Here is a 565,058-nt window from a genome sequence, read left to right on the forward strand (position 1 = left end):
AAGAAGTCCTTAAGGAAGTTATTGAAGCAAGTTGATGTATCTTATACATCATGCCATTGTGTACTAAAAGATATGAAATTAAAAGCCTATCATGCGAGTGTGGTGCAGGAGTTGAAGTTTGAGCATCGGGAAGAAAGAGTTCATTATTGTAACTGGCTGTTAACATAAATTGTTAATGGTTACTTGGACCCCTTGCTTTACTTCATGTCAGATGAGGTGTGGTTTTGTCAGATTATGTAAATTCCCAGAATTGCAGATCTTGGTCGCAGGGATAGGTGTTTGGTGTGTGTTGTCCAGCATGCACATTATTGGCCACATATTGTTAATTACATCTTAAACAATACCAGATATCTAGAGAGCTTTGACTTCTTCTATGCTCAATTATGCAGAGAAGTTGTATGTAGTATTCCAGGAAGATGAAGCAACTGCGCACACATCCAAGCAAAGTGTGTCCCACATCACTAGTGTGTTCCGTGAAGACAGATGTCACTAGAGTTCTCTGGCCCCCAAGGCTCCAAGATTTAAAATTGTTTGATTTTTATTTATGAGGCACAAAAAATAACAAATTGGAAGCTGACAATCCTTGCACAATACATGATCTTAGATGGAACATTACTAGAGAAATTAACAATATCATATGTGCAGAAATGAGTGATGTCTAGATGCCCATGGCCACCACTTCAGCTTCTCTTATAAACAGGCAACTACAAGTTTTTGACAATATTATTGTCTGTTGTTTGTTACTTACTTCACTGCTACTTGAATCTCAAGCATGAGGCATGCTGGTTTTATGTGGCAAATATTGTATAAACAAAAATTTTGATGTACACATCAAAAATTTAGCAAAAGTTTGAAAGCAATTACTGGCTGTGTACATACGTTACATGCATATGACACAAACTCCAGACAATAAGTATTTAAACTTAGAATTATAAGATGTGCTGCATCACATTCCAAATAGTTTTTTTAAGAATAATATACAGAATACAGATAGCAGTTAATAGATGATGATGATGATGATTACATATTGTGGAGGACCCAACGAGAGTTTCATAGTGACACTATGTTAACTGTGTGATATGCTGGCATAATGAAGTATACATCTATAGGGCATGATACAGACTGGAATGTGCGGTTAAATGTTAGCCATGCTATCCGGTCTTAACCTAGCCACCACCTCAGAAATCACTAGATACTCAAAAACATATGTTTATCATATGCTTCTCAACAGACACAATAAATTCTTGAAAGTTTAAAGCCAAAAGAAGAAGAAAAGATAAACTGTTTCAGAAAAGAAATTGAAGTTTTTACAAAAAGAAAACTGTTCCATTTGCTGTAGAGAGTGAAAACTATTCTATTATCTCCAATCACTTTTTTAATATCCGTTTTGTCATCTAGCACACTGCATGGTGACTTTTCAAATTTGTATCTCTCCCATGAACCATGGACCTTGCCGTTGGTGGGGAGGCTTGCGTGCCTCAACGATACAGATAGCTGTACCTTAGGTCCAACCACAACGGAGGGGTGTCTGTTGAGAGGCCAGACAAATGTGTGGTTCCTGAAGAGGGGCAGCAGCCTTTTCAGTAGTTGCAGGGGCAACAGTCTGGATGATTGACTGATCTGGCCTTGCAACATTAACCAAAACGGCCTTGCTGTGCTGGTACTGCGAACGGCTGAAAGCAAGGGGAAACTACAGCCGTGATTTTTCCCGAGGGCATGCAGCTTTACTGTATGATTAAATGATGATGGCGTCCTCTTGGGTAAAATATTCCGGAGGTAAAATAGTCCCCCATTCGGATCTCCGGGCGGGGACTACTCAAGAGGACGCCGTTATCAGGAAAAAGAAAACTGGCATTCTACGGATCGGAGCATGGAATGTCAGATCCCTTAATCGGGCAGGTAGGTTAGAAAAATTAAAAAGGGAAATGGATAGGTTAAAGTTAGATATAGTGGGAATTAGTGAAGTTCAGTGGCAGGAAGAACAAGACTTCTGGTCAGGTGAATACAGAGTTACAAATACAAAATCAAATAGGGGTAATGCAGGAGTAGGTTTAATAATGAATAAAAAAAATAGGAGTGCGGGTAAGCTAATACAAGCAGCATAGTGAACGTATTATAATGGCCATGATAGACACGAAGCCCATGCCTACTACAGTAGTACAAGTTTATATGCCAACTAGCTCTGCAGATGACGAAGAAATTGAAGAAATGTATGATGAGATGAACGAAATTATTCAGGTAGTGAAGAGAGACGAAGATTTAATAGTCATGGGTGACTGGAATTCGACAGTAGTAAAAGGGAGAGAAGGAAACATAGTAGGTGAATATGGATTGGGGTTAAGAAATGAAAGAGGAAGCCGCCTGGTAGAATTTTGCACAGAGCACAACTTAATCATAGCTAACACTTGGTTCAAGAATCATAAAAGGAGGTTGTACACATGGAAGAATCCTGGAGATATTAAAAGGTATCAGATAGATTATATAATGGTAAGACAGAGATTTAGGAACCAGGTTTTAAATTGTAGGACATTTCCAGGGGCACATGTGGACTCTGACCACAATCTATTGGTTATGAACTGTAGATTAAAACTGAAGAAATTGCAAAATGGTGGGAATTTAAGGAGATGGGACTTGGATAAACTGACTAAACCAGAGGTTGTACAGAGTTTCAGGGACAGCATAAGGGAACAATTGACAGGAATGGGGGAAAGAAATACAGAAGAAGAAGAAGAATGGGTAGCTTTGAGGGATGAAATAGTGAAAGTAGCAGAGGATGAAGTAGGTAAAAGGAAGAGGGCTATTAGAAATCCTTGGGTAAAAGAAGAAATATTGTATTTAACTAATTAATGGAAAATCTCATACAAAGAGGTGAAACAATTACTAACAAAGAGATAGAGGGGCTGGCCAGTACTTACCTCAGCTCAGTACAGCCGATAGAAACACAAAAAACAACCGAAAATTTAAGTTCCTAGCTTTCGGAATAAATGTTCCTTCATCAGGGAGGAGAGAGGGGAAAGAAAGGGAAGAAGGGAAAGTGGACTTAGTTACTCACAACCCAGGTTATGAAGCAACAGGGAAAGGAAAACAGGGAAGGTAGCAAGGATGGAGGCATGGTTGTCAGAGGGAAGCCAAAGATATTCTACTGTAGGTACTGTGCCAGCTTCAAACCAAAGAGGATGCATACAGAAGTAAAGAGGTGTATAGTATAAAGATGTAGGATGAAAAGATGCATGAATGGCTAAAGAGGAAAGGGAAAGAGAAGACTGAAAAGTAAATGGGAGTGAAGTTGTTTAACGTAGGTTCAGTCCAGGGGGATGGCGGGATGAAAGGATGTGCTGGAGTGCAAGTTCCCATCTCCGCAGTTCAGAGGGACTGGTGTTTGGTGGGAGAAGCCAAATGGCACATACGGTGTAGCAGGTTCCTAGGTCCCTAGAATTATGCTGGAGGGCATGCTCCGCTACTGGGTCTTGGACATCTCCTAGGCGGACAGTTCGTCTGTGTCCGTTCATGCGCTCAGCCAGTTTAGTTGTTGTCATACCGATGTAAAAGGCTGTGCAGTGCAGGCATGTCAGCTGATAAATGACGTGTAGTTTTACATGTGGCCCTGCCTTGAATTGTCTGTTTTACCAGTAGTGGGGCTGGAGTAGGTGGTTGTGGGGGGATGCATGGGGCAGGTTTTGCAGCGGGGTCGGTTACAGGGGTAGGAACCGCTGGGTAGAGAAGGTAGTCTGGGAATATTGTAGGGTTTAACAAGGATGTTACGGAGGTTAGGGGGACGACGAAAGGCAACTCTGGGTGGTGTGGGGAGAATTTTGTCAAGGGATGATCTCATTTCAGGGGTTGATTTGAGAAAGTCATATCCCTGGCGGACTAATTTATTGATGTATTCGAGGCCAGGATAATATTGGGTGACAAGGGGGATGCTTCTGTGTGGTCTGAGGGTAGGAATATTGTTGGACGGGGAGGAATGTATTGCTCGGGAGATCTGTTTGTGGACAAGGTCTGCAGGATAGTTGCTGGAGAGGAAAGCACTGGTCAGGTTATTGGTGTTATTGTTGATGGATTCATCACTGGAGCAGATATGTTTGCCACGAATACCTAGGCTGTAGGGAAGGGAGTGTTTGATGTGGAATGGATGGCAGCTATCAAAGTGAAGGTACTGTTGTTTGTTGGTGGGTTTGATATGGACAGAGGTGTGGATGTGAGCTTCAACAAGATGGTCAACATCCAGGAAGGTGGCTTGGGTTTTGGAGAAGGACCAGGTGAAATTTAGATTCGAAAAGGAGTTGAGGTTATGGAGGAAATTAAGGAGTGTTTCTTCACCATGAGTCCAGACCACAAAGATGTCATCTATAAACCTATACCAGGCCAGGGGAAGCAGCTGTTGGGTCTTCAGGAAAGCCTCCTCCATGCGGCCCATGAAGAGGTTGGCATAGGATGGAGCCATCCCGGTTCCCATGGCAGTTCTCCTGATTTGTTTGTAGGTCTGGCCTTCAAAAGTGAAGTAATTATGGATGAGGATGAAGTTGGTAAGTGTGATAAGGAACGAGGTTTTTGGAAGATCTTCGGGTGGGCGTTGGGAGAGGTAGTGCTCAAGGGCAGAGAGACCACGGGTGTGTGGGATGTTTGTGTAAAGGGATGTAGCATCTATGGTGACAAGAAAGGTTTCAGGTGGGAGAGGAGTGGGAATGGATTTCACCCGAATCCTTTCGTCTTTCCCTCTCCTTCCCTCTTTCCTGAAGAACCATTGGTTGCGAAAGCTAGAAATTCTGTGTGTGTGTTTGTGTGTTTTATTCTTTGTGCCTATCTACCAGCACTTTCCCGCTTGGTAAGTCTTGGAATCTTTGTTTTTAATATATTTGCTATTTTTTTTTGGTTAGTCTGTGTTTGGGAAGCCTCATTATGTGGCCATAGAATTCGAGGTGTCTTTTCCTCATATCTGTCTGTCTGAATATTCTTCAATTTTGGACATTTTCTGTAGTCTATATAATTCTCGGTCCATATTGATCCCAAAATTTTCCAAATTATTTTTCTTTCATTAGTTTTCTATATCACGTTTCTGTTTAGTACCAAGGTTTTGCTGCCATATAACATTGATGGTTTACTTACTGTTTTGTTATGTCTAAATTTGGCAATTAAAGGTAAGCATTTTTTATTATAGAGGTTTTGCACTAGCAAATCACTGGGAAATCCAGGATGGAATGTAACAGTATTATCAGAAAGAAGGTTGCTACTCACCATATAGCAGAAATGCTGAGTTGCAGATAGGCTTAACAAAAAGGTTTTTCACACTTAATACTTTTGACCAATGGCCTCAGCAATACACACAGTCTTGGGCAACTGAAACCACACTGCAAGCAGCAGCATCAGTGCATGATGGGAGTGCTGACTGGGTGGGGGAAAAGAGGCGGTTGGAGTGGGAAGGGGGATTGAGCGTATGGTGGGGATGGCAGACAGTGAAATGCTGCAGATTTGGGGGGTGGGCAGGGGAGAGGTGAGGAGGCGGGGAGGACGGGGGTAGCGGAAAAGGAGAGGCAGAGAGAGAAAAATAAACAAACAAATAAAATAACAAAAGAGAAGAAATACTGGTTGTGGTGGTGGAGTGACGACTGTAGTACTGGAATGGAGCAGGGAAGGGGCTGGATGGGTGACGATGACGACTAACGAAAGTTGAGTCCTGGACAGTTATGGGAATGTAGGATGTATTGCAAGGAAAATTGCCACGTGCGCAATTCAGAAAAGCTGGCATTAATGGGAAGGATCCATATGGCACAGGCTGTGAAGCAGTCATTGAAGTTAAGGATGTCATGTTTGGTAGCATGTTCAGCAACAGGGTGGTCCACTTGTTTCTTGGCTACAGTTTATCCGTGGCCATTCATGCAGACAGCCAGCTTGTTGGTTGTCATGCCTACATAGAATGCAGCACAGTCATTGCAGCTTAAGCTTGTAGACCACATGACTGGTTTCACAGGTAGCCCTGCCATTGATTGGATAGGTGATACACTAGTTACCGGACTGGAGTAGGTGGTGGTGGTAAAATTTGTGGGACAGGTCTTGGGATTATGTAAGGATGGATGAGTGTATTGTAGAGGTTCGGTGGAAGACGGAATACCACAGTGGGAAGGGTGGGAAGGATAGTGGGCAGGATATTTCTCATTTCAGGGCATGACAAGAGATAATTGAAACCCTGTTGGAGAATCTAATTCGGCTGCTCCAGTCCTGGGTGGTACTGTGTTACGAGAGGAATGTGTGGCCAGATGGTGGGGCTTTTGGAGGTTGCAGGAGACTGGTAAGATAAGGCATGGGGATTTGTTTTTGTACAAGGTTGAGAGGATAATTACGATGTGAGAATGTTTCAGTGAGACCCTCGGTATATTTCGAGAGGGACTGCTCATCACTGCAGACGTGATGATCACGGGTGGCTAGGCTGTACGGAAGGGACTTCTTGGTATGGAATGGGGGCAGCTGTCGAAGTGGAGATATTGCTGGTGGTTAGTAGGTTTGGTATGGACAGATGTAGCCATCTTCAAGGCGGAGGTCAACATCTAGGAAGGTGTGCTTGTTGGGTTGAAGCAAATGGGGGAGAAGTTTTTGAGGTTCTGGAGGAATGTGGATGTGGTGTCCTCACCTTCGTTCCAGATAGCAAAGATGTCATCATGAATCTGAACCATGTGAGAGGCTTAGAATTATGAGTGTTTATTAAGGATTCCTCGAGATGGCCCATGAATCTGTTGGCATAGGATGGTGCCATACCCATACCCCAGAATTGTTTGTAGGTAATGCCTTCAAAGGAGAAGTAATTGTGGGTGGGGATATAGTTGGCCATGGCTACTAGGAAGGAGGTGGTTGGTTTGGAATCCATTGGGCTTTGGGAAAAGTAGTGTTCAGTACTGGTACGGCCATGGGCATTAGGAATGTTAGTGAACAGGGAGGTGGCATCAATAGTGACAAGCAAGGCACCATGTGGGAAAGGGACAGGAAGTGCAGAGAGTCAGTGGAGGAAATGGTTCGTTCTTTTTATGTAGGAGGGTATATTCTGGGTAATAGGTTGAAGGTGTAGGTCTACCAGAGCAGAGATTCTCTGTGGGGGCACAGTAACCAGCTACAATGGGGCATCCTGGGTGGGTAGATTTATGGGCTTCAGGGAGCATGTAGAAGATAGGAGGGCGGAGAGTGGTAGGAGTGAGTAGAGAGATGGACTCTGGGGATGGGACGGGCCTACGGATCTGAGTAGTGACTGCAGATCCTGATGCCGGCCGGTTGCTGTGCCCCCACTGAGAGACACTCTCCTCTCATAGACCAATACCTTCAACCTATTATGTGGAACATACCCTCCTATATAAAAGATACCAGTCACTTCCTTCACGAACTCCACAGATCTTGTGCCCTGTTCGTCGCTATTGATGGCCCCTCTCTGTACACCAACATTCCTAATGTCCATGGCCTTACCACTATTGAACACTATCTTTCCCAATTCCTAACAGATTCCAAACCAACAACCTCCTTTCTAGTAGCCATGACCAACTACATCCAGACCGAAATTACTTCTCCCTTGAAGACATTGCCTGCAAACAATTCCGAGGTATGGCTATGGGCACCTGCATGGGACCATCCTATGCCAACCTACTCATGGGCCATCTAGAAGAATCCTTCCTAAGCACCCATAATCCTAAACCCTCACCTGGTTCAGATTCATTGATGATATCTTTGTTGTCTGGATCGAAGATGAGGACACTATATCCACATTCCTCCGGAACCTCAAAAACTTCTCCCCTCTTTGTTTCACCTGGTCCTACTCAACTCAACAAGCCACCTTCCTAGATGTAGACCTCCACCTCGAAGATGGATACATCAGTACCTCTGCCCATATAAAAAATATACTAACCAACAGCAATACCTCCAATTTCACAGCTGCCACCCATTCCATATGAAGTAGTCCCTTCCGTAAGGCCTGGCCACCCATGGTCATGGCGTCAGCAGTGACGAGCAGTCCCTCTTGAAATATACCGAGGGTCTCACTGAAACCTTTACTGACCGAAATTATCCTCTCAACCTTGTACAAAAACAAATCTCCCATGTCTTATCTTTCCAGTTTTCCACCACCTCCAAAAGCCCCAGCATCCAGCCACAGAGGAGCATTCCATTCATAACTTAATACAACCCAAAACTGGAACAACTGAATTACATTCTCCACCAGGGTTTTGATTACCTCTTTTTGTACTCTGAAATGAGAAATGTCCTGCCCATTATCCTTCCCACCCCTCTGCCGTCCACCAAACAAACACAATACACTCAACCATCCTTACACAACCCCTGCTGCCAATCCCTGACCTCATGGCTCATGTTGTTGTTGTGGTCTTCAGTCCTGAGACTGGTTTGATGCAGCTCTCCATACTACTGCATCCTGTGCAAGCCTCTTCATCTCCCAGTACGTACTGCAACCTACATCCTTCTGAATCAGTTTAGTGTATTCATCTCTTGGTCTCCCTCTATGATTTTTACCCTCCACGCTGCCCTCCCATGCTAAATTTGTGATCCCTTGATGCCTCAGGACATGACCTACAAACCGATCCCTTCTTCTAGTCAAGTTGTGCCACAAACTTCTCTTCTCTTCTCCCCAATCCTATTCAATACCTCCTCATTAGTTACGTGATCTACCCACCTAATCTTCAACATTATTCTGTAGCACCACATTTCGAAAGCTTCTATTCTCTTCTTGTCTAAACTATTTATCGTCCATGTTTCACTTCCATACATGGCTACACTCCATACAAATAGTTTCAGAAACAACTTCCTGGCACTTAAATCAATACTCGATGTTAACAAATTTCTCTTCTTCAGAAACGCTTTCCTTGCCATTGCCAGTCTACATTTTATATCCTCTCTACTTCGACCATCATCAGTTATTTTGCTCTCCAAATAGCGAAACTCCATTACTACTTTAAGTGACTCATTTCCTAATCTAATTTCTGCAGCATCACCAGACTTAATTCGACTACATTCCATTATCCTCGTTTTGATTTTGTTGATGTAGATCTTATATCCTCCTCTCAAGACAACACTGTCCATTCCGTTCAACTGCTCTTCCAAGTCCTTTACTGTCTCTGACAGAATTACAATGTCATCGGCAAACCTCAGAGTTTCTATTTCTTCTCCATGGATTTTAATACCTACTCCGAACTTTTCTTTCATTTTCTTTACTGCTTGCTCAATATACAGATTGAATAACATCGGGGAGAGGCTACAACCCTGTCTCACTCCCTTCCCAACCACTGCTTCCCTTTCATGCCCCTCGACTCTTATAACTGCCATCTGGTTTCTGTACAAATTGTAAATAGCCTTTCGCTCCCTGTATTTTACCCCTGCCAACTTTAGAATTGGAAAGAGAGTATTCCAGTCAACATTGTCAAAAGGTTTCTCTAAGTCTACAAACACTACAATGTAGGTTTGTCTTTCCTTAATCTTTCTTCTAAGATAAGTCAGTACTGCCTCACGTGTTCCAACATTTCTACGGAATCCAAACCGATCTTCCCCGAGGTCGACTTCTACCAGTTTTTCCATTCGTCTGTAAAGAATTTGCGTTAGTATTTTGCAGCCGTGACTTATTAAACTGATAGTTCGGTAATTTTCACATCTGTCAACACCTGCTTTCTTTGGGACTGGAATTATCATATTCTTCTTGAAGTCTGACGGAATTTCGCCTGTCTCATAAATCTTGCTCACCAGATGGTAGAGTTTTGTCAGGACTGGCTCTCCCAAGGCCGTCAGTAGTTCTAATGGAATGTTGTCTTTTCCTGGGGCCTTGTTGCCACTTACGTGTTTTAGTGCTCTGTCAAACTTTTCACGCAGTATTGTATCTCCCATTTCATCTTCATCTACCTCCTCTTCCATTTCCATAATATTGTCCTCAAGAACATCACCCCTGTATAGACCCTCTATATACTCCTTCTAACTTTTCTGCTTTCCCTTCTCTGCTTGGGTTTCCATCTGAGATCTTGATATTCATACAAGTGGTTCTCTTTTCTTGAAAGGTCTCTTTAACTTTCCTTTAGGCAGTATCTATCTTACTCATGAGATAAGCCTCTACATCCTTACATTTGTCCTCTAGCCATGCCTGCTTAGCCATTTTGCATTTCCTCTCGATCTCATTTTTGTGGCGTTTGTATTCCTTTTTTCCTGCTTCATTTACTGCATTTTTATATTTTCTCCTTTCATGAATTAAATTCAATATTTCTTCTGCTACCCAAGGATTTCTACCAGCCCTCATCTTTTTACCTACTTGTTCCTCTGCTGCCTTCACTATTTCATTCCTCAAAGCTACCCATTCTTCTTCTACTGTATTTCTTTCCCCCATTGCTGTCAATTGTTCCCTTATGCTCTCCTTGAAACTCTGTACAACCTCTGGTTCTTTCAGCTTATCCAGATCCCATGTCCTTAAATTCCCACCTTTTTGCAGTTTCTTCAGTTTTAATCTACAGTTCATAACCAATATATTGTGGTCAGAGTCCAATTTAAAACCTGGTTCCTAAATCTCTGTCTTACCATTATATAATCTATCTGAAACCTCTTAGTATCTCCAGGGTTCTTCCATGTATACAACCTTCTTTCATGACTCATACCTCTGTAATAGGCCTAGATGCAAGACCTGTTCCATACATCCTCCCACCACCACCACCACCACCACCACCACCACCACCACCACCACCACCTACTGCAGTCCAGTCACCAGCATCACCTGTCCCATCAAAGGCAGGGCTACCTGTGAAACCAGTCATGTCATCTACAAGGTACGCTGCAACTCCTGTGCTGCATTCTATAGATACATACATGGAAACCAACAAGCTGTCTGTCCGCATGAATGGCCACCAACAAGCTGTGGCCAAGAAACAAGTGGACAACCCTGTTGCTGAATATACTGCCAAACAGGATGCCGTTCATTTCAATGACTGCTTCACAGCCTGTGCCATATGGATCCTTCCCACCAACACCAGTTTTTTTCTGAACTGTGCATGTGGGAACTTTCCCTGCAATATATCTTACGTTCCCATAACCCTCCAGGCCTCAACCTTTGTTAGTCATCGTCCTCACCCATCCAACCCCTTCCCTGCTCCCATTCCAGCCGTCGTTCCACCACCACCACCACAACCAGTCTTTCTTATTTTTTGTTATTTTATTTTATTTATTTTTCTCTCTGTCTCTCCTTTTCCGCTACCCACCCACCCACCCACCCAACTCACCTCTCCCCTGCCCGCTGCCCAACCGGCAGCACTTCACTGTCCGACATCCCCAACTCCCAACATATTGTCCATCCCTCTCCCTGCCCCAGCGTCCTCCTTTCCCCCACCCAGTCGCCACTCCCATCATGCACTGGTGCTGCTGCTTGCACTTTGGTTTCAGTTGCCAGAGACTGCAGTCGTGTGTGGAGTTGGCTTTCTCTAGCACGCACGTGTGTGTGTGTGTGTGTGTGTGTGTGTGTGTGTGTGTGTGTGTGTTTGTTGACAAAGGCCATTGGCTGAAAGTGTGAAAATCTTTTTGTTGTGCCTATCTGTGACTCAACATCTCCGCTATAAAGTGTATATTTGGTTGGTAATTTGAAAATTTCTAAATATCCTGTTACAACTGTCTTTTCAAATGAAATCTGCAGGCCTGCTTTCTCTGTGCATTTTTTTTAGTTTCTATCTGTTTTATTATCATCTCACAAGAATCTGCCATTATTGTGAGATCGTCTGCAAAGACTAAGTAGGGATTCATATTTTTTTTGGTTCCTAATGATATTGGTTTCCAGCAATTTCCTTAAAGTTTTTTTTTTCCCCCATTCTACCATTACTCTATGTAGAACAACATTGAACAACAAACCATCACCTTGTCTAACCCCAAGTTTTAGCTCGAATTATTTTGGATTTTTTCCCATAAATTTCACTTTGGGTGTTGTGTTTGTTAATGTCTGCTGAATGATTTTCTGTATTTTACGATCCAATCCTTTCTCTTCAAGAATCCTAAATGGTGTGGGTCTGTGGACCGAGCCATAGGCCTTTTTGAAGTTGGCCATGGCATATACTGTAGGCTTGCGTCACATCTTCCATATTCTTGTGATTAATTTTACGTTTAAAATTTGCTCTTGTTATGATCTGTTTGGCATGAAACTAGCTTGGAAATCTGAGATGTTGGGTTCTAGCAGTTGTTGTGCTCTTTCAAGAATACAAGCTAATAATATCTTATATAAGAAAGGAAGTAGAGAAATTCCTCTGTAATTATTCACATCATGTTTGCCCCCCCTTTTTTATGTAATGGGTGTATTAAGGCATACTTCCAGTTTTCTGAGATTTCTTTGGTGACCCATATATTTTGAATAATTCTTACTAGCTCCTTTCTTGAACTAGGCCCTAGACTTTTGAGAAATTTGGCTACAATTCCATCCTCCTCAGAGGCTTTGTTATTTTTGAGTTTCCTTATGTGTTTGATAATTTCTTCTTCTGTTGGTGCTGTAGAATCAATTTGTTGTGGGACTTCGGTGTTGGATATTGGAAGGGTTTATGTTGTTTCTGGACAGTTTAGTAGTTTTTCAAAATATCCGGCTAGTACTTCACAATTTTCTTCATTGCTTAGTGCTAAATTCCCATCTGGTTTTCGGAAGCAGACATTTTGAGTGTTATACCCATTAATTTGGTTTGCGAAGGTCTTGTAGAATCCATGTGTACTATAATTTTTAAAATCTGTTTCTATTGATTCTAGTTTCTGGATTACATATTTTCTCTTCACTTGTCTGATAATTTTATTCGAAACCTTTCATGTTTCTAGAAAGTTACACTTATTCGCCTCATTCTTATTCAAACTATTTTTCGAAGGCTTTTTTTTGCATTGTTAAACTGCCTTTTCACATTCTATATGCCACCACGGATGTTTGGGTTTGGTCTGTTCCGTGATTTTTGCCTTTAATTTTTCCCAGTTGTTCAAAGGAGGATTTTCCCATTTTCCTATTGTTTCTGATTGTGTTAGTTTTTGTTGATTAAATTTTGTAACTACCGGTGGTGTTCATGGTGTTTTTCATCTTGGGGTGAATTGTACTCGAACCCTCGTGAGGTAGTGATCAGACGAGATTTGTGTGTTTCGTAACTTGGGTATCTCTGATCTCTTTTTGAAAGTCATAGGAGATGGCTACATTCTCTATCTGAAATTCTCAAAGTTGGCTTATACGGGATCTCCTTGTTTTCTGTTTATTAGGTTTCTGGTTGAAGGAAGTTGAGCTGATTTTCATGTTGAAATGTTGGCAGAGTTGGATTAGTCTCATACCGTTTTTGTTGGTCATTCTGTTGGGTACAGGCCAACTATCTTCATAATTATTTTTTTCTTTGCTAATCTGTGTGCTGAAATCTCCAAGAAGTATTTTGTTGTCATTTCTTGATACTTTAGAGATTTCAAGTTCTAATCATTCCCAGAATTGATCTACATCTTCTCAGTTCTCCCTAATTTCAATGTTTCAAGGTGCATGAACATTAATGAGAGTGTAGTTTTTATTCTTATTTTTAAACCTAAGAAACATTAGTCAGTTGTTAATGATTCTTACAGACTTTACAGATTTAGCAGCGGATTTTTCAACAATAAAGACCATACCAAACATGTTTACCTCTCTGCCAATTTTCCTATCAGTTCCAGTTGGAAGTTTCGGAAGCCATTGTAATCAGTGATTCGATCATCCAGGAACCTTGTCTCTTGTACTGCTAGGATTTGGATTTTCAGTCTCTCTAATTCTTCTGTTACTATATGTAATTTTCCTGGTTGTATCAGTGTCTGTATGTTTATTGTTCCAATGTAGTTTTTGTTTTTGGGAAGTCTTCCAGTGTGTTCCAACTCACTCACAAATCGTGTAGGCCTGGTCTCCCCAGAACCCAAACAACCGGTTGCCACCTTTTCACTAGGTGGGTGGATATTACCACCTGGGGTAATTGTTTTATTACGTACACGAACCATGATTTTACTTCTAACTCATAGTTTTGTCTGGCATGAGTCAGTTGATAGAATCAAGGTTGTGGAGCCTTGAAACATGACTCAGCCACCACTGAGATGGAACAGACACTGTTGGGCACTACCACTGAATGTGGAGCTATTATTATTATTATTATTATTATTATTATTATTATTATTATTATTATTATTATTTCCTTTCTCATAATTCTCCTATCAAGGGAAATGTCAGGACTGCCACTCTGGTGCCTTTACTTTTCCAAAAGCCACGCTGATAATTATTTAATGTCCTCAGTTTTCTTGCTGATTGTGCAATAGTTCTCATACTTCACTGCTTTTTTGGAATTGTGTAGATGATATTTTTCCAAAACTCTGGTGGTATGTCACAGGTCTTGTACATCCCATGCACCAACATGAATAGTTGATCCTGATTTTAAAAATTCTGATGGAATGTTTTCTGTATCTTCTGTGATATTTGATCTTAAACAATGGAAACACCACATAGGAATACCAACAATGTAGCAAAAGGTGGATTGCTACTTACGGTAAAGAAGTTGTGTGAAGTTGCAGGAGACACAATTAAGACACTTACACAAAGCCTTTGGCCACAGCCTTCATTAGCAAAAGAGAAACAGAGAAACATACACCATACAAAGTGCTTTTAAATTTTGATTCTGATGCTAAATCATGTCATCAGACAATTCCTGCCCCTCAAATAGGTCTTCAGTGTACTCTTCCCACCCATCTGCTCTCGCCTCTGTGTTTAACAATGGGATTTCCATTATAATTTTAATGTCGCCACATTTGCTTTTTATTTCCCAAAATTAGTTTTTACTCTTTTATATGCTGATTCAGTCTGTCTGACGATATCTTTTTTATTTCTTCACTCTTTTTCTGATATCATTTTGCCTTGGCTGTCATGCAATTTCTATTCATTTCATTGCTTAGGGATTTACATTGCTGTATTCCTAAATTTTGATACGAGTCTGCTCCTGGATACACTGTACTGCCCAGCATCTTATTGCAGAATCTGTATTACAAAGATGTAATCTGGCTGGAATCTTCCAGCGTGTCTGGGTCTTCTCCAAGTATTCTGCCTCCTCTTATGATTCTGGAGCATAGTATTCACTATCACTAGCTTAAATGTATTGCAGAACTCAGTATTTCACCCCCTCCCATTTCTACCAACCCAATATTTTCCTGTCACTCTTTGTTCTACTCCCTCCCATACAATTGCATTCCAAATCCCTCATGATTATTAAATTATACAATCCAACAAAAAAAACTTTTTTCTGAAAAACTGTTTTTACTTTGATAGCTGATCTTTATAGACTTTTAAGAACGGAATCCAAATCTAGCCTTAGTTTTTTTTTTTTTTTTTTGTGTCACGCATAGTTTTCAAGCAATATGATATTTATTATATAGTATAAAAATCCTATGCTGTACGGTAAATGGGGAAATTAATGAAACACTTTGTTACAACATAAGCATGTTTTGTATTTACAGTAAGCTACTTAAAACAATGACATGTGGTAATAGAGGTTTCACTTGTCAGCTGGAATTGGTTTGTATTTTCTTTCTCTTTTGTCTTTGAAGCTTCTTATGTAACTTTTTCTACGATGAGTCGCTTGCTGATCATCTTGGTGAAGTGACCAACAGTAGTCCCCCATCATGTTGGTGTTCCAGCGGCCTTGGTAGCGTTTTTCCATCACTTTAATGTCCTGGTGAAAATGCTCTCCTCGCTCCTCACAAACATCTCCCATATTGTCTGGGAAGTAATCAGTGTGACTGTTCAAAAAGTGACCTTCCAGGCTCATTAAACATCCTAAAGTTTTAAACTTCTTTAACATTGTAGCTATAATAGAAACATATTCTGGGTCATTTTCATGTCCTAAGAACTTTGCAACAAATGACTTGAATGATACCCATGCTTCTTTCTCATTTACAGTCATTGTGGATTCAAATTTAACATCAAACATAAATTTTCTAATGTCAGGTCCGACAAAGACGCCCTCTTTTAGTTTAGCCTCTGAAAGGTGTAGAAACTTTTGGCAGACATACTCAAAACATGGTCCATCTTTAGGCAAAGTCTTTACAAACTGTTTCATTAGGCCTAACTTTATATGTAGAGGTGGCAGGAGTACGTTTTTTGTACCTACAAGGTTTTAAAGACTCCCTCACAGGCCAGTTCTTTCTGCACCGTGTTGATCCATAGCCCTACTGCCCCATTCACACAAGAAACATGGAAATTTGGTAAAACCACCTTGCTGACCAAGGAGCATGCATTTTACATTTAGATCACCACATATCATCCAACCATGTGCAGAATAGCCTATTTTGTTTAGCAGTATTTCTAGATTTTCATAAGCTTCCTTTCATATGTACAGAATGTCCAACAGGTATAGATGCATACATGTTACCATTGTGTAAGCCCAGATCCCTAACCAAATAGTTAAGTTCAGTCTGATTAAATAATTTGGGCTCTAGACTTTGTGTATTGCAATGGAATTCATCATCATTTGGTTCATGCAAATGGGATTGTACATCAGAAAATACTTCTCATTACACCACCTTTTTAAATTATTTTAACTATATAAAAGCTGTTAAATTCTTTAAAAAATCATTTAATTTAATAAATTTAACTGTAAAATTTGAAGAAATGGGGGTGATACAGTTTTTTAAGTATCATATTTGGATTTTCCACCCTAAAAAACATGAGAATAAGGTATTTACATCAAAAACATTTTTCCATCGTTGGCCTGTGTTATCTTCCTTTGTATACTGATTTACCCTTTCAGTATCCTCATATTCTTCTTCTTCTTCTCTCTCTCTCTCTCCTCTCCCTCTCTCTCTCTCTCCTCTCTCCCTCTCCTCTCTCTCTCTCTCTCTCAATCTCTCTCTCTCCTCTCTCTCTCTCTCTCCCTCTCTCCTCCTCTCTCCCTCTCCCTCTCTCCCTCCTCTCCCTCTCCCTCCTCTCTCCCTCCCTCTCCCTCTCTCCCTCTCTCTCCCTCATCCCTCTCCCTCTCCCTCTCCCTCTCCCTCTCCCTCTCCCTCTCTCCCTCTCCCTCTCCCTCTCCCTCTCCCTCTCCCTCTCCCTCTCCTCTCCCTCTCCCTCTCCCTCTCCCTCTCCCCTCCCTCTCCCTCTCCTCTCCCTCTCCCTCTCCCTCTCCCTCTCCCTCTCCCTCTCCCTCTCCCTCTCCCTCTCCCTCTCCCTCTCCCTCTCCCTCTCCCTCTCCCTCTCCCTCTCCCTCTCCCTCTCCCTCTCTCCTCCTCTCTCCCTCTCCCTCTCTCTCCCTCTCCCTCTCCCCCTCTCTCTCCCTCCCCCTCTCCCCCCCTCTCTCTCTCCCCCTCTCCCCCCTCTCCTCTCTCCCCCTCTCCCTCTCCCTCTCCCCCCCCTCTCTCTCTCTCTCCCCCTCTGTCTCTCTCCCCCTCTGTCTCCCTCTCCCCCCTCTCCCCCTCTCCCTCTCCCCCTCTCCCTCTCCCCCTCTCCCCCCTCCCCCCCTCTCTCTTCCCCCCCCCCTTCCCCCCCACCCATCATTTTCTGCCGAAACCAGTAATAGACTAAATAAAGTTCTGCAGAGCATCTGAAGTGGTTTTACATTGCAAGAATGAGATTTTCACTCTGCAGCGGAGTGTTTGCTGATATGAAACTTCCTGGCAGATAAAAAACTGAGTGCCCAACCGAGACTCAAACTTGGGACCTTTGCCTTTCGCGGCCAAGTGCTCTACCAACTGAGCTACCGAAGCACGACTCACGCCCGGTACTCACAGCTTTACTTCTGCCAGTATCTTGTCTCCTACCTTCCAAACTTTACAGAAGCTCTCCTGTGAACCATGCAGAACTAGCACTCCTGAAAGAAAGGATATTGCAGAGACATGGCTTAACCACAGCCTGGGGGATGTTTCCAGAATGAGATTTTCACTCTGCAGAGGAGTGTGCACTGATATGAAACTTCCTGACAGAGCACTTGCCTGCGAAAGGCAAAGGTACCGAGTTCGAGTCTCAGTCGGGCACACAGTTTTAATCTGCCAGGAAGTTTCATATCAGCACACATTCCGCTGCAGTGTGAAAATCTCATTCTGGATATATCCCCTAGGCTGTGGCTAAGTCATGTCACTGCAATATCCTTTCTTTCAGGACTGCTAGTTCTGCATGGTTCGCAGGAGAGCTTCTGTAAAGTTTGGAAGGTAGGAGACAAGATACTGGCAGAAGTAAAGCAGTGAGTACCGGGCGTGAGTCGTGCTTCGGTAGCTCAGTTGGTAGAGCACTTGCCCGCGAAAGGCAAAGGTCCCGAGTTCGAGTCTCGGTCGGGCACACAGTTTTAATCTGCCAGGAAGATGGTTTTACATTAATTTGTATCTACTGTCCTCTTTTCCAAGTATACTGCCTCCTCTTGTGATTCTGGAGCATAATATTCACTATTACTAGCTGAAATGTACTGCAGACCTACTACTGATCTCTTTATATGACAGTCTTCTATTTAAGGAGATTACATTGTGGCTGTTGAAAGTGATGTGGACAGAAAAGAGGACTGAATCAGATACATCAGTATGTTCTGGCCTGCTTTATTACCAACACCGTATACTTTGTGAATTAAATTACGGTGATAGTCAGAAAAGTTTCTAACTTGACAAAGAAACAAAACATTTTTTCTTCAGATTTATTTTTCTCGTAAGTCTATGCACTTCTACACACTACCATCTGTTTAATCTGTCCACATAATAGTTAGTGTCTTTCTCAGGAAAACACTTTTATTTTATTTATTAAGGTGATGGCCTTTTAATTTGATGAAAATTTCTGTCCTCAGAGCTCAACTTCTCCTAGGAACAAAGAAATGTTGCTTGAGGCTAGATCTGCTAAACGACAATGGTGGTCAAGCCGTTGGAACAACAATTCGTAAGATTTTTGGCATGGCAACCACTGAGATGTGAGACAGTACAGAGTGAGCAGTGAGCAGTCATGGCAGCCAGTGTGCAGTCGGCTTTCTAAACCCTCGGTTTCCAATCATTATATGACAAACAAATTCTGTAGATATGCTCATAGAGCCAAAGAAACTGGTACACCTGCCTAATATTTTGTAGGGCATCCATGAGCACACAGAAGTGGTGCAACACGACATGGCATGGACTTGATTAATGTCTGAATAGTGCTGTAGGGAATTGACACCATGAATCCTGCAGGGTTGTCCACAAATCTGTAAGAGTATTGGGGGGGGGGGGGGGGGGGGGGGGTTCGCTTCTGAACAGGCACGTTGCAAGGCAGCCCAGATATGCTCAATATGTTCCCATTTGGGGAGTCTGGTGGTCAGTGGAAGCTATTTAAACTCAGAAGAGTGTTCTTGGAGCCACTCTGTAGCAATTCTGGATGTGTGGGGTGTTACATTGTCCTGCTGGAATTGCCCTAGTCCATCGGAATGCACAATGGATATGAATGGATGCAGGTGGTCAGACAGGATGGTTATGTACATGTCAGCTGTCAGTCGTATCTAGATGTATCATTGATCTCATATCACTCCAACTGCACACGCCTCACACCATTACAGAGCCTCCACCAGCTTGGAACAGTCCCCTGCTGACATGCAGGGCCCATGGATTTGTGAGGTTGTCTCCATACCTGTGCAAATCCATCCGCTAGGTACGATCAGAAACAAGATTTGTCTGACCAGGCAACATGTTTCCAGTCATCAACAGTCCAATGTCGGTGTTGACAGACCCAGGTGAGGTGTAAAGCTTTGTGTCATGCAGTCATCAAGGGTACACAGTCAGCCCTTGGCCCTGAAAGCCCAAATCAGTGATGTTTTGTTGAATGGTTTGCGCACTGACTCTTGTTGATGGCCCAGCATTGAAATATGCAGTGATTTGCGGAAGGGTTGCACTTCTGTCAATTTGAACGATTCTCTTTAGTTGTCGTTGGTCCTGTTCTTGCAGGATCTTTTTACAGCTGAAGCAGTGTCGGAAATTTGATGTTTTCCCAGATTCTCGATATTCACTGCACACTCGTGAAATGGTCGAATGGGAAAATCCTGACTTCATCGCTACATCGGAGACACCAACTATAACACGAAGTTCAAACTCATTTAAATCTTGATAATCTGCCATTGTGGCAACAGTATCTGATCTAACAACTGCACCAGACACTTGTCATCTTATTTAGGCATTGCAGACCACGGTGCTGTACTCTGCCTGTTTACATATCTCTATTTGAATACGCATGCCTATACCAGTGTCTTTGGAGCTTCAATGTAGTATGGCCACATTTAAATTCAGCTGCCCAAAGTTACACAGTGGTAAATGATAGTGCAGAGTCCCTGTAAATGGTGTGCAGGTAGTGTTTAACTTGCACATGCAATGACAATGTGATACCAGATTTTTGTCCATTTCAAATACACACACACACGACAACACATCAAAATTACTGTCAAACAACTACTGCACATCCAGAATGGCTGAAGTTTAGGCAAGTGCAAATAAATTCCCTGACTTTAATTGACAAGTGCTGCTATCTTCATGTTGATACCTGAACCTTTAAGGCTATCTTTGTATTTTCTGGACCAGAAAATTCCTCATCAAACATGGAAATATGAAGATGATTATGTGACGGATTCTGTGTAAAGTAAAGGCACCATACCCAATAACCTCCAGTACGTGCTTTAATATATAAGTTGACATTGCAATGAATTTCTGCTTGCTGTGATCAACTTGCACAGTCCACCCTATGTTAAAGGCATATAATCTTAGTACTCACTTGGTGTGATATTATGGAAAGTCACTCCAGTTATTTGTAACAAAATTAAAAATTTGATCATGCATGATTTTGTTCCTTAATATGAACTGGCCTGATGCAACATAGGTAAGCAGCTATATGAACCTGACATTACATTTTTGAGAGATTATTATTATTATTATTATTATTATTATTATTATTATTTATTTTTTGTAGGAATTTAGTTATTGGCCCTGCATGTACGTGTTTCATTGCAGTTGCTGAAGCATAAAAATTAACTGCCATTGAAAAATGTAATGTTTTGACTGTCAAGGGAGCAATGCATGGAACTGTCTGCAACTGTCGTAGCACATTATTATTGAAGGATCTTGCACAAAACCCAAAGAAATTCTGGTCATTTGTGAAGGATGTGGTACCAAAGTTCATACAGTATTCTTCAAGTGTGTGGCACCTGTACAAAAAAGGCCTAATTGTGGTTGCAATTTGTTTGACTGTGGGAGTGTCATGGAGATGCTGAAGAGAAACGGAACTGGCAAAACTTGAAGATAGATGCTAACTGTCATGAGACAGCTTACATACAAAGTTTAAGGAACCGGCTTTAAGTTTAATAATTTCCACTGGAGTTTTGTTTCATACACCTCCAACATGGATGAACCTAAATATTTAAGATCATTTCCAAAAAGTACACAGACATAGGTATTCTTGCAGTTTGCTAGCATTAACACCACTGACTATCCTTCTATACTACACAGGGTGAATCACTGAAAAGGATAGGCAGCTCTGAAGTTCCACCTTTTGTGCTTAAAACTGCTTGCATCTCCAGATAATAACTAGAGTAGGCATTTTGTGGCCTGTAATTTAAGACATCGATCATGAAACCCGTACTTTACATTTCCAATTTCGGTAAAGAACGCTTCCCTGAATTGTAGAGGCAAAAGAAAATTAATCCCCTCTCCCCACTTTAGAAACCAGGGAAGAACATTAGTCCCGGTTGTTATTATAGTGTAGACCTTGCTATCTACACAGGGAAGATTCTCAAGTACCATGCCGAACCATTGCCTGATCACATCCTTAATGGCTTTCAATGAAAGTTTGCGAGAGGACTCCTCCTTTATAACCTGACCTTACACAGACAATACCCATTACTTGTAGATATCTTTTAAGTTTTGAGAAGACCTACACTACTACTTGATGACCTGATGTTTGTGAAGATTGAATAATTCTCACACAGATGACTGGATAAAAATTAAGGTGTGAGGTGAATATACGCCTCTTACTTATTGTTTACTGGCTTTACCTCATAAATTGTGAAAGACTGAATTTTTAATGTACTCCCAAACCCCTAAGCCCAATACCACCACTTTAAGAAAACTTGGAAACTATTTCAGCATTTGTGTTTCTAAACTATATTTAAAATATCAATATGTTGGACATACCTAAGTGCATTACACTTTTCATTGCAAATTTTATCCAGAAGGGTTGTTTACAACATGGGTATCAACATATATGTTTTAGTGTGGCAGAACACTGGTTGTACAGTTTATATCTGCTAGTTCCATGAAACACTTCTCAATGCATGTATCTACAGCACTTAACAATGAAAGGATAATATTGTTTAAGAAGTACAGTCACAGACTGTAGAACACAACTACTGCTTGTTGACACAGAATGTCAGAGTTAGAAACTTGTGCTCTTGGTGTGCTGTGTCATATTCAGTGAAAGTTATGTTGATAGTGTCTTAGCTGAGCAAAAACAAAAAACGCCATTTCTTGTTTGCCATATTGGCTGGTAGGAAAAGCAGTAGATAACAGTTGTGCTGCTCTGCTGCATATGTGTGTGTAAGGTGGTGGTTTACACTGTTTGATATTGACATAACTTGGATTTTGTACATCCTTCTGAAAGAGAAGAACTGCTTAATTTATTAATGTGATGCTAACTATTAAAGGAAGGTGTATGATTTGTGTGCATGCAGAAATAATGTGGTTTCTCGTGACTCATTTTGTAACAATATGAACCATGTCCAATAAAAGTGTCAGGAATATTTTGTTTTCACATGCTGATGTATTGGACAAACACCAAGATTAACTCACTTAGGCATCTTATGTCGCTGAAGATATCTTAGAATTATAATTAACCACTATATCAGCGATCTGCGCTGTCAATTAGTGAAGTAAAGTTTATTTCCACAAAGGCAGAAACATTGAATTCAAATAAATTTTGTTTGTATTGTTTATGCCTACTTGGAGGTGGGTGCAATAAAATGCCATGGTGACGTAATAAATGGTACTGTAGCGGAAAAATATTCTCTAGATTCTTTCTCGAAGATGTTTGGAACATTATGTTCAAGGTATAAATTGTGTTTTCATGGGCGGAAAAATGTAAATTTTTAAAGGAAAAACTTTTTTAAACATTTTCGTGCAACAGTTTCTACATGATATACTATACATAAAAATTGACGCCTTCATGATATGAATAAAACTTGTGCCTACTGGCGCGTTAGTAAAACAAATAGTGTCCTCATTTTAGCAGACGGTTTCGAAAAGCAATCATTTGCAACTAATGACGAAACGTTCAAAATAATTTCATTGAGTTTAATATGCCCGATGAAGCAGCAGCAGCAGGAGCAATAACCTAAGCAGGACCTGGTTTGGTTTGGTTTGGTTTGGTTTGTCTTGTCTCGTCTCGCCTTGTCTTTCGTTCATGTATGTCGTACTACAGCTGCATTGCGGGGAAGTGACAAGTTTGCAGTTCAGCAGCTACAACGATCGTAGTTACGCGGAGCGCCGCAGCAATTGAGTGGCGCTAGGAGGCGATGTCAGCTGGCAGGAACGCGTAGCAGACGACAGTCGTGCTTGTGCAGCAGAGGCGTGCGTAAGGTGGTGTGGGTGGATTGGCTGCAAACGTCAGTATGGTGTGAAGTGCTCGTGACAGCTGCAGAAATATCTGTTGATAGTGTGTGTGGTTGCAGTGTAGATGCGACGTGGTCTGTCTTGATGCCTTTTTAAAAAGTTAATGATTCGTTATGAACTCGCCAAAGCTGGCCGACAAAATTCCGAGAGCTCAGGCGAAGCGATCAAAGCAACAGTCATTGCAGATCGAGCATAGTGAGGGGGAGGCGGAATTGTCACCGGTAAGACTACCAAATTAATTTGCTATCGACGGTTTGTCTTAGTTGGCATAGCAGTTATTTCTTACATCATTTTAAAGCAGAGAAACTATACATATGATTCTTGCTGTTCTCAGTGTATGTTTTGTTAAAAACACAATTTCAGAAATAACCATAGCTGCTAGTTCGTGGTATCAGGAGGTTGAGGAGTAATGCTTTGTCAGTTGCAGTTGTCCGTTGCTTCGTTACTGAAGATTGTGTTGGTACTACACTTACTATCCAAAAAGTGCTCTGTGGTGTATAAATTAGAACGAAATTTTAGGTATTATGATTGTGTACCACGCATTGTCAGTGCTCCTCCAGATTTTCAGCGACTGCAGTGAAACGCAGGTGTTTCCCAGTCAACAGAATAATTCCATGCAAGCAAGGATCGGCGACCGATCAACGTCAGTGTGTGCGTACATCTTTAATGAGATACACAGTGGGGCTGTCCTGCGGATAAAGCACGCGACCAAGAGGTACGGTCAGCGGAAGCTCTGTCCAGGTTGTGCCGCCGCCTTTTATGGTAGCCTGGAAGTGCGTAGAGGCTCTCACTGGAATACTGAGTAGCTGAGTGCCCAACCCTTGGTCACGGGTGCGGACGCCGAGCGTCTGCCTACGATGTCCACGTATTGCATTTCACATCCTTTATAACTGCCATCAGAAGGTGCACCATTACTGGCACGTTTTTGTCTGCAAGTAAGCAACTCATTGAATTGTTTCAGACCTTAAGCGAGTTACACCGCTGAGTTCACGCTGAACAAATGATCTCGTAGCTTTATCAATATCATGGTTTCGTATCGTCTTGGCAAAGGCTCGTTATTGCTGCGGAAGAACGCATATGTTTTTACCGTAATCTTTGTGGGCGCGACGGGTTTACGGTTGTGCCTCACAACAATTCGCCATGTTGATACGCTCCCTGTGCTTGACAGGCGCGTGCGTCAGTGGCGTTTGCACCCCTACGTTAACTTCGCCACCCACACGGAAAATCGATGCCGCGGAGCAACAGCATGGGCGCAGCTCACGCGCAGTCTGGCCGTCTTTCTTCCGAGAATTTGCTGTCTCCCTTGCTATACATTGTCATGTTCCACAAATCTTCAAGGACTGTGACTGCGGATGTTTCTTCTCCTAATAACATGCTAAACTGTGTTTGCCAGTTCCTACCAATATGTTTCAATGTAGTAAATGATATGATGATACTTATTTTTTCTCGTTTCCTTTACACCCTCTTGCGTCAACTTTTATTTAATGTAAAAAATATAACGACATCTTGAAGGCACCGCTAATTTAAAAACAGCATATGGAAACTGCAGAAAATCTCATTATTCCGCATATTCACCGAAAAGCCGGCGAATACTCTTGGCCGAAGATTTGTTTACCAGTTGTAACAATATTAATGTACTCGAAGCAAGCGGATACGATAACATCCACTGGAACTAAATCTCTAACTACTACTTTAATATTTCTGACATTTTATAATACAGCCATCGCCGCAGGTACACAGTACTGTCTTCAACATGCTTAACTCAAATGGACAATGATGGCGGAGGACGTTGGTCATGGTGTATTCAAAGGGACGATTCCGGTGTTTGTGATTTCTCAGAAATCGCGAAATTTCTGAATCGGGTTGAGTGGCAGGGTTGCGAAGCCCCTCTCATCTCACATATGCGTCCAGTGAGATGTGTACAGATGAAGCTCTTTATCGTGTTTCATCAGGTCAAAAAATTCAACACCATCGCGTCCCTCTTGGTACATATTTGCGCAGAGCACTGGGTCACAAGTGTTGCTATAAGCAGACGCTTGAGACGCACCAAGTACGTCGTTCAGTCTATTTAAGGCCGATTTCGAGCTTCGCTGTATTGCAACATATCGCATTAGCACTCTGCGCCATGGACTTCATGCAGCTTCCTAATTTTGTCCCGTCGACACATTCGGAAATGCCAGTGCACGTTTTCTGGATGGCATTACTACTGGGTACATTGATCGAAGTATCATTATGTCTCACCGAACTGTATTATGAAACAAGTTTGAAGATGACGCAGTTTTCACACGCCGCTGAGATAAAATTTGACCTTAATGGTATCTTGGTAGTTCCCGTTTTTTTTCTCCTTCATTGTAAGGTGTATTTGTTGGTGTACTACAGAGTGTCTGGAGAAAGCACTCTGCGTATTAATTGTGTTGTGGTTGTTGTTGTTGTTGTTGTTGGTGGTGGTGGTGGTCGTCGTCGTCGACGTCGTCCTGCTCCACAGCCAGCTTAGTCACAAATATTGTTGCGTTTTATGCAGAACTTAGTTTGACTAATCACAAAACGATTTCACGTAGAAGTGATTGCGTGGATCCTCTGTAAATTTTGGTTAGTCGTTTCCATGAAAATACTGTATTTCACTCGTCGTAACTTACTACGTCGTTTCTTTAATTGTAATATAGAAATACATGTATCACCGTCACTGACGGTTTACATGTTAAACATAGCAGCATCAAGTTATATGTGTAACGAACCGTAGGAGAGCGTGGGGTCGACGTATCAACCCACAAGTTTACCTGTAACTTCTGTATTTGCCCTTTGCATGTGCATGAAATTTTTCAGATTGTGTCAACGCTCTGTTGATTTCGGTGTTCACGAAGTGCTGAACTCCGGTGTATCCTCCTTTTATCCAAAGTTTCTCCGATAGCTTTTACAGTTTTTACTCTTTAAAAATTTTGAGTAGCTCTTAGTACGGCCGCACGTGAAAATCCTTCTCTTAATTGTATAAGTGTAAAATGAAGTCTCATTTAACTTTTGTTTGCTGTTTTTATTGTGTCGCTTATTTTACATCGATAGGCCTACTTAAAATGTTGTCAGTTTTCTGTTCCTTTGCTATATAAATCAGACGTTCATTGTTTTGAGTTGCGTAGCTTCATGATGGATTATAGGAAAATCGGAAAAGAAGAGAGCCAAAGCGTTTGAGAAGTGGTGCTACAGAAGGATGTTGAAAATTAATTGGAGTGATAAGATAAGAAATGAGGGTGTCCCTAGAATCGGCGAAAAAATGAACATATGGGAAACGGTGACAAGAAGAATGGACGGGCTGATAGGACATATTTTAAGACATCAGGGAATAATTCCTATGCTTTTAGAGGCAGCTGTAAAAGTTAAAAACTGTAAGGGAAGACAGAGTTTTGAATACATCCAACAAATAATTGAGGACATAGGCTCCAAGTTCTACTCTGAGATGAAGCGGTTGCACAAGAGAATAATTCGTGGCGGACTGCATCAAACCAGTCAAAAGACTGATGACTCAAGATGGTTAATATTAGCCTAGGCACTGCTAAGAACTGTGCCAATGCTGAAGACAGAGGAAGATTGAGCGTGTATTCCCGTTTTAACAGGCTATTTTCTATCACCGATAATGATGTTTATAGTGTCGTCAGTTTCACTTCTATCCTTTTTTCAAAAGAACTTTTCAGTGCTGCGCAGATCATAAACCCGTACGTCCTGGTCCTGTCTACAGTCGACACTGGGATTCTCCTGTCATTCACAGTTTCTTTCACGCCTAGCAATAATATGTACGTCTGAAAAATGCCAAGTTTCCCATCGTCCCGAATCCACGTTCAATCGGTGGTGTCGAATAACTTTCTGTGAAAGATAGGGCAACGGTCAGAGGAATGCCAGGACATTCTATCTCTATGGGGACCATGTCCAGTGAAACACTGGGGTGTTCAAACCGACCTATTAAGGGCAGGTGCATCCTATAGCACAAGATGAGTGCTCGCGTCGCGATCTCCCGTATACCGTGGCTACTGGAAAAGTCGGTTCCGTAAACACGTGCGCCATCCACAAGTGATTATTTTATTTGATTGGTGGTGGTAAACCAGGTACAGGGCGACAGTTACTGAACTGTACGAAAAAAGACGAAAATTAGTTACAAACTACGGCGTGCACACACTTTGTTCAACATGTAACGGTCACTACAGATTTTCGGATTTAGGTTATGATATGTTCGGCACGCCTGCCGTCATTGGCGATCATGTGGCGCAGGCGAATAGCGAAATTCTGCATCACACGCTGAAGTGTCGGAGCATCGATGCTGTCGATGACCTCCCGAATGGCTGTTTTCAGCTCAGCAATGGTTTTGGGGTTATTGCTGTATACCTTGTCTATAATATAGCCCCACAAAAAGGAGTCGGATATATTCAGATCCGGAGAATATGGCGGCCAATCGAAGCCCATGCCAGTGGCCTCTGGGTACCCCAGATCCAGATTGCGGTCCGCGGGTGGAGCTCCGTCTTGCATGAACCACATCTTGTCGAAACCATGGTGACTTTGGATAATGGGGAAAAACCTTCACGTAGCGTTTGGTAGTTAACGTGGCATCAAGGAATATCGCACAGATTATTCCGTGACTGGACAGTACACACCACAAAGTCACCCGCAGAGAGTGAAGAGACTCCTCGATCGCGAAATATTGGTTCTCAGTTCCCCAGATGCGCCAATTTTGCTTATTAACGTACCCATGCGGGCTTCGTCGCTAAACCAAACGACCCTATATAATTCAAATGTCCCGCCTTTCTTAACTACTAATTTCGATGCATTCTCCCACAGTTTTGCTGGTCGATCAAAATTGTATTAGTCTTTGTACCTTTTACAAAAAAAAAAAAAAAAAAAAAAAAAAATTAATCACACGGGAAAGTATCTGGATTTTTCGTTTATTGTTAAAAAAGAATAAATCCTAAATATTTCAGCAACGTTTATTCAGAATTAGCAGGAATTACTTTCGTCAAATGGATGTTATGTAAGTAACAAGGCATTCTTATTCATCAACATCTGCGTGATTACTCTGCTATTCATAATGAAGTGCATAGAAGAGGGTTCAATGAACCACCTGTCTGCCTCTTTAGCGTTCCACCCTCGAAAACGCGCGTGGGAAAAATAAGCACTTAAATTTTGCTGTGCGAGCCCTGATTTCTCTCGTTTTATCGTGATGATCATTTATCCCTATGTAGGTGGGTGCCATCAGAATGTTTTCGCAATCGGAGGAGAAAACTGGTTCAAATGGCACTGAGCACTATGGGACTTAACTTCTGAGGTCATCAGTCTCCTAGAGCTACTTAAACCCAACTAACCTAAGGACATCACAAACATCCATGCCCGAGGCAGGATTCGAACCTGCGACCGTGGCGGTCGCGCGGTTCCAGTCTGTAGCGCCTAGAACCGCTCGGCCACCTCGGCCGGCTACAAAACTGGTGATTGAAATTTCATGAGAAGATCCCGTCGCAACGAAAAACGCCTTTGTTTTGATGATTGCCACTCCAATTCACGTATCATGTCTGTGGCATTATCTCCCCTATTTCGCGATAATACAAAACGAGCTGCCCTTCTTTGCACTTTTTCGATGTCATCCGTCCCACCTTATGCGCATCCCACACCGCACAACAATACTCCAGAATAGGGCGGACAAGCGTGGTGTAAGCAGTCTCTTTAGTAGACCTGTTGCACCTTCTAAGTGTTAGTTAACATAAGTGCATGCAGAGCAATAAGCAGACATTGAAGAAACATCGGAATTACACTTCAGCATGTGACGCTCTTAAAGCAGAGTCTATCACCTTTTCAAACGCATTTTATGCTACTGTTAACTCACACGCTTACTACAGCATACCACTAAAATTGATTGCCGATAATTGATCCTTTGTTACAGGATGTACCTCTGTTGCAATTTGTGTGGTTATGGAGTTGCCGAGCGTCATTCGCGTAGAGAACAATAATATAGGAGAAGGATAGTAAATAGTTGCCAACATATGGCCGCCTGCGGCTGCAGTACTTTTATTCATAAGTGGATCACTTTTACAAGGATACTGGACATGACATGGTATTACAATTTAAGAACAAAAAAAGATTCATATACAAAGGTATTTACTTACTGAAAGGTCTAGTTCGACAAGAATGGGACAGGTAGTCAGTCGTGGCCTTATAGTAGGAACCATTTCAACATTTGCCTGAAGTAGTTTAAAGAGACTAAGTCAGGATTTCGGGATGGAGGTGAGAGTCTCCATACTCCAGAATGCAAGGCCAATCTGTTTGAAATGGCAGATTCATTCGGCTCATTTCTAGTGTACAACACTGTTCTGCAAAGAAATTATTAAACAGTTTAAAAAGCTAATACTACTGTTCATTTGTACAAGAAGTACGCGCTGCGATGAGTCACAGTGGAATGGCTCTAAGCACTATGGGACTTAACATCTGAGGTCATCAGTCCCCTAGACTTAGAATTACTTAAACATAACTGACCTAAGGACATCACACACATCCATGCCCGAGGCAGGATTCGAACCTGCTATCGAAGCAGCGCAGTTTAGGACTGAAGCGCCTCGAACCGCTCGGCTACAGAGGTCGGCGATGAGTCACAATGAAATATTGATTTCCTTAGCGTTCTTTTGTATTCCAAGAAAATTTTGCCTAACACGTACGTGCTACAAAACATTTAGTGAGAATCTGTGGATTTCTTGGTGTTCCGCATCTCTTTGAAATGCCATAATTCACAAAATAGTATTTGTCACTACAGAATATCTAGTAGAAGGTAGTAAGGGTAAAATAGCAGTACTGTGTATTAAACAATAGACACGCGTAAACGCGCTTTTCCGAGAAAACAGTTCGAAATATTCATTATGCAACTGTCCCGCACTTTTAAAACTATCGGGTAGAATGTCAGAATGATTAATATTCCGGGTTCGTATGTAGAGAGAGTGCTGTTTAAATTCCCGTCCGGCCAAACTTAATTTTTCCTCGGTTCTCCTTATTTTCTTCTGGCGGATGCCACGTCGGTTGTTCAGACAGGCCATAGATAGTTCGCTATATATTCCAGCCTTTCGCGTCTGAAGAAGCTGCCCGTCTCTAATGACCTCCATGTAATGAGATGTTAAACAGTCACCTTTCTCCCCACCCACGCCATCCCACGAGCCCTCAGAAATCTGGCACTATGTGATGAAAGTTTCGTACATCTGCTAAAAAAAACTCTTTTCACGAGATAATTTCCTCAGCGTCACTTTGCTTGCAGCGTGTAACGTCTGTTCATCTGCCATCTTGAAACTTCCTCGCAAATTAACACTATGTGCCGGAGGGGGGCACAAACCCGGAACTTTGCCTTTAGCGGTTTATGCTCTTGCCGCGCGGAGTGCCGCGTGGTTAGAGGCGCAATGTCACTGATGGCGCCGTCCCTCCCGCCAGAGGTTCGAGCCCTCTCACGGGCACGGGTGTGTGTCTGGTGTTCTTAGCACAAGTTAGCTTACGTAGTGTGTAAGACTAGGGACCGGTGAGCACGGCAGTTTGGTCCCTTAGGAATTCACACACGCGGTTTATGCACTTAGCGATTTAGTTATCAAGACACAACCCACGATCCTCCTTCACAGCTTTACTTCCGCCAGTGCCTCTCACCTATGTTTCTCAACTCCACAGGAGTTCTCCCGCATACTATACACGACTATCGGTTCTGAAACAAAGGATGTTTTAATCGGACAGGAAGATTCGAAACAATAAACTCTATTCTGCAGACTGAAAGATTCATTCTCGATGTCTAGTCTTGTTGTTACGGTAACTGTCGCACGAAGACACTCCTACAGCATGTGCTCGGTTGTTGACTAATAGCTGACTGTGTATTAATGATAAGCATGTCATTTCAAAACGAAATTGACTCAGATTCGAGACACAGGTTTCGTGAACCTCTCCGTCATGCCTGAATGCTACCACTGACTTAGTTTCGGGGATTTTCACGATCACATCGCGTGTCTGAGACATAGACGGCGCGTAGAACTGCTAATGCATCATATCCTGTTTTCAGATGGCCCCGTGTTTTCACTGAGCTTCCAGCGCTAGTAACAGCCTGCCTTTGACAGCATTCAGTTTGCGCTGCCTATATTCAGATTTGTCCTACAGTTGGAAGAGAGAACAGTGCGTTTCGATTAGTCCCTGTCATTCACACACATTTGCTAACCTGACCAATGTCCTTAGTTTTTAGTTGTTTGTTCAATTCGTTGGCTTTCGAGTCATGCCCATATAGCCATCTCAACAGTGGAATGTCAGAAACGACGATACGAACGCAAGGACAACACCCATTCCCCGAGCGGACAAAAATCTTCAGCTCGGCCAGAAATCGAACCCGCGCCCCTATGGTTTGCAATCCGCAGTGCTGACCGCGCAGCTACCGAGGCGAACCGCGCGACCTTAGTTACGGATTTTCAGACGCCGTTTACTCAGGATCGTATCTTAAGAGTCTGAAAAAGATAATGAACTCCTTTCGTAATGCATAGTGTACACTGTAAATACTATGACCTACAGCATCATCCTGCATTAAAGGAATTTGCCCCTTTAACATTATGCTGTTAGAAGCTGATGAGGTAGCCAAAAATACACTATCTGTTCAGAAGTATCCGAACAGCAGTATGTAATGCAACTAGGTGTCCCTAGAGGCGTGGAATATTGTGTTGTTACACCAGAATTTGTCGTCAGAAGAGCACGGCGACTTAGAACATGGACACGTCATTGGATGTCACCAGAGTAACTCATGTATCAGGTACATTTAAACTCTTCTTAAGTTGTCCAGGTCGACTGTTAGCGAAGTGATTGTGGGAATGGAAACGTGAAGAAACAACCACTGCTAAACCAAGATAAGGTGTAATTCCTGCAGGACTACTGACGGACAGGGAGCATCGAATATTGCGGAGGGTGGTTGTAAAAAAAATAGCATCAAATCAGCGGAAGAAATCACTCGAGCTACCAGCAACCTAGCTACTACAGTGACTGTGCGTAGGGAGTTAAAAAGTAGGGGGTACGATGGTCGAGCAGCTACTAAAAAGCTGCACAGTTTTGTAGTCAGTATAAGGCGATGCCTGAGGTGGAGTAAAGAGCGGCTCCACTGGACAATGGACGCATGGAAACGAGCAATTTGAAACGATGTATAACGCTATGCTATATGGCAATCCGACGGAAGGGTTTGGGTGTGGCTAATGTCTGGACAACGTTACCTGGCGTCTTGCGTAGTGACAAAAGTGAAGTATCGAAGATATCGTGTTACGGCTTGGTCCCTCGTTACGCTTAAGAAAACGCTAAATGTGGAAGGATAGGAACACATTTTAAAGCTTTGTGTACTGCTTCAGAAGAACATTTCGGTGACGATGACTGTACGAGTATGACGTTGCACTCTGTTATAAAACAGCGCCCGTAAGGCAATGGTTTGTGGACAATGACGTTCCTGAACTGGACTGGCCTCTCCCAGAGCCTCACATGAACCCAATGGGAAACCTTTGGGATGATTTAGCACGTCGATCACTCCAGACCCCACTGTCCGAGATCAGTTTCTCCTCTGTTTTCGGCTCTTGAGGAAGAATGGGCTTCCATCTCTACACAGATGCTAAGACACCTCATTGAAAGTATCCCCAGCAGAGTTCAAGTCGTCATAAAGTCGAAGGGTGTCCAGTAATAGGTGTCTGGATACTTTCGATTAGGTATTGCATATTGGGCGTGAGCGGGTAGTTGCAAAATGTAGCCCTCTGCAGATCAGGGCCCCGGATACATGGCAGTCGCTCTGCTGGGATGTTACCCGACGTAGTGTACGGCGCGTGGCGTTACATCAGTCGGCGCTCATTACGACAAAGCGGGCCGCGGTAGGGCGAAAGCCAGTGCCGTGCGAAGAGTCCAGGCTGCTGGCTGTCGCCTTTCTGTTCCCCACGGCACTGCGCGTTTCCTTCCTGTGCCGCTTCGCGATTTCACCCGCCACGGTTGCGGCACGCGTTGGCTGCCTTACAAAGTGACAACACACTGTGCTCCGCTTCCGCAACGTCTCACACAGGCGCTGCCCTGTCAGAAACACTGGTCCTTTTTACTGTGTTCATCCACGCCAGAGACTCCGTTTCCCTTGCATAAAAAGAGTAAGGAATGCTTATCTCAACCCGAAGGTGGGTGTGAACATCGAAACGTTTAAATAGGTACGGTTGTAAATGAAATTATCACTTTGCAACGGAGTGTGGCTGCTATGAAACTTTGTCAGATTAAAACTGTGTGCCAGGCTGGGACTTCATAGGAGTGCACACTTTGCTGCAGAGTGAAAATTTCATTTTGGTAACACCCCCCTCCCCCCACCAGGCCGTGGCTATATTCTTTCTTTCAGCAGTGCCATACCTGCAAGTTTGTAGGAGAACTTCTGCGATGTTTGGAAGGTAGGAGACGAGGTACTGACGGAAGTAAAGTTGTGAGGGGGCTCGTGAATCATGCGTGGGTAGCTCACTTGATAGAGCGCTTACCACCGAAAATCAAAGGTCCCGAGTTCGAGTCTCGGTCCGGCTCACAGTTTTAATCTGCAAGGAAGTTTCAGGTACTGTACTATTCTCGCTGCCATGGTAATGAATTTCTCTCAGGCACATGCAGGGTATTTAGGGGGAAATAGTAAATATATTTAGGAGTTGGTAGTAAATACTAATTCGAATAAAACATCCCATGGGAAGATCAGTTTGGATTCTGAGTAAATGTAGCAACACGCAAGACCATACAAACACAACGATGTGTCTTAGAAGATAGACTGAAGAAAGGCAAACTTAAGTTCGTGGCACTTGTACATTTAGAGAAAGCTATTCACAGTATCGACAAGAGTACACTCTTTGAAATTCTATAGGCAGAGGGGTGGAAATACAGAGAGCGAAGGGTTATTTACAACTTGTGCAAAAACCAGATTGCAGTTATAATAGTTGAAGGACATGAAAGTGAAGCAGTGGTTGAGAAGGGAGTGAGACAGGGTTATTATTCAATCTGTACATTAGTATGTAAAGTAAAACAAGGATAAATTTGGAAAGGGAATTAAAATTGAGGAAGAAGAAATAAAAACTAGAGGAGCTTTCAATGAGTAAAGCAACATACTTTTTTCTCGATCAATTTCTGTTGAAAAAACGAGGAATTTGTTGTGGAATATTGTGGAATATTTCCGCTTCAGAGCCTATAGTTTCATGAAGTTACGATATGTGGCGGTGCCATGCGTAGCCTTCAAAATGGCTCCTGTAATGAAGGTGCGTTCCAAGCAGAGGTTTGCTGATGTCTTTGTAATTGTCAGAGGTGCTCAAAGGCTTGGAAGAGCAGTTGAATGAAATGGATAGTGTCTTGAAAAGAGGGTATAAGATGAACATTAACAACAAGTGAAACAACGGTAGTGGAATCTAGTTGAATTAAATCAAGAGATGCAGAAGGAATTAGATAAGGAATTGAGAAAGTAAATTTAGTAGATGAGTTTTGCTATTTGGACAGCAAGTTAACTCATGATGGCCAAAGTAGAGAAAGTATAAGATGCAGACTGACTATAGCACTAAAAGCACTTATGAAAAGAGGAAAATAAATTTAAATATCCGGAAATCTTTTCTGAGGGTATTTGTGTGAAGTGTAGTCTTATTTGTATGTGAAATGTGGACGATAGACAGTACAGACGAAAGGCGAATTGAAACTTTTAGACTAGGGCCGGCCACGGCGTGGCAGACTTGAGGCGTACAGAGTGCTATACTCGGTCCATCTCGGAAGACCCGGAACAGCGTGATGATGTTGTTGATGATGATGATGATGATGATGATGATGATGATGATGATGTTGGTTTGTAGGGCGCTCAACATCGTGGTCACCAGTGCCCGTACAAGTTCCAAATTTTTCCATTTCCAGTCTCGCCACTGCTCGAATGATGATGACAACACAAACACCCAGTCCCCGGCTGGAGAAAATTCGCGACTCGACCGGGAATCGAACCCGGTATCCCGTGATTTACAGGCAGCAACGCTAGCCACTATACCGCGAGCTGCGGACTGGAACAGCGTGACAGTTCATTTAGCATTGCGGTGCGGCGTCTTGTGTTCGGCACGACTCTGCGAGTTCAACAGAATCGTGGTGTCAGCGCTGTTTACCGCCCACTGCTTGTTCGTGGCACGAAGGACGTTCACAGGTCGAGTGGCTGTTTGCACAAAAAGAAGCAGTCTAGCGATCTATCGTCACAGACCTTTAAAATGAATGGGAACGACGAAAGAGAGGGATGACAATTCTCAAGTAGCATAAGCGAGGGGTGCTCCTCATTTGCTACGAAACGACATTATAATACCGCCCAGAAAGAATTTAAGCTTTTAGATGTCGTCGAAAGAGCAAAAAATTACAACTATCGACAGAGGGGATTCGTTTTTCTGTACACCAGGAAGCATTTTGTGCTAAATCTGAAGGCATGAAGCACTTGAAGAAATTGGTGCTACGAGTAATAAAATTTGTGAAGTGGCACCCATTATTCTAGTTTCAGTTGCAACAGTTTTCAGTGGAAACGAACGAGTAGTGTGGAGTTTTCATATATTACTGCAAAGTGCACTGGTTAAGTCAAGTGGGCTGCTTACTACGATTTTTAGAATTAAATATCGGTATTGTCGAATTTATGAAGGAAAAAGAATGGTAGGAACGAAAATTAGAAGATCCGGAATGGATCGCAGACTTCGCATTTTAAGTGGATTGGCTGCATAGTGCCCACAGTAAGACACTGCAAGGTAGCTTCTTTCTGATTTGATGGGATGCATTTAAAAAGAGAATCACGTTGTAGAAGCGACACTTTCTGGCAAAGTGTTTTCGACAGCATTTGCTGTTTGAATTGAAAGCGCTCCTGTGTATGAGCAGATGTAACTGAGTGTCATGCAAGGTAATTCCAGTTCTGATTACAAATCTTTTACGTTAAAACTGTCCAGGAAGTCTACATTGATTTTCTCAGGTAGATTTTCCAAGTCTTCATAATGATGTTGCAAAAGTGTTACATACTTCGATCGACATATTTGTGCGAATGACCTTTTTCAGATTGGGAAACTAAATAAATCATTCATTTCGTGACAACTGGAGTGCGAAACTCTTTGAAATTTTCTGTGTCTGTCCGTATGCCGACAGTTTGTACCAGATAAAAATTACATTATGCCTCCAGCGTGCCAGAAATAATTAATTAATACTGAAACCTCGTTTTGTTTATGATCTACGCTTTCGAGAATCGTGAAATATAAAACCACGTCACATACAGTAGTACTGTCTGTCATTTTAATGTGGCGCGTCTGCTGTTTTCCCCTCTTCCCCCTCCTCGCGCTCAGACTACACGGCATAACAGTTGGGTAAATGTGAAGCGAGACACTGCTTTGGCACTAGGACCTGGGCACGGACCGCGAGCCGAAATCTTGGCTACCCCTGTTTTCAGTATGGATCCACAGAAGAATGCAATAGATAGTATTGGTAGAGGACATAACCAATGATGAGGTACTGAATCGAATCAGGGAGAAAAGAAAATTATGGCACAACTTGAGTAACAGAATGGATCAGTTGATGTGACACAAATTCTGAGGCGTCAATGAATAGTTCATGTGGTACTCGAGGGAAGTGAGTGTTGTATGTAAGGGGTGTAGGGGGAGGGGGTGGGAGAGGGGGTGCTCTAGAGAGAGACTAAGACTCGATTACTGTAAATGGGTCTAGTTGCAGTATGGTGTAGCTGCTATGCAGAGATGAAAAGGCGGGGAGTGTGGTGCAGTAGCTCTGCAGGGATAAAAAGGTATGCACAGTATAGACTAACGTGGAGAGTGGCAAAAAATAACAGCATAGTTTAACTTGAAATCTGAATCACGGACTTAATCTAACTTACGCTAAGGACCACACACACACACACACACACACACACACACACACACACACACACACACACACACACACACACACACACACACACACACACCTGTGCCCGAGGGAGGACTCGAGCCTCCGTCGGGGGAAGCCGCGCGAGTCGTGATAAGGCGCCGCGGACCGCACGGATACCTCCTGCGGTTTGTAATATAATCCACGTAGATTTGTAGTGTGGCATTTAGCTACGGAGTCAACGGAGCAACCTACGAAATTAATGTGTGCGACGGGGATCTTGTGCCGTGGCAGTTTTGTTAAGGAAAATCCCGAGGCAGGCTGGTGTCAGTAGGCTTCAGTAAATATTATGGCCTTCAGCAGCCGAACACTGGCCGCCCTAAGGATTATTTGTAATATGGATGCTGTGAGATTGTGGTATATAAATCGCACAAAACATTTGGTCCACCTTTACGATTTTCATAGTTCTTATTTTGTAAAACCCCCTCTTCCAATACTCGTTTGGCCACAGGAAAGGGCTGTATACAGCCACTGGATCAAGAAATGTCAAAGTAAACCTCTATTGTCCCGTGAACAGGACAGTGCAGCTGACCGACAGACAAGCAGTCCTTTTCGTAAGGCTTTCAACGCTGCAGTGAAATGTCTGGGCTAGATCCAGGTATTCGCAAAACTACCTTCTGTTCCTAGTCAGTTACGTAGGACACTACAGCGCACGACACTTCCCAAGACACACAACTAATATTTGCCTACATTTGCATTTTAACGGTTACTGCATTCAGACACCACACAGAAGACAATTACTATACACGCTAGTGCCGTACTTTAAGCATGGAGATTAGCTTTATTCAACATTTTGAGTTTCATATGAGAAGCACATGCGAGATGTTGCGACATGTCACCAGATTGCACAGCGCTTCTTGTAATATGAATCCCGTTAATGATAAGCAAAAGTAATAATAATAATGCCAGCCCGGTTAGCCGAGCGGTCGAACGCACGGCTTTCCGGATTGGGAAGGAGCGCCTGGTCCCGGCACGAATCCGCCCGGCGGACTGGTGTCGAGGTCCGGTGAGCCGGCCAGTTTGTGGATGGTTTTTAGGCGGTTTTCCATCTGCCTCGGCGAATGCTGGCTGGTTCCCCTTATTCCGCCTCAGCTACACCATGTCGGCGATTGCTGCGCAAACAAGTTCTCCACGTACACGTACACCATCACTACTCTACCTACTCTACCACGCAAACATAGGGCTTACACTCGTCTGGTGTGAGACGTTCCCCGGGGGGAGGGGGGGGGGGGGTGTCCACCGGGGACCGAACCGCACAATAACCCTGGGTTCTGTGTGGGGCGGCGGAGGGCTGAAGTGGACTGCGGTAGTCGTCGTGGGGTTGTGGAGTACTGCGGCTGCGGCGGGGACGAAGCCTCTCCGTCGCTTCTAGGTCCCCGGTTAACACACAATACAATACAATAATAACAATTTGTTATTATTATTAAATCATTTTGTATTACACGAAGGGTCGTGCAGTCTAGTGGCATAGCATATTATCTCGCAATTTACTGTTCGTATTGTAGTTGTTGCTATCCAATGATTTCCAGACCTGCACTAGCATCTATATCAAATGAGGATTTGCTATAAGGGGATAACGAATTACGCTTTAATTTTCTCTCAAGTGTTTGAAATATTCCTAGTTAATAACTGATTCGAACATACGCCTCACCATGACTTGATAGGCGGATTACAGTTTCCTGCAGAGTAAGTATTGGAGTAAAAGAATTATGTCTCTCTTTACGTTTCTGTTTCACCTCTGTGTCACAGGCATTCATAGATACTTGTCATTGTATTAATACGAGAGGTGTTCAATAAGTGATGCACCATATTTTTTTCTGAAACCAGGTTGATTTTATTCAAGATTCCAGTCACCATACTATTACTCACCCTTTTGGCTAAAAAGCCTCTGCGTTCAATGCGACGGCGTTACGCCACCTTAGTCGGAGGATCCGTATGACCACACGATACCATTCTACTGTTCGACGTCGGAGCCAACGTCTAATTGCATGAGTAACCCCACCCCCTCTCCGCCCCCATCACCCACGTACTCCTTCCCGTGGAGTGCGTCCTCCATTGGCCAAACAAATGGAAGTCGGAAGGTGCGAAATCCGGGCTGTAGGGTGGATGAGGAAGGACAGACAGTGACGTTTTGTGAGATCCTCTAGGGTGCGCAGACTTGTGTGCGGCTTTGGATTTTCAAGGAGTTCAGTTGCATTTTTGTGGCAACGAACACTCTGAAGTCATTTTTTCAGTTACCCAATACTCTTTCGAATTGATCACTGCACCACAGGGGAGAAAACCGAGCAGAATAAGCCCTTCAGGCTCCCAGATAGCTATGATCGTCGTTGCTCTTTGTGATTCTCTTTTAGGCAACGAGGAACCCGGTGGGTACACACCTCTGAGTACCCCAACCGGTGGACGAGTGTGTCAGCACTACCGACTGAGACATCCAGTTGTGTAGCGAGGTGTTAGATTGTGATGTGTCGATCGCCTCGATTGAGAATGTCCACACCTTCCAACATTGCAGGAGTCACAGCTGTGTGCGACCGGCTAGCACGCGGGAGATGGACAGGTTTGCACGACGTTGTTGGGATGATGACAGACGCCTCGCCCAACGACTCACCGTGCTTCTTTTCACTACAAGGTCTCCGTAGGCACACTGCAAGCGCCTATGAACATCAGCGATGCTCTGGTTTCCCGCCGAAAGAAACTCAGTGGCAACTATCTGTTTGGAATGCACCTACGTTACTGACGCCGGTTTGAAGGCTACTTATAACGCAGCCACCTATGTGCACTTCATGAAACCGTACGGGCTGAAGCAGGAACATTCTACGGTGTCCCACAAAAAATTCCACATTTTTTCGATCGAAATTGGCAGAAAGAAAAATGTATTGCCTTAGTTATTGAACAATCCCCGTAGAATTTCTTTTCATGCCTTTAATATTTCCTATTCACAAAGAAAAAACATATTTTAAATAGAGGAAGAGTCACTCAAGCCGGACACGTTTGTCCCCGTACTTGTGAAGGGGGCGGAGAGGGGGGGGGGGGGGGGGGGAGCGAAGAGATACATGAGATTTTTTCAAAGAAAATTCCGCACTGGCTGTATGAATGATTTTTATTAAATCTGCGACCGGTTTCGCACCACTAAATGGTGAATCCTCAGGCAATATACGCTATTTATAACATAGTAACGTTGAACATTGCCCTATAACCTCTCCCCACCATTCACGTCCAATACACCGTTATCTGGTGAAAGCGGTACTTAAAATTTAAAAATCTTTTTAAATTTTTTTTTTAAATAATGGGGGCGGCCACGGCCGTGCAGGCTGAGAGGAGCCGTGCGGCAGCGGACACGGCCTGACTGACTGGCCGAAACCCGGAAAGCGCTCACGCAGACTTGCACGGTCATTGCCGCTCCCATCATTAAAAAAAATTAAAAAAAGATTTTTAAATTTTAACTACCGCTTTCACCAGATGACGGTATATTGGACGTGAATGGTGGGGAGTGGCTACAGGGCAATGTTCAACATTACTACGTCATGAATAGCCTGAGGATTCACCGATTAGTGGTGAGAAACCGGTCGCAAATTTAATAAAAATCATTCATACAGCCAGTGCGGAATTTTCTTTGAAAAATTGTCGAAGTTTGACTGTGGTTTCCCGCCCTACAAAACAACATGACACGTGAGAGCCTGTGACGCTTCGCACATGCCAAGGCTGCAGTTCATCGCCTTACTGGCCTTACGGATAGAGCAGCAGCTCAGTTTCAGGAAGAGGGGGAAGGAAATTGGAGAAGCCTTCCTGAAACAGCCACCCTGTTCGCGGACGAGGATTTACACTCCACTCTTCTGGAGTACGACTCTTGGGTCTCGACCACTAGGTCACTTCGCTCAGTAACAGGAAAAAGAGTCCCAGCCGTGCAGCGTCTAGGATCAGAGAACTCACTTTTTACTTCGTCTCACAAGGTTCCAGTGTGGTACCAATCAGTTGCGGAGCAAGGCGCATTTCTTATCGTCTGTACTGTAGGCTGATATAGATTAGCAAAGAGTAATTTCAGTTACCAGTAATCGGTAGTTCTTCCTGTAATGTGTAGGCGAGTTATTCCACGACCGAGCAACTGGTACACCGTTGAAGTACAACATACTCACAGAATGTGTCCTGGCTGAAAGTAGAGACAAGGGGACGGGCGAGATGTTTGTGTCGCTAGAAGGTCAAGAAGCGGCGAGTCCTGCAGGAGAGCTCGTTAGCGGTGACAGGTGAGCCCGCGCGGCTCCTGTTTTGGTAGCGCCCGCAGTGAGGTAACTGAACCTGTTCGCTGGCCGCCAGCCTTGCTACACAGTCACAGCTGCTCCGGACCAAGCGTTACTGCTTACTGCCGTTAGCGCAGCATCATCGGATTCTTAAGAAGAGAGAGAAAAAAAAGACGTGGTACTATCTGACTGCAGAGAGATCCGGAAGACTTCCGGGGAACCTACCGCACTCTTCCAGCGGATGCTTAGCTACAAACACTGCCACCAGTGTTATGCTGGTGCCCAAAAGCGTCATCCAATAGTTCGGTTTCGTTTGTTCCCCCTGAACTAAAATTTTCGCGTAATTAGATGGGAACTTAATCAGTAAGTTACACTACTGGCCATTAAAATCACTACACCAAGAGGAAATGCAGATTATAAACGGGTATTCATTGGACAAATATATTATACTAGAACTGACATGTGATTACATTTTCACGCAATGTGGGTGCATAGATACTGAGAAATCAATACCCAGAACAACCACCTCTGGCCGTAATAACGGCCTTGATACGCCGGGGCATTGAGTCAAATAGAGCTTGGATGGCGTGTACAAGTACAGCTGCCCATGCAGCTTCAACACGATACCACAGTTCATCAAGAGTAGTGACTGGCGTATTGTAACGAGCCAGTTGCTCGGCCACCATTGACCAGACGTCTTCAGTTGGTGAGAGATCTGGAGAATGTGCTGGCCACGGTAGCAGTCGATCATTTTCTGTATCCAGAAAGGCCCGTAATGGACCTACAACATGCGGTCGTGGATTATCCTGCTGAACTGTAGGGCTTCGCAGGGATGGAATGAACGGTAGAGCCACGGGTCGTAACACATCTGAAATGTAACGTCCACTGTTCAAAGTTTCGTCAATACGAACAAGAGATGACCGAGACGTGTAACCAATGGCACCCCATACCATCACGCCGGGTGATACGCCGGTATGGCCAGTATGACACGCTTCCAATGTGCGTTCACCGCGATGTCGCCAAATACATGCGACCGTCATGATGTTGTAAACAGAACTTGGATTCATCCGAAAAAATGACGTTTTGCCATTCACGCACTCAGGTTCGTCGGTGAATACACAATCGCAGGCGCTCCTGTCTGTATTTTGATGCAGCCATGGTCTCCGAGCTGATAGTTCATGATGCTGCAAACGTCGTCGAACTGTTCGTGCAGATGGCTGTTGTCTTGCAAACTCCCCATCTGTTGACTCAGGGATCGAGACGTGACTGCACGATCCGTTACAGCCATGCGGATAAGATGCCTATCATCTCGACTGCTAGTGATACGAGGCCGTTGGGATCCAGCACGGCGTTCCGTATTAAGCTCCTGAAACCACCGGTTTCATATTCTGCTAACAGTCATTGGATCTCGACCAACGCGAGCAGCAATGACGCGATACGATAAACTGCAATCGCGAAAGGCTACAATCCGACCTTTATCAAAGTCGGAGACGTGATGGTACGCATTTCTCCTCCTTACACGAGGCATCACAACAACGTTTCACCAGGCAACGCCGGTCAACTGCTGTTTGTGTATGAGAAATTGGTTGGAAGCTTTCCTTATGTCAGCTAGTTATAGGTGTCGCTACCGGCACCAACCTTGTGTGAATGCTCTGAAAAGCTAATCATTTGTATATCACAGCATCTTCTTCCTGTCGGTTAAATTTCGCGTCTGTAACGTCATCTTCGTGGAGTAGCAATTTTAATGACCAGTAGTGTACATTTCCAGTACATCTGAACTAACCAGGACAGTATTTCATATTGTAATCAGTGGTGCCTCGTAGGCACGTATTCACAGTCGTCTCACAAATGGCTCATTTGCGGACCCATGTAGGGGAATGTGGGGTAAGGTGACGAACTCAGAATTTTTCCCGCGGTTTAGTAAGTGGTTTGACAACCTAAAATTTAAAGGGACAGTTATTTTAACCTTTTATGTTCATTAAAAATATATTTAAATGCTTTTATCCCTTCTCGAGCTAGGAAAAATATTTTCCAAGAAAAGTGTAATTTTCGTCATCTTACCTCACCTAAAGTGCAAGATGACGAATATATAAATGTTCACATTAAGAGAGAAACATTTTATTTTAAAAGTTCAGAGAAACAGTTCCACCTACTAGCTTGTAGCATGAGACATAAAAGTCAAAGATGAAACACTAAAAATACAATAACAGATTGCTCACAATGGATCTCAATTTTGAAATATCAGTCACAACAAAAATATAGAATAACATTAATGAGGTAGAAATTTGCAGCTGTGTCTTTCACTTCACCATCATCCTAGCTAGAACATGCGGCATTTGCCTAAGATATGCACATGGAACACTGATACCAAAACTCCCCTTTTCCATGTTCTCCGAAAATAATGTAGTCTTTTCCATCTTCTTCAAATATTGTTTCAATATCGGAGGTGCCGTCCTCAGAAAGGAATCTCTAGTGATGACTCATCAGGTGATGAGTAGTCCAGTTGGTACTTTCCAGTTTTCTTTACGTTTTTAGCTGTTTTCAATCCTTTTAAACACTTGGATTTCTTTGAAGCTAATGTTTCAGATTTTATTTTCAACCTGTCCTAGCAATTCTTTTCATTCTTTCTTGTCTTAAAGAACTAGTTTCACAGGACTTGCAGAAATAAAGTAAGAAGGTAGTTTCTTCCTTGGTTTCGTGGCTATTTTTTTGCTGGACCTCGGAAGTGGAGGAACAGCTGAGCAAGTTGGGGAGCTGCGGAGGAAGTGTCGAGGAATTTGATGGCTGTGGAGGAACAGCTGAGGAAATGGTGGGCTGTGGAGGTGAGGCTGCTGACATTGTGGGTCTAGAGGAAGGACTGATCGCTGACCAGCGACAGGAGCAACCTGTTGATTGTTTTCATCAAGATCGGTGGTGTATGTGGCTTGAAAGTCTTCATCTGTCTAGAGGCCCAATGGCACTAGCTCTGATCCCGTTCACAGCAGTCTGGATAGTATTCACTCTGAGGTATGCTTTGCCAAATATTCCGGCTATCTCTCGGACTGTAATCACGGCTCCTGCGTTAGACACTAAGTAACCTTCGGAGCCTTGACAACGGGCAGTCTTCAGTGGACCACAAAAAGACACATCGAGTGGCTGCAACCAGTGGCTTGTATGAGATGGAAATCCTAGTAGGTATATCCCATTATTCCTACAAAAGTCAATGAACTCTAAAGTGACATGTGATGCGTGATTGCCCGTTTTAATTAGGACTGGATTTTGTTTGCTTGGTTGAGCATGACTGGTAAAAAAGTTCCAAGAATTAAAGAAAATTTTGATCAGCCTTCTCTCTTGGTTCAGGAGGCACTCCAATGGTGTCTGGGGGGTGTCCCATATAAAAAAAGGTCAGGATTTATCCTTGCCCTGGGAAAGACAAGAAAAGGTGGAATGTAAGCCCTAGTAGCACACATATCGCACAAAGTTGTAACTGTTACTTCTCTTTCAGCAGAAGAAACTTCATTCACACGGCGGGAACCAATGGGTCAGATGACGTTAGGTATTTTCGTTGGCACTGAGGAAGACCCCGTTTCATCGACGTTGTAGATATGCCGCACTTCGAACAAATACTTCGGTATAAGTTCTTTAAGTGTTTCACATAATTTCGCTGTGTTAGCTCGGCTGACGGCCATGAGACGAGCTACTCACCTTGCCTCTGGCTCTCTCAGATTTAGTTTACAGATGTATGGAGAAGACTTTATGAAGTCTTTTCCAGCTTTCTTATCTTTATTGAAACGATGGCTTACTCATAGTTTTTCTGCGTACGAAAAAAAAAACAGTTTCACAAACTGTTATCTGTTATCCCGAATGCTCTTTTGTCCAAATCAATTACATTTCGTCTCAACTCTTCTATTTGATGGTCATTAAATGAGTGTTTAAATCTTCTTTAGTTACGAGGATACCTCTAAACAAATAAAAGTTTTATCCATAACTTAAAAACAGGAATTATTTTTTGAGGCATTTCTTTAAAAATTTTGTGCTACAATAGCCCACGTACAACTTTCCGTGATGTCACATCTCTGTTTCAAATATCTCCGTAGTGTTGGCTATAGCACGTTATGTTTCTTTGCTGCTGCATTTACAGTAGAGGTTTTATATCTTACTTCAGCAACGGCAGCTTTCTTATCCCAGTTACCCCTGTCACTTTTCCTGGTATAAATCTTGGCATTACGTTTATAAAATCACATTAGTAGATGAACTGTCATACTACATCAGGATTTAAAATCTTAAAATAGTGCTGCATCTAAAATTCACTTTCAAAATCAGGTAACAAATGACGACAGAATCTATGAATAAAAGAATGGCTTCTCCAAAATATGTCGAGTAAGATGACAAACTAGGGAAATTTACCGTCATCTTATCCACCCTGCCAGTCGTCATCTTACCCCACGCCACCATTTAGGTTTTGAACTTTACTATTAGCCTCGTTTATCGTCGAATACATAAACCATATATTGTTCTTTAATTACGAGTTGTATCTTGAGAATAGTTCATGGAAGAGCATAAACAACTTACCACAGTGGAGTAATACCTTACGCTGCAAATTGTTGCTACTGCTCACTGAACAATAAGCCCCGAATCCGGTTCGGTGAGCTTCGAAACTCATCGCCTGAGTCTCAGAATCTGCTTCGGAGAGGTGCTGATATCTATTAATGCGTCGGAGAAATACCGTGTTCGTCTTCTTACCCGCTTTTCTCACCTTACCGCACCTTCCCCTTATACGTACTTTACAAATATGACAATTCTGAAACCGAATATGCACGGCTTTCTATCAATAAAATAAAAAACCCGTAAGAGTTCCATAAGGACAATGCATTTCTTATTGGCTATGTTTATAAATAGCTGACACATATACGTGCTATTTGTCAGATTCCCGGACAATGGCTGTTAGCGTATGTCGAGGCATGGATCTGGATAGCACTGTTGCCGGTTCCGAGGGACAGTTGCGGCACGGGCTTTGCGCTTGAAGAAAGCGTGTATCGTGCAAATCATGTGTCTCGCATGCTTATGGAGAACTTATCTCTTACCACCATCAGCCCCCCCCCCCCCCATGAACCATGGACCTTGCCGTTGGTGGGGAGGCTTGCGTGCCTCAGCGATACAGATGGCCGTACCGTAGGTGCAACCACAACGGAGGGGTATCTGTTGAGAGGCCAGACAAACGTGTGGTTCCTGAAGAGGGGCAGCAGCCTTTTCAGTAGTTGCAGGGGCAACAGTCTGGATGATTGACTGATCTGGCCTTGCAACATTAACCAAAACGGCCTTGCTGTGCTGGTACTGCGAACGGCTGAAAGCAAGAGGAAACTACAGCCGTAATTTTTCCCGAGGACATGCAGCTTTACTGTATGATTAAATGATGATGACCTCCTCTTGGGTAAAATATTCCGGAGGTAAAATAGTCCCCCATTCGGATCTCCGGGCGGGGACTACTCAGGAGGACGTCGTTATCAGGAGAAAGGAAACTGGCGTTCTACGGATCGGAGCGTGGAATGTCAGATCCCTTAATCGGGCAGGTAGGTTAGAAAATTTAAAAAGGGAAATGGATAGGTTAAAGTTGGATATAGTGGGAATTAGTGAAGTTCGGTGGCAGGAGGAACAAGACTTTTGGTCAGGTGACTACAGGGTTATAAATACAAAATCAAATAGGGGTAATGCAGGAGTAGGTTTAATAATGAATAAAAAAAATAGGAGTGCGGGTAAGCTACTACAAACAGCATAGTGAACGCATTATTGTGGCCAAGATAGACACAAAGCCAATGCCTACTACAGTAGTACAAGTTTATATGCCAACTAGCTCTGCAGATGATGAAGAAATTGATGAAATGTATGATGAGATAAAAGAAATTATTCAGGTAGTGAAGGGAGACGAAAATTTAATAGTCATGGGTGACTGAAATTCGTCAGTAGGAAAAGGGAGAGAAGGAAACATAGTAGGTGATTATGGATTGGGTCTAAGAAATGAAAGAGGAAGCCGTATGGTAGAATTTTGCACAGAGCATAACTTAATCATAGCTAACACTTGGTTCAAGAATCATAAAAGAAGGTTGTATACATGGAAGAATCCTGGAGATACTAAAAGGTATCAGATAGATTATATAATGGTAAGACAGAGATTTAGGAATCAGGTTTTAAATTGTAGGACATTTCCAGGGGCAGATGTGGACTCTGACCACAGTCTATTGGTTATGACCTGTAGGTTAAAACTGAAGAAACTGCAAAAAGGTGGGAATTTAAGGACATGGGATCTGGATAAGCTGAAAGAACCAGAGGTTGTACAGAGTTTCAAGGAGAGCATAAGGGAACAATTGACAGCAATGGGGGAAAGAAACACAGTAGAAGAAGAATGGGTAGCTCTGAGGGATGAAGTAGTGAAGGCAGCAGAGGATAAAGTAGGTAAAAAGACGAGGGCTGCTAGAAATCCTTGGGTAACAGAAAAAATATTGAATTTAATTGATGAAAGGAGAAAACATAAAAATGCAGTAAATGAAGCAGGCAAAAAGGAATACAAACGTCTCAAAAATTAGATCGACAGGAAGTGCAAAATGGCTCAGCAGGGATGGCTAGAGGACAAATGTAAGGATGTAGAAGCTTATCTTACTAGGGGTAAGATAGATACTGCCTACAGGAAAATTAAAGAGACCTTTGGAGAGAAGAGAACCACGTGTATGAATATCAAGAGCTCAGATGGCAACCCAGTTCTAAGCAAAGAAGGGAAGGCAGAAAGGTGGAAGGAGTATATAGAAGGTTTATACAAGGGCAATGTACTTGAGGACAATATTATGGAAATGGAAGAGGATGTAGATGAAGATGAAATGGGAGGTAAGATACTGCGTGAAGAGTTTGACAGAGCACTGAAAGACCTGAGTCGAAACAAGGTCCCCGGAGTAGACAACATTCCATTAGAACTACTGACGGCCTTGGGAGAGCCAGTCATGACAAAACTCTACCAGCTGGTGAGCAAGATGTATGAGACAGGTGAAACATCCTCAGACTTCAAGAAGAATATAATAATTCCAATCCCAAAGAAAGCAGGTGCTGACAGATGTGAAAATTACCGAACTATCAGTTTAATAAGTCACAGCTGCAAAATACTAACGTGAATTCTGTACAGACGAATGGAAAAACTCGTAGATGCGGACCTCGGGGAGGATCAATTTGGATTCCGTAGAAATGTTGGAACACGTGAGGCAATACTGACCTTACGACTTATCTTAGAAGAAAGATTAAGAAAAGGCAAACCTAAGTTTCTAGCATTTGTAGAGTTAGAGAAAGCTTTTGACCATGTTGACTGGAATACTCTCTTTCCAATTCTAAAGTTGGCAGGGGTAAAATACAGGGAGCGAAAGGCTATTTACAATTTGTACAGAAACCAGATGGCAGTTATTAGAGTCGAGGGGCATGAAAGGGAAGCAGTGGTTGGGAAAGGAGTGAGACAGGGTTGTAGCCTCTCCCCGATGTTATTCAATCTGTATATTGAGCAAGCAGTAAAGGAAACAAAAGAAAAATTTGGAGTAGGTATTAAAATTCATGGAGAAGAAGTAAAAACTTTGAGGTTCGCTGATGACATTGTAATTGTGTCAGAGACAGCAAAGGACTTGGAAGAGCAGTTGAACGGAATGGACAGTGTTGTCTTGAGAGGAGGATATAAGATCTACATCAACAAAATCAAAACGAGGATAATGGAATGTAGTCGAATTAAGTCTGGTGATGCTGAGGGAATTAGATTAGGAAATGAGACACTTAAAGTAGTAAAGGAGTTTTGCTATTTAGGAAGTAAAATAACTGATGATGGTCGAAGTAGAGAGGATATAAAATGTAGACTGGCAATGGCAAGGAAAGCGTTTCTGAAGAAGAGAAATTTGTTAACATCGAGTATAGATTTAATGGTCAGGAAGTCGTTTCTGAAAGTATTTGTATGGAGTGTAGCCATGTATGGAAGTGAAACATGGACGATAACTAGTTTGGACAAGAAGAGAATAGAAGCTTTCGAAATGTGGTGCTACAGAAGAATGCTGAAGATTATATGGGTAGATCACGTAACTAATGAGGAGGTATTGAATAGGATTGGGGAGAAGAGAAGTTTGTGGCACAACTTGACTAGAAGAAGGGATCGGTTGGTAGGACATGTTTTGAGGCATCAAGGGATCACAAATTTAGCATTGGAGGGCAGCGTGGAGGGTAAAAATCGTAGAGGGATACCAAGAGATGAATACACTAAGCAGATTCAGAAGGATGTAGGTTGCAGTAGGTACTGGGAGATGAAGAAGCTTGCACAGGATAGAGTAGCATGGAGAGCTGCATCAAACCAGTCTCAGGACTGAAGACAACAACAACAACAACCACCATCAGCAGCGATGACAACTCGCAACAAACGGAATAGAACTTCACTAAATAACCCGCTGCGACACTTTTAATTCTCCCACTAGCTACGATATTCACAGCGCTTAGAACAATACTGAATGCTCATTGGCTTTCAGAGACTGCGTGACGTAGGAGTGCAGAACAAGCCTAAACGCCGCGCCGTTAGAGGTGCCACGTCTCGGATTGCGCGGCCCCTCCCACCTGATGTTCGAGTCCTGCCTCGGGCATGTGTGTGTGTGTGTGTGTGTGTGTGTGTGTGTGTGTTGTTCTTAGCTCAAGTTAGTTTAAGTAGTGTGTAAGCCTAGGGACCGATGACCTCAGCAGTTTGGTCCCTTTGGAATTCACACATACACACACACACACACACACACACACACATATATATATATATATATATATATATATATATATATATATATATGTGTGAAGCGTGATGTGTAGAAGCGTGTCTGGTGGCTGCTGATGAATTATGGTATTTTTGTTGTCATGATTATCATTATGAATACTGATTTGCTGAAGCTCCCCACACTAATCTATCTTGTGCAATTTTCATATCTGTCTAATTAATGCACCGTAAATCCATTTTAACTTGTTTACTCTACCTCTACAATTATTGTCCTCTCCTCCATCCTCCCAACCCTTCCCATTCAATTTACAGGTTCTTTCATTAGTAACGTGTTTCAGGATGTGCCCCGTCAAACTGTACCTTTCTTTAGTCAAACTGTACCACAACTCTTTTTCTCCCCAATTCGATTCAGAGCACCTCATTAGTTACTCATGTTCCCTTTATTATCTTCAGTAGCTCTACAGTTCCCTGTAGTATTATGGGACTCACTCCCTGATGTCTTAACAGATGTCCTATCATCCTGTCCCTTAACGTTGTCAGTGTTTTCCACATTCCTCTCCGGTTCTGCACAGAACCTCCTCATTCCTTACCTTATCAGTCTATCTAAATTTCAACATTCGTCTGTAGCACCACATCTCAGATGCTTCGATTCTCTTCTGTTCCGGTTTTCCCGCACTCCCATGTTTCTCTACCGTACAATGCTGTGCTTCAGACGTACATTCTCAGATATTTCTTCCTCAAATTAAGGCGTATATTTGAGACTAGTAAACTTCTCTTCGTCAGGAGACCTCTTTTTGCCAGTGCTAGTCTGCTTTTAATGTCCTCCGTGCTCCGCCCGTCTTTGGTTATTTTGCTGCCTAGGTAGTAGAATTCCTTAACTTCATCTACTTCGCGACCAACAATCCTGATGTTAAGTTTCTCGCTGTTCTCATTTACTTTCGTCTTTCTTCAGTTTACTACGTTCTGTGGTCATTAGATTATCTATCCCATTCAACAGATCATGTCATTCTTCTTCACTTTCACTCAGGATAGCAATGTCATCAGTGAATCGTATCATTGATATCCTTTCACCTTGAATTTTAATCCCACTCCTGAACCTTTTATTTCCATCATTGCTTCCTAGATGTACAGATTGAACGTAGGGGTGAAAGGCTACAGCCTTGTCTTACTCCCTTCTTAATACGAGCACTTCGTTCTTGGTCATCCACTCTCATTAGTCCCTCTAGGCTGTTGTACATGTTGTATATGACCCTTCTCCCCCTATAGCTTAACCCTACTTTTCTCAGAATTTCGAACATCTTGCACCATTTCACATCGTCGAACACTTTTTCGAGGTCGACAAATCCTATGAACATGTCTCGATTTTTCTTTAGTCTTGCTTCCATTATCAACCGTAACGTCAGAATTGCCCCTCTGGTGCCTTTACCATTCTAAAGCCAAACTAATCGTCATCTAATACTTCCTCAACTCTCATTTCCAATCTTCTGTATATTATTCTTGATGTGCGTAAAATGCATGGCACTCAGTGGTAAGAAGCGACACCAGTCAAAGCGGAATTAAATACTCATTCCGCGACGAGACGTGATAAAGTTGAATACAAATACCACAAAACCCGCTGCGATAAAATTCTCCATTAAAATACAAGAAAGTACGGAAAACGGCCCCAGAGGTTGGTGGGTTGATCTGGGGGAGGACCACCAAACACCGAGGTCATCGATCCCATCGGATCAGGGAAGGATGTCGTACGTGCACTTTCAAAGAATCTATCTCGTCATTTGCCTGAAGCGATTTAGGGGAAGCACGGAAAACATAAATCAGGTTGATCGGACGCGGGTTTGAACCGTCGTCCTCCCGAATGCGAGTCCACTGTACCAACCAGTGCGCCACCTCGCTCGATACGGATGCCTACATAAATACCGTAGAATACGAACAATATACTTACAATATATTTAAATCGAGTAGTTCACACACAGATTCGTAAGAACACCAGGCAACGAAAGCACCTTTTCTTTCATATGAAACAAAAACAAATAAGGAACATTTATCCCACCTAATATTACAGATGAAACTCCCTGACAGATTAAAAGTGTGTGCCGGACCGAGACTCGAACTCGGGATCTTTGCCTTTCGTGGTCAAGTGCTCTACCAACTGAGCTACCCAAGCACGACTCACGCCGTCACCGAGCTCGAGTCTCGGTCCGGCACACAGTTTTAATCTGCCAGTAAGTTTCAGATCAGCGCAGAGTGCAAATCTCATTCTGGGAATATTACGGATGCGAGAAGAACGCAGTTAGAATACGAGCGTCATATTTACGATGCAATTCAAAGTTTGAAGTACGCACGAGAAGTCATAATCAGAAGCACAATGTGATCATACCAATTTCTCTTAACTACGAAACGAAGACAAACACGGAAGACTAAAAATCAGCCAACAAAAATGCGATACGATGGCTCGATAAGCAAACAGCGCACCGAATGGTTTGGCAGCCAGCCAGAGTCGTGTTACCGGAAGTCCCAGTATGAGTTTCACCCCGTGGGTATAGTATTACGTTAATACGACCCTACAAAGATTAAAAAAAGTCTTATGTTTGGGACATTTCCAGAGATGATGTAATGTAATGCGGAAATACAGTACGAAATTTCATTACAGTTTGGTGAGGATACAAGCACCGTAATGGTGGTGTTTGTGTCAGGGTGATGTGTTTATTTTGTGCACCCGGTGTAGTTCGGTGTGAATTTACGCGGCTGGGGCAACTGGGCGGTGTGAAACGGTGTGGAGCAACAGAGGCCGGCCGCCACGTGACGAGGCGAAAGTGAGCACCGCCATCAGCTGTGGCGGGGACCTTGAGCGCCAGCGGCCCTGCGCCCAGCCCGCCAACAGCTGTTCGCCCCGGACACGTAAGCGCCGCGCCGAGCCGAGCCGAGCCGAGCCGAGGCGGCACGGCGCACCTCATCCAACTCTGCTTCACACCGCTCCCTTACAGAAGTCCTCAAGCCTCCTCCCCCTCCTCCTTATCATTATCATAATCTCCTTCTTCTTCCTCTCAGGACCGGAACGTCTGGTGTAGATCAGTGGTTCCCAACAGGTGGCCCGCGAGCTATGCCAGAGGGGTCCGCAAGATGCTATTAGAATAAAAAATATATTAAATATATTTCGTATGACAACAGATTTTTTTGTTTTGGCCGCTCAATACTTTGTCAATGTACCAAAAATAGAAAACGTGTAAAAAGACTTTTAATTTGGCTGTTTTAGGTACTTAATACTGTGATATGACAACGTACTTATCATGCTCGATGAGGGAGTCCTCGATAAAATTTTGTTGGGAACCCCTGGTCTAGATGGGCCTGGGCCTAAGGTGCCGAGAACAAGGGGAACGCCGAGAGACCTCGGTCGACGCTTCTGTTTTCAGTAGAAGTGAGCACATGAACACGTAGTCGCCCAATAAAATCGGCCGACAGCTTGTTCACAATGCATCCGATCTCCTCCGGCAGTTTTGGTAGCGTCAAGAAGGTTAGTTAGGTTGGGTTATAACTTATTCTATGTACGAAGTAGGTTTGGTTTTAACTTTCAAGAGTGGGGTGGATACCACAACGCCTGTCTGCGTTGCTGGATTGATTTGAAGTTGTGCAGACGTACGTTAGTTAATCTTCAAAGATTGCCAGTCAGCATACGTGTGAAATACGAAGCATAGAACAAGACACTCGGAACACCTAAAGCACAGAAAAGTGAAAAAAAAACATACACCACATCTGTAAACCACTTTACGTAACAGAATCATCATCCTACTAGCACAAAAAGTCGATAAGCAGTAATAATAATTTGTGTATGTTTAATCCTGCCTAGTCGTAGAATATGGGGTGTCTAGGAAACCTGCTTTCTCGGACCGCTAGACAACAATTCAAACAAATCGTAATAATGAGATTTATTACGAAAAGTAAATGACAATACTTAACTTTGAGAATTACATAGATGTGTCGCAAGCTAAGGGCGACAGCCGAAATAAACAATGTTCTCCGGTGTAACAATTCCTAATACAACTGAAGTAATACAGTTGACGTTTCTATTCAGGTCGCTAGTCTTGGAGCTTCTGTAGAACCAGTCGGGTGCGCTGCTTATGTCCTCTTCGCACAGAGGCCGCTGCCGTCGCGTTATACTGGAGAGAGGTCGGTCAGCGTGCAGTTGGCTGACGTCTTCTTCACAGCCCTCTCTGCTCTCTCGTTCCCAATTAACACAACCCCACAAAAAAAAACCACTACGTTAGCTTGAAGCAGAAGATGCACCACCCTTCTCACTTGAACAGATTATTTGAGGCTACAATTTACACCTAAAAGTATTCGAAACAGATTTGGCTACTCGTGTTTTACAATAAGCCTGCACCTGCGATTTTAGTCCATAGATTCCGAACTGCCGGCCGGGGTGGCTGAGCGGTTCTAGGCGCTACTGTCTGGAACCGCGCGACCGCTACCGTCGCAGGTTCGAATCCTGCCTCGGGCATGGATGTGTGTGATGTCCTTAGGTTAGTTAGGTTTAAGTAGTTCTAAGTTCTAAGGGACTGATGACCTCAGAAGTTAAGTCCCATAGTGCTCAGAGCCATTTGAACCATTTGATTCCGAACTATATGCCAATCATATTTTTCGTCCTCAGGATGCCACAAACTACTTCTTCGACTTAACTTGTCAGTTTCTCACAGGCCACGTTTCGTGTTGTGTCGGCCAATACGACCGAAGAAAGCAAACTGATTTGAATTTCACCACCTATCGGACGTCTTCCGCCGATGTCGGTAGTCGGCGAAAGCACTGTGAGCCAGCCTAACACTCCCAGTGCGACATTAACGACAGTGATACATTATTCCTCCTCTACAAATCTGTTACTTCAGTCGGTCATTCATAACTACTAGATTCAATCAGTCACATGTTTACCTGTTACTTAGTCTACAGCTCGTGGTTAGCGTCACTGTCTTCAGATCACGGCGTCGCAGGTTCGGTTCCCTGCTGCGTCGGAAATTTTATAACCTGCGTGATTGGGTGTCTGTTGTCCTAATCATTTCATCTCACCTTCATTTTAGATACGAGCAAGAGGCCGAAGTTGTGTTGAATAGACTGACCCGCGACAGGCGACCGAACAATCATAGAATGCAGTCTCCCGAACAAAATACGCCACGCAATCCTTTCATTTCACTTCATGCTTCAGTAGGAGATTACGACACAGGCAGTAAGGGACTTTATTGGCAACAAATGATGACAGATCACAAAACGTATTGTCAAATTTTGGAATTGGCTCTTCCTCAAAAAAATAATACAAGCTGCATTTTGATTCAGGAAAATACTGTGTGCCACAACACAAAATGAATTTCTTCACACTGAAACTTCAGGTATAGTATAAACGCTGCTCGAATGATAAAACTGAAGATATTCGCAAGCTGGGTGCGATTCCATCACGGTTAAAACACACACTTTAACGCGTCTGCGTTTCAAGAGCACTGTTGACCAGCTGGTACTGATTCAGATATTGCGCAAACAAGGGAAACGTCCAATGCTGAAGTTTCACTTTTCTGCAATTCTTGTCGTGTGGCCGTGGCGCACAAACTTCCTAAAGGAATTTAATCTAAGATATTACGCCCAGTACGTGCACATCGCGAACAACAATAATTGATAAAACGTTGTCAACAGGCAAAGATTACTTTTACTGCTAATATAGCTTAACAATATATTGCTGCATGATTATCGATACTCAATATACACCCAAACTAAAGAATAGTCTTAAAAATACAAAATAAATAATATGATACGTGCGGATGCGCGCGCGCGCCCATACACACACACACACACACACACACACACACACACACACACACACACACACACACATACACACAAACACACAAACACACGTTTCACCAGCACTATCACTTGCCTAGCGTTCATTCCTGTTACCGCTACCAGGATAGTGCAGTGGTTAGCACATGGGACTCGCATTCGGGAGGACGAAGTTTCAGATCCTCGCCCGGCAGTCCTGACCTATGTTTCGCGTGACTTCCCTACATCGCTTAAGGCAAATGTCGGGATGGTTCCTTTGAAAGGGCACGACAACTCTTCCTCCCGTCTTTCCTTAATCTGGGTGTGTGCTCCGCCTCTAATGATCTCGTTGTCGACACGATGTCAAACTCTAATCTTTCTTCCTTTGCCCTTTCCTTACTTCATTTTGAGTTCAGTAGCGGGGCGACTCTTAACGTCGCAGGTCGCTGCTTAGTTGTTTCACATCGACTGTCTTTACTTTGACTGTCACTTGTCGAAAAGAAGACTCGATGAAATGATTTCTGAGAGTCGCGCTAACGTTCTTCTAGATTAAGGATTTCACTTTAAAATACTCTTATTTCTTTTCTATCAATATTTAATTTTTGGGGAAGGCCTCCCACCAGCTTCTAGTGCACGGAAGGGGAAATATATTTTCAGTTTCCCTGAAGTTTGGTTGCTGGGCCTTTGAACGAATCGTGTTGAACGTGGTTGGCACTCTGGATTATCACAAAGAAACAGGAAGGAAGAGTAGGGTTTTACGATCCGTCGTTAAGGAGGTCGTTAGGGACGGGGCATAAGCTCGAATTCTTTTTTAAGGGTGGAGAGGGAATCGGCTGTGCTCTTTCAAAGAAACCATGGCGGTATTTGCCTGGAACGGTGTAGGGAAATCACGGAGAACCTAAATCTGGTTGGTCGGACGCGGATTTGAACAGTCGTCCTGCCGAATGCCAGTCCAATGTGTTAACCACTGCGCCACCTTGCTCGGTTATCATCCCGAGGAAGGCCGACGGTCTTCAGAAGGGGTTCTGAGCTGGCCAGCTCAGCATCTCAACCGAATTTTCTACGACTCAAGACACAGCGATCCTGGCTTTGCGAACAGCTGCGCTCACATAGATCGTGCAAGAATAGTCCGACTACAAACTGTTACTGTAGTTTGGGAACAGTGATAAGATGAAAAATATTTTAATAAACACTTGTGTTTATTTTGTCATCGATCAGAAGTAATGTCCGACCACAGCTGCATAAAACCATAACAGCATTTTCATTCAATTTCATTATCACTACTTCTCACATAAATATCCCTTCGTTTCACACACAGCCATCTGAATATCTCCGTAGGGAAAATTTGTAACCTGGAACTGTAGCGTAAGGATACGAGAAAACGTTATTAATGTCGTTCAGATAAATTTTTAACTAGGAGGATTTGAAGATACATGGAAATAGTATGAAAGCGATTAAACAGCGAATAAAGTTTTGTGGAAACTACCATTTGTGTTTTGGATGCCGTGAGATCGTGATATATAAATTGCTCAAAGAAATTTGATCCAATGTCATGTATTTCATAGCATTTTTAAAATTCCGTTTTTGGATGCCCGTTTGGCCATAGGAAATGGCTACGTACAGTCACCGGACTACAGAGGGTGAAAGTAAACCTGCAGTGTCAATATAGTTGAGGAGAGCGAGCTGTGTTTCCAGTCGTGAATGGTACCGTGCAACTGACCGACAGAAAAGCAGTCCTCAACGTAAGACTTTCAAAACTGCAAACGTTTATAGGGACGCTGCAGTAAGATATCAATAGATCAATAAGATGTCCGGCTATTCACAAAACTCTCCTGGTCGTAGTGAATTATGTTGGACACTAAAGTTTGTGGCATTTTGAAACACACACAATTAATATCTCTCTACATCTGTATTTTTAGTAACGGTTTCAATCGACGTCACGCATTCGTGCTTGCGATCAGTGACATCTAGGCAGCAGCAAGACCGTGAAACGTAGTTCTTCCATCTTTCGACTCGTCTTTCCTTTACTTACCTTGGTACCTGAGCTGCAACGGAAAGCGTCAATGGAAGTCGACAAGAAATCTGGCTGTTGTCTCCTACTGTACGGCTTAGAATACAACCAGCCCGTCCGGTTAGCCGTGCCACGTAAACATAGGGGGCGGAGAGGTGAGTGGACTGCTGTAGCCTGTTGTGGGGTTGTGTACCACCGAGGCTACGGCGGGGACGAAGCCTCTCCGTCGTTTCTAGGTCCCCAGTTAATACAATACAATAGGGTATAACAATCTTCAACATGATGAACTCAGGATGGTACTCGTACAAAACATGTCCATGTCCAATGTGGCCACTTCATGGTACAGAAAAATTTGAAAAATGTCGCATATAACTACAATTATTGCACAGTACATTCAGAACGTTATCAAAACGTTGCCTCAAAACAAAATTATGTAAGAATGTCTCCTGTACTCTTACCTTTGTGACATTTTTCATAAAGATAAGCTTCGTACCGTGCACTGCTGGTTATGTTTTATACATCTTGAAGACTTTACAGTCTACAGCGAAATCGCTTGCTGAATAATAAATAAAAACGAAATGCAAATGTTGCACATTCAATGAAATGGCTCAAACATCTTAAAACAGTCAACAATCATATCTTCCTCACTTTTTGAATCTGAACCCGATTGAACACTGTCTCGATCGTAGGTCAGGCGTGCACTACACGCCGGAAGCGGCTACGAGGGTAGCGGAGTACGTGTGGAGTGCACATGGGGTTTTTTTAGGTTAGAGAATTCCCTCCCTAGGCCCGACAAGACGCCTCCTGAGACGCGGCAAGGCAGGAGTAGGCAAAATGCAACAAGGAATAACAATATTAATGTGCTAATAGTAAACTGCAGGAGCGTCTATAGAAAGGTCCCAGAACTGCTCTCATTAATAAACGGTCACAACGCCCATATAGTACTAGGAACAGAAAGTTGGCTGAAACCAGACGTAAACAGTAATGAAATCCTAAACTCTGATTGGAATGTATACCGCAGAGATAGGCTGGACAGTGAAGGGGGAGGCGTGTTTATAGCGATAAGAAGTGCAATAGTATCGAAGGAAATTGACGGAGATTCGAATTGTGAAATGATTTGGGTGAAGGTCACGGTTAAAGCAGGCTCAGACATGGTAATTGGATGTCTCTATAGGCCCCCGGGCTCAGCAGCTGTTGTGGCTCAGCACCTGAAGAATAATTTGGAAAATATTTCGAGTAGATTTCCCCACCATGTTATAGTTCTGGGTGGAGATTTTAATTTGCCGGATATAGACTGGGAGACTCAAACGTTCATAACGGGTGGCAGGGACAAAGAATCCAGTGAAATATTTTTAAGTGCTTTATCTGAAAACTACCTTGAGCAATTAAACAGAGAACCGACTCGTGGCGATAACATATTAGACCTTCTGGTGACAAACAGACCCGAACTATTTGAATCAGTTAATGCAGAACAGGGAATCAGCGATCATAAAGCGGTTATTGCATCGATGATTTCAGCCGTAAATAGAAATATTAAAAAAGGTAGGAAGATTTTTCTGTTTAGCAAAAGTGACAAAAAGCAGATTTCAGAGTACTTGATGGCTCAACACACAAGTTTTGTCTCAAGTACAGATAGTGTTGAGCATCAGTGGACGAAGTTCAAAACCATGGTACAATATGCGTTAGATGAGTATGTGCCAAGCAAGATCGTAAGAGACGGAAAAGAGCCACCGTGGTACAACAACCGAGTTAGAAAACTGCTGCGGAAGCAAAGGGAACTTCACAGCAAACATAAACATAGCCAAAGCCTTGCAGACAAACAAAAATTACGCGAAGCGAAATGTAGTGTGAGGAGGGCTATGCGAGAGGCTTTCAATGAATTCGAAAGTAAAGTTCTATGTACTGACTTGGCAGAAAATCCTAAGAAATTTTGGTCTTATGTCAAAGCGGTAGGTGGATCAAAACAAAATGTCCAGACACTCTGTGACCAAAATGGTACTGAAACAGAGGATGACAGACTAAAGGCCGAATTACTAAATGTCTTCTTCCAAAGCTGTTTCACAGAGGAAGACTGCACTGTGCTTCCTTCTCTAGATTGTCGCACAGTTGACAAAATGGTAGATATCGAAGTAGACGACAGAGGGATAGAGAAACAATTAAAATCGCTCAAAAGAGGAAAGGCCGCTGGTCCTGATGGGATACCAGTTCGATTTTACACAGAGTACGCGAAGGAACTTGCCCCCCTTCTTGCAGCGGTGTACCGTAGGTCTCTAGAAGAGCGAAGCGTTCCAAAGGATTGGAAAAGGGCACAGGTCATCCCCGTTCTCAAGAAGGGACGTCGAACAGATGTGCAGAACTATAGACCTATATCTCTAACGTCGATCAGTTGTAGAATTTTGGAACACGTATTATGTTCGAGTATAATGTCTTTTCTGGAGACTAGAAATCTACTCTGTAGGAATCAGCATGGGTTTCGAAAAAGACGATCGTGTGAAACCCAGCTCGCGCTATTCGTCCACGAGACTCAGAGGGCCTTAGACACGGGTTCACAGGTAGATGCCGTGTTTCTTGACTTCCGCAAGGCGTTTGACACAGTTCCCCACAGTCGTTTAATGAACAAAGTAAGAGCATACGGACTATCAGATCAATTGTGTGATTGGATTGAGGAGTTCCTAGATAACAGAACGCAGCACGTCATTCTCAATGGAGAGAAGTCTTCCGAAGTAAGAGTGATTTCAGGTGTGCCGCAGGGGAGTGTCATAGGACCGTTGCTATTCACAATATACATAAATGACCTGGTGGATGACATCGGAAGTTCACTGAGGCTTTTTGCAGATGATGCTGTGGTGTATCGAAAGGTTGCAACAATGGAAAATTGTACTGAAATGCAGGAGGATCTGCAGCGAATTGACGCATGGTGCACGGAATGGCAATTGAATCTCAATGTAGCGAAGTGTAATGTGATGCGAATACATAGAAAGATAGGTCCCTTATCATTTAGCTACAAAATAGCAGGTCAGCAACTGGAAGCAGTTAATTCCATAAATTATCTGGGAGTACGCATTAGGAGTGATTTAAAATGGAATGATCATATGAAGTTGATCGTCGGTAAAGCAGATGCCAGACTGAGATTCATTGGAAGAATCCTAAGGAAATGCAATCCGACAACAAAGGAAGTAGGTTACAGTACGCTTGTTCGCCCAATGCTTGAATACTGCTCAGCAGTGTGGGATCCGCACCAGGTAGGGTTGATAGAAGAGAGAGAGAAGATCCAACGGAGAGCAGCGCGCTTCGTTACAGGATCATTTAGTAATTGCGAAAGCGTTACGGAGATGATAGATAAACTCCAGTGGAAGACTCTGCAGGAGAGACGCTCAGTAGCTCGGTACGGGCTTTTGTTAAAGTTTCGAGAACATACCTTCACCGAAGAGTCAAGCAGTATATTGCTCCCTCCTACGTATATCTCGCGAAGAGACCATGAGGATAAAATCAGAGAGATTAGAGCCCACACAGAAGCATACCGACAATCCTTCTTTCCACGTACAATACGAGACTGGAATAGAAGGGAGAACCGATAGAGGTACTCAGGGTACCCTCCGCCACACACCGTCAGGTGGCTTGCGGAGTACGGATGTAGATGTAGATGTAGATGTAGCGTGAAGGAACCCGTGAGAACTGCTGCATACGGCTTATCTCCAGGTACTTGTGGGTATGGACTATGTAGGATGTAGCAGGAGACAGGGGTCTGACACCGAGGTACTGGGGCAAGTGTAGTCACTTGGCAGTCCTTACTGTCTCAGAACGTAACAGCGCCCGTGGTGGCTTTTCGCACGAGCCTCGGTGCACGCAGTTCCGCGTCCTTGGAGTTATGTTTAGATCCTGTTGGGACGGGCGCGCGCCGTGCCTTGGCGCAGGTAAGACAAACAAGGTTTCTTCTGGTGTGCCCCGACCGCTGCCGTTTCGCAACGCTAAACCTGCTTGCACTCGCCGCTTGATCCACCTGCAGCAGGGCTAGCGGGCAGCCGTCAGCGGCTGCAGCCTTCCTCTCACACTGCCCGTCGCCGTCATTTCTGTACCACTCACCGCTCACACCCTGCTCTCGTCGCCGCAGTCTGCCGCCCGCGTCTCAGTGGTACGTCTCTCACAAGGAAAACGGGTCACCGATATTGCCCATCGTATTGCTCGATTGCAATTCGTACTGGTACTGTATGGCACAAGTAAACAAAAGCTTTTGTACACTGAGGTGACAAAAGCCATGGAATAGCCATATGCACAAATACAAATGGCAGTATTACCGCGTGCACAAGATACAAAAGAGCAGCGCATTGGCGGGGCTGTCACGTTTTCTCAGGCGAATCGTGAGAAAAGGTTTCCGACGTGGTTACAGCCGCACGACGGGAATTAATAGAGACTGAATGCCGAATTGTAGGTGGAGCTAGAGGAATGGGACATTCCATTTCGGAGAGCATTAGGTAATTCAATATTCCAGGATCCACAGTGTTTAAGGTGTCCGAAGAGTGCCAAATTTCAGGCATTACCTCTCACCACGGACGACACAGCGGCCAAAGGCCTTCACTTAAAGACCCAGAGCAGGCAGCTGTTGCGTAGTGTTTTAGCGCTGACAGACAAGCAGACTAGCGTGAAATAATCGTGGAAATCGATGTGGAACGTACGATGAACGTATCCGTCAGGACTGTGCGGCGAAATATGGCGTTAACGGGTTATGACAGCAGATGACCAGTGGGAGTGCCTTTGCTAGCAGCACGGCATCGCCCGCAGCGTCTCTGCTGGGCTCGTGACCGTATCGGTTGTACCCTAGGCGACTGGAAAACCGTGGCCTGGTCAGATGAGTCCCCATTACAGTTGGTAGAGTTCGGGTGTGGACTTAATGGGCCCAAGTTGTCAAAAAGGCACCATGCAAGTTGATGGTCTCCATGATGGTATGGAATGGACTGGGTCACCTGGTCAAACTGAACTACTTGGAGACCATTTGAAGCCATTCATGAACTTAACGTTCCCACAAAACGATGTCTCGTTACCGGGCCACAATTGTTCGCGACTGGCTTGAAGAACATTCGAATTATTTGTCCACTCAGATCGCCCGACATGAATCCTATCGAACTTTTATGGGACGTAATCGAGATGTTAGTTTGTGCTCGAAATCCTGCACTGGCAAGTGTTTCGCAATTATGGACGGCTATATTACAGTACGGCTCAATATTTCTGCAGGGGACTTCTAACGACTTGTTGAGCCCCTGCCACGTCGAGTTTCTGCACTGCGCCGAGCAAAATGAGGTCCGACACGATATTAGGAGGTATCTCATGACTTTTGTCACCTCAGCGTAATGTGATGTACTTCTCAGGGGTTCAGCTTTCACCAGTTTGTTGAACAGCGCATTTCGACAAGCTGAAGGTCACGGATATGCAGGATTTTATCATTTATTTGTCATTGGAATACTGGAGTGTTAAATCTCGCCTAGGAACCAGATATGGACCGACAATGCACAATAATTTTGTGCGTGTGTTGATTGATACAGGTTAAGAAAAGATGGCTCTTCATTGACGAATGAAGAGTACGCATTACTCGGTAACAGAATCACCTGATGGAATAATAAGACAGTTGAGAAATTTAAGATACGTTGCTAAGAAGTAGACTTAAAATGCAGAATGGTTTGAGACAACGTATAAATAAATGTCGTGTGACTAGGACCTTCTGTCGGATAGACAGTTCGCCGGGTGCAAGTCTTTCGATTTGACGCCACTTCGGAGACTTGCGCGTCGATGGGGATGAAATGATGATGATTATGACAACACAGCACAACACCCAGTCCCTGAGCGGAGAAAATCTCCGACCCAGCCGAGAATCGAACGCGAGTCCTGAGGATTGACATTCTGTCGCGCTGACCACTCAGGTACCGGGGGTGGACGAGACAACTTATGACAACGCAACAGACACAAATCAATCTTCTGTGTTGCTCATTATTATTATTATTGAATCAAGATGAGGTAATGATATGCTATTTGCATCAAACGCCTAATTTCGTATGTATACAGCTTCAAGTACAAAAACATGTAGAACAGATCATATAGATAGATCATATTGATAGATCATATAGATAGATCATATACAGGGTGTTTCAAAAATGACCGGTATATTTGAAACGGCAATACAAACTAAACGAGCAGCGATAGAAATACACCGTTTGTTGCAATATGCTTGGGACAACAGTACATTTTCAGGCAGACAAACTTTCGAAATTACAGTAGTTACAACTGTCAACAACAGATGGCGCTGCGGTCTGGGAAACTCTATAGTACGATATTTTCCGCATATCCACCATGCGTAGCAATAATATAGCGTAGTCTCTGAATGAAATTACCCGAAAACTTTGACAACGTGTCTGGCGGAATGGCTTCACATGCAGATGAGATGTACTGCTTCAGCTGTTCAGTTGTTTCTGGATTCTGGCGGTACACCTGGTCTTTCAAGTGTCCCCACAGAAAGAAGTCACAGGGGTCTGGCGAATAGGGAGGCCAATCCACGCCGCCTCCTGTATGTTTCGGATAGCCCAAAGCAATCACACGATCATCGAAATATTCATTCAGGAAATTAAAGACGTCGGCCGTGCGATGTGGCCGGGCACCATCTTGCATAAACCACGAGGTGTTCGCAGTGTCATCTAAGGCAGTTTGTACCGCCACAAATTCACGAAGAATGTCCAGATAGCGTGATGCAGTAATCGTTTCGGATCTGAAAAATGGGCCAATGATTCCTTTGGAAGAAATGGCGGCCCAGACCAGTACTTTTTGAGGATGCAGGGACGATGGGACTGCAACATGGGGCTTTTCGGTTCCCCATATGCGCCAGTTCTGTTTATTGACAAAGCCGCCCAGGTAAAAATAAGCTTCGTCAGTAAACCAAATGCTGCCCACATGCATATCGCCGTCATCAATCCTGTGCACTATATCGTTAGCGAATGTCTCTCGTGCAGCAATGGTAGCGGCGCTGAGGGGTTGCCGCGTTTGAATTTTGTATGGATAGAGGTGTAAACTCTGGCGCATGAGACGATACGTGGACATTGGCGTCATTTGGACCGCAGCTGCAACAAGGCGAACGGAAACCCGAGGCCGCTGTTGGATCACCTGCTGCACTAGCTGCGCGTTGCCCTCTGTGGTTGCCGTAAGCGGGCTCCCTATCTTTCCAGCACGTTCATCCGTCACGTTCCCAGTCCGTTGAAATTTTTCAAACAGATTCTTTATTGTATCGCTTTTCGGTCCTTTGGTTACATTAAACCTCCGTTGAAAACTTCGTCTTGTTGCAATAACACTGTGTTCTAGGCTGTGGAATTCCAACACCAGAAAAATCCTCTGTTCTGAGGAATAAACCATGTTGTGCACAGCACACTTGCACGTTGTGAACAGCACACGCTTACAGCAGAAAGACGACGTACAGAATGGCGCACCCACAGACTGCGTTGTCTTCTATATCTTTCACATCACTTGCAGCGCCATCTGTAGTTGAAAATTGTAACTACTGTAATTTCGAAAGTTTGTCCGCCTGAAAATGTACTGTTGTCCTAAGCATATTGCAACAAACGGTGTAATTCTATCGCTGCTCGTTTAGTTTTTACTGCCGTTTCAAATATACCGGTCATTTTTGAAACACCCTGTAGATGCCGCTTGTTTATTCACATAATACACGTGAAATCCTTTCTTTTTTTTTTGGAAAAACTTAAATCCTGTAGTAATTGTTGCAATTCTGCTGTTTAATTCCTCGACATTGCACCTAATAGCAGTTCATTACAGTACAAAGTGACAGAAAAAATTCTCAGCAGCATAAGGAGGTGCGCGACATAAATGAAAGTTAGTAAACGTATTTCTAAATCTGAAAGATGTGGTGTATTCCAATTTTGCGCCAGTAGCGCTACTACGAGGACGCAAATCAGATTTGCTTTAAACACGCTGTAATGGTCGTGAGCGTCAGTTCCCTTTGAGATTGGACGTGGTGAATTGACGTCAACCAAGAATGCCTTTAAGGCGACGAAGATGCCATTATCAGCAGCTCACTGAGTTCGAACGACGTCGTGTAATAGGGATACGAATAGCTGGACGTTCCTTCAGTGATACTGCAGAAAGGCTTGGCATGAATGTAGCCACTGTACTTGACTGCTGGCAGCGATGGTCACGAGAATATTCAGTCGCAAGAAGCCCGAGCTCCGGACGGCCACACGGCACTACCGAGAGGGTAGACCATCGTGTTCGGTGTACGGCTCTGGCACATCGTACTGCATATGCAACAGCAATATGAGCAGCAGTTGGGACCACCGTGACACAAGGAACCCTTATAAATCGATTACTTCAAGGACAGATCCGAGCCAGACGCCCTGTACCGTGCATTCCGTCGACCCCCACCCCGGCCGTTTGCGACTTCAGTGAAAAGCGAGAGCTCTTTGGATGTCAGGGTGGAGGTCTGTTGTGTTTTCAGATGAAAGATGGTCCAGTCTCGGTGCCAGTGATGGCTGTGTGTTGGTTGGGAGCAGGCCAGTTGAGGGCCTCCAGTCCACCTGTGTGTGTGGTAGACACAGTGGGCCTGCAGCTGGAGTTATGGCCTGGGGTGCGACTTCGTACGACAGCAGGAGCATTCTCGTGGTTTTGCCACACACTCTGTTTCCAAATTTGCACGTCAGTCTCGTGATTCGACCTGTTGTGCTGCTATTCGTGAACAGAATTCCAGGGGGCGCTCCCCGATAGGATAATGCTCGCCCACATACCGCTGTTGTAACCCAACGTACTCTCTAGAGTGTCGACATGTTGCCCTGGCGTGCTCTGTCACCACATCTGTCTCCAATCGAGCACATATGGGATATCATCGGACACTCCACCGTCATCCACAACCAGCAATAACGGTCCCTGTTTGACCGACCAACTGCAACTCCATCTCATAAACTGTTAGCTGGCACCTGCTTACAATGAACGCGCGTTTGCATGCTTGCATTCAACATTCTGGCGGCTACGCCGGTTACTTATGTACCAACATTTGACGTTTGCAATGGCTTATCTTGCTCTTAAACTAACCTGTGATCTTGCAATGTTAATCAATTAAATGTATTGCCTAGCCAAATCTCTTCCCGAAATTTCGTTACTCTCCATTAATTATTTTTTAGTGCTGAGATATTTTTCCGTAGGTGTATAACATAGCATAAAAAACCGTTCTGTAATTAGAAATAAAAATTATGCTGTTAAAAAAGTATGTTCCTGGGGCTAAAAATGTCCACTGGTATAGTCTACCTTCTTATCATCATATTACTTACTGTTAGTATTAATTCTTTGTTTAATGTAAATAATTCCAAAGATTTACTGGTGATGGTTAAGCTATGCATTGACATTTCTAAAAACCTTTCAGTTCAAAAAAATGGCTCTAAGCACTATGGGACTTATCTTCTGAGGTCATCAGTCTCCTAGACTTAGACCTACTTAAACCTAACTAACCTAAGGACATCACACACATCCATGCCCAAGGCAGGATTCGTACCTGCGACCGTAGCAGTATTTCAGTTCAATAAAAGATTTAGTTAAAAAATTAGTGCAGCCGGATAAGACGTCGGACTAACAATCTGCCCGCACTGCGTATTGGTAATTTTTTTATATAGTGTTCCACAATACCCTTTAATCGATGCAAGAAATCGTAATAGGATATTCGTTGTGAGGTATAATCGAAGTACAATAAAGAATCGTGATGTAATGAACTTTCATTTAAATTACATCGCAATCTGTATGATTCCGCTGTGCTCAGCGATTATCGAATATAGACAGTGGAGAAAAGAACAGCGATCGATCGCGAAATCCTTCGTTTTATTAGAGCAGATCTAGATTTAACTGTTACATAGTCGTCTTCACCGCATATAACAACAGATGACATCAGTCTAAAGTGTCACCTAGTAGACAATATTGGTCCCAGGTCGACGGGCACGTTCACCTTCCGCCGACCACTGGCGACAACATCGATGTACTGTGGAGACCTCACGCCCCACTTGTTGAGCAATTCGGCGGTACGTCCACCCGGCCTCCCGCATGCCCACTATACGCCCTCGCTCAAAGTCCGTCAACTGCACATACGGTTCACGTCCACGCTGTCGCGGCATGCTACCAGTGTTAAAGACTGCGATGGAGCTCCGTATGCCACGGCAAACTGGCTGACACTGACGGCGGCGGTGCACAAATGCTGCGCAGCTAGCGCCATTCGACGGCCAACATCGCGGTTCCTGGTGTGTCCGCTGTGCCGTGCGTGTGATCATTGCTTGTACAGCCCTCTCGCAGTGTCCGGAGCAAGTATGGTGGGTCTGACACACCGGTGTCAATGTGTTCTTTTTTCCATTTCCAGGACTGTATGTGGAACAAAAAACAGGTACTTTAGAAACAGGGCACAAAAGTTTTGTAAATTAATGACCTTCCACATGAATTCGTCGGAGTAGAGTCGTGTCTCATTTACAAACGACAAGTGAGCAAGATCTAGGCAGCTGAAATGAGGTATCGTGTGGCTGTGTAAGACTGTACTAGAGGAGACAGATTAAGAAACACTGACATTAAGAAGTTATGAAACATATTTAACGTCAGAGACAAAACTGGAGGCTACAGGAGAAAATGGAGTAAATATGTCGACAGAATTAACAGTGACAAACTACTTAACGAAGACAGAAACTGTTATCCGATAAACCGCATAGTGGAAAGGCGAAAGAAGAAAATGACATCGGAAGAGCAGAGACGTAACACTCTAAGTGCAGAAGTAGTATGACGCGCAGCCGGTTGCGCAGACGCCACTGCCCGAAGGCTGACTCGTGTTATGTTCAACAGTCACGTACATTTTTGGAGGGTCGTGATTTGCAAAACAGCTGTGTTGTCACTATATTAACCTGCCAATTTTTGCCTGAAGTGAGGCATCCTCAGATGTGTGATGACATCAGTTAACCAAACGCATGACAACTCATAACTAGTACAAAGCGTCATGCCATAAAGCAACATGTTAAATCCAACTACGAAATCGGAGTACGTAGAGAGCATAGTAGCTTATGTGGTGAAGCACATGGCAAGACCGATGTGGCATGTGATCTGGTTGTGAAAAGCATGAAATTCGGTTTCGAATCCTGATCTGGTGCAAATTCCCAATTGTCTCGACATATCCATTAAAATTTTATCTTTATGGGACCATGAATCACGAATAAACTCGGAACGCTAACAGTTTCTTGTCTTTGAATTTCAGTTTTGCGAACACTGCACCAAGAAGGAGCTTATAGAAAACTAACCGCTTTTGAAAAGAATGTTTTGTCGTTAAAGACTGACTGAAACATCGCACTTCGTGTCGCGCGCTGTTAAGTCTCTGAGTGAGGACAGCTGTGTTCGAGGTTCAGCTTAATTCGATACGGCCTCTTCTTTATCCTCTTTTTTCTGTATTGTGTCTGACCCTGATAGCGGAACAATACTGGGATCTTCTGACGTATTATTTGCCTGGTCACCTGTACTATCTCGCTGGAGATCTGTACGTTAAGCAAGAGTGTCTGGTTCCTGACTGTGAGAGTAGGTCGATGGCTTCTAGTCGGACGAGCGTATTTGTTTCGCGAAGTCAGTTTTATAGGTGGCGGGTCTATGCTCTGAACTCTAGCGTGAAAAATTACCGTGAGCCTGCAATGAAAGCTTTCAGGACCAGTTACCGTAGCTGCTGACGGAGCTTTCGGTTTGTATGGTCGTAGTCCGTGTAATATTTTTGGTGCTGAAGTTTCCTCCACAGCTGCATTGTGTGCCCCTGCTTCCGGGGAGTCTTCCCGAATGACAGGTCGGATGTCGGACAGCGGCATAAATACCGTGAAAACCGGGCGTGTGCACGGTAAAAGTGTACACGTGATCGGCAGGGACAATCCTTGTCAAAGATAAAACTGAACTATAACTGTCGTCTCTCAAAGATAAAACTATCCGTAAACTGTCTAGAGCTGCTGTCCACTTATCACCAAGTGTCATAGCTTCTTCTTTTCTGTTGAAACTGTCCTCATGTTTAGAGATTTAGATAGCTTCTCTGTAAAGCCGTGGATATTAACGACAATACAATCCAGAAGATTCACCAGCAACTAAATTACCTAGAGTTATGGTCATCTGTTGAGCAAAAGAAAATGAGTTTGAGTCTCCTATGCTTCTGGAGTTTTGGGCAGTACAAGCCTTGGTGGAGTAGCATAGTTATCTGCACGAAGTTGGTGCTATGTGCTGTAAGGGAGGCATTTCTCATTTTCTTTTCTCTGTATTCGGGGAAAGAAGCTCCGAGCTGTCATTCACATTTATATTGTAGCGCATTCGAGGACTCCCAGGGAGATTGCTGATGGGAGTGGGTGGGTTGGTTGGGGAAGGAGACCAGGCAGCGAGGTCATCGGTCTCATCGGATTAGGGAAGGCTGGGGAAGGAAGTCGGCCGTGCCCTTTCAGAGGAAATATCCCGGCATTTGCCTGGAGTGATTTAGGGAATTCACCGAAAACCTAAATCAGGATGGCCAGGCGCGGTATTGAACCATCGTCCTCCCGAATGCTGATGGGAGTAACTGTATCGGTAGGCATCGAATGCCGTTGATCTGTATTAACTCCTTTCTGTGCACTACCAACTTTACGTGGCAGACAACACTGTGTACAATAGGTCTAATATAATCACAAAACCAGATAATGAAATACGTGACCACGGGATCGAAGAGTAACTGAAACCGCTCATACGAGGAAAGACCACTGGACCTGATGAGATACCAATACGATTTTACGTGCAGTATGCGAAAGAACTTGCTCCTTTGCTATTGCCAGTGTACCGTAGGTTTCTGGAGGAGCGAAGCGTTCTTTGTGATTGAAAAATTTAAAAGTCATTCCAGTTTTCAAGAAGGGCCACCGAACAGACACACAAAATATGGGCCTATATATCTATGACGATGATCTGTCGTAGAATTTTGGAATATATTTTGTGCTCACGTATCATGACATTTCTGGAGACCGAAAATCTCTTCTGTAGGAATCAGCACGGGTTCGAAAGCAATGATCGTGTAAAACCCAACCCGCTCTGTTCGTCCACGATGCCCAGAAACTAGTTGATGCCAGGGCCCAGGTTGATGCTTTATTCCTTGATTTGCAGAAGGCATTCAATACAATTCCGCACTGCTGTGTAATGACAAACATAAGAAAGTGCGGTATATCAAACCAGCCGTGTAGTTGGATTGAAGAGTTTCTAGCAAACAGAACGCAGTATGTCATTGTCAACGATAAATTTTCAGACGAAAAATTGGCTCCTAATGTAGCCCAGGGGATTGTTGGAGGACCATTACTTTTCAAAAATATAAAAATAACCTAGCAGATAACGTCGAATATACCATGGGGCTTTTCGCGGGTGATGCTCTTGTAAGCAGAGAAGTCACAACGCTGAAAAATTGTACCGAAATGTAGGAAGACCTGCAGAGGGTGGACGCTTGGTGTGGGAACTGGCAGTTCATCCTCAACGTAAACAGATGTAGCGTAATGTGCATAAATATGCAGAGAGATTCATTGTGATATGATTACACTACTGCTGAACAATCAATGGAAAAAGTCATATCCATGAAATATCCGGGAGTACGCACGGAGTGTTTTATAGTAGAACGACCGCATAAAACTAATAGCAGGTAAGGCAGATGCCAAACTCTGATTCATTGGAAGGACCCTTAGGAAGTATTCCCGCCACAAAGGAGGTAGCTTACAGCATCCGCTTTCGACTAGTACGTCAATATTGCTCGTCAGTCTGGGAACCGTACCAATAACATTAATAGAGAAAACAGAGAACATCGGAAGAAGAGCAGCGTGTTTCGTTACAGGTTCATTTAGTGAGCGGGAAAGCATCGCAGAGATGCTCAGCCAACCACAGTGGCAGATTGTGCAAGAGAGGCGTTCTGTATCACGATACGGTTTACAGTTAAAAGTTCAAGATCGTACTTTCCTAGAGTAGTCAACCAACACATTATTTCGTTCTACGTTTATCTCGAGGAATTAGTAGGAACGTGAAATTAAAGAGATTGGAGCTCGCACGAAAGCTTACCAACATTCGTTCTTCCCACGAACTTTTCGCGACTGGGACAGGAAAGGCGGAAAGTGACGATGGTACACGAACAACCCTCTGCCACATTCCATAAGATAGTTTGCACGTAGATGTAGATGTAATGTAAACATTTCATCAATCGTTAACTGTGGCTCTTCTGTTGTCGTAGATGAAGATGCACTAAACATAGTGCTATCTAAGCACATTAACCGGTCGACTGCATTCTTTCTGAGACGATTCAGCTGCTCCCATCAGCCGTGTCCCATTAATCTCCGGGGCAGCAGCTGTAGCTGTAGCACTGACAATTTTCATTATTTTTGTTTTGTTATAGTCTTCTGATTGGTTTGGTGTGGCCCGCCACGAATTCCTCTCCTGTGGCACCTCTTCAGCTCAGGGTAGCAGGTCTTCAATTAGCTGCTGCGCGTATTCCAATCTCTGTCATTCTCTACCTCTCTTTTTCTCTCTGCAGCTCTCTCTAGTACCACGGAAGTTATCCCCTGGACTCATAAGATGTCTTATCATCCTCTCACTTTTTCTCGTCGGTCTTCTGCGTATTTTCCTTTTCTTATCAGTTTTGCGGAGAACTTCATTTTTCGTCTTATCAGTCCACCTAATTTTCGACATTCTTCTGTAGCAGCACATCTCAAATGCTTCGATTCTCTTCTGTTGCGGTTTTTCCACAGTCCATGTCTCACTGCCATAGAGTGCTCCGTACGTACATTCCCAGAAATTTCTTCCTGAAATTAAGGCTTATGTTTGATTCTAGTAGACTTCTCCTAGCCAGGAATACCCATTTTGCCAGTGCTAGTCCGCTTTTGATGTCATCCTTGCTCCATGGGTTAGTTTGCTTCCTATGTAGCAGAGTTACTTAGCTTCATCTACTTCGTATCCCCAATTACTATGTTAAATTGTCGCTGTTCTCATTTCTGCTGCTTCCCATTACTTTTGTCTTCCTTCGATTTACTCTCAATCCGTGTTCTTCACTTATTGGACTGTTCATTCCGTTCAACAGATACTGTACTTCTTCACTTTCAGTGAGGAAGCAGTGTCATCGGCGGTGCTTAGAACTGATATCCTTTCACCGTGAATTGAAATCCCATTCTTGAACTTTCTTTTATTTCCATCATTGCTTCTTCCACATATAGTTTGAACAGCAGGGGCGAAAGACTACATCACTTTCTTACACACTTTTTAATCCGTGGACTTCATTCTTGGTCTTCTAATCGTATTGTTCTCTCTTGGTTCTTGTACATATTATATATTATCCGGCTTCCCCACTAGTTTACACCTATTTTTCTTAGAATTTCTGACGTCTTTCATCATTTTACATTGTCGAGCGCTTATTCCAGGTCGACAAATACTATGGAAGTGTCTTGATTTTTCTTCAGTCTTGCTTCACTTATCAACCCCCAAGGTCGGAACTGCTTCGCAGGTGCCTTTACCTTTCCTAAATCCAAACCGTCTTGTAATACATCCTCACTTTTCTATTCCATTATTCTACATATTATTCTCATTTTACTAAGATTTGAAGATCCTCTTGATGTCTTCCGCGTTTGCGATTAAAAAATTGGGTTGTTTTTTTAAAATCAGCCTTATGGAAACACAATTTTTTTATTTTTATGTTTACCCAGACATGTTTCGACACCTATGTGTCATCTTCTGTGGGTAAATTTTTTATTATTTCTTAAAATTACGTCGCTAGTTGAACTTCATTATTATACATCGGATTTAGTGCTGGTTTTCATCTTCTTTTTTTTGACAGCATGTCATCTGCAAAATTTTTCGTCCTGTTTTGTGTTTCTGGTTGGTGTCTCGATCAACTGCTATTTACTACATTTTCACTCAGTTTTCACAAATTTTTGATCACTACGTCACCTCACATGCATTTTCACAAGATGTGGTGAAACGTGATGTGAGCAGACACGTCTGAGAACATACTCAGTGAGAGGTGTAATGTTGATAACACCTCTCATTGAGTATTTGTCAGAAGTGTCTGTTCAGATCACGACAGGACGAAACATTTTGCAGATGACATGCTGTCAGAAAGAAAGGACGGTAGTTCAGGCAGCGATGTAATTTTAAGAAATAAAAAAAATTGACCCACAGAAGATGACACTTAGGTGTCGAAACACGTCTGGGTAAATACAAAAATAAATTAATTGTTTTTGCATAAGGCTGATTTTCAAAACAACCCAATTTCTATATATCATTCTTGTCAGTAATTAGGGTGCATGAGCTGTTAAGCTGATTGTGCGATAATTCACGCACTTGTCGGCTCTTTCAATCTTGGGAATTGTGTGGCTGACTTTTTTCCGAAAGTTTCATACATTCTACACACCAACGTGAATAATCGTTTTGTTGCCACTTCCCCCAATGATTTTAGAAGTTCCAATGGAATGTTATCAATCCCTTGTGCCTTGTTTGGTTTTAAGTCATCCAAAGCTCTTTTAAATTCTGAGTCAAATACTGGTTCGTCTATCCCTTACCTATCGACTTCTGTTTCTCCTGTCACGTCATCAGATAAGTCCTTCCCCTCGTTACATCTATCCTCTCTCTCCTCTCCATTAAACAGTGGGTTTCCCATTGCACTCTTAATGTTACCGCTTCTGCTTAACTGGTTCAACATTGGTTCGTGCCCCAGGGAGAGACCTCTCATGTACAGAAAATTCGCAGCGGCGTTTATAGCACGTAAACTGGTGCTTGCTCCGTCTTTCGCTGACATGCTGCTGCTTGCAACTGCCCGTGGAGTGCCCCCTTAGGCAACAACTGGCGGTGGGTAGCCTTCAGGGAACAGGGCCAATGCTGCTCTGCGTTCGCTCGTGGCGGCGTGCAGTAGCTGCGGCGGCGGGGCGAGGCGACCTACTGAGACAGATCTCGCAGAGCACGACACCGAACCCGCGTCTCCCAACATCCACCTAATTCCACACCTGAAAGCGATCTTCACAAGAAGTTTGAGAACATGACGAAACCTATTAATCAGAGTAATCCATCTCATCGCCGATGTAAAAATTTTGTTCCACACTGTATCACAGGGCTCAATATTTCACCCATTGTATATAAGTGATCAACAAAGAAGCTGAAATTCCTCTTTGCTGACAATGTGAATCAGGTCTAATCGAGAAACTCCACCATTTGTAAACGAAAATAAAATGTTTCGGAAATTATTATCTGATTCTCTATAAATAGATTGTAGCTGAACTTAATTACTTCACGAGGCTGACGAAGCCGTTAGAAATAGTGCTTGAGCGGAAAATCAGTTGTGGGGGAAGGAAAATTCCAAATTTTTAGTAGTTTATATTGATAAGACTCTAAAAAGTACGTCATATGCTATGGATGTCTGTAAACGTCTAAGCTCTGCATAATTTGAATTTCAGATAACAACACGCTTTGGAGATCAAAATGACAAAAGTTGACTTTTCGCCGGTGGCTGAGAGGTTGTAGGCGCTACAGTCTGGAACCGCGCGACCGCTACGGTCGCAGGTTCGATCCTGTCTCGGGCATGGATGTGTGTGATGTCCTTAGGTTAGTTAGGTTGACGTAGTTCTAAGTGCTAGGGGACTGATGACCTCAGAAGTTAAGTCCCACAGTGCTCAGAGCCATTTGAACCATTTGATTTTTCCTATTGGCATTGTCTAATGTCCTACGGCGTCATATCGTGGGGTCACTCGTCATTGAGTGAAAAAGTGCTTGTTGCACAGAAGCGTTTAATAAGGATAATATGGGGTATCTACTGTTGCACCTTTTGTAGACAATTAGGAATACTGATAACAGCCTCGAAGTCCATTTAATACTGCGTGAAGTTTGTTATCAGCAATGAATCACAATTCAAAAACAGTGGTAACTTTCAAAAGAAGATATATCATATACAGTGCATCACTCAGTGATAGTGTTGTACAGAAAGGAGTGTCGCATTCGTTATTGAAAATATTTGACCACTTACCCAGTGATGCGAATAAACTTAAAGATAACGAAATTAATGCTAAGCAGAAAGTAATGCTGAGATCTATCTGTCTTTAGTTGTCGGTATGAAGTTGAACCTTCATTCGATAATCTCTCAAATCTACAGTTAACAGTTTCTCGTAGTCCTTTTGTCCAATGTTGCAGTTCTAGGACTTCGCATAACTTAATTTGAACTGTTTTAGTGACAAATTAAATTCGGGTATGTTTGCTTACTATTATTTAGCACACACTAAAAATATATTGCTGCACTTAAATGTGACAGTCGTCAGTGTTACCTCTATCTGTTTATCAGAGTGACGACGCTCATTGCCATCTGAAGCTGTCAAACCAAGCCATCACCTGTTGTTGCCGTCACTCTTCTAGTAACTCCAGACTTGTCCACTGTCAGCTGAGCCTGCTTCTTTTTCTGCAGTGGTTTGTGGCGTCGTTCTAGGGGTGTCAACCAAGGCCTGCGTCAGAATTACAAAGTCTCTTACGAATCAAATTATAATATGTATAACTTCACACGATACTGAAGGCCAGTTTTCAGTGTGATTCAGTGGGACAAATAACACTGATTGTCGATTGTGTTCACATGCAAATCATGTTTACAAGGTATTGACTGAAACCATGCTGACATGGGGATAGACAGGTCACAAATATGCAAGAACGAAAGCCGCATCAAATGTTTAAAACAAAAACGAAACAGAATGTAGTTGATATACACACACAAAAATTTGCATTTATGTCATAGATTACACTGGGTTTTACAAAGGCAAAGCATTTCGGAAGTTGCCGCGCGACCGCTACGGTCGCAGGTTCGAATCGTGCCTCGGGCATGGATGTGTGTGATGTCCTTAGGTTAGTTAGGTTTAAGTAGTTCTAAGTTCTAGGGGACTGCTGACGTCAGCAGTTAAGTCCCATAATGCTCAGAGCCATTTGAACCATTTCGAAAGCTATCGATGTATTAATTAATCAACATCAAATACAACATTGATTAGATGACACAAGCTACCTGCATCGAGGTCCTTGACCTTGAACATTGACTAGAATACCTCCATTGTCCAGATTTTTTTTGTTTTATTAAAGAAAACATCGAAAAGAAAATTGAGCAGTGTTCACGTATGAGGCTTTACGGAAGCTATCCGCTACTAAATCTGTTATATCACTGCAAATATGGGGTCGTTCTGACTGACAGTCATTAAGACTGCCAGTATTTGTTAGTAATGCTGGAGATGATTTGCAAAAGGAAAAAGAAATGCGAAATATAGAACTACACGAAAAAAGGCGACGAAGTAAATAAAAGAAAAAAGTTTGATATGAAAAGAGACGGGTGATTTCACGCAGTTTAAAATTTTGTCAAAAGTGTTTTATACAACATCACATTTGTCACGCCAAAATTCAGGTTACGACGAATAAAGAGTTCCTCGCCTGAAGCTGTTGGTAATATGAAGGTCAGTCAAATGAGAGCGATACAGACGGTAAAAAAGTAAGAAAACTGTGCATTATATCTGTTAATACAATTATCCCACTGTGTGACAAGACGGTCGTTGTCTTCATGTTTACAGTTGCCTGCAGAAGGTGACGAGTGACTTTCTTCAGGGCCTCAGAACTATGGAAATCACGCGGGGAGACACCGGGGTTGTTTAGAGGATGTGTAAGGACTTCCCAGCGAAACTTCTGCGTGGGGAGGCGGCGGGGGGCGGGTCGGGTCGGCAGGAGCGTAACTACCGCCTTGAGCGCTGGGGGCCAGTACCTAAAGTGAGTCCCCTCCCCATCCCGAATGCTCATCTCATTCTCAAAGAAACGTCGCTCCTATATCGTTTATCACCACTGGAGCAGCTGAGAAAAAGAAATGTTCGTTGTTCTCAACAGTTTCGAAATGCATGGCTGCTTTTTGATTAGTCTCTCATCCTTTGTAGCGCTTTTAAGGACTAGATACAAATTGTGACTCGATTCTTGTTTATACATAATTACGCTAGTCAAAATGAATGCTCCGTAGTAGCCTTTGTCAAAACACTTACCCACATCTTATCCCTTTCACTAATAGATTTAATTAACTGATGATCGAGACTGACGAGGGTAAAGACGGTATTTTAACCTCAGAATAATTTCAAAGTCAGTCTTTGATTATTATTTTAACAAAACAAAATACATGTCTTGACTGCTCGATTTTACCAGTTTCCCCTCTTTTTAATTTTTGTTCCTTTCTTTGCTGCGGACGACAGGAACACCTTATCCTCGGACGCCGTAGTCCAGCTACGCCCTTGCAGTTGTTTATGGATAGTTTCTTTAATTATATGGTGATTATTTTTTGCGTATTGGTAGAATCCTGAAGCGATGCAGTTCTTCACCAAAAGAAATAGCTTACAATACGTTAGTTCGTCCAGTCTTAGAGTATTGTTCGTCTATATAGGACCCTTACCAAAAGGGTCTGATTCAAGAAATTGAGAAGGTCAAAAGAAGAGCGGCAAGATTCTTGACTGGTACATTTAGCCATCGCGAGAGCGTTACAAATCTCATCGAAAGCTTGAAGTGGGACACACTTGCAGATAGACGACGCGCTAAAGAGAAGGGGCTGCTCACTAAATTCCGAAATACGATCTTCACCGAGGATGTAGAGCATGTATTATTACCACCAACTTCCAAATCGCGTAATCATCATTCAAAGATAAGGGAAACAAGAGCTCGTACTGAGGCTCTCAGACAGTCGTTTTTCCCTCGTGCGATCCGCGAGAGGAACAGAGAGGGGGAACTATGACTTTGACGCGAATTGTGCCCTCCGCCACACACCGCTTGGGGGATAGCGTAGTATATATGTAGATGTAGAGTAAGCAACACAAATCGCAATATGACACGATTCTCAACAATGCTCAAGAGTGACAACCAAAGTGTCACAGCTGAACTTAACCTAGGCCTCGGGCTAAGCTACCGACCACTCTGTTCCCAGTACCATGTTTTCTAAGTGTGCCTATATGCCACCTGCGAAAAGCCACTTATCCCCAGCAAAAGCCACAGTCTTCGTAGAAATGTCACTCTTTACAAGTGTTCAGACTTCGGCTAGAATCTTACCTGTCATCCGTACGGGAGGGTCCCAACTCTTGCGAAAAATGTAGGTTGTGATTTATAGAATTCCTCGCTATTTTCATGACTTTTAGTTTTCATGGTATTTCTTCTCCGAAAGTTAATTCTTAAATTGGAAAATTTGAAATTTCTGTTTATTTCGGCTCGGTTTCTTCATCTAGCGCATGCACAGAACAGGAAGCGTGGCGCTAACAAATTCCCTGGGTCTGTAAGGGACAGTCAATTGAAAACGGGACACTCGCCACAAAGTGTCCACGGAATGGTTCCGCTCAGAAGTAATTAGACACGCTTTAAGACTCGGAGACGGGACAATCAGTTCCTTTTTCGTACAAGGCGGACGGTCGCTGACGGTCATCATTCTCCCCCACTCTTGCAGTTCCTCGTCCAATTGAAACCGACGTTCACACACGGTTTCTTCAGGTCGCCAAATATGTGAGACTCGCGCGGTGAAAGATCCGGGCTGCACGGAGGATGTTGCAATGTTTTCCAACCAAATAGCTGAGAGTAGTCTTCGTCCGATTCGCATTGTGAACGCGGGCGTTATCGTGCAACAGGATGATCCAGACCGACAGCATTGATGGTCGTTTTGACTTTATGATTTGCTGCAGTTTCTGTAAAGTGTCTTCGTAGCGCTGCACACTGATTGTGGTTCCACGCTCGAGGAACTCGACGAGCAGAGGACTCCTGCAGCCGAAGAACGAGGTCATCGTGATCTTATTGGAACTTGTGTGAACAGCTCTGGATTTCTTTGGTAGAGCAGATATGGGATATTTCCACTGCTGGCGTTGCCGTTTGCCCTCGGGCTGTTGGAATGCTGTCGAGCGGAATCGTCTTGTTGCACGATAGCGCCCGCACCCACACCGCCAATCTGACGAAGGCTACGCTTCACCGATTTGGTTGGGAAACACGGCAGCATCCTCCGTACAACCCGGCTCTTTCACCATGTGATTTTCAAAACTCTGGCGACCTATGAGACATGCGTTGACGTCAGTTTCAGTCGCACGATGAATTGCTAGAATGGATGCAATCGTGGATCCGTCAGCGGTCGATCGCTTACCGTATCGTCTCCCAGAGGGATAAAGGTCTTGACGCGTATGGTGATTACTTTTTTGGCGCGTGTTTGATTTTCATTTGACTGCCCCTCCTATTTCTCTCCTATGGGACAGTGCTGCCTCAAAACGATATTTACATGCACGGCTTGACAAAGGCGGTCGCCGCCACGTTCTCTACGCACCGGAACTGCCCCTGCAGATGAAGAGTCACGTGACCCCGGAGTGGAGAACCCGGCGCGAGCTGTCGCACGGCGCATGCAGTGCGTGCGAGCGGGGATCGATAGCAGAGTCCGCCCACGCGCTGGGCTACCTCACGTCCGGCATCTGCCGCCCGTGATTCAGTGTGACCGTGGGCGTGGAACGCAGTGCTGGCCAGTAACTAAAGTCTCCGTAGCGAGCGTGTTGGGCGCCATAGCCACACGCTGTTATTACAACAGGTAGTCCGCCCCAAAAAATGGTTCACATGGCTCTGAGCACTATGGGACTCAACTTCTGAGGTCATCAGTCCCCTAGAAATTAGAACTACTTAAACCTAACTAACCTAAGGACATCACACACATCCATGCCCGAGGCAGGATTCGAACCTGCGACCGTAGCAATCGCGCGGTTCCGGACTGCCGGACTGCGCGCCTAGAACCGCGAGACCACCGCCGCCGGCAGTAGTGTAGCGCTTGATACAGTAACGTCGATTAAATATTTGGGCGTAGCATTGCAGAGCGATATGAAGTGGGACAAGCATGTAATGACAGTAGTGGGGAAGGCGGATAGTCGTCTTCGGTTCATTGGTAGAATTTTGGGAAGATGTGGTTAATCTGTAAAGGAGACCGCTTATAAAACACTAATACGACCTATTCTTGAGTACTGCTCGAGCGTTTGGGATCCTTATCAGGTCGGATTGAGGGAGGACATAGAAGCAATTCAGAGGCGGGCTGCTAGATGTGTTACTGGTACGTTTGATCATCACGCGAGTGTTACGGAAGTGCTTCAGGAACTCGGGTGGGAGTCTCTAGAGGAAAGGAGGCGTTCTTTTCGTGAATCGCTACTGATTAAATTTAGAGAACCAGCATTTGAGGCTGACTGCAGTACAATTTTACTGCCGCCAACTTACATTTCGCGCAAAGACCACAAAGATAAGATAAGATAAGAGAGATTAGTGCTCGTACAAAGGCATAAGGACAGTCATTTTTCTCTCGGTCTGTTTGGGAGTGGAACAGGGAGAGAAGATGCTAGTTGTGGTACGAGGTTCCCTCCGCCACGCACCGTATGGTGGATTGCGGAGTATGTATGTAGATGTAGATGTCATCCCCATCCGGCGCGCAGGTCTCCAAATGTGGCGTCAAATGTAATAAGACCTGCACCAAGGTGACCGGACCTGCCCCGTGCCGGCCGGTGTGGCCGTGCGGTCTAGGCGCTTCAGTCCGGAACCGTGCGACTGCTACGGTCGCAGGCTCGAATCCTGCCTCGGGCATGGATGTGTGTGATGTCCTTAGGTTAGTTGGGTTTAAGTAGTTCTAAGTTCTAGGGGACTGATGACCACTGCTGTTAAGTCCCATAGTGCTCAGAGCCATTTGAACCACCATGGGACTTAACATCTGAGGTCATCAGTCCCCTAGAACTTAGAACTACTTAAACCTAACTAACCTAAGGACATCACCCACATCCATGCCCCAGGCAGGATTCGAACCTGCGACCGTAGCAGTCGCGCGGTTCTTGACGGCGCGCCTAGAGCCGCGAGACGACCGCGGCCGGCTAAGACCCATAGTGCTCAGAGCCATTTGAACCTGCCCCATAAGAGGCCAATGACGCCAATCGCTCATTTCCATTTTCATTACAACCGGTGAAATCTGCGGTGGCGGACCACTGTCCTACGGAGGGACACAGAATGTTATATGGACAGACACAAGCGGTTCGCCCTGCTTCTCGCCATTGGGACTATGTTTTAAGGGGATCGATCGAAATTAGACTGGCAGGCAACATTATAAATAAAGGGAAGGGTGGCCCTACAAGTGATATTTGGGATGTGGTTTTATCTGACATTAAAAAACGACGGTCGTTGAATCGGCCGCCAGAAGAATATTGACAGTGCTACTCCATAGCCCTTAGTTATTTTTAACTGCGTTCGCCGCTGGGGCGTTGCGTCAAAGGGGCAACAGCGACGATTTCAGGCCTACATGCTGTTGGCTTTCCGCGGCGTATAGAAGGGCCGCCGTTCACGGTATGAATCAATTCCGGTGAGATTAGCAAACACCATTCTCTCATTAAAATCGCGGCCAGATGGATCGCTGAAATATTGTGTTTGGATGGTCTCATGATCGGGCTGCAGACCCGACAGGAATATCGTCAGTTGAAACACCGGGGAAGCCTACGTGGTCACAACGTTTTATCATATTAGTGGGCCTAGCTTATCATTAAAGCAACAAAAACACAGTTAAGAAATTATAGGTTCAGGTGCAGTGCTTTTGTCGCCTGAAGATGGAGCCGAGGCTCCGAAACACATGGTGGCTAGTGAATACAACTCTAAAGAGCAGATTAGGGAACGTTTCTGTCGCATCGACGCAATAGCAAAGCCGTCGGCACTGCCTTCGCAACCATAGCTATCCGTAAAGTCAGTAACCCTAAACTGTTTGCCGGCCGCGGTGGTCTCGCGGTTCTAGGCGCGCAGTCCGGAACCGTGCGACTGCTACAGTCGCAGGATCGAATCCTGCCTCTGGCATGGATATGTGTGATGTCCTTAGGTTAGTTAGGTTTAAGTAGTTCTAAGTTCTAGGGGACTGATGACCAAAGCAGTTGAGTCCCATAGTGCTCAGAGCCATTTGAACCATTTGAACCTAAATTGTTTGCTCATGGCGACCGTTGCATCTCTTTCAAAACCTTTTGACAACATCCTGTGTAATGGAGGCAAGAGTAAACCTACATTCTCAGTGCAGTTTAGCAGACTGCAATTGTAATCTGTCTCTCCATTGCTGCATAATGTAGCTTATCAGAGCTGGATAATATATCTCATCGGTACTGCATAATGTATCTCATCAATGCTGCATATGTATCTCATCAGTACTGCATATTCAATGACTTGTCCTCAGACAGGTTGTTAGTCATTATTATGAAGTGAGTTGCACCGAAGGGCATATCCACGCATGAAAATATAAAGTTTTACATAGCTGACTATCCACATGTTGGCTTCGTGGTCTTCTTTAGAGGCGTGATAATGTCCGCGGTGTTTTCTAGAACGTAGAAAATTAACTGATGAAAAGACTGTGAAAATCGGGTAATTCTCAAATCACTTGATCAGTACAGTATTTGAACTTCTAAACGTTTGTACGTTGCAACTTCTCACATATTAGGGTGACAAAATTTTGACTAACAATTAAAATAATACGTCTGTTTTCTGCAGGCTCACAAAACGATTTGACCATAATTCACAGCAACTTTCGGCCAGGTCTGTTCACGATGAAGAACAGAGATAGTATACAAACAAGGAGTTTACGTCTTCGTCAGAGGCAATCACTGATACAAATGTAGCTGAATTAATAAAATTGAGTTTAAAAAATTAGGTATAATATCATGCAATATAAATATGTAGGCGTGAATTAATTAATTTTTATGAACATCGTTGTTATTTAAATTTTCATTGATGTAAATCAAGAGATCGATATACCCACTGGCATCTTAGCGTTTACTATATGTCTTGCGCTGGATTGCATTACGCATTGTTTCTCCAGTCAAGAATGGGACATTTGGCTTGTGTATGGTGTTTAGCCTGTCAGCATGTCTCGAACGGTCATTTCGAGTTTAGGCCATGGCCGAAATCTCGCTTAACGCCAAGAAGGATGTCAGCACAGCCAGGTTGCCCACCGAATTGGCCTACGCCAAAGGGACCTCACGCAAGCATTCAACCGCTATCGTGATACACGAAGTATTCAAGGTCTACCTCAGCTGGTGAACACTATCTACAAGGTATGGGTCGGAGGTACTTCGAGACACCTTCTGCGGAGGCGACAGTATGGCTGTGTCGACACAGAGAACAGTTAACCACTGTCACCGATGGATTTAGTCTCCAGGCGTCCATTGCGAACAGCAATACAAACAGCCGACATTGCGGCGCACGAAAAAGGTAAACAAGGCAAGGCATGGAATAAAAAGCGGACCATAGGCGTCAAATTGTCTTCACGACGACTGCTGGAGTTGCCTGACGCCTGATCTTCATCGTAGAAAAGTTTGGAGTCAGCTGGGTACCAATGCATGCAGTCCCAGGCGTTAGACTGGGAGGTGGGTCACCCATATTTTGTGCCGCTATTGTGGATTAATGTACGACGCCAGTCATCGCTGCCCACGGTAATTTGAGGATTTTGCAACATCGGAACAACATCCTCACCTACATCTACATCCGTACGCTCCAATTCCAAGTCTTTGACAAGGGACACTTACAACCACTTTCAGACTTCCTCTGCTGCTCCACTCTCGATCAGCATGTGGGAAAAATGAGCATCTAAATCTTTCCCTGGTAGCTCTGATTTCTATTATTTTATTGCGACGGTCATTTCGCTCTTTGTAGATGGGACTCAACATTATATTTTGCCATTCGGAGGGGAAATCTGGTGATTTAAATGTCGTGGAGAGGTCTCGCCGCAACGAAATACACTTTTTATTTTTATTTTTTTAAATGATTGCCAAACCAATGCGCTTATATCGTGGTACTCTCTTCCCTATTTCGTAATAATACAAAATTAGCTGCATCTCGTTATTTTCGAACTCATTCTTCAGTCACATGTGGTAAGGATCGGGTACTGCGAAGGAATACTCCAAAAGAGGATGGACAACAGTACTGTAAATGAGTTTAGTAGATTTGTTGCCCTTTCTAAGAGCTCTGTCGATGGAGCACAGTCTTTGGTTCGCCTTTCCCACAATATTTTCTATGTGATGGTTCCAATTTAAGTTGTTCGTAATTGTAATACCTTTAAATTTGCGGAACTTATCCTGTAACAGAAAATCAGTGTAATGTTTTATTAGTGATTGGAGGGGCTCAGGCCGCCTCTGCAGCTCAGCGCGTCCGCTCCGATTGACGAGTAGCCCGTGAGGCACGAATAGCCTGCGGCACATGACTGGGGACCACTAGTACTAGTAGTGCGTCGCTGCAGGAAACTCACGACACGACCAGAATACAACGAGCGACACGGGGAAACATAGTATTGAATCTTACCCATCAACTGCAACCAAGACTGTTTTTCTTTCGAAATAGTGCCTTCGGTTGCTGTAGCTGATACGCATGGAGTGGGAAGAATTGTACACTTATTTGTTATAGTTCTGTACTTACCTGCAAAATGTTCTTTTCGTCCGTGCGTCGGAGCTTCGGTGGCGTTGCGCGGCGCGAAATCACGCCGGCAGGCGCTGCCAGAATCCACCCGCTGCTGACGTTGCGCGGCCCACGAGACACTACGCGACGCAACCGGGAATGTTGATCGGCGCACCCACTTTATTTCCCTTCACTGCTGCATTTGTAAAAACACTCGAAATAAGATGATTTATGCTCTGTAGCGCTCCAGTTATAATCAGAAAAACTCAAGAGATCCTGTCACTGCACTGGTGCACGTTCACCGCTAACTGTTTATACCCTACCTCCAACTTTCTCATACTAACAACTCCAGCCGATAATTTCAACGACAACGCAACAGGAATACATTGTAAATCCAATAAGGATAAGGGCCTACAAAAACACCATACTCAGATTTTGAACGAAACGAATATAATTTCTTGGCTTAAACGAAAACTTTCCCAAGTCCGTCTACCTCACTAAGCACCACCGTCGAACTAGCTACTGGCTCTGCGACTTGATGTTTGGGCGCTCACTTAAAGGCAACACTTGGCGTCCAGAAAACGCCAAAAACGCCTAAGCGTAGTTCCACCCCGGCTCACGGAAACGCAATCTTGGTTCTTGTACACTTCACTTACTGCAAAAAAACTTAGTTGATCACCATTACTTCAGAAACATATTTCACAGCACTTTCTCTGTACCTAGGAGCGCTGTCGGCCAGTTCATCAATTTTGCGAGCTCTAAACTGCTCCACGGCAATACTTAACATTTGGGCCTTCCAGCCAATCGGAATCAAGAGCCAAACGAAGGGCTTATCATTGGCCATTTTCTGCTCCCCCTGAAAATGCTTCGTCATCGGCTGTTTCGTGGTAGCACATTTGGAATCTTTCCTGCGAAGGGTTTTGGGAAACACTGGCCGTAAAGAGGAAGTGACTCGCCCTGGATTGACCTAGTATGCTCAGGACATTATCCATCTAAGGATATGAGGTGGTATACTGGTCCATTGTATCTTAAGGTTAGAGAAAATCTCTTCTTCTGGCGTACACAGTAGCCACAGAAACGAGCAGAAAGGCGCGTTCCGGGAATATAAGGGGCAGTCAAACGGAAACCGAACGCCCGACACAACGGGACTATGGAATGGTCTCATCAAAAAGTAAACCCCACAGGCGTTAAGACATTTATTCCACTGGGAGACGAGACGATCAGTTTCTGTTACGTATGACGCGGCCGGCCGCTGTCAGATCCGCAGCCGCGCCCACCCTCACACTTCCTTGTCCAAGCACGTCATTCTTCGGGTTGCCAAACATGTGACAATCACACGGTGAAAGATGCCGGCTGTGCACACCATGTCGCAGTATGTCCCAACCAAATCGTTGAAGCGTAGCCTTCGTCCGATTGGCTATGAGGGGGCGGGCGTTATGGTGCAACAGGATGATTCCGTCCAATAGCATTCCGGGACGTTGTGAATTTATGCCGTGTTGCAGTTTCTGCGAAGTTTCTTCATGCCGCTAAGCCTTAATTGTGGTTCCTCGCTCGAGGAACTCTATGACCGGCCGGGGTGGCCAAGCGGTTAAAGGCGCTACATTCTGGAACCGCGTGACCTCTCTGGGCGCAGGTTCGAATCCTGCTTCGGGCATGGATGTGTGTCATGTCCTTAGGTTAGTTAGGTTTAACTAGTTCTAAGTTCTAGGTGCTGATGACCTTAGAAGTTAAGTCCCATAGTCCTCAGAGCCATTTGAACCATTCTCAACTCTATGAAGAGAGGGTCCCCGCAGATGGAGGATGTCATCGTGACCTTACTGGAACTCGGAAGAACATTTTTGGATTCCTTTGGCGGGGGAGATGTGGGATGTTTCTACAGTCGGCCTGTCGGAATGCTGTCGGACGGAATTGTCCCGTTGCGCGATAATGCTCGCCCTAACACTACGAATCGCACGCAGGCTGCCCTTCAGCGATTTAGTTGGAAAACACTGCAACATGCTCCGTACAACACGGATGTCTCACCGTACTATTTTCACATCTTTGGCGACCTAAAAGCCGTGCGTGGACATCGGTTTCAGTCGGACGAGGACGCGGAAGAGTGGGTGTGGTTGTGGACCTGTAAGCAGGTGACCGCATTCTTACAAAATAGGAACTGATCGTCTCGTCTCCCAGTGAGGTAGATGTCGTAACGCATGTGTTGATTACTTCGAGTGGAACCATTTTTTGTTCGCGTTGTTGTGGGTGTTCGGTTCTAATTTGACTGTGCGTCGTATGGTACAGCTGCTCCCTTTGATTTTAAGCCGACAATCGCAGAACAGTTGCTGAGGTGGACAGTGAGATTGAAGGAGGGTCCGTGAGCCTCGCCGCCTGGAGCGAGGCGCGGCGCCTGCTCTGAGCTCTGCGGGAGGCGGCGCGGCGCCAGAAATAGTGTGCGCGCGCCTGCTGGCTGCCCGCTGCCCGCTGCCGGCTGCTGCGGAAAAACACGGCGCCGGCCCGTCCCGTCCTGCGAGGGAAACCCGCTGTCAGGATGCAGGCGCCGGGGACGGCCCGCAACAGCTGCCGCCGCTGTCGGTCATTCGGTACACCAGCTCGAGGCTCAGACATATCTGAAATGCCACAGCCTCCCACCTCCCCTACAACAAAACCTGACCTCTCCGTCGTCTTTAGTCACTCTATATTGTTAAATAAATGAAGAGGTTATCGAGTAACGTTGCTCTGGTCTCTAATATATGCACCTCGAAAAAGTTTTACATCACCCCTTTACTTCGAAATTCATGGAACAGAAAATACAAATTGGCTCCCACGCACACGTAACTTTGTGTAACGACGAAACTACTTTTTTTTTTCTTCAAGTAACGCCAATACGTGGTAGGATGGCTAGGACGGCCCCTTGCTCGGTTGAATCCATCGTGGCATACCATCCACGAGATCGTCCAAATTGTCCCACTAAACGGCGATTCCGGGTAACTGATGCAGAATATGTGGTCGAGTTCGATGTCCAAAAATAGCTCATTTTCAATCGATCCCACAAGTTCAACTGGGTTCATGTCTGGGGGAGAGGCTGTTCTCTCTATTCTGGTGATCCTAGCATGTTGAATGAACCTTTTCTCGAGAACAGCGCCAAGATGAAATTGTCACCAAAACGTTGGCGAAACGTCCCTGTACCGTAGAATAGTGAGACTGCCACAAGAGATATACGGTGGCCCCTTGTAATGCCACCCTGGAACATCTTTCAAATGGTTCAAATGGCTCGCCGGCCGCGGTGGTCTTGCGGTTCTAGGCGCTCAGTCCGGAGCCGCGCGAGTGCTACGGTCGCAGGTTCGAATCCTGCCTCGGGCATGGATGTGTGTGATGTCCTTAGGTTAGTTAGGTTTAAGTAGTTCTAAGTTCTAGGGGACTGATGACCACATATGTTAAGTCCCATGGTGCTCAGAGCCATTTGAATCATTTTTTTCAAATGGCTCTGAGCACTATGGGACTTTACATCTGAGGTCATCAGTCACCTAGAACTTAGAACTACTTAAACCTAACACACAGCCATGCCCGAGGCAGGATTCGAACCTGCGACCGTAGCAATCGCACAGTTCCAGACTGAAGCGTCTAGAACCGCTCGGCCACCGCGGCCGGCGAACATCATTCTACCGTCACATGTTGGACGTGTGGGACACAGCGTTGGAGGCGTCCAACATCACCGGACTGTCCCCAAAAACGTAATCTGCTATTGTCAAGGTACAAAGAGATCAGAGTTGCGTCCGTACACAACATCCGTCGCCAGTCCTGGGCATCCATTCTGCATGATTTCTTGCGCATTTGTAACGGAGTCCTCGATGTTGTAATGTACGTCGGGTGCACACCACGGACGTCGAGAATGAAGATTCGTATAATGCAATGTTCCCCTAACAGTTTGGCGCGATACGTGACGTCTTATAGCCTCTTTGAAAGCCAAATTCAATTCTGGAGCACTCACTCCACAGTTTCTTTGCCACAAAAGTCAATTGCCACAGAAGTCAGTTGAAACCAATTCCATATCCGCACCACATCACTTTGACTGGTGCACACGTCGAACAAGTTCCTTGGTAGAAATGTCTTCTGCGTGTACCGTGACAATGGGGACCAATCATTGGTGGCGACTGTTCTTCGTGGTAAGATGGACATTCACTCTACTGTTCCATAGGTGTCCGTAATGCATCCATACTGGTACTTTGTCTTCAATCGAAATGCTGTAATCCATTATTTAGACTTCATGATGCTACCCGACCACGATATCATTGTACTTGACCTCCCATGGCCATTATCGGAACCACGCGGTGATGTTACAGTAAAAAAGTATCCGCCATGAATACGCTTAACGAGTACAATGGTGATTCAGGAAAGCACATAGCACCGTGAAACATTTAAAGTCTCTTTTGCATATACAATCAAGTGCTTCAGTGAGTCCTCGTGAAATATGACGATAAAAATCTCACGACAAGTCGATTGAAGCGCCCACACTCCCAGATGCATTAATGCTGTGGTCGATTAATAACGTTTTATAAGTTTACAAACAACGTCAGGGGTGTCCTTCCGATCGATCGGTCAGGAACAGCCACAAAAAACACACCTCCACGACATATTGGGGTGAGGCAAAACTTTAGTTGATATGTGTATGTTAATAACTTGCCTTCATCCGTATCACGTAAAGGGTCCCTCACAAGCTCAACTAGCTATACCCGGCACGCGTTGCGATTTACTTTTCAAGTAGGTATATATATATATATATATATATATATATATATATATATATATATATATATATATATATATATATATATACCTACTTGAAAAGTAAAAGAGGAATCGCAACGCGTGCCGGGTATAGCTAGTTGAGCTTGTGAGGGACCCTTTACATATACATATATTTCATTTCACACATATCTGTACACATTTCATCCGCATTTCTAGTGACTTTTGCTCTGCAGTTTTATCTGAATTCTGAGGGATCTTGTAATCCTGCCGGTAACTGATCGTCGTTTCGAGAAAATTGACCGTCGCTGGCAATTGTCTGATTCACAGCTGTTTTACACCACGTGACTCTAGAAGGGCATTAATTATTTGAGAGGCTGAGCCGTGTAACATAATCTTTGGTCCCTAAACACGATGTGGATGCAGTGAAAAACACAAATGAGAGACAGATTGCGCTACAGACGTTTGTAGTGCTACACGTCAGCTAAATACAGGAAAGCAATTCGAACATATTGTTTCGGACGTTTCTACATGTCTTCCTTTCTTGTCGTCTCTCCCATCTCTAACAGTGGTAGGAGTATCTTATTCCCATAGTATTTTTATTCAAATAATGAGTAATGTATACGCCAAATTTGGTTGAACTTGCTCCAGGCGTTCTTGAGCTATGCTTTTATACCTTTTCACCCAAAACCTTCAGCAGTTTGGTGTTAGAAGTGACTTGCTGCTACAGAAAATTTTCCAGGTAGCAAGTGATACGTGTGTGAGGTTTGATAGAAATTCGTTCAGGCGTTAAAGAGATGCGACATAAGTTGATGTCTTTGCTTTTATCTTGTTTTTTGATTTGTGACTATAGGTGCAAATCGTTTCGGGACTGTCAACAACTACAGCAATCTCGAAAACTATGGATTTGATATTCATATTGCTCGTTATCGAATATTTTACGTGTCACGGTTTCTCACCCTCACCCCAACTCCTAGGTATGGTTGGCATATATTACCCCCACAATATTTTTAAACATATAATGATCATGCATATACAAATTTTAATTGAAAATCCTCAACCCGTTCGCCGGCCGCGGTGGCCGAGGGGTTCTAGGCGCTCAGTCCGGAACCGCGCGACGGCTACGGTCGCAGGTTCGAATCCTGCCTCGGGCATGGATGTGTGTGATGTCCTTAGGTTAGTTAGGTTTAAGTAGTTCTATGTTCTAGGGGACTGATGACCACAGATGTTAAGTCCCATAGTGCTCAGAGCCATTTCAACCTCAACCCGTTCCCGAGGTAAGCTTCCGTTCACCCTTTTTCAACCCCATCCCTACTGATGGTAGGTAGTTCTTACCTCCTCATCAATCTTTGTGGGCGCGACTACAGCTCATCAAACTTTTACTGTCATGGTGTAGGTACATACATTCATTTATATATATTAAATAATGAATTCTTCTGCAGTAATATTGGTCATCTGAGATCGTTATTGATAGTTTGCGCAATATATTTAAGAATACCGCAAATCTTTAAAAATATGACACTCGTTCAATATATCGGGCAGTATATTGTGCCGTGTGAGGGTGGCATTGCGCAAGACGCATCACTTCCTGCCGAGACGGAGAGAAATTCAAGTCGCCCCGAACTAATTCCCGCAAAGAATTTAACAAAATGCAAATGATAAAATCAGACCGATAACAGTTTTTACTGAGTTGGACCGGCAGCTACTCTTCGACCGTGAGTCGGGAACCCTTAATGTAATACTAAAGAAAAGCACTTTGTAATGACTTGCACAGTATAAACCGAGATGTACTCGGAGATATGGTTACGCAAAGATTTCAGGACGGTTTCATTCGATACAACCACAGTAATTGTTGTCGTACAGAGGTGCACTCTCAGCAAGTAAATGAGATTTGCCCAAATCACGAAAAGAATCAGAAACAAGATAAGAGCAAGGTTTTCTATAAACTTTTTCTATCGGTCCCTCCACTTTCTTACATGGTCAACATTTTCCGTCATTCCTCAAGAGACTTGAATTCAGGTGTAAATAAGCATGTTTACGTTTCTGAAGTAGCATGAAAATACACAAGCGGGAACTATTAGCGATAACATCAAGTTTTATGTCTATTTAGCACTCTTTAAGCATTCATCGCTTCATACTGGAAACAAAGAGTAATTAACAGCTGATTAATGAATACTCATCTTGGAAACAAACGTTATAATTTAGCGGCGTATCACGACAAGTAATCTAAAAAATAACTAGCATACATTGCTTATATTTCTTTTGCAGACTACTGAAGATTTCTCAGGATGTCGACGAAGCAAACAAACGGAAAGAAAATCCACTGCGAAGACTGGAAGGCATCACTTTCAAGGAAATGTATTGCATAAGTTTTAGTATAAGTCTCTTTCATCTCAGCGTTACTCACTTTTTCTGTGCGGCAAAGATATACCAAAGGAGCATCGTCCGAAGATGGGCCCCGAGACACTTCAGTCCAAAAATGTACACGTCCATGACGTGAATAAAATAAATCGTCCTCTTATTTGAAGATTCGCAAACAAGTTTGACACCTTCTGTGTAAAATAGTAATTTCACCCAATAAAAGCAAAATTTTCGTGTGACCATAGAGGAAAGGTCAAATCAGAGAAATCGAATCGTAAGAAGACTTCGTGTAGTGAATCAGAATACCTAATTTGAAGCAAGATGCATTAAATGATATTCGTTAAGGAAAGACAAAAATACCCATATATTGCTGCCCCTAAATCAGGAAGCATCCGTAACAGCACGGAAAAGTGTAAAACAGTGAATGATAAAACGTATGTTGTAGTTTTCTCAGCTTTCTAAAATACTGCGAAATAACCCCAAGCGATTGATCATGTTCCTGTGTTTATATTTAGAAAGAAAATGTATTTGTTAAGAACGATGTCAGGTACCGAGTCCCGTCTTTAGTCTACAAATAAACAAAGCCGTGCCTCTTTGACAGAATTTAGACAGTATCCTCGTGATTTGCAGTTCCGCTAAAATGATTTCAATGTATGTGATTCTTAAATCACGCTATGGAGTATGAACGCACGAGGATTCTGGTACAGACGTCGAGATACTGGGACAGCGTTGTTAGAGAGGCCACTGAAATTCGCACCAATGACGACCTCATAAACCGTGACTGTGGCTATAATCTTAGCAAGGCTGGGGAATCAGCGATTGGGTTAATCAAGAGTAAATCGAGCAAACGCATAGTTGTGACGACCACGGCGGACAGAGCCATCACACCGACGTCATCTCAGATGCCGTCGCAATCTGTTCCCCCGCGTGACCGCGGCGCGGGGCGCGGACGGCGGAGGGGGTGCGCCGCGGGCGGAGGGTATTTAAATCGGCCGCCGCCGCGAGCGAAGCCTGTTCCCCCTGAGCAGTCATAGCGTACGGATCTCCGTACCGGCACGTGCACAGGAGCTCAGTCCGTCAGTTCACCTGATGATGGCGACATGTATGATCACCGAAATATTGTGCCCGTTGGACACTGTAGACCGGTAGTACACCCGTGGATATTTTGATTTCAGTGTAGTTTGGGGTGATCCGGATGAGAATAATAAACTAATATCGTCACAAGTTGCGTTGTAGAGACCGTATCCTGCGCTTTTTGGATCCGTGTGAAGGCGCTTCCTTCTTGCCGGTAGGAAGCTGATCAGCAATCCAGGCCTTCACAGCCGAATACGCAGGAGAAACCGGCCAGCATCTGTGAGCGTTCACAGACGTAGGAAGCCAAAGCACGGCGCGCCGTGTAAGATAACTGTGTGCTTGGGAGGCCTGTCCACACACCTGCTGGCCAACTCCGGTGATGCACGAATAGACACTGAAGCTTGCTGTAATTGGCGTGTAACAACGCCCGCTCCCTCCACCCCTCCTCCCAACGCCCGTAGTCTGTGTTACTTTTGTCATTGCAAAAACAGTCTTTGAAGATTAGAAGTGCGCTATTAGGTACAAAATAATAATATTTCATCAAGATAGTCGCCGCCTGGTTAGTGCATAGCGTATACGTCTTTACATATATGACGAAGTCTTTTGTTCGAGTCGTAAATAGCGACCCTTTTTTAACTATTAATTAAAATTGTATATTTATTATAGAAATTGAAATACTAACAAATATTGAAGCATAATTCGATATATATTATAAATGCGGAAGTTTGTGTATATGTTTGTTACTGCATCACGCTAAAACGGCTGGACGGATTTGGATGAAATTTGACATAGATATAGCTTATACCCTGGATTAACACATAGGCTACTTTTAAAACTGTGTACTACATGATATTTATCTATTTGAAGGATATAACGTGAAATAACAATATTTAGTTCTAGAGAAAGTTATTTACTCTTTGACTTTTGAAATATATTGTACACACACCAAAAAAGTTTTGCATCACCCCGGTTTCCTGAACTCCTGAAGATAGACCTTGACTGTGGTTATGGTGTCATAGACACAGTCCCTTTGACTGTTCAGAGATGTCACTAAACCCACCCAACGATCTAAACAACCATGCATGAGCAGCGCCTATTAGACGGAGGGGGTCCGACAGCCGATCAGTTCCAGTCATTCCACCAGGAAGGAGTTACACGGCTCGTGTTATCTGTAGTTCAACCATGCTTAAACAGTCAATACCGCAGTTCGATTGCGTCTGCATTGTTACTTTGTGCTAGGAAGGGCATGTCGATGATATGCCACGCTCAGGCCGCCCAAGGGCTACTACTGCAGTAGATGACCGCTACCTACGGATTATGGCTCGGAGGAATCCTGACAGCAACGCCACCATGTAGAATAATGTTTTTCGTGCAGCCGCAGGACGTCGTGTTACGACGCAAACTGTGAGCAATAGGCTGCATGATGCGCAACTTCACTCCCGACGCCCATGGCGAGGTCCATCTTTGCAACTACGACACCATGCAGCGCGGTACAGATGCGCCCAGCAACATGCCGAATGGACCGTTCAGGATTATCATCAGGCCGCGCGGGATTAGCCGAGCGGTCTGGGGCGCTGCAATCATGGACTGCGCGGCTGATCCCGGCGGAGGTTCGAGTCCTCCCTCGGGCATGGGTGTGTGTGTTTGTCCTTAGGATAATTTCGGTTAAATAGTGTGTAAGCTTAGGAACTGATGACCGTAGCAGTTACGTCCCATAAGATTTCACACACATTTGAACATTTTTGATTATCATCATGTTCTCTTCACCGATGTGTGTCGCATCCGCCTGCAACCAGACAACAGTCGGAAACGTGTTTAGAGGCAACCCGGTCAGAGTCCTATTACTTTAGGAAATGGCTTTCGAAGCACTCACCTTCAGATCAAACATAAACGAAATGGAAGAGGAGCATTCGGTAAGAAAGCCTTGTACTGAAGGTACCTGTTATTTGTAAACTGAATCCTTCGTTTTTCATCAGCCAAGTGCTGTCAAGAAGAACAGTTGAAGAGATTAAACTTTTTTCGTGTCATTTTGTTTCTTCTTTACATGTCTCCAGAAACTTTCTCCTGTGTATTTACTCCAACTATGAACCCTATCGGTTTTTCTTAAATTCAATAAGGAGGAAAAATGCCCCCTTTTTTGCTCGTTATTTCATTTTCAACCAGAGACATTACGGCTGTAGTAATAACGATTCTATATCTAATTCTTTGCCACGCGGATGGAATAAAGAAAAGTGAAAAATCCTTACGGCGAATGTCGGCAATTGGTAACTGTTTATAGAATGCTCGTCTGCTGATAATTCTTCAGTTTTGTCGATAACAGATGTGACTGCACTTTAGCAATAACGAATTCAGCTTCCAGGTAAATCACCCGACTACATATAAACAATAGTGCAGTTACAGAAACTTTATTTTCTCATTTCTTGATGACTCTCGTTTCAGATGTAATAAACGTAAATGAACTGGAATAAGGTTGCGTTTAGCATTAGCAATTGGTAATGGTAATGGCTCTGAGCACTACGGGACTCAACTGCTGTGGTCATCAGTCCCCTAGAACTTAGAACTACGTAAACCTAACTAACCTAAGGACATCACACACATCCATGCCCGAGGCAGGATTCGAACCTGCGACCGTAGCAGTCCCGCGGTTCCGGACTGCGCGCCTAGAACCGCGAGACCACCGCGGCCGGCCATTAGCAATTAACAGAGCACAAGAACAATAAACGAAAACAAGATTCACGGTACAACAATAGCATAGTTAGACCGATTGTTACTAGACTGGCAATGCCGTATACAGCATCGTTGGTGTCAATAAAGTCAGTTCCATAGAATCGTAGTATGGCGGCGAGTGCAAAGGACATATAAACAGGCGTTTGTTTACTAATAACATAGTCGTAAGAAATGGGAATAAACAGATGTAGTTACATTACCTGTAGACTTTCGACATAATGATAAATACATATTTCGTGTTTACTGCAATTTTTCGTGCAGCAGACGGAAGACACAAGGAAAGGAACATGTCTCAATGCGAGCATCTCGAGAAACATCTTACGTACTATTGCTTTTGTGCTATATGCAAGCTTAAATACTTACATTACATTTCCTCTTATCTGAAAAACCGACAGTGTTTAAATAGTTCACAAATATTTTAAGGGGTTGAATCAAAGGAGTATTAACAGACGTGGCCCAGTGATGTGCTTTTAATCAATTTTGATCAATTTCGGCATTTCTTCAAATAGTATAGTCGTTATGAAAGTACTCGTATAAGTAGAACGTGCTATTTGTGATTGATAAGTGTTCTTAACTCGTTTGAATGTTATTACTAAAACTACAGTCTGCTTTAAACGTGTGTAAATGTAACCTGATGTTCGTCACATAACACGATTCTGCAATGTATGTGTTAAACTTAACTAGTACACAAATATTCGCTCAGCTGCAGAACTTGTTTAGACCACCTGGTAAAGTTTCCAACGTCATTTTGTGTCAGAAAATCGTAGTAGTATTTTTCATGAACTTTCTGACGCCGCCATCTTACTTCACCAAACGACAGGCTTCGGTAAAAGCTACGTCTTTGCCAGTCTAGTAAGGTATGTCTGTGGGTTAATAGTACGTAAATAAATACCACCTTACAAAGAGTGAACAGTTAATATTTGCAGCAGAGAGATCTGGTTTGAATCAAGTTACTAAAATGTATGTAACATTCCCGTAATTGTTGTTCCTCTCCTATTAATTTGAAAATGAAGAAAAATGGCCGTAAAATACGCTGAAGAACATGACCCAACACCTCAAGGTGGTTAGTCTTCGTGGGTTTCAAACTTTCCCGTCGCTTGTCTGATCTATTAAAATGCCTCAACATTTAATTATCGAGTTCTGGTGTCGTAATTGTTTTTTTTACTCTTCTCTACAGATTTGCGTTGTCCTTGTTATGCAGCCACCAAGGGGGATCCAAACACAAATAGGTCTTGCGATCTCAGCAGAGTAGCGTGGGGACGGTTCCATCTGCTGACAAAGTGCGTAACCTTTGTTGAAAATTATACCGTCTCGCACGTTTTACGACACTAGAGTAGTAGCGATAAGACTGTCTATAGAATAGACACATGCTGGGAAGGCTACAAGGTCAGATTTTCTGAATGAATTGTTACCGTAAAATACGTCGTATTAATCAGAAAAATGGTCAAATGCGCATAGGATCCGCTCTGAGGGATCCCTGTAAATTTAATTTATATAATAATAATAATAATAACGTGTGCGTCAATGGCCTGGTGCAAGTCTTCCTATAGGACGCCACTTCGCCAAATTGCGTGGCCCTAACCTGTCCCAGTTATCCAGCCAGGAAAGGAAACGTACAGATCAACGTGGAATCGTGTTTTTTTGTGGCGACTTTCCACATCGTTGAGATTCGAATGTTAGGTTAAAACGAACACCGAGATGTTTTCCCGCGACGTCTCGGTTTCCAGGCATGCGCTTCACCGTGAAACCACCAGACCTGATATGTATGTAGACACAGGATTTGATGGGTCAGTAGTGAGTATTAAGATATGTGACGTATATGGCCGTCTGTTTTGAACGCGTTGACTTTAAAACTTAAATTATTCGCATCGCCAAGGGACCATAGACTTTAGTACTTGACATAAATTTCATTTTGATACCTCTACCTGTCCCTGAGAAAAGAGAACTTTATAGACGGCCGTATATTTTGATTGCGACTTAGAAGCTTAAATTTTTTACACCGCCAAGGTACCGAAGAATTTTATACAAATTTCAGCTTCATACCTCCATCCGTTCCAGGGAAAAAGTGTCGTATCAGACGGGTAGTCAGAAAGACGGACAACAAATGGCAAAACCAGTGACATCATGGCAAATGAACAATTTTTGTGTTTTTTCCCTTTACTTTTGCTATGAAGCCATACTTCTTGCCAAGCGTTATGATCCTATGTCAGTCGGAAGTACCCTGTAGATTATGATGAGTGAGTTTTCGACTGTCGAGAAAGGACACATAAATGGCCTATTTTTGATTGCATTGGCTTAGGCTGAAGAGGCAGGTAACATAAAAAAGAACGCCCACACTAGCCTCACGTGTGCTAGTCCAGTGTCTCAATTACTGAGCTATCATTCCGCCAGAAAAAAAAAGAACGATGGTGGCTAGACATTCAATAGAAGAAAAGGAAAAGATTGTTTTGTGTGCAAAATAAAGCGGCACTATTGATGTGGTACTATATCTTGTACCATGCAAATGTTTTCATCATGCGAGTTCAGTTTGCTATTGAAGGTCACGTGCAACTAATGCACTATGTTTCACGAAACAGGCATTAGAACCGACTGAGAAGCGGAACGTTCAAGAGAACTGGAGGAGGAATGTTCGTGTAGTCCCGCCTCCGACCTACAAGTAGAGTTAAGTAGATTAGGTACGCCAGTGCTCATCCTGCAGGTGCCGGCGGCCTGCAGTAAAGGAGAGAACCGTGTCGCCGTCCTGGAATGCTCTTCACTATGTCAGTGCTACTAACTCACACAGTTTTACGACAGGAGCGTCCTCGCTAAGAAAGAAAGAACTTTTTAGCCTTTTGGTTGCCTCAGAGTCAAGTAGGGCACGTGACAAGTTTCACATGTGCAAGGTCGGGTTCTGAGACAGACCGCAGTAAAATGGCTGCACCGAATATACGAGGGTCGCCATGAAACTCTGGAAGTTTACAGGCCCACTGCTCACTTGCTTCATTTCCAGGAAAGGCAGTCGGTGGCGGCATACGTCGTTAATAAGTAGCGCAGTTATCAACTTGCTCGGCCAAGGCTGTACCACTAGTTTCTTCTTTACCCTACACGCGTCACTTTGATTGGTGCCGAAATGGGAGTATTTATACGTAACGTTGTTTTTAAACGGTTTTAAAGTAGTACAATGAAACTCTGTGTTTGGAACGCGTGCAGCCAGTTTCTGGCGACACTTAGCCTTCCGGAGCAACAATTTGTCACTAATCTAATGAGTTCAGACGCGAGAGAAACACTTTAAAACTAAGAGCCGGTCATGCGTTAGAATCGTTTGAAAAGAGATCTACCCAGTAAAAGCGATAAATGACGCAAAATCTTTGCGGCAAGTGGTCACAGCGCTACTTTTGTTCTGAATGAAGACAAGACAGAAACTTCGCATTTGTATTACGCAATTTGACTGCCAGGCTCTTCGTATGCGTCGATGGACAACCTCGAACATCAGGTCTGCATGATAAGGAATTTTACACTTTAGCAGGCGTGTAAAGGGATTTTCTGGGTCATTGCATAACTGAAATTATCGAAGACTTTTGGTACCACATCACTTGATGTGTGGTATGTTAAATATGCAATAAGTATGACAACTATACAATCGGTCACCCGGCACTAGATAGTGCTAGTCCTCGGGGATTTAAGGAACATGCTGCATGTATTTTTTATCGTTATTTTTCTACACTGAGAGAACCGTATATGTTGCATCTTGTTTAATTCACCAACTGTAACCTTTAGCCCGCTGAAGTCATTGGCATTTGGCAAGCCAGTAACGCAGTAACACATGAACGGAAGTGAAAACAAAGCTCGTCAGTTGTGAAGGCAGCCAAGAGAAAACACTCAACAGGGAAAGTACCCATTCATACGTGAGGCACAAGAGAAACAAGTAACAGTCCAGTCCAGCACTACCGATCTTTTTTCTCCATTTTAGTAAAGATTCTCCGCAAGGATGCAGTTACAAGTCCACAACATTAGTGTAGTTGAAATCTTGGTGTTACTGGGCACGTGACTAACTACTTCTACAAATATATGCTCCTCACCGTTTGTTCTCAATTACATATTCTCTGCCAAGGTCTCTTATTGGGTTTTGCAAGTTTCAGGTTTAGGTGCAATCGCTGAAAGCGTTCTTCCTATTGTTCACACATTCTATTGTAGATTTCAGAGTGAATTTCAAGAAAGATGCCTGACTCAGAGTAGTTTCTTCACCGTTATTTCTTAAGAGCCTCTCCTCAGCAATTATTTTTGTTGTATGTCTGCAGAGGTGTTCTTGAGAACTAGACAAAAGCTTGAGAAAAGGTAAGTTTAGATTAAGTCGATAGAGTTGGGGAAAATTTGACTTGTCGTCGATTGACAGACAGAAAATGCTGGACGTCGACCAATAACCGAATACCCTGCAGCACTGCATTTGGGATTGTCAGCACTTTCAGGCGTATAAAGGGTGTTTCATCTTTGAAACTTCTCGAGATATACATAATTACCTAATTAATTATAGTGCGAAAGGAGAACTAGATGTGCATCTCTAAATGTTGCTGCCTTGAGACGTACGCTTAGTTTGATCGTGGGCTCCACTTTTCTGTGGCAGAGGAAAAAGTGGAGTCATGAACTTGCAATTCCTTTGAATTATGCAATGCTCAACAAATTATGTAAGCACTTTTTGCCTGCAGCGTAATACATCAACGTCCATATAAATCGATACTGTATAGTTGCCGTAAAACCATAATGTAACAAGAAATAAATTTGCAAACAAGCAGTATTTGAATTTGGAGACAAGTGACATAAACATCACATAGATTTCTCTGATATACGACATCCATACGTAACTAAATGAACAGTGAACAAAGTAACATATGAAGAAACTGAAATCGGAGTATATTTTTGAATAAACTATTTCACGTGTGCTTGGTTTAAATGTCGCCGAGGAATACAATCAACATTTGATGTAGTGGCAGTCGGCTAAATAACAGTAACGATATGATGAGGGGCTAACCGTTGACAACTACTATCCTGTTCTTAATCTTTTTGTATCTGTTTAGAATCTCGATTTAAAGCATTAAGCTCCCACGATACACGGTAATTATGCTCTCATGTAACCCACTAAGAATATAAGCATCGTAAAACAGGAAGGTTACGACGGCTAACTGCTCTATAATTTACACACGCAATATGCAATAATCTTGTACAATCTGTCAATTTGCAGTACACAACCATTTACAGTAGCACGGTTTTAAGCATCACATATTAGAAATATAGAACAACAGATTCCTTTTTTAAGAATTACGTAGCAGAAAGACAAGAAGGGAAATGCTCAGGTTAAAAAAAAAATGGCTCTGAGCACAATGGGAGGTCATCAGTCCCCTAGAACTCAGATCTACTTAAACCTAACTAACCTAAGGACATCACGCACATCCATGCCGGAGGCACGATTCGAACCTGCGACCGTTTCGGTTGAGTGGTTCTAGGCTGTAGCGCCTAGAACCACTCGGCCACTCCGGCCGGCTGCTCAGGTTAGAAAGGGTGTAAGACTGGGAGGTAGTAAGAAGCCTTGACATTAATAAAATAAATTCTACGAGTGATGGGATTAAAGTTTAGGGTGGAAGGATATCAGCGATAAGATTCGCCGAGGACACTCCTATCGTCAGTGAAAGTGAGGAAGAACTGCAGGTCGTGTTGAAGGGATTGAACAGTCTAATGACCACACACTATTGGCTGAGAGTAAGCCGAAGAAAGAGGAAACCAATAAGGAGCTACAGACAGGAGATAAACTTAAAACCGAAATTGGTGAGCACAGAGTAGAGGAAGTAAAGGAATTCTGTTGCCTTCGAAGCAAACTAACGCATTAGGGATGAAAGAAAGACATAAAAAACAGACTAGGACATGCAAAGAGGGGAATCCTGCCCAAAAGAAGTAATTTAGTATAAAATATCGGCCTTAATTTGAGGAAGAAATTTCTGAGAGCAGAATTGTATGGAAGTGAAGCATGGACTGTGAGAAAACTGAAAGAAAGAGAATCGTGGGGCCGTAGAAGGCTGTTGAAAATTAGGCAGACTCCTAACATAAGAGATGAGGAGATTCTCTGCATAATAGGTGAGGAGAGGAACATGCTGAAAACACTGACAAGAAGAAGGGACAGGATGATAAGACATGTGCTAAGATGTCAAGGAATAACTTTCATGGTGCTAGATGAAGCTGTACAAGGACGAAGATCGGAATGAATTCAACAAATACACTGATCAGAATTATCCGGACACTGCCGTGTACTGTGGAATTGACCACTAGATGTCACAAGAGGTTTAGCCGCCAGCATAGAAGAACAGTAAAATGGCCTGGACAGGGGAGCACAGCGACTGAGCACGTCGACTTGTCATTGGATGCCACCAGAGTAACAAATCCATCGGGGACATCTCAGTCCTCTTAATGCAGCCCATGTCCACTGTTAATGATGTATAAGTAATTGTGAAGGAGAAACGTGAAGAAACAACCTCAGCTAAATCAAGCCCAGGGAGACCTCATCCACTGACGAACAGTGTCTTTGGAGCATTGTGGAGGGTGGTTTTAAAAAATCGCATGAAATCAACGGAAGGAATCTCTTGTTAAAAAAGGGCTACCAGCAGTTCAGCTGGGACAATGACGGCGCTTATGAAGTTAAAAAGAACGGGGTGCAGTGGACGAACAGCTTCTCGTAAACCACAGGTTTCTGAACCAAGTGTTGAGGGACGCTTGAGGTGGTGTAAAGAGCGATGCCAGTGGACAGTGTATAACTGGAAACCGGTGGTTTCGAGTCATGAATTGCGCTGCATCCTGTGGCAACCCGACGATGAGGTTTCGGTTTGGGTTTGGCGAAAGCCTGGAGAACGTTACGCGCCATCACGTTTTGTGCCAACAGCGAAGTTTGATGAAGTTTGTGCTGCGCTATGCGGGTCTTTAATGGTTTTGATTTGGTCCCCTTATTGAATTTCAGAAAACGCTGCATGCTGAAGGATTCGACGTTTTACAGCATTGCGTACTACGTACATCAGAGGAACAATTCGGAGATAATGAGTGTGTTAGCATGAAAATGCAAGCAGTCGTAAACCAGCATCTGTGAGGCAATGGTTTGTGGGTGGTAACATCTTTGAACAGGACTGGCCAGCCACGATGAGTGGCCGCGCGGTTCGAGGCGCCATGTCACGGATTGCGCGGCCTCTCCCGCCGGAGGTTCGAGTCCTCCCTCGCGCATGTGTGTGTGTGTGTTTGTGTGTGTGTGTGTGTGTGTGTATGTTATTCTTAGCGTAAGTTGGTATAAGTAGTGTGTAAGTCTAGGGACCGATGACTTCAGCAGTTTGGTACCTTAGGAATTCACACACATTTGAACATTTTGATTGTCCTAAACCCAATGGAATATATCTGGGTTGAATTAGAACTTCGACTTTTGTCCAGACTCCAGCGACCACTCGAGGAGACCTGCCCCAATATAATCCTCGTACCATTCAAAAAGATGAATGAAAGAAGTATTACTGTCAGTGGTGTCGATAAACAGCTGAATTCGTTAAAATTGGACAAAACGTCAGGGCCCGATGGAATCCTTGTAAGATTCCATACTGAATTTAGAGCTGAGTTAGCCCCTCTTCTAACTATGATCTGGTGTAGATCCCTCGAACAAAGAAACGTGTCCAGTTCTTGGAGAAAAGCACAGGCCACATCCATCTACAGAATATATCCTCAACACTAGCGTCCAATATCCTTCTATTTGTTAGTCTCTTAGAAAATATTCTGAGCCCAGACATAAAGTGGTATGTCGAAGAGAATGACCTCCTCCAAGCCAACCAGCATGGATTTCGAAAACATCGACTATGTGAACTCGCGCCTTCCTCGCACGACATACCGAAAGCTTTGGATCAAAGCAGGCAGATAGCTGCAGTGTTTCTTGATTTCCAAAAAGAATTTGGCTCAGTACCACACCTACGCTTATTGCCAAACGTACGATCATATGAGATATCAAGTGAAATTTGTGACCGGATTGAGGACTTCTGGTTACGGAGGACACAGCATGCTCTCTTGCGTAGAGACTCGTCGTCAGATGTAGAAGTAACTTCGGGTGTGCCCCGGGGAACTGTGTTGGGACTCTTGCTGTTCACGTTGTGTGTTGATGACCTTGCAGACAATGTCAATGGTAACCTCAGACCTTTTGCGGATTATGCAGTTACGTATAATGAAGTGCTGCCTGCAACAAGCTGCATAAATGTTCAGTCAGATCTTGATAAGATTTCAAAGTGGTGCAAAAGTTGCCAACTTGCTTTAAATGTTCAAAAATGTAAAATTGTGCACTTCACAAAACGGAAAAACCGTAGTATCCTGTGACTATAATATCAATGAGTCACTGTTGAAATCGGCCACACATACAAATACCGTGATGTGGCTCTTCGTATCGATATGAAATGGAATGCTCACATAGGCTCAGTTGTGGGTGAAGCAGATGGTAGACTTAAGTTTATTTGTAGAACACTGAGTAAGTGCAGTCATTCTACGAAAGAAATTGCTTACAAATCACTCGTGCGACCGGTCCTAGAATATTGCTCAAGTGTGAGGGACCCATACCAGATAGGACTAACAGCGGATATTGAACGCACACAGAAAAGAGCAGTACGAATGGTTATAGGTTTGTTTGATCTGTGGGACAGTGTCACAGAGATAATGAATAAACTGAACTGGCAGAGTCTTGGAGATAGACTTAAATTATCCCCAGAAAGCCTACTAACAAAATTTCAAGAATCGGCTTTAAATAATTACTCTTGGAGTATACTACAACTACCTACGTATCGCTCACATAGGTATCGTGAGGATAAGATTAGAATAATTACTGCAAGCACAGTGGAATTCAAACAATCATTCTTCCCCTGCTCTATACTTGAATCGAACGGGAAGAAATCTTAATAACTGGTACAGTGGGACGTACACTCTATCGTTCCCTTCACGGCTGTTTGCAGTGTATAGAGAGTATACGAGTAGATGCACATGTAGATATAAATGAAGGCTACTTTCTCTGGTTTCGACTACTGAGGGAGAAGGGACTGCCATTTTTCTACATACATTCGGCCACATCATTAAAAACGTCCCCAGCAGAGTTGAAGCTGTTATAAAACCGAAGGGCGGACGCGCCCCATTTCAATGTCCATTATAAGTATGCGGATAGTTTTGCTCAGACAGTGTAACCGAGGAGGGTGATGATATTTGGTTTGTGGGGCGCTCAACTGCGCTGCCATCAGCGCCCGTACGAAGGTCCAATTTTTTACACAGTCTAACTTCTTTACACAATCTAATCTAGCCACTGTCACGAATGTAAATGATGATGATGATGAAATAATGAGGACAACACAAACACCCAGTCCCCAGGCAGAGAAATTCCCCATCCCGGCGAGAAATCGAACCTGGGACCCCGTGATCCAGAGGCAGCAACGCTGGCCACTAGACCACGAGCTGCGGACGTAACTGAGGAGGGTAGGTGCAAGTTCTGCTCAGAGGGGAAGAGGTTGGCACAGGCGGGCCGCATCATACCTGTCCGAAGGCTGATGAGCCAAAAATAAATAAAAAAGTAGAAAGGCTTTTCATAAAATTTGCGTGTTACCTACACGTGGCGTAGGAACAAACTCGGCATTGATCTGGACAACGTAATGCCTTCGGTGTGACGTCAGTAGGACAGGCTGCGCAGGACGAGTGGGTGCTCGTGTGCTGGCTGTGGCCAGCAGCCGGTGTTAATTGACAGGAAGCGTTGGGCAGGCGCGCGGGATGCTGCGAGATGATACGTTCCGCGTGCAGCCGCGGGTGACGTCAGCGCGCCGTGGCTGCGCCCGCTGCATTGATCGCTGGCAGACCGGCAATTGGCTGCGTGCCCTGTGCCCCTCACAGCTTCCCCTCCGCCCACGCCGGAAGGCCCGCTCTCTGGCTCTCTGCGAGCGGAAACACGAAACTCACTAAAAACTACGCTGGTTTTGAGCTCATTATTCGATCAGTCTAGCGGTCTGGTTAATTTTTCTGTACATGACGCGTCATAATAGTAGCGGAAACTGAGAAGGGTGTGAGTATACGACAACGGAAGCAAAATCGCTCCAGAAAACATGCGTCCGTGAGAGAGCCTGTTGCGAGATATTTTTCGAATGTTTAATTACGAGTCACCACTGATTTCAGAATCAAATGTCGTTCTAAGCAGACAGGTGTATTTGAAATGTATGTCCCGACCGCATTAAGCTCAAATTTCACCCATCACCGATATTAACGAGAAATTCGATAGTACTTCGGCACGTTACATATTAAAAGTGATGTTCCACGCGTCGTCCTCGCGTTTGGGTCCGATACTACACTTTACAGTGAGATACGAATTCATTCAAGCACCTCCGATTCATTTCATGGAACTTGACAAGAACTTACCATTCGCTGCTCCGGATAGTCAACCTATCACGGGAAGTGCTGAGCTTTTCACTTTTGAGATGTCCCACAGACAGAAAAATCGAGAAGACTGATCCCGGCTGAGGTAGAGGCCCTGATCGACTTATCCGCCTTGAGCTGTAATAGCGCGTTAGATGTTATTGTACATTAGCATCAAAATCTGCCAGCGCCCCATCATGGCTGCACCACATTCCCCACTGCTGCACAAGGGCTGCGGTGAAATTTGAAACTAGTTACTGAGGTTGGACCAAAAGTAGTGGCAACACTGCCGTAACATGAAGGGTCTGCATCCAATGGTATGTAGCTGATAGCAGAAGGTCAGTGAAGTAGTGCAGTCAGAGGCAACGACTGCGTTTGAGTCAGCTGCTGTGTGTACTATTTGAAAGTGCAGGAGGTCAGTTCAAGCGCCCTAAAATTATGTTTGGAAACATGAACAACGTGTGTGGGTCAAGATTGAAGTGGGATTTGGCCAGAGCGCACTATGTTTTCAGGGAGTGAGTGAGGAGTATAGTGATATGGATTGCTGCATCGTACGATGGCTGTACAGGTGAAAATGTTTCAGGGTGGTAGAGACGTAATTAAAGATCGGTCCCGTTGGGGACGATCCCTTATGGACAGGTGGACAACTGAGCTCCTTGCCTCCTTGCTGTATTTGGATTACCCTTGAACTGCATCCCATCATCCTTCATGACAATGCACGATGCCACACGGCGAACCCAGTGCAGGGCCTCCTGTGTACACAGGCGTAGGAGATACTGGAACATCCATCGTATTCACCCGATATGTTTCCGTGAGGTTACGACCTATTCGGCAAAATGAAGGAAAAACATCGAGGCGTGCGCTACAAAACAACAGACGATTTTATCCGTACCATAGGGCACTTACTGCGAGACGTCGACATAGATGGACGCGTTGACGGTGTACGACGCCTTGCATCTTTGTGAAGGTGATCGAAATTGAGGACGATTATGTTGAGGGCATGTAATACGGTGAACGTCTGTCAATAAAGTCTGGTATGAACAATAGCAGTAGTACCACTACTTTTTACTCGACCCATGTAGAAGCGAATTTAACAGAAAAATTCAAATTTCAAATATATTTGTACTAACCAGAACAGTATTTCATTCGGAAGTAAATGCTGCTCGTAACCACACAAACGACTCGTTTTCTGGATCGTTTTTGCTTCTGTTGTCCTATAATTTCACTATTAATAATGATACATCCTGTATGATGGTATCATGTACTCGTAAATTAAACACTACGACCCCCTTTCCACCTGAAGTTATTTATTTGATTTATACGTATTACCCAGTATTCTTGAGATTCTGTAGCATTCTGTTCCTCTTCTTCTGGATATCGTACTCAGATACACCATTATGTTTGTGACTTTCAGAGTACACCACTAGTTATGGTGCACTCTAACATCTAAATTTATGGTTATCCTGGTTTCTCTAAATCATTTCAGATTAAAGCTGGGACGGTTCGTCTGAATAGTCCAATACGCGCTTGAGGAAGACTCCACAGCTGCCTGTGTTCGTGTGAAGGATTGTTACATATCACAAGCGCCCTATTTAAGCCACATGCGAAGCACCGCGCATAATCTGAATTGTTACGTAAATGTAAGGTGGAGGGGGGAAAAGGAAAGGAAAGGAAACGAACTGCTTATGTCAGCTGCATCGGGACTTTATGCGGAATCATCGGATCAAGGCGGTAATATGACATTCTTTTAAATGCCGACGTTACGACCGACTTTGCAGCCATTCTCTTCAAGGCATTTTAGTTGTTTTAGTGTTTCTTAATGACTCAATCTGCAACACAAAATAATTTTATTCAAATTTTTATTTCTTCTCCCTGAACTTTTATTCCCTTTCCAAATTGCCCCTTGTTTCCTTTACTGCTAGCACAATGTTCAGACTGAAAACATCATGGGATAGGTCACAACCCTCACTTCCTTCTCAACCACTGCTTCCATGTCTTTTGATTCTTATAAGAATAGTTTCGTTGCTGTACAAGCTGTAAATAGCCTTTTGGTTTCTGTATCTTATTGTCGATATCATCAGAAATTAAGAGTGTGTATTCCAGTCCACAACGTCAGAAGCCTTGTCTAAATCTATAAATGCTACAAACATCGATTTGCCTTTCTTTAATTTATTTTATACGATACGTTGTAGGGATAGTATTACCTTTGATGTTTCTACATTTCTTCGAAATCCAAGCTTATCTGTCCCGAGGTCGGCTTCTAGCAGCTCTTCCATTCTTCTGCAAGTGACTTATTAAACTAATACACTTCGGTAACATCCACATCTGTCTTCTTTAGATTTAGAATTACTGTTTTACATTGTGTAAGCTGTCCTTCCGTGTTATTTATTGATTTACTTTCGATTATTACTTGCTATAGTGTGGCTGGTTGGAGAAATAGGCATCGGACTTTCATAAGGAGTCAGTTTTGGAGTGCGAACTTACTCCAAAGGTACATGCCCCGAAAACGAAAGTTCTGACCGTGAGCCTACGATGCATGCGCTGTCTGTTCTCCCACACTGCTCTATAGCTCATTCCCTTTCAAAAATTCTAGTAATAATGAACAGGCTGCAGTATGTCAACGCTTTTGTAAGACACAATCAATGTATTTCACTTTAAATTCAAATACTGCCTTCCTGCTTCTCCTGATCGCATTCGCCCTGCAATTACAGTCACTAATCTATCACGAGCTTATATGAGTTTATTATCGCTGATTGCTTACCGTACGATCGTCTTTTTCCTTTTCATTATACGACAACCTCTCGATAAGGCGTCAACCTGTCGTTCTAGAGCTACGGGGCATCCCCATCATTGATGCCACAATACTGTAGCAAAGAAGCTTTAAGGGTAGATTCGATCTGTCAAGTACAGGATCGATATTTTACCCTTACAATTGTTCTTGAAATCTGAGACCATTTCGGCTGTCTCATGGGCCCGTATCTTGCACAGTAGGCGAAACAGTATTGTCGTGTCTGCTCTCCCAAGGATCTCAATAATTCTGAGGAAACTTCTGTTGCACTATGTAACAAATTTACAAAAGGACGATTCTGCCTTTTGAGGTCGTTCAACCAGGACATAAACACTCGTGCAAGTCTATAAAACGTGAAAAGCACAATTTCAAAACTGCTGCAGTGAAATATTTTTTTAAAATGTGTTCTGTATTCGCTGACTCGGGAAGAGTTCCAAGTGTTTCTATATCGGGTATTATACAGAAGGAGAGCACCGCTTTGATGAGAGACGGGACATGTCGCCCCCAGTCGCCAGCTGCCCCCGAGGCAGGCAGCCCCGAGGCTAATTACTGCGTGCCGGGTGGCGGCTTAAATACCTTTCCGTGAACTCGTCTGCGACACAGGCTCTTCCCGGAAAGCAGACAAACGCGCCGAGTGCATCTTCAGCGCAGCGTCAGCCGCTCTTCCAGTGGACTGCTGTCACAGGGAAACTCTTGGGCAGTGTTTGGACCATAGATCAACCTTTTCGACCATGTGCAGTGTCCGCTAAGCAAAATTGTGGAGACGTTAAGAAATCTAAATGAAATTTAAAAATCATCAGAAACGTTGGTCTTACTTAAAGCTTATAAGCTAATCGAAATGAGTCATTCAGTCACTCAGTGTTTACAATTTCATCGAAATGGTATGTGTCCGAGGTTAGGCCGAAATACTGAATCCAATCTTCTGAAGTTCTTTCTCCATGGCAGGCTATAACACGGTTTCTACTTTCAATCATTGCACGAACTGCGAAATAACAAATACTGAGGTACGTGAGCAGTTTTTGTTGATTTTCCTATACCGCGTTCAACTGTGGAAAGGCATCTGGACAGGATAAAATACCTGTGAGGTTCTGTAGAGTTTGTGCGAAATAAGGTGCTCCTCTTGTAGCAGTAGTTTATCGTAAGTCGTTGGAGTAACGAAGGGTAAATAACGATTGAATAAAAGCGCAAAGCATTCTCGTTTTTAAGATGGTTCACAGGAAAGAGACACACAAATATACTCCAATATTGCTAAGATCAGTCTGTTTGAGAATTATGAAATATGTATTATGCTCACGCATTATGGCGTTCTCGAAACACGAAAATCTCGTCTATAAAAATTTACATATATTCCACACAAAGCACATAGTAGTGATTGCAGTACTACACTATGGCAGCCAGTAAGAAATGTACAAGGCTTAGAACTTCAATGGTGACAACTAGTTACTTGCAACATACAAAACAGATGTGCATCTTTGAAGGTTTTACTGTCCTTCGAAGTAGTAACCAGCATTATGTATAACCAGTAGCCAGCGATGTTGAAATCACTTGTGCTGATAGTTCGAATGAAGCTGTCTCTTGCCCGACGAATCTTTATAACAGTTTTGAAGCGGATATCTTGAAGCGCTTCCTTCAATTTAAAAATAAATATGAGACACAGAGGCTTACGTCTGGGGAGCGTTGTGGATGGTACAGCACTTCCTATCCCGATAGATCTAGCATTCGTAAATCAGTCACAAGTTGCGCCATATGCGTTCGAGCATTGTCCCACGAAATAATAGGCGGGTCCTGCAAAAAGTGTCGGTGCTTCTTTCTCTAAGTTGTTTATTTTTGGAACAGGGCCTGCGACCAGCTTAGAAGCGGTGACACTTTCTGCAGGGGCCAGCCATCATTTTGCAGGACAATTCTCGGATGAATATGACGCAAGTCATGACCGATTTGTTCGGAAGGTGAGGCTTGGGAGTGCTGTACCACACACAACACTCCGCGGACGTAAGCCCTCGTGATTATATCTTGATTCCCGGCTGAAGGAAGCTTCAGAAGACATGTTAGAGATTCGTCATCCAATAGGCCGCTGCAATGGAACCATTAACACAGGTGGCGATGCTAATGGTGCTGCTAAGGGTACCCTACAACCTACACATCGCTGACAACGGACGACACACAATACTGATAACTACTTTGAAGGGCTTAAAACTTTGAAACATGTATCTATTTTGTGCACGTCGTAAATAAATAGTTGCAGTTATTGAAATTACAACCCTCCAATTATTTTTATTATTGAAGAAACAGAGGGTATATCAGAAGGTATAAATGCACTAATTTTTTCGCAGTCATAATGCAACATAGGAAAGCGTTTATGAAGACAAGAAATTTGTTAACATCGGGTATAGATTTAAGTGTCAAGATGTCGTTTCTGAAAGTATTTGTAAGGAGTGTAGCCATGTATGGAACTGAAACATGGATGATAAATAGTTTAGACAAGAACAAAATAGAAGCTTTCGAAATGTGGTGCTACAGAAGAATGCTGAAGATTAGATGGGCCGATCATGTAACTAATGAATTGGGGAGAAGAGAAATTTGTGGCCCAACTTCACTAGAAGAAGGGATCGGTTGGTAGGGCATTTTCTGAGGCATCAAGGAATCACCAGTTTAGTGTTGGAGGGCAGCGTGGAGGGTAAACATAGTAGAGGGAGACCAAGAGATGGATACACTAAGCAGATTCAGAAGAATGTAGGTTGCAGTAGTTTCTTGGGGATGAAGAAGCTTGCACGTGATAGAGTAGCATGGAGAGCTGCATCAAACCAGTCTCTGGACTGAAGATCACAACAACAATGCACCATACTTATGGTTATGCGATGATTTTCAGTTGGTAAAGAGTAAGCAAGACGCCGAGGAGGAGGAGGAGGAAGAGTTCAACGTCCCATCGACAACGAAGTCGGTACAGACGGAGCACAAGCTCGGATTAGGGAAGGGTAGGGAAGAAAATCGGCCATGCCTTCTTAAAGGAACCATCCTGGCATTTTCCTGAAGCAATTTAAGGAAATTACGGAAACCCTAAATGAGGACACCGGATTCGGGTTTGAATCGTCGTCATTCCGAACGTGAGTCAAGTGTCGTAACTACTGCGCCACCTCGGCTCGATCGCAATATGTCGATTTGCCACTATCGTCGGAGAAACTATTCATGGTGTGGAACAGAAGTTCTCGGTGGGAATACAGTGATACATGCGCCGTGCTCCAAGGAGAAGCAAAAACATATATGCAGTACAGCCTCATTTCCCCTGAAGAGCCAAAGAAATTGGTGCACCTAACATCGTGTAGGGCCCCCGCGAGCACACAGAAGTGCCGCAACACGACGTGGCATGGGCTGGACTAATGTCTGAAGTAGTGCTGGAGGGAACTGACGCCATGAAACCTGCAGTTCTGTCCATAAATATGTAAGAGTACGACGGGGTGGAGATCTCTTCTGAACTGCAAGTTGCAAGGCATCCCAGACTGGCTCAATAATGTTCATGTTTGGGGAGTTTAGTGGTCAGTGGAAGTGTTTAAACTCAGAACAGAGTTTCTGGAACCATTCTGTAACAATTTGGACGTGAGGTGTCGCATTGTCCTGCTGGAATTGCCTAAGTCAGTCGGAATGCACAATGGACATGGATGAATGCAGGTGATCAGACAGGATGCTTACGTACGTGTCTCCTGACAGAGTCGTATACAGACGTATCAGGGGTCCTATATCACTCCAACTGCACATGCCCCACACCATTTCTGAGCGTCTACCAGCTTGAACAGTCCCCTGCTGACATGCAGGGTCCATGGATTCATGAGGCTGTCTTCATACCCGTACACGTCCATTCGCTTGATACAATTTGACACGAGACTCATCCGACCAGGCAACATGTTTCCAGTTATCAACAGTCCAGTGTCGGTGTTGACGGGCCCAGGCGAGGCGCAAAGCTTTGTGTCGTGCAGTCATGAAGGGTACACGAGTGGGCGTTCGGCTCCGAAAGCTCATATCGATGATGTTTCGTTGAATGATTCGCTCGCTGACACTTGTAAATGGCCCAGAATTGAAATCTGCAGCAATTTGCGGAACGGTTGCCCTTCTGCCGCGTTCAACGATTCGTTAAGTCGTCGTTGGCCCCGTTCTTGCAGATTCTTTTTCTGGCTGCCGCAGTGTCGGAGATTTGATGTTTTACCGGATTCCTGATATTCACAGTATACTTGTGAAATGGTAGTAAGGGGAAATTCCCACTTAATCGTTACCTCGAAGATGCTTTGTCCTATCGCTCGTTCGCCGACTGTAACATCACGTTCAAACTCACTTCAATATTGATAGCCTGCCATTGTAACAGCAGTAACCGATCCAACAACAGCGCCACACGCGTGTTGTCTTATATAGGCGTTGCCGACCGCAGCGCCGTATTCTGTCTCTTTACATACCTCTGTATTTGAATACGCATGCATACACCAGTTTCTTACGGGCTGGGCGTGGCGGATCGTATGTGGGCTCCGGAATGGAGGGGCGACGTCGATCAGCTCTCGGCTACATTCCAGCCAATTGTTTGCTTGTTGCGAAACTTTGGCTTTGGTATGCGCCAGCCGATTAGATCACACCTTCCGAATGGTGTTGGGATTGGTGAATAGAGGGGAAGTATAGGTTAGTTTAGCCAGCCAGCCAATTCCCATATGCAGAGCCGTACTTCAGAAGCACTACTTAGAATATTTGCAACAGATTGGCTACGTCAGCAGAATAATATCAGCTTGCTTAATGTGCCTGGGGATGGAGCGGGATTGTGGGGAGGGAAATGAGGGCTAGCCTGGGGGACCACCTCCGGGTGCGGACACATTCAGCACACGACGGAGTGGCGCGTGTAGGGGAGGGTGAGCGACACTGCAGTAAGCACCAGACGAATACTTCCTGCCGTGCGCGTGAGAGTGCGGCGGCTGTAGCTACTGCGGTAACTGAATGTGGGGCACGGAGCAGCGGCAGGCACAGGCGGTAAATACTCCGTCACGCGAGCCGCACTTGGCGCCGATGTGACGCCGTCGCAACCATCAGCTGCTCTGAGCTGGCGACTATACACTTAAGCAGTTCCTACACTGTCAATAATACCGGGCATTAATATTGTTCAATACATTTACGGTTGGCTGCAGACAGCGAGGTGATATTGCGCTAATTCGTTTGCAATCCGCGAGGTGCAATAGTGGCGGATATGTACTGAAACGTCCCCTTAGAAAAATTATACGTGACTGTGCTTAAACGGAAACACAATATTTTTGGCGCAGCGCAATCTGACTTCCTAAAATCCCTACGAAAGAATGGCCCTGACTAACATTAACCTATACGTTTCACAAATCACTTACCTCACAAAAATCTTCGTTACTCAAGCTACTGCAATACAGCGAGCGCCACTACTGCCAGCTAAATAAAAGATTCAAACTACGGAAGGCACTAACTACTGATAGGTATAGTTAGCAAATGAAAGATTTTAATAGAGAACAAACAATGTATTTACCTTAGTAGTCATAATATATATATCACTTCATGACACCAATTCTTACAAATTTCAAAACTCCGCCATCTCTTACCCCACGTCCACCACTGCTGGCGGCTCACCTCCAACTGCACAACGCTACGCGCTGTTAGCATCCAGCTGCCGCTGCCCAACACTACAATGGCGAGTATTACAACAATGCCAACCAGCCACAGACTGCACACGGCACAGCCAGGGATTTTCACACAGAGCGCTACGTGGCGGCGGCGTTACCAATAAAAAAACTTAAACAGCCTACTTACAGTACGGCAGCTGTAATCCGACTCTATGGCTGACCTTGCGCTCGCAAGAAAAAGTAAAAGAGTAGACCGATAGAGGACAGTTATAGGAAGAGAGGAAGACAAACGTCTGAAAATTTACGAAGAGATCTGAGGGCAAGTGGAACAAGTGAATAACAGAAGTTTTCTGAGAATGGACGCTCGTTTATCCGATATATTCCGTATTCCGCCATACAGTGCACTGCATAGGATAACACTTACCAGGCGTAGCCACTCTCCGTTTTTGTTCCATTCATGCATGGAGCAAAGGAAAAGTGATTGTCTGAAAGGGTCCAGCCTCTCTGATCTTATTCTGATGGTCCTTCCATAAACGAGACGGAGGAACGAGATCTGTTGCTCAGTCTATCAGTAATAACGATTCCCTAAACTTCCTTGATTAATTTTTTAAAAATTCCTCTTGGCTGGGATTTACTGTCTGTCACATAACGACCAATGAAATGGAAACGAGTCACATGTAAAGAAGTAAGTGAACTGTTTACTATTTCAAAAATAGCATAACTGTTAACAGTGACAATCCGATGCAACGGTTTGTGTTTGGCGAATGCCTGGAGCCCGTTACCTGCCATCATGTGTTGTGCCAGCAGTGAAGTACGGAGGAGGTACTGTTACGGTATGGTGTTTTTGGTTGTTAGGTTGCGGTTCCTTTATTAAATGCGGAGAGGTATGAACACATTTTATGGCGTTGCGTACAGTAGAGGACCAGTTCAGAGTCGTATGACATAGAGCAGCATCTTTAAGACAATGCTTTCTGGGCAGTAAGATTCCTGAAACGGACAGGCCTGCCCAGTGTCACGACCTGAACTCAAAGGAACACCTTTGGAATGAGTTAGAACGTCGACTTTGCTCCTGACCCCAGCATCCGACATCATTACTGTCTCTGGTTTCGGTTCTTGAGGAAGACTGGGCTGCCATTCCTCTTCAGACATTCAGACATCTCATTGAAAATGTCTCCAGCGAAGTTCAAACCGTTATACAGATGAAGGGGAGAAACACCCTTTTTAATATCCAGAAATATGTGTCCGAAGACTTTCTATCAGATATAAACGATTATGTTGGAAATCTTGTTGGAGATCGACACCTCCGTGGCCTGTCTCCCCTCTCTGCCTCGTTGGATCTGCGCCTTGTCCAGTGTTACCGCTGCGCCACCTCAAGAGGTGTCATGCATGGGTTCCCGAAATGTCTCTGAATGAATCCGCGGCATGCGCAGCGCGTCGTGTTAGAAAAAAAGAAACACCAGAGCGGGCGGCAGCTTATCGCGCTTCCTGCTGTCGCGACGTCCGCCACGCCGTGGCGACAGCAGAGCACCGGCCGCCGTTGTGCGCGGAGGCGGCGCAGCATGGGCGACGGCTACCAGCTGCAGCTGTCCGGGCCGTTCTTCATAGTGGCGCCAGGGTCGCTTACGCTGCCGCGAGACTCCACGCGCCGTCGCAGCCAGCCGTGTCAGGCTCGGCAGGTTGGTCCTTCTTTGGCAGCGCGGTAAAGAGCGCCGTATTCGGTTGAGAAAAGGGATATTCTGTCAGCGGCAAATGTCGTGTGCGTCGTTGATTTAACACCGCCTATTTCTCGTGTATGTTTCCTTTGGAAAATTGTTTACCTATAGTTCATGTTTGGTGTGTCCATTCTGTCGACATTAGAAAATGTGTACGCTTTTGATGCTGTACCCTCAGCTGCTCCGTAACATATTTGGAAGAAATAGTGGTAGGGCGGAGGCTTTGGCAAATTCTCACAAAATCTCAATTTTTTTGGATAGGGGGAAGGGGACATATTGCACTTTACCAGTCCATCACTATAGCTTACACCTATGTTAAATATATATATAGGCTCAACCACTTGTTTATAATGTAAAACACTAAGATTGACGCGTTTCGGAAGTCAAGCTTCCATCATCAGAATAATAAAAAGTAAAAGAACCTGTTAAAACTCGCTAAAATGGAACATGCACCAGGCACAATAATTTTACTATCAATTTTATTGTGCCTGGTGCATGTTCCATTTTAGCGAGTTTTAACAGGTTCTTTTACTTTTTATTATCCTGATGATGGAAGCTTGACTTCCGAAACGCGCCCATCTTACTGTTTTACACTATAAACAAGTGGTTGAGCCGATATATTTTTTAACATTGACATTCACACCACGACCTCTGATCCAGTATGGATAAAATCAAAGCTTACACCTACTTTTTCTGAGAATTTCAAACATCTTGCACCATTTTACATTGTGGAATGCTGTTTCTACGTCGACGAACGCGGGAAACGTCTCTCGATATTTCTTAAATCAATCTGGCATTATCAAATGAAACATCAGAACTGACTCTCAGTTGCCTATAACTTCCCGAAAGCACGAAATAAAGCATAGATCCTTGGTTTAGGGGTAGCTTTTTTGATGATTAACTGGACTTCCTGAGTCTCGGGTTCGAACTCAGCCACTGTTTAAATTTTGAATAAAAATCATCACCCGTGGCGACCGAAGATTTCCCGGTACAAGGAGTGGTGACCTTTGTTCTGCCAACGGCCTTGACATAGAGGGCGGAGGTGCAGGGAAAGTTTAAGGATAACTTGTTGCTCATGACGTTGGGAAACTGTCCCTAAAAGGTGGAAAAAATACCGAAGGTAAGATCAACGGCAAGAGGAAACAGAAGGCAATAGAAATGACTGCATTTATGATACACAACGTTTATTCACAAGACATGTGCCGGCCGCTATGACCGAGCGGTTGTAGGTGCTTCAGTCCGGAACCGCGCTGCTGCTGCGGTCGCAGGTTCGATTCCTGCATCGGGCATGGATGTGTGTGATGTCCTTAGGTTAGTTAGGTTTAAGTAGTTCTAAGTCTAGGGGACTGATGACCTCAGATGTTGAGTCCCATAGTGCTTAGAGCCATTTGAACCATTTTTTACATAACTTCACGGTTCCATACAGTGGGCTTATTGCGTCGTTGCGCCTAGCACGATAGTCATAACATCGTATTTTTGATTACCACTTTCTTCACTTCGTGACGTGTTGGTGGGAGGCTTAATGCAGCAATTCGGCAGTGGGGCTTCTAGATTAAATTATTTGATTATATGCAGCAACCATCCACCTTTTATTTACTTGTATTTGTACCACTACACGTTTCAGACTTTCGCCCATCGTCAATTGGCGCAGAACCATATTCACCTCCTCAATTACCACATCGTTAGAAACATCCACTGCACATTGGATGCAACACCTGCCTGGTACAAAATAACAATTTTGTTTATGTACTGCACTTTGCTAGTTGTATATTGACAATGCATTAATCGTTAGATGCACTTACTTTCTATTTTGTTTGTTGTTGCAGCTATTTTCCGCATTTAAAAGTATGGAATAACACTCTATCTTTGTTAGAGTGTGCTATTCACCATGTTGCCGACTAACATACTTGTTTACATGATAAAATCATTTCTACAGACAAAGTTACCTTCTGCTTACAAGTTAAAATTTTAGTTTTTAATCATTCAAAAGCTTAAAACAAAATATTTAATGAATTTATCCAGCTGACTTCAACAGTACTTTCAGAACAACACGTCAGTCGGCGACATGATGAATGTGTGCCATTGTTATGCATCACACAAAGAAAAATTATTTATGCCAAACTTACAAATGCGGAAAATAGGAGGAACAACAAAGAAGATAGAAATTAAGTGCATCTAAAGAATAATTTATTGTAAGCTAGCGGAAAAACCCGGCGTTGCCCTGTTATTTATTTATACAGCTGTGCTTCAACGCCCGTACCAAGCAGCGTCTGGCCTTGTTCTTAATATTCATGACGCTATATCCCCTGAACAGTGTGTCGTGCAAAGATATAATATTGTATATACATCCGGTCTCTGAAGTGAGTGGCAAATACAGTTATCAGTAAAGAAGTGACACATTATAACGTCATGCCTAATGCGGGGCCTTTATTGCACGAACAGCGGAAAAGTAGTAAGCGATAAACATCTTTCCTTTCATCATTTTTATTGGTTGTCCGCAGAAAGAAATTTCTTATAGGTTTGAAATTATGTCGGAAGTTTGTTGCAAGTCTGTAAGTGCTCTCTTTCTCAAATACCGGATGAATAAAGACCGGCAGTTCACGCATCGCGGGCTACGCTTCTTTTTCATCTCCACCCCACCTCTTTGATAGGTAGGTGGTTCTGCCTGACACTAAGGTATATGCGCACCGAGTTTGGTTGAAATCGTTCCAGTGGTTAAGGAAACACACACACACACACACACACACACACACACACACACACACACACACACTCACACACAGATACTTACATCCATTTTTATAATATAATACTCGCAAAGCGTGATAGATGAACAAAACTGTTATTTTGTACAGGTCAGATGTAGCATCCAAAATGCCGTCGATATTTTTTTATTTTGTTTTACTCCAACTGAAGATGAGTGACAAAAATAAATAAAAAATACGTAATAAAGTGGCTGGTTGATGTATTTCTTAAAGTAATATGATCTGCAGCCACGGAGCCGACCGCGGTGGTCTAGCGGTTCTAGGCGCTCAATCCGGAACCGCGCGACTGCTACGGTCGCAGGTTCGATTCCTGCATCGGGCTTGGATGTGTGTGGTGTCCTTAGGTTAGTTAGGTTTAAGTAGCTCTAAGTTCTCGGGGACTGATGATGACCACAGATGTTAAGTCCCATAGTGCTCAGAGCCATTTGAACCATTTGCAGCCACGGGGCTTAACAACTAGTAAAATGGGCAAAGTGTTACTTGTAGATTACAGCGCAGTAGGAGAGCCCCTGCGGTCAGAGCAGAAGAGGACCGAGAAGAGGGCTGGTAAGGCACGGCAGTCGCGGGAGAAAGTGTGCTGTGCTCGGCTGTGTTGTGGCTTTCGCTGCGCCGCTAGGTGTGGGTGTGGCGCTGCTGTCGCGCCTCGGAGTCTCGCCTGGCCGCACTTCTCGCCCGCCGACCCACGAGCTCGTCCGCCGTGGCGAGACTTAAAACACCGCGCTGCGACGTGCACTGCAACAACACCTCAGCCTCTTGCATATCACACTGAAATTCACAATCTGACAATGGGGCGAACACCGTCCGTCCAAAGAGTTCCGAGAATGATTTATTCCTGACGCACAAGCGACATCAGCCAGCATTAGACCATTAACAACAGATGGGCATTTCACTAGTCGTCTGGGAACATGATGTAGTGTGTCAACGTTGTTGTGTGACGAACTACAATGAAGCAACACCTCTAAATCATGTGCGAAAGACATACTCCAAAATGTTTCGAAAAAGAGGAAAGTGCGTGCAAAGTTTGTCCCGCAAACTTTGACATCTGATTAAAAATAAATTCACGTGGGCACCTGCTGCGTCTTGATTGAAATTCCAAACCCGAGCAATTCTTTTATGGGAAATAAATCGTCACGGGTTATAAGACATGGTACTACCAATTCAAACCTATGACAAAGTACAGAAATTCGCATGAAAAGTCAACGCATTGACGACTTAATCGGCGTTCGATATAATGTGACGTGTGAGACGAACAACATCCCAAAAGAGGACAGTTACACATGATTATATGAACGTTCTGTGCGTTATACTCAAGTTGGGGAGACGACTCTTTTACTAATCAAGTCTCGAAACTTGATAGCTTGACGGGGTATCTCACTGAAACTACTCCCACGTTAATAAAAATACTTCGTGACTGAGACAAAAAAAAACTATGTCACTAATACTGCTACATCCCACTGATGTACCGCCATTCGGAAATAAAAACCACCACATTTATTTATTTACTGTCCTATCACTCACAGTAAGCAACGGCCATGCCGCAGTGAATACACCGGTTCCCGTCAGATCACCGAAGTTAAGCGCTGTCGGGCGTGGCCGGCACTTGGATGGGTGACCATCCGGGCCGCCATGCGCTGTTGCCATTTTTTGGGGTGAACTCTGCTTCGTGATGCCAATTGAGGAGCTACTCGACCGAATAGCAGCGGCTCCGGTCAAAGAAAACCATCATAACGACCGGGAGAGCGGTGTGCTGACCACACGCTCCTCCTATCCACATCCTCAACTGAGGATCACATGGCGGTCGGATGGTCCCGGTGGCCCACTTGTGGCCTGAAGACGGAGTGCTATGCTATTACTCATAGTGCACACGGCACATACACTACTCACATCTTCTCAACCCCTCTCTTTCTGTCCATCTTCACCTCTCTCTTTCACCCTCTCATCTTTCCATCTCCTTCTCCTCCCCATCTCTGTCCATGTCTTCCTCTCCCCCTCTCTGTGCCTGTCTCCCCTCTCCCTCCCATTCTCTGTCTCTCTCCTCCTCCTATTCTTTGTCCGTTTTCTCTCCTGCTCTCTCTGTCCGTACTCTCCTTCCCCTCTCTCTGTCCACCTCCTTCCCCACATTGGACTCGCCTTCGGGAGGGCGACGGTTCAATCCTGCGTCCGGCCATCCTGATTTAGATTTTCCATGATTTCCCTGAATCACTCTAGGCAAATGCCGGGATGGTTCCTTTGAAAGGGCTCGGCCGACTTCTTCCCTAACCCGATGAGACCGATGACCTCGCTGTTTGGTCTCGTCCCCCAAATCAACCCAACAAAACCCATCAAACCCTTCCCCCCCTCTATGCTCAGATGTGCCTCATCCCTATGTGGGCCAGGTGGTATGTACCACTACAATACTTGTTCTCAGACAATAAGCAGCATATGCACCAAGTTTGGTTCAAATCGATCAGTAGTTTTGGATGATATGTGGAAAACACACATGTGTATGTAATTTATTGTATGACAATGTGCTGTACTGAATGTTGTAGCTTCGATTAGAATATCCTATTATGTGACTTTCTCACTGCTACACAGTTAAGTTATGTACTCATTTTCAACGGCATGCAACAATCTCTCAAACAGACGTATCTGGGCTGCACTCAAAATGTACGTTGGTCATATATTGTTGAAATGCAGTTCGGTGGCCGGACGCATGTTCCCCTTTTAGCAGTAATTTACCGTGCAATACTGGAGCAATGAAGAGTAGCTTCCAATTATAAGAAAGCGCATGTCATTTTCGTTTTTAAGAAGTATGGCCTGACAGATACACATAATTATAGGCCTTTAACGTTGACGTCAGTCTTTTGTAAAGTTATGCTACGCTCTTTTATGCTGACGCGCTATGACTTTTTTGGGGAAAGAAAATCTACCCGCCCGCATCTCGTGGTCTCGCGGTCGCGTTCTCGCTTCCCGAGCACAGAGTCCTGGGTTCGATTCCCGGCGGGGTCAGTGAGTTTCACCTGCCTCGAGATGACTGGGTGTTTGTGTTTTCGTCATCATTTCATCATCATTCACGAAAGTGGCGAAATTGGGCTGAGAAAACGTTGGGAATTTGTACGGGCGCTGATAACCGCGCATTTGAGCGCCCCACAAACTGAAAAAAATCTACTCTATAAAAATCAGCATAGATTATAGAAATTTAGCACACTAGACTCGCATTCGTGTGGACGACGCTTCAAACCTGTCTCCGGCCATCCTGATTTAGGCTTTCCGTGATTTACCTAAATCTCTTTCAGGCAAATGCCGGGATAGTTCCTTTGAAAGGGCACTGTCGATTTCCTTCCCGCCGGCCGCTGCGGTCTCGCGGTTCTAGGCGCGCAGTCCGGAACCGTGCGACTGCTACGGTCGCAGGTTCGAATCCTGCCTCGGGCATGGATGTGTGTGATGTCCTTAGGTTAGTTAGGTTTAAGTAGTTCTAAGTTCTAGGGGACTAATGACCACAGCAGTTGAGTCCCATATTGCTCAGAGCCATTTGAACCATTTGATTTCCTTCCCCATCCTTCCCTGGTCCGAGCTTGTGCTCCGTCTCTAATGACCCCGTTGTTGTCGGCACGTTAAACACTAATCCCCTCCTCCGCTGCACAAACAGAAATTCGGCTCGCTCTGTTCTCGTGTGGGGTCCAGCACGCTGTTGACAAAGGCGCCCTCGTTGGTGCCGCGTCCCTTCAGTTCAGGAAGTCATTCCATACGGTTCCTCAGTCTCGTTTGCTGAACGAAATACGAGCCCACTGTGTATCTAACCAGATTTGTGAGTGGATCCAGGACTTCCTATCGGACAAAACTCAACAAGTTCTTAACGGAACAAAATCTACAGATACAAAGGTAATTTCAAGAGTATTCCGGACGAGTGTTATAGCGTTGTAACTCTTCGAAAGCTATGTTTGTGATCTAATAGATAACTTGAGGCTGTTCGCGTGCGATGCTGTTATCTGTAGGGAGCTTGCGTAACGGATGACTGTAGCGAAATACAGGGAGACCTGCTGAGGTGGGCGATTCGAGCAAGGAGACTCCGAAAGTTAACAAACGTAACATGTTACGCACAAATATGCGAAGGTATACACTAGTGTTCGAATAAACTATTGCCAAAAAAGCACTTGAAACAAGACACCTATAAAAATCTAGGAATAACCATCCGGATCGACCTAAAGTGTCGTGTGCACGTAAAACAGAGTATGTGCCACTCTGAGATTCATTGGAAGAATCCTAAGGAATTCCTCCACAAAAGAAATGGCTAACAAACCAATTATTCAGTTAATTATTGAATATAGCTCCTCAGTCTGTGACACTTATCTAGTTGGAATAAGAGAACAGATACAAAAGATCTAACAAAAACCGGCCGGTCTTTTCGTCAGGACATCATTTAGTCGGCGCCAGAGCTTTACGGAGTTGCTCTACAAACTCCACACGTAGACGGTGAGCGGCAGACATTGTGCTTCGCGGAGAGATTTACTGTTGAAATTCCGAGAGCATAAGTTCCAAGAAGAATGAGACAAAATATAACTTTCTCATGCTTACGTCTCACTAAATGACCACAACGGAAGAAAATCAGAAAAATTGGAGTTCGTACAGAGATTTTTCCTACCCACCATTCTCTAATGGAACGGGGAAGGAGTCGTTGGGAGGAGGGGAGGAGGGTGTATGATAGTGGTACACTCCGCCACACACATTCCAATGTAGTTTACGGAGTACAGATGTAGACATGTAGATTGCTGTATCTGTCTTTTCTTTACAGTTATGTTCTCCTGAGTTACATACTTGTTCGGTAGTTAGTTACATTAACGAATTCGTGTATGGTACAAAAGGAATTGTTGAGAAGAAACAGCTTCAATCGGCTCTGGTAAACGAGTCTGCTGTCTAAAATTTTATTTCCACCATGGTTAAGGACCGAAGTCGCAATCGCATATTTTATAATTAGTATCGCCAATTCAAGGCGCCAATAAAAGTAAAGTCGCCAATCCAAGGCACCAACGATGTGTTTTAAAAAGTTTTATGTAACAGTGGATGCCACAAAAAGAAAATAAAGTTAAGACAATTTAAGCAACCGGTATTAATGGTACACTTTGTAACAGATCTAGTTCCTTCATCATTTATCTAGTACGGTCCACAAGAATAATATTGGAGGGAGTGAGGCTGCTGTTGGTAGACTTATCCTATGCTATGCACTACATAGAGGGATGCAAAGCATACCTATAGACGTCTATCTAGCAAACGTCTTCAAGTACGAGTCCATATGCATCCCTGTATATGGGTTTGTTACCGAGGAATAGATGTCTTTTCAAAAATACTGAAAACATTATGTTGAGTCTTTGTGTAGCTATTGCGGTATAGGTAAAAGCTGAATCAGAAATCGTCCGTTGGCAATGTTTAGGGATACCTTATATGCACGTTGGCAGCTCTATCGAGCACCTCCATTTGCAGTCAGAAACCTACGAGGGAACTTCAAATGGTAGTTTGCACGTTAATACGACAGATCAAGCAATTTTTATTGAATGTTGCAGTACACTTCAAAATACTGTTTTACAGCGTATTCACCAAGACTTTGTAAGCCACGGTCAGAACGTTCTACTTATCGTTCAGTTCCTGGATGATGCGCGACATTGCATTTGGTGCACATACCGCCAGACATTCACATTGAATCCGTGTGCAGTTTAGAGATTCCATCCACACGAATCGTACTGTACCGCGAATTTGGCCGGTCGGAGTGGCCGTGCGGTTCTGGGCGCTACAGTCCGGAGCCGAGCGACCGCTACGGTCGCAGGTTCGAATCCTGCCTCCGGCATGGATGTGTGTGGTGTCTTTAGGTTAGTTAGGTTTAACTAGTTCTAAGTTCTAGGCGACTGATGACCTCAGAAGTTAAGTCTCATAGTGCTCAGAGCCATTTGAACCATTTGTACCGCGAATTTCATCTGTGGAGCGCGTATCCAGTCGCCGGGGCACTTACTTCGCAGACTGTTTTGTACCTGTTATCCCTACCACGGCTGAACAGTGTCTGAAGGAAACCAGGACAATGGGCCACACATGTTATGCAACGGTCTTAGCGTGGGACAGCATGCGTAACTTACTTTCTTAAGTCCCTGTGTACACCTCCAATGTTGATAGACGCTTTTAAATTAACTGAGAGATCAAGACTGTACGAGCGGTGCTAGCTATCAATAGGGCAGTCGGTCAGAGCGTCGTCTGCCAAAGAGAGTTCCAAAATGCAGTCGCACGGGCTTAACCTGTCAGGAAATTTCTGAAACGCGCACGCTGCACTCCCGAGTGAACGATTCTCCTTCTATGTGTGCCACTTACCGACTGTTATTGTTTTTGTGTTTTTCAGTCCAAATACTGATGCAGCTCTTCATTCACAACGCTCCTGTGAAAGCTCATCAACTCTAAATTGCTGAAACCTACATCTATTAGGTCTACCTACTCTACTCATCCCTTAGCCTCTCACACTCCCCTTTAATAATAAATTTGTAATTCCTTGATGTCTCAGAATGTGTCCTATCAACCGATCCTTTCTTTTAGTCAAGTCGGGCCACAAATTTCTTTTCTCCTCAATTCTGTTCAGTACTTCCTCGTTAGTTACAGAGTCTACCAAACCAGTCTTTAGCATTCTTCCATGGCACCGCATTTTAAAAGCTTCCATTCTCTTCTTGCCTGACCTGTTAAGCGTTCACGTTTCATTACTGTACAAGGGTATACTCAATGAGAAAAAATACTTCTTAACACTTACATTTATATCGACGTTAACAAATTTGTCTTCCTCAGGAACGCTTTCCTTGCCATTGCCAGTCTACATTTTATCAATTTTATATGCCGTCATTTATTTTGCTGCCCAAGCAAGAAAACTCATATACTGCTATAACCTAAACCAATTCGATCACTATTGCCCGATTTAATTTGAATACATTACCTTTGTTTTACTTTTAGGGACGTTCCTTTTCTAAACTTTTTCCAAGACACTATCCAGTACATTTAAATAGTCTTCCAGGTCCTTTGCCATCTCTTGTACAATTAGTATGTCATCGGTCAACTTCTTTTTATTTCTTCTCTCAGAACTTCAATTCCGTTCTAAAATTTTCTTTGATTTGCTTCACTGTTTGCAGAATGTACGAACAGAATAACATCGGAGATAGGCTACAACCCTGTTCACTCCCTTCTCAACCATTGTTTTCCCTTTCATGTTCCTCGGCTCTTATAACTGCCGACTGGTTTCTGTACAAGTTGTAAATAACCTTTCGCTTACTCCTGCTACCTTCAGGATTTCAAAGACTGTACTCCAGTCAACAGTGTATAAATTTTTCTCTAAATCTATGAATACTGTAAACACAGGTCTGCCTTTCAGGGTCAGTATTGCCTCGCGTGTTCCTACATTTCTCCATAATCCAGTCTGATCTTCCCCCGGATTGGCTGCTATTAGTTTTTCCAGTTTTCTACAAATTATTCTTATCAGTATTTTGCAAGCATGACTAATTAAATTGATAATAACATTCACACCTATCAGCAACTGCTTTCTTTCCCCGTGGCATTATTACATCTTTATAAAAGTTTGAAGATATTTCGCACGCCAGGTTAATGTGATACTTAGCTTCTTGCCAGATTACGTGCCGTATCGCAAAATATATCCCAAAAAATCAGCAATTTCAATTCTTTACATTATACGGCATTTCTTTTATGGCTTTCTTACAGAAGAACGGATTTACACCGTGTGCGCCAGATAGTTATGATAACCCGCTTCATCATAACCAAACTGCTATAACAAACAGTAGCATGTCTTCACTGTACTGAGTGCAAGCTACTTCATTTTTTTCAGATGCCCAACGACAGCCCATAAAAAAGGTGCACGACATTGTGGACAAAAGTCACGTTCTGAAGCCTTTATCGATCTGCTTAGTTTTTCAAGGTGGTGTTAATCCTGCAGAAAAATCTCGAGAGTGACATTCGAAACACCAATATAATATATGCAAATTATGCAATGTGATCGTCAGTGTAATATCATATTACCAATCGATACCGCTTTGTCATGACGCGCCTTAATTTCCTGTAAGATTGTTTTTCACTCTTTCAGAATTTACTCACGGCATTAGTGCTACATCTAGCACGGTAGGTGTGCAGGTAGTACCCCAGATGATAAAATGGCAGCTGCTTAATGACGGCGGAAAACACATTTCCGCCTCTGAAATGATCTTCAGGATTCTTATTTCTATCTTATCGGTTTTAGATTTAGATTAATTCAAAAATACCTATCCGTAACTCGAAGAAGTACTTGGTGCCTGTAGTAGCAGCAAGAGTTTAATCAGAAACGACTTGCAGAACTGACGTAAGGAATGTTAAATTTTAAAAAAATCTGGCTAGAATGTTGCAACAGACCGTACATTTTCAATGAATACGCGAGAGACTAAATCACACGAGTGCAGTACTAAATATAGACCGAGTTGTAATTCAACACAAAATTTATAGACATGTCGCTTATGGGACTGGCTTGGTTCAAATAGCTCTGGGCACTATGGGACTCAACTTCTGAGGTCATTAGTCCCCTAGAACTTAGAACTAGTTAAACCTAACTAACCTAAGGATACCACACACATCCGTGCCCGAGGCAGGATTCGAACCTGCGACCGTAGCGGTCTCGCTGTTCGAGACTGCAGCGCCTAGAACCGCACGGCCACAACGGCCGGCCTTATGGGACTGTATGAGCGTTGTGAAAATATTAAACGTATTATGTGGAGAAACCACAAGTAAATACCAATAAAACGTAACCTTAACAATCGGCTCCATGAAGAGAGAATGCCACGCAGTTTATGTAAGTTCTTTTTTCTCGTCAGTTTTACGGCAGAGTTATCAATCTTAGAGAATCCTTGCGTTCCACAGGTCGCCTCTTGGATTTTTTTTTTTTTTTTTGCAATTTTGTTGAGGAAAGTCCGCAGTCCTTGTTTTGCCTCGTAAATAGTACGATTATGTTTTTATCGTTTATCTCTATGCTTCACACGTTGCAGGACTCCTGTATAGACGTCCAAACGGTAAACTGCAAGTCCTAAATTTCTCACTATCGCCACATACCAAGTGCTTGTAGTTTCTATATGGAATAATTTCCCCTTCTATCTAGACAGACAAATATTTTTTAAAGATAAACTATATTCTAGTAACTTTATAAATTAAATATAAACAACACATCTTTAATGTAAATTCATTATTTGCGTCTGTGTAACATATGAAATATGCGTGCGATTTCTCACAACATGCAGTACAAAACACCTTCGCTAGTAGAATATTGTAAAGAATGAGTTTTATATTTTGTATATTTACAGTTGCATTGTATACGTTCGTTCTTGGAGACCTCATGCTGATTCGTTCTCTCTTTCAGGACGAATCCTACGCGGCTGCTTTACCAGATGTAAGTGAACGCTTATCGAGTACGGTAATATACTTTACACCGATTGGTAAATAAAACTGCTTTACCTTCTACATCGTATTTATTAGAACGATAAACAGATGTTGGGAGGGATTTTTGTTCTTAGAGCTGAGTATCATGTAGACAATGATTAGCGTTGTAAGTTTGTATCTGCCAAGTGTATTTGGGTACGGGGAAGATAACAATGTTATATTTTAAAAAAATAAGGAAGCTGATGTACTTATTTAACAGAAGCGTCGCCTTAACATGATCGAACTTCTCTGCTATCGGAGCTATTAAACAACTGCGTAGTTTCTGTAAGACAACGCTTATTGCTTTATAGACTGACAACAACCCACTAGCAGACGATGACATTTAGACCAAGAAAGCTATTAACGATGTTTCGTCTGTGGACACATAGACATACTCATTTAATGGACTCATACGCTGTCAGAGTGCTGTCAACAATTTTGATATTTCCACTCTTGCGGCATAACAGCATTCTTGACGAATCTACATTCAAGAAAATGAATGACGGAGAAGCAAGGACAGCACACAAGTCAATGAGCTGATCAGCGCGTTTCATTTACGCGTGTACAATGGTATCTGTCGACGCTTGATGTGGTGTCGTGGCATGTGGAAGCAACACTGTGTCGGCTGTGATTGGCAACAGTCTCCGGGGTGCTCAGCGCCACTTTGTTAATAAACGATAAACCTGCTGTCGTGGTTCACAATCTAGCCCTCTTAGATCAAAACTTCTGAGCACAAATACTATGCATGTACGTGAAGGAAACAAAGTAATGCATGTCAGACGAAGCTAAGAGGAGAAAAAGACCGACTAACACAGGAAAAGATGGATGAAGTCTATTTTTACCGCACATAAATCTTAATTTGAGGGAAAAATTATTAGAATGTACTCATGGGTCTGGAGTTTAGCAGTTTATGGGCGTAAATTATCGGAAAGTAAGACAATGGAAGCGTTCGAGACGCTGTCGCAAATGGATGCTGAATTAAGTCGATTGATAAAATAATAATAAATAAAGTCCTGTGCAGAATCGACGAGGAAAGGAATACGCGAAGAACACGGACTACAAGAATGGGCAGGATGAAAGGACATGTGTTGAGGCATCAGGGAATAACTTCCACGGTACTAGCGGGAGCTGTAGAGCTCGAACCAGTCAAAGGAGTGATGACAAAAAAGTGAACTCCTGGCGATGCTGTAAGTTGTCATTTCCCATTTACAAGAATATTTATTTATTTAATTTATTTATGAACTTATTTCACCAGGTAACATTAGGAGCGTCACGCCTTCTCGTACTTCTAATCATATTTTCCTCAGACAGTAAATCTTCCGGTTTGGATGCCTGACCAGTTTAATAATAATAATAATAATAAATAATACTAATATAATAGTATGTATAGTAATGGATACGTGGAATTTAAGAAATGTCTGTCTTATTAATGTTAAGCAATTTCCTAATTACGTTCTTCCCGAAGTAGTCAAATCTAATAGAAATGTCTGAAAACAGTGGATAAGTAAACAACACGGACAAGAAGCTGACTAGTCAGAGAGGAAGCGAGAAACAGTGAGGCAAGATTAACAAGTGAGATGGAGAAAAGAAAACTGGAATAGAAGGGGGTGACAATAGCACAGAGAGGAAAGGTACACCAGTGATAAAACATGAACTTTTAGATTACTCCGAAACGTCATTTTTCATTATTGTGCATAGATTTACGATGACAAAGGACTAACTTTGACTCAATAACAGCATTAAATTCCTCGTGAGTAGTAAATGCGTAAGTTTTTTTTTTTTTTTTTTTTTTTTTTAAATCAAGAAGTCGTACAGAACCACTGTGCTCCTTTGTTCCATGAGAGACACAAACCTCAGCTATTGAATTAATTCTGTGGTAAAAAGAATATCTAATTTAGGGAAAGTAAAATTGTGGGAAATAGTCACACACTCATATGCAGAGTGTGCCAGGAAAATACGGACGTCTTTCTAGAGGTCAGAATATCGGCCAGTCTGAGGAAAAGAACATCATGCAATCACACCATTATGAAATGTGTGCGAGATAGCCCTCGAGATCTATTTAAGGAACCAGCCCAGCATTTACTCAAAGTACTTTAAGAAAGTCTGGATGACCTTGTGGGGATTTGAACGCACTCATCCTGAACAACAGTCTAGTGTCATAAGCATTGCTCCACCTAGCCTGTTTGCCACAAAATGGAGTCATCAACGTCCTCTTGTACAGCTAGACTGGATATGTCCCTACACTGAGCAAGGTAACTCGGTAATTAGACAATGGGCTCTCGCATACCTAATTTTAGCGGCCATACACTTGTATTGTTGTCCGTAAATCACAAAGATTCCTCTACCCCAGACACGCAAAACACGTTTCACACACATACATAGATACAGATACGCGAAATTTTAATTTTTGTCCGGGAAAATCGAAAACAGATGTGACAGACGGATAAGATGTGAAAAAAAGATGTCGCTAAATAGCTTGAGGCAAATAGCTGGTATGAAAAGCATACAGATGGTTTCCTTCCCCGAGCCGAGATTATCTTCAATGACCTAGTCGTCGACTGAGTTCCTCCGAATTTTGTAAGTGGTGCAGAGCAGACGTAAGAAAGACATTGTACTTACATAGCTCGTAATTGTCTTGATTTTAGGGTTCTGTCCTCAGCCGGTAAAAACGGAACCCTTATTATAGGATCACTTTGTTGCTGCCTGCCTGTCTGTATGTCTGGCTGCTAAAAACCAGTTTTCTCAAGAACGGGTAGATTTATCACCTTCAACTTTATGGAACATACTAAGATCTACGGTTCCTTGACGATGCAGAAAACTGAAGCTTCTAAATCAATGCAGTTAAGAGATACGGCCAATTTATGTTACACATGTTGATACTCGCAAACTCACTTATCAAAATCTGAGGAGTATTTACCGCTGGCCTTTAATACTGAAGTTTGACTACAAGCAAGGTTTCACGCTTTAATTTGTAATTATATCACACAAAAAACTTTTTTTTTCCATTTCTTATCTGACACTGTCTGTTCACCCGTCTCTTAACATCCCTTTTCCTGAGGATCGGGTAGACATACCAAGTTAAAATTTATGTATCTTAGTAAGGTCTCTAGGCCCCTGGCGGTGTAATAAATGTTGAGCTTCGAACTCAATGCAACCATATGATACTGCCTCTTATGTCACATATTTTGATACTCGCAAAATGGTTGAAATGGCTCTGAGCACAATGCGACTTAACTTCCGAGGTCATCAGTCGCCTAGAACTTAGAACTAATTAAACCTAACTAACCTAAGGACATCACACACATCCATGCCCGAGACAGGATTCGAACCTGCGACCGTAGCGGTCGCTCGGTTCGAGACTGTAGCGCCTAGAACCGCACGGCCACTCCGGCCGGCACTCGCAAAATCACTCATCAAAACTTATGAGATACTTCCCGTTGACCTAGACTCATGAAATTTAACTAGAAGCAAGGTTTTACAGTACAAGTAACCGAAAAAAAATTGTAATTAAATCACACGAAAAAGTATTTAATTTTTCATTTGTTGCCCGACTGTCTGTCTGTCTGTTAAGAACCTCTTTCTCTCACGAACGAGCAGACGTACCACGTTGAAATTTATGCAACATACAAATGTCTATGGGCCTGTGGTGGTGTAAAAACATTACGCTTCTAAGTCAGTGCAATCAGAAGATACGGCTATTTACGTCATTTATTTTCATGCTCGCAAACTCGTTTATTAAAACCTACAGCATACCTCCTGCTCAATCATGAAATTTGACAAGAAGCTAGATGTCACAGTACACGTAAAGGAAAAATCAGAAAATTGTTAATTTGCAATTATATCACACGAAAAAATCTGTCTTTTGTCGTTTGTTATCTGACTTCAAAATTAAAATTAAAACATTATTGGAAGTCTTTTAATGAATTTGTTCGGCGCCCTCAGCGCGCGAGTCCTAGTCGCATCTGGCCAATTTTTTTTTTTTGGTAATCTCGAGTTTCGCGTCTAGTTGAAGCACTGGTGGATTTCTAGAATAATACTGTGCTTCCCACAGCTCCGGACAAGCGTGAGAAAATGGAACGAAAAGGACTGCTCTCCCGCCCTCCGCACCTAAATACGCCGGTGACACTCGCACAATGGTTTCAGCAGTAAGAAATATGGTAGTTGTTGTTGGTACCCACGAGCCGATGACGCGAGAGTTGTGTGGGAAGAGTTGAGTTAAGCATCCGAAGCGGAAAACAGCGAGAGTGGCGCCTGCAGGTCAGTGTACTGCGCACGCGCAACCGCCCGTCTGATGACGTCCGTGTCGGCGACGTCCGCGATTAAGTAGAGAGCTCTGCACACAACACGCACTGCCGTGGCGTAGCAGCCGCTAGCTTGCGCAGCTCCCCGCCACGCTGGGTGAGGCCTGCCTCTGCAATTACTCTTACGAAATGGAGCCGAGATAGTCATCCTGTCTCACTGCCCGCTTTCTTCCTCTCATGTCTCTTGCGAAGTTCCTGAAACCAGTTTCCGGAATGTTCTTCAAAACTTTCATATTTTAGTGGTAACAGCGACACCATTCTGGCGGAAGCGATTAAAGATGAACCAAGCTGTACCTTAAATCGAAAAAGGAAAATCAGGCTGCAAAGCTCCGTCGACGACGAGGTTATTAGTGCCAAGCTCGGGCAGGACGTAGACGAGGAAGGAAATCAGAAGGGGCCCATTTAAAAAGTAAGGCATTCGCCATATTCTTTCGAATATGAGCCCTGTGTAATCTGTAATCGATACGGAGCAATTTCATTACAACTAGAATGAGTAGTACCGCATTTAGGAACATCGCATTTGTCAAGAGAAGAATAACGTTTTAATATGAGTCGCAGATACGGTGACGATGGTTCATTGTAGACAGTCAAATTATGCCATAAACGCATATCAACTGTTCTCCTCTGTTCCGACACTTGTATTTACACACAATAATCACTGATCGCCCTGCATCTCTGTTGATCTGAGGTAACTACATTTATCTGGAGACATACTGAGTCCCAACTGTATATTTGAGATAAGGATAGAAGCTGAAGTAATGAATTAATAGGCGTGCCAATGCCGGGACTTCAACCTAGGTCTCCTGCTTATTAGGCACATGTGTTATTCACTGCACCACACGGGCATCGTGGGTAAATAGCTGCAAGGAACACTGTGGTCCAGTGCCCTCCCTAACACAAATTTCAATTCACAATCTGCCCATCTTGATTTTCTCCTTCTTAAATGTTCAGTATTGGATAGCATACTGCGTTGTAAGTAGGAGACTCAGGTTCAAGTACTGGACTTGGCACGAATTTCAGCACCTTCTGTCCTTGTCGAAGACAAAGTTGAGACTGAATATGTCTCCAGGAAAATGTAATTACAAGAGATCAACATATCAGCTACCCCAAAGATATAGACAAGACTTCCCTATTACGTACAAAACTGGGTTGCTATTCCGTTGTTAGAGAGCCTTGGCAATAATAGCGATATAAGAAGAGCAAAATCAAGATAGGATGAGGTGTGAATTCAAGTTTGTTTTAGGGTGGGCATTGGACTACGGTATTCTGTGCAACTGTGTTAGACGCAGTATCAGGATGGTGTATTGGATAGCACATCTTTGTAGTAAGCAGGAGACCTGGGTCCAAGTCCTGGCTTTGGCACAAATTGTAATTCCTCACTTCAGTTTCTACCCTTATTGAAGATTATCTCCATGCCTCAGTATTTGGCTTAGTGGATTTCTACTTTCATAAGAAATATTTTTTCGTACAATCCTCCGTGAAGACAGAATCCTGAATTGTGAAAAGTTAATCTCGGACATAAAGTAAGATGACGGTGGACTCTAAGAAATGTACGCGTGTTAATTGAGGAAACCATCTAAAATCGTGTAGCGGATTCCTCGATATTTTTCAGGCTCATCAAACATAATGAGTTGTCTAAGAAAATCTAGCACGAGGATTTTACTCAAAGGACCACCTTTCGGGTGTCATGAGGTTTATTACTACTGTTGGGATGAATCGCAGCCCGTAACTTTCGGCGGTCATTGTTTCGCATTAAATAACTTTATAGTAAATGCAGAAGCGTTTAAGCTATGGAGGTATCAATGACAGTTTAGCAGTAATGCTATTCACGAACAGTGCTCGTAACTAACATTTGCTTAAAAACGTTACTTTTAATGATTCCACATTTACGGTTACCTGCAAGTTGCTATGTTAATGGCTTCGCACGTAATAGTTTTTGCAAAATACCACCTTCCTACATCAACTATTAATTTCATAGGGTAGGACAAAGAGAAAATTACGCCGTCTGTCACAGAGATGCCGTTCATATCAGTAAACAACTTTTTTTTTCAGTGTTGACGCTTGTTGCACATCTAACGTAAGTCAAGTGTCAAGATGATCTACGGAGTAGATTTGTATCCAAACTCTTTAATGTAGTTGTGCCGCAGGTGTTTAGTTCAAATATATAAACTGGAATACCGGGAAGCCCTTAATTCTTCGTTTTTACCGCTTTATCGCCAATAGAAACTAATTCAAACTTGCTGAACATTCATAAGTAATCTGTCCCGTATCGTCGTAATATCAGCTGTGTTTTCCAGGTTTGCAACCTTCTGACTCACCTATTCCCTTGTGTAAGGGCATTTGTGATCTAAAAGCATTCCGAATACCACGAAATAGTTATTTCGTCCAGAGATGGGCATTTTACAGACCCCTCAGACTCGAACATTGGGTATGGAACATACTTCCTAAAAACATTAGATAATTAGCATTGACCTGAAAGGAGATATGTCCACTACTAACGGGAAAGCATTGGCTTTCAGTTGGGACAGAATAGATTCTCTTTACTTTTCACTTATGCATTGTATTGGATTGTGTGTTAACCGGGGGCCTAGAAACGACGGAGAGGCTCCGTCCCCGCCGCAGCCGCAGTGGTCCACAACCCCACGACGACTACCGCAGTCCACTTCACCCCTCCGCCGCCCCACACCGAATCACTCTTTCAGGGTCATTGTGCGGTCCGGGCCTCAGTGGACCCCCCCCCCCCCCCCCCACACACACACACACAGGGAACGTCTCACACCAGATGAGTGTAACCCCTATGTCCTATGTTTGCGTGGTAGAGTAATGGTGGTGTACGCGTACGAGGAGAACTTGTTTGCGCAGCAATCGCTGACGTAGTGTAGCTGAGGCAGAATAAGGGGGACCAGCCCGCATTCGCCGAGACAAATGGAAAACCGCCTAAAAAGCATTCACAGACTGGCGCGCTCACCGGACCTTGATACAAGTCCGTCGGGCGGATTCGTGCTGGGGACCAGGCGCTCCTTCCCAATCCGGAAAGCCGTGCGTTAGACCCCACAGCTAACCGGGCGGGCTTCACTTATGTATACTGTGAATTAGTCTAGCTCATAGGCTTTTTTCTGCCTGGTCGTATATCCAGGAAGCTTGCAGGCTGTCTTTTGAACGTCAGTGCAACGTGCTACTTTCCGTCGACGGTACCCTGTATGGAGGGCACTCTCTGGTACTACGTTGCCGTCGCCAGGAGCTGCTTTGATCCTTAGCCCTTCTTTCAATACGACTGAAGCCAGCCGAGTTTCGGTAGCTAGCGTCTGAGGTGAAGAGTCACGTTAGCAGATAATTACGTGTGCTTAGGAGGTAACGCAGGCATGCAAAGCGCTTGGCGGTTTTCAGAGCGTGGAACCTGTCGTATCTGTAGAGCAACTAGACACGGCCTAATGAAGCGGAGATACCGGTAGTCTAGAGGCGGCGGACGAATACGTCTCTGAGAGCGTGAACCGCGCTGGGATGGCACCTCTACGTTTGGGAAGTTGCCAGACCCGTGAGACTTCAGCGAGTTTCGCCATTTCAAGCGATACATAATAAACGAGACAGGCCTTGGAATGACACAATGTCACATTAATGTGACGACAATCTACGTTACAGGTCAACGTGCAATAACCACTCACAGACTGCCGTTGGCAGCACTAACAATGGAGGCAATATAAAGCGTGTCGAGGGAACGCAGAAAACATTGCAGTCTTTGTCGTAATTAGGAAACGAAGGGATTTATCTGACGTCCCAAATGACAAGATCATGGCTCAAAGCATTACGGGACTTAACATCTGCGGTCATCAATCCCCTAGACTTAGAACTATTTAAACCTAACCAACCTAAGAACATCACACACATTCATGCCCGAGGCAGGATTCGAACCTGCGACCGCAGCAGCAGCGCGGTTACGGACTGAAGCGCCTAGAACCGCTTGGCCACAGCAAGATCGTGGCCTTCGCGGCAAGGGTGGGAGCATTTTCGAAGCAGCTAAGTTTGTGATATTCGCGTGCCCCCATGGTTAAAGTATACCACCAGGCGTGGCATTGGCGCTGTACAAAACCGACGCCAAGGCAACTGTGTTGCAACACAGGGTTGAACGACAGCTGTGTAGATTTGTATGGGAGAACAGAAGTGCAACTTTTCAGCAACTGTCCATCCAGACGAACAAGGGCGCTACCAACAGCGTGTCTCAACGGCCGTTCACTGAACGTTGCTGCGTATGGGCTTCGTTAGCATTCGCCACTCTCGTGCATCCATGTTGTCAGCTGTTCATTGGTGACGAATACCTCCAATACAGCAATCGGACGGCCACTGAGTAGTGACAGGTGACTTTTTCGGATGAATTACGTTTTGCACACCATCGGACAAAAAGCAAACACCGTGCAACAATCGTCGGAAGCGTCAGATCGGAGGTGGGAGCGTTATGGTCTAGGGCAGGGCTTCCCCTTAGGGGTCCGCCGGCTCTTTCTAAGGGGTCTGAGGCCACCTTTCACCAAATCGTGTAAAATAATGAGTAAAATTATTGAATTAAAATGTGAAAATCAAATTCATAACTTTTTTTTTTCGTGTGAAAAACGTGAACTTTTACTTCAGGTCGTATTCCCAAGCAGCCTTTGCGGTTCCTAAGTGAGAACGCATACACAGTTTAGTGCCGGAGAATGAGGCTTCTCTGATCGACTGTTTAGCAACAATACGGGGGTCATTTGGGCCCCAGCTCACGGCGCTAGATGCGCTGAAACCTTTTAGGCATGCGCGGAGCGAGCTTTGTCGACCAATCACAGCGCTCGCTGGCACGTATGCGGCTCCAGGCATCATTAAATGTTAAAACTTGCTTCGTCAGTGCACTACCTACTTCATAAGTCGATTTTTGACCAGTTTATTGCTTCTAACATGGATCGGTGGCTGAAGTCAGGATCATTGAAGTAGGGTGCAGTTTCTCCATCGCCTTCACAACAAGGGAAGTTTCCAGTTGAAGTGAATGAGGAGGGAGACTTTACATACATTTGAACATTTTTCTTCGGATTTCATGAAAAACCACACACACACACACACACACACACACACACACACACACACACACGACTGTTACGAAATATGCATGCTCCTTACACATCAGTAGCCAAATAGTGGAAGTGAACAGACCATAAGCGGCAGCTTGTCAACAGTGAACAGTTTGGACGTGACGTTGATTGCTCTTGGAGGAAGACAGCTCAATCGTGTGAAATTTCAATTACCAAGTAATTTTAATCAGGCTATAGTGTGTTGAACAAATGGAGTAAATCCACTAGTAAGCGTCTGGATAAAGTGGGAATTCAAATTGGATCGTTAATTTCAAGTTGTTTGCATTCATCTCTAAACCAAAGACCATTGATACTTCGGGGGGAAGGGTAGCCGGGGGGGGGCGGTGTCATTGGGAACATGGCACTTGCATTAAGAAGCTTTCAGTTCCCATGGGTTTCGCTCTGAAATTTAAAGTTACTGTGCTCTTGACTGACTAGGGGTCCGAAATGGATTTTCGACTGAAGAAGGGGTCCGCCAGCTGAAAAGGTTGGGAAGCCCTGGTCTAGGGTATATTTTCGTGGCATTCCCTGGGTGATCTCGTCATTTAGGAAGACACAATGGATCAATACAAGTATGCATCTGTCGTATGGGACCGTATCCACCCCTATGTGGAGTTTGTTTTTCCTCAGGACGATAGACTCTACTAGCAGGACAATGCACACAGCTCACAGTGTGCGTGTGTGGCACGAAGAGCACCAGCATGAGTTTTCCGCTCTCCACTGGCCACCAGATTCCTCGGATCTGCCCCCACTTGAGAATCTGCGGGACCACCGCGATCGGTCTTTTCGCGCCACTGCTCCTCAACCTGACACGTAGAGCAGCTGTCTACGGCACTGGAGTCGGCGTGGAACCACATCCGCATCAGTACCTTTCAAAACCCCACTCACCCTCTCCTACATCTACATCTACATGGATACTCTGCAAATCACATTTAAGTGCCTGGCAGAGGGTTCATCGAACCACCTTCACAATTCTCTATTATTCCAATCTCGTAAAGCGCGCGGGAATTATGAACACCTATATCTTTCCGTACGAGCTCTGATTTCCCTTATTTTATCTTGGCGATCGTTACTCCCTATGTAAGTCGGTGTCAACAAAATTCTTTCGCATTCGGAGGAGAGAGTTGGTGATTGGAATTTCGTGAGAAGATTCCGTCGCAACGAAAAATACCTTTCTTTTAATGATGTCCATCCCAAATCCTGTATCATTTCAGTGAACTCTCTCCCATATTTCGCGATAATACAAAACGTGCTGCCTTTCTTTGAACTTTTTCGATGTACTCCGGCAGTCCCACCTGGTAAGGATCCCACACCGTGTTGCAGTATTCTAAAACAGGACGGACAGGAGTAGTGTAGGCAGTCTCCTTAGTAGGCCTGTTACATTTTCTAAGTCTCCTGCCAATAAATCGCATCTTTGGTTATCCTTCCGCACAACATTTTCTATGCGCTCCTTCTAATCTAAGTTGTTCGTAATTGTAAAACCTAGGTATTTAGTTGAATTTACGGCTTTCAGATTAGACCGACTTATCGTGTAACCGAAGTTTAACGACTTCCTTTTAGCTCCCATGTGGATGACATCACACTTTTCGTTATTTAAGGTCAACTGCCACTTTTCGCACCATTCCGATATTTCTTCTAAATCGTTTTGCATGTCCGCATTGCAAAATATGGTTATTCAGGCTTTTGACACATGGTCACGTTAATGTGACTGAAGAGTGTAAATTCACTGAAATTAAATTACGGAATCAATAGGAAGACATTAATGAAAAGCAGTTACGTCGATACGTAATAACGTAAGTGAGCTCCCTTCAGAAATGCTAATCCTGTTATGTAATGAACGTTGTGGTCGTCAGTCGGAAGACTGAAGTAATTCAGCTCTCGACGATAGTCTATCTTGTGCAAGTCTCTTCGTCTCTGCGTAACTACTGCAAACTGCGTCTCCTTGAACCTGTTTACTGTTGGCAAACTTTGGCCTCAATATTCTACTTCTAACCTCTTCCCCTCAAGTCTTACCTCCATTACCATTTTAACTATTTCATCCGATGAAGATGTTGTGGCAAATGAAAATTTATGTAAGGAATTGAAACTCCTACAGCCGACCTTATGATCTAGTTTATTGTATGGCTGACAGTTTTGGTGCTTCAGTGCACCATCTTCAGGCCTTAGCTGATGTCGGAGGGTTAGCACCATCCGTATATCAGAGGCCAAGATCTATAACTGGTTTTTGCAGTTTACCTGTGACTGCAGTGTTGTTACTCCAACCATCAACTGCAGCCGTTCATTAAAAGGCTCGATAAGGACGGCCGTAGGTGTTTGATTTTCTGACATAAATGAACGGCCGAAGTCTCCCAGACCTCCGGTCTCTAGGGTGAACATACAAAATAAAAAAGAAAATAAAAATTTCAAAAAATGAAAATTTGTGCTATATCGGGTTCGAGCCTGATATTCTTCTTGGTAAGAAAGAGGATGGGGGTCTGACTCCTGGACTCGACAAATTTTCATTCAAAACGACTAGGTTCTCCGAGAGTCGGCGAGGAGAGGAATATGTGGATAATACTGACAAGAAGAAGGGACAGGGTTGTAGGACGTGTGGTAAGACAACAAGGAAGAACTTCCACGGTACTCGAAGGAGCTGCAGGGGAAGACAGAGAATAGAATACAGCCAACAAGTAATTGAGGACTTTGTGTTCATGTGTAGCTCTGAGACGAAGAGGTTGGCACAGGGGATGTATTCGTGGCGGGTCGCAACAAAGCAGTCAGAAGACTGATCGCAAAAAAAGAGAAAGGAAGGTATCTTCATTATATGGGTTTTCTGTCGTATGGAGAATTATGGCTATCTGAGCTATACTTAAAAATGAATATTAGGGTTCAACGATCCCGCAGTGTAGAAGTCACTACAGACAGAGCACAAGCAGGCAGATGACAAAGACAAGGCATTCACCTAAAGTAGTTTAGGGAAACCACGGAAAATCCAATTGAGGATAACCATCCGTGCATTTGAACCACGTTCTTTCCAAAGAATGAAGTATCTTACCTAGTGCGCGACAACGGTAGTTCCAACTTTCGTAACATTCAGCTCGATAAAAAGTCTGCAGGCATTACGTTTAATTGCTTATTCTTTCAAAAAGCGTGTCTGTATCCAGTAATTTTCTCTGTGACGCCGGAAATTGAAAAATTCGATACCCAGACGCAACGATATCCCGGTGACTCGGTGTTCATCACACACAATACAAATGGAAAGTGGAAGGCAAAACACAGTAGGGAACTATAGAGACCAATACACCATAGCGCATGTTCTTCAAATTTTCCTATATCTGATAACATAATCTGCACATATTCGAACAAATTAGAATTGGTCATTTCAACGTAATATCGAGGAAACCGGATGTGGCTTCTAAACGGCATCCAGATTTCGTTAACCTTCGAATATCTTTTAAAGTAGCACCATGAAATATCCAAATTGATGAGATTTGCAGACCGTGTGCTCTTGTCGTAATCAAAACACATCTTGAGTACGTATAATATCGGAGACATAGGGAAGGTCTATGTAGGACCTGCCACTCCAGTATATTTCAGCGGTTTGTGAATTTTTGTTGCACAATACCTTTGCATGAGTCTTAAAAGTTGTGGTTTTTCGTTGTGTTAATTCAGATTCGGCGTCCATCGAAAACCTCCAGATAGGTTGATTCGAATTTCTACTAAGCAGAAGCACTTGTGTCAATGTATAGTAAAATCGGTTTCAGTTTTCGCCTGATATCCTTGCAACTTAGAAGTGTGTGGCAGTATTGGACTAAGAGTAAAATCGGTTTCAGTTTTCGCCTGATATCCTTGCAACTTAGAAGTGTGTGGCAGTATTGGACTAAGAGTACATACTTTAAAATACTTCAGGTGTGTATGACTTTTGATAGTCTTTTCACTGCCGGGCAATAAAATCTGTTAGAAATTATTTATTTAGGAATTCGTCAACAATAATGATAATTCATTGTCATTAGCTATTTAACCCGGGAGGAATATGCGTCGGAAAAAAGTATTTTGATACTACCCAAAAAATTTTAACGTGATACGTTAGGTCAGTCTGTTGCTGCCACTAGCAGAATGGAAAACAGCTTAAGTTATCGAACTCCTACAGTATTGTTCCAAAGTTCCATGACACTCGTGTCGCAATCTGTTTCTGTACGTCAGAAGCCAGAAGGAAACAAAATTGGAGATAAGATTATACTGTAGGTGTTAGCTCAAAGTCACTATTAACAGACCAGACGCTCGGACTAAACAAGGATGGGGTAGGAAATCGGCCATTGTTGTTTGAAATCGTGTCATCCTTATATCTGCTTCGATTTGGAGTAATCAGAAAAAAATCTTCTCTTGAGTCCAGACCACCTGTTCTAAAGATTCGGATAAGTATAAGAATATTGCTCTGCTCGATTTGCTACAGTTTCATTGCGTTTGTATTCCCATTGATTTACTAACAATCCAGACTTTTCGCCGTAGTAATAGATTCTTAAACGTTCGATGCAAACCCCAGGCCGAGTGCTCTATGTTTAACGGTTGTGGGGTTATGTTCTTAAATCATCAAAAGCAAATCCTGGGATAGTTGGAGTTTGCTCTTTTTATAACGAATATTTTTTATACTAAATTCATGGCAAAGTGACCCGCTCGCATTGTGTCTGGAGTGTAGCCTTCATGGTGCGGGGGCGTACTTGGCGGCCACCGCCCTCGCCGCCCACGTGGGTCGATGTCCGCTTTCTGCAGTCGCCGGCACAGATCCCGTCTAAGAAGTTCCTAGCTCACACGAATAGCCAACCAGTCCTGAAAAACAATTACCATGACATTCCTACTCATATTTCGTTCTAACTTTCGTTTAATTCAGTCCCAATAAGTAATTTCCTTGCCGATGTAGCTTCTCTCTTTACTTCGTGACTTCTAGTGCTATGTTATTAGATACTGTCAGCTATAAAAACTTACCTCTACTGCGACCCTTTTTATCTACCAGAGAAACGTTTATTCATTGGGAAGACTGCCTGAACTAAGAAAGCAATCTTGTGGGTTTGATAATTTATGCGCTGCAGCTCGCCTTTGGAACATATGAAGCACCTGGTGATAAATGACACGAGTTCTTTCACCACTCGCGATAGATACTGAATTTCTGTGAGTCTGGAGTTAACGATGCTTCACCACGCTTCACAGGGCTCTACCTTCTCTCTTTCCTAATGCATTTTGTTTCCGTGTTCGAGTTCGATGCTTCATACGTACCCGAGCTTCCCATTTCACTGAAGTGTCAGTCAATGTCGAACATAATCTCTTTGAACGAAGTCTTTGCTCATGGAACGCCGAAATTAGTGAATCCTAATCATACTTCCATTACTTACACTCATTTCTCATCAAATGTCCATCTCCAGAGCTGAAGGAACCACGGTCTTATATAATGTCACTACATGTGCCACAGTTATATGTCACGTATGTGCACTTTTCTCAAGAGGATGTTGCGTCATGAATGGCAAAGTAGTATATGCCACCGGCTTAATATTCCAGGCTGTGGAATTCAGTTTTCCGCAGTTCCATGTTTAGAAGGTCAGAGATACAGCGATGCTTTTAATAATTTCCACAATGAAACTCTGTGTGGAATCTGGCAGAAAACCCAAAGAGATTCTGGTCATATATAAAGCACACCAGTGGCAAGACACAATCAATACCTTCACTGCGTGATAACAACGGTGAAGTCACTGATGACAGTGCCACCAAAGCAGAGTTATTAAACACGGTTTTCCGAAACTCCTTCACCAAAGAAGACGAAGTAAATATTCCCGAATTCCAATCAAGAACAACCTCGAAGATTAGAAACATAGAAGTAGATATCCTCGGTGTAGCAAAGCAGCTTAAATCAGTTAACAAAGCCAAGGCCTCCGTTCTAGATTGTATACCAGTCAGGTTCCTCTCAGAGTACGCAGATGCAATAGCTCCATATTTAGCAATTATATACAACCGCTCGCTCACAGAAAATTCCGTACCTAAAGACTGGAAAGTTGCTCAAGTCACACCAATACCCAAAAAGGGAAATAGGATTAATCTGCTGAATTACAGGCCCATATCACTAACGTCGATTTACAGTAGGGTTTCGGAACATATACCGTATACCAACATTATGAAGTACCGGGTGATCAAAACGTCAGTATAAATTTGAAAACTTAATAAACCACGGAATAATGTAGATAGAGGTGGTAAAAATTGACACACATGGTTGGAATGACATGGAGTTTTATTAGAACAAAAAAAAAAACACCCCATATTGCTAGACGCGTGAAAGATCTCTTGCGCGCGTTGTTTGGTGATGATCGTGTGCTCAGCCGCCACTTTCGTAATGCTTGGCCTCCCAGGTCCCCAGACCTCAGTCCCTGAGATTATTGGCTTTGGGGTTACCTGAAGTCGCAAGTGTATCGTGATCGACCGACATCTCTAGGTATGCTGAAAGACAACATCCGACACCAATGCCTCACCATAACTCCGGACATGCTTTCCAAGCATGTATGCCAATTTGTACCTCTCTATCTACATTATTCCGTGATTTATACAGTTTTCAAATTTATACTGACTTTTTGATTACCCGGTACTTCGAAGAAAACGATTTACTGACGCATAGTCAGCATGGATTCAGAAAATATCGTTCTTGCGAAACACTAATGAAGTAATGAGTGCTATCGACAGGGAATGTCAAATTGCCTCCATATTTTTTGATATTCAGAAGGCTTTCGACACCGTTACTCACAAGCGTCTTCGAACCAAACTGTGTGCCTATGGAATGTCGCCTCAGTTGTGCGACTGGGTCCGTAATTTTCTGTCAGAAAGGTCACAGTTCCTAGTAATAGACGGAAAGACATCGAATAAAACAGAAGTAATATCCGGCGTTCGTCAAGGAACTGTTATAGGCCCTCTATTGTTTCTGATCTATATTAACGACATAGGAAACAATCTAAGTAGCACTCTTACATTATTTGCTGATGATGCTGTCATTTACCGTCTTGTAAAGTCATCAGATGACCAGAACGAATTGCAAAATGATTTAGATAAGATATCTGTGTGGTGCGAAAAGTGGCAATTGACCCTGAATGAAGAAAAGGGTGGAGTTATTCACATGAATGCTAAAAGAAATCCACTAAATTTCGATTACGCGATAAGCCACACACATCTGAAGGCTGTATATTCAACTAAATACTTAGGGATTACAATTACAAATAACCTAAATTGAAACGATAACATAGATAAAGTTGCGGTTGGAGCAAACCAAAGACTGCGATTCATTGGCAGAACACTTAGAAAGTCCAACAGATCTACTAGAGAGACTGCTTACACTATACTTGTCTGCCCTGTTCTGGAGTGCTGCTGTGCGGTGTGGGATCCGTTATCAGGTGAGACTGATACGGATATTGAAAAAGCTCAAAGAAGGGCAGCTCGTTTTGTATCATCGTGAAATAGGAAAGATAGTGCCACAGGCTTGATACGTAGATTGGAGTGGCAATCATTAAAACAAAGAAGTTTTTCGCTGCGACGGGATCTTCTCATGAAATTTCAATCACCAGTTTTCTCCTCCGATTGCGAAAACGATCTGTTGGCACCCACCTGCATAGGGAGAAATGATCATCACGATCTAATAAGAGAAATCAGGGCTCGCACAGAAAAATTTAAGTGCTCGTTTTTCCTGCACGCCGTTCGAGAGTGGAACGGTAGAGAGACAGCTTGAAGGTGGTTCATTGAACCCTCTACCAGGCACTTAATTGTGAATAGCAGAGTAATCACGTAGATGTAGATGTAGGTGCTCCAAATCAGATTAATCAATGCCCAGACGGGCAAAACAATACGACATGTGATTCCCAATGGTAATTGTTCTAGCAGCTGCACTACCCGAAACCCTTCACTGACGAGCTCTAAAGCGTTTACTTTACTGTCTCTCGTTTCTGTTGTCTACAGTCCCGAAATAGAAACAGAAATGACGTATCTTACTTCAGGCGAATGTACGAACGGTTACCTTCAGCCAGTCTACTGACCTCTACAACAGCGAGATTGCCATACACCTTCTTTCCTTTATTTACGAATAATGTTGATGGCAAGTCAAGGATAATCCTAGTTTCATCTGCCTATTTTCATGTAACAACTGTCTACAATTTTCTTATCAGTCATAAAGATTTGTCACAGTTGGACGCTCAATAAAACTGCAATAATTCTTTTATTTCTCTCTTTCATTAGCTTCTGTGCTACGAAGTTTCTAGTGCCGCAACGCTGATTTGAAGATGACTGCATATTACAGCTAAAACTAGCCACTTCTCAAATTCAAATATATAAAATACGGGTTGATTTTTGCATTTCTATGCGATCAGCCGCTGGTAATAATGCTGTTTATTTACATAAAAAGCGCCGATATCTATCTCGAAAAAGACAGGTTCCTCTTCAGGCGGCTGTTCGCATTTTTATTAATTTTGTTGTTGTTCACTTTAGTTGTTACTTGTTTATTTCCAATAACTAATATAAACAATCATAAATGTGATATATAGCCTGAACAGCCTTCTGAGAATGAAACCTTCGCGTAGAAACCAGTAACGGCGCTATTTGTGTAAATAAATACCATTCTTGCCAGTGGTTGGTCGATTTTTTCTTTTTTCCAAAAATCGATTTGTAACAGCTGTATTATGGACTCTTAGATTTGGCCTAACTAACCCAAGCACATCACACACATCCATGCCCGAGGCAGGATTTGAACCTGTCACGCGATTCCAGACTGAAGCGCCTAGAACCGCTCGGCCACCGCGGCCGGCGGAATGTTGAGAGACGACTGCTCCTAGCAACGGTTTTGCTGGCCCCGTAGAGGTTATCCCAGCTTATCCGATTTCCACGGCTACGTGCCTCATCAAATTCATAATGGGTTTGCGTATGCTTTAATGTAATTTTCGATTAACGTTTTACGTCGTTGTAGTACAACACTGACGAGAGTAGGTGATGAGGGAACTTTCGGTCTTGTACCGTGGGCACAAAATGAAATGGTAATCTTTTCTATTAGCGGAAGCTGGCAGGTGAGGAGGTGGGCGTGGCTTGACCGGCGCTGCTGCGTCACTTCCTGCACGGTACAAAGCGAGAAGAAACCGCCAAGATGCTTTCCTGTCGGTGAGAGTTGCTGCTCTCACCTCGGTTTTTGTCAGCTGCCTCCGTGATCACGGCTGCTGCTTCAACAGTACACAGTTCACCCTGAAAGAGCTGGCGTAGGTGTGCTGCACCGTCATAATCTCTGTCGTTTTGCACAATTAACCGCCAACGGCAATTCATCGTGAATTGGTGTAGATTTACTAAGAACATGCTTCTTCATATTCTGCTGTTAAAAAACAAAAAATGTTCCATATGGAAGACGTCCAAAGACTGCAACCACACGCTGAAAATATGAAGCACACAAGACGGTAGACGATCGTCGATTAAAGGTGTATGGCATAATAGTAGAGGGTGTGCACTATGATGTTCACGAAGAATGAGCCGTGAGAATGTTTCCTGAAATATGTGTACCGCGTTTGATGAATACCGACCAAAAGCAAATGCGAAAAATGTATTTTTTTTTTCAGAAATGTCTGGGTTACATAAAAAGTCTCTATCTGATTTATCGTGCCCCTTGGTAACTGTATATGAGGTGAGGATTCATCACTTCACTCCAGAAATGAAACAACAATGAAACCATTGCTCTTCAGTATATTCAAAATCTTTTCATCTTCACAATGTGTTATTCATCCCACCTACTCGTATGTGTATGCATATATCCTTCACTCCACGGTGTTTCACGACGTATACTGGGCATGACACAAATAGCAACCCCCAAAAAAGGAGAATTTCCTTCCTATCACAACGTAGTTTTGCGCCTGGAACTGAAGTGCCTTGTAGGGTGCTCACGTATACCTGACAGCCTCTTTCTGTTTCCGTAAGTAGTTGTTCAGGTATTATTTTTTTGTCACTTTTCTCGCTGTATTGCGTGCGTGACAGCAAGCGTTGCAATACAAAACTAGTTTCGTATTCTGCAGCAGCCAGATTTTGAGCTTTATGTTGTGTCTCTGGCAATTTCCTGTAGTTTCAGCGAATTCCTGCAAGCACGGATACGAATTACAAACGATTAACAAATTCTACGGTAATACACTGTTGTAACACACCACTAACCTACGACCGTTCGCATCAAGCGAATTCAAACGAGACTATCTTCCTTTCATTATAAATGTTGGGCATTATCTAGCGAACCTGCCTGCCCTAAGCTTAATTTTTCTACCGATAAGAGCGGCAGTGCTAACATAATGGAAGGGCAGTAGTTCAAATCTCAGTCCCGCCTTCAAGACATTTCCTTGCTTTCTTTCAGTCGGTAAAGGAAAACATTGGTAGGGTACCTTCGAAAGGATACGTTTGACTTCCCTTGCATCGTTTAAAGTGGCCTTGTCTTCAGCGGGTGGCTAAACATTAATGTTTCTTCCTTTCTTTTTCTGTGCCTTGTCCAAGATGACTGTACCCGTAAAGATTAAATTTAAGACGAAGGTTCACATTCAGCATATTCAAGCATAATTTTATGTACTACAGTTGTTGTTGTGGTCTTCGGTCAGAAGACAGGTTTGATGCATCTCTTCATGCTACTCTAACTTGTGCGTCTCTTCATCTCCGAATAACTACTGCACTCTACATACTTCTCAAGCTGTTTACAGCATTCATGTCTTGGTCTCTCTCTACGATTTTTGCACTTCACCCTACACACACACACACACACACACACACACACACACACACACACACACACACACACACACACCAGATCCCAGGCTGTACCTCCTCATAGTCAGGTGATCTATCCCTCCAATCTTCAGCATTCTTCCGTAGCGCCGCACTTCAAAAGCCTATATTTTCTTCTTGTCTAAACCGTATATGATTCACTTCCGTACATGGCTACACTCCATTCAAATACCTTCAGAAAAGATTTGCTAGCATTTAAATATATATTCGATATTCACAGTTTTCTCTTCTTCGGAAACGCTTTTCTTGTCACTATCGGTTTACATTTTTTATCCTTTCTGCTTCGGTCATCATTAGTTACTTTGCTGTCCAAATAGCAAAAGTTATCTACTACTTTAAATGTCCTGTTTCCCAATCTAATTTCCTCAGCATCACCGGATTTAATTGGCCTGCACTGCATTATCCTTGTTTAGCTTTTGTTGATGTTCGTCTTATAACCTCCTTTCAAGATAGTCCATTCCGTTGAACTGTTCTTCCGAGTCCTTCGCTGCCTCCGACAGAATTACAATGTCATCGGCAAACCTCAAAGTTTTTATCACTTCATCCTGAACTTTAATTCCTACTCCGTTTTTTTCTTTGGGTTGCTTTACTGCTTGCTCAATATACAGATTGCACAACATTGGAGATAGGCTACAATCATATCTCATTCCCTTCTCACGAACGCTTGCCTTTCATGTCCCTCAGCTCTTGTATAACTGCCGTCTGGTTTCTGTACAAGTTGCAGATAGCCTTTCAGTCTCTGTATTTTACTGCTGTTACGTTCAGAATTTCAAAGAGAGTATTCCAGTCAAGACTGTCAAATGCTTTCTCTAAATCTACTATTGCTATAGACACAGGTATATCTTTCCATAACCTGTATTCTGAGAGAAGTCGTAGGCTCAGTATTGCTTTCTTCCTGTTTTTGTTTGAAACCCAAACCGATCTCCTCCGATGTCCGGTTCTACCAGTTTTTCCATTCTTCTGCAAAAAAAAAAAAAAAAAAAAAAAAAAAAAACGCGTTAGCGTTTTGCAGCCATGACTTATTAAAATCATAGTTCAGTAATATTCACACCTGCAGCACCTTTTTTCTTTGGAATTTGAATTATTATATTCTTCTGGAAACAGAAAAGATTGTAACAACTACTGACGTATCTCTTTAAGCAGCGTTGTGGGTAAAATCTTCTCAGGTATTGTTGAAAGGAAAGTGCGAGTATTAGCTGAGGACAAATTGGATGAAAATCAGTGCGGGTTTAGGCCTCTTAGAGGTTGTCAGGACCAGATCTTTAGCTTACGGCAAATAATGGAGATGTGTTACGAGGGGAAAAGGGAATTGTATCTATATAGATCTAGAAAAGGCATATTACCGGGTTCCTAGGAGGTAGTTATTGTCTATTCTACGAGATTATGGAATAGGAGGCAAACTTTTGCAAGCAATTAAAGGTCTTTACATGAATAGTCAGGCAGCAGTAAGAGTTGACGGTAAATTGAGTTCATGGTTTAGAGTAGTTTCAGGGGTGAGACAAGACTGCAACCTGTCTCCAATGTTGTTCATATTATTTATGGATCATATGTTGAAAACAATAGACTGGCTGGGTTACATTAAGATGTGTGAACACAAAATAAGCAGTCTTGCATATGCGGATGACTTACTTGTGACGGCAGATTCGATTGAAAATTTGCAGAGTAATATTTCAGAGCTAGATCAGAAATGTAAGGACTATGGTATGAAGATTAGCATCTCCAAAACGAAAGTAATGTCAGTGGGAAAGAGATATAAACGGATTGAGTGTCAAATAGGAGGAACAAAGTTAGAACAGGTGGACAGTTTCAAGTACTTAGGATGCATATTCTCACAGGATGGCAACATAGTGAAAGAATTGGACGCGAGGTGTAGCAAAGCTAATGCAGTGAGTACTCAGCTACGATCTACTCTCTTCTGCAAGAAGGAAGTCAGTACCAAGACTAAGTTATCTGTGCACCGTTCAATCTTTCGACCAACTCTGTTGTATGGGAGCGAAAGCTGGGTGGATTCAGGTTACCTTATCAATAAGGTTGAGGTTACGGATATGAAAGTAGCTAGGATGATTGCAGGTACTAGTAGATGGGAACAATGGCAGGAGGGTGTCCACAATGAGAAAATCTAAGAAAAACTGGGAATGAACTCTATGGAAGTAGCAGTCAGGGCGAACAGGCTTACATGGTGGGGTCATGTTACACGCCTGGGAGAAGCAAGGTTACCCAAGAGACTCATGTGTTCAGCAGTAGAGGGTAGGAGGAGTCGGGGTAGATCAAGGAGAAGGTACATGGATACGGTTAAGAATGATTTTGAAGTAATAGGCTTAACATCAGAAGAGACACCAATGTTAGCACTGAATAGGGGTTCATGGAGGAATTTTATAAGGGGAGTGTGCTCCAGACTGAACGCTGAAAGGCATAATCAGTCTTAAATGATGATGATGATATTCTTCTTGAATCTTGCGGTATTTTGCCGTTATCATACAACTTGCACATACCGCACTACCTATTCCAGATTGAATTTTACGCATAAGAGAGAGAAATACGGAATCACCTACGAGCCAATTACGCTGGAATCTGTTTCGAATGCTAGCTGTAGAAAGTATTTCTCTCTGAGATATCACCAATAATGAGAAATATTTCTGATGAATATATTGTAGCTCAGTGATCTTGCATATCTGGAGATTTGTGAACGTAAGACATATGATAGTCTTGATGGTATCCAGTCATTGGAAGGCGAAAATAATCCAGGCAAGTGGGTTTCGATCCATTTCCAGGGATATAGCTCTTATTCTGGCACTCTCCTCCTCACACCTCCAAAACAAGAGCAACCTTTACAGACATTCATCGCAACTGGACACGTATCTCAGGGCACAGAGAGCGCAAAAAAAGATACCGCTAAGGAGAAGGAGCCCTTTACTCGGCGCCTGGCGCGATAACCGCACTAGAAACACCCACAGTACGAGTGTGTACTGTCCCAGACGGAGGCAGACTTGGTCTTAAGCTGCGCGGAAAGCGGGCACAGCCGACGTGCGTGCTCCACTCTTGTGTCACGCAAAGACTGCGGGCTTCATGTTTCGGGACTTTATTTGTGTGTGGGCCTACCCCGAGGGGAAACACGGCGAAGCGGTCACGTAAAGAACCTATTTCCGAATATTTTCTTTGTAGACATTGCGTCAATACACTAGTTCTCAGTGTTTTTCCGTAAGTTTAATAAACACAACAGATAAACATAACAGAGACTTCAGACATCGATAATACTGTATATTCTCCTTCACTATTTACAACGGTCTGCCAACGATGAGGTGACTTTTCGATTCCGAGATATGTTCGGAGCGCATTTTCATCCGGAAAGAAAATTCCGTGAAGATCGTTAGAAAGAGAGCTGAAAAGGTGAAAATAGAGAGCGCAAGATCAGGTGAATAAGGTGAGTGCGAAATGAATTCCCATCGCGACTTCTGTATAGTGCTTTTTGTCAGTCTAACAGACAGCATGCGGGCAGGCGTTATCGTGTTGTAGCATCACTTCACGCATTCTTCCTTGTCGCTGTTCCTGGATTGCTTCTGCAATACATGTCACCAGTGACGGTTACATCTCAGGGGAGAAATTCTTAGCACACCACACCACCGCTTTCCACCAGATGCATTACACCATCTTTTATGGATGCGCGCAGGTCTTTGTTGCTGCTTTGTTTCGGCTCAACCAGTCCATTCTCGCCATCGGTAACAATACAAGACATGAATGGTCGGTGTTGTTCACGAACAAACTGAAGACGAGCAGCTAGAGACGCACGTACGGCCACAAGCAGATTTTTGTGACTTCGGCTTAGAGCATGAGGTACCCATACACCCGAATTTTGAATCTTCCCCAGTGCATGCAAACGCCACACGACGGTGGAATGATCATAGTTTATCACATTTGGCAGTTCTAGGGTACACTGACGTAGATCAATGTGGATTAATGCGTATAATGGTCTTCATCAAACCTCGAAGGTCTTCCTGAATCTGGAAAGTAACTGTCAAACGATCCTCCTTAAAACGAGGAAACCATTTTCTTGCCGTGCTCTGTCCAATGGCGTTATTTCCATATGCGGTGAAAATGTTTGTGGCTGCCTCTGCTGCTGTCACCCCACTACTGAACCCGAACAGAAGAATATGTCGGAAATGTTGCGGTTTCTCCACTTGGCACTCTACCATGTTTTACTTCCGTACAGGACTACACTCGATACAAATACCTTCACAAATGGCTTCCTAAACTTAAATTTGTTTAAATGTTAGTATATAATGCTTGTTTTGCTGTTGTCAACGTTGTGAAAATTGGTTTTGGTCACTACTTTAACCACGAATTGCGCTTATTTGGATCATTCTCGTGCATATTTCGATTGACTTGAACCTTTGATTAAAATGATGGTATCATCTACATATCTGTAGTAGTAGCTGATATTTTTGAGGAGGTGGTGATTGGAATTCAGGATTTTGTCTTCTAGGTTACTTATAAAGATTTCTGCTATCAATCCGGAAAGATTTGAGCCCACTGCCAGACCATCTGTTTGTTTGTAGATTTTATTGTTAAATTTAAAATAGTTCTGTGAAAGTGTGAATTCAAGCAGGTCCATTAGTTCATTAATGTGAGTTGAAGGGATTTTTTTGTGTTTATGTAGGTTGGCATTAATTATCTGTAGTGTGGGATCTATTGGCACAGAGGAATATAGGTTTTGTATGTTAAATGAGGCAAGTGTGGCTCCATCAGGTACTTGTATGTTTTTAACATATTGTGTAAATTCTGTTGTGTTTTTAAGTGTTCTCTCATTATTGAATGTGTATGCTTGTTTGAGAATTTTAAAGAGTATTTTATTGAGCTTGAATGTTGGGCTGTTCCTACAGTTCACTATGGGTCTGATGGGGGTCCCCCATCGCCGCGCGTTTGCTGCCGAGTTAACTGTATTCTCAGCTGCATCGGAAGATAACATTCTAAACAACACTTGTTCTCACTATTAACCGAAAGCTCCAGTGTTACTTCCGAAACTACTTTCTTGGCAAGGCCTCAGTGGAGGTAGTTTAACGCATAGGATGCGTCAAACAACTAGAGGTATAAGTTACGAATCGGTATCTTCCATTCCTGCTAGCGCAGTGTACTGTGTAGTTGATGAAAGTTTGGTTTGCCGATTTCTATAATACGGCGATCAGCTGTTATTTTGCCAAGCGGAAGAACGTGTACAATTCAATAACCAGAAATCTTCTGTTAATCAGTTTAGTGTAAAACACTGTGCTAGTTACTTTCAAAATGCATACTGCAGAGCAAAATATTAAACACTGAACATTAACATAATGTTGTTCCATCGTGAGGCTACTGTCTGACGAAACCGTATCCACCAATTTATTTTGCTTTATTCAATAGTTTCTTGTCATTTAAATAAAAAAATGTAACAACTGTAGCTATAAATTACAACTTACGCATTCCGCCTTGAACGAATTGTTATTGATGCGTGCCGGCTGTCTCTCTAGAGAAACACATGGCCGTTTAACTCGTTTTGAAAGTGAGTTAGATATTGTTTCTTAGTTGTCGTATTCGTACAACAAACAACTCATGTCGAGCGTCGACCGTGAGTCCATTGCCTACGCATGGTTGTCCTTGGTTCTGAGCTGCAGTTAGTATTGTCTTGTTCAAACACAACAGACTATAATGGAATGGAGTCGAATTAAATCAGATGATGTTGAAGGAATTAGATTAGGAAGCGAGACACTTAAAGTAGAAGATGATTTTTGGTATTTGGGCAGCAAAATAACTGATCATGGACGAAGTAAATAGATATAATGTGTAGACTGGCAATGACAAGAAAAGCGATTCCGAAGAAGAGGAATTTGTTAACATGGAATGTAGACTTAAGTGCCAGGATGTCTTTTCTGAAGGTATTTATCTGGTATGTATCCAGGTATGGAAGTGAAACATGGGCGATAAACAGTTTAGACCAGAAGACAACAGAAGCTTTTGAAATTTGGAGCTACAGAAGAACGCTGAAGATTAGATGGGTAGATCACGTAACTAATGAGAGGGTACTGAGTATAACTGGGAAGAAAGAAATTTGTGGCACAACTTGACTAAATGGAGGGGTCGAGTGAAAGAGTACATTCTGAGACATAAAGAATCATCAGTTTAGCTTTGGAGGGAAGTGTGTTGGGTAAAAATCACAGAGGGAGACAAGGAGATCAATACAATAAGTAGATTCAGAAGGATGTTGGATACAGTAGTTATATGGAGATAAAGACACTTGCATAGGGCAGAGTAGTATGAAGAGCTGCATCAAACCAGTCTTCTGACTGTAGACCACAGCAACAAATAAAATATCGTTCATTGCTGTCGCAGATTGTCAAACTGCAAATTACCGTTTAGTAATATGTAGACTGTATTGTTAAATTTACTTTGAGAATTGACTTGAGGCTACAATTTAAATAAGACAAATTGAAACATAAATGCGTTGTTTTTGGAAATACGTGGTAAAGTATTAGGGGACCGAACTGCTGAGGTCATCGGTCCCTAAACTTACGCACTACGTAATGTTACTTACTCTAAGGACGACACACACAACCATGTTCGAGGGAGGACTCCGACCTCCGCGGGGGCAGCCGCGCGCTCCGTGACAAGACGTCCTAGGCGGCGCGGCCACCCTACGCGGCTAAATGAGTTGTGTGACAATATATAAATAATGTGATGTGCCGTATTGTGATTCCGACAAACGATTTAATAAGTGAGATTCATATTTCAGTATGTTGATTGGCGACAGATAGGACTAACAGAGAAATAATTTCGACATATGAGTTACACGAACAACAAAATTTAGTGGAAAGGTGTTAAATACGGGACAGAATAATTTTTTTAGCTCTCGAATACGGTAAGTCCCTTTTTGTGAGGGACGGTTGCCGACCGTAATGAGAGTACTATGATGGCGCCAAGATTTGTCGGAGGGCGATGGGCACGGTAAGGGGAAAGTGGCTAGTGAGCATGCGCAACATGAGTAGACAAGTCCTGGCGGCAACCCACGGCCGCAGTGTGGCAAGCACTGTTGCCAACTCTGCAAAACGAAAAATTCCAGGAAAAAGCTGAAATAAAACAAAGTGTACTGTAATACAGTTTTCTTTTGTAATAACTGTACTGTGTGAGATATTAAGTGAAGGAGGGACGCGTACGAAAATCCAGTAGGATAGATATTTCCAGAATGAAAACTTCACTCTGCAACCGTAAAAGAGAACTGTATCTAACAGCAAGAGGGAGTACTGACCCCGAAATTGTTCAATATTATAAAAACTATTGTGCGGTACTAAGAAAAGTTATTAAAAAGTCCAGAAGCATGTGTATCATGTCTGAGATCAGTAACTCTGATAATAAAATTAAAGCAATTTGGAATATTATTGAAAGGGAAACAGGGCAACCAAGAGCACAGGAAGACTTTAGTGCAATAAAACTGAATGACAAGTGCACTAACAAACAATCAGAGATTGAAAATATTTTGAATAATCATTTTTTAAATGTTGTGGAGAAAATAGGATCTAGATCTTCACTAGAAGAGGCAAGGCTATTAATAGAAGAGGCCATACCTGCGCAGTTTGAAACTACTGTAATTCCACCAACCTCTCCCTCTGAAATCAGTAAAATAATAAACTCACTGAAAAGTAAAAGCTCTTACGGAATTGATGGCATTTCCAGCAAAGTACTTAAAGCTTGTTCCCCACAGATAAGTAGGATTCTCAGCCACGTATGTAATAGCTCTTTGGAGCAGGGTGTTTTCCCTGATAGACTGAAATATGCCATTGTAAAACCATTGCATAAAAAGGGGGATACGTCGGATGTCAACAACTACCGCCCAATCTCTCTTCTGACAGCTCTATCAAAAATTTTTGAGAAAGTAATGTATTCAAGAGTAGCCTCCCATATTTGTAAAAATAAAGTACTAACAAAATGTCAGTTTGGTTTTCAGAAAGGCTTTTCAACAGAAAATGCTATATATGCTTTCACTGATCAAATATTAAATGCTCTGAATAACCGGACATCACCCATTGGTATTTTTTGTGATCTCTCAAAGGCCTTTGATTGTGTAAATCATGGAATTCTTTTAGATAAGCTAAATCATTATGGTTTGAGTGGGGCAGTGCACAAATGGTTTAATTCATACTTAACTGGAAGAATGCATAAAGTTGAAATAAGTGGTTCGTGTAATGTCAAAACAACAGCTGATTCCTCAAACTGGGGTGCTATCAAGCACAGGGTCCCACAGGGTTCGGTCTTAGGTCCTTTACTGTTCTTGATATACATTAATGACTTACCATTCCACATTGATGAAGATGCAAAGTTAGTTCTTTTTGCTGATGATACAAGTATAGTAATAACATAAAAAACCAAGAACTAAGTGATGTAATTGTAAATGATGTTTTTCACAAAATTATTAAGTGGTTCTCAGCAAACGGACTCTCTTTAAATTTTGATAAAACACAGTATATACAGTTCCGTACAGTAAATGGCACAACTCCAGTAATAAATATAGAATTTGAACAGAAGTCTGTAGCTAAGGTAGAATTTTCAAAATTTTTAGGTGTGTCCATTGATGAGAGGTTAAACTGGAAGCAACACATTGATGGTCTGCTGAAACGTCTGAGTTCAGCTACGTATGCTATTAGGGTTATTGCAAATTTTGGTGATAAGAATCTCAGTAAATTAGCTTACTATGCCTACTTTCATTCACTGCTTTCGTATGGCATCATATTCTGGGGTAATTCATCGTTGAGTAGAAAAGTGTTCATTGCACAAAAACGTGTAATCAGAATAATTGCTGGAGCCCACCCACGGTCATCCTGCAGACATCTATTTAAGGATCTAGGGATCCTCACAGTAACCTCACAGTATATATATTCCCTTATGAAATTTGTTGATAATAATCCAATCCAATTCAAAAGTAATAGCAGTGTGCATACCTATAACACCAGGAGAAAGGATGATCTTCACTATGCAGGGTTAAATCTGACTTTGGCACAGAAAGGGGTAAATTATGCTGCCACAAAAGTCTTTGGGCACCTACCAAACAGCATCAAAAGCCTGACAGATAGCCAACTAACATTTAAAAATAAATTAAAAGAATTTCTAGATGACAACTCCTTCTACTCATTGGCTGAATTTTTAGATATAAACTAAGTATTAAAAAAAAACCTTAATCATTAGTGTCATGCAATATTTTGTGTAATGTAATTTCTTGTACAGACATCTTTTATTAACCTGACACGTTCCACATCATTACAAAGTGTCGTATTCATGATCTATGGAACAAGTATTAATCTAATCTAATCTAATCTAATCTGTGCGCTGATATGAAACTTCCTAGCAGATTAAAGCTGTGTGCCCGACCGAGACCAGAACTCGGGACCTTTGCCTTTCGCGGGCAAGTGCTCTACAGTTTTATTCTGCCAGGAAGTTTCATATCAGCGCATACGCCGTTGCAGAGCGAAAGTAGATAGCTACAACTGTAAGAACAACAATTTAATCAAATTTTATACAATAACAAACCAAAATGTGATTTTGACGGATTTCTTTTCTTCAGAATCAAGTTCTTGAAAAAATAATTTCCTCATGTTTCCTCATATCAGATATGTAATTCAGTTAAAAACAAATTCAGGAAATAACTGTTGCACAGGATTTCGCATCTTATCTTTAATGCTTGTACGACTTTTTATTTTAATGCCTTTAATAACCGTAGAGAAAGCACAATAAAAAAATTAGAGGTGTGCCTTGTGTATGTCGTTAAAGAAATGATTCTGGATGCACGAGTACTTCGAATGCAGACATAACAATTTAAGATTTTATTACTACGATGTACATACAAAATATCAGCCTATTTTCAAACTCTAGATATTTTGAGGCAAAAATATATTTAAACAAACATCTTCCCGTATCTTTCGCATAACTGTCTTTTCCTCACAAAAAGGATAAATAATGTTTCTGGTAGGTACTCCAAGGGCAGACTTCAGAAGATCTGCACTCCACTATTACATCATTTCTTACACACAGCAGTCTGCTGCATCGAGGGAAGTTCACTCTTCCTCTCCTCGCTCCATTCTCTGGCAATTTGTTTATTACAGCAGTGAAGGGTACTTCTGATTCATCCCGCAAATCAGAGTCCGCTTTGCTTAGAAGAGCTTCCATCATTATTGTGTAGTTACGATACTATGCTATGCTGTAAACAGAGTTACCAGTAAGGCTGTCAGCGGTTTATTTTTCGTTCTTTTGTCTTTGGTCTTTTGTATGTGTATGCCGACGAGCCCAGGACACAAACCAACACAACTTTAGCTTGTTGCATTTTTAATTCAGTCTAATAATACATTTTCATGGAATATTGAAGCACGTTTTGAAAGCTTAGCTCAATGTAAATATTTTCCTTTAATTAAATGGATTTTAATGCTCTCTTGTTGCCAAGGAAAAACGAGAGCTAGATAAAGAGCCAAATGCTTATGAAAAGATCATATTTTCGGACCCGAGCTAAATCACTTATTTACCAGCTAAATGGTTCTAAGAAACCATACTTAGCTGTAAGAAAGCTGATTTGGCAACACTGATTGCCAGCGGCCGATGTAGGCACTTCAGGATGTTGCGCCAGCGCCAGATGGCATGCCTGCAACCTCCCGCACCCTGTCGTGGCGCAATATAGTAGCATTAACGTCAGATTACTTCTCGCTAACAACTCATCGGTTGTCGCTGCTCTGCTTTCGGAGGGCGCTACGGAGAGATTTACTGCTCAGCTCAGTACGTCGACACACAGTACGATGTTCTGCCACTTCAAGAGGAAATTTTGTTGTTGTGTGACTGGTCAAATTCTGGTAAAAAACATTTTGTTGTTGTGTGACTGGTCAAATTCTGGTAAAAAAACATTTTGTTGTTGTGTGACTGGTCAAATTCTGGTAAAAAAACATTTTCTCCATCGCCGGCGTAGACAATGATTGCCTCCGTTGCCCACCGCCGCAAGCCAGCGACCTCGGCCACGGCCACGGTGGCGTGTATTCTCGAATAATGCACGGCCACAAAGCCGACGTCTGGTCTAAAAATAACTGCGTCAATAAACGGAAACACGAAACTCCATTGACCAGGAGCGCCGTGTTGACCACGCATCGCGCTCCACAGAGAAGCGACTAGGAATCTGCAGTTGTCACACTGAAGTGAAATGTCCATCTAATAAAGGCCGGTGTTGCCTATCGGTAAATGAATAAAAGCCGAGAACGGCAGTGATGATTTGCAACAAAGTGCCCGCAGCGCGTGTCTCATAGAATACAAGCAATATTCGAAGGGAAGTTAGCCATTAAGCGAAGGTCGGTTTAGACAAACAAGATTTTGCCTTTCCTTACACAAAAGCAGTGGGGCCATCGGGTGAGGTGGTGGGATATTCCAGTCTTCCACGAGAAACATCCTCGGCCGCCGTACAAACGGTGTCCGACTGTTTCTGTCCCGCTGTGCGACGTAATTGCTCTACGGACTTCTAAGAAAACATGCCATTGGTCTACCCAGATTCAGTTCCTGGACTAACATGTTTTCGGTCATTTGGAAAGGAAGCCACTTCAGGTGCTTGAGTCGGTTGAGCCGCGTGGCCGAGCGGAAAAGCGCGTCCCTAGCAGCTGAAAGACCGCGGGCTCGAATCGCGCTCACACCACGTAGTTGTTTTTCAGTCTACATTTAACCCTGTCTTCACTCCCTAAAGATGCAAAGATTCGCCAGAAACGACATGTGGTTCGAATCCACGTTAAACTCTAGGTCCCCTTTCCCCGGTCGGATAACCGGGGTATATTAAGAACACGTAAGTCGCAAAGTGGCGTCCAATAGAAAGACTTGCACCGGGACACCGAGCCACACGAAATTATTATTGTTATTTCTATTATTATTTCTTTTCCTTCTCAGACGTTATGTCTGGTTATTATTATTATTATTATTATTATTGTTAATGTTCTTATTAACATTATTATTTTATTAGCACTGTCTGCTTTAGTCTTACTCGATTCAGGAGAACTGCAGAAAATCTAAATGTTATGCAATTTCAGCATTTTCGTTGAGGGAGCGCCAGCAACGCCGTTGTTTCACGAAGAGTTTGTTGCAAATCTGTCACAGTTGCAGTACATATGTTTTGGCGACTATTTTCTAGCCGACTGGTTCATTCTCAAGCCAGACCTATTGAGACAAAAAGCAGATTACAGAGTACCTGACGGCTCAACACAAAAGTTTTGTCTCAAGTACAGATAGTGTTGAGGATCAGTGGACAAAGTTCAAAACCATCGTACAATATGCGTTAGATGAGTATGTGCCAAGCAAGATCGTAGGAGATGGAAAAGAGCCACCGTGGTACAACAACCAAGTTAGAAAACTGCTGCGGAAGCAAAGGGAACTTCACAGCAAACATAAACATAGCCAAAGCCTCGCAGACAAACAAAAATTACGCGAAGCGAAATGTAATGTGAGGAGGGCTATGCGAGAGGCGTTCAATGAATTCGAAAGTAAAGTTCTATGTACTGACTTGGTAGAAAATCCTAAGAAATTTTGGTCTTATGTCAAAGCGGTAGGTGGATCAAAACAAAATGTCCAGACACTCTGTGACCAAAATGGTACTGAAACAGAGGATGACAGACTAAAGGCCGAAATACTAAATGTCTTTTTCCAAAGCTGTTTCACAGAGGAAGACTGCACTGTAGTTCCTTCTTTAGATTCTCGCACAGATGACAAAATGGTAGATATCGAAATAGACGACAGAGGGATAAAGAAACAATTAAAATCGCTCAAAAGAGGAAAGGCCGCTGGACCTGATGGGCTACCACTTCGATTTTACACAGAGTACGTGAAGGAACTTGCCCCCCTTCTTGCAGCGGTGTACCGTAGGTCTCTAGAAGAGCGTAGCGTTCCAAAGGATTGGAAAAGGGCACAGGTCATCCCCATTTTCAATAAGGGATGTCGAACAGATGTGCAGAACTATAGACCTATATCTCTAACGTCGATCAGTTGTAGAATTTTGGAACACGTATTATGTTCGAGTATAATGACTTTTCTGGAGACTAGAAATCTACTCTGTGGGAATCTGCATGGGTTTCGAAAAAGACGGTGGTGTGAAACCCAGCTCGCGCTATTCGTCCACGAGACTCAGAGGGCCATAGACACGGGTTCACAGGTAGATGCCGTGTTTCTTGACCTCCGCAAGGCGTTCGATACAGTTCCCCACAGTCGTTTAATGAACAAAGTAAGAGCGTATGGACTATAAGACCAATTGTGTGATTGGATTGAGGAGTTCCTAGATAACAGAAGGCAGCATGTCATTCTCAGTGGAGAGAAGTCTTCCGAAGTAAGAGTGATTTCAGGTGTGCCGCAGGGGAGTGTCATAGGAACGTTGCTATTCACAGTATACATAAATGACCTAGTGGATGACATCGGAAATTCACTGAGGCTTTTTGCAGATGATGCTATGGTGTATCGAGAGGTTGTAACAATGGAAAATTGTACTGAAATGCAGGAGGATCTGCAGCGAATTGACGCATGGTGCAGGGAATGGGAATTGAATCTCAATGTAGACAAGTGTAATGGGCTGCGAATACATAGAAAGATAGATCCCTTATCATTTAGCTACAAAATAGCAGGTCAGCAACTGGAAGCAGTTAATTCCATAAATTATCTGGGAGTACGCATTAGGAGTGTTTGAAAATGGAATAATCATATAAAAAGTTGATCGTCGGTACGGCAGATGCCAGACTGAGATTCATTGGAAGAATCCTAAGGAAATGCAATCCGAAAACAAAGGAAGTAGGTTACAGTACGCTTCTTCGCCCACTGCTTGAATATTGCTCAGCAGTGTGGGATCCGTACCAGATAGGGTTGATAGAAGAGATAGACAAGATCCAACGGAGAGCAGCGCGCTTCGTTACAGGATCATTTAGTAATCGCGAAAGCGTTATGGAAATGATAGATAAACTCCAGTGGAAGACTCTGCAGGAGAGACGGTACTGGCTTTTGTTAAAGTTTCGAGAAAATACCTTCACCGAAGAGTCAAGCAGTATATTGCGCTCTCCTACGTATATCTCGCGAAGAGACCATGAGAATAAAATCAGAGAGATTAGAGCCCACACAGAAGCATACCGACAATCCTCTCCACGAACAATACGAGACTGGAATAGAAGGGAGAACCGATAGAGGTACTCAGGGTACCCTCCGCCACACGCCGTTCGGTGGCTTTCGGAGTATGGATGTAGATGTGGATGTAGATGTAGATGTAGAATGCACTGAAAGTGCCTAATCTTAATGACAACCATTTCAGATTGGGAATTCACTCATCACACAGTAACACTAGATAAACATCATAATATATGCTTCTGATTTGCAAAGCTATCATATGTATTTTGTAATATTTATCTACCATCACTGTGTGATGTATGTATTGCCAATACCAGATGTTTGTCATTAAGATTAGGTTTTTTCAATGCAGCCTCTATAGGTCTGGCTTGGATGTTGGTTCGAAAATAGTCGTCAAAATATATGTACAGCAACTGTGGCAGATACGTAATTAATAAAACTCGTCATGAAATCTAAATGTGTATGGCAGGGCGTGGATATGAACACCGCATGCCATGAATTAGAGTTAAATGCCGTTATCAGTGCGTTACCACTTACTGTGAGCAGTTTTATTATGTCCTCACAATATCCGAAAACTATGGCTTTCGGCAGCTTTCCCATCGGCACCTCCCCTCCACTGCCGCCACTACTGCTGCCGTCTTGTGTTTACTGCACGATCTCGCTTGATTTCCGGAATTTATTTAGCTTTGAACATCATTACACCAGTCGGGCACGCTATGCAACCTCAACGAGCGACAGAACTTCACAAGTCTCGCAGAAGCAAAACGCTTTCTCCACTTACTTTCGCGTTACAATGTGCCTCTTATTAATTTGTAATTGTCTTTCGCAGCACACCACATTATTTGAAATATTTGTACACAAACTACTGTCCTTCTATTGTCGGGGATAACAGTTGTGACTGCTTTGTGTGTGAAGCAGAAATTTTAAATACTCGAGGAGAGCGGCTGGTCCCGGCGGAGGTTCGAGTCCTCCTCTAGTACAAGGGTACTAGATCACCCGTCGAACGTCGACATTTTATGTGACAGAACGGAATCGCCAATTCCATTGGAAACCTGAAAATGTGTTTGTCCTTAGGATAATTTAGGTTAAGTAGTGTGTAAGCTTAGGGACTGATGACCTTAGCAGTTAAGTCCCATAAGATTTCACACACATTTGAACATTATGAACTCGAGGAGAGGTCCAAGGAATCCACTCATGACGGCTGTCGCTGAGCACCGCCTGTAGTAACAAGACCGGAATAGTCGTCCAGGCACCAGGCTTCTACGAACATGTATTTAAAGTATTTCTAATTTAGGATGACACAAAATCCAAACATGGACGGAGACTTCTAATAATTTCCGGGTATGCAGCCGGATCCCGTCGACATTCTGCCACGATATTTCGGCCCAGAGACGTCCGGCCATCATCAGGTGAGTACACAACAGTAGTTGTGTACTCACCTGATGATGGCCGGACGTCTCTGGGCCGAAATATCGTGGCAGAATGTCGACGGGATCCGGCTGCATACCCGGAAATTATTAGAAGAACAAATACGCCGGGAAAATTTCAGAAGTCACATGGACGGAGACATTTTTTGTTTAAGTAGTGTTCTGGTTCTGACCCTCAGTTTATCAAGATGTCACAGACTCGCTCATCCATCAGAGCCACAAGAGACCTAAGAGGAACGTTCATTTCACGGGATGACACTAAGAGCACAGAAAGAGAAATGCGTATCAAGACACCAGCTGTCGGATTCGGTTATAACAAGAGCGCGACACCAAAATACCGCCGCCACCTTGCCGTTGCTACAACAGTACCACAGGGTTTGGTTGATTGGATTCCAGACATCCAGAAAAACACCGATAGCGCCACCTGAACAAAGGTACTAGATCACTCGTCGAACGTCGAAATTTTATGTGACAGAATGGAATCGCCAACTCTATTGGAAACCTGAAAATTTAAAATCCTACGATAATTCAGATTTTTAACAAACGCGTTATAAATCTCTATCAGTGAGACTGTAGCATGGAGCTAGTCTTTAATTCTAGAAAATTCATCAATCTTGTTGGTAAATAAACCACGGTGATAATGACAAATCAAAAAAAATTGCAAGAATGTACTCGCATTAACACACGTACACACATAATGGACAAATTTTGGACAATCTAGGACGCTTGGTATGAAGCAGTGTCAGCCAACTGGCAAATAAAAAGTTGACCGATCATATCCCACACATATTCGTCCGGAGACGAACATGTCGGCGAGGGAAGCAGTGGAATAGGTAGTTGTTCAGAGAAGGCTTGCACATTTCTCGCGACATGTGACCGAGACTTGTTGTTGTTGTGGTCTTCAGTCCGAAGACTGGTTTGATGCAGCCCTCCATGCTACTCTATCCTGTGCAAGCCTCTTCATCTCCAAGAATTATGTTACTGAAATATGGCACGTGGAGTTATCTGCTGGTGAGACAGTGCTTCGGGCTCTAAAAATCTCCCTGGTATAGCGATTGCTGTTAGGATAGCTCTCAATACATAGGGTGCGAGATCACACGTTTTAACTCATGGTTTCCCAAACTATCACATTTGGCGTTTGTCCGCTGTGCTTCTCAACAATGCAGTCTACTCGACTGTGTTCCCCACGGTAACGTCCACCACATACACGGCCATCACTGTAGGACAAGTTGAAGCGGGCCTGGTCCAGAAACACTATATTTTGCCACTCAACATGCCACTATGATGTTCACGTGTCTACCACAGCTTGAGGCATTGGTGTTTTCTGGTCAACGGAAACCGACGAAATGACAGTATAGTCCACGGCTGTCGGCGCCGACCAGGCGACTACCACATCGGTTGTGGGGATTCAACTTCGAGCCGGAGAAGACAGCGGTCATTTCATGCACTGGTCACGTTGTATTGTCCTGTACCCGCTTGTCGCTGTGTGCCACGCTCTTTTATGCCATAATTTCACACACGCGTCAATGTCGTAGCAAGGGGTCATATATGAGCTGCACTGTCACGGTACGACAAACATATTTCCCGGAGATCAGCCCTGTGCCCTAATAGGACTCTCTCAGATGGTTTTATTGCGTCCGTTGAATTCGACGAAGGATATCGACACTTGCTTGCACGTTTCCACTTCGTTTGACGGCTTTGCACCGACTGAGCTTGGCGTGACGCTCACCTGTCCGGTCACATGAATGGGGGCTCTGCTGGACTTATGTTCAGGCCATCTCTCCGCAGTCTTAATCAGTGGTTATGGTTCCACTGTTCTACACGTACTCCGGTGGGGTGATTCGGACCATTCATTCTGGCTGTTGCAATTTTCATGAACAGCTTTGTATTTCACAAATGGTTTTTATCTGTCCAGCAAGTTTTCGAAAAAAGATAGTCTATAAAGGGAACAGTATTTTGCTGTAATGGATAAGAACAGATCAGACAGTTCACTAGACGAGGAATTTGACGAAAGTTAATGTTTGCAATTAAACATTTTCTCAAAAAATTAATAGCCAGGAAATTTAAAAATCCAATATCAAAGTATGCCTTCATAGCAGTTTCAGACACATTAGCTAGCAAGCCGAGTGACTTCATTCTCACTTTTCGCTCATTCCACGGCTATTATTTTTGGCTAAATTATTTCATTTAAGATATTAACTGTTTATCGTTGTAGTTAGTTTTCACAGTCTGTCTCAAGAAGAAACTAGAGTCGTCCCGTATTCAGAGAATGAGTGCAGGGGAATTGATGCAGGAATTCTGCACTGCAGCTCATGCAAAGATGCTATTGGAGGTGATCTGCCACTACCTACTTCTGACCTGTGACGGAGTGTTAAGTTTGTATCTGTGGCATGTACATGGTAGGTGAGTGCTTGTACAGTGTAGTGTTGCATTTCTGTTGTTATCCACGAAGGGAAGGGAGAAGGTGAACCCCGGTGCCGGCACGTAGCCCATTCGTCTGGAAGAACACCAGCGGCGACAACGAACGTAACGTCTCCAACTGGCGGACGTGTCACCAACAGTGTCCTGTGCCCTCACTTCATGAGACTCTACGGAGAAGTGCAGTCTGTCTAACGCAGCCAAAAAACAGCGTAACCCAGTTTGAAAAAAAAAAAAAATGGTTCAAATGGCTCTGAGCACTATGGGACTTAACATCTGAGGTCATCAGTCCCCTAGAACTTAGAACTACTTAAACCTAACTAACCTAAGGACATCACACACATCCATGCCCGAGGCAGGATTCGAACCTGCGACCGTAGCGGTCTCGCGGTTCCAAACTGCAGTGTCTAGAACCGCTCGGCCACAACGGCCGGCCAGTTTGAAAAGAATCCGTATCTCGATAGGTAGAAAGATCAACTAAGTAGGAAAATATTCTCGCCTGCCGCTATCCGAAATCTCGAATAAATTATGAGGAGTCAGACGCGCGCATGTTGCGCCGGACAGTCTGTGCTATGGTTGTCACTGGAGTTCTAATGCGTTTCAATGATACAGCTAAAGTCTGCCTTTTGAGCGTTACAAATGCGAATTCAAGCTTCTTCGGTATTTTCTTTGCAGGAAAAAACCTCTGACGTCATTAAATTACTGTTCAGAAAGTGGAGTGGTAAATAGTAGGTGCAGCGGGAGTGTCTAGGAGAAAGTGAGAGCACGAGCGATGTCCGCTTCGCTAATAACCAGTTATCAGGCTAGCCGCCCTGCACAGCACACGACACGTAATCCGCTGGATGCTCCTTCCAGTCCAGCTCCGAGGTGTTTCTACGCCCGGCAGTCATATCGGCCCCGGCAGTCAACAGATGACAAAGAATTTTGTTAACCTTGCAGGAACGAACGTCTGTTGTACAGATTCACAATGTAACTTTAACGCACAGGAGTAGGCATTACAATACCTAGCTCGTCAGCTAAAACGAAAAAAGTTTGGCCCAGATACTACTTCCGCTACAATGCTCTAGAAGTAAAATCTGGGCCCAATTACTGAAAATTTTATATACACATGTATCTTTGTACATTTGTAGCCACACGATTACTCTATAGCTCACACTTGGATGATTGGCGTAAGAGATAGGACACCATTTTTGAAAGGAAGGAGAGAAGATGAGGGTTTAACGTTCCGTCGATGTCAAGGATATTAGAGCGGGCCACTTTCAATACATATCTCTACCACTCCACTCTAGAATATCGTGTTGCAAAAATTAGCACCTAAATTTTTCCGCAAGAGCTCTAATTTCTCTTATTTTACAGCGAAGGTAATTTCTCCCAATGTTAGTAGGAGACAATAAAAGTTTTTTGTATTCGGAGGAGAAACAGATTGAAATTCCGCAAAAAGATTTCGCCACAATGGAGAACATCTTCGGTTTAATGATTGTATTCCTAGATCGACTGTCACATCCTTAATCTGAATCCCCTATTTGTGAAAACACAAAACGAGCCACCATTCTTTGAACTATTTCGACGTCTTCCGTCCTATTGCAATGCTATCACATTTGGCAGCAGCAGTTTAGAAGAGGGCGGACAAGCGCTATGGATTTCATGTACCTTCTATGTGTTCTCATAATAAAAGTCACTCTTTCGTTCACCTTCCCTATTAAATTTTCTGTATGATAGTTCTAATACAAGTTATTCAGAACTGCAATGGCTAGATATGTACTTTAATGGGCGCCCCTGCAATGGTATCGTTTATTATGAAGCAGAACATCATAATTCGCTTAGTATATGTGTGGTGGAATAGCACACATCTCATTGTTCAATGTACGATGTCACTTTTTGTTTCGTTCATATAGTTTATCCAAATCATATGATGCGTGTTTTTCAAGACCCGCATCATTGGTTCCTGTATTTTCATAAACGATAATCCATATTAAATCGTACGACAAAATAAAAAAAGTAAACTCCAAACAAATCGTGCAACATTTACTATAATCTCAAGTCAACTGCTATCGCTGTTTCCTTGAAGCCTTTGCTGGATGCGCTATGTCAAATCAGAATGAAGTGAGCTCTTCGGTATTCGGCGTGACGGGCCACCCCATCCAGAATGAATAAATATATTGACGTGCGGTTTTCGGAAGTTGTAGAGGACAATGTGGTGGATTTACTGACGTTGGCAAGTAATTTTTCTTTCTAATGGAACCACATACTTTTTCTGTGGCATTCAAAAGAAGTTTCTAAGGGAACTTGAGCGACATATGGGACTTGATAAAATAGTATCAAGATAACAGAGCCGCAAACCACTGTTACGCCGTGAGGAGAAGAGTTTCCACAAACGTCTGCCTTATTATACACATGTCACCAAGCACGTAACTCAGGCACGGTTCGTGTGTTTATTATCATGGCTGTCACATCCAGGGCTCAAAATGTTGACCTTGAGCATTGATACACTCTACAAAGTGACGCTGGAGAAACAATACTACACGTTGGATATCATCTGGATTTAATGGCAGCACAATCCCGTGGTATAAGGCATTTCATGCTTTCGGGATGTGTCTTTGTTTCCTAATAGACATTTTGTTTTGATTTTCGTCGCAGATAAGATTATAGAAGTGTTAAGTTTGATGAATGTGCAAACCATTTTGCGTTTCCTGAACGACCGTTCCAACGCTCTTTCAGTGTTCTCTTAAGAGGTCCTGTCATTACACATGCGGAATGTGAGGCGCATGCGTCATGTTGGTACCACACTGACTGTCTTATGGCCAGTGGGACTTTTTCTAATAACTGCAGCAGTAGCATATCTTAGGAATCTGAGCGTGTTTGGATTCCCATCAGTAAAACAGGGACCAATGATGCGGGTTTGAAAATCACGCACCAAACGCTTCTAGACTAAGTGCGTTGATTTTATGCTCTTCTTTGAGTCGACGTTGATTTTGAGCTGACGATTAGTGTACATTGCCAAGATTGAGTTGCCCATGGTTTGTAAACGATGCTTCTTCGTTAAACAAAATTTTGAATACGTATGCCGCATCGCTTTAGAGTTTTCATAGACAACATTTGGACAACTGTAATCGGTTATGGAAGTCATTACCATGAAGCTGTAGATGCAGTGAAATGTGAAGGGGATGAAATGGAGGATGAAACGTAGCGTTCGTAGAACACTCGTTATATTGATTGCTCTCGTACTTCCAAGATTCCTCTTAGTGGCATTTGCTTAGAGTGCGGCTGCTGCTAAAAGGGTTAGTTCCATTTCTTTCATCAGTTGCGCTTGTTTTTGTATGGAATATTTAATTCTCCACATTTCTAGTTACTAAAACTTATTTTACGATTCTTGCAAAGACAGATCGTGAGCGCTTGGCTCGACCTGGAGACTCTTCGCCACACAACTGCACTGCTGCTCGAAGAGTTTGGCAGCATTCGCCATACGCGACATTCACGTTTTCCACTGTCGTGTACATTGTGAATGTCTCAGTAAAACTATATATTTCCATTGTAAATAAAAACGAAGTTTATGTCCTAAATCGGCGACTGTAAGCGATAGAAATTACTTGCTAACGTCTGGGAATTCGCCTGATTGTCCGCTATGACTTGGGGAAAACGCACCTCAGTATACTTATTCCTTCAGGATATATTTCAGGTGGTCTTTCTTAGCTGCACCACCTTGAATACTCTTGAGGATTCTGTAGGAAGTACGACTGGGTTTCGGAGCAGGTTCTAGAAAATTCCCTTCATAAGAAAGGAAATTTGTTAACTTTGCTGAGTGGCGAAGAATTTGGGAGCCTGTCAAATGGTTCAAATGGCTCTGAGCACTATGGGACTTAAACTTCTCAGGTCATCAGTCACCTAGAACTTAGAACTACTTAAACCTAATTAATGTAAGGACATCACACACACCCATGCCCGAGGCAGGATTCGAACCTGCGACCGCAGCGGCCGAGCGGTTCCAGACTGTAGTGCCTAGAACCGGTCGGCCGTTCCGGCCGGCTTTGGGAGCCTGTCACTTGCCCTCAGTGCCTACTTATGCGTGATAAGACAGACAAGAGGCTATTCTCCGACTTTAAACAGGATGTACGCCATCTTCCAGTAAGAGAACATGAGACTACAGGTGTTTCCCAGACAGTGGCGAGGTTATCTGTTATTGCAAGGCTCTACACGCGACCTCCATGCACCGACACGAAAACGATCGTTCCTTTGAGCAGGATTTCGCGTGGTGACGAACTGCCACAAAGGCTGAGCAGCGAGAAATAAGGATGACGCGCGAGGCTTATTTTGTCGCCTTTGCCAGCCGGCGCAGCTGCTCTTTCGAAATCGTGAATATGTCGCAGCGTGTGGACAGCGCAGCTTGCTTTGCTCTTCTGCTGGTTTCTCAGAAGCGGTGGCGCTTGCTGCCGGGAGAGGTAGTGAGCTGGACAAGAAAGAGCAGAGAGGGATACATGGTTCCACGCGGCTGCCTCTCATTTACCAAGAATAAGTTTAATAACAGAATAAGATACCTCAAATTATCCTTGAGGACTGTAAAAAAAATGTCTGGGGAACACTGACCCCTTTGACACCACCTGTCTCTTTGAAAAATGGTGTCATGAAAATGGCAAAAACAAAACACACATCGAAATCCAATACGTGCAAAATATGAGGCCTAATATGCAGAGGGAAGCGACGAATGTAAATTTGTACCAAGGTGAATACCAAGTGCCGGCCGCTGTGGCCGAGAGGTTCTAGGCGCTTCAGTCCCGAACCGCGCGACTGGTACTGTCGCAGGTTCGAGTCCTGCCTCGGGCATGGATGTGTGTGATGTCCTTAGGTTAGTTAGGTTTAAGTACTTCTAAGTCTGGGGGACTGATGACCTCAGATGTTAAGTAACATAGTGCTCAGAGCCATTTGAACTACTTGAATACCAAGTGGACTGAGGCGTGAGTGGGAATATGGATTGAGGAGGAGAGTATGCTAGACTAGACCATGCAATTATGCAAAGCCACTGGGCGAGGGTGACGTAGTGGATAGCGCATCTGCCTAGTGAGCAGGAGACCCATGTTCGAATCCCGGCCTTGGTACCAATTTTGATTCGTTGTTCAGTCTGCATACATTCATTCTCCGGAACCATACAGTTTCATTTGACATTTGCTTAAAGCAACAATAACTGGGTTTCGGGCAGGATCCCCCGTTTCATTCGATGTAGAGGTGCTATTCCAATACAGTTGGAGATCGTCAGCAATGCTCTTAGAGTTTAGGGAGAATACAAAGTGGTCTGAAGCTTGAATGGGGAGTATGATTGAGGAGAGAGGCGTGTTGGGATAGTCCGTGATGTTGTGCAAACCGACTGTGCCAGGCTACTGTAGTAGTTAGTGCATCGGCCTGGTGAGCAGAAGATCCGGGTTCGAATCACAGCCTTGGTACAAATTTTCATCTGCTACTTCAGTCTGCATATATGCAACATAAATGTCTGAGAATTGAAAATATCTCTCGAACCATATCGTTTCATTTTATTCGTTAAATGTTTCATTGCTTCCCTGCTGCGTCAGACTTGTATGTATATTCAAGCTTTCGCAGACTTTCTCTGTCGCAATCGTCAGGAGTTATTTGTAGGCCTTGTTTTTGCGATACTTTAGTTGCCGTCCGGGAGGACAGACGTGTTGTTCGATCGGCCGTGCAGGATCGTCTCATCTCATATCTTGAGTCAAGGAATGACCTTGCTTGCTGCAAGACATCTCCACGGACAGCGTGACACCGTCTGAAGCGACATAGGCTGTCAGCACGGTTGACACGGCAGGAGAGAGGTGCGCCCAGCGACGTCACTGCATACATGAGTGGTACGAAGGCGTCTTGACTTTCTGATTTGCGTACTGTACGACGATTGACTTGTACGTCTGTGGAGGTGCGAGGAGAACGAAATTTGGCAGACTGAACTCGTCATCGTCATATGGGTCCTTCACGTGGCGTCATGGTATGGGTTGCCACCGGGCACGCAACAATATGGCTCTGAGCACTATGGGACTCTACATCTGAGGTCATCAGTCCCCTAGAACTTAGAACTAATTAAACCTAACTAACCTAAGGACATCACACACATACATGCCCGAGGCAGGATTCGAACCTGCGACCGTAGCAGCCGCGCGGTTCCGGACTCAAGCGTCTACAACCGCTCGGTCACAGCGGCCGGCGAAAAAGGAAGTGATCAGCGCGGAGTGATTGACTCCCGGTAGTACTAGCGATTTTTCCTCGGTGGGAAGAAAGGTAAGGGATGGATTCAGCCTCGTGAAGTTTAGTGCACTTAGCGATTCGACCCTGACAACGACCGGGGAGAACGGAGTGCTGACCACATCCCTCTCCGAACACGGAACTTGCCCTTTTTACCTGTGTATACACAATAAGTAAAATTAGTTTAGCTGCTGTCCTTCCTGGTGTTTCCATTTTAATGGCCAGCGGTGTAGTTCGCGAATAAACCGAACGTGACGGAGCCGGTGGGCGTGACAAATGATGAGCTCCCGAGGGGCAGCAGCGACTTTCGAGGTCGGCGACGCGGATGCGTGTCGGCCGTTGTAAACACGGTGGCAGCACGTAGCCGGGGTGTCGCCGTTCTCTCCACTGCTCGGCGCCCGTTCCATTTGTCCTCGCCCCGCCGACCATTGTTCCTTTCCCCTGCCTTTGTCGCTAACTGTAGTTTCGCCCAGCCGGACCTGCCGGTCTCCCGGATCGCGGCAATTACTCGCCGCGCTGGTTCGGCGTTCACTGGGCTGCATATCACGTTAGAAATCCCAAGGCCAGCGACTCGAATCACTGCTAATTTCAAGTTGTTTCTACCCCTGACCTTTGTGTTTTTCTCGTATCAGTAAACTCGCAGTGAATTATACCTTTTTTTGGGATTGGGATTAACTTAATCCTCCAGCTGTTTTTCGGGATGCCGAAAGGTTACAGGTTACGACGTCCAATAGGAGCATACTTAATAAAGTCCTATGGTATTCAAATCAACCTTCGGATTTTATGAACGATGCTGCTAAAATGCATCGTGTCAAACGAAACATTGTACCATAACTGAGGTAGCAAAGTACCAAGTGGTTATAATTGCGGTGCAGCAACTCACCAGAGGTCCAGTGTAGGCTGTAATCAGTATATGGCAGCGAAACGTCTGCGTTAATGCGTAACCGATTTACGCTGGAAAAAATTAGTCCCAACTTTGGCCACCAGGTGCAATTCTGGCGCTGTGAATGGAAGAAAAACGTCTAGAAAGGCTTCCATATGTAATGAGTTAGGAACGGAACATTTGCAAAAAAGGTCAAACAAGCGAGAAAGTCATAGGGTTGATTTTATTATTAATCGCCGCTTACACAGTTTGTTCAATATGAGCATCGGAGACGTCGACGAGATGCTGTACAAGGTCAGATTTCCACCTACTGGGGAACATTCAGACTAAGCGTAAAACAGTTCTGCATTAGTACATCAACATATCTACTAAGTTTCGATGCTCTACGGTGATTATAGCCCACACTGGACATCCGTGAGTAGCTGCACTTTAATTATAACCACGCTGTATATCACTACATATTACAACTTAGTCACCCGCCTCGTTTATCTGTAACTATGCGAAGACTTAATATTCGGTACTTAAAGTTGTTCTCTGAATTTTAATCATAATTCTTAGTAGCAGCCCCGCAAACAAAATGACGCCAGTCAAATTGTCCGGCGGTAAGCACTTAGTGCTGCCTGGGTCAAGTCGGGCATCGCTACTTGCTTCTAAAATTCTCGCGGTAGACGCAGGGCTCATTCACAGTTCCATTTCGAGGGGTTGTTCAATGATATTTCGTGAGTATTTTAGTATAAAGGGCACTTGGTCTCCAGTGGTTCGTTACAGGGTGATTACATTTCACCTGCTTTCGTTCCCCATTTTTCTTAGTATCTGTATCGCACTAAAACTATGTGCGCCATATGCGCTGTGTGTCTCGTTTGGAAACAAACTTGTTTCATTCACTCCCAGTCTTTGCCGTTGACGACAGTGCTGCCCACTTTACTCTTCGCCCGTAAGCTTCCATTCAATACGGCTCGCTCCTGCATCGAGCTTGTTTTTCCAGCAGTGTTACTTGTACGTCAACTCTGACACCCAGGACTATGTATTGGTTTACTGGTGAAGAGTTGGCCGACGTGCACCTCGTGTGTGGCTTCACTGAATCAGTGGAAGATCGGCACAACGACGCTATGTTGCGCTGTTCCTGCAGCAACTGCGCCGCATAACGGAACTTCAGTACCTCTGTTTTGTTTTATGCTTGTTGATGATTACGTAAGAGGGTCGTCCACAAAGTAAGTTCCGTTTCTGTTTCTATCCTCGGTAGCGCTACGATCGCAGTTCCGAGCATGCGCGGCAGTTACTCCAGCTCGAGGAGAAGACATGTACGCCATTTTCAGATCGCTGCGGCCGGCGTGTGCTTTGTAGTGCTTCTTTATAATGTCAGCCGTAATTGAAAATGCCGCTGCGTGTGAAATCAGATCTGTGATTCGTTTTCTAAATGCAAAGAAAGTTAAACCAAAGGAAATTCATTGGTAAATCTGCGAGGTTTACGGAAAAATGCTTTGAGTGATTCAATGGTTAGAAGATGGGTCAGACTGTTCGATGGAGAACGTGATCAAGTGCACGATGTAGAACGAAGTGGACGCCCGTCTGTGGTTACTGGTGAACTGGTTCACACAATTGAAGAGAAGATTAAGTATAACCGTAAGTTTACACTTCGGGCCCTTGCTATGGAAGTTCCACAAATCTCACATCACTAATTCATGAAATTGTCACTGAAACCCTGAAATTTCGGAGACTTTGCTCACGTTGGAGTACCCAAAATTCTTACTAAACAACACAAAAAACAACAGATGGGCATTGCACTTCAGTTTTTGACACGCTACAGTGAAGGAGGCGATGGTTTTCTTTCTCGGATAGTCACGGGGGACGAAAATTGGGTGTCGTACAACACCCCTGACACAAAACGGCAGTCAGTGGAATTGAGGCACACTTCAGCCCCAACGAAGGTTAAGCCTAAGCAAATTTTGACATCGCGAAAAGGCATGTGCACTGTTTTTTGGGACAGAAAATGCATTTTGCTGATTGATTTCTTTCCAGAAGGCCAAACAATCAATGCACATGGTTGCTGCGAGACCATTAAAAAATTACGCCGCGCAGTACAGAACAAGCGCCAAGGATTAGTCAAAAGGTGTCGTTTTTTTCCACGATAATAGCCGACCTCACACAGCGAATGTGACCCAACAACTCTTATGGGAATTTCACTGGGGCGCGTTTGATCATCTTCCGTTCAGCCCGGACCTCGCTCCTAGCGACTTTCATCTCTTCTCACACATAAAAATCTGTCCTTGGTGGTCAACACATCAACGATGATGACTGAAAGAACATGTTACCACATGCTTGGAGAGACAGACGGCAACCTTCTATGAAGAAGACATACAAAAACTTGTGCCACGCTATGACAAGTGCTACAAAACTTCGGAAGCTATGTAGAAAAGTAGTTTAACAGTTGTAGATTTTGGTACAATAAATATTTTTTCTGTATCTCTACACGTTTGTTTTATGTAACCAAACGGAACTTAGACGTTGTGCCCATACCTCATATTACTGGTTTTTCATTCTTATGGAGATATTTTCATAGATACGAAGGTAACTGTGGAACAAACCGAATGAAACATACTTACATTATTAATCTGTAATGAACCACCAGAGACCGAAGGTCAGTTGCGTCAAAATACATACACACTGACGTGACGAAAGTCATGGGATATGTCCTAAACTCGTGTCTCACCTCCTTTCACCCGGCGTAGTGCAGCAACTCGACTCAACAAGTCGTTGGAAGTTTCCTGAAGGAAAATTGAGCCACGCTGCCTCTACAGCCGTCCATAATTTCGAAAATGTTGACAGTGCAAGTTTTTTCTCGACCTAATCTCTCAATTACGGCGAATTGTCATCCATAAAAATTTTCAGCGTTTGGGAACATGAAGACAATGAATAGCTGCAAATGGTCGTCAAGTATCCGAACATAAAGTAAACACAGCTCTTACCATTATGGAGACATCACTAGCCTGCACAGTGCCTCATCGACAACTTGGGTCCGTGGCTTCGTGGGGTTGGTGCCACACTCGAACGGTATCATCGGCTCTTACCAACTGAAATCGGGACTCACTGGACCAGACCACGGTTTTCCAGTTGTCTAGGGTCAAACCGATTTGTTCACGAGAGGCGCTGCAGCGATGTCGCGATTTTGGAAAAAGCCCTCGCGTCGGCCGCCTGCTACCATAGCCCACTGACGCCGGATTACGCCGCACTGTCTTAACGGATACGTTCGTCGTTCGTCCACATTGATTTCTGTGGTTATTACACGTAGTGTTGCTTGTCGGTTAGCACTGAGAACTGTATGCGAACGTCGATTCTCTCTGTCGGCTACTGTGTTGTACATGGCGAGAGGCAACGCCTGAAATTTGGTATTCTCGTAACCCTCTTCATACTGTGAATCTAGGAATGTAGAATTGCCAAACGAGTTCCGAAATGGAATGTCCCACGCGTTATCCAATTATCGTTCCGCTTTCAAAGTCTGTTAATTCTCGTCGTGCGCCCGAAATCACGTCAGTACAAATCACAGCTCCGCAAAGGCACCGTCCTTTTATATCTTGTGTATGCGATGCTACCGCCGTCTGCATATCGCATTCCCACGAATTTTGCCACCTCAGTGTAAAATAACCCTGACGAACGTACAAAATTTTGTCTGTGGCGTTCTAGTTCACTATTTATATACAGATGTCCACGGAAACACAATATAGGAAGGATAAATGGCTTTGAACATTTACTTTATTTATGTGTAAACTTTACGTAGCACAGATAGCTAATTGCTACACCATGAAGATGACGTGCTACAGACGCGGAATTTAACCGACAGTAAGAAGATGCTGTGATATGCAAATGATTAGCTTTTCAGAGCATTCACACAAGGTTGGCGCCGGTGGTGACACCTACAACGTGCTGACATGAGGAAAGTTTTCAACCGATTTCTCACACACAAACAGCAGTTGACCGGCGTTGCCTGGTGAAACATTGTTGTGATGCATCGTGTAAGGAGGAGAAATGCGTACCGTCACGTTTCCGACTTTTATAAAGGTCGGATTGCGGTTTATCGTATCGCGACATTACTGCTCGCGTTGGTCGAGATCCAATGACTGTCAGCAGAATATGGAATCGGTGGGTTCAGGAGGATAATACGGAACGCCGTGCTGGATCCCAACGGCCTCGTATCTAACAGTCGAGATGACAGACATCTTATCCGCATGGCTGTAACGGATCGTGCAGCCACGTCTCGATCCCTGAGTCAACAAAATGGGGACGTTTGCAAAACAGCCACCATAGGCACGAACAGTTTGACGACGTTTGCAGCAGCATGGACTATCAGCTCGGAGACCATGGCTGACGCTGAATCACAGACAGGAGCGCCTGCGATCGTGTACTCAACGACGAACCTCGGTGCACGAATGGCAAAACGTCATTTGTTCGGATGAATCCAGGTTCTGTTTACTGCAACATGATGGTCGTGTCCGTGTTTGGCAACATCGCGGTGAACGCACATTGGAAGCGTGTATTCGTCATCGCCATACTGGCGAGAAACCATTGGTTACACGTCTCGGTCACCTCTTTTTCGCGTTGACGGCAGTTTGAACAGTGGACGTTACATTTCAGATGTGTTACGACCCGTGGCTCTACCCTTCATTCGATCCCTGCGAAATGCTGCATTTCAGCAGGATAATGCACGACCGCATGTTGCAGGTCCTGTACGATCCTTTCTGGATACAAAAAAATGTTCGACTGCTGCTCTGGCCAGCACACTCTCCAGATCTCTCACCAATTGAAAACGTCTGGTCAGCGGTGGCCGAGCAACTGGTTCGTCACAATACGCCGTTACTACTCTTGATGAACTGTGGTATCGTGTTAAAGCCGCATGAGCATCTGTACCTGTATACGCCATCCAAGCTCTGTTTGACTCAATGCCCAGGCGTATTAAGGCCGTTATTACGGCCAGAGGGGGTTGTTCTGGGTACTGATTTCTCAGGATCTATGCACCCAAATTGCGTGAAAATGTAATCACATGTCAGTTCGAGTATAATATATTTGTCCAATGAATACCCGTTTACCATCTGCATTTCTTCTTGGTGAAGCAATTTTAATGGCCAGTAGTGTACATCCGGTGGTCGACGAGACAACGACCTTCTCGTCGAGTTCGCTCACACGATATAAACAGCGCTCATATAGACTGCAAGGTCTTGAATTAAAACCCAACGCTCTTACTGAAGGGTATTAATACGTGGCACGTGCGAAAAAAAGCTTCCACGCTGTGAGTGGGATGCCCGCGTGACAAGGGCCACTTCAGCGAGCCGGAAAGAGACAGCTGTGCGAGGTCAGGAAAGTGCACGCCAAGGTCGGCTGTTGGGCGAGGAGAAGGCAGCACCCCACGTCTAGCTTGTCGGGTGCAACGTCACGTGTGGCGCCTGGCTGCACTTAATACGCACCAGTGGCCACTACATTCTTATATTTCTTAGAAAATTTCGCTTAGTTGAGCCCCAGTAAATAATATCTTTGACCACCTGACTTCTCTCTCTCTCTCTCTCTCTCTCTCTCTCTGCTTCAGGTCTTGATGTCATCAACCATCTGTTTCATCCAAGATAGAGGTCTACAAACAAAAGACTTATATTTTAAGTGATAAAATTACGATGGGATGAAGACAGTTTGATAGTTGCCTTCTAAGTCTTACACTTTTTTTGTTCGGCACCAGTTCATTACTATGCGACCTTGAACAATAACTACTCCAATACATTTTTATTCTTATTATGCATGCCACCCCATATCTGTGTCTTGCATACAGTGGAAGATTAAAGCTTCTATAGATTATATTACGACTAATGGCGGGCATCCTTTTTTAAGTTATTGATTTTCGGTTCGTGTCCATATAGCTATTTCAACAATGAAATGTCAGTTATGGCGATTCGAACGTAAGGACAACAATCAGTTCCCGAGCGGAGAAAAACCTCCGATCAGGCCGGATTCGAACACAGGTCCCTTCTGTGGGCACTCTGGCACTTTGACCGCGCCGCTACTGAGAAAGATCATCGGATCCTTCTTCGGAAAGAGGACAACATAGGAAGGATGACACAGAAGAATTCTAATTATCGTCTGTCGTCTACCTAATCTTACTCATTGATATTCCCGTTATTGAAAGTTGCCGATTTTATTCGTAGCTACGATGTAACTGGAAAACAAATGCTACACCTTTTATTCGCTACTTACTTCTTCTATTCGGAAATACTCGTTAGAAACTTCTAGGACTTGGAAATGAGTATATAATATTCTGAATAGGAATAGCGTCGAACGACGCTACAGAGCGTCAAAGTTACAGACGCTGACGCCGGTCAATGAAGATCATTGAACACCACAGAGAAACTGTTCGCAGTTAAATAGCCGGATGAGAAGTGAAGAAAACATTTTGGATGTGTCTTGCGACCTCCGGACCCCTTATTGACAGAGACTGCGAAAGTACGGAAGCAGTGTCATTTTGCGATATATAGACCCTAGGCTAAACTTTTGATGCCAGGGGAATTTTGCAGCAATTAACCGAAAAAATAGCGATTTAGAATAAGTTTTGAATTAAAAACATTTGAAGTTTATTATTTGACAGTCTATACAATTGCATGATTTAATAAATTGATGAAGAAAATGATTGAAAAATGAAAAGCTTAGAAATCATTAAAGTATTTAACGAGAATTATTTTCACCACTTTCAGCAACTATACTTTTTAAAGAAAGAAAGAATGAAACGTTGAGATTCATTTCCGTGCAAAATCTGTATTCCAATTTAAAAACGAACGTATTGTACCTATAAGCAGTTGGTAGTGGATGGCGAACAAGGCAGAGAAAGAAGTTTTTGTGCTAGTGCTCACCATTTGCCAATTGGTAGTGAGTATGCAGAGATCTTTCCGTGTCAAGTTTCACAAGACACCACCGTTCACAACAGAGCTGGAAAAAAATAATAAAAAAAACGAGGAGGATGGTTGTTTGTGCGATGTGAAACTTTAGGACTGACCGGGTGCATCAGGACAGACAGCGTATCTTGTGAGGGCCATGATACCGCCAAGTCCTACTAAGTCTATCTATCGAGCTAGAGCAGAATTGCACGTTTCTTAGCCAGCAGTGTGGAAAATGCTTTGTAAACGATTAAGAGCCGTACAAATTGCAGCTCCTGCAAGCAAAACGCCATGATGACAAATTGCACCGTCTGCAACTGTGAATTCATATGCTGAAAAATCTTCAAAATGTCGACTTTCACAAGCAGATTAATCGTCATTGACGGAAAGGTCAACCGACGCCACAGACGCATATGGGAGACAGGGAAAGCACATGAAACTGCGAACTCCATCCAGCATTCCGAGGAATTTAACGTTTTCTGTGCCGTGGCCAACAAGACAGTCTCTGGACCTCCCTTCTCCGCTGAGAAACTGTCCACGCATCACTATCTCGACTGCCGCAACTGTGGCTCCTGCCATAACTTGAGACTGAGAGCAGGCATTTCATATGTCAACTAGGTGTAGCCCCTCCACATTTCCTCAGTTGCGCACAAGATTACCTGAATGAGACGTGGCCACGTCGCTAGTTCCTCCTTGTTTTGGCCTCTAACCTGGCCACCACGGTCGACAGACTCGACGCCTTGCGATTCTTTTATGGAGTCACAACAAGGATAGCGTTAATGTTCAACCTCTACCACAGAACGTCCACGACTGGCGACATCGCATAGCTATTCTTACCGGAACTTCTATTACGTGTGGAAATCGTTAAGTAACGCAACACTCTTTTTCGCCCAGTTTCGTTTGAAAAACTGCGGAATTTTTAGTGGGACATTGTGGAATATTCCCGCTTCAGCCCCTGTAGCTTCGTGAAGTTTCGGTAGGTAGGGCGCTATACGTAGCCTTCAAAATGGCGTTTGTAACGGACGAGCGATGTCTGTGAGCTTTTCTTCGCGCAAAACCAGAACAACGCAGATATTCGTAGGTGGTCACAGAATGTCTGCTCCTGCAGTGTTGGAACGCGTGTCTTTCGAGGTGACCGACGTATCAGAATCAGACATCTCGCTGCACAACTGGTGACATACCAGTTGGAGTGCTCAATGGTGAGTGCCCGCTGTATTCCTCGCCGCCTACCAGAATACCGTAAAGATCGTGGCAGTTTTTTGTCGAACATCGTACCAAGCGATAACACACGGGTTCATCAGTTCGAACCGGAAACATAACGATAATCCATGGAGTGACGCCGTACCACCCCTCCCCATATTTGTTTTTAAATTAGTGAGTTCAAAGCCGCACCCTCGGCCGGTAAAGTTATGGGGTTATGCCATTTGATATCCTCTCTGATGGTGCAACGATCAACTCCGAAGTGTAGTTTGCTCCCCCAGAAAACTGAAGAAACGACTTTAGCGTGTCCGACGCCGAACTCACGCAAGTATGCGCTCCCGAGAGGCGCTCACAAAACTTCATTAAAATTTTCTTCCTCGTCCGCCCTACAGACCGTACCTTCCGACTTCCATCTGTTTGGCCCAAGGAGGGATGCCGTACTCGGGAAACAGTAGGTAGATGATGGGGACGTTATTGATGGAGCAAGCCTTTGGCACAGGCATGGACCAGTGGAGTGGTACCATGCAGGCAGTGAGGTGGTGCTAGGCCGTCACGTTGGACGGATATTATGTTGAAAAATAGGGTTTTGTATCCAGAAGAGTGGGGAATAATATGGTGTACTGAAATCATGAATAAAAGTAACCTGATTTCAGAAAAAAATGTTGCATTACTTACTGAACATCCCTCGTGTAATATGCTGGGTCAAGTACGGGCAGAATTGGGAAAGCGAGTAGATGAGTGCCTTGTGACGAAGGTTGGACACATAGAACATTTATAAACATTGAAAAAAGACTTTGGGGATTTGTCTTTCACGTATCGAATAATTTGCTACATAATTCTTGGCCATTTACCTGCACCGATATTCAGAAACGTTGACTGCACTTTGTAATTGTCCTGCAGTTTCTTAACAAGTGCGCTGCCTCACTCGGCTCGGTGCCACAGCGTGCAGGGCCAGCCGCCGACGAGTAGAGTAGAGAAGAGTAACAGGATCACCGAAGTTGTTTTCGTATAGATATGCGTAAGAAAAACACAGAAGTATTATGCTTCCAGCTGATTAATTTCTGAAATGAAGCATTGAAACAGATCTAAGGTGATGAAGCGGGCAATATCGAAAAGTTCTCTGGAAGAGTGAGACGGTATTTTGAAAACAGCATATGTTTAATCGAGTCACCGTTATTATACCGTGAATACACGTGAGAGCCCGCATTGCTAGCGCCACGTTTAGACAACTACGTCGCGCCCGCATGCGGGTCGCGGGAGGTGAGGCGCGATCCCGCGAGCGCCTAGATCCAAGGACAGGCGTCGTGGCCGACAACGGAAAACTCCAGTGTTCAGAGGGTGGAGGAAAGGGCGCAGTGGGGGAATCACACGGCCAGCAGCGCTGCCAACGATCCGTATGACGTTTATTAATTTGTGAATGTAAGAAAAGTGAGTTTAGTTTGGAGAAATTTCAGTTGACAGGTAGAAAAATGTCATCTTTTGTGTTAGAAAGTAGCGAGAAAGACGCACTCCTCAAGATAGTCAAACAGTATATTAAGAGTACGCCGTTCTTTTGGACTAAATTATAATCAGTCTCACTGATCGCTTCAAAGCTGTACAAGAGCGAATGACAAGTTCACTCTCTTGTGACTGTATCCGTCTGTCCAGAGAGAGCCAGAATGAAGGACCAACGACAGTTCGAAATGTGTGCGTCATACTACATAGTGTAAGGAATGATTGAATGTAGTTCAAGGTGGGAAGGATTATCGAGTTTATGAGTACTTACCAAAAACAGCTATTTTATCATAATAATGTTCTTGCGTGCATAACTCGTTACATTCATTTATAACAAAGTACATTGATAACTCATAAGTCATATCACAGTGTGTAGCTTGGTACTACATTCTATATGTTTCTCTAGTGTGTTAGTTGCTTTGAAAGCTAAAATGTAGGCTCAGCCACCGCAATGAGAAATTATTGATTTAACGCGTTCCGAAGGTACATGCCTCCATGATCAGAAGTATCTGCGGACAAGAATCTTCACTGTATGGAGTACATTTCCATCTACACAAAATTCTCGTAGCGGTGTCACAAATGTATAAAAGATCAAAAGACATGAAACCACATAACATTCAATAAAAATTCCTTGATTTCCCTTGTAATCCTGTAATCTTCTTAAATGTAGCCATCAGCATCTATATTTAAGCAAAACTAAATCAGTATGTATGGAGCGAATTCGTTAGTAGTCATCCAGTCATAGAAGATCATGTGTACTGACGTTCTTGCAGCAGAAAAACACATCCGTTAGGCAACACTTATTCAGCAAATAATACGGAAGACATAGACACCATTCCTTCGCAATTTCTCAAGTCACTGCACGATGTGGCAACCAAACGATTGTACAAACTGCTTTGTACACCTCTCGAGACTGGAGACTATCAGACTTTCGGAAAAAATGGCTTCCACTCAATCCAGAAAATATCAAAGGCAGATAGCTGCGAGAACTATCGCACAATCAGGTGAGCATCTCATGTATGCAAGTTGGTGGCAAGAATTAAGTACATACCAATGAAAAGCATAGTGACGGTCTGTTAGATGACGATCAGTTTGGCTTTAGGAAAAAGTAAAGACCCCAGTGGAGCAGTCCTGACGTTCAGTGGCACACAAGCCCACAACAGGCTACAGCAGTCCACTCACCCCACCACCCCACCGCCGCCGCCCCGTACCGGACCCAGGGTTATTGTGCGGTTCGGCCCCCAGTGGACCCCCACCCCCTCCTCCGTCTCATTCCAGGCGAGTGTAACTCGAATGTTTGCGTGGTAGAGTAATTATGGTGTACGCGTACGTGGAGACAGTGCATGAGCAGTAATCGCCGACATAGTGGAACTGAGGCCGAACAAGGGGAACCAAATGGTTCAAATGGCTCTGAGGTCATTAGTCCCCTAGAACTTAGAACTAGTTAAGCCTAACTAACCTAAGGACATCACACACATCCATGCCAGAGGCAGGATTCGAACCTGCGACCGTAGTAGTCGCGCGGTTCCGGACTGAGCGCCTAGAACAGCTAGACCACCGCTGCCGGCTAAGGGGAACCAGCCCACATTCGCCGAGGTAGATGGAAAACCGCCCTAAAAACCATCCACAGGCTGGCCGGCATACCGGACTCCGACATTAATCCGCCGGGCGGAAACTTTCCGGGGACCGGCACGTCTTCCCCCTCGGGAAGCAGTGGCTTAGACCGCACGGGTAGCCGGGCGGGCAGCAATCACATAATTAATGTTGTGGGGAAAGTAAACCAAAGACTGCGATTTATTGGGGGAAAATTTATAAAATGCAACAGGTGTACTAAAGAGACTGCCCAAGCTACGTCTGTCTGCCCTCTTCTGGTGAATTGGAGAGCAATCAATACTACAAAGGTGTTTTTCCTTGCGGCAGGGCCTCTCATGAAATTGCAGGCAGCAACATTCTCATCAGAGTGTGAAAATATTTTGTTGGCGCGTACTTACATAGGGAGAAATGATCATCATCACAAAATAAAGAGATATCAGAGCTCGGACGAGATGATTTAAGTGTACGATTCTCCCGCGCGCTGTTCGAGAGTGAAATGGTAGAGAAATAACTTGATGGTGAAACTTCCTGGCAGATTAAAACTGTGTGTTCGACCGAGACTCGAACTCGGGACCTTTGCCTTTAGCGGGCAAGTGCTCTACCAACTGAGCTACCTTTTTCTTTTTTTTTTTTTTTTTTTTTTACTGTGTGCCGGACCGAGACTCGAACTCGGGACCTTTGCTTTTCGCGGGCAAGTGCTCTACCAACTTTTTTTTTCTTTTTATCTGGACAGGAAAGGAAAAACTACAAAAAAATGTCTATTTGCCACCGCCACTTGTATTCTAACAAAAAAATAAAATTAAATGCACCTCTTCAGGCGTTGGCACCTATCTACACCTATTCCAAAACAACTAACCTATTACTGCAAAGGTGTAGGAAAGGAAGAAAGTAGGGGGGAAGAAACATAGAGAGTAGCGATAAAAAAATGAAATTTGTTGTGAACAGGAACTTTTTTTTTTTAGTTTATTGTATTGCATTTTTGTTTTCTTTATTTTTCTTTGGTTTTTTTTTGTATGTATGTTTTTGTTTATTCATTTTTTTTGTATTATGGCAGTCGTTGCACCAGAATTCTAGGAGTCGCTTGCGCCGTCTGATTGGCGGAACATCCAAACGTGTCTTCTCGAAATTTTAGTGGGGATTCCGTGTGTAGTACGTTCAGAACATCATATCGGCAAAAAAGCATCAGCATCTCATGGCTTGGACGTTCCAGCTGGAAGGCGGGTCATGAAAGGCGCTCCGTAGAAAATTGGAAAAGAACTGCTTGTATCTGGGGTTGCGAACAAGTGCACAATGTCGATCGTTAAGGTACGTCCAATAACCTAGTTCTGATTTCTCATCGGGCCCAAAAAGGTAGCGGACTGTATGACCGCGTATCCAATTCACGGCATTAGTTTTTGTTGTGGGGTAATGAATCACATCCGGGAATAGAAGCGTCAGGAAAATAATCTGAGCAGGCGGCTGTCGGGTGAGGAAAGCCAGGATACGCTGCGCGAGCCTCCAGACGTCAGCAGACGGACCACATGAGAACCGATGAGCGTCCGTGTCCTCTACACCACAGTGAACACAGAGTGGTGTGTCAGCAAGGCGGATGCGGTGCAAACGAGACTGGTTGACCTGTTTGCCATTGACGGTGATATACCAGGTGGACTGAACGCTGGTGTCGAGGTAACCAGCATGCACTGCTTTCCACACACGGCGCCATATGATCTGGGGAAACTTGTGTTCAATGGGGTTGGGGGTTTGACACATTTGTAAGGTGTCGTATACAGTCTTTGTCTGGAGTATACGGAGAAGGGGTAAGGAGTGCAGAATGTAACTGATTTCAAAGAAGAAGTACCGAAAGTGATAAAAGGGGGGTGGAATGTCGGATAACATGACCGGGGCTGACATGGAGACTGGTGCGTATTCACGCAAAAGCAGTCCGGTCAGGCTCGTCGGGCAGCGACGTCAGACTTTCAGTTGGGAGCTAACAAAAAGTGCGGTAACTCTGTCTGGCACATGGAATAAGCCCACTCCACCACGCTCCCGCGGGAGGGCAAGGGAGGAATATTGAACTTTAAATAACATCCCGGCACAGACAAAGGATCCCATCGCCATCAACATACGACGTGCGAGGGTAATCGGAACCGGGAACACTTGTGCCACATGGGGGATGCGTGAGGCGTGATAAACATTCACGTATTGCGCGCGCTGTATAATGTCGAGGGATCGAAGCCGGTGGTCCACAAGGCCAGCCCTGATCGTTTGTAGGAGACGTCGACCGTTGGTTGCCGCTGAGCGACGGAGGTCATTCATAAAATCAATGCCCAAACAGCGGACGCTGGTGGCCACACTTAGAGGAGCGACAGATCTTTCTGGTAGACCCTCACCAATGAGCAGAACCTTCGATTTGGAAATGTTAAGAGAACTGCCCGATGCCTCCCCATAAGTCGTCACCCAAGTCAGAGCAGCGCGAACATCGTCTTCATTGCGGAGGTAGAGGACTAGATCGTCAGCATAGGCTGTACAACAGAAGCGGTGCCCATGCAATGTCAGGCCCACCAGGCGTTGGCGAATCCCCTGTAGGAGGGGCTCTAATGCCAAAGCATACAGTATCGTGGAAAGTGGGCATCCCTGTCGGACAGAGCGCTCGATCGCTAGAGGCGCGGTGAGGCGACCATTACAGAGTATTCTTGAAGTTGCGCCGCTCAAGAGCCGCATTACCACGGTGATTGTACGAACCGGAAGACCCGTGTGTTGGAGGACCGATTTCAGAAAAGTATGGTCGACACGGTCGAAAGCTTGACGGAAGTCAAGCGATGCCAATGCGCCAGGTAAATGTCGCGAGCGCGCGAGCGCAATCATGTCCCTATAACGGCAAAGGGCCGTATGGATGTTGTTGTCACCGCCCAACGAAGTCTGATCAAGGGAGGTGACGGATCTTACTGCCTTCTTGAGGCGTGAGGCCAACAAACGGGTGAAAATTTTCATGTCACTGTTGAGTAGAGTGATGGGCCGGTAATCACAGATCCGTGATCGCCCATGTGGCTTAGGGACCAGGATGATGACCCCATCAAGGAAGGTGGCTGGGATCATCGTTGTGGGTGACATCAATTCACGACAGATGGACGTCCAAGCAGGTAACAAAAGGTAGCTAAAATACTTGTAAAAGTCGAGGGGGAGGCCGTCAGGTCCAGGGGACTTGTTGGCAGCCCCCACCTTGATTGCATCTAGGACTTCATCAGATGTCACTTGTTCCTGAAGTTCTTGAGCCACATCCTCTGGCATGGTGTTGACAGTCATTGCTGCCACCTCCTCAATTAAGGTCGGGGGATGAGGGACGGCAGCGAACAGTTGACGGAAATGAGAATAGAAAGCGTGACCAATGTCGCATTGCGTAGTGTGTCGTCGTCCTTCCGCATCTGTGAGATCGTGGATGAGGGTTCGACGACGACGTCGGCGTTCCCTGAGAAGGTGGTACATCGATGGCGTTTCATGAGGCATATGGTCACGGGTGCAGGATCTGACAAGAGTCCCTTCTAAGCGCCGTCGCGTGAGGGAAGTGATCTGCGCTTTAGCACGATGCACCATCATCTGACGATCAGGAGAGAAGGCCATCGAAGTGCAGTCACGAAGGACTGCATAATAAAAGTCCATGGTGCTCGCTTGCCAGGCTTTGAAGTCTTTGCCATATCCTATCAGCGCCCTACGCAGAGCTGGTTTCGCGCATGATACCCACCACGATAAGGTGGATGCGTAGGCGGGGCGACGACGATGACAGAGGGCCCACGCATCCTCAACGATTCGTCGGCAGTCAGGGACAGTCAGGTGGGAAACGTTGAATTTCCACAAGCCGCGGCTGTGCCACACTTGTTGGCGGGCGAGGACGACATCGCAGATGTAGGCGTCATGGTCAGAGAAAGCCAGAGGCCATACTTCGGCATGTCGAGTGTCGGCAGCAAGGGAACGTGTGAGGTATATACGATCGAGACGACTAGATGAATGCGCCGTATAATATGTGAAACCTGCACGGGTGCCATGCACCTTTGTCCATGTGTCAACAAACTGGAGTCTGTCGATGATGACGGAGAGGGCCGCACAAGGGGAATGATGCGGTAATTGATCTTCAGGCCTTTGCGTGGAGTTGAAATCGCCACCGAGGAACATATCATCTAGGGGAACCTCAAACAGCGGCGTTACCTCGTCAGCAAAGAAAGTGTGTCGATCACGACGTCGACTGGAGCCGGACGGCGCATATACATTGAGGATACGGACGCCGAACAGCGTGAGAGCCATACCCCTAGCATTAGCAAGGTACACTACATCTTCAGCAGGGAGTCCAGAACGGAGGAGGATGGCAACTCCACTACCGTTGTCAGAAGCATGGGAGATGTGTGCCACGTAGCCAGTGGGGGCATGGAAATCGGCGACAAACACTTCTTGGAGGAGGGCAATGTCGACATCAGCAGCATAAATGGTCTCACGGAACATTGCCAGTTTATGGGGGGCCCGAATGGTGGCCAGATTCATCGTCGCTATGCGGTAATGTTGGGGGCGTGCTCCCACCATTGGCACAGATGTTCCGGCAGAGATGTCTGGCTGGCGTGTAACATCTGACGTAGTCACCGTTGTCGTAATCACTGGCTGGAATGTGGGTCAGGCACCTCCATGGGGCACTGCCTGATGGGAGGACCACCATCTCGAACTGCTCCTTCGTCGATATCATCAGCCTAGGAGACTGGAACAGACGGTGAGCGACTGTCACACTCCTCGGGGGCGAGTTGTAGCGACGCTGCTGTAGTGGGGTCCAGGGAGGCACCCTCCTTGGAATCCGTCATATTCGTGTGAGATCGTTCTTCAGATGGGACATCAGGAGCAGCCTCTCCTGTCGTCAGAACGCTCGAAGGGAGATCACTGTCGTGTATCAGCTCCACTGCCTGTGATGCCACATGAAGAAGTGTGTCGTCAGATGGCGTTTGACTCCTCTTCTTCCGTTTTCTGGGCGACCGTTGCTTTCGGAGGTGCTGTTCTGAATCAGAATGTGGATGTTCGATGTCCGAGGTCGCGCCAGTCTGAAGAAAGGCAGAGGTAGGCACCGCATTCGCGTCGATGTCCATCGAGCTCTGGAGAGTTGGTGGTGTCGTAGCCGTCAGAGGAGATGGTGCCGGTGAGGCCATGGCAGCACCGTCATTTCCAGTGGGGAGTGCCGGGTGGAGAAGAGGTGCTTCCTGAAGTGACGCATCGGGGCTGCGTACGGCTGTGGCGTAGCTATCTGGTAAAGAAGCGGCCGTCACTTTGGGAGCTGAGTCACTGGTCGGGACCTGGAGCAAACGTCGGCGGAGACATTCTGACCGAACATGGCCCTCCTGTCCGCAACCGGCACACGTCCGCGGCTGGCCATCATACATAACGATGGCTCGCACGCCACCTATCAGCAGATAGGATGGTACATGTTTGGAGAGTTCGATTTTGATTTGGCGGACACCATTCAACACGTTGTATGTCGTGAATGTCTGCCATTTCTCCGCGATGTGCCCCACAACATTGCCATAGGGTCGGAAAGCTTCGACGACCACATCTTGCGGCACTTCGAAAGGGAGCTCAAAAACCCGGATTGTTCGAAGTCCGAAACCAGCGTGATCGACCGTCACCTCTCCAATATGCCCGTCAGAATGTTTGAACTTGAGTCCGCGTGCGTGTTTTCGAACTACGTTAGCACACGCTTCCTCCGTCGTCATCTTAATATAGACGATGCTGCTAGTGATAGAGAAATGAATACCTATCACTTCCTGAGGGTCCAGACGTAGCTCTTCGCGAATGAATTGCTCAATTTCAAAAGCGCGTGGTCTAGCATGTTCGGCTTGGAATGTTACTTTAACTGTCGCTCGGCGGTAACAGTGCGCCATGAGGTGCAATAGAAATGGACGCTACACAACACGAAATACCGCGACGCGGAAGTAAACAAACTACGGTGCGCTGTCCGGCGCGCGGAGCCGGACCGCACGCGACCACGGCCGAAAGCCGACTAGGACCGGCACGTCTTCCCCCTCGGGAAGCAGTGGCTTAGACCGCACGGGTAGCCGGGCGGGCAGCAATCACATAATTAATGTTGTGGGGAAAGTAAACCAAAGACTGCGATTTATTGGGGGAAAATTTATAAAATGCAACAGGTGTACTAAAGAGACTGCCCAAGCTACGTCTGTCTGCCCTCTTCTGGTGAATTGGAGAGCAATCAATACTACAAAGGTGTTTTTCCTTGCGGCAGGGCCTCTCATGAAATTGCAGGCAGCAACATTCTCATCAGAGTGTGAAAATATTTTGTTGGCGCGTACTTACATAGGGAGAAATGATCATCATCACAAAATAAAGAGATATCAGAGCTCGGACGAGATGATTTAAGTGTACGATTCTCCCGCGCGCTGTTCGAGAGTGAAATGGTAGAGAAATAACTTGATGGTGAAACTTCCTGGCAGATTAAAACTGTGTGTTCGACCGAGACTCGAACTCGGGACCTTTGCCTTTAGCGGGCAAGTGCTCTACCAACTGAGCTACTGAAGCACGACTCACGTCCGGTACTCACAGCTTTACTTCTGCCAGTATCCGTCTCCTACCTTCCAAACTTTACAGAAGCTCTTCTGCGAACCTTGCAGAACTAGCACTCCTGAAAGAAAGGATACTGCGGAGACATGGCTTAGTCACAGCCTAGGGGATGTTTCCAGAATGAGATTTTCACTCTGCAGCGGAGTGTGCGCTGATATGAAACTTCCTGGCAGATTAAAACTGTGTGCTCGACAGAGACTCGAACTCGGGACCTTTGCCTTTCGCGGTCAAGTGCTCTTCCAACTGTTGGTAGAGCACTTGCCCGCGAAAGGCAAAGGTCCCGAGTTCGAGTCTCGGTCGAGCACACAGTTTTAATCTGCCAGGAAGTTTCATATCAGCGCACACTCCGCTGCAGAGTGGAAATCTCATTCTGGAAACTTGATGGTGGTTCGATAAACTCTCTGCCAGGCACTTAATTATGAATTGCAAAGTAATCGTGTAGATGTAGATGTAAATGTTGCAGATGGTGAATTCGTGTCTTTCGAAACGCTGTAAGTTTACGCTTTTGTGTTATGTTTGGCTCAGCCTTCATTTTAATTCTCAAGTTGATCACAGCCGCGAGCTCACATGGAATCATGGTAAAAATCAAATGTGAGTTATTTGCTTTGCATGTATTGTTACACTCAAAGGACTTACGCAAGAACATCTTTTATCCTGCTGTCATTAATCCGAATATCCGTTTTATCCGGATTCATTTTTTTGTTCATTTTCGTTTTTTTTCACGCGAAAATGTCTGTGCAGCACGATACACGATAATGTACAGTTGTTAACTTGGCACCGCAGGTAACATAGAGATCACCGGTCCCACGTTTCCAGCTACCGTTCCTATGGTCAGCGTGGATATGCTTTTTACGCGAAGAAGCTGTGCCGTTATTGTTAGTCTGTTCACGTGTTTTTAATGTGCAAATGACTTCGAGGCGGAAGAAAGCAGTTGTTTTGATGGATAAAAGTTGGAAGCAGTAAACAGTTAACATAGCTGCAGAATATAGTGTAGGGACATCAACTGTGCCAGACCGGAAGAAGAACCGAAGAGACATTGAAGACTTCCGTTTCAACATGGTGATTAAACACAGTTTTTACCACTGCGATACAATAAAGAAAGTAAGAAATTATGATTTTGTTTCAGTGAGAAAAGAGAGCACGGTGTTTCTGTATCTGGTCCAATCCCGCAGTAAATGGCGCTGAACTTGAACAGCGAACTACCGGATGGCCATCCTAACTACACAATCAGCCAAGGTTGATGAAGAGTTGATCATGGCTAACGCCATCTCCCAGTGACCGGTGGAGCTTTATCCGCGGATACAGTGTCTGCAGAAAACTTCAGAAAAGAATTAGAAGAAGTTATTTCATTCAAAAACTTTTGCATTTAGTAGAGTATCTCCGGATGAGCCGGATGATCTGTAATGCATCCGGTCCATCATCTTGTGTACTGTGAAATAAAACAAATGATCTTTTGTCGAATGTGTTGCTTAATAGCCTGTTAGGGGCCTCCAGAACTAGTTGACACTAGTTGTAGGGCACGATGAGGCCTCCCCAGGTCCCACGGGCCAGACTGCAGGTCAGAACTGGTCAGTAGCGGCAGCCTTGGACTGCGCCATACTGCAGCACTGGGCGCCCGTGCGCTCCAGGTGCCGTGCGGCTGCGCCACGAGCTGTCAGTGAGTCAGCCGTGGGGACAAGCCACGCGACACATGCGACTCATGGCACTCCTCCGCCCCTCCCCCCCTCTCCCCGCCAAACCCGAGCCCTCCAGCCCCCCCCCCCTACACGCACACACACACACACACACACACACACACACACACACACACTACTACTACTACTACTACTACATCGTTAGGAGGCAGGTGTCTAAGCCTCGTGCAAATACAGGCTTCCTGCTAATTAACGCCCTAATGGGACACGCAATATTAGTTAGAAGAGGCGTAAATAACTCTGGCAAAAGCTCAGATAAGTCATTTACGAATGTCAAAACAATGAAAATATCGAATTCTGCTTCTGCATCTACATGCATATAGTGTAAGCCATCACACGGTGCATGACGGAGGGTAGCACGGCTAATTATTATCTATCCTGTTCCACTCGCAAAAGGAGTGAGGTAGAAGAGTAATCTAGATGTTTCCGTACGAAACTTGATTTATCTTGTCTACACGGTCCTTACGCGAGAGCCGGCCGCGGTGGCCGTGCGGTTCTAGGCGCTCCAGTCCGGAGCCGCGCTGCTGCTACGGTCGCAGGTTCGAATCCTGCCTCGGGCATGGGTGTTGTGTGATGTCCTTAGGTTAGTTAGGTTTAAGTAGTTCTAAGTTCTAGGGGACTGATGACCACAGCAGTTGAGCCCCATAGTGCTCAGAGCCATTTGAACCATTTGAACCTTACGCGAGATGTACGTTCGTGGCAATACAATGCACATTGTCAGCAACAGCGATCCAGTCACACTTCCCTCGGGCACCCCTGACTATATCCTTATCACGGATAAGCACAAACTGTCCAGGACAACGTACTGGGTTCTGTTACGTAGAACGTCATAGAGACACACATCTGAGGAACTGTTCCATGCCCACAGACTTTTGTAAACAGCCTACAATGTGACACTGTCGAACGCTTTCAGGAAATCTAGGAATGTGGAATTTGTTGAGGCCCTTCATACATGATGCCATTGACATAGATCAAACTCAGTCGCTTTCTTGCCCGCCATTAGTCGTAATATCATGGTTCAAATGGCACTGAGCACTATGGTACTTAACATCTGAGGTCATCAGTCCTCTAGAACTTAGAACTACTTAAAACCTAACTAACCTAAGGACATCACACGCATCCATGCTCGAGGCAAGATTCGAACCTGCGACCGTAGCGGTCGCGCGGTTCCAGACTGTAGCGCCTAGAACCGCTAATCTGTGCTGATTTGTGGACATAAGCTGCTATCTTTCAAGAAAATTGATTGCATACGAACTCAGAATACGTACACGAATTCTGCAGGAAACCGATGGTCTGTAATTTTGCGGGTGCATTTTTTTTGCCCTTTATATTTACGGGAGTCACCTGCGCTTTTTCCTAGTACCTTGGGCATTTCCGCTGTGCGAGAAATTCTCGATAATTGCAACCTAAGTAAGGGGCCAATGGCGTTTACTCTTGTAAATCTGATTTGGAATATCATCTGGATCCGGTGACTTTTTTCTTTGCAAATCTTTCACTTGCGTTTCGACACCAAGAATGCCTATTTCTGTGACCTCCATATGGGAGTCTGCGCGACGATCAGACAAATGTATATATGTAGGATCCTCCTATCCGAATGGTCTTTTTAAACGTGAAGTTTAAAACTTCGTCTTTCCTCTTGCTGCCTTCATTGTTGTATCAGACTGGCCAACAAGTGACTGAATCGAAGCTTTTGACCAACTTGCCATTTTACGCAGAACCGTAATATTCTAAGATTCTCGGTAAGATTGTATGTTAACGTATGACGGTAGAAGTTTCACTTTTCGTTCATCGATCTTTTTATACACACATAAATTTCTAATAACTTCTACCTGTCAACATTTCTGCGTTCTTTTTCGAACCGCGACCTTTCTCAGCATTTTCCGAATTCTTTTATTAAACCACGGCGTGTCTTTTCCGTCCTTAACCCACTTACTCTTCACGTACTTCTCCAGAGCGCAATTTACAATCCGTTTAAACTTTGCCCGTAATTCATCTACGCCCATCATGTTGAAACTAAATGATGTTGTCTTAGTAGGAGGCTAACAACTACTTACCTTCTTTCCATCATAAAAATTCTTCTAGTTTCTCCATGGATTTATCAACATTTACAACCATTGTGGCTATGATACGGTGACTGCTAATTCCTTTCTCTCGGCTGGCAATGTCAGAGTCAGGTCTGTTTGTAGCTACGAGATCTGAAATATATCGATTGCGTGTAGAATATCATGTAAGCATTTCTGAAGTTTGTAGTAGGCTTCTGCGGCCGTATTCAGGAGCGACAAAACGTACGCTGTTGTTTACTAAATGGATTCGGACTACAGACGATACGCCATTTCTGCGATCCTCGTTTCAGTGGTCGTATCAGCGTATTTGGATGTACTAGCCGTTTCCTTTGTAGTGCTAACACATTCTGTTCTGTGGTTAGGCTTTTCTCCCAAATGAAATATATCACAAATAAACTAATATTTCAAGGTACGCTCTTTCCAGTTTGGTTGTAAGGCCAAAAATTGTGTCAAGATTTTGCAAAGTATAAAGTAGCTACATGATCACTGAATAATTCTTCCTGGCAGATTAAAACTATGTGCCGGACTGGGACTCGAAAATAGGACGTCACTCGAAAGGGGACAAATTTCGGTACGAAGTCGCACTAGGACATCCAGCAAATAGACTTCACCGCACTCAAAATGAATCTATCAGTAAAAATTAATGTATACGTAACTGCATAGTTCTTGATGATGGCAGCATGCTGCCGATACGTGTCGTGCCGATAAATATTGTTAAATAAAAGTGACTTAAACTGAAAAACTATTATTTAAATTTTGCAGTGCACTCGCTGACCTCAACAAATCCTATGCAGCATGGACAAGTATAAGTTCTTACCTGCCTCAGACCTTCATAATCGCGAGCTGTACGCCTGCCGAGCCGGCGCTATGCAACCCGGCCGTCACGTTGTCTGTTCTCCCGGAACTGGAAGACGAGGCCACTCCAGCCCGTGCAGGAACACGGGGCCTTACCTTAAGTCCACCTAGTTGCGCTTTCTACGTGAACATTCGTCCCAGGTGCGTCTATTCCTCGCTTAGTGGTCAGAATCAAAGTGAAGCAATAACCTTCTACATTACTTTCGCCCTATTATTGTCATTATTTTTAGATACCTTGACTGACATATTTTTTATCTTTCCGCATATGGAGGCCCGAAAAATTTTAGAGAGTCAATCTAAAGTGTCTATGTAAAACAAGTATACGTCCATAAAGTTCCAGTGTAATACGACCACATCTGATTCCAATCATTAAGCAGTGGGCAGGTTATAGTTGAAAAACTATTCACTGTTTAAATCAAATAGGATGCAATTCCGTCTAACTGCATTTAGGAGCAAGAGCTGAATTTATATGTGGCTGTGTCACAACTTCTACATTGCATGTGTCCCCCAGTGGCCTCTGCCGAAATGTGTGCAGTCCCCCCCCCCCCCCCCCCTTTCCATTCCATTCGCGTGTGATACGCGTGAGTAACAACCGTCGCTATCCGTCTCTTCACTCCCGAGTTTCTCCTACTGCTTCCTCACGATCATTAAACGATGCATGTATTGAAGGAAGTTATGTGTTTTCTATTTATATTGGAACGCAGAGCTGTGCCGGTGTGCAAGGCAAAGGCGCTTTGCTTAAGGGATCAAGCCCCCTCAAAGCCACCAGGCGCCATTCAGTTTCGCGGCGGGCAGGGCTCATAATGTTTTGGCCCATCGCGGTGTGTGTGTGTGTGTGTGTGTGTGTGTGTGTGTGTGTGTGGGCGCGCGCGTGTATGTGAACCATGGTGAAGCAGGAAACTGACCACAATCCGTACAACATCCTTCGGTAGGAACTCTGCAGTTTCCCGTTGATAGTCATTTTCTGTTATCGTCTTCGCTGTTTCTTAAGTATCAGTGCGAGAGCGCTTGTTGAGGATAACGCGCTTCATCGTCACAATGTTCCGCTGCGACGAGTCTTCCCGTACGCCCTAGAAGTCTTTCAGCCACGTTTTCCCGCTCTGTAAGGGCCGCGCTTTGTAAGTCTTTGGTAATCGTGAACTTGGAGGTTGTGTTTCATCAGATTCCACAATATAAATTAACTACGGAAAGGAATATCCTGCAAGCTGTCCAAGTACTACATTAGTGATTTGTATTATGCGTGTTTTGTGTACGCCCCGGCAATAACTGAACAGTCTCAAAAATACGTGTTCGGGAAGGAGGCAGGTTAGAATTCACTCCCGGCCAAAGTCGAAGAAATTAGAGGTGGAGCACGATCTCGTACTTAAAAAACATGGCTAAGGAAATATGTCCTGGCTTTTGTTTGACAGACCACTTAGGCAAGTACCTCACATGCATTAGGAACAGCTCGGCAAACAAAAGTTCACATGACTTCTGAATACAAATCTTGTTACGCCCGTCAGCATTTTCTGAGGGTTATTTATATACTTATGCCTAAGACAGTGACTTTTGGTGCTACCTCATGTGCAGTCTGATTTACTACGGGTAAATAATCTTGATGACGCAACAATTTTTATTTATTGTACGTTTCGACTCTCGACGTAACTACAAACAACATTACTTGTATTTCTTGTTTTGTTTTAAGTAAAAAGTGCACTTATTTTTGACGTAGTTTCTTGTAGTTCATTGCACTGTTAAGTTTTCTACAGGTTAAATTTTCCGTTGTTTACAAACCACTAATTTTCAACTGCCATAACCTCTTCATTCTGAGCCACAAATGCCCTTTGCTGTGCAGAATGGATGGAGTCAGAGGGTGCCAAACCTGCCGGGCTGTGGATATTCCAATTATAAGCACTCTAAATCTGCGATGTATTCCACCGTCTGAGCTCCTCTCTTGCCAGGTACTTGTTCTTTGGGCGACGATTTGCTTATAATTTTGCAATCCAGACCGCTTCTCGTTTATAGGTACAGACGATTAGTGTAGTATTAGCGCATATTGTTTTGCTCGTTGCATATGAATGATTCTGAGATGTGTGTGTGTTCAGCTGAAAAAATACAATTTATGTTTTACCATCCGCATTTCGCAAGACTTTATTAAGAAGCATCTTTAGTGGGAGAGGGTATAAATGTTGCATCACATGTATGCTTGCTTTACCGCACAGTTAGCTTAGTTTCGGTGCGGGCAACGGAGGGGCTAAGACCATTCTTTTTTTGTCTGCCTGCTTAGGCCTGTGACACTGTTCTACTTACAGAAGTATGACTACTTGTGAGCAGTATCCACACTCTTCCACCATATTGTTACATCTTTGCAAGAAAATCAGTAAAAGTCGCGTTTTGCATCGCAGAATGCAGCTTTACAGCAAATGAAGTCCACTTCAGATGTTCTTGTGCAGGCCAGCGTTCCCTACACACTGCTCTGATTGGCATCTCACTTCTACTGTGCTGTGATAGAGCTACGTATCACTAAAAACTACAAATTGCACTCAAGGTTAACTGGATTCTCTTATGTATTGCGTTTGAATTCTTATTCTCATTTACTTGTCGTCAGTATTCAACAAAAACGTAACGAATCCACGTGTCTTGTACACCTCTTCCTCACAGTTTGTTTTTCAAGAAAATGTGTAGAACTCTTTTTCTCTGATATGCCTATGACACCATCTACGTATTTCATACACAATTAATCGCTAAAAAAATCGTACCTTTGGTAATACCATCTACGTATTTCATACACAATTAATGGCGAAAAATCCCGTACCTTTAGTAATTTCTCTCATCTCGTCTTCTGGCAATAGATAGTAATGAGGAAAAGGAAATGAAGTTGAGGGAGAAGAAATAAAAACTTTGAGGTTTGCTGATGACATAATTTCGTTAGAGATGGCAAAGGACGTAGATCAGCCGAATGAAATGGATGGCGTCTTGAAAAGATGTTATAATATCAGCCTCAACAAAAGTAAAGCTAGGGTAACGGAGTATAATATAATTGAATCAGGCGACTTTGAAGGAAATGGATTAGGAAATGAAACACTAAAAGTAGTAAACAAGTTTTGCTATTTGGGGAGCAAAATAACTGACAACGGCAAAATTAATGATAATATAAAATGTAGATTGCGTACAGCAAGTAAAGCTTATGTGCAGTATGTTCCCATCTAATATAGATGGAAATGTTAGTAACTCATTTCTTAAAGCATCTGTAAGTGTAGCCTTATTAGGAAATGAAATGGGGACTATAAATAGTGAAGCGAAGAAGAAGAAAAAAGCATTTGAAATATGCTTCAGAAGAATGCTGAAGACAGGACAGGTACGCTGGATAACGAAGTCGGGAGCTTTATGTTGCAGTCTGACTAAAAGGAAGGGTTGGCTGCATGGGCATATCAGGAGGCATGAAGGAATAGTTAATTAGGTAATGGAGGGGAGGGATCAAAATTGTAGACCAAGAGTTGACTACAATAAGTAGGCTCACACAGCTGTAGACTACAGCTATGCAGAAATGAAGAGGCAGTACAAGTTAGAATAGTGTGGAAAGCTGCATCAAAGCAGTCTTCAGACTAAACAGCATAACGAACGCGACACTAGCAACAAACTCCACTTTAACATTTTTCTAGCTCATTTAGTCATGGTTCTCCGTCAGTGTTGTCCAGCTGTCTCATCGTCAGTAAATTTAATGACGTTAACAGCAAACCGTCGCAGCTATAAGCGAATGAGTTTCCGCGATCACTTTCCAAGCTTGCTCTTCGATGGAGAAATCACACACTGTTTTGGACTGAGATGTGGCTGTACCTAGTAAAGCGGCGAAGCTACTTTCCTTTAAGGCCGGATATAAGGTTCCCTTTGCCAAGTAATAAGTCTCTGACGTAAGGGAGCCATGGTTTTTGTACTGAGCTCAGCTTCCCGCCTCGTGGCGTAACTAGGTTAACTGGCGCCAAGGGGAAACTACACTTTGCGCCTCTTCTGTCGACCGCTTTCCATTTCTTGTTTAATTCTCACTCATATCTCTCTTCTCAACCGTCCTCGGTATTTTAGGTGAGAGTAATTTTTAGTCTGGAACTCTGGACTCTTACAAGAAGTCACTAAACACCCAATTCCACCCAAGCCGTCAAAACCTGCAAGTTGTTATGAAAATGAATGAACCGGCTACAAGTAACGAAGTGAAAGGTACACATTTCAAAAATTGTTTTTTTTTGTACCACATAATTAATAACAACGAACAATATAGTCCAAAGTCACATGGCTTAAAGCAATAAGGAAAATCGTTTTTCATCGTTTCATTATAGAGGCAGGCAAAGCTTTAACAAACAAAATAACAAACACAAAAATACTCTTCACACTGCTGTCGCACTGTTACACCACGTGATATCACATTTTGAGTCTTCGAGACGAGAGACAGAAATGACTTATCATTCCCTCTGTACTAGAATAATTTTGGGCGAGATTAATTTTAATGCAACGCCTTTCAAACTGTAATTATTGGTGATGACCGCTAGAGAGACGCAAGTATTACAGAGATGCTTCGTGAACTCAAATGAGAATCCCTGGAGTGAAGACGACGAAGCTCTTTCCCCGAAGCACTATTGCGAAAATTTAGAGGACGAGCAGTTGAGGCCGACTGCAGAACGATTCTACTGTCGCCAACGTGCATTTCGCCTGAGAATCACGAAGATAAGATACGAGAACTCTGGACTCATATGGAGGCATATAGATAGTCCTTTTTACCTCGCTCTATTTGCGAGCGGAAAAAAAAGGGAATTACTAGTTGTGGTACGTGGTACCCTCTGCTACACACCGTACGGTGGCCTGTTGCGTACGTATATAGATTTAGGTGTAGATCCCGATAGATGAAGAGATGTCCTCTGAACTCGTTTGTAATACAGACATAATTTTTTTTAGTTACAATCGTTTAGAATGGCAACAGAAAATAGTGCCTATCCTGGCAGTCTATTTTCTTCTTGATGGGACCGAGTTTTGCAGTAAGATCCACCAGGATCACTCGGCTTCACTGTTGGCTGTGTCTTGGAGCAATCAACACATACCGTCATTGTCCATCACAAAGGGCGTCGTGGTAGGCGCCGTCTTGGCGAAAGTCTGACTCCACGGCCTCAGACTTACAGGAGCAGTGCGAGTCTTTGAAAAATTAGTACGGCGTTTAGTATCGCGAGACGTAGCGAATCTACTTGACAGGAAGACTGTCCTCTGCCATTCAATAACTCGGCGAGATGCTAAGACCTACAGGCTAAGCAACATCCCATCGTCTTCCTGTGATAGTCTTCGCTACCAGATTTCTTCGTCTCAACCCTATAGTTAATTCCTTGCTATCATTTTGTAACTTTTATTTTTAATTGACGCTTGATCGATGTGATGGCTGATACTGAATACTAGTCAGCTCTTTCCTCCCAATTTCAGTGCTTAATATTCTTCTTCCTGTTTGTATTTAAATCTTAAATGCAGAATATATTTCAATAAACGAGTAAATTTGGACTCCTCCCATTATTATGACTTCCTTTTAACTCACATCTCCGAAATGGATGTTCAGAATTGCTTAATTTACGCCTGTAATGCACGTTTTACACGACTGACCTTCTGGTCTAACTCGACCACTCGTTGTGGGTGCGCATCATGTGTTCGCATGTCAATTATCTGTCAACCAAGTCGCGAATAAGACAATGATGTCAATAATGAAATGACTGTGCTGAATTAAGAGTTCTAATACCTTGAATATGTACCTTGCATACGAAGAAACAGGGCACTGTAACGTCTTCTGATAACATCAGAAGCTAACCTATTCTCGCCGAGATCACTCCCATTATACCCACGCCCGGGTTCCTGGGTTCGATTCCCGGCGGGGTCAGGGATTTTCTCTGCCTCGTGATGACTGGGTGTTGTGTGATGTCCTTAGGTTAGTTAGGTTTAAGTAGTTCTAAGTTCTAGGGGACTGATGACCATAGATGTTAAGTCCCATAGTCCTCAGAGCCATTTTTGAACTCCCATTATAGAAATCGAGGACCTGGTATTTTCCTACTACTTTTCTCTCATAATGAAGATGAAAGATCTCAAAAAAATCTATTAACGTTTTCAATAACTGGACATTGAAAAAGCTTACACTATGCATAAACAAGAATGTGAATAGACAAACCTTTAAAAAATGAAAATGTTCCAGTAATGAAAAACTAAGACATATTTAACGAGAAAAGTAATTTTCGATGTTATTTCACACTTACAAAGAAAACAAGATAGAAAAGAAAAAAAGCAAAACAGCCGTGTTTACTGCCTTGTAATTATTGTTTTACATTTTGTAAGTATATATTTCCATGTGCACAAAAATGTAAAAATGATCGCATTTTCTCATTTTAAGAAATCAGAAGGAGCTGTCTGTTTTATTTGGCAGAAACTTTCTAAAGCCAAGATCGCATAAAAAGTTATTTATTCACGGACACTTTCGACAGACTTTGCTATGATCTTCAGGTCTTCAAAATTTTTTGTAATGAAATGTGGTCATTTTGAACTTGAATAACTTGGCATGAGGTCCAGCTCAAAATGAATATATTTTATAACAAAAAATTTTGAAAACTGAACATGTCAGCAAAGTCTGTCGAAACTGGTTGTTTGTACATAAAGAAATTTTTATGTGATCTTGGCCTTAGAAACAAATGTAGATATTTTATAATGTTTGGACAACCCGTTTCCTATTCTTTCAGTTTTCAGGAGTGCGGAGAATTTACGTTGCGATCTTTGTCAAAAACATTCTTTATGATTTTGATTTGGTCATTAATAAACTCTATTATCCATTTTTGTTCATATTCATTGTTCAGGTGCCAAACTGCACAGCAGACGGCTCTGACAACACACTTGTGACAGGCGAGAGCACAGGGGCACTACAGCACACTCATTTGCTCAAGTAGTCGACTGAAACAAGAAAGTCGCTCGTGTAAAAGTATGTTAAATAGGATCCAGTCGTATGCTTCCAATACCACAAAGTACAGCAACGCCATCTTTGGGCTGCACTTGGTAACGGAAGTAATGGGCAGGCGAGGTGAGCCACCACAGCTTGGCATAACGGAACTGGCTTCATCAAGGAGCTGAAAATAAGAAACAAGCTCGTAGGTAACATGGAGGGACAGGTCTTTTAGAACCATAGGTTTATTGCAGTCCAGTCCGAATTTCGTGAGCCATTTGTAAATTTGAGATGGCTAGGTCGTATAAAAAGGCAAACAGCATGTGAAGAATGACTTTACGGATCACAAAGTATGCAAGCCACATTTCAGAATTATTTCTATCTTCAGAAATCCAAGAGATAGCCTGTCATCTTAAATTACATACACAGCTAGTAATGCTCTTGTGCTTGTGCTTTCTTTGCACATAGATTCCTGAAGAAGGAAATTGTGGTGTCACATATCGGTACCACCCTACTGTCGACACTGTCGACTTTAAGTTCGTTACGGAGCTAAAAGGTCGTGTCTGATGTCGATAGCAGTGGTGGACCCACTGGTGCGCGCCCACTGAGCCACACATCGTGTGGCTACGTAACACAGGTGCCCTCCGGTGCTGCGGTACAGCATGGCCGACGGTAGCCAATCACCCTACTTATGCTTGGAGCCTCTTCGCTACAACTCCATCGTCCGTGCTCTATTTCTTGCTGTATTTTTTGCAATAAGTCTTCGTACACTTGGAGAAATACAAGTTAAGTAAATCTTCTGCTTAATGTATTAACTTGTTCGCCAATCATTTCTGCTCCTATCAGCTTTCCTACGACGACAGTTGCCGCGCCACTCTGTACCCCAGAGTACACAACATAAATAATTTCGAACCGTGTCGTGCATACTCTGTGATCAATGGAGGCATTCTTCGCCTGGTCTTTGACTTTTTACGCGACCTTGCCAGCTTAATTACAGATATGGACATTTTACTAGAATGGTCAGTAGTCTCCTACGTGGCATTATGTCACACCTCTATTCCTCATGATTTCCTTTCATACTTCACCTTCGCTTCCTACTTTAATACCCTCCAATCATTACTCTTCTTATTCTTCACCTCCTCATAATTCTCCATCTTCATCATCGTCATCATCATCTTCTTCTTCTTCTTTTTCTTCTTCCCCATTTTCCTTCGTCTTCCCTATTTCCTTTTGCACTTGCTCTTTTCCTTGCGCGTGTCATGCAACTTTTCTCCCATAAAAACGGCACCCGTGAAACGCGCCCCGACTGGCGTAGCCTGGTGGCACCACTGTATCTGCCGCACCCTGTCTCGTTGCTCGGCTGGCGATGAGCGAGAGCAGAAGAGCAGAGTGTGGGTGGACAGGACAGGCCGGACAGCTGGTAATGGAGCGCGCCGCAGCGGAAGGAAGCTGTCCGCCGCTGCCGCTGAAGCTGGCCGCCCGCCCGGCCTAAATCAATTTGCGCCGCGTGCGGGATGGAAGGAGAGAGGGGTGGGAGGGGGCAGGGCAGAGAGATTAAATGGTTAGCGGCAGCGCGGGGCGCGCGCGTCGCCGCGGCAGACCGAGGAAAGCGGGCCCAGGAGCAGGCCAGCGGCGGCCGCGCTCCGTCCAGTCAGACGGCGCCTTCTCACGACGATCCTGCACAGTTGGATCGTATTAGTCAGAAAGTAAGCAGCTTCCGCATATAAGCCGCACACCTCAATTTCGAAGAAGAAACTTAGAAAAAAAAAGCTTTTACGCGGAAATATGCTGCACACAGAGTTGGGAGAAGAAAAATTACCAAAACTTTATGCTGCACACTGAATTGAGAGAAGAAAAATTACCAAAAATTTATTTGTACTTACATATAAGACTTAGGTATGTAACGTAAACATTTGTTCTAATACTAGGTACAACACTCGAACAGTATACGAGAATAGGTCACACTGTCGTCCTATATGCGGTTTCCTTTACACTGGAACCATACTTCCCCAGGTTTCTCCCAACAAACTGAAGTCGATCATTCGCCTTCCGTAGTAATTACTTCCACACAGGGTAATACATCGAAGCAATTCAGAGGCGGGCTGCTAAATTTGTTACCCGTAGGATCGAACAACGCGCTAGTATTACGGAGATGCTCAAAAATGGTTCAAATGGCTCTGAGCACTATGGGACTTAACATCTATGGTCATCAGTCCCCTAGAAATTAGAACTACTTAAACCTAACGAACCTAAGGACAGCACACAACACCCAGTCATCACGAGGCAGAGAAAATCCCTGACCCCGCCGGGAATCCAACCCGGGAAACCGGGCGTGGGAAGCGAGAACGCTACCGCACGACCACGAGCCGCGAACTACGGAGATGCTTCGGGAACTCAAATGGGAGTCCCTGGAAGGAAGACGACGTTCTTTTCGAGGAACACTATTGAGAAAATTTAGAGAACCGGCCTTTAAAGCTGACTGCAGAGCGGTTCCATTACCGCCAAAGTACGTTTCGCGTAAGGACCACAAAAACAATATATGAGAAATTAGGACTTATACGAAGGCATATAGATAGTAGCTTTTCTCTCGCTCTTATGCTCGTGGAACAGGAAAAGAAATGACTTCATGGTATACTCCGCCACGCATCGGAGTATGTTTGTAGATGTAGAACGTACATGATTGTTAAGAAAGAAGAAAAATTTGTTTGCGGAGGGCAGAACCGTATTTTCGTAATTATATTCCCCTTAATTTTTTCTCTTGATGCTTCCACGACGGATTATATTGAAGACTTCGGCTGTGAATTATTTTGCTATGTGACGCAAATGCTGTTCTCGTACTAATTTTCCGCTGTTGTTTATTTGCAGTCGATTTCGAAGCCTTTTACGGCTTTATCTTCAGGCACTTAGAAACAGTTATCGAAATGATATAAGAGCTGCAACTAAGTCTGTTGCACAACAATAGCATCCTTTAATGCGCTAAATACGTATTTACCACATTAGAAGATGCTGTGGTACAGCAGCAAGATTTACTTGCGTGTGTATATCACTCTGATAACTGTGTGTAAGTACCTGAAGGTGAAGCAGTAAAAGGTTTAGAAATCGATTTCAAATAAAGTAACAACACATAAAGTTTTATGGAAAATTAGTAGAAAAAAACCTCTGTGGACCATAATAAAATAAGCATTTTTCAATACAAACCTCATGTTGTTGTGGTCTTCAGTCCTGAAACTGGTTTGATGCAGCTCTCCATGCTACTCTATCCTGTGCAAGCTTCTTCATCTCCCAGTACCTACTGCAACCTACATCCTTCTGAATCTGCTTAGTGTAGTCATCTCTTGGTCTCCCTCCACGATTTTTACCCTCCTCGCTGCCCTCCAATACTAAATTGGTGATCCCTTGATGCCTCAGAACATGTCCTACCAACCGATCCCTTCTTCTGGTCAAGTTCTGCCACAAACTTCTCTTCTCGCCAATCCGATTCAATACTTCCTCATTAGTTATGTGATCTACCCATCTAATCTTCAGCATTCTTCCGTAGCACCACATTTCGAAAGTTTCTATTCTCTTCTTGTCCAAACTATTCATGTGGGATCCATAATAATCTACAGAGCAGGGGAGAATGTTATTACATCATATCTATGTTGAACATTTCTTGGTCTGCATGAGGGGAATTTGTCAGTCCCACAGAAACTAGAGCCGCCGAGGCAGGCCATCCTGCGAACTTGACTGTGTCTGGAGTAAGGCTTTGCGTCTTTGAAACTGCCGCAACAACGACAGGAAAATTATATATGTATATTGCGCTGTAACTTCTTCTCAGACTTACGAAACAGTAATGTCATAGAAGTTATCTCATACAGATCTGCTTATTTTTTAGTCGATGCTTATATTTCGGTGATTAATAACGACGCGAAAAATACTTTTTACTAGCAACTGCCTTAGTCGCTTTGCATAGATTTTACGGCTTACAATGGTTTCAATTCTTATGAGTCATCATTGGTCAGAGAAGATAAAATGCAGAATTACTATTAAATATAAAGGATCACAGAGTGCAAGGTAAAGAGAGAAAATTAAATTATACCTTATCTTACACTTATTAGTGCGTTATATTAAATAGAAAATTTTATATTCTGCCTTCTGTGTTTTAAGTCCTGATGATGGCTCATAAGAGGAAAAACCGGTAAAGTGGTGTAAAGCGCAACCATAGCGATCAACAAAACTGTACAGGGGAAACGTATTTTTCAAAGTACGCTGACAGGGAAAATGCCAACACCGAGGAGGAGTTTGCAAGAGAAACGAAAGTTGGTAGGCGTGTTTGTACGTCTGAAAGATGACGTACATGCAAATTTTGCGCCAGTCCCATAAGAGGTGTGGTAGTAGCGCCACTATGATGATGTGAATAAGGTTTGCTTTAAAATATATGCTTGAACCGTCGAGAGCGTTAGTTACCTTTGAGCTCGGACGTAGTGAGCTGACGTTAGTCAAGAATGCCTTTAAGACGACAAAGATACCACTATGAACACCTTAAGTTTGAACGAGTTCGTGTAAAGGCGGTGCGAGAAGCTGGATGCTCCTTCCGCGACACTGCAGAACTGTAGCCACTGTACACGATAGCGGCCAGTGGTGGTCACGGTCAGGCACGGTGGTACGAACGCCGGGCTCCCGACGGCCACTATCGAGAGGGAAGGCCGCACCGTACTGCATCTGCAGCAGCAATCTGAGCAGAAGCTCGCACCACAGTGAGACTACGATCTGTTACGAATTGGTTACTTCAAGGACAGCGTGCATTCCACCGCCGTTTGCGACTTCAGTGGTGTCACACGAGGTCTTATTGGAGGGCAGGGAGGAGATGTGTTCTCTCGTGAAAGCTGGTTCTGCCGGGGTGCCAGTCATGGCCGTGTGTTCGTTAGAAGGAAGCCATTTGAGGGCCTGCAACTAACCTGTCTGCATGCTAGGCACTCTGGATCTACACCTGGCGTAATCGCCTGGAGGGCTATTTCGTATGACAGCAGGATCACTCTCGTGGGATATCCCAGACACCCTGACTGAAAATTTGTACGTCGGTCTGGTGATCCGACCTACTGTGCTGCCATTCGTAGGGAGCATTCCAGGGGTTGGTTTCCAACAGAATAACGCACGCTCACATCTGCTGTTTTGCCCCAACTGCTCTACAGAGTGTCGAGATGTTGCCTTGACCTACTCGATCAACAGATACGTCTCCAATGAAGTATGACAACTTCAGCGTCATCCACGCAGCATTAAGGTCCCTTATTGACCGACCAAGTGCAACAGTCATGGATCTCCAGTCCACAAATTGACATCCGGCACCTGTACACCACAATGCATGCTAGTTTGCTTGCTAGCAGTAAACATTCTAGCGATTACACAGGTCAGTATTTCATATCTGCAATGGCTTACCTCGCGCTTCGGTGCACTCAACCCTTGTGAGGCCAAATGAAGAGGTACTTGATTGAGATGTAGCGGCACCGGTCACGAAAATTGACAACGGCTGGAAGAGCGATGTGCTGACCACATACCCCTCCGTATTCACATCTGGTGACGCATAATGAGTGAGGGAGATACGGCGGTAGGTCGGTACGGTGGGCCTTCAAGGCCTGTTCGAACGTTTGTTTTCTTTTTTTTTTCCATCTCGTGCTTACATTAACCTGCGATCCTGCAACGTTCATCAGTTAAGTAGATTACTTAAGCAGACATATTCTCGTAATTTCGTTACTCCCCATTAATTATACGACGGTAATCCCCAAATTAAGGTCTCCTATTTTTTTGTAAGTACAGAACTCTGTGTGGCAATTGGTCACACTGTTATGAAGAGTGCTTCACGCGCTGAGTGTAAACATGCGCACGCCGCACTGAGGCGCTAAGTCCTCGCTTGGCAGCCGTTGAGAATGGAGCTCCCGTTGGATGTTACCGCCAAGTGCAAATTGCTCGCAGTTATTCGGTTTTTGAACGCAAAGGGCACTGCGCCGATTGAAATCCATCGCCAATCGACGGAAGTGTATGGTGAGTCGTGTATGGATGTCAGAAATGTTCGTAAGTGGTGTAGAGAGTTTGTAGCTGGTCGGACCGAAATTCACGACGAACAAAGGAGCGGGAGACCGTCAATTTCTGAGGACGCAGTGTTGAAGGTTGAGCAAAGCATGCGTGAAGATCGGCTGATCACCCTGGATGATCTCTGCACGTTGGTTCCTGAGGTTTCCCGAAGCACCGCTCACAGAATCTTAACGGAAACATTGAATTATCGGAAGGCGTGCGCAAGATGGGTGCCACGCATGCTGACTGAGTGCCACATGCGGCAACGAGTTGATGCTTCTCGCGCATTTTTCACCGCCTTGCAGCCGAACAGGACAACTTTCTGGACTCAACTGTCACGGGTGACGAAACCTGGGCATTCCACTTTACACCTGAGACCAAGCAAAAATGACGCCAGTGGCGGCATCCTTCTTCGCCAAAGCTGCGGAGCTGGCGGCGAGCTGGTATGACATGGGCATACAAAAAACTGCCACAGCGTCTACAAAAATACATCGATAGAAATGGTGATTATGTCGAAAAATAGCTAAATGTTCAAGCTGTAAACTGATGTAAACCATTGTAGAAATAAACAGGCCTATGTACTTATACAAAATAGGAGACCTTACTTTTGGGATTACCCTCGTATCTTGGTGCTGAGATTTTTTTTTCTATCAACGCAGATCGGGTGATCCAGTCTGGCGCTATCAGACTTCATCGAAGTTGGAGAAACATGTTAATGTTCGTTTCATGAGCCCCGGTCACTATTCGTCGGGGTGATGAGAGATTACAAATATTTTCAACAACGGCAAGACGCAGTCAATAACTTCGCTACGCAGTGCCGATGGTACTGTTACCGACGACTGTTCCGCTAAAGCGGAGTTATTGAACGCAGATTTCAGAAATTCCTTCACCAGGGAAGACGAATGGAATATTCCAGAATTTGAAACACGAACAGCTGCTAGCATGAGTTTCTTAAAAGTAGATACCTTAGGGGTTGCGAAGCGACTCAAATCTCTTGGTACGGACAAGTCTTTAGGTCCAGATTGTATACCGATTAGGTTCCTTTCAGATTACGCTGATACTATAGCTCCCTACTTAGCAATCATATACAACCGCTCGCTCACCGATAGATCTGTACCTACAGATTGGAAAATTGCGCAGGTCGCACCAGTGTTTATGAAGGGTAGTAGGAGTAATCCATCGAACTACAGACCTATATCATTGACGTCGATTTGCAGTAGGGTTTTGGAGCATATACTGTATTCAAACATTATGAGTCACCTCGAAGGGAACAATTTAATGATGCGTAATCAGCATGGTTTCCGAAAACATCACTCTTGTGCAACGCAGCTAGCTCTTTATTCGCACAAAGTAATGGTCGCTATCGACAGGGGATCTCAAGTTGATTCCGGATTCCTAGATTTCCGGAAGGCTTTTGACACCGTTCCTCACAAGCGACTTCTAATCAAGCTGCGTGCCTATGGGGTATCGTCTCAGTTGTGCGACTGGATTCGTGATTTCCTGTCAGGAAGGTCGCAGTTCGTAGTAATAGACGGCAAATCATCGAGTAAAACTGAAGTGATATCAGGTGTTCCCCAGGGAAGCGTCCTGGGACCTCTGCTGTTCCTGATCTGTATAAATGACCTGGGTGACAATCTGAGCAGTTCTCTTAGGTTGTTCGCAGATGATGCTGTAATTTACCGTCTAGTAAGGTCATCCGAAGACCAGTATCAGCTGCAAAGCGATTTAGAAAAGATTGCTGTATGGTGTGTCAGGTGGCAGTTGACGCTAAATAACGAAAAGTGTGAGGTGATCCACATGAGTTCCAAAAGAAATCCGTCGGAATTCGATTACTCGATAAGCTCGTTTTGTATTATCACGTAATAGGGGAGAGAGTGTGGGAGATATGATAGGCGAGTTGGGATGGAAGCCATTAAAGCAAAGACGTTTTTCGTCGCGGCGAGATCTATTTACGAAATTTCAGTCACCAACTTTCTCTTCCGAATGCGAAAATATTTTGTTGAGCCCAACCTACATAGGAATGATCACCAAAATAAAATAGGAGAAATCAGAGCTCAAACAGAGAGGTTTAGGTGTTCGTTTTTCCCGCGCGCTGTTCGGGAGCGGAATGGTAGAGAGATAGTATGATTGTGGTTCGATGAATCCTCTGCCAAGCACTTAAACGTGAATTTCAGAGTAATCATGTAGATTTAGATATAGATGTTGATGTAGAACTCTTGCCTCGTATAATTGTGATACGTTCGTCTCAAGTATTGGAAAAACAGTACAGCGTAGAACGAGTTATAGGAAATGACCAGAAGTCGACTGACTTGGAGATGTTATCGAGGTGTGTAACGTGGACAGAATGCCACGGGAGGAGAGTAAGGGGAGCGGAGGGCGACAGGCTCCCGCCGGCTGGAGCTCGCGGGCTGCAGCCGCGTCCCGCTGTCGCGCCGGATCGTTACTGCCAGAGCAGAGCGGAGCGGAGCGCGTGGGCGCTTTGCAGGCATAGCACGGGGACAGCCGCCTGCCGCCCGCGCTCCGGTAACAGGGTTGGCTGCGGCCTCTGCTTTACTGCAAAGCACTGTACTTCCATCGTGCCACCTACTGAGAATGTTTCTTCCGTTTCGTTCTAGACAGTAATGATTGGCGAACTTAAATGAGAATTCTTGCAAGAAAAAAGGAGTAGTTCCTGCGAAACTGTATTGAGTAAATTTAGAGGACTTGTTTTATAAAAAGAGTGCTCGGCCGTTATAGTATCACTATAGTGTACCTTGCGTCGCGATCGTGGGAATAACATCTACATCTACATCCATACTCCGCAAGCCACCTGACGGTGTGTGGCGGAGGGTACCTTGAGTACCTCTACCGGTTCTCTCTTCTAGTCCAGTCTTGTATTGTTCGTGGAATAAAAGATTGTCGGTTTGCCTCTGTATGGGCTCTAATCTCTCTGATTTTATCCTCATGGTCTCTTCGCGAGATATACGTAGGAGGTAGCAGTATACTGCTTGACTCCTAAGTGAAGGTATGTTCTCGAAACCAACAAAAACTCGTACCGAGCTACTGAACGTCTCTCCTGCAGAGTCTTCCACTGGAATTTATCTATCATCTTCGTAACGCTTTCGCGATTACTAAATGATCCTGTAACGAGGCGCGCTGCTCTCCGCTGGATCTTCTCTATCTCTTCTATCAACCCTATCTGGTACGGATCCCAAACTGCTGAGCAGTATACAAGCAGTGGGCGAACAAGTGTACTGTAATCTACTTCCTTTGTTTTCTGATTGCATTTCCTTAGGATTCTTGGAATGAATCTCAGTCTGGCATCTGCTGTACCGACGATCAACTTTATATGATCATTCCATTTTCAAACACTCCTAATGCGTACTCCCAGATAATTTATGGAATTAACTGCTTCCAGTTGCTGACCTGCTATGTTGTAGCTAAATGATAAAGGAATTTTGTTCTATGTATTCGCAGCACATTACACATGTCTACATTGACATTCAATTGCCATCCCCTGCACCATGCGTCAATTCGTTGCAGATCCTCCTGCATTTCAGTACAATTTTCCATTGTCACAACATCTCGATATACTACAGCATCATCCGCAAAAAGCCTCAGTGAACTTCCGATGTTATCCACAAGGTTATATATATATATATATATATATATATATATATATATATATATATATATATATATATATATATATATATATATATATATTGAGAAGAGCAACGGTCCTACGACACTCCCCTGCGGCACACCTGAAATTACTCTTACTTCTGAAGACTTCTATCCATTGAGAATGACATGCTGCGCTCTGTTATCCAGGAACTCTTCCCTCCAATCGCACAATTGTTCTGATAGTCCATATACTCTTACTTTGTTCATAACAGAGAATAGGATTCGTACAGTTGCGTATAGACTATAGCTTCTCCTTCGTTCAGTCTGCGAACAATACAGGACACAACATCGATTATACGTGTACATTGTACCCTCCACCATGCACTCTAAGTGGCTCGCGGAGTGTATATGTGTATGCTGAGAAGCTAAACCACTTACATGGCACTTCGAGTTAACGAGCCCAGTGACAAGCAATAATTACCTTTTCGTTACTCAAAATATCATTGATGAGAAGAGTTAAAACTGTGTGCCCTGCTAGTACCGTCTTTCGCAGCCACTGCTGCAACAACTGATCAACCTGAATCTGAATCATTAACCGTGTCAAAGCTTAAAGTTAATACTCACTTACTCACTTCTGGTCTCTTCTTCCCATAACTGCAGAAGTTCTTCCGCGGTGCTGAGGGATGAACGGTTGTGGGAGTTGGCTTTACAACTAGCTACATGTAATGAGATAGCGTGCAATACCCCAAGGATAAAACCACTGCAATTCACAGCCCCGAGGTACAGGCGCTATAAAACTTCTTGTGTATCTATCGCCCCGGAAATGTTAAATTCTCAGCTTCGTGGAACAGCACTTTCGAACACGGGACGTGCTGGAAAGCTGCCAAAGACAAGTTCCAGCTCCGTTCGCGTCTGAGGCAGGCACGCTAGACGCAATTAGACTGACTGACAGAAAAAGCGAAGCACACAGAAGCGGAGGAGGAAACAAAACGAAACTTCACTTGAGAGAGTACGTGATGTTACGTCAGTGATTGCGAAATCGGTTCAAACTTACAAAGAACTTGGCAGTACGAGTCCACTTACCAGCATGGCTTGCAGCCTCTCTGCTCTGGAAGCATGCACTGATTCGGTTGGGAAGGGTGTTAGAAAGCCCTTGTATCTCTTCTTAGGCACGCTGCCGCACAACTATTGTAACTGGCGCTTTGCATCCCAGATACTGGCAGTGTGTTAGTGATGTGGGAAAGCGAAGCAACAACCACAGCTAAATCAAGACCAGACAGATCTCATGTAGTGACGGACAGGGACCGTCGTCCATTGGGGAGAGTGGTTGTAAAAAATCGCATGAAACCAGCAGAAGAAATCACTCCTGAGTGCCGTATTCTAGGGTTGTGAAAGTTGGACCTCGGATCCAAGTGTTGAAAAAGAACTGAGACCTCTGAAACGCAGTTGTATTGTCGTCTCTTGCGTGTACTCAGGATAGCCAGTGTAGGAAGTCTTCATCGGGTGGAAAAGAAAACTGAACTTTTACATATTATAAAAAAAAGGAAGACACAATACTTGGAATCCATCTTAACGGGTGAGAAATATCATTTATTACAACTTACTGCTGAAGAAAAGTATGTGGCAAAACATTTTTTGAAAAAAATATCAGATACTTTATGCAATGATCTGTCTAAATGAAAGAAATAAAATACATCAGAGAAACATTTAACGCACCGTTGAATGATGATCGGAATCATGTACAGCAAATGAGACTGCGCGGTGGACATAGTCCACCAGAAAAATATCCTCTAACGCTCTTTAAAGTCCTAAGTTAAACACTGAACTCTCAATTCTCAGTCGGCAACTATTCTGCTGTACAGGATTTCGAGCATCGTTCAAAGAAGTGTCAAATGTTTCTCTAACGTAGTTTATTTTTTTCTTTCAGACAACCCATTTCACAAAACATTTGAATATTTTTTTATATTTATTTACTTACATTTTTATTAACAGTTAATATCAATCGAACATAAAGTTTTGTGCACAAAGTAGATAGGTATTGGAGAGACGAAATTTTTTACTTTTTATTTACATAGCTAGCAGCAGCTAATATGAAATATTTTAGTTTTCGCTCAAATCAAAAATTAAGTTTTTTTAATTACCCTAGAGACTTTGAAGCAATAAAATATTTTTTTGCAGAACTAGCCATTACACTTATCCGTTTGAAATCTCATTTGCCTATGTCCCACACTTCGGGTGGCGGTGAAAATTTGGAAAAAATCTATTGTGTGATTTCTAAGCAGTCTTGTTTTTGCTCCGCTCAAACATTTAACGAAAAAGGCTATTGGCGGAGGGGCGACACTTGTGACTGAAAGACATTCGAAAACGGAAGAGAACACCAGAACAAGCTTTCCACTCTGTATTGTCAAGATCTGCTGGATCGCCAACCTTCACCAGGTTCAAATGGCTCTGAGCACTATGGGACTCAACTGCTGTGGTCATCAGTCGCCTACAACTTAGAACTACTTAAACTTAACTAATCTGAGGACATCACACACATCCATGCCCGAGGCAGGATTCGAACCTGCGACTGTAGCAGTCGCACGGCTCCGGACTGAGCGCCTAGAACCGCGAGACCACCGCGGCCGGCCCCTTCACATGGAGACAGAGACTTAAGAAGAAGGAGAAGCAGGAGAAGAAGAAGTTGATCCTGAAACGAAATTGTTGATCCTCAGATTGGCAAGGTGGAATTTGTAAATGAAATTATTTTAACAAAATAATTTTTAGCAAAAGTAAGAGTTAACAGTGACGACTGTGACTCCCACGGAAGAAAAGATAATGCCTTAAGTTCGCCTTCTTGTTTGGGGCAACTTCCAACTCGCGACGTGTCCCCTTGAAAGAAGCGGGAGCTGGTTCCCCAGTCCCCCGCCCTCCCCAGCCTGCCCTTGAGCAGACGTGTCCCCTGCAGGTGGGCTGGACCGCTCGTATTGATCCCGCTGCACGATGCAGCGCCCCCACACTCAAAACCAGCTTGTGCCACCCCCGCAGTTCATACATGCTGTAGAGACTGTCGCTGATCGACTTCCGTCGTCAGTTACGATTTTCGTATCGCCGTACAACAGTACAGTGATTCGTCGGAGAGCTGCTTCGATTTTTATTTTAGACGCTTATCGTTTCTGTCTTTATCTTTGCTAATCCGAACTTGTACTGCGTCTCCAACGAACTCGACGTCAGCGTCACCTGAAACCCTAATTTTACTTCCTTTTGAACAGTTTAACGCATATTACGCCAGCTTACGAGGTAAGGAGGTGAACCAGAACTGGCCAGAATGCACGAGGCGGTTTCATGCAGCCATCCGTGAATACTCGTCTCCGTCTTTCCTTCACCCTTTCATCCGCTCGAGATAGCGTAGCAGTAAAGTGATTTACTCATTTTTTGGATGTCATAAAAATCCCTGCCCAGATATCTTATTTGAGAGCTAAATCCCTTTAGAATAATGACGAGATGCCTCACTAACAACACCACAAGGCACTTCTGACTACTTCCTTCCAGAACAGACTCAGTGCTCCGGCTCTAACAGCTGCACCCTAACGAGACGTGAACCTTGACGAAACGTGATCTACTATGACAACCGAAACGGTGTCCAACGCCAGACGCTTTCCGGTTCGGCTGGAGGAACATATGGAGGAAAGCCAGTGACTGATTGAAGCCCTGAGTCTCACCTTATGACGCCATCAAGTAGCTTCGTTCGTACAGCTAAATATCTGGCCTCAAGCCTTAATCTGCTAAATAATCGGTCTGTTTGTTGCGAATTGAGGCCGTAGCGAAGATTAAAAGCGTAAAACCTGCACAGGAAACAAGAACGTACTCCGCAGCGCCCGTGACACGTACCTCACCTTAGTTTAATAGGGCGCAACACTACATCAGAGGACGGGAAAGGTGATCGTGCAAAATTCGAATTCTACAGTAACCAGTCCTCAGGCGCGCTCACTAGATCTATCATGCGACAGCTACAACATTTTAGTCTCGTAGTCCAACTGTCCTAAGTGTGGCATCTCGACATGACACTGACTAAAAAAATGGACACATGGTAATTAAGGAATTTTGTTCCAATGACTGATGATGACTCTGATATTTGGCAGGAAGAGTAAGCCTGTACGAGCAGATCTCACCGCCATATCACATAATTAGTCGATTAGGCGATAGATGGGGTAAGACTATTGCTTGAAATTCTTAAAGATGTTGAGCATGCGAAGTCTGGATGTTATCTGCTCAAAAAGCGCGTGCGTCATCCTGTCGGTATTCCCCCATCGTTTTAATGGTACGTGACCTACGTGAAGGGGTTTAAATGGTCTCCAAGAAATCTTACGTGCTGATCACCACACGTGTTGAACCCGAATTCATTTCAGCCGAAGTCACACACTGCACAAATAGGAAGCTGGCAACCCTTCGAGCGCCTTTTTTGTTTCGTTATTAGGGGTGACGGTTTTCTGTCATCAGAGCCTTATCGGAATCCGATTATAAGCCGGAAACAAATGCTCGTGCTATTAAGTGAAGCAGCCCATCTGTTTCATCTCTTATCCTCGTATTATCACAGCACTGGGCCTGCACACTATTCTCTAACCTTAACAGTTCACAGATACTGGATTCCATGCTAACAAACTGACGCGTGATTTGCAGGATGAGTGTCTATTTGAGCTTGTAGTTTCTGCAGATCTCAACACACCCACTGTTATTTGAAAATTACTTCGAATACTCCTTGGTAAGGCTAGCTGGCCACCGCATAAAGCCTGCCACTCAGCTGTGCTGGTGGGTAATTTTTCGTTTGCAACAATTCTGGAATACTAGTGACAGTGCGAATCGAGGAGAGTGAAACACGCTTCGAATACAAGATTTTTTAGATTGTATGGGACGTAGCGCCGTCTTCAACTCAAATTCCGAAAGGTAGTGCCGTGTTGACAAAAGCGATACATGCTCACTGCAAGAGCACTTCCCCTCGAAAGGTGAAGGTCCCGAGTTCGAATCTCGGCTCGGCACACAGTTTTAATCTGCCAGGAAGTTTCATATCAGCGCACACTCGCTGCAGAGTGAAAATCTCAATCTGGAAACATCCCCCAGGCTGTAGCTAAGCCATGTCTCCGCAGTATCCTTTCTTTCAGGAGTGCTAGTTCTGCAAGGTTCGCAGGAGGGCTTCTGTAAAGTTTGGAAGATAGGAGACGAGGGACTGGCGGAAGTAAAGCTGTGAGGACGGGTTGTGAGTCGTGCTCGGTTAGCTCAGTTGGTAGAGCACTTGCCTGCGAAAGGCAAAGTTCCCGAGTTCGAGTCTCGGTCCGGCACACAGTTTTAATCTGCCAGGAAGTTTGATATCAGCGCACACTCCGCTGCAGAGTAAAAATCTCATTCATGTTCCTCTTTATCGACAGCTTCATATAATTTGTGATGACGCTGTGGGATTCATGTGTATAACATATGATCTCTGTTCCTTTTACCATAAATTCATATCGCAAATGTCGTCTCTTACAAAGTCCATACGTATTATCAGCGGAGTAACGACTTCGACCTTAAGCAAGTTTCTGTTTCTGATGAGTAAAAAATTCAAGTAACGTCGCTTTAAGACGATTGTCGCTAGACTGAAAAACCTCGGAAAGAATTTCCAGTTGAAATTCGTTGCATACTCCAAGTCATTTTTCCGTTTCTATCGTCATTTTCTTACTTCTGTCGTCATTTTTCCATTTCTATCTCCAGATTAGCTTCCACTCACTTCCGCAGTCTTAGATCTCGCCCGAGTCTGAGGCAGCAGGTTCGAAACTTGGTGGTAAACGAAATTTTCAGCGCCACCATTTGAATAGAAAGAGGAGAGGTAATGTTCCTGAAAATGTAGCGTTGCGCCAGTGTCTTGCGCAAAATCTTGGAGGTGACGTGACACTGTTGATGGTGATCAGTCTAAAAGGACACGCTAATCTCTCAAGAGTCGTATTCTCGTCGGTTTGCAACAATTGCTTTATCTTTTCCTTTTGTTTTCAGCGCTTATCCATAACATAAACACAACTCTACTAGGCACAAGCATTCATCACAGTGCCCACTAGTGTTGACATTTCGAAAACAGAGAACTGAGAAGTTCTCGATTCCAAAGATTTCTCGAGATCTGACGTCGAACATTCGAATATCACGCCCATGGACAAAACCTACCGTCTGACGTTGGGGCTCGACTCGTTTCGGCAGCACTCCAGACCAGAAAGACAACAGTTATTGGTTGTTCCCGTGAAATACAACTTTCAGTGATACGTTCTTTTTTTGTAGAACAAAACAACATTGTGAGTGTTGCCAACCTATGAAACACACACAAAATCGTTTCATAGGTTGGCAACTCAACATGAACGAAAACAAACGAATAGGCATAAAGACTGTAGCAGTGATGAATGGAAAACAGTTAAGAAAGTGAATTATAAATAGTGCAGCGCAGGAAATAACGCAAAATGCCAAACAAAAAACTGCAGATGTGAAATGAAGCCTGTCGACATCAACAACTGCTAGCAAGAGGGGAAAGTGCAGACTGTGTAAAGAAACACCGAAAGTAGCTTGCAGACTAACTTCATAAAGAAAACGCTGTTTTTAACATAAAAGAATCAAAAAATAAAAGTACAAACGTATGTATCCAATTCACAGAATACCACAGAAGATGCTTTATAAATAAAATCGAAACGCATCTGGTGTAATTATTTTTAATTACATTGCAGTCAGTGAAGACAGATAACCTATAATAACCCTGTTTAAAGATTCGCGCTAGACTCTTCATACTCGTTCGGCCGGAGGCACCGCAAATCAGGTGCACGAGGACAGCCACGCTGGGCACGTGCCCCGTCTGCAGCGCTTATTGCTAAGAGTGAGTAAGGGGCTGCCGGCTGCCGCAGGCGCGCTGCTCTAGGGCTTCCGCGGAGCTGACAGGTCGTTCCCTCCCAGCGGCACTCACTTCCGCTGCTGTCCACGAGACACCACTCACTAAACAATACCCGTGCTTTTCTACTGCCATTTATGCATTCGTGAAAACTCTATTCAGAATTCACATAGCGTTTGAACAGAATGCAACTTTCTTTATTGGTAGTACCTCTTTGAAGTTATCACGGATAAAACACACAGCGAGCTAACAGTTATCTACAACTTATACAGATACAAGACGGTAGTTATCAGACTCGAAGAATATAAAAGGGTGTCCATAATTTAAGTTACAGTTTTAGACGCGGTAGAAAGCGAACCACTGGTCAGATTTGAATAGCATGAAATGGGGTCAGCTACAAATGACAGATGAATCGCAGTGCGACGACTGCAGTTTGAGTTGCACATTACACCATCAGTACTGTTCAACGAGCACGGTTACATCCAAGTTCGGCAGTCAAAAAAATGGTTCAAATGGCTCTGAGCACTATGGGACTTAACTTCAAGGGTCACCAGTCCCCTAGAACTTAGAACTACGTAAACCTAACTAACCTAAGGAGATCACACACATCCATGCCCGAGGCAGGATTCGAACCTGCGACCGTAGCAGTCGCGCGGTTCCAGACTGTAACGCCTAGAACCGCTCGGCCACCCCGGCCTGCTCGGCAGTCTATAGTCATGGTACTGTTAGGTAAACTAATCCACCACGGCAAGGTCGTACCACATCGGATGGCAAATATCGGTTTTAAATTGTCCTGGGGCCAGAAACCGCATAAAAAACAACATAGAAATCGGTTTCCAGTTGTCATGAGACTGGCGCAGACATCGTCTACATGCTGTTCACTGTGTTCTGCCACAAATGAAGAAACAGCATGTTCCACAACAGATCGGAGTGTCTCCGGGGACACTTAAAGAATGCGTTGGCGGAATGCGTGACTTCAATTCAACTGCGTTCGTAACTGGACTACCGAAAACATCTGTCAGACAGCCCCCACACTCAGAAGTCATACGGATTAAGATCAGTGATCTGAGCGGTCTGACTGTAGGAAAATGATGGCTAACAATTCTAGCATTTCCGAAGTGCCTCTACAGCAGCCGCTTCACTGGATGGGACCGCGCTAAGGAGCGACATTTAGTATAAAAATGATCCTACCCATAATTCCACGTCGTTGAAGAGTTGGAGTGACGTTGGTGTGCAAAAGACTCTGATAGCATGTATCAATGACGGTTCAAGCAACAGAACCTGCAGGACTCATCTCCTCGAAAATATACGGCGCTACGATAAACGATGCCGTAACCTGCACCACATAGTTCCCGTTGCAGAATGGGTTGGTGGAGGTTGACGTGTGCGCGGATTTTCCGTTGCTCATATCCTGCAGTTCCGCGTATTACCATGTCGTTGGAGATGGAAATATGCTTCGTCTGTCCACAGAATGTGCCGTGGCCAATTACTGTCTACTTCCATGCGAATAAGAAATTTCTGAGCGAACGGCTGTTTTGTTGGCAGTCAGCAAGAAGCGACTCCTGAACGCGGGTGATCTTGTATCGATAGCAATGCAGGATGTTTCGTAGAATTTGATGCAGCGTGCTTCTAGGCGTGTCCATCCCCCGTGCACTAACACGTTTTCACACCACCGCTCGATCCCTCCTGCAGTGCCTTGGCCACATCTTCGAGAGACGGCGGATCAACTTATTTTCTCCCTCAGCCACATTGCACTTCAAAATAACCTGTCCTTCCGAATTTTGTACTCGTTTTCGCCAGATTCTTAGCAGACATCGGACCAGCGCATTTTCTTGAATGGCCCGAAATATTCAGGCCCATTGGTGCACAGTCGGCGCTCTTGTAAAAGAACTTTACGAGCAGCGCACGATACTTATGGAAACAATCATCTTGGGCGTCTGGACGTAAACGGAGGAACAGTCGTGTGCGGCGCATCTATCGACGTGTATATTCTCACGCTTACTGATCATTAAAATTGCTACACCACCAAGACTACGTGCTATAGAGGCGAAATTTAACCGACAGGAAGAAAATGCTGTGATATGCAAATGATTAGCTTTTCAGAGCATTCACACAAGGTTGGCGCCAGTGGTGACAACTACAACGTGCTGACATGAGGAAAGTTTTCCACCGATATCTCATACACAAACAGCAGTTGACCGGCGTTACCTGGTGAAACGTTGTTGTGATGCCTCGTGTAAGGAGGAGAAATACATATCATCACGTTTCCGACTTCGATAAAGGTCGGGTTGTAGCCTATCGCGATTGCGGTTTATCGTATCGCGACATTACTCCTCGCGTTGGTCAAGATCCAATGACTGTTAGCAGAATATGGAGTCGGTGGGTTCAGGAGGGTAATACGGAACGCCGTGCTGGATCCCAACGGCCTCGTATCACTAGCAGTCGAGGTGAAAGGCATCTTATCCGCATGGCTGTAACGGATCGTGCAGCCACGTCTCGATCCCTGAGTCAACATATGGGGACGTTTGCAAGACAACAACCATCTGCACGAACAGTTCGACGACGTTTGCAGCAGCATGGACTATCAGCTCGGAGAGCGTGGGTGCGGTTACCCTTGACGCTAATCACAGACAGGAGCGCCTGCGATGGTGTACTCAACGACGAACCTGGGTGCAAGAATATCAAAACGTCATTTTTTCGAATGAATCCAGGTTCTGTTTACAGCATCATGACTGTCGCATCCGTGTTTGGCGACATCGCGGTGAACGCACATTGGAAACGTGTATTCGTCATAGCCATATTGGCGTATCACCCGACGTGGTGGTATGTGGTACCATTGGTTACACGTCTCGATCACCTCTTGTTCTCATTGACGGCAATTTGAACAGGGGACGTTACATTTCAGATGTGTTACGAGCCGTGGCTCTACCCTGCATTCGATCTCTGCGAAACCCTACATTTAAGCAGGATAATGCACGACCGCATCTTGGAGGTCCTGTACGGGCCTTTCTGGATGCAGAAAATGTTCGACTGTTGCCCTGGCCAGCACATTCTCCAGATCTCTCACCAACTGAAAAGGTCTGGTCAATGGTGGCCGAGCAACTGGCTCGTCACAATACCCCAGATCTTGATAAACTGTGGTATCGTGTTGAAGCTGCATGGGCAGCTGTACCTGTGCACGCCATCCAAGCTCTGTTTGACTCAATGCCTAGGCGTATCAAGGCCGTTATTGCGGCCAGAGGTGGTTTGTTCTGGGTACTGACTGATTTCTCAGGATCAATGCACCCAAATTGCGTGAAAATGTAATCACATGTCAGTTCTAGAATAATATATTTGTCCAATGAATACCCGTTTATAATCTGCATTTCTTCTTGATGTAACGATTTTAATAGCCAGTAATGTAGATAAGATGAACATCATTGTTACAACAAAGGTAATGAAATGTAGTCGAATTGAATCAGGTGATGGTAAAGATATTAGGTTAGGAAAATAGACGCTGTTAGTAGTAGATGTGCTCCGTTATTTGGGCTGCAAAATAAGTGACGACAGACGAACTAAAATGCAGACATGGAATAGCAAGAAAAGTGTTTCTAAAAAAGAGAAAGTTTTTATCTTCGAATATAAATTTAACATCAGCACATCGAAGGACGTAGTATGCTTCGTGCAACTTGGATGTTTGTTGCATGCCATCTCTACGGTTCTGCAGTTTTAATGATCGGCCTCGTAGATTCTCGTGAAGTGTTGGTCTGTTGACGCGAGTGCCTGCGAGGCTGTTCCGCGGTCCCTGTGGGCGAGTGCCAGAGCAGTTATCCCGGCCAGATGCCGGCGCCCGCAGCGCGATAAGCCGCGCCGCGGGATCAATACGCCGCACGCGGCACGCGGCACGCAGCCTCGGCCCGGGACACTCGCCGCTTTGTCCGGACTCGCGAGCTGCGCTTCGTTAAGGCTGGCCTCTCGCTTTTAATGATCGCGCCGTCATTGTCCCGTGTCGTCACCAGGCGCAGCGTCGGCTGCGCCACACCATCCCTGTGGAGGACGTAGCCGCACGCATTAATGTCCCATTGCGACACACTGCTACGTAGCCGGAAACTTCGCGTCGAAATCGCAGGGCACTCGTTACACGTAGCCTGTGGGAGGTGGCATAGTACAGGGCGCAGTCGCTAATTAACAAAAAAAGAAAGAGTTAAGTGGATCTCGACTGCGCCGCCCGAGAATAAAAAGAGACATTCAGTGAAGCCGGTAAAAGCGACCAATGTGTGCGTCTAAAAAAGAATACAAAAAAGAAGCGCTAAAAACACCCGAGAAAGAAAAGGGCCTGCAAAATGACATTTACCTGTACTATATTAAATGACTTTAATCTTAAAAACTGTAGCGTAAAATGTTGTGTACTTATTAAATCCTCAGTTAATTTTATGAGTACTAAAATGAGATAATTAATGCCCGCTAAAGCAGAAAAAATTTTGAATTCCGTGAATTATGTCTGAGTATAGCAACATTTAGTAAGTCGAGAAAGTTACATGCGAGTGGATAAAAGACTTTATATTTGACTGTATTTGTTCATGGTAGACTGTTAAAGGACGGTTTAACGCTTGAAAATTAAATGCAGTTTGTTTCAGTAGACATTTTATATTTTTAACATGATGTAGAAAATTATTCAGAGAGTTTATACAGCACCGCCGTCCGCAGACATTTACACAAGAGGGAGGAAGATTATAAAATTGCAATGTTCGATGTAGCTGATTCGGCGAGTTTTAGCACATATAATGCCCCGAAATCTAAATTTGTCAGTAATTACACAAAACTATTTGTATCTTAAAACAATTGACAGGTTTCCACCCAACGTTTTTTAGGTATAAATCAATTAAAATAATTAAAGTGCAGCTGCTCAGGGAGGCCGAGTGTGGACTGTAATTATCTTACGGCACCGAAATTTGGTAGGTATGCTAATATGTTAATGCGGAATCGATTTCTACATTTACATCTACATGGATACTCTGCAAATCACATTTAAGTGCCTGGTAGAGGGTTCATCGAACCACCTTCACAATTCTCTATTATTCCAATCTCGTATAGCGCGCGGAAAGAATAAACACGCTGGAGGAAAACATAATTCAAATTTTGGCCGCCAGGTGCAAATCTGGCGCTGTTCAGGATCTCGTCGAGGTCTCCGGTGCTCATATTGAACAAACTGTGTAAATGGGAGCCGATAAAAAAAATCAACGTTATGACTTTCTCACTACTTTGACTTTTTCTGCCTACATCTCGTTCCTAACACTTTACATATGGGAACATTTCTATACGACTTTCTTGCATTCATTGCGCCAGATTTGCACCTGGTGGCCAAAATAGAAACTAATTTTTTCAGCGTAAATCGGTTCGGAATTTAGAACATCTACCAACTTTCTCTGCCATACGATAGTTACAGCCCACTCAGAAACTCTGTAAGTACACATTGATTATAAACTCCCGATATGTTGCTTTCATACAGAAAAGGTTAGCACATTTGATTAGTATAAGTCAACTAAGTTCATGTTTCTGTGTTTTTGATATGAATATGAATGCCACAAATTGAATCGACGATCTGAATTTAGGCTAACATCTTCTTACGATTAAATACAGGATATTCAATGAGTTATTCATAAGCAAAAATGTTTTCATGTACCGAAAATGTTAGATTTTCAATGGAACTTAAAAATCTGAAATAGAAATAAAAATTACAACGACTGAGAAAATAACAATAGAAACACACTACTAAAATGTGAAATTAATACTCCTCAAATAACATAAACAGAATCATACTTTAAAAACCTGCTATTGTGATCTATTACGACACTAGCAGCGCATCTCTGAATTCGTTGGGCGTCTGTTAACATGCCTACTTGATAAGGCAGCACTGGAACAGTCCTTCAGAACTGATTCACGAAGCTAATAGGACCTACAATAACCGTCGATGTGTCACGCCCCTTCACCGATGAAAAGGAAAACGTTATCTTAGGAAAGTTGAACTAGTTCTTGGACAGTACAAGTTCATCGAAACAAAAAAATAAAGGAGAATTCTTCATAGAATTATTAGCTTCGTCTCAGTAGTTCATCGTCAGTAAAAGCGCTGACTAATTGCGCCTTCTTTATGATACCCAAAATCACAATTATCCAGTAGAAATTGTTCTTTTAAGACTTTTTTTTTAAAAGAAAGCTTTTGCCAGCATTGTTCTTATGTCCATATCGTCTGGGTATATCCTGACGTAAATCCGAGGCCTTCTCTCATTGTTTATGAAACTAGGTTATAATTAGCGGAATAGTGATCTTTTCGTCCACTGTTAAATCGCATGGATTCCATCGTGGTTTTCAGAATGAGTAGGCGTATCCTTCACACAACGCCGTCAACGACGTCGTAAAGGAAGCACTACACTTTACGCGTAACACATGTAAGACACAATCGCAGTAGAGGCACCAGTGAGGGTTGGTTAAGTAACCTATCCATTCAGGGCTACTCAGCTGCTAACATCTCCCAGTTAAAAATGTCATTATTCGTCAACCTTTTTCTCTTCGTTGTATTTGGTGACTGTTTCCCACCAGCCGTTCATTTTTTTATGTATTTGTATCTGCATAATCGTCGCTCCACGCTGATTGTCTGTCGGCACTTGACATTAAGGGCAAATGGCAGACACGGGAGAGGGCCAAACGTTGACAGCAGAATTTGTTGGCTGGTTTATGCCGCCCTCGCCAGGGTCAGGTCGCGCGTAGCGCATCTGGTGATGAGTCATTGGCAGCAGGGGGCCCCGGCGCACATGTTCCAGAGTGGGGCTTGGTCGTAGCGTGGACGCGACACAAGCTGCGAAAGATGGCACTCCATTAAAACACTCGGAAACTGAATTTAGGATTTTCCGTTGGGGCGAACCGCACTCGCTTCGAAACTATTAAACGGAGACGGCCAGCTGGTGAGGTACAGATTTATATTTCGCTGGTATTCCACGCTCAGCTTACCAGAAAGTGGGCTTGCTTCATCTCCGAGTCTCGGCAAGGCGTTACATATACAGAAACAGCATAATGGCAATAATATAAAACTATATTGCTCGTAATGGGATAGCAATTCACTGCATACAGCTGCAGACCTCATAATTAAACGTATCTGAACTGAAAATTAGACAATACTAACTACGCTGCTAACATCCTCGTTTACGCAAAAATTGCCTTTGAAATTGACAAAACAAAAAAATGATACGCGACTAAAATGCCGTTACTTGTCTGCTAGGTGAGCTCAGTTAGCCAAAGTACTCTTTTCACAAACTGTTTGAAGTTTCTGGTAACTTTCAGCGAAAGTTTCTTTCAGAATCGAAGCACTGATGTTAGATGTCTATGGGTATCCCCAGAAAGTTTGTAGAGGCAACAGTGCACTGCGACTTTGGTACTAGCTTTTAAAATCAAGCTCCTATAATCAGTAAATATGTTTATATGTGTGTTTGATACACATGTTTAAGCTGTAGTAAGCAATCTTATGGATCTATCATATCTTTAGGAAATGAGGAATAACCTCACTTAAAGGACAGCCTATGCGTTATAAACAAAAACATTCCATATAAAGCAGATGTATGATACTGCAACTGGCGTGAGAAATATTGAAAAGTATTTGTGTGCCACAATAGTTTGTTTAGAATGTGCGTGTGTTCAAACTTCAGTAATTTGTGTATCGTCCTGAAAAAAAGTAAGCAGTGAAACTGATGTGTAATCGCGAAGTGGTGTCAAACTGAAAAGTTGACAACGATTTGGTAGCCATACGAGATTTATTTGCATAGTTTATAAGACTGTATCTGCACGGCAGTCGACATTAGCCTGGTGCAGCATCGACAGTTTCGTCTCCGCCTGGAAAGTATTTGAGTCAACGTGAGCTGTGAGAGTCGTTCGTTCTGAAAGCTTCCCTCGCTGTTCCGTTCGGGACGCAAACGGGGTTCAGTGATAAGAAACGTGAAAGACGTCGCGTCTCCTTATAATATACTGCTCGCGCAAGAAAGCAACCAAGTCGGTCTTGGCCCGCTGTTCTGCTTGCCACGGCGAGGCTAGACGCTCGACAAAGCACAACACGGAACGGGACTTAATCCACTGCTCTCTCCTACCTTTTGTCTCAAACTTCCGCTGTCGCGCGGATCGCAACTGCAGCTCGTTTCAGACTGCTAGCAAAGGACCCCTAAGCTATCGACAAAACAGCGAAAACGTTAGGAGCAGGTTCTTCAGCACTGAATGTGTGATAACTAATGCGGTATGCCTTCTCCTCTCTATCACCGCCCGTCTTCCTACAGCTTCAAATTTCCGACTGTATGAATCCTGAGTTCTAAGTAGAAGAAAGGGAACGACAAGAGCAAAATTCCTCATTGCTAGAAGTATAATAGCAATTTAATTGTTGCTAAAACACGTATCAGAATTTCACAAAAGTTGTCTTTGCCACCGGTTTCACATAGTTTGCACCTAATTTACAGTTTTAGAGTCTTTAGCCCAGACCGAAAAATTTTCACTCGAAATCAATTGAGAGCATGTGTGAAAAAGGGGTTGGAAACGAAAGCAAAATTATGTTATGGCGTGCTAGTGAAAGGGTTAGGGGCGCAAGCTGAAGTAACAAAGAAAGTAATTATCAGTACACGCGACAAAGAAAAAAAACAACTGCTCACTGCCAGGAGACATCGCGCTGATGCCGCGTAACAGGACCTCTAGCATAGGTAAGCTCTCCTTTCGACAAGGCAGAGAGTCCACAAGTATCGTGAGGTTTGCTACATCCAGCTGAAGCTACCCACTGGCGATTAGATCATTAGAGGTACCATACTGTGGGGGTGTTGACTGCTACATTTCACCACTTCTTTCACATGGTCCCAGACATGTTATGTGAGATTAAGATCAGGCTGTATTTGCGGCTTAGTCGAGGAGCGATAGTCGTGACGCTGTGCTGGAATGTTCGTCAAACCAGGAATGTATGTGTACATCACTGCGAACATAGTTGTTGTTAGACGACGGAGGTGTCCACAGCACCACCAAAGTGAAGAAGAAACAGCAACACTTTGTGGCTGAGGATGTTGGAGTAAACAACCTGACTGAATGGGTCCAGGTCATGGCACAAAAAACATCTCAAAACTTTCCTGAACTACACGCTCAACTCATTGTGGGTTGAACTCTAAATTGTGCGGTCTGTGCACTGCACGCCTTACAGCATTTGAAAAAGAGACAAAATAGCTATTCGTCGGACGATACTGCACGCTTGCAGTCAGCTGGTATCCAGTTTCTTTCTTTTTTGGCGTAATGAAGCCTACTAATTTCTGCCGCTATGAGCAGTGGCGTGTTGCGAGCTACCCCATTCCAAATGTCCACTAAATGCTGCTCCCTTCGACGTGTTCGCTCGGAAACCTGCATTCACTGACAGCAGCGATTCATGTCGATTCTGAAACCGACTGTCATTGCCAACGCGTGGTACTCGTCTCTAGTCCCTGTCGGTTAGGATCTTTCTGCGACCACTGTTGCTATGGCACGTTACATGGCTGTGGATGGTACACCATTCCTCGTACATACAGTAGACAGTCCTCCTCGATTTAGCAATAACTCGGCCAACTTAACGGTGTGGCGATGGGCACGTGCAGATAAGCAGCTCTTTTCTGCCATTCTGCGACGTTTCCACATCGACCCATCTACCGAACGAGGTGGCGCAGTGTTTCTGCTCACTGGGCTCGCAGTAGGGAGCACGACGGTTCAAATCCGCGCCCGACCACCCGGATTTAGGTTTCCCGTAAGTTTGCTAAATCACTCCAGGCAAATGCTCGGATGGTTCCTTTGAAGGGGCACGGTCGATTTCCTTCCCAATCCTCGAAATATTCCGAGCTTGTACTCCATCTCTAATGACCTCGATGTCGACGGGGTGTTAAGCTCTAATCCTCCTTCCTTCCGACTCATCTAATGCGGCAGTTTCCATACTATCGACTGGCACTTGAAACATCACTTCACCACCATGACGTACGTCATATATGGGGGGTGGGTGAATGGGTGGGAAGTGGGGGGGGGGGGGGGGGGGGGAGAAATCACATGATAGCCTCATATCAGTTCCACAACATCTACAGCGCTCCGAATTGTTTATATGAAAACTCTTAAATCCGTTTAAATGACACAAATATTAACATCCTACGCCTGCATTGTTCATGCCTACATTTTTATGTCCAAACATAGTCACCCTGACGACGAACGCATTCTCTCAACGAGAGACCACTTCGTTGATACCGTCACTTTAGAATTTCGACTTTGTTCACGGAACCACCTCACCTCTGCTTACCCTGCTTCGTCACTATCAAAGTTAAGTCCTCGATGGCGTCCTTTGAGTTTTGGAAAAGGATGAAAATCGGGTGGGGCCAAGGCGGGACACTTTGGAGGATGACGGGTGACAGATTATTGCAGATGTCGCAGAGCTCGTGTGTGGTCTGGCGTTGTCGTGCTGAAGGAGAGGGAACTCCGTCTGTGTACGAAGTCTTCGAATGCGAAACTCGATTAAAGCACGCTGTTTCTCGCACACCGCCATGTAGCACGATACAATTCGCCCCCCCCCCCCCCCCAGTGGCAGAGGGCTACAGATATGTACACGTGAAGAATAAAGATGTAGAATGTTAATAACTTTTGTTTTATTTAAAAGCTTTAGCAATTTTCACATAAAATATCACCAGTAATGGCAGTAATCTTCAGAAATAGCAAGCTTATAAAGCTTTCCGGACTTTCTGACGTACTAAAATTATGTACTAAGCTGTAAGCAGAAAGCTGTGTCTTGCCTCTAGTAGACAGTCATCATGATTCTTTCCTACCGCTGTCTCGCCTGCGAAACTTTTCTGCGGCTGTCTTGGATACGTCCCAGGAAGAAAGTATGCGCCAGGAGAACGGCTTTGCCACAGCCGGGGAGGTGTTGTATCCAAAAGGATCCTTTCACTTTCCACTGGAGAGCGCGTCCTTGTGAAACTTCCTCACAAATTAATACATAGTGCCGGGCCGTTAGTGCAGCACAGCAGGCGGCCAAACCTCTGTGGTGTTCGTTATGTAGGAACGGCTATTGTCGGACAGAATGTTTGAATCGACACGAGAAGCTTTCCTGCTTGGCTCATTCGATTAAAACACGTGACTCACAAGGATCCGGCATCGTTGTCTTCTGGCAGGAAATTTCAGCGCATGCGCTACACTACAGAATAAAAGATTGGCTCGTTTAGTGGCGGGTTACGAACGGCTAACAGCGGTCCGCGCCATTTCCGTAGAATACCGTCTGCAGTTACTGTCAACAATTTTTTTACGAATTATTATTCTAACTGAGATGATGACCATTACGACAACGTAAAACGTAAACTTTCACGGCCGGAACTGTCATGATTAATAAAATTCTTTTCCGGGCTATTATGCCGTGGTCATCATTACGACAACGGAAAATATTCTGCTCAATTTTGCTGGGGTACTCCAGAACATGAGAGGAACATCGTTCCTCGCGCCGCAATCTGTACAAGGGAATGCTGCCTAACACACGTAGGAAAGGGGCGAACACTGCCGCCAGACGCGCAGTTAAATTCAGATGCTCATTCCTTCTGTCACCACTCAATCAGCCCATCATTTTCAAGTTCAATTCATATTAAAAACGTAAGTTGGCACACGCAGTTGAATTTCCAAAAGCTCCTACTATGCCTGCAGTAATGGGTGTCGTTGTGTAGACAGGAAATAAAGTGTGGGCTTACGCACTGTTGCGGGTCCCATATGAACTTCTCATTTCAGATACACTGTGTGCTTTCAACAGGACTTGAACCGCACCTAAATTTCCATACGCTGCTGACTAATCCTTCGACATTATCACTGAGGCAGAAATACTCCGTAGCATCATCTGTTTGTGGATCCTGTCAGTCTGCCAACCGCGTTATAAGTGTTCGGCAGAGAGTAAAATTCACCTCAGAGAGGTAAATCAAATTTTCATTCGCCAAATTACGTGTAAATAACCAACTGAAATGCCTTTCGAAATCGCCGATCAATATAAAGAAGATAAGGGGTTTAAAATGCTGTCACTACGAGGTATTGAGTCAAAGCTGAATGCTCAGATTGGAGAAGGAGGAAGAAGGAAATCGTTGGAGCCCTTACCAATAAATCTATCCTGGCCATTCCCCTGAGCGATTCAAAGAAGCCACTGATAGCCTAAAGCGTTAATGTCGTCGTCCCGTATGCGAGTGTAGCGTATTTTCGATGCGTCACCTCGCTCGCTCCAGTCTTTTAAAATCGTCCCGCGGCTCGTACTGGATACGCTTCATGCAGCACTTTCTCTGAGCGTGTTATGAAAGGCTTGGAAAAAATCACAGTAAATACTCGAGCGTAATAGTTTCGTTCTCGCTATTTCTTCGGCGACTAACACCAGGGTATAAAGGGCAGCGTGAGACGTGGGTGCGATCTGGTAGCTCTCCGGGTTTTTCCCGGGATGTGGAATCTGCAAGACATCCAGCCGGCCTCGCAGGGGAGCTGTCTGAATAAAGAAGCTGCAGCATCGTGACTCGTCTGCCCAGCACAATGGCTGCAGGACGGCAGTCGCTGCTAGCTCACCCGCAGGCCCTGTGAGAAGCAACGCCAGCTACAAGACACTCGGGACTTTCCGGCACTCGGCAAGACAACCATCGTCAAATTTCAAGTCGTACTTTACCGAGACATCTATTGCTCACCGCAGGCATAAAACTTGAAGACAAGAAGAACATGTGTGCCACGTCAACAATGTCTATCACATCTTACAATATAGTATCGTGTTGTTATGGACAATGCTAGACGCGAAAAAAATTCAACTGTGTTTCCTTTGAAGAAACAAAATAACAAACTTCGGAAAAAATGACGTGCGAACTTTTAGCTTAATGGTTCAAACGCTCTGCACATCAACCGTAAATTCAATTACGAACAACTTAAAATCGAACAACATAAAATGACGTGGGGAAGGCTAACCAAAGACTACGTTTTACTGGCAGGACACTTAGAAAATGTAACAGATATATTGAAGAGACTGCCTGCACTACGTTTGCCCGTCCTCTTTTAGAATACTGCTGCGCGGTGTGGGACCTTACCAGATAGGACTGATGGAGTACATCGAAAAAGTTGAAATAAGGACAGCGCGTTTTGCATTATTCTGAAATATGGGAGAGTGTGTCACTGAAATGGACAAGGACTTGGCCTGGACACCATTAAAAGAAGGCGTTTTTCGTTGATACGGAATCTTCTCACGAAATTCGAATCATCAACTTTCTCCTCCGAATGCGAAAATATTTTCTTGACACCGACCTACATAGGGAGGAACGATCACCACGATAAAATAAGGGAAATCAGATTCAAATGGTTCAAACGGTTATAAGCACTATGGGACTTAAAATCTGAGGTCATCAGTCCCCTAGACCTAGAACTACTTAAACCTAACTAACCTAAGGACATCAGACACATGCATGCCCGAGGCAGGATTCGAACCTGCGACCGTAGCAGCAGTGCGGGTCTGGACAGAAGCGCCTAGAACCGCTCGGCCTCAGCGGCCGGGGGGGAGGGGGGGAAATCAGAGCTCGTACGGAAAGATGTAGGTGTTCGTTCTTTCCGCGTGCTATACAAGATTAGAATAATAAAGAATTGCGAAGGTGGTTCGATGAACCCTCTGCTAGGCACTTAAATGTGATTTGCAGAGTAATGATGTAGATGTAGATGAACTTTTACTACGAGACGAAGGAGTTCACGGGTGAGCAGCCGAGTGTTAGTATCCAACGGGCAGAATATTTCGGTGAGCGACCACCTTGCCACCATGAGGCGCGCGCCTGATGATGACAACGTGGTCGCTCGCCGAAAAATTGTTCCCGTTAGACACTATCACCCGGCTGTTCACCCGTGAACTCTTTCGTCATGAAGTGCGCCGGGAAAAATTCAAGAATCACATAACATTTACTACTTAACGACAACGGAACTAATCTGTAGTTGTGTCTGATGATGTTCCACTGTCGTGATGGAAGGTCTTGCAGGTGACCTCATATATTTCATTCCCACAGGTTAAATTTAATACTTGTAAAACAGAACAAGTGATACAGAAGCCTGTGGGTAATTGAAACATCTTAAAGTAATATAAAGCTACGTGAATGTGTGGTGTCTGTTCTTTCGGGCATGTCCCATAGAACAGACACCAAGTGGGTTCCCCAGCTGTGATACATATTATGTAAATTGAACGGGGAGTGGGGAGAAAGGAAATTTGGAAATTTGTGGTAAATTCCTATGAGACCAAACTGCTGAGGTCATCGATCCCTAGGATTACACACTACTTAATCTAACATACACTAAATTACGCTAAGGACAAAACACACACACACACATACACCCATGCTCGAGGGAGGACTCGAACCTCAGACGAGGGTGCCGCGCTAACTGTGGCAAGGTGCCTCAGACCGCACGTCGCGGAGAAAGGAAAGGAAAAGGAAGGAACTAATGATATCTAATGATATCAGCTGCATCGGGACTTTATGCGGAATCACTGGAGAGGAGTGAAAATCTGTGCCAGACTGGGACTCGAACCCGGGATATCCTGCTTACTAGGCAGCTGCGTTAACCACTGCGCCTCCCGGACACAGTGTTTATCGCAAATGCGCGGACTGTAACTGCACATGCCCCGGCCGACCCACATTCCCACCTAGTGCCGCCCATCCACATGTCCGAAAGAATAGACACCACGCATTCATGTAAGAGATTCGCCTCGATGGACAATGAATCCACTAACCTCAGTGCCGATGCAGACTTACGTTCGACCACCATTGGGAATCTAAAACTAGCGAGCATGGAGGATACGGTCGGGAGCTGTGGATAGGTAGCCACCTATCCAAATCCATGGTCCGCCATTCAAAATTAGGTTTTCGCTTAAGGGAAATTCCAGGATGGTTCATTTGAAAAGAACGTTCAATTGCCTTCACTATACTTCCGAAGTCCGAACTTCGCTACGTCACTAATGATCTCATCGTCGACAAGACGTTGAATATCATTCTTCGTTCCTTCCTTCATATAGTGGAACAAGTTTCGCGAGAGATTTGAACTTAACCCTAAAGATTACACACTTCACCCGTTAATAGGATAAGCTGAGAAAGTTCGTTGACTAGTGTAGTTTGTTGCTAGGAAGCTAGTTGTAACAACATTCACGCAATCAGTAATAGGAATGTTGTTCTGCAAGCTTCACTACGGCTGCCACTGACACGTACGTTATTCCCGAGCTACAGAGCATGCTAGTGTTTGTGTTGTGTTGTTCTCGCGGTTCGTTTGCGCGCGGTTGGGGGTGATGACAACCCAGAGTTACAACGTTTTCAGTGCCACAGAACCGTAAGTAAACAAGCCGGGAAGCTGTAAACACGGCGCGAGCAGATGGCGGTACAGGAGTCGCGCACAGATAAACGTCAGCAGAGCTGGAGAGGCTTTCGATCCCTCAGTATTGTCAGCGTACGCGATAGACGCAACGTATACCGACCGAACAGGCGTAGTGGTAAGGTACGGGAGTTAAGTTTGGGAGGACAACGGTTCAAATCTGCTTCGCGCCATACAATCTTGGGTTTCCGTGGCTCCCCAAAAACAGTTAAGGAAAGTGCTGGGATGATTCCTTAGAAAAGCACACGGCCGATTTCCTTTAACGATCCAAGCTTTTGTTCCGTCTCTAACGAACATATCGACGGGACGTTAAACCATAATTTTCTTTTTGATATAAATTGTTCTCACAGCATAACCACAATTAACGTAGCAATTGCTTATATGCACATTGCGTACACCGCCGATCTGTATGTGACAGTAAGTGGTGACCTACCTTCCCTTGATTTATGGTGAGACTAGTATGTTGAAAATTTTATAATTTTTAGTAGTGTGTGGAATCAAACTAAGTTTTGAGACTGGACGTTTTATTGTTCTGTGGAATTGCCGCATCATCCTTTTTTAAACCAGCGGTCAACCAGCCATAGTCATCAGCTATTCCGTGTAATTTCTCTTTTTTACCAAAGGTTTTAGAATTGAAGTTAAATATTTTAACATAACTGTATACCTGAGTGGCTGTATTTGTGTGTGTGTGTGTGTGTGTGTGTTTTACACAGTTTTTACATTTTAAAATTTTTATTTTTGCGTTGTTTTGACTCTTTTAACCACACTCGCTTTATAACAGATTTTAGCACAAGTGCTAAAGACCTGGCTGTCGATAAGTAACTGAATTTCGTTTTACTCCAAATTTGGTCGGTCGCAGAATTTTTCTGGCTCTTATGTAATTCCTGTTTCGGAGTAGTGTAATTCGAATACAGAAATGCTGTTACGTACTTCCCTCTAAAAATGGAACAGTGTGCAAAATTACCGTCGAAAAGAGAAGAGAAACACAGAAGCAAGCCTGTGCGCTACTTGAGAGATTTTAGAATATGACTTAAATTGGTTCCTGTGATTAACGAGTCTAGCTACATAGTTGAGCGACCTCCTTGTCAGACTGTTATTTTGCTGACCAAGATTATATCCGTACTACTGAAAAATATTTTCTTCATGGGAGGGCTAGCACAAAATTCTCTTGTCTTGCAAGCAGCTTGCCCGTAGGAGAAGCAGCGGTGGAAGGAAAACTGTGTTGTCCACAGCCTTTTCCATGCTGTCGTGTAGTGATGCCATATGTAGAGAGCATGGAGCACCTGCCGTTAGGTTTGTCCCGACACTACCACACTACGATAATAATGCCTGACGAAAACGCGTTCTAGGTACAAAATTGAGTTTAAGAACAGTCTACTAAAACTCTCGGTGTTCGAGGTACGAAACTGTGCCTAACCCGAAAATAGCTGATTCGAATCGTTCTAATAAAAAAAACTTTTATTCCTAACATTTGGTCGACAAAGTACGAGATATGACAGGGTACAGTTCTTGATTAATTTTGGATATTACCATGCATTGTGGTTGGTACTAAACCACCTCAATTTCTTATGGATTGAGCGGATAACTTTCTGACGAATAGAAACAAAGAAATTTGAATCGCCAGATTCTACTCCAGACGAGAAGATTATTTGCGGTTTATAAACTGAATTAAAGTTCGATTTAACGACAGCTTTTTTGTGGGGCTGAACATCGATCTATCGAGAAATCAATACGTAAAGTAAAAATGCCCAGTCTGACAAAGATTCTTCTCCCAACAAGGAAGCGGAATTCATACTGTTTTTCAAACAAATTACCTTGGCAGTTTTCGGTGGCCAAGCGCGATAATCTGTTTACGTATTACACTAAGTAGCCTCACAAATGGAGATACATGACGTTACGTCTAGCTGTCAGAAGAAGAGCTGGAACGAGAAACGTGTACACACGTATCGAGTTTAAAAGTAAAGATCGTGGTTTGCAGTATAGAGTGGTGCAGTGGTTGACGGAAAATGTAAACATGAGGTCCAGTGAAATATTAGCTCTAGAGTGCTCCATTACCATTCACACGGAAGTAAAAATTTGGGAAGAAAAATCTAAATTACAGAACTGAAATCTTAACAGAATAATATTTGTGTGTATCAGAGAAAAGAGTTCTGAAAAAAGTATGAAATTTGGTTTTTCTGCTAATTCATTTAAAGGTGGTGTGATTTTCTACAATTGGTGAGGATACATTAACGTGCGATATACATCGCGTAATGTAGTACAGCTTGTAAGTGGCTCGAGAGAACTAGATCCAGAAATAAAGGAATGAAATAAATGAAACACATATTTAAGGAGAATGGGGAGGAGGGAAGGAAAAATTTGAGGGATCAACGTCCTATCGACGACGACATCAACAGAGGAGGACTGGTTGTGGACCTCGAAGAAAACCAGGTCTATCATTTTTAAAGGAACCATTCCAGCATTTCAGCGAATTAGGGAAAGCATGGGAAACCTAAATATGGATAACTAGACACGAATTGGAAACTCTGTTTTCAGAATGCATCAATCATATCCGAAAGTGTTTGCAGAACGTTTTCACAAATTGATCATAGTGGTGAATGTTGCTTTTCGGTATCAGACACCATGGTGATCGGTCATGAGTAAATGTTCAAAAAGTTTGAAGGAAAAAGCTAGTTTTTTCCAGTCCAGAAGAGCAGCTGTTCTGGCGAAGTTGAAGCAGATCTTGTGTCTAGTGTGGTTGGTTTCCGATGTTTAATAGTAGTGGTACGGTGTGGGAGTAAGGGTGCTCCGAGCTGAAACTGCGGCCAGCGTTACCCTCCAAGTCCATCTTATACAGGGTGCTACAAAAAGGTACGGCCAAACTTTCAGGAAACATTCCTCACACACAAATAAAGAAAAGATGTTATGTGGGTATGTGCCCGGAAACGCTTAATTTCCATGTTAGAGCTCATTTTAGTTTCTTCCACCTACGCTCAATGGAGCACGTTATCATGATTTCATACGGGATACTCTACCTGTGCTGCTAGAACATGTGCCTTTACAAGTACGACACAACATGTGGTTCATACACGATGGAACTCCTGTCGAAGAGTTAGTACGCTTCTCAACAACAGATTCGGTGACCGATGGATTGGCAGAGGCGGACCAATCCCATGGACTCCACGCTTTCCTGACAACCCTCTTGACTTTCATTTGTGGGGGCATTTGAAAGCTCTTGTCTACGCAACCCCGGTACCAAATGTAGAGACTCTTCGTGCTCGTATTGTGGACGGCTGTGATACAATACACCATTCTCCAGGGCTGCATCAGCGCATCAGGGACTCCATGGGACGGAGGGTGGATGCATGTATCCTCGCTAACGGAGGACATTTTGAAGATTTCCTGTAACAAAGTCTTTGAAGTCACGCTGATACGTTCTGTTGCTGTGTGTTTCCATTCCGTGGTTAATGTGATTTGAAGAGAAGTAATAAAATGAGCTCTAACATGGAAAGTAAGCGTTTCCGGACACATGTCCACATAACATATTTTCTTTCTTTGTGTGCGAGGAATGTTTCCTGAAAGTTTGGCCTTACCTTATTGTAACACCCTTTATAGCCTATTGTAATAACTGCATATTCTTATAAAATACAGGGATCGTTTGACGACTGTGTCACCTTCTGCGAGTGGAAGATACAGGAAGGTGTCCAACTTCAGTACTCTTCTGATACTGGCCAGAGCGATGCATTCCACAAGCATATGCACCGCTGTCGGAGGAGCACCGCATTCACATCGAGGTGAGGATAAAATCAAGGGAGCACCTGGTGTGACCAATGCGTACTCTGCATAGGAAGAATGATTCTTTTCTAGAAACTCTTCGCAAGGTCTTTCATGCAGCTGTGGTTTCCTTAAACGGTCTTAATATCTAGGGTGGATCTGTGATTCCCAATTTCCCCACTCTTTTTAGTTTAGGTGTCTTAGTTGGGGCGTAGATCAGTATCGGTGTTCCAAAGTCCAGCAGTTCTTTCGAGCGAAATCATTTTGTTTAAAACTGTAGCCGGTGTGGTAATATCGTACGTGTACCAGAACGTTGTCTCTAGTTCTAGACGAAAATGATATAGCAGAAAATGTGATCGTGGTTGTGTTGTACACATAATGTAGTAGCATCCGTTTGCGAGACTGAGAGTTATAATTTTTTCCGAGATGTTTAATGACGGCTACCTTTTTCGAGTTGTTCTTAGTGATTATCCTGTTCCTTGAATAGAAAGCAGCTCTTTCGGTTTTGACATGTTAGCACTAAGGTGACACAGACCTGATGAGCCTTTTGATTACATTGTGGTATCAGAATCTCTGTGTCTACACTTCGTATCTTTCGAATGAAACTCTCATCCTATTCACTGCACGAACGTAGTATGCTCCTATAGAGGGTTCACATGATACTTGGGATTCAAAAAGCGTGTCTTATCAAATGGGGTGTGCGAGCTAATCGCATTAACAGGAATGATGTCATGTAGCCCTGGCATTGCGGAGAAGATACAGTGACCTTATCTTCTCACCGCGTCTTCACACTGCTATCATTACATACAAAGTTTATCATTAATACCGAAACCTGACGTGGATGAAAGTGTAAGATAGTTAAGCAAAACCATAAAAGAAAACAGGGAACCGGTTGCTCGTTTGTGAGATAATTGCGAATGTGTCGTTACGATGAGCGATTGGTTTCACTATGAAGTACTACCCTAGCTGCTACAAATTAATTTGAATTGAAAACTTTTCGATTAATTTCCCGTGTGATGGGGCTCAAATTTGTCGTAGTTTCACGTGATTTTCATGGGTCACCATATCTGCCACGTTCTTCACTGAATGTGTGATGTGGAGAAGTAGGTAGTCCTCTCTTTCGACCATAAATTCTTCCAAGAAAACTTGGTTGACGTGTTTATCTTCGATTGCTGCGGCGGGATCTTAGGGGACTGCTTGAGGATGATGCCCGTGCGTAACTTTCGGGTATGTGGTGTATACGTAGGCACATGTTCCTGCTGGTGTAAGCTATCATCGAGCGCGCCATTATGGTCCAGTTTGGATATGTCGAACAGAGCCTGTACTTTGACCTCCAAGATAAAAAAAAATGTTCAAATGTTTGTGAAATCTGATGGGACTTAACTGCTGAGGTCATCAGTCCCTAAGCTTACACACTACTTAACCTAAATTTTCCAATGGACAAACACACACACATCCATGCCCGAGGGAGGACTCGAACCTCCGCCGGGACCAGCCGCACAGTCCATGACTGCAGCGCCTAAGACCCCTCGGCTAGTTCTGCGTGGCCCTTCAAGATCACCAGACCTCAATCTCCAGAATACATAACTCAATGTGGATAGAAGTGCAGTTTTATATATAAACTCGATGACAAAGCAAGGAAATCCGCCTGTAACAGGTGGAAATGTTCAGTAAACTGTACGATGTGATGTGCATCCATAGCATCGTATTTCGTGGCAAACGAGGTCTAGGGCGAAGTTTTGAGCCCAGTTAGATTGCGACTTAAACGAAAAGCTTAATGTCATATACATTTCCTTATCTAGGATATTATTCTATAAGGAGCGACCAAAAAGGTTCCGCTTGAATGCGTTGCTGTAGCGTATTTGCAACGTATCGTGACTGTGATGCGGGTATATAAGCACCTACATGTAGGCAAAGAATTAATGTGGCGTTCGTGTGTGTGTCTGACAATGTGGAAACGTGAACAACTGCGACATGCGCCCAAACAGGGTCAATGTGCTGTTATTCTTTTCTTGGCTGCTGAAGGACGAACACCGGTAGATGTCCATCGGAGAATGAAGAATGTGTATGGAGCGGCAGATCTGTCGAAAGCCGCCGTTGTGGAATGTATACTGAGACAACGGGTGCTGGTGCTTCATGATAACTCACGTCGCCATATCGCATATGTAGTAACGTAGAAGTTGTGCCATGTAAGTGGAAGACACTCGTGTAGTCGTCATATAGCCCTTATCTCTCCCCAGGCGACTACCATGCCTTCAGTCCTTCAGCAACGTCTTTAAGGGTGAGCGATTCCTGTCGGACGAGGATATGCGGCAGGCAGTTACGGGCTCCCAGCAGGACACGGTGCTTTGCCAAAAAAAAAAAAAAAAAAAAAAGGATCAAATGGCTCTGAGCACTATGGGACTCAGGGACTCAACTGCTGTGGTCATTAGTCCCCTAGAACTTAGAACTACTTAAACCTAACTAACCTAGGAACATCACACACATCCATGCCCGAGGCAGGATTCGAACCTGCGACCGTAGCAGTCGCACGGTTCCGGACTGCGCGCCTAGAACCGCGAGACCACCGCGGCCGGCTGCTTTGCCAAGCAGGTATCTCCAACCTGGTGCATCGGTAGAATGATTGCCTCGGTGTTCATGGCGACTTTGCCTGTTTGGCATACCAACTCTGGACTGTGCGACATTTTTATCGTCTCTTATAAAGTTGGTGACAGCTCATAGCCAGATACTCGAAATTATCTCACGACGATTCGTTTGCAGACACTTGTTTACAGCAACGGTTTTGCTTCTGTATAGTAAAATGCCTCCAGTAGGAATATTCTGTGACTTATCCAAAGCATTTGATTCTGTGAACCATGGCATTATGTAAGAGAAATTACAATTCTATGGTATAAATGGAACAGCATATAAGTGGTTTAAGTCATATCTACAGAACAAGAAGCAAAATGTCTCTTTATATGCTTCAAGTGATTCAAAGGAGTTTGACACTTCATCTAACTGGGGTGAAATTACATTAGGTCTTCCACAAGGTTCGATCATGCGTTCCTTCCTGTTCTTGATATATGTGAATGACCTCCCTTCTCATGTGTAACAAGATGCTGAACTGACACCGTTTCTTGATGATACAAGCATAATTATTAATCCAATAAAAGAAGGTCCGATAGAAAATGATACAAATAAGGTCTTTGGAAAAATTATTAATTGGTTTTCTGCGAATGGGCTTGCTCTGAACTTTGAAAAAACACAGTACATCGAATATTCTGCTGCAAAAAGTATAATTCCTGCAATAAACATAACACGTCAAAAGAAGTCAGTAGCCAGGGTAGAGCATACAAAGTTTTTGAGTGTACATATAGATGAGAATCTTAATTGGAAAATTCATATTTTGATCTCCTAACGCGACTAGGCTCAGCAACTTTTGCAATCAGAATAATTGCCAATTTTGAGGATGTAGAAATTAGTAAGCTAACATACTTTGCATATTTCCACTCTCTGATGTCATATAGAATAATATTCTGGGGCAACTCAACACTTAGGCAAAAGGTATTCACTGCTCGAAAAAAAGCAGTTAGAATAATGTGTGGGGCATCTGTTTAAAAGCTTAGGAATTCTTACAACTGCTTCACAGTACAACTGCTTCACAGTACATTTACTCAGTAATGATGTTTTTTCTCAACAACACGGACCAGTTTAAAGTCAACAGCGACATTCATGATTACAATACCAGAAAAAAGAAAGTCTTACACTATCCTTTACTTAACCTATCTTTGTCACAGAAAGGGGTAAAATATGCTGCTATAAAACTTTTTGATAAATTACCATATGAAATAAAATGTCTGACAGACAGCAGTAATAGTTTCAAAAACAAATTGAAAACATACCTCCTTGACAACTCCTTCTATACCATAGATGAAGTCTTGAAAATGAGTAAATAAATCTGGAGATATAATATATGCATTTTGTGCCATTTAAGGGAATTGGATAGATAATAGAAATATTTAGGTATAACACTGTAATGTAAACAAAAAACACTTGTTTCCTGTGTGAATTTCTTGTGCATTTCACACGTTCCACATCATAACGGTTTTTCAGTGCTATTGATCAACGGAGCACGTAACTAACTTTCGGGTGCTCTCACCTGTGGCAGGTTGTGCTGTAAATTGTGCATCCTATATGAGACTTTGTTCCAAGAACATGACTCTGTTTAGTATAGGACAGTGATTCAGAGTCTCTGCCCAGCGTGAGCACAGATGTACAGAAAGAGTGAGAATACTCAGACCTGGTAGCACGGCCTCAGCCCGCTCCTACGGAGGACGGCTCCGCCTCTGCCGCTATGTCAGCTGAGTCTGGCCACTGACACGAGAGTACCGTTTACAACTTCTCCCTGAGTTCCTCGCTATTCTCTGAAGCCTTCGACATGCGCCATTGATAATAGACTGATTGACCTTTGCTTATGTTCATGTTGGGGATAGCTCGCTAGAATGTTTCTGCACGCTTACGACGACTTTTACTCGCTATGCTTTGGACTTTGCTTCTCTGTAGCCGTCGACTTTGTGAACTGTGCAGTCGTCGACCACAGGAACAGTTTGTCCCGCCGGTCTCTGCGTCAGTACCAGTGTGAGTGGTCATAAACTGTGTTCTACCTACAAGGAGTAGCGCAGAAATATGCTTCCAAGCCCTGAGATCCTCGAAGAGTGGTGTGTTTCTTAGCGACCGGCGATCATTTCCTAAGGATGATTGGTCTGTTTTGAGGGCGCTGAGCCTCAGTGGTCACTTAGTTGCCTTATACAGTATTTCCAGTTCCTTGTACGCCTCGTCCGGTCGAGGAAGTGGTGTCTCGGTGTGAAGCAGGCGGGCAGAGCAACGTGAACTGCTAACGTGGCACTGCCAAACCAACATAGAGTGATAGCGTATACAGTGCCCAGGTCTGATGCCGACAAGATTCGTTGTGGGACGGCCGAAATGGTGTGGCGCGCCGCTGCGTTACGATTGCCGCTAAAAGCTTTAGTGCTGTTTATTTGCTCGGCCGGCCCCCGCTGGAACGAGCCTGTTATTTACTGTTTGGCTCCGGCAGGCGGCGTGGCGTACACAAGCCGAGGTGCGCTGTTGTGAGGGCGGAAATGGTTCGGCTGCGGAGAAGGCTTAAGCGTCTGCTGACTGCGCGGGCGACGACATCGACAGCTTACTCAAGCCCGGAACTCGCAGCCTAAACTTCGACGCTACGGTTCGGGGGATTCGAAGAGTCCGTTCCGAACCACTATAGACCCCAGGACTTGAAGGAGGAAGACTCTCCTAATAATAAAATGGCGGATGTTGCTTCTCAGCTGACCGATCGATGTGTATTATTAAAGGCCTCAAACGGTCACCCAGTCGCCCAGCCCCTGTTGCAGGCTGCCCGTGTAACGGCTCCCAGGAGCAACTGTGGCTGCAAGTGACAAAACAGTAACAACAATCTAGCAGCGCTGTGCCAACTCCAAGCCACATACGATCGATATCTTACGAACACACTAAAACACAACCAAATGCACCTTGATTATTACTCATGTAAATAAACATGCTTTTAGTTGTCACTTTGCTTTGCAATGTGCTGGGTGAAATATAATGTTCATTCTTTGTAATGAAAGTCGCCCCCCTTTAAACGTAGTACAGGCCATGGCCTACTTCCACTGGATACCTTAAAATGATTAACAAATTCGTCATTAAACTGCCTGTTACATGGATCCAGATTTGCTAGAAGCAAGATTAGCCTGTAAAACAATTATGTATATTTTAAATGTGGCGCATAATGGCGCTTGACCACAGTGCTCCAGCGATGTTGTTTTCGCTCCTCTGCAGATCATGCCGTAAGTATAAAAACTGGGATTATTTGATATAGGTTTCACACCTCCACAAATAAAATACAACTCACGCTTAACTTAGTATCTATTTGACAGCAACCCAGTAAATTACACTACACTTCATTACAGACCTGGATAAGCAGTATAGCCGGCCGCGGTGGCCGATCGGTTCTAGGCGCTTCAGTCTGGAACCGCGCGATTGCTGCGGTCGCAGGTTCGAATCCTGCCTCGGTCATGGATGTGTGTGATGTCCTCAGGTTAGTTAGGGGCTGATGACCTCAGATGTTAAGTCCCATAGTGCTCACAGCCATTTGAATCATTTGGTAAGCAGTATAAGTAATAATGCTTAACGCTTCTGAGCTTCAGAAGAGAACTAGGGAGAGAGAGAGAGAGAGAGAGAGAGAGAGAGAGAGAGAGAGAGAGAGAAAGAGAGAAACTTACATATATAAATCAGTTGAAGATCGCAGATGAACGCTTATCAGTACAATGATATAGTTTATTTTTCAAATACAAAGTACATCATTAATGCCTTTGTTTTTTAGTCAATTTTCGTAATTATTCGCAAAAAACTGTTTTTACCCATTTCATAGTCACACGACATTTTTAAAAGTTTTTTTACGTTTCGGGGTCACGTGCAAAACATTATTACTACATATTGGTAAGCGGTCAAAAACAGAAATCACTGAAAATGACAAAATTAAAATCAAACACAATGGTACTGTGATGTGTATCAAATGATTTAGTTTGATTAGAGAACTACGAATCTGAAATCTGATTTTGTCTAGGCAAAGTATTAAGAGAGTTATCAATGATTCGTCGCCGATGTCTTGATTAATTATGGTAATACATTCATTGTATTTTAAGTAAAACTAATCAGTATCGAGATATTTTGGCATAGTGCTTCGGTTAAAAAAACTGAACTGCTACAAGAAGACTTTTCTAAAAGTCAAAATTAAGATGAGCAGTGCTCTCACATTAGGCAGGCTTTGCAGGATTAGCTCGTGAAAGCCATTTCCCAAAAAAACCTATTGTCACTGCTAATAAAATTTGGCTCTGACTTCCAATACGTAAGCCGTGTCATCCTTCGCCAATGTCGTCACTGAATGTATCAGCTCTCCGCCCTCTCGGCTGTTGTCGGTTTTCGTGACCTGAAGCCACTACTACTCGGTGAAGTAGCTAGTAGCTCCTCGACTGGCATCACGAGGCTGACTGCAACTCATTCCAGTCCTCCCACCTATCTTCTCTGTCTATTTGTTTCTTCGTCTTACTTCATCTGCAGTTCTGTGCCGATGTCAAAGTAACACTTCTGAAATACCATCGAGGAGAACTACATTCAGTCTTTTTTATTACAGAGAGTGGCACGTCCCCTGAGCCACTGCGCCGGCGACCACACAGCTGCGGAGGTGGAGTCTGACTTCCAATATATTTTAGTAATGTTAGGCATAATAAACCAAATACGAAAACTTCAAATCTACGAAGAAAACTGGGAAAGTAAATACAAGTAAAAAGGTCGATCTAGAAGGGGACTGATAATTTATTTCAAGCGACTGTATGTAGTGCCCGAAAGTGTCTGCTATCTTACATCCCAACCAACTTTTCTGATGTAAACTTTTATGTAAAGCTTTACTAAGGAGTTTTCAGCTGACACATTCGGTTAGGTGTGGATCGAGAGCTTGAAATCAGTCGTAGACTGACAATAATTCCATAGAGTTACTCGTGTATCACGCACTTGAGGCTGCAGTCTTCATTGCGATGATTACACAAGTACAGGGTGACTTTAATTAAAGTCAAACTTTCAAACTGCTGTAGAAATAACACCACTTGTCAGAATGACGTCAAATTGCAACGGAATACTATCGGAGAAGGGGGGAAACATATGGCAGAAAAAAAAAGTTACAAAATGTAGCAATAGATGACGCTGTAAGCTTCATAATTTAATAACGGTCGACTACAAATGAGAAATGAATCATACAACAATGCCTAAGGTGTACGTTTGACGTTAAACAAACTGTACTACTCGGTGTGCATGGGTGTACAGGTGAGATACTGTTAATTACATAAGCCCACCCACCAAGGCAACATCATATCACGTCGGGTGAGAAAAATCGGTTTTTAATTGTACTGAGGCCAAAATCCGCATAAAAATCATCACTCACACCGGTTTTTAATTTTACTGAGGCCAAAACTACATAAAAAAGATGAATCACATCGGTTTTTAATTGTCCTGAGGCCAAAAACCATATAAAAAGCATCAATCACATCCGTTTCTAAGTGTCCTGAGGCCAAAAACCACATAAAAAACACCTGTCACATCAGTTTTTAAATGTCCTGAGGCTAAAAACCGCATTAAAAGCATCAGTCAAATTAAAAAAAAGATTATTAATTTCAGTGTGGCTGACGGAAAACATGTTCAGCATGTTCTACAACTGATTGAAGTGTTTCCGTAGTCACTTTCAGAATGTGTTGCGCAATGCGTGCCTTCAATGCAGCTAACTTTCCAATCGGAACACTGAACGCAACATCTTTCAGATAGCCCCACAGCCAGCCAGAAGTCGCACGGATTAAGATCAGGTGATCGGGACGGTCAGGTTGTTGGGAAATGGCGGCTGATAATTCTAGCATTTCCGAAATGGCGCCTCAGCAGCTGCTTAACTGGAAATTTTTGGGAATTTGTGGTAAGGGCTAATGGGACCAAACTGCAGAGGTCATCGGTCCCTAAGCCTACACACTACTTAATCTAACTTAAACTAACTTACGCTATGGACAACACATTCAGCCGTGTCCGAGGGAGGACTCCAAACTTGGACGGGAGGAGCCGCACGGACCGTGACAAGGTGCCCTAGACTGCGCGCCGCTTAACTGGATTTGAAACGTGCGGAGGTGCGCTATTTTGCATAAAAATGATACCATCCACACTCTTGGAGAGTTGAAATGACAGGGTTGCACAAAAGACACTCATAGCGCTTACCATTGACAGTACAGGTAATAGGACTGGAAGCACCTGTCTCTTAAAAAAATATGGCCCTGTGATAAATGATGCCGTAAACCCGCAACACACAGTGTCCTTTTCAGGATGAAGTGGTACTGGTTTATTTGCTTGTGGATTTTCCGTTGGCCGTTATCAACTATCCTGTGTATTGACGTATGCTGTCAGATGGAAGTGGGCTTCGTCGGTCCACAAAATCTTCCACGGCCAATCACTGTCCACTTCCATGCGAGCACAAAATTCTAAAGCGAAGGTGTCTCTTGCTGGCAGGTCAACAGGAAGCAACTCGTGCACTTGGGTAATTTTGAATGGAAAACAAAGTTGAATGTTTCGCAACGTCTTACGCACCGTGCTCACGGATATGTCCAATGTTCTGGCAGTTCTCGGTGCACTACACGTTTGCACACCACCACTCCTCTCCTCCTGCACTGCTGTGGCCACTGCTTCCACTGATGTCGAATCAATTCGTTTCCTCCCTCTACCAGACCAAAGGAGTCCATCTTTTCGAATTTCCTCATTATTTTCTCCAGACCCACGGCAATCGTCGGACCAACGCCTTTTTTCAAACCTTGCAGCGTCCGGAACTTCTGCAGAGCGATGTGGGCGCAGTCATTATTCTTGTAATACAGCTTTACAAGCAGAGCACGCTCCTGCTTTGAGACAGTCATGGAGAATGTCGCAGATGCGAAAGGAGGAAAAGCCCTGTACCCGGCTTGGTTATATCAGCTTCAATGTGTCGCGCGCATGATAGGTGTTTCCATTTACGTATTCTGACACATAAAGCGCCATCTGTTACTCAATTTTCACACTATTTTTTTTTCTTCTGCCGTACGTTTTCCCCCTTCTCCGATAATATTCCGTTGCAATTTGACATCATTCTGAAAAGTGGTGTTATTTCTATAGCGTTTTGAAAGTTTAAGTTTAATTATAAGCACCCTGTATATCGACTAGGTCTGTCCAGTTATGTTAATTAAGCGACTAGGTTTTGAAGTTTTTGGGCCAGCTTAGGCAGGCAGCACGGGAAGCGGCCGGGTGACCCCGCTGGGTGGCAGCCAGGACTAACAGCGCTGCCGATTCTTATTCCGCTTGCGCAGCTAGACGGCTTGAGACCGCCTGTGCTCTGTGGCAAAGCCATACTCGTTTGTGCTGAAACGTCCCCTTACAAAATTATAAATGGCTGTGCTTAAACCGACACACAATATGTTTAGCGCAACGCAATCTGACTTTCAAAAATCGGTACAAAAGAATGGCCCTGACTAACAATAACCTATACCTTTCATGAATCACTTACCTCACAAAAATCTTCGTTACTCAAACTACTGCAATACAGCGAGCGCCAATACTTCCAGCTAAATAAAAGATTCTAACTACTGAAGGCACTAACTACTGATAGGCATAGTTAGCAAATGAAAGATTTCGATAGAGAACAAACAATGTATTTACCTTAACAGTGTTCAAAAGTCATAAATATATATCAGTTCATGACATCCAGTCTTACAAATTTACTGTATCTGACGGACACACGTCCAGATCCAGATCAGATTGACGTCGGTTTGCAGTAGGGTTTTGGAGCATATACTGTATTCAAACATTATCAATCACCTCGAAGGGAACGATCTATTGACACGTAATCAGCATGGCTTCAGAAAACATCGCTCTTGTGCAACGCAGCTAGCTCTTTATTCGCACGAAGTAATGGCCGCTATCGACAGGGGATCTCAAGTTGATTCCGTATTTCTAGATTTCCGGAAAGCTTTTGACACCGTTCCTCACAAGCGACTTCTAATCAAGCTGCGGAGCTATGGGGTATCGTCTCAGTTGTGCGACTGGATTCGTGATTTCCTGTCAGGAAGGTCGCAGTTCGTAGTAATAGACGGCAAGTCATCGAGTAAAACTGAAGTGATATCAGGTGTTCCCCAGGGAAGCGTCCTGGGACCTCTACTGTTCCTGATCTATATAAATGACCTGGGTGACAATCTGAGCAGTTCTCTTAGGTTGTTCGCAGATGATGCTGTAATTTACCGTCTAGTAAGGTCATCCGAAGACCAGTATCAGCTGCAAAGCGATTTAGAAAAGATTGCTGTATGGTGTGTCAGGTGGCAGTTGACGCTAAATAACGAAAAGTGTGAGATGATCCACATGAGTTCCAAAAGAAATCCGTTGGAATTCGATTACTCGATAAATAGTACAATTCTCAAGGCTGTCAATTCAACTAAGTACCTGGGTGTTAAAATTACGAACAACTTCAGTTGGAAGGACCACATAGATAATATTGTCGGGAAGGCGAGCCAAAGGTTGCGTTTCATTGGCAGGACACTTAGAAGATGCAACAAGTCCACTAAAGAGACAGCTTACACTACACTCGTTCGTCCTCTGTTAGAATATTGCTGCGCGGTGTGGGATTGACGGAGGACATCGAGAGGGTGCAAAGAAGGGCAGCTCGTTTTGTATTATCGCGTTATAGAGGAGAGAGTGTGGCAGATATGATACACGAGTTGGGATGGAAGTCATTACAGCATAGACGTTTTTCGTCGCGGCGAGAGCTTTTTACGAAATTTCAGTCACCAACTTTCTCTTCCGAATGCGAAAAGATTTTGTTGAGCCCAACCTACATAGGTAGGAATGATCATCAAAATAAAATAAGAGAAATCAGAGCTCGAACAGAAAGGTTTAGGTGTTCGTTTTTCCCGCTCGCTGTTCGGGAGTGGAATAGTAGAGAGATAGTATGATTGTGGTTCGATGAACCCTCTGCCAAGCACTTAAATGTGAATTGCAGAGTAGTCATGTAGATGTAGATGTAGATGTAGATCATCCGCTCTCAAAACTCAGCCATCTAACATCCACCACTGCTGACGGCTCACCTCCAACTGCGCAACGCTACGCGCTGTTAACAGCCAACTGCCAACACTACAATAGCAAATTCCAACAATGCAAAACAGCCACAGACTGCACACAGTACAGTCAGTGATTTTCATACAGAGCTCTACATGGCGTTACCAACATAAAAATCTAAACAGCCTACTTACAGTGCCACCGAGGCTTTCCAAAGTCGTTCTAGTAATAGTGTCGTTAACACAGGCGCCATAGGCAACATCATAGGTGGGCGGCTTGCCGACGCATTTCTCCTACCTGTTGGATTGTACCAGTACCGTGTGGATGTCTATGTGCAATGTAGTGTTTTGTTGTGATGGTGAAGCCCGGTGCTAACATTCGGCCTAATCCTCTCGAACAGACCCAAGACGGCTGCCGGGGTTCTCATCTCCATCCGACAGACGGATATCTAAACATCCCATACGATGTACGATCGACACCTAAAGGATCATACTCTTCTCTCTCTTTCTTTCTCTCTCTCTCTATTTCTTTCTCTTTCTCTCTCTCTCTCTCCCTCCCTCCCTCCCTCCCTCCCTCCCTCCCTCCCTGCCTCCCTCCCTTCATGAGTCCTTACGCAGACATTTGGATTTAATGGGATGGTGATCAGAAACGTTACCCTGTTTCGCAAGCTGTTTGCCGATTAGTATAATTTGCAGCGAGAAATGGAGGCGAGTAAACCAATAGGCTGCATCGAAATTAACCCGAGATATCAGGAAGTAGCCACCGTTACAGTCACGCTCTTGGATTTCCAGTTCGCATTCCACGATAGATAGCGTTTCAAAATATTTATACAGCAGACTGTTAATGTAAGTTGTAAGATTTTAATACTTTGTATGGTGCTGAAATCTTCTGACATTATTTTTAGTAATGATTACAAAAAATGTTCACCTTGGCGGGTTCAGGAAATCATCCCACTGATAGATGTTGTATGAAATTCGCCAAAGTATCGTCCAAAAGTAAAGAAAATACTTCAGCAACAAGGGACCAACACAATTTTACCACGCTACCTGATATACAATTCATTTAAAAAAAATGGTGTGGGCTACATTGACCGAATGTAATAATTTACTTCTTTTTTCTCCTTTCTTTCTCTCTTTCTTTCCAGTAGTGTTTCATTCTATCTCTATGTTTTTCTCTTCTTTCTTTTGTCCACGCTGCACCTATCTTTATCTTTTTCCTTCTAGAAGCCCTTGAAACTTTTTTTTCCTTGACTTTTTCTGCGTATCCCATTTCTTCCTCTGTTATTTCCATTTCCCACAGATCTGCTTTAAGTTCATTGAGTCGCATGATAAATGTTTTTGGATTTGTCAAAAGAGTTAAAAATTGTTTTCGTTATTTTTTTATAAAGCCTTTTTAGGTGTACATAGAATACAAATCTTATCTTCCTCATTGTGTCTAGTACTCGTTCTAGTTTTTCATGAGCTTCTTTATTACGTCTTAATTTCGATTTCCTATTCTCATATTTTGGTCCCAAGATTTTCTGATTATTTTCTTTTCCTTGTTATACAGAGTTTTTGTTAACTGGAAACCCCCTTTCACTTTCCGTGCCCTTGCTAAGATAGCTACGTTGTCCAAAGCATTTGGCTGTATTATTTATTTCACCTTGATACTTCAACTTTCTAGCCTTTTTTATTCATCTATAATCAGTTTCCATGTATTTCGGTGCCTCCTTTGCATCTGCCAATACACCGTATTTATTAAAAGACGTACACAGGCTTTCTTTTGAAGCTGTCTCTTGCAGGCGATTTATGTGCATTGCTCCATTTTCTGTAGATTCAGCTAGTATGGCGAGATCGTCTGCAAAAGCCAAACCATCAATACTCGTTTATCCTCTTTTCTCCCAGTTGTGATTTTTTAGAATTCCCTCTTTTTCTGTTCTTTTCCTCCATTCCCTGATAACCTTTTCTTACACACAATTGAACAGCACTGGGAACAGTCAATGTCCTTGTTCACACTAATTTTGACCTCAGAAGCCCTGGAGATTTCAAATAAACATTTAATTTTGCATTTCGAGTTTGTTAGTGTGTCTTTCATGATTGTCACTTATTTGGTACAATGAATAATAATAATTATTATTAATTATTATCATTATCATTATTATTTCCTTGTAGTTGTGTTCCGCCTATGCAACTACACTAATTAAAAGGCTGTTTGTTTTTCATGCCTTATCCGTTGAGTTCTCTTTTAATTATGAAGCATCTTCAGTGGCCTCTAATACCTATTTGTTGTGTGCGTATATCAAATATGTTGTATAATGTTTCCTGATATAGTAGCAGAATACAGTTTTTCGTTATTCTCTAATTCTTAGGTATTAAACGAATTTTTGCAGCGCAAGTTTCGTAAGGTATGATTACTGGTTGGTTTTACCTACAACAATAACTATATATAATACAGTTCGCTACACAATACGATAAACAAAGCAAGGCATGTTGAAAATGAAGAAGCATATAACTTTTAAATCTTCACCAAATTTCCACCGATTTACGTTATCGATGAACTGTTCGAAACAAAAACTGTTCGAAAAAAATTTATTTAAATGGAACAGAGGTACAAATCCAATTTCTTGTTTTATTGCATTCTTAGAAGTTTGATGGCAGTCAGTGCACCTAAACCGTAAAGCATTAATAAGAAAGGAATGGGACTTAGACTTTGTTTTCTGTACATTGTAGCATCGCTTCGTCCCAATTGACATTATTTCAGAATTAAAAGAATTCAGTGCAGCTCGGAATTCCAATTGATCAATTTGTACCAAACACCTATAACACGACTGCTTTGGAAGACCACACGAATTGAACCAACCCACAGATATGGTTGACCTTTAAATGTACCAACACAACGAAAACCAAATTTCATTGATATCAATATCATCTATGTGTGGCGGAGTGGCCAAATCTCACACAAGCCTACTTACGTTTATTATAGAAAATATGACCGTATGAGGTACGAAGCATAATTCGTGATTTCTTGGTATGACGGACGCAGAATGTTATGGATTACGGGAAGTTAATAAATGTAGAAGTAACCTGAAGTGTGCCCCAGAGAAGTGTGTCCGGAACCTTGCTGATTATGCTGTATACTCACATTACTATCAGTGGTCACCGCCGATTTATTGCAGATGCTACAGTTGTCTATAATGTAGTAATATCTGGAAAGCTGCTGAAATATTCATTCAGAGTGGCGCAGAGACTGGCAGATTGCTTTATTCAAAAATGTTTAATACTGCACTTCACAAGACGAGAAAACATAGTATCCTATGACTAGAATATCAATTGTAATAGCTGGGTATAACAATTTGTTGGAGTATGAAATGGAACGAACACATAGATTCGGTCGTAGGTAAAGCAGGTGACAGACTCTGCTCACTGATATGCCATCAGTCTACAAAGGAGGTTGCTTATAAAACAAACAAAAAATGTTCAAATGTGTGTGAAATCTTATGGGACTTAACTGCTAAGGTCATTAGTCCCTAAGCTTACACACTACTTAACCTAAATTAACCTAAGGACAAACACATACACCCATGCCCGAGGGAGGACTCGAACCGACGCCGGGACCAGCCGCACAGTCCATGACTGCAGCGCCCTAGACCTCTCGGCTAATCCCGCGCGGCTGCTTATAAAACACTCGTGCCACTCATCCTAGAGTGGAGGATCCGAACCAGATAGTACTAAACGGGGTTACTGGTCATACACAGTCAGGGACAATTAATGCTTATAAGTTTGTTCTACTCTTGCAAGCGCGCCACGGAAATGCCGAAAGAAATGAACTAGTAAGCGCTTACAGATAGACACCTATTGTCTCGCGAAAGTCTCAAGAATCAACTTTAAGTCACGAATGTCGCAATATAGTACTACCCGCTATGTATCGCTGCCGTAGGGATTGCAAAGAGAAGATCGCGTTAATTATAGCGCGCACAGAGGCGTTTAAGCTATTAGTCTCCCTGCGCTCAGTGCGCGAATGGGACGGGGGAAAGCCCCAGTAAGTGGTGCAATGGGATGTACGCTCTGCCACACACAGCGCAGTCGTTTGCACAGTATGGACGTAGATGTAGATGCAATCCTTTCCTTCGAGACCGTAATGTCAAAGTAGTTCGTGGCGAACAAAGTTCACAGTCTTCTTTTTCTTTTTTCTTTTTTTAAGTGGGTGTTAGAGTAGGTTGCGGCTTGACAGACTTGTTGGTGTCAAGCGGTGGGACTGCGGCAGGATATGAGCGCGGAGCCGCGAGATGGCAAGTGGGACAGACAGCAGGCAGCAGGCAGCAGGGCTGGTGAAGGGCAGCGGGCCTCGCCTCGCCTCGCCTGCCTCGCCTTGGCGCCAAGGCTGGCGCGAGCCGGAGTGGCTCCAGGCTCCAGCGTCTTCTGCAGGTGCCAGCTGTCAGGTGGCTACAAGCTGCCAGCCGGCTACCAGTTACCAGCTGCCAGCTGGCTACTAGCTACCAAGCTTGCTACCAGATGGATATGGGCTACCAGCTGGCTATGAGTGGCTACAGGCCACCAGCTGGCTACGAGCCACCAGCTGGCTATGAGCTTCCAGCTGGCTGCAAGCTGTCAGTTGGCTACTAGCTACCAGCTGGCTACAGACTACTAGTTTTCTGTGTACCGGCTACCAGCTAGCTACAAGCTACCGGGCCTGCCACCTCCCCTCCTTTTCGCTTTCGCCACAAGTTACTACCTTGAAATTACAATTTACAAAACATATCTTGTAAACACAAACGCTAACAGTAGGCTGACAGGTCTTTGATGAAAAACACACACTATTTCAAAAATGCACCAAATCCACAGTTTTGGAGATATGACAATGAAATTTTGTACCACGCTTTCCATGAAAGTAACACATTTACATATAAAATCCTTTGATTATATATATTCAACTTTTTTGAATGAAATTTGATGTTTTATTTTTAAAAAATAACGTATGTTCCTTTTTCTCAGAAAGTATTCAAGAGATTTCTACAAAAATTTCTCCGTTTCATCTCTTTATGTGTTGTAAGCTTCTATCATGAGGTTTTTGGAATATGTCAAATACGAAAAATATTATAATTTTTTAATTATAATTCCACAAGTACAATTTTAAATTCATGCATAATTCCAAGCACTTTGCTCGATATCTCAGCTTGCAATCAGAATTTCAAAATTTCTTCGTGAGGCAACGTTTATTAGGTTTACAGAAATATGTGTCAATTCATCATCGTTCCCCCCTTAAATTCGCTAGTGTCCACTACCAGATCTATTGAAGTAGTAAAACATTCGTCATTTTTTACTTTCGTTCTCAAATATACAATTTTTCAAGCGAGGAAAAGAAGAATTACTCTGTGTTTAAGAAATGCATAGTGGGCAGGCACTGACAGTCTACAAGAGCGTGATAAATATCGCTTTCAGTTGTACCATGTACTAGGATTTATTCCAGTTCCAGTCGCTTATTGAAATTTGCAAGAATGATTTAAGTTAAATAAGATTCGATGTACTTTTTATTCCGTAGATTCCTCAACTAGCAGAGTGGTCAGCGAGTGTGACTGCCATGCGGAAGAACCATACTCGATTCTCGGTACTGTCTGAGATTTTTCCTTGAAGGAAGAACTAGAAATGACTCCACTAAGCCGCGTGATGGCAGCTGGGAAGTTACAAGGTCTGGAAAGCCAACGAAGGCCGGGGAACGCCATTTCATACTGCATTCAAATGATGCCACGTGGCATGACATGACACTGTGCTTGTGTAAATGACTTTATTTGTGAAATTCTTACGTTAAGTTTAAGAATGTAATTCGTTAATTTTCTCGTTGATTTTTTGCCCACCCTTTAAAAACTTCCTCGATCCATCCCTTATCGCAAGTTATCTAAATTGGTACCCATCATTTGTCGTTGGAACTTTACTTCTACAGAAAGATAAAACGCCTCAATACTTTTTATTAGCGCGGACACATCAGTGTCAACATGCACAGATTTATTCTGTGTCATAGAGTATTATTCCCAAATGGTGAGCCTGGCTTTCCTAGGCTGAAGCATTTGCTTGACACAACAGTTATGGACCTTTAAAATCTGTCCTCCAGGTATCTTGCAAGTTTAATCCGTACATTTAGTCTTGGTCAACATACTGACATTCTTACCGTTCTCTGTTTCCTACATTTCTACACAATAGCAACTTGTAATAGCAGTGGTTGAAGTGAAATATGTGTTAGGTTCTGCCATTGTTTGATGCTGTAAGATCTAGAGCCATACTTTCATCTTCCGCGTGTTTCTGTTTTTTAACGTCACTTCGTAGTATGACTGTATAAACGTTGTGACACCGAGACGCAAATAAGTTTCTCAGCTTAAAAATGCAGCTACATTCCGTAAGATCTGTTGGAGCTCAAAGTTCGTCAGTTATCACGCGGCACCATATTAGGGTGCAGATATTTTGAGGTCTTTTCAGCGCTGCTGCTGCTGCTGCGTCACAAAGTTTTATTTCGACTATATAAGCGTATCTCCATTCTCAAATTGAAAACATCTACAAAAATATTCGCTATTTCACTGTCGAGTTACCGATTTCCGCCACTACCAGTAATTTTCCTACCGAAGCATCTGGAGGTGACAGCTCTGTTCATAATATAGGTTGTCTCAAATGGAACAGTACAACTGTAATGTGCTACAGTATCGAAACCAATTAAGATATCCACACCATGTTTGGGTTATATGATAATTAAACTATCTCACGAAGTTTTTATGCCATTCAGTCAATTTCTGCACCTTTTTGCGACACGTATAACATCCGTGCTTTGTTCAAGCCCTATCCGCATCAGCTGTGGCAGTGGTAGCTACGATTCGGTTCTTTAAATCTTTGATGTGGTTGACGGACGTGAGGTATACTCTGTCCTTGACATACGCCCTTAGAAAGAAGTTCATCGGTGTTACATCAGTCGACGTAGGAGGCCAGGGGATGGGAGTGCGCTGGCAATCCAGCGATCTGGGAACTCCTGGTGTGGAACATTTCGGACAGTCTGAGCCTAATGAGGCAGCGCGCACTCTGGTTTGTAAACTACTCCGTCTTGGCCGTCAGCCAGTTGCGACGCAAACAGCTCCAGCATATCAAGGTAATAGTTACAATTAACTGTTTTATCTGAGAAAAAGATGGTCCCACAAATATTATCACACATTCGCTTTCGGGCTGTCACCTACTTCTTCCGTCACATTACGCGGATTGGTTGGGTCTCAGATGCGAAGTGTGTTTGTTTATCTTACCACACACGTGGAATGTTGCTTCGTCAGAAAATACTAGATTGTTTGAAGCACGTCCACAGAGAACTGCATGCGTTGCGGCTTGTCGTCTCGTTTCAGTGCGTGCAATTGTTGCAAGTGGTACGATCACATCTGTAAACGTTTACGAAGGTCGCCCTAGGGGTTTGCAGGCCCCTCCGAACAGAGTTCTGCGGTGAATGTTGAAAAGCTAACCGTATCCGCTCTGTGTCGGCTTCACTTGTTCCAGTCATCCAGCATGATGCTTCACATCAACGCTTCCTGCCTGCGTAAAGTTCGTGCACCACCGGCGTATCGACGTCCGTAAGGGTGGGTGCTTCCTATACCGTGTTTGGGAGTTCCTTTGAAACTGCGAGTCCGATTTGGTCTAAAAATAACCTTTTTACACACTTAGCATCTTCTTGCCAAATGTTCCAGACCAGGACTTCCCAGATCGCTGGATTGCCACTGTAGTCCCATCCCCTGGCCTCCTACCCCGACTGTTATTACACCGATGAACTTCACAAACACTTTGTGACTTTATCTGTAACAAAAGCCAAACCTTGTGCAAATATCTTACGTAATATGGATGCTGTAGCAAACGGAAGTTACGGCATACATTTTGAGACACTCTCTATACGTGGTCTGTGAACTGTACAGTCCCGTATGTATTGGCAACGGCTGTAAAATTACAAGCCTCTCTTAATATACTTTTAATGCAATATTAACTAAATTGTTAAATACACTCGTCTTTTCTATTGGCAAATTTGAATAAATGAGAAGAACAGTGTCTCATACAGAAATGGGGTATTGCTCGTACCGGATATAAATAAGCTACTGCTTACTGAAATCAGAAATGGGATACATCTGTAAAACAGTAAAGGCTGATGAGTAGAGATGATTACTGCCAAGAAAGTAACAAGCCTTGCTACGTAATTGTAATGGATGCACTTCATAAATGAAGGTATATTCGCTACTTGCATATATTTTTTTACAGGAATCACGGTCAAAGACGTCGCTAAATCCTTTTTAGGATGATTTTTTTTAAGAATACGCTGCATTCACTGAGAGACAAAAGTCATGGGACATTTACTAGAATCGTGTCGGACCTCCTTTTGCCCGGCGCAGTACAGCAACTCGACGTGACACGGACTCAACAAGCCGATGGAGGACCTCTACTGAATTATTGAGCCATGTTAGCTCTCTAGCCTTCCATAATTGCGAAAGTGTTGCAGCTGAAGGATTTTGTGCGCGAGTATGATCTCTCGATTATCTCCCACAAATGTTCGATGAGTGGCCAAATCGTTCGCTCGAACTGTCCAGAATATTCTTCAAACCAATCGCGGACAATTGTGGCCCGGTTACATGGTGCATTGTCACTATTAAAATGCCACCATTGTTTCGGAACATTAATTCCATGAATGGCTGCAAATGGTCTACAAGTAGCCGAACATATCCATTTCCAGTCAATGATCTACTCAGTTGGACCAGAGGACCCAGTCCATTCCATGTAAACACAGCCCACACCATTATGGAGCCACCACCAGCTTGCACAGTGTCTTGCTGACAACCTGGGTCCATTACATCGTCGGGTCTGCGCAACACTCGAACCTTACCATTAGCCCTTACCAACTGGAATCTGGTCTCATCTGAGCAGACCACCGTTTTCCAGTCGTCTTGTGTCCATCCGATACGGTCACAAGCCCAGGGAAGGCGCTTTAGGCGATGTCGCAGAGGCGCTCGCTTCTGTCGTCTGCTTCCTTACCCCACTGACGCAAGATTTCGCCGCACCGTTCTAACGGAAATTTTCGTCGTTCGTCCTCCATTGATTTCTGCGTTTATTTAACGCAGTGTTGCTTGTCTGTTAACACTGGCAACTCTACGCAAAAACTGCTGCTCTCGTTCGACCACTGCGTTGTCCATGGTGAGAGCTAATGCCTGATATTTGGTATTCTCGGCACACTCTTGATACTGTCGAACACGGAATAACGAATTCCCAAACGATTCCCGAAGTGGAATGACGCATGGGTCTAGCTCCAACTACTATTCCGTATTCAAAGTCTAGTAATTGCCGTCGTGCGCCGATAACCACGTGGGAGACCTTTCCACATGAATCATCAGAGTATAAATGTAGCTTCGCATGTAGCTTCGCTAGTGCACTACCCTTTTATGCCTTGTGTACGCGATATTATAGCAGTCTGTGTATGTACATATCGCAGTCCCATGACTTTTGTCACCTCAGTGTGCATCTGTGATAGAACAGTTTATGGTTTGTTGGTACGGTCCAGCAGACTTTTCTTTCACGCAGGTTTCACTATTCGAGAAGTTGGTGAGTCGTAGGTGGCAAATACTTGAGCTCGTGTTTCCTGTTTGACCCAGCGAGGGTGGCGATTCAAGTTCCGTCTGGTCATTCAGTTTTATGTTTTTCGTGATTTCCCCAAATCGATGATTCCTTTGAAAAGGCAGAGCCGATTTCCTTTCCGAGTCGGAACTTGTCTTCGATTGCGACTTAAACCCCAATCTTCCTTCTGTTTTGCGAGATGTGTCGCAAATATTGACGGACAAAATCCGTATTGTAAGGAGAATGTGACCTTCTGTTTTTATTTGCTTGTCCTGTGTCTATGTGGGAGGGGTCGGCTAGTCGGAACTGAGGAAACAATGAAAAAAGTGTTTTTAGTATCAGTGATTCATCTGCATAAAAATAAAAATGTAGTTGACCCTACCGAGAAAGCAACAGGTTGTCATGAAGACCGTATGTAGATACAGAAACTGCAGCCAGTCACTTTTTGAAATATTTGTTTATTCCCTCGAAGCAAATTACTTCTTCATTTCCGTAACACTATGCCGGGTACTGACTCTGCGACAAGAACGTAGATGAAAAAATCTTCAATGTATCGCCTTGGGTGATAATTATATGGCGAGTTGTATCGAATGGGTACTGCGACAATATGCGTGGCAGTGTAGTTATTACCCACATGGCAACTTCCATGTGAATTACCTATTCCCAACATATCAATTACTCTTCGGCACAAACATCAACACTAACTGTCGCGATAAATTCTCCAGTATCCAGTATGTTCTGTTCCATTGGTACATATTACTAAGACCTTTAGTCAAACATATAAATATTTCCCTCAGAAACAATTTTTTGCTTTTTGTGCATACAATACAATCGTTACGTGGACAAATGCAATGACTTAAGCTGATGTTAACATGAGATGCTGCCAGCATTAACGGTCCCTTATCCTGGGGCCGTCTATTCATGTTGCAGAGAGACTGTGTCATTCAGTTTTTAATTACTTGTCCTGTTTCTGTGGGGGAGATTTGAGAGTGACCCGATTTGCAAACTTATTTCACATTTCAATTGCACGTTTAGGCACACGAGTTCTGTATCAAAATTTTATATACTAAGCTCCCCCTACAAACTGTAATAGGAATTGTGAAACGCCCTTGATATATAACGTAAATGCAGATTCAGTTTATTGCAGATATCATGATAATATGTATATGAGCGTTAACTTTAATGCCCAGAACTTTTTTTATCATGACGTCATTTCACTGATCTTTTTTAAAGAAATGTCGACGGCCTTGCTGCAGTGGTAACAGAGGTTCCCGTCAGATCACCGAAGTTATGCGCTGCCGGGATTTACTGCCACTTGAATGAGAGACCGCCCGCATTGCCGAGCGCTGTTGGCAAGTGGTGTGCCTCAGCCCTTGTGAGGCCAATTGAGGCGCTACTTGACTGAGCAACAGCGGTTGCGGTCACGAAAATTGACAACGGCCGGGAGAGTAATGTGCTGACCACTTGCGCCTCCATATCGGCATCTCGTGGCGCCTGTGGGCTGAGGATGACACGAAGTTCGGTCAGTACTGCTGGACCTTCAAGGCCTGTTCGGACGGAGTTCACTCGTTTCTTTAAAAAGACAGTTAACAATAGAAAGCTTAGCTGTTTATCTACACAACACAAGAATTATTCACTGGTAGCTTACTGACTGGTAACAGAGACATAACTGTAATTAAGAATTTTGAGAATTGAGAGATCAGGGGGTAGGGGGGGGGGGGGGTGGCAAGGAGATTGGTCGATTAGTTCATCCCAGTGCAGTAGACCTTGTAGGTTCCGTAGAAAAAAATTTGTTTCACAGTTCAGGCTGGCCAGTGAGAAGGTGGAAACAAATACAGGGTGGCGCACGAAATGTTACCATTTTGTTTTTGAATATAAACGTTATTGTGAATACAATCTGAAAGGGACATATACTACAACGAAGAGCCGTCCATGGAGATTTGTTCTAACTCAGCACATGCTCAATATGTCCACCGTTTGGTTTGCTAACTTCCTTCAAATGAACACTGCAGTTAGTGATTACCCTAAGGAACATCTCTTCCGTAATTTCATTGCAAGCTTGAAGAATAAGTCTTCTGAGCTCAGTTAAATCACGCGGACGTTTCGGGAAATTTTTTTCGTTAGGTACCCCCAAAGAAAAAAGTCACATGGATTGAGGTCTGGACTATTGGGGGGCCAATTTTGTCCGTCAATCAAGCGACCTGGAAACCTGAGTGAAATGATCCGCATGTCGAAATGCTCGTGTAAAAACTCCAACACAGTGTTTGCAGTATGTGGGCTTGCTCCATCTTGCATGAACCACTGCGTGTTGAAGGGCAAGGCAGTAGTAAGAAGCTGTGGAATGAAGCTATTGCGAAGCATGCTCAAATAACGCTCGCTGTTCACAGATTCTTCAAAGAAAAAGGGTCCAATAAGTCCGTGACTGGAAATTGCTGCCCACGGTGTAATCCTCGGAGCATAATGTTGTCGTTCATGAAGCACTTGTGGGTTTTCAGTGGCCCAAAAGCGAACATTTTGTTTGTTAACCACACCGTCTAAATGAAAATGCGCCTCGTCTGAAAACCAAACGTTGTTGAGAGTTTCTTCACTATCTTTCGCTCACTGAGCAAACAGTAGTCTCTGCTGCTTGTGTTCAGTGAGCTTCTGTGCGCAGGTCATCTTGTATGGGTACATATGGAGGTGACTTTTAAGAATGCGTTGAACGGAGCGTCTGGATATTCCCAGTTGCACTGCTGCCTTTCTACACGATTTCCCGCGACTTCTCTGCAGAGCAACTCGTACCGCTTCAATATCCTCCGGCGAACAAACAGGCTTAGGCCGAGGTCGCTTTGCTTCCAATATTGTTCCTCCTGTACAAATTTATCGTACAACCTGTGGATGGTCTTCTTGCAAGGGACCTATAGCGTGTTAAACTGTTGTCGAAAACACCTCTGAGTCACAACAAGGTTTTTCGTTTCATGAAAAAGTAACACAATTGCCGATCGTTGCTGTGTCGTCAGTCTTCCATTGTCAGCCATTACTGCTTACTAGTCTCCTAGCGGCAGTATCGTGAATTACACGTCATTCCGTAACTCATTTGTTTTTTGAAGCTCTGCTGGTACTGCTGTACAGATGCCAGCGTGATATCTAATGTGCGTCGTAAATTGTGAAAGAAACAATTGGTAACACATTTCGTGCGCCAGCTGTATTTCAAAAAGTTACTGTTTATAGTTGTTTGAACTTACATTTAATATGCAGTCATGGGTTAGCTTAATACGTTTATGCTTTTTATAGCGCTCTGCCGTATTTTCCGAAGGTTGGAAAAGGAAGTATCTCCGACGTTTCTGACATCTGTATGTGTACTCACTTGGGAAGATAGTTACCACCGTCGATCTACAGTAGAAAATTGAAATGACGTTGCCGAATATCGATTCCGGTTACAGCACTACGGGGTACGACATGAGGTAACAAGCAGATGAGTGGAGATAGAGCGTGGATGTGACGTGAGTGGTGTGACCGGTGGAGGCTGGGAGCCGTCGGGCAGTCTCCGGGTGAAGCGGCGCGGCGCGGCGCGGCCCACGCAACAGGTTAGCGGCGAAAGTGGCGGGGAGGCCCGGCGCTAGCGACACGGCGCGCCGCGCCGCCGCCCGGCTACCAGGGCGGGCTCACTGCCGGCCGAACGCCTTCTCTCCCCTCTCATTAACCACAGAAGCTTCTCACTACCAGTCCACTTGTTACCGTAGGCGCCAGTCCCAAGACTACTTTGATGCATTCTCCAAGCGAGCCAAATCTTGTGCAAGCTTTTTTTTTTTTTTTTCATCCCTGCATATTACTGCATCGACTTGAAAATATTTTCTCCCCTTACGTACGCCCGCTCCTCACACATCCTTCCTCCATTACCGAATTATTGCTTTATGCCTCAGTATCTGTCCTGTGAACGTATCCCTCCTTTAACCAATTGTGCCATCTAGCTCATTCCTCCCCATTTCGATTCCGTGATTCTTCATTAATTAACCTGTCCACTTACGTACTTTTGAGCATTATTTTGCAACACGACAGTTAAAAAATTTACGTCATTTGAGTCAAGAAAGAGATAGCCGCAGATTGCAATTAAATACGATGGTCAATTTTGAAGATTCTTGCATCATCAGGAGTATTGGATACACAGGAAAAGATCAGATAGTAACGGATACGTAAGCTTTGTCGAAATTATAGTTTTTTTCTGAAGGGTGTATTAAAAAATTCTTCACGCTAAATTACATTATTAAATGTAGCTTAACGTAATTAAGAACTCAGTTTGGTAAGTGTATACGTTCGTTGACTTTTTTTATATTTTTCCACTCTTTGCATTTCGATCGCTTAAATATTTTGAAGTCGTATCGGGCACGAAATTCTAATGCTTAAAAAGTAATTTTTCTGACACAAAAGTCTTTATTTTACCTTAGATGTTTATAAATTTTTGCAAACTCTCCTAGTTTGTCAAATAATCCGTCATCTTGTTTATGACTGAAATCTACTACTCGCTGCAAACGCTTGAACTTGCTGCCCTCGGTCTTAACTCTTCATAAAATTATTATGAACGTCTTTGCCCGCTTTCATTGTTGTCTTATTGAACAGATGCTTCATATTCAGTTGCTCTGCATATTTGTACACTAGATTTAAGAAATCGGCTTTTTAACATGGTCGTTCTGTACTGTTTCCTGTTCATTACAGAATATTCCCGAGAAGAATTTATTATCTCCTAAAACAGGTTTCACGGCAGTCTCGTCGTTTTTCCGTAAAGCTTTAAGTCTATCACTTAAGATACTTCTTGGAAATCAACATTTCACGTTCGCTCGCTCGCTTCCCTGATTGTCATTTTAAGAAGTCCGAGGTTTTCTACTTTCGTTCATGCTGTTTTCTTCCCATTTATATCTTGACTTCTCCGTCTTTGCCTCTTAAAGATAAAAACCGTAAACATTTTTTTTCGGTACAACCTAAAATTATGTTTCACGACACAACCCGAACGTGCTGCTCTGCCACTTTACAATCCCCACTACCATTAGTTGGGCTACATATTGTCACAGCTTACAATAAAAAATGTAATATATTGCTTACTTGCAAACACAGCATAAGATTCCATAGTTAAATCTGTGCACCTAAATCTCACTAGGTACACCACAAAATGCACAGTTATTTAGATTCAAAACCGCGTTAGAAGTGTTGTTCCTTCATAGTTCATATGGCAGTGGAGCAATTGATTCAAATGGCTCTGAGCACTATGGGACTTAACATTTGAGGCCATCCGTCCCCTAGAACTTAATCCTAACTAAGCTAAGGATATCACACACATCCATGTCCGAGGCAGGATTCGAACCTGCGACCGTAGCGGTCGCGCGGTTCCAGACTGAAGCGCCTGGAAGGGCTCGGCGGCAGTGGAGCAACAGAAAAGTTCAGAAACAGCTCTCGTTCGACATACTCCGCCTTCAGATACTAACCGGCCTTCCCCTATATAATTAATTGATATCGGCTTGTTCATTTTAGAACTGTGTCGCACTAACATAGAACCATGTCCTTCAGCAATGTGCAGCGTCGAACCAGCGGCTCCCAGCGCAGCTGCGAGTAACGGATTCAATAATGCACGTTATTGGGCAACTGATGTCACTAAGAGATGGTCCTGAGATGAACATATCGCGCATCGATTCCATTATATCTACACTCCTGGAAATTGAAATAAGAACACCGTGAAATCATTGTCCCAGGAAGGGGAAACTTTATTGATACATTCCTGGGGTCAGATACATCACATGATCACACTGACAGAACCACAGGCACATAGACAAAGGCAACAGAGCATGCACAATGTCGGCACTAGTACAGTGTATATCCACCTTTCGCAGCAATGCAGGCTGCTATTCTTCCATGGAGACGATCGTAGAGATGCTGGATGTAGTCCTGTGGAACGGCTTGCCATGCCATTTCCACCTGGCGCCTCAGTTGGACCAGCGTTCGTGCTGGACGTGCAGACCGCGTGAGACGACGCTTCATCCAGTCCCAAACATGCTCAATGGGGGACAGATCCGGAGATCTTGCTGGCCAGGGTAGTTGACTTACACCTTCTAGAGCACGTTGGGTGGCACGGGATACATGCGGACGTGCATTGTCCTGTTGGAACAGCAAGTTCCCTTGCCGGTCTAGGAATGATAGAACGATGGGTTCGATGACGGTTTGGATGTACCGTGCACTATTCAGTGTCCCCTCGACGATCACCAGAGGTGTACGGCCAGTGTAGGAGATCGCTCCCCACACCATGATGCCGGGTGTTGGCCCTGTGTGCCTCGGTCGTATGCAATCGTGATTGTGGCGCTCACCTGCACGGCGCCAAACACGCATACGACCATCATTGGCGCCAAGGCAGAAGCGACTCTCATCGCTGAAGACGACACGTCTCCATTCGTCCCTCCATTCACGCCTGTCGCGACACCACTGGAGGCGGGCTGCACAATGTTGGGGCGTGAGCGGAAGACGGCCTAACGGTGTGCGGGACCGTAGCCCAGCTTCATGGAGACGGTTGCGAAAGGTCCTCGTCGATACCCCAGGAGCAACAGTGTCCCTAATTTGCTGGGAAGTGGCGGTGTGGTCCCCTACGGCACTGCGTAGGATCCTACGGTCTTGGCGTGCATCCGTGCGTCGCTGCGGTCCGGTCCCAGGTCGACGGGCACGTGCACCTTCCGCCGACCACTGGCGACAACATCGATGTACTGTGGAGACCTCACGCCCCATGTGTTGAGCAATTCGGCGGTACGTCCACCCGGCCTCCCGCATGCCCACTATACGCCCTCGCTCAAAGTCCGTCAGCTGCACATACGGTTCACGTCCACGGTGTCGCGGCATGCTACCAGTGTTAAAGACTGCGATGGAGCTCCGTATGCCACGGCAAACTGGCTGACACTGACGGCGGCGGTGCACAAATGCTGGGCAGCTAGCGCCATTCGACGGCCAACACCGCGGTTGCTGGTGTGTCCGCTGTGCCGTGCGTGTGATCATTGCTTGTACAGCCCTCTCGCAGTGTCCGGAGCAAGTATGGTGGGTCTGACACACCGGTGTCAATGTGTTCTTTTTTGTATTTCCAGGAGTGTATCAGGTACATCTGACTATGAGGTTAGACTCCGTGAAATCGACTATGGTATAATAAAATCAAGAGAATTTAATTGCAGTTTCAGGCAATTGTACCTAAAACAGCTATGGGAAGTTTAAGAATATTTTCTGTTATTTTAATAGCTGTATCGTATTTTGATCATATTTCACTTCTGTATAAGCCTACATTACAACATTTTAAACAGGTTTTCTAACACGTAAATTTCTGTTAGCATTTACTACATTTCTCTTACTCATGAAGACTTTTCTTGTTGTTACAAGTCTACATTTCATATTCTCTCTACTTCCGCCGTCGTCAGTTATCCTGCTGCCTAAATAAAAAAAGCTCGTCTATCACTTTTAGAGTCTCATTTTCTAATCCAATTTCCCACACTATCAACTGAAATAATTCGAGTACACGTCATTGCCGCTGTTTTACTTTTACTTTTCATCTTATTAGGTCCTGATAACAAATTTGAAGTAACATGTAGTTTTGATGTACACGTAGATCAATATTTATAAAAGAGGTAGGTTACTGTATACTGTATTAGACCGTTCAAGTCTTATTGATCCTTCATTCACTATTCAAAATCAGAAGAAATAGGTCTTAGATCTACCTAGAGGGGTAGGAGATTCTCTACAGGCGAACTGAAACCAATCTACACTATGTGATCAAAAGTATCCGGACATACCAGAAAAGATACGTTTTTCATATTAGGTGCATTGTGCTGCCACCAACTGCCAGGTACTCCATATCAGCGACGTCAGTAGTCATTAGATATCGTGAGCGACCAGAATGCGGCGCTCCGCAGAACTCACGGACCTCGAACGTGGTCAAGTGATTAGGTGTCACTTGCGTCATATGTCTGTAGGCGAGATTTCCACACTCCTAAACATCTGTAGGTCCACTGTTTCCTATGTGATAGTGAAGTGGAAATGTGAAGGGACCCGTAGAGCACAAAAATGCGCAGGCCGACCTCGTCTGTTGACTGACAGAGACCGCCGACAGTTGAAGAGGATCGTAATGTGTAAGAGGCAGACATCGATCCAGTCCATCACACAGGAATTCCAAACAGCATCAGGATCCACTGCAAATACTATGACATTTAGTATGGAGGTGAGAAAACTTGGATTTCATGGTCGAGCGGCTGCTCATAAGCCACACATCACGCCAATAAATGCCACTCGACGCCCCGTTTGGTGTACAGAGCGTAAACATTGGACGATTGAACAGTGAAAAAACGTTGTGTGGAGTGACGAATCACGGTACACAATTTGACGTTCCGATGGCAAGGTGTGGGTATGGCGAATGCCCGGTGAACGTCATCTGGCAGCATGTGTAGTGCCAACAGTAAAATTCGGAGGCGTGGTGTTATGGTGTGATCGTGTTTTTCATGAAGGGAGCTTGCACCCTTTGTTGTTTTGCGTGGCACTATCACAGCACAGGCCCACACGATCGAACACCTGCTCATAATGCACGGCCTGTGGCGGAGTGGTTACACGACAATAACATCTCTGTAACGGACTGGCCTGCACAGAATCCTGACCTGAATTCTACAGAACACCTTCGGGATGTTTTGGAACACCGACTTCGTGCCAGGCCTCACCGACCGACGTCGATACCTCTCCTCAGTGCAGCAATCCGTGAAGAATGGGCTGCCATTCCTCAAGAAACCTTCCAGCACCTGACTGAACGTATGCCTGCGAGAGTGAAAACTGTCATCAAGGCTAAGGGTGGGCCAACGCCATACTGAATTCCAGCATTACCGATGGAGGGCACTACGAACTTGTAAGTCATTTTCGGCCAGTTGACTGGGTACTTTTGACCACACAGTGTTTATATAGGAGTAAATCTCGATGACAAATCTGTGAGGGCGGACTCAAGACAGATGCAACCAAGGCTTCTCTGGAGTTCTGCTGCTCGCACTGGAACATGACAAAATGAAAGAGAGATCATCTTCATCGGTGACTTTCGGTCTTACCGCTCTTGAGATGCAGACAGGTGACAACGCTGTGGCAGCAGACAGTGCTGTGCTCTTCCCGCTTTCCTCTCATCAGGCCATCTCGCTGTTGCGCTGCTCGCTACCACCGTAATTGCTGCGCGCTGTAATTACCAGTCTACACAACCCTCACTCACTTTACTCTCGTTGCTTTCCAAATAGCCCCTTCTCGTCGTTTTCGTTACTCGGTAATATTTTTCACGACAGCTGAAAATATCGAATGTTTCGAAACGTGGTAGTAAGGTAAGGGAATTTTGTTTTATGAGTAATGCTCGCAGTGCTGTGTACCGATGTAGTGAGGAATCTATGGATTTGTTAAAACTTAAATGCGTAGTTTTCTACTGGCACTCGAGAACCACTGGAAAAATGATAATGATAATGGCAATGATATGACGCTTGTTATCGTTATTAGTCATCCTTTTCGCGAAAACAAGCCGTGGAAGTGCTAGATATGACAGGTTCCGCCCCGTTACGCCATGTTTACTCAACAACAGGGAGCTGCGTCGTGCCGGCTGTAGGGCTATGGAAGGAACTAGTCCACCTTGGTAGCTGGGCGGTCAGCGCTGTAGACAGCAAACTGGCGTGGCCCGGGTTAGATTCCCGGCCGGGTCGGAGATTTTCTCCGCTAGGGGACTGTGCGTTGTGTTTTCTTACGTTCGTATTGCCATAATTGACAAGAAAATAGTCTCCTATACGCTATCGTATCGCCGTTCCATTACTGAAACGGCTGAGTGGGCAAGACGGAAAGCCAATAAATTGAAATAAAAAAGTAACGACTCAGTGTCGTACCGTGTGTGTTCAGTGTCGTCCAGACTAGCACCAGTTAACAAGATATTCGTTTCTGGATACTTCCTCTACTGAACGTCATTACTGATTTAGCCATTACACACAAACACTTTTTTGCAAGTCTCTCAACTTGTGGGCATAACTGTGCTCGTGAATGCGTCGCTTAAGTGGGAAATCATTTCCGAACACACTGATGAAGTCGCAATGGCTGTACTGGCATTAAATGTAACAGCTGAAGCGATTGTTGAATTCGTCACATCAAAATAACTTCAAGAGATTAGTTTGCATGGCCACCTGCTGCAGTAGCTGTTATGTTCGAGAGTTGTTTGAGTTTTCTGCCTGAAGCGTACCCAATTTTAAGAGTGTTTTGCACCAGAAGCACTTCGCTTTAACTTACCAAAAAAAGAAAAAGAAAAAAGTGATCGTTCTGTAAATACACTTCTACCTTTTTGTTTCTTATAGATTTTAAAGTTTTCTTTAATGCATGTGTTGTATAATTTACTTCGGTTTTTACTGCTCGCGTTTACATGTCCTGAAGTCCAGAGGTTAATCCCTCGTTGTTAATATAGAGTAGGTCGACTTTAAGCTATTTGTGAAATGCTTTTGTAAAGTGTAATTTTCGTAAAATACTTCGACCTAAACTCTCGTGGTCAGTCGTATGCTGTGACTGCATATGATTACGTCACCCTGCATCACTATATTTTATCCGTACGAGCCAGCAACTATGTCATTCTATTATAGCTATTACTGTATCTGTTATGTAAACTTGTGCTACATACAGGGTGATAAAGCTGCCCCTACATAAGGTTTTATGCAGCCTGTAACATCTTCCAATACCACGTGCAAGATTTTCGTATTCTCTCGCTCTCCGCGTGCAAACTATTAATCCTACAAAAAAAAAAAAAAAAGTACAGGGCCTTTGTGTAGGAAGTTTATTGTCGTTAAATTTTGTACTGGAGAACGTTTTCGCTGGTGTTTGCAAGTTACTCAAGAAAAACATGTTTTAAGGTCACTTTTGTACGTATTTCTCGAATAATTCGTAAAATACGGTCTCTAGTGAAAATGTATCCCTGTACAAAATTTAAATAAATTACATTTCCCACAGAAAGATTATGTTCATATTTCTGTAGGACTGATGTTTTGCACATAGTGAGTGAGAGAAAATGAAAGTCTTGTGTGTAATATCTGAAGGTGTTACGGGTTGCATAAAACCCTGCGCTAGGGGCAGAATGATCACGCTGTATGTAACATTTACATGTACGTGTTTATTCACTTGTACGAGCCTGAACGAGTTTCATTCTCTATGTGTGAAAAAGCGACGGACGTGAGGAAGATAACTACAGTTGTGTGGTAACCGAGCTGTGAGCTGAGGCGGGCCCGAGTGTAACCTGTTGGCTGTTTCCGTCTGTGGCAGGAGCGCGGCGGCGCCGGCGGCTCGTGTTGAGACCGTGGCCGCAGCCGCCACATCCGCGCGCCATGGACAACCACGACTCGTGGGTGAGTTGCCTGTCTGTCCGGCGTGTGGGCCGCAATTAACCACGGCTGTGGGCTGGGTCCTGCTAGCGCGACCTACCTTGGGCGTCGTAGCGCAAATAACCCCGTAACCCTTGTAGACTCGGCTAGCTCTTCCCGGTCTGCCTACATAGATAAGGGTGCTCCTGTGTGAAATACTAACGTAGTTTAGAAAACCGTTCCAGTCACAAACGTAACACTGGGTTCAAATTAACCTTAGAGAAATAGACTGAGCGCACAGTTGAATAACAAATAACCGCTTTTAGGTTGCTAGTGTTGGTGATGGATATTACTTTTAAGGAAGCGCAGACAGCTTAGAGTACTACTGCAGTGACACAGTACAAAAATTTTTGAAAACAATTCTATGTGTGTCCCTAATGATTATACTATTATGGTGTTTGCTTAACTATCGATCATTTGCATTTCATTTAACTCGCCCCGTACTATTCATTGACACTGATTTCAAGGTGCGCAATCTTGAATGCTCCACTTTGTACGCACACGTAACTTAGCAAGAAATTTGTCATTTTTCTAATACATTCATTCGGAAATACAATGGACTTTCTTCGAAAACCAATTCTCTAACACTCAAGAATAAGTCCTTTTCGCCGGCCGCGGTGGTCTAGCGGTTCTAGGCGCTCAGTCAGGAACCGCGCGACTGCTGCGGTCGCAGGTTCGAATCCTGCCTCGGGCATGCATGTGTGTGATGTCCTTAGGTTAGTTAGGTTTAAGTAGTTCTAAGTTCTAGGGGACTTATGACCACAGATGTTGAGACCCATAGTGCTCAGAGCCATTTGAACCATTTCTTTAAGTCCTTTTCCTTTCATAGGAAGCCCTAGATCAGGCATTCGGACAAGACGTAATTTTATCACTATTATCAGAGGTGTGTTGTAGCGAAGCGTGGCGACGTGCCTGTTTTAGAAGGATGTCTGTTATATTTTCTGTCTTGTTTTATTTTCCCATTACGAGCAGTCACAGTAAAACGTTGGCTGCTTCTCTAAAATTTGCTGCCTAACCCTATTATCGCTCGTTTTGGTTCAAATGGCTCTGAGCACTATGGAACTTAACATCTGTGGTCATCAGTCCCCTAGAACTTAGAACTACTTAAACCTAACTAACCTAAGGACATCACACACATTCATGGCCGAGGCAGGATTCGAACCTGCGACCGTAGCAGTCGCGCGGTGCCGGACTGCGCGCCTAGAACCGCTAGACCACCGCGACCGGCTACCGCTCGTTTTCTAATAATACACACTCCACGAAGCATTATATGTATTTGCACAATGCAAGTTCACGGCAACACAATCATTCAGCCACACAAGCACCAAAACTATGCATACGTCTGAGATCTCTCTAAATTCAGTTTCAACCTCGAGCAGTTCTTCCACGTGACCAAATCTGTTGCCTGACTGTAGTGCACTGCCAAACTTACCTGCGCAGGGAAGGTTCAGTGTATTAGACTCTCGTGTTGCGTGCGTTGGAGAAATGGGGAAAGTACTGACGTCAATAAGTCCACCCCCATAGCTTCTGACGAACGCACTAAGTATTCAGGTTGGCTTGCGGGAACAGCCTAGAGCTTTTGCTTGATGCAACAAACGAAACGGGCGCACTCGGTCCCTCGGGGACGTTGCAAGAAAAATATTCGTACACCACCAAAAAGCTGCTATTAATAATACTTTATTGTGCATCTCGTGCGTCAATTGAACCTGGAATACGGTAAATTAAGTATCCTGATTTACGTAGAATGACAAGGTTTCTCACATAAGGGGTGTACAAAACTTCAGTGCCTAAACTGACAGATATGGTTATGAGGACAACTAACATATTTAGGTAAGCAACCAGGTGTTCAAGTGAATACGTAGAATCCAGGTCATTCGTTGTGACTGAGAACAAAACAACATTTAAAATGTTTCAGTCTTTTATGATTCTAATCAGTGTTAAAAATAATAATTCAAAGTGAACACCATTAAGTTTAGCGCCGAGCCAGTGACGCCTTAGCGAGGGGTCCCGTATTCGATGGGAAATGTGTGGGCGCGGTGCGCGTGTGTTCGCTTCAGGTAGTCTTGCAACTGATACCTCTTCTGAGTCTGCGGAGGTAGAATACACTTAGGTTTCCACACACCTACACAGAAAGAAGTCTACTGGAGTTATGTTTGGGGATTCTGAAGGCCGATGTATAAAGGTCCCTCCGGCCGATCTGTCGATTGCCGGAAGTGTGGGTCAACGCTGCACTTTCTGTTTCTGCAAAGCCGATAATGTTACCAGGTTTTCTTCCAAGAACTGTCTGTACATTGGCCACCTGAGTCGCGGAGGCAACATATAGGGCCCAAGCAAACAGTCTCCCGCGATACACGCCCACACGATTCCTGACCTCGCCCACATGATTTTAAGACTACGCATAACTTGCATGTGGGTCTCTAAGCTGGTCGTAGGTTGAGTTACAAAAATGAACAGCATAGAGACAGAAGTGATGACACTTTCTGCAGGGCCTGACCATCATTTTGCAGGACAATTCTCAAGCACGTACAGTGCTGTCGCTGATTTGTTTGGCCGATGGCGCTGCTAAGTGCTATACTACCTACTGCACTCCAATGATGTAAGTACAAAGCTCGTGGTCTCGCGGTCACGTTCTCGCTCCCCGAGCGCGGGGTCCCGGGTTCGACTGCCTCGAGATGACTGGGTTTTTGTTTTGTCCTCATCATTTCATCACCATTTATGAAAGTGGCGAGTTTGGACTGAGCAAACGTTGGGAATTTGTACGGGCGCTGATAACCGCGCAGACGAGCGCCCCACAAACCAAACACAATCATCAACCAATGATTGAAGCCCTCGCGAGTTGAGTTCGGTTTCTAAACTGAAGGAAACTCTTCACGGCATTCGCTTCCGAACTGCTACAAATTCGTCGGGCAATAGCGTCGCTCGAACTGTCAACACAACTGGCACTGTTAAGAGTATCCTACGACTTCCACATGACTGGCAACGGGTTATACACAATGCTGGCGACTACTTTGAAGGTAAGTAAAACTTTGAAACACGCATCTATTTCGTACGAGCTGTAAATAAATAGTTGCCACTATTAAAGTTCCAACCCTCGTATTTCTGTCATTGCTTCTTCGATGTATAGATAAAACAGAAGGGGCGAAAGTCTACATTCCTGTCTTACACCCTTTTCATTCCGAGCACTTCGTTTTTGGTCTCCATCTCTTATTGTTGCTCCCTCCTGGCTCTTATACACGTTGTATATTACCCGTCTTTCCCTACAGTTTACTCCTATTTTTCTCAGAATAGCGAACATCTTGCACCATTTGACGTTGTCGAACGCTTTTTCCAGGCCGACAAATCCGTAAACGTTTCTTGATATCCCTTCAGAGTTGTTTCCAGTGGCCAACGGCCAGGCCGCAGTGGTAACACCGGTTCCCGTCAGATCACCGAAGTTAAGCGCTGCCGTGCTAGGCTAGCACTTGGACAGGTGACCATCCCGTGCGGGGTGCACTCAGCCCTTGTCAGGCAAACTGAGGAGCTACTTGATTGAGAAGTAGCAGCTCCGGTTTCGTAAACTGACATACGGCTGTAAGAGCGGTGTGCTGACCACATGTCCCTCCATATCGGCATCTAGTGACGCCTGTGGTCTGAGCATGACACGGCGGACGGTCGGTACCGTTGACCCTTCATGGTCTGTTAGTTTAGTTCTTGCTTCCAGTACTGATCGCGTCGTCAGGACTGCCTCTCTGGTGCCTGTACCTTTCCTAAAACCAAACTGATCTTCTTATAATAGATCCTCAATGTCCTTTTACATTTTTTGTATATTATTCATCTGAGCAACTCGAACGCGTGAGCTATTAAGCTAACTGTACGATAGTTTTCCCACTTATCTACCGTTGATTTCTTTGGTATTGCGGGGATAACATTTAGTCCGAAGCTCTGATGGTACGTTGCCAGTCTTATAGATTCTACACGCCTGTTTGAACTGTAGTTTGATTTCATCTTGCCTCACTGAGTTCAGAAATTCCGTTGTTATCCTATCTATCTCTTCAGCCTTAGCCGGCCGGGGTGGCCGAGCGGTTCTAGGCGCTACAGTCTGGAACCTCGCGACCGCTACTGTCGCAGGTTCGAATCCTGTCTCGGGCATGGATGTGTGTGATGTCCTTAGGTTAGTTAGGTTTAAGTAGTTCTAAGTTCTAGGGGACTGATGACCTCAGAAGCTAAGTCCCATAGCGCTCAGAGCCATTTGAATAATTTTTTTTCGTCATTTGACATTAAGTCTTCCAGAGCTCTTTCAAATTTTCACTGTAATACTGGATCCCCTATGTCTATCATATCGATTCCAATTTCTTTGTCTATCCTGTCGTCAGACAAGTCCTCACCTCATAGAAGTCTTCACTGTACTCTTTCCATCTACATGCTCTCCCCTCTGTGTTTAACAGTGGAATTCCCCTTGCACTCTTAATTTTACCATCCTTTCTTCTAATTTCACCGAAGGTTGTTTTTTCTGTATGCTGAGTCAAATCTTCCGACAATCATTTCTTTCTCAAGCCTTCATATTTTTGATGCAGCCAATTCACCTTAGCTCCCCTTCACTTTCTGTTTATTTCATTCCTAAGTGATTTGTATTTCTGTATTCCTGAATTTTCCGGGACATTTTTGTACTTCCTTCTTTCGTCGATCAATTGAAGTATTTCTTTTGATAGCCATGGTTTCTTCACCTTCCTTGTACCTACGTTTGTATGCCTAATGTCTGTGATTGCCTTTTTAGGGATATGCTCTCCTCGTCTGGTATTCCTTATCACAGTAACCATATCCTTAACGAACTTCAAACGCGTCCCATCACTGCTTACTACTTCAGTATCCCACCTCCTTCCACACTGACTCTTCCGGATGATTCTCTTAAACCTCAGTCCACTCTTAATCAACACTAAATTATGATCTGAATCTATATCTACACATGGGTACGCCTTATGATTCAATATCTGATTTCAGAATCTTTCTGACCGTGATGCCAACTGGAACCTTTGCGTGCCCCGATTCTTTCCAAGTATACCTCCTCCTTTTGTGGTGTGATTCTTGAAAATTGTATTCGCTATTATTATCTGAAACTTAATACACAACTCAGTTAGTCTTTCTCCTCTCTCATTCCTACTGCCAAGTCCATATTCTCCCGTAACCTTTTCCTCTATTCCTTCCAATACAACCGCGTTCCAATCCCCCATTATTATTGGGTTTCCATATACTGTCTTAACAGCTCAGTATCCTCATAGATATCCTGTATCTTTTCACCTTCTGCTTGCGATGTTGGCACGTCCAAATGAACTACAGTTGTCGGCGTTGGTTTGCTGTCGAATCTGATAACAACCCTATCAATGAACTGTTCACAGTAACTCATCCTCTACCTCATTTTCCTCTGCATAACGAATCGTACTCCCGTTATACCATTTTTTGCTGCGTAATAAAATGAGACACCTACAGCCGTCGTTTGGATTTTTTATTATATTTCAACTAGTTTAAGTATTCAGTACACTATCTTCATATTTTAACTGACGCTGAGGGGGTGAACTCCAGTCGTATACATTATCCCATCAGTAACCAACACCTATGAACAGGCTTACGTAGATTACTGATAAAACAATGTTGTTTCTGCAACCTTCAACATATTCGTTGGTTATTGCATCTTTTTCTTATGGTAATCTTTCCTTTGACAGTCCACTCCCGGTATCTTTTGCCAATGGAGAGAACATCATTACACTTTTTCAATCACAGGCCACATGACTATGTGGATATACACTACGTGTTTAATGCACTGGTTTTCGTTGCCTTCTGCAACGTAATGCGGTTGATAATATCTGATTCTTCCCCCTTTTAGAGCATTTCCCACCGTAAGTGCAAGATTGTGCCTCGAACCTCTGTCCCCTCCCCCGCTCTCATTGACAAGGCAGTTGGCAGAACGAGAGTGATTTCTTAGCCGGGAGTCTTCGACCGCCTTACCGAAAATTTAAGCAGTGGCGGGGTTCGAACCCGGGACCCAGATGTCGATTTTTAACTCAAAGTCGCTACCCGTAGACCACAAGTACGAAAGCTAAAACAGTTCGTGGTGCGCATTTAAAGGCAGAAAAAAATGTAGTTTTTACGAAGATATAAATGTGCTACGCCGATTGAAGATAAATGAAAGACAAAAAGCACCTTAAATCAAGCTACACAAAAAGTGAAGATTTTGCTTCCGTGGGGTCCACAGCAACTCAGTGCTTAATGCTAATATAATAATAATAATAATACAAATAAGTGTTTAATAATTTAGGCCTTGAGCCATTGTCAAGAACATCTGCTATGTCATGTAATACATACCGTGCTCATCACATTCTTTAATGTCTCATACATAAAACCACCCCCCCCTCTCCCCCCCATGAACCATGGACCTTGCCGTTGGTGGGGAGACTTGCGTGCCTCAGCGATACAGATGGCCGTACCGTAGGTGCAACCACAACGAAGGGGTATTTGTTGAGAGGCCAGACAAACGTGTGGTTCCTGAAGAGGGGCAGCAGGCTTTTCAGTAGTTGCAGGGGCAACAGTCTGGATGATTGACTGATCTGGCCTCGCAACATTAACCAAAACGGCCTTGCTGTGCTGGTACTGCGAACGGCTGAAAGCAAGGGGAAACTACAGCCGTAATTTTTCCCGAGGACATGCAGCTTTACTGTATGATTAAATGATGATGGCGTCCTCTTGGGTAAAATATTCCGGAGGTAAAATAGTCCCCCATTCGGATCTCCGGGCGGGGACTACTCAAGAGGATATCGTTATCAGGAGAAAGAAAACTGGCGTTCTACGGGTCGGAGCGTGGAATGTCAGATCCCTTAATCGGGCAGGTAGGTTAGAAAATTTAAAAAGGGAAATGGATAGGTTAAAGTTAGATATAGTGGGAATTAGTGAAGTTCGGTGGCAGGAGGAACAAGACTTCTGGTCAGGTGACTACAGGGTTATAAACACAAAACCAAATAGGGGTAATGCAGGAGTAGGTTTAATAATGAATAGGAAAATAGGACTGCAGGTAAGCTACTACACACAGCATAGTGAACGCATTATTGTGGCCAAGATAGATACGAAGCCCACACCTACTACAGTAGTACAAGTTTATATGCCAACTAGCTCTGCAGATGACGAAGAAATTGAAGAAATGTACGATGAAATAAAAGAAATTATTCAGATAGTGAAGGGAGACGAAAATTGAATAGTAATGGGTGATTGGAATTCGAGTGTAGGAAAAGGGAGAGAAGGAAACATAGTAGGTGAATATGGATTGGGGCTAAGAAATGAAAGAGGAAGCCGCCTGGTAGAATTTTGCACAGAGCACAACTTAATCTTAGCTAACACTTGGTTTAAGAATCATGAAAGAAGGTTGTATACATGGAAGAACCCTGGAGATACTAAAAGGTATCGGATAGATTATATAATGGTAAGACAGAGATTTAGGAACCAGGTTTTAAGTTGTAAGACATTTCCAGGGGCAGATGTGGACTGTGACCACAATCTATTGGTTATGACCTGTAGATTAAAACTGAAGAAACTGAAAAAAGGTGGGAAATTAAGGAGATGGGACCTGGATAAACTGAAAGAACTAGAGGTTGTACAGAGTTTCAGGGAGAGCATAAGGGAACAATTGACAGGAATAGGGGAAAGAAATACAGTAGAAGAAGAATGGGTATCTCTGAGGGATGAAGTAGTGAAGGCAGCAGAGGATGAAGTAGGTAGAAAGACGAGGGCTAGTAGAAATCCTTGGGTAACAGAAGAAATATTGAATTTAATTGATGAAAGGAGAAAATATAAAAATGCAGTAAATGAAGCAAGCAAAAAGGAATACAGACGTCTCAAAAATGAGATCGACAGGAAGTGCAAAATGGCTAAGCAGGGATGGCTAGAGGACAAATGTAAGGATGTAGAAGCTTATCTCACTAGGGGTAAGATAGATACTGCCTACAGGAAAATTAAAGAGACCTTTGGAGAGAAGAGAACCACGTGTATGAATATCAAGAGCTCAGATGGCAACCCAGTTCTAAGTAAAGAAGGGAAGGCAGAAAGGTGGAAGGAGTATATAGAAGGTTTATACAAGAGCGATGTACTTGAGGACAATATTATGGAAATGAAAGAGGATGTAGATGAAGACGAAATGGGAGATACGATACTGCGTGAAGAGTTTGACAGAGCACTGAAATACCTGAGTCGAAACAAGGCCCCCGGAGTAGACAACATTCCATTAGAACTACTGACGGCCTTGGGAGAGCCAGTCATGACAAAACTCTACCAGCTGGTGAGCAAGTGTATGAGACAGGCGAAATACCGTCAGACTTTAAGAAGAATATAATAATTCCAATCCCAAAGAAAGCAGGTGCTGACAGATGTGAAAATTACCGAACTATCAGTTTAATAAGTCACAGCTGCAAAATACTAACGCGAATTCTTTACAGACGAATGGAAAAACTGGTAGATGCGGACCTCGGGGAGGATCAGTTTGGATTCCGTCGAAATGTTGGAACACGTGAGGCAATACTGACCTTACGACTTATCTTAGAAGAAAGATTAAGAAAAGGCAAACCTACGTTTCTAGCATTTGTAGACTTAGAGAAAGCTTTTGACAATGTTGACTGGAATACTCTTTTTCAAATGCTAAAGGTGGCAGGGGTAAAATACATGGAGCGAAAGGCTATATACAATTTGTACAGAAACCAGATGGCAGTCATAAGAGTCGAGGGGCATGAAAGGGAAGCAGTGGTTGGGAAAGGAGTGAGACAGGGTTGTAGCCTCTCCCCGATGTTATTCAATCTGTATATTGAGCAAGCAGTAAAGGAAACAAAAGAAAAATTTGGAGTAGATATTAAAATTCATGGAGAAGAAGTAAAAACTTTGAGGTTCGCCGATGACATTGTAATTCAGTCAGAGACGGCAAAGGACTTGGAAGAGCAGTTGAACGGAATGGACAGTGTCTTGAAAGGAGGATATAAGATGAACATCAACAAAAGCAAAACGAGGATAATGGAATGTAGTCAAATTAAATCGTGTGATGCTGAGGGAATTAGATTAGGAAATGAGACACTTAAAGTAGTAAAGGAGTTTTGCTATTTAGGAAGTAAAATAACTGATGATGGTCGAAGTAGAGAGGATATAAAATGTAGACTGGCAATGGCAAGGAAAGCGTTTCTGAAGAAGAGAAATTTGTTAACATCGAATATAGATTTATGTATCGGGAAGTCGTTTCTGAAAGTATTTGTTTGGAGTGTAGCCATGTATGGAAGTGAAACATGGACGATAACTAGTTTGGAAAAGAAGAGAATAGAAGCTTTCGAAATGTGGTGCTACAGAAGAATACTGAAGATAAGGTGGATAGATCACATAACTAATGAGGAGGTATTGAATAGGATTGGGGAGAAGTTTGTGGCACAACTTGACTAGAAGAAGGGATCGGTTGGTAGGACATGTTTTGAGGCATCAAGGGATCACAAATTTAGCATTGGAGGGAAGCGTGGAGGGTAAAAATCGTAGAGGGAGACCGAGAGATGAGTACACTAAGCAGATTCAGAAGGATGTATGTTGCAGTAGGTACTGGGAGATGAAGAAGCTTGCACAGGATAGAGTAATATGGAGAGCTGCATCAAACCAGTCTCAGGACTGAGGACAACAACAACAACAACAACAACAACACATAAAACCAGAAGTCGTACTCCATCGTAACATACTCTAAGTGCTGCAGAGTGTCCTTAGAGTATGTTATGGTGGAGCGCGACTTCTGGTTTTATGTATGTGACATTAAAGGATGTGATGAGCGCAGTATGTAATACATGACATAGCAAAGATGCTTGGTAATGGCTGAAGGCCGAAATGAGGTAACACCACTACTTTAACAAAGCACAATACAGCGTATAACGGAGAATGTACTGTTTTATTATACACGATGAGTAGTTGATTACCAGAAAGAGATGTTTCAGCGGCCTTGTTGGAGGGAGAAATACACTTCTTAGGATCCCTTCCTTTTTTGTCAGTCTGGTAGCTTCAGTTTCTGTTACCAAATACGGTGAGGTCATTGCATCCTTAACAATACGGATAGACGCTCCTTGATTAATGACTGACGCTCGTGAGACGTAACGGTCGTGACTGCTTCCAGTTAATGATTTGCGGCGATGCGGTCAAACGTTAACGTTTATTTTCGTTCACTTGCGTTCGGTAGATAATTTGTATTAACTCTGAATTGCTGTTTCCGCTAGTTAAAAGTGCTAAACATCATCAAGACTTTCTGAAATACGTAAAAATTTTGTAAGAATGTAATACGGATGCATACAACTACGTCTGTGAAATTCGAGAAATCTACAAACTCAACCTGCTAGGTCGATTACACACGCACTGACGAGGCAAAACATTACGACCCCTGCTTAATAGCGTGATCGTTCACCTCTGTAAAGCAATACAGCGGCGATTCTGAATGGCATGGATTCGACAAGTCGTCATTATATTTGTGGTGGTATGTGGCATCATACGTCTATGTACAGGTCACGCAATTCCCGTAGAGTACGGCCCGGCGGTTTGTGGCCAAGGAGGTTGCGCCACACAAGTGTGTTCCAACGGGTTCGCATCAGACGAATTTGGTGGCCAGGACATCAATGTGAGTTCCCTGTCATGATCCACAAACTTCTGTAGCACGATTATGGCCTAGTAACGGACAGTTATTTTGTTGCAAGATGCCATCGCCGTCGGGGAAAAGATCAAGCATCGACGAACGGGTTGGTCTGCAATAATATGCACGGAGTCAGGGTGTGTTATTGTGGCTTTAGTTACTGCAACAGGTCTCATGGAAGCGCAGGTGAATGTCCCCATAGCATAGGACTGTCCTCACTGGCCGGTGTCCGTGTCACGGTCGTTCGCTTGAATCCGAAGAAGACCATCGATTTGGCGTAACAACAGACGTGATCGTCCGACGACGTGACTCGTTTCCATCGATTTACGGTCCAAACTTGGTCATCGCGTGCCCACTGCAATCGTAATTTACTTAACATGGGAAGCTGCCGTCTTGCTTTACAGAGCGAGCAAGCCATCAACCTCTTCGTTATGTGATCAGGAGTGGGAGTCCAACACACGGTCACCGGCCCGTGATTTCACAGTCCTTCAACCGCTTTCCATAGATGCTCACGATAGTAGCACAGGAACAGCCGAACATCTTCAAATTTTTCCAGATTCTCTTTCGCAGGTGTCGGTTCACAACAACTTGACCTTTGTCAAAGTCGCGTATATCAGTGTATTTGGCTATATGCGGTCTGTATTCACCGCAATGGCTCCTCATTCGCCACTCCTCCACTCACAGGGACTGTACAAAAAATATGGAAAAGCTGCGATAAATGCATGCTTGAACATAATTGCAGATGCTAGCCAAGCGTACAGGCTGCGCTGTTGTCTTTGACCACGAAACGGCACCAGTGCAATGTCCTCAGTCGTGGCCAGAACAGTGTTCCATGTAGCAGTGAGTGCCTCATGTCAGATCCAAGTGAATCTGAACGTGGGAAAATTGTTGGAGCTTGTGGGGTGAGTGCTTCATTAAGCGAGGAGCCGAAGTGTTTGGCGTTGCAGAAGGCACGGCATCGAAGATTTGTACCTTATAATAGGAAAGCTGAAAAGCATCATCCTCTTAGTCACAACGCGGACGAACCTATGTGTTGAGTGATCGGGACGGACGGTAATTGAAGATGATTGTGACAGCTGCAAAAGTCGTTGCAGAACTGAACGTCACACTCGCGCACCATGTCAACACTAAAACAACAACACGGCGAAGGGTGCTCCATAAGCAGGGCACTGCAGGGCGAGCTGCAATTCCAAACCCACAAATCAGTGACGCAGATGCCCGTAGAAGAAAACTTGGTGCAGAGACTACAGAACAATGGAAGAATGTCATCTGGCCACATGCGTATTGCTTCACATTGTCTTCATCGCCGCGCGGGATTAGCCGAGCGTTGAGGGTTAGCTGCCTCTGTAATTAAAAAAAAAACTGAATTAATGGATCAACGACGAACTGAAACGGGTGTATTGCGACGTCCGCACCGAGCAGATGAAACGAAAAAAATGGGGATATATCCGGCACGGGAACTCTGTGTGTTCGGTCAGAGGGTTAGATGGCCCTCTGCAATAAAAAAAACTGAGTAAATGGATCAACGACGACTGAAACGGGTGTCTTGCGACGTCCGCACCGAGGAGATGCAACCAAACATAAACGAACAAAATTAGATGTTTTAAAAAAGAAAAGCGGTCTAAGGCGCTGCAGTCATGGACTGTGCGGCTGGTCCCGGTGGAGGTTCGAGTCCTCCCTCGGGCATGGGTGTATGTGTTTGTCCTGACGATAATTTAGGTTAAGTAGTGTGTAAGCTTAGGGACTGATGACCTTAGCAGTTAAGTCCCATAAGATTTCACACACATTTGAACTTTTTTTTTCATCTTCTAGCCGAGTTCGAAGAGAGAAACACGGCGGTAGTTCGGTGATGATTTGGCAACCCTACCGCGGTATTCTGCAGGCCCTATGGCTACTCTGCAAGGTCATATTAGTCCCAAGAATTATGTGGCCTTTCGACTGGTCAGGTCCATCGCATGGTACAATGTTTGGTCCCCAATGGTTATGAGGCGTTCAGAGAAGGTAGGGCCCCTGTTCTAATAGCTCTCACGCCCAGATACGGTTTTGTGGGAGCAAGGATGAACTGACTCATCCTTCAGGTACAGCAGTCACATTTCAATATCATTGCACCGTTGCGGTCTAGTTTGGAGAGAATGGCGCGTGATCGCTGTCCGTCTCTGTGACTGTTACCGCAACTTATCGCTGTTTCACAGGAAGAATAGAATAAGAGTCCCTTAAACCAGACAGAACCTGTATCAACTCATTCCGAGACGTGTGTTAGCGGTTTTGAACGCCAACGGTTTTGCTACACCATATTAAGCATTGCGTTTTCGGTGTTTCCACGTTCTTGATCTGCCCCTGCGTATACGTTTCTTACCGCGTTATGTGGCCGCAGTACCACCGAGCGGTGTTCAGTCTCGCTGTGGACAGTGATCATAAATTTTGAGGGCCATTAGTGACCAGTGAAGATAACGCTCCCGTAACACTTCCTTGATGTATTTCAGACGCTACTGTCGCTCTTGGTGATGTCTCCTCGTGGCGTCTCCACGCTAGGAAGGACGTACTCAAAGTAATTACGAAACAATCTAGATCACAAACACACGTTTATTACAAGGTGGCCGGTATCGATCGTCACATGAACATATTCAGGCCTTCAAAATTGCAATATGGTACAGGACACAAATCAGGGGATGCATAAAAAGAACGTAAAATTAGCTATAATATTATAAAACATATGTACTTGTATTTATGGACAGTGGCTGTACACGGAGCAGGAATCGCTGAATTACGATAGTCAACTGCTGGCGAAAGCAGCGCAGCTATTTCTTAAATATTGGATGCCTACAGCTGACAGATTGAGGCCAGCCTTAGCCAATCGGATATAAGTCAAAAGAATTATTTACAAAAAGATGAATTTATTAGTAAATAGAACGTAAAAAATTACGTGAATAATTTTATAATGAAGAAAATACGGATTGTTAATGCAGCTATTGTCAGATAAATAGACTAAGAAATTTAAAAAGGAAAAAAATAAACATAGCATTGATAATTTTTATTTTGGCCGGAGGCACAGTCATGGTCAATTTTTTAAATGATGCTGCCGCCATTTCTCTGTAATCATTTTTATTTTACTGTTATACAATCCAGATTTCGGCCCTACTCCATTGTCTGGAATAAACCATTGAAGTATAAGTCACAACAGCGAGAAACAAAGCAACCATGAAAAATAGTGTATAAATACCATGATTCTTTTCCTTATTTAAATGTCAAAAGACATCAGACTCGTATGAAGTACAATCCTTTGTCAGAAAAAGCATATATGGGTCATATAGTCTAGATCTGGCATTAGTAAAAGTGAGGACATCTCTAAAACGCCTGAGTAAGTTGCAGACTTTCATTTCAGGACCCTATAATACAGCTGTTATATAAAACTGCTAATGAGTAAACAGGTAAGCGCCATACCATTGTGTCTGAGCAACATTCTGGAATGGACGTAGATGGAACGATCTTCCAAAGATCGCTCGAGGGACATCATAGTCTGCACAATATAATCTGTGGTGTGTTAGAGAACAAGGTAGCTGATATGTTTCTTTTCCGTAATAGATACATCATCTTCGCATGCCTTAGCACATAAGTGTTTACAGTATATGATATGGAGGCTCACTATTGAAGTGCACATGTAAACATCGTGAAGTGTCTTATTGTAATATACATGTAACAAACATGGAGTTGCTACCTTGTAATACAGTTAACTATGTAAAACATGCTTCACTATATAGGCGAGTAGTAATATGTATCGTCACAAATTGAAGAAGCAGGACGCAAATGCTCCCAAAGGTCTCTCACATCAGCGCAATGAACAAAGAAAGCCACATTGCAATGGTGACGAGGTGGTAGACAGGATGCAGTAATGTGGATGCAACTGTGGAGCCAACAGAACATTAGGTACGTTGCCATCTTTCTTGCTGTTGTGGTTCATACATCTATCGTTTATTCCATTTTGTGTTGTCGTATAGCGGCAGGCCGGAAAATAGTTACGCTGTTATTGGTTTTATGGAGACGGTGGACGTCGTTCCAAAGATGAAGCAGCAGGGCGAGTTCCAAAGAAATGTCGGTCAGTATCGAAAGCTGATGTCCAGCAGGCGACATTCCATAGGACTACGAGGTAGTTGATTACTTCGGAGATGGTAGACACTTATCTCGGGCGATTTCCATTGAAGTGGCCATAAACATCGATAAATGAAGCTTAGTAGAGAAGACTTCATGGATAAAGTCCCAGAATACAAATACTCGTTATCCCTTAATGTACGTATCGGTCTGTAGCAAATAGCTGTTGATCGTAATGTGCTTTGTGATTGTGATTCGCCAATTTTTTTTGTCGTGGCTTCTTAGTTGTGATGGCTATCGTTGGATTTACTTTGTTGAATAATTTATTTTGTCTGAAGCAAGTCTCATATTAGACATTTTAGTAAACATTATGCTGTCATTTGTTTACTGTAATTCTTGATATACTGAGGAGCGGCATTTGTCCGTGGGGTCCTGTTGAACTCGTTTGCCTTCTTGAGTTGTTGGAAATTCGGCTCTGTCAGTGATTTCTGATGGAGCAAAGTCTTTTGCTGTGAAAGCATGCGAATTGAACGGGAACATTTCCGTTCACTCGAAGGATTTCTCAGCTGTTTTGATTGCGGCTACTCTAGAATATGCAGCTCGAAACAAAGCACTCACATCTGTCCGCCTGATGGCTCTTCCTGGATTAGTAATCGCTAGAAACGAAGATGGAGGGGGGTTGAGACTACGCATGTAGTCTTCCCCGCTATGTTACAGCCTACTCATAATCGATACACACCACAGTTCAAAAAAATATCACGACTGGCGGTCTTTTCTTGGCTCCGCTGTTTGTCGTGACATGGTTTGTTCCTCACAGAACGGTGATACTTCTGGCAAATAATTTTATTTTTTAGTGCATACCTAGACAGTGCTTACTGCTTATGATATGCAACTTAAAGATTACATAATGTGAAACAGAAACTTACGTTTACCTGCTACAAACAATAAATCTGTCGCAACTCTCCAAGGTTACACTAACAGCTGAATGTAGTTTTTCGTTGTCGGTCAGAGTTGCCAATGTAGAGAAAATGCCACTGCGAACTCTTACCAGGCGCGTACTCTTACCTGCCCTTATCCTACCACTAACAACTTCCTACAAAAAGAATGAAGTATAAAATGGGTGAATCTAAAAAAATACCAAAATTCTGGCATCTGTAAATACAGTGCAACGACTGCGATGAACAAAAAAGCGGACAAACCCGGCCTCACTTTTTGATATGTTTCAGAGAGCATACAGCTGGTTCTGCATGTACTAAATCGTTGTTTGATCAGCGTCTTGATGAACATAATCACGCTAAGGGTTGTATTACTGACAACATGAAAGCTTTACATAATGCATCTAAAGGGCTACTTCTTAATACATCAGAAAAAATCGAAATTCATTCACATTACAAAAACAAACCTTTATCTGTTATAAACGAACAGCTAGACTTAACAAAGGCAAACATTTCTTTGAGCTTTCTGACGGTCTGCTTCAGAATTCTTACTGTGATGTTTTGATTTTATAACTGTAAAAATCTATTACATGTCATTTTTCATACTCTATCTACTGTGACCCATATTATCGTGCTTCATTTAAATATAATGGCTAAGGACATTTGTTCTCCAATTTCATATTAATTCCTTAAATATTTAATAAAGTTATTACGTTGTATACATTAGCTTATCCATAGCACTGCATTTTTAATTTCTACTTGTACATCATGGAATTATCATGATTAATTAATTTATGACAATTTTTCTCTAGTTATAACATTACACAATTTAGAAGTATAGTAACATCTTTTTCTTTAATGTTGCTAGCCTTTCATACCACTTTACTTATTATTTGCTAGCATGTTCCAATCAACAACTATTTACTATAAATCTATACATGCGTTAAGAAATACCACTTATTTATATCTTCGAACTGCATCTATGAAGCGTTCTATACTACGTTTCATTTCTTGATGTTTGTGGCTGCTTCAGTGGAAATCGCCTAAAATCAGCGTCTGCCGTCTTCATAGTAAACAATTACTTTATACATCCATGGAATGTTGTCTGCTGGATACCACCTATCGATACTCAACGCCATCTCTTTGGAAATCGCCTCCCTGCTATAACTTTGGAATGGCGCCAAGCGTCTCCATAGAAACCAATGACATTGTAATTATTTTTTCTCCTTACCCCTACCGGTTAACCTGTATACAACGAACGCAATGTTTGTTTATTTCCTTTTTATATTTTTTTAGTATATTCATTGGACAATAGCTGCATTTACAAGCTGTTCTTATTTCTTATAAAATTATTCTACGTAATTTTGTTGTTTTATTTACTAATAAGTACAGCTTTATGTACATAAGTCTTTCAACTTAACCTAACCGGCTAACACTGATATCAAGCTGTCAGCAATAGGAGGCGCCTCCACTGTCCATCAGTATGGGTAAATCTATATTCTCTAATTTTATAGCTAAGTTCTTTTCATGCGCCACTTTAATTTATATCTTATGATATATTACAGTTTGGAAAGTATTAAGATGGTCATGCGATGATCGAAACCGGTAACCTTATAATAAAAGGGCCTTTGCGATTTAGACGGTTTTATAATTAATTTCAAATATTCTGTTTTCAACGATGACTTTCTCCAGTAATGTTTTCAATAATAACAATGTACTGAGTTTCACGTATTCATGTCCTACACTCAAGAGCCAAAGTAACTGGTACACCTGCCAAACATAGTGTAGGGCCCCCGCGAGCACACAGAAGTGCCACAACACGACGTGGCATGGGCTGGACTAATGTCTGAAGTAGTGCTGGAGGGAACTGACGCGATGAAACCTGCAGTTCTGTCCATAAATATGTAAGAGTACGACGGGGTGGAGATCTCTTCTGAACTGCAAGTTTCAAGGCATCCCAGACTGGCTCAATAATGTTCATGTCTGGAGAGTTCGGCGGCCAGCGGAAATCGCTAAACTCTGAAGAGTGTTTCTGGAGCCCCTCTGTATCAATTCTGGATGTGTGGGGTGCCGAATTGTTATGCCGGAACTGCCTAACTCCGTCAGACTGCACAATGGACATGAATGGATTCAGGCGATCAGACAGGATACTTACGAACGTGTCACCTGCCAGAGTCGTATCTAGACGTATCAGGGGTCCCATATCACTCCGAGCTGCATGCGCCCCACACCATTACAGAACCTCCACCACAGCTTGAACATTCCCCTGCTGACATGCAACGAGACTCGTCCGAACAAGCAACATGTTTCTAGTCATCAACAGTCCAATGCCGGTGATGACGGGCCCAGGCGAGACGTAAAGCTTTGTGTCGTGCAGTCATCAAGGATACACGAGTGGGCCCTTGGCTACGATAGTCCATATCGATGATTTTTCGTTGAATGGTTCGCACGCTGGCACTCGTTGATGGCCCAGCACTGAAATCTGCAGCAATTTGCGAAAGGGTTGCAGTTCTGTCACGTTGCACGATTCTCTTCAAACGTCGTTGGTCCTGTTCATCCAGGATATCGTCCCAGCCTCTGCGATGTCGGAGGTTTGTTGATTTATCAGATTCCTGATATTCACGATACACTCGTGAAATGGTCGTACCGGAAAATACCCACTTCTCCACTACCTCGGAGATGCTGTGTCCCATCGATGGTTCGCCGATATAAAAATCACTTAAATCTTGATAATCTGCCATTGTAGCAGCAGTAACCGATCTAACAACTGCGCCAGACACTTGTCTTATGTAGGCTTTGCCGACCGCAGCGCCATATTCTGCCTGTATACCTTCTCTGTATTTGAATATGCATGCCTACACCAGTTTCTCTGGCGCTTCGGTGTATATTAATAAACAGCTAATCCGATTCGTAGTGAACGATCATAGCTACAGGTTGCCTATCTAACGGCTCCGAGGGATAGCAAAAACTTGATTTACAATATTTCATATAAGTATTGGCCGAATGTACGAATTTAAAATGCTGTCATAATCCATTAATTACGACGTATAATCTTATGCTAAAGGTTTAACACAGTAATACTAGCCTTACAGTGAGAAACTGTGAATATGTCTTACGGCAGCTTAATTCACGGTTCGAAAATGGGATTACATTAATCCAATACCTGTGAATGGGAGTACTTCGCGGCTTTCAGCGAACTCTAAACTTAATTTTAAATCTTATACATTTTTCCTCGTTTTCATGCTTAGAGCCAAATACTTGACACAGTAGCTCATTTGTTCTTTTCATGGGAGCTCGAATCTTTAAAGACTAGAGAGCTTACTGGCATGTATGAAGAGATCCTGTGGGCCTGTATCGATCGACGCGTAGACACACTGCGGCACGGTTTTTTATTAGTATGTTCCTTGCTTCAGAAACAAGAGGGAAATTCGATCGTGCGAGAGGAAAACGTCGTGTGTGGGAGTCGCCGTGTCCCACATGTGGACAGGTAGTTCGCAGCGAGAGTCGTTGCGTAACGTCCGCTACACGTCATGCACACGAACCACTCTAACACACGACAACGGTATCGCGAGAAAATGACAGCTTAGCAACACATCTCGGTGATTCTTGGCAGTCTCAGTCAAATATTTGGTTTACAATGTTTATAGTTATGTTATTAAAGAAGTGCATGGCAGTCGAAAACATATTTAGAAATGACAGACAGAAGACTATGTCATCTGCTCTCCGAATATGTAGCCTGAATTTCAAAATGATTACATCAGTCTTAAAAGAAGTTACTGTTAATTCAAACAGTGGATACGGGAAACTGTTTGCTTAGGCTGTTAAGGTTTATTAATAACTGTGACTATAACGATTATCACATTAAAATCTATATGAAAGAATTAATTAATAACAATAAACAACAAATAAAAATATTTTTCAACATCTCTAACCAACCCCGCCTTCTTCACCATAAAATTCATCTTGACATTTATTATCCTTATAAATTAGAGCAAAATCTCATTTGAATCTCGGTATCGGAAGAGTGGAATAATAAAACTGAAGATCTGTTAGATGACAATCAGTTTTACTTTAGGAAATGTAAAGGCACCAGAGATACGTTTCTGACGTTGCGTTTGGTAATAGAAGCAAGACTTAAGAAAAATAGACACACCTTCGTAGTACTTACTGGACTAGAAAAAGCGTTTGACCGTGTAAAATGGTTCAAAATTTTCGACATTCTTTGCGAAATAGTTGTAAGCTTTAGGGAAGGGAGGGTAATATGTACAATATGTACAAGAACCGAGACGAAATAACAGAAAATGTAAGACCAAGAACGAAGTTCTCGGACTAGGAAGGATACAAGATAGGGATATAGTCTTCGATCCACACAGTTCAGTCTGTCCGAAGTAATTACTAAGGAAATAAAAGAAGGGTCCGGGAGTGGTACTAAAATTCGTGGTGAAAGAATATTAGTGATAAGATGGTAACGTTATTCTCAAAGTGAAAAAGAATTGCAGGCTCTATTGAAGGAATGCACAGTCTAATGAGCACAGAAAATGAATTGAGACTGAAACGAAGAAAGACGGAAGTGTCGAGGAGTAACAGAAGTAAGATTAGCGATAGACGTAACGTCAAAATTGGTGACTATGAAGTAGATGAAATGAAGGAATTCTGCTGTCCTGGAAGGAAAAGAACGCACGATAGACGAAGCAAGGAGGACATAAAAACAGAATGGCACAGGTAGAGAGTATTCCTGGTCAAAACAAGTCTATTGGTATCACACAAACGCCTCAGTTTGAGGAAGAAACTTCTGAGAATGTACGTGTGGAGCACAACAATCGTGGACGGTGGGAAAACCAGGAAAGATCAGAACTGAAGTGTTTGAGACGTGTTGCTATAGAGGTTTGTTGAAAACTAGGTACACATAATAAATGTGGAAGTTGCGGAGTCGGTGGGGAGAAAATGTGGAAAACATTGACAAGAAGAGGGGACATGTGTTAAGACATCAGGGAATTACTTCCACGGTACTTACGGGTGCTGTAGAGTGTAGAGGGTGAAAACTGTAGGGGAAGTAAGAAATCTGACCATAACCAACAAATACTAGTGTCCGTACCATTTCGGTGCGCCACGCCTTTAAAATCGTAGAACACAGTGAGCATAACCTTCACATTGCACCGTAACTAAGGAGCTTTCTCCGGGCTTGACAACCCATTATGTTTCCACTGGAACGATTTAGCCTTACTTTCGGCACCATATCCAGAACTCGTGTTTCATCACCTGTTATGACACGTTTCAATAGTTCTTTCTCGTTGTTGACTTCATCTAGCAACACCTGAGTAATTTGTATTCGCCACTACTTTTGTTTGAAATTCGGCTATATCGGAACAAATTTTGCCGTCGCACGTTTCATACCCAATATACCCGGAAAAAACCACAGCTTTACCCTACTGAATGCTATCATCATCATCAATAGCTTCTGTGATTGTGTTTCGGCGATCGTTCATAATAATTTCTTTCACGTTTCCTACGTTTTCTTCAAGTGATTATGTGCTCTGGCGTCCAGTGGCTCGTCTCTTTTAACATCTTTACGGCCTTCCTAGAAACGATTACACCACTCGTAAACCCTTGTTTTAAACTTAGCATACTTGCTAAAAGCCGTATTTAACATTTCTGAAACTTTGTTGCATTTTATCACCTTGTTCTACCAAAATATTTCTCTGGTCTATTTTTATACAAAATAAAAAATATCGCCGATGCCACCAAACAAGAAGTAACCTTTTTGACAGCTGAAAACATTTATATCAGGTATGGCTAAAACTGTGCAGATACATTTCAAACATGACTACTAACGCAATAGCGAAAAAATCGTGCGAATTACAAAATTTCCGATTTTGAATACACATCGCACACATTATTTGGCCAAAAGTATCCCGCACCTATTAATGACGTTGAGTCCACCCTTGCATTTATGAAGCCTTGAGATGTGCTAGGGACACTTTCAGTGCGGTGTCTGAACGCCTGTGGAAGAAAGGCAGCCCGTTCTTCTTAATGAGCTGAAACGAAAGAAAGTAGGGATTTTGGATTCTGGGGTCTGGAGCAAAGTCGACGTCCAAACTCATCCCAAAGTATTCCAGTGGGTTGAGATTGGGGGTCTGGGGAGGCCAGTCCATTTCAGGAATGTTACTGTCCACAGGCCATTGTCTCACAGACGCTACTTTATGACAACTTGCATTGTCATGCTGATAAATTCATCGTCTCTGAAACGTTCCTCCACTGGACCCTGTACAAAACGCTGCAAAATGTGTTAAGATTCCTTTGCGATTTCTTAAACGCAATAAGGGAACCCCGAAAAATGGCTTCTTACAATAACACCACCTCCTCCGTACTTCACCATTGCCACTGCCCATGATGGTGAGTAATGTTCTCGACGCGTTTGCCAACCCCAAACGCTGTCATCAAATTGCCACGGGGTAAAGCGAGATTCACCATTCCCAATCACTCGTTTCCAGTCATCAACTGTGAAGGGCCGTCTGTATTTACACCACCTCAAGCGTCGCTTGGTGTTGCCTGTAGAAATGTGTGGCTTACGAAGAGATGCGGGGCCATTGCACCCCATTCTTTTTAACGCCATACACAGTCATTCTGCTAGCTGAATTGCTGTGGAACTCAGGAATGGTTGCTTCCGCTGATTTAACGTGATTATTTTTACAAACACCCTCCGCAATACAGATTGAGATTTTCATTCTACAGCGGAGTGTGCGCTGAACCAAACTTCCTGGCAGATTAAAACTTCGTTCCTGACCGAGACTCGAACTCGGGATCTTTGCCTTTCGCGGCCAAATACTCTAGTGAGCTACACAGGCACGACTCACAACCCATCCTCACGGCTTCAATTTTGCCAGTACCTCGTCTGAGTACTTTCCAGACTTCACAGAAGCTCTTCTACGAACACAGTTTTAATCTGCCAGGAAATTTCATAATAGCGCACACTCCACTGAAGAGTGAAAATCTCATTCTGGAAACATCCCTCAGGCTGTAGGTAAGCCATGTCTCCGCAATATCCTTTCTTTCAGGAGTGCTAGTTCTGCAAGGTTCGAAGAAGAGCTTCTGTGATGTATGGAAGGTAGCAGATGAGGTACTGGCAGAATTGAAGCCGTGAGAACGGGTCGTGAGTTGTGCTTGAGTAGCTCAGTAGAGTACTTGGCCGCGAAAGTCAAAGGTCCTGAGTTCCAGTCTCGGTCCGGCACACAGTTTTAGTCTGCCAGGAAGTTTCATACCTTCCACAATGCTCGACGGTTCTAATCGGTCTGCTCTACGTTTAGCAGTGTCGTTTCTTCACATTTCCATTTCACGTTACCAACAGTCTACTTGGACAGATTTAGAAGGGTTGAAATGTCACTGATGTATTTGTTACTCAGGTGAGATCCAATAACAAGTCCACTTTCGAAGTCACTGAGCTCACTTGTCCGATTCGTGCTTCTCTTCTGATAACACGATACTCCTCGCCTCCTTTTTTACTGGTAGATGGGGCTTGACATCCAGTGGTCCCGTTACTTTAGCTCAAATAGCGCGTCGTATGGCCAGTTGTGAAGACACGTGCCGCTTGTTATCTAACCTCACCACTTCAGTATCCTAACTATTGCTCCTGTCTTGGTATCTTGGCATCTTCTCGAAGAAATCTCAACCGGAACGAGTCGCTGGTGAGGCTAATAAGGAGAAACAGACGAGCAAGCGAAGAGGCGACACTTAAGCGAGCCTGCTGCCGCGCCTGCGCATTCCGTCGCGTGGTGGAGGGCCGCGGCGGTCGGCTACGCAAGGCGGTCAGCGGGCCGCAGCGGCAGCACTCCGCGCTCATTGTCTCCGCCCCTGTAACGGGAGTGCGCCTACTGCACTGCCCGCTGCTGTTTACAGAACACAGGCTCCCAGCTCCCCAGTGATAACATTGCACGGTTTCCACAGGCTACCGTCCGAACAGGTTCTGCCTGGGTTACCAGCACGGCCCGGGCGGTGGCCTACATGATGGACTGCCACGCACCCACACTAACATACATTCAGCAACTCTGTGCACTCGTTGAGGATATTCTTAGCTTAGAAAAAGGCAGTCAGGCTGATACGCGGTGCAAGTTTGCGAATTTTGTGTTGGCCGTTGTCTTGATGTCTCAGAGTCGTAACTGCCATCCACGAACAGACGCTGAGATGACAAAAATCATGGGATATCTCCTAACATCGTGTCGGACCTCCATTTCTCCGGCGACTCGATGTGGCATGGACTCAAGTCACTGGAACCCCATGTAGATATACTGAGCCATGCTGCGTCGCCGGCAGCGGTGGCCGAGTGGTTCTAGGCGCTTCAGTCTGGAACCGCGCGACTGCTACGGTCGCAGGTTTGAATCCTGCCTCGGGCATGGATGTGTGTGGTGTCCTGAGGTTAGTTAGGTTTAAGTAGTTCTCTTCAGGACTGATGACCTCAAATGTGAAGATCCATAGTGCTCAGAGCCATTTGACCCATTTTTGAACCATGCGGCATCTGTAGCCGTTCGTAATCGCGAAAGTGTTGCAGGTGCAGAATTTTGTGCACGAACTAATTTCTCGATTATGTCCCATGAATGTTCGATGGGTGGCCAAATCATTCGCTCGAACTGTCCACAACGTTCTTCAATCCAATCGCGAATAATTGTGGTCCGGCGACACGGCGCATTGCCGTTCTTAAAAATTCCTTCGTTGTTTCGGAACATGAAGTCCATGAATGACTGCAATTGGTCTCCGAGCATCCGAACGTAACCATTTCCAGTCAATGACCGCTTCAATTGGATGAGAGAACGCTGTCCATCCCGTGTAAATATAGTCCACATCAATATGGAACCACCACCAGCTTGCACAGTGCCGTGTTGACAACTTAGGTCATGGCTTTGTTGGGTCTGTGCCACACACTAACATTGCCATCAACTCTTACCAAGTGACATTGGGACTCATATGACCAGGCCAGCCGGCCGGAGTGGCCAAGCGGTTCTAGGCGCTACAAACTGGAGCCGCGCGACCGCTACGGTCGCAGGTTCTAATCCTGCCTTCTAATCCTGCCTCGGGCAGGGATGTGTGTGATGTCCTTAGGTTAGTTAGGTTTAAGTAGCTCTAAGTTATAGGGGACTGATGACCTCAGGAGTTAAGTCCCATAGTGCTCAGAGCCATTTGAACCATTTTGCAGTGTTAATTGCCTGTTAGCACTGACAACTCCACGTAAACACTACTGTTCTCGGACGTTAAGTGATGGTCCCTACCCACTGTGTTGTCCGTGGTGAGAGGTAATGCCTTAATGTGGTATTCTCGGACACTCTTGACACTGTGGATCTCCGAATATTAAATTGCCTAATGATTTCCGAAATGGACTGTCCCATGCATGTAACTACAACTAACACTCCGCGCTCAAAGTCTGTTAATTCCCGTTGTGCGACCATAATCACGTCGAAAACCTCTTCAGATGAATCATCTGAGTACGAATGACAGCTCCGCTAGTACAATGCTCTTTAGTACATAATGAACCCCCTTACTACCGATTCTGCGTATGTGCATATCTATATCACATGATTTTTGTCACCTTAATGTATACTCCAACACGGGATTTATTATTCACAATATTGAACCGCTTAGAAGAAAGTGCTATGTAATTCAGTGCAGTCAACATCAGATAGAAAAACGGTTGCGCTTGGGTAACACTTTCTTAAGCACTATATATAAGTGTGCTTACTATTCAGATGCTTTCATTTTCATTTATTAGTCTCCCAACAGAACTAAAAATAATGAGTGATAAACTTCAAATATTCAGCTCTAAGATGAAATAAATGTTTTGTGTAGGCGAATTGAATAGCTCCTATAAAAGCTAGGAACTGCATCATGCAGTACCCAGCTGTACTTATTTTTATTTTGAAAATCGACTTCGGTCACATTCTGTCCATCATCGCGACATAAAAGACGTATTCAGATGTGCATTCCACAATTGCAATAAGCACTTCTGTCTTCCAGTGCAAGATATCAACACTCTGTAGCGTGTGATAACCCAAGTTATACCATAACAGAGCGTTTGAAGATTTTCATTAGTTATTGCAGTCATGGAATGCAGAGTGAAAAGTACTTTTTTTACCTCCCGGGCATGGTGAGAAAGTGACCGAATCGATTATCAAAATAAAAAATAAGTACAGCTGTGTATTGCATGATGAAGCTCCTATATCGAAAGGTTTATTTATGGAACACCTCTGTTATTTCTCGCAGTAGTTGAGAATCTTCTCTGTGCTATGTTACTTACACTTATACCCTCAATTCGTTCGCATTTTCTTAATTCTTCAGTTTCCATTCTTCATAAACTTTCTCAACGGCATTCTGTAAACTAGTCCTCACTCACTGGTATTTTTACACGGAAGGTGACAAATAAACAAAAATATATAAAGCTATCCATTCTCTCTTAGCTCACTGCGTATCTATTCCCTAATACAAGCAGTTCAGAATCATGGTATGACATGTGAAAAACAGTCATGGTATCCGGCGCGCTGCAGATTCCGTCACTTGCTGCCGTTTGAATCGGATGACGTGCCTTATATACACAACATGAAGGCAAGCACGTGGAGAAAGTTTATTGTTGTTTCAGTGATGGATTTGAGACTGATGCTTCGTTCTGTAATTCGAGTGCATAGCGTATATTCTGAGCTACTGCTCAACTGAAGAACCTTAACGCAGGCCGAGATAGCCTGTTGGCTGTCCTCGATCCTTTTGTACTCCGACCTGGCAGCCGTAAAAAGGAGGAACAATGTCTGGCTTTACGTCAGTGTTCACGTGTTCCTGTACAGAAGTTCAGGTGGTATCCCAGTTGCAAAACTTCTGTCTTTAGTTTCGCGTCTCCGACCGAATTGAGTCAATCTATACGTAATTGCTTGCGAAAGCTTTGTGCGTACCCATATTGCAGTGCTGTTCTTTCTTATGAATGTTTAAGTTTTTCGGCGTAATGAGTATTCCCAAAGGTTTCAGAATTCCAGCCATGTGCTTTTCACTTCTTCTCGTAATACCTGGGCTGACAACCAGGCAGCTAAACCGTGTTCACCTGTAGGTGATCGGACTAGTTATATAGATTACGAGAATTGTGGCAAAAATCCGACATCATGCAGCTACAATCCCAAAACCCCGTGGAACAGTTCTTCCTTGATCCCTAATATGTTATCATAAAAGAGTTGGAATGTGGATTTAATGTCCCCTGTAATGTGATCCTTAAACCGATTTACCATCAGTTATATCGCCAGCATTTGTGACGCACATTCGGTAAGGTGTTCTCATATGTTCCTAAAATCGCAAATACGAAGACGTACACCTACCGTGATGGCGAATCGGATAGTGGACTGAAACTTGCTGACAATGTGAGAAAGTGTTCTGGATCGAGACTCGAACCCCGCTTCTTGCCTTTTACAGGCAACGATCTTACTAATTGAGCTATCCCTGTGCCTGGACGGCTCAGCCAATAAAAGCATTTCTATAGGCAACTATCGAGTCCGACACACTGTATCAAGTTATCAGAATGTTTTGCAAGGGCGCCCACTCCAACACAGAAGGAGAAGTTCATTCCAGCATATCGTAGGTTGTCGTGCGTCGTCTACCTAGAGTGTGTGCTTTGCCGACAAGCTGACACTACAGCTCTGTTTCCTGTGGCAAATTTGAGGTTCGTTAGCCGCCGAATGTGTGTTCATAACACTGTGTTACAATGCTCAGTATCGCCTTTATATTCTACAACCGTTATAAGTAACTACTTTCTGCGAATGGCAATCGTCATTATATTTTGGCAAAATTAATTGTTGGTAACATTATGCAATATAATTGCCGTCTAGAGTGTGCGTGTGAAGGGAGACAAAACTGATGTTAATGAATACAGGAGCATTGCCCTTCTTCCTGCAGTAAAATTCTATTCCAATATGTCCTGGACCGAGCACAACAAATTGAATGCAAAATTGGTGAATATTAAACGAGTTTCAGACCAAGTAGATCTTGCCCAGAACTAATTTTAGTTCTTAAATTAATTCTCAGATATTACAAAATTTGTAGTGGAAAATAGTTTGTACCTTTGTAGACCTTCAAAAAGCTCTTAGTAGACTGTAAGTCTGTTTCCCAAATTCTGAAATAACAAGTACTGAACCTAAAAACCACTGCAATTATTATGAAACACTGAATGGTACAAGGTCTAAGGTAAAATTCAGGGAAGAAATTTCGAAACATTTCGAAATTAAAACACGTGTGAGACAAGGTGATGGACTCTCCACATTCCTTTTAAACTGGGCCAAAGAAAAAGTTGACCAAGAGTGACAAAAACAGAAGTCGTAACCTAAAATTGACGAACCAGCAAATAAAGAAGAACTAGTATTAGGATAGATCATTTAGGTTTTGCAGACGACCTTGTGATTCTGTCAGGACATTCAAACAACAAAAAAATAAGTAGAAATTCTTAAAGAAATAGCTGAATATTTACCTTCCCAAATATTATTTGGGAAAACAAACTATGTGTCTAGCAAGACATAAAATTCTAAAAACTAAATACGGACAAGTCGAGAAAATTTCTCAGTTAAAATATTTAGGCGAAACCATTCAGGAGACTGCCTTGAACAAGGTTAGCTTCGAAATTCGTTGGTACGGAACGGAAATCACCCCAGGACTTACAAAAGATATCTATAACAATAAATGCTCCTCAAAATCACAGAACTTAGACACTACAGTACTGTCATGAAACGAGTGTGTCTTAATGGAACTGAAACACTTTATTCAAAAAGAGAGACATTGTTGATTGCAGAAATCTAACATAGGGGGCGAAAATTAATCAGATCAAAATTATATCGAAGCACAAACACTTAGATTCAGAGCAAATAAATAAATTAAAATGTCTATTCAACTATGAAAAACGCCGGTTAAAATTTTATGGTCATATTAAAAAATGGAACCAACCAGATTAACTCGGCAGTTTGTGGATTCTACTAAACAGTTGGTGGAATTCCACGAAAGCCGCAGTAGAGCTAAAATTGAAACAATAAAAAGGATCAGAGTTGTAGAATAAAACCTGAAGAGCTATTCCAGACAGAAAAACTATTAGCAAAAAATTCGTGACTGGAAAGTTGGCCTGGCAGAAAAATCCAAAAGGCAGGAACAACTTGGCCTGAGGAGCGAAAAAGAGCGCATTCTGAAAGAGTGAAATTAATATGGGCACAAGTAAAAACGAATATAAAATTTTAAGTGCCCTTTGTTACACATCGCTTGGTCCAAAATGGCCCTAACAATAATAATAACAGTAATAATAATATTAATAATAATAATAATAATAAATATAGAGTGCTATTCACAACGACGACTTACTCGTAACTAGACTTTAGTGTCTTCAGATGCGTAAAGGCATTATGTCTCAATGGCAGCTTCGCTGTGTGGACTAGTACTACCGACAGGAAGGAAACGGAACAGGAGCAACTGTCCAGGAGATTTCATAACGTAAGGCTCGTGTTAAATCTTGATTTTCCGATACCTGAATGAGCACCTGGCTCACCTTATGCGGATCGAGGGAAATCTATTATCAGTGTTCGAAGTTTAGACAGAATTTTTCTCACACTCACCTATGTTAATACTGTGGCATGTATGCACAGGTTCTTCTGTGCTGTGGAGTACCATGTACTGTCATTAGCTAACGAAAGATGAATATGTCGTCTCGCTAAACCTGACATACACTTAGCGTTTGGCAGAGAGCAGTATCTGATAGGATGACAAGAAATATGTGTACAGAGAAAGGTCAGCTCTCTGGTAGACGCGACTGATGCAGCGAAAACTACGCAGAGACAAAATGGCGAACGGCTGAAAACCGCGTCTTCACCGCGACGAGATTAAATGAGCCCGGCATTACTTCCCCACAAGCAGATGGCTCACTCGCTATGGCTAAATGTCAACTTTCACTCACACAAATATCGAGAGAGCGTAAAGAGTCTGATGAACGAGGCAGGAAGACGCCGCTCGGCCAGCCGCACCAAACCACTTTCTCTCTCTGTCAGCGAAAGCTCTGATTAACCTAGGCACACGGACCGCTGGCTCCCCTATGTGTAACAGCGTGTAGCGCTGAAGATTGTGGATCTCCTGAATGATAATGTTCCTCTTCGCGGCACAGTGTAAGCTATAATGAAACTTTCTGACGTTGCTAACCGGGGCTCAAATCCGAATGCTGGTCTCTGACGGGCAACCGAGCGATCCGAACGCGTCTCGTTTTTCGATTCAGCGCTTCATCCTGTAGAACATTTTTCCTGTTTTTGCAAATTCCAAAGAATATCTCCTGGAATCACGCGTTCACTATAATGTACACTACTATTTGGGAAAAGTGATACACCAAGACCGAGAGATGTAATTACAATGAAATTTATTCCACCGATTAGGGGCATGACACTACAGAAATGATTAGAATTACAGACACATGCACATGCACAGTCACTGTACGGAATAGCGCCACCACGTGTTGCAGTCGGAGCCACTAGACGTCGTGGCGTGGAGTCAAAGAGTGCCTGAATATGCTGGTGGGGAGTACTCTGCCATCTGGTAAGTAGGCGAAACCACTAAGCATCGGCCTTAACGAACAAGTTGCCTACCAACCGTGTCCCAGACATGTTCGATGGGCGACACGGCAGGCGTACGGGCGCGGCTGGGGAGCAGAAGAAAGCTTGCACATTCCTCGCCCATGCGGCCGGGCAGTGTCCTGCTGAAATATGGTGTGTGGAATGGCCTGCAGGAGGAGCAGTGCCTCGGTTTGTTAAACCTCCCTGATGCAGCGGTATATGTTCAGATTGCCCACAAGAAGAAGGAGGCAACGGCGCGCCGAACCATCACACCTGTCATTAGTCCGCTGTGCCGCTAAACAATTGTCTGCCCGATTGCTTTCACCACGGCGGCATCGAACGCGTACACGGCCATCACTGAAGGAGAAGTTGAAGCGGGACTCGGTCGAAACACTACATTTTTTGTCACTCAGTACACTAGTGTCGGATTTTTGTTTTGTTGCCACCGTCTCGATATGGCGCGATATCAACGAGAGAGCGCCCTGTGAAATCTGCGTCTAAAAACGACCGAAGAAACGTAAACTAGTCCTCGTGTCTGAACTCCGCTACGTACCCCCCAGGTAGAAGAGGTAAGGATTGTTACGTGGTGTACTGATGAAGACAAATGCATGTGCTGGAACAAGGACTGTAATGCCAAATTTATTACAGTCGAAAGTGATCAAATATATTTCATTTTCTGTAGGAGATGTAACGTCTTTTTTTTTTTTTTTTACGACCGGGTCTTCGGGAACTGAAATGGAAAACGTAAAAACGTAATTATGTACCCAAGATACGTTTTCGTACTAACTCAGCCGGCCGTGGTGGCCGTGCGCTTCTAGGCGCTTCAGTCTGGAACCGCGCGACCGCTAGGGTCGCAGGTTCGAATCCTGCCCCGGGCATGGATGCATGTGATATCCTTAGGTTAGTTAGGTTTAAGTAGTTGTAAGTTCTAGGGGACTGATGACCTCAGAGCCATTAGAACCTTTTGTCCACACACTACTGATGTAGTGTCCCTTACCCATTATCCTCACTGCTCGCGGCACGTCCCTGATTCCAGTAACAGCTCGAGCATGGTGTGCATCAGCGCTAAAGTGGCCAGTGTGTCTTCCTCACAATATGTTATGACAAAGTCGTTCTGTAGGACTTTGATACTGGGAGACGTTCGACATGACTGACAACATAGGTCATGGTTCTGCTGAATCGATAATGCGCCTCAGTGGTCCTCTATTTATAGTGTCCATGAGGAGTCTAAGGTACCTCTCTAGCGCATACTAATCACGTTAGTGATAGATATATCTACAGTGAGAGATCTCGTACAGGCTTTAGCCAAGAAATTCTCCCAAATTAGATTTTGTGGATGTGCAATGGACAAAACCGCCCCCGGTAGCTGAATGGTGCCGGCACGGTAGCTCAGCGTGTTCGGTCAGAGGGTTAGCTACCCCCTGTAATATTAAAACTGTGTGAATGGATCAACGAACAACCTGAAGGGATGTCATGAGACATCCGCCCCGAATATATACAACGAACAAAATAGAACAAAATGAGATCAACAAAGAATTTTTTTTAAAAAAAACCTAAGGACCCGGGTTCGATTCCCGGCCGCGTCGAAGATTTTCTCCCCTCAGGGACTGGGTGTTGTGCTGTGTTGTCCTAATCATCATCATTTGATCCCCATCGACGCGCAAGTCGCCGAAGTGGCGTCAAATCGAAAGACTTGCAGCCGGCGAACGGTCTACTCGACTTTTTTTTTATTTAGTGGACAAAAAACTAAATAACAAGCGTTCTAGAGACCTTGAGCTTGTGCAAGTCGACCGTCGAGCGCAACACAGTTTAACAGGGAACTCATGCAGGTCAGGGCCGACTTAACGCAGGCGCCAGGGCTCAGGCTGCAGGCAGGGCGAGCGTGCTTGCACCGGGCTGCCGGCTTGTGACTCATTCGCGACAACCTGCTGATTGCGAGGCTGGTGTAGCCACATTATCATATAGAACACTTGCCGACAAACTCTAAATATTTCATTCGTGAGAGCAACAACAATTCGCCAAATGTAAACAGGAATTTCGTAGTAACTCGTTATTTGGTCAGCTTAATAAAGCGCAAAGAAACTACGACATTTTTATCTTTTGTTTGTACAAGTGCAGTCTTTCGACTGTTAAAAACACACTTTACTACCTGCATAATAAACAGCCCTTTACTTGTATTGGTACAAAAATGGTTCAAATGGCTCTGAGCACTATGGGACTGAGGTCATCAGTCCTCCAGAACTTAGAACTACTTAAACCTAACTAACCGAAGGACATCACACACATCCATGCCCGAGGCAGGATTCTAACCTGCGACCGTAGCAGTCACGCAGTTCCGGACTAAAGCGCCTACAACGGCTCGGCCACCACGGCCGGCTTTACTCATATTAGTGATTACCTTATGGAGCCCGTTACGAGGTAGCGGGAACGCAACACTTAAAAAGTTTAAGACAGGTGCTAGGAGGATTCAGTGCAATGCATGTTTCAGAAGATCTCAGACAAGAAGCTAGTCCGACATAATCCGTGGCACAATACCAACATGTAAGGTCGTTATCAAATAGGCCTGGCTGCGGAAGTCGAAGGTATTCACTTAATTATATGTCAAACGTAGGAATCATTACAATGACATACTGGGATTTTTTTGGATGCTCGCTCCATACGCTAAAGGAATAGGAATGCGAGTGGTTTATATAACTCTCCAAAGCATGTACGAGTGAGATGCAGATGATTCATACGCAGCTAAATGTACTCTTGTGGTCTGAGATAATCTCTGCATTTAAGTCTTACTGACTGCTGTCTACTGACTGTTATGCACGGTGCACCGCATGGTAAACCCGCGCACTGCACACCTGGTGTCCAATTAAATGCGGCAGTATCTGACCTTTCGTTTTTTCACCACATTTGGAAACTGCCGTTGCATTTCGTGGCCCGGCACAACCATTGGAATGTTCTTTTGACTTCATAGCTAACACTTGGTTTAAGAATCATGAAAGAAGGTTGTATACGTGGAAGAACCCTGGAGATACTAAAAGGTATCAGATAGATTATATAATGGTAAGACAGAGATTTAGGAACCAGGTTTTAAGTTGTAAGACATTTCCAGGGGCAGATGTGGACTTAGACCACAATCTATTGGTTATGACCTGTAGATTAAAACTGAAGAAACTGCAAAAATGTGGGAAATTAAGGAGATGGGACCTGGATAAACTGAAAGAACCAGAGGTTGTACAGAGTTTCAGAGAGAGCATAAGGGAACAATTGACAGGAATAGGGGAAAGAAATACAGTAGAAGAAGAATGGGTAGCTCTGAGGGATGTAGTAGTGAAGGCAGCAGAGGATAAAGTAGGTACAAAGACGAGGGCTGCTAGAAATCCTTGGGTAACAGAAGAAATATTGAATTTAATTGATGAAAGGAGAAAATATAAAAATGCAGTAAAAGAAGCAGGCAAAAAGGAATACAAACGTCTCAAAAATGAGATCGAAAGGAAGTGCAAAATGGCTAAACAGGGATGGCTAGAGGACAAATGTAAGGATGTAGAAGCTTATCTCACTAGGGGTAAGATAGATACTGCCTACAGGAAAATTAAAGAGACCTTTGGAGAGAAGAGAACCACGTGTATGAATATCAAGAGCTCAGATGGCAGCCCAGTTCTAAGCAAAGAAGGGAAGGCAGAAAGGTGGAAGGAGTATATAGAAGGTTTATACAAGGGCGATGTACTTGAGGACAATATTATGGAAATAGAAGAGGATGTAGATGAAGACGAAATGGGAGATACGATACCGCGTGAAGAGTTTGACAGAGCACTGAAAGACCTGAGTCGAAACAAGGCCCCCGGAGTAGACAACATTCCATTAGAACTACTGACGGCCTTGGGAGAGCCAGTCATGACAAAACTCTACCAGCTGGTGAGCAAGATGTATGAGACAGGCGAAATACCCTCAGACTTCAAGAAGAATATAATAATTCCAATCCCAAAGAAAGCAGGTGCTGACAGATGTGAAAATTACCGAACTATCAGTTTAATAAGCCACGGCTGCAAAATACTAACGCGAATTCTTTACAGACGAATGGAAAAACTGATAGATGCAGACCTCGGGGAGGATCAGTTTGGATTCCGTCGAAATGTTGGAACACGTGAGGCAATACTGACCTTACGACTTATCTTAGAAGAAAGATTAAGAAAAGGCAAACCTACGTTTCTAGCATTTGTAGACTTAGAGAAAGCTTTTGACAATGTTGACTGGAATACTCTTTTTCAAATTCTAAAGGTGGCAGGGGTAAAATACAGGGAGCGAAAGGCTATTTACAATTTGTACAGAAACCAGATGGCAGTAATAAGAGTCGAGGGGCATGAAAGGGAAGCAGTGGTTGGGAAAGGAGTGAGACAGGGTTGTAGCCTCTCCCCGATGTTATTCAATCTGTATATTGAGCAAGCAGTAAAGGAAACAAAAGAAAAATTTGGAGTAGGTATTAAAATTCATGGAAACGAAGTAAAAACTTTGAGGTTCGCCGATGACATTGTAATTCTGTCAGAGACGGCAAAGGACTTGGAAGAGCAGTTGAACGGAATGGACAGTGTCTTGAAAGGAGGATATAAGATGAACATTAACAAAAGCAAAACGAGGATAATGGAATGTAGTCAAATTAAATCGTGTGATGCTGAGGGAATTAGATTAGGAAATGAGACACTTAAAGTAGTAAAGGAGTTTTGCTATTTAGGAAGTAAAATAACTGATGATGGTCGAAGTAGAGAGGATATAAAATGTAGACTGGCAATGGCAAGGAAAGCGTTTCTGAAGAAGAGAAATTTGTTAACATCGAATATAGATTTCTGTATCAGGAAGTCGTTTCTGAAAGTATTTGTTTGGAGTGTAGCCATGTATGGAAGTGAAACATGGGCGATAACTAGTTTGGACAAGAAGAGAATAGAAGCTTTCGAAATGTGGTGCTACAGAAGAATACTGAAGATAAGGTGGATAGATCACGTAACTAATGAGGAGGTATTGAATAGGATTGGGGAGAAGAGAAGTTTGTGGCACAACTTGACGAGAAGAAGGGATCGGTTGGTAGGACATGTTTTGAGGCATCAAGGGATCACAAATTTAGCATTGGAGGGCAGCGTGGAGGGTAAAAATCGTAGAGGGAGACCGAGAGATGAGTACACTAAGCAGATTCAGAAGGATGTAGGTTGCAGTAGGTACTGGGAGATGAAGCAGCTTGCACAGGATAGAGTAGCATGGAGAGCTGCATCAAACCAGTCTCAGGACTGAAGAAAACAACAACAACAGCATTATACGACATTGTTAATGTGGAAAACGGCGCTCAGGGCGATGGCGTGTTCCTTGATTTTAGCAAGGCATTTGACACCGTCCCGCATTACCGTTTAATGAAAAATATACGAGCGTACGGCGTATCGGAACAGACCTGAGATTGGATTCAAGACTTTTTTGCAGATAGAACTCAACTCGTCGCTCTTACCGGAACTAAATCGACAGATATAAAGGTAATATCCGGAGTATCACAGGGAAGTGTGAGAGGACCGTTGCTATTCACAATATATGGTTCAAATGGCTCTGAGCACTATGGGACTTAACATCTGTGGTCATCAGTCCCCTAGAACTTAGAACTACTTAATCCTAACTAACCTAAGGACATCACACACATCCATGCCCGAGGCAGGATTCGAACCTGCGACCGTAGCAGTCGCGCGGTTCCGTACTGCGCGCCTAGAACCGCTAGACCACCGCGGCCGGCTATTCACAATATATATAAATGATCTAGCAGATATCGTCGGATGCTATTTAAGGCTATTCGCAAATGATGCAGTTGTTGATAACAAAGTAACAATGCCAGAAGATAGTAAGAATTTGCAGAACGACCTGCAGAGAATTGATGAATGGTGCAGTTGACCCTGAACGTAAATAAATATAACATGTTGCACATTCATAGGAAAAGAAATCCACTACTGTACAGCTACGCTATTGATGACAAACAGCTAGAGACAGCGTCCGCCGTAAAATATATAGGCGTAACTATCCAGAGCGACCTTAAGTGGAATGACCACATGAAACAGATAATGGGAAAGGCAGACAAAAGACTCAGATTCATCGGAAGAGTCTTAAGAATCCACGAAAGAAGTGGCTTATAAGGCGCTTGTTCGGTCGGTGTTGAGTATTGTTCATCTACCCGGGATCCCTATCAGATAGGACTGACAGAGGAGACAGAGAACATGTAACGAAGAGCGGCGCGTTGCGTCACGGGATCGTTATGGAGAGAGCGTTACGGAGATGCTAAACAAAGTCCACTGGCAGACGTTACAAGAGAGACGTTGTGCATAGCGGAGAGATTTACTACTGAAATTTCTGGACAGCACTTTCAGGAGAAGTCAGACAACATATTTCTTGCACCCACATACATCTCCTTTATTGGCCACGAGGAGAAAATTCGAGAAATTAGAGCCAATAGCCGGCTGCTGTGACCGAGCGGTTCTAGGCGCTTCAGTCTGGTACCGCGCGATCGCTACGGTCGCAGGTTTGAATCCTACCTCGGACAAGGATGTCCGTGATGTCCCTAGGTTAGTTAGGATTTGTAGTTCTAAGTTCTAGGGGACTGATGACCTCAGATGTTAAGTCCCATAGTGCTCAGAGTCATTTGAACCATTTGAAGAGCCAATACAAGGCTTACCGACTGTCATATTTCCCACGCACTGTTCGCGAATGGAACAGGGTTGGAGGGATCAGATAGTGGTACCGAAAGTACCCTTCGCCACATACTATTAGGTGTCTTGCGGAGTATGACGTAGATGTTGATGTAATTCGTTATTCGTTCAGATGATTAACTCAAAAACCGCTCTAAGGAAACAGTCCTCACTCCTTTTCAAACATGAAATTTAAATTATAGCTTTTGTTAAGTGCTTTACTTTTGAAGCACCTTACGATACTAAATAACGGAAGTGGAACATTATCTTGCGCTGAATCCGTGCGTAATGTATACCGTTCCAACACGCGCTAATCGTTGAAAGACCAACCCCGGTATCTTCCGCTCTTACACAACAAAAGGAAGTAAATGGAGTAAAAGAACAATCTTTACACGTTGAGAGATCTTGCTCTGCGCCGAAATACACAAAATAGCAGGAGCTAATTCGGTCGTGCTATTTAAATTTTATTAAAGCCGCTATAGAAGAGAGTGAAAGTGCCTACGGAGAAGTGACTGTTCAGATGTAAACAACCAAGAATGAGCAGCGCCTATTAGACGGAGGGCGTCTGACAGCCGAGCAGTTCGTTATTCCAGCAGGAAGGAGGAACACGGCTTGTGTTGTCTGTAGTTCAACCGTGTCTAGACGGTCAATACCGCGATTCGATCGCGTCCATATAGTTACTTTGTGCCAGGAAGGGCTCTCAAAAAGGGAAGTGTCCAGGAGTCTCGGAGTGAATCAAAGTGATGTTGTTCGGACATGGACGAGAAACAGACATGCCTCGTCGCTCAGGCCGCCCAAGGGCTACTAATGCAGTGGATGACCACTACTTACCGAGGCTCAGAGGAACCCTGACAGCAACGCCACCATGATGAATAATGCTTTTCGTGCAGCCACAGGACGTCCTGTTACGACTCAAACTGTGCGCAGTAGTCTGCATGATGCGCAACTTCACCCCCGACGTCCATGGCGAGGTCCATCTTTGCAACCATGGCACCATGCAGCGAGGTACAGATGAGCCCAAGAACATGCTGAATGGACCGCTCAGGATTGGCATCACATTGTCTTCATCGGTGAGTGTCGCATATGCCTTCAAGCAGACAATCGTCGGAGACGTGTTTGGAGGCAACCTGGTCAGGTTGAACGCTTTATATGCACAGTCCAGCGAGTATAGAAAGGTGGAGGTTCCCTGCTGTTTTGGAGTGGCATTATGTGGGGCCGACGTACGCCGCTGATGGTCATGGAAGGTGCTGTAACGGCTGTACGACACGTGAATGCTGCCCTCCGGCCGATAGTGCAACCATATCGGCAGCATACTGGCGAGGCATTCGTCTTCATGGACGACAATTCGTGCCCCCTTCGTGCGCATCTTGGGAATGACTTCCTTCACGATAACGTCATCGCTCGACTTGAGTGGACATTATTTTCTCCAGACATGAACCCTATCAAACATTCCTGGGATAGGTTGACCCACGAAACACTCTGAGGGATCTACGCCGAATCGCCGTTGAGGAGTAGGACAATCTGGACGAGCAGTGCGTTGATAAACTTGTGGATAGTATGCCACAAAGAATAGAGGCATGCATCAATACAAGAAGACGTGCTACTGGGTATTAGAGGTACCGGTGTGCACAGCAATCTGGACCACCACCTCTGAATGTCTCGCTGTATGGTGGCACAACATACAATGTGTGGTTTTCATGAGCAATAAAAAGGGCAGAAATTATGTTTATGTTGATTTCTATTCCAGTTTTTTGTACAGGTTCCGGAACTCTCGGAACCGAGGTGAGGCATTTTTTTTTTTATTTATATGTGTCGTATTTCATCCAGCTGTTTGTGCGATATTCTAGAAAAATAACTCAGTGAAACCTCAGAGTTTTTGTCGCATAGTACGAACTTTGTTACCAAGCAAACTTTAAGGAAAAGAAATTATATTCACAAGGTTCCATTTTATAAGGTGCTAGATTAAAAGGCAAAATGTAAATGCAAAGAGAAACTACATCAGTTGTTTTTTTTTTTTTGATAAAGTTAAAGCGATTTGGGGAATAACGACATTACAACCATTTGGTGGCCACATTGACTGACAAAACACTTTTGAAAATGGTTTATTGTCCATTTAACAAGAAATGTTTAGTTGTAAACTGCTGCTTCCTTCTTGCGATCGGAATTGTAGTCGGTGATGGACGATACCGATAATTTCTTATCGGAATTATTTGTCTTTATACAGGACGCTAAACCACCTTAAAAGCTCGAACGGCTTGTAGTTCATTTACACGAGATGTGAATTCACACACATTACACTGTGAACAAATTCTAGCAATGTGAATGTGTATGAGAACTCTTGAGCGAAAGTGATGACCGATGATTAATTGTTGTAGACCGTTTGAGACACGAAAGCGCGCCACTTGTAAGAATACCGAAGCGTACTCTGTTGCTATTTCTCTTTTCTGTATTTGTTGCAAACAGGATGGTGCTGCCACTCTAGATGAGATTACCGCATACACTGATCAGCAAAAACGTTATGACCACTTGCTTAGTAACCTGTTAGTCAACATTTGGACGCAACACAACACGACTCTTCATAGCATGGATTCAAAAAGTCCTCGGTAGGTTTTCCAGAGGTATGTGACATCACATATCTACTCTCAGGTTACGCAATGCCCGTTAATTACGCGCTGATGGTTTGTGGGCGCGGAGCTGGCGGCAGATAGGGAACCTGGTGTTATCCATCGGATTCAGATCAGACGAATATGGTGGCCAAGAGATCAGTGTGAGTCTACTAAATGCTCCTCAAACCATCGTAGCACGATTCAGCATTGTGACACGGATAGTTACCTTGCTTGCAGATGCAACATGAAGGGATGCAAGTGGTCCGAAATAATATTCACGCAGTCCACAGGTGTTCTGTCGCCTTTGACATTTACTACGGATCCCATTTAAGCCCAGGTGAATGTCCGTCATAGCGTAATACTGTCCTCAGTGGCCTGTGTACGTGGCGTGGTGTACGCTCCGACCAGTCGTTCGCCGTAATGACAGTATACACGGACACGACCATCGATCTGGTGTTACAAGATACGCGATTCATCTGCCCAGGCATCACGAATCCGTCGAGTCACGGTCCAACCACGCTGATTTCGCTCTCACCGCAACCGTTGGGTCAACATGAGAACACGCAGGGGGCCGACTGCTGTGGAGGACGTTCTCAACCACGTGCGCTGGACCGTGTTCTGCGAAATATTTGCGCCTGCACCAGCATTGTACTCTGCCGTCAGGTCTGACACGTCTCGCCACCTGTCCTGCTTTACAAGGCAAACCAGCCTCCGACCGCCACATTCTGCGATGAGGCGTGAATGTCCGTCTACTTGTGCTTTCACAGTCCTTCATCCACTTTCTACAGATGTTCACGACAACGGTACGCGAACAGCCGAGCAACTTCACCGATTCCGAAACGCTCGTTCCCAGGCGCCAGTCTATAACAACCTGTCCTTAGTCAAAGTCACTTTACCTATGTCAGTGGTGGCCGTGCGGTTCTAGGCGCTGCAGTTGGGAACCGCAGGACTGCTACGGTCGCAGGTTCGAATCCTGCCTCGGACATGGATGTGTGTGGTGTCCTTAGGTTAGTTAGGTTTAAGTAGTTCTAAGTTCTAGGGGACTGATGACCTAAGATGTTAAGTCCCACTGTGCTCAGAGCCATTTGAACCATTTTTGAACCTATGTCAGTGGATTTGTCCATTTGCGTCCGGTGTCGTCGCTTTAATGATTCCCCATTCGTCTCTGCTTTGTGTATATACTTTCCTTACCGGGCCACGGAATGCCAGCGGGCAACATTTATCCTCGCGATGGGGAATAGTCATAACATTCATAGTTATCAATGAAGGTGTCATTTGGAGTTAGTGCCTGTTACCTCAGATCTTGTCTTATTCGTCACTCCGATACAAGAAAGAAACGACTCAGGAGCATCGTCTTTGCAAGAGTTGCAGACGCACATCTTATCAGAAATTGTATGTGTGTATTAGCTGCCGCAGAAGTCAATGTCCTACCTCCTCCCTATTGTTTCAACATCCGCTGCAGGTCTTGTTCGCGGAAAGAGTCGGTCTGAAAAAGGAGAGCCTGATTAGCGAAGCGACGGTCCTCCGGCAAGGCTGACGTCAGCGTGTGGCTTCAATTGGCGGCATTTATAGCGTCCATTTGGCCGCTGTCCGGTCCCGCAAACTAACCTGCCACTCGCCCGTCTGCAATACATATGCGCCGCTCTCCATGGTCTAGCACATCTGTTCTCGCTACTTACAACCACATTGCTCTGTCTGCATAGATCCCGTCCTAACGCCAGTCTTCTGTGTAGATTCCGTTCCAACCCCAGTTAATAAGAGTTCGTTCCGTAGGCAACCATTATCTGTGGGGAACTATTTCAAAATTTCGCTTCAGTATTATGAAACAAGATCCTATATCAGATTACATATTTCTTAATTCTTTGAAAATCCCGAAGATATGTGCTACTAAAGCGAGCAAAGCAGGTTGTTGTTGTTGTGGTCTTCAGTCCAGAGACTGGTTTGATGCAGTTCTCCATGCTACTCTATCCTGTGCAAGGTTCTTCATCTCCCAGTAGCTACTGCAACCTATATCATTCTGAATCTGTTTAGTGTATCCCTCTACTATTTTTACCCTCCACGCTCCCCTCCAATACTAAATTGGTGACCCTTGATGCCTCAGAATATGCCCTACCAACCGATCCCTTCTTCTAGTGCCACAAACTCCTCTTCTCCCCAATTCTATTCAATACCTCCTCCCTAGTTATGTGATCTACCCATCTAATCTTCAGCATTCTTGTGTAGCATCACATTTCGAAAGCTTCTATTCTCTTCTTGTCTAAACTATTTATCGTCCATTTTTCACTTCCATAGATGGCTACACTCCATACAAATACTTTCAGAAACGACTTCCTGACACTTAAATCTAGGCACGTTGAATAGTTCTTAGTCCTCTCCGTAGGAGGTAAAAGTCGATTATTTCGCGAAAGTGAACTGAGAGAAAGTGAAACTGATTACAGTGTGTTTTAAGTGTAATGTTGTTAATAAGTTTTCAATTTCCGGCGAGTAACACGTAAGTAACGCACTGGATTTCAATATGACATGCACACTAACTGATCAAAAGCATCCATGAACTATATGTATTGCGGAATTGACCACTAGACGCCGCGAGAGGTGTGTAAAAAGAGGCGGTGAGAACTGCATTGTCAGTAGAGAAGCACTAACACCAAAATGGGTGTTTCAGGAGAGCTCAGTGACCTCAAACGTTGCCACGCTGAGTAGGTGCGCGGTCTTGGGAGCCGTGCCAGGGTTCGCGCGCTTCCTCCCGTCGGAAGTTCAAGCCCTCCCTCGGGCATGAGTGTGTGTGTTGTCTTTAGCGTAACTTAGTTTAAGTAGTGTGTGAGCCTAGCAGTTTGTTCGCATAGGAACTTACCACCACTATTACCATCACCTCAGACGTGGACTAGTCAGGGAATGTCACCTGAGTAATAGTTTTTCTAAAGCTGCCCAAGTTGACAGCTATCAAATCAAGTCCCAGTGGCGTAGTACTCGCGTTAGGATATGGAGGTGTTTTTCTAGGCTAGAATGTGGTCCCCTTATTCCGCCAAATATGGATATGAATACATTTTACAGCGTATTGTAGAGGAACAGCACGGAGACGATGATTGTATCACCACGACAATGCGTCCTGTTATAACATGGTATCTGAGACGCAATAGTTTGTGGAAAATAACATTCCTCAAATGGACTATCCTGCCCAGAGTCGTGACCTGAACCCAATGAAGCATCTTTTCGATAAGTCAGGACGTCGGCTTCACTGGAGATCCCATCTTCCAATATCACTAAATTTTGTGGATACTGCTCGTGGAGAAGAATGGGTCGCCATTACTCCACAGACATACAGACACCTCATTGACAGTCCCCGCAGCATTGTTAAAGTCGTCATAAAGATAAATCGTGGGCACATTCCATATTATGTGCTACTAATAAGTGTACATATACCTCTGATTACATGATATCTTTTGTAAGCACAGTAAACGGCAGTTTTCGGTAAAAATATTGATGTTTTGGGTAAACCATACTTTTCGGTTACCCGTGTTCTCTCGGATCCACAGCTTGCTATGTATCTATATCTACTTCTACATCTGCATCTACATGACTGCTATTCGTAATTGTCTGGTAGAAACTGCATAGGACGACTTTTAGACTATTTCTCGACCGTCCCACTCTCGAATAGCACGAGTGAAAAATGAACACCTAAACATTTCCGTTGGAGCTCTGATTTCTCTTATTTTATCACTGTAGTTATTTTTACCTTTGTAGAAGGGCGTCTACTAAATAGTTTGGCATCCAGCAGAAAGTTGAAGAATGTCATTTTGTTAAAAGATCTCGACGCAACGAAAAACGCCGATGTTTTAATGATTGCCACCCTGACTCGCTTATCATAACCGTGACACACTCTCCTCTATTCTGCAATAGTGCAAAACGAGCTGTGTGTCTTTTAAACTTTTTCTAAGTCCTTCGTAAATCGCATCTGCCAAGGAGCCCGTTCCACGCAGGAATACACAAGAGAGCAGACAAGCGTAGTGCAGGCACTCCCTTTAGTAGATTTCTTGTATCTTATAAACGTTCTGCTGATAAAACGCAGTCCTTTGCTCGCTTTCCCGACAGCGTTTCCTATTTGATGATTTCAGTATAGGTTGTCATAATTGAGTCCCCAAGTATTTAGTAGAACCGACACCCTCTTAGACTGTATATAATGTAAACGTAACTTAATGTTTCTTACTATTCATGTAGAGGACCTCGCACTTATTGTTCAGGATCTGTTACGCTTTTCGCACCATGCATATATCTTGTCTAAATAATTTTGAATTTAGTTTTGACCTGATGATGACGTCGTCATATGGTTAACGATTACAACTTCTACATACAATCTAAGAAATTGTTCCTAATTATTTGTATGGATTATTAACGGCGGAGGACCTATAAGACTTTTTGGGGAACAGCAGATATAACTTAGGTTTCACTAGATGACTTACTATTACTACAATCTGTGACCTTTCTGACAGGAAATCACTAATCCAGTCGTTGAAACGTATGTCAAGTAAGTATCGCGTCGAATATATGCTCACCTCCATATGTCCAATTACCTATGCTAACCTCCATGTGTCGCATTACCTTTTCACACACAACTACACAGCTGACGAATAAAAGTTTATTTCTGTGCATGCATTGGAGATGTGACTTATGTGAGCGACAGGAAGAGTTCTGTGAGGAGCGAAAAATGCCGTCTGCACAGTAACACCGCCGCCGGTAGCGCAACACGGAGGTGCAAAACGTTTTCTTAATAACGGAGAAAGCATTGGCGAGGGGAAGTAATTACGCGAATGGCGGACCTTCGCTCCTGTGAAGTGGGCGGCGTATAATCGCCGCGGATTCTGAGTCTGGCAGGCGATAGTGCGGGGGTGGTGGAGGCGGGGACGGCGCTCGATAGCGCGGCCAGCAGGCTGTGGAGGCGGCCGCGGCCGCGGCTGTACGCCGCGAAGGTCAGCCACGCCACGTCGTACGCAGCTGCGCGCCGCTGTCTCTCCCGATGCGAGGCGCCCCACACAACTCTATGTCGCCTCCTCAGCAGGGAGTCGCACTTCAGTAATTCCACCGTTAAATACACTGAGGAACCAAATCAGACTGCCGCCTGATGGCATTGCGGCCACATGACGCGGTAAGGAAAGCACACAGCGTGATTCCGCTATCCCCACCTGTGGGTTTCATGCAACCCACAACTCCTCCAAATACCGCGCACACGGTTTTGGTATTCTCTTGCTCGCTGCTCACAACTATTAGTTCCACAGAAAAAATGAAAAGAATATTTTCAAAGGAAATTTTGTACTGGGATATGTTTTCCCTAGAGGCCACAGTTTTCGAATCATTCAAGAAAAATCTACAAAAGTGACCATCAAACGTGTTTTTCTTGAAAAACTCGAAAACCATGGCCTCCAGCAAAAACTGCATTACATTTCCTACAAAAAAGATTCTGTTCATTTTTTCCGCAAGAATAATAGTTGGCATGTAGCAAGAGAGAGAGAGAGAGAGAGAGAGAGAGAATATGAACAGATTGCACGTGGTTTTTGAAGGCACTACCGGTTGTATAAAACTTATCTGTAGGGGCAGCTGAATTACCTGTATAAGCGGAGCAGAGGTGAAATGGTGAACCATTCTAGAGGTGACGCGGGTCGCAGGGGGGAAATGGCAGATTGTTACGGCGTCGTCAAAGGGACGAAGCTGGTAGGCTGTGGGCTTGCTACTGTCGTGAGCTTCTATGTGGTGGCTGAAACACATGTAGACGAAAAGGAGTTAGGTGTCCACCACTAATCATAGAATGCCGAGGTCAGAGGCAGGATAGGGAGCGATGTGCGGCAGACGCAGGCACAGGTGTTCTTCAGAACACTGTCCAGCAGTCATTCTTGTATATGGGGCTCTGCAGCAGACAACCCATAGGTATTCCACGTTGACCCAATGAAGTCGTCAATTACAACAGCTGTGGACATGGGATCATTGAGATAGAGCAGTAGATTAATGCAAACTTGTCAGACTTGATGTCCCACCTTAAAAGTGGGTGCATCTCCCTTGTTTCCGTTCGGACGCCCCTACTTATGGGTTTTATGCAACATGAAACATCTTCAAAAACCACGTTCAAGATTTTCATATTCTCGCACTCACTCTGCAGAAACTATTAGTTCTACAGAACAACGCATTTGAAGTTCACTTTTGTACGGTCTTCTCTATCGCGAACGTATCCCAGTATAAAATTTAATTACATTAAATTTTCTACAAAAAATCCTGTTCATTTTTTCTGTAGGGCAAATAGTTTGCTTCCGCGCAGAGTGGCCGCGCGGTTTGAGGCGCCATCTCACGGACTGCGCGGCCCTCCCCGCCTGAGGCTCGAGTCCTCCCCCGGGCATGTGTGTGTGTGTGTGTTGTTCTTAGCATAAGTTAGCTTAAGTAGTAAGTATAGGGACTGATGACCTCAGCAGTTTGGCCCCTTAGGAATTCACAAACATTCGAACATTTTTGAATAGTTTGCGCATAATGAGGAAGAGAATATGAAAACACTGCTCATGGTATTTGAAGGCGTTGCAGATTGCTTAAAACCAATAGATCGGGGCAGCTAAATCACACACACACACACACACACACACACACACACACACACACACACACACACACACACACACATCGTCCGAGGACCAGCATCTTCAGAATATACCATGGCCTATTTGTCCCACAAGAAACGATTACTAAGATTACCTTGTACTTGTATCCATAAGCACGCTCCGAGACTATCAGTCGTACAGAATACGAGATATTACAGCGAATACGCTGCGAAACACCACCACGTAAGCTTGCTACAATCTCGACCCACGGTCTGAAACTTCTGAAAAAAATATGAAAGTTGTTTTGAAAGAGCGAGTGAGTTGGAGCATACTGGAGTGTTACCAAAGTCGCAGTCCGATCCCCGGAAGGCGATGTCAGCCACCATGATTTGACGTTTACTTCAGGCTAGATAATTACGCAGCCAAGAGCTTCCCAAATATGCTACCCAAGCAAGTAACCCATATCGGGAAAACTACGATGTCATTTCACGTTGAACTGCGCGGCAATGAACGAAGCTATCGTGTCGTCATTTAGCGCCACTTGTACAGCCGTAACGGTTGCTTTGGAGGCCGTCGCTGCGACGGAAAGTGAGATTCGCCTATTTGCTGCTAAGATGTGTCGGGCACCGCAGGGAAAGCTATCCGTGTCGCCGGATTCCGCGACGTTCCCGGTTCTGGAGTGAAGTGGGTCAGATCGTCAGTGCGGTTAGCAAACCGCAGCGCGCTGCCTGCCACTGTCGACCCGCCACTCCCGTATCGAATGTCCGTTTCACTCAACGTCGTCTGATATCCAGGACGCTTTTCCGCGCGACCACATTTTCAGCGACCTCCCTCTATCGCGAAAGATGTCAACAGTTGCCGGATGGCGCGCGAGGAAAGAGGAGGCATTTCTCCCTGATTTCTGTGGGCTGTGGGCAACGAGTGGCAAGCAACGAGGGCTTCTGGGATAAACGACCTTGGAGTACTGATCTGCATAACAGAAGGGAGAGTAGCAAGATGAATAGTTGTAAATGTCAGAAGAATCCCTGACTGATCTGCCTTCGTAGGAAGAGGTGCTCGATGTTATGAGCTTCCAGTTTTGTTACATATCGATTTCCTGTCCTGCGTGCACCAGTTTGTCTACTCTGTGTAGGGCTGGTATACTGTGCAGCTGAACGTAGACTCCAGATATAGTATAGTTCTGGAAGAGCCAACTGCGGTAGCGACAATCTTTATAACATACACCTTCTTGGTGGTTGCGCTTTTCTTATCTTTTGGAGTAACAGTTTCTAGTACCACTACAGCTATCTGTAGAGATCCATCCTCCCTACATGACCGATCACCTTATTTGCCTTGTTTCTGTTATCTCTTCAACTACTATAATTCCTCTTATTGTACTGTTTCGCACATTGCCCATTCGATAAAATTCTTCTCCAAAAGTCAGTTTTCAGTACCAAGAATCATTGTCTCTTATTTAGTTTACCATTTATCCGCCTTTCGTGCTAACACTTCTAGCGATGGGTGAACACTGAAATGTTGTCCGTTTCTTGGTACTACTATCCGGAAGACATACTTTAACTATAGTATTTGTTGTTCATCTTTGATGTAATTCAATATTTACAACAAATTTAAATTGCACTTTTGAACTATACGCGGTTAAAATCATTTAAACGGACAAACTGTAACTGGTTGCATGTGACAGCAAACCAAACACTTCTCTCTCAAATCATAACTATTTGTGAGCACTTATTAATGCGGTAGAGGCAGAAGTAAAGCTGTGAGTACCGGGCGTGAGTCGTGCTTCGGTAGCTCAGTTGGTAGAGCACTTGCCCGCGAAAGGCAAAGGTCCCGAGTTCGAGTCTCGGTCGGGCACACAGTTTTAATCTGCCAACTGCCGAGGTGTACTGTTATTCGGAGTTCACGTTAATTTGTAGGTCACCCTGTAACTGATTACATGTAATAGACAAACTTAACAGTTTTCATTTATTCTCGTTAAACTGTAATTACTTTTTCCAAATTTGCACTTGGTTTTTTTCACTACTTGGTCTACGTACAAGTTGAATAACATGCGGGACACACTACAACCTGTCCTACTGTTTTATCAATTATTGTCCCCTTTTTATGTCCTCTCAACTATGTACGAGGTTTATTTCAAAAGTACTGCAGGCTATGCATGCACGAGGGTACGGTGGCTTCATCAAGTCGAAACACACGTCAGTTATGAGCGAGACTTTAGGCGTGACGGTCATACATATGTTTGCTGGTTCACGTGGCTGTGCCGTGAGTAATTAATTTTTAAAATGGAAGCAAATCGGATAATGCTTAGAGACCTGCGTACCTACGTCAAAATCGAATCCCTACGCGGAAAAAACTCAGCAGAAATTTACAGCGCTTTGAGAGACGTGTGTGGGAATAGTGTAGTGGATCGTAAGGCAGTATCACGGTGGTCTGCTCGTTACCGTGAAAGTCGGGTAAGCACTGAGGACAACACAGGAGGTGATAGGCCATCAACTGCAACAGGCTACCCCTCTCAGGTTATTGTTAATAACATTTTGAGAGGGGCTTGACGAAAAACACGTGAGTAAATAGCAAATGAGTTCAAAATGTCTGTCACTTCTGTTTACAGGATCGTGACTGGAAAGTTAAAGATGAGAAAAGTTGCTCTCAGATGGATCCCGCATGATCTGAGTGAAGAGCAAAAATCATGTCGCAAAAGAATCACAGAACAATTGCTTCAACGTAATCGAAGAGAAGGAGAACAGTTTCTGAAAAGGATTGTTTCACTTGATGAAACCTGGACACGATATTTTGAGCCAGAACTGAAGTCTCAGTCTTCACAATGAAAAACGTTTTGATACAATTGGTGGAGTCTCCAATGCGGTGACCCGAGTAATTGACAGTCCAACAATGAACGTGCCCTATCCGGAATGTAGAAGTTGCCAAAACGTTGGGAAACTGCCATAAGCAAGAACGAAGATTATATTGAAAGCCTGTAAAAGTATTTTGTAAAAAAATGTTTTTCAATTCTATTTTACAGTGTGTAGAAATTTTGAAATTACTCTCGTAATACCTTAGTAGCCCACATGCTGTCAGAGTGCGCGGGGTTGAATAGAACTCCGTGTCGAACTGTAAGAACTTATTTATTTATTCGTTTTTATAGCCTGGATCTTGAGACCTCATTTAAGTCGGACTAGGGACTTTATTTTTACTATGGACGCAAACCTAGTTTTAGATAACAGCGGTGCAAGAGAGTATTTTATGATCCCTGTTATAAGAGTGTGTGACACGGTGGCTCAGTGTAAGTGAAGGACAGTAAATACAAACTTCCCCGATTCTAGCTAAAGTCGCTCCAAGGACTTTCTGCCATTCATCTCTTTCAGCTCTCACAATGTTTTGTTAACTGTTAAAAAACGCAATTTGCCTGATGATTTGGAGTCCACGTTAACCTATACCGTTGCAACTACTTGAGTAAATAATTTCAAAGGCCGTAGACAGACACAGCACCTCCAACAGGAGGATGTCTAGTAAACAACTGTGGTAGTCAAACCAACATTCATGCTGGGGACAGCAATACCCTACAAATAGCATTTATTATGCGCCAGTGTGCGGCCCTTTTCTGTTTCCCTTTCTTGGGAACATTCTGGTAAGACAAAGAAATGTGTGTGAATTCCTAAGGTACCGAACTGCTGAACTGCGGCCCCTAGACTTACACACTACTTAAAGTAACTTATGCCAAGAACAACACACACACCCATGCCCAAGGGAGGACTCGAACCTCCGGCGGGAGGGGCAGCGCCATCCATGACATGGCACCTCAAACCGTGCGGCGTAAGGATTAATAACGTATCAGTTCAGCTTTAAAACACAATTCAGCAGCGATTCTGCGTGGAAAGAATTCGACAAGTCGATGGTAGATTTTTACGAGGTATGTGGCACCTGATGTCTAAGCACAGGCCCGCAATTCTTGGACATTCGGACCGGTCATTTTTGAAAGAGGACATAGCACTGACCAACGTGCAAGATGTATTCGGTCGGGTTGAGATCGAGCGAATTTGATATCCAAGACATCAACGTGAGTTCTTTCTCATATTTCTCAAAAGCCTGTAGCATGATTCTGTTCTTGTTATACTGACCATTATCGTGCTGGAAGATGCCATCGGTGTCAGTGAAGGACGCAGTGGACCAACTAATGTTCACGTAGTCCACAGGTGCCACGATGCCTTCGATTATTACACTGACACAAGTCCCAAACAAGGCTATGTGAATGTCTCTGGTAGCATAATGCTGCCGTTAGCGGCATGCGATCGCGGCGCGGTGCATTTTCCGATCATCTGTTCGCCAGAGTGACGGTCCGGAGAAATAAGAAACGTCATTCATTCGACGAAGTGACCAGTTTCCATTATTCCACGGTCGTAACCCGATGATCCCGTGCGCCTTGCAGCCGTAACTATCGAAGTCGTCGGATCAGCATGGAAAGAGCCCATGTGAAACAATATGCGCTGAACGATGTTCTCCTAAACACTTACGCCTGCGCCATTACTGTACTGTATCGTCAGACCCGCCACAGATCGCTGGGTGCACTGCTTTACATAGCGCGCAAGCCTCCGCCTGAGATCTGAGATTGGGTGTGGACGTCTTATGCCTTGTAGCCCGCTGGTAGTTTCAGTGTCCTTCAACAAGCATCCATAGATGCTGACCACAGTAGCACATCAGTGTCGACCAGGAGCGCTGTTTCCAGTATGCTGGCTCGTGACGATCTGCCTTTTTCCAAAGTCCCATACGTTGTAGATTCTCCATCTTGCGGCTCGAACTGTCACAGGAATGATTCTGGATTCGTTTCTGTTTGGCTTATACACTGAGACGTCATGGGATAGGCCTACCTCCAAACATCGTGTCGGACCTCGTCTTGCCCGACATACCGCACCAGCTCGACGTGTCATGGAGTCAACAAGAAGCCTGTGGAAATGATAATTAATTGAAACCCTCAGCTGCCGACAGGTGTTGTTGATATACGTCGATGGAAACACCTGAAAATGTGTACCCCGACGGGACTCGACCCCGGGATCTCCTGCTTACATGGCAGTCGCTCTATCCATTTGAGCCACCTAGGACACAGATGAATAGCGCGACCGCAGGGACTTATCCCTTCCACGCTTCCCGTCAGACCCACATTCCCAACTGTCCACACTCTACATACGTAATGTACCTAATAGATATTTGCCCATCCACTCATTACTCGGACACAGAAAGGTGACGATTCCCGTAAGAGTTCGGGCAACCTGTGCGCATTCGCACAGACGAAGGTCAATGGCTGTGTAGCCCTGCGGAAATATTGAGCCAAGTTGCCTCTACAGCCGGCCCTAATTGCGAAAGTGTTCCCGGTGACCTCTCGATTATGTCCCATAAATGGTCAGTGGGATTCGTGTCGGACGTTTTGGGTGGCTAAAACATTTGCTGTAATTTTTCAGAATGTTCTTCAAACCAATTGCGAACAGTTGTGGCCCGGTGACATGGCGCATTGTCTTCCATAAAAATTCCATTGTTGTTAGGAAACACGAAGTCAATGAATGGCTCCAAATGGTCTCCAAGTAGCCGAATATAACCATTTCCAGTGAATGATCGGTTCAGTTGGACAAGAGGAGCAGGTCGCGGTTTTATAGTCGTCTGGGATCCGACCGTTACGGCCACGAGCACACGAGAGGCGCTGCAGGCGATGTGAAGCAAGTCCATTAACGCCACATTTTACCGCACTGTCCTAACGAATGCGGTGCAGTCTGGAACCGCGCGACCGCTAGGTTTAAGTAGTTCTAAGTTCTAGGCGACTGATGACCTCAGCAGTTATGTCCCTTAGTGCTCAGAGCCATTTTTTCGTAATCACGAATACGTTCGTCTTATGTCCCACATTGATTTCTGTGGTTATTGCAAGCAGTGTAGCCTGTCTGTTAGTACTGGCAACTCTACGGAAGCTCCTCTGCTTTCGGTCGTTAAGTGAAGGCCGTCGGCCACTGCGCTGTCTGCGGTGAGAAGGAATGCCTGAAATTCGTTATTGTTGTCACACTCTTGACACTGTGGATCTCGGGATATTGAATTCCCTAACTAGCCCCGACTACCATTACGCGTTCAAAGTCTATTAATTCCCGTCGTCCGGCCACAGTCACTTCGGAAACCTTCCCACACGAATCGTATGACAGCTCCACCAATGCACTGCCCTTTTGTTCCTTGTGTACGCGATACTATCGACAACTGTATACGTGCAATGCGCTGTCCCATGACTTTTGTCATATCGGTGTATCTTTGTGGCGTGTACGTGCCCGCAATCCTACAAGCGGCATTCATTCTGGCGGTGAGCAGTGGTCACATTGTGTTGACTCGTCAGTATATGAATTAGACGTTTGTGTTTGGAGAGTGGATTGCCCGGCTTGGACGGAGGTGCGGCGGGCGCCGGCGCGCCGCGGCTGGAGCCTTTATCACAGACGGCGCACGGCTGGGCTCTGCGCGTCGCGACAGCCGGCTATTTCCGTCGCGTCCCATTCCAGCCAGCCCTCCCGTGTTTGTGTCTGCCGCCGCCACAAAAGCGCCGGCACGGTTTTGTGCACATTGTACGGCGCGGTTGTTCCAGGGGGCGGGCGTGAATTTTATCTCTCGCGACAAAGCGCGTCCCACCGCGGCGCCCGCCGTGTACTGTATGCGGTGCCTGCTTTGCAAACGGCCGCCGCCAAAAAACAAGGCACGGCTATCTTTTCTCGAGATGGAAATATCCGTACGCTGTTGCTACACCTACATATTTCATTTGTAACGCATACACGTCTCCTGTTCGCCCTCGGCACAAAATTCATTCACGCTCCTGCATTCCTGGTATAGACGTGTGATCGCAACTCCTGAGGGAAACAACGGCTAATGGGATATTCCACCAACACAGACCTCAGGGATGCCGGCACGGTAACTCAGCGTGTTCGGTCAGAGGCTTCGCTGCCCTCTGTAATAAAAAAACTGAGTTAATGGAACAACGACGAACTGAAACGGGCGTCTTGCGACGTCCGCACCGAGCAGATGCAACGAACGAAAACGAACAAAACTAACAAAATGAGACTACAAAAAAAAAAAATCCAGCTCAGTGGTCGCGCGGTAGAATGCCATCCGAGGTGCCCGGGTTCGATTCCCTGCTGGGTCGAAGATTTTCTCCTCTCGCGGAGTTTCTTCATCATCATTTCATCCTCATCGATACTCTAGTCGACAAGGCGGCGTCAACTAAAAAGTCTTACACCGGTCTATCCGACAGGAGGCCCTAGTCGTAAGACATTTAATTTCATTTGTTTTTGTAGGCGAGTAATAGAGAGAGTAATGGAGAAGAATCTCAGCGAGGAGCAGTTTGGCTTTAAACGGAATACGGGCACCAGGGATGCAATAGGGTTCCTACGAATCTTGCGAGAAAGGTTTATTAAAAAAAGGAAGAGACCTATATATGTGCTTCATCGATCTAGAAAAGGCATGTGACAATGTGGTTTGGAACAAGCTGGCGACTATAATGAGGGAAAAGAGAGTGGACTGCAAAAACAGAAGCCTTGTAAACTCATTCTATCTTAATCAAAAATTTTCAATTAAAGTGAGAGGTGAAAAGGAGCAAGACAAGGATGCTGTCTATCGCCTACTAGTTTCAACCCCTACCTGGAAATATGACTGACCAATGCTCATTAGATGGCAAAGGCGTAGAAACTGGAGGAAGAAGAATAGGGTGTTCGAGGTTTGCTGATGACATGGTTCTTCTAGCCTCAGGCGATAAAGAATTACAGGATTTGGTGGACACCATTGAAGCTAACGGAAAAAAATATGGAATGAAAATTAACACAAATGAAGCAAAAGTATTGGCACTAGGAAGAAATAAGGAAATAAAAATTATGCTGAATGGAGATATATTAGAACAGGCGCAAAATTTTAAGTATTTTGGAAGCATGATAGACACCGACTGGAAGTGCACCACAGAAATTAAGGATAGCAATGGCAAAAGAGGCGTTTTATAAGAAAAGGAGGATTTTCTTCAGCGGTCTGGACAGAGAATTCAGGAAGAGACTCATAAAATGTCTTGTATGAAGTGTTCTGCTATATGGCGCTGAAACATGGACTATGAGGAAGAAAGACAGAGAAAGGCTGGAGGCTTTTGAGATCTGGGCATGACGGAGGATGGAAAGAGTAAGTTGGATGGATTGCGTAAAAAATGAAGAGGTATTGAGAGGATTGGGAGAGAAAAGACAGTTACTAGAGGTAATAAAGAGAAGATAAATAAATTGAATTGGGCATATATTAAGAAAGAATGACGGACTGATAAAAACAGTTTTAGAACGTTATGTAGAAGGGAAAAGTAAGCGAGGAAGGAAGACATTCCAGATACTGGATGACATGATGGACGGTACAACATACAGCAGCCTTAAGAAGGAAGCAAAAGATCGCAGAAAATGGGGAGACAAAGGACCTGCTAATATAGCAGATAACTGATAATAATGAATAGAGAGAGGCATCTTTTTTTTCGCAACAACAGATAAAAGCGAATTCCAACTGCGCCTCTAGATGACACCTTCTTTTTTTAACATGTGATAGAAAAAACTTGTAGTGACTGTATTTTCAGATGCCAAAATGACCGACAACGAATAAGCTGACCTTCATAACTTATTATTTATTTATGAAGTACGAAAAGGCTTTCGACATGAAGAGACTGGCTGGAAGATATTTTAACAGGACGATACATACCAGCACAACTCAATAATGCAATAAAGGAACTGTATAAAAGCAGTTCTATAGGAATGAAAACAAATGAACTTACTGCTAACAGCTAACACAACGAAACAGATAAGGGAGCTCTGTGTCACCCACACTATTTAAGACGTACGTAGACATCATCGCCGTAAGGTGGAAGATGGATTTGAAGAAATATTTTTATGATACGTGTCAATGATTTTACATTGGTATTTAAGGATAATAAACTAGTCATAAGTACTTCAAAACATGAAGCACATAATGCTCTAGATAAACATGAAAACAGAAATAAAAAACTTCAAATAGTCTTGATCGCTTTTATATAGGACTTATTTAGGCTACCGGTTTTAGCAAAATATAACCTCTGAATTGTGTCACGATATATTGTGCACATGGACGAAATTCTTTGAATTGTAGTGCACAAGTTCCAAGTAAGGCAACATAGTTTGTTGGAACCGTTAATCTGAATAAATGATCTACAAAAGCGACAGTAGCTGCTTAAAGATTTTTACTTCTGTTTTTCTATTCATCTAGCTCGTCCTCAATTAGAACAATGTCAAGGATATGCACTCTGCACAATGTTATTATAGATTATAGTTCTTCTTGTTGTTTCTGTCCGAAGACTGGTTTGAAGCACCCCTCTACGCTAGTCTGTCCTATACAAGCCTCTTCGCATATGCATAACTACTGCAACCTACATCCACTTGAACTCCTGTCTGTAGCCCAGTCTCGGCTAACCTGTACAATTTTTACCCCCTGCACCTCTTTCCACTATTAAATCGACGTCCCCTTGATACTCCTGGATTCGCCGTACCAACCGATACCTTCTCCGATAAATTTCTTTTCAATCCAGCTCAGTTCAGTACCTCCTTATTAGTTACTCATTGTAGTCACTTCGTCTTCAGTGTCAAGAAGACTTACTATCGGAGTTCTAACGAAATTTATTTTGTCAATTGTAGAGTATACCACGTCTCGGTGTGAGGGTTACGAACGTTAGAAATAATACGGTATTTGAAAACGAGTGCTAAATGACTTCAGTAGTAGAACTGACGATAAGCGATCGACAATAACTGTTCGTGACCGAAATAGTGGCCACCACATTCCATAACGTTTGAGATAGTGAATTATAACTTAGCAGCCGAAGTTCACTAAATGGGCTGTAGGTTCAACTATTCCACTTCATTACAGTCTCGACAGTAAAATACTTTGTCCCTGTGTGTTTTTTATTTTAATCGCCACTTCGCAAGCGCACAAACCACTGTCTTGCTACAGGTTACAGTCCGCACTCTTAAATGTTCTAACTCTAAACTGTGCCTACTTATAATACATTGTCCTCGCTGCTTTCCCATTACTTTCACACTGTCGCATCAAACAGCACACAAATATTAGTAAAGAATAGCACATTCTATAGGAATGAATGATTTTTACTTCCTGTATTCAGTTAGTTTCACAGATCCACAAAATCAGCAATTGCATCACGAATTCTCGACGACGATACAACAGTTTCACAACTGCCTTGTCGCAGTGGCAACACCGGTTCCCGTCAGATCATCGAAGTTTAACGTCGGCCAGTGTGATGCACTCAGCCCTTAGGAGGAAAACTGAAGAGCTCGTTGACTGAGAAATAGTGGCTCCGGTCACGAAAACTGACACATGGCCGGGAGAGCGGTGTGCTGACCACATGCCCCTCCATTTCCGGATCCAGTGACGCCTGTGGGCTGCGGATTACGCGTTGGGCCTTCATGGCCTGTTCGGCCAGAGTTTAGTTTTTAATACAGAAGTCTTAAGGTAAAACTTCACATATTACAACCGAGGGGAAGAGAAAAATACCTGTATTTAAATATACAAATGTTTAAATATGCAAATGCCATCTGTATGTCGTGCAAGATATGTTTGTCACAATATTCTAGAGCAATAATTTTACTATTTTGTTCCCTGGTATAAAACGTATGGCCTTGTGTGGAACTGCATATGGGACCCTGGACACGATGCACTTGCTGCCGTGACTCAGCAAACCTCTGAAAACCAGTGTGCAGCTTGGTGTGTTGGAAGCGAGCTCCGGATTGCACGTTATTGCCCTGACCTCTTCCTTCCACATCAGTTCGATTTTTCTCCCAACTAGTTGTTAATGTATTAGATTCGGGTGTCATGTTAGAGACTTTGTCTTATCGATTGCATCTATCGGTCCTCGCTGCTTATTACTGGCGTTTATCAAGGCAGCTTCTGGTACTTTGCAAAGATATGCCCACGGGCGTAGTAGCATGCCGGCATATATCCTTTTGCGTTTATGCGTCCACACAAGTTCGAAGATGGAACGTCTCGTCCGAATACTACCTTCTTGCAAGCTATAAAGTTGTAACCGCTGATATGCGGACGCGGCTAACCGTCGAAGTTTCCGACTAGTGCCTACTCTGTGGTTTTCTGAAAAGACCATTGTTATCGCTGACCGGAAGCATCTGCGGCCACAGTTCGCCGTCGTTCTATTTGATACAGAAACACTGGACGTCTTTCCCCACTCCTGGGGACCAGAGAGGCGTCACGTAGAGGAGAAATTGTGTACAATTTTGCAGAGATTCGTTCCTAATCGTGTGAAGAATTCTTGATGAGAGCACTACTATATTTCTAATGACAAAATTTACTTTTTAATACGTCAGAATGCTGGAAGGGACGTTTTTTTTTCCTGTCTTGAGAGATTGGATGATCTGAGCGCTACGAACTACAGACCCCATCATGCAGGTAACACTAAATAATTTATCTCATTGCATCCTGGCCCAGCAAGAAAGATTCGCTTTTTTTACGATGGTTACTTATTAATTGTGCCCCTTCTCTCGGTAACAATTTATGTGTTTTTACAATTGAAAATACTGCATATGTCGGACTGTCTGCAGGACATCCGGCCTAAAATCCTGGTACGGAACGAAACCTCAGTTGTCGCAACACGTTGCACGATCAGCGTTCCTATATAGATTTTGTTGATACAGCTTCAAGTCATTGATTTCATGGATATCGACAGTAATAATTGCGTTAAATAAAATGAAATCAGTTGATAAGATACACTCATCGTTTAATATCGTTCACAGAAGCTATGAAATTTTTTTTCTGTGTCCATCAAAAAGTATACAACCCGAAGACATCCTTAAAATGAACATTTCAGTGTATAGAAACGAACTGTCAACGAGTTATGTGGACTTGGAATGGTGTTCGATATATCGTGAAATGTGTAATACCTTAAATTTTAGAGTCAAACGTTTTGCAAAAATAGTAAATATGCAAAATATTGGCCCGAATTCTGAAAGCACAGAGCTTTTTCAGCACTTCGTACTTTAAGTGGGATGGAGCTCAAATCACGTTGTTACGACAAATGTTATTTTTGCTCAAAGGCCGTTTGTGTAGATTTATGAATGTCATATGACAACACTCCTCTTTCACAAATTATGGAATGTGTTATTGCTAATACTTCGTACGCTTTGGAAAAAGAACATTGCTGAGTCAATATTTCGGTTGATAACCTTAAAATTACTAACCATTAAATTACTAGCACCTCTGCGTACTATAACTTGTAGAAAACATTGCTTCCAATTACTTTTTAATAGTTTCTGAAACATTAACGCAGTCGTTACCAAACTTTTCCTGTGACGGAACAGTCAGAAAGTCCAGGTAACTTTGCTTTATTCAGTGATTACTATAATTTTAAATTGTAACTAATAACACAGATATCATAACAAAATTTAAAAAAAAACAGGAAAAAATGTCGAAAACACCGCCGTGTTATTAACAGTCTTCACGGAGCACTTATTCAGTTCCTACATAATACTGCGGAAAACAGTTTGGAAAACCTTGCATTAGGGTAATCATCTTGGTGCTACACCCCGCGTCTACAGTAGTACACAATAGCTCCAATTCTTTCCTGTCTGTCATTTCCCAACTCATATGTCGTTTTCACACATAAAATGAATGTTAGCTTATTTCAGTCTCGATCGGAGGTAACAGGCCTTTCCAGTCTCTTACACAATAAAAGTCACTTCAGTCACAGAAAAATTACGATAGTTCTTTACCTAATACCCCTTGAGGAATTTCGTGGCCCGATCCCCAATGGATTCGAAAGTTAAACACTTTCACTCTTCTTCTTAATTGTATATTCACGAAATTGTATCAAAACACATAAACGCAAATGTACCTAGAGACTTCTTACGGAGCGACACTGGATATATTTGCCTGTCGCCGACGATTTGCAGTTCCGTCCTTTTCCGCCAGAAAGAGCCGGAGACTCCGACAGAAATCGTGTGAAACTTCACTTTCCGGTAAAGCCATTGCTTGATTATATTGAGCCTGACTTGTGTCGTCATCGTCTCTACACAAGTTATTAAGATAGACGGAACAAAGAAGTGGTAAATGCGTCGCTTCGCAGTAGCTATTTCATCAGTGTATGCTACCTCCGTAGCCGACCGCGGTGGTCTAGAGGTTCTAGGCGATCAGTCCGGAACCGCGCAACTGCTACGGTTGCAGGTTCGAACCCTGCCTCTGGCATGGATGTGTGTGGTGTCTTTAGGTTAGTTAGGTTTAAGAAGTTCCAAGTTCTAGGGGACTGATGACCACAGATGTTAAGTCCCATAGTGCTCAGAGCCATTTGAGCTACCTCCATAGGCAGACTTTGTTTCGATGTGTCTCGCTGTCATCTATTGCTAAACAAAGCTTAAGCGGTGAAGCCGTGTGCATAGCGGCAAGAACGGAAGATGAGGATCGTTACAAACATGGCACAAAGTCAGGACGGTGAAGGAAATCTGCCGTGTTCTTTTCAAAGGAAACATCCCGACATTTATATTAAGCGATTTAGAGAAACCACGGTTAACCTAAACATAGATGCCCAGACGGGGAATGCAATGTCTTACTACTGCGCCCCTTGCTGTGCTGCATTTTGGAGAGAAACTGATGAAGCTACCCGCATGCCCACGGCAAGTAAGTAGTACACTGGTTGCAGCATATAACAACTACCATAAAATATCTGCTTACTCGTAACGCGTGACTACATCTTTTGCGATGCCAAAGTCCTTTTTCAGAATTGAGTCGACTATACTGCCGTACTCTGCCAACATGTGTTAGTTACATAAGACGAAAATCCCGTCTATTGCCGCCTAAATACACTTTTTGGATAATTCATAGATGCTAAGGTACGTTAGAGTAGACAACACTGTAATCGGCTGCGGGGAGGTACTGTGGCTGATAATAAGATTTATAAAAAAAAATGGTTCCAATGGCTCTGAGTACTATGGGACTCAAGTGCCGTGGTCATCAGTCCCCTAGAACTTAGAACTACTTAGACCTAACTAACCTAAGGACATCACACACATCCATGCCCGAGGCAGGATTCGAACCTGCGACCGTAGCAGCAGCGCGGCTCCGGACTGGAGCGCCTAGAACCGCACGGCCACCGGGGCCGGAATAATAAGATTTAAAACTGGCCACTTGTTTACTTCTGTGTTTACGCAATTGTGCGGTTATCAGGTTTACAGCGACACTTGTATTGGAGTCAGAAAGGAAGTAGGAGATTGTAAAGGGGGAACTGACACGCGCGCGGCGAACAGTTGCGCTTTAATTTAACGTTCCTTGTTTTGAACTAGAAATTTCTTTGAATTCTGCTTATATTCAGGAAATGAATGTTGGGCATACTATTTCTTACATATCTAGACATACTTCGGGCTGGGGTTTCACAACCGCACTTAGGTATATTACATATTGTGTCTATAGTACGCTGTACACTCCGTTGGTTAGTCCGTCACTTAGGCCAACTATGTGCCTACTGTGTGCTGTGTCTGCAACAGTTAATAAAAGGCCCCATGATCGGAACACTAAACTAAAGAACGAAGCATTTCATGGTAACAGAAAATCGACACACACTTCTTCAGTGATGAAACATTACGTGGTCGCAATGAAAATACACCGCTCTAGTGTTTTAAATTGCAGGATTTGTGCCGGTCTTTGTTCTCAAAAATGTTTATTTTTTAATAGTTCCGCCCCGCGATGTTACCCTTGGTCAAACTTTTATTTATTAAAAAAATGCGGCGGTATGTATTTATTCCAAACTTATATTAATTTATCTCCACCTTCACGTTTCTCTGTCCACCTCCTCTTTCCCCTCTCTCTGTTCATCTTCTTTCCCCATCTGTCGGTCTCCTCCATCCGCAGTCTCTGTCGACCCTCTCCTCGCCCCTCTCCCTGTATATTTTCTCCTCCACTGTAACTGTCCATCTCCTCCTTCCCCATCTCTATCTCCTCCTCCCTGCTTCTCTCTCCACCTTGCCGCCCCCTCTATAATAAGATGGTAGTTCTTACACCCACACTGTTTCTTCCAGATCGTAAGTAATATGTGTACCAAAACTGGTTGAAATCGTTCCAGGGGTTTAGTATGAGCTTCTTACCTATAGCTTTGCTCACGAACCCACATGTCAAATATATTTCACCTATACGAGGGTTATTCGGAAAGTAAGGAATGATCTGTCGCGAAATGGAAACCACAGTGAAAATCTGATGACTCTTTGCGCAGATGTGTTGGCAGTGTCTGTAGTATGCGTATAATTCCCGTCCCGTTGCTCTTCTCAGTTTTGAGCCAAGGGTGAGTGCGTAAAAGATGCCTAGAACAATAGCGTCTCCCACCAAGTATGGGTGCCTGCTAAGAGATTTCGCCTGATTTCGTGCAACCCCACATAGCATAAGTGTGATGCAGTTCCTTCTTCATGATAGTTTTTTGCTGCACACTACAGAAACAATGAGGACGCTCCTGCAGCGGTTTCGATGAGAACTGTTTGATCACCCACCCTACAGTCCGGACTTGGCTCCCTCCGATTTTCATCTCTGTCGATCCTCATTGCAAAGTTGGTTCAGCGCTGCGACAGATGTCTAAGTCGAATCATCGACTATGTAGACAAGTAGCTGGAAGGCATAGCTATGTGTTGCAAATAGAACAATTCCGATTTTCCCTGTGGTTTCCATTTCGCGACCGATCGTTCTTACTTTCCGAATAGCCCTCGTATTTAATATATTTCACACGTCTTTGTGCACATATTTCACCTGTACCTCTAGCGAATTTGGCCCAGGATTTTCATTTTCGCGGAGCTCAATGTTTCTGAATTCGTATCTCCTGATGTATGTGTCGTACAATGATGTAATTTTGCAGGTACGACCAGTGGTGCTCTGCGAAATATGTTGTGAATAGAGTTAGTAGTAAGGAAGTACTAAAACAAGAAAATCATGCGTGATGCGATAGTTTTTCACGCATCGTGTATTTGATGACATATCTCCTGAACTATGAGTCTTACAATGATACGTTTTTGTGAGCACATTCAGCCGACAAATGTGGATGCTGTCTGCGGATTGTGCTGCGAATATAATTAGCAGCAAAGGTAATAGATTTATACGACATACATGGCGTGGAAGTTTTTGACACATCTCAGTGTTTATGATGTCATATCCTCTGAACCACGTGTCGTACAATGATATAATAATAAATCAAAACGTCATTCTTCATGCGACGGTTTTATTGCATGAACAGTGAAAATGTAGTAAGCGATAAATTTTCTTTCATGTAATCATTTTGTGCGAGTTGTCATCGAGAAAAAGTTTTGTAAAGGTTTGATGTTATGCGTAAAGTTTGTAGTAAGTCACTAACTGCTCTCATTCACAAATACGGGATGGCTGAAGTATGGGTATTCGCACGTCGTAAGCTACACCTCTTTTCCACATCCACTCCTTTAATAGTGTTGCGTACATAGTTCCGCGTAGTCAGCGCATACACAACCTTCCCACTAGAGCGCGCCACGCTAAACACTACAGCGCAGGCGCAGCGCTCGTCCATCCCCGCACTACGAGATGGCGCTGCCATTGAGACGGACCAAATTATGCTTCCGCCGACCCGCGTATTAATATGTAACGCAGCCAGTGAGATTGCTGCTAACGAAGAACCTTTTCTCCTCGCAGATCACACTCGCACAGTGATACCTGAACGTTCGAGGTATTATAACGAGTGTACAGATCTCCGATTAGTTAGTCTGCATTTGTCTGCACCAGCCTGCACCAGTCTGCATTTGTGTGCACCAGTCTATAGTCAAGTTTCAGTCTGCACCTAATAAGATTACCATATTCCTGTACATAGCCATGAAGATACATGTATAGACACTTTTGTCAAGTATCAGAGATATATGTGAGAATAAGATTAACGTACCAATACCAAGGGAACTTCAGGTTTTCAATTGTAAATAGCATCCAGAACCAAGTTAAGTAATTTTTATGCTTGTTATTTTAATAAATGTGTGTGAAAATTAATCAAGTTCTGTTTAAAGTTGGTCACCATCAATCTGCTACTCTAAGCGTGCAAGTGGCATTTCTATCGTCTGACCTAACGGCAAAAGATAAACATGCCACGATAAGACCACGAGACATATTGCTCACACTCGCCTACTTTATTAGAGCGACAAGTCAAATAATTTGATGGTGTGTGTACTGAAGGTCTTACAGTACGCACACCACAAATAGTTAGGTAAAATTAAGGTACCTCTTTGATAATTCAGGGTATAAGCTATCTGCGTTTCAAATTTCATCCAAATCCGTACAGCTCTTTCAGCGTGAACGAGTAACAAACGTACTCATATACAAACATACACATAAACTTTCGATTTATGATATATGTAAGGTTTGATTATTAGTTCTGCTCGATTACAGCCACCTTCTGATCGGCTGTATTAATAAAAACAGCGTGCGGGATTCGTACAGACGTCTGTCTTTCAGTTTCAATTTTTTTTTTAATTTCGCGATGCTCCTGCCCTGGCCTAAATTTTTTATGTCTTATGTACCGTTATAATAACACAGACCAATCTGATCAAAACTGATCGAAACCAGTAATCAAAGAAAATATGAAAACCGTTGCAAGCAAAGACTGATAAAAATATTAGTTTTGTAAAATATTGTATGGTCTTACTCTCCTCTCTTGACAAGGCGTGCTAAGGACTAGGGAACAACGAGTCGATAGCTGTACTGGTGCTGAAGTGCAGTACTGGCCATTAAAATTCCTACACCACGAAGATGACGTGCTACAGACAAGAAATTTAACCGACAGGAAGAAGATGCAGTGATATGCAAATGATTAGCATTTCAGAGCATTCACACAAGGTTGGTGCCGCTGGCGACACCTACAACGTGCTGACATGAGGAAAGTTTCCAACCGATTTCTCATACACAAACAGCAGTTGACCGGCGTTGCCTGGTGTAACGTTGTTGTGATGCCTCGTGTAAGGAGGAGAAATGCGTACCATCACGTTTCCGACTTTCATAAAGGTCGGATTGTGGCCTATCGCGATTGAGATTTATCGTATCGCGACAATGCTGCACGCGATGGTCGAGATCCAATGACTGTGAGCAGAATATGGAATCGGTGGGTTCAGGAGGGTTATGGAACGCCGTGCTGGATCCCAACGGCCTCGTATCGCTAGCAGTTGAGATGACAGGCATCTTATCCGCACGGCTGTAACGGATCGTGCAGCCACGTCTCGATACCTGAGTCAACAGATGGGGACGTTTGCAAGACAACAACCATCTGCACGAACAGTTCGACAACATTTGCAGCACCATGGACTGTCAACTCGGAGACCATGTCTGCGGTTAACCTTGACGCTGCATCACAGGCAGGAGCGCCTGCGATGCTGTACTCAACGACGAACCTGTGTGCACGAATGGCAAATCGTCATTTTTTTGGGTGAATCCAGGTTCTGTTTATAGCATCATGATGGTCGCATCCATGTTGGGCGACATCGCGGTGAACGCACATTGGAAGCGTGTATTCGTCATCGCCATACTGACGTATCACCCGGCGTGATGGTATGGGGTGCCATTGGTTAAACGTCTCAGTCACCTCTTGTTCGCATTGACGGCACTTTGAACTGTGGGAGTTACATTTCAGATGTGTTACGACATTCGATCCCTGCGAAACCCTACATTTCAGTAGGATAATGTACGACTGCATGTTGCAGGTCCTGTACGGGCCTTTCTGGATACAGAAAATATTCGACTGCTGCTCTGGCCAGCACATTTTCCAGATCTCTCACCAATTGAAAACGTCTGGTCAATGGTGGCCGAGAAACTGGCTCGTCACAATACGCCAGTCACTACTCTTGATGAACTGTGCTTTCGTGTTGAAGCTGCATGGGCAGCTGTACCTGTACACGCCATCCAAGCTCTGTTTGACTCAATGCCTAGGCGTATCAAGGCCGTTTTAAGGCCAGAGGTGGTTGTTCTGGGTACTGATTTCGCAGGATCTATGCACTCAAATTGCGTGCAAATGTAATCACATGTCAATTCTAGTATAATATATTTGTCCAATGAATACCCGCTTATCATGTGCATTTCCTCTAGGTGTAGCAATTCTGATGGCCAGTAGTGTAGTTCTGAAATGCGCAGTTGTCGTGCAGGCCTAGATGGCGCAGTAGTTGGGCTCGGCGGGGCGGCGTCGAGCCGGGGCTATCTGGCGACCTCGCGGCGATAGCGGCCAGCGCCGACATGCGCCGCCAGCGGACACGCGTCGCGTTTCGCAGGCCGTATCTGTCGCTCTTCCGGTGAAACCTGTGCGGCCCGCTAGCGGCCGTGCCGACTCCGTAATTGCGACACACCAACGGCACGGCGCGCCTAACCGGGGAGCCTTCCAAACTATGCCGGAACTAACGTTCCCAGTACTAAACGACGCTAGCGCCATGTCGTTGAATTCGACCTAGAGTTATGTCTCTCTCAGAGGAACAATTAGTCCCTGTACACAGCCGCAACTAGCGGGTAATTCGACTACTGAAACTTTGCGGTAGGACACCTGATGCGCTGATGCAGCCCTGGAGAATGGCGTATTGTATCACAGCCGTCTACAATACGAGCACGAAGAGTCCCTACATTTGGTACCGGGGTTGTGTAGACAAGAGCTTTCAAATGCCCCCATAAAGTCAAGAGGGTTGAGGTCAGGAGAGCGTGGAGGCCATAGAATTGGTCCGCCTCTACCAATCCATCGGTCACCGAATCTGTTGTTGAGAAGCGTACCAACACTTCGACTGAAATGTGTAGGAGCTCCATCGTGCATGAACCACATGTTGTGTCGTACTTGTAAAGGCACATGTTCTAGCAGCACAGGTAGAGTAACCCGTATGAAATCATGATAACGTGCTCCATTGAGTGTAGGTGGAAGAACATGGGGCCCAATCAAGACGTCACCAACAATGCCTGCCCAAACGTTCACAGAAAATCCGTGTTGATGACGTGATTGCTCAATTGCGTGCGGATTCTCGTCAGCCCACACATGTTGATTGAGAAATTTACAATTTGATCACGTTGGAATGAAGTCTCATCCGTAAAGAGAACATTTGCACTGAAATGAGGATTGACACATTGTTGGATGAACCATCCGCAGAAGTGTACCCGTGGAGACCAATCAGCTGCTGATAGTGCCTGCACACGCTGTCCATGGCGCGGAAACAACTGGTTCTCCCGCAGCACTCTCCATACAGTGAGGTGGTCAACGTTACCTTGTACAGCAGCAACTTATCTGACGCTGACATTAGGATTATCGTCAACTGCGCGAAGAATTGCCTCGTCCATTGCAGGTGTCCTCGTCGTTCTAGGTCTTCCCCAGTCGCGAGTCATAGGCTGGAATGTTCCGTACTCCCTAAGACGCGGATCAATTGCTTCGAACGTCTTCCTGTCGGGACACCATCGTTCTGGAAATCTGTCTCGATACAAAAGTACCGTGCCACGGCTATTGCCCCGTGCTAATCCATACATCAAATGAGCATCTGCCAACTCCGCATTTGTAAACATTGCACTGACTGCAAAACGACGTTCCTGATGAACACTAACCTGATGTACTGATGTGCTAGATGCTAGTACTGTAGAGCAATGAGTCGCATGTCAACACGAGCACCGAAGTCAACATTACCTTCCTTCAATTGGGCCAACTGGCGGTGAATCGAGGAAGTGGAGTACATACTGACGAAACTAAAATTAGCTCTAACATGGAAATTAAGCGTTTCCGACACATGTCCACATAACATCTTTTCTTTATTTGTGTGTGAGGAACGTTTCCTGAAAGTTTGGCCGTACGTTTTTGTAACACGCTGTAATCAGCCAGGAAATTTCAAAACATCGAATACTCCTCTGGAAAATGACAGATTCAGTCTGGCATTCATTACTGTCAAAGTTTCCCACCAAGAATTTGGCATCAGAAGTAAGCAGACTTGACGGAGCCGTATTAACAAAAATACGTCCCAAGATTTAAAAAAAGACGCACCACGAATGAAATATCGGAATCGTACGGAAATATGTATATGTGTGACGTACATATACAAAAAAAAAGATCACAACTTCAGAAAAACTGGTTGATTTGTTCAGGACAAAGAGCTTCGCCGCGCGGGATTAGGTGAGCTGTCTAAGGTGCTGCAGTCATGGACTGTGCGGCTGGTCCCGGCGGAGGTTCGAGTCCTCCCTCGGGCATGGGTGTGTGTGTTTGTCCTTAGGATAATTTAGGTTAAGTAGTATGTAAGCTTAGGGACTGATGACCTTAGCAGTTAAGTCCCATAAGATTTCACACACATTTGAACATTTTTTGACAAAGAGCTTCACAAATTGAGCCAGTCAAAAACGTTTTGTTCTACCTCTGGCTCTTATGCAGAAAGTTATTTGGCTTGCCATTGAGTTGTTGACTGTCCTCTTGTGGGATATCGTGCTAAATAATATCAAACAGACGCGTTAGATTGTCAGAATCGCGAGCTGGCTGGGGGGGGGGGGGGGGGGGGGGCCTGCACATAATGCTCCAAACATTCTCAGTTGGGGAGAGATATGGCGACCTTGTCGGCCAAGGCAGGGTTTGGCAAGCACGAGGACAAGTAGTAGAAACTCTCTCCGTTTGCGGAGGGCGTTATCTTGCTGAAATGTAGGCTCAGGATGGCTTGCCATGAAAGGGAATGTAACAGAGCGTAGAATATCGACGACGTACAGCTGTGCTATAAGGGTGCCGCGGATGCCAATCTAAGGGGTCTTGCTACGAAACGAAATAAATTGGCATCCCAGACCATCATTCCTGGTTTCGGGGCGTATGGCGGGTAGCAGGTTGGTATCCGATTGCTGTCCGGCGCATCTCTAGACACGTCTTTGCTAGTAAGTGGAGCCCAATTCGAAACGGGACTCATCACTGAAGACAATTCCAATTCAGTCAATAAGATTCCAGGGAAGTTACTCGAGACACCCTGGACAGCGGTGGGGTACAATGAGATCGAGCACCGTAATGTAGCAGCCACATTATGCGTCGTACCACTAAAGGCACTCCTTCCAGCAGGGGAGGCAGTCGCCCGCAGAAAGTGCAGATATGCCTCGCATGTGGAGCGTTGTGGAAGGATGGCAGGTCCCACGAGGCGGCTGCCAATGACTTCCACCGACACACTAAACCTAAATTGGTGCAATGGTTCGCTGCCACCACGTCTCGGGGTTCTCCGTAGCCCACAAGTGAACGTTGTGAAACTTGACAGTACTGTCTCCCCTGAAGGTAGCCTAATTTTTGAATAGGGTGGGTGACAGAAATACCAGAAAAGTGGCGGCCTGTGTCAGTGGCAGCTCGTGCAAAATTTTACCCCCAATGTGCTACAATATTGCAAAGTAAATAGACTGTATTTCACCATGTGGTCAAGATAGGCGTGATTTAATATTGTTCCAATATTATTTTTTCATAGTACTCTAAGCTCAATTATGTTGTTTATATGTTATTTTGTTTATGTACAAAATATGTCCTAGATCTTTCACTCCCCCCCCCCCCCCCCCCCCTGTACCCCATGCATCATCGATCCCGAATAACAAACATGGAAAGCGAAAAAGTCCAATGTGAACATCATACCCGCTCTTTTGGTACACTTTCATACTAAATTTCCTCGGATATTCTCTTTTTTACCAGCACCTTTTGAGTTACAAGAGTCGAAATCATAACTAAATTGAATAAATTAATTTTACGTGTGAAAAATGAACTGTTTAAGTATAGTGCTCCGTAGTTCTGGTGTTACTTTTAATTAACGTATACGAATGTTCTGCGGGGCGATAGCACACAGTACGAACTAAATCGCAGTTTTGGTTGACATACAACGTTTGGTACCGATCTAAGCGCCTAACATCTGAGGGTTTCGATGTCAGTGGTTAAGTGCAACGACTGGCCGTTTGTTGGCTATATATATAGATTGCAAATATTATATTTCTTAGGCCTGCAGTACTTAAATTGTTACAAATGTAATATTATACTTTACAGAAAATAAAAAATTTAACCCACAGATGATGAGGCTTCGGTGTCGAAACATGTCTGGGAAAATATAAAAATAAACTAATTGTGTTTGCATAAGGTTGATTCACAAAATAACCCAGTTCGTACAGTGATGGAAATGCAAGTTCTGATAACTGACGTGTGAACGAGATAATCGAGGGTACATGTCGGCGACTAATTCAAAACATAGAAGTTCGTGTTGAAGAAGTTAGTACACATGATGTTGTCATATTTTACACGTCATTTGCAGAATATCTTTTTATAGAAACAAATGTTGGATCATTTCGTGCGCCACCCTGTAAGTTTGTTGTGCGGTATCTCTCCCTGTCATTCTAGTAAAGCCAGTCAGTACCTTGAAGAGTGGTAGAAACCCTTTACTGAGTTCTTGTTAGACACAAACACGCCAGGAATTAGCAATCCACGATTTTATACCTTTTTGCCGCCAGTGTTTCGCGTTTCCTTTCTGTTTTAGCTCATTTCTCGGATATTTTTGCAAACATTGTCAACGCCTACATTAACAAAAGTTACATCAATGTACTTGTCTTTTCAAGAACTTTCGAATGATGTTGAAAAGGACATCGCTCCATTTAAAAATACCGTGCTTGCTTCAATATTTCGATTACTACAACTTATAAGAGGGTATTATCCATGCAACAAAATTATGTGCGCCGTCTGCGTTCTATCAATTGTCGGAAAAGTTTTTTCGATATCTATACTACATCGACATAATTATTCTGCAATTCACACTTGAGTGTTCAGGCAGATTATTTCTCGACCGCTCCCTTCTCGTATAGCGTACCTTCATTTCTTCGTGTAAACTATGATCTCTCTCATTCTACTACAATGTTCGTTCCTTCGTGTGTAGGTGGGAGTCAACAAAATATTTTCGCATTCAGAGGAGAAAGTTGGTGATTGAAATTTCATGAACAGATCGCACCGCAACCAACAACACTTTTTTAAATGATTATCATCCCAACTCTGTGATGATATCCGTTATATACATTCACTTATTTCTCGATAATACAAAACGAGTTGCCCATCTTTGAACTTTTTAGATCTCCTCCGTCAACTCTATCTAGTACGGATCACATACCGCACAGCAGTACCACAGAAGGACAAACACGTGCAGTGCAGGCAGCCTCTTTAGTAGATTCAAAAATGGCTCTGAGCACTATGCGTCTTAACTTCTGAGGTCACCAATCGCCTAGAACTTAGAGCTAATTAAACCTAGCTAACCTAAGGACATCACACACATCCATGCCCGAGGCAGGATTCGAACCTGCGACCGTAGCGGTCGCTCGGTTCCAGGCTGTAGCGCCTAGAACCGCACGGCCACGCCGGACGGCTTTAGTAGATTCATTGAATCTCCTAAGTGTTTCGCTAATACAACGCAGTCTTTGTTTCGCCTTCCGCACAACCATTTCTATATGATGGCTCGAATTTAAGGTATTTGTAAATGCAACCACTAAGTATTTAGTTGAATTGACAGTCTTTAAATTTTTGTTATTTATAATGTAACCGAAATTTAACTGAATGTTGTAGTACTCATGTGATTGACCTCACGCTTTTGGATTTCAGTGTCAATTTCCACTTTCCACACCACGCAGATATATTTTCTAAATCATTTTGCATTTCGTTTTGAGCTTCATGTATGACTTAATTAACGACAGCCTCATCTGCTGCCAAGCTAAGAGGACCGCTCATATATTGTCTTAAATCATTTATATGCATTGAGAACAACTGATGGCCTATAATACTTGCGAACTCCAGGCTCGAGTTCGGTTCGACAAGATGGCTTCCCTTCAATTACTAAGAACTGTGACATTTGTGGCAGGAAACCACGAATACCGTCGCACAACTCAGACGATTCTCCATACGCAATCTAATTAAAAGCCATTTGTGAGGAATGCTATCAAAGATCTTCTATATATCTAGAAATATGAAATCAACTGGAGACCCCTGTAGATAGCACTCATTACTTCATTCGAATAAATAGCCAGTGATGTTCCACAAGAACGATATTTTCTGAATCTGAGCTGGTCGTGTGTCAATCGATCGCTTTCTTTGAGGTATTTCATGTTGTGGTAACACAGTATATAATAAAAGTATACTACTACAGATCGATCTTAATGATATAAGTCAATATCATAGCGGAATACTTCTATTTCCTTTCTTGTGTATTGGAGTGACCTATGTGGTACGGATTTTTCGCCGAGCGGTTGGTTTTGTGTGTTTGTAAAAATGGAGATATTTCTTCAGCATACTCTGAAAGGAAACTAATTGTTATACAGCCTGGATCGGAAGTCTTGCCTTAATTAAGTGATTTAAATTGGGTCGTTACTTGATTTGAATTCTGGAAAACCTGTACCTTCTTTGGTGAAGGACTTTCGGAATATTGTGTTCAGTAACTCCCCTCCTCAGAGAGGTCAGCAGTATAGACAAAACGCGAATCCTCGCTGCAATTGTGACGGAGTTCTCCGAACGGCTGTTGGGCACTGCTAACTGGCAGGGCGGAGAGACCGCCAGAGCGCCAACCTGTTCCGGCGCGACCCTCGGCAGGCGCTTACGTAACTCCGATTGCCGGACACCGGGAATTAAATGCCTTCTTACGACATCGTTTTTCTAACGACGAGATCGTGACCGATGGAAAATACTCTACATAGATATTTAAAAAGCGATAAAAATTTCCGCCAGCGATTAAGTGTTATTGACTGCACGAACAGCAACGGCGGCTAGCCAGTGAGCGTCGACCAAAGCGGACAAGACATGTAGTGAATAGCAATGTTGCAGACGAAACTTGATTAGTATGACTGTCGCTTAAGCTACAAGTTTGTAATGAAGGGAAATTTTATCAATAACATGTTAATCGACCGAGATATTCAGCAATTTACATGACAAACACTGGATATATATATAAGATAGACGTTTACGCGGAATAAAAAGACTTTTTACGAAGGGGGGACCGTTACTGTGCAGGGTGCAAAAGATAACTTTTTACAAGGTACCATAGTGAGGTAGGGGCAGTAGAGACGAACAATTTGTTGTAGGACACTTGCGGTCCATCAAGTCGGGAAACATCATAAACTTCCACTACAAAAGACATTTAAGCCACAACACGTCCCGGAGATTTTAAATATCCGTTCACCGTCTTTACTGCGTTAAACTGTTTCCAGCTCATTTCTTCTTATCGCTAGAATAGTCACTGAATTTTAAACACGCCTTATTCTTGTATCCAGAAATGTTAAAATTGAATTTTTTGTGTACATTTTACTTCAAAATCACTTAAATTTTAGCAGCGCAAAGTAAACAATTAAATCGTTTTGCTCCTCTTGCCTTTTTAACGCGAAATTACTGTACTCGTAAGGATTAAGTTTAGATCAAATTGTAAGCGTAATTAAAAACAAAATATTGTAAGCAAACTACTCGAGATTCCTTGCTCTTCTCACTAATTTAGTGCTCCGCCAGTGATAAAAATATACACATCTAAAAACGTTTTGCATGACCTCGGTTCCGAGAGTTCCGAGCCTGTACAGAAAACTGGAATAGTGATCAACATAAACATCATTTCCGCCCTTTTATTGCTCATGAAAACCACACATTACATGTTGTACCACCATACAGCGAGACCTCCAGAGGTGGTGGTCCAGATTGCTGTACACACCGGTACCTCTAATACCCAGTAGCACGTCCTCTTGCATTGACGCATACCTCTACTCGTCGTGGCATACTATCCACATGTTTATCAAGGCACTGTTGGTCCAGATTCTCCCACTCCTGAACGGCGATTCGGCGTGGATCCCTCAGAGTGGTTGGTGCGTCACGTCGTCCATAAACAGCCCTTTTCAATCTATCCCAGGCATGTCCGATAGGGTTCATGTCTGGAGAACATGCTGTCCACTCTAGTCGAGCGATGTCGTTATCCTGAAGGGAGTCATTCACAAGATGCGCACGATGGGGGCGCGAATTGTCGTCCGTGAAGACGAATGCCTCGCCAGTATGCTGCCGATATGGTTGCACTATCGGTCGGAGGATAACATTCACGTATCGTACAAACGTTACGGCGCCTTCCATGACCACCAGAGGCGTACGTCAGCCCCACATAATGCCACCAGAAAACAGCAGGGAACCTCCACCTTGCTGCACTCGTTGGACAGTGTGTATAAGGCGTTCAGTCTGACCGAGTTGCCTCAAAACACGTCTCCGACGATTGTCTGGTTGAAGGCATAACTTAAACCAATCGGTGAAGAGAACGTAGCCGACCGGGGTGGCCGAGCGGTTCTAGGCGCTTTCAGTTTGGAACCGCGCGACCATTACGGTCGCAGGTTCGAATCCTGCCTCGGGCATGGATGTGTGTGATGTCCTTAGGTTAGTTAGGTTTAAGTAGTTCTAAGTTCTAGGGGACTGATGACCTGAGATGTTAAGTCCCATAGTGCTCAGAGCCATTTGAACCATTTGAAGAGAACATGATGTCAATACTGAGCGGTCCATCGAGCATGTTTTTGGGCCCATCTGCACCGCGCTGCATGGTTTCGTGGTTGTGAAGATGAATCTCGCCATGGACGTCTGGAGTGAAGTTGCCCATCATGCAGCCTATTGCACACAGTTTGAGTCGTAACGTGGCGTCCTGTGGCTGCACGAAAAGCATTATTCAACATGGTGGCGTTGCTGTCAGGGTTCCTCCGAGCCATAATCCGTAGGTAGCGTTCATCCACTGCAGTAGTATCCCATGGGCAGGATCGAGGAGGCATGTAATGGACAGTCTCTCTGTATCTCCTCCATGTCCGAACAAAATCACTTTGGTTCACTCCGAGACGCCTGGACACTTCCTTTATTCAGATCCCTTCCTGGCACAAAGTAACAATGTGAACGCTACAGAAGCGCGGTATTGGCCGTCTAGACATGGTTGAACTACAGACAACACGAGCCGTGTACCTCTTTCCTGGTGGAATGGAAATGATCGTTTGGCGTCATTGCTCTTGCCCCTTACGGGGAAGGACCGGCAGTTTTGGTGCAGGTGTTATTACATTCGGCGTCACATTGGGCGATCTGCACGCCGGATGGGGATGAAATGATGAAGAAGACAACAAGACAACACAACACCTAGTCCCTGAGCGTGGAAAATCCCCGACCCAGCTTGGAATCGAACCCGAGCGCGTAGGACGGCAATCCGTCACTCTGACCACTTCTTTATTTCTTTTTTTTTTTTAATTGTTCTCATTTCGTTCGATAATGTTCGTTGCATTTGTTCGGTGCGGATGTCCCAGGACACCCGTTCAAGTTCAGTGTTGAGGCATTGACTTAGTTTTTATTAATTTATTTTTATTACAGAGAGCAGCTAGCCCTCTGACCGAACACGCTGAGCAACCGTGCCGACAACCACTCAGCTATCGGGGCGGAACTGATCGGCTGTGGGACCCCCTTCGTCTAATAGGCGCTGCTCACGCATGGTTGTTTACATCTTTGGGCGGGTTATCGACATCTCTGAACAGTCAAAGGGACTGTGTCTGTGATACAGTATCCACAGTCAACGCATACTTTCAGGTGTACTGGGAACCGGGGTTATGCAAAACTGTTTTTGGTGTGTGTAAAATTATTGGGTCGTAAATCACTCTTTATCCTGTAGTTATTTCCAGTCCGATAAAGATGTGATATTTCAGTTTACATGGATTTGGGAAAGAATATCTACACTGCTGTTTGTGCAAATTACAGCACTGAGGCGCCGCAGTCATGGACTGTGCGGCTGGTCCCGTCGGAGGTTCGAGTCCTCCCTCGGGCATGGGTGTGTGTGTTAGTCCTTAGGATAATTTAGGTTAAATAGTGTGTAAGCTTAGGGAATAATGACCTTAGCAGTTAAGTACCATAAGATTTCACACACATTTGAACATTTTTGGAAATTACAGGAATATCAAGGAGCCGTCGAGTATTGTTGATAAAGGCAATATGTGAGGATTTATACAGTACTCCACAAGTTGTTTTGGTGTTTCGTATACTCTTTACTCTTATACTTTCATCACAGATAATTAAATTCAGGAAACACATGTTTCGTGCGAACGATATTTTACGCCCTCCTGAGGAACATTTGTCGACTGCAAGCTGCAATCAGTGTACAAGAGTCGAAATAGAAAAGGTGAGACACTCCATAAAATGCGTAAAGGATAGCATTAAATGTTAGTGTTTGTTAACTAACAATTGTTTTTCGTAAAGCAAATCAGTTCTATCTTATGTCCTGTTCTAATTAAACAAAGTATTCGTACACACTGTACGTGAAAAGGTGTGAATTCAAGGCAGATTCTTCAGAGTTGACTATCCTCTCTGTGAAAATTGTGCACGCTACCAATTAGGATCTCAAATGGCGACTGCAAAGCTTTCGTTACACCTGTGTATTACTAACGAGAAGTTCTAACAAGCAAGAACTGGACGAAACAAATGAAAAAATTCTGGAGCAATCGCTTTTTGCGCATGAGACCGCCGAAGGCCTGAAAGCCGTTCGCCTTGAGCGGCTGTTATCAGCTGCGTTGCGAAACGCCTCCACAGAACATACAGCGCCTCGTAAGTGCCGTCCAGCGGGTCCTGCATTGTCCCCTGACACGGGAATTTTCCTCCCTTGCTGACGGGTTCTCAATGAGGTTTTGCTGCGAGTTCCACGAGCCAGTTTTTATGAAGATATAGCCGGAAAAAAATGCGATTCTCAGCGAGCGCACAGCATTATTGTGTTTTTTCTTCGCAGTTTTTTAATGATGTATACAGGTTGCTCCCAACATCGATACAGCGGTGCATCCACGGAAAGGAGGGAGTTGGTTGGGTTATAGGATCCTGACCCCCTCCCCTGAACAACAGTACAGTCAATGGATTTGTATTTTTACCTATACTAATTCCCAAATTTTTCAGCCAACTTTCGAAGAATAATAATGTAATATGGAAACTGTGGGCCTCGACGAGGAATTCTAGAAGGCGATAAGTAGGACTATGAGTAATATGACAGAAAGGGAAAAAATGTCGAAGTTTGACTTTCCCAAACGTAGGCGGAAACCAAAGAAAGAAACGACATGCGTTCACAATATAGTGCTAAGTGAAATGCTGAGTGCATACTTCGATTTTACATCGCGTAAATTATGATGATGTTAAAGTTGTGAAACTAGTTTGCTATTATACTTCTTAAAAAAGCTGCGTGACACATGTGAAGTTCCATATTTCTCAGGAATGCTTTACAAATGATGTGTTTCTCTGTATGTTAATATCGTGGAAGCTATGTTAAAGCGATGTATTAAAAACTGATCTAAACAAATTACTGTTGTAATATTTAAACATTATATTGTTATATTATTAAAATCATACGTATTCGTGCTAAAATTGGGGATGAGAACAATTGACATTGAGGGGTGGGGAGTTGGGGGGGGGGGGTTAGAGGCGACCCCCCTGCGTCGTCGTTGAAGCAACAATTTTAATGTCTCCAATAGAATTACTTCCCTAGGACTGTCGTAAAATTGCAAAATATACAGTAAAACAAAATTTGAGGTGACATAGTTACAGTTTCCATTCTGCTTTTAGCGCGCATCTCCTCTGCATCGTGCTTATAAACGGAAAGAAGATACAGTATTAGACCTAATTTACTATCAGAGACTACTCCCACTAACCTCAGTAAGAACTTTCGTCGACCTCCACTGTCATTCAGCAAAGACCACCCCGTGCTGCGGCTGCAGCTCTAGTGATAGATAACTCCAGTGCCTTGACACCCTGCATGAGCGTAAAATCTGTCCTGCTTTAAGGAGATGTGGACGCACAGTCTAATAACGCCGTAAGACTTTGTTATCGCTTCTCAGCTGTTCGTGCATAGATAATTAACGATTGGGCAGAGATTATTGTTTTCTCTGTACGAAATAGCTAAATAGCTCTGAGCACTATGGAACTTAACTTCTGAGGTCGTCAGTCCCCTAGAACTCAGAACTACTTAAACCTAACTAACCTAAGGACATCACACACATCCATGCCCGAGGCAGGATTCGAACCTATGACCGTAGCGGTCGCGCGGCTCCAGACTGTAGCGCCTAGAACCGCTAGGTCACTCCGGCCGGCTGTACGAAATAGCGTTGGTGCCTTGCATCATCCCACTAAAATGATTAGCAAATACTGCATTTGACGTATAAACGATGTTATAAAAACACTAGATCGAGTTCAATAAAATTCTCCATCGAAAACGTAATAATATAACCCGTCTACTGTTTTTACAGATCGTTTATACTTCGTCAGTGTACATTTCAAAGCACAACTCGGCATCAGGCATAGAGTAGAAATGTCTCTGGAATAAGCATTGTGTCCCGCGCATGATGTCAACATTAATCTGGAACAGTCGGTGGTCTTGGGACGACGCTGTTTAAGGCCAATTCACATTGGCCGTCACGTCACGTGTCCGCAACTCGTGGTCTAGTGGGTACTGGAAATTTGTAGTAAGGTCTTATGGGACCAAACTGCTGAGGTCATCGGTCCCTAAGCTTACACACTACTTAATCTAACTTAAACTAACTTACACTAAGGACAACACACACACCCATGCCCCAGGGAAGAGTCGGACCTCCGTCTGGGGTAGCCACGCGGACCGTGACAAGGCGCTGCCCCGAGCCTTTGGAGCACGGAGTTCCGAGTTCGATTCCTAGCAGGGTTGGGGATATTTCTCTTCCCGTGGACTGGGTGTTTGTGTTGTCCTCATCATTGCATCATCATCATTCGTGACAGTGGCTCGATTGGACAGTGTAAAAAAAATTTGGGCTGTGTAAAAATTGGGAATTTGTGCGGGCGCTGATGACCGCGCAGTTGAGCGCTCCATAAACCAAAAATCATGACCGTCACGTCACAACATTCCACACTGCATTTCAAATTGCGGCAGCGACACACGTCGTCAACGATCCGTCACGTCACATCTTGTCACGGGACATCAAGGTTTGTCGGGAAGAAAGTTTTGAAGGTATCCTCATCTGCTAAAATCGTTAAGTTACGTTGTTTTCGCCGCACTCACGCATGTTATGGTTGTGGATCTTGTTCATTTATTTTTTCGTTATCTTTATTTAATTATTATGCTTTGTTTTCGTTGCAAATTGCAAATGTTCCGTGAAGACTTGGACATTTTTTTCATTCAGTGTTCTTACACAAGCGAGCTGTGATGCCCGAAAGCGAAAAATTATTTAGGTTTTTCAATAACAGAACAGAGCTGACACCCGACATGTATATAAATAAGAATGTAAGTTGATGAAGCAATTTCCATTAAACAAAATTTTAAGTGAAAAGCTCAACTTTAGGGAGGACAAAAATACAGATGTTTATGACGTTATACAGATGTTCATGCCGGTATTACTTACGTAAGGAAAAAAGTATTGAGTAATGTAAACAGGCTCCTTTCATTTTTTTATAGCTGTTGTTTGAGGTGTTAGGGTGTATATTGGTTTCCTAGCAAATAAATGTCGATCTTTTCAAATGTTGTGCCACAACTCAGCAGTTTTACAAGTGAAATTGATCAAGAAAACACGTTATGAAGTTTGCCTTGGCCGTTAATAAACCTCCCTTCCGCCGTTCGGTACTCGGCTAAGCGAACTGACATGACATGACGTGACGTGACGTACAGTGTCAGGGGACACTCATCTGACGTTGCCGTTACTTGATGCCCTTTTATTTTGCTCTTAAAAGCTAAGAGACCGCCTTACGTCAAGTATCAAGTGCAAATTGTTATGGTGTCTACAAAGCGCCTGTACCAAATTTACAGCACCAACGAAGGGTATCTGTCTGTACCAGCGACTTAATAACATTCAAAATTTATAGGACACATGACGGACAAACCTACGCCGTCCCGAGATCACGTGATCACGGTGGTTCTGAGCACTATGGGGCTTAACATCTGAGGTCATCAGTCCCCTAGAACTTAGAACTACTTAAACCTAACTAACCTAAGGACATCACACACATTCATGCCCGAGGCAGGATTCGAACATGCGACCGTAGTGGTCGCGCGGTTCCAGATTGAAGGGCCTAGAATCGCTCAGATCACAGTGGACAGTGTATTGTATGACGACAACACAAAATCAATTCTGCGCAACTGAATCTTCACTCCAGAGAGGTCTATGATATAAGGGCTACGGGATTAAGGTGCACTTACAGTGTCAGCTGCTTTTTCCTTTCGTGCTGCAGTCGATATCTGTTTGCATGGCGAATGGTGGGAAGTGAACGCGAAAATAATTAGACAAGATGGTGGACCAGTGAGAAGACAATGTTCTATAAACGTCGTCACGACGTGGAGTGTATGAAATCACGTGACGACATAATGGAATATATTGTGCAGAATGATGTCTTATAAAACAGAATACTTCGTAAAATGTAAACCGTACTGTTAGGTTCTGGCGTAACAACGTCGAAAATCGGGACATGTCGGGAATTCCCCACAAAGTTTTCAGAAAGATAACTGGGCTACGCTACAAATCAGTTCGTGACCACAACCAGTTTCTCTGCAGTCACATTCGTTGACTTCGTCAATTCACAACCAAACTGCATCGTTTCAAACTAACCTATGCCTTTGGATATGCTACAGAACAGCTCGTCACCACAATCGGTTTTCTTGCACTCACATTCGTTGTTTTCACCAACTGACAATCAAACTGTAGCACTTCAACATAACGCTCCAGATCAGTCCGTTACTGCATCCACTTTTCCTCTTGTCACATTCGTTGACTTCTCAAATTTGCAATCAAATTACAGCAGTAGAATCAGAAACAATATTCCAAAGAAATACTGTCATATTGCGAGAAACATACGATGCAATAAAAACGTAAGAATACCAATGAGCATTTTTGCAATCCGTTATAACCAGATCAATAACCGTCTATCTCACACTATCCACGCCGAAAACAAAAGTAATAAATTAGTATCTTCCGGCGAAACACGTATTTAGATCCGACAATTCTCATTGGCTACTGCGTACTATCGCCAGACTTTTGTTAAAACATTTATTATGCCTGCAAGATTTGCTTATTTCATGTAATATAAAACACAAATCAACACAGATAAGCCAAACATTTACTACTACATCTACACTTACGTGATTACAGTCCAATTCACAGTTAAGTGTCTGGCAGAGGGTTCATCGAACCACCTTCAAGCTCTTTTCTGTATCGTTCCACTCTCGAAAGGCGCGCAGGAACGTGTTTAATCATCTGATGATTTTACAAGACGGTAAATGACAGCATCATTTGCAGACAATCAATGAGGACTGTTCAAATTATCTCCTACGTCGTGAATGTAGATCAGAAACAGTAGAAGACTAAAGCACTTCCTTGGGAGACGCCAGCTGTTACTTCTGGTTTGTTCGATGGCTTTCCGTCAGTTACTACGAACTGCGACATTTCTGACAGGAGCTCAAGAATCCAGAGGCAGAACTGAGACGATGCTCCATAGGCGCGCCATTTGATTAGAAGTCGCTTGTGACGAACACTGTCAAAAGCGTATTGGAAATCTGAAAATGTGGAATCAACGGTAGCACTCATTACTTTGTGAGAATGAAGAGCTAGTTGTGTTTCACAAGAATGTTATTTGCTGAATCCGTGCTGACTGTTTGTCAATAAATCGTTTTTCACGGGTAATCCATAATGTTCGAGGACAGTATATGTTCCAAAATCCTTCTGCAAATCGACGTTAGTCATATGGGTCTGTAATTCAGCGGATTACTCCTATTTTCTTTCTTGGGTATTGCTGTGACTAGTGGAACTTTCCAGTCTTCAGGCTCGGATCTTTCGACGAGCGAGCGGTTGTATATGTATTCAACCACTTCCTTAGACCCTCACAACGATAGTATTCGAACAACCGTCAGCTTCGCCCTTTCTGAGTTACTCGTCCCCAGGCGACTGGCCATAACAATGTGTCATTTGCGAAAGTAGCTTAGGTTTACGCAATTGCGGACCGTGACATCGCTAGAATGATTCCCTATTCTTCTCTGCTCCGTTTACTTTCTGCACTCACAGCGTCACGTTCCCGCAACTCCGCGTAGCGGCACTCAGTCCATCGATCTGCAGTGATCATAATACGAGGGTTGTCCAGGAAGTAAGTTCCGATCTGTCGCTAAATGGAAACCACTGAGGAAATCCGGTAAAGCTTTGCACAGATGTGTTGGGCAGAGTCTCTAGTATGCCCGTCGATGGTGTCGCGCCGCTCTTTTCAGTTTTGAGTGAACAGTGATCACGTAAAGATGCGTAGGGAATAGCGACTCCCGCCAAGTATGAGGGCCTGGTTAGAGATTTCACCTGTGTCATGCAGGCCACATAACACAACTGTCGAGCAGTTGCTCCTTCCTGCCAATTCTCCGCCGCCGCACACTGCAGGGGCAATGAAGACGCTCCTGCAGCGTTTCTGATGCGAAGTGTTTGATCACCCACAGTACGGTCCGTAATTGGCTCCCCCTGAGTCTCATCTCTGCTCACAGGAACCACTGGCAATGAAGACCAAATGTTTCCACAGACAACGAGCTGCAGACCAGTGCAGATAACTGGCCGAAAGCACAAGCGGCTGCTTTCTATGACGAGGATATTGGAAAGTTGATACAACACCACGACAACACTCGAAGTAGGAGCGGTGACTACGTAGAGAAGTAGGCGGAATGTGTACCTAACTGTTGCAAATAAAACGTTTCTGGTTATGACAGTGGTTTCCATTTCGCGACCGCTCGGAACTTACTTTCTGGACAACCCTCGTATTTTGGCTCATCAGTCTATATGTTACCCGGAAACACTGAAATCCGGAATTTTATGCATTACCTAAGGCCTTTATTGCAGTAGTCCCCCACTGTGGCGCTCCTTGTCGTTAGGAACTGATTGTTAAGGAGAGTATTTATTCGATTAGGGTAGCCGGTGACGCCGCCACACGCTGGCTTCTGACAGGCTGCTGTGTCGACAGCCACCTGTATCATACGGAGTCTGTTACACTGGGCCGCCATGCAGCGCAGCCAGTCCAGCCACCACACTCGCTCTGGGAACATGTCGGGCAGTAGGAGAACATTTATGCTCCACCTTGTGCTTTCCATTAAAAGGACAAGGCTAAGGGAGAGAAAGATGCATGTACATCCTATGCTATCGTTACGAGAATCTAAAGGGTTGTGCTATACACTGACGAGGCATGGAAAAACTTTATGCATATATATACAGATGCCGGTTCTATCTCGTGCAAAACATAGCAGTGCATTGGCGGGGCTGTCATTTGTACTCGCGTGATTCATGTTAAAATGTTTCCGACGTCATTATGGCCGCACGAGTCAAATTAACAGACTCTGAACGCTGAGTGGTAGTTCAACCTGGACGGATGGAACATTCAGTTTCGGAAAACCTTACGGAATTCAATATTGCGAGGTCGACTTTGTCAAGAGCGTTCAGGCATTACCTCTCACCTCGGACGGCCTTCACTTAACGACCGACAGCAGGGGCGTTTGCGTAGAGTTGTCAGTGCTAACGTACAAGCAGCACTTCTGCGTGACGGTAGCAGTCAGCGGGGGCCAGGACGGCGCTGTGGCAGCTGGAGCGTTGATTATTCTTCGTGTTTTACTGTCCTTTTTAATAAACATCGACGAAACAAGTATATGAAGATAGTAACTGTTCTCGGAAGAACAGATACCATTGATGACCGTGCAGCTTTCTGGAATAAATGATAATTAATTAAAACCCTCAGCTGCCGACAGGTGTTGTTGATTTACCTCGATGGGGACAGTTGAAAGTGTGTGCCCCGACCGGGAATCGAACCCGTCTGCCATCTAAGCAGGAGATCCCGGCTTCAAGTCCCGGTCCGGGCACACATTTTCATCTGTCCCCATCGAGGCATATCAACAACATCTGTCGGCAGCTGAAGGTTTCAATTAATTATCACTGATGAAACGAGTATCGCACTAGACAAATTTAGGACCGCTTTGTCGAATGGGCACGTAAAATTCCACTTTAAAAATCATTGCGTTTGTAAAGGGAAAGAAACCGACGCAAGAAAGACGTGATGAGCATGATTTTTTTTGGGCTGACTCCAGTTATATGTTGCAAAAACGAATTTGGAAATATCTACCGAAACACCAGAGAAAATCCACCTGAAAGGCTCCTAGGACAGACACCCAGTATGTGGAAACATCTATATGCGGCAAAAGTAGGCTAGGTTTAAGTAGTTCTAACTTCTAGGGGACTGATGACCTCAGATGTTAAGTCCCATAGTGCTCAGAGCCATTTGAACCATTGACTACCAAATGGTATCCTCCCTGCCTCTGGCTTGACACGGAGACGCATTGCGAACACCTACGTCTGGCCTGCTCTGTAACGTGAACGAACGCCCTTTGTAAAGTATAGGCCGTACAGACGCGCTTCTTCCGTGGAAAGCGCGTGTCCATTTTCCGCCACCTGCTGTTCTGCAAAAAACGTCGTGCCGAGGAGCACCAGGAGGTCGCCCGCTGCAGCAGCGAGCGCAGCACACGTCACGGGCCCGGCTGCTCCCGGAAGCTGTGTACAATAAGGGCTTTCAGCTGCCCGCCTCGGCTACCGATCCCCCTGATAACTCGGGCCACTACTTTCCAAACACAGATGCGCTATACAGATACACGCAGCGGCGACCTCATTCCCTAACCAACTCCGTGTGTCACTGACAGTTTCCCCGTCCTTGTAGCGAACTCCACCGTCACATTAATCCTAAAATGTTTGTTACTGTTGTTCAACTTGCAGCAATTCCTGTCTTGCTAACGAAAACAAAGTTCCGTGCCGAGGCCTATTTCTGCATCGAAATATCTTAACTGCGTAAGCTGTTCCCAAATGGTTCAAATGGCTCTGAGCACTATGGGACTTAACATCTGTGGTCATCAGTCCCCTAGAACTTAGAACTACCTAAACCTAACTAACCTAAGGACATCACACACATCCATGCCCGAGGCAGGATTCGAACCTGCGACCGTAGAGTTGTTCCCCATTTCGGATAAACCGTAGAGTAAATCCTAGCAATCTGAAATGTTTTTTATTCCAGCCTTTGATCACAATCTGAATTCTTTAGACGATGCCCGGTTTCAGTCCTTAATGCCCATCCTCAGATCTTTTTTAGACCATGTCTAAAGTGATAAGGCCATAATGGCATCGTCAAAACGTATAAATATAATAAGCATAGCATCGTCATATGGATCTAAAATAAGGTGTAAAATAGGCGGCATCGTCCACACAGTCATTATTGCAACAGGCTACTATTGCAATAATGATGCCGCCTATTTTACACCTTATTTTAGATCCATATGACGATGCTATGCTGATTATATTTATACGTTTTGACGATGCCATTATGGCCTTATCACTTTAGACATGGTCTAAAAAAGATCTGAGGATGGTCATTAAGGACTGAAACCGGGCATCGTCTAAAGAATTCATATTGTGATCAAAGACTGGAATAAAAAACATTTGACAGTATTGGATCACTGTTTGTATACGCGACTATGTCGCAGTTGGTGAACCTAGCAATGTGCACTCGGTGGTCTGCTGATTATTGGAAGAGAGGTCTGCCCATCTAACGTCTTCGAAAGATGTATGGTTATCCCCAATGAATTTCCTCTCCGTAGGATGGGGCTTCTAACACAGCTAACAGTGAAAATAAGTGTGGGTATGGGGTTCGCTACTATTGCTACTAAAAGAAGGTTGACAGTCTTTTGAGCCGGCCGCTGTGGCCAAGCGGCTCTAGGCGCTTCAGTCCGGTATCGTGCTGCTGCTACGGTCGTAGGCTTTAATCCTGCCTCGGGCATGGATGTGTGATGCCCTTAGGTTAGTTAGGTTTAAGTAGTTCGAAGTGTAGGAGGCTGATGACCTCAGATGTTAAGTCCCATAGTGCTTGGAGCCATTTTCACAGTCTTTTGATTCAAGGAAACAAATAACACACTTATTTGTTCACTTGGATTAAATAATGAAAACACTTAGACCACACAACTTAATAGCTTTTCCCGGCGCAATAATTGTTGGTAGCATCCTCGAGTTTGATTTTCGTACCTGCAACAAGCCCGAGCAGACAACCAAGAAAACACTTACACTCGGCATGAGCGCAGTAACAATCTGTAAATCTATATGACGATGGTGATGTCTAACCACAGTATCGAGCACAGCATTTGTCACATCCGACATCACTGCATTTTATTGACAGTCATTCGGACATTTTTAATACTAAGAGGGGCGTCCAATAAGTAATGCAACACTTTAAAAAAAAATGGCGGAATTTGTCATGGGACATCGTGGAATATCCCCAATTCAGTCTTTGTAGTTTCATAAAGTTCCAATAGGTGGCGGCGCTTTACGTAGCCTTCAAAATGGCGTCTGTACTGGAGGTGCGTTCCAAGCAGAAAACTGTCATTGAGTTTCTTCTGGCGGAGAACCGAAGCATCGCAGATATACATACGAAGTGGGCGCCTGCGTAATGTCTACGGTAACCTAACAGTGAGCATAAGCAGGGTGAGCTGTCGGACGATGCGTCTCTCATCATTGGTCTAACCCAGGGGTTCCCAACAAAATTTTCTCGAGGATCCTCTCATCGAGCATGATTGGTACCTTGTCATATCACAGTATCAAGTCCTAAAAAAGCAAATTAAGAGTGTTTTTGTACGGTTTCTATTTTTGGTACTTAGAAAAAAACATTGACATATTAATTGCTGAAAAAATACTGAGCTTAAAACTTTTTTTTAAATTTAGCCGTCAAACTTATTGTTTAATTTTTCATTATTGCTCAAAATCTTTGTCTTCAAATCTGGGTGTTTAGTATAAGAAACTCCTAACAAAAAATAAAAATTGAGTATGAACTGAAAATGACAGGAAAAAATTAAAACTCAGTGTATTGGTCATTCAAGTGTACTACACTTGAGTTGCACTGAGAAGACGTGTGAAAAATAAGAAAACACTAATTTCATGCAATGTATTATTTATTTAAAATAAATACAGTTACAACAGAGTACTCCACCAGAAGTTGCCAAAACAAAAAATCAGTTATCATACGAAATATATTTAATATATTTTTTATTTTAATAGCATCTTGCGGACCCCTCTGGCATAGGTCGCAGACCCCTGGAGGTCTGCGGACCACCTGTTGGGAACCACTGACCTAACCTATCCGGCCAGCTGCACCCAGCAGTGATTCTTGCAATGTTGGAACGTGCGGACACTCTCAATCGACGTGATCAAACACCTCGCTCGTCAACTGGACGTCGCTGTTGGCACTGTTGATACACTCGTGAACCAGTTGGGGTACTCATAGCTGTGTGGCCGCTGGTTTCCTCGACGCGTAACAGAAGGCCATAAAGACCAACGATGGACCATCTGTGCGGTATTGCTTGCGCGTTACGAGTCTGATCGTGCCAAATTTTCACGTCACACCAGTCTGCGCACCTTAGAGGAACTCACAAAACTGTTATTCTTCATCCACCCTATAGCCCAGATCTCGCACCTTCCGTATTCCAGCTGTTTGGCCCAACGACAGATGCACTCCGCGGAAAGCAGTACTCGGATGATGGGGACGTTACTGATGCAGCCAAGACGTTGGCTCAGACGTCGGCCAGTGGAGTGATACCATGACGGCATACAGGCCCTCTCAATAACCAGGCGTAAGACCGTAGCTTCGTATTGAGTTTACGTTAAAAAAAGGGTTTTATAACCAAATGAGTGCAGATAAAATGATGTGTCGGAATCCTAAAGAAATCCAACCATCTTACAGAAAAAAGGTGTTGCATCACTTAAAGAAATTCCCCCTGGTATTACATTGACTGAAGGTGCGTAATGTGAATACTTATTTATAGTGTTGAGTACTGTTTAGCATTACGCCCATATTTAGTAGCACAACTAAAAACATCCATACGTGTGAATTTTATCATATTGAAGCAAAATTGTATTTTTAATTTGTTCAGTCCTAAACACCACATTTTTGTTTAATCATTTCAACTACCCATCATTTCGCTTTAATAAGTCCCTTTCGATAATATTTACCTTTCGATAATGCTTAACGAGAAATACGACAGTATTAACAACTGAAAACGTAAATACGCAGTTTTGATGTTCTAAAATGACATTTATTTAATAGTTAGTTATGAAACGGCTTTCGACTTTTAGGTCATCCTTATATATTCCCTAGATCATCCTTAATACTAAACCGATAGGCCACGCGGCATCAACGAGAGTTCATAGATGTTCAAAGATTGTTTTCCAAAGATATGTGACATTTTACGGCTATATATCGACACTAAAACAAAGGGATGATGAAATTCACAAAGAAGCCCTGAACAAATAAGTTTTACATTACTTTATACTCATATCTTGTATTACTTTGAGTACAAGTAATATAAGATTGATTTGTTTACAGCTTCTTTGTCAGTTTCATCAGGCTTTTGTATCGATGTGTAGTCGTAAAACGTCACATTTCTTTGAAAAACAATCTTTGTACCGTTATAAACTCTCGCTGATGTGTGGACTATTTGTATAGAATTAAGTTATCTGATGGTGACCTAGAGAGCTGACGGCTGGTTCATATCGAACTATTAAAGTAATATTATTGAGGAACATCATTACTATGTACTTAAGTTTTTAATATATCTATGTCCATCCACGTACCGACGGAATAGCCCATATATAATAATTACTACGAAGTCACTGCTAGGAATCAAATTAATTAAACTAGATGCAAATGCAGTTTTCTTTTCGACTTTCAGTCGAATCACAGTGAGTTAGTTATATGAAAACAATTGATATCCATATTTCTGGTTTAAAAAGAAATCATAGTTGCTCTTTCTCACTCAGGTAGCTTGTCAGAAACCCTAATAACGCGCAGCGGACCTCATTCTAATCTGACGTCAAGGAAAAATCCCAAGCGGTACTGTGGATCGAATCGCTCACTCTATAAATCTGTCGGAACCAATCAATTCTAGAATCAACATGCTTTATTTTCCCGTCGTGAATAACGGTAATTAGCACTCATTTGCCGAATATATATAGACACTTGTAATAGACATAATAAATCTGAGCCGCCAACGGGAAAGAACTGTTTAAAAAGTCTGCTATAATTGTCTTGCCATGCCTTTGCTTATTGTTTATTTTCGGTAGGGACGTTTTGGTAGATGTGAAAAATCGTATTCTCTGATAAATCCCATTACGACTGGATCAGTATAGGCCTGTGGAGCAGTGTTTACACTCTATATAGCTCAGATTGGCGACATATAAACCCGTGCAATACAGAGCACGTTTAATGTTGTAGTACTTGTATCGAAAGCGTCATCTCTGCTGCCGGTGAATTTGACGCCCAATCAAGAGCGCTTTGAGTCTTTGGCACACTCGCGAAGACTCCTGGATGCAATACTTCTTTTTTTTTAAAAAAAATGCCCCTTCGGAGGCAAAGAGAAGAAAACGGAGTTGTTATGAATGGGAAACTCCCACAGAAGCCATTACGCAATATGCGTCCTTCGGCACTTGCAAGATAATGGCTTCCTGTTTGTGCCGTAGGCGGACAAAAAAGTTTTCAGTCAGTGAAGTCGGCAGAGCGGACTTCGGATGAGGTGGTTTTTCTGGCCAATGATCAGCACTAAAACGCGGAAGAAAAGAGATAGACGAAGAGGCTGTCAGAAACGGACTTCAATTTCGAGTAGAACAAAAACATAGAATGAAACCGGGGGTGTCCTTTTTCAAAGAACTAATTCCGGAAATCGCCGTAATAATGAAAAATTAAGTTAGAAGGCGAAGCAGGTATTCCCTTTCCGCTCCGCCCATATGTGCGTTATTGCACTTCTAGTACAGAAGTGAAACCGGAATACACAGATAACAGGAAGTACGTGCAAAAGAAAAGGAAAGAGTATCCAACTACCTACCAAGCGTAATACAAGACATTGTACGCCTGGATCTTTAAAGTATCCAGTCTACAGATCTATTCCAGTGGTGAAGCATAGGAGAGAACCAATAACTATAAGGCCAATGTCGTTAAATGTAACAACTAGAAACACGGTACATGCGAACAGTAAACAGTTGAACATTCCGTCAAAATGCGAGGAACGTAAATGAAAGCCCTGTTGTATTTGTAATTGACGCACTCGTCTGTTTATGATAAACTGGTTGTTAACTCTCGTAGTCAGCCCATCCGTTCACAGACAAGTTACGCTGATCCGTAAAGCAGAATTAATTAAATGCACGTGTCAAGTCACAGAAAGGACACCGCATCTTCTGTACATTCGTTACCTCATGGGGTGGGATAGCCGACCGCTGTGGCCGAGCGGTTCTAGGCGCTTCAGTCTGGAACCGCGCGACCGCTACGGTTGCATGTTGGAATCCTGCCACCGGCATCGATGTGTGTGAGGTCTTTAGGTTAGTTAGGTTTAAGTAGTTCTAAGTTCTAGGGGACTAATAACCTCAGATGTTAAGTCACATAGTGCTTAGAGCCATTTGAACCATGGGGTGGAATCTTATGAGGACTGAAGATTTTATTGGAAGATTACGTATACTTAGAGCTACAAATCGACTTGCCTGTATAATACGCTAGTCTGCGACACAAGGACAGACCGGAATCGAATTCGCGCGGCATATTATCGATCGCTACTCTGCTACAGTGGCCAGACCGAGTGAGGGCTGTAGAAAGTTTTACACGTTCTTTAAGTCAAATGCTGTACTGGCCGTCGATCTTGTCTTCAGAAAAAATGACGAAATCGTAGTTAAAATAAGAGAAAACACAGAACAAACAGTTTTCTTGTAATTACCATACTCTACACAGAACCAAGTTTTACGCGATTCTTATTTGTCCGATTATCTTTTTGTGATCAGTTTACGAGAAGTATATGGGAGCAAGCAATGTGCTGCTCTATTCTTCTTGGAACGTACGCTCTTGGAGTTATCAACAGTAGACCTCTCTGTGATTCACAACTCCTCTTATGCCGTCTGCGACTGAAATTTATGGAGCATCTCCGTAATGCTCCCGCGCATACAAAACAACTCCGTGCGTAAACATTCCTGCTTCTTCTTCTTCTTATTCTTTCTCTTCGCATCGGACTACAGCAGTATACTTGGTGCAATACTCATTTTTTCTCTGTCTGCCTAGATTTCTTCGTCTTCTTTGTTTCTAATTCATGACTTCCAGGAGCAATCTTTAATTCTTCATTCTTGTTATACTGGCAGTTTCGTCCCTTATCTTGAGTTTAATTTCTAAGGTTATCGATATCAATCTCTCTCTAATCTCCCTGTTTATTCATTTGCCTGACCTTTCACATCTTTTCAGCGTCCGCAGAAACATAACTTCCAATGTCTGGACGTACATCTTTGATTTGTTACCATGTAACACCATAGTATTGCCATTGTCTTGTGAATATCCAGCCTTGATTCCTTCTGTATTTTGTCTTTCAAGCATCTGGTTATTGTTCCTCATATAATCCCAAATTTCGTTAGGTTTTTAATTAAAAATTTGTAGTAGCTACGTAATGTCACAGTCCAAGTAATTAAAACGATTAACTTACTTTATGATTTGATGGCTCTTAACAATTTTTTATTATTGTAGGGCCTTACCCAATAAAGAACATAGTTTTTGTTTTTTCTCTCTGATATTTTCGATTCACAGCCTTTAAAAGATTTCTACAGAATTTCGCTTCTCTAGGTTGACCCTTGTTCCGCCATTAGTACGAAATCGTTAGCCCATGAGAGGCAATTTAAAGCAGTAAACCTGCCTACACGAACTTCTTCATTAAAAAGTGTCTTCTCGGAAATCTAAAGCGTGCTTCTATTTAACAAATCCGCACCGCATGATAGATGTCGACGTGCTCGCTGCAAGCGGTCCGTCCCTCCTCTATGACCGGTGAGCAGTACGCACGTGGCCTCGCATACGTACCGCCTTCATAAAGCCTTGTGCGGGCGACACTCGCTGATGTCATCCTTCCAGGGGCTTACATGCTAGTTGGTATGGAGTCGCGGACTTAATTCCTTCGACTGAGTAACACTAGTCAGCAGTAATCGGCACGTTTCCTAGCTCTTGACATTAATTGGCAGCCCTTCTGCATGCCCGGCTTGTGGATACATTGCAACACCCAGGAGACGAGACGTGTCATTGAATTTACTTAACAGATTATCGACATGAGAAGACAAAAATGATTAGAATTACGGAGGGTACATGCAGCTCGAACGCGAGAATTCAGCGCCGTGTGAAGCGGCCACGTTCTGTAGTGAGGGCTTCGAGACAAGGAAACAAGGAGGGCCTGGATACGCTGCGTGGGAACACACTGCAGGCAGAACGGCAATGATTTCAGGAGGACCAAAAGGAACAAGTTACTGTCCGACCGTACCCCAGACCTGTTCGGTGGGCGAAATGTCAGGCAATCGTGTAGGCCACAGAAACAGTGGCACCCGTATCGTTCTTCGAAGAAAGCTAGCACATTCCTCGCTACATGTGGATGGTCAGTCCTGCTGAAATGTGGCATGTGGAACTGCCTGCAGAAGGGGCAGTGCCTCGAGCTCTCAAACCTCCCTGATGTAGCGGTTGCTGTTCACATTGGCCTCAATATGCAGAAGGCGACGTGGCATGTCGAAGCCAGTGGCTCCCCAAACCATCAAATATGGCGTTTGTACGCTATTCCGCTCAACAGTGCAGTTTTGCCTGAGTGAGTCCACCACGGTGGCGTCTATCACGCACACAGCCATCACTGTCGGACAAGTAGAAGAGCCCGAAAGCACTACGTTTTGCCTCTAGGCATGCCAGCGAATGCGTTTACATGCCCACTGCAGCCTAAGGCGTTGGTGGTTTCTGGTCGATGGAAGGGGACACAGGGTCACGCGTGACACCGGTCTTGCTCTCAGCCGCGCGGTCTCAGGCGCTGCAGTCGTGGACTGTGTGGCTGGTCGCGGCAGAGGTTCGAGACCTCCCTCGGGCATGGGTGTGTGTGTTTGTCCTTAGGATAATTTAGGGTAAGTAGTTTGTAAGCTTAGGGATTGATGACCTTAGCAGTTAAGTCCCATACATTTCACACACATTTCATCATTTTTCTCCACCAGATGTTTCTTCCAGTGCAGGTACAGATGGTAGTCACTGGGTGCAAGACCGGGGCTGTACTGAGGATCATCTAGAGTTTCCCACCGAAAAGATGTGATGAGATCTTTGGTCTTATTCGCCACATGCGGACGGGCATTGTCTTGCAGCAAAACGGTGCCCTTGCTCAACTTGCCAAGTCTTTTGCTCTGAATTGAAAGGCGCAGATTGTGCAGTCTTACAGTAAGCTGCTGCATTGATTGTCTCATTACGAGGCAGAAATTCCACAAGCAATACTCCTTTTCTGTCCCAAAAAGCTGTGTACATGATTTTCCGAGCAGAAATTGTTTGCTTGAACTTCACATTTCTGGGTGCATCTGACCTCCGTACAGCCCCGATCTTGCGCCCAGTCACTACCATCTGTTCCTGCAATTGAAGAAACACCTGGGAGGTCAGCGTCTTCAAGACGATGACGAAGTCAAAAAAGCGGTGATGCAGTGGTTAACAAGTCAGGCCGCAGACATCTGTGAGGAGCGTATTCAAACACTGGTACAACGTTATGACAAGTGCCTCAGTATTCACGGAAATTATGTACAAAAGTAGATTAAAGTACAGGCTATCATGTAAAAATAAAATTATTGCGATATCTTATCACATCTTTTTTTGTATTTCAGAACGGTAATTACTTAAAAAACACGCCTCGTATGCATCACTGTAGTATCAGCGTGTCCTGTACGAGCCGCAATGTCGCGCTACGCCAAACCTGTTCCCCAGAGACCAGCCGTTCTACCCTGTTCGAACGGACATCCTGATACGGCGTCCTTAGATGTGTGCTTGCGCTTGCCTGTACGTTTCCACTTCGTTTGACGACCCTGCAATGAGTGAGCGCGGCGTAACGCTGACCTGTCAGGTCATACGAAAGAGGGCACTGCTGAGCCTAAGAGCATGCCATCTCTCTGCAATCTCAATCACCCACGCTGCAGACGTAATGGCACCCATGTCGGTGGATTCCACCGACGACCGACTCATGCCACAGACGGCCGATCTTTCCACACCAGAACGCCACTGCGAACTCGAATACGCTGCGGCCGGTCACGTCGACCGAATGTACGGACTTGGGACGGCAATCGGTGGAATTCAAATCAGTCTGTTTTCTTCGTTCAAATCGACCGACGTTCTCACGCACGAAATATGGCCTGTGATAAGCGGATAATCAGAAGATAGTTCGGAATCTATAGACTGAAATGACAGATTTATTGGGAACCACAAGCAGGCAAAATCTTTATCGGAAATTTGAGGCGCAAATTATAACCTCAAAAAATAATTTGTTAATTTCAGAAGGGTGGTGTATCTTATGCTTATAATTACCACAGTGTAGTAGGTGGGTATAAGCTGTCTGCAGATTATCATTACTGCTTACTGACACTTTTATGTCATAAGGGTGATGTTTCTGTTATATGATGTGGTTCGCAAATGTGGTGTGTGTTTACTTTTGCGTGCTTTAAGTGTTCAGAGTATCTTATTTTACACTTTTGCTTGTCTTTCACACGTATGCTGAATGAAAGTCATTGTAGGGTAATGTCTGCAGAACTTCGAATAAATACAGCAAAAGAACAAGTCTCCTTTTATGTCATATATTAGTAAAAGTTCTCTGGTTACCCAGACAGTTGAGAACACAGTGTACAGCACACGCCTCAGAGACAGACATAGCTTATTCACATGCATATGGTGTCTCTTTAAGAGCAAAAGCCGCAATGCAGCTCGCGTCTCGTACCACAGAGACGTTGTGGTATCTATCTCAACCTGGGAGGTTAAAATCTAGCGTACTACATACACAGGTCAAATTCTAACCTAAGCTAAACTAAGCTAACCTCCTTGACCCCCGTCAAAAACTGACGAAGAGGATCGGTCGCAGTGTGGCCAACCTCTCGGTCAATACTATTTGGCGACCTCTGTGGACTGACGTCGGTGCCACTGTGAACGAAGCCTTAACATGGCTCCACTGTCCTATACGTCCTCCTATTTTGAAATGATTCAGACCATTTCTTCTGGGTGTTGCAATTTTCACAGACTGTAGTGTATGAACAGCAGTAGTCCAACATTTTCTCTTGGACCATCGCAGCTCTACCGGTGATTGATGAAACTACGGCGTTTGACCAAATGGCGTATCTCAGTTGACTTCTCTCGTTGTCGGGCTCCATTCGCTAGACTGGTACCTACGGGTGACTCAAATGGATTATATCCGTACGTGTGCATAAGGCGCTTCCTGCACCTCTGCAGTTGTTTCAACATCCGTGCCAATTGTTTAACATTTCTAGACTTATTTTCATTTGATCTTAATTATTATAACACGTGTAATGTCTATATCCTTGAAATTTTAGTAGTAGCAAAAACTGTTATTTTCAGTTAGTTACGGTCAGGGCTTACACTCTTTCGAAAACCAAAATTCTAACGGTATTGAAAATGACAGTTCTTTTTCCGACGTTCCTGACGATGACAGGAGACCGCAGTAGACATCTCACAGCTCGCACGTTGGATATGGAAGTGCGAGTGTTGCGATTTGTAGAAGATACCGTAATCATGAAACAAGTGTGCGAGCAATGGGAGCTGCTGAATGAGGACATCACGCTCATGCGTGGTCAATTCTGCACGAAGTTAGTTTATCATGTACGACGTGTGCAAGCTCCCAGGCCGCAAGGCCATCTTTATGTAGTCCAGTTCTGACAATGGATTCGAAGATGGAGTGCTGAAGATCCATAGTTCACGGCCTAAATTTTATTTACGCATCAAGTGCGATTCACACAGAGTGAGATAAAAGCTACACACAGTAACCACTTTTGGTCACATGTAAATTCCCGAGTGATAATGGAAGCAAGAAATCTGTTTCGCTACAGTATCAATATATGGGGAGTTATTTTGGGTAACGAAGTACCCTACACCTTTACCACCAATTTCTTCGCGTCATATTACCAGTTTCTCTAAATAACGTCCTACTTGCAGAAAGACAAGGGCACCACCACATTGTCTATCCCTCGTAAGACATTTCATGCTATGTACGTTTAAATGAGTGATGGGTTGGTCGCGGGGGTCAAGTAGCACGGGCTCTTCGTTCATCTGACGTAAATCCCTTAAATTTTACCGATATGGCAATATGTAAAGATACTGACAGCGCGGACACTTTACAGAAGTGTCTGTTCTAAGTATGTGGCCACAATTTCGACTGCAGCCAGGTGTGTTGATTCTTTGGAAATGAGGGCTGAGGGTTGTGCAAAGAATGAAGTTCAGCTGCAACGAGCTGCTCCCGTAACGTCGACAGGCAGGTGACTATACATCTCGACAAGTATTTGTTTCCGGACATACGTTTACAGTTCTTGGTTTTCAATTTGGAACATTAATTATGTAAGTTTTGCTCTTTTTAAGCTTGAATTACCAATGTAAGTAAATCCCAATGTGCCATGGTTTGGAAAAATTGCGCTGCTTCATATGCAAAATTTTTACCGATGCATCAAATTTAGGAACGCTATCTGACTTCAAGAGGGTCAAAGAAACTTCACTGGGCAGTTATCACTTACTTTAAGAGCACGTCGGTTAATAGTAGCAATAGCAAGAATAATTAAATGTAAATAAATATGAGATGGCGTATCTACTATCTCGACAAGTATGAAACTGTTTAACCAACATGTCTTTGTAGGGGCGTGGATGTGTGTGATGTCCTTAGGTTTAAGTAGTTCTAAGTTCTAGGCGACTGATGACCTCAGTCGTTAAGTCGCATAGTGCTCAGAGCCATTTTATCTTTGTAGTAGACAACTGCCGTGCAAACGGAGATGTAAGCCCAGGCTGTGACAACAACACTCAAATACAGAACTACCATAAATGACTCATTCATCTTCAAAGCTCCGTATTTTCTGAAGTGTTTCATGTGCAACTATGAGTTATGTCTGAATTGAACAGTAAACTCAACAAGTTTCCATTTTACGCTCTACAAATGTTCTATGAATGCCCCGCTGGTCTGACGCCATACGTCCAATAGTCAAACTCGTTTCATATCTTACGTAGCTATATCTTGTCAGTGGTCATGACAGCAGCATTAATGCGTTCTCTGAGCTGTTCCAATGTTCTTGGCAGTGGTGGTACGTAAAAACTCTTCAATGTACCACCACAGGAAAAAGTCATGAGGCGTAAGCTCAGGCGACCTAGTGTCCCAATGGAACAGAGCCACTACACCCAATCCAGCAATGCGGAAGCTCGTCGTTAAGGTAGCGACGAACAGCGATGCTCCAATAGGCGGTGCCCCGTATTATTCGAAGATGAAATTCTCGGAATCAACAGTCAGTTGTGGAACAACCACAACTTCAACACGGGGAACAGGCACCTGTCATAACCTTCTCACTAAAGAAAGACACCCATCGGTCTGTTGTGACATTACTCGTACACAGAAAACATTAAAATTTCGTAAGGATTTTCAGTGACCTATACTCTGACACTGTGGCGATTGTCCTTACCAAATAAGTAGAACCTTCCTTCGTCGCTGAATATCAGTTTGGAGGCGAAATTTTCATTCTCGAGTGCTTCCTGCATTGTGATGCGTCAGCCATAGTCTTCGGGTATTAAATGTTGCAAGAGCTGCAGACGGTATGGTCTGAGAGGTAACCGTCGTCGCAAAATCTTCAAAGGTTGCTGTACAAGCTCGTGGCTTGCGCGGACTGTTTAAATTTCTTTATTTTTTATTTTTTGTTTTACTTTTATTTTTATTGTATTTTATTTATTTACTTATTTATTTTTAATTGCGTAGGAAAGTTTCCCTTACTCTCTTCACGGTTGTATCCGGCACAACGGGCGACCGCTACTTTTGGTGCTTTTCTGTTTACAGAGACAACCTGTGCTCTAAATTGTCGATATCAATGCACAATTCTCTGCTTACATGGCAGTTCCTTTCCATGATTCCTCCTAAATGCACGTTGCACCGTTATAACAGATGCACATTTCGTTTTTCCAACATACAAAAGCTCTTTTCTTGCTCTGTCGCCATTTTGTCATGGCAGTGCACTCCTAACACCGCTGGTCTGCACAATGCAAACTTGGTGAGTTTATGTTCTATTGATGCATCAGTCATGTCTGTACATGTAATACTTTAGAAAGTATAGAACTTCGAACACGAGTGAATCATTAGTAGTAGTCCTGTGTAACGCAGTAGTGCTCTAGAACACAGCACAGGGTCTCTATAATCTGCATCAGCATCAAGACCTACCTTATCTGCTGGAAACCATGCAAAGAACGGGATGTATAATATTCATAATAATGGATGCTATGCAATGCAGTGACAAAGTTGTAAAATGTTATAAATTGCTGAAGTCACACATTAAGTTTCAAATCGTACGATCGTATACTGATTGCAGAGTAGAAGTCACGTAAATGTGTTTAAATAGCAAGTAAGCTGCCGGACAAACTGAATATCAAGAACAAGATAAGTCACACCGTTAGTGCACAGATAGCATGCGGCACATTAAGTCCCATTTCGTAATAATAAGAGATAAACAGAGTTCAGTACAAGTCGCAATGCGTTTAGGAAGCTTCATTGATAGGAAGAGTGATCAAATTGACTGTACTACTATTCTGATTGCACTCGTGACTCAGTACTTTCACAAAGACACAAAGAACCAATAACTACATGTAGGGTACAAATCCAGCACGCCGAAGCCTTAGCAATTTCTTAGCGCGAATTGACGAAAAGTTAACCGTTACATGCATGTCGCGAATGATTAGTAAAATCCAATTGCAGATGTGCACGTCCATGCGCAGTCCAGTTACATGATACCGTGTCACCATGCAGCAACACTCAGCAACTACAGAGCGAGTTGTCGGGGTGGCTAGCACACTGGACTCGCATCCGCGAGGGCGACGGTTCAGTCCTGCGTCCGGCCGTCCTGATTTGGGTTTTCCGTGACTTTCCTAAATCTCTCCGGGATGGTTCCTTTGAAAGGCCACGGCCGAATTCCTTCCCCGTCCTTCTCTAATCCGATGAGACCGATGACGTCGCTGTTTGGTCTCTTCCCCCAAACAACACCAACTCAACTCAGCAACCGACACCAGCTTTCAACCAAAACGTGTGTCCTCCATATCACACAACCCGAGAGAGTGCCTACTTAAACGCCGGCAACCTGCAATTGGTACCGGGCTCCGGGATAGTCGCTTACTAACAAAGGAGACAAAAGTCATGGTATGCGTCGATGTATCGTGTCGAACCTCGTTTCGCCCGGAGTAGTGAAATAACTCGGCGTGGCACAGACTCAACAAGTCGTCGGAGGTTCCCTGCGCAAATATTGAGCCGTATACCTCTGTGGCCGTTCATAATTGCGAAAATTTTGCCGTTACTGGATCTTGTGCACGAACTGACCTCTAAATTCTATCCCACATATGCTCGATGGGATTCATGTCGGATGATCTGGATGGTCAAACCATTCGCTCGAACTGTCCAGAATATTCTTCAAACCAATCGCGAACAATTGTGGCCCGGAGACAAGACACATTGTCATCCATAAAAATTACATCGCTTTTTTTGGGAACATGAAGTCCATGAATATCTGCAAATGGTCTCCAAGTAGCCGAACATAACCACTTCCTTCAATCGTCGGTTCAGTTGGACCAGAGAGCCCAGTCGGTTCCACGTAAACACAGCCCATACCATAATGGAGCCACCGCCAGCTTGCACATTGCCTTGTTGAGAGCTGGGGTGCATGGGTTCGTGGTGTATGCTCCACACTCGAACCCTACCGTCAGCTCTTACAAACTGAAATCGGGGCTCGTCTGACTAGGACACGGTTTTCCAGTCGCCTAGGATCTAACCGATATGGTAACAAGCCTAGGAGAGGCGAATCACGTGATGTGCTGTAATCAAACGGCTCTCGTGTCGGTCGTCTGCTGCCACATTCCATTAACGCCAGATTTCCCCACGCTGACCTAATGGATACGTTCGTTCTTCGTCCCACATTGATTTCCCTGGTTATTTCACGCAGTGTTGCTTGTCTTCTGGCACAGACAACTGTAGGAATACGCCTGTGTTCTCGGTCGGTAAATGAAGGCCGTCGCTCACTGCTTTCTCCGTGGTGAGAGGTAATACCTGAAAGTTGATATTCTCGGCACATTATGGATTTCCGAATGCTGAATTCCATAACAATTCCCAAAATGCGTCTAGCTATAACAGCGATTCCGCATTCAAGGTCTGTTAATTCCCGTCGTGAAGCCATAAATACGTCACCTGAGTAGAAATGCCAGACCTGTCAGTTCACTGCCCTTTTACAGCTTGTGTATGTCTACATATCGCTGTCCAGTGGCTTTTGTCACCTCAGCTTAGCTTAACTGTCTTCACAAACCTGAAGAAGCTCTAATACGAGGTTGTATTTTTTTCTACCAGAAAGCAAATATTACAAAAGATAAAGTTGAAGCAGATTGGGGGCGGCACCCAGTGTGTTTGGATTTGTAGTCAAGCACTGAGGCAGCCAGACCCGGAGACGCCGTGTGCTGAGCACTTGTCGGCGTTGTCAACACGTGCAGCGTGGTGGGTAGCAGGACGCGGCCGGCGGCAGCGCGCGCACAGTGCCCGGGTATCGACCTGCCGCTCCCTCAGCTCCTGTCCTGCCGGGCCGATAACATGAGCGCTCTCCCCTGTTGCCCCCCCCCCCCCCCCCCCGCCTCACCCCCACCCCCTCCCGTTTCTAACAACCGTCTTGCCGTCTCACGTTTCTGGCCCAAGTCGCGCTCCATTCCTGTTTGCATTTTTTTCATCGTGCTTTTCTTTCGATGTAAGCTGATAGTCATTCAGAAAGAGATGGCACTTATCCACGAGGAAAGGGTGGCGCGTATTTCATCTGCCAACTTAGAATGATAACAGAAATATAGTGTAAGCAAGTAGTAATTTAATACTTTTATGAAATACAAGGGGCATTCAACAAGTAATTTAACAATTTTTTTCGGCCAATTTCGGTTCAAAAATTCGGAATTTGTTGGGGGCGTCGTGGAATATTCCCGCTTCAGTAGTCCCTTTAATTTCACGAAGTTCAGTAGGTGGCGCCTTCAAAATGTCACCTGTATCGGAGGTGCGTTCCAGACATAGACCAATCATTTAGTTTCTTTTCGAAGATGAACAGAGCTTCTCAGGTGTTCATAGACGCTTGCGGAATGTCTACGGAGACTTATCAAAAAGCACGGTAAGAAGCTGGGCGAAGCGTCTTTCGTTACAGCCAAAAGATCGCGCAAACCTGTCCGATCTCCAGCGTGCCGGCCGGCCGCATACTGCTGTGATTCTGTAATGCTGGAACATATGGACACTCTCATTCTAGGTGATCGACAGATCACAATCAAGCATCTCGCTACACAACTGGACGTCTCTATTCGTGTCGCTGGCACATTCGCCCACCACCAGTTGCGGTGCTCGTTTCGCAGAAAATCGTCTCAGGAATGAAAGATTGGTTCAGAGCATAGAATCGGAAACAAAACTGGCAATCTGTGGAGCGCCACCACACTAACTCCCCTCCGAAGAAAAAGTTCAAAGCCGCACCCTCAGGAGGCGAAGTCATGGCGACGGTCTTCTGGGACTCTGAACGGGTTATTCTGTTTGAGGTCCTCCCTCGTGATGTAACGACCAACTAGAGAGTGCATTGCGCTAGCCTCAGGAAAATGAAGAAACGACTTCAGTGGATTAGTTGCCACAAAAATTCAAACTAACTTCTCCTCCATTACAACGCAAGACCTCGCCCAAGGATGCGCACCCGAGAAGGGCTCACAAAACTACATTGACCTGTTCTTTTTCATCTATCTTATACTCCGGATCTCGAACTTTCTGCATCTGTCTAATCCACTGAAGGATGCACTCCACAGGAAGCAGTACATGGATGATCGGAAGTTATTGATGCAGGACACTACTGGCTCCGACCTCGACCAGTACAGTGGAACGATGCGAGCACAGAGGTCCTGCCCGTAAAGTGACGTATGGCCGACGACCTGAACGGAGATTTTGTTAAAAATAGGGTTTTGCTGCCAAAAGATTGAGGAACAAAATGGTGTACTGGAATCCTGACTAATAACAGATGCTTTACGAAAAAATGTTTGCATTACTCATTGAACACCCCTTGTACATAAACTGGCAGTCGCTACAGTATTAACGCAAATCGACATACTCACTGAAGATGGCGGCCAGTTGGTCCGTTGAAATTTTGTGTCAAGATGGCTGATAATGTAGTCATCTTGACACAATATTTCAACGGACCAACTGCATATCCGAGAAGAGCATCATCAGTCATTACGCCGGGAAAGTCTACGTAACCATAGATTGCATTACACCTTGAAAATAACTTCCTCCAAACGCCCACCTTTGTCTGGAGGCACTACTGAAGGCATTGTAGGTAGGGATTCATAGTATGTCTTAACATATCCCCTAAGTAATGGCGCTTATTTCACGATGAATGACATTCTTAAGTTTTTCCATTGTCTGCAAGCGGTTGGCAAAGACTGTTTCCCCTCACACAACACTTGTTCCAGGTTCTCACACGTTCGATCACTTTTTTTCGCGGAACGGCGACTGTCAGTTCAAAACACTATCAGTCGTTTTCCACTGTCTCACCCAGCGGAGAATATTGTGCCTCTCAGTACAGACAAATGGCGATCATTACCATTCCTTTGCAATACCTGCTGAACCTCCGTCACAGGACCAGTTCGGATTAAGACTTTAGACCACCGCATTTCGCTTCTGTACAGATCACCTTGACCTACTTGTAGCCCGGTTCCCTACTATTCGACGATGTACCAATGGGCAGAATTCAGCACATATCTGGTCAAGATGACCAACTGCTTGTGGTAGATACAAAACGCACCACACTCTTCTGTCTTTCCCAATCTTACTGCTTACTACAAATTGGTAAAGTTTTCCACCAGATGCATTTTTATTGGTGAGGAAACGTCATTATTGATTCAATAAACATTTTACGTACACAACATTTACACCTACACCTACAGACGTACTTCCGAAACTGTTGTGAAGTGCGTGGCTGAGAGTACTTCCCAGTGCACCAAAAGTTATACTCTCTTCTCGTTCCATTCATATATGGAGCGCAAAAAGAATGGCTTATTTTTATAAATGGCTCTGTGCACTCTGTAAGCAGTCTAATCTTGCCTCCGCGATCTTTACGATAGCGGTGCGTAGGATGCCGTGTTATATTCCTAGCTTCCTCAATACTGGCTCGTGTAACTCTAAAAGTGGACTTTCACGGGATGGTTAGCACCTACCTTCAGACTTATACAAGGTTTAATTTTTCAGCTTTTGTGTGGCACTCTTACGTAGGATCATTCGTGATTACTTTGTTTCTATACGTTCAATATATCATGTTAGTCTTATTTGGTAAGGACAATTGGGCAATATTCTACATTGCCAGAAAAAAATACAACGCTTTCAAAGACAAGATCATTTTATTGACAAATGAGATGACAAGTAGTTCAACAAAAAATGGCTCTGAGCACCATGAGACTTAACTTCTCAGGTCATCAGTCCCCTAGAACTTAGAACAACTTAAACCTAACTAACCTAAGGACATCACACACATCCATGCCCGAGGCAGGATTCGAACCTGCTACCGTAGCGGTCGCGCGGTTCCAGACTGTAGCGCCTAGAACCGCTTGGCCACTTCGGCCGGCATAGTTTCTCAATGTAGGAGTATGTGATAATAAATTCAGACGAAATAGAACATACCTGTCATATTAAAGTGTTCTCAAACAGCCGCACCTGTGCGCTGTTTTACACCTCCGCCCTCCCTCCCCCCCTCCCACCCCCCCCCCCCCACCCCCCAGCGGCAACGCGGGCGTGTATTCTCGCATGCAAATAATCGTAAAGCTGCCGAATGACATCCTGTAATACAGTGTCCCAGGCATCTTGCGCCTTTTGTTGCAACGTGCAACGGTTCTCGCAGGCCCTGCAGGATAAGTTCCCATTTCATCGTGTACCATACGTGTTCAGTTGGCGAGTGATGTGATCTTGCTGTCCACAGCATCACAGAAACCGTTCGTAGACGTGCGTTGTCCTGATAAAAAATCATATCCACTTCCTGTCGAAGAAATGGCAGTAGAAGGGGGATAAAAATGTGTGAAATGTAGCGGGCACTGGTTGCCTTGCTCACTGATTGTCGTACCGTGCAGAACACCAAATGCACCATGAGTCGTAATTCATGACCCATCATACGATGAAACCTTGAATGGGATCTGTGGGAAAATGCGCTCTGCAGTAGACAGCTCACCAGGTCTACGCCATGTACATATACATATATGTGTATCACTCACAGCAGACGGCACTACTCTCATCACTAAAGACAGTAAAGTGCCATCTCACTCTGCAATCAACTCTTTACGATATCAGGGTAGCCACGCTTGGCGGGGGTGTGGTATCAGTTCAAAAATGGCTCTGAGCACTATGGGACTTAACATCTGAGGTCATCAGTCCCCTAGAACTTAGAACTACTTAAACATAACTAACCTAAGGAGATCACACAACACCCAGCCATTACGAGGCAGAGAAAATCCCCGACCCCGCCGGGAATCGAACCCGGGAACTCGGGTGTGGGAAGCGAGAACGCCACCGCACGACCACGAGGTGCGGGCGTGGCATCAGTAGTAGCCCGGCTGCAAGCAGACGGGGCTTAATCCTGCTGCAAGCAGACGGTTCCCAGTTGCCTCTAATAACACAGCAGGTGCAACATGTGCCCGGACTCCGTCCCTGGGTGATGTTCGGTTGGCTACCGGTGCACGTACAATGCGCCGATCCTGACGTGCGTTTATACTACGCGGACGTCCAGAACCAGGTCTGCAGGTGTGAGAATGTTCCACAGACCACTGCCGAAAGCTGCGACACCACCGATACATTGTGTCCAACATGACCGTCGATACGTCGGTACAGTTTACCATAGGGAGGGGGTGGGGAGTACGTACTAGTCGGTGGCACATTGGTGTACCCTAGAATGAGCGTTGCAAACACTGTTTACCTCAAAATAGCACAGTTACTGCCTGCAGAGTCAAAACAGATGGCACACAGACAGGCCTCGCGAGCGCCACCTGATCGCCGATGTCCGTGACAAATGGATCACTACAACCCCTCAGTATGCGTATATTGAACACAGTCCTTGAGGATGTTGCATTTTTTTTCGCCAGTGTAGAATGTTTCACACAAATGTTTTGAAAGTAATCTTCTTTGTAGACTTGGTTAAATTGTCTCAGTATCCGACCAATGACCGAATTTAGGCATCTCCTTTACCTATGTGATCATTACATTTCTGTCTCTACAGGTATTCTATGAGTATATGTTTTTATATTTTGATTTCGACAGACAGTGAAATTAAGATCCAGCATTTTACAACTGCAACCCCGCTGACAACGAGAGGTACAACCAGTTGTCTTCAAAACACATAGAAAGGAGCAATAACCGCCGTACATGACGTCTACAGCACGCAACATTCGTAAGCATAATTATCTACATGAATCAAAATGCAAAGAAGTACTATGTGCACGAAATGATTGCAAAATTATCACTGTCGTTGCTGTACCAATAAATCGAATTACGTCTTGTGAAAAACTTCTTAATTTGCAGTAAGCCTGAGAGAAGAAACAAGTAATGCTTGTTACATAACAGCACGAGCGGAAGATGACTTTCCGAACAAACATATTAGGTTTACCACCAATTTGTATACAAAAAATAGTTGTGATTCTAGACTAATGAAGGCATAGCTACAGCTGAAAGTTTCAGGGAAATCTTACATCTTCATCATGAACAGAGTAACTTCTGGTGTTGCAGCGCATACCTCGTAACGTTTACAAAAATCATGTTATTATTGGATGCAGGGAGGTATACATTCCAGGAAACAGCAAAAGAAGCCGACTGAGGTGACGCAATGATGTTTTTCCCCATACTTAGCCATCTGAGCCTTCGCTCAAACAATAATCACCTTGTCACGAAGACGTGAAATCCCAAGAGCCATTCCTTTGGAAATGTGATGGAAACTACCCTCGACAAATTTCATTTAAATTCTGCAAGAAAGCTACTAGAATATCGATACATCTTTCGTGCCTCGATGTTGCGAAAGACTACTTCGTCATCGCATCAATCTTACCATAAATCCATCTTATGTCCTGATACCGGTCACAATACATTTGAAACCCTACTGCTGGAAAAACAAATCCTTTTTTTGTCTATACCATATATTTTGATCCCAGTAAGCAAATGAAATTTTCTCGCCTACGGTAGCAGTATCACCTCTCGCACAGTGATCTCAGCCGATTACTGAATATCGAATCTGAGAGTACAGTCGAATCCCGTCAGTCTAACGTTGCATAAACACGTTCAGTTAAGGAAGTATCCTCTACATAGCAAATTTAATGAAAAAAGAATTAAATTTATGCTTTTGCTGTCAATAATGAAAAATGGACTGGACTGGAGTGGACGGAATTTCCCAACACTCCGTTATAAATGGAGTAATTATAAACAGTTCATGACAAAGTTCGAGAATTAATGAACATGATCTGCTGATGAGCAGCAGCAGCTGTGCGACCACATGTTATTGAAGAGACTTTACCATCAGTCACCACTCACTGTAAATAGCGAGTGTCACCCTAAACCCGCCAGCAACAGTATGTGTTGGGCAGATGTACAGCTGCCGCTCATTGTTTGTAGTGAGTGGTGCCCGACAAGCAATGAACATGAAAGCTGCCAGGTACATATTAACAAAAATACTTTCCATGCACCACACTACAAGCACAAATATGTAAGTTCTGCATGCCCCACCTTAAGAGAGTCTGAAAAGGCTCGGAAACTAGTTTGTCGAAGTAAACAAATGTTTCATAAGTGACTAGTCGCAGATAGTCGGCTGATGATTTTTTCACAGACATAAAATGTCTTTCAAGTGCTCTGATTAAACATTTTTTGCCTTTTTGCTTATAAAGTGTGTTCAGTGATTCTACTCAAAATCAACAAGTTTCGTTATTGCGAAATACACTAGATAGATAAAAGACCTTGCTTCAATCGCTTTTGTTTGTCCAGAGATAGGTGCTTAAGTTCATTTTTATTCTTAATATACATCTTGTTTATCCTTCCTGCTTATTATCTCCCACGCAATTCCATCTTTTAATGTGGAAATAATCTTTAGCCGCGTTTTATATGTGTATCAAACTCTATATTTTTCAATTTTTTGTCGTGTACGTCCTTTTCATACTAATCTATGTTCCCACATTTTCGTTTTTTTTGTTTTCATTTCTCTCTCTCTCTCTCTCTCTCTCTCTCTCTCTCTCTGTGTGTGTGTGTGTGTGTGTGTGTGTGTGTGTGTGTGTGCGTGTGTGAGCTCGCGTGTATACAAATTTTAACAACCTCTGCTTTTGTGGATATGTAACTCAGGTGTGTTTTAGTCACGTCTCGCTGAACAATTGATGTAGATAAATGTCACAGAGTTTCTTAAGAGGAAGTTTGCAAATCTAGCCACATAGCCGGGGCTCCTTCTTGTTTAATCAGCATCACGTGTACATGACACCGAAAGATACTCACACAAATGATTTAGGCAAAGCACATGAATTTTAATACTCACTGACCTGTGAGCCTGCAGATACTGAATATTCGGCTTAGAGGATATAAATACAGCCACCGGGACCGAACAACCCATTCCATTACATCTTCACTTTACACAGACGTTGTGGAAATGCAGTTCAGTAACCTAGATACTCAACATTTATATCATCTTTATTTATTTGCATTACAGTAGAACGTTCAGTTGCCTGTGGATCGGCTTTCGTAAATGATCCACACGTCGTTTTGTCTTCTGCGAGAGAGAACACCGGCAGTCTTGTTGTGACTGACTCGAGGCAGCGCACAAAACTCTTTTCCGAAGTGTGAAAATTACATCATCTGTGCGGAGTTCCTGTTTTCTTTGTATACTAACATTTTTGAAGTTCAGCAGTTGTCTTTCTGCACCTTTTACAGCTGCAACCCGTTTGCTGCTATAAAAGATGATGTATAGGTCAAGGGAAAAAGAAGTAAGAGGGATAGAAGTGTGTGACAGGTCGCAATTAGAGGTTTACAGTGAGTCGTAACAGTTGAACCACAATATTTCAACACATACGGCAATGAGGCATTGTGTAACTTGTGTAATGTTGCAGTTTCCACGTTTTCTCTTAGGTTTCATTGCTCATGGCAGACATGATGTATTTTAATCATGTGTCAAAAGCGTATGTCCGTATGAGTATGTACGAGCAGTTGGCTTCTCCGTGTGGTAGGCGCTACAGCGTACGCCTGAGTTACATGCAGCCCGTCACACCCAGCTGTGTTGCGGGTTGTATGTTGACATTAAGAGGCGAAAGTTTGCACGGCAAGTGAGGAAATAATCCATACTGCTACTGTATGAGAAAACCACCTCAAGGTTCCAGGCGACATAACAACGTTCACCTCTCTCTCTGACAGGCCATTGTGGCCGAACGGTTCTAGGTGCTTCAGTCCGGAACCGCGCTGCTGGTAAGGTCGCAGATTCGAATCCTGTCTCGGGCATGGGTGTGTGTGATATCCTTTGGTTAGGTTTAAGTAGTTCTAAGTCTAGGGGACTTATGACCTCAGATGTTAAGTCCCATAGTGCACAGAGCCATTTTTTGAACCTCTCTCTGTCTCTCCCTCCCTCTCTCTCTCTCTCTCTCTCTCTCTCTCTCTCTCTCTCTCTCTCTCTGTGTGTGTGTGTGTGTGTGTGTGTGTGCGTGTGTGTGTGTGTGTGCCCCTGAATAACTTGCGAAAAATTCTCTGCAAAATACATGTAGATGGCATCCTCAACGGTTATTTACACCATCTGAAACATAATTTTCGCCCATACTGACATTAGTGCAGGATCTGCCCACTAGAACACTGATCCCAAAACTTAACCGAAAGAGCCTTCTCCAAATACGAAGACTGCTTCGAAACAAAAAGAAAATCTTCTACACTAATTCGGATAATCGAACACGGTGTTTGTACGTGCAAATTTATTCAATTTTGTGAATGTGTTATCTGTAATTTGCTGGCGGCGTTGATTGCGATTCTGAAACCAAAATTACTTAGGAGAACGACCAAATCATTCATTGTACCATAAATATGCCACATTTCATTAATATTTATATATTTTTTTATTCTCTCCGATCCTTCGCTAGACACTTAAAATACGAAATACACTCCAGGAAATGGAAAAAAGAACACATTGACACCGGTGTGTCAGACCCACCATACTTGCTCCGGACACTGCGAGAGGGCTGTACAAGCAATGATCACACGCACGGCACAGCGGACACACCAGGAACCGCGGTGTTGGCCGTCGAATGGCGCTAGCTGCGCAGCATTTGTGCACCGCCGCCGTCAGTGTCAGCCAGTTTGCCGTGGCATACGGAGCTCCATAGCAGTCTTTAACACTGGTAGCATGCCGCGACAGCGTGGACGTGAACCGAGTGTGCAGTTGACGGACTTTGAGCGAGGGCGTATAGTGGGCATGCGGGAGGCCGGGTGGACGTACCGCCGAATTGCTCAACACGTGGGGCGTGAGGTCTCCACAGTACATCGATGTTGTCGCCAGTGGTCTGCGGAAGGTGCACGTGCCCGTCGACCTGGGACCGGACCGCAGCTACGCACGGATGCACGCAGTGCCGTAGGGGACCGCACCGCCACTTCCCAGCAAATTAGGGACACTGTTGCTCCTGGGGTATCGGCGAGGACCATTCGCAACCGTCTCCATGAAGCTGGGCTACGGTCACGCACACCGTTAGGCCGTCTTCCGCTCACGCCCCAACATCGTGCAGCCCGCCTCCAGTGGTGTCGCGACAGGCGTGAATGGAGGGACGAATGGAGACGTGTCGTCTTCAGCGATGAGAGTCGCTACTGCCTTGGTGCCAATGATGGTCGTATGCGTGTTTGGCGCCGTGCAGGTGAGCGCCACAATCAAGACTGCATACGACCGAGGCACACAGGGCCAACACCCGGCATCATGGTGTGGAGAGCGATCTCCTACACTGGCCGTACACCTCTGGTGATCGTCGAGGGGACACTGAATAGTGCACGGTACATCCAAACCGTCATCGAACCCATCGTTCTACCATTCCTAGACCGGCAAGGGAACTTGGTGTTCCAACAGTACAATGCACGTCCGCATGTATCCCGTGCCACCCAACGTGCTCTAGAAGGTGTAAGTCAACTACCCTGGCCAGCAAGATCTCCGGATCTGTCCCCCATTGAGCATGTTTGGGACTGGATGAAGCGTCGTCTCACGCGGTCTGCACGTCCAGCACGAACGCTGGTCCAACTGAGGCGCCAGGTGGAAATGGCATGGCAAGCCGTTCCACAGGACTACATCCAGCATCTCTACGATCGTCTCCATGGGAGAATAGCAGCCTGCATTGCTGCGAAAGGTGGATATACATTGTACTAGTGCCGACATTGTGCATGCTCTGTTGCCTGTGTCTATGTGCCTGTGGTTCTGTCAGTGTGATCATGTGATGTATCTGACCACAGGAATGTGTCAATAAAGTTTCCCCTTCCTGGGACAATGAATCCACGGTGTTCTTATTTCAATTTCCAGGAGTGTATTAGCCACCCGCCCCAACTTTGCTTGGGTAGAACTAAGAATCAATGACGGCACGCCTTGTCTGGCATAGCGGTAATAAATTATACAGACAAACGTACTTCTCGAATCAGCCTGCCTACTAGAGAAAACAGAATCAATGTCGCTACAGTAGTTCCTCAGATTAGCTTTCACATACATAGAAACGCTGCAGGGAATCTTAATTTATAATACTGTATAGGCAGATTCGCAAACCCCGATTTTCTCTGCCGAGATTTTTCACATTAAAAGATCACTAAAGAATGTCCGTGACTTTAGTTACGTTATATACTCACATATTCTCATAGAAAAAGTGGTGGAATGGAACTCTGCGACGAACTTCATTCGGTATTTATATGCTGGCCAGGGTAGGACGTCGAGCCCCATCTTACACCAGAAAAGACATCTCACATAGTACACCAGACACAAATATATTTTTAGTTAATTAAGGCCTTAAGGCAGTATATATCGAAGAACATGTGGCACGGTTGTTCAGTGGGTAAATGGCGTGCTGTGAATCCAAATGTTCTGGACTCGATCCCCAATTGTGCAAGGATCAATTGTGCACTTTTCGCTTTTTTCGTCTCTGACAGCGATTTGTTAATGTGCTGAGTTGCATCGTTGTTAGCAATTCACGTTAAACTGTAGTTTAACTGATTAAGTCAGTTCAAAGGTCTGAGGAAGGCAACCACCTCCAACTGGATAATTCCTAGAAAAGCACTGTGGTGTTTAAACCAAGCTTCTGGCTGAGGACAGCTGTAAACTTAAAAAATAAAAAAAACGGAGGCGAGTAACAATGTGTCACAGGACGCGGCTAGTGGTGTACGATGAATCAGTGAGGCCCAAACGTTGAACTACAGTTATTTCAAGAGGTATGACATGATTCGTGTAACTTCTGAAAAGTTATAGGGTGAAATATTTCATAGTCATCTCCTCTCAACGCTAAAGACCATCGTAGTTTTTCATTCTAGGCTAAACGGCTAAAATCTTCTCCTTGTCCTAGTTGCGTCAGTTTGGAAATGGTAGCCAGGTTTCTGTAGTCACCAAAAGCTCGTGTTCCACATTTTGTTTAACGCGCCTCAACCATCGAGGTTCCTTTATACATAAAAAAGAGAGATGTTGGTGTTTTTCCTTTTGCAACTTACAAAATATGTGAAAGGGATATTTCTTTTGATTCGTAAACGTAAGAAACGTTACTGTTACTGCGGAGTTTGGACATAGTTTACTACGTTAACTTCCAGAAAATTACAGCAATGAGTTATAGTTTTTTTAAAAGGAACAATATTTATTTCTATCGTGTAGCAGACAAATCGTCTACAAATCAATTTAAATTAATGTTTTGTCAACTTTACCTAGAGAGATAGAAACATTCAAAGTTTTTGATGTGGGTGCAACATACTGTACATTACTGACTGTGTTCAGATGGTTGTCCTGGTGGCAGAATATCCATTCAAGAGAGATACTCAAAAGAGTGTCCATTTTCCTTAGTGCCATCTAAATGACCTACTGACGAGATACAAAGTTGCTGGTGTCGCGGAGCGGCGAGCTTCCTCGGAAGACTGTTTAAAGTCATTTGGGGTTTTTGGTTCGCCGGCCGGAGTGGCCGAGCGGTTCTAGGCGCTTCAGTCTGGAACCGGGCGACCGCTACACTCGCAGGTTCGAATCCTACCTCGGGCATGGATGTGTGTGATGTCCTTAGGTTACTTAGGTTGAAGTAGTTCTAAGTTCTAGGGCACTGTTGACCTCAGATGTTAAGTCCATAGTGCTCAGAGCCATTTGAACCATATGAATTTGTTTTCGGTTTGGTAACATAAACACGATTCTTTAGATATCCCCACAAAAGGAAATCTGCTGGTGTTGCAACCCTGCTGGCCATTCCTGAGGACCACCGTGTCTTAACCATATTCCAGGAAATCCGTTGTTCAGTTCTTACACATCATGCGCAGAATGGGCTGGGTGACCACCGTGATTTCGGTAGAAATTTTCAAGGAGAACACCTAAATTGCTGACAATAAAAGCCCGATGCATCTCACCTGTCAGTACCTGCGAAGTAGTGTGGAACGATGATTTTTATACCTAAGTGTTTCATATCACACGTTAATGAACCAGCTACTTTAACATTCGACATGAACTGGCCAACTAGGACTTTCTGTGGCCGAGTAATGTGCATTATGCCTATTCACTGCACCATAATTTGTGAGCACGTATTTATCAGAGAACATAACACGTTATAAGGCGCCCAGAGTGAAATTACTCACTGCCCAGCCAGAAAAAGTTCACATGTCAGTGACAGGTGCTACGGATGAAACTTGTGACACTGTACCATTCGCCACGCAGATGTAAGGCCGATACCAGAAATTTATCTTAAGCTGAAATATGGATCGTGGTTTATTCAGGCTAAAACAAAACTTCCGTAGCCTCACGTCTTGCTAGTCTTCATCTATAACTGTCGTGTGTTCTCAAAATACTTGTCTCTCGAAGCCGTTTTAGTGGCTGAAGGAGCTCTTCGACCGGGATATCTCACAGCGTAGGCCGTGGCTGCTACATTGCATTGGCGTCAGCAATATGTCTACGTATTCCTTGCCATGTTTATTTCATATCAGCTTCCGTCCCAGACCAAACTTTGTTTGCCTGCGCATTTCTATCTGCCTTGTAAGGACACGTTCTACAGTCTTAACACTCAAACGAAGTATGACTTCGAACAGCGCATCGAGGTAGTTTGTCCCTCCGTGATCCAGCAACTTTATAACTCGTCCACAAATCGTTTAGAAGGCGCCTTTGGCTGCGCATTCACGAAAACGAGCTCTCATCTGAATACACAACTTAACTGAAAGTTCGACACCTGAACATACAGTTGAACACAGTCAGTTATGTGCAGCATACCCCTAAAACTCTTTAAGTAAAATTGATAGAAATTTGATTTAAATTTATTTGTAAACAGTTGATTTAAAAACATCAGCTACATGACAGAAAAATAACTTTGTGTATGAAAGATGCTGTAATTATCGAAAATAACTAAGTAAATCATGTTTACAACTCTGCAGGAAGTATGTTTATCTACCTACAAAAATTTACGTTAGCTTATTATTTTGTAGGTTATAGAGAAAACTCATTGTTTGAAAAGCAGTTAGAGAGAGGAAAGGAAAAGAAGAACATAAAAGAGAAAAGAAACAAAGAATGAAAGATGTTCGTTATTACCATAAAAGTATGTGGAGGAGGTGAGAAATACTATGACATGTTGAGTAACCTTAAGTAATCGTCTGGCTACGGTAATCTACCTCCAGTTTCTTTTTGAAACGATCTTTAGAAGTCTCATGGATTCCAAAGCAAGCCGACGGTTTACTGTAGTATTTCCCGTTTCACAACCTGTGTGACAAGTACGGAAGATGCAATCTCCCTTGTCATTCCAAGCATGTGTGTCAATTTTTACCTCTCTATCTACATTATACCGTGGTTTATTAAGTTTTCAAATTTATACTGGCTTTTTGATCACCCGGTACATCACATCTACCGATTTCCGTCCCTTCGGATAATTTTTTCGTGGTGGGTTTCTTCTTCTTCGGGGGTATGTCACACACATTTGTACAAATATTTCGCCTGCACTTTTAGCGAAAATCACCCTGGAATTTCATTCTCAATCCTGAGGAAACTTGTAATTACACCTGGTTAGGAAGTATACGAAAGAGTTGGACTGTGGTTGAACAAAGTATGAAAATGAAACATACTCTTCTTTTCATTAATTGGATGAGTATTGCATGTCACTTCTTGACATTCAGTGACAGTTCTTCTTCTTCTTCTTCTTCTTCTTCTGTTTTAAAAACAGAAAAAAGCTGGGATCTGGGTTTAAATGAAAAGTCGAATTGTTTTAAAAGCGTCCTTTATTTCAACTTACAAAAAATGCCCCAAAAACAAACGGGCTCGTTGTGTTCGTGAAACATTCTTTGAAAATTCAAAGCACATCACGCGTTACTGCTGCTATAGTGCCACATAGGCTCAATCTAGATATAGTAGGGGTCAGTGAAGTGAAGTGGAAGGAAGACAAGGATTTCTGGTCAGATGAGTATCGGGTAATATCAACAGCAGCAGAAAATTGTATAACAGGTGTAGGATTCGTTATGAATAGGAAGGTAGGGCAGAGGGTGTGTTACTGTGAACAGTTCAGTGACCGGGTTGTTCTAATCAGAAGCGACAGCAGACCAACACCGACAACGATAGTTCAGGTATACATGCCGACGTTGCAAGCTGAAGATGAACAGATAGAGAAAGTGTATGAGGATATGAAAGGGTAATGCAGTATGTAAAGGGGGACGAAAATCTAATAGTCATGGGTGACTGGAATGCAGTTGTAGGGGAAGGAGTAGAAGAAAAGGTTACAGGAGAATATGGGCTTGGGACAAGGAATGAAAGAGGAGAAAGAGTAATTGAGTTCTGTAACAAGTTTCAGCTAGTAATAGCGAATACCCTGTTCAAGAATCACAAGAGGAGGAGGTATACTTGGAAAAGGCCGGGAGATACGGGAAGATTTCAATTAGATTACATCATGGTCAGACAGAGATTTCGAAATCAGATACTGGATTATAAGGCGTACCCAGGAGCAGATATAGACTCAGATCACAATATAGTAGTGATGAAGAGTAGACTGAAGTTCAAGACATTAGTCAGGAAGAATCAATAGGCAAAGAAGTGGGATACGGAAGTTCTAAGGAATGACGAGATACGTTTGAAGTTCTCTAACGCTATAGATAACAGCAATTGCGCATCTCCCGTGAAGTACATTTGTAAAAATTCGGTCCTCAAACATACTGATAAAATTATTGGCTCGCTGCAGAGCTCATTTCCCGAACTGGCTGGCGAATTCAATAACATAAGTGACAACCTGCGCTTTATACTTTTCAGGTGTTTCAAGTCGTCTAAATACAGGAAAGAATTGCCAGCAAGTAGTTTTGACCATTTTTGCATGTTACCCTTTCTCCCTGTGTGTTTTGGGGTGCGCCTGATGCGGCGTCCCGGTGTGATGTGTGTGTTTTTTGCCGACCCGTCGCGCCCCTGCGGTACGGTGGGTCTGCCGGCCGCGGCGCATCTGCCTCTGCCTCTGCCCCTGCCTCTGCCGCTGCCGGCGCGCCAGGTGTGGAGTGCGCGTGCGCGCCAGAGCGGGGCGCGTGCCGAGCCGGCTCAGTCTGCTACACCTGGCTGTGGCAGCGGCAGCGGCAGAGGCAGAAGCTGCGATGCCCGCGGCCGGCGAGGGTGTCGTGTGCGCCGTGTGGACTGACGGCGGGCTCTGTGTGCAGTCGCAGATCCTGGAGCGCGTCAAGCCCGACCGCGTCACCGCCAGCAAGCCCGAGGAGGACCGCAGGCGCCGCACCATCATCGTCGAGAAGAAGAACGGCTCCTTCGGCTTCACGCTGCAGGTAGGCCGCCGTCGCACGTGCATCCGGCTATTAAGTAACAACGGCACGTTCATTACTTAAGTCCAGAGTTTTCTTTAAGGAGGATAGCACGTCAAACGGGACGCCTTGGAGCAGGAGAGACACCACAGCAGTTTTTAACTTCCACTGTCTATACTTTTAAAAATAAATTCCTAAAACTTTGTCACAATAACCAGAAACGATTCAGGATTTACACTTATAGTGCTACAAGTTCAAAAATATAAGAAAATAATTTATTTTTTACATTTGTATTTCACCTTTTTTCACTTACCATTGGCTGCATTTGTTGCTATAGGTACGCTTTTCTTCTTAAGTAAGGGAGATTCTTCGATTAATTTTGCACAGCATACAAACCATACTTACAGGTGTATGAAACTCTAGAATTTTCCAAATCTATTAAAAACTGTGCCAAAAATTGAGATAATTAACTATAATATTTCAGTTTTTTCTAAACATAAAGTTTAAAATGTAACAGCACATTCATTTTGTCATAAATTAAATAATTTCACCTGTAAGTATGGTTTGTATGCTGTGCAAAATGCATCGAAGAATCTCTCTTACTTATGAAGAAACGTGTACCTATAGCAACAAACGCAGCCAAAAGAAGTGAAAAAATGATGAACTTTCACATGTATTTTTTTTAACTTCCACTGCTATGATTGTGAATCCTGAATCCTTCCTGGTCATGCTGACACAGTTTTATGAATTTATTCGTAAAATGTCGTATGGTGTCTCTCCTGCTCCAAGACGGCCCGTTTGACGTCCTACCCCCCTTAAAATTCGATCCCCGCTCCCCTCTTAGTGAGATGTTGTTGGCCCCCTCTCACCTCCCACTTAAAATCAGTTATAAAAACTGATTAAAACACAGTGTTTTCACACTTGATTAAAACCTTTTTATTTTAAATATGCCAACCCAGAATAGTATTCAGACGGGCAGAGAGACAGAGACAAGTCCCACGTAAACATTATTAATCATTTACCTTTTATTGGTATGTTATATACATAAAGTGACACTGAATCCTTACTTTCTTTGCAGATGAGACAGCATCTTATGCACATTTCTTTGAACCGTATGACTGCGTAGCTTTTCAATCTCTTGATGTTTACATGATCACTAAGAGAATTTTTGTCAGTGAACTTCGGCTTAGCTTCCTTCCATAAACGGTTAACTCCTCGCTAGCTCGTGTGTTTTGACTTGTCGGCATGGTGTTTAACATAGGCATTGTAAAAGTTTTTATAGAAATTTGTGTTGTACACAATACCATCTGCTTTATGTCCTTTGCAAAATGTCACGTCTGACTCACTGACTGTCGCGCAGTGATTTCGATCCGCGCGGCAGAGAACTCCGAGAATGAAATGTGTCATTTGTGCGGCACTCGTTTCAAATCGGGGAATCCCGGGCGTGCGCACATGTAGAACATTCAGTTCAGTTCAGATACGCATTAGCGGGCACTTCTATATTGTTTGTGCTGGATATTAATTACACAAAACAGAATGTTATTCGTTGCTATAATACATATTCAGTTAATGAAAAAGTTGACGTGAGATTTTAATTTTTAAATTATTATTATTTTTTATTTCTAGTTTTTAATTTTTATTTTTAAATGAGTTTTGGTGAGATTTTCCCGGACGCCTCCCCCCTGTTCTGAGTTCGCGTAATTAATGGAAGTCCCCTAAAGTCTTTCCAGCTCTATTATTCCATAGTGAAATCTTCTAAACTACTAGAGGCGTAATAGCAACGTACCCACTCGTCATGTTTATGAACTATTATTTGTGATATCTTCGATCAAGATTTGATGTTCTGTTAACAGCCGCTAAGGCATCAGTACTATCGATAGTTAATTTTTCAGTTTCAGCCGTAGACTAATCTTTTTATTTTATTTTATTGATTGGGCACACCAAAAAAGCCAGTTAAAACTTACATAGGTGCCTTTCCACAAATGGCAAAGTAATTAGAAATAGATATTTAACTAACATTAATTTAAAAAAGTACGTTGGCCCAAAAATCTGCTTCGTACATCAATAAAATAGTTTCCGACAAGCAAAATAATCACACACACACACACACACACACACACACACACACACACACACACACACACACACGCATGCGCACCGCACGCATTATTCGATTATATATTATTAACAACTTTAAACGGCTTTTAGAAGCAGGGAGTAAAGTATCTGTCTATACAAAATTTCATTGTTTAGAGTGGATACAAGGAAACACTTTTTATGTGACAGACATGTCAAGGTCCTCCGTTCCCGCGATAGGGGACTGGAAAGGTTTTGACGACAGCGTTGTTCAGTGACGGTGTTCGGTCTGGCGTTGATGAATATTGTTTTACAGTTGCTCCTGAAAATGTCGTCCATTTACATTGATGCGCAATTGGCATCTGCGGGCTAATGATTGTCTAAAACGCTCAGAACAACCACGCTGCTTGAAAAAAACACGAACCAGCTATTCTGGAGGGTCTATCCGCGACTCGTACGGCAAACGCTCCATCTCCACCCACAAAAAGAGATCGATAGCGGCCCAGCAGCATCCGTCAAACAATATTCATCAAACCGCAGTTTGAACACCGTCTGTGAAAATAACTAGCGTCAAAACCTTCAGGGACCAATGGTGGAGAAACGTGCACCTGTTACATTTTTTTCATATAAAAGTTGTTTCCTTTTATCTCCACTAAACACTATAAAATTTTGTATACTTAGATTTTTTATTTTTAACCCTATATGCTCGTCTTTGCTGTAGTCAAGAGTATCAGCATTTTCGAGAGAAGTTCTTGTTTCATTTTAAACAATTTCGAATGTAGCCAGTCTGATACTTTTGCGTCTTCGGCAGCCAAACCACGACCTGGATCTCTTGTACGGCAGTGGGAGGATTGTATAACGAGAATTCTGTAGAGATGTTGTCGGCAGCAGTCGTAGTTGAATGCTGATCTGGCCACTGTCATTAGGAGCCGCCTCTTGCTCCATTTTTCATATCGCACTGTTCTGTGCACCTATGTGCGTCCCGTGTGTGTACGTATCTGCCTGTACCAGGCGCCCTCGGGTCTCCCATGGCTTGTTCCATTCGCTTCTTGCCATGTCTCTGAGTACATCAGTTAGACCCGCATCTACTTTGTATACCATTCATACAAGTAGAATGTAGCTCATACAACATTTCGCAGTTGTAGCTCATTCAACATTTCGCAGTTATCTCCTTTAAGAAACTGATTGCAACAGATCGCACGCAGACCAAATTCATACAAGATTTGCCAATGACTTGTTTTCGTGTTTTTTCTTTACTTTAAGAATATTCCAGACCGTTGACGTTGATCTTCAGCGGCGGAGAACGACATCCCTGAGAACTAAATATGATGGATTTGTTACTAACCTCGTTTATTTATTATGCAATCTCTCATTTCAACAAAGTCCACCTTGCGCTCCCATTTTTGGAAACCTGAGTGCGTTTCTAATCCGTGGGAGAAGCTGTTAGCTTCGAAGCTCAAACACAAGTCCACCGCATTGTAGTGCCTATAGCGACAAACGCAAAGGCACGAATTAGCTTCCGCAACAGTCTAGAAGAACGCACATGAAATATTGTTCTTTCTCGGGTTGAGCGGTGCGTCTTGGTACAGGAAACAAATTAGTTTGTGTTGAACCCATGGCTGTCATAAATCATGTACGGGGGAGAGTTCTTGATCTCAAAGAGATTCGAAACAACGATTTCGTGATTCACGTTTTAGGGGCGCAACTAAGCAATCACCACGCCCACTTCGACATAACTGAAAACGCGGCGTAGAGTAGCAACTCATCTTCAACTATTTTTGAAGTCTTCCGTGCCATCACGCACGTGCTTCCTGGAGGCAAACGGCTGTCTTGACGGCGATCATCCTACCGAATATAACAACGCGGAGATTCGGGCTTGTACTTCCAGCTATTGGGACAGTGCTCTTTAGGGAGCTGCTGGAATTAAATTAGCAAGTAACCTTATAAAAAGAGATAGTGGTTTTTGTTTGAATTCTGCATGGAATCCTACTCTCTTACTTGTCAAAAAACAGAGTGACAGAGTTAGTACTTCCTAACCCGTTGATTATTAATGTCACTATCGATAACTTCTGACATCGTTCATCTTTGTTTTGTGATGACGCTATTGTATACGGTGTGTGTGTGTGTGTGTGTGTGTGTGTTTGTGTGTGTGTGTGTGTGTGTGTGTGTGTGTGTGTGTGTTGTCTTTAAAGAGTTTCTCTGAAAACAGAGGTTTTAAATTCGCTTGCGCAGCGCTTACTTGCCACAGTTTTGCCTTGAAAATGGCAGGCTCTACTGCCGAAACATCGGCCGTTGTCGACGACATTTTCCGTAAGTTATTCGAACATTGTGTACGCCGAGAGAAATTAAGGCCTCAAACTGTTGAGAAACTGCAGTTGCTGCTCCGTTCTCTTGTCCCAGATAGAGATAACAGTCGCAGTGCTAAGAGTTTCGCCCAGTGTTCGGGAGGATATAGGTTCAAATCCCCGTCTGGCGATTCAGATTTTTTTTTTCGTGGCTTCTGTAAACCTCAGAAGGTGAAGGTCGCTTTGCCATATCTGAAAGTCACGGTCGATTTCCTTCCTCAGTCCAAGCTTCTCAGACTAATCCCTAATGATCTCGTGTTCGACGTGACGTTTAACCGAAATCTTTCCTTCCTTCTTGTACCAGCTCCTATGGTGCAGTCCAGAGGAAGTGTAACCCGTAATTGCGTCAGCATTATACACTTTTCGTTTCCTTAGGAACGGAACCCATACCTGAAGGATGCAAAAACCTCTCGTCCCCCACTGCGGGATTAGCCTCAGTGCTTATAAGTTCAGCTTAGCAGCTTCAGTTTCAAGTCTCAAGTGCGCAGTGACGTTTTGCGATGCTGAGTATGCTTTGGAGCCAGCTGTTATTCGTGACTACACAGACCTTTTTTTTAACGAGCTCCTCGCCCAGGTCCTGAAGGGCCAGGGGATGTCAACCCACCCGGATCCTCTGAGTATCAGCCGTCTACACTGCGCTGGACAGAATTAAATGTTAAACCGCGTGAAAAAAATTGCAGGAAGCACTGCATCTCAATTACATCAGAAATTCCTACATTAAGTGATCAAGCCACAAAGCAACGGTAGATCTAATTTCACAACACAGCTTCTATTCTATGAAATGAAAAATGAAATGATCATATGGCATTGATGGGCGGTAGCCCCCACCGGGGGAAGTTCGGCCGACGGACTGCAAGAGGAAAATGTGCGACCCGGCAGGGAATCGAACCGTTTTTTTTTTTCTTTTTTTTAAACCAAACCCGGGCCCATGGCATGGCAGTCGGACTCGTTGACCATTCAGTCAATGGGGCGGCCTCTACTCTCTGCATTCTTGTGATGTGCTCATAGCTTCTAGAGATTATAATGCTCAAATCTGGAGAGCAAAGTTCACCGATGAGCCCCCAAATTTTCGAACAAAATGCAGAATAGTGGCAAATGCAAACAATTATTGTGTTTAGATTACAGTTTCCATTCGATTACAGTGCATTATTAGTAACAGTCATCGGCTCAATTAGGTCGCGGCTAGAGCGCGAGAAATCTTGGGTACTAATCCCGCTCGGGAAAGCTTCCAACCTCTCCCTGGGAACGAAACTTGGCTCAGGAGTCGTATGGGCGAGCGCGGCGGAGTCTCGCTGTTGAGTCATTTCCTCTGTCGCAATAGCGTTCTCATTAATTTTGTATTCATTGGCACTGCGTTTGAATTGAAGGGAAACGCGGACAAGTGTAAACAGTACCATTGTTCCAATGCAAAAATTAGTCAGCACCTTCCCCTCCACCCCACTCCACCCCTTCCCCCGCTTAACAAGAATACTTCGCACGAAAATAAGCGAATGAGGTGAAGACGAGCACGGCATTGCTTTCCCTATATTTGCTGATATCTACTGTCCCGTCAGTGTCCACAGAGACAGCTTCAGGCAGCCCCCGTCTTTTTGTTTGTAAACAGAGTTGCGTTCATTACTAACACAGTAGGAACTCGTTTACCCGGTCCTTATTAAACCGGACCTCCGTACAGTAGTTGTAGTTGTTGCCGCTGTTGTGGTCTTCAGTCCGAAGACTCGTCCGATGCAGCTCTCCATGCTACTCTATCTGTGCAAGTCTCTTCACCTCCGAATAACTACTGCAACTTACACCCTTCCGAATCTGCTTACTGTACTCATTTCTTGGTCTCCCTCTACGATTTTTACCCCTCCCCACCCCTCCCTCCCATACTTCACTCTCATACTAAATTGGGGATCCCTTGATGTCTCAGAATGTGACCTATCGACCGATCCCTTCATTTGGTCAAGTTGTACCACAAATTTCTTGTCTCCCCTATTCTGTTCATTAGTTACATGATCGATCCATCTCGTCTTCAGCATTCTTCTCTAGCGCCACATTTCGATAGCTTCTATTGTCGTCTTGTCTAAACTGTTTATCGTCCGCATTTCACTTTCCTACATGGCTACATCCCACACTAATACTTAAACCTCTATTCAGTGTTAACGACTTTGTGTTCTTCAGAAAGGCTTTTATTGCATTTCCAGGCTACATTTTATACCCCCCCTACTTCGACCATCATCAGTCATTTTCCTACCCAAAAAACAAAACTCATCTACTACTTTAAGTGTCTCCTTTTCTGATCTAATTCCCCCAGCATCATCTGATTTAATTCGACTACATTCCAACATCCTTGTTTCGCTTTTCTTGGCGTTCATCTAATGTCTTCCCTTCAAGAGACTGTCCATTTTAGTCAGCTGTTCTTTCAAGTACTTTGCTGTCTCTGACAGGATTGCAGTGTCATCGGAAAACCTCAAAGTTTTTATTTCTTCTCCCTGAACTTTCATTCCTATTCCAAATTTTTCTTTGGTTTCCTTTTCTGCGTGCTCATTTTACAGATGGAATGACATCGGCGATAGGCCACAATTGTCTCATTCCCTTCTCAACCACTGCTTCCCCTTCATGATCTCAGCTTTTACAACTACCGTCTGACTGCTGTACAAGTTGTGTCTTTGCTGTCTGTATTTTACCCCTGCTACTTTCAGAATTTCGAAGAGAGTATTCCAGTCAACATTGTCAAAAGCTTTCTCTAAGTCTACAACTGCTATAAAAGTGGCTTTACCTTTCCTTGATAAGTCGTACGTCCCGTATTCCCTCGCGTGTTTCTACATTTCCCCGAAATCTAAAGTGATCTCTCCGATGTCTGCTTCTACCAGTTTTCCTTTCTACTATAAATAATTCGTGGGAGTATCTTGCAAGCATGATTTATTAAACTGATGTTCCGGTAATATTCACACCTGTCAACACCTGCTTTCTTTGGAATTGGAATTATTGCTTTTTCTTGAAGTGTGAGGATCTTTCGCCGGTCTCCAGCATCTTGTACAATATAGTAACTGTGCAGTTGTTGATATTCCGGAAGTAACAGCTGCAACAATGGATGACGACAGTCATTAAATTTAAACTCAGGCAACTGCCATTCTCCGATCGTAGCACGCTATCAGTTAACAAGTTACCATTCATTTCCATTGTTTATTGCTCCCGTTTGTTGCGAGTGAAGTTCAATACACTGCATCGGATGGATAAAGTAGAATTGTTGGAAATAATTTTGTTGGAGTTTTCTGAAACATTGCAGGATGATCGTATACAGTGTCGCCAGACTGACTGCAAAACTATCAACATTTTTTTCGAAACAGAAATGATGGATTAGACGCCAAAGCTGGCGTTCAATTTGAGTACATTATGACACTTACAGAGGCCACAAAGCAGCTGGGCAAAATAGCGGCTTACTTGGAAGTCCAGGAGGAAACAACTTCTGCCCATCATTGCTGGTGAAAGGCTGGCGAGATCGTGTTGCGCACAGACGGCGTGTTAGTCTAGCCCTCAAGAATGTTTCTGGTCGCTTCAGAGTACAAAACTCTTTGAATTTTTGCGACGTTTAGTCAAAATTTATGTGAAAATTGTGTGGTAGATTTGTGTGTTTACGTGAAAATAAACATAAAGTGTCTTTACATGGCGTTTAACCTATTTCATGTAAATAATGGAACCACGAAACCACCAAAAGCTGCTGTAATGTATTTATATCTATTGTGAATAATAATTATGCAATTGACTCGAAGGTGACCGACCGCGTGAAGTGGCGCAGTTGTTAGCACACTAGCCTCGCATTCGGGAGGACGATGGTTCAAACCCGCGTCTGGCCATCGAGATTTTGATTTTCCGTGATTTCCCTGAATCGCTCCAGGCAAATGCCGGGACGGTTCCTTTGAAATGGCACGGCCGTAGTTGGGTATATGAGACTCCATAGTACAAACAGAAATACGCCTTTATTCAAAGACAATAAATACGCTGATGTATCGTGATCCCCTGGACATTGCAACGCACGGGACGTGGTTCTTAATACCGTGTCTGGTTACCACGGACAGCACTGCACGCTCTGCGACTGGTCACAACGTTGGCAACGAGCTCTTGTGGCGGGTTGTTCCACGCCTCCATCAGCGAGGTTCACAACTACTGGATGGATGTCGGTGTATGTGGGCGTGCTGCAGTACGTCTGCTCAACGCTCCCGCGTTTGTTCGATGGCGTAGGGGCAGGGCAGTCCATTCGCTGAACATCCTCTCTTTCTGTCAGCTACATCGCCTGCGCTGTTCGATACGATCGCGCATGCCATCCATAAAAATGAAGGCAGGGCCGAATGCACGTGAGGAAGGAGTACAATGTGACAATAACAGTGACCGATGAGCGGAGGTCAGTACGCCCATGCAACAATTAAACTTCATACACCATAATATCTGGTCCTACAAAGCGGTCATGTTCGAGAACGTTCCTGGGTGCACTATGTGTTCCCATCTCACGCTGTTTGAAAGTTCGTCCAGAATCACTAGCAGACTCAATCTGCTCTCATCCGAGAAGGTGACGCCACCGCACTCCTCACTGGCCCAGTCTGTACGTTCTCGGCACTAACGCCGATGTGCGGCTGTCAGTGGAGCACGACGTACAAACAGACCATCCTCCACCCACCCACCCTCCGTGCAATCTTCGCGCCTCTGTGGAGCGTCAGATCGTGTGCCTTGCAGTCCTGTTAAATGTGGTTGGAGCTGCACCCGCTGTTTGACGTGGATCCCTTCTTGCCAGTTGCACAATGTGTCGGTCAGCTGCTGCTGTATCAGACCGTGGGCGACCACCTCCTCTCCTTTGGGCAGTAGTGCCCCTGGTTCGGAACGCCCTCCATGCACGTGAAATAATACTGTGGCCAATACCAAGCTCGTCACACTTTGTCCGTCATCCAGTTTCCCAATGATTCTTCACCTTGTGAAGATACCCAGATGCTGTCTCTGGCCATGTTGTAACGAAGACCACCACCTCAGTGTTCCGCAAATGCACGCTGATTGACACACCCTGTCTTTTCCAGCTCCCTGAACTGCCACGTGTTTCGGAGCCAGCCACATTTGGCGCTACAGTCACGCTGACCTCACGCTACGTGACGTCCAATAGCCATACACGTGACATTGAACTCATGGCTACTTTTCAATGGCAAAATACTGCTAAGACTGTAAACGAGGAACGAAGCGTGATACTACTGGCTTCCACCCACGCCGTTGTCGGCGGCGCATACTGGGCCAGCTTCCAAACAGTCCTCTTCCGCAATTCTTTTTTCGGCGAGCTCCCATTGAGTCCAAGTCTCCGCCTCCTTGAGACTGCTTACAGCATTCGCCCCTGCGTTTCTTTTACGTGTTGTTTCTTAAAGTCAAGCTGGTGCATGTATTCAAAAGACAGAAGAGAATACAATCCAGACACAATCAACACTGTTCCTTGTATCCTTGCTGAAAATGCGTTGCGTAAGATGGAGACACTAATGTCTGACAAAAGACGCTCTGAATTGAAACCTTACCGCTTTAATATAGGTTGTTGATGGCGTCGTGACTGCAGCTTGCTGTCTCGGATGGTAACAGCGCACAAACGGATTGTAGGCCATCACGTTTTTCATCAGTTCACTGCCGCGCCACTACACCAGTAAACCAACGCCTATGCGCCTTCATGCCTTATCTATCCGCATCGCCAGAATTTCAGCCAACTTCCACTCCTCAACGATGAAAACATCTACATGTACATCTACATGGATACTCTGCAATTCACACTTCAGTGCCTGGCGGCCCGATATATAACCCTCTTTAGAACCCAGGTCGCAACGCTTTACCACACATCAACCTTTAGTTTTTTTTCCTCCCTTTTCCTCGACCTCGCTGAATTATAGTCACACTCATCATTAATCCTCCATCATGACTTACACCGTAGCATCATTAATATTATCATCAGCGATTATATTTTAAGTGTAACATAAAAGACATCTAAAAAGTTATAAAAATCGTGAATTGACCACGAATATGTTTAGAAAACATCGTTTATTTCATCTGCTTTTTATGTACAGGGTGGTTACAACTTTCTCTACTTGAGAGGGCCCCCTTGAAAAAGGAGTGATCATAGGACAATGAAATGTTGAGGAAACATTTTTAAGGACATGCGGAAGGGAAATAACGAATAAACCAATGAAAGAAACACGTTTTGATTTCCGCTTGAGGGGGTAACATTTGTTAATTGCGTACCATGTTTACGTTTCAGGTTACAAACGTTGTTCAATGTGACAACCACTTGCGCCTACGACAGTCTGGAACCGCAACAGAGATATTGTTTCACAAATCGTAGCACTTTCCGAACAATGGATCGTGATGCAGATCGTGCATTGCTAGAAGGTCGAGTATTGTATCCAGCAATTTCAGCCTTGGGACCCACGCCCAATTTGTTCTTCAACACTTGGCCGTTGGCCTCTCCCAGGAACAATTCCCTAATCGCTAGTTAATTCGAACTTCCGAATCATGTTCTCCAGCCCTGTTACGGAAAGAGGATCTCTCTGTATCCGTTTAATGCGTCGGTATTCGCGACGAGCAGCTGCACTATTGCTGTTGTTTTGATGAAACAGCTTTTCATCTTGTCCAGACCTATGCTGACTGTCTGCAACTGTAATGCACAAATGGTTCAAATGGCTCTGAGCACTATGAGACTTACTTCTGAGGTCATCAGTCCCCTAGAACTTAGAACTACTTAAACCTAATTAAGCTAAGGACATCACACACATCCATGTCCGAGGCAGGATTCGAACCTGCGATCGTAGCATGTAATGCACACTGGTGGTTGTGTTTCAACCCTCCATCGCCGTATCAGAACCAACGCCTAATGGCAAGTCAAGACACTAATACTACTAACATCGCTAATTCTTCAGCGCACAGTCTGGGCATCATTCGTTTAAAATTAAATAGGTTTCCATCTACGGAAGCGAAAGTTTGGTTATAATCACACTGTATTTTAAAAAAAAAATCTTTTAAATGTGTGTAACCTTTCGCTGAAGAATGGTTTTTATCCGTTGCCAGCCCGCTCTTTCATAGGGAGCTGAAATAACAGTAAACAAAAACAAAAAATTGTTCAGTCTTCGATGGCTCAATTGTATATAGCTGGCGTGTGCCCAGTCGCAAATACGGTGGAGTGCAGTGCTGCAAGTACACTGCGAAACATACTGTTTTAGAATCAATCTCTAGAGACCTGTGTGTCCTGCTAGCACAGTTCCTTTCTTAAGCAGAGTTCCAACCCTTGGCACACACTTGCGGCTACGGAGCTGAATATGACTATCGTCGTAACTCAGGCACGGGTCAGCTAATGGCAGGCAGGGGGAATCACTGACAGCCCCCCCGTGCACTGCACGCCGCGGAGGTCCACCTGGGGAAACGGCATACCGGCGAGGCAGGCGCCACAATGGAATCGGTGGTTGGCAAACAGGTTCTATTTGCAGCGCGCTGCACGCCGCGCCACGGCACACCAGGCCAGACAAGCCAAGCCGCCCTTGCACGGCTCTCGTCCCCGGGCCGGCCCACCGGATTTCCGTTCCTCGAGACCACTGTGCGTTTCCCCACCACGCCGTCTTCCCATTATTCTTCACTTAGTTCAAGCTCCGACGGCTGCCGTGCGACCACACTCGTACCGGAATCCGTCCTCAATAACAGAGCCGTGCGATTAACGTATTTTAATTATTTACAAACAAGTAGGCCACACTTAATTGATAGGATACATTCTGAAGCATCGAGGAGTCGTAATGGGGCAAGGGGGGGGGGGGGGGGGAGTTTCACTGAGATACCAAGGCTTGACTACAGTACCTGGGTACCCGGGTTCGATTCCCGGCGGGGTCAGGGATTTTCTCTGCCTAGTGATGACTGGGTGTTGTGTGATGTCCTTAGGTTAGTTAGAACTACTTAAAGTTCTAAGTTCTAGGGGACTGATGACCATAGATGTTAAGTCAAATAGTGCTCAGAGCCATTTGAACCATTTGACTACAGTAAACGGATCCAAATGGACATTGGTGGTGCAAAGATGAAGTGGTCTGAACAGAATAGATAGTATGCAGTGTCAAACCGCAGTTTCTTTTGGCATGTAAACTGTTCAAGAAACTTACGGAAACACGGCCAGATGACGTAACAAAGGGGCGGTGTTCATACTACTTTCTCATCTGCTGCTAATAACTTTTCACTATCAATAAATTCTGACGTTGGTCATCGTTGGTTGTATGGGGGGGCTAATTACTTTTACGGCGAGTGTGTGTGTGTGTGTGTGTGTGTGTGTGTGTGTGTGTGTGTGTGTGTGTGTGTGTGTGTGAGAGAGAGAGAGAGAGAGAGAGAGAGAGAGAGAGAGAGAGAGAGGGGGGGGGAGGGAGGGAGGGAGGGGGCAGGTATGTACTGTATTATTGTTCTTGGTCGGCATAGCCTCCTACTGATGGTTTAAACTTTCTCGCATAGCGCCCTCTGTTGCTTTTGTACCTTGAAAATGACGGAGTAGTCACATGTCGAAACATCGGCGGTTGTCGAAGACGTCAGCCGGCTGGATTCCCGGAAATATATAGTGTGCAGAGCTACATCAAATCAGTCTTCGGACTAAAGACTGCAATACTGACACCATTATTTCTTTGTAACAGTTTTAAAGTCGTAGCACTGACTAGCAATATATGACTGAATACTGCAAAATATTGGATTACTGGTAAGGTTTCCTCGCTTATCTTTCAGCGTCTTATGCCTTGGAAAGCAACAAGCAAACCGTCATATTAGCCACTCTCCAAGAAGTTGTCCTCCTGCTCTCAGGATTAAGTAAACTACCATTTTCCATCGTTGCCTCGCTTAAAATTCATAACAGACCTCACCTGTGTGTGACGTACTCTCCAGGCGCCACAGTAGTTTCTCCAACTTCGTCTTAACAGATTCACTTCTACAGTTGTAAGAGTCTAACGCCACCAGCCTACATTAGTATCCGTCCCTCGTCCGTTTTAGGTTTTGGAACAGTTTAGTTTTCCAACGCCTTCCTGTTTCACATATGATTTATATATCAACACTCCTCAAGTCTGTGAGATCTTCCGTCTTTCGTCCACCTCTGTGCCAGCTATACCCACCCTTCCTCCCTCCCTCCCTCTCCACGCCATCTGTCGCACTTGTAGCAATTTTGTCTCCTTCCTTCCATTCTGCACCTGTACATTCGGTTCAAGAATAACTCATACAAATTCTTCCTCACCGACTCTAAGATTCGCACTGTCACTTTTTCTTCACACCAGCATCTTTATCATCTAACATCTTTTTCTAATTCTTTCTCCCTCAATCGACGTACCCGTACTATGTCCAGTCGTGCCCACAAATGGCGATAATTTCGTGATCAGTAAGCATAGCGAAGCCAGCGCCACTATCATTTCAGAGCCAATCATTTTATGTCTATAACACGTGTCTGAGCGTACACACAGCACCAAATTCGGCAGAAACGTTTTTTCACAATCCTTCTCTATGTGTCCTAGACAGTACCTCTAACTTTTTGTCCGTGGGCACAACCAGCTTATTTCTGTTGGATATTATTCTACGCTCGCAACAAACGAGGACAATACAGTACTGTGCACCTCATCGGCAGGATGTGTGTGTGGCAGATGACTAAACTGAAATTTAATGATTCTGGTCATCGAGTGTTGCCGCCATTAACATCCGAAGTATAAAATACCACACAGTTTGTGTACTTAACAAAGGAACTGGTTCGGAGTACTGGAATACTCGGACTGATGAGGGCCGTGTAAACAATGTTCCACTATACTTACGTTGGAGAGCTATTGCTCAGCTGTCGACGTACCAGAGTTTTATAGGTTCTGTTTTTTCAGGCTTGTCAGGGATATGCAGACTGAAGATGTTCCTAGGACGGATCCTTTAGGAAGATCGTTGCTAAGTTTTGTTAGGTGATGATAATGATAATACCACTCCTCAGTGCAGAATGAGAAATCGGCATTATTGGAAAAAAAAAATACTGCGCAAGTGGTAGTAGGATTTGTTCCCTGAAGGTTCCGTACGAACTCATTATGTATATTATTGTTATTATTATTATTGTGGTTTGTTTTTTTCGTCGTCTTTTACGACTGGCAGAACATACCGGAGCCCTATTCTTTTCCCGGGCCTCCACGGGTATTGTTATTGAAATTATTATTATTATTATTATTTCTTGGCATGTATTATTTCTTGGCATGGCTGAATGGCCTGGTGCAAGTCCTTCAATTGGACGCCACTTCGGTGACTTGGTGAGACCGTAACCTACCCCAGTTGCCCAGATGGGGAAAGGTGACCTACAGTTTAACGTGGAATCCAAACCACGTGTTGTTTCTGGCGACGACTCACATCGATAAGACATGAAGGTTAGCTTAAAACGAAGTTTGGAAAGCTTGTGGTCCGACTGAAGTCCGATCTGGCTAACTCTCGGTTTGCAGGCATGCGCTTTCCCGCTATTTTTGTGCCTGTATCCTTAACTAAGTAAGTTTAATCCTCCCCCAAAAAATGGAAAATTCAAATCTACCCCTGCTTGGTACCGCCACTTTTACCCTGCCATAAAAAAATGAACTCTCTCTCTTCAGGTGTTGCCCCTAATGACTCCCAAAGTTCTCCCATTGCGATAGGATCCGCGGTTCTACGACTTTTTTTATTTCTTTGTTATTATTTTTATTTCCTTATTTATTTTATTACATGATTATAATTAGTAAATGTGTACAAATGAAAATTCTATAAAACATAATGTTAAAAAAGTATTCAAAGGATAAACTAAAACAGCGTTGTACAATAGTGCTACTGGAGCTAAAAGAATCTTGCTTCAAGAAAAGGTACAAATGGAGTTTTCTTGTCCACTGCAATTGGCGTTTTCCAAATCCAACAACGTCATCCAAAATATCTTCAAGAGCCTCATGCTGCTCCCTTAGTAATGCCTTAATCATTGTAGCTTTCCACGAGTCAGCCGATCTCTTTCGTTCCTCGCCGCTTACAATTCGGTTAATTTTGTGTTCAATGTGATGCTACGCGGAACCACAAACTGAGCCTGGCACTACGCAACTTGGGGGGAGGGGGGGGGGGGGGGAGCTGGGTTAACGTAAACGTAGCGAAATAATTAGCAAAGAGCGTACGGTTGCTCGGTGTCCGTTCAACAGAGTTGTGGGCGTTTTGTAGGTATCACCAATAATCGAGCTCCACTTTCACCCCTTTTCCGAAGACGTATTCGATGGTCATTCCTCGAACCATGTAAGCGCATAATATTTTGCGAGGGAAGGTCATCTGGACACAGGAGAGTCCGAGGTTCTGTTACGTCAGGTGTGACACGAAGGTAAACGTCGGACGACTACACGCACGTGAAGCAATGTTCATTGGTGACCGCTATACCATAAAATCCGAAAAGTGTATAGGTAGTTCATCAATAGGTTTTGATGCTTGAGATTTACCAAATGTGTGACATATGTGACCGTATCTTTTGATTGTATTGACTTTTGAGGTCAAATTGCAACCTGGTAAGTAGCAGCGTGGACGGCATTACACACTAGAGGAATCTTTGTCCTTCCTGCAGGTTTCATAAAGCATTAGTTTACTTTGAATTCATGACTGAGATTTGCACGTAAACACCGACAATTTAAATGCACAGAAGATGTTACAAATTTATCAAAGATGCTTGATGCCGACTGTCAAACGTTGGTTCATAGACAGAAAATGAAGACTGGACACTGCAGGAGGACAAAGATCCAAAGTACCGCAGCAGGCTTTGTAGCGACTGGAAAGAGGAGAAGGGTGTGCAAGTACTGGATTGACCCTCGCCGTGGCCTGATGCTAATCCTACTGAAAATGTATGGTCTTACGTGGAAAATATGCTGCAAGGAAAAACGATCTTCGCTTTGAAACAGCTGTCAACGCAAATTCGTGGCATTTGGAGGTCTCTTTCACGTGGATACGTGGAAAACTTGGTTTCAAGCAAGCCTCGGAAATGCCAAGAAAATATCGATTCCGCGGGTTCCTGGACGTAGTATTAATTGCAACTGCATTTTTCTTTTGTGTATATGTTTTAGCTTTTGTCCAGTAAATGTTTCTACTAATTATCCCGACCACGATCTTACTTAATAGGGCCAAGCCTTTTAGCTTTATACCGCTACTCGCTCCTGAGAAAAAGCGGTCTTAACAATCGGACAGAGAGACAGACGAACTGACAACAAAGCTATTCTATTAGGGTTCAGTTCTTACCAATTGAGCTACATAGCTCTAAAAAGGACCGAAATGGTACTACGGGCGCTCGGTGAAGTTTTCAATTTCAGAACGTGCTTGGCTGGCTTCGGCTTCTAGTCCACAGCACCTGCGGAAAGGGTGGTGCCGTGTAGGGGTAATGGCGCCAGCAAACAGAAGGGGGCTTGCCAGGTGGCCGCACCGTGTCCTGCCGAGTCGGGGCGACAGCTGCTGCCTAATCAGGACGGCCACGCGCCTGATAGCCTATCTCTGCCGGCCTCGCCACGCTGTACTCAGTTCCACCACCTGCTCAGATAGCATTGTCGCTCTCCAGGCGACACAGTGTGAGCCACTGTGGACAGCACCGCCGGATCGTAGAAACTGCGATATCCAGCGGCGCCATCCTGCCACGCGTTAGTCTCGTACGACGCCGGATAATGGACAATGGACAATACACTGCATGCCAGAAAATCTGATGCAACCAGAAAGGAAAAATTCACGGGCAGAGAGGGTACGTAGTGCTACTTCAGTGATTACAAAATCGAGTCAAATTTTAAGGAAATGCTAGTATGACCCCACTTATCAGTATGACGTTGCACACACTCGAACCTGCGTTCATACTCTGATTCGGTTACGAACGGTGTCAGATTGTGCAAGCTGGCGAACTATTGTAACCTCTCCTTGATGTCCCAGTGTCAGCTGGATACTGCCACTTGGACGGAGTTTACGTCCGAGCCAGTTCAACGAATGTTCTATGGGCGATGGATATACTGGCCACGCAGGTATCTCAGCATCACGCAGACAGTTCAAAGGGACACGTACCATGTATGGAGCAGCGCTGTCATGGTCCAAATGGCTCAAATGGCTCTGAGCACTATGGGACTCAACATCTTAGGTCATAAGTCCCATAGAACTTAGAACTACTTAAACCTAACTAACCTAAGGACATCACACACACCCATGTCCGAGCATGATTCGAACCTGCGACCGTAGCAGCCCCGCGGTTCCGGACTGCAGCCCCAGAACCGCACGGCCACCGCGGCCGGCGCTGTCATGGTAAAAAAGTGACAACGATGGGAGATATTTCTCGAGGACGCAAGATACCCTACTGCCCATTAAAACTGCAACACCAAGAAGAAATGCAGATGATAAACCGGTATCCATTGGACAAATATATTATACTGAAACTGACATGTGATTACATTTTCACCCAATTTGATTGCATAGATCCTGAGAAATCAGTACCTAGAACAACCACCTCGGGCCGTAATAACGGCCTTGATACCCCTGGGCACTGAGTCAAACAGAGTTTGGATGGCGTGTACAGGTACAGCTGCCCATGCCAGCTTCAACACGGTACCACAGTTCATCAAGAATAGTCACTGGCGTATTGTGAAGAGACAGTTGCTCGGCCACCATTGACCAGACGTTTTCAATTGGAGAGAGATCTGGAGAATGTATCCAGAAAGGCCTGTAAAGGACCTGCAACATGCGGTCGTGCATTATCCTGTTGAAATGTAGGGTTTCGCAGGGATCGAATGAAGGGTAGAGCCACGGGTAATAACACATCTGAAATGTGACGTCCACTGTTCAAAGTGCCGTCAATGCGAACAAGAGGTGACCGAGACGCGTAACCGATGGCACCCCATACCATCACGCAGGGTGATACGCCAGTATGGCGATGACGAATATACACTTCCAATGTGCGTTCACCGCGATGTCGCCAAACACGGATGCGACCATCATTATGCTGTAAACAGAATCGTGATTCATCCGAAAAAATGACGTTTTGTCATTCGTGCACCCAGGTTCGTGTTTGAGTACACCATCGCAGGCGCTCCTGTCTGTGAAGCCGCGTCAGGGGTAACCGCAGCCATGGTCCCCGAGCTGATAGTGCATGCTGCTGCAAACATCGTCGAACTGTTCGTGCAGATGGCTGTTCTCTTGCAAACGTCCCCATCTATTGACTCAGGGATCGAGACGTAGCTGCACGATCCGTTACAGCCATGTGGATAAGATCCCTGTCATCTCGACTGCTAGTGATACGTGGCCGTTGAGATCCAGCACGGCGTTCCGTATTACCCTCCTGAACCCACCGGTTTCATATTCTGCTAACAGTCATTGGATCTCGACCAACGCGAGCAGCAATGTCGCGATACGATAAAACGCAATCGCAATAGGCTACAATCCGACCTTATCAAAGTCGGAAACGTGATGGTACGCATTTCTCCTCCTTACACGAGGCATCACAATAACGTTTCACCAGGCAACGCCGGTCAACTGCTGTTTGTGAATGAGAAATTGGTTGGAAACTTTGCTCATGTCAGCACGTTGTAGATGTCGTCACCGGCGCCAACCTTGTGTGAACGCTCTGAAAAGCGAATCATTTGCATATCACAGCATCTTCTTCCTGTCGGTTAAATTTCGCGTCTGTAGCACGTCATCTTCGTGGTTTAGCAATTTTAATGGCCAGTAGCTTATTTGAGATGAACTATTGTTCAGTCAGAGGTTCTTCAGTTACTACCAGCCGCTACCTGGAGTCGTACCAACTGATTCCCCACACCAAGACGCCAGGAGTAACTACCCTGCATCTCTCCGAAACGTTGGGGAAATAGAACCTCTGCCCAGATCACCGACGTGCTCGCCGACGATTGTCATCGGGAATATTGCTGCCGAACACAATGTGACCGTATTCATCCGTAGTCCATCTTCCCAGTCATGACACCACTGCAAACGCAGACCTTAATGCTGTGATATTTGTGGCAGCTTACACTTCGAAGTCCAGATCCGGCAGCCGCTGGTCCCGACCAATGATGTTGGAGGATACGAATGTTGCAGGAAGCCCATTACTTGTTCTGGGATGGCAGGCGCAGATGTGAAAGGCTTACAGTTTGCCTGGTGCACAATACGGCGATGTTGCCTTGTGGTGGTCAGACGTCATCGACCGGAATCCTGACGACGAGTATGCTGCACTCAAGCTTCCATACAGTCCAATATCGCTCCAGTCACACCCCAATTCTTCACAAATCTGGATATCGTACGATTAAACCAACTGGCCAAATGGAGCCCCCCTTCGAACTATGAGGTGCTGATAACGCTGTCTCAAACCAGTACGCGACATGTTCATGTCCCGCATTGTGATCACGCTGTTCACACTTCTTTTATACCCTACCAGGCCGGGTAACAACTCCTAATAGGAACAATATTAATGCATTCTGACTGCCGTTCTACCTGTCACTGAGAATTGTCGCTCTGACGATAAGTACCCACCGATGCTGTGTAGGCGTACAAAATTACGTTGACATCCGACTATGTCTTCTGGATGCTTCATTCTTTTGTCACTCAGTGTGGTTGCGAATACAGTAAAATCTCCCTTATACTGGTTAATTGGGGTGAATCCTGGTCCGAATAACTGACAGTACGAATTATACAAATGTTTTGTAAAATATTTATCTGTAGCTATAATCACGAATAATAATACAGTGTGTGCAGCGATTAAAAAAAAAAAAATACTAGGTGAAGTGCTATATTACGTGAACTGCTGCACAGTATGTTTGCTTTAAAAGAAATTAAGGTGATAACATCACAGTAATGAACAATAGGATTAAAGAAATTGAGGGTACGATACATATCCAAAGTTTGAATTAAGGACGCTTGAAATACACGCTAATACAGCTACAAATTACTGTGTGTTTTCAAAAATGCATGTCTGCCTTGGTTCAAACGGCTCTGAGCACTATGGGTCTTTACTTCTGAGGTCATCAGTCCCATAGAACTTAGAACTACTTAAACCTAACTAACCTAAGGACAACACACACATCCATGCCCGAGGCAGGATTCGAACCTGCGACCGTAGCGGTCGCGCGGTTCCAGACTGTAGCGCCTAGAACCGCCTGGCCACTCCGGCCGGCATGTCTGCCTTGTACTGGAAATTAATATGTTACTGTAAAATTGTACAGAGTTCACCAGTTATTTTCTGCTGTCATCTCGATCCGCAGTGGTAGTATTTACAACAGCCAAAGAGGCACTACTGCCTTGTGTTGATGTCGTGGCAATATTTTTATCCTCGGTTTCTGATTTTAATAGCTTAAAGAAGGAACATAATTTTGGTTGACACTCTCTTGTTCACTGCTCTTTTATCACGTATTGTGTTTCGTTTTACGGAAAGGAATATGTTTGGTAACCCGCATTAATGTGAATAAAGTTAATGAGTGTGACCGAATTGTCCCTTACGTTTGACAGTTGAAACACTGATCCATTGCCTGTACATTCACTGATATTCGCTAGAAACTCAAGGTAGGGAGGACACCTAGTCTACATCTACACTTCGCAAGCCGCGTAACGGTATGTGGCTGAGGGTACTTTTGGTTCTATTAACTGACAGTCCCCTTTCCTGTTCCATCCATGAAAGGCGCTTGGGAAGAATAGTTGTCGGCGAACCTCCCGCATTAGCTGTAATTTCTCGCATTATCACGTTATCATGGAAGCAGCACGTTGCCTGACACTTTCCGAAACATACTGACTTGTACTTTGAGAAGGGGTCTCTCCACGATGGACACCGTCTCTCTTTTAGCGTCTGGCAGTAGAGTCCGTTGAGAATCTCCGTAACGCTCTCACGCCAACTAAACGATCCCGTTACGAAACGTGCCACTCTTCGTTGGATCTTGACCTTGTACAATATATCTCTTCTGTTATAACAACTTAGTAAGAGTCCCAGACAGCCGGCCGCGGTGGTCTAGCGGTTCTAGGGGCGCAGTCCGGAACCGTGCGACTGCTACGGTCGCAGGTTCGAATCCTGCCTCGGGCATGGATGTGTGTGAAGTCCTTAGGTTAGTTAGGTTTAAGTAGTTCTAAGTTCTAGGGGACTGATGACCACAGATGTTAAGTCCCATAGTGCTCAGAGCCAGTCCCAGACAGATGTGCAATACTTAAGAATCTGTCGAACAAGTGTTTTGTAGGTCACTTCCTTCGTGGATGAATTATATTTCCTTGAGATTCTTTCTATGCATCTCAGTCTGGCATTAGCTTTTCCTAACGTTTTTTGTACACAGTCACACCAGTTATTGTCGCTCTGAATGGTTACTCCGACATATTTTACGGTGGTTCCTATTTCCAGCAATTTGTGTCTCCTAGTTTAATTGCACTGTAGTGGACTTCTTCCATGTATGCACAATACGATTCATTTATTTACGTTCAAGATCAGCTTGTCCTTTGACGCTGCTACCTTCTTAGAAACAACGGCAACATCTGGAAACAGCCTCACAAAGCTTCCAATGATGTCGACTAGATCATTTACACTGAGGTGACAAAAGTCTTGGGATAGCAATATACAGAAATTCATATGGTGGCAGTGACGCGTACACAAGGTATAAAAGAGAAGTGAACGGTCGGATGTGACCGCACGAAGGGAATTAACACACTTTGAACGCGGAATGGTAGTCGAAGCTAGACGCGTGGGACATTCCCATTTCGGAAATCGTTAGTGAATTCAGTATTTCGAAATCCACAGCGTTAAGAGTGTGTAGAGAACACCAAATTTCAGGCATTACCTCTCACCAGGATAACGCAGTGACCGACGGCCATCATAACGATCGAGAGCAGGGAAAACGAGGAGATATCCCAAGACTTTCGTGACTTTTGTCGCACCAGTGTATATACTGCAAACACTAACGGTTGTGTCACACTTCCATAGAGTACTCCTGAAATTACCTTTACATATGCAAAGATTGTTCCGTTAAGAGCTCTATCTGCAGTGTAGTTTTGTATCTAGTCCCAAATTTGGTCCAATCATCGGTAGCCTCGTTATTTTTCCCACTAAACGACCGTGCGGGGTTGTATCAAATGCCTTACTGCAGTCCAGGATCACGGCATCTACCTGAGCACCGAAATCTACAGCGCTGTGGACCGCGTAGTCAAACGCTTTTCGGAAGTCAAGAAGTACCTCTCACTGTGAAGTTCAAAACGCGGAGTAAGCAGAGGAGATGAGTAACAGGGACGGCACGTGGAGTGTGAGCGTGATTGGTGCGGAAGTGGCGCAGCTGCCGCGTCTGCAACCCCAGCAACAGGTCGGCGCGACAGCTGGCCGCTGCCAGGTGCCTCCGTCTTTGTCGCAGGCGCTCCACATTGTGGCTCCCCCCATTCAATCCGGGGCCCCGCGTCTTTTAAATATTCCCAACAGCCGCCTTCTTCAGGTACCGTTGTACACTCTCTCAGTAACGCCTGCTTCAGACTTGCGTGATAAACAGTGATGCACATGCAGGCTGTAGGTTCCTCTCGAGAGCACAGAGCACACTGTCGCAGCATAGGCAGAGTCTTGCCAGTCCCACCTGAAGGGTAAAGCGACCCCTACACGTGGATAACTACCCTGGTGTCCAAAACTTAAGGACACAGTACCTTTCAGATGGTGCTTCACTACCAAGTAACGTAGCTCTATGGAACTAGAACCGTACATAGAAACAACTGCTGAAGTATAGTACAGAATGCATACGCAATGAGACGAACAGAAATGACACTTTTATTCAAAGACATTATACTGAAGTCATTGCTGTTTATAACGGTCCCCAGCACATTACAAGAGGCGGAACACGGTTCCTAATGGGTTGTGCGATCACCAGGGACAGCAGTACATGCTCTGGAACGTGCTCTCGTGTTGGCAGCAATGTTGGTAAGATGTTGTTGCGGTACGGCGTTCCATTCCTACATCAGTGCGGTTCACAACTCCGTGCCTGAGGACGAGATGCAGTAGGTCTGTGTCTCGAATTCTACGCATGCTCGATGGGATTTGAGTCGGGGAGTGGGCAGGCCAGTCCATTCGCCTCATACGCTCTCCCCCGATCCAGAGCTCCTCCGGCTGTGCTGTTCGACGCGGCCGCGCATTGTCATCCAGAAAAGTGATGTCAGGGCCGAATACAACCCTGAAAAGCCGCACATGGTGAAGGAGTACAGTGGCACAAAAACGTTGACCGGTGAGAATACCGGGTTAAAGATTTGGAGCTCAGTACGGCCGTGCAACAATGCGCCTCCCCACATCTAGATCTGGACCACTTCGACCACCAAGAACATCACGTTCTGTAATATTCTTGGATGCATCACGTACACTTTTATGGCTAGAGGTGGGAACATCGTTTCGGTGCTCCATGTGCTATGTAGTGCGAATTCACAATGTTCGAGGGAGTTATTGACCTCGAAATGGTTACACACGGTACGCCCAACGCTTCCCATTGTTGTAACATTGGACTCCGCATCCAGCAGCGCAGGGGAGAAGCTCTTGGAACTCGAGGAGGAGAGGATATTTGGAGGAGGTGTGGGATGCGTCGGAAGACAATTGCAGCACATCCACACGCACCAGCAGTTGTCAGCCGCTCTGGTGGAGGAATGGAAGCCCGGCCACAAAAGCTTCTCACCAAATTGTGGCCAGCATGGCAGCACGTTGCAGAGCACGTATTGCCAGTCCGTGATGATCACACAACTAGCCGGCCGGAGTGGCCGTGTGGTTCTAGGCGCTACAGTCTGGAACCGAGTGACCGCTACGTCGCAGGTTCGAATCCTGCCTCGGGCATGGATGTGTGTGATGTCCTTAGGTTAGTTAGGTTTAATTTGTTCTAAGTTCTAAGCGACTGATGACCTTAGAAGTTAAGTTGCATAGTGCTCAGAGCCATTTTAACCAGTTGATCACACACCCTCTTAAGGACCATATCCCGCCTTTTGTAATGTCCAGGAGACCATGAATCGCAGTGACTTCATTGCAATTATTTGAATAAAAGTTATCATTTCTGTTCGTCTCATCGCGCATTTTCTTCATTTACCTTCTGTAATATACTGTAGCAGTTCTTTCTATGTACGGTCCAAGTTTCGTCGAGCTATATTACTTGTCAGTCACACATCATGCGAAAGTCACTTTCGTGCTTAAGTTCTGCACACCATTGTACTTAACAGTGGAATAAAAAGACGTATGTAACGGGACCATTACATATTCCGCACTTGAACTCCGTTTGCAACGGCCTCTTAGCCCACAAAACATTAAACTTCGTTCTTCTACACTCATGCTCATAAATTAAGGATACTGCTGAGACATGGTGAAGCAACGCTCTGGTGGGCGGTTTGCGGGTTTAAATCACCTCGGGGTATGACCATGTGGTGCATTTGACCTGCGGTCGTCGCACGGTGCCGCTGCCAGCAGTCCACATACGCAGAGGTGTGTTGGTGCATGTCAGAGTACGATGCAGCGAGTAAGTGTGCAGACGTTTTCAGACGTGCCATGGCGACTGTGTGTTGAAAATGGCTCAAAAAACACATATTGATGACGCTATGAGGGGTAGAATACTAGAGCTGGAGAAACACAGCAGGTCGTAGCACGGGCCCTCCGTGTGCCACAAAGAGTGATTTCAAGATAATGGCAACGATTCCAGCAGACAGGAAACGTGTCCAGGTGCTACAGTACGGGACGTCCACAGTGTACAACACCACAAGAAGACCGATATCTCACCAGCAGTGCCCACAGACGGCCACGGAGTACTGCAGGTAGCCATGCTCGGGACCTTACCGCAGCCACTGGAGCAGTTGTCTCCAGACACACAGTCTACAGACGACTGAACAGACATGGTTTATTCGCCCGGCGACCTGCAAGTGCATTCCACTGATCCCTGGTCACACGAGAGCCAGTAAAGCCTGGTATCAAGAATACAATAAATGGTCAGGTATAGTGTGAACAGCGATTCTCGCAGAGTTGTCATCTGGCGTGAACCAGGAACCAAATACCAACCCCTTAATGTCCTTGAAAGGGACCTAAATGAATGTCGTGATTTGATGGCGTGGGGTAGGATTATGATTGGTGCACGTACATCCCTGCATGTCTTTGACAGAGGAACTGTAACAGGTCAGGTGCATCGGGACGTCGTTTTGCACCAGTAAGTCCGCCTTTTCAGGGGTGCTGTGGGTCCCACCTTCCTCCTGATGGATGATAACGCACGGCCCGAGCGAGCTGCCATCGTGGTGGAGTACCTTGAAACAGAAGATATCAGGCGAATGGAGTGGCCTCCCCGTTCTCCAGACCTAAACCCCATCGAGCACGTCTGGGATGCTCTCGGTCGACGTATCGGTGCACGTCTTCGAACCCCTAGGCCACTTCAGGAGCTCCGGCAGGCACTGGTGCAAGAATGGGAGGCTATATCTCAGCAACTGCTCGACCACCTGATCCAGAGTAGGCCAACCTGTTGTGCGGCCTGTGTACGTGTGCGTGGTGATCATATCCCATACTGATGTCGGGGTACATGCGCAGGAAATAGTGGCGTTTTGTAACACATGTGTTTCGGGACGCTTTTCTGAACTTATCTCCAATACCGTGGACTTACAGATTTGTGTCTCGTGTGTTCCCTATGTGCCTAGTTATTAACGCCAGTTTTGTGTAGTGCCACGTTGTGTGGCACCACATTCTGCAAATATCCTTAATTTATGAGCATGAGTATAGTAAGGCGAAACGTAGACCTAGGCAAAGGGGTTGTGAGCTATGCACCTGCTGCTTCACACACAGTGAAGGCTCCGACCGACGGAAGTGAAAGGACGCCCCCTGACGAGTATAGCGCCAAAGGCTGCCGCATCACGGTAGCCAATGCTTTACAATTAGCAAGCATGTCATTGATAACTTGTTTCATATTCTACACTCTTAGCGTTTACTATCAATTGCTCCATCTCGGTAATGGTAGTAACATTGCCCTTATTTTGATCCTGCAAGTAGAAGTGCATAATAAGCAACATAACGAGACTGTCAGCGTCCAAACACTGACTTTCTTCTGTAGAAAGCAAAGCATTCATGCTCAGTGAGAAACTGTGACGATCTCGGGCGTGCCTTTAGCGAGCGGATAACTTAATGGGGCAGGGATGTGGGGCGGTGATTCTTCCATCAAGAGCTATCACATGCAACTGTTTCCACAGTGTAAAGCTGGCACAGATATTTGAAAAAAGACGAAATGAACGCCGGAAAACTTTGCCCATGGGGTAGTTTCGTTGTCGTTATAATTACCTGATGAACGTAACTAAGTCACACTAGCTAAATATGGAGAGACAATGTTCCACGAATCATTAAATATTACAAGCGTTTGTATATGTTTAATGGTTCGTGGCAAATGGTGGCATTAGTTCGCCATAGTTAACCAGTATCATTCAGCCACGTTTGACTAGTTGATGATACCTCTTTGGAAAATAGTCGTTGAACAAAGCAAAGTCATTTTACAGCTTCCCGGCGGCCATTACTTGCTTTTTCAAATACTTAAAAGCAAAATGGCCCGCCTCCTTAGTTGAGTGGTCAGCGCATATGACTGCCATGCAGCGAGCCCAGGTTCGATCTCCAGCCGGCTCGGAGATTTTCTCCGCTCAGGAGCTGGGTGTTGTGTTGTCCTCCTCATCACCGACGAGCGAGTCGCCCACTGTGGCATCAACTGAAAACACTTGCAATTCGGCTGCCGAACTTCCCCACGTGGGGACTCGCGGCCATGAAAGCCATACGACCGTTCCATTTCATTCCGCAAAATATTTCTGGTGCGGGAAGCTGAGCCATTTCACTGCGGGCACAGAACTTGAATCAAAAAGGTAGCAAGTGCCGAATCAAATAACTGTAGAATCTATGGTAATGCTGTGTGGCTTTACTGAGCAGATTTTGAACCCGAAAAGTGGGCTGTCCCCATGTGCTACACAACTTTTAAGTACTTGAAGAAACACACGAAAAAAAACCTCTGCACGTGTGGAGTTTCGTATAACTTGAATTTGGAAGTCACATCTATTGCGCTGACTAAAGAAACATTTTTGTTTCTCCGCAGACTGCCCCGCCGAGAGAAATGTATGGCATATGTAATGACCACAACCAATGCCCACTTACAGACGCACACCACACTAGGAAGGCAACTTAGTGAGTTGCAGTTCCGCACTTGAAGTAACAGTTACTCACTTCCTAACACCTCAGCTGTTTTCATAAGCCACAGACATTAGGAAGTAGACTACGCACTTCCCTGACATTTAGCGGCGAGAAAGAGTTAGTCGGCTGGTGGCTTCTCAGTGATGTTTCTTATGTGCATCAGCTTATGTGCTTTCGCAATTCTCAGTTGCAGATTTAAAATCTGCAAACAGCTACATTGCTAATACACACAGAACAGAATTTAAATTGTTCGCATACTCCAGACGAGTTTCTACTCAGACCTGTGTTAAGATATAGGAGGGCTATTCGGAAAGTAAGTTCCGACCGGTCTTGAAGTGAAAATCACTGTGAAAATCCGATGACGTTTTTCACAGATGTGTCGGGTAGTGTCGCTAGTATGCCCGTCGATCGCGTCACGTCGCTCTTTTCAATTCTGAGCGCATAGAAGAGAAGTGAAGATGCCTAGGAAATTGTGCCTTCCGCCAAGTATGAGAGCCTGGTGAGAGATTTCGCTTGATGCCGTGCAACCCACATAACATAACTGCAGGGGCAATGAAGATGCTCCTGCAGAGTTTTCGATGGGAAGTATTTGGTCACCCACAACACAGCCTGTGTAATTGGCTCGTCCTGGGTTTCATCTCCGCTCACATGAACCGCTAGCTATGAAGACAACATTTTGGCGCAGACAACGAGCTGTTGATGAACGTAGAGAATTGGCGGAAAGCATAGGCTTCAGCCTTCTATGACGAGGGTATTGTGAAGTTGATACAAGGCTGCTATGAATGTACAAGTCGGAGTAGAGAAGTGTGTGTAAAGTGTAGCTAACTATTGCATTTTCACAGTGGTTTCCATTTCGGGACCGATCGTAACTTACTTTCCGTATAGCCCATATATTGTGTCGGGAGGCTCATAGTCATGTAAGCAAACAACGCTTCCCGTATGTACTTACATAAATTTGTTTTGATCATTAGATGAGCTACTAATATGGTGCTGGCTATATCGTATGCTCACTGAGCGCCAATAAAAGCCGGCCGCTGTGCTCGAGCCGTTCTAGGCGCTTCAGTTCGGAGCCACGCGGCTGCTACGGTCGCAGGTTCGAATCCTGCCTCTGGTATGGATGTGTGTGATGCCCTTAGGTTAGTTAGGTTTAAATAGTTCTAAGTCTAGGTGACTGATGACCTCAGATGTTAAGTCCCGTAGTGCTTAGAGCCATTTGAACCATTTTTGAACCAATAAAATAAAGTAAATTATAAGTACAACACGTCCTGTGAAGGACGAATGTAAATAAATGTAACGTATTCCGTATAAACAGGTGGAGTGAGGAGTTATATTTTGTTTACAGAATTTAATAAAAATCACCGGGAGCAGTCACGCCTTCGAAATGTCTCGGACTATGCATCAGAAGCGATTTAAAATGGAACGGCCACGTAAAAATAATAGTAGGAAACGCAGGTGCCAGACTGAGATTCTTTATAAGAAACCTCAGAAAGTGCAGTCAAGGATGACATTCGTGCGTCCGACGTTCGAGTACTTCTCGTCAGTACAGAATTCCTCCATTCGTGGAATATTTACTCGCTTCGTCATGGGTTCGTTGAGTAAACGCGAAAGCGTCACGGAGATGTGTATCCAACTCCAGTGACAACGCTACGATAAAAGGCGTACTGCGTCATGGCGTGGTTTACAGTCGACATTCCTAGAAGAGTCAACCAGCATACTGCCTCCTGTCACACACAATATATGTTACGAAAAGACTAGGAAAATATAATCGAAGAGATCTGAGATCATACGGAGAAGACCAACAATCATTCGTCCCAAGTAACAATCGCGGTTGGGACAGGAAAGGAGGGAAGTGACGGTAATACACGAAGTACTCTCCGCCACACACCGGAAGGTGGATTGTTAAGTACAGACGAAGATGTAGAAAGCTCAGGACGGCAGTTATCGTTCGGTAGCGTCGCCCTTATAGAGAGCTGTGAACAAAAGATCTGCGCTTTTTCTTTCTCTCGAGAACAGCTAGTTACGCAGCCTTTGTGTAACAGCGATGCCGCAGGTCTTAACTATGGGATCGCGCTGCGCCATTGAAACGCCCTGCTGTCCTGCAGCGGGGAACCCCCTGAGCCCTGAGCCCTGCTCACCGCGCCACACACCATCTCATCTCCTGCGCTCCCCCACACTGGCTTCCTTTTCATCCCAGCTTGCTGCCCGCGCTTCTGCTACGTCGTTCGCACACAATGCGGAGCCGAATTCCTTGGCGGCAGTTCCTCGCCACGGCAGTTATATCAGTGAATGGGAACAGTGGTATTAGAGCCTATAGACGAAGGTCACCGCACTCTCATCAGGAACGAGTCACACTACAGGATATGTATACACCAGTCAAGACTCGGTTCTTTAAAATAATGTGTTAAATATTTGGCCTTAAACTCATAAGAGAGAAAAAGTTTAGAGAAGTCTAAAATTAAGCTTAAAGTTTCTTGGAAGTTGCTAAGTGCTCTCATTATGAAACACTAGATGAATATACTCTCGGAAATCTATGCTCCGTTTTCAACAAAAACTAGTTTTCCTAGCATCTAAAAGATCATGACGTCATATATCCTTAACTAAGTCTCGCACATTGATATAATTTTGCAGGTACATTCACTGGTATATGTGGACACTGTTCAAAATGGTTCAAATGGCTCTGAGCACTATGGGACTTCACCTGAGGTCATCAGCCCCCTAGAACTTAGAACTACTTAAACCTAACTAACCTAAGTACATCACACGCATCCATGCCCGAGGCAGGATTCGAACCTGCGATTGCAGCAGCCGCGCGGTTCCAGATTAAAGCGTCTAGAACCTCTCGTCCGCCGCGGCCGGCTGTGGACACTGACTGCAAACTGTTGCGAATAGAGCTGGTAGTAAAGAAGTAGGGTAATAAATTAAAATGGCTATGCTTGATGCTGAAGTTTTCGACACGAACAACGAAAATGTAGCAAGCAGTGTACTGTTTTGCGAGGACTGTCAGCGAGAAATAATTTCGTAGAGACTTGAACTTATGTAGGAAGTTTGCTGGAAGTCGCAAGAGCTCTCATTCTCAAATACTAAATTAATATAGTTCGGATGTTTGCCCGTCGTCAATTACGCTGCGTCAACAGAAACACATAGTCTCTAACAGTAATACTTGTCTTACTGTGTTAAACTTTTAACATCAGATTGTACCTCTTAATGAACAGATTAAGTCAGCATTTAAAATTTTTAAATTCCTTGAATAATTACGCGAAGTATTGAAAATCAAATTCCCGTTGCCCCTGGAAGCCGTCAGATGACCAACCTTCCAAATGGTACTGGGTTGCGGATTAGTCGCTCAGTAATACAGCTGTTTATAATATCAGTCGATGGCTAGATGCTGGCCAATTATAGGTTCTTAAATGGCACACAGGCCTAAATTTAACATTAATGAGGATATTATTTTCCTATTACACTTAAAGCTAGGTTGGCTTTTTTTTTTAAAGAAGTGCAGCATCCTTGTTTTTAAATAAAAATTGGTCTATTGAAAATGCATTACATTTCTCGAAAACAGATCTTTCGGAAGTTGCTTTTCGTATTGCGTTTACTGTCTACGAGGTTCGGAAAACTTTTTATTTTTCTCTATTTTGTCCATAAAGTACTGAATTCAAAGTTTCTAATTCCCCCAAAAAATAAATAACATGACATTCACATACAGTATATATATTAATATGTCTCTAAGCGTCTTAACTCTGTTCTTAATTTTAGGTAGGGCCTGAGTTATGTCTCTTCTCGGAATACGCGAAATTTTCGCGTTCAGAAAAGTTCATTTCTCAGTAAAACAGGCACAGTGCATTTCACAGCACGGCGGGAGCCGACAGTGACAGGCTCTCATAGGAGTATTGCTGACGGAAGCTGACCATCGCGCTAGCTGTCCAATGCCAACCAATTCATCTGGTCGCTCTTCCCCATTGCACAGCTGCACTCAGGATACCTCTGCCTAGCTCTCTACTTTGCATTGTAGACCAACCTCCATCCTGCAGCTCAAGACAGCAGGTTCTCGTAAGCAGACTGAGATCTGCGCTGCATAAGGTGGAGTTCATTCTTTGTCTTTTTTAAGTCTGTGTGCTACTGAAGTATCATCACCAGTGGTGATCCGTACTTCTTGGATTCTCGTAAGAGCTTTAGGCTGGGACACTTTTATCTCATGGGGAAGCTTGGTAAGGACCTAAGGGTCTTTAAGCTTACCCCTAACGGTTTAGATTACATCCTGTCCATATCAGTTACTAGCACCCTAGAGACCTTAAATCGGTGGCCGGTCGACTTCTGTAGTGCCGTCTTTTTAAGTTTCAGATGCTGCCACTCAGTAAATAAAGATTGTTGTTTTTATTCGCGTCTGCTGTTGTCTCAGTGTTGGCTTCAGATGTGAGTCCAGTAGTCTTCTGTCTATGAAGGCTCTGAAAATCCACTTGAGACATGTGCTTCACTCGCCATAGAACAGTTGTGCCAGAACTGTTGCTGAGTTTAGTGCCCACATATACAATATGTACAACAACCAAGAGGGAATAGTAAGAGTGGACGATCAAGAACGAAGTGCTCGTATTAAGAAGGGTGTAAGACAAGGCTGTAGCCTTTCGCCCCTACTCTTCAACCTGTACATCGAGGAAGCAATGATGGAAATAAAAGAAAGGTTCAGGAGTGGAATTAAAATACAAGGTGAAAGGATATCAGTGATACGATTCGCTGATGACATTTCTATCCTGAGTGAAAGTGAAGAAGAATTAAATGATCTGCTGAACGGAATGAAATCTCATGAGTACACAGTATGGTTTGAGAGTAAATCGGAGAAAGACGAAGGTAATGAGAAGTAGTAGAAATGAGAACAGCGAGAAACTTAACATCAGGATTGATTGTCACGATGTCAGTGAAGTTAAGGAATTCTGCTACCTAGGCAGTAAAATAACCAATGATGGGCGGAGCAAGGAGGACATCAAAAGCAGACTCGCTATGGCAAAAAAGGCATTTCTGGCTAAGAGAAGTCTACTAATATCAAATACCGGCCTTAATTTGAGGAAGAAATTTCTGAGGATGTACGCCTGGAGTGCAGCATTGTATGTTAGTGAAACATGGACTGTGGGAAAACCGGAACAGAAGAGAATCGAAGCATTTGAGATGTGGTGCTATAGACGAATATTGAAAATTAGGTGGATTGATAAGGTAAGGAATGAGGAGGCTCTACGCAGAATCGGAGAGGAAAGGAATATATGGAAAACACTGATAAGGAGAAGGGACAGGATGATAGGACATCTGCTAAGACATGAGGGAATAACTTCCATGGTACTAGAGGGAGCTGTAGAGGGCAAAAACTGTAGAGGAAGACAGAGATTGGAATACGTCAAGCAAATAATTGAGGACGTAGGTTGCAAGTGCTACTCTGAAATGAAGAGGTTAGCACAGGGGAGGAATTCGTTGGCGGGCCGCATCAAACCAGTCAGTAGACTGATGACAAAAAAAAAGAGCTCCATACTTAAGAAAAAAGGTAACAGGTCTTTAGTCATTCTTGATGTCTTACGTTTCAATCCTGAATGTGGTGGTGGGGAAATATCCCTTTGTCCGGAGTTGCTCTTAGATACTTAACCGATGGTATCCAGGAGATGCCTCTGTCTTGTAGGTAGCGACTTATTCGTAGGTTTTTTTTTTTTTTTACCAAATTATATGGTCATGACATTCCACGGTCTGGCCTCTATCTTGCTGCAACGGTACCATTTCGCTGTGCAATCGAGTTGTTTCTTTCAGTTTGTTTATATCTGCGTCGTGGTGTCGGCGCTGGTGAAGTACATCGCATCGTCTGCAAATTGTGCCAACATGACGTCTCCCATCTTCGGCATATCATTGTCAGAGAGGGGGACAACACAGGCCGCTACGCGAGCCGATTCCTTGGCCTTGACCTGAACGCAGTCAATTGACCCGGAAAGCACTTTGTTCTTCTACAAGTTTTTTACATTTAAACGCTAACGGTCGAAATTTAGTGAATTTGTTTTTTGTATACATTCTACAAAGTTTTTCTATACATTCTGGGAAGCTAAAAAAATTCTTCCCTTTGTTGTATCTTAATTAGTTACATATGTGTCTTTTGGATCTGCGACTATGGAGTTGAGCATTTAAAAATTCACAAAAGGTACAAATATCGGTATTTAAATTTTATTTTTTACATGTATGAGATACACGAATAATAGGTTTTATAGCACGGGAGGTCTTTGCTTGCTTATTGTTGAAATGTGTCAAGTTACACAATGCAGATCGCTTATGCCGTTCAAATTAACAAAGTGCAATCTCTACCAGCAATGTTTTATCGGCTGTATGCTGTAGACATGGTTCATGTATGTAATGCAGTAATTTCTGTGTGGTTATCATGATAAAACTATTTTCTTTCTGGTGAGCAGCTGGAAGCATTAGTAAACGCATCTGACAGTGAGGAGAATATTTCTAAAGATCAATGACGACAGCATTCATACTGCACTGAATCAAAAGACTCTTCAGATATTGATACCTCACTCTTAATGCGCAAGCAGTACAAGTGGTTCGATCAAAGGAGAAACATATCATGTGGAACTTAGCACATTTTCCACAAATTGGAAGATCATCCAGAGCAAGCTTTATTAAACTGACTGCAGGCCCTGAGTGGTGAAATAAAATCATCTTTCCAAACACTAATGTGCTATAATATTCAGAGTACTGTGATGGGAATGAAAAATATTGTGTCGAAAAGTTAATGGCGAATGCAAATGGAATTGTAGTATCAACTTTTGTGAAAATTTAGAATTTTATGTTTCGATAATGGCCCAATACAACGAATCTGACAAAGTATGATGTACATTGTGCTTGCGACGTCTTCTCAGCTTTGTGGTGAACTATTATAGTATTGTCAAAAGACATTTACTATTTGTAAATATGCAGATTTGGAAATTAACTATTTCCTTAAATTGCGTAACACCTTGTATTCTGTAAGAGTTTCGATGGCTTTTCGGTCTCTTAAAAATACTGTGGTCGTTATCAGAGTAGTTCGAGTAATATTCTTATGTAAATTGCTTCGCATCTATTAATATTTTCATGTTGAAAACATCGTTATAGTCGTGATTCATTAAAAGTCATACTTTCCTTAGTTAATTGTAAGAATATAAGCTGAACATTACAACGTTGTACAACTCAAACATAGATTACTACACTCGCAATACCGTGTAAAATGTACAGTGTAAATGAAGCCAGGACATTAGAATCGTAATAGGGCGGCGAGCGCAAAGGACGTGCAAACAGCTATTTGTTTGCTGATAAAACAGTCGCAATAAATGGGGATGTTCTGATATAGCTGCTTTACCTTTACAGTTAATGGTAAATACACCCCTCATGTTTGGCTGTAATTTTTCGTACAGCAGACGGAAGATTCAAGGATAGGAACATGTCTCAATGCAAGCATAACTAGAAACATCTTACGCGTTTTTGATTTTATACTGCATGTAGGCCTAAAATACATTACAGTTGGTCTTATTTGAAAAACCGATGTGTTGGAATACTTCGCGTATATTTTAAGGGGTTTAATCAAATTAGTATTAACAGACGTAGCTCAGTGATGTGCCTTTAACCAGTTTTGATCAACTTCAGCTTTTCTTCGAATAGTATAGTCGCTATGAAAGTGCCCCTACAAGTAGAACGTGCTATTTGTGGTTGATGACTGTGTCTTTATTCATTTGAATTGTATTACGAAAACTACAGTCTGCTTTGAACGTATGTGTATGTAACATGATGTACTTCTCGTAACATGATTCTACATGTACGTGTTAAGCTCAACTAGTACGTACATATTTGCTCAACATCAGAACTTGTTTAGACCACCTCGTAAAGTTTACAACGTCATTTCGTTTCAGAAAATCGTAGTAGTACCATTCACGAACTTCGTGACGCCGCCATCTTACCTCACCGAACGTCAGGCTTCAGCAACAGCTGTGTCTTTGCCAGTCTAGTAATGCATGTCTGTGTTGTACAAGTACAGGTATGAAAGATCCCGATGTTTCTTATTTACGTTACGGTTTTACATGCCGACTATTGAGGCATACAAACTTTTAGTGAAGAACCCGACCCACAGCAAAAGGTGTCGATCTGCGTTCTAAAACGTGATGTCTGACTGATCTCTTTAATAAAGTTGTCTGTCCACACCCGATCGTGCACGGCAGCTGACGATCCGTAAGCTGGACGCTGGTGCTGAACGGGAGTAGCCTGGACTCGGAACACGAGCCGCGCGCCAAGGCCGCTGCCCGCCTGTCGCCGTCAGCTGTTTCCGCCCGCCAGCCGCTATCGCGACTGCAGCTCGCCGCCCGCTGCTGCCTGCGCTCGGACGCCCTCCCGCCAGTCCCCCAACTTGCCTTGTGCCGGTATTACACTATCAAATTTCTTTGTCAAATATTCCGCCAAATATATTTGACAAAGATCTTTGACGTAGCGCTAGAAGGGGTATTACACTGTCATCATATTTTTCGACAAAGTTCAAGATGGCTGACAATAACAACTTATTAACCGCAACAGTTGCATGTACCACAATTGCACTGTGTGCGCATGAAGAAGAGAAGCGGGGGGGGGGGGGGGGGGGGAGTAAACACACCTGGGCGAAGCCGTGGGTTTTACGACGACACGATAAAAGCATTCAACAGAACTTCTTACGTGAGCTTATATTGGAGGACGTCAAGTCATACATCAATTACTTAAGGATGGATGGACATACATTTCTGTAGGCGTTCAATGAAGTTTATCATCATATCACAGAGCACAATATTCACTTAAGAACTGCTACATCTGCAGGAGACTGGCTCATTATAACACTCCGATTCCTTGCTACAGGAGAGGGTTACGTTAGGTTAGGTCAGGTCTCCAATCTTCTTAATCTATTTTTGTATTCAGTGCGCCTCACGTTGTAAAGCGCCTCATCAGCTTCATACATCTCTATTAATTTTGTAGTTGTCGGCACACACCAATTGTATATACCGACAATGTTTGCTAAAGCATTACACACGGCAGAATGCTGCTCCACGTGGTAACATGTCACATTGCAGTGAACAGAAGACAAGCGACTTCTTTGATCAAATCTACAGCGAGGCCCTAGATTTGATCAAATATTGGACGACATTGGACAAAGTTCCCTATTACACCATCAAATATCTTTGACAAAGATATTGGACAAAGATATTTGAGCCGGCCGCGGTGGTCTCGCGGTTCTAGGCGCGCAGTCCGGAACCGTGCGACCAGGTTCGAATCCTGCCTCGGGCATGGATGTGTGTGATGTCCTTAGGTTAGTTAGGTTTAAGTAGTTCTAAGTTCTAGGGGACTAATGACCACAGCAGTTGAGTACCATAGTGCTCAGGGCCAAAGATATTTGACAAAGAAATTTGATTAGTTCCTCTAGAGATCTCGATTGGCTGCCAGTTCTTCGCTGTGCATTGAAGATCCTTCACGAAATTCCGTTTCCACGTACTACGAGATCTTCTTCTACTTCTCTTTCCGAGCCCGGACGAGAAAAGAGGACAGTTGGGCACTGAGTTAGCAAACAGACACCGTAAAAGTTTTTTTTACAGCTCCAGAAACAAGAAGAATTCAGCTATCCGAACCTGACAGTTCTGAAACTGAACGTGAATCTAAGTACCCCAAAAACCGAACAATAGTCTACTCGATCCCGATTTCAGTTCAGACTATGCTTAAATACACTCTACATTTAAATCATTACTATGAAATTCACAATCAAGTGCCTGGCAAAGGGTTCATCGAACAAAATGTTTTCACGCTCTGAGGAGAAAGTAGGAGGTTGAAATTTCATGAGAAGATCCGGGCGCAACGAAAAATGCCTTCGGTTTTAATGATTGGCACCCCAATTCGCGTATCATATCCGGAGAACTCTCTACCGTATTTCGCGATGGTATAAAACCAGCTGCTCTTGTTTGAACGGCCGGCCGCGGTGACCGAGCGGTTGTAGGCGCTTCAGTCCGGAAACGCGCGACTCCTACGGTCGCAGGTTCGAATTCTGCCTCGGACATGGATGTGTCTGATGTCCTTAGGTTAGTTAGGTTTAAGCAGTTCTAAGTTCTAGGAGACTCATGGCCTCAGATGTTAAGTCCCAAAGTGCTCAGAGCCTTGTTTGAACTTTTTTCGATGCCCTCCGCCAATCCTATCTGTTGCGGATCCCACAACGCACAGCATTACGGCAGAAGCGTAGTGTAAGCAGTCCCTTTAACAGACCTGCTGCATTTACTAAATGTTCTCCAATTAATCGCAGTCTTTCGTTTGATTTTCCCACAACTTTATCGCTGATCGTTCCAGTTTAAGTTATTCGTAACTGTATTTAGTTGAATTTACATTTTTAGATTTGTGTGGTTTATCCTGTAACCGAAATGTAGCAGATTCCTTTTAAGTGTAATGTGCATGACATCACACTTTTCATTACAACTTTTCGCACCATACTGATATCTCTAAAGAAAAAATAGGACGCTCCACGGGAGAGCTATCCGAATGGGCCGTAAGCTGGGAGGTGTGATGTACGTGTACGGAAAAACATATGATTGCAATTTCAGAAAAAACTGAATGATTTATTCATGACAGAGAGCTTCACAAATTGAGCAAGTCAACAACTGTTGGTTCACCTCTGCCCTTTATGCAAGCAGTTATTCGGTTTGGCATTGATTGATAGAGTTGGCCGGCCACGGTGGCCGAGCGGTTCTAGGCGCTTCAGTCCGGAACCGCGTGACTGCTACGGTCGCAGGTTCGAATCCTGCCTAGGGCATGGATGTGTGTGCTGTCCATAGGTTAGTTAGGTTTAAGTAGTTCTAAGTTCTAGGGGACTGATGACCTCATACGTTAAGTCCCATAGTGCTCAGAGCAATTTCAACCATTTTTTTGACAGAGTTGTCGGGTGTCCTCCTGGGGCACATCGTGTCAAATTCTGTCCAGTTGTGGCGTTAGATCGTCAAAATCGCGGGATGGTTGGAGGGTCCGGCCGTTAATGCTGCAAATGTTCTGAATTGGTGACAGATCGGCGATGTTACTGGTCAAGTTAGAGTCTGGTAAGCACGAAGACAAGCAGTAGAAACTCTCGCCGTGTTCGGGCGGGCATTATCTTGCTGAAATGTAAGCCCAGGATAGCTTCCCATGAAGGGCAACAAAACTGGGCGTAGAATATCGTCGACGTACCGCTGTGCTGTAAGGGTACCGCGGACGACAACTGTAGGGGTCCTGCTATGAAAAGAAACGACACTCCAAACTGTCGCTGCTGGCTGTCGGGCCTTATGACCGGCGACAGTCAGGCTGGTATCTCACAGCTGTTAGGAGAGTGTCCAGACACGTCTGGAATGTCATTGACTGGAGTATTGAGCCCCGATGAGACCCGTTTTGTTACCCTCCATGATAAGTCAACCTGGACTTACATTTCAGTAAGATAATGACCCCACACACAGGGCGAGAGTTTCTACTGCTTGTTTCCCTTCTTGCCAAAGTCTACCTTGACCAGCAAGGTCGCCGGATCTCTCATCAATAGAGAATGTTTGGAACACTACTGGCGGGGCCCTCCAGCCAGCTCGGGATTTTGACGTCTAACGCGCCAACTGGACAGAATTTGCGACGACATCCCTCAGGAGAACATCCAGCAACTCTATCAATCAATGTCAAGCCGAATAACTGCTTTTATAAGGCCCACAGGAGGACAAGGCATTATTGACTTGCTCAATTTGTGCAGCTCTGTCTCTTTAATGAAATATCCAATTATTCTGATATTGTAAATATTTGTTTGTCTGAACATGAATATCACCTCTGATCTCTGTCTGCACCTACATACGAGGGTGAGTCAAATGAAAACCTTAAATTTGTAATAACAAATAGAAATTTCGCGCCGTTATCCCGTAAGTCGGTAATTGCGCTACAAACAGCGTTCAGAATTGCCTGTAGGTGGCAGCATAGTGCAGATGCACACATACCGTCGCAGTATCAGTATAAAGATGCCCGTCCCACTTGCGACTTGCACCAGGGAAGAATAGCGCTCTGTTATTCGGTTTTTGCGTACTGAAGGTGTGAAACCTATTGAAATTTATCGACGAATGAAGGTTCAGTACGATGATGCATGTTTGTCACAGGAGCAAGTCTACGAATGGAGTAGGAAGTTCGCAAATGGTGTGACTTCAGTGGAACATGCTCCTCGTCCAGGTCAGGCACAACGAGTTGTGATTCCACAGAACATTGCAGCAGTTGAAGCCATAGTGAATGAAAACCGCCGAGTTACACTGAGTGACACTGCAGCATGTTTACAGATTAGTCTTGGGTCAGCACACCACATTGTGGATGATGTGCTCCAGTTTCACAAAGTGTCCGCAAGATGGATGCCTCGGCAGCTGACTCCTGAAATGAGAGAACGACGTGTTGATGCTTGTGAAGAACTTTTCGGCACTTTGAACGAGAAGGTGCTGGCTTCCTTGCAAGAATCGTTACTGGGAACGAAACCTGGGTTCAGTTCCACCAACCGGAAACGAAGAGAGCGAGCAAGGAATAGCGCCATTCTTCATCACCAAAACCAAAGAAGTTTCGAACAGAACCATCAGCAGGGAAGGTTATGCTGACTCTCTTTTGGGCCGAAAAAGTCATTTTAGAGCATTACATGCCTACAGGGACCACTGTCACCAGTGCATGATACACAGATCTCCTAAAAAAAGTATCTGCAGCCTGCAATCAAATCAAAGCGACGTGGATTGCTGTCAGCAGGTGTTCTTTTGCAACATGACAATGCAAGGCCCCACACTGCCCGTACAACAGTTGCAACAATTACAGACCTGCATTTTGAGTGTCTTCCTCATCCACCATACTCACAAGACCTTGCCCCAAGTGATTTCCATATATTTGGACCACTCAAAGACGCAATGGGAGGAAAGAAGTTCCGTTCTGATGAACAGGTACGCCACGCGGTGCATGAGTGGTTGTGCGGACTACCAAAATATTTTTTTTTCTAAAGGAATTTATGCACATTGTAAGCACTGGAGGACTTGCATTGAGCATGAGGAAGATTATGTTGAAAAGTGATACAGCTTTGTACCGCTTCTGCACAATAAATAACATTTAAAAAATGTATAAGGTTTTCATTTGACTCACCCTCGTACATTGCAAACCACTGTGAAGCTCATGGCAGAGGCGCATTGGAGACTGTACCACATGTTAGGGTTTCTTCTCGTACCAAATGCATGTAAAATGCGGGTGGAATGCCTGCAGAAATGCCTTGGTGCATGTTGTAATTAAGTCACTCTTGTCTTCACGCTCCCAACGAAAGCGATACGTGGACGACTAAGGAATATCTCGAGATTCTTCGTTTAATACTGATTCTTGAGACGTTGTAAGTAGACTTTCTGTGGATAATTTGCGTCTGTCTTCAAAGGTTTGCCAATTCAGCTTTTTCAACAGTTCCGTGAGGCTCTCCAGCGACTGAGACAAATCTGTGGCTTTCGTGCTGCCCTTCTCTGGATATGTTCAACATCCCTTGTTAGTCCTACATTCTACAAGTCCCATACACTTGAGCAGTATTCTTGAATGGGTCGCACGAGTGTCTGTAAGAGCCTCTATTGCATTTTCCCGGTATCCTGCCCATGAACCAAAGTCAACCACCTGTTTTACCTATGCTATCATTCTATTTCATATCCCTACAAATTTGTACACCCAGGTATTTCTTTGAGTTGACTGATTCCAATTGTGACGCATTTGATGCTGTAGCCGCAGAATAAAACTTTTCTGCGTTTTTTGAGGTGCACAGTTTTACATTAATGTACGGTAGTCAGTTAAGGGTTCACGCACTGTGCTCGTGAGAGCCAAATGCGTTTCATCAGCATCTCTACGTCTTTAGCCCCATGCTTTATTTTACATTTATTATGATGCAGAAGCTATTTCTTCCCAACTTGACTATAATATGCCATATGCAAAGGTGTCCATAACTAAAGTTCCAGGTTCAGAACCGCTCAGAATCACGTCAAATTTGAACGACATATTATTAACACAGGGGGAGACTTCATGGAACAAAAAAAAATTTCCACTAAATTCTTAGCAATAGCTGGCAGTGTGAGCGTCTTAGCGTAAACAGGGTCGTCTACAAATGACAGATGAATCACAAAACGACGGCTATGGTTTGAGCTGCACATTCCAACATCCGTACTGTTCAATGTGCATGACTGCACAACTTTGGCAGTCAACAGTTGTGGCACTGTTAGTTAGGTAAGCCCATCCACCACAGCAATGTCGTACCCATCGGATGGGAAAACTCGGTTTTTAATTGTCCTGAAGCAAAAACCGCATGAAAAGCAACAATGAAATAAGTTTTTAATTGTCGTGAGACTGGCACAAGCCGGTCGGTGTGGTCGAGCGGTTCTAGGCGCTTCAGTCTGGAACCGCGTGAACGATACGGTCGCAGGTTCGAATCCTGACTCAGGCATGGATGTGTTTGATGTCCTTAGGTTACTTATGTTTAATTCTAAGTTATAGAGGACTGATGACCTCAGATGCTAAGTACCAAGATGCTCAGAGCCATTTTAACCATTTGAACTGGCGCAAGACGTGATCATTTTGCTGTCAGCCTTCTGCCACAAGTTGAAATCGAGAAACAGGATCTCCCACAACAGATAGTGTCTCAGAGGACACGTTCAGAACGTGTTGCGCAATGCATGCCTTCAATTCAGGTACGTTCATAATTGGAGCTCTGAACACAATATCTTTCTGATAACATCCCTTCAGCCAGAAGTCTCACGGATTGAGATCAGGTGATCTGGATGGCTAGGCTGCAGGGAAATGACGGCTGATAATCCTAGCATTTCCGAAGTACCTCTGCGGCAGCCGCTTCACTGGCTGTGCAGTATGGGGAGGAGCTCCATCCCGCCTAAAAATTGTCCTAGCCACACATCCACGCTGCTGAAGGGTCGGAACGAGTTTGGTGCGGAGACGCCTCTCATAGTGTTTACTAGTGACGGTACGGGTAACAGAACCCGCAAGACACATCTCTTCGAAAATATATAGCCCTACGATAAACGATGCCGTTAACCCGCACCACACACGATCACTTTTCCAGTATGAAATAGTACCGGTTGAAGTGCGTGCGGATTTTCCTTTGCCCATATTCAGCAAGTATGCGTATTAACATGTTCTTGGGGATGGAAATGGACTTCATCTCCCCACAGGATGTTCCATGGCCATTCATTTGTCCACTTCCATGTGAGCAGGTATTCCAGAGTGAACGTTGTCTTGCTGGCAGGTCAGCAGGAAGCAGCTCCTTGAACATGAGTGGTCTTGAATGGTAGCAATGCAGGATGTTTCGTAGGATTTTACGCACTATGGTCGCAGGCATGTTTAACATTCGGGCAATTTCCCGTGTACTGTATGTTTGCACACCACTGCTCGGCCCCTCCTGCAATGCTGTGGCCACATTTTCAACAGACGTCGGATCGACTGCTTTCCTCCCTCTGTTTTTTTTTTAATTTTGTAATCTTTTCTCCAGACCCTTAGCAGACACTGCATCAGTGCCTTTTTTCATACTCTTGAGTGTCCGGAACTTCTGCTGGGCTACCTGCGCACGGTCACCATTCTTGAGAAAGAGCTTTATTAGCAGCTAGCGATCCTTCATGGAGAGTCATTTTGGGCGTCTTGGAAGCAAACTGAGGGCCATCCGTGTGCCACGCATCTGTTAGTGTGCGTATTCTGACGCTGTTGGTCAAATGTTCGTTAATTTTTTTTGTTCCACGACGTTTTCCACTCCACCAGTAATATGCTGTTTAAATTTGACGTCATTCTGAACAGTGGTCCTCACTCTATAGCGTTCTGAAACTAGTGCTTTAATTATGGACACCCTGTATGTAGCCTTCGGGTATGACATGACATTGTCAAGTTGGGAAGAAACAGCTATTACTGCACAATAAATGTAAAACAAAGCACGGGGCTAGTGCCGAAGAGATGATGAATGAAACGCATGCCTGAAATGTGGAATGCTTGGCACACACTGACGCTATGGATCTCGGAATATTGAATTCCCTAGTCATTTGGAAATGGAATGTCCCTTGCGCCAATCTCCAACTACCATTCCGCGTTCAGTGTCTGTTAATTCCCGTCGCGCGGCCACAATCACTTCGGGAACCTTGTCACATGAGTCACCTGAGTACAAATTACAGATCCGCCAATGCACTGCTCTTTTATACCCTCTGTACGCGATACTACCTCCATCTGTATATGTGCACATCGCTATCCCATGACTTTTGTCACCTCAGTGTACCACACGGTGGTTAGTCGTCGCAGATGCTTCCAGTGTTGGCAGACATGTCTGAATGGTGAAGAATGATATGGCAGGTCCAAAGAACTGGGATCACAAGAGAACTGGAGGTCCTGGTGCTCAAAGACTGGCATATCGCAAATGAGACTACAGATGGAAACTGAAAATCAGTCGTGGATCAATTTTCAACACTTAACATAAAATTTCGAAAGTGAAAAAGTTCACTCGCTCTCTGGCTACTCACTAGAGATCAGAAACGAGCTTCCTATACTCGCTTCAAATCGTCAGCGAATCCCGTGACATAATTTCCGAACTCACCGTCTTCGTACGCCCGTAGACTAGACATGCCTGTCTCTGCTGCAGTCCACTCGTAAGTCTGTTGAGCGCGAGAGGTCCCGACTCGCTTAGAAAGGAGAGCGAGAACACGAATTCGCAAGTATACCCAAGGGCTCGCGTCATTCTCGCTGCATATGAAACCGTTTTAAAAGAGATTTCCACCATTGAACTATAAATGAATATTCATTTATTCTATACAGTCATGATTTTGGCTTTGCAGCCATTCTCGAGTGTAATTTTATTTATCATGTAGATCATACATTATGTGCAGAGAAGCAAGCTGAAATGTCACAAAATGTCCAACTTGCCTAAATGACAGAAGCAGGTTACACGCCAACATAACGCCTAGTCGGTTAGCAGTGAATATCGTTCTGTTTATACGTACATTTATGTAGATAAACTGTTTCGAAGACTGCTGTAAATTTATTTTAATATTTAATATCTATTCAGAGAACGTCTAACAATTAGAGTGGCACATACACACATTCGAGGCAGTACCCAGTCCAATAAACATGATGTGAAGATGAGGTGCAATCAATAAATGACGATTAATTGTTAAAATAAATTACAGAAATGAATGATAATCTACACAACTCGCTATCATCTCATAAATGTAAGTTGCCACGACTAGATGAATATAGAAATAGTGCACTTTGTTGCTGCAGGAATGTAAAAGTGTCGTTGCGCTTGTCCAGGTTTCGTTTGACGCAACAAATATATTTTCTCATGGTGGAGGTGGAATAAACAAGAACACAACCATTTTGTTTGCATTGGGCTAAATTTGCATGTTTTTCATTTGAGGTGTGTCCTATAGTTCCAAACTTATCACTCTTTCTCTAATAGAACACATTTGCAATAGTGTAGCCTACTTTGCATCAGCTAAGTTTTGTCTTACACCCACCACAGTCTTGCAAAACACAGTTATTTTGAAGGCCATCTGATCCCCATGATCAGTCATTTCGCTTTGCCATTGCTACATTACAGCAGCAAGATCGTGTACTCATCTTCCATACTAACAATAAGTCATCACTATTCTTACACCCTAATGCTTGCTTCCCAGCTTCACCAAGAGAGAACGAGTCAATGAGTATGAAGCGACCACAGTGCGTCAGCTCTCAGACTCGTCATGATCACAGAAGTACAGCACAACTGAAGGAAGCCCATTAGCACTGATTTAACAGCATGTCTTGATTTGTGAAGTATGCAGCCTGCAACATAAGACTCCTACTCACTCCGTTTCTAATCTCTACTGCTCACACCCATTCCAAAAGCCCGCCAAAATGAGGCAACAGAGAAAATATTGTTACTGTGTCAGGCCACTATAGATGACTTCTTTAGCTGCCTAACCACCATGGAAGAGTGATAGGTGTGTCTTTATGACCTCGTAGACAAAGGAGCAAAGCAAGCGGTGGCAACATGTGGGCTCACCACTCCCCAAGAAGATAAGGGACCCAGCCATCATCAAAAAAGGTGATACATTTTTGGGAATGCCATGCTGTGGTGCTAATAGATAAGTACAAGAATCTTCTGACAAGCTTGCAGGAAGGTGTCGACAAGAAGAGTTGTGGGAAGTTGCTCAAGGGGTTGTTTTCGTTCCACAACAATGCCCCAGCACATTCTACACAGAATCGGTTCATACATGTTGCTTCTTTGGGCCATCAAATTTTGCATCATCTCAGCTGGTATGCAACCCAGTGGCTTCTTTCTCTTCCCTCAGATGAAAAAACAGTGAATGGCAGGTATTTCCGAAATGACTATGATGTGATTTCTGAGATGGAACATTTTTTGAACAGCCAAAATGCAGACGTCAGCAACCAAGGTAACCACCAAATTATGCATTCTTGGGAAACATGTGTCATATTGAAGGATGAATATGTAAGGAAAGACTGACATCAGGCAGATTAAAACAGTGTGCCAGACTGAGATTTGGGATCTTTGCATTTCATGGGCAAGTGCTCTACCAGCTGAGCTACACATCATGACTCACAACCCATCCTCACAGCTTTACTTCCACCAATAGCTCATCTCCCATCTTCAAAACTGCACAGAAGTTATCCTGCGTAACTTCTAGGAGCTCTAGTTTTGCAAGTTTCACAGGAGAGCTTCTATGAAGTTTGGAAGATAAAAGATACAGTACTAACAGAGGTAAGACTGTGAGGATGGATTGTGATTTGTGCTTGAGTAACTCAGTTGGTAGAGCACTTGCCCGAGAAAGGCAAAGGTCCTGAGTTCGAATCTCAGTCTGGCAAACACTTTCAATTTGTCAGGAAGTTTCGTATCAATGCACACTCTGGAGTTGCTGTTGGTGGGGAGGCTTGCGTGCCTCAGCGATACAGATGGCCGTACCATAGGTAAAACCACAACGGAGGGGTATCTGTTGAGAAGGCAGACAAACGTGTGGTTCCTGAAGAGGGTCAGCAGCCTTTTCAGTAGTTGCAGGGGCAACAGTCTGGGTGATTGACTGATCTGGCCTTGTAACACTAACCAAAACGGCCTTGCTGTGCTGGTACTGCGAACGGCTGAAAGCAAGGGGAAACTACAGCCGTAATTTTTCCCAAGGGCATGCAGCTTTACTGTATGGTTAAATGATGATGGCATCCTCTTGGGTAAAAAATTAAGGAGGTAAAATAGTCCCACATTCAGAACTCCGGGCGGGGACTACTCAAAAGGACGTCATTATCAGGAGAAACAAAACTGGCATTCTACGGATCGGACCATGGAATGTCAGATCCCTTAATCGGGCAGGTAGGTTAGAAAATTTAAAAAAGGGAAATGGATAGGTTTAAGTTAGATATAGTGGGAATTAGTGAAGTTCGGTGGCAGGAGGAACAAGACTTTTGGTCAGGTGAATACAGGGTTATAAGTACAAAATCAAATAGGGGTAATGCAGGAGTAGGTTTAATAATGAATAAAAAATAGGAGTGCAGGTAAGCTACTACAAACAGCATAGTGAACGCATTATTGTGGCCAAGATAGATATGAAGCCCATGCCTACTACAGTAGTACAAGTTTATATGCCAACTAGCTCTACAGATGATGATGAAATTGATGAAATGTATGATGAGATAAAAGAAAATTTAATAGTCATGGGTGACTGGAATTCAAGAGTAGGAAGAGGGAGAGAAGGAAACATAGTGGGTGAATATGGATTGGGAGAGAGAAATGAAAGAGGAAGCCATCTGGTAGAATTTTGCACAGAGCATAACTTAATCATAGCTAACACTTGGTTCAAGAATCATATAAGAAGGTTGTATACATGGAAGAATCCTGGAGATACTAGAAGGTATCAGATAGGTTATATAATGGTAAGGCAGAGATTTAGGAACCAGGTTTTAAATTGTAAGACATTTTCAGGGGCAGATGTAGACACTGACCACAATCTATTGGTTATGACCTGTAAATTAAAACTGAAGAAACTGCAAAAGGTGGGAATTTAAGGAGATGGGACCTGGATAAACTGAAAGAACCAGAGGTTCTACAGAGTTTCAAGGAGAGCATAAGGGAACAATTGACAGGAATGGTGGAAAGAAATACAATATAAGAAGAATGGGTAGCTCTGAGGGATGAAGTAGTGAAGGCAGCAGAGGATCAAGTAGGCAAAAAGACGAGGGCTAGTAGAAATCCTTGGGTAACAGAAGAAATATTAAATTTAATGGATGAAAGGAGAAAATATAAAAACACAGTAAATGAAGGAGACGTCTCAAAAATGAGATCGACAGGAAGTGCAAAATGGCTGAGCAGGGATGGCTAGAGGACAAATGTAAGGATGTAGAGGCTTATCTCACTAGGGGCAAGATAGATACTGCCTACAGGAAAATTAAAGAGACCTTTGGAGAAAAGAGAGCCACTTGTATGAATATCAAGAGCTCAGATGGAAACCCAGTTCTTAGCAAAGAAGGGAAAGCAGAAAGGCAGAAGGAGTATATAGATTGTCTATACAAGGGTGATGTACTTAAGGACAATATTCTGGAAATGGAAGAGGATGTAGATGAAGATGAAATGGGAGATACGATACTGCATGAAGAGTTTGACAGAGCACTGAAAGACCTGAGTCGAAACAAGGCTCCGGGAGTGGACAACATTCCATTGGAACTACTGACTGCTTTGGGAGAGCCAGTCCTGACTAAACTCTACCATCTGGTGAGCAAGATGTATGAGACAGGCGAAATACCCTCAGACTTCAAGAAGAATATAATAATTCCAATCCCAAAGAAAGCAGGTGTTGACAGATGTGAAAATTACCGAACTATCAGTTTAATAAGTCACAGCTGCAAAATACTAATGTGAATTTTTTACAGGTGAATGGAAAAACTGGTAGAAGCTGATCTCGGGGAAGATCAGTTTAGATTCCATAGAAATGTTGGAACACTTGAGGCAATACTGACCCTACGACTTATCTTAGAAAATAGATTAAGGAAAGGCAAACCTAGATTTCTAGCATTTGTAGACTTAGAGAAAGTTTTGACAATGTTGACTGGAATACTCTCTTTCAAATTCTAAAGGTGGCAGGGGTAAAATACAGGGAGTGAAAGACTATTTACAATTTGTACAGAAACCAGATGGCAGTTATAAGAGTCGAGGGACATGAAAGGGAAGCAGTGGTTGGGAAGGGAGTAAGACAGGGTTGTAGCCTCTCCCCGATGTTATTCAATCTGTATATTGAGCAAGCAGTAAAGGAAACAAAAGAAAAATTCAGAGTAGGTATTAAAATCCATGGAGAAGAAATAAAAACTTTGAGGTTCGCCGATGGCATTGTAATTCTGTCAGAGACAGCAAAGGACTTGAAAGAGCAGTTGAACGGAATGGATAGTGTCTTGAAAGGAGGATATAAGATGAACATCAACAAAAGCAAAACAAGGATAATGGAATGTAGTCAAATTAAGTTGGGTGATGGTGAGGGAATTAGATTAGGAAATGAGACACTTAAAGTAGTAAAGGAGTTTTACTATTTGGGGAGCAAAATAACTAATGATGGTCGAATTAGAGAGGAAATAAAATGTCGACTAGCAATGGCAAGGAAAGTGTTTCTGAAGAAAAGAAATTTGTTAACATCGAATATAGATTTAAGTGTCAGGAAGTCGTTTCTAAAAGTATTTGTGTGGAGTGTAGCCATGTATGGAAGTGAAACATGGACAATAAATAGTTTGGGCACAAAGAGAATAGAAGCTTTTGAAATGTGGTGCTACAGAAGAATGCTGAAGATTATATAGGTTGATCACATAACTAATGAGGAGGTATGGAATAGAATTGGGGAGAAGAGGAGTTTGTGGCACAACTTGACAAGAAGAAAGGACTGGTTGGTAGGACATGTTCTAAGGCATCAAGGAATCACAAATTTAGCATTGGAGGGCAGCGTGGAGGGTAAAAATTGTAGAGGGAGACCAAGAGATGACTACACTTAACAGATTCAGAAGGATGTAGGTTGCAGTTGATACTGGGAGATGAAGAAGCTTGCACAGGATAGAGTAGCATGGAGAGCAGCATCAAAACAGGCTCAGGACTGAAGACCCCAACAACAACAACAATATTTGATTGTTTTGACATACGTCTGCAATGTTTCAGCAACATTTATTCAACTGTGGTGTTTTAAGCAAAAGATAAAAATATTCTTCATTAATTGTCTCTAAACCTTGTCTTGTTGCACTGTAACAGCAACACACCACTTACAAAACCTTCAAGAAATTCCTTTTCAAAGCACTTTTAACATCATACTGAACCAAGGCCCATGAGAAAGACAGGCCATGTTGTGTATGTCGCAGTACATGACACTGCAGGTCTTATGAGTACTGGCAGCCATATCTGGCAAGGAGTGAGTAACTATTTCAGATGAGTTTTCATAATTCTTGACTGCATGCTTAAAATCATCCAAGTTCTTGATAGCACATGACAAAATTAAGAGCTTTAGTGGGTACCTTTATGTCACCAGTTCATTGCAGGGTCCATTTGTCTCATTGCCCCTACACTGAACAAAATGTTTGTCTTCTGATAAAATGTTACTTTGGAAGGTTTGGACAAATTTTAAAATCCATAAATTAGAGTAATTGCCATGCATATTCAGCATTATTTTCTAAGTTCTAACTTAGAATTCTGTATTTCATTCTAAACATCTTTAATAGCTTGCTGTACTGAATGGCACAGAAAATTGAAAAGCATAAGAAATGTAAGTTAAAAGCTCATCTTATTCAACACTCTCCTATAAATTATATCTATATTTACAATTTCCTGCAAGTGCTGCAGGCAACCATTCTCAATCCTCACATTACATAGAAAATTATTCTCCTTTGATAAGTTACCTGTGCCTAGATAAATATTAAATATGCAATAGTAGGTACATGGAGACAAAGAAAACAAACGGAAAATCAGTTGCTCTTTCCAGGGTGGCATAATTATTTTCTGTCAAAGTTGAAAAAAGTGATGAAATGTATAATATTTTACAGTTGTTTACATATCACTGTTACAATCAATAACATTTGGTGTAAAAAACAAGCAGTTTTCTTCCAGTTCAATGTTGCTTCATAGTTTGCTTAAACACCATGACATCTAATTGAAAATAGTAATAGAACAAATTACAACTAGATAAATACAATATTTTTAACATAAATATATACTTAATAGTGAAGTGTACCTCATCAGTCAAATCCTGTCACAAAATGTTTAGTGATGAATCTGAAATTTTGCAGTTAAGCAAATGGCTATCAGAGGAATACATGAATATGTTCACTCTACAATTTATAACATGATTATTAGGAGCACTTGGTTTTTTCTGCACTTATCCCCCTGCCCCAATTTATGTATAAAGTAGACAAAATATTGTCTGAGGTTAGTACTGATATAATCTGCAGTGAAACCAATAAATCATGGCCAATATGAATAAAAATTTGCAGCTATACTCATTGAACTTTCTTGCAATTTTTTTTAATTAGTCAATAGGCAAAATAAAGGTGAGATCAGTCCAGTTCCTCTTATAAACTCCCATGTGCTGAATCTGTTGTGCACTCCAACCCATGTAACAGTTATTATGTGAAACTTGTTTTTTTATTTCTGCATACAGTGTTATTTAGTTTTTGCCAGCTCACATTTACAAACTGGAAAGTAGAAATGGATAAATGAATTTTATATTATATGTTCTGGTAGTCATGTATTGTAACCATATTCAATTATACACTAGTTTTGACTATCATGTCATTGAATGTGCTGATATGATATATGCCTTAGGACTCTAATGCATTTGCATAGAAAGAAGAACAATCAGAACATATTATCATAAAAATTGTTTGTGATCTTCATAGCAATAAATTTCTTAATTGTAAATGAATTTAGTCACTGAACTTTTGGACTATCAGCCCATCAAAATAAAACTGATAGGGAAGTGGAATAAAATAAGTGATATGAAAGAGTGAGAAGCAGCAGACAGCAAGCTTATGTTTGTGGCGACATGTAATGTTGTCGGCATTTGATCATTTTGTATTACTGCCCCCTAATAAATTTATTATAGTTTGTCGTTCATTCAGAAAAGAACTGTCACTGTAAAATTAGTTTCCCACAAATATCTGAAATAATAATATGTTGTAACTGATGTACTCCTTTTTTGTGATTGTCTGCAGAGCTATGGAATACACTACAAGAAGGAACAAGAAATTGAAATGATCACATATGTTGATTATGTTGATTTTGATGGCGCCGCCTTTCGAGCTGGTATGCGAGAAGGTGAGTCTGTGAACTGAATGCAACTATTTATAATTCACATATGTATTGTTTCTATCATTTATAAACAAAGCGGCCCTCGGCCCATGTGTTTGTATTTGTATATTTAACTCATCTGTAATCTACAATATCTCCGTCAAAGTTTGACACTATTACAATAGTTTTTTTACCTCTGAGATCATATCCATCAGCTTAATCTCAAAATAACGTAAGAAAACATTTTTTAAGTTGTTGCCCTTCCTTATTAAGCTACTGCCCAACTGAACAGTAAACAGCTATTTCATTAATAAGTTTGTTAGTCACCTTTCTTTATTTCCCTCCAATGAAAAGGCAGTTAAAATAAAACTGGCTCAAAATGTGTTTCCAGCATTTCTTTACAGTGGAATCGAAACAGCAAAGACATTACTAGAAATTAAGAAAAAGACAATTCCCACCATCTTCTGTAAAGAGCAGCTCTCCTGTTTATCAGTTTATCAAGTAGGGTAAATTATTTGATGTCTGACTTTTTGAGGCAGCTTTATTTTGGCCATGTTGTGTAACTGCAGTTCTTACATTGAGTGAGCAACTCGTTCAGCAAGACTGGATACCAGTTTTTGTAGAATAAGCCTCATTAATTTCATAATTTTTTCTCTCAGGTGAATCCTTTTTTAGAGCAGTTTGAGGCCTTTCTTAGATTTTTCAAGAGGCAGATGTAATTTAGTTTGGTATTTTCATCCCCTTTTGCCACTGGTTCCTTTATGGTTAGACAATTTCTACCCACTATTTCAGACATGTCTACTCTAGCTGCTTATCCTTTCGAGCAGGCTTACCAATAGTAACACTTAAATCACTACTGATTTCAGTTTTGTTACATAACATAACATGCATTTGATGGCACTTTAATATAATTACAGTTGAGCTAACAAATCTCATTAACAGAATAACACTTAAAGAACACATTAAACAATAATAATAAATAAATGATCAGTGTAGTAAGTGTAATTACCAATGTAATTTTTGTAGGAGATGTCATTCTCTCAATCAATGGACATGATATGGAAAAAGCAGACCATAAGACACTTGTTAATTTCATTAAAAACTGTGATTCAAGGATGCGGATGGTGGTGCTATTTGAAGACTGTGTCCGAAAAGTAAGTAATACATAAAATATAATAAGACATTAATTGTCTCTCTTACAGACTTACTTATTAATCATTTGATTACTTGATAATCAGTCTAGTATGTCTCCTACATACAAGAAAGAATGTGCCACAATGAAACTTAAAAAGTCAAGTAAAATTATGTAAAATACCTGCTTATCAGAGTGAGAGGAAATATTCTGTTCATCATCTTGTTCTGACAGACAAAAATTATTTATATTTATACAAGTAATGCTCAGTTTACTCCCATATTTCAGTTTGTCAAGTACTCTTCCTTCCTTGTCACTTGCGTGCTAAATTTAATTGACCCTCATGAAAAAGGAACATTTAAAATAAAAACTAGTCACTATGAATGGTGATGTAAGTGTGTTACAGTATAAAACCTAATATAGAGAAAAGTGAATGGAGAGATATAAATACAAAAAATAGGCAAAAGAAGACAGGTGAATGAAAATCAGGAGAGTGCGACAAATAGGTATTTTGTCATACTCTAATTTTTATTTGGAATCAAGCAACTGTCTTTGAACTTGTATTAAGAAATTTTTCTCATCTAATTTCACTTTTCTAATTATTTACTGTACATATTTTTGCAGCATGTGTCACCTTTATTTAAGTGCTTTTTTTTTTTTTTTTTTTTTTTTTTTTTTTTTTTTTTTTTTTTTTTTTTTTCCCACTTGGACTCTTCTCCCTTCAGCGCTAAAAGCCTTCCCTCTCTTCTCTATATAAATAGTTTCATTCACTATTTTATGAAGAGATTTTTAAGGGAACCTTTCAACTAATTCAGTATTAATGTTCTTACTTCCAGGCTTTATTTTCTTCCCCTACTTGAGTATTGTTTTTGATCTGTTTGACATCCTTTTTTTTACTGCTTTTGAACTCACATCTCTTGGTTTACCAATAAAAGGCAGAAAACAGCCAATAGAAAATGTAACATAAATTATGATCCAACATAAATATCATCTGAAATGTTTAATGATATTCACATATATTTTTAACTACTATTCATTTCATATTTTATGAAGGTGCTTTAAATAATTATTCAGCATATTTAAAAGACCAAGAGTTTGATTTTCAGTAAATGTACTATAATTGTTCAGAATATTAGCTATTTTCTGATTGCTTTAAAAGATTATGGTAGCTCTTTTATTATGTATAGCTACTTTGTATTGACATTGATGGTTTACTTTTGTTCATATAATGGTAATCTTAAGGAGAATATACTGTTGTGATCAGGCAATAATGTGTTGACAGGTGGAACTTCATATGCGATACATCCAGCTGCAGCGTGTCCTACAGGGAAAAATGGCAGAACTTGAGAGACTGTGCTTGCGAGAGCGAGAACTCTTACAGGGAAAATGGAAGACACACAGCCTCCCTGCAAGAAAGAAAGCTAGTGCATCTGGATCTGGTGATGCTACCACACCGACACAGACTGAAGGTTCAGAATTTGGATACTGTCGACCAACAGTGTCAACTGAAGATGTGGCAAGGGTGAGTTACATCTGTGTTGTTCCATCTTGTTTCTGCCTATTCCACTAATTCCCTCCCTCTTGCCTCACCTCAGCTTCTTCCTCACTCCCTCTTCTTCACAATTACTTCCATATTTTTCTGTTTATTCAATGTTTGTTCTCTAATTTTTGTCTTTAATGGGTTCAGTTAATAAATATATGATTTGACTGAAATGCAATAACAGTTGTATAGGTAGCACAGTTATTTCCTGACTGATGCAACTATTTCATAATGCAGTGTGTATCAAGGAGAAGTTGCTTCACTTCTGCTTCTATATACTAAAATGGCATGCAATAGATCTACAAGTAAAGCAGTTATTAATGAGAAAGTTAGTTTGAATAACATGAAGTTACATTTGACTGTAAATGACACCCTTCACTTCTTCGAACTTTGCAACATGTTTACTGGGTCACTCAGACAGCTATAGAGGAACATACAGGTCAACAGCAAATCTAAACCACAATACAACTTTTTCATTACTTTGTACATACAGAGCATTGCATGAGTGAAAAAAAAAGAAAAAAACCATAGAAATAACCAGGAATTACACTCCATACAAATGTATTTGTGCTCTGCCATTTACACACAAAGTCACAATATGTTTCAATACTGAATGCATCTCGTTCATGTTACACAGCAGATATAATTCTGCAATACAGTCTATATTGTCTGACACCAATTTGTTTTAGTCAACAAAATATGACCTAACAAAGAATAAGACCAGACTTTATGTTAATGACCTAAAGGATAATTTTGAAAGCTCCATAAGGTGTTTGCAGACACTGCTGTTGTATTACAGAAAGACTGCAATACCATAAGAATGTAGTGAAATAATGAAGACCTGCAGATGATTAACGATGCACAGGGTCTGGTAGTCGACCCTAAATGTAAATAAATATAAAGTATTACACCTAAACAGGTAAAGAGGGTCCACTACTGTTCGATCACACTATAGGTGAAAAATCAATGGAAACAGTAACTGCCACAAAATACCAAGGAGCAACCCCATGGAGCAACTTAAAGTGGATTGATAATGTACAATAAACAGCAGGAAAAGCAGATGGTGTATTGAGATTCATTTGGAAGATGTTACAGAAATGTAATTAATGAAAAAAAGAGTAGCTTACAAAACATTCATTTGACTGATTATTCAGCACTGTTCATCATTTGGGACCCTTAACAAGTTGGATTAAAAGAAGCGACAGAGCAAAGTGTTTTGTCATGGACAGATGCCACAAGAGAGTGTTGTGCATCATGGAGAGGTTTACTGTTGAAATTCTGAGAGCTTATGTTCCAAGAAGAGTCATGCGACATATATATAACTTCCTCCCACATATGTTTCACAGAATGGTTTTTATGGCAAAACTAGAGACATGGAGCTTTACCAGCAATGATTATTCCCAAACACCATTCATAAAGTGAACAGGAAAGGATGCTTGCAGAGCATAGATGAAGACACAGATGTACTTATGCATAAAAGTAATTGAGCAGAGATAACCCAAAAATGTATTTTTATTTTATTATTGTATTATTGGTAGTAAGACAATAGAGTCATGAAGTAAATATCAACAAATTTAATGGAAATTCAGTGCATCATAAACAGTTTTACATGCTCTGGAGTATTTTCTTTCTTTACGCTTTTAGAAGAGAAATATGAAGCAATTTGTTCTGTAAAGAGAAGTGAAATAAAATATGCAAAGTGCTTGATGATAAACTCTAAATTTCAAACCCACTTTACTTACCTCACTAAACAAATATATTCATATGAAAATATCATATAAAATAATTATTGTCACTTGTTCACTTTGGATACATAAGACATCAGAAGTTTAGAAGGAAGTGAGTCAAGATTGTGGCTTATCCACAGTTTTATTTCATTCTGTACACTGAGCAAGCAGTGAAGGAAACGAAGGAGAAATTGGGAAAGCAAATTAAAATTCAGGGAGAAGAAATAATAATTTTGAGGTTTGCCAATAACACTGTAGTTCTGTTAGACACAGCAAAGAACTTGGAAGAAGACTGGAATGGAATGCATAGAGTCTTGAAAAGGGACTGAAAGGTGAATATCAACAAAAGTAAAACAAGGATACTGAAATGAATTAAGTTGGGTGATGCTGAGGGAATCAGATTAATAAATGAGATGCCAAAATTAGTACATGAGTTTTGATATTTGAGCAGCAGAATAGCTGATGATGGCCAAAGTACGGAAGATATAAAATACAGACTGGCAATGGTGAGAAAAAACATTTCTGAATTTTTTAACATTTAATATAAATTTAAGTATTAGGAAGTCTTTTATGAAGGTGTTTGTACAGTGTGTAGCCTTGTACAGAAGTGAAGCGTGAATGGTACATGGTTCAGACAAGAAGAGAATACAAGCTTTTGAAATGTGGTGCTATAGAAAAATGCCGAAGACTAGGGGGGTATATCAAATAACTAATGATGAGGTGCTGAACTGAATTCAGGAAAACAGAAATTTATGGCACAACTCCACTAAAATAAGAGATTGTGCATCAAAGAATAGTCTGTTCATTAATGGTGGGAAGTGGTGGTGGAGAGGGAGGAGGGGAGGGGGGGGGGGGAGAGGGGGGAGGAATTTAGAGGCAGACCAAGGTCTGAATAGAGTTGGCTGGTTCAATTGGGTGTAGACTGCAGTTGTTGTTCAGGGGTGAAGAGGCTTATACAAGATGGACTAGCATGGAGAGCAGCATTGAACCAGTCTTTGGACTGAAAACCACCACCACCACAATGAAAACCATGATATGTACAAGTATCTTCCCAAGTCCATGTTAAATGCTTCATACAGATTTATTGTAGTGCTACTAATTACAGACCTTTACTTTTTTGTGACTATGTGGAATACACATGAAGTATAAGTAGTTCTCATTACTTCCTAGTTTCATTGTTACGGATAGTGTTATTCTTATATTGCAAAATTTGAAAAGTTACAGCTTGATGCCATTCTAGAGACTCATTCTATTGTTTCTCTTACACACATTTAAACTGATTTTGTTACTTCAATTAATATCACATTGGATGTTTCTACATGACTACAAGTGAAAGTCATTCATAGAGTTAATAAGGTATTTCTATGTAACACAAATAAGAGTGATACTTGATTAATAAAATACACAATTGGAGATTATTTAGCTTTTAAACAAAATTCACTGTGAATATTACTAAGTATGTACTTCTCCAACCAAATCAGGTGCAGCAGCAGCCACAGACACAACAACTCATGATGGCATATCAGTACTTGGATCCCCGTTACCGAGCTTACATGCTACAGCAGCCATCAACAAGTAGTAGTGGGGAATACCTTGTGAGCTGGCCTGGTCCTGTGCCTAGTCCACATCAACGTTCCATTTCTGGACACCACCACAACCACAGTCATCATCACCACCATCACCACCATCATCATCAGTCGCATCATCATCATAAGGCATCAGACCAATTGCCAGTCAGGCATGGTTCATCAAAAGGTTACCATCAGACAAATGGTGTGGCTGCAGCTGGACCAGGTAAGATGACATTCATCATCACTGTTCAAAAGATTTTCTGAGTTGTTTCTTAGTCATGTTTAAAATGTGAAATCTAGGTTCAATGAAACCCAAATATTCGCTCAGATTTGACGATCCCTCCCGGGGATGCCTCCTTGCAAAAACCACTCCAAAGACCACTATGCTAGCCAAATGAAATATGCAGTAAATACAACCTTAAAATTTCTACTAATGAAATGAAAATAATGGCACTCAAAGGAAAATATCCAGTCAGATCAAAAATTGTTTTTGATAATTCAGTTATAGGACAAGTCTTATTTAGTGATGGTTGTTCCTGTGTTATTCTGGACGAAGAGCTTCACAAGAAAAAACACAATTGCAAATGAAGATATTAGAACAGAAGTACAAATTTTCAACATGACTGAAACAAAAATTAAAAAATATCATGAAGATTGGAGACAATACCTTCTGAGAATGCTAGGTAACAGGATTCTCCAAAGATCATGAACTATATGCTGAATGGGAAAAAGAGATTAGATTAGATTAGATTAATTCTTGTTCCATAGATCATGAATACAACACTTCATAATTATGTGGAATGTGTCAGGTTAAAGAAAGATGTCTGTACAAGATATTACATTCCACAAAATATTGCATGACACTAATGCTTAAGTTAGTTTTTTTCCCCTCCCTTAATTTATATCTAAAAATTCAGCCAATGAGTAGAAGGAGTTGTCATCTAGAAATTCTTTTAATTTATTTTTAAATGTTGGTTGACTATCTGTCAGGCTTTTGATGCTGTTTGGTAGGTGACCAAAGACTTTTGTGGCAGCATAATTTACCCCCTTCTGTGCCAAAGTCAGATTTAACCCTGCATAGTGAAGCTCATCATTTCTCCTGGTGTTATAGCTACGCACACTGCTATTACTCTTGAACTGGGCTGGATTATTAACAACAAATTTCATAAGTGAATATATATACTGTGAGGTTACTGTGAGGATCCCTAGATCCTTAAATAGATGTCTGCAGGATGACCGTGGGTGGACTCCAGCAATTATTCTGATTACACGTTTTTGAGCAATGAATACTTTTCTACTCAATGATGAATTACCCCAGAACATGATACCTTATGAAAGCAGTGAATGAAAGTAGCCATAGTAAGCTAATTTACTGAGATTCTTATCACCAAAATTTGCAATAACCCTAATAGCGTACATAGCCGAACTCAGACGTTTCAGCAGACCATCAATGTGTTGCTTACAGGTTAACCTCTCATCAATGGGCACACCTAAAAATTTTGAAAATTCTACCTTATCTACAGACTTCTGTTCAAAGTCTATATTTATTACTGGAGTTGTGCTATTTACTGTACGGAACTGTATATACTGTGTTTTATCAAAATTTAAAGAGAGTCCGTTTGCTGAGAACCACTTAATAATTTTGTGAAAAACATCATTTACAATTACATCACTTAGTTCTTGGTTTTTGGATGTTATTACTATACTTGTATCATCAGCAAAAAGAACTAACTTTGCACCTTCATCAATATGGAATGGTAAGTCATTAATGTATATCAAGAACAGTAAAGGACCTAAGACCGAACCCTGTGGGACTCCGTACTTGATAGGCCCCCAGTTTGAGGAATCAGCTGTTGTATTAACATTACATGAACCACTTATTTCAACTTTTTGCATTCTTCCAGTTAAGTATGAATTAAACCATTTGTGCACTGCCCCCCTCAAACCATAATGATTTAGCTTATCTAAAAGAATTCCATGATTTACACAGTCAAAGGCCTTTGAGAGATCACAAAAAATACCAATGGGTGATGTCTGGTTATTCAGAGCATTTAATATTTGATCAGTGAAAGTGTATATAGCATTTTCTGTTGAGAAGCCTTTCTGAAAACCAAACTGACATTTTGTTAGTACTTTATTTTTACAAATATGGGAGGCTACTCTTGAATACATTACTTTCTCAAAAATTTTTGATAGAGCTGTCAGAAGAGAGATTGGGCGATAGTTGTTGACATCCGACGTATCCCCCTTTTATGCAATGGTTTTACAATGGCATATTTCAGTCTATCGGGGAAAACACCCTGCTCCAAAGAGCTATTACATACATGGCTGAGAATCTACTTATCTGTGGGGAACAAGCTTTAAGTATCTTGCTGGAAATGCCATCAATTCGGTAAGAGCTTTTACTTTTCAGTGAGTTTATTATTTTACTGATTTCAGAGGGAGAGGTTCGTGGAAATACAGTTGTTTCAAACTGCACAGGTATGGCCTCTTCTATTAGAAGCCTTGCCTCTTCTAGTGAAGATCTAGATCCTATTTTCTCCACAACATTTAAAAAATGATTATTGAAAATATTTCCAATTTCAGATTGTTTGTTAGTACACTTGTCATTCAGTTTTATGGCACTAAAGTCTTCCTGTGTTCTTGGTTGCCCTGTTTCCCTTTCAATAATATTCCAAATTGCTTTAATTTTATTATCAGAGTTACTGATCTCAGACATGATACACATGCTTCTGGACTTTTTAATAACTTTTCTTAGTACCGCACAATAGTTTTTATAATATTGAACAATTTCGGGGTCAGTACTCCCTCTTGCTGTTAGATACAGTTCTCTTTTACGGTTGCAAGATATTCTTATTCCTTTAGTTAGCCGAGGTTTTTTATATGTTTTCTTGGAATTATGTTTCACTATTTTCTTGGGAAAACAATTTTCAAATACCCTTAAAAATGTATCGTGAAATAAGTTGTATTTCAAGTTTGCATCGGGTTCCATATACACTTCATCCCAGTCTAGCTCCTTTAGGCTTTCCCTAAAGTTTGCAGTATTTATATTGTTAATTGAGTGCACTGCTTTGAAATTCTGATTTGATATACTGCATGGAGCTGTGTCATGTACTGTAACTAGCTGTGCACCATGATCTGAAAGACCGTTCTCAACAGGATAAGCATTTATGTCCTTAAACTTATCTTGGTCTATAAAAAAGTTTTCTATCAATGTCCTGCTGTTCTTTGTTATCCGAGTAGGAAAATCAATGACGGAGCTCAAATCGAAAGAACTGAGTAATACTACAAGGTCATTCTTCCTATTACACTCTTTCAGGGAATCAACATTGAAATCCCCACAAATGATGATTTGCTTCCCCCTGTCTGACAGATAGCACAACAAAGCATCCAAGTTTTCTAGAAATAGCTGGAAATTCCCTGAGGGGGACCTATACACTGTTACAATTATGAAAGTGCCATCATTTAGTTTTAGTTCAGTGGCACATGCTTCCATATGTTGCTCTACACAAAATTTTTTAGTTTTGCGCTGTGGAAGCTTTTGACATATATGGCAACTCCTCCTCTCATCATATTATATCTACTTACATGTGCAGCTAATTTGTACCCATTGATGCTAACCTTTTGCATATCAGTGACAATGTGATGCTCAGACAGGCATAGTACATCTATTACATTCTCAGTTTCTTCTAAACAAAGCAGAAGCTCATCAATTATATTCTTCAATCCCCCAATATTTTGATGAAATATACTAACATTTTTCATTTTACTTTTGTGAGTATCTTGAACTTTTTTAACATCTTTATTACTTGCCTGGATGAGTTTCCCACTGGACACTGATCTTACACTAAAAAAGAGTTACCACCATGAGATGTAGTTCTTTCCCTCTTTAAATTTCCTGATATCAGCCCAGTCAGTTTACCCTAAATATTGGAAGACCTCAAAGGGAGTGATTTTCTTTGTGAGTTTGTAACAGGAAACAGCCCAGTCCTTGAAAGGAAGATGATGATGAAGATTAGAATGAACTGAAAACCTTTAGGGGAAGAGCTCAGTGTTGCTTTGAATGTCAAATCATTCCAGCTTTCTTTCTGATGAATTGGCAGAAAAACACAAAGGGACTTTCTTCCCTTCTATGACTGACAGAAGTTGGATAAATCTGTTTGTATTTGTAGAATTTTGTTCAGTTTCTGTAGCATTGATCATGTACTGCACTATTTTTAAACCAATTTTATATTAATCTTCTGTGGAACATGCTCAAGGCTTTCTTTCAAATTAGGTCTCTGTATTTCAGACGAAAGTAGCTTGTAAGGCTCCCAACCTACTCATACTAGCACCTGAGAGATGTAGATGTCATAGTGTCAACAGTACACTAAGCCCCAGTGAGCAATCATTTCTGGGAAGTAAAGTATTACATATTAATAGGTGGCTAAATACTGGAATTGGCAGCAGAGAAATACTTAAAATAAATCCAAATGAATATCAAAAGGATAGGTTGACTAGTGGTGTAGTGAATATAACTGACACCTGGGGTACGACACTTTATTAATGTGCCCCCCCTCCATGTCGGCATCCAGGATATGACACTACACTTTAGTGGCACCCCCTCTCCCCCACCCAGAAACACATATAGTAATATAATATATAGAATTTACTCAAAGAGTAGTATATTTTCCAGAAAATCTTGTTTGTCCTGATGCCCATTTGGCCATTTGGTGCCCCTCTGCAAGTGGACCCAGGACATAACAGACCCTCAAGCCCCCTACCACCCTCACTTTGCCACTGAGGTTAACAATAATGAAAATACCTGGATGAAATAATATGTAAGATAAAGGAAAGGCAACCACTCACCTATAGCTGCCTGATTTGGAGCACATAGACACATGTAACAGAATAGCAGTTAACTAGCTTTTGAGCTCTTGCTCTTTCTCCAGGAGAAGTGCACATTCGTGCACACAACCACACAGGTACCTAAACACACATGCCTGTGGCTGTGGGGAAACTAGAATAAATACTGTTGTCTGTTGCTTGTGTCTCTGCACCACACATCAGTTGGCTAAAAGGATAGGTTTGCTGGAAATGGAGTTTCAATAGCACATTTCCTATGAGATTTAATCTACCCTGTAATATATTGTGAGCAATTGGGGAAGAGATGGAGCACAGGCTCAGATTAGTTAACAATGGGGCAGGAATTTGGTGGTGCATTTTTCAAAGGACTGGGTATAGAGAACTGTCCAAAATCAGTCTCCAGATCACTTTTCTTTATTTTCACATGACTGATTTTGAGCAAGCTGCCCATCTTCAGATCTAGCTCAAAAAAAGTGGAAATATAGAAAATCAATCTGAAGATTGGAAAAAAATCAGGTGTGCAACTGCAGCAATGCCATTTCTTTCATTGATGTCTTTGTATATATCTTCTGCCCAACTCCCACTTGGCTCACTCATGGCTGGAATGATTGACAGAAATGGAGTTTCTACAACTGCACAACTGGGATCCTATGGATTGCTTATTGAAATCCTGTGGATCATTAAGACATTATAAGTGTTTGCAACAAAAGCTGGGTGTACAGGCATTGTTCTTCTGTCACAGGTGTTGTTAAAATAATAAATACAGCAAGAAAACATTGAGAAAACTCTGATATTTCAATAATGTCTCTGGTTCATTGTCTCTGTTACAATTTATTAAAACAGTTATGCTCTCATTTTTGTTGATGCAAGATTTTTTCCATAGTTTTGGTGCAACTGAATCATAGCTCAAATGTTATATCATATATTGCATTCCTACAGAGCTTAGCTGTACTTGTAGTATTGAGACCAGATTCTTTTTCTAGAAGAAGATTATGAAATTACTTTGTGTATAGTAGGAAGTTTTTACAAAAATTTCATTGTTTACATTCAAATTATTTTCTCCGCACCAGTAATCTTTCAGTAATTCATTCATGTTTTATTTTAGTGTAAATATGTATTAAATGTTCAGGTGGCAGTACCAAAGCATCGAAGTCATCAAGCAAAGGTCAGGAACAGCAGCAGCAACAACAACAACAGCAACAGCAACAGCAACAGCAGCAGCAGCAGCAGCAACAACAACAACAACAACAACAACATCAGCAGCAGCAACAGGCTCAACAACAGACTCATCATTCATCCCACCATCTGTGTAATCCATGCATGCAAGCAAGCAACCAGGATAGCTCAAGTCTTGAAGCTTATGATCTTGCCAGCCCTTGTTGTGATCCTCACTGTGTGCCATCATCAAGAAGAAGATCTCGGCATCACAAAGAGCATAGAAACAATGGGCATAGCAGTAAGAGCAGTTCAAAGTCTGTTCCTGAGTCTAAAGGTACATTGTTAAATGTTAGATGATATCATAATGTAAGAACCACAATTACTAGATTATACACATAATAAACATAAGTAATCATTTTCTCCTTGTTACATAATATGACAATAGATTGGGGAAACAACCAAATACTGGTATGTTACTTAGAAGTACCATGCACAACAAACTTTGCATACCACAGATGTTGATTTTAGATGGATTAGTTTCATGTATATCTTTATACTGCCACTGAGTCCTAATATGTTTGCAACTGATATGAAATTGGCAATGATACTGTTGATGTATCTTTTGCTTCACAGTATGTTCAAGACTTTTCTATCAATGTAGTCAGTTAAAAACCTATAAAACTATAATGCAAAGGATTACTTGTAAGCTTCCATAATATGCCCTATATAACACAGAATTACAGTGAAACTTCCTGGCAGATTAAAACTGTGTGCCCGACCGAGACTCGAACTCGGGACCTTTGCCTTTCACGGGCAAGTGCTCTACCAACTGAGCTACCGAAGCACGACTCACGTCCGGTACTCACAGCTTAACTTCTGCCAGTATCCGTCTCCTACCTTCCAAACTTTACAGAAGCTCTTCTGCGAACCTTGCAGAACTAGCACTCCTGAAAGAAAGGATACTGCGGAGACATGGCTTAGCCACAGCCTGGGGGATGTTTCCAGAGTGAAAATCTCATTCCAGAATTACAGTCTTTATCAGATTGTAATAACTCAGTGATTACTGGTAAAGTATATGTAATGATACTTCTCAGAGCCTCTATGATTATAGAGGCACAATGTGGGTCTTGTTCCCTGTTACATTGCATGAGATACTTTCGATGACATTTTTCAGTGGCCTCTGAACTCTGTGCGACACATTTCATGCATGACTTTATTGCATGACAGTGACAAATACATGCTAAGTGTCTCCTTGCATCTCTGATTCAGGACATCAGACAGCAGATGAAGTAAGGAGTTGGTTTGGGAGGGAGGGAGGGGGGGGGGGGGGGTAGGACAGATCAACTAATAGTGTGAAGTTGAGTTCTGTGGAAGGGCCCTAACCATATACAAGTTTCATGGTCAAACATGAATTTCTGCACATAGTCTCATAGCTAAAAACTTTATGCTACCCCCTGAAATACTGAAAATAAAAATGTTTTGAGTGTTTGGATTTAGATTGACTGTCATTTGGCTGAATGCCATTCCAGAACTGCATCTCCAGAACTGAGCTTCAGTGGATGATTATTCAGCAAATAAACACTTGTAAATGACAGTGAAAACAAATACCCTAAATTGTTTAATTTTGGAATTGACCACAAGGTAGAGTGTATCTGTATGTTTCTCATTGAACTGTCCCATGCATATATATTTATGACATTTGTAATAACTTCATATGTAGTTTTGTGATGTGTCAGTTCCCTTCCTGAAACTCTCGTTTTGAATTTGTTATTTTTCTTTCTTTGTGTATATTTGTAAGTCTCTTCTTATTTTTTCATGTGACAAATACTGTGAATGAACATGTCTCAAAATTGAAAACATATACTCTCAGCATGTTATTTATGCTGAGAAGTCTATATAAAGAATAAATCTTTGTTGTTCAATAAAGACATACACAGCTGGCAACCAGAAATCACGTAAGTGATACTTCTGAACTGCGGAGTTTATGAACAATTTGTTGCTGACCAGATTCATAAAAAATGCAGCTACCATCATGCAAGATCAGCCTCATTCCTGTCTTTCAGTGATGCAGCTGATCACAAACAAATATTCTACTGTATAGTGCAGCTGGCTACAATGAAATTCAGAAGTGGTTGTAATTATTGTCTATGGGTTAAATGTTAGCAAATAGTACATTCATATAAAAATGGGGATGGTCTAGTCAAGAGCAAAACAGAAAAATAATGGGAGCTAGGAGCATTCAGTAACATCAGTGCACAAAATATCTCACCCTGGTAGAAGAGGGGTACTCAAAGCGGTTATTTGTGCTGTTGCTTATGAATCAAGGTGTTATTCATTCACTGGTTATTCAGACACTATAGTATATGTGTGTTTTATACCTGTGATAAATGTGGAGGCAGTAGATGTCTGTGACACAGCTCTAATTCCATACTGTTACTATTTTTATGTTCCCTTCACTTGTTCTCTTTGTAACATTCCATTACCTTTCCTGGAAATAATTTTGTAAACTACTGAACTTCACAAATTAACTTCCATTCTGACCCTCACCAGTATCACTTTTCATAAATTTCAAAACCATTCATTAATTCCCTTTGCTCCAGAAGTAGTTGCATTGCTCTTAAAGCAAGACATTTCTTTGTCTTTCAGTATCTCTGTTTGTTACGTATATACGCTACCTCATATCAGCACAGTTTTCCTATTGTGTTGACTTAATTGGAAAAATAGTGTACTTTGTATTAGGCTTCTTAAATAGTGTGTGTTCAATTTTTATCAATTGCTTATGAAGTATATAATTGTGAAATATTTTCTAGGTTGACTTCCTAGTTACAGCATTTTTATTAAGTTTACTTATAATTTCACTGTTTAAAAGATTATCTGAAATCAATTTCAAGTTAGCTTTCAAACATCTGTGAGAAGTATTTCCAAATGTAGGGAAAAAATCAGAAGTTAATTTCATTTCTGTCACCAGGGTGGAAAGAAAAAACTGGGCGTTCTGGCTCACAGCCAGCTCCTGTGACAACTACAGTTACCCAACCACAACGTTCACATCGCTATTTCAACTTTGGAGCTGGTCTGGTCAGCCAGTGCAGCTTACACTCATGTACATCAAGTGAAATCAGTTGTACAGTGCCTGGTGCTACTGGTGGAGAGAGCAGTGCAGCGTCATATACCACATCTCTAAGTACAGATACGCTCTACTGGGATCCCCCAACACAAGAGGTTTGTTAACAGAAGTCAACAGTTATTTTTATATGGTACATAAAACAAATGGATTATGAACATGCATTTTTTACAACCTGTCATGTTCAGATCACAAGTAAATTAAAAATCTCATGACACATTTGCTCATATCTGAATTGTTGCTATAGTTGCTTATAGTACATACTCCTTCCTTCCAGTTAATAGTGGTGTTTCTTTAACTCTGAAAATAATTTAATATGCTATTTTTATTTGTAATTACATGTTAATTGTGTGTGTTTTTGCATGTTTGCGTGTCTTTTTTTATAATAATTATCTTTAACAACCCATCTAACCCTGTTCTGAATTCTGTCAGAACTTTCCTTATCATTTTTTTCTTTTCCAGCAGCAGGGAACATCAAGCCGAAATCACTCGACCAAAACAGCATCTGGTAAGCAAGGAACACCTAACTCTTATCACCATCACCATCACCATCATCATCATCATCCATCAAGTTCACAGCAACAAGACTCTAACTTTTCGTCTTATAATCCAGCAAAACCTGCCAAATCTTGGGACAACCTAACAACAAAAGCCTTTGGTGGATATGGCTTTGGTTATGGTTACCTAGACACAACATCTGTGAAGAGTAGTGGGAAAGGCCACAGCAGAACCCAGAGCACCAAGGTATGAAGCATGTACTTAAACAGTATCGTTAAATGTTGTGTACTTATTTGTAAATATTTAATCACATTGATCTGACATTGTTTATCTAGATAGTTGCCAGAGTATAAAGTACTTCAAACATTCAATATAATTCAATATTGTTTTCTTAGATATTATTCAGTCCTGATTTGCATGTAAAATTCAAATACTTTAGAACAATGTGGACTATTATACAATGGGCATTTGAAAAGTCCATGCAGAGTCTGAGAAATGTCACCACCGGCGCGTATCAAGGTCATGTTTAGTTAGTAGCATCTTTAGAAAGAACGTGCACCAAGTTTCAGTTGTATTGGTGTATTTCTTTGTGTTTGACATTTGTATGAATTAAGGAAGTCGAGTGATTCTCAAAAAATGGACGAAAAAGAATTTCGTGTGGTGATTAAACATTACTTTATGAAAGGCAAAACGCCTCAGGAAACTAAAGAGAAGCTTGATAAACATTATGGTGACTATGCACCTTTGATTAGAACAGTTTATAAGTGGTCTCAAAAATTTCATAATGGCCATATGGGCACCAGTGATGCTGAACATTCTGGACACCCTGTGGATGTTACGACAGCAGAAATCGTCGATAAAATTCAATGATATGGTGATGGATGACAGAGAAGTTAAGGTGAGTTAAGGTACGTAAGATTGCTAGTGCTGTGGGCATATCGAATGAACAGGTACATAATATTTTGCATAAAAAGTTGGACATGAGAAAGCTATCTGCAAGATGGGTTCCGCAATTGCTCAATTGAACAAAGATGGAATCGTGTGAAGTGTTGCAAGAATGGTTTGCAGCTGTTCAGGAAGAATTTGCAGGACTTTAAGCATTGTTTCATCACTGTGGGTGAAACATGAATACATTACTATACTCCTGAGACCAAACAAGAGTCTAAACAATGGGTTACCGAGGGAGAATCTGCACCAAAAAAGGCGAAGACCATTCCTTCAGCCGGAAAGGTTATGGTGACTGTCTTTTGGGATTCGAAAGGGATAATCTTCATCGACTATCTGGAAAAGGGTAAAACTATTGCAGGTGAATATTATTTATCATTATTGGACCATCTGAAAACTGGGCTGCAAGAAAAACGTCTCCGATTGGACCGCAAGAAAGTCCTTTTCCATCATGACAATGCACCAGCACATTCCTCAGCAGTTGTGGTCGCAAAATTAATGGAAATAGGATTCCAACTCGTTTCAAATTCCCCCTATTCTCCAGACTTGGCTCCCTCGGACTACTGTTTGTTCCCCAATTTGAAGAAATGCCTGGCGGGATAATAAAAAAGGTTTACCTCAAACACGTAAGTAGTTTTTATTTTTTCTTGGACTTTTCAAATGCCCCTAGTATAACATTTGCAATCAAGCAACCTGCCTACACTGGATGATTCCTATGAAGAATATTTAAAGCGAGAGAATGGTTTGAAAAGTTCTCAGAATGACCACGAGAGGCCAGTGCTAGTGCAATGACTTGTTCACGTGATATTCATTGGACTGTTGCCGGTAAACGCGTGCCACGTCAGTGCTCTTGGAAGAGAGCTGTGGTGGTGATGTGGCTCTGTTGCTGTTACCACATAGTGATTTGTGAAGATGGAAAAAAATCAAGATTCAAGCAGGGATTCAGTATTTCATGAAGAAAGGTATGAAAGCAAAGGACATTCATGCCAATTTCCACAATACACTGGGGGGACTCTGCTCCTACATATTCAACTGTTGCCAAGTGGATAAATGAATTTAAATTTGGTCAGGAGAGCTTAGATGATGATCTGTACAGTGGTCAGCCAAGATGTTTCACTACTCCAGAAATCATTGCAAAAGTGTACAAAATGGTCGTGGAGGATTGCCGACTGAAAGTGCATTAAATTGCTTGTGCTTGCCAGATGTCATCTGAAAGGGTATATCACATTTTAACAGAAGAATTAGAAATGAAAAAATTATCTCCAAGATGGGTTCAGTGACTCTTGACGCTGGATTAAAAACATGTGCCTCCTCCATGACAATATTACACAAACTACGGAATGAACTTTTGCCACACCCACCTTATGCACCTGATATGACACCGTCAGACTTCCATCTCTTCCGAAAACTGAAAATTTTTCTTGTTGGATGAAGATTCACTTCAAAAGAAGAATTGATAGCCGGAGTTGACAACTATTTTGCAGGCTTGGAGGAAACTCATTTTCAACATGAGATCAAGCCACTGGAACATCATTGGACCAAGTGCATTAATCTACAAGAAGACTACATTGAAAAATAAAAAAGGTTTCAATGATGTAATTCCTTTTTTTCTATTCTGTTCTGAGAACTTTTCGAACCACCCTCGTAATATAAAAGAGCTCTTGAAAGCCAACTGCTGATCTTTGTACAAACGTATTATGAAAGAAATGTACAATCTGTATCTAGGGCAAAATCTATGTGTTCATTTAAATATTGACATAAAACTTTGATTATTTGTACACTGCATAGTGTCCAAGACTGTGAATTTGTCATAGTGATGACCTCAATGCAGAGCACATCCAAACATAACAACATGCACAGCAGTTAACTGTTAATCTGTCATGCAGACTCAGTCTGTGCTTGATGTACATTTCTATCTTAAAAACAAAAACTTAATTCGCAATATTGTTTGTTACAGCAGATTCAAAAGTACTTCAATTTTCTGTATTTGGCAAGCCTCCTGCTTGTCTGCATTACGTATAGTTCAGATAGAATGAAGAACATAGGGAGCTGTTATTAGCTTATTACAAGTCATTGCCCTGTTCCAGGCAGGTGGCTCATCACAGCAGGGCCGCAGTGGAGACCGGCGAGCACAAGGGATGACACAGACTTCTTACGGCCACGACAGCCAACACCACAACCATCACAGCCACCATCATAGATATGTGCAGCCCACTAAGTCTACGGAGAGTCTTCTCTTGCTTCCCAAATATGCAGGAGACCCCACATTGTCCGACTCGAGCTTGAGTTGTGATTGTCTAGATGTAACATCACCAGTGAATGATGGAAGCGGTGCATGCTTTTTCCCTAGTTCGTCACCTAGTACAACACCTACTGCAGCAGTGGAACAAGGAGCAGCATATCAACATCAGCAGCAGCAGCAACAACAACAACAACAGCTACAGAACAGTGTCTATCAACAACAACAAAACAAAGCCAGCCAGACTGACAATCAGCGAGCTCCACAGGAGAACATGGCAGAAATCACACACCTATGACAAAAAGTTAACAGCCAGACTGAGGTCTAAAGGCTGTTTAAAAAAAAAACTGGGATTTACCCTTATTTTAAATGAAAAGAAACATTTCAGTGGACTTGAGAAACTTTTGGAATGAGATTCAAAACAAATTAACTGTCTGAGTGTGTAATCTATTGTACACAGTCAAAAGGACGATGTGCTATCTCATAGTTCTGCTTAAAATACATTACTATTTATTATATCCCTCCATTGTTTATATATTCATGTAGAAAAGGGGTAATATCTACATGAGTGATGTGTTTGAAACAAATGTTTCTCACATACCAGCTTATCTCTTCTTGTAACAATACTAGTCATATATGAAACAGTTCACAAAGCAGGATTTGTGTACAGGTAATGGGATGTAAAAATAGACATGAGGCTCTCCAGTCATGGAGCTCTCTACATTCATTTTTATTTGTGTCGAGCTAATTCATTTTTATGTGAATTTATTAAACGAAGAACAAAGGAAGAGGTACATTCTTGTCAGGTTTTATGATGTACTGTTAACTGAAATAATATTTGTAAAGCACTGTACTTGGAACATAGGTAGACTAACTTCAAATCTGGTGTTAACCCAGTTCATTTGGAAATACAAAGACTGTTTGGTGCCTTCAAAGATGATCTGTACTGTACTTAAGCAAAGGTCAGCTTATTTGCATCAGCTGTAAAAAGCTGAGGAAACAAAGTTGAGTTCTTTCTCCAACTAGTTCTCTACGGCATCATCAAAACATATTTTAAGCACATTGGACACTGTGATCTGCACTTTTACGTCTGGCAACTAGCGTGAAACTAATCTGATCATTAGACATTTTCAGGATGTCTAAAATGTATTGGCTTATTTCCTTGTCTTCTGCTTGTTCTCAGGCAGAATAATACAGAGCTGGTCAATTATAGGAATAAATTAAAGCTACAGTTTTCTGAAGTTTACAACATACTTCACAAATTTATGTGCAAAAGCTTTTATATCATCATTTTCCTATAAGACAGCTAAATAACAGAACATGTTGTTCGATAAGAGAATGCAAATAAATGCCCTAAATGAAAGGACAATAATAAGGGGACAGAAAGATGCTGTGCATGTTTATGGTTGACGATGTGCTCCACTATCTCAGTGAGATATTAAGAATACTCTATCTCATTCAGACAGATAGAGAAAGTTCAGATTGCGAATAAAATCCAAAGTTTGTTTTTCACAGTAAACAGAAAATGTCATTGTGAGCATTCAGCTACACCTAAAACAGATTCTCATTAATGTGCATAGCAAACAATTTCATGTTTTTCATATGAAAAATTTCCAAAACTCCACTTCCTGCTATTTAATTCTGCTCCAGTTGATACTCGCAAACTGAAACTTCCTCAGTACAGCAAAATGCCTATAATTAATCTGGCCATAATTCAGAAGAAAATAGGACTCACTCTTGTACTCACTTTACACTTCCATCTTTATTGATGAGTCTTCTATAAACGTTTCCTATAAATGTTAGACTGTTAAAATGTCATGTTCAATTGTACTTTTAAGTCAGTGAAAATGCTATAGCAAACAGTACTTAATATTTACCATTAACAAGATCCCTGCCAGTGTGTTCTTTAATGGGGAAGGCAATTTGCTTGTGCGCTTTCCCAGTGTGCATACTTTTTTCTTTGCAGCAAGTGATATTTATGAAGAATGATTCAAAATTCATTATTATGTTGACTTGTTGACTCATTAAAAAGTTAATTTAGACTATTTTTTAAGCATTAAAATGCTTATTGTTTTCCATACAAACAAAAGCTGTGACAGACATACAGAGCCACTAGGCAAGTGATACTCAAGCATCGAAAAAAGTAGTAATCTTTCAAATTGTACATAAACAATAAAAAGTTGTCAGTGTAATAAAGACAAGTGGTGGACCAGTAGTAGAAAATTATGTTGTTTTTGATGTAATTAGAGCAAGACTTCATTATAGTAATTAAAATTATTGTGCAACTACATGAAAATTGCTTGTAGCACTTGACAGAAGGAGAATACTACACTATATAGTCTGAATGGATGAATGAATGTTCCTTTTCTGTAAGATGTGATAAAAAAATCCAAAGTTTGAGGTGTGTCTCTACCAAAGATTTAGACTGATTGAATAGGCAGCATTCTTCAGTGCTAATGGTCATATCTGTGATCACATTCATTTATTAAATGTTATTCCTCAGTACAATATTACTTAGTCAAATTAACAATGAACATTTTTGCATTGTTTTTCAAATGCCTGAAAGTGTGTATGTATGTATGTGTGTATGTGTGTGTGTGTGTGTGTGTGTGTGTGTAAAAGAAACTTGTACACTTTCTTTTTTAATGTTGATGTATATTTTACATCATCATTTGCTGATCCAAAGAAAAGTGAACAAGTGATTCAGGAAGTCATATAATGTATGAGAATAACTGCATTCTCATCAAAATATTCTAGCAAATAAGTAATCTTTAATCCTACATTTACAGTACAGTATTTAATTGTGGGAGTTATTTAAATGCTGTAAATAATCTTGTATATAATGTTTAATATTAAGAACAAATGATAAAGGAAACCAATAATCTGAGTATGAAATTATTATGTGTAAACTTTTTCTGAAAATAATAAAATTTCATCGCATACAACCGTAAAATTTTTCTAGTGTCAGTGATTCTGAGAAAGCATCTCATATGATCCTAATTCACATTCACTAAATTAAGATTTTATTTCTTTGGTATTCTAACTGCTGCATATAACATTTGTTGTTGAATATCTTTCGTTAGCCAAATTACGCAGCTGAATTGTGAAACATTCATAAATTGACTGAGCATTTTGCTATAAATATCCTCAACTAAATATGTTAGAAATAGTAAGAAGCTTTTGGAAATCATATACACAATTTGTTCATTGAATGAGTAATATCAGCTGAACCGTTAGGTGAATTAAGTGTTGTCAGGTTGGTTGAGTGTTGAAATTGTCACAAAGTAGTATGAAATGGTTTCCAATATGAAGTCTGTAGGTGCTTTTCCATGCAGGAGGTTATGATGGAATCTGTTTGAAATATGACTGTGGAGTTATTCACTTTATTGCATGGTTACGGAAGGAACAGCTAACCTTAAACCTAGAAGCTAATTTGAAGAACTAGAGCAGTTCACATCAGGAGTATCCATCAATATAATTATATCTAAAAACAAAGATGATGTAACTTACCAAAGCATAAATATAGTATTGTAGAGTTGACAAGGTGGGTGTCTGACATGGATAAGACTGATTTGTCAATCTTAATTTGATTGAACTAAGCAGTACAGCTTGGACCATAATGTTTTCGGTATCAGCCTTCTTCCAAGATTTATTTTCTCAAATCTACTGTTTTCACTAGTCATTTCTACAACACACTGCAAGAGCCATTGAGAATTCAAGATAGATCCAACTATTGTTAATGAACTGGATACCAACATAATAACAAACACATTGTTATCAATATAAAACACTAGCACATTCTGTTTGATTTTGTTTTCAGAGGGAAAAGAAAGTATTGTTGAAGAAACTGGATAATAATGAACACACTAGATATATTTATAGAATTATACAGGAAGAACAGTGGGAAAATCTCTACCATCATATGCCACCCATAATTCAGTCTTTAAGAAAATGTTACTGCAGTGCAAATGTGAGTATTGTATTGTATTGTATAGTATTTGTATTTTTTATTGGTCCTATTGTCTACTTAGCAGCTTATGCATAAGACATTGGACAAGTCACGTTATAAATATACAAGCTGAAAGTCATTACAAGGCATACATATTTAAGGTTACAATAATACACTTTACACATAAGTATTTATATATCACATTTCATAAATTTAAATATTCTTCAATGGAGTAAAAGCAGTGATGCTGTAACTATGACAGATATTTTCCAAATCTATTGACTTCAGTGATAGCTTTTATATTTTCAATAAGTTTGTTATAAAGCTTAACTCCCATGTGAAAAGTACCTTTTTGGCACAGTGCTGTGCTGATTTGAGTCATATGTACGTTTCTGTTTTGTCTGGTAAAGTGCTTATGTATATCACTGTTTTTTTGCAGTCTACGGTCCTTGCCTATTACATTTAATTTAAAGAACAAAAGGGTTCCCATAATGTATACACATGGTAATGGAGGACTACCAGATTTCTTAAACAGGGGTTTACAAGAGTCTCTAGGCTTGCACCCAAACAAGATTCTAATGGCCCTTTTTTGTAGTTTAAAAGTGCTATTAGCTGTTTTAGAGTTTCCCCAGAAGGTGACCCCATATCTAAGACTAGAATGAAAGTACCCATGATATGCATTCAATACTGTTTTCTCACTACAGCATGATTTTAATGACCAAAGAAGGTAACATGTTTTGCTCAGTTCTGAATTGAGATATTCAATATGCTTATTTCATCTAATGTTACTGTGCAGCCAAAGTCTTAAGAATTTTATTTTCAGTATTGTTACCACTGGTTCATCATTGATAGAGGCTGTTGGGATAAACATGTCCTTGTTAGGAACATTGTGGAATTTTAGAGCTATGGTTTTCTTACTGTTTATTACAAGCTGATTACTTTGTGCCCAGCTGCTAAGTTGTTTCGTGACCGTGTTTACTGTCTGCTGTAACTGTTCATTGTTGTCTCCTTTTAGTAGAATCGTGGTGTCATCTGCAAATATGATTGTTTTGTGTGCATCAATATTTAAACTTAGATCATTTATGTACAGAAGAAACAGAAGGGGGCCCAATACTGATCCTTGGGGTACACCACATTTTATTTGTTTATAGTCAGATAAGTGATTAGACACAGTTTTTAGTTCAATATTTGTGTGCTTGATGCACACTGCATGCATACGATTAGTCAGGAAGGAACTGATCCACTTGTTGAACAGACCTTGAATACCATATCTTTCTACCTTTGATAGCAGAATTTTATGGTCCACCATGTCAAAAGCTTTTGACAAGTCAATAAAGACTCTTATTGTTTCCTGTTTATTGTCCATTAGGTTTAGGATGGAATTGATGCACTCATAGACAGCAGTTGTCATTGACCTCTTGTTTCTGAATCCATGTTGTTCATTACATAGGATGCTGTTTTTATTTATAAATTTCATAAGTTTATCATACATTACTTTTTCCAGTACTTTAGAGATGCAGGAGGAAATTGTGATGGGTCTGCAGTTATTTACATTGTCTTTATCCCCTTTTTTTATATACAAGAATAACTTTTGATGTTTTCAACACATTAGGGAAAGTGCCTGCCTGAAGTGAGCAGTCGCATAAGTGTGTGAGTACTTCAATTAGGTTTGATGCGCTCTTCTTTAACATTGTTGTAGGTATACCATCAATACCTGCCGATTTGGAATTTTTTAGTCCTTTTATTGCTTTAGCTACCTTGTCTTGTGAAACAGAATTGATGTATATTGCTCCTCTACATGGACTTATTTTATATTCATTTGCCTGGGTGCTCTTAAAGTTTGATTGTAACATATTATCAGCAACACCAGTGAAAGAGTTGTTAAATGTGTTGGCTACTTCTAAGGGGTTTGTTACTTTTTTATTTTTATGTGGTAGTGTTATATTTTTGTAAGGTTGTCTGTATTCTCCACATTCTTTTTTGATAACACTCCACATAGCCTTTGATTTATTAGCTAAATTATAAATGATTTCATCATTATGCATTATTTTTGCTGCTTTTATTACTTTTCTTAATATTTTGAAGTATTTTTTATAGTATGCGCATACTTCAGGTGAGGAATTTTTTGAGTTACATATTTCATGAAGTAGTCTTTTCTTCTGGCATGAAACTCTTATTCCCTTTGTGATCCAGCTGTTTGTTCTAGAGTTCCCCCATATGGTTAGTGTTTTCAGTGGGAATGCAAGTTCAAAGAAATGGGTTAATGTATCAATGAAAGTGTTGAATTTTTCATTTTTATCGTTCATTTTGTACACTCCTAGCCATTTTTGTTTCTGTAATAAGTTATTGAAGTAGTTTACATTATGCTGATTATAACTTCGATATGCTGTTCTGTAAGACATGTTGTTAATAATACTGCCTTGTACTTTTATGCTTAATATTTGAGCAAGATGATCACTAAAACCTGCATTGAAAAATTTTATGGAGGTGCAGTGTAAACTCTTCTTGACTAGAAACTGATCAAGAGCTGTTTGTCAAGTTTCTGCAGGACGTTGCAAGGTTCAAAATGGTCTCCCCATTTCCACTATTCGTGAGGAAGTCAATACTGAAGTCACCACAGATTATCAATTCACAATCCATTTTATTTACTTTATTTAGCAATGACTCCATTTTGTTTAAGAAAAGCTCAAAATTCCCAGATGGCAATCGGTAAACTGTAGCAATAACCAGGTTGAACTGAGTAATTTTTATAGCTGCAATTTCATAATCCTTTTTTACATTTATCCTAGTTAAGTCAGGTAGTGCAATAAAATCTGCATTATCCTTTAAGCAAATTGCTACCCCACCCTGCTTGCTGTTTTTTTTTCGTATTCTGGATTAGTTCTGGGTTAAGCCAGTGCTCAGAAATGCATAACAGTGAGATATCATTAAGTTCATGAGTTAATAGTACGTTAATTTCATCGATCTTATTATGCAGGGATTCCACATTATGGTGATAAATTTTTAGTTCGAGCATATTCACGATTTGGTGATTGAGAATCATACTTACAGCATCACATACCTCTAGTTTAAATTAGGAATGTCAGCAGTGTTGTATTTTCGTTCTTCTTTCTTGTTTATTTTGTTTTCCTTGCTGTTGTTGGAAGTATGTTCAGGAAGCTGATAAGATTGTTCTATCCCTTACAAGTCTGTCTTTAATTATTTCACTAACATGATCACAAACAAACCTTTTCCCTTCATAGTTCAAATCTGAGGAAAGTGGATGGTTAATACATAAAACCAAAGTATTGTGTCACAAAATGTGAGACATCCTTGTGGTGAAGAGGATTAGTTGTAACTGAGAGCTGAAACTGCTTTATAAATTATATTGTGAATTTCTTCCCTGACTCATAAAAAGTGCACCGTATGCACAATGATATATACAGGGTGATTCAAAAAGAATACCACAACTTTAAAAATGTGTATTTAATGAAAGAAACATAATATAACCTTTTGTTATACATCATTACAAAGAGTATTTAAAAAGGTTTTTTTTCACTCAAAAACAAGTTCAGAGATGTTCAATATGGCCCCCTCCAGACACTCGAGCAATATCAACCCGATACTCCAACTCGTTCCACACTCTCTGTAGCATATCAGGCGTAACAGTTTGGACAGCTGCTGTTATTTCTCATTTCAAATCATCAATGGTGGCTGGGAGAGGTGGCCGAAACACCATATCATTAACATACCCCCATAAGAAAAAATCGCAGGGGGTAAGATCAGGGCTTCTTGGAGGCCAGTGATGAAGTGCTCTGTCACGGGCTGCCTGGCGGCCGATCCATCGCCTCAGGTAGTTGACGTTCAGGTAGTTACGGACAGATAAGTGCCAATGTGGTGGCACTCCATCCTGCTGAAATATGAATTGTTGTGCTTTTTGTTCGAGCTGTGCTGTACAGTTGGTGCAGTGGATAGAGTTTTGGATTAGCATGCAGGAGGTCATGGATTCGATCCTGGGTTGGAATTCATTTTATTATTATTATTATTATTATTTGCTAATTTCATTCTGACACTTCATACTGTAATATACACCATTTATTAGGTCACATGTATCCTACATTTACAACATTTTGTAACTCTGAACGTAACAAATACATGGTTAGACAAATAAGAAATAGACAGTTGAAACAAATGACCTCTCGTAGAATAACTACAAAAACAATATCAGTTTCAAGCTGCTAAACATGCGGCTGTTCCATGTAACATGAATTAACCCTCTGACAGATCTCTGTCTGCATGATTCATACCAACATCGCTAATTGTGAAATGTTCTGTTTCGATTTACTCTGTGCCCCATCGATAGAATAATAATAATAATAATAATAATAATAATAATAATAATAATAATGCATTTAAATATGTACTAAACAGCATGTGGTTACCAGATTCAGTGTTGAAAGACATGGGACCACAGTGATAACACATACAAATAGTAATTGAGTTTGGACATTACTGGCAAAGCACATCGGTAATCCTATTGGTAACATAAGGCCCTAACGAAATGTATGGAGCTGAACAAGGCAAGAATAATAGTTGCTACTAATCTCTGGGACCATTGGAGGAGGATACAAAGAAAACAGGTTTCGCATCTAGTGGATGAGGTAATTGTGAAATTCCATGAAATTAAAAGGGTTTCTTTAAAATCTGACCAATCTTCCATTTCTACGATTGTATTTTGTAAGTGCAAGTGTTTTCTAGAGGATCCACTGCAATCGCTGTTGATGATTAAGATACCAGACACTGTACCACCTGCGCTACATCTGTTGTTGTTGTTGTTGTCTTCAGTTGTGTGAGTGGTTTGATGCAGCTCTCCATGCTACTCTATCCTGTGCAAGCTTCTTCATCTCCCAGTACCTACGGCAACCTACATCCTTCTGAATCTGCTTAGTGTATTCATCTCTTGGTCTCCCTCTACAATTTTTACCCTCCACGCTGCCCTCCAATGCTAAATTTGTGATCCCTTGATGCCTCAAAACATGTCCTACCAACCGATCCCTTCTTCTAGTCAAGTTGTGCCACAAACTTCTCTTCTCCCCAATTCTATTCAATACTTCCTCATTAGTTATGTGATCTACCCATCTATCTTCACAATTCTTCTGTAGCACCACATTTCAAAAGCTTCTATTCTCTTCTTGTCCAAACTAGTTATCGTCCATGTTTCACTTCCATACATGGCTACACTCCAAACAAATACTTTCAGAAACGACTTCCTAATACATAAATCTATATTCGATGTTAACAAATTTCTCTTCTTCAGAAACGCTTTCCTTGCCATTGCCAGTCTACATTTTATATCCTCTCTACTTCGACCATCATCAGTTATTTTACTTCCTAAATAGCAAAACTCCTTTACTACTTTAGGTGGCACTACATCTACCAAATAAAAAACGTAGGCCACAACCCAGGATCGAACCATCGATCTGCTGCATACTAACCCAAAACTCTATCCACTGCTCCAACTGTACAGCACAAAGAATGTGTGCTGACAGAGATAGTTACCATAGATGTGGTTACAGTGTTGCCAGACTGCCGCTCTTTAACATCTATTTTCTGCTGGGTTATACTCGCTGAACGAAATTTTGTGAGAGACATTTATTTATCACTGGCATGTGAGGAGTTGCGCTGCAAAGCCTGAGTGCACGGATTTCCTTCACCCTGTATATTTTCAGCTTAGTATATGAGATGCATAAAATTCTTCACTTCTTTTGTTGTATCTATTACTAAAATGATTCTACTCTGACAGTTTTTGTGTGCTCTGTAATAACATTATAATTTCGTAAATGTATAGAAAAGGAACATTTACAACTGTCATTTCCAAAATAATGGGCAACAAGATTCATTTTGAGTGCAATATCGTATGTCTGTTAATTTTCTTCTGCAGCTTCAATATCCAAGATATGCTATTTCCCAGAAAAATACATATACCATATCTAATGAAAGATTCAAAATAACTATGATATTCACATACTTACGTCAGCAGCATTTGCTAGTATTTGCATTGCAAATTCAAAAATGTTTAATTTTTTGGGATTAGAAATCAATATCATATTCTGGTTTCAGTTGTTATCCATATTTGGTCCAAGAAATATGACCATGTCATCTTATTCCAAAAATTGATTATTATGCCATGTTTTAAGATCCACACATTTTGATTTTTTGGTTTTGAAATGTGCAATAAATGTTCAAAAGGACTAGGTTGATAGTTTCCTGTGTCTTCACGTGACTCTTTCTTGAACAGAAGTCTGATTCTGCACATTTCAACCTATCAGGAAGAGCATCTTCATTCAAAAGTTGGTTGATTATTAGGATTAGTGGAGGTGCTATTATGTGATATACTATTTCAATCAGTTTGGAAGGTATTCCATTCTATCTAGCAGAATTTTTGTTTTTTAATTATGAAAAAACATTTTCCACATCTTTTATTATAACTTTTTTACTATCTGTGAGATGATACGCTTCTCAATGAGGTCGAAAGAGATTTACTTTACTTTGACAATCTGCTACATCAACATCTGCATTCATTAGATTTATGAAGAATTCATTTAAACTCTCTGTCATTTCTGCTGGGTTGCATAAAACTCTATTCCAATATATGTGCGTGAGACAAGATTAAATAAGTAATGGGACTGATCTGAGGTGATGCTGTGTCCCTGATACAGAAAAGTCAAAGCTGTCCTTACCCTTCCCTCCCACTCCACTTTCCCCATTATGTGCAGAACGTTTCTTTATCTTTTATTGTCTCTATGTGTCTCTCTTCTCCCCTATCATGGTCTTCCTGAGATTTTGTTTGTATACACTTTTAGAAAATTTATGATTTCATAAGCAGCTCTGATCAAAATGAAGTTGAAATATGGTGACTACTGTCCTAAACAAAATTTTTAGAATTTTTTTTTCTATATTAAAGGAAATGATAATGTAGTGATTTAAATTACTTGCATTGTCCCATATTTATAAACATCAATAATTGTGTACTAAATAAGCTCAGCCAGGAGATGATTAGGATCCTGGGAACATGGTGTGTGGCTAAAGATGTATGACACAATTCCATTTCAGATTACTCAAAAATTTTATTATGTCTTGCTACATACAGTCCATCATAACACTGAATCTGAAACAAACTCCGAACAACTGAGCCACCAGTTACATGTATAGGATCTACTTGAATTTTTTTTAATAATTCAGAACCATTCATCATTGGAAGTGTTCCAGACTTTTTGTAGTGTTTTGTGTGACCTAAATTCAGCTAGTCCAAAGAAGAAGGTTCCCAAATATAGGGTGCTTTGCGCCAGAGACACCACAGAGCTCCCCCCCCCCCCCCAGCCCCCCCTCCCTGCCGGTAGAGCAGAGCACAGAGCACAGAGGAGGCAAGACTCATGGGATGAAGTCATAATCTTGGTGCCAACATGACAGGTGTAGGCAGCACCCGGGCGCGGGAAGGGGGGGTGGGGGGTTGGGGGTGTCAGAGATGCTGCAGCCCGGTGGTTCCAGCGGCTGCATGTGAGAGGTGACAGCGGGCAGTGAGTCAGCCAAAGGCAGGGCGGCTGCTTCAGGAGGAAGGTCATTGTTGAGGGACCACGCCGGCTTAAGTCTATTAACTAAGAATGTTTGGGGCTGTTGTGGAGGTGGATGACAAACGTGTTGGTATCGCGGCACAGCACGCAGTGAGGACCTGAATAGAGCAGCTGAAGGGCTGCCCACACAGCGTCATCCCACAGCATAACAAAGTCACACATAGCTGGTCCTCGTGGATGAATACGAGCGGGGTAGTGTGGAGTGGGGCAGGGGGGTGCGGAGATGCATCACCTGTATGTGGACATGCTCAACCAGAGCAGGGAGATCCTTGGATGTGGCGGGAAGTGAACCTTTGATGATTTCGGCGGGGAGAAAGAGTGGCTCGCCATACAGAACCTTGGTGAGCGAGGCGTTAAGATCTTCCTTATGAGCCAAGTGAATCCCCAGTGAATCCCCAGCAGGACTCACAGAAGGGCCTCCGACCATAGGCCTCCAATGGCACATTAGAGGGTGGCCTCGAGTGTGCTGTGCCACCACTTGACGAGGCCAGTTCGCCTGCATGTGAGAAGCTGTGGTATGAAACATGGTGACACCGCAGATTTCACAGAGTCATGCGAAGAGTGCGGACTCAAATTGGCATCCTTGGTCAGTGCTGAGAGATAGGGGACAGCCAAAGTGAGCAATCCATGTCAAGATGAAGGAACGGGTGACTGTCTCAGTCATGATGTCTGTATGTGGGACTGCTTCGACCCAGCGGGTCACATGGTTGATGCCGAGTTTTTGTTCTTTAATTGCCTTACAACATTGTGTACTTCCTCCTCAGTAGTTGGAAGCAATACCATTGAATTTGCTATATGCTTCTGTATTGGTTGATTAGCACCTTTTGGAAAAATTTTCTGTGAGTTCATTGCAAACTTTCTAAGTTTTCACTGTTCTTGATTTGTGTGTTTGTATCTCTCTGCTTCACAGTTCCTGTTTCTTGTTTCACTACAGTCCATATAGCTTTACTTTTATCATTGGCTAAATTTATGAACCTATCATTAGATGTAGCTTTTTTTATTTGCTGTGTTGAGTACCTTCCTGTAGATCCTTTTGTAGTTTTTATAGTAGTGCAAAAAGACTGGATCACTATTGTCCTTTTTAATGGAGTTTAGGTATTTACAAGTTTGAGCACTTTTTCTAATTCCTTTAGTAATCCATTGAAATGAATTATAAAAAACCTGTGTTTCCTTATTTATATTTGACAGGTTTTGCAAAAAAATTACTTGGTTGTCAGTTGTGAAACTGGAGGAAATGACCAATTTTTGACAATTTCTGCTTAGGCATGAGAAAATTACATTCAAAGTGCACTACTCAGTGAGCGGCACAAACCACACAACATTACTTCGTGCCTCAACAATAAATAGATTCAGATGTCACCAATACATTCCTCTAATACACCACCTTTACTGTCAGAAATCAAACAATGGAAAATCCAAGATAGAATGTAACAATATTATGGAAAGGAAAGTTGATGCTCATCATATAGTGGAGATGCTGAGTCACAATAGGCACAATGAAAAGACTCTCACAAATAAAGCTTTTGGCCAGTATGACCTTCATCAAAAATAGATGACACTCTCTCTCTCTCTCTCTCTCTCTCTCTCTCTCTCTCTCTCTCATGCTAATGTAATTCACACACGTGACTGCACTCTCGAGCAACTGAAACCACTGACAGTGTGGTTTCAGTTGCCTGAGACTGCACTTGTGTGTGTCGTGAGTTGCGTTTGTGTGTGTGTGTGTGTGTGTGTGTGTGTGTGTGTGTGTGTGTGTGTGTGTGTCATAGTGTCATCTATTTTTGATGATGGCCTCACTGGCCAAAAGCTTTATTTGTGACAGTCTTTTTGTTGTGTCTATCTGTGACTCAGCATCTCTGCTATATGGTGAGTAGCAGCTTTATTTTCAGATGGCATTTAAGTAAAGACTGGCTGGGTTTGTTCCAACACACTGGTGTGTGGATTTATTCTTATTGTAAAGTGTTGATTTCACAGTGGATTATGTTTCTTATACTTTCTGAACTACAAAAATATGTGGACTTAAGTGTCACCAATGCAACAACTTGGTGACAGAATGATTTACAAAGACAAGTGCCTTTGCATCATACATGTTTTTGATTTCAGTGCAGTGTATAAATGCATTTATTATATCTTTTCTTAAGATGCGTGATTTCACATTATTGATTTTCCTCACCACTAATTCAGAAAATTTATTTAGATACCCTGTTTTTCTGCAAAAGTCCTCTTTAGACTTTAGTATTTCTATGGATGTCCTACTTAGTCTGTTTTAGTCCTTTAAGAATGATTGAATCCTAGTGTATGAACAGCACTTGTGTGAATGTATGTGTGTTTTATAGTTCAGAAAAAGGCCTTTTCGCCAAAAGCTAAAATGTATAGAAGTCTTTCGACTGCAACTGTCTGCAAGTCACTGTCTCCTCTACATGATGAGTAGCAATCTATACTTTTCATAATATTGTTTATATGAATGTATTATGTCAAAAAGAGCTGACATCAGATGTTCATATAATTGATTTGGCTTGATGGGCAAGGAATTCACAACTTTCAGTGCAGATTCACATTTACATCCAACCTCCAGAAGGAATCTAAAATTAGTGAGCATGGAGGACTGGAAGGAGACTGCGGATAGGTAGTACTAGGTGGGAGTGTGGGTCAGGTGGAGAGCCCACTGAGATAGTCTGCATATTTACAATGTGTCTGGATGTTGCAGTGGTAATGTATCTGCCTAGTTAGTAGGAGATCCCAGGTCTTAGTCCCAGTCCAACTCACATTTTAACTCACCACTGATTTTGCATGAAGTCGAAATGCAGTTGATGTCATTAGTTCCTTTCTCCCCCTCCACCTACAATTTAAATAAGATAATATTTTTTTATTCAATCCTGTCCTTCCCACTGTTTGATTTAGCCATTTTTAGGTTCTGTAAGGTTAAAACTCTCAAATTCAGGCCATAGTCATTACAAATGAAACTTTGTTTTCTACTGGGATTCAAACCCGGAATTTCTACTCACTGCAGGCAGCTGCCATAACCATCGGTCTGTTTAATCCTTTCATTGTCATTGGCAGTTCCTTCTATCATGAACACTACATCCAGAGGTTCTCCTGCAGGGTGTGTTGGAATATTATCACCAATGGGTCACAAGAATTGCTAATGCTGCCATAGGGACAGACGCAATTAGGATACAGAGATCCGTAATAACTACCTCTAGACACGACTAAAAGCTGGCAAATCTACCAAATTAAAAATCAAGTTAAGAGCAATTTTTATTAATTGCTGCTATTATGACTAATCATATTATTTTGTTTTGGAAACTGGAAATTCCCGTTACCAGAACCAGAAGAACAATGCTTAATGTAAATTTGGCATCTTTTTTGCTAATAATATAATATTTTCATCTGCATAAAATATCCTTTTTTTTATTTCAGACAACAGCTGTAATCATTAACTAATTATTACAAATACAATGTGGGCCATTAAAGCTGTGACAACAGGAAGGACAGCAAATAATAAAATTTTATTAGTAGGATGAAGAATACATGATTAAATTTGTAGGTGATTTGGCAGTATACAGGATGTCATATTTTGTACTCAGACCTGCTAGCTTTTCATCTACATCTACATCAATACTCTGAAAACCACCATGAAGTGCATGGCACTGGGTACAAGTCATTGTAGCAGTTATTATGGTTTCATCCCATTCCATTCATGTATGGAGTGTGGGAGGAATGATTGTTTGAATGCCTCTGTGCGTGTGTTAATTATTCTAATCTTGTCCTCATGATCCCTGTGTGATCAGTACATAGGGGGCTGTAGTTTATTTGTAGAATCATCATTTAAATGCAATTCTCGAAACTTTGTCAGTAGACTTTCTCGGAACAGTTTATGTTTGTCTGCAAGAGTCTGTCAGTTCAATTATTTCAGCATCTCTGTAACAAAATCTGTGACCATTCACGCTGCCCTTCTCTGCATATGTCCCATATCCCCTGTTAGTCCTATTCCGTACATGTCCCACACACTTGAACAATATTCTAGAATGGGTCACAAAAGTGATTTTTAAGCAGTCTTCTTTGTAGACTGCTTGCGCTTTCCCTGTAGTCTACCAATAAACTGAAGTCTGCCACCTGCTTTACCCACAACTGAACCTATGTAATCATTCCATTTCCTATCTCTACAAAGTGTTACAACCAGGTATTTGTATGAGTTGGCCGATTCCAACAGTGACACACTGATATAGTCACAGACTACACCATTTTTTCATTTTGTGAAGCGCACACTATTACATTTCTGTTGCCAATCTTTGCACAACTTTGAAATCTTATCAAGATCTGACTGAATATTTATGCAGTCTCTTCATTATAGATAACTGCATCATCTGCAGTCTGTTACTATTAACATTGCCAGCAAGGTCATTAATTTACAACATGAACAGCAAGGTCCCAACACACTTCTCTGGGGCACACCCAAACTTACTTCTACATCTGATGATGATTCTCAATCCAAGATAACATGCTGTGTCCTCTCTGCTAAAAAGTCCACAATGCAGCCACGGATTTCACTTGATACCCTATATGATCAAACTTTTGACAATAATTGTAGGTGTGGTACTAAGCAAATGCTTTTCAGAAATCAAGAAATACTGGATCTACCTGCCTGCCTTGATCCAAAGCTTTCAGTATGTCATGTGAGAAAAGTACAGGTTGAGTTTCATATGATCAATGTTTCTGGAATCCATGCTGGTTGGCATGGAGGAGGTCGTTATATTCAAGATATGTCACTATGTTTGAGCTCAGAATATCTTCTAAGATTCAACAACAAACCAGTGTCATGGATATTGGACAGTAGTTTTGTGGATCACTTCCACAACCTTGGAAAAATATTACACTATCACATAAAAATAAAAAAGTAACAAACCCCCTAGAAGTAGTCAACACATTTAACAACTTTTTGACAGGTGTTGCTGAAAATATGTTACAATCAAACTTTAAGAGCACCCAGGCAAATGAATATAAAATAAGTGCATGTAGAGGATCAATGTACATCAGTTCTGTTTCACAAGATGAAGTAGCTAAAGCAATAAAAGGACTAAAAAATTCCAAATTGGCAGGTATTGATGGTATACCTGCAACAATGTTAAAGAAGAGCGCATCAAACATAATTGAAGTACTCACACATTTATGCGACTGCTCACTACAGGCAGGCACTTTCCCTGATGTGTTGAAAACGTCAAAAGTTATTCCTGTATATAAAAAAAGGGAATAAAGACAATGTAAATAACTACAGACCCATCACAATTTCCTCCTGCATCTCTAAAGTACTGGAAAAAGTAATGTATGATACACTTATGGAATTTATAAATAAAAACAGCATCCTATGTAATGAACAACATGGATTCAGAAATAAGAGGTCAACAACAATTGCTGTCTATGAGTGCATCAATTCCATCCTAAACCTAATGGACAATAAACAGGAAACAATAAGAGTCTTTATTGACTTGTCAAAAGCTTTTGACATGGTGGACCATAAAATTCTGCTATCAAAGGTAGAAAGATATGGTATTCAAGGTCTGTTCAACAAGTGGATCAGTTCCTTCCTGACTAATCGTATGCATGCAGTGTGCATCAAGCACACAAATATTGAACTAAAAACTGTGTCTAATCACTTATCTGACTATAAACAAATAAAATGTGGTGTACCCCAAGGATCAGTATTGGGACCCCTTCTGTTTCTTCTGTACATAAATGATCTAAGCTTAAATATAGATGAACACAAAACAATCATATTTGCAGATGACACCACGATTCTACTAAAAGGAGACGATGACGAACAGTTACAGCAGACAGTAAATACGGTCACGAAACAACTTAGCAGCTGGGCACAGAGTAATCAGCTTGTAATAAACAGTAAGAAAACCATAGCTCTAAAATTCCACAATGTTCCTAACAAGGACATATTTATCCCATCAGTCTCTATCGATGACGAACCAGTTGGTAACAGTACTGAAACCAAATTCTTAGGACTTTGGCTGCAGAGTAACATCAGATGGAATAAGCATATTGAATATCTCAATGAAGAACTGAGCAAAACATGTTATCTTCTTTGTTCATTAAAATCATGCTGTAGTGAGCAAACAGTATTGAATGCATATTATGCGTACTTTCATTCTCGTCTTAGATGTGGCGTCACCTTCTGGGGAAACGCTAAAACAGCTAATAGCACTTTTAAACTACAAAAAAGGGCCATTAGAATCTTGTTTGGGTGCAAGCCTAGAGACTCTTGTAAACCCCTGTTTAAGAAATCTGGTATTCCTCCATTACCATGTGTATACATTATGGAAACCATTTTGTTCTTTAAATTAAATGTGATAGGCAAGGACCGGAGACTACAAAAAAACTGTGATATACATAAGCACTTTACCAGACAAAACAGAAACTTACATATGACTCAAATCAGCACAGCACTGTGCCAAAAAGGTACTTTTCACATGGGAGTTAAGCTTTATAACAAACTTCCTGAAAACATAAAAGCTATCACTGAGGTTAATACATTTGGAAAATCTCTAAAGTCATACTTACAGCATCACTGCTTTTGCTCCATTGAAGAATATTTAAATTTATGAATTATATTATATAAATACTTACTTGTAAAGTGTATTATTGTAACCTTAAATATGTATGCCTTGATATTACTTTCAGCCTGTATATTAATAAGATGACTTGTCCAATGTCTTATGCAAAAGCTGCTATGTAGACAACAGGACCAATAAAATACAATCTACAAACAACCTTCGTTTTAGACGGGTGTGATCTGTGCTTTCTTCCAGCTACTGGGCACTGTTTTCTGTTCAAGGAAACTATGATAGATCATAGTTAGAAATAGGGTAACTCTGCTATAAATTCAGTGTGGATTCTGAGAGGGATCCCATTGCACCCAGGAGCTTTGTTCAATTTTAAAGATTTCAGCTGTTTTTCAACACCACTGACACTAACACTGATTTCACTCATCTTTCCTGTTGTATGAGTATTAAATAGAGGCAATTCTCCTCATATTTCCTTTGCAAAGGAACATTTTAAAACAGTAATAATTTCAGCTTTTGCTTTGCTACCCTCAGTTTCAGTTCCTGTCTCATTCGTTAGTGTCTGGACATAACTTTGGCGCCACTAACAGCCTTTACATCTATCTGTAGTCCTAAGCTTTGTTTTACACTTATTATGAAGTGAACTGTTTCTTTAGAAGTTTCTTTACAGAGATTTTATACCATGGAGGGTTCTTCCCATTAGGAACTGTTCTATCTATCCAGTGCATGGTCAATTATTCTTACAAACTTGAGCCATAGTTGCTCTAATGCCCCTTTATCTGTGCTCACTGAGATATGACACAGTTGATGTGTTATCTAGTTTACTGAGCATATGTACCTTTCTGCTAGTTTTAGTTGTCCTTTGTATTTTGTGTGTATTGTATATTAAACCAGGGACCTAGAAACAACAGAGAGGCTTAACCCCACCATAGTCCTCAGTGGTTTATAACTCCACAACAGGCCACAGCAGTCCACCAACCCCACCGCCACTCCACACTGAACCCAGGGTTACTGTGCAGTTCCATAGTGCCCCAACATCAGTACACTATCTGCAGAGATACTTATCTTGCTGTGTACAAACCTATTTTCTGACTCAAGGGACTTGAGTGGTGGAACAATCCCAGACAACTGAGCAAACAATATTTTTGTTCTCTCAGGCACTAGTTGCGAGTGACTATTGAGATCCTGCATGGCATTGTTTTGAGTGTGGTCCTTCCTCTTTCACACATTGATTCTGTATTTGTGTGACAGTCATAAGATCCCCACCAATGCAAGCAGCAAAATATAAATCACAGAAAATTCAATTTATGAATGAGAAACCTTTTGCATAATATCTGCTTATTTACAGAAAATAGACAGTGTTACTCTGACCTACTGTGTGCAGTAGCACAGAAATGCTAATCTTTGGTATATCCAAGTATGCTGTATACTTCAGCATGCTGCTTGCAGTTTTAATGACCTGCAGCATACAGCCTCCAGGACAGTTCCTTAGGGCTATTTCTCGGTGTTAATGTGTATCTCGCCTCATTTCTCACACCTGAAGTTTCTTTCATAACACCCTTTATGGAGTACAATGCACAACAGAGCGAGTGAATGCACAAGTTGCGAGCAACAAACTTTGGCAATGGTTACATGTGTACACTTCTGAAAGGTGGTGCCTAACAACAAAACTGTCATATATATGAATACTTCATTACGGGATATTATTATACAGTAACTGTTCTTGAATATAATGTTTTACATCATAATGCACATATTCCCTCCGCCCTCTCCCAACACACATACAGCCCTGTGCACCTTGCCAGTTGCGCACACAATACTGGGACTGTAATTCAGCAGGTGGTATGGGGTGTGACGTGTTGGGTGGGATGGATGGAAGGAGAAAGAGGCTGGAAGCAGATGGTGGTTTTAGGGACAGGCAGCTAGCAGCATGGAGGAAGGCAGCATGTGTACAGAACAGGAATATGGGAGGGAGGGGTGGCAGGTGCACGGCTAGGCACATGACACACAGGCACAGGAGCCAATGAGTAGCAGTGCACAATGAATATGTGGAGACATGGACTGGCAGGGGGTGACAGGACAGAGTGAGGGGCAACTGTCGGGTAAAGAGTATGGGGCCAGTGCGTTAGGCAAAGACTGAGGTCAGGAGGATTGCAGGGGGGAAGGATGTCTTGCACGGATAAATTCACGTATGTAGTTTAGAAAACCTGGTGCTGGAGGGAAAGATCCAGATGGCATGGACTGTAAGGCAGTTCTTAGCCACAGTTTGGCAGTGGACATTCATTCTCTGAACAGCTGGTTGGTGATATTACCCACATAAAATGTTATTAAGAAATAGCTGCAGAGCTGATGTATGACATGGATGCTTTCACAAGTTACCCTGACTCTGATGGTATAGGATAAGCCCTGGAAGAATTATAATGGGATGTACTGGGCAACTGAATCAGGCAGGTCTTGTTCTTGGGCCTTTCACAAGATATGACCTCTATGACAAGGGGTTGGGAGAGAAGTCCCTTACAGATGGAGCAGGATATTGTGTAGGTTGCGTGGGCAATAGAATACTCCTTTGAGGTAAAATTTTTTATTGAAAACATATTCTAACGGAAACATTCCACATGGGAAAAATATATTTAAAAACAAAGATGATGTGACTTACAAATGAATGCGCTGGCAGGTCGATAGACACACAAACAAACACAAACATACACACAAAATTCAAGCTTTCGCAACCAACGGTTGCTTCATCAGGAAAGAGGGAAGGAGAGGGAAAGATATATATATCCTACTTGAGAGCAAGCTACACATAGTCGATCTGTAAAACTGTTGGTTAATTTGATTGGAAAATGCACTCTTTTAAATTCGAATGGCAGTTCAGTAGCAATCATTGGTATTCTGGGGATATTTAATGTGTGTTCTTTGTACTTTCCAGTCATAAGTTCGGCTTCACTGATGTTATTTGACAGCTGTTTGATGATCATCCTTGTTCTACTAGACAGTGTTGGTCAGTTGAGATTTCTTAGTAGTATGATCGAAGATCCAGTTTTAAAATGAAGGCAGTGCAATTGTTGTGACTTGCTGATCTTTCAAAGCGCAGTTACGCGCGTTCTCTACATGCAGCACTGTCTGCCAGCCATGCAGCAGCAGCGGCCACCTAAGCGGCCAGCCAGCCAGCGGCCGCTAGACTCGGACTCAGTTATGATTTGACTGTTAAAGTGCACACACATTTTACTCTGTTTACTTGATCTGTGACCTTCATGTATTGCGTCTTCCTTGAAATATATTTGTTCAACTTGAAGTTACAACAATTGGCGACGAGGATGGGATTTTTCTTTTCCATCGTTGACCCACATGTTTCCCTGGCTACTTTAGAGCAACTATTGCAAGGTCTCATAGAACAGCAAACGCTTCTCACAAATGTGATTCGTGATTTCGTTGCGGCATCAAATGCGGGGCATCTCCCGTCATTGTCTCTTCCTCCTTTTCCTCCTTACAACGAGACAGCGGAAGACTGGTATGTTTACAAAAAACGTCTTCGACAGCACTTTTTGGCATTTCATGTCGCGGACGAACAAACATATAAGTCTGTTCCTTTCATGGATTTCACCTCAAATGTATCGGTTGTTATCGCAATTGGCTCCTTTGAAAGATCTTGCGTCTTTGTCCTTTGCTGAAATCTGCTCACTTCTGTCCATCTATTTTCAAAAGCAAACTGCATGTGGTAGCCTCTCATGTTGCCTTTTATCGTTGTCAAAAACAACCGAAGCAATCCTGTCGCACTTGGGCTGCAGAACTTCACGGCCTCAGTAGAAAGTGTCAATTTGTTACTGAAGTTCACAAAGAATCCTACGCCGATTCCATGGTACGGGATGTTATTATCCGATTGGCACCCAACAAAGAAGTTAGGCAACGGGCCCTTCAGTTGGCAAATCCGACTCTAGATGAAGTCCTATCCATCGCTCTGTCTTTTGAAATTTCTCACACCGCTGGAGCGTAAATAGAGGCGTGGGGCGACATCGGGGAAATACAACCTCTGTGCGATGTTGACGAAGCGTGTGGCGTGTCCCCACCGGCAGATGTGACCCCAGCATGCTCCCGAGTACAGCCTCAGCCTAACCGTAAACAAACCTCTAAGAAACTGCAGTAAAACCCACGGCTACTTCCTTCATGTCCGCGGTGTTTTACAAAACATTAATGAGAACATTGTTCACAACGATGGGCCGTGTGTCACAAATGCAAAAAAATGAGGGTCATGTGTCATCAGTTTGCAAATCCGACCGCATACATGATGTTCAAGAACATGACGCTGATTCTGATTCTGTGTTGTCTGTCAATTGTACTTCTTCCGTTTCAGGGAAGTTATTCCTCACGGTTCAAATACTTGGTCGAGATTTTTGCATGCAGTTGGGTACTGGTTCTGCTGCCACTACCATCAATTCTCAGACGTATCTTCAGATGGGTTCTCCAATCCTGTCACCTGTCACTAGGCAATTATGGACTTACAATAAACAGAAGATTTCTCTCTTGGGACAATTTGATGCTGAGGTATCTTACAAATCTGACGTTCGCATTGTTCCCATATTTGTGGACGGCCATAGTAGCGCGGAGAATCTTTTTGGTTTCAATGCCTTTCACGTTCTTGGGTTCTCCATAGATGACTCTGTCAATATCAGCTCTGACGCTATTCCTTATGCTGAATTGGATTCCTTGTCGACGACATTTTCGTCCCTTTTTTCTCCTGGGTTAGGCTGTGCAAACAACTTTGAAGCTCATATCACACTCAAAACCACTGCTCGGCCTAAGTTTTTTCGGGTTCAGCCCATTCCTGTGGCCCTTTGTGATCAGGTCAAACGGGAGCTGGATCGTCTCACTGCACCGGCAGTCTTGCTTCCTGTGACTTCCAATGAGTGGTCCTCTCCTGTCATTGTCGTTGCTAAGCCAAATGGTGATATTCGTCTCTGTGGCGATTTCAAAGCCACTGTAAATGCTCAATGCCTTATCGACACTTACACTATGCCTCCACCTGAAGAATTGTTCATTAAACTTGCTGGAGGCCAGTATTTTTCTAAACTTGACCTGTCAGAAGCTTATTATCAACTTCCTCTTGATCCTGTTCCCGGCAGTGTCTGGTCCTTAACATGCCTTTCAGTCTCTATCAATACCAACGATTGCCATTCGGGGTTGCCAGCACCCCTGCTCTCTTTCAGCGATTCTTGGAACAATTATTGCCAACTGTCCCTGGGTGTATAAATTACCAGGACGAAATTGTTGTCACTGGCTCCACCACTGACGAACATCTTCAAAATCTGCGCACACTTTTTCATGTCTTACAGACTGCTGGTCTTAAGTGTAATCTCCAGAAATCAAAATTTTTTCAGGCATCTATCACATACTTGGGGTTTCAACTCTCTTGGGATGGTATCCGTCCGCTTCAGCAAACTGTCGCTGCGATCGAAGCCCTTCCTTGCCATACATCTGTTAAGGAACTGCAGGCCTTCTTGGGGAAAATAGCATACTATCACAAGTTTTTACCATCTGCTGCTTCGGTGGCTCAGCCGTTGCATCACCTGTTGCATAAAAACGAGCATTTTCACTGGTCCGCGTCATGCGATGCGGCTCTCCAGAAATTGAAAACTATGCTGAAACAGGCCCCGTGCCTGGCTACTTATCGACTTGGCCAACATCTTGTTTGCCACAGACGCCTCTCAATACGGGGTCGGTGCAGTCCTTGTGCATCGTTTTTCTCACGGTTCTGAACAATCCATTGCTTACACCTCAAAAATGCTCACGGATGCCCAACAAAAGTATTCTCAAATTGAAAAAGAAGCTTTGACCATTATTTGTGCTCTTCATAAGTTTGGTGTTTTTCTCTATGGATCCAAATATCATCTTGTTATGGATCAAAAACCACTTGTTTCCTTGTTTCATCCATCAACATCACTTCCCGACAAGGCTGCACACCACCTCCAGCATTGGGCTCTTTACTTGTCTCGTTTCAATTATGAGATTCATTTCCGGCAGACGGCTGAACATGCGAATACTGATGCACTGTCTCGCCTTCCCATGCGTCCTGATTTGGCATTCGATAGGGACGAACTTTAGTGTTTCCACCTGGATGTTGCCGAGCAACGGGTTGTGGACGGGTTCCCCATCACTGGGGACTGACTGGCAGCTGCTATGGGTTCTGATCCTACCCTCCCGGGTTTTACACTGCATTCAGAAGGGTTGGCCAGATTGTCCATCTGATAAGACTTATGATCCGTTGCAGAACTACTATGCTTTGCGTTACCGCCTCATGGCTAGGGATGGTGTTATCCTCCTTTCCACCGAAAATGCTTCGCCACGTGTTGTGGTACCTGCGTCTTTGCATGCTTCGGTCTTGCGCCTCCTTCATCAAGGGCACTGGGGCGTCTCTCGCACGAAATCTCTGGTGCGCCGTCATGTGTACTGACCCAGCATCAACTCTGAAATCGTACACATGGCCGCTGCCTGCAGCCCTTGTGCGTCACAGGCCGCCACCCCAAAGTCATCTTTGTCACCGTGGCCTTCGCCTGAGAAGCCCTGGGAGCGTATTCATGCTGACTTCGCAGGACCTTTTTTAGGAAATTATTGGCTTCTCGTTATTGACACCTACTCTAACTTGCCTTTCATTGTCTGTTGCACATCGCCTACCACCATAGCAACCACCAATGCTCCAGCTCACATTGTCTCTTTGGAAGGCCTTCCCTCTACTCTTGTTACTGATAATGGTTCGCAATTTGCCTCTTCCGATTTTGCGGATTTTTGTGTCCGTCACGGCATCATGCATGTCACGGCCCCTCCGTTCCATCCACAGTCAAACGGTGAGGCTGAACGACTGGTCCGCACATTTAAGGCTCAGATGAGGAAACTCCTGACTTCTTCTGCTGCTGATGATGCGCTTCTCCAATTTCTGGCTTCTTACTGTTTCACCCCCATGGGCGACCACAGTCCGGCTGAGCCCTTACATGGCCGACAGCCCTGCCTGCTACTTCATCTTCTGCAGCCTTCCACCTCACGGCCGCAGGTGCCTTCACTTGGCGGGTGGCAGTGTGCCATTCGAACCAGTTTCGGCCTCGTGTGCTGGCAACGCCTGTTCTGGATACTGCTACACCACCTTCGGCTCTACCTGACGCTCGGGATACTGGAATCTCTCATTACTCAAAACACAATCCTCTCACCATCATATCAGTGCCAGCACAAGAACTGACGCCACCAGGAGACGTGCCCATGCAGGAACCAGATGACCATCATCTGTCGGAGCAAACTCTACTTGCCTCCTTCTCCTACGGTCGCAGACACGTCGTCCACTTCTCCTGTTATAACAACCTGACTTGCCGCAATGGGCAGACTGGTGCACAGGGCCCCAGCAGATTCAACCCCCACGTCTCCTGTCATCTCAACCCGTTATCGTTGGGGACACTTACATCCGTACGGGAAGCCTCCTCCTCGAGACTTTGTGGCCAGTCAAACAACACCTATGGACGTTAACAATCTACAGGCCCCCTCCATCAAGACCTGTGCAAAAACTTCCAAAGGGGGAAAGTGTTGTGACTCGTCGATCTTTCAAAGTGCCGCCGTGCAGTTACGCGCATCCTCTACATGCGGCGCTGTCTGCCAGCCATGCAGTAGCAGCACCACCTAAGCGGCCAGCCAGCCAGCGGCCACTAGACTCGGACTCAGTTATGATTTGACTGTTAAAGTGTACACACATCTTACTCTGTTTACTTGATCTGTGACTTTCATGTATTGCGTCTTCCTTGAAATATATTTATTGAACCTGAAGTTATAACAGTAATGGCATTCCTGGTACTTGCAAAGAGTTTAGAAATAATATAGAGAATTTCATATTTTCTTCAACATTTATCATCTGTTTTGTTTTTTGGTGTTTGTTTTGTTTCTGCCATTTTGCTTCAGAACTGGCAAGATCTTCTCCTCTTTCACATTTAGACATTGTCTGAAATCCTCCTCTTTTAAGTTTGGGCATTGTCTGAAATATAAATGAAATTTACTTTCTATTAACAAATATACTAAGTACACGTTACACACTTTATAATTTATATTCAGTCACTACAACAATTTGACTACTCAGACTTCACTGTTTGTTTTTATCCACTCACTGTACTACTTATCAGTTCTTTCCATTGTCACTGATGAGAAACTGACAGGTCTTGCTTTGTATGCCCCTGCCAATTAGTAGTCCCACCAGAGGCAAATTCCAGCAAAAAGCCTTCGAATGGTCCACATTTGAGTGTGTTTTGGAATGCTCCACAATGGTCTGGAATATTCCCAAACATTCTGGAATCTTCCTGGCTGTTCCCGATTATTCCCAAACATTCCAGAACATCCCGGATCATTGTGCAACTTTCTGGAATGGTCTCATATGTTCTCGAATACTCTCAAATATTCTAGAAATTTCTAGAGGATGAAACTTTTCAGCCCTTATATCTTCGAAAGCATGCCCTTCAGATAAAAACAGGGAACCTTCTTGATGGATGGGAGATAGAGGGTTACCACACTATATAACTCCCTGGATCGTAATGAGACTTGTTTCTGAGTTTTAGCAGCAAACACATTGTACACTTACTTTTATAATATATATTGATATGATTATTTATATTATCACTGCTTGATTTTCTCTTCCTATGCTCCTCAACTTTCTTTTAGCCCTAGTTATATGCGTGAATATACTAACCTGTCTTACAGGTAAAATTTTGTTAAAAGTTACATTTCATTTAATGATCTCTTCATTTCTTAACTATCATGATGCAAACATTTGTCTGTGAACATTTTATAGTTTGCTGTCTTACTAGATAAATATTATAAGAGTATTTCTAAACTGAAGATTAAGGAAATAAATTAATGTATTTGAAGAAAAGTAGCTTCATGTGTGTATGAACGAAAATGAACTCTCATAATGAGGTAATTAACATTACAGTTAGAATAAAACTGGAATTTAGTACTTATTCCTTGGCTGGTTATGGTTAAAACAAGGCTCAGTGCACCACACTATGTCAGCTTTTGGAGGCCTGTAAGTTGATACTCAGCAAACATGATAGTTTTTTCCACACAATGTAAGAACAAAATATGTAGCATACATTTGGAATAGAGTCATTGTGGGTGGTGATGACTCATTAGACTACCTTGCGACTCTTCTCCTCTTCATGCTTTATGATGTACATCATCACAAAACATTTAAAGCTTCAAGAGAAAATATGTAATGAGAAGAGCTAGGAATTTTAGATGTAATTATGTTAGAAAAACATGCAAAAAGGGGCGCCAGGTCCCAATGCAAAAAATTTATTATGGAAGGCATATGTAAGTCACTCAATCACAAACCTCCAAAAAGAAGCTATTCAAGCACAGCAAAACACATGCATTTACCTACTTTAATCACTTGTTTTGAAAACTATTGAAAAATTTTCAATATTTCAACATTTTAATGTTGTTTTGAGTGAGACTGTATCTGTGATTACTCAGCAAATCTGTTCTAGATCAATAAGCACATGAGGCACTCATTTTGTTTTTAAATAATAATAAATATGCTTATTCATTGCTACATCCTCCATATCACGGTTTTTGCCTAAACTCTGGTCAAGTTTGTTAGAATGATCCACTATACTTCTTTCTTACAACACAACTCTTACAGTCTTCTCATGTCTGTTGTCTGAAAGCAGTGTCTGTGATGATATAAATTTCATCACATTCCACCCAGGACTTGACCTTCCACTGCCATATTTAATTTATAAATGAGAAATTCCTTTGAGGACTATAAGAGATAATTCTCATTGTAAACAGGCTTCCTTAGCAAAGTATTTGGATAATTATTACCATTAAACAATTGCCATTGCAAATTTGAAAATCTTAAGCAAATAATAGTAGACAGTGTATACACAGCATAAATGAAAAAGCAATAACACCCACCTACAGAACACAATGAATTATCATAATTTTCTTTGTTCTAAGCTACAGTGAGAGCTGCATATTGAGGTATGCACAATAATTGTGTGTAGTATAGATCTGAGTGCTTTCTCTGTGCTAAGCAAGGAAACGGTAAGCCAGAAATGAAAATTAAAGATAATCACTTGTGATGCAGCAAATGCTCTACTGCTGTGCTTTTTTTTTTTTTTTTTTTTTTTTTTAAAAAAAAAGTGAACGGTAGGTCCAAATGTAATCCTGTGAATCAAGATATTGAAATGATTCTTGTAACAAATACTGTAACTAAAGTAGATACAACAGCATTAGAAACACAAGAATTGAATGTATAAAGAAATTACTGAACACAGGGTAACAATATCACTATCTTTACAGCTAGCAGTCAGTTTTCCAACTTACAACCTACATAGAAGGAAAGAAGATTAGAATTTAACATCCCACAAATGAGCATGACCTTGGATTGGAGAATGATGAGAAAGGAAATTGTTCATGTTCTTTTCAAAGAAGCCATCCCAGCATTTGCCTTAATAGGTTTAGGGAGACATAAAACCTACATCCAGATGGCCCGACAGGGGTCTGAACCGCCATCCTTCCAATTGCATTCTTTGTCAAAATGGATGTGCACGCGTGCACACACACACACACACACACACACACACACACACACACACACACACCTTCATTTGGCTTCTGTAAATTTATAGCTTCAGTCTGGTGCTGTGGGTAGCCATAATTACCAAAAGGGCAAGAAGTAGGGACAAGGACAAACATCAGAGGATGACAGGAATAGAAGAGAAGGAATACTTCCCATAGATAAAAGCAGGACACATGGCAGACTGCCCACAAAGAGTCAGAAGTTATGGGAGGATGCAGGCACAGTTACAGTTGACCATTTCGAAAAATGTGGCGTAAAGGCTCCAGAGAGGGAGACAGAAAGACTGCAGGCATGATAGTGATATGTGCAAAATGAGACTGTAGATATAACTGAAGTAATAGGCAGGGAAAAGAATAAAACCACCACGTGATGGAAGAAGGTTTAGAGAGGGAACAATGACATAATACTTTCCTCATAGTCTACATCATCCTCCTTATGCCAAAATTAAAAATGTGGAAGAATAACAATTCTGATCTACGCACTTCAGCCAATTTAATTTTTCATGTACTTCACTACGGCAAAACTTCAAATGAGTTGCCATGCTAACTTATGACAAAAATGGAAAGTCCATTATCACAAAAGTTAAAATGAGCACGTTTTGTAATGCCACAACAGCAAATGTACTACATTCTTGATTTTGGCACTCTGTTAAAAGCCCTCAGTGTGTTGTGCAGACATGAATCTGCTACATATATATATTAGACATCCTTACAAATTTTCTAACATGTGATTCAAAGACACAGTTTGTCATTACTTACACCACTCACTTGTAGCAATGTAACAGATTACTCTTCACCTGTTCGTGTACAAGCTCAGTTTGTTGTACAGAGTGTTACTGCTAGTCAAAAATGTACTGCAGCCAAGAATAAGTGTGAACATAATTTGCTACTCTTTAAGGCAAGTAACAACTCTGAATGGTATGAGTGAAAGATAGTTGTGTGGGTCAGGAGAAGAACTTTACTTTGTGTCTGTGTGTATCACTCAGTGTAAGAACCATCCAAGTTAAAGTCAGCTGATCACAAATCTTTTGAAACATTTCTCATATAAATGGAGTGTGACTCTATTCATTCCAAGAGAGAGAACAAAAGTAAGTATGTGCCACAGAACCAACCTGAAGGAGGGGCACAAATCATCTGAAGTTGCAGGAAGAATCCTCATCCTTTCATTGTCCACAGCATGCTGCACAGCAATTTTCTAAATTTTAAAAACAACCCAAAAGATATTCCCAGAATCCTAGTGCACAATTTCTGATACCCCACTCTGAAAGAAATGAATCTTTTTCAGCGTTTTATCATACAGAATTTGTAATGCCCGTCAGGAATTAAATCTTATAAAGAAAGATCTTTGCCAATGTCTGTTCATAATGCATACACAAATCAAATTCAGACAGCAACAACAAACCTAAAGGATCTGCTCAAAATATGTGAAAAACAGCTAATTATGCAGGAATATTGTGAATATTACTGCAGTTTGTTGGGTGATGAGGGTCTGAATGTCATGCTGTGTGAACCTGATATATTGAAGAGGACTCTGATGAAGATTAAAGGTTTCTGTGGCTTAGATTATCTGTTTACATTCTTGTCTGTAGTTTCTATTGTTTATTTTAAAGTAATAAAAGTGGAGTTGTTGTCAGATACATCTGATTTACTTTTAGTACATTGCAAAAATTAAGTTTCTTAGCATTTACAGAACAGGAGAGAAATATGATTATAAATCTCATACTCTAACATGTTTAAATGTGGTAACAATAAATGAGATGCAAACTAATTTATTAAATTACCGCATTTGACATATAAGACTCTGTAAAACATTCAGTCACCTTTATCACAGAACTAGTATATGCATGTTAACTGTTTTGGAACAAAAGGGACAATATACAGGTTTGTCTCATGCATCCACCTGCCATCTCCTGTTACCAGCATAAAGTACCACAACAGAGATAGAGCTGCTTATGAAAGCAGCCATACCATATGTTTCAAATATTGCACAGTCATCTTAAGCGGGCATCACCATACCATGCTCTGGTGTAGTGTAAGTTTGACTATAGAGCTGCAGAGCATGCAGCTCAGCACAATGAGGTCAACCTCAATTGTTCCTTCTTGGAACTGCACAGTTGGGAACAGTTCCTCTTACACAGTACTTAGTCTTGGAACACTCTTGATCTCTATTTCATATCTTGCTAATTCCTGTCTGCTGTACATGTTCCCATGATTTTCCTCCCTCCCTTTTATCTGTTCCTCTAGTCCCAATTGGTAACAGTTCTAGAACTGGTTGGGTAAGAAGATTGTGAGTGATCTCTTTCACATTGAATAATACTTCCTTAATATTATTCCAGTGGGTCTCAGTCTGACATTTGCATTTGCCATAACTATATTTATGTGGTCATTCTCCCTTAATCTGCTTTGGATGAAAACACCACATATCAAACTGTTTGATTCCGGTAATGATACAGTTAAACAGCAACAAGTTTTCAACGTATTACACTAGTTCTCACAAGCAGCGTACAAATTGTTTAGTGTTTGAAAATGGAATCAGTTCACAAAACAGCTATGGAATCAAAAAGAATTCCAATTGCAGTTCAAGATTGCAAGGACACTATTTGCACATACGCATCTGCTACAGTACATATGCAAAAAGAAACTGCTTTGAACAATAAACGGTATTAGTTTCGGGAGAGATATTTCAATGGCTGTTTTAGTATCTATTCTTTTACGGATTCACAGCTAACTAAAAACTGGTAGCAGTTTGTTTTCTACTTCCAAAATATTGTATTGTATTGTATGTTAGCCGGGGACCTAGAAACAACAGAGAGGCTTCGTCCCCGCCGCAGCCACAGTGGTCCACAACCCCACGACGACTACTGTAGTACACTTCACCCCTCCACCGCTCCACACCGAACCCAAGGTTATAAGTCTTGAATATACCATCCAAGTACTATACATCACAGTGTCCATTGCTCCTACGAAACAACTTGCTTTGAAAAACAGAATGAGTCTAAAATCAACATCATTTGTGTTCATTCTTGTATCAGTTTTACATGCAAAATAGCAAAAAAATTCTGTGTAGACCACAATTTTATCCATTATTAACATGTTTTGTATTTCTGAATTATGCTTCTGAACTCATGTAATTGAAATCAAATGACAGTTATAAGCCGTCTCCGGCATAACATCCGAGATGATAATAGTTTTACTTACAATGGACCAGAAAGATGCAAAAAACATAAGACTCAATGTCTCACTGATAGAAACCTAAATGAAATGGAAACACAGTTTTTGATCAAACTACACACAGTTAAGAAATACAACCAATATATAAGTGTGTTAAAATGATTTTAATCTTGTTTGGTAACTATACATGAATCTGTGGTGTCATTTATGACCTTTCACTAGTATATCTTTTATATGAAGTATAACAAATGTTAAAGCTACTGAAATTATTTTTTAGAATGACTAGAAGAATTCCTTTCTTCTATAATTCTCTTCACATTTATCTGTTTCGTTGGTAAATGCCTGGAAAAAAAGAAAAATTATTTTATACATGTACAAAATGAAATGTTGATATGCAGCAAGGAATTAAATTTTAAAAAAGAAGAAACTTAAGTTATTGTTAAAGTAACATGTACTACAATATACAAACCAATGTCATATTTGATGTCCCTTAAACAACACTACAAATGATCATGATTATATACTGTATTATATAAAAAAAGGGGTAGGCTGTGAGAGTTTGACATACTGTATAAACAATGTACTGTTAACATTATTAAATCAGGAAACCAGAAACAATGACAGCTGTATTTTATTTCTGGAAGTTATTGCACAGAAATACTGTATTAGAAGGCTGCATACAATATGTACTCACTACAAATTTTATAGTGTTGCCACGTATCAATTTTATATGTAACTGAAGACCATTATAAAAATGGACAGACAGAAACAACAGGATAAAAACGGTATCACAATTTCATAATTTACCAAATCAAATTGGAAAGCAAATATACTGAAATGTCACTTAACAGTTAAAATAAGCCATCATAAAAAATCATTTATAAGAAAAACTTTTATCATCTAAAAAATGTTTAGGGATTCTATTAAATTTATTTAAGACAAAAGTAGTCTAATGATTAGCCACAAGTAAACCAATTACAACTCATGTATTAATATAAAAGGTGTACCAAACAGCAAAATGTCAGTGATAAGAAAATAGAAATTAATGAATATATTTTCATTGCTTCTACCTTCGAATCAATTCATTTTTTCAATACAGTACTAAGCTACACTCCTGGAAATGCGAAAAAAGAACACACTGACACCGGTGTGTCAGACCCACCAGACTTGCTCCGGACACTGCGAGGGGGCTGTACAAGCAATGATCACACGCACGGCACAGCGGACACACCAGGAACCGCGGTGTTGGCCGTCGAATGGCGCTAGCTGCGCAGCATTTGTGCACCACCGCCGTCAGTGTCAGCCAGTTTGCCGTGGCATACGGAGCTCCATCGCAGTCTTTAACACTGGTAGCATGCCGCGACAGCGTGGACGTGAACCGTATGTGCAGTTGACGGACTTTGAGCGAGGGCGTATAGTGGGCATGCGGGAGGCCGGGTGGACGTACCGCCGAATTGCTCAACACATGGGGCGTGAGGCCTCCACAGTACATCGATGTTGCCGCCAGTGGTCGGCGGAAGGTGCACGTGCCCGTCGACCTGGGACCGGACCGCAGCGACGCACGGATGCACGCCAAGACCGTAGGATCCTACGCAGTGCCGTAGGGGACCGCCCCGCCACTTCCCAGCAAATTAGGGACACTGTTGCTCCTGGCGTATCGGCGAGGACCATTCGCAACCGTCTCCATGAAGCTGGGCTGCGGACCCGCACACGGTTAGGCCGTCTTCCGCTCACGCCCCAACATCGTGCAGCCCGCCTCCAGTGGTGTCGCGACAGGCGTGAATGGAGGGTCGAATGGAGACGTGTCGTCTTCAGCGATGAGAGTCGCTTCTGCCTTGGTGCTAATGATGATCGTATGCGTGTTTGGCGCCGTGCAGGTGAGCGCCACAATCAGGACTGCATACGACCGAGGCACACAGGGCCAACACCCGGCATCATGGTGTGGGGAGCGATCTCCTACACTGGCCGTACACCTCTGGTGATCGTCGAGGGGACACTGAATAGTGCACGGTACATCCAAACCGTCATCGAACCCATCGTTCTACTATTCCTAGACCGGCAAGGGAACTTGCAGTTCCAACAGGACAATGCACGTCCGCGTGTATCCCGTGCTACCTAACGTTCTCTAGAAGGTGTAAGTCAACTACCCTGGCCAGCAAGATCTCCGGATCTGTCCCCCATTGAGCATGTTTGGGACTGGATGAAACGTCGTCTCACGCGGTCTGCACGTCCAGCACGAACGCTGGTCCAACTGAGGTGCCAGGTGGAAATGGCATGGCAAGCCGTTCCACAGGACCACATCCAGCATCTCTACGATCGTCTCCATGGGAGAATAGCAGCCTGCATTGCTGCGAAAGGTGGATATACACTGTACTAGTGCCGACATTGTACATGCTCTGTTGCCTGTGTCTATGTGCCTGTGGTTCTGTCAGTGTGATCATGTGATGTATCTGACCCCAGGAATGTGTCAATAAAGTTTCCCCTTCCTGGGACAATGAATTCACGGTGTTCTTATTTCAATTTCCAGGAGTGTATTATTGCTAGGCGAAGAGAAACTGGTTACAGAGAATCATTATGTTGAGATAGTTATCATTTTGTTGAAAAAGATTCTCTGAAAGTATAAAAATCTGTTTCTACAGGTCCAAAATAAATGATGTTGCCACCCATATAAGAGTCAACTACAAGCTTTCTGGGTGCACCACCTGACAACTGATCCTTACAGAGAATGAAATAATTTTTTGCAAATATCCTCACATGTTAATTGCAACATAAGTAATGCAAACTACACAATTAAAGATTACTTATAGGACTCAGAGTGGTTGTTAATAATTAAAGGAGATGAATACAGCAGCCTACCACATTACAAAACATGATCACAATGCAATGCTACTGCAAGAAAATCATATGTCAAGATCAAGAGTGCATCATAGTAATGTCTTCTTGTTCTCCTAAGCTCAACATCTCACACATTATCGAAGGATGCTGACTCAGTTTTGAAAAACTGACAGGCCTGGAATCATTTTTCAGAAGAGACAGGGGAATAAGCAGCATGTCCTTGATCCAGAGCCGCCAGCAAGTGTCCTTAGTGTGTGCAGTGATGACATGCAAAACTATATATTACAAGTCATCCCAGGCAAGTTGTGTGTAAATCAAATATCATTGTACAATAGGAAAAAACCAAATGAGGAAGAACAGTTGTTAAGACAATGACCTCATAATCAGGAGGACAGAGTTTGCTCTGTCCATTTATCCTATTTTAAACTATGGAAAATCCAGGATGGAATGTAACAATATTGTGAAAAGGAAAGTTGCTACTCACTATATAGTGGAGATGCTGAGTTTTGATAGGGACAACAAAAAGACTGTCACAAATATGCTTTTGGCCAGTAAGGCCTTCATCAAAATTAGACGACAAATACACACATATACACACTCGCACAAACGCAACTCACACACACGATTGAAGTCTCAGGCAACTGAGGCCACACTGCAAGCAGTAGCACCAGTGCATGATGAGGGTGGCGACTGGGTGGAGGTAAGGAGGAAATTGTGGCCCGGAGGGGGAGGGATAGTAGGGGTATGGATGGCAGACAGTGACATGCTGTAGGGAGGCGCACAAGGACGACGTGGAAAGAGAATAGGGCAGCTATGTGCAATCGAGAGGTTAGATGGAGGGCAGCAGAGAGGTGGGGAGTGGGGCATAGCTGAAAAGGAAGAACTGGGTGTGATGGAGGAGTCAGGGCTGTGTAGTGTTGGGATGGGAACAGAGAAAGGCCTGGCTGGGAGAGGACAATGACTACAAATGGATCACACCCTGTTGCTGAACATGATGCCAAACATGACATCCTTTAGTTAAATGACTGTTTCACAACCAGTGCCATACGGATCCTTCCCACCAATATCAGCTTTTCTGAACTGCATAGGTGGGAACTTTCCCTGCAATATATCCTACGTTCCCGGAACTCTTCTGGCCTCAATCTTCATTAGTCATTGTCCTCTCCTGTCCAGTCTCTTCTCTGTTCCCATTCCAGCACTACACAGCCCTTATTCCTCCATCGCACCCATTCTTCTTACTTCTCTCCTCCCCCCCCCCTCCCCCAACCTTTCTGGTACCCTCCGTCTAACCTCCCAACTGCACATAGCTGCCCGACCCTCTTTCCACCTCATCCCTGTGCCACCCCTACCCTACTATACCTCCCCCTCCCAGCCCCAGCCTCCTCCTTACTCTCACCCAGTCGCCACTCCCATCCTGCACTGGTGCTGCTGCTCACAGTGCAGTCTCAGTTGCCTGAGACTGCACTCACATGTGTGCGAGTTGCATTTGCATGAGTGTATATGTGTGTGTTTGTTTGTCATCTGATTTTGACGAAGGCCTTACTGGCAGAAAGCTACATTTGTGACAGTCTGTTTGTTTATCCTATTTTAGAATTTCCTAAATCATTTCAGGTAGATGATCCCCGGAAGAATAAATAAATGACATCTCACTGATGATTCACAGGTGTTGACAGAGGAGTTTAACAATGTGTGATCTTAAGAGCAACGACAAGATTCACAGAAAATTTAAATAGGACTATACTGACTATTCGGATGAGCACTTTCTCAGATCTCTCAGACAATTATGGAAAGAGAACCAATTGAAGACACTAACAGGAAGAAAGCAAAACAAGTATACGCTGGGTAGAAACCACATTTTAACAGTTAAGATGGCACAGTAACTAAGAAAACTGTGCAAGTGTTTCTCAGGAGATGAATCAGAAACACAGATAGCTGGTGAAGTAAACATTAATACCCCAGACTTAATGCTAGATGAGTTGCATCAAGTCATTTGGTGTGTAAAGAAAGAAAAGTTGCCATGAAGCGGTGACATCTCAACAGAAATGGTAAAAGCTAGAGGCAAAGTAACAAAAAATGAATTTGTAAAATTGTTTGCAGAATGTCTGCAGAAGATGACAATTCCCTAAGAGTGAAACAGTGTTGGAATTATTCTACTTCACAAGAACAGAAAGGAATGAAAAAGCTGCAGTCCAATTAACTTCACATCCACAATGTACCGGGTGATCAAAAAGTCAGTATAAATTTGAAACCTTAATAAATCACAGAATAATGTAGATAGAGAGTTAAAAATTAACACACGTGCTTGGAATGACATGGGGTTTTATTAGAACAAAAAGAAAAAGAAAAAAAACAAAGTTATCACGACTTTTTCCTTCGAGGAAATGTGTGATCCTGGTTTTGTAACTGCTACCGTGACAGGTGAGAGGTACGCCGATATGTTACAGAATCGCATCATCCCCAGCCTGGCTGATAAACACCTGCTGGAGCGCATGATGTTCATGCAGGATGGCGCTCCACCCCATATTGCTAGATGCATGAAAGATCTCTTGAATGCATCGTTTGGTGATGATTGTGTGCTCAGCCGCCAGTTTCATCATGCTTGGCCTCCCAGGTCCCCGGATCTCAGTCCGTGCGATTATTGGCTTTGGGGTACCAGAAGTCCCAAGTGTATCGTGTTCACCAACATCTCTAGGGATGCTAAAAGACGACATCCGACGCCAGTGCCTCACCATAGCTCCGGACATGCTTTACAGTGCTGTTCATAACATTATTCCTCGACTACAGCTATTGTTGAGGGATTATGGTGAACATATTGAGCATTTCCTGTAAAGAACATTATCTTTGCTTTGTCTTACTTTGTTATGCTAATTATTGTTATTCTGATCAGATGAAGTGGCATCTGTCAGAAATTTTTTGAACTTTTGTATTTTTTTGGGTATAATAAAACCCAATGTCATTCCAAGCATGTGTGTCAATTTGTACCTCTCTATCTACATTATTCCGTGATTTATTCAGTTTTCAAATTTATACTGACTTTTTGATCACCCGGTACTATATGTTGAATGAAACTGTCACCAACCACACAAGAAAAATACTGAATTGCAGTCAAGCAAAGAAACAAACTGGCATTATACTTTTACAGCACACTGGGCCATTTGAAAGTCATGGACAAAGTTACAGAGCTGACCAATAAATATGAACAACCAAATTGTACAACTTTCATCAGACTTCAAAAGCTCTGAGAGAAATTTAGAATTGAAAGAGGAGTCAGGCAGGGACATTTCATAATATCAAACTTATTCTCAGCCGTTCTAGATGAAGTTGTGACATCCCTAAACTGGGAAAACAAAGAAAGAGTATATTTTAATAACATATATGAACAACCACCATCATTCTGCTGATGCCTCTAGTATAGATAAACATAAAAAACCAATGAAAGATAAATAGAGTAAGTTTGAAAGTAGGTATAAAATTAATTATAATAAGAATATAATAAAGCACAACCAACTCAACAAGAATAAAACAGTACAAGTTAATTACAAAGTCAGGGATGTTGAGCATTTGTAGTTTGAGAAAATGAAGACAGCTGTTCATGATGGGAGGGGGATATGCAGTCACTTCTAAAGAAACGGAGAGTACTGCAAATTAGGTGTAAAACAAAACATAGGCCTAGAGATAGAGATATGCTAAATGAAATACAATTCACTATCAAGAGGGCAATGTCTTCAACAACAAATACTATCAAAGGATCTCTAACAAAACCAAAAGAAATCTTGGTCATACACAAAGGTACTAAAGTTAGTGTTCGGACACTCGCAAACCAAACAAGGAATGAAATCGTACACACCAAAGCAAAAACAGAAATGTTAAACTTGTTTCCAAATGTTCACTTTGCCCCAGTTTAATTCTTGCACACCTGCAAAGATGGGTGACAAAGATATGAGTATCATTAGTGTTGAGAAACAGCTGAAATCGCCAAAACTTAACTAATCTCCAGATATTCATGGAATACTTATCAAATTCTGTATCAAATTTGTGGATGAGTTAGCCCCACTTTTAAATATACTCTACCATAGGTCCTTCGAACAAAAATCTGTGTACAGTAGTTAGAATGCAACTTGTACCCATCTACAAGAAGAGTAGCAAGTGTGATGCACGAAGCTACCACTCAACGCTGCTGACATCCATTTGTTACAGAACCCCAGAACATATTCTCAGCTCAAAAGTAATAATCTGTCTCATACTGAACGTCCTAGATGCCAACCGGCATGGATCTCAAAGATATTGATCATGTGAAACCCAACTAGCTTTCTTTTTCTTTTTTTTTTTTTCCCAAATGACACCCTGAAAGCCATAATCAAAGCAGTCAGGTAAATGCAGCATTCCTCAATTTCCGAAAAGCATTTGACTCAGTACCGTTGTCTGATACTTGTATCAGAGATTTCATTTTTCTCCTGCATTTCCATTATTGCATGGCAGTTCAGGAATGGAGATGCTTGTGAAGGCTTATCAGACCAATCCTGGCATGAAACATTTCCTGCCTCCCACAGTCCTACTCAAAATGTAAGAGAACAATTGAAGTAGTTGTGTGCCAATGATTATGATCTTCTGCTGTTGGTACACCATTACTTGGGTCAATGTTCGGACTCTTCAGGTTCTTCTTGAATTGGTCCTTATAGCACTTCAAAGGAGCACAGGCCTGCCACCTGTGCTCATTTGACTTTATAAAACTTGTCAAGGAAGTCAGTAACTCATCTACACTAATTATAAAAATTACAATCATAAAGGGCATCAAGCACAATTTTTGACAGGATGTTTTGGTAGGGAGGATGCGGTGTGTTATCTCGGATGGAAAGTCAGCTACAGGACACCTTCAGGTATGCACCAGTAAAGTGCATAGTGATCCTTGCTGTTCATTTTGTATATTGATGACCTTACAGACAATAATAACAGTTACGTCAGACAGTGTCATCTATAATGAAGTGCTGTCTGAAAATAGCTGCACAAATATTTAGTCAGATTTTGATAAGATTTCAAAATGGTGCAAAGATTGGCAACTTGCTTTAAATGTTCAGAAAAGTAAAGCTATGCAATACAAAAATGAAAAAAAAAAATTAGCGAACTATGAATACAGAATTGAGTCACAGCTCGAATTGGTCAACTCGCGCAAATACCTGGATGTAACATATCATAGAAATATTAAGTCAAATGACCACAAAGGCTCAGTTATAGGTAAAGCAGGTGGCAGACTTCAGTTTACTGGTAGAATATTTGGGAAATACAATCAGTCTACAAAGGAACTTGCTTACAAAGTACTCATGTGACTCATCCTAGAATATTGTGTGGGATCTGTACCAAATAAGACTAATAGGGGATACTGAATGTATACACAGAAGAGCAGTATGAATGATCACTGGTTTACTTGACTCCTGGGTGAGTATCACAGAGGTGCTGAAGAAACTGAACTGGGAAATGCTTGAAGATAGATATAAACTATCCCAAGAAAGCCTATTTACAAAGTTTCAAAACCAGCTTTAAATGACTCCAGGAATATACCACAATCCCAACATATCACTAACATAGGGTTGTGAGAAGAAGATTACATTTACAGCATGCACAGGGGCATTTGAACAGTCATTCTTCCAGTGCTCCATATGTGAATGGAATGGGGAGAAGCCCTAATAATTGGTACAATTGGTCACCTACTTCACTGTGTTTAGCAGAGCATGGATGAAAAAGTACACACATGGCAAAAGAAATAAACAATAGATTAAAAATGGTTGGAGTGCTTGTGATTAATTAAATTGTACCTTCAAAAACAAACTTTCGACAAGTCTGAAAGGGAAAGCTTACCTACAACCAGTGTTTATTATCAAATTTTACTTGTGTTAGTGAGGCATATAATTTTAAGGCTAAAACTGTTCAAAACCTGACGGTTACTCAGGGAGTAATGAAGCCATACATGTTGGGATTTACTGCAAGACACAGGAAAACAAGCAGATCAGGGACAAAATTGGAATGGAACATGTTATTTGACCATAATGAAAATGAAACAGATGTGATCAAGACATATAGCCAAGCAAATGGATGGTAGATATGACAAGGAAATTCTTTGGTGGATTCTCACATATAAAAGGACCAATAAACAAACTAATCGAAGGTGTGTCAATGATATCAAAAAACCGCCAGAATGTGATGCATGGAAAAGATTAGAAGAGACTTTACAGAGCAGTGGATGTCATATGGTTGGTTGGTTTAGTTTAGTTATGTTCTGTAGATCATGTTCACCATTATTTTATCGATATGATGTGGAACAAGTCACATTACAAGAGATATATATATATATATATATATATATATATATATATATATATATATATATAACAGAAAGAAACTTCCACATGGGAAAAATATATTAAAAACAAAGATACCAAGACTTACCAAGCGGGAAAGCGCCGGCAGACAGGCACATGAACAAAACACACAAACACACACACAGAATTACGAGCTTTCGCAACTGGCAGTTGCTTCGTCAGGAAAGAGGGAAGGAGAGGGGAAAATGAAAGGATGTGGGTTTTCAAAATATGTCTGCTTGTGTCTGTGTATGTGCGGATGGATATGTGTGTGTGTGTGTGTGTGTGTGTGTGCGCGAGTGTACACCTGTCCTTTTTTTCCCCTAAGGGAAGTCTTTCCGCTCCCGGGATTGGAATGACTCCTTACCCTCTCCCTTAAAACCCACATCCTTTCATTTTCCCCTCTCCTTCCCTCTTTCCTGACGAAGCAACTGCCAGTTGCGAAAGCTCGTAATTCTGTGTGTGTGTTTGTGTGTTTTGTTCATGTGCCTGTCTGCCGGCGCTTTCCCGCTTGGTATATATATATATATATATATATATATATATATATATATATATATATATATATATATATATATATATATATATATAGACACACACACAAATAGTGATAATATTAATATTACTGAAATTTTTAGTTCTACACATGCAACACATTTAGAGGTACAATTTTTTAATTTATTTTATTTTATTACCAGTTCTGAAACAGAAACTCATCCATAGAATAGAATGAGTTGTCCAAAAGAAATGATTTCAAGCTAGAATTAAAACTCGATCTGCTACCTGCCAGACACTTTATGTTGTTGGGCAAATGATCAAAGATTTTTGTTGCTGAATAATGTACTCCTTTTTGAGCAACTGACAGCTTCAATAACGGATAGGAAAGGTCAAATATATGTACTCTGATGGTGCAGTTAAAATACCTAACTCCTTGAATAGGTGCCTACATGATGTCCTTGGGTGAACATCACTCATTATCCTCACTCCTCTCTTTTGTGCAATCAATACTTTATGTCTAAGTGGTGAGCTACCCCAGAAAACTATTCTAAATGACATTAATGAGTGGAAATATGCAAAGTATGTTAGGCTGATCTGTTTATTACCTAGACTAATGATTATACGAAGAGCGAAAGCTTAACTTAATTGTTTGAGAAGCTCAGTAATATGCTTCTTCCAGTTCAAGTTGTCATCAATGTGAACACACAAAAATTTGGAGAAATCCACACTGTTGACTGAGCCCTGTCGGTATGACTCTATTCGGTATACAGAACTAGATACAGTGAGTTTTTTTTTTTTTCAAAATTAAGGGAGAGTCCATTTTCTGAGAACCACTTAATAATTCTTTGGAAGACATCCTTAACAATATCTTCAGCTGCTTTTTCTGGAATGGTATTTATTATAACACTTGTGTCATCTGCAAAAAGTACTAGTTCTGCTTGCTGAACGTTAAGTGAGAGGTCATTCACATGAATAAGGAACAGCAGAGGACCCAAAATTGAACCCTGTGGGACTCCCTCTGTGATAACTCCCCATTCACTAGAATTTACCACCCTCTCAACATTATTTGTGTTATTCAGCACAAGATGATGATAAGTGTAGTGACAGAAATTAAAAACAAAATTAACCTTTCTGACAATAATCTGAAGAATGAACTGCAACATATTGAAACTTTGTGCAGAAAATGAAGAAAAATGGCTGAGACCATACAGAATGAGGTACCACAACTAAAGATTGTACGCACCACATAGGAACTAGTAAATGCTATCAACTGACATAGTCCCCCAAGGCTCTTCATAAATTGCTTAAAAATCCCAAGAACAAGTATTACAGAAAATCACATCAAAAATTTACTATTAAGGAAGGTAAACAAAATTTGATGTTTCTTTTTGAAAGTAATATCACAGAAATGAACACATTTCAATAATCACAAAGCAAACTTGTTAAACAGCAGGCTACCGACACAGTTCTCATGTGGCACTCGACACACACAATTAAAGTGTGGAAATGCGAAATGTTCTAAGTACAATTTTTTTAACAAAACACATTTCAGTGTTATTGTATCCTCAGAACTCTGTTGCCAAATGTTCATTACTAGATGACACACAGTAGAAGAAGGGAACATAGGGTTCCACAAGATTTACAGACTGTTGGCTCAGCACAAGCCATGAACCCATTCCACATAACTCTAGTGCATACAAAAGTTTCTTTGATTTAAAAATGCTGATGAAACATTATTGTCAATGCAGGCATATACTGATGAGCCAGAACATTATGATCATCAACCTACTATCCGCATAAATCCATCCAAGCAACAGCAGCTTGAGAAATGACTATAGTCAGCCACAAGCACAGTGCATGTAGTATCAGTGAACTTGCTGTCCTTGTGTATAATGGGGAAGTTGTAAAATGTAAACTTTCACAGCCAGAAATGTCACAATTGATAAAATGTTCTGGACTATTATGCCATGGTCAAATTAATTTCACAATAAAACCAAACGTTTTGTCCCCATCTGTGAAGTACATTCTCAAAGGGCTTGTAGCTTCTTTGAATGTCCAATTCACACCCTGGCTCACTACTGATTGCACCAAAACTCTGCTTACCCATGCTTCTGTGCAGTTGCATGATGACACATATTTTGAAAACCCGAGCACAACTGGCCATTGCCGACTGCCATCGTCTGCTTTTGCTATCACTCTGGCATCCAGATGTCATTCGGTTTCACACTCTCCTCCTTTCTATTGAAATTCCTGGGAGATTTACAATTTCTATGACCCCTCTGTACAGCCTTTCAGGGTACCTACTGGTGGCTGCCAGTACTTGGGTCCTATCAAAATGAAAATAGTGGTCTCCTGGCTGCAAAGCATGTTCTGTAACAGGTGATCTGTCAATCCTCCCCTCTTAGGCAATTGCTCTCTTGCAGACCAGTCAATAAAGAGAAGAACATAGGGACAATTGCAGAAGAGGGGGAGAAGAAAAGTATATTAATGTTTACAAAAGAACAAGTGAGGTCAAATATGAAATAATGGAATGATAAATGAGGCCAGCTGGGTAGCAACGAAAATAGGGTTTATGGACTGCAGGCAATGGTCATTTTGGAGAAAGAATGGAAGAGCATGCACTTTAATTTGAATTATAATACATAGAAATGAAGTTGTGTACAGGGTGAACAAACATAACAATAAGTTCAAAATTTTTGAATCAGAGGTACAAAAATGATGACTTCCTTTGACACAGTTATGACAAACTGCTGTCAATACAAATTGCAAAGCTAATTCTCCTACTATGTAACTTACAGAATTTCACATTATGGCATACCTTTTCCACAATAATGTGACTATGTTAGTTCATTTAGTGAAAATTCATTATCTGTCATTTCAATGAAGAAAATTTTGTTTCACTGTCATATGAAGATAACCTACCACAGTCCACCACACAGTCACACACATGAGGTACAGGTTTGTTTGTGTGTGTGTGTGTGTGTGTGTGTGTGTGTGTGTGTGTGTGTGTGTGTGTGTGTGTGTGTGTGTGTGTGGAGGGGGGGGGGGGGGGGGGCAAGTTGGGACACTGCTTTGTTGGGAGAACCAAAGCTTCAATTCTCCCCTTCAAAGGCAAAAGGCACATTTGTGAGAGATTCAGTAGAGGCCGAATCTCTCACGAATGTGAAATTCAGTAGCAGATGTGTTGTACAAAAAAGGTAGTTTTATAACACAGCAATAATACTAAAACAGCCACCTTATCTTCCACATTCACAAGAAGTACAATTTTTTTGCAAAGACGAACTGTTTTCTAGCGCAAGTCTTAATATAAAGCATTCAGCACCTGGCAGGAGTTCTCACTAGGGACCGCTTCATTTTTCGTTCAGATTTCACTGTAACCCACTAATTTCTCTTATTACGCATTTCAGGTTTCCCTCTTTTGTATAGCTGTTCTGGCTGCTTATTTTAATTGACTGATAAACCATAAGTGAGTAACTTATAGTGTGCACAGAGCTAACAGACAAATGTTAACTAAGGAGAAGGAGCACACAATTGAATTAATGTACAGATGTGCGTGTGTGTAAGATAGCTATGAGGATCATGATAATATTAAAAGCCAGTACTGACATCTGGAATCAATGTTTCTCACTATTTCTCAACGGGACAAATATAAAACTATGTTTGCAGACAAAGATAATGAAAATCGAAATTGGCATATCTTGTAAATAGTAGAAAATAAGTTCTAATATGCGGAAAAGGGAGATCGGGAAAACTAAATGAAGCAACAATGAATACCAATAATAAAGGGATCCTTTGAAGGAGAAATGCTAGCCAATATATTTCCTGTTTTGATACAATAATTTGCTCAGAGGACAATGAGGTAAAGTGCATGTTTAAAGAAAAGTGAACTTTCGCATGCAACAGAATGAGTGTTACTTCGTTAAAGACTGATGTGAGTGAAAAGATGAATAGACTTGGCAATATTTTGAAAACATTTAAGTTATCTTTAAAGTAGTACCTTTATAGTAACACTGTGCAAAAGAAAGAAAATGAGGGGAAGTTAACTTTTGACGACAAACAATATATTTTAACACAGCACCAGCATACTAAGAAGAACTGTAGTCCTTTAGTATAAGCCTATCTAATGTTTTGTATATGCATAAAGTTTGAGCTTTGCCACTGTACCTGTCTCAATAGCATCCATGGTTAAAATATCCTCTCCAGCAGTCATACCTATATACAAATATTTTAGAGATAATTTATACTTTCTCCATTCACTGCAACTCACAGACATGTAAAAAATATATATATAACATTACAAAAATTGTAATACATTCTAACTTAAAATCTCAGAAATAAATATTTACACCTGAAAATATTCTTCAGCTACTCCCACATTCATGACATTTACAATTTCTACTAAAGCACACACTACGATGCTTGCAAAACATGCATGCAATTTATTTAACTATTAACAATTATTTATGGATAACAACAGAAATAAACTTTTGTCTTTGATAAAATATTTAACTGCAGTGCATTTAGTTGCAATAACAAATGCTCATTGTTTCAAAATAGCAAACAAATAACTGATGAACAAATAGGCATATTCCACACAGGGGTAAAAAATTAACAATGAAAACAAAAAACTGATCATACAACTTCATCTACATTCTTGCTTGTTGCTCATAACTTTCCCTATTTAATGAGGGATCACGCACCTGTCACAACACAGGTGTTTATATTCCTTTTTGGATTCTCTAGTGCCAAAGTTAAAAGAAAGAATCTAATCTGTAATAGGAATTGCAACACTAGAAATAAATTTAAGTTTTCACAAACTTTTCCTTAGCACACCACAAATCTTCACTGAATGTCTTATTGTCCTTCCACATGGATTCAAAAGGTGACGCTAATTTAATCACATACCAAACTAAAAATCTGCAACAATGATGAACATCTGTGTGTAATTCACTCATTCAGATCTAGAATAGTTTCAGACAACACTTTAAATTAAAATCTAACAAAAAAGTGATTACTGATTAGAAAACAAGAACACACACATTTAAAAATTACTGTATCGACATGCTGCTGACAGTAAATTTGTTCTTTCCTCAATAACACGTGGGCTAACATGAATATTTCCAACAGATTACAACTATATAGTTATGATAATTATGTGCAGCCCAGTCAGCCAACATTACAGGGAAAAATAATACAGCTCACCTCAATCTACTCTTTAGGTGGTCCTCCCACTGTTTGCACTGGTGGACACCAATTCCACAGTGGTAATAAAAGATCCATAGCAAACCTACAAAAGCTGACGTGTGAAGATTTTCAATGGTATGCAAAATATACTAAGATGTTTGAATATGGTAATGATCACTAGATGAAAATACGACACAACTCAAAATTTAAAAAAAGTGGGTAAAGAATAAGAAAGGATGGTGGAAAGGTGGACAGCAGAGAATGTATATGTGTTGGTGAGAATATGGTAATATGTTACCAGAAACAGACTATTCCGAAGTGTCAAAGGGAGTGAGTAGACTGTAAGAGATACACTACAGGAGAATCAGCTATGTGGTACATATAGGCCTCTAATAGCACATATTTTCACAGTCCAATTACAATATTATTTATAAGTATTGCTAACAAATATGATAGAAAATGAATAGAAAGCCTTTCTCAAACAGGCAGTTTTATGTTAGTAACATGCATAGGATCTATCTATTTTTGTGACAGAAGTTCATTAATGTTTTCTGTTTCTCAGACATAAGGGAGTATGATGAAATTTGCAATGCCGCAATAAGTAGCTGTTTTTGTAAAATTTTGCCTCACATTCTCCACATCTATAGCGTGGCCGCAATAAATTAAAGGGTCCACTGTGTTTATGTCTCGTATGATTTAATAACTCATTGTTACTGATAAATGCTTGCAAACAAAGTGCACACTTGAACTGCTTTAGAATGGGTTCTATTTCATTACTAGACTGAAGTTTCTTGGAAGTGTTTAATAAAATTCCGTGTTCCTCATTCAAATTTTTATCTGTTTCCATAAGACTAAATTTAACTCTTTTTGCAGGACTAGTGGCACTGGAATACACACAATGTGCCTCACTTTCTCCGTCTACAAAAAAATCCCTCTGGTTTCTTGCACTGTTGGCATACGGTGTGCTTGTAACAAAACGCCGTTTTGGAATACTGCGAGGTCTCCTCATCTTCTTAAATAAAGCTTTCCACCTTGATCTTTTTTGTGGATGACAAACTGATATTGATTTTATAGCACAGGTATCATTGCTTTCTCTCTTATCATCTGAATCTATTTCATAATGCAGTCTACGTTTCACTGCTTCACTTCTTGCAGTAAAATATTGAGCATCTGTTCCTTTCTTCATATGATGGCCTTCTTCACAAGTTAGCCTGTTCTTCAAAATTGATTTCTGAACACCATTCTTTGCCTGTTGGTGCTCAAATGGGGAATCCACTAGCAGTGTAGTCGGTGGAGGTCTTGCCTTAGGATAGTAAAAAAATTCTTTAGCAGTACTTTCATCACAACCATTTTCAGGATCTAAAGTGTCTGAATATTTTTCTATAAACACTGTTTCAAAGCTTTTAAGGTGCTTGTTTTCGACGTGAATAAGCAGTTCTTTCTCCTGCTTTTTCCACACTCTAAACGGGCAAAATCTGCAGTTAACATACTGATTAGGACTAGCTTCCCTAAGTATGTTTAAAACACATTCTTGATGTCTATACATAACGTGTTTCATCAGTAAATCTGGAAGGTAGAACTTTGCCTGGCAGATCGGACATGGATGGAACTGTAAGTTCTTGCTATTAATAACAAAAGTTTCAATTTCCAAAGTATGAAATTTTTTTATATGTTCCTTCAATAGGAATTCAAAGCCGTAATGCTGTGTACAGAATGGACAAAACAGACGACGAGGTAGATTTGATGAATGTACAATAAGTTGATTAACAGTAAAGCTAACATCCACCTGGCCATCGTCATCTGGAAACAACGATCTATTCACTGAACTGTTGTGTGTTTCTAACTCCACTTTGCCGGTTTCATCTTTCACTGGGCTAGCAACAGGAAACGAATTTCTGCATGCATCAACAGTACATAGGGTATTCAGGAACTCTCCAGCTTCTTTCAATACTAACGAATAATCAACATTTTCTACAACTGTTTCGTTGCTGCTGTTGGCAAACACATCATCTCCGCGAAGTTGCTCCGAATGATGCGTCTCAGTCATGTCACCAAGTTTCCTCTTTATGTCCTAAACAGAAATATTATTTGTTATTTGACGTGTACACATAGATAGTAAATGCCAACCAATGAAAGTGGCACAAGCCGCTACGTACCCGCTCTCCACAGGTTTCAAACCGGTTCACTCAAACCGCCTTTTACGTCAACGCCCACGCAATTTAAACGTCGTTCAAAGTCGGTTCGTAACAGAGGGCGTGCACCAAGATGAATGCGCCAATCAAGTTCAACGCGCTACATTCAATCATAGCCCAAGTCCGTAACGTCAGTTAAGAGAATACTGAGACATTTTACGGATAGTGACCAATATTGAGGCTAACCTACATATATACTGAACAAGGCTAAGTTTAATTTGCACACTGTATGATATTCATTTTTATGTTAGAAGGCTATTTCATTGCTGCCTGTTATCTGTCCATTAAAGCCCGTCCAGACGCAACGATCTGTCTGAGCAAAAGTCCGCGCACATCACATCTGTACAGACAGATCGTTGCGTGTGAATAGGCGATTTGTGCGGGTACATGATGTGCTCAAACCTAGAAGATGGAGTTGGAGACTTAAGCGAAATTACTCAAATCTGTGGGTTCAAATCACATCTGGGCATACAAGTTGCAGCGTGTGGACAGGAGATCGCCGCAAATCTGACGGTAAAACGTGTCTGAGTCAGCTGTTTGTTCAGTCAGGTATTTCTCGTCTGTGTGTGCAGAGTGAATTTTAAAATGGGAGATAAACATCAGTGTTCTAGATAGTTCATTGCCAAATTGATCGAAATTTGTAGGAGTCATCCATGTTGTGGGAAATTAAAAGCAGAGAACACAGTTATAGAGATAAGGAGGTAGCTGCTTGTAATTCTTTAACAACGAGATGAGCGATTGACCTGCACAAACAAGGGAACGGTAAATTATTTTAAAAAGTTCGTTGAGTACTGTTTCCCGCAAAGAGCTAAGCAAAGGAACTAAATATATGCGATCTGTTGCCAGGGGATTGGACACTTTCACTTAGTGCTGACCCATGCCATAAACTAATGTGAGTTGTAACACATAGTAAAAAATGTAGGCCCTATTTGTTCTAAAAAAGAGTACAGTCAGAATAAGGAATTAAGCTCATATAAGGTCTTAGAACAGTGCCTCGAGGGACATAGTTATTATTACACGTCTTTTAATTCTTAATATAATACATGGTTCATAATAAGAGTGAATTCTATGCCGCAATACTACTAGTAAAAATTTACAGGTATGCTGTGAATGCCTGTTTAGAGTTCAGAATGATATTTTATATTCTGGTACAAAAGCTGCTGTCAGATTTCAGGTAGAGGATTGAAAACTGAACTATAGCTCACTGGCCACGTAAGTAACTTTTAAGAATATGCTGTGTGTCAAACATGTCTTAAACTGAAATATAATATGTAACCTGTCACACTCAAGAGAGGTGCAGTAGTTTACTTACCTTCGTGAAATTGTCCTCCAGGACAGTGTAAATAGCTTGTGTGTGTTGGGAAGGAAGAAAGGATGATCGGATTTAACGTCCTGCCGACATCGAGTTGATCAGAGACTGATATGTGTTGAGAACGATTTTACTCAATGCTTGTCTCGAAATTCAGTAGCAAATTCTAGTCCTTTGTAGCTCCTGTTGCCAGGAATCTTGACGTCGCCGTCAACCACTCATTTGGAGAAACTGGTCTCCTAACACTAGTTTTTTCGGTCTTACATTACGAGTTACGAGTGTGAAAAGAATATTATACGTTTCTAAAGCCATCCTCAAATAATCACGCCAGTCGTCGAAATCGTTCTTCAAACCGTAAAGTAAATGTAGATAGATCAAAGATGGCTGTCGTGTTAGGCATGTCATAAAGTGGTTCCCAATTAAATGTTGATTTATAGTGAATACGACAGTGTTAAATTAAATCCTAAAGCATACAGCTACCTAAGTACCATGGTTCATAGTTAGTGATAACAACGTTGTCTTGAAAGTTTAAATAATAGCTTAAACTTGATGTCACATCAAGATGCTTGTTGCATAGTCTCCCATTCTATAAACAAAAAAGTGGGTGTTACTGATGGGAGCTACTGTAAACGGGAAATGCCTTACGGTCGCTCCCATCACCCATATCGCCGAGTACAAGCTTTGTTCGCGTGTGTAATACTGAACAATTCGTCTCGGAAACGATACCTTGCGACCAAAAGATGAACTAAAATTATTAAGAGCAAATACACATAGTAAAAATGGAGTGTGTGCGTCGGACAAGAAAAAGAAAATGTAAACACGATTGAATAAAAAAAAACTTCCGATGGGCCCACAACAACAATTACTGGTAAACAAACAGAACTTAACACAGACAATATATCGTCAACAGTCGTGGCAGGAAAAAATTACAGTGTATTAGTCGAAGAAGAAACTGTCAGCCAAAGAATAAACTTTCACAAAAAAAGAAAAAAAGAAAAAACCTAACCTCATCTACAAAATATGCAAAAACAGCTGTCTCAGTGCACATGGCCAAGACGATAATGTAGTCAAGTAATAAACAAGTGAAGTTAAGAAAAAACGAGTTGTAGTGATTGGTGACAGCCACACCAAAAGAGCTGCTAAAAGAATAAATGATTGTAGTGTGTCACTTACGGCAAGAGCAATAACAAAATCGATTGCATCTTTCATTGAGATAACAAAAAACTGTAATTCGGTATATTAAACGAGTTATTTAAGAATGATACCATCATAATTATGAGTGGAAGCAATCATGTTTACCATAATAAGAGTAAACATGCTACACAGTGCTTAAAAACTACATTACATGAGATCAAAGTGCCCAACATCACAGTTACTACCATGCCACACATATACGACCTGCAGGATAACTCAGTCATAAATTCGGAGACAAAGAGTTCCAAAAAATATTCAAGTCCTATCATAATGTGACATTCTTCGAGCTCCCCATATTAAGAGAACTATTTACAAAACATGGACAACACTATAATAATGCTGGGAAGTCGCTCATTGGTAAAATTCTAGCAAAATTAACACGGAATGTTGACTTCACTACAAGAAAACCAAGTGTTATAGAACCAGTTTCTACGAAAACCGTACTGAGTAACTGTCTGAGCAAATTGGAAACATCAAATTTAGGAATTGTTTGTGACGAAACTTGTGCAACTACGAAAAAACACAGAAAAGATATACCTATAGGCAACGAAACAAAAATGTCAGAACATACATCCACAGCTACAGGAAAAGACATCCACAATCAAAAACAAATTAAATGAAAAAGATGTCCACCAACAAGGAATGAGGATTTTTCATGGCCTCACCAGAAAAAGAAGACCAATCAGGCACCAGTGGTGAAAAGGAACAGGTGAAAAAGAAGGTCAGTGATCAATTACATGCACCTGAACTTGAAAGAAGAACGAAATTCGTGATCGTTCGCAGAATGTTCAATCTTTTCCAAATAAAATTTATGAATCGAAATACTTTTGTCAGGAAGCTTCTGTTACATGCTTAAGTCAACATCGGTTGAGTAGTGATGTGTTAGCAGTCACAAACATACCAAGATTAACAATATCCTCATGGTTCTGTAGGACATCTTCTGCCCATGGTGGGACATGCATTTTGTTAGAGGTAACACCGAACTTCACAGCTTAAAATCCTTAGAGATACTGGGAAAAGAGACACACTTTGAAATTTAAGCTACAGAAATAATATCATTAAAAATAATAGTAATTTGACTGTACAGAAGCCCAGATGGGAACTTACATATGTTCCTACAGAAACTCGATAGTGCACTCAGCAAACTTAAACCTAACAAGAAAAAACTAATATTGTGTGGTGACTTCAACATAAATTTCCAGAAAAAACTCAAATAAAAAAACAAAATCTCATGACCTTTCTTTCAACATATAATTTACAGGCTCTTATAAACTCTCCCACTAGAATTCCCAAAACTACATCTAACCACTATTGACTCAATATCCATATATGCAGAAAAAATGACTTCCAGGCTGTAACCATAAAAACAGGGTTTAGTGACCATAATGGAGACCTAAAACCACAATGCAAAAGAATTAGTCAAATCCTAGGTAAACAGATTATAGACAACTTCGAATAACTGCTGGCTAAAGAAACATGAATGCAGTATATGCATAAGGAAGTTAACGTGAAAAGTTCAAAAGATTTATGGAAATATTTAGCAGTTACTATGAAAGTGCATTCCCAAAAAAGAAACATAGGCTGAGGTCTAATAATAAAAACAAATCTTGGGTAACAACTGGAATAAACATCTGAAGCAAAAAAAGTGAAAACTATATGATCTTATAAAGACACAGCAATTAGGTGATGAATTTCATGGTTATTACATAAAATACAAGACAATACTTAAATAAGTTCTCAATGAAGTAAAAAATGAAAATAAATTATCTATACATTCAGTCTGCTAGAATCAAGATCAAAGCCATGTGGGAAGTTGTGAAACAACAGACAGATAATAATCCTACTAGAAATGCCAATGTAAAGTTGGAGAGAAAATAACAGAGCAGAGGAAAGTAGTGAATACCTTCAACAGCTATTTTACAAACATAAGTGGGCAACTAGTCAGTAAGATTACTCCAAGTAACCAAACTGCAACAGTATCACACTAAACATCAGCAGCTCAGCGATCTCATTCTATATGTGCCCAACGAATGATGAAGAAATTCTGACCATCATAAAAACCTTAAAAACGAAACAGTCGTCAGCAGTAGATGGTATATCCGACAAAATAATAAAATGATGTAGTGAACTCATAGTGAAACAACTAACATATTTACGCAATAGTTCACTGGTATCAGGAACTTTCCGTTATTGTCTAAAAATTTCAAAATTGAAGCCAATCTACAAAAACAAGGAAATGCAGAAGAAGTTGGCAATTACAAGCCAATTGCCCTACTGTCGAGGGGCTCAAAATTTTAAGAGAAAGTCTTCTACAAAAGACTTACATACTGTATGGAAAAATATTTAATCCTATTCACATCACAACACAGGTTTAGGAAGAACCACTGAACCAGTAGTGTTATCTATGAATTCCTAATCGTAATTTATCAGAAAGTGGAGAGTAGCAAATATGCTGGTGTATGCCTTGATTTGTCAAAACCAGTCAGTATTATAGATCATGAAGCACTCCTTCAGAAATTTTATCAACTAGGCATCAGAGGCACACCTAATGACTGGTCATACCTTTGCATATGGAAACATACAGTACAAATGCAACACACTGATTGTAACACTATCACAAACCATTACTCAGATTACCAAGACAAGAAATATGGTGTTCCCCTAGGATCAGTACCAGGAACAGTGCTGTTCCTCCTGTATGTAAATGACCTACAAACAAACATACAGTGTCAAAATGCTCACCAGTTTGCTGACAACACAAGCTGTCTCATTACCGCAAATCAGAAGACCTACTGCAAGAAAATACAATAAAGACAATGGATAGCATAGCAGAATATTTAGCATACAATAAGTTAATCATAAATGAAGGAAAAACTGTAGCAATCAATTTCCATAATATCAAGGAAAAGGTTCCACAAAATTTAAATATCCAGTTGTCAAACAAAGTTGTAAATAGAGTTGGTATGACAAAGTTTCTCAGGAACTGGAACAAAGATAATGTCAGGTGGGGAACTCATATTGACGATCTCAGCGAAAAATTGAACACATCTTGCTATGTGACGAGGATCCTTCAAAGCTGCTGTAGCAAATACTGCCAAAAAAGTGTGTACTATGCAAGTGCCAAATCAATCCTGAAATATGGAGTCATTTTCTGGGGACCTTCTCCAAACACCATCAAGATATTTAGACTCCAAAAAAGGAATTATAAGAATCATAGAAGGTGCCAAACATAGAAAATTTTGGAAGCCACTCGTCAGAAAACTACAGAGCCTCCCATTTCCATGCCTTCCTATATATGAAGGCATTTATATATCAGTAAGCGACTGAAAATCCTGCACTCTTCCTCAAAAATGAAGATGTGCACCCTCACAACACAAGGCGAAAAATTGATCTCCATATGCACCATACAATAGCTACGTTCTGCCAAAATGGAGTTCTGAACCTTAGAAAAACGATATTCAAGGAAACAACCAAGTAACACACAGTTAATAAAAAATATAGCAGAATTCAATGTTGCAGTAAAGGTGTATGTAATTCATCTTCTGTAGTCTGAAAGAGTATTTTGATGACTATTAATGTACCAGTCTTATCCACTGAAACTATAGTAATATTGTAATCACAGAACAAACACAAATAATGTAACAATAATAAATAGTGTAACCCTAAGAGATTAATGATGTTAAAATGGTAGAAACAATATTGTGTTAAATGCTCTCCAACATCTTATGTATATTATATATACCAACAAGATCTAAAGGACAAATACATGGATAAGTACGGTAAATAAATAAATAAAACTACTTTTGCTTAAGAAGCTACTGCTGTGTAGCCATTTTTATCTGTCTCTCTGTTTCTCGCATTTTGTTTGCTTTCTATTTCTTTGCAGCACAAGTTTGAATAAACACGATAGTAGAATTTCCTCTTTTTCTAAATAAGTGAAATAAACTTCGAGGTTACTGTACGAGCATTTAGTTGCTAGCCACTGAAATTTTTTTTGTGCCAACAGATGGCAGGCGAACTGTAGAATGGAACTTGTGTCATGTGCATGGACATACCCTTGCCAGACTGGCAACACAGACATGTATGTCTGTGACTGGCAATAACATATAGAGTATCACTAGTGTCACTGAAGCCGGCAGTTTAGGCGAGAATGGAAATGGCACAGCGTCTTGCACTGTCTCCATCACGTCATGCCAGCTCTAACTATGTGACCAACGAAATATCAGAACTTGAGGGCCAATTAGAAAGCACTACATTTCACCCTTATACAGACTTATATTCGTTTTCTTACAAGATTTCTTTTTGGTCTACTGACGATTTATCACAAACATGTCAACCTTAGTAGGATTTCTTATCATTTAATAACAAGTAATGGCACTTCAATGGAAAAAGTCATCAGGAGATCACAACATGATAATTAACTTTACCCATACAGACCAACATTTCGTTTGGTCATGTAGTGAGAAGCATCAAATTACTGTGTCTAAGGTCTCAGGTTTACAGCTTGTTATAGCCATTTTTTCATCTTTATGCTTTTAACATTTTCTGACTGAGACCAGCAACAATATCTGTGTTCTTACTTGTTATAAATATTTTACAGTTTTTCAAACTATGTTGCGATTTTCATGCATATAGTTATGCACCAATCTATTTTATTTTATTTTATTGCGAGTTCTATTGATCCTGATAGCAATGGAGTTGTAAGGATGTGGAAGGAGTCAGTATTTTTAAAATGTTAAAAGTACAACAGCAAACAATATGGTTAATTTATGATAAGACTCATAGTAACAATGTGGGACACTAGAAGAATTAAAAACATAACATCAGAATTAACTCTTAAGTGCAGACATTCAGATTAACAATATCAAAGCATTTGAGGAACAGTATAACATTACAGCAACAAATAGTTCGCATTATTCTTAAACTGTATGGCTAACTCGGTTGTATAATAGAAACTTGCTCCTATGCATTAAAAAATTCACTAATTGAATAGAATGACTGTTATATTAGGTATTCCTTCAGTTTACTCTTGAACTTTGGTGTTTCTGGAGCAAGACTTTTGATGAGACTGGGAAGAGTACTGTAAATTTTGATACCTATATAATTTATGCCTTTCTGTATTAGGGTATAGTTTGACTGCTTACTATGAAAGTCTTCTTTCGACCTTGTGTTGTGATCATGATATTCACTATTGGTTTTGAAGAGAGAGTGGTTTTTATTAATGAAACATACAAGGGAGTATATGTACTGAGATATCATTGAAAATACCTGTAGATTCCTAAACAGATTCCTGCATGAGTGCCTTGGTTGCACACCACTCATGATTCACACAGCTCCCTTCTGAACAATAAAAACTTTTTTGACAAGGGCTGTTTGCCCCAAAAGATGATTCTGTAAGACATAAGTGCATGGAAATACCTGAAATAAGCAGCTCTTGTGGCTTCCTTATGTGTATTTGATGCAATTAAGTGTAAGGCAAATGTTGCAGTATGTAGCCTTTTTTCTAGATCAAGGATATGGTTGGACCAATTTAGTTTCCACTCTATGTACACACCCTGGAATGTACCTGAGTTGACTTGGTTTTTTTTGTTGTCCATTATATTCTATATTTACATCCCATGGTTCTTTATGTGCCATGTGAAACTGTACATAATTAGTTTTTTTTCAGAGAGAGTCCATTAGAATTAAACCATTTCAGAATGTCATCAAATGCATTGTTCACAGATGTTTCCCAGCTGTCCCTGTTGCTTTGTCAACTAGAAGAGAAATATCAACAGCAAATAGGGTAAACCTGCTTACTGACGTGGTGCAGTGTGGGAGATCGTTTATAAATATAAGAAAGAGTAAGGGTTCCAGTACCAAGCCTTGAGGCACTCCAGTGTTGACTGTGCCCCACTTGGATCAATAAAGTTTACTGGTGAAATTGAGATAAATGGTTCCATTAATTTTCTAGATTTATCAATCCAGAGAAAGAATGGTAGGCACATATTTGGTATCTTTCGCAAAAAACATGCACAGATGGTATTGTAGACTATGCATCAAACCATCCCATTCAACATAAAAAGGCGTTTTTTAATTTCGCCATTAATTTTGTATTTGCCATTCAGTTGTCAAAAGAACATGACAATGAAATGGCAACTATAAGATATATCGCTAAAGTGAATACTTATCGTAACACATTTGTTGATATGATATATAGGAATGTAGAGAAAAAATATGGTAATGAGATAAATGCCTTGATACCAAAAGAAAGTACAAAATTTGTCACCTTGCATTACTATGGGAAAATGAGCTTGAGAACTGCATTGATTTTCAGAAAATACAAAGTAAAAGGAGCCTTTGGAACAAGAAATAACTTAGGATGTATCTTACAACATACTGTAGATGTAAAAAATGTACTTGCTTCGTCTGGGCTTTATAAAATTGATTGTCCTGATTGTGGAGCGTGTTACATAGGTCAGACATGGAGGAGACTGGAAACTAGGTTCAAGGAACATGTTGCACTAGAAAGAAAAGACGCAGCAGAGAAAGCAAGTCTGGCTGCACATTTATTGTCAACTAAACATAGATTGCCAATGTTAATGCCAAATGTAAGATTGCTACATAGAGGCGAGAAGGGTGGACTCGTCAATCTTCTTGAGGAGATGGGGATCTTTTGCCACCAAAGAAATGCTAAGTGTAACCTGATCAATGATCAGGTCATAATGAAAAATGCCCATTTCTGGGAATTGTTTGAAAACTGCCTACTTGAAAGCAGTGAAAAATTCGACCCAGGGGTACTCTGAGATCAGTCGCAACCTCACGAATCAGCCACTTGCATAATATATAAAAGAGTACCATTTTCATAACACTATATTGACTTAAGTTATTGCATTAGAATATCACACAAACTTATGAGGGTAACTATTAGCAACAATTAATATTTAAAACTGTCATTTTTCAGACTAAGTGTTCAAAAGATAATGCTTTATCATATTGTTCTTATTTCTCGGCCAGTAAGTGCGACATATTGAAATGATGCTTACAAGTGCTACTAGCGCCAACAAAGTGCATTTTGTAAATATAGTCCACATTATATCTTTTGTCAAGTAACAACTAATTAAGTTAAGACAGGTCCCAACACGACAAAATATGCAATACTTCCTATAATGTACTTTATGTAGCCATATCAGTTTTATAATTAATTTTAGCCCATGTGGCATAACTGTCACTGTTACGTGCTATAGCAATTTTAAACATCTAGCACATTACAGACATGAGAAAAAGTAAGAATTGTAATCTTTACATAGTTTTACTCATAATAATTCCATGTTACTTGTTAGTTACTGTACAATATAAATATTACAAAAATGTCGTCAAAACTGTAACTTCAGGCGCAGCTCATAGAGGGCGCCCACGCAAAACCGATGTGTACTGTGAAACCAACATATAATTTTGCGGCAGTAATGGTTGAACTGTGTAAGCATTAACTGTGTAAGCATTAACTGCTACAATTCCGCACTGGTATGTAATGTTAACATTAAAAGACAGTGATGTGATGGACTTATAACTTTTGTAAATCACATTGTAATATATACTCTTGTATTTGTTTTATCATTGATAATGACCTGACACAGATCGAAATCTTATCTGCATTGTGACTATAAATGTCATATTAAAGCAACTTAATTCCACGACTGATTGCTGCTCTATCTAACCCAAAAATTAGTTGTTTTTACATACATGTGGGTGAAACAATGCACTTTCCAATTGGCCTTACAGTTTTGATTTTTCATTGGTCACTTGGTTAAAGCTTGGACAACATGGTACGGATAATGCGAAACTCTTTGTCATTTTCCAGAGAGACGCAACATTCATCTTGGTAACACTTCTCCATGATGTCGCTATGACTTGAAATGGGCCAACGAGATACACAGGCCCTGCAACGAACTTGTGATGTAGCACTATCTGGCTTGTCGGCCACAGTTCGTGAAAGCTTGGCTCCATGTATGGCCTATGGAAAACCATTATGTAACTGAAAAAGTACCCACTAACGGTCTTAAGTACCTCGTGTGCTATCGAGAGCTTACATGCATTTAAATCTCATGGTTATCGAACAGTTTAGATTGCCTGGGACGTCTATCAACTTTCGGGGTCATATTGAGCCTGAGTGCGGTGAGCCTCCTGTGGAATAGCCGTCCATCTTGTGTTTATGGAGAGGCATCACAGCAGTGAGTACAGTCTCACTATTTCATTTGGGAGATGGGACTATAACCTAATTATTTCCAGGTATGAAAGTAATGTGTGGATAACAAAGATACATTATTTTTAGAAATGGTCTGCATATGCCTGATCAGTGAGTGCGCCTCATTAGTATTAAAAATGGAAACTGATTTAGTGGCTGTGTACCAGTGGATAAGTCAAAACTTCCTTCATCTTATCCGGTTTGACAAGTTCATTGACTTAGTTTTAATTGATCTTGTTATTCATTTGAGGACCATACGTGTAACGTAATTTTGTCTAGTTACAAATACAAAATTAAATGTGCTTTGCTCACCAGTGTAACAAATGTAGTGTAACCAGAACACTCTTCTGAAACCGTAAAAAGATTGTAAATAAAGAATATCATTGCATCTGCAGTTTTTGAAACTATTCTTGCATTTTCTGTCTTTGAAAATGAGAACCCACTGACATCATACTAGTCATTTACATACCACAATTATGTGTTGTGAAAAGTACTTACCATAACAATAATCTTCTCCAATGGTAAAAGTGTGTTGGCTGTGTGCGAATAATTAATATTCAGTGCGAGAAAAATTAACTTCATCCTTCAGTTACTTTTGAAAGTAAATGAAACAATGAGAGAAAGCAGCTTCAGGTACATTCCTGTGCCATTACCAGAATACATTTCGTATTCCTACATATAAAATGTTCTTGTCTGGAAGTCCCATAAAATAACTAGCTTGTAAATATTCTCTTATACTTTATAGACAGCCGAGACTAAATTACGTTTTAATTCTTTTTGAAAAGTATGAGTCTTTTATATGTTTTTTTTATTTTGAGTGATACTTACTTTGTTGTGCCAGATGATCAACATATTTCGAGTATTTAATAGAATTTGTGTGTTTCATGCTTCATTTGTAAATTTTCGGCAATGGCAACTGACTGCTGGGAGATAGCACTCTTGTGTGCACATAACGTCAAATACTATGGCACATGCTTTCCTTAAATTAATAAGACCCCAGAATCTGTTAGAAAAAAAGAAAGAAAAAATTAAAATGTAGCACGTAGTATCAAGATTATTCGGACAATCACGTGACATTTGACTCACACAGCGTGAATGCGAGGGATGCATAAGAAACTACAAATTAATCACAAAAATAAGCTATGGATCTGCATATACAGGGTGATTATAATTAAAGTTAAAATTTCAAACCGGTGTAGAAATAACACCACTGGTCAGAATGACATCAAATTTGCAATGGAGTATTATCAGAGAAGAGGGAAAATGTATGGCAGAAGGAAAATAAATAGTTACAAAATGTAGCAATAGATGGTGCTGTAAGCATCATAATTTAATACTGGTCAACTACAAATGACAAATGGATTATGCAAGAATGCCTAAGGTGTACTTTTGACACTAAAAAAACTGTACTACTTAGTGTGCATGGATGTACAGACGTGATACTGTTAGTTATGTAAACCCATTCACCATGGAAGATCATCTCACACTGGATAGGAAAAATCGGTTTTTAATTCTCCTGAGGCCAAAAACCGGATAAAAAGCATCACTCACATCGGTTTTAATTGTCCTGAGGCCAAAAACCGCATAAAAAGCATCAATCAAAATCAAATCGGGTCATTAATTTCCGTGTGACTGGTGCAAAACATGTTCAAAATGCTATCCATCGGTTTCTGCAACAAGCTGAAATCAGGAAACAGCATTTTCCACAACACATCAAAGTTTTTCTGGGGTCACATTCAGAATGTGTTGCGCAATGCGTGCCTTCAATGCAGCTAAGTCTGTAATCAGAACTCTGAACACATCTTTCAGACAGCCCCACAGCCAGCCAGAAGTCACACAGATTAAAATTAAATGATCTAGACGGCCAGACCGTAGGGAAATGGAGGCAGATAATTCTAGCATTTCCGAAATGGCGCTTCACTAGCTGTTTAACTGGATTTTCAATGTGCGGAAGTGCGCCATCATGATCCCATCCACATGTATACGCTGTTGGAGAGCTGGAATGACGTGGTTGCACAAAAGACACTCATAGCGCTTAGCAATGACAGTACAGGTAACAGGATCAGGATAAACAATGCTGTAAACCTCAACCACACAATGACCTTTTCAGATGTAGTGGCACTGGTTGATTTGCGTGCGGATTTTATGTTGCCCATATTCGACAATTCTGTGTACTGACATATCCTGTCAGATGGAAGTGGACTTTGTCTGTCAACAAAATCATCCATGAGCAATCATTGTCCACTTCCATGCGAGCAAGAAATTCTTATGCGAAGGTCTTTGTTACTGGCAGGTCAACAGGAAGCAACTCATGCACGAGGGTAATTTTGAATGGATAGCGAAGAAGGGTGTTTCATAGGATTTTATGCACCATGTTCATGGGTATGTCCAATGTTCGGGCAATTCTGCGTGCACTACACGTTTGCACATGACCACAGGTCACGCGACCACGCTTTACTGTGGCCACTGCTTCCACTGATGTCGAATCGTTTCCTCCCTCTACCAAGTTGCACACGAAAAGAACCTGGCTTTTCGAATTTCCGAATCATTTTCTCCAGATTCACGGCAGTCATCAGACCAATGACTTTTTTGAAACACTTCAGTGTCCGGAATTTCTGCAGAGCGACATGTGCACAATCATCATCCTCGTAAAACAGGTTTATAAGCAGAGCGCGATCCTGCATTGAGGCAGTCATGGCGAACATTGCAGACGTGAAAGGAGGAAAATCCGTGTACCCGGCGTGTTTTCATTTACGTATTCTGACACAGATAGCGCCATCTATTGATCAATTTTCGCACTATTTTTTTCTTCTGCTATATGTGTTCCCCCTTCTCCGATAATATTGCGTTGCAATTTGCGTAATTCTGACCAGCAGTGTTATTTCTACAACATTTTGAAAGTTTAACTTTAATTATAATGACCCTGTATGTCTCAGTTCCGTGAATCAGTGAAGGAGGCAGCATTAAATCCTACTGCTGCACAAACTGCTGTTGTGTCTGAACAAAATGCCTCTGAGCACTATGGGTCTTAACAGTGGAAGTCATCAGTCACCTAGAACTTAGAACTACTTAAACGTAACTGACTTAAGGACATCACACACATCCAGTCCGAGACAGGATTCGAACCTGCAACCGTAGCAGTTGCACGGTTCCAGACTGTAGCCCCTAGAACCGCTCGACCACTCCGACCGGCGCCTGTGAACACATTTACAATTTGTATACTCTTACAATATTTATGGGGCAGTGTAAGAAACTTTTATTTCTATTTTTAAGTAAAGGTAACTGACAAAGACGAAAATATTGGCCTGCAAAAAATATTGCTTGACTGACCCAGTATATTATTTGAGTACAAGACAAGGTAACGACTTTACAAGTAGGTTGCAAATGTGCAATTCAATCACTGTTCAGATATTTGAATGACAGATAAAATCTTCACGAGATTTTAATCGGTTTTAAAGCAAGACCGCAACATTCAGAAGAAACTGTCAAGAGAACTAATCAAGAATTAAAAGCTGAACAAACGAACTGTTTTGCAATGAAGTGACTGTAAGTTTTATTGTGAGAATAAATTACAATGGAATGACCTGTCTTGGAGAGAGTACCATCAGGTCTCAACAGATATAGTTGAATTCTTTTATCTTGGCGGTTCGCGCATGCCTGCCCAGACGCGGGAGATTGCTGCGTTGCTAGTTGTACGCGCCAAGAGAAGCAGCGCCATTGTATAGTTCGCAAACTTACGTTTAGGGGGGAGCGCGCAGTTTATGAAGTAAAGCCACTACGGCCGCATTAACCCTTTCGTTGCTACAGAGACGTGCTCCCCGCATTCCGCGCTGTGCACGATTTTGTCATCATTGCACTGTTCGCCTGTGCACACACATGGTGTTTCGACTGCTTTGACACACTTTAACATTCGATTCCACAGAAACTATTTGGCCCAAAAATTTTATTTTTACACATCTTCTTGACTGATACTTTCCCCCCATAAATGAATTAATTTTGTTTCGAAGTTAAGCGCAGTTATTGTGGAGCATTAGATGTAGTAAACCATTGCACGAAATTTTGAACAGTTTGCAGAGGTAAAAGTCCATAGCGTATACTTTACGTATAGTCGACTAGTTGTCACTATAAATTTCACAAAATTAAATTCAAACGAATAAAATTCATGAAGTAAGATACTTCGATATTGTTTTTAAATAAAGAAGATAATAAGCACCTAACACGGCTCGAACTCAGAACCTTTCGCTTAGCACCCATACACTTTAAACATTACGCTAACGCAACTCGTCATTCAATAAATCTCCTGGAGGACTTTAAAATATCACGCAAATTACCGACAAACAGTGTTGGTATGACTATGAATTATTCACGTTTCGTCGAAGTACAATAGGAAATAAACAATTACCGCTGTTCTTTATTGAAAAAAAAAACGGTTTGTTTCCTTGCTATCAGCTGAATTAGGAGGCTTACTGCTTGTTTGGTTTAATTAATTAATAGAATATGAAGCAATTGCTATAAAGAATGAATTTCCCAAACCTTCTATAAAAGAAAGTATGCTATCAAGGCACTGTTTTTGTTCAATTACTTTATTTCTGACTGAAGGTTTCTAAAACTGAAGGCACTCGACCGTGCTCTGCACTGCAATCGAGCTCTGGCAACATCGTTCTCTGTTCATTGGCTGACTGTGTTTTGTGACGTCAGATGCGCAGAACAAACCTAAACTCGACCGTCGTTATAAATGACGCGCACTTTAGAGAATTGTACGGAGTCATGACTGCCGTTCTTTATTTCTTTGATACTTCCCTTTGTTATGCCTGATCTGCGCCCTAGAAGAAGTGCGTGTTTCTAAGTTGTTTTTATTGTTAAAATCCATAGGGCATTAAAAACACGAGACAGGTCGGTGTGACGGTACCAACAAAAGTCACTAGATCGCAGACCGATCAGAAGATTGAACAGAAACAGAGATTTTCCGAACCGTGACGTAAACTGTTCGAACAGTTCAAGTCGTATTCAAACATAGCCCCACAAATCATATTTCTCCCACTTCTCAGTACTCAATATGGCCACCAACCTTGATGGATGTACCAGCGGTCATTGCGATGTCATGGATAAGTGTTACCGAGGTGAATCTAGTGTTTCCTGTCGTTACCCTTCTCGCACAGTTTAGAATAGCAATTTGGCGACCAGCGCAAAGGACGTGTGAAAAGCCGATTATTTAGTGATAAGGCACTCGTAAGTAGTGTTTTGACGCAATGGTCTATAAATGAGTCGTGTTTAGTTGTTATTTTTCGTACAGCAGACGGAAGATACAAAAAAAGGAACATGTCTCAACGCAAACATTATCAGAAACAGCTTACGCATTTTTGTTTTTGCACTGTTTGTAAGCCTAAATAATTCCATTCCACTTCGTCTTATATGAAGTACTGGCAGTATTTACATGATTTATGTACTTTTTAGGGAGTCTAATAGTCCAGTATTGACAGATGTACTTAATGGTGTGCTTTTAACCTTCTTTCACGAACTTACGATATTTTTCGAATAATAAACGGGAGGCTTCAGTAAAAACTACGTCTTTGCCAGTCTAGTAATGTATGTCTGCGGTCGTGTGCATAGAGCTGAGATATTTCTGCTCTATGGCTGTGTAAACAGAAATAGAAGTCTGCTCTTTGAGTACAGAACTGCAGCATGCCAGCGGTTTCACATTCTTTTTATCGTGACTCATGTTGTAGTTTGACAAACAAATCCCCATCAGTCTGCACATGACAAAGAATTACGTACTTATTTCTTTTTTTAACTTTAATGTCAACATGCGATGCGATAGGCTGATGTGACAGTGGAATCGAAAAGTTTTTTCTTTTCGTGTTCTACTGACAATTTTAGCAGCCACATTGTAGTTTGTCAAGAAGCGAAATATGAGCATCTATGGCTGGCAGCTGGAGATCAATATCCAGGTAGTACAAGATCACGTTTGTAACGATCTATTGCATGCACACACATTCGTATAGATATCTGTGCAGACAGATTGTACTGTGTGGATGGATATTTACATTCTGGATAGGCTGCAAAATTCTTATGACTCCTTATTTTAAACTTCAATTAGTTATCGCTCCTCAACTGTTGGTTATACGCTGAAGATATGATGCTATCTTGTTGAAAGTTAATGTTCTCTCTTTTTCTTTTGGGTGTCTACATGTATGTTTCATTTTTTAAATAATGTTGTAATAATTACTCTTTAATCTGTCAGTTATTCTTGCCAAGTATGTTATACATTAACATGTTATATTAAACATCATGAAATGGAATCTTTTAAGAGCTTATGGGCCTACATACACGGAAATAGAAAGCTAGATATGTAACTACTTGTCACCTTCTGTAAGAATGTGGACAAACTGGTCTTTGAACCATTGCTAATCAGCGAATAGTCCCAATTAGCAAGTTAACATCAGCAGATGAACGTCACAGAATCATTTTGTCAATAATAAGGAGGTGTACCTTCATTGTTGTTAGTCAAAGATTATACTGTAATGTAGGACATGTGAATGAATAAATTATTAGATTTGCAAAAATAGAACAAAATCATACAGTACTATAAATAATTTAAATACAAGATATACAATAGTATATTCAAGGTATAAAAGCAAACAACAGTGCTGCAGACAATATACATACAGGATACACAATAATAAACACATTGGCGATCAAGTTACATTATTCATAATATAATACACCTTATAGAAATCCTCTAGCTTCAGAGAGTCATTTAAATTATATAGAGTACGCTTTATAAGGAAGTGTTTAGTTTCCTCTTGAATAGCCGAGAGTTTTCGGTGTCCTTTTTTTATATTCAGTTGAATCTTGTTGAAAATTCTTATTCCAGCCTGGATAAGTCGTTTTTGTTCTACATTGAGAAATACTGGGACTATGCAAAATCTTTGCTCCTGCAATGCATCATGATTGTGAATATCACAGTTAGTTCACAAAAGTTTTTATTGTTGATTAAAAATAACATTAATAAGTATATGCACTGACTTGTGAGTATTAACCTACCAAGTGACCTGAATAAGGGCCAATAGGATGTTGAATTTGTAGCACCACAGCTAAAACCTTGCAGCTCGCTTTTGTATTTTAAAAACTTCTTCTACTTTTACAGTATTTCCCCAGATTATTATACCATGTATGGTATCAGGGAGTGTAGACATGAGAACATTATTATTTCACTGTCAACAATGGGCGATACAGTTGTTATTGCAAAGCATCCTGAGCTTAGTTTCTTGAGTAGGTAATCAATATATTGATGTCATCTTAATTTGTTATACATTTGTATTCCTAAAAATCTTATATGTGAAATTACATTTATTTTCTGATCATTAATATCTACATCAAGGGCTTGAAACGCGTTATTTTCTGTAGGAGACTGCATTAATTTTTTTTAGAGGTTTAATCATAGACTATTTACTGTGAACCATTTGTAGATTTGTTGTGTTATTGTTTCAGTTGTAACTGGCCTTGAGGGTTTCATGCCATTGATCTAGATACTAGTACTATCAGCAAACATTACTGTATTTGCATTATTATTTACTGATGATGGTAGATCGTTAATATTCATTAATGAGATCAGTGGCCCAAGAATCAAGCCTTGGGGAACATCTTACTTAATAATTCCCCACTCTGATTTTATTGTTTCACCTGCACCTGTTTGTTTCATGTTGCATAAGCAGCATTCTAGCCTAGCTAATGGTTGGTTTTTGATGCCACAGTGTGGGAGTTTTGTGCTATTATGTTCCTTCTACATAGTTCAAAACTTTAGCAAAATCACAGAAAATCCCTTCAGGGAACATTCTATGGTTCAATTCATCTAGAAATTCTTTTGTGAGACTGAATATTACACCATCTGTGAAATCTAAACTGGGAGGTTGTCAGTGAGCCATTTTGTGTTAAGTGTTCATATAGCCTGATGTACGAGAACCTCCCAAATACTTCTGAAAGAATTGGCAGCAAAGACGTAGGCCAATAGTCATATATTACATGTCTCTCATCGCCTTTATTTTATTTGTATTACTGAAGTATGTTTTACTCTGATAGGAATATCCCAGTTTTTAGCGAGTGGTTACGTAAATAGCACAATATGTTTTAGTGCTCTGGTTGAATCCAGAGCTTGTGTTTTTTATGGATCTGGTGATTTTTTATAATTTGATTGGATGTTGTGGACTGAGGTCCAGTATTATCATTGGTATATGTTGGGTAGAATTCAATTAGTTTTATGGCTTCTGAGGGTGGCTGAGTCTTTTGTGTTCCTACAGACTAAACGTACTGCAAATGTGTAATATGTGGTTGGAGACGACTGGATGCAATCGAGAACAGTGCTTATACTATGCCTCCTGATCAGAAAAATGGTGCATTTGCGGTAGGTGTTGGCAGCTGTACTACATATACAAGCAATTTTAAAACATGGAACGAGAGGTTATGTCATGATCGCATGGGTAGGAGTGACATTAAAAAAAATCCATAGAATTGGGAAAATGACGGAAAATACATATAACTAGAGGGAGAATATACTGAAAAATTGGGAAATTGAGGAAGTACTTGTGTCTTCTGGTTGGCGCAGAATAATTCTTGTACATGGGAACAAGTCTACGACAACAAGATGTATATGAGAAAAGGCATCGTGCCAGCAATGGAAAACATGTGCGCATCCAGAGGCTGACTTGACTCTTATTTAGATATACATGTGACATCACTTTAGCACTCAAATATTTCTAACTGTATACCCGAAAATATATACGACTTTCAACTGCTGGCTGAAGTCGGCAGTGGCCTGAGAGCAATGGCTTGAGTCTCTGTGTTCGTCTCCTCGGTGGTAGCTCGCGTCCGGAGTCGGCGGCGTCGTTGTGTACATCTGTTGGGACCTTCGTAGGGAAGAGTTCGCTGATACGTCGCACTAGACGATAGTTCTAAAGCTATTTTTACGTGCAGTGAGTGTTTGTGCACTGCATTATTTTCGGCTGTTTGAAGCGATGTGAGCGTGTCTGCAGAGCCTTTTACTTGCATTATTTAGACAAATTACGAGTTGTTTGTGTGTCTGTACATCAGTATACTGCATTATTTGCTCAGTTGAGAATTAGTGAGCATGTCTGCAGGGAGTTTTATATACGTTATTTTAACAATTTACGAGCTGTTTTCGTGTCTGGACATCAGTAAACTGCATTATTTCGGTGAATTAGGAGTAATTTGAATGTCTGTAGGCTATATAATGTCACTCCATGTACGCCAGGGTTGAGTGTTTTGTATCAGTGCAATAAATAAACTACGTGAAATCCACAGTACAGTTTTTCCTATCCAGCACCCCAGAACAGCCTTAGTCCATTTCCTGCCGTTTTTCCCCCAGACCGCCATGGGACGACAGCGCCCTCTGGTGGCAATACTGTGTACTAGGTCAGTTGTACTCCGGACCTCATACTGAGCACACCAGATGGAGCTACTGCCTCAAATTGTTTAAATAAAGACTGCATGCAAAATAAAGACTTATGTCCATCCCACCGAGCAACGCAGCACATGCTGAGTCCTTTTCCCACCAATTCCAAGGAAGAAGTCGCCGTCTGATGACTTAGGTTAGTGGATGTAGTCCAAGTGACCTACTTTCCTGCCATTTTCTTAGGTTACTGGAGGTAGGTTCAAAGGTTCAAATGGCTCTGAGCACTATGGGACTTAACATCTATGGTCATCAGTCCCCTAGAACTTAGAACTACTTAAACCTAACTAACCTAAGGACATCACACACATCCATGCCTGAGGCAGGATTCGAACCTGCGACCGTAGCAGTCACGCGGTTCCAGACTGAGCGCCTTAACCGCGAGTCCACCGTGGCCGGCTACTGGAGGTAGCCCAAGTGACCTTTTTCTACCAAAATTTGAACTTCCTGCCATTTTCTTGGGGAGGGGAAGGAGGAAGGGAGGGGGTTGGATTAGTCTACTGCCACCGTCTGGGATCCGCCATCTTGGATAAATTTGGCAACAATGCAGAGTGGGTGACATGAACTTTGTCCCACTGCTGATTCATCATTTATGAACATAACATGCCTAACCTGTGTGTGTACATTAATTGTTTTTATGTTAGTGAGGTTTAGGATTGTTATTTGGCCTCCATGGCCAGATAGGCAATTTTCTATAGCCAATATTTTTACATTATAATATTCTGTGACATTCAGAAAAACATTCATGATCTTGGCTTTGCTGCAGTCGTATACCCTTGTTGGAGATGTGATTATTGGGTGTTTCAAATTGTCTGTGGTTACTGTTGGTTAATAGAAAGTCAGCGTTAAAATCTCCATATAAAATAATTTTGCATTTGCTCTTGTATAATTTTGTAAGTACTGTTTCTAAGTGAGCAACAAACTTTAGGATTGTTGAATAATTGGGTCTGCTTCTAGTTGTTCGCATCGTATTTTGATGATGTGACTCGCTATCTTCTCCATGTGCTCCTTCTTCAGAAGCACTCAGAGAAGACAGCGAGTGTGCGAATGACATGAACAACTGGTAGAGAACCCAATTATTCAACATGTCAAAATATCACTGGGAAAGCCTAAATAATTATTTTGGGGTATTTTATACTGGTGTCTTGTAGGAAGCTATAATTATGATAGACTGATTTCTAGTTCGCTTTTTGGCTGCACAGCACTCAAAATCTTGTTCAGTGCAGTATTTACTGCAGCAGAGAGATTAGGCCTGATACCTAAGAGTGCTGTGAATAAAAATTGCTACAACTACTTTTCTTAAGTTGGTTCTACAGTACTGAAATCTAATTTTGTAAGTGTACCTGCTCAGTTTCTACAGCTCCTAGATGGTATTCTGTTAAGCAAAGTATATCAATAACAGTTCTATCTAATTATGTCGAATCTGGAATTGAAAGCAGCAGGTCTTCCCTTTTATTTATCAGATTTCTTATATTCGATGGAATATTTTTAGGTAATGATGTATGTCGGAGCTCTCACTCTTAATTTTGGTATCTGTCTGAATATTTTCAACTCGAACTTCTTTTACACTCTGTCTTTCTTTTCCTTTTATCATAAGAAAGATCTATGGTGAATGTATTGGGGTTGGGTGGGTGCCATCTTGGTTCTTTGTAGTGCTATTGGTAATAAAATCTGTAATAAGCTTTTTCCCTCCTCTATTTAAATGTAAGCCATAGCATGTGTGATGATACTGGCTTACCAGCATTGCTACAACCATTTCAATGTGTAACCGGCCTGGATCCCACAAAGCTCTGCTGAGCTCCTCATTGACATGGTTCATAGAATGTCTCATCGATGGCCTACCGAAACGTTGGCAGAGTGAAACTACCTTCACATTGATGTGTGTTGCTTTCTCAGCAATGTTAGAGATGTCTCTCTCAACTCTGTGGTTGTGGTTGTACCCTAAATTATTCCCAGCACCAACCCTAAATTATTCCCAGCACCACCTATTATTATTGCTATTATTATTATTATAATGCCTTGCTTACAAAGATCCTTCCCCAAGGAGCCCATAGCAATTGCAACATGATTGAGTCCAGCATTGACTTCATCCTGTAAGCCAAAAGACTTATCACATATTCTATCACAACTGTATTATTCTCCAGTGGTGGTCGAATTCTTGAGTTAGGAAACCATTTACATAGCTGGATCATGTGTCAATAATTAAACTGGGTAACCCTTCACATATATAAGTGACAGTGAAGAACAGTTCCTACATAGTGTCTTTACTGCAGAACTAGTAGCCACTGTGTGAGCTGATACATATATACACACATGCTCATCTGGGACTTCCTTATTTTGCAATGACTCAGAAGTTTATAATGCATAACTCAATCCTAGAACCTACATGAGGGGTTTCCAACCTACAGCCCAAAGCAAAATCAATATGGCCCAAGAACTGAGCATTTATCACTAAAGCAGCAGATGGTCAATCTATTTCTTTTGACCCCTAGTAACACAGGAATACCATGAAACGAACTTGGATATTATTTCGCCAAGGAGGATATCAAAAATGTTGCGCTGGCCCACGACCTATGGAACACTCCAAGAACATCTAATATCATGGAAAAGAGAATAGTAGAGACTAGTACACTGTGCTTACCCATAATAAGCTACATACCATTCATGCAGAATCCCCCTCCCCCCCCCCCCCCCCGCAAATCCCCTGCTGGCTTTGCATCGGCCACACTAGACTTCCCAATGAACACATTTTTCAACAAGTCGCTCCACCATTTGTAGAGCGCATTTCACAGAGTGCCAAATGTTTAACACAATAAATACTGAAGCATGCTGAATCATTATTCTCAATTTGAGTTAACGATATCCAAGAATTGAGACTGCTTTTACACTTTAGCAGCAGTGCGGCTTGTATACTCTTACTTCAAGGTAACATAATACACTCCTGGAAATGGAAAAAAGAACACATTGACACCGGTGTGTCAGACCCACCATACTTGCTCCGGACCCTGCGAGAGGACTGTACAAGCAATGATCACATGCACGGCACAGCGGACACACCAGGAACCGCGGTGTTGGCCGTCGAATGGCGCTAGCTGCGCAGCATTTGTGCACCGCCGCCGTCAGTGTCAGCCAGTTTGCCGTGGCATACGGAGCTCCATCGCAGTCTTTAACACTGGTAGCATGCCGCGGCAGCGTGGAGGTGAACCGTATGTGCAGTTGATGGACTTTGAGCGAGGGCGTATAGTGGGCATGCGGGAGGCCGGGTGGACGTACCGCCGAATTGCTCAACACGTGGGGCGTGAGGTCTCCACAGTACATCGATGTTGTCGCCAGTGGTCGGCGGAAGGTGCACGTGCCCGTCGACCTGGGACCGGACCGCAGCGACGCACGGATGCACCCCAAGACTGTAGGATCCTACGCAGTACCGTAGGGGACCGCACCGCCACTTCCCAGCAAATTAGGGACACTGTTGCTCCTGGGGTATCGGCGTGGACCATTCGTAACCGTCTCCATGAAGCTGGGCTACGGTCCCGCACACCGTTAGGCCGTCTTCCTCTCACGCCCCAACATCGTGCAGCCCGCCTCCAATGGTGTCGTGACAGGCGTGAATGGAGGGACGAATGGAGACGTGTCGTCTTCAGCGATGAGAGTCGCTTCTGCCTTGGTGCCAATGATGGTCGTATGCGTGTTTGGCCCCGTGCGGGTGAGCGCCACTATCAGGACTGCATACGACCGAGGCATACAGGGCCAACACCCGGTATCATGGTGTGGGGAGCGATCTCCTACACTGGCCGTACACCTCTGGTGATCGTCGAGGGGACACCGAATAGTGCACGGTACATCCAAACCGTCATCTAACCCATCGTTCTACCATTCCTAGACCGGCAAGGGAACTTGCTGTTCCAACAGGACAATGCATGTCCGCATGTATCCCGTGCCACCCAACGTGCTCTAGAAGGTGTAAGTCAACTACCCTGGCCAGCAAGATCTCCGGATCTGTCCCCCATTGAGCATGTTTGGGACTGGATGAAGCGTCGTCTCACGTGGTCTGCACTTCCAGCACGAACGCTGGTCCAACTGAGGCGCCAGGTGGAAATGGCATGGCAAGCCGTTCCACAGGACTACATCCAGCATCTCTATGATCGTCTCCATGGGAGAATAGCAGCCTGCATTGCTGCGAAAGATGGATATACACTGCACTAGTGCCGACATTGTGCATGCTCTGTTGCCTGTGTCTATGTGCCTGTGGTTCTGTCAGTGTAATCATGTGATGTATCTGACCCCAGTAATGTGTCAATAAAGTTTCCCCTTCCTGGGACAATGAATTCACGGTGTTCTTATTTCAATTTCCAGGAGTGTATTAGCCACCCGCCCCAACTTCGCTCGCTCCTTGTAGTTCAAGCTGAGTCAGAACACTTCATGAGATCCGTCACCCGACGCAACAGCTGACGCATTTGCGGTTTTTTCGCCAATCTGGTCACTGTAGTTGATTCTCTTGAAACAGAGGTCCTGCTAATCACTACCTCTCAAATCCCACGTGTAGGCAGGGAAAGGTTAGACTTCTTCACGTTCTGCAGCTGTCATTGGAGCAAGAGAAGATAACTTCTACTCATATCACCAAAAAGTGCGTCCACTACTTTCCTTTTACAGACATATACGAGTAGTTCCTTGAGTGGGTGTACAGACCATTAGAGTGACTCGTGAATTAGAGTAGAACACAACTTTTCATACGACATTCGCCTCGGAGGCTCAAGTGACATTCCTGATTACAATATATTTCATTTGTCACAAAACCATCTTCTCTTTTGTTTTCATTCTTGGAGAGTGTGGTTGCTCCTTGACGGTCAAGCCGCGACGCCAAAACGTAAAAGGCGCCGCCCATAGCAGATGAAGCTGTTTACTTGTTGTAGCACCTCCCGTCTAATGCCTGAACATACAAAAACAAACACCCACGCACTGTACATGTTCAACAACTTACTTCCTACTTAATATTATTCTATCACGACTATTCTTCCTTGTACTACACAAGGAGTGAGAAATGTCATTTGCATAAACGGAATGTAACACTTCATATTCCCCCACTTAAAGGAAAGTTTGCTTTCTCATTAACAAACAACTATAAGCAACCAAATTACTTAAAAACACTCGATATGTTTTCATTCTTTAAAAAGGGATAAAACTTCATTTTTAATAACAAGTCTTTTCAATTTTGTTGTTTCATTTCAGGTAAATTGTGCTAATCAGTGTTAGTTCAAATGGTTCAAATGGCTCTGAGCACTATGTGACTTAACTTCTGAGGTCATCAGTCGCCTAGAACTTAGAAATAATTAAACCTAACTGATCTACGGAAATCACACACATCCATGCCAAGGCAGGATTCGAACCTGCGACCGTAGCGGTCGCTCGGTTCCAGACTGTAGTGCCTAGAACCGCACGGCCACTCCGGCCGGCAACAGTGTTAGTCTACATGTGTATGTCTATCTGATTTACTTCACATCCTCTGTGATGCAAGAAATTATCCTGTAATGACGAGTCTTCCAATATAGCAGGAATTCACTTTAATATATATGTGTGTGCGTTCCACCTATATAACCTTGTTCCATTTACTTATGGTTTTTAGATCTATTTATTTAGTTAACAATGCATTGCCTTCAAGTCAGTATACTCGAGAATTCTTATTTACTTCTTGTACATGAACATAGTTAATTGGCTTTTACTCTTGCTAACATTATTATTACCTGAGGAGCTGCTTGTTGGTTATATGCCTACTATTCTCTCTAGAGTCAAAAAGTGTGGAACATTCCTGCTTCAACCATTTTCGTCTCTACTATCAGGTAAGTCTAACTGATTATAGAAGTAGTTTGGAAAACGCTTTCATATCATGACCATCAGTCATTATTCAGCCTCATACTTCTGTCTGCACTGCACTTACACTCCTTCTAGGGGCAGTCACTGTGTCAAACCTCTATATAAGTATAGATGTGGGTGTACCCTTATTTCCCCACAAAAAAGGAGATGGTACAGGGCAAATCCCCACTGGATTCACCTGACCAACATATAGACCATCCCTTCTGTTGATCCATCTAACCATACCTCTCTCGTATCTAATTTAAATGGTACAGGTTATTCTTCCCACATCTGACCATGGTATAAGCCATTCCTCCTATGGATCTGCCTACCCTTTTCCTCTCCTACACTTCAGCTAATGTTTGGGTATGAACCATCTTAACTTCATCAATATGCACAGCTCCTAGCCTTCTTTTACTATCTTTTCTCACTCTAAACATTAAGTTTCTCCCATAATTACTTTCTGCTAACATTATCCGACTGCTCTCTATCTAAATACCTTACCTCCTCTCTTCTAACTTCGTTTTTTCCCTTGCTCTTGTTTGTAACACATATAATGTCATTACATGTTCTTCTCACACTTATATGTCTTGCTTATACCTACTGTAGCTTATCCTTGACTTTCTTCTAATTACTAGATTTAGACAATACAAAAGATTTTGTCCATGTATCTCTTGTGAGTACACAAGAATAACATTAGCACTTCGACTCCTGTTATTAAAATTTATTCCTCACGAACCTACTCCTTGTTGAATACTACTTATCAACCTTCTTGTACTCCTGTTAACTCTTAAGATCGTGTTTCTTATTCGGCAATGCATGTTAGCACGCCATCAGTTGTCCTGCCTGCCATATCCTACCTGTACTCCTCTCCCCTACAATGTGTGGTGTGAGTAACATGTGCCACTGACTTAACCCTAAAAAAAGTCCTTTTAATCTATTGTCGTCGTCATACATGAAATATGCTCCAGTGCAATCATACTGTTGTAGGTCGTAAATTCTACTACCTAGACGTAGAAAGAAGAGATACTGCGACAGGAAATTTGCATCTGGGCAAGATGGAAGACAGATTTGGTATTCCTAATGGAGAAGTAAGAAAAGGGACTAAGACAGGTATGTTAAGATCGAGGAAGTAAGGGAGACAGTACTCAATAGATGGAATCCCTTACCACCGCTACCTAAGGGACCCCACCCGCTAATGTACTGTTTGGCCGTGATAACTTGACGATTGCGCTAGTGCTGCCAGAATTGGAGAAAATCGGCACCACTTGAAAGATATTTATTTGTCTCCCAGCGCTGCCAACGCCAAGCTGCCCCTAGATGTGAAATTTTATGAATGGTCTGTGTTTACTAGCAAGTAACTTTTGTAAGCACTTGCTGAAGTGTTAACATCACAACTAAATCTCACTCAAGTTTTCCTGTTTAAGTCACTGGGGCAAGTTTATTTCAGGAACTTTCTGCAAGTACTTGTTGCAGAGGAGCAGCTATTCTAAAAAAACCTAAGCAGTCTTCACTGATGTTGCATAATTATTAATGAATGAAAATCGTCACAAAAAATAAAAATTAAAAACTAGAAAAAAATGTTAGAGGAGTACATATTGATGTTACCAAGAAACACTATTAACTAAAATCAGAGCAATTGACTTAGACTAAAAACATATGCAAATTTCGAACTTCTCTTGTCTATTGTATTATCAATATTCGATAATAGGAAACAAAAATGTGGCACAGTATCTCACCAAGAGACTGTCCTTTAATCACTCTTCGATTTTTGCAAACAGTGTTTACTAATTTTATCATAAATGTTTATATTTACAGTAATTTAAAAAAATAAGCTAAAATTTAAAGACGTGTTTACTGCCTTTCTGCTTTCCCTTCTAATGAAACAAATTGATTAGGAAACTCATTTCGCACTTCTTCGATTGGTGGTGCCAAGGGATTCAATGATGCGTTTGTTTAGGCCCATCTGACTTTGTGCCATTCTCATTTTCAACACTGACGTTTTCGCACCGGTAATGAACACACACAACTTCTGTAAGTCTGAGAATAACTTCCACAAAATGACAAACTCGGCAAATACGTACATCAAGATGCTGTAAAGTAGAATGAATTTTCAGCCGGCCGCGGCGGTCTAGCGGTTCTACGGGCGCAGTCCGGAACCGCGCGACTGCTACGGTCGCAGGTTCGAATCCTGCCTCGGGCATAATTGTGTGTGATGTCCTTAGGTTAGATAGTTTTAAGTAGTTCTAAGTTCTAGGGGACTGATGACCACAGATGTTAAGTCCCATAGTGCTCAGAGCCATTTGAACCATTTTTTAGAATGAATTTTCATCCTGCAGCGGAGAGCAATGGTTGGAAACTTCCTGACAAATTAAAACTGTGTACCAGACTGGGTCTCGAACCTGGGAACGCGGTCTGACACACAGTTTTAGATTGGTTTCATACAAGAACCTGTTTTCACTACCTTGCAAATTTCTTAAAGTTCGCGAAACTACTGATGTCGATGGTAGGAGGGAGGTAGTTTTGCAGATATGGTGGTTCCTATATTCTACCCAATTCTGTGACTGTATGAATAATGTACCATGCCACAGCACGAAGTTCGACAGAGTGCCTAATAAACATTATTTCGGGATTACGATGTTGGAGTAATTGCGAGACAGACAAAAAAACTACACGACTCAATGAGGAAGACTGAACTGCCGTCTAAAAAGGGAAGCAAACCAGCCTCACAAGTGTACGTTGTGGATAAAATCGCTGACAGCAGAACCCATATAATAGTCTATTTACCGACCTACAACTGCGACCTAATTCCTATAGAATTGGCATGGGCTAAAACACAACACAGTTTAAGGAGAACAATGTCACTGTTGACACATTGAAGGAAAGATTGCAGAAACTTGTTAATACTGCTTTCCTTTCAGTTTCTGCAGAGGACTGCCAAGGTTACTGCAGGTAAGTGCAGCAGCTGGGGCAAGAGTATTGGACAGGAGATTGAATAACGGAAATCGATTAAGTTATCATCAATACCACGACCTCAAGCTATGATTACGACGACAACGATGATGATGATGATGATAATGATGATGATGAAGATGAATATGATGATGGTCTTCAATCGAACATAAATTACAGTGATATTTAGTGAACATTATTTTGGCAATTCTTTCAGGCACAGTTAATTACACTTTGTAAGTATTACTGCTGCACTGCATTAAACAGTTTTCAAAAATTGGGTTTGGACTTTCGATTCATAATGTCGCAAGTTGTACATTCATCTACTTTAATATTTCATTATTTCTGATAAAAAATAATCATGCTCGAACATGACAATGCCAACAAACTATTGCTTTTTTTTTAATAGGGCGTTCAACTGCTTCGTCATCACCACCCGTACAAAGTACCAATTTTTTTACAGTTCAATACAGTCCAGTCTAGTCACTGTCACGAATAATGACGAAGTTCCCAGGCAGAGAAAATCGCCAACCCAGCTGGGAATCAAACCTAGGACCCTCTGTTGATCTCATTTTGTTCTATATTGTTCGTTGAATTTGTTCGTGGCGGACGTCCGATGACATCCGTTCAGGTTGTTCGTTGATGCGTTCACTCAGATTTTTTATTATAGAGGGTAGCTAAACCCTCTGACCGAACACGCTGGGCTACCGTGTGGCGTTTTGTTCTGATTTTGTTCGATATTGTTCGCTGCATTTGTTCGGTGCGGATGTCCCGTGACACCCGTTCAAGTTCAGTGTTGAGCCGTTGAGTCAGTTTTTTTATTACAGAGGGCAGATAACCCTCTGACCGAACATGTTGAGCTACCGTGCTGGCAGCCACTAGACCACGAACTGCGGACGAACTATAATCTGTCTGTAAACCAAAGAGCGAGGTCTTTTCCGGAAGAACCCTGCCACTGGCCTGCAGGGACACCCAAAATCAGTTGTTCTTTACCTGCCTAACGGTGTAGATCAGCGTGCAGTGTTATACAATATGTCATTTCTGTTCGTAGGATCCTAGTTGCCAGTGTTAGTTAACTTTGTATACTCAATGATACAGTTCGGCATCCGGAAGTGATGGATAATCGCCCTGCAGTGCAGGAAAATGTGCAGAATACTAAGAAGACGTGTATTAGCGGAGTAAAATGTCGTGTGACTAGGGCCTCCCGTCGGGTAGACCGTTCGCCGGGTGCAAGTCTTTCGATTTGACGCCACTTCGGCGACTTGCGCGTGGATGGGGATGAAATGATGATGATTAGAACAACACAACAAGTAGTAACGAGCGCTCGAATGTTTCTACTGTTATTACAGCGTATGTTATGGAAGCGACACAAAAAGAACTATGGCTAATATTACCAGCCCCAATCAAAGGGCTGCAGTTTATGCAAATGTCGGCCTTGCCACAATAGGGCGCATAAGGAAGGAATATGAAAATAAACCGCATGGTCTACTGGAATAGCCACGAAGGGAAACTAAAAATCTTGGGAGGAATCCATCGTTATAGACAGTTTTACAAAATCGCTCATTCGACAAACGATGGAGGACTTTTACGTAAACCAAAAATTAGCTAGTGCCAACATTACGCAAATTACTTACTGCCGCGAGACAAAACAATCAGTTTTCCTAGGAAGAAAGATGTTTTACACAAGATACTGAGTGAAATGGGATTTACTTGGAAAATATTTATAAGTAAACGAAAGATTCTGGTAGAGAGAACCAACATTATTGACTGGCGGTGTAAGTACCTGATCCAATTGAGGAAATTATGAGAGTTAGACAAAAAATTCTTTTATATTGATGAAACTTGTGTGGAGAACAACATTACTTACAGAAAATGTTCGCAGGGCTCTGGCGTTGATGGTATTATGGACTTATGGACAATGTTAGAGAAAGTAATAAGCTTATAGTGGTCAATATTGGGTCAAAAGATGGGTTTCTACCCAACGCACAGTTGATTTATAAAGCGGGATGTGCAATAGGAGACTACCATGAGGAAATGAATTACAAAAATTTTTCAGATTGAATACCAGCTAAAATAATTTCGAATCTACCACCGAACTGTGTTATTATTATGGACAATGTTTCATATCACAACAAGGAGCATAACAAAGCTCCAGCTAAGTCCTCAAATAAAAGGGAAATGATTGAATGGTTATTAAAAAATAAGATAAAAGCTGATTTGTTAACAAGAAAACAAAATTATTTTATTTAATTAAACAACATAAGCCATAAGACAAAGTATTTGAAATTAATAAAATAATTGAAGCTCATGGACAAATTGTGCTGCGAGTTCCACCTGTGACTTAAATCCAACTGAAATGGCGTGGGAAAAACTCAAAAGTTTCGTCAGAGGAAGAAATATTCTTGGAGATATTTGCATGACGAAGTGCTGCAGTTGATGAAAGAATGTATGTAGAAATTTTGTGAGCTTCCATTTTTTATTCCAAACTAAATTCTGCAGTAACCAGAAAAGCATATACAGACACTTGCCCCAATTGTTACAGGTTTTGAAACGATAACTCAAGATAACTGGAGTGCATACTGCCTCCATGTGGAGGAACTTGAAAGAGAGTACTGGGTCAAGGATGGGATTATTGAAGACACTAGACGCCATAGTTATTAATTTAGAAAGTGACGACGACGAAGATAATGACAGTGACATTTTTGATGATGACCTCTAAAATGCGATGTATGTAAACAGGCAATGAATAATTTCTTTGAAAAAAACGTTGTGTGTACTTTCAAGCCTGACTCTGTTCATATACTATGAAGTTTCTTTAGGCAGAAATATTCTACATGGTAGTAAAAGTATTAAACAGTTCTCCAAGATAAATACAAACAAATGTGGTCCAAAGCAATAAATAGCTTTATCAGTAATTGTACAAAATCAGTCATAATTGAAGAACTTCATGGTAAAATTAATTCAATCACATAAAACCTTTGCTGCTTATGGAACAGCAGCATCTGAACGCATTCTGTCACTAAATCTCTATTTCGGTAACTACCCACCTGATTATAAGACATATTGCTTAAAACATGTGCGCAACACCTATTCCAAAAACTGCTGAAATTTCCTTTGAAACACATACACCAATTCTGGACATCTATTTAAAAATATTGACATACGAAGAACGTTCACATATTAATTTTTATTTCTCGGTAAGAACTCTGGTAGTCTACAGCAATATTATCCTTTCTAAAATATTTCCCATTACGTACTATACACTTCTGCCAGGGCTTCTTCCAATTCCTGAAACATTTTAAGAACTGTTTCTTCACGATTGTTTATAGGTCTCTTAGTGTGCATTTTTAATCTCATCCATGCTTGTAAAACCGCTGCTTTAAAATACTTATATCACTTGTATACCCGTGTTTTGCTCATAACAGAATCACCAAAAGCAATATTTAACATCGCTAAAATTTGAAACATTTTATTCCATTCTTGTAACAAAATGTAAAATAATTCTCTAATCTATTTTTGTACAAAACAAGCAATCGTTACTGCTGCCAAAACACGTGTTACCTTTTTGACAACTGACATTAGAATAAGTACCCAATATGCAAAACACTGTAAAGATACCTTTCAGAGATGTTTTCGAAGACAGTGACAAAAAGAGTAGTGCAAATCGGACTAACACAACACACGAAATTATAAATTTCTCGTTAATTTTTAAACACTCTTCGTGTTGCAAGAATTGTTTAGTTTCAACGCAGTCCTTCGAAGAAAGCTTCTGCTTTCTACTAGAAACGCAAAGTACGAACAAGCCTAAAATTCTACTGATTGACTGCATTACATGGGGTTCGTTTTGCGAATAGCAGTAGACGAACATACATTCACATGAACAGGCATTCGGTTCTATGTTTGTAGTAGAATTGTGACTTCCGTTCTTATGTTAATATTATTTACACTATGTAAAGATGTATATTTCTATTGTCTATTGTCAAACCACAATTTATGAAATATGTTTATATTTTATTAATAGGATTAAGTAGGAATAATTAATATTTGTCATTTCGCAAATAATTGTGGTAGCAGGGAATGACTGCACCAAAGTATTGTTGGCGGGAGAGACTGCACATTGATATAATTTTAAAAAGTGTGGGAGAGACCGTGTATGGATACATTTTAAGAAAAGAGCGGGAAAGGCCGTGCAGTGATACATTTTGTAATGGTACTGCACCAGTAAGCATTGTTGGCGGGAGAGACCGCACTTTAGCATTCGTAGGAAGTCAGTAGTAAGCGAGATGTGAAGTGAGTTGGTAGCAGGTCTGAAGCAAGAGGTTGAGAGGAGCAGTGGGCCTGCCAGCCACCAGCTATGATTTACAAGAGATTATAAACGGATGTACAGAGACATCAGCTAACTACACTCCTGGAAATTGAAATAAGAACACCGTGAATTCATTGTCCCAGGAGGGGGAAACTTTATTGACACATTCCTGGGGTCAGATACATCACATGATCACACTGACAGAACCACAGGCACATAGACACAGGCAACAGAGCATGCACAATGTCGGCACTAGTACAGTGTATATCCACCTTTCGCAGCAATGCAGGCTGCTATTCTCCCATGGAGACGATCGTAGAGATGCTGGATGTAGTCCTGTGGAACGGCTTGCCATGCCATTTCCACCTGGCGCCTCAGTTGGACCAGCGTTCGTGCTGGACGTGCAGACCGCGTGAGACGACGCTTCATCAAGTCCCAAACTTGCTCAATGGGGGACAGATCCGGAGATCTTGCTGGCCAGGGTAGTTGACTTACACCGTATAGAGCACGTTGGGTTGCACGGGATACATGCGGACGTGCATTATCCTGTTGGAACAGCAAGTTCCCTTGCCGGTCTAGGAATGGTAGAACGATGGGTTCGATGACGGTTTGGATGTATCGTGCACTATTCAGTGTCCCCTCGACGATCACCAGAGGTGTACGGCCAGTGTAGGAGATCGCTCCCCACACCATGATGCCGGGTGTTGGCCCTGTGTGCCTCGGTCGTATACACTCCTAATTGTGGCGCTCACCTGCACGGCGCCAAACACGCACACGACCATCATTGGCACCAAGGCAGAAGCGACTCTCATCGCTGAAGACGACACGTCTCCATTCGTCCCTCCATTCACGCCTGTCGCGACACCACTGGAGGCGGGCTGCGCGATGTTGGGGCGTGAGCGGAAGACGGCCTAACGGTGTGCGGGACCGTAGCCCAGCTTCATGGAGACGGTTGCGAATGGTCCTCGGCGATACCCCAGGAGCAACAGTGTCCCTAATTTTCTGGGAAGTGGCGGTGCGGTCCCCTACGGCATTGCGTAGGATCCTACGGTCTTGGCGTGCATCCGTGCGTCGCTGCGGTCCGGTCCCAGGTCGACGGGCACGTGCACCTTCCGCCGACCACTGGCGACAACATCGATGTACTGTGGAGACCTCACGCCCCACGTGTTGAGCAATTCGGCGGTACGTCCACCCGGCCTCCCGCATGCCCACTATACGCCCTCGCTCAAAGTCCGTCAATTGCACATACGGTTCACGTCCACGCTGTCGCGGCATGCTACCAGTGTTAAAGACTGCGATGGAGCTCCGTATGCCACAGAAAACTGGCTGACACTGACGGCGGCGGTGCACAAATGCTGCGCAGCTAGCGCCATTCGACGGCCAACACCGCGGTTTCTGGTGTGTCCGCTGTGCCGTGCGTTTGATCATTGCTTGTACAGCCCTTTCGCAGTGTCCGGAGCAAGTATGGTGGGTCTGACACACCGGTGTCAATGTGTTCTTTTTTCCATTTCCAGGAGTGTATTATCAAAGAGGAATTAATATTATTGAAATATTTATTTTGTGAAACTCAAGACTACTGAAGGTATGTTTGCACAATGCTAGTTGTAAGATTATTATAAAAAGTAAGTCCCATTTGAACGTTTGTAAAATCATTTCATTACCAGCAGTAAATATTTGAAGAAACGTTTTCAGAATATAATAAATTTTTGCCAGCAATGTTGCATAACCGATTATAATCCATCCCAAAAACCATCAACGTAAAACTTTGCAAAATTTTATTGTTTTCAATAAAAAGTTTATTTATGAATTCCGTAACTTCAGTCAAATTAATTAAAGAATAGCGTCAGCTCTGGTAATAAATTTATTGTTATTATTAAATAAATTAATTCTATGACAGCCTACCAGCAACTAATAGAGTATAGTAAACCAGAGTGAGTTTATTCATGATGCAGTTCAATGTAGCAATCAGATGGCGATTCAGTAACACAAAAAAGGTAAGGAACAGTTTTGGGTTATTGCAGGTAACGACTGAGGGCCACGACGACGACACATTGTATGTTTCGTCGAAATGATCAGCAAATCACTTTTAATAAGCAGTATTTAAATATTTATGCGAAGATATCACTTATTATTATTGAGAAAGAGAGTTAAATTCAAAAGGAAGAATTCATTTGTTATTTTTAAGCAAGAGATAGAAATCCTAAGGGAAGGTTTCATAGGTTATTGTAGAAGGGAAGGTTGTGTAACAAAAGAGATATAGAAGATATGGGAAGGTTTCACTTGTCGACACCCAATCAGTAACACTCTTTAGTGAATCTACTGTGAAAATTCATATACTGACTCTGACAATTGTATGAATAAGCTAGTGTTTTGTGGCGCAAAGCTTATACTAAAGTGTATACCTTTAATTCACAGCCCATCGGCAATCCTGTTGTTCTATTGATTCTACGTTGAAAAGTGTTTGTTCAGTGTTGAATCTGCTTTGAACCGTGATATATTTTGTTGCGTGTGCTACTTATAGACAATGTCTCGCAGAATGATTAATCGTTCTCGAAGTGATAAAGGTGTAGAAAATACTGACGAGAAATTCTTTTCAGGTATAGACATAAATAATACGTGTGAAAACCCTGATAGTGAAATGTTAGGTGAACATACATTCGAGAGTAGTAATAATATGGAATCTTTTGACGAACGAACAACTTCGGAATCCTTTGACGAACGATCAGAAATGCCAACTCATAATGAGACATTAGTGCAAAATAATTTACTTTTACATACAACAGACGCTACACAGCCACAAATTACGCGTAGCAGACATAATAGTTTCATTAACGAAACCACTATAATGCAGTCAAACGGTGTGACTCCATTCTGTGCCGAAACAGATTCAAACGTTACACAGCGACACAATCTGCGTAGCAGATACAACAGTTTTATTGACGAAAATTCCGAAACAACAGAAGACACGATTACTGTCATCTGAGGATGTTCAAATGAACCCAGAAGTACAACCTTTGGGAACAACGAATACAAATACACACAGAAGTCAATCCGAACCGGATCCAATAGTGGTATTTTTACTACAAATGATACAAGACATGAATCAAAACTTTAACAGAAGGGCACAATAATCAGCAGACCTAAAAAACGAAATCAAGGTAGAAATTCAAGCAGTCGCTGAAAAATTTTCACAATCAAACCAAGAATTACACGCCAAGATTCAAGAAATAACAGAAATACAAGAAGCATTCGCGGTTAGCATACGAGAAACAACACAGAGAACTTTTCTAAACAAAACGCTCACATTGATGAACGTTTTAACAATCACACAGAAAACTGTTTGATACGTCACCGCAAACTGGTGCGATCGCAGGATAAATAACGAAAAGAACTATTACAAACAATTACTAAACAGCGACAGGACGACAAAAAGAAAGGGTTTGCTCAGGGAAAAACTTACATAGACAATCACATACACTCGATTTCGGAAAAAATCGAAACGGTTCAGGAGACAAATGTTCAAATACAGGAGAGGCTCACAGAAATCCAATCGCACACAATTGAAGCGAAAATTTCTACAGACACTGAAATCCAGAATATAAAGGATAAATTAACAGAAGAAGTCCAGTCACTAACTGACAAAATAGAACACATAGAAATCAATCAAGACTCAGAAAATTTGAAAGCAGATTTTAAGAAAGTAGCCAAAAGTAATCGTAAATTACGAAACGAACTGACAGAAAAGATCAACGAACTCACTACAAGAACAGATCTGTTAGATACTAACAATGGCAGTAAATCAGATGACACTACACCAGTCTCACTTCAACAATTCCTAATAGCAAAGATACGTTACAAATCTGCAACAAACAATCGCAGACCTAGAATCATGTAATAATTTGTTATATCAGAAAATCAATTCTTTACAGAAAGGGATAGGTGACACACCAGAAACAACTGCAAACAATTAATTTCAACAGAACACACACCATTACGATATGCCTTCAGATGCACAATACATATAATTTCAGTAGACTACAGAGAGTAAGAGATCTTAATCCGGCAGAAAGACACATAAATTCATATGCACAACATTACGAAAATAATTACACACAAAGACATGACGGTTTCGACCATAAGCATTTCCTTTCAGTGAGAAAGTTTAAAACATTTAAAAACGGCAGGACGTAAATATATCCGCTGGACTGGATCCGACAATTCAATGAGGCACTCCCACCGTCATGGCTAGTTCAACATAAGCTAGAAATATTAATAGTTTTCTTGAAGGGGAATCAGTGAGAAGAATGCGACCAATTGCTAGACAGTGTTTTTCAGTAGAAGCATTCCAGAAAGCATTTCTAGCAGCATATTGGTCAGATACCACACAGAGTAGCATTAAAGATCGGCTAATTAGTATGCCAAATATAGATAATTTTACTTTCTCAACAATCACACAATTTTTTAAGTACATGGTTGAAGAAAACCAATACTTCAATGAGCCATACAGTCAATCCACATTAATACAGCTGTGTATTTCAAAACTCCCCAGAGCATTAAAAGTGTCATTATTAATAGGCCAGCAAAAGGACAGCGCGTATGAATTTAAAGACATCCTGCAGTTGCTAAAGGTACACCAGACAGATTGTGCGTCTGTTAATAAGAACTTTTCACGACATAACGCAAACCAGACTAACAATGCTAATTTTGAGCAAACACGATTTGGCAATAACAATCGCAATAAACGCTTTTGCAGCGAAAATCGAAATTTTAATCGAGAATACACACAGGGATTTAATAAAGAGCAGTAAATAACAATGTACATCACAATTCAAGACAGCAACAAAGCCATCCAAATAACACGACACATGACAGGAAATGCCAAACTGGTTAAACTTTCACATGACTCATTGCCTAGGTAATGCGACAGGTGCAAGCCATTACACAGGTCAGCCGCAAAATACACAAAACGAACAAAGACAGCCTTTTCAGAGAAACACACGTGCCTCGCCATATAACCACAGCTATAATAGGAGGAGAGAAAACGAACACCGACCGCAAAGGACATTCTACAATGATAATTTTCATAGAAATTCAAACAGTGCACAGCAACTAAGTCATTGTATGAATGTACCAGACACAAGATTTCATCCGCCACCTACTGCTAATAATCAAAACGGTAGAACAGTACAGTTCATAGAAAACACACAACATTCCCCAACAGAAAATGAAATGTCAGAACATTTATGACTAGATATAATCTGTGATGAATCTCTAAATGACGACACTGTGGATAAGGACAGAGAAAAGATGACGATAGAGAATGCCATTACATTCGACGACATGTGAGACACATTGTTACACAAAAAACAGATCATACAGAAAACTATATGCCACCTAATAATCCAGATAAATTTAAAGTTACAAAATATTTTAGCAATAATTGATTCAGGTTCACCAACGTGCGTCATAAATGAAGACACATTTAACAGATGCAATAGCAATAATGATTACCCAGTATTCCCATTAAACAAAACTAAAGTTGAGGGAGCATTTCCAAGAAAAAGCACTGAAGTCAAAAGACAGACACATTTAACAACTGATATAATATTAGGAATGAATTTTCTCGTACAGTACGATGCAAAGATTGACTTTAAATCGTCATACCTAACATTACAGAAGGAAGACAGCGAAGTGGCAGTGAGATTTCAAAACACAGTATCCTCATAAGAACAAAATATGCACAGGATCTAGATTATTGCAGATTCTAAAGATAACGATCGTTATCTCACACTATACACAAATACACATAATAATGACATGGCAGAGGAACAGGATTATAATGTATTAGAGATAATTACATGCAAGGTTGGAGACAGTATAGCAAAAGACGACACAGAATGCGCAGAATTAGAAAATATTCTTGTGCAACATAAAACAGTTTTTAACAATGTTCCAGAAACGATGACAGGATTTATGTACGTATTTCAGGTAAAACAACACGAGATTTCAAAGTAAAAGACTATCCAGTCCCGCATATACTCACAGAAGCAGTTAAGAAATAGTTACGAGCAATGAATGATCAGGGTACAATTGAACCAGCAGCAAGCAAATATATAAATCCATTACACATCGTTGAAAAGAAGGATGAATCACTCCGTTTAGTTTTAGATTAACGTATGGTTAATAAAATAATCATTACAGTAACTGACAGACCACAGATGTTAGAAGAGTTACTGCAAATGTTTCATGGCACCTCTATATATACCACTCTCGATCTCAAATCAGTATTTTGGCAAATCCAGTTGCAAATTGCCGAAATTATATGTTATTCCATTGCTCTGGTAAATGTCACCAATTTTGTAAACATCCATTTGGACTAACGATTTTGTCTGCAGCCTTTATACGAGGCGTGAATACAATTCTTCCACAGGATCTTAAGAACAAAATTACTACATATGTAGATGACATTCTAATCGCAGCAGAAAACTGGGAACAGCAAAACCACTCGCTTCAACAATTACTGAATGCATGCGAGTTAACGGTGTAATTATAATCCTCCATAAATCTGAATTTGGAAAAGGCTCAATAAAATTTCTAGGTCATATCATTTCACAAACAGGTATTGCACCAGACTCCGACAAATTGGAAGCACTGAAAGACATCGACATGCCAACCAACCAGAAGGAACTTCGGAGCTATTTAGGTCTTATTAATTACTTCAAAAAATTCCTTCATTATAAAGCATTGGACACACCCTTGCTATACCAGCTCACAAGTAAAAACACAATTTGGTTATGGAATGAAGACGTTGAAGCTGAATTCGAGAATTTGAAAGATGCATTACTAAGGGCATCTTTGCTATCACATCCTGACCCAACACGAAACTTTTCCATTGCAACAGATAGTTCAACTACAGCACTAGGAGTACATATTTTCCATGAAGTAGAGGAGGAAGGTAAGACAATCGTCAAACATATTGCATTTGCAAGCAGGATACTCTAGCAGAGCGCAACTATTCTCTAACAGAATTAGAGACACTATGTGTAGTATCGGCACTTAAGAGATTCCATCATTATCTATACACACTACAGTATATACCGATCACCGAGCAATCCAGTTTTTATTATCAGCAAAACTTACGCATGGTAGATTAAGCCGTTGGAAATTATATCTACAAGAGTTTGGCTTTACTATTGTACACGTTCCAGGCATGCAGAATAGTGTTGCTGACGCACTATCAAGATCTATACAACATAAACGACTAGAGAAAGAAAATACCGACTGCCACAACAACCATAGTATTATGTACCGTCATTTGAGGTTGCTTTGCTCCATTGCGTCAAACTTTTCTTCATTTGAAAAAAAAGTTTCTTTGGTTCATAGATGCTACACTACTTGCTGTATATCTGTGAACAATGTTTTCTATGAAAGGTAGCTCTTAGAAGTTGGCACCCTTGCTTGCATGTTCAGTCGTCGACCATTTTGAATTTTTCACAAGCAACTTAGTAAAGACGTTCATAAGTGTGTATAAAATTAAGCTGGAAAAATCTGTGTTTTTTACAGGGTGAACTGGTCACTGTGAAGGTCAGTCATTATTATTTTAAGTACTCAAAACGTCTAGCTGCTGAAAAGTATCGTAGTTTTTCGTTTGATGGACTATTGTTTGTGTCATTGTCAATTTACTGTTGTAGGTTACGAAATTTCTTACTTTGAGGAAACATTGCGACACAGCAAAAGTGGTGCAAAGTATCCCCAGGGTGCATTTCTTCCATATCTACTAACATTTCTGACTTATTTTACCTCTGTAGTGTGCTGCTGGCAGTGAACAATGTTTGTAATCTCTTTCAGACTGATGAAAATTCTACGGAAGTATAAGAGAATGGTCGGAAGTAGGTGTTACTGTGATTACAGCCCAGAAACTCTGGAGAAATGCCTACAAGCCATTAGGAGGAAGAAGATATCACAAAGGAAAGCTGAAAAACTTTTTAATATACCAAGAAGAACCATAATTAACAAACTGAAGTCAAAGGAAATAAGTAGTTCACATCCAGGATTCTGACAGATTTTTACTAATGAAGAAGACGCAGAGTTTGTAAAATGTGTTTTGCAGTTGAGTAAATATGGGTTTCCTGTTACTCCAATGGAACTCCAAATGATTGTGAAGTCATACCTTGCCAGACAGGGACGTAAGGTTCCTAGATTCAAAGACAATTGTCCAGGCTATGAATGGCTCTTGGGCTTCACCAAACGCCACCATGAACTTTCTGTACGTTTTGCAACCAACATTAAAAGGAGCACAGCTGCAGTTGATGAGCGTGTTCTCAGAGAATAAGCTGAACATTTGCAGAACTGAAGGATGTGACAGCTGGTAATATATGGAATTTTGATGAAACCAACCTAACTGACGATGCAGGGAAAAAGAAAGTACTCACAAAAAGAGGTTCAAAACATTCAGAAAACATCTGTAATTTCTCCAAGAGCAGCATATCTGTAATGTTTGCTGGCAATGCTGAGGGAGAAGTTTTGCCGCCATTTGTTGTTTACAAATCAGCACATCTATGGTCTACATGGACAGGAAATGGGCTGCCTTTACTCATTAGCCCTAGTGGATGGTTTGACAGTAATACATTTAACGAGTGGTTCACCAAGTTGCTGCTACCAAGACTGAAAAATCTCGAAGGAAAGAAAGTAGTAATCTGTGACAATTTGTCCTCACATTTAACAACTTATGTTCTAGAGTTCTGTGGTGAGAATAACATTTCGTTCATCTGTCTACCAGCAAACAGTATTCACATTACACAGCCTTTGTACACTTCTTTCTTCGGGCCCATGAAAGTGGCCTGGAGACAGGTCCTTACAGAGTGGAAAAGTAGCAAGCAAGGTTTCAAAGACACCGTCTTGCAGAAACAACATTTCCCATTTCTGTTAAAGAGATTTATGGATATAGTTGGCAAGAACTCAGCAAATAACCTAATGGCAGGTTTTCAAAAGTGCAGCATTCATCCAGTCAATGTTGATGAAATTCTTTGCCGTCTTCCATCATGAACTTGTGACAAAGATGCGGTACAAGACTCTTTCACTGAAGCCCTTGAGAATAAGTGAACTGAATGGACTACTGGTGTTACCAGTAACAGAGGAAGAAAGAAGCTGTCAGTCACACCTGGTAAAAGTGTGGCAGTAATGCAGCAAAAGGTTTTGAAGAAATAACAGAAGAAGACCCAAAAATCTATATAGCAGTTCAGGACACGATTCTGATGCCAACTCTCTCAGAGATTCTTCTGAAGATGAGGATTAACTGAGATCTCAAGTCAGGTCACCATTACCTGTAGAGTTTGAAGTGGATGAAATCGTTACTAACCAGGCCGAAGAACAAAAGTCCAGAATTTGGTGAAGTTGTGCACACTGTGGGCCAGTATGTGATCTTCAAATATGAGGGGGAATATTTTCCTGGATTAATTAATGATGTAAGCGATGAAGGACTTACAATAATTCAACGCAAAAGTCTAAGAAATCATGGAAGTGGCCAATGCCAAAAGATGGAATGAAGTATGACTTTGATGAAATAATTTGCACCATTCAGCCTCCAAAACAGATAAGCAAACGTGGCTTATTCTCCATACCACAGCTTGAAGGATATTGGATCTATTAACTCACAATATAGGCTACATTTTGTGTTAAATCTTTAATTTGTTAAATTATTTTGGTAATAAAATTTGTTTCTGCTAACGAGATTGTTATTTTTTCTTAATTCTGATGGTCAATCATTGCTCCAGTACTCTGTAGTCCTTATTTCTTTAGGAATTGCTTTACTCCCTTTCATTCCTATGGATAAACATAACTCCAGACCTCTGTAATCCTCATTTGTAATTAAATTTAGGCATCCGGTGCAAGGTATCCCTAGGACAAGGACACTTTACACCACTTAAAAAAAACAATCAAAAATAGAAATAAAAGGTTATTTTAAGAGATATAAATACAGATTACTTTGCGAAAGACTGTTGTAACTAATCAAAACATTTTAAGAAACAAAAACATTAAGGAACCTGTGTTTTAAACTATTTTCTTAAAAAAATGTAAAAAGTGGAGCAAAGTAACCTCAAGAGCCACTATATCAAACAAGTAGCTTTCAAAAATTTTATATCATCAGCATAACAGGACATAGAGAGAGAATAGCAGAAAGATGAAATACTAAAAGATATTGTAATGCTTTGGCGAGACAAGAGCAATTACACTATACATCAAAATATTCTGTTTATTTGCTGATACCCAGACTGCAACAATTGGATTTTATCCATTCCAGAAGGGATCAGAAACAAATTTATATGGTATACACACCTAAGCTATGCACATTATGGAGCTAGGAAATGCTTTCTAATTCTTCGACACAATTATCACTTCAACAATATGGAAAACACATTGGCAAAGTTATAGTATCCTGCAAGATATGTCAGAAAACTAAGTCATCAATAGTATCACATATTCCACCACTGTAACCCATCATACTGGTTAAGTTAAGACACACGGCAGCAGTAGATCTTTTTGGTCAAATACAAAGGTTATAGTTAAATTCTAGTAGCCGTACAACTGGCATCCCAATTCGTAACAGGAAAGTAACAGCTACATCAGTATCAAGAGCATTTGTAAGAGATTTTCTATCGGTAGTAGGACATGTACAGAAGGTTATTTCAGATAATGGACCACAGTTTAGATCAGACATATGGAAACAAATGTTAGAGAGTAAGAACATAACACTTATACACACACACACACACATTATATATATATATATATATATATATATATATATATATATATATATATATATCACAGTTCTTCTAACCCGTCAGTAGGAATAATGAAAGAGATCGGGAAACTATGTAGAATTTATTTCCACGGAAAGCATACAACATGAGACGAATACATTTCACAGTTTCAGGAAGTAATAAATGCAATACCTAATTAGTCAACGATGCTCTCACCAACTGTAATACTGACGAATAAAGACCCACCGAATAAACTTACTGAAATGAATACTTTTCCAAATAAGCGTGGACTTTGTCATTGTGAGATAATAGACATGGCACTAGCGAAAATTAAGCGAGCAGCAGATCATCAAAAGAGACAGCAGAAGCAGGTAAGTAGATTACGCAAGTACGAGATTGGCGATAAGGTACTAGTTCATACCCATTATCTGTCACATAAAGGGAATAACTGATAAAAAATTTGAACTTCTATATGCAGGACCGTACAAAATTCTAAATATTCTGCACACTAATGTAGTACACATTGAGACACTCAGAACAAAAAAATCGAGAGGAAAACATCATATGTCAAACATAAAGAAATTCTGAAAACAGAAAAACCTTCTTACAGGGATACATATAGACAGAGTATAAGAATGAGCTTTTTGGCATATTCCAGCAAGCCCGAACTCAGTGAGCTGCTAATGGGTTATTTACTTGCACAAAAAGTCGCCTCGACTCGACTATAGATAATTACACTGAACATTAATAGCAGTCTTAGAAGCGTTCTCGCAGGACATTTATTTTACATTATGTAAGGTAAATGAAGCAATTAACAGAACTACTTTCAATGTAAATGTATAACACATACGAATGATTTTCATACATTAGTAGCAATTAGATGTATTCTTTAACCCGTGCATGCAGCATTGTTGTCATAGTTCACCAAAATAAACGTAGTTGAATATGGAGAAATATGGATAAATGCTTTACAGGTCATGCTGAGAGCTGAGGCGATTTTCCAGATGCAGAGAGATGTTGAAGTCATGCCGTGCACTGACGATTATTAACCATGAATATTTTATTATAGGTAATGCAGAGAGATACTGAAGTCATGCCGTGCACTGACAATTATTAACAATGAATATTTTATTATAGGCTATGGAGAGAGATAACACGAGATACGAAGGAGAGAGGAGAATGAAGATGTTAGTGTGTAAGGAATGTAACTTAGAAATGATTTATTTTGATAACAGGTGACACAGCACAGCGCAGCATTATGGATGGAGAAACCGCATTAAATTGCTTACTATATGTACTTTGCTATTCAAAAAAAAATTTCTGCATTGAACATGATATCTTTTGCATCAGATACATACATAGGAAAAACAGATCACACCAAATGTCAGCATACCGATTCGCACTCTGCGTATAATACAAATGTTTTCTCTTAAACAACAATGAAGATGTGTGCTACACAACTCAAAGATAATTTATAGTTGACTAACAATATGACTCGTAACTGACGACCACATTACCGAACAGAACACACAAAGGGAAATTTATCAACTGAAGTCACAGGAAGTGACATAATTTGTCAAAATGTACTTGCATATTTCAAAAACTGTGAAGTTAGATAAGAGACTCTTGTTGTAATTGTTTATACAACACCAAACTATGATTTAGCTAAAGGAAATTTAACTACTAAAGTCACAGAAAGTTACACAGCTTGTCCAAATATATTTGTATAGTTCACAACCTGGGAAGTAATATAATAGTGTCTTTATGTAATTATTTATATGAGCACCAGGTTATGATTTATTTAAAGGAAATGTATCTGCTAAAGCCACAGAAAGTGACATAGTTTGTATAAAGGTACTTGTCTATTTTATTTAAAATGTTGATGTCTAAATGTACTACTAAATATTTGCTTATGTTACTGACTGTCACGTAATGTCATATGTACTGAAGGCTGAATTCACTACGGATGAAAAAAGTGTTTTGTATGTAATTGTTTAAAATTATAAACTTTTTCTACAGTCACACAAGGTGACATATTTTGTCCTTTTAAACATAAAATAAGAATACGGTAAAGATAATTTTTATGGGTAAAGAGGAAAGAGATGATGTAAAATTTGGCAATAGCGGTTTCAACCATATCTGCAAACCTTTTGACAAAATGCTTATACCCGTACCTTAATTCATGTGCATCCCCATGGTTATGGAGCACAAACGAAGTGAATAGTGAACCACATTACTTCAGCCTACTATGTTTTCTATGAGGTGTCTGCATACCAAGATGCACACCACAGTCATGATGTACATCAATAGGCGCTTGCATACCAAGATGCACACCATCACTACTAATGGACGGTTGGAGTTGGAACTCGTACCTGATGTAGCTGTGGTAACTCAGGCACTTCGACGGTTAACTTAGTGTTTGGTTACACTAAAACTATGGATTAAAGAGACGACGGAATCACGTGGCGAAACCTGGTGTTGTGCTTTGTGAGGGAAAGAAACGGACTTTTGAGTGCATTCACAGACAGTTGCCAGTGCTTTGAACATGCTATCCAATTCCTTTTCTTTTCTTCTTCTTGGAATATGGTACTAATAGATGCCAATTTTACAAATGAAACAAATTTATAATGAAACATGAACTATGTTCTAATTTTTTGCCATTCATTACTATTAGAGTTATCAGTAACTTTTACTACCTGATGTACACTTCCAACTTACTGACTCATATTATTTCTATATTTTGATGTATACTCTTTTGAATATTCTCTTTGCCAGACTTAGCAAAACAAATTCTTATGACATTTAAGGGAGATGTGAAACGAGTTGGTACCAGGTCTGGAGCAAGAGGTTGAGAGGAGCAGTGGGCCTGCCAGCCACCAGCTATGATTTACAAGAGATTATAAACGGATGTACAGAGACATCAGCTAACTATTATCATAAGAGGAACTAATTTTATTGAATTATTTCTTTTTGAGAAACTCAAGACTGCTGAAAGTATGTTTGCGCAATGCCAGTTGTAAGATTATAGTAAAAAGTAAGTCCCATTTGAACGTTTGTAAAACCGTTTCATTACCAGCAGTAAATATTTGAAGAAACGTTTTCAGAATATAATAAAGTTTTGCCAACAATGTTGCATTACTGATTGTAATCCAGCCCAAAAACCATCAACATAAAACTTTGCAAAATTTTATTGTTGTCAACAAAAAGTTTAACTATGAATTACATAACTTCAGTCAAATTAATTAAAGAAAAACTTCAGCTTTGCTGTTAAAGAATAACGTCAGCTTTGGTATAAATACAGCCACTTCTTATGACAGCTCACCAGCAGCTAATAGAGTATAGTAAGCCAGAGGAAGTACCGGGTGATCAAAAAGTCAGTATAAATTTGAAAACTGAATAAATCACGAAATAATGTAGATAGAGATGTACAAATTGACACACATGCTTAGAATGACATTGAGTTTTATTAGAACCAAAAAAATACAAAAGTTCAAAAAATGTCCGACAGATGGTGCTTCATCTGATCAGAATAGCAATAATTAGCACAACAAAGTAAGACAAAGCAAAGATGATGTTCTTTACAGGAAATGCTCAATATGTCCACCACCACTCCTCAACAATAGCTGTAGTCAAGGAATAATGTTGTGAACAGCACTCTAAAGCATGTCCGGAGTTATAGATGTCGGTTGATCACGATACACTTGCGACTTCAGGTAACCCCAAAGCCAATAATCGCAGAGACTGAGGTCTTGGGACCAGGAGGCCAAGCACGACGAAAGTGGCGGCTGAGCACACGATCATCACCAAATGACGCGCGCAAGAGATTTTTCACGCGTCTAGCAATATGGGGGTGGAGCGCCATCCTTCATAAACATCGTACATTCCAGCAGGTGTTTATCATCCAGGCTTGGGATGGTGCGATTCTGTAACATATCGGCGTACCTCTCACCCGTCATGGTAACAGTTTTGCTGTCCAGCGCTATCCGTCGGACATTTTGTGACAATAAAAGCCCATGTCATTCCAAGCATGTGCATCAATTTTTACCTTTCTATCTACATTATACCGTGGTTTATTAAGTTTTCAAATTTATACGAACTTTTTGATCACCCGTTATATTCATGTCGCAGTTCGATGTAGCAGGCAGATGGCGATCCAGTTACAGCAAAAAAGGTAAGGAACAGTTTTGGGTTACTGCAGGTAACGACTGTATGTTTCGTCGAAATGATCAGCAAATCACTTTTAATAAGCAGCATTTAAATATGTATGCGAAGACTGCACTTATTATTATTGAGAAAGAGAGTTAAATTCAAAGGGAAGATTTCATTTGTTATTATTAAGCAAGAGATAGAAATCCTAAGGGAAGGTTTCATAGGTTATTGTAGAAGGGAAGGTTGCGTAACAAAAGAGATATAGAGGAGACGGGAAGGTTTCAGCTATAATGTGTTTCGAAAGAACTTATCGTATTTTGTATTCTTTGTGGTCTTAACGCATTTTTCTAGAAATAAACGCTGCCAGAACGTATCTGCACACGGCGCCGCCACAGATTTAAAGCGCGCGCACATCTACGTTGTGAAAGAACCTGTAGAAACGCCTTGTGAAGTAGCTGGATAGGCAGAGTGGGGACTCATCGCTTGCTCTTCAGTTTACCGACAGACTATAGGTGATATCCGATCCGATGGAGGTGTCACTTAAGAGGACAATATTTCCGTGAGAGCCGCCTCCAATTTCGTGTTAAGCACGAAACGTGGGTAGTTGTGCCAGCATTGCGCAAGCAACCGACGCCGCCTTCTCCTCACTGCTCCTCACCCTCGTCAGTCGTACTGCGGGGGCATGACCGTTACTAACAGCCACTGCGCCAGTCGTCAACTTTTCGTGAACAAACAGTACTTCAGCGTGGCGCCAAAGGGAGAAGTTGTTCGGCATTCCCTACAGAGAAGGCTTGCCACGGCTACACTATCACAGACACCCCAAAATTTGATCTTAACAAACCGCTAAGAAGTGCAATGGAATATACAAATATATTCACATAAATCATCGTCAATGGTCTGTATAATTCGTCAGCCAATACACTATAGAGGTGATATCACTGCCTATGATTAAACTCCGCTAAAAAAATTCAAATACAAGCCCAATTTTTTGCTTTATGTTTAAAAAAATACTAAACCAGTAACTCCTTATTCTTAATTCCAGAATATTTGGCTTGCTATATTCATAGCTTATGCAAAGACCTTCTGAGTGAAAGCATTTCTCAGCAAGTGTCATAGTGCTGTAACCTCTTCCACTTTCTGTTACCATCATACGATAACAGAGAAAAATTGTTCTTATTCTTGGCTTTTCGTGTACTACATGTACGTTGTATTATACATCTACAAAATTTTCTTTGAAATGTTAATTTATAGTTGAGTTTATTAACTAACCACATGGCTGTCTTCTTAAAATTATTGATGCAATTATTTTTTAATAAACACTAGACACTAGATGTACAGTTCTTAACTTTAAAAGGTCTACTGTCATACTAAAAAAAATGATCGTTTTCTTTTTTAAATTCGCGCTATGATGAAAATCGTGCAACGACAAATACTCAGAATGAGGAGTACCTCATTTTGCCACATCAACTATCACATAACTCGAGGCAAAATCAATCTTTTACTATCATCTCAGCTTGTTGGAAAAATCTAGAAAATACTCTCAGACAATAGATGGCGTTATCTTCTCCAACAGGACTGTATTTCGGAAACTGCGTTGATAAATTCGCATTACTTCCCAATTGTAACTCTTCTAGCTAACCACTTGATACTGCACTGTTATTTATGCCTGCCTTATTGCAGACTTCCTGCTTAGTACTATCAATAGCCTTCCACAGTACCATTAATTCTTTTTTGTGTTCTTCAGCACCTTCCTTAGAAAGAATGTTAGTATTAACCGATTCTGCTTTCTATTGTCCAGTAGAATTTACAAATTGGTGTAATCATTTCTCCAAATTAGATATTATTTCATGTGTATTATTTCCTAAATTCTTTGCATTTTCTAAAACAGTTACATGCTCATTCGCCTCTGAGATCTGCTCTTTAACTTGGTTAAACTCTCTAACAGCGAATCGATCTACTTTGTTAATTTTACCAACTGATTCTGTGAACCTATCTTTTAATTCCTCACAAACTAAATCGCACGGCTTATTTATCTCATCACCCTACTCCTGGGGCAACTTGGTCCAAGTATTTGCAGTGTTAGTTAATTTAGTTTTTATTTCCTATCTCATTTGTTCTTTTATCTCTAATTTTAGTTGTTCTTTAACATTTTCTACTATGACAGACTTTTAGATTATACTTTCTCAAATAGTTCCTTAACATTAGAGTTCATTTCGTCAGACATTTATTGCAACTGACATTTAAGCCATTCTGGAGTCTCTGCGGCCATTTTCGTAATAATGACGGGAATACAACGCACATATTTTCTGTTGTGTATCCTCTATTATGCTAATAAGGGGTTTCTGCACATTTTCTTAAAAGTGATAACACTGAAACACTGTGTCACTGTCTTAATGATAGGTGGACTACACTATGTCGCGCAGCACCACCATGCAGCGTTGCTCAGCTATTACTGTGTCCCAACCGATGTCAGGATTCAAAATCCTCTTATCCAAACCTGCTGATAAATTACTCCATCGTAGTTAAAACAGTCTTTTATGGACGTGGCAATGTTATTTACTTGACATGTACATTTAATTGAAGTTGTCGTAATATTTGTACCACAATTGTGACAGTGTCTTCAGATTTCATAAAGTGTACCAATATTTACTTTTGCTTTTTTCCCCAACAGATCGTTACTTGAGTTTAGAGAACATAACTACGTACAGTCACTAATAGCTTCTCCTTTTGTTTAGTCCCTGTTGCCCTTAGCAACACCATAATTTATCACTCATTTAATTTCAAGATTTTGCTACTTTTTTCCTTCCTTTTACTTCAATCCTCCACGCCCTCTCATTGTCGCCAAATGAAATGTTTTTCTTGTTGGTTTAGGATTTTACATAGCTTCTGTCTTGCTTCTTGTAACTGAAGCTGAGCCGGAACACTTCATGATATTTGTCACCGGGTACAATACCTGATGTTCTTTCCTTTTTTTTTTTTTAGTCTGGTCGCTGTAGTTGATTCTCTTGAAGTAGAGGTTTTGCTACTCAGTACCTCTGCAATCCTGCGTGTAGCCGAGGAAAGGCTTGACTTCCTCACGTTCTGCAGCTATTATTGGAGCAAAAGAAGATAACTCCTACTGGTACAACGAAAAAGCACATCCCATACTTTCCTTTCACAGACATATATTTCCTCAAATGGGTGTAGAGATTATTTATACTGACTCATGAATTAGAGTAGAACACAATTTTTCCTGACACACACCTTGAAGGCTCAACATGGTGTTCAAGATTACAATATATTTTATTTAACAACGAACACAATCAGTTTTTGACAACATAATGTAATTGGATAGATAAAAAGTCTAGTCACCAAATGCGGCAGAACACACACACAAAAGAAGGTTATAATTAAGAAAGGGTCTGACAAGAATATATGCACAGATTGGGAGGTCAACGAAAAGTTATTCTAGGTATGGTGTGCAAAATCTCAGATAAAATGGATCTCATTTCAGGGTATGAGTTTAGAAAGTCGTGTCCTTGTCGAAGTAGCTGATTAATACATTCCAGACCGTGATAATACTGAGAGGCCAGTGGTGTGCTCCAAAGTTGTTTTTTGGAGGGCTCAGCTGTACCAGGACTGCATGTGATGGCCTGTGACATCTGCTTTTGAACTAGGCTAGTGGGGTAATTACGTCCAATGAAGGCTAAGGTGAGAATGGTGGTGTAGTGGTGTAAAGAGTCTGCATCTGAACAACTACGTTTGCCTCAAATGCCAAGGCTGTATAGGACGGAATATTTGGCATGGATATGAAGACAACCGTCAAAATGTAAGTACTGTTGTTGTTAGAAGGTTTAATGTGGACAGAAGTGGCAGCTGGCCTTTGGCAAGGACGTGATTAACATCAAGGAAAGTGGCCCGGAATTTGGAACAGGACCACATGAAATTTAACTGTGAGAAGATTCCAGGAATTATAGCAGGTCAGCCTCACCACGTGTTCATATGGTAATGATGTCATCAATGTATGTAAACCAAACCAGGGGCTGAAGGCTAAGGGCTCCCAGGATAGCCCCCTCCAACTCACCCACCTCTGATCCGTTTATATATCTGTCCCTCTAAGGTGACGTAGTTGTTCGCAAGTATAAAGTTGATTAATGTGAGCAGAAAGGATGTCATAGTCTTGGAATCACGTGGGCCTTGACTGACGAAATGTTCAGCAGCAGACAGTCCATCTACATGGGGGATGTTGGCATAGAGTGAGCTGGGATCAATGGTGAAAAGCAAGATCTGTGATGAGCATTGGAGGGGTACAGGTTTCAGACAATCTAGAAAATGGTTGATATCTTTGATATACAGGAAGGAGGTCTTTGTACTATGGGTTGCATCCGAAAAAATAAGTTTGCTAAAACTGCGAAGGCAGTATGGGAGGGAATGTTTGACATGGAAAGGATGGCAACTGTTAAAACATAAGTAGTGTTGTATGTTAGTAGGTTTGATGTGGGCGGAAGTTTGTAGCTGGCCTTCAGTAAGGTTGAGCTCAACATCAAGAAAAGTAGCACACTATTCGGAATAGGACCACATGGAATTTAATTGGGAAAAGGTATTCAGAGATTCCAGGAATTTTTAAAGGTCATCCTCACCATGTGTCCATTTGGTAAAGATGTAATCAATGTAACTAAACCAGGGGCTGAAGAAACGTTCACCAGCAGATAGGCCACACCAGCTACACACTTGTGTCCACATCAGACCTACTAACACACTACACTATTTATGTTTAACAGTTGCCATGCTACCCAAGTCAAACATTCCCTCCCATACAGCCTTGGCAGTTGAAGCAAACTTATTTTTTTGGATGCACCGTCTTTAAAGCAATACACCTTCATTCTCACCTCAGCCTTCACAGCATATAATTACACCACCAGCCTAGTTCAAATGCAGTTTTCCCAGACCATCACATCCAATTCTGGTACTGCTGATCCCTCCAAAACACATCTTTGGAGCACACCACTGGTCCCTCTGATTGTCGTGGTCTGGAATGTATTAATCAGCTACTTCAACAAGGCCACAATTTAAATTCTTGCCCTGACATGAGCTCCATTCTGTCTGAGATTTTGCCCACCATTCCTATAATAGCATAATGTTACTTAAAAACCGTCCTGATTGCAAATTTTTTTTATTCATATGACCGGTTTCGGTTCATTCAGAACCAGCTGAAGATCTGATATTTCAGTTACAGGAACAACCCGTCCAAATCCAGCAATTTTCACATGCTACGTCCTGAAGATGGTTCTGAATGAATCGAAACCGATCATATGAATAAAAAAAATTGCAATCAAGGCGGTTTTTAAGTAACATTATAAAATCACTGATTGCTGTTATCCCATAAGACATTGTCTGTTTTTGCCTATAATAGCACTTCGTTGCCCTCCCAATCCCTGCAAATATTCTTGTCAGACCCTATGCTGCTCGTCCACCCATCACCCTATCCTATGGCTACTACCCATATGACCGTCGGCATCTCAAGACTTGCCCATGCACCCTCCTACCACCATCTATACTATCAGAGGTAGAGCCAGCTGTGAAATGACATATGCCAGCTGTTATGTTAACACTATTCGGCCTTTTACATTGCCACAATTACCACTAAATTATCAGTTAGGATGAGTGGGGATAGGTACAGATTGTATACTGGCAACACACAATATCCTGGGCAGAACATGCTCTAGAACATGACAAACGTGACCTCAATGCCTGTTTCACCACACACTCCATCTGGATTCTTCTCCGAGACACCAGTTTCTCACAATTCCGCACGTGGGAATTACTGCTACAATATGTCTTTGGTTCTCGCCACCCACCTGGTCTTAATTCACGTTGGCTTCCTCCGTCTCAGTATTTCTACACAAAAGTACTCCTTTCTTTACTCTGTTTTAGTTAACACCTTTCATTTTCATATCTACATATTTTTCACCTCCCTCCTCTGCTACATACAACGCACTTAGCTTTCCATTCATATTGACTCGTATACGACGTTTTAGCAGTAATCTCTATCGTGGATGTTATCCTGTCTGCCACTTTTAAGATCTCAGGTTTTTAAATCTCGTTCTGTGCAGTCCCCAACATTCTGTGTTTTCTTCTCATCCCGTCTGTTAAGTCCTGCCTGACCTGCGAAGTTTTCCGAAATCAACCCCCTTTCCTAGACCTCTCCAGTCCTTTTCCTTCGCCCCTCTTCCTTTCCTTTCGACCCTTCTGCCCGAAGAAGAAGCCAATGGTTCCGAAAGTTTGCCTAATTATAACCACCTTTATGTGTGTGTTCTGCGGCCACTTGGTGAGTAAAATGTTTATCTGACCAATATATTTTGTTTGTTCAAAATCATCTTGTCTTTTGTTTTCATTCTTGAAGAGAGTGGTTGCTTCTTGACGGTCAAGCCACTGCCAAGCCTCAACGCCAAAACGTAAGAGATCCACCCACAGCAAATGAAACTGTATAGTGTCTGCACATACGAAACCAATCACCCGTGCCCAGTAAATGTTCAACTTAATCCCTACTTAGTATTACTCTGTAACGATCATCTTTTCTTGTATTACACAATGAGTGTGAAATGTTTTCCTAAAATGCCTGTAACACTTCATCTACCTCCCCAGGATGGTGACTTGCCTGATCCCCATTTTTTAATTTGGTTATCCTTCATCTTTTGATCTGTGCGTGTTAACTTATTTATTCCTATCATTCTATTGGCCTGATTATCTCACCAGAATTTTATAATAATCGGGGTCTTCTATTCAGATAGAGAAGTTTCGTTTCCCACTACTTTACATGCCCCAAGAGTGCCTTTGTTTGCAGTTGGCACACTTCTACATGATCTACATGACTACTCTGCAATTCAGATTTAAGTGCTTGGCAGAGGGTTCATCGAACCACAATCATACTATCTCTCTACTATTCCACTCCCGAACAGCGAGCGGGAAAAACGAACACCTAAACCTTTCTGTTCGAGCTCTGATTTCTCTGATTTTATTTTGATGATCATTCCTACCTATGTAGGTTGGGCTTAACAAAATATTTTCGCATTCGGAAGAGAAAGTTGGTGACTGAAATTTCGTAAAAAGGTCTCGCCGCGACGAAAAACGTCTATGCTTTAATGACTTCCATCCCAACTCGTGTATCATATCTGCCACACTCTCTCCCCTGTTGTTGTTGTCTTCAGTCCTGAGACTGGTTTGATGCAGCTCTCCATGCTACTCTATCCTGTGCAAGCTGCTTCATCTCCCAGTACCTACTGCAACCTACATCCTTCTGAATCTGCTTAGTGTACTCATCTCTCGGTCTCCCTCTACGATTTTTACCCTCCACGCTGCCCTCCAATGCTAAATTTGTGATCCCTTGATGCCTCAAAACATGTCCTACCAACCGATCCCTTCTTCTAGTCAAGTTGTGCCACAAACTTCTCTTCTCCCCAATCCTATTCAATACCTCCTCATTAGTTACGTGATCTATCCACCTTATCTTCAGTATTCTTCTGTAGCACCACATTTCGAAAGCTTCTATTCTCTTCTTGTCCAAACTAGTTATCGTCCATGTTTCACTTCCATACATGGCTACACTCCAAACAAATACTTTCAGAAACGACTTCCTAATACATAACTCTATATTCGATGTTAACAAATTTCTCTTCTTCAGAAACGCTTTCCTTGCCATTGCCAGTCTACATTTTATATCCTCTCTACTTCGACCATCATCAGTTATTTTACTTCCTAAATAGCAAAACTCCTTTACTACTTGAAGTGTCTCATTTCCTAATCTAATTCCCTCAGCATCACCCGATTTAATTTGACTACATTCCATTATCCTCGTTTTGCTTTTGTTAATGTTCATCTTATATCCTCCTTTCAAGACACTGTCCATTCCGTTCAACTGCTCTTCCAAGTCCTTTGCCGTCTCTGACAGAATTACAATGTCATCGGCGAACCTCAAAGTTTTTACTTCGTCTCCATGAATTTTAATACCTACTCCAAATTTTTCTTTTGTTTCCTTTACTGCTTGCTCAATATACAGATTGAATAACATTGGGGAGAGGCTACAACCCTGTCTCACTCCTTTCCCAACCACTGCTTCCCTTTCGTGCCCCTCGACTCTTACGACTGCCATCTGGTTTCTGTACAAATTGTAAGTAGCCTTTCGCTGCCAGTATTTTAGCCCTGGCACCTTCAGAATTTGAAAGAGAGTATTCCAGTCAACATTGTCAAAAGATTTCTCCAAGTCTACAAATGCTAGAAACGTAGGTTTGCCTTTTCTCAGTCTTTCTTCTAAGATAAGTCGTAAGGTCAGTATTGCCTCACGTGTTCCAACATTTCGACGGAATCCAAACTGATCCTCCCCAAGGTCTGCATCTACCAGTTTTTCCATTCGTCTGTAAAGAATTCGCGTTAGTATTTTGCAGCCGTGGCTTATTAAACTGATAGTTCGGTAATTTTCACATCTGTCAGCACCTGCTTTCTTTGGGATTGGAATTATTATATTCTTCTTGAAGTCTGAGGGTATTTCGCCTGTCTCATACATCTTGCTCACCAGCTGGTAGAGTATTGTCAGGACTGGTTGTCCCAAGGCCGTCAGTAGTTCTAATGGAATGTTGTCTACTCCGGGGGACTTGTTTCGACTCAGGTCTTTCAGTGCTCTGTCAAACTCTTCACGCAGTATCGTATCTCCCATTTCGTCTTCATCTACATCCTCTTCCATTTCCATAATATTGTCCTCAAGTACATCGCCCTTGTATAAACCTTCTATATACTCCTTCCACCTTTCTGCCTTCCCTTCTTTGCTTAGAACTGGGCTGCCATCTGAGCTCTTGATATTCATACACGTGGTTCTCTTCTCTCCAAAGGTCTCTTTAATTTTCCTGTAGGCAGTATCTATCTTACCCCTAGTGAGATAAGCTTCTACATCCTTACATTTGTCCTCTAGCCATCCCTGTTTAGCCATTTTGCACTTCCTGTCGATCTCATTTTTGAGACGTCTGTATTCCTTTTTGCCTGCTTCATTTACTGCATTTTTATATTTTCTCCTTTCATCAATTAATTTCAATATTTCTTCTGTTACCCAAGGATTTCTAGCAGCCCTCGTCTTTGTACCTACTTTATCCTCTGCTGCCTTCACTACTACATCCCTCAGAGCTACCCATTCTTCTTCTACTGTATTTCTTTCCCCTATTCCTGTCAATTGTTCCCTTATGCTCTCCCTGAAACTCTGTACAACCTCTGGTTCTTTCAGTTTATCCAGGTCCCATCTCCTTAATTTCCCACATTTTTGCAGTTTCTTCAGTTTTAATCTACAGGTCATAACCAATAGATTGTGGTCAGAGTCCACATCTGCCCCTGGAAATGTCTTACAACTTAAAACCTGGTTCCTAAATCTCTGTCTTACCATTATATAATCTATCTGATACCTTTTAGTATCTCCAGGGTTCTTCCACGTATACAACCTTCTTTCATGATTCTTAAACCAAGTGTTAGCTATGATTAAGTTGTGCTCTGCGCAAAATTCTACTAGGCGGCTTCCTCTTTCATTTCTTAGCCCCAATCCATATTCACCTACTATGTTTCCTTCTCTCCCTTTTCCTACACTCGAATTCCAGTCACCCATTACTATTAAATTTTCGTCTCCCTTCACTATCTGAATAATTTCTTTTATTTCATCGTACATTTCTTCAATTTCTTCATCATCTGCAGAGCTAGTTGGCATATAAACTTGTACTACTGTAGTAGGTGTGGGCTTCGTATCTATCTTGGCCACAATAATGCGTTCACTATGCTGTTTGTAGTAGCTTACCCGCATTCCTATTTTCCTATTCAT

General features: G+C 42.6%; 2 protein-coding genes, 1 non-coding gene and 1 pseudogene across 22 annotated transcripts; 2 read left to right on the top strand and 2 right to left on the bottom strand.

The window, feature by feature from the left end:
* Window positions 1-23,527: 23,527 nt before the first annotated feature.
* Window positions 23,528-460,673, top strand: LOC126354230 (AF4/FMR2 family member lilli-like). 19 transcript variants are annotated; one of them, XM_050003758.1, is made up of 12 exons: window positions 23,528-23,816; window positions 129,316-129,345; window positions 387,326-387,445; window positions 439,205-439,307; window positions 440,307-440,434; window positions 441,695-441,934; window positions 445,161-445,473; window positions 451,225-451,587; window positions 454,222-454,472; window positions 454,837-454,882; window positions 454,988-455,118; window positions 457,905-460,673. In XM_050003758.1, the coding sequence occupies exons 1-12, from the start codon at window positions 23,709-23,711 to the stop codon at window positions 458,352-458,354; spliced, it is 2,283 nt and encodes a 760-aa protein (XP_049859715.1). In that variant the 5' UTR covers window positions 23,528-23,708; the 3' UTR covers window positions 458,355-460,673. The 19 variants fall into 19 exon arrangements, with proteins under 19 accessions (XP_049859715.1, XP_049859689.1, XP_049859760.1 ...); XM_050003836.1 differs by having other exon boundaries at window positions 23,544-23,816; window positions 457,909-460,673; XM_050003768.1 differs by having other exon boundaries at window positions 23,544-23,816; window positions 454,840-454,882.
* On the top strand, window positions 121,450-121,567 carry LOC126287481 (5S ribosomal RNA; annotated as a pseudogene).
* On the bottom strand, window positions 452,024-452,098 carry Trnas-uga (transfer RNA serine (anticodon UGA)). The gene has a single exon. It is a non-coding gene; the product is annotated as a tRNA-Ser (tRNA).
* A 29,427-nt stretch (window positions 460,674-490,100) lies between the features above and the next one.
* Window positions 490,101-507,106, bottom strand: LOC126354322 (uncharacterized). 2 transcript variants are annotated; one of them, XM_050003892.1, is made up of 4 exons: window positions 506,984-507,106; window positions 504,846-506,898; window positions 503,808-503,855; window positions 490,101-490,299 (listed from the first exon to the last, which is right to left on the bottom strand). In XM_050003892.1, the coding sequence occupies exon 2, from the start codon at window positions 506,872-506,874 to the stop codon at window positions 505,369-505,371; it is 1,506 nt and encodes a 501-aa protein (XP_049859849.1). In that variant the 5' UTR covers window positions 506,875-506,898; window positions 506,984-507,106; the 3' UTR covers window positions 490,101-490,299; window positions 503,808-503,855; window positions 504,846-505,368. The 2 variants fall into 2 exon arrangements, with proteins under 2 accessions (XP_049859849.1, XP_049859840.1); XM_050003883.1 differs by having other exon boundaries at window positions 503,808-506,898.
* Between the last annotated feature and the right edge of the window lie 57,952 nt (window positions 507,107-565,058).

This window comes from Schistocerca gregaria, chromosome 1 (genome assembly GCF_023897955.1).
Source record: "Schistocerca gregaria isolate iqSchGreg1 chromosome 1, iqSchGreg1.2, whole genome shotgun sequence".
NCBI classification, from domain to species: Eukaryota; Metazoa; Arthropoda; class Insecta; order Orthoptera; family Acrididae; genus Schistocerca; species Schistocerca gregaria.

What these genes read in the sequence shown, in the direction of transcription:
- LOC126354230 (XM_050003725.1), top strand. Translation starts at nt 23,709, where the DNA reads ATGAACTCGCCAAAGCTGGCCGACAAAATTCCGAGAGCTCAGGCGAAG. An exon ending in ACGCGGCTGCTTTACCAGAT is followed by an intron (nt 129,346 to 387,325) that starts GTAAGTGAACGC and finishes CTCTGTGTGCAG; the next exon opens with TCGCAGATCCTGGAGCGCGT. An exon ending in GCAGAACCCAGAGCACCAAG is followed by an intron (nt 455,119 to 457,904) that starts GTATGAAGCATG and finishes GCCCTGTTCCAG; the next exon opens with GCAGGTGGCTCATCACAGCA.
- LOC126354322 (XM_050003892.1), bottom strand. Translation starts at nt 506,874, where the DNA reads ATGACTGAGACGCATCATTCGGAGCAACTTCGCGGAGATGATGTGTTT.